The sequence below is a fragment of the Pristis pectinata genome, chromosome 3 (genome assembly GCF_009764475.1).
Source record: "Pristis pectinata isolate sPriPec2 chromosome 3, sPriPec2.1.pri, whole genome shotgun sequence".
In the NCBI taxonomy this organism is placed as follows: domain Eukaryota; kingdom Metazoa; phylum Chordata; class Chondrichthyes; order Rhinopristiformes; family Pristidae; genus Pristis; species Pristis pectinata.
The window spans coordinates 130322259-130806672 of NC_067407.1; the positions used below are offsets into that span (position 1 = coordinate 130322259).

The following is a 484414-nucleotide window of genomic DNA, read 5'->3' on the forward strand; positions in this document are numbered from 1 at the left end:
TTGGAACTGGGTGATGAAGGTACCATTTTAACACACACATCTACCTGACAGTGTGGAAGGTTGCCTGGTAACTACTGTTCACAAACAGCAGGACAAATCCAATCTACTAATTACCACCCAATTAATCTACGTCAAGAGTGCTATCAAGTAATACTAACTCACCAATGCCCAATTTAGACTTCACCAGGACCACTCAGCTCCACATCTCACCAAAGCCTTGGTCCAGGCATGGACTAAAGCACTGAATTCTACAAGTGACAGTGACTGCCCTTGACATCGAGTCAGCAGTTGACGAAATGTGGCCCTGGTAAAACCTGGTCAATGGGCAAAGAGGAAATACTCGCATGTTTAGAACCATACTTTGCATAAAAGAAAATGGTTGTGGATTTAGTTGATCAACCTAGTGTCAGGAAATTACTGTAGGAGCTCCTCATGGCTAGGTCCTATACCCAACCATCTTCAGCTGCTTCATCGATGACCTTTTCTCCATCAAGGTCAGAAGTGGGATGTCACTGATGGTTGCACTATGTTCAATTCCAGTGGCAGATTCTCAGCAATAAAGCAGTTCATGCCTACAGGCAGCAAGATGTAGATAACGTTTAGACATATAAGTGGCAAGTAACATATGCACTACCAAGGTGCTGGGCAATGACCAACAGGAGTCTAACCCACCTACCTTTGACATTTAATGACATTACCATTGCCGAGTTCTCCACTATCAATAATTAGGGGTCATTGTTGATCAGTAATTCAACTGGACCAGTCACATAAAAAGTAGGTTAGAGGCTGAGTACCCTGCAGTGAGTGATTCACCTCCTGACATCCCAAAGCCTTTCCACCACCTACAAGGAACAAGTCAGGGGTGTGATAGAATACCCTTCACTTGCCTGGATTAGGGCAGCACCAACACAACTCTCAAAAAACTTGACACCTTCCAGGACAAATCAACCCACTTGATTTGAACCCCATGAACAACACCAAACATTCATTCCCTCCATCATTTCACACTGGCTGCAATGCACATGATCTACAAAATTCACTGCAGTTGCCTACCCTGGCTATTCTGACAGTTGCTCCCAAGCCTACGATCTCTACCACCAAGCAGGCCAAGGGCAGCAGGTAGACAGGAACACTACCAGCTCCAAACCTCACAGCATCCTGACTTGGAAATATATTGCCTGACCTTCATGGTCACTGGAGCAAAATCCTAGAATTCCTCAAAGCAGCAGGACTGTGGGAGTACCTTCATTAGCTCACCACCACCTTCTCAAGAACAATTAGAGATGTTCAATAAATGTGGCCTTGTCAGTGACACCCAGATCCTGAAAATGAACAAATAAAATATCAAGATTTGCAAACCCCTAGGAATTGGAACAGCAATATCAGTGGGGAGATATTTGACCTCAATGTCTTGAATAATGGGCAGGTGTATGACAGTTTGCTTATAAACAGTGAAGGGTGAGGTGATTCATTTATATAGGAAAAACAAAGAGAGGTGACGTGATCTCAATGGCATAACTCCAAAGTGGTTACAGGAACAGAAAGACCTGAAAGTTTATTTGTACAAACCTTTGAAGGCAGTGGGACAAGTTGAGAAAGCAGTTAGTGCAATATGTGATCCTGGCTGATAGAGGCATGAGCTGAACCAATAAAACACTGGCTCAACCACCACTGGGACTCTGAGCTCTGAGGGCTGAAAGAGTCAAGGAAAAGGTGCTCCAGCAAATACCTGCATGGTTTGATGGGCCAACTATCTCCTCCTGTATTACAATGGTTTCATGATTAAGGAGAAGGAGAAAAGGAGACCACCTGATGCTAGATAATTTGGGTTAATCATCATCTTGAGATTGGAGAGAAGTTACAAATAGGTTACACCTGGTGTTGATTTTGACATCCCTTCTGCTTTTTATATATACCAATCCATTTAGCAAGTTAGCCTTCAGGGATTAATTACACTGAGGTATTGAAATGAAATCATTTCTTTTTTGCTACTCACACTTTGTCCTTAATTTTGCACAATTTAAATAGCTTAAAAGTAAATAGAAAAAGCTGGTGCATCTGCATCACCTTAGTCAGGAGGATGTCATTACAGAATGATTAATTTACGTAGGAATTTAATGAAATACATGCACATTAATACAGTCAATTTTCTGTAGTACTGCATAAATCAACCCAAATGCAGTATGGATAAGGCAGAGTTGGAGAGTGAGGAAATCAGGTCAAACAAAAAAAACTTGCATTCATATATTACATTTCATGACTTGAGCACATGTCATAGTGCTTTATGTGGCATTTTTAGATATTGTTGTTATGAAAGGAGCAGTCTACAAAGCTCCAAATAAAACCTAAGATGGAGTACAAGAGATTCTGTAAAACAATTTTTCAGAAAAACACACACATACACAAACAAAAAAAACTGGAGCTGGAGTGCCATCACTTACAAGTGAATACTGTTACGTGTGCAGTTTCTGTTATTACTATGGCCACAAGATCTGCGTATAAAATATTTAACATGGAGACTAATGACAATTTCAAACAATTCTTCAAATTATACCAGAGGTAGGGCACATAAACAATTAGATTTGAAGAGGGGTGGGGGAGAAATAAGATATCTTTATTAGTCACATGTACATCGAAACCCACAGTGAAATATATCTTTTGCATAGAGTGTTCTGGGGGCAGCCCGCAAGTGTCACCAGTCTTCTGGCACCAACAAAGCATGCCCACAACTTCTTTACCTGTACGTCTTTGGAATGTGGGAGGAAAGTGGAGCACCCGGAGGAAACCCAAACTCCTTACAGACAGTGGCTGGAATTGAACCCGGATCACTGGCACCGTAATAGCGTTACGCTAACCGCTACACTACCTGCTTCCTTATCTGCATTGGGGCTCTGCCTATCATAACTCAACCCTGGGTCACTCTCCCAATGGAATGGTTAACCATGTTTTATCTTCCATTCGTTGGATGCAGGCCAGCATTTATCATGCATCTGCAATTGAACTTGAGAAAGTGGAAACGAGCTGCCTCCTTGAACTGCTCCAGCCCACGTAGCAGTGTAGATAAGGAGTTTGTGGAAATATAAAAAAAAACTCCAGATGCTGGAAATCTAACACAAAAACAGAAAATGCTGAAAATACTAAGCGATTCAGGCCGCATCTGTGGGAAGAGAAACAGAGACAATGTTTCAGATTGGGGACCCTTCGTCAGAACTGAAATGGAGACAAAAGAAGTTTGTAAAGCTGTAGGGTGGGTGGGGAAGGGAGGATGTCTCTGATAGGGTAAAACTAGGATGACCAGGACAAGCTGTAAACAAGGCTATATGGTCAATGAGTGAATGGGAGCAGATAGACAGTGAGAACAAAGATAAAAGAACCTAGATAAGAGAATGTGGGAGTTGCAAAATGCAGAGCAGGAGGACAAGACCAGCAAGCCAAGTTGTGCATGTCCTCCACTCCCAGAGAGAGAGAAAAAAAAGGAAAACAAAAGCCGAGCTGTTATCCAGCACAAGACACACCTTTCCCTCTTCTCCCCTTTCAGCATTCTGCAGGGACCATTCCCTTTCTCAGTCCCTGGTCCACTCTTCCGTTCCCACCAATCACTCTGTCTTCTTACAGCACTTTGCAACCCCAGGCAAAGCAAGACTTGTCCTTTCACCTCTCCCCTTCCCGCCATCCAGGGACCCAAACAGTCTTTCCACGTGAAGCTGTGACTCACTTGCACTTGTTCCAATCTAGAGTACTCAATTTGGTTTTAACAATTGTGGTCTCCTCTACACTGGATTGGGTGACCACTTTACAGAACACCAGTGTTCAGTCTGAAGGGGCAACCCTGAGCTTCCCATCAGCTGCCACTTTAATTCTGCATCCCATTCTGACCTATCCACCTATGGCCTCCTGAGGCCCAACACAAGAACATAGAGTGGTACAGTGCAAGTACAGGCCCTTCAGCCCATCGTGTCTGCACCAACCTTGATGGCAATCTAAACTAATCCCATCTGTTGGCACATGGCCCATATCCCTCTATCCCTTGCCTGTTCATGTGTCTGTCTAAAAGCATCTTAAACATCACTAATGTATCAGCTTCCACCACCTCCCTTGGCAGCACGTTGCAGGCACCTATCACAGTCTGTAAAAACAAACTCGCCTCGCACATCTCCTTTAAACTTGTCCCCTATCACCTAAAAGCTATGCCCTCTCACACTTGACATTTCTGCCCTGGAGAGAAGGTTCTATCTACCTTATCTATGCCACTCATAATTTTATAGACTTCTCACATGTCACCCCTCAGCACCAGTCTTATCCTTAACCATAACTATTTTAAAACTTTCCTAATTATGATCACTGTTCCCAAAATACTCCCCCACTGAAACTTCGATCATCTGGCCAGGCTCATTCCCCAGTACAAGGTCTAGTACGGGCCCTTCTCTGATTGGACAATCAACACAAGGAACCCTGCTGGATACACCTAACAAATTCTACCTCATCTAAGCCGCTACTTCCTCCTCAATGACTTCACCTGCTGACATACTGTTTCAGTTCCCACCCACACCCACCACACTAGTTTAAGCACTCTCAAGTAGCACCAGCAAATGTCCCTGCAAGGTTACTGGTGCCCCTCCAGTTTAGGTGCAACCCATCCTTCTTGTACAGGTGCCACCTGCCCAGTGAGAGATCTCAATGATCTGGTATCTGAAGTCTTTCCTCCTACACCTGCTGTTTAGCAATGTATTCAGCTGTACTACCTTCCCATTTCTGGCCTCACTAGCACATAGCATGGGGAGTAATTCCAAGATTACATTCCAAGATGTCCTGCTTTTTAACTTTCTATCTAACTCCCAAAATTCCCTTGGCAGAACTTTATCTCTCTTCCTGCCTATGTCACTGATACAGATATAGAACCTTGACCTCTGGCTGGTCACACTATCAGGATGTCCTGTGCCTGCTCAGAGACATCCTTGAGCCTGGCAGCAGGAAGGCAACACACCGCCCTTCTTGCTCGTGGTCACAGAAGTGCCTATCTGTGCCCATGACTAACGAGTCTTGTATCACTAGTGCTTGCCTACACTTTGAGCCTCCCTGCTGTACAACAAAGCCAGTTGTGGTGCCACTGTCCCTTTCCCCTGAGAGGCCAAATCCAACAGTATACATCTAGAGGGGGAGGGGGGATAAAACACACCTACAGGGAACTCCTGCACCACTGCTGACTGAACCTTTGGTTTGACCACCTCCCTGAAACTCCCATCTGTTAACACTTTCTGCTTCCTGTATGCTCCTTGGTGAGTCCAACTGCAGTCTGAGAGGAGCTGCAGCTGGACACACTTCCTGCAAACATAGCCATCAGAGACACTTGACTTCTCCCTGATCTCCTGTATCTCACAGGAGGGGTATACCACTCCACTGACTGCCATTTCTACCCCTTAAGTTACTACTGGCTCAAAGAAAAAGGAAAGACCTTATCTTAACTTACAATACCTCATCACTGCTTAACGTCTCCTCGCTGAAGCCTCCCTTGTCAAAGCCTCTGTACTTCATCCTCAAGCACAGTACTTTCACCTCAAAATCAGCCCTTCTCAAAATATCCAATCCGCCGGAGCTTGCCTCCCTTTTATATGCTGGGCCTTACTCACTAGGCCTATCAGGAGCAAAATACTCAGTTCTCATCTGACTCAGCCTTTTCAAATTTCCTTCCCTAACGTGTTTGTTAGGCAGTCTTGAGGAACAGCACCTGATTTTCCATCTGGGCATGTTATATGCCCCTACACCTCCTCCCTCACCACCATTCAGGGCCCTAGACAGTCCTTCCAGGTGAGGCAGCGCTTCACCTTTGAATCCGAGGGTGTCAGTTATTGCATCTGGTCCCAGTGCGGCCTCCTCTACATCGGTGAGACCCGGCATAGATTGGGTGACCGCTTTGTCAAGCACCTTTGTTCTGTCTGCCACAAAAGCAAGGATCTCCCGGTGGCCATCCACTTCAATTCCACATCCCACTCCCACACCAACAGGTCTATCCATGGCCTCCTTTACTTGGTAGTCTCCAACCATACAGCCTTAACATCAATTTCTCTCATTTCCAGTCACCCCTTTTTTCTCTCATTTGTCTTCCCTTATTCCTGTGGCCCCCTTCCCCCTGCCCTCATGACCTGCCCACATGACCTGCCCACCCCTTCCCCCTGCCCTCATAACCTGCCCACCCCTTCCCCCTGCCCTCATGACCTGCCCATCCCTTCCCCCTGCCCTCATGACCTGCCCATCCCTTCCCCCTGCCCTCATGACCCATTTATTCTCCACCTCCTTCCCTTTATTCCATGGTCCACTGCCCTCTCCTACCAGATTCCTTCTTCTTCAGCTCTATCACCTCTCAGCTTCTTTCTTCTCCCCCTCCCTCCTACCTTCCCCTCTCACGTATCACCTGAACTCACCTATCATCTGCCTGAATGTACTCCTCCCCCTCCCCCGATCTTCTTATTTTGGCTTCTGCCCTCTTCCTTTCCAGTCCTGATGAAGGGTCTCAACTTGAAAGGTCGACTGTTTATCTCTCTCCATAGATGCTGCATGACCTGCTGAGTTCCTCCAGCATTTTGCGTGTGTTGTTACATATTCTGGATTTGATATTCAATTCTACAACTTCAGGTAACTTGATTTCTTGGTCTGCATCAGTATTCCATCTGTAATAATAGCTTAGCTTGTTTTTTTTAAGCTTCCTTTATTTCTCTCTCTGGGAGTGGAGGACATGGCCAGTTTGACTTGTCCTCCTGTTCTGCATTTCGCAACTCCTACGTTCTTTTGTCTCTGTTCTCACCGTTTAACTGCTCCTGTTCACTCATTAACCAGATAACCTTATTTATAGCTTATCCCCCATGGTCACCCTGGTTTTATCCTATCAGAGACATTCTCCTTCCTACAGATTTACAAACTTTTGTTTCCTTTTCAATTCTGATGAAGGGTTTCTGACCTGAAACGTTGACTGGTTCTCTTCCCACAGAGGAACGCCTGACCTGTTGAATACTTCCACTTTTCCTGCTTTTGTATTAGTTAAGAAGTTCCATGGACAATGAAAGAATGGAAATATATATCCATATTAAGAGTGTCTGACCAGTGGTGAACTTAGAAGATTGTGGTATCTATTATATTTGTCCCTTGTAGTACATAGGATATGCTTTCAAACATAGTAATGCTATTAAACTTCCGGAAGAAGTGGTTCAACTGCCTTGAAGATTACTGCCTGGGGCCTTGTATAGCTGAACGTTTCTTGCTACTTATTAGTCCAAAGCTGCTTGCGCAGAATGCACAGTTTGCTTCACTACCTGAGGTGTTGTGAATGGACCTGAACACTGTAGTCCTTGTCAGGGAGCTGACAGTATTGTAATTTACTGAAATGCCTCATTAAAGATACCACAGGAGCACAACAGTGTTTTTGGGATTGACAGTTTCTGCTAACAATCAGTACATTAAACTAAGAATTAATATCATGAAGAGTGAATTAAACTGACCACAGAAAGGTATCAGTGACAGTAAAGATTATAGAATTCAGTCTTGTTTTACCAAGTTTGTGTAAGTTACAAAGTTAAAGCAGTACGATAAGATAACATCACAAGGAAGCAAGACCTTTGAACTTTGAAGCTGATGCCATCTTCAACAGTATGACAAGGGGAAATCAATAGGCAAGTTTTGCTAGTCCAGAACAAAGCGTAGCATGCATTGGATTTAATAATAGACTATTATTTACTAAGAACTCAAGGATTTGAAGAAGTGAAAAGCTTTGAAAGATCTTGATACAAACATTAGTAAATTGTATAGACACTAAACCAAGACAGTTGATGTTTTAAGATAAAGAAACAGTGGATTCTATTTTAAACAGCCTGATTTGTATTCAACCAGGAGTTGAGGGTGTGGGAGTGCAAGGGTTTGGGAAAGAGAACATATTGCCAAAGTATCAGAGCAGTGATACTAAGTTCTAATGGAGATCATTTTTCAAGATGATTTCTCTCTTCCCTCTCATTTAGCTGTGATGGAAAAAAATACAAGTTTTAAAGCATATTTCATGCTAGAAGTAACAAATATATGAGGTGTGGCATGAGGGGTTGCTGGGAGAGGAAAACTATACAATTTAGCATAGACCTATTTAGCAAAACATCAAATGTACTGGGAAAGAAATAATAATATTTGGTTTGTACATCTAGCCCTGCATTAAACCATGCAAAACAAAGAACTTAGTATAACTCCTGACTTACTCTGAATTAATTTGCTGTTTTCATCCAGAGGCACTGGGATGGCACAATTTTAGCTAGGGAGGGCAAGAAAAATCCAATACATTTCCATTTCTAATCATAGATTTTAAAAGCCTAGGATGAACCTCAGTGTCCACATCTGAGTTTCCAATGGTCTACCAGCAAGCTGAAGTTCAGTGTCTAAGATCCCATCTGAAGATAGTCCTTTAGGTGAATGATTGTCAACATGTACAGAAGCATATCAGAGTTATAAAAATGCCTTTAGCAAAGGAGCATAGTAAATCATGGTAATAACATTCAGTGAAAATTAAGGTATTGTCAAATAATCTTCCATTAAAAATGAATGAATATTTTGTAAGGTTAATGATCATATTTAAGAAAATCACACTGAACATTCAGATCTTCTCAGTACAGTTTTAAATGTAAGTTCTAAAAATGGGGAAAATTTCAGTCAAACAAGTCCTGCATATTGCAAATTAAAACTTACAGGGTAGCACAACAAGCAAAACTGACGTGTATAATGCCGCTTCTTATGCTATATACAAATGTCAATTCAATCTCACAGCCATTTGCAGATACTGCAGTGTCAACAGTGCACTGAGCAGTATTTTAACTGAAAGTACAACGTATATGTAATTATCTAGTTTAATTCAACTGTATATGAACTATAGCAGTTGAAAGCTCATTTTGTAGCTTTGACTAAAAAACTGATAGCTAAGACGGTGAATTCCATCTGATTTTTAAATCTTGCCAAAATGATAAATCAATGAAAGTAAATCTAATTCACAATATGTAAAATTACTTCAATTTTTTTTTACAGATAAATGTTAAATTTAGAGTCATAAAACCTTTACTTAACTATCTGAAAAACTGCAGCCCCAGAAAGATTTATTTATTTATTTTTAAGCAGTACTTTACAAACAAGGGTTCAATCCAAAACTTTACCCAACTGACTAGAGCAGCATTTCACATCCTGATGCCAAATTGACAGACACAGGCAAACAACCAAAATTAGTAAGTAGTAGGACTACACAACCCAAGACTGGATTGTTGTAGTACTTTATTTAAGCAGTCTGTAAGAAGGAAAATAATGTGCATCCCTATCATATACATTTATGTGTAAAAATACTAAGGATGTAGAGTGTACAAAAACATTTCATTGCAGTTTTTCACATCCTTGTGGGTCATATACTTCAGGAAATAAACAGTTATGTTTTACAGACAGTAATACAGTTCACTAAGGTCCTTAGTCCCTTCTGCTCACAATCCTTAACCGTATGACTAGATCTTTATGGATTTAATGATAGAACTAGCAAGGTCAAGAACTTTCACAAATCCTACACTACACAGAGGCAAAATTAATGACAAGTTTAAGGATTTAAAATAAATACTTTACATTTTTTCATGCTCATCTGTAATACACTAGATAGCAGATACAGGAAGTTCTGTTTTAGACAGTACAAATAGTAGCAGCAAAGTGTGTACATTGAGGTGTAGTATATAGACCCTGCAGTTAGTAGTGGACCCCCCCTTGTCACCTTGCCAATATACTGTATTGGATGGCCTCAACAAGGAGTGGTAAACCTTGTGATGCTGCAAATTAGGTGAATACATATGTTATAGTCATAAAAGCATTTAGATTCAAAATGCCACAGGAATGTGACAGTAAATGGATTAGTGTTAAAGCAAAGCTATGGAATTTTCACAATCAAACAGGAATGGCCTGTTGTCCAAAGATGGCTGCAGTACAAGAGGGCATACTCAGTCTGGAACGGTCATTGCAAACTGAATTCTTGATGATCTAGACTTCGCAAACAACTGAAAACCGGCAAGCTCAGCAAAGTTACACCTTCTAATGGATAGACAGCTTGTAAAACCTAGTACAAAAAAATCCAAAACAGACTAGCACTGTAAAGTTGGTCAAACACCATCATATTTAAACTTCCAGTAATAACTGTTCACTGATGGTGAAGCTTATCTGACACAAACAAACAATTACTACTAAAAATAAATACTACGTGTATATTCAACGTGTATAATTCAAAATTAACACCAGGAAAAAAAATGCTAGTCCACAAGTTTATAAGCAAATATTGCAGTTTGCCAAATGAGGCTGGGTGAAACAAATAATCTATCCACATAAATTTGGTGAAAAGCATAAATCTGAACATTATGCCTATCTACATTCTTCAGCCACCATAAAACATGTACAGGCGGAGGTGCAAAGTATCCATCCATCAAAGTTGTAAAAACAAAATCAGTGATTGCACTTGATAAATCTATAACAAGTCTGCTGGACTGACTAAGTCAAGCTATCAGTTACATGGGTGGGTACAAACATTAACAACATTGACAGGGATTGTGTCCTGGCAACTGTTCACAAATTCCCACTGTTAGCCAGTTATAAATGATACCAACTTGTTTTGTCAGTGATATGTCTAACAAAAACCTTGCATACTTGCCATACATCACAAACAAATGCTTGCTATGAACAGCAGAAATTAATACAACATAAGGTACACAAATAGCATCAAATGCTTGAATTTAATTTTTTCTCATAATTGTGAAATTTTGCCTAATGTCTTCTTCAGCCGCCATTAAAACTCTGTTCCATTTGGAGGCTGAAATGCATAAATGCTGCATCATGTACAATACATCCTATTAGGACTTCATTTGTTTAAAAATACTCTTTGCAGGACAATTATGTCAAAATAGTAGGAGGTAACAGCTTGAATCTTCAGACTGACATTTAGATTCATGCAGAAAACATTCAACTTGAAATGATTCCTGAAGATGCCCTGACTCTGAAATCAAGTATAGCTCAAACTCTTAAATTGTTCAGGAATGATTTCCAGTGATACACCATGACAACAGCTGAGCAGCAGAAAAACAAATATGGTCCTATTCTCTTCCACTGGCAGAATATGAGAACTGGGGGAAATGTGGTCGCCTTTCATTGTCCATGCAGTCCATACCATCCTCATCATCTAGAAACAAATTGAAACAATAAAAGTATTGTCAGGCATTTTACTTTGCTTAAATCACCTCACAAATTTCATATGCTGTAGCCTTTCTTTTTGAAAAAAAACAAACTTTCTTGAAACTGATATATGAAAAAAAATTCTGTTCTCTTTCTAACTGTAAAACCCATAGGGCATAAACATTATTCTAACATGCTTCACCAATTAACCAATACATTTACTAGTTATATTATAACAATTAATACCAATTATGCTGGGTTGAGGATATACTTACTGAATCATAATATCAGAAATACAGAGTATCAGCAAGCTTTCGTGAATGAAAAGTATTCATTATGTTTGCCAATTTACATCCAATTTGCCAATTTACATCCAATTTGCCAAGGCAAAAGATAGCACATCTGTGTGGATTATTACCACTAATAAGAAACCTGGCCCATAACTGCATATACATAGACATTTTATTTTGCTTCTAGTAACTGTAACAAAAATAGAACAGAAGTTGATATATGTAGATTTTTATTTGAGACATTTTAAAACCTCCATTCTTTTTGTAAAATCTGAAATTTAGCATGTTTTACATTCATATTATTTGCAATATACAAATTGTAATTATAAACACACATTAATCGAGGTAGTCTGCATATAGCATAAAAATGCATTAGGAGATTTTGTATAGCAAGTCTTGATAATGCTTCAGAAGAAAACTGAGATAATGGGTGATGATAAAAACTTCCGTTGCAAACACAAGATTATTAATGTATTCAATCTTTGCTTTCAATAGATTGAATGTTATCAGTGAAGTTACTCTTATAACATTATTGTATGAGTTGCATGGTGCTTTTCTGCTCTTTGAAAAGGGAGGGACTACTTGGAAATAAAAACACTGATTGCAATACTTGAAGGTAATCTCTCTCCTTGCAATGACAAATGCACATCAAAAAATTCAGAAAAATGTTTATTTGCTGCAGAAGTTGGACAAATATATTCTTCAACCCTTTTGAAGTCCTTTGGTTTGCTTCAACCTCATGCAAAAGAGATAACGATAAAATGTACAAGAAACAGTATAAAATCAACATATACATCACTTGGTTGTTTGTGCTTCTAATGTTCCAATTCGAGTAATAATGGTTACCTTGTCGTCACTGCAGATGCGTTTTCATTGAACTGTTGCCTGAGGCATAATTTTAGTGCGCTGGGTCAGCAGGAGGTATAGTTTCTTAAGGAGCAGAAATGAGCCATGCAGAAATGAAATTCAGTTTTTGGAGATACCTTTAATCTCCTTTTTCCTGTTTTTTTAAAATTGTTTCATCAGACATTTTTGGGAACTATATAATCAACATTAATACTGCAACAGAATACAATGATAAACTGTACATTGTTTGACCAAGAAGAAAACAGAACCAGGAGATGGATGTACAATGTAGAGTCATTCGCATAAAACAGATTTATCATGCTGAGATAAAAGAGGAAAAAAATTCTACCAGCAGATCAAGCAAAGGACTGGTAATGGTTTAAAATAAAAAATACTGATCTTAATTTTTGACAAATTTGGAAAACACCTGGGTATCCCACAAACTGACCTCTGCTTGTTCTCCATTTCTGAGAAGGCATTAAGCAACATGCAAGTTATTTGTCCCGATGTGTACACAAGGCTTTCTCATTTGCTAACATGATAATGCTCACTTTTGGCTACTCATAATTTTCACTTATGTACAATAAAACATTATTATATAATGAGCTTAGAGGTCCCTCAACTAGCTGTGTGTCTAAGCTGTAGAGATAACTATATTTCAGACACTCAACTCATGACTGTAAGCACAAATATTTAGTGGTATAGTGATGTATTCTCAGGCTGCTTACATTTTAATTCTAGGAAAAGATATGGGATATTGAGCACCTCAAATATGCAATCTAAAAGATTAGTTAGAGTGTAACATGATTTAATTCTTCTTCTTATGCAGTCCCTCTAAACTGAGGAGGATTTACTTCTAATCTTATGGGTTCCAAGATGCAAATGAGGCTAATATGGCATCCACACCACTTTATGCAGATGGGGCAGGTGGTGATTGACTGGGCAGTCACGTGGGTAAGTGGTCCACTCCTTCTGACAGTTCTCTTATGGCTTCTGTATTCTCTTGATATGTGGCCTCAAGATTCTCATTACCATCCAAATACTCCTCCCCCATTTGAGCAGTCGCTAGTCATACAGTTTCAATGGGAACCATCCTCAATGGAGGTGAGTGTCAAACAAGGCTGTATCACTGCCTCAACACTTTTCTCAATCTTTCTTGTCACAATATTGCACCTCACTTCCAACAAACTTCTTGTAGCAGTGGAGCTAAACATCAAATCCAGTGGGAAACTGTTCAAACTATGGCAACTACACTCTAAAACCAAGGTTACCCAAACCCTCGTCAGTCAAGCTACAGTATGCTACAGTATGGTGTGCCCCCTCTAGCAGTTGCTCTGAATCTACCTCTCCCAGATCCTGACTTATACTACCAAACTCCACCTTCCACCAGTTTAGGGTCCTAACTTGAGGACTAACTTAATCATTTTCTGTGACTACCTTTAAGCTTACCAAACTATGGTCACTGTTCCCTCAGTGTTCCTCCACAAACAGTTCAATCACCTGCCTGTCATCATACCCTAAGGTCCAGTACAGCCCCCTCCCCAGTAGGACTCTCTAAATACTACTTCAGAAAACTCTTTTGAATGCATTTTACAAATTCCTCCCCGTGTAAGCCTCCTGCACTGCCGATCCAAGTCAATAATAGGGAAGTTAAAATCCCCTACTACTATAACCCTATTGCTTTTACACCCCTCTGCAATCTGCCCGCATATCTGTTCTTCTAATTCCTGCTGGCTAATGGGGAGGCCTATAGTACAACCCCAAAGTGACCACCCCTTTCTTATTTCCCAAGTTCTGCCCATGTAGCCTTGTTGGCCAATTCCTCCTCTTAAGTACTGCCATAATGCTCTCCCTGATCAGCAGTGCAACATCCCCTCCTCTTTTGCGTCCCACTGTCATGGCTGAATCTTCTAAGCCCGGATCACTGAGCTGCCAATCCTGCCCTTCCCTCAAACATGTTTCCGTGATTGCAACAATATGATAATCCTATGTGCTGATCTATGTTCTCAGCTTATCTGCCTTACCTATGAGGCTCCTTGCATTAAAGTAAATGCAGTTAGCCTACCAGCCCTCTCATGCTTCCCTTCCCGTCTGCTCTTGCCACTGGACTTGACTGTTCTATTTTGTACATACAAGTCAACCTCTCTACCTGCTGCACTGTCATGCTGGGTCCCACCCCTGCTGCCTCACTAGTTTAAACCCTCCCAAGAAGCACCAGCAAACATCCCTGCAAGAATATTGGTCCCCTTCCAGTTCAGGTGCAAACCACCCTTGTACAGGATACCCCTGCCCCAGAAGAGATCCCAATGAAGTACAAACCTGAAGCCCTCCTTCCTGTCCCAGCTCATTAGCCATTCAATCATCCATCTTTTCTTCCGGTTTTAATATTCACTAGCATGTGACACAGGGATTAACCCTTACCTATGTCATTAGGCGGAATATGGACTACGACCTCCAGTTACTAATGGTATCTTTCCAGTATCTTGAGGAGTCTGATGTAGATGGTCCAGGATTTGGATGCATCTATGTATCAGGGATTACTGCCCAAGTAGGTTAAGAATTTTATGCCAGGTCTGAGGTTTTGATCTTCAAATATCCTTTATCCCCAATCTACCAAAGGCTTTTCTGGTGCATTGAAGATGATGGTCAAAGAGTTATACAGCACAGAACCAAGCCCTTTGACCAATCATGTCCATATGGGCTATCAAATACTTTTCTCTACTAATCCCATTCTACAGCACACCTATTCCATGGCATTTCAAGAATTTACCTAATTACTTCTTAATTGTTGCGGGAGTATGTCTCCATTACCCTCTCAAACAATGTAATCTAGATTTCAATGCATGAAAAAAAATTCTCCCTCAAAAGCCCCACTACATTTCCTTCCACTTAACTTGTCCTCTGACTATATATATACCACTGCTAAGGGGAAACATTTCTCACTTTCTACTTCCCCCATAATTTTGTATTCCTCAGTCAGATACCTCCTCAGTCTTCTCTGCTCAAGGAAAGCAAACTCAGTTTATCCAATCTCTCCTCTCAGCTGAAACCCCCTATCCCAATGAATCTCCTCTGCACCCTTTTCAATGGAATCGTATCCTTCTTATCGCGTGACAACCTGAATTGCATAAAGTGCTTCAGCTGTGGTTTGACTAATATTTTATATCATTGTACCATAATCTCAGTCTTATATTCTATTGACAGTTAGTGAAGGCAATTATCCTTAATCACCTTATCTACTTCTCCTGCTATCTTCAGGATCCTTGAATATGTACAACTCTGTTCCTCAGTAATTTCTAAGATCCCATTACTTATTCTAACTCTATTGGCCCTCCCAATTTCACCATCAATGTCTGCCTTTGCTGAATGGTGGTTCCCAAGATGTGGGAAGAGGTTCATGTTTTCAAGGGTCTTGCCATGCACCTTTATCATTGTATGGTAATGTGCTGTAGCAGGGCAGGTCGGTAGGGGACTTTTGTCTTGTGGATGTTAAGTGCAGGGTCCATTCTCTCATATGCTTCAATGAACTAGTAAACAATGATTTCTCAAATCATTGTCCTTGTCACATCTGGAGATCATGGTTAATGCCATGCATTGACACATTTGTGCTTTAGACTCCTCTCTGCAAAAGCACCAACCAACTCTCCCTTGTACTTATTCACTGATATATTTCCAAGTCAGGAAGGTGCCCAACTTGGAAGGTAACCTGCACGTGATGCTGTTCCAATGCACCTCCTGTCCTTGGGTCAGAGAAGTGCTGTACAGCTGTTTAGGTAACCAACCACATTTGGCAATGGTATAGCATGCAGCAAAGGTGTACAGGTGATGGACAAAATGAATAGTTATAGTGATGGATGTACTGCCTGTCAAACGTGCCTCAAGGAAGTGGCATCCATCACTAAGGACCCACACCATCCGGGACATGCCCTCTTCTCGTTACTACCATCGGGGAGGAGGTACAGGAGCCTGAAGACCCACACTCACTGACTTAGGAACAGCTTCTTCCCCTCCACCATCAGATTTCTGAACAGTTCATGAACCTATAAACACCACTTTGTTATTCTTTTTTTTTGCACTATTTATTTATTTTGTAATTTATAGTACTTTGTCATTGCACTGTACTGCTGCCGCAAAACAACACATATCACGACATACAAGTCAGTGATAATAAACCTGATTCTGAATCTGATACTTTGCCCTGGATGACACTGAACTTCTTGAGTGTTGCTGGAGCTGCACTCATCTAAAGAAGTGGAGAGTAATTCATCACACCCCTGATTTGTGCCCTATAGATGGTGGAAAGGCTTGTGGTATCATGAGGTCAGTTGCTCGCAGCAGAATACCTAACCTCTGACCTGCTCTTGTACATACAATATTTATATGACTGATCTAATTGAGCTTCTGATAAGTAGTGACCTCCATCAATGATGGAAGACTCAGCAATAGTAATGCCATCGAATGCTATGGGTTATTAGGTAGATTCTGTCTTGCTGGAGATGGTCACTGCCTGGCAAACGTTGCCTAATCTTATAATACACAGGCACAGATTGCCTCAGTTTCTAAACAAGTTTCAGACATAATTGAACATTGAACAATTATCAGAGAACATTCTCACTGCTGACCCTATGGAAGAATGAAGGTCATAAATGAAACAGCTGAGGATGATTGGGACCAGGACACTACCCTGAGGAACTCTTGCAGCAATATCCTGGTGTAGGTTGACTGACTTCCAACAATCACAAAACTTTCTTTTTCTATGTAGTGTCACAGTTATTTCACCTCCCTCATCAAGAGAGCACTCAGTCTTTATTCTGCATAATTCACTGAGTGATGGGAACAAAGTTCATCTTCATGTTCAAAGCTTAAGCCCTTGGCAATCATAATATACTGCATTACCAAGCCACCCAGCAATTAATCAGATTTGTTTTTAAAAAAGGTTAGTTGCTTTAACATAGGGCATGGCTTTTACAATGCTCTGAATAGGTTATTCTCCTACCTCCATTACTTTAGTATTCCAGTGAGCATCAATGCCTTGGCTATATATGTGTTACAAGAACTGTTCGATGACAAGCTGGTTGTCTTCCATTAGTGATTTTGCTAATGTAGCATATATTTAAAAAGTCTTTATTTTAATTTACTATGCTTCTGATTATGCTTGTGATGAATACCCAAGGGACTGAATTGCCCAATAACCTCAATGATCTTTACGTCATATTAAAGTAGCTCCTGCAGTTCTTCAGGTTTTCAGTCTCGGGTAGCTTGAATTACATGTAAATGTGATGGCTGCAGCTTTCTACACAAGGAGTAAGTTACAGAATTTAGTGAAAAATATTGTATTTTAGCCCCTATCTCATGCAATGTGGGAATCATGGGGGAATTTGTGCAGAATATTCATATTAGCTCCTAATTAAACCACTGAGTAGGACATGTATAATCTTGAGGGTCTATTAATATAGTCTATTTTAGTGGTCATAATAATGATGAAAATACAGTTACATAATTAATTTTCACTACTCACTGTTGTGTTTGTAAGGGGATCCTAATATATACAGTCTACTGGGAGTTCAAATTCACACTTTTCATCAGTTTTTTTGAAATCTACTTGGTTCCAACCCCCTTTCAAGGGAGGAAGCAAGGTTACGTTGGTGTTGAATCAGATCCTAAATGCCAAGCCTGGTGACTAAAGATCTGAACAGGGTTACTGAGGAAAATATGCAATATTTATAAAGACTGGTCCATACAATGGAACTGGATTTCTGGTCCAGGAACTCAGATTCAATAGTTCATCTCCACATGACAGTATATGGCAATGGATTGAAAACATTTCCTTTCAGTTTTAAAAATACCATAGAACTTTACAGTATATCTTATGGCATACAAGTTTTAAGCTGAAAGTTATTAGATCTTTATGTCAATGTAGGAAAATAGAGCAGGAAATCAGAGCAAATGTAATTCCATTGCAAGTTTACTCATTGTTGATATGTAAAAACAATGACCAATCTCCACACAAAGTCCAATATGTGGCAACAAAGTAATAGCCTGATAATTTGAAAGTGGCTTTAGCTCAAGAATGCAATCAACCAGAGGTTTGTGTGCATTTCCAGGAACACAAGCATGCAGTTTATCCAATAGACTATTTAATACCATTAATCCAGAAATACCCAGCCTTGGCAGAGTGATGACAAAACGAATAATTAAACTGAGCTGGATGAAGTGAACTATAACATTATACACTGTACCAGAACACAGTATCTAGAAGTTACAAATAGATGCATCATTTGTAGCATAGAATTGCCTCAAGAACTACTTCATTGTCAGCTACTGCCATATTTCAAAGCATTTATAAAGTTTGAATTCTTTCCTACAATTTTATGATTAATGATATGGTCCACGATGTGCTCTGCTATCTAATTCCATTAGATGACTTTTGCAACTGAGCAGGAAGTTATGAAAATATAGATAAAAGTTAATTGTACCACAGTTTCAGAGAACTCAATCCATGATTTGCCATCACTCTTTAAGGAAATTCTTATAAAGTCAAAGCCACCTGCATTTCATATTAAACACTAACCTTGTGGTAATAAAAAAGTTAAAAAAATTAAAATCTATTTCAATTTATAAACAGTCTTCATAATTCACAAGAAATTGAAACTATTTTTATATATTCAAGAGTTTTCTAAATCTGATGATCTAACTAAAAAGACACTGGCAGGTTCCACAGCTAAATTCATTGAAATGAAACAAGGTTGCTAGATGTTAAATAAACTCCCACATTTCAGCTCCCGTGCGCTGATTAAATAATACACATGACCTGCATATAGTTGCTCTGTTCCTCTCACTACAACAGGAAAGAGGCAACACTGGGAAAGCTAATGCTGTTCAAACCTTATTTCCAGCTCTATTGTACTACATTGGCACGAAGGTTTAAAAGCATTCAACTTAAGATTTAAGGCTAAGACATTCACAAACAATGTTGATTGTGGGAGGGGAGGGTTAGGTAGATAATAGAGCAGGATAAAATGTCGGCACAACATCGTGGGCCGAAGGGCCTGTACTGTGCTGTAATGTTCTATAAAAAGGGAAATATGGGAGCTACTGCCCATTGAAAAGTACTGTTACACAGTTATAGGAACTCAACACTACTTTACTTTGTATTGTTACTTACATTTTTCAGGAGGAGTTATTGTAATAGTCTGAGCAGTGAACTCTTCGTCAAAATATCTTGTATCTGTCTCAGATGAAACCTGAGGCTTGAAAGGAGGTAAAAGCTGCAAAAACAAAAGCAATTAATACTGTATAAAACCAAGAGAATATAAATAGCTAAACTTTGCTACCTGAATGATTGTGCTTACTCAAATTATATATCTCAGGCATTTCAAATATGATTACGAGCATCATCTGAGTGGCTATTGAGCACATGACCTCTGAATGCCAATGCACTCACCAAAGAAAATTTCAAACCCCTGCACAAATGCACATGACTAACCTGATTACTGAGATAAAATTAGAAGAGCTTTGATTTTAAAAAAACTAGATGCAGACTTCTTGAAGCAGGATAATTTGACATAGTTTAAACACAGAATAGTAGGCTTCAGTAACAAGTTCACTGAGGTTCTATCATGTAAATTTCTCCTGGAATACAACCATTAATTGGTAACATTAGAACTTATAGATCTCAGTTCAGCAACTTTCCATTTTTAACTTAAAACTCTTCAATAATCCATTTCAGGTTTGATGACTAGCTGAAAACTTTCAAGTACATTTTTGAAATGATTGCCTTTACGAAACAAAAACAGCCTTCCATCTTGCTCTAAGCAGGTAAAACTGTTCTCATTAGATCATCTTTCTTTCTATTTCAGGAAAAGAATACAAGCATTCTGAAAATGAAATCAGTATTACCAATTAACACAATCAACAGAGATTCAAAAGTGAAAGGCATGCCTCAATTATCAGCATTGCTTCCACACCACGGCCATCATATCTTGACTATTTCCAAACACCTATCAAGTGAAAGCCTATGTTCTGTAAAGATTTTACAATTCAGCAAAAATCATTTCTGCAGTCCAACCTGGAAAAGCAAACTTAACAAGGAACTGAATACAGGATGCCAAATATTTCTGGTGGTCAACAATACCACTCATATTACAACACCAGCAATCACTACACATGGTATTGTTTCATGTAATTTACATAACTAGCAACCCAGAGATAAAGTGTTCAACTATCATGCAACACCAAACTGGCCTAGCAGGCCACTCCATTATACAAACCTGATATTTCCATATATTTTCAGACTTGCCAAGTGCTATATACACGTGTAGAACAATTATAACAAAATCAGGGTTTTCAGATTCAGCTAACTCAATGATGAATCTTAATACACAAAATATCTCACCACATAAAAATACCGAATGCACTAATTACAATCTTCATAAAAAATATTGAAAAGACTATGCTGTTAAATATCAACCTGTTAATTGACTATTGTAAATACCACAACTAAAAGTAGACACATAGAATATTGGGCAAATGGAGGCAGTGGCACAGCTCGTAGAAGTGCTGGGTCAAAGAACCAAGTTCATTCTTCACCTCTGGTACTGTCTGTGTGAAGTTTGCATATTCTCTGAGATTGGATGGGTTTCCTCCAAGTCTCCGGTTCTCTCCCCCCGCCCCCCCCCGCCCCCCCCCCCCCCCCCCCCACCAACTGGCATGCAGGTTGCTAGGATAATTGACCACTGCAAATTATCTTGTAGGCAAGTGCAAAATCTAGGAGTTGATAGGGTTGCGAGGAAAATCAAATGGGATTAGTGTAGGATAGGGTCCTTAGTGATCGGCAAGACTCTTGTGGGCTGAAGGCTCCTTTCCATGCTGTTTGGCTCTATAATTCAAAGAATGATGATGAATGACAACACCACATTCAAGTAGGGAGGTATCGGCATTGGTCCCACCATTTGTATCTAGAACCATCCAATGACAATAATCGCTCCTGAAGAAGCACCGTGTTACTGCTGAAAATTGCCTTATAACATCACAATACACATTGAAATGGCTCAATTTACTGGTTTAGTTCAAGATCCTACCACCAGGGGCCAACAGACAAAACACTTGTACGTGTATGAAGAAGGCCACACAGTGTATACTTAAAAGTTTGCTCTGAAAATCTGTACATACCTCAGCATTTACATGTACACAGCATTAACTTTAACTGTTATCGCTCCACTCTGTACCTGGCATTCATTGGCAGAAGATTACTCAAACTCTTGAGGAAATAAAAGCAAAATTCTCAAGCAAACCAGAGCCATACTGACTAATGCAGGGTAATTTCTTGAGACTGTAGTTTCTCAATTAACCCGAGGACATGCATTTAAGGTGAGAGGGGTAGGTTCAGAAGAGACGCAAAGGGTAAGTTTTTTACCTGATAGGGTGGTGGAGGCAAATTCATTGGGGGCTTTTAAGAGGGGCTTAGATGGGCACATGAATGAGAGGAAAATGGAGGGATATGGGCATTCTGTAGGTAGGAGAGAATAGCTATGTCGGCAGAACATTGTGGGCTGAAGGGCCTGTTATGTGCTGTACTGTTCTATGCTTATTGGGAAGAATAAATGTAGTGCAATTCTCAGGGAAATTGCAGAAATGTGCACAAACCTTAGAGTGCTGATACTACAGACATTTCAACGACACTAATATTCATTAAAGTAATAAAGGACAGAGGAAGGAGGAATTTTTGGAAATTTGTTCAAGAGAACTTCCTGGATCTGTATTTCTTCTGGTCCAATAAGGAGGCAGACATTGAAGAATGAGGTGAACCAAGTATCAGCAGGGGATCGCTGAATCACGTTTTAGATTAATAATGGAGAGGGCTAAGGAGAAATCTAAAGCATAACTTGAGTAGAGGTGTGGTACCATCTAAGGATGGGAACAAATCAGATTAGGATGAAGCAGAATCAAATACTGCTAGTTAATTCTGTAACAAACAACTGTTACTCGATAGAAGGGAAGAGTGTAGAAATAAAATTTAAAATTAATAAAGAGGAGATACAAGACCAAGTGACAGTGATTAAAATAAACTAGTCACTTGGTCTGGGTGGGATGCATCCTTGGTAGCTGTGGGAGGTAGGGGTGGAGGTTGCAGCTGTGCTTGCCATGACCTTTCTGAATGCAGGCAAGGTACCAAAGGACTGGAAAATGGCATATGTAACCCCCCCCCCCCCCCCCTTTACAAAAAGGTGTGGAAAGATGTGCTTGGCAACTACAGGCCAAACACTAACTGCTGTAATGAAGCTTTTAGAAACAATAATGGGGGAAAAAAATAATTCGCACTTGAGAAATTTGATTAGTTAAAGGCATGCAGTGTTTATCTAACCCAATTGAATGTTTTTGATGAGGTAACAATGAATGTTGATGAATAGAGTAGATATTGCTTAAGTGGATTTTAGAGGGCATTTGATAAATTGACAAAAGGCTGGTTAGGAAAATTCAGTACCATGGCATCAAAGAGCCAGTAGCAGCTGGAACAGAAAAATGGCTTTAAAGACAGAAAGCAGAAATTAGCAGTAGATATTTGTTTTGTTTAAACTGGAGCATGATTAAAAAGTGGTGTTTGTCAGTGGTCATAGTGAGGAACACTGATTTTTTTAAAATACATGTTTTGATGATTTAGGCATGGTGTACAGATTAATATGTCCAAATATGCTGTTGATACAAAGCTTGGCATGATAATTCTCAACACTGGTGGCCCACAAGGCTGCGTCCTCAGCCCTCTACTCTAATCCCTATACACTCATGACTGTGTGGCCAGATTCTGCTCTAACTCCATCTACAAGTTTGCAGATGATACCACAGTAGAAGCCATATCTCAAATAACAATGAGTCAGGGTACAGGAAGGAGATAGAGAGCTTAGTGACATGGTGTCATGACAACAACCTTTCCCTCGATGTCAACAAAACAAAAGAGCTGGTCATTGACTTCAGGAAAGGGGGCGGTGTACATGCACCTGTCTACATCAATGGTGCTGAGGTCAAGAGGGTTGACAGCTTCAAGTTCCTGGGAGTGAACATCACTAACAGCCTGTCCTGGTCAAATCACGTAGATGCCATGGCCAAGAAAGCTCACTAGCACCTCTACTTCCCCAGGAGGCTAAAGAAATTTGGTTTGTCCCCTTTGACTCTCACCAACTTTTACCGATGCACCATAGAAAGCATCTTATCTGGACGTATCACAGCTTGGTATGGCAATTGCTCTGCCCAGGACCGCAAGAAGCTGCAGAGAGTTGTGGACACAGCCCAGTGCATCACGGACACCAGCCTCCCCTCCTTGGACTATGTCTTTACCTCTCGTTGTCCTGGTGTAGCAGCCAGCATAATCAAGGACCCCACCCACCCGAGACATTCTCTCTTCTCTCCTCTTCCATCAGGTAGAAGGTACAGGAGCCTGAGGGCACGTACCACTAGACTTAAGGACAGCTTCTACCCCAATGAAATGAACTATGACCTCACGATCTACCTTGTTGTGACCTTGCACCTTATTGCACTGCACTTTCTCTGTAGCTGTGACACTTTACTCTGTACTGTTACTGTTTTTACCTGTACTACATCAATGCACTTTGGACTAACTCAATGTAACCGCACGGTGTAATGAATTGACCTGTACGATCAGTTTGTAAGACAAGTTTTTCACTGTACCTCGGTACAATAATAAACCAATACCAATAAAGCAGTGAGGATACCCAAAGAGTGCAAGTGGACATGGCGAGGCCAGTAAAATGATCGGACAAGTGGCAGAAAGAATAAGGTGCACTATAGTCTAAATGGCACAGATCCAAGGTGTGTGGAGAAACAAAAGGATGTCGAGAGATACATGTTCATAAATCCTTGAAAGTGTCAAAACATCCTGAGAGAATGGTTAGTAAAGACGTGTTATCCTGGGATTCACAATAAAGGCATAGAACACAAAACAAGTTATATTGAATCTTTACAAAACATTTGTTAGGCCACAAATGGAGTACTATGTCCAATTCTGCTCACTTTAAGAATGACAAAGCTCCTACAGATTGTGCATCAAAGATTTATCATACAATGGTTTGAGAGATGAGGGATGTTTGCTTCTAGTGGAGCAAAAGCTGAGAGGAGATCTGACAGAGGTATTGAAAATCAAGATGAGCAGCAGGAAGGTGTTCCCATTAGTAGATGGTTCAAGGAATGGGGCAAAGATGACAATTTTGGGCAAAAGTTAACAGGGAATGCAAGGAAAAGCCTGTTTTCCCAAAAAGAGAATAGGTATGATCCGAAACTCACTGCCTATAGGGGTGGAGGAAACAGAACCAATTGAGGTTTTCCAAAAAGAATTGGATAAGCACAAGAGAAAATAATTTGTAAGGATATGGCAGATAAAAGCAGAATGGAATTGACTGGATTGCCCTACTAAGACCTGGCACAACTTCAATAAGTTAAATGGCCTCTTTCTGCACTGTAACAATTTGATTTTACTAGAATTTGTGATACAAGCTGTGATACGTCCAGATAAGATGCTTTCTATGGTGGGGAAGGAAAATGAAGTATGGGAAAACTCAGATAATCCAGCACACCCAGACTTTAGTGGTGCTGAACTGGCAGATTTTCTGGACGATTGACAGTTATTCTATCAATAGTCTTTTAATTCACTCATTTTTAAAACAAAAAAATTTCACAGTAGTATAATAAATTTCTTGGTTAACCACTTAAGTTTAAAGAGATCATGGGAACCATAGCCCTGGAGAGTTGGACAGAGCGTGGCAAACATTTCTGGACCATCCTTATCCCCTTAAGGATCATCTACAAATTGCATTCATCAAGTCTTTAAAGAAAGTTTATGATACACAATGAAGCAGACCAAGTGGCTGGTGTATTCAAGGACATCTTCAACCTCTCACTTCTGCAATCTGAGGTTCCCACCTGCTTCAAAAGGGCATCTATAGTAGCTGCTCCCAAGAAGAGCACGGTGATCTGCCTCAACGACTACCATTCAGTAGCACTTACATCCACCCCAATGAAGTGCTTAGAGTGGTTGGTTATGAATGCGAATCAACTCCTGCCTCAAAAATGATCTGGATCCACTTCAATTTGCCTACCACCATAACAGGTCAACAGCAGATGCCATTTCACTGATTCTCCACTCTGTTCTGGACCATCTGAATAACTGTAACACACACGTCAGACTGCTCTTTGTTGACTACAGCTTGGCATTCAACAGAATCATCCCTTCCAAACTTATCACCAAGCTCCAAGACTTGGGACTCTGTGCCTCCCTTTGCAACTGGATCCTTGAAGTCCTCATTGACAGACCTCAATCAATATGGATCGGTAACGTCTCCTCTTCACTGACCATCAACACAGGTGTACTTCAAGGCTGTGCTTAGCCCCCTGTTCTACTCTCTTTACACCCACAATGTGTGGCTAAGCACAGCTCCAATACCATCTACAAATTCGCCGACACCACCATTGTTGGCTAAATCACGGGTGGTGATGAGTCAACGTACAGGAGTAATATAGAAAACACGGTTGAGTTGCAATAACAAACTCATGCTCAACGTCAACAAAACCAAGGAACTAATCACTGACTTCAGAAAAGGGAAGTCGGGAGAACATGTGCCAGTTCTCATTGGTGGGTCAGACGTGGAGAGAGTAAACAGCTTCAGATACCTTGGTGTTAACATCTGGGATGACCTATCCTGGGCCCATCATATAGTATCAAAAGCGAAGAAGGTGCGCCAACAGCTGAACTTTCTTAGAAGCTTAAGGAGATTTAGAATATCACCAAATACTTTAACAAACTTGCCGAAAGTATCCTGACTGGTTGCATTGTGGCCTGGTACGGCAATTCCAACACACAGGAACACAAGAGGCTGTCGAGAGTTGTGGATACAGCCTGGTCCATCACAGGGCACAGCCCTCCCCACCCACCACTGAAAGCATCTACATGAGGCACTGCCTCAAGAAGGCAGCATCTATCATCAAAGATCCCCACCATCCAGGTCATTTTAGGCAGGAAGTACAAAAGCCTGATGTCCCACACTACATGGTCCAGGAACAGCTACTTTCTTACAAACATCAGGTTCTTGAAACATCCTGTACAACCCTCATCTTACCTCAGCAACAGAACACCATACCCAATCTCTCGCACTACCATGGGCTTGTCTCTGTATTTTTGTTTTTTTGCAGTCTTTTTTTTCTTCACTATCTTGTATAATTTATGTATAACTTATGTTCTATGTGTTGTTGTCTGAATCTATATGCCTGTGATGCTACTGCAAACAAGTTTTTCATTGTACCTGTAGCTCATTGCACTTGTGTATATGACAATAAATTCAACTTGACTTGAAGCTATTTAGCTCAAAATGTCTGTGCCTCTGAAAGAAAGAAACAGCTACCGTGCTTAATCTCATCTTCCAGCATTTAATCTGTAGTTCTACAGTTTTTTTTAAGAACACACCCAAGCAAATTTTAGTTGCGATGAGGTTTCTGCTTCTACCATCCTTTGCAGTATTCTGGACCCCTAATGCACTCGGGGTGAAAATTTTTTCCATCTCCCAAATGATCTTTTTAACAGTTAATTTAACTCAACATGCTATCATTTCCCATCTCTCTGCTAATGTAAATAGATCCTTCCTACTTTATTTATGTTCCTCACTTCTATACACTTCAAATGGATCTCCCTGGCCTTCTCTGTTCGAAAGTAAACAACCCCAGCCTATCATACATTTTCTAAGCTTTTTTTTTCCCCATTCCTGACAACTTCTCCACTGCAATCACATCTTGCATAGAGATGACTAGAAATACAAGATTACTTAAGCTGTATTCTAACTAGCATTGTCACCCACATGCTCTTTTAACCATCTTATTCACTGGCCTGCTGGCTTTAAGGATCTGTACACAAACACTTTTGACCACTGGATAAAGATTGCACTCTATCAACACCATGTAGTAGCTGTAGTGCAATGACCACCTCATTATCAACCTCACATCAATACTTATATCAACTGCAAACTTCTTTAGAGTGTCTCCTTCACTTAAATCTAATTCATTAATATAAATTACAAAAAGAAAGGGATGAGCACTAAGCCATGTGGAAACCCATAGGTAACAGCCTTCCAGTGGCAAAAGTTACCTTTCATTAATCAATCATTAATTTTTCCTTCTGGATACAGAGTCAAATTGGATCCAATTTACTACTCTCCCTTATATCTCAAAAGTTTTTACATTCTTGACCAGCCTTCTGTTAGAATCTTATCAAACATTTTGTAAAAATGTAAGTGAACTACATCAAATGCACTGCACTCATCAACCTATGCCTCTATATTTCCTTATGACATGGGGTTTATTCTCACTGGAACATAGGAGGCTGAGGGGGTGACCATATAGAGGTTTACAAAATTATGAGATGCATGGATAGGATAGATGATTTTTTTCTTTCTCCCAGGGCAGGGGAACTAGAGGGCACAGGTTTAAGGTGAGAGGGGAGAAATTTAAAGACGATCTGAAGGGTAAGTTTTTCCCCCACACAGAGGGCGGTGAATATCTGGAAGGAGCTGTGAGAGGAGGTGGTGGAAGCAAATAGAATGACAACATTTAAAAGCTTAGACAGATCTTTAGATAGGAAAAGGGTAGTGCAATACAGACCTGATGAGGAGAAATGGCATTAGTATTGATAGGCATCATGGTTGGCATGGATGAGGTGGGCTGAAAGGGCCCATTCCTGTGCTGTACATTTCTATGATTCTATAAGATGGAGGCAACTTCTGCCAGTCAAGTCTATGGTGATTCACACAGCAATCCCATTTCCCCACTAATTTTCCACGTTACATATTCTCCACAACTGGCTAGACCATGTCTAGATTCTACCATTCACCAACACACAAGGGGCAATTTATGCAGTGAGGGAAGCAGAGTACCCAGAGAAAACCCTACCAGTCACTGGGAGAACATGCAAAACTCCAGACAGACAGCTCCTGAGGTTAAGATTGAACCCAGGTCTCTGAAGCTGTGAGGCAGCACTAATTGTGTCACTGTGCCTCTCTCCTTGTTATCTCCTTCCCTGAACACATCCAAGCTGACTGTCACTGATCAATCTGTGCATTTCTAAGTGAATGTTTATACAGTCCCCCAATAATGATTCTAACAGCATCTAAGTTACATTAACTCAGTAGCAGCCTTCCATCCCATAGGAGGATGTGTTCTGCCTTGGCAGTCAACTGCATACTGAACATTATCTGATGTAGCTCAGAGGCCTCACAGTGGCATAGAAGTCTCTTTCTTTCTTTCTCAATCTTTTTATTAGTTTTCAAATTAATACAGATTAATATATAACATCAATGGTCATACACGTAATACAAAGAGATCAGGAGAACAATCATGGCATAGATAATCATAAAGAACAAAATATAAAAAAAAATCTGTAGTTCCCATGATCTCTTAGTAAATGAATATAATATGAAAGGAAAGAAAAAGATTTATTATATATAAAAAAAATTTAAAAATCCCCAAATCAATAAGAAAAATTATAAACAATATATCAAACCAAACTAAACTAAACAGAAAAATTTTTAAAAAAACAAAAAAAAAAGAAAAAGACTGTGGACTGAAATTTCTCAGTAGAAACAGAGCAATATTATGTTGTCAACTCCGTTCCTCTAAATTGGAAAGTTATTGAAAGGGGATCTATATCATATGAAAATATTGAATAAATGGACTCCAAATATCTTCAAATTTAAGCGAAGTATCAACAGTACCACTTCTAATTTTTTTGAAGTTTAAACATGATATAGTTTGAGAGAACCATTGAAAAGTAGTAGGGGGTATTGGATCCTTCCATTTAAGCAAAATGGATCGTTTGGCCATTAATGTAGCAAAAGCAATCATATGGTTAGCGGTAGAAGTCTCTGTTGAATTTGTTGTAGAAGGAGTCAGTCGTGCAGAATTTACTGCCCTGTTTTTTCTGGGCCTGTTACTCTTACTATGAAGTTAAATTAAATAGCCTGTTTATCCATCACTCTCTTTTAAAAACAAGAGTACACTACCAGTATTTCTCCTAGTTTTTGGCTTCAGTCCTATAGCCAGGAAGGATTGAAAAAATCCTCCCTTGCTTCCTTTAACAGATTCAGACATTTTAAACCCCTTAATATTTTCTCTTTAGCTACATTTATCACCCCTCACCCCCACAACAGTTCAAACTCTTTCTTCTCAACTAGAATCTCTGCATCATCTCCCCTCCTTTGGGAAGAAAGTCACAAAATATTAAGCACCTTACCCACATCCTCTGCCTCCTTACGTTGGTTACCTTTTTGGTCCTAAATGGTTTTTACTCACTCTTAGATTTTCTTTGATTTTACTTACCAATATTTTTCACACTTTGCTTTCCTAATTTCTCTTTTAACTTCAGCTTAATACTTTTCTAGGCTGAACTCTTCTAGGCTCTCTGTAGTATTAAACACTGGGTGTCTGGCATAAGTGCCCTTTTCTCCCTCAATTAGAGATCTTGCCAACCGGATACTACAATTGGAAGCCCTGCTCTTTTCCTTTGTGGGAAAATGTTTACTCTGAAACCCTTGAATCTCCTTCTTGAATGCCATTCTGCTACAGAGCTGATTACCTTCGAGTAGCTGCTTCTGGACTATGCTAAATTACGACTCAGTCTAAAAAAACTGGACTTGGTCCAATTTTGAATCTTTATTCCCATTTTTTCTTTGCCTTCTTCCAAAACAATGCTAAAAATAACCATTATGATTATCACCACATTATGCTCTCCCACAGATACTTCCTCCACCTGCCAGCTTCATTCCCTAAAACTGAATCCAGAATTCTATGCACCATGATGGCTACTGCTGGTCCATTCCCCATTCAGTGTGCTGGCTACGTAATGGCTAAAAGTTAGTCTAAATGTAACTTAGGAACTCTGTACCACCTATATGCAGTTAATATTAGTGTAATTAACTCCACATTTTTGTGGCCCCCTAACACCTCTCTACCAACTATTGCTATCCTAGTTTTGTACTTGTCAGTGCCTTATACTTTCTCCTCTATCTCCCTCTGATTATGAGTGTCTGTAGTACCCTATCAAGTGTGAATACCCTTTTACTGTTCTTCATGAAACCTCATTTGATGATCTTCTCACAGCTGTGATTATTTCTTTAAACAAATTGCCACCGCAACTTCATTTATCTCATCTGAAAATACTCTAACTGATATTATGCTGCTGTCTCTGCTGCTCTGCACGTTATGTTTCACCAGTAGCTAAAGATAAACCACTTGTATTTAGGTATATACCTTTTTGCACAGCCAGACTAAGTTTTAATTTATTCTCCAAACTTTCTTTGCTCTCCCTTCCAAGCCCACTAATTTTCTCTCTTCATTTTTAATTCTGTTTATATCCCTCCTAAATCTGTGCATAGCTTCCCATTCCCCTGCCAAGCCAGATGAAATGCTTACCAAATGAACAAAGCAAACCTCAGTAGGTGCAACCTATCTAGCATCTAGAAGATGCACTTCTCCCAGAACCTATCCAATACCAAGATATAAAGCCTTCCCTCCTGCACAGATTCTCACCAAATAATGCTTTCATCGGTATCATCCTCCTTTTTCTGCACTCACATGCATGTGGCGCAGGGAGTAATTTAGATATTACTAATCTTTGAGGTCCTGCTTCTTCATCTCTTTTGTAACTCCTTAAAATCTGCCTGCAGGATCACTACGCTTTTTCTGCTGATGTTGTTAATGTGGATCACACTCTTTGGCTGCCTATCCTTGCTCTCCAGAATGTTCTACAGCTGCTCTGTGACATCCATGATCATAGTACTAAGAAGGCAATATACCATCCTGGACTTACATCTGAAAATGTAGAAATATTTGTTTGTACCCCCCAACTATAGAATTCCCTGCATCTATCACTCTCTTGACCCTTTCTTCCATTCCCTCCCAGGTGATCAAGCCACAATACTGTGGAGACACAAGAGACTGAATAAGCTGGAATCTGAAGCAAAAAACAAACTGCTGGAGGAACTCAGCAGGTCAAGCAGCATCTGTGGAAGGAAACAGAGTCAACATTTTGAGTCGAGACCCTTCATCTGGACAATGCTATGGCTTTGCTCTGTTTTCATTTCCCTGGGGAACCCTCCCCTCTATCAGAGCAGAATATTGGTTAGCGAACAAGATGTTATCACAGGTCTCCTGGACTATCTGCCTGCACCTGACAAATACCCAGCCCTTCTCTGCCTGTACTCTCTTTATCTATGGGGAGATTATCTCTTGCTAACCACAAAACATTCAGATGGACCACAATGCCATCATGTGTTGTTCAAGTCTTGAAACGTGGAGCTCAAAGTCCTCCAAAAGACTGCAGTTTTTGCATCTGTGGTTGACCTGGATGCCAGATGCATCCATGAATTCACACATAGCCCAGGATATGCATCCCATGGATCTGAAGTGTTCTACCTTGCCTCCATTGATTAGTTTAACTTACTTGCACCTACTTGACTTCCTGATGTCATACATTCAACACACAGTATAGGAGGTCAAAGTGGCTCAGTACAACTTCAAGCACAATGCCCATCAGCTTTGTGTCAACTCTCAGCAGAGCAGTTCCATCAGTCCCACTCCTCTTTTTATTTCCCTGCAACCCATTCCTCCTTACATACCCATCAACTTCCCTTTGATACCCTTTTCTTGCCACTTACCCAGACACTAGAGATTTTTTGCAGCTGACAATGCACCTATCAGCTTCTCTTTGGGATGTAAAATTAGGGATGTGCATTCAAATGTTGGCCTTACCAACACACACACACACACACACACACACACACACACCAAGCAAGTTGGAAAACAAGATCTGCTTAGATTTGCTGCCCAGTCTAAGGCTGGCACATTTTTGGTTTATAAAGTTCAGTTTTGTATTTTGTATGCACTAACTGGACCAGTTGTGAACCCTGAGGATTTCAGCAGTACACAGATGCAAAATTTCCACAATCAAAAATCCATGCTAAGTTTGACAAATATTCTTCTCAATACAGAATATCATTAATAATCAAATTCTAATCAAAAATGCCAACAACTAGAATGAACCTGAATAAGAAAAATACCCTACCAAAATGCAAATAATTATTAAATCCCTGGGTGTATAAAATGATTAGAGAAAATATAAATTCACAAATTAGGAAAATTCAGTTTTCTGGTATGCAGCTGAAAGGTTCCAAGATTAAGCAAACATTAACTTAGCCAGAATCAGCAAAGTAATTCACTAAATGCAGAAGAAGGAACATAAATTTGTTGACACCGAAAATTTTATCCCGATAAACAATGTTATTTTAGTTGAAATATAATACATTTTAAAATATTCACAAATATTACAGTTTGAGAATATTGGAACCATTATCTGTTAGATCCTGAAATGCCACAATAAAAACATATTGAATATACCACACAAACCTTTTTGTCATAAACATCTTGCCAGTTGATTCCACTAAAAAAACTATGCTGCATGATGTCCTTTGCATCTTCTGGACCTCCACCAAGCCTGATAGTAAAAAGAAATTTAATTAACAGTACCTATATAGTGCAAAGTCAATTCTTTTTGACTTCTAAGTAGTTCTATTGTAAGATATTAAATACTTGCTGTCACAATACACCTAGAATCTATCGCATATTAATTATTCATAATTACTTGATAAGACTAAAGTTTCAAACTGAACGACAACTGTGTACAAACATCCTTTGTATACTACATTACAGTGCTGCCTCTGAAAGTGAATAATCTTTTGAGTGTTTCCTATTCCCAGCCTCCAGGCACTGCACAATGCTGAAAACAACAAAGGGAAAAAAATCTATTCTCCAATCTTGTTACCAGGGGTCTTGTTATATTCCTAAACTGTCGTCTGGTACAGACCACACCTAACATAGTACAGGCTGGTTATCAATTGGGGCGGATGTGGAAAGGATAACAGTTTTACAGGTATGGTCCAATATTTCCAGGCCAATGCCAAGCAGGGATGCATTCTAATTATAGATTAATTGCCTGACTTAATCAAAACAAAAATATAGCAGGAAATATCATGAATTTAAAGTGGTGGGAAAATCCCCAAAATGTAACAAGAGACACAAACAAGCAGCAATGGACTATTTTGGGATCAAGAGCTACAAGCTAAAAATGGTGCAATTCATTCTTTAGCTTAAAACATAGCATTGTTGTGCATTATGCCAAATGGATCATGTATAAATCATTAAAATACTAAAATACAAGTATGGTTTAATTTGTGCTATACTTAGAGCCACTTTTATGAATATGGATTTCAAAAAATGAAAAATGTTCTTCCACCTTCATGAACATTAAAATAAGGGGTAAGGACAAATGAATAATGATCAAAGTATGGTATACTCCATGTTTATGGATTAAAGGTATTCACTTTAAAATGGCTAGACAGCTGAAGCTGTAGAAGACCAGGCTAAATGTTTCACTTACATTCCTCTATGAACACATAATGAGTAAACATAAGTAGCTACAAGTCTCCACTAATTTGTTCTTGGAGATGGAAACTAATGAGCGACCTTCAAGTAATTTCCTGGTTGGCAAGACTCCATACCAATAATTCATCGTGGAAAATCTATAATATTTCTGCAGAGTTAAAAAGAGTAGCGTTTTGATATTGGGTGAAAAGCACACGCCTTGCAGGATATACATAGAACAGTACGGCACAGGAACAGGCCCATTAGGCCACCACATCTGTACCTACCACAATGCCAATCCAAACGAATTGCATTTGCCTGCATACCTCTATTCCCTGTCTGCTCATGTATCTGTTTGAATGCCTCCTAAAGGTCACTATCATATCTGCTTCCACCACTTCCCCTGACAGTGCACGCCAAGCACCTACCATTCTGTGTAAAAAATAAAACTTGCCTCGTAAATCTCCTTTAAACTTTCCCCCTTGTCACCTTAAACCTTTGGCCTCTAGAATTTGATCTGGAGAGACTGGATAGGCTGGGGCTGCTTTCCCTGGAGCTAGGGCTGACCTTATAAAATCATGAGGGACATAGATAAGATGGATGGTCAGTCTTCCCCACCTCCCCCCCACCCCGAGTCAGGGAATGTAAAACTAGAGGGCATAGGCTTAAGATGAGAAGGGAAAGATTTAAATGGAACCCGAGAGGCCAGTTTTTCCACAGAGGGTGTTGGGTATATGGGATGAGCTGCCAGAGGAAGTGGTAAAGGTGGGTACAGTTACAATATTTAAAAGATAGTTGGACAGGTACGTACAGGCAAATGGTTCAGGAAAATACCTTGGTCAGCAAGAACGAGTTGAGCTGAAGGGCCTGTTATTGTGCTGTATAACTATGAATCAATGATGCAGCATCTGGACTTGTACTTTATGTGCTGCTAATAATATCTTAATATTAATGTGGTGCTTCAAAACAATAGTATTAATAATCAGAATTCATTCAGAATCAGGTTTATTATCACCGACATATGTCGGGAAATTTATTGTTTTGCGGCAGCAGTACAGTGCAAGACATAAAAATTACCATAAGTTACCAAAAATAATTGAAATAGTGCAAAAGAGGAATAAAGAGGTTGTGTTCATGGACTGTTCAGAAATCTGATGGCAGAGGGGAAGAAACTGTTCCTAAAATGTTGAGTTATGGTTGCTTTTCTAATCTAAACTTAAAGCCGCAAACAACCAAGTGCTTTCATTATTGCATTTTCCTTTTGTTTTGTTGATGCAGAAATGAATACAAATAAATCAGTTCAATTATAAAAATGAGAGATAACTACTAAAAATTTTGAGGGCAAATGAAATTCTGAAGCAAGAGCACAGTAAAACACACTTCATACATAGTAAGCAGCATGTATTATCGTGAAAGCACCAGATGACATCCCATTATGTTGGAAAACTGGCATGTAAATAGGTACTCTGATTATTAGTCCATCTCAAGACATGAAACTATTGATATTAAGTTTCCAATTATACTTATGGTGGGGTGAGAACATTAATTGCTATATTAAGATAAACGTAGTGTAGCGGTTAGCGGGACGCTATTACAGCGCCAGCGATCGGGGTTCGATTCCCGTCACTGTCTGTAAGGCGTTTGTACGTTCTCCCGTGTCTGCATGGGTTTCCTCCGGGTGCTCCGGTTTCCTCCCACATTGCAAAGATGTACGGGTACGTTAATTTGGGTTTAAAATGGGCGGCGTGGACTCGTTGGGCCTGAAGGGCCTGTTACCACACTGTAAATAAACAAAAAAAAATTACTTGGTTGGTACATCCAAAAAGATGGATCTTTAAGTTAAATGGAGACTGAATGCTCTCAGCAGATCAAGCTAAACATAGGTCAAAGTAGATTTCTTCATAACTTTTGTTTTTTGCTTTCAACACCAACTTAAATGGGTGGAGCAGTGAATCTCTAAATTTTAGTATATCTACTGACAGATTCCCCTGAAGCTGTGGCTGTATGTGTGATTTTAAGGGGACAGATACCAACCATAGCAATGGAATGGCATTGTGCATTTTATGGAATGATATTCCTACCTTAATAAAATAGAACATCAACTAACTTACCACATGCAAAGCCACATGACATGCAATAATATTAAAACCAGTATGCCTGTTTGCATAGACATCACATTTCACAAGATCACAATGCAAGGGAGCAGAAGCAGGCCATTCGGCCCATCGAGTCTGCTCCAAGGAAAGGGAAAATAGAAATGAGAAATGGGGAATGGGAGAAAAAAAAATGCCAAGATTTCTTAAAATACTGCTCACTTCTCAGCTGTAACTTATAATTAAAAGCCAGTTGTCAGTTTCATGGATTTTTGACCAACTTTAATATTTAACATTTAAGGCTTTAAATGAAAATAATCACTAACAGAATAAGCATGAGCATTAAGGGACATGCCAATAGTTTTTATAAAGCACTTTAGTAGATCATTTTAAAATATATAAATGTGAAGTATTGTCTCTTGCTCATTCCTTTCATATTCAGGTCTGCACACTACAATGTTGATGTAAAATAATGTACATGAACATAGGAACACTACAGCACAGTACAGGCCCTTAGGCCCACAATGCTGTGCCGACATTCTGTCCCGCTCTAAGATCTATTAAAACTTCACTCCCACATAGCCCCTATTTTTCTATCATTCATGTGCCTATCTGAGTCTCTTAAATGTCCCTAATGTATCTGCCCCCACAACCTCTGCCGGCAGTGTGTTCCACGCACCCACCACTCTCTGTGTAAAAAAAACTTACCCCTGACATCCCCCTTATACCTTCCTCCAATCACCTTAAAATTAAGACCCCTCATGTTGGCCATTGTCACCCCAGGAAAAAGTCTGACTGTCCACTCGATCTTTGCCTCTTATCATCTTGTTCACCTCTATCGTCACCTCTCATCCTCCTTCACTCCAAAGAGAAAAGCCCAAGCTCGCTCAACCTACCCTCATAGGACATGCTCTCCAATTCAGGCAACATCCTGGTAAATCTCCTCTGCACCCTCTCAAAAGCTTCCACATCCTTTCTATAATGAGGCCACCAGAACTGAACACAATACTCCAAGTGTGGTCTGACCAGAGTTCTATGGAGCTGCAACATTACCTTGTGGCTCTTGAAGTCAATACCGCGGCTAATGAAGGCCAACACTCCATACGCCTTCTTAACAACCCTATCGACCTGCGTGGCAACCTTGAGGAATCTATGGACATGGACCCCAAGATCCATCTGTTCCTCTACACTGCTAAGAGCCCTGCCATTAACCTTGTACTCTTCCTTAAAATTCGATCTCCTGAAGTGTATCACTTCACACTTATCCGGGTTGAACTCCATCTGCCACTTCTCAGCCCAGCTCTGCATTCTATCAATATCCTGTTGTAATCCACAGCAACCTTTTGCACTATTCACAACACCACCAACCTTTGTATCATCAGCAAACTTACTAACCCACCCTTCCACATCCTCATCCAAGTCATTTATAAAGATCACAAAGAGCAGGGGTCCCACAACAGATCCCTGCGGAACACCACTGGTTACCGACCTCCAGGCAGAATACGCTCCATCTACCACCACCCTCTGTCTTCTATGAGCGAGCCAATTCTGAATCCACATAGCCAAGTTTCCCTGGACCCCATGCCTCCTGACTTTCTGAATAAGCCTTCCATGAGGAACCTTATCAAACACCTTATCAAGATCCATGTACACCACATCCACTGCTCTACCTTCATCGATGTTCTTTGTCACATCCTCAAAGAAGTCAATCAGGCTCGTGAGGCACGACCTGCCCATCACAAAGCCATGCTGACTGTCCCTAATCAGCCCATGCTTCTCCAAATGCCCATAAATCCTGTCTCCAAGAACCTTCTCCAGTAATTTGCCCACCACTGAAGTAAGACTCACTGGTCTGTAGTTCCCAGGGTTATCCCTACTTCCTTTCTTAAACAAAGGAACAACATTTGCCACCCTCCAATCATCCGGCACTACTCCTGTGGCCAGTGAGGATGCAAAGATCGCCGCCAAAGGCGCAGCAATCTCTTCCCCAGCTTCCCGTAATAACCTTGGATATATCCCTTCTGGCCCCGGTGACTTATCTATCCTAATGTTTTTCAATAGTTCCAGCACATCCTCTTTCCTCACATCGACATGCCCTCGCATATCTGTCTGTCATACGCCATCCTACAAATGTCAAGGTCTCTCTCTCTCTGGTGAATACCGAAGCAAAGTATTCATTAAGGACCTCCCCTACCTCTTCCAACTCCAGGCACATGTTTCCTCCTTTATCCCTGATCGGTCCTACCCTCACTCTGGTCATCCTCTTATTCTTCATATATGCGTAGAACGCCTTGGGGTTTTCCTTGATCGTACTCGCCAAGGCCTTCTCGTGCCCCCTTCTAGCTCTCCTGTCCATTCCTAAGCTCCCTCCTGGCTACCTTGTAACTCTCCAGAGCCCTGTCTGATCCATGCTTCCTAAACCTTAGGTAAGCTTCTTTCTTCCTTTTGACAAGATATTCTACATCTCGTGTCAACCATGGTTCCTTCACTCTACCATCCTTACCTTGCCTCAATGGGACAAACCTATCCAGAGCCCCATGCAAGTGTTCCTTAAACAACATCCACATTTCCACTGTGCACTTCCCCAAGAATATCTGTTCCCAATTTATGCTCCCAAGTTCCTACCTAACAACATCATAATTCCCCCCCTCCCAGTTAAATACTTTCCCATATCATCTGCTCCTATCCCTCTCCCAGGCTATGGTAAAGGTCAAGGAGTTATGGTCACTATCACCAAAATGCTCTCCCACCAAGAGATCTGAAACCTGATCAGGCTCATTGCCTAGTACCAGGTCCAGTATGGCCTCTCCTCTCGTCGGCCTGTCCACATACTGTGTCAGGAATCCTTCCTGTACACACCGAACAAATTGCGTCCCATCTATCCCCTTTACACTAAGGAGGTGCCAATCCATCAATATTAGGGAAATGAAAATCAAAGCATATCATGTTTTCAGAGCTTGAATATATTCGTCATGTACTGAGCTCAAAATGACCTCACCAATCACAATTATCAAGACACCCATGAGGAACAATGGCTTCTAAAGAACATGCTGGATTGGCAGACGATCATGCTTAACACCACTTGAGAAACAGTGCAGAGTCTGCTGGATGGTTATTAATTTTAAATTTACAGTGAGAAGTGTAGTTAGACCTTCCAGAGAAATTTATTGAGAACACTTCCATCCCAATTTCAGCTAAATATGCCTAATAAGAACTTTATAGTTTTGGGTCAGCCATTCATTTTACATCTTACCTGATTTTACGCTCAGCAAGGTTAATGGTTTATACAATCTGCTTCTCCTCATTCCCAATTCAGATCTCAGGTTAAAAATCAGAGCACTGATTACATACACTATAAAGAAACTATAGTAAGCAGATTGTTCTATCGTACTTCCCATCTGATTTGATTATATTTTCCATGACTGCCTGCTGGTGAGCACAATGCCGCAAGAAGAAACTTCTTAACCAAATCTGATCAGAGCAAGAGAATGAGTCACACTTCTACCACTAACTTTACAATGTGCATCATGCATGTGGACTTCTTATACTGCAGAATTCTCTTCACAAAAAGCTAAGAATCAAGTATTCCTGTAGCTTTATGTGCGAGGCCACTAAGGTACAAGTCGATAATCCTGATGCAGGGTCTCAACCTGAAATATTGACCCACGTTTTGCCTCCAGGGATGCTGCTTAACCCACTGGGTTCTTCCAGCATTGTTTTTTTTGTTCCACATTCATAGAAGCATAGAAACATAGAAAACCTATAGCACAATACAACAGGCCCTTTGGCCCACAAAGTTGTACTGAACATGTCCCTAACTTAGAAATTACGAGGCTTACCGATAGCCCTCTATTTTTCTAAGCTCCATGTACCTATCCAAAAGTCTCTTAAAAGACCCTATCATATCCACCTCCACCACTGTTGCCGGTGGCCCATTCCACACACTCACTACTCTGAGTAAAAAAACTTACCCCTGACATCTCCTCGGTACCTACTCCCCAGCACCTTAAACCTGTGTCCTCTTGTGGCAACCATTTCAGCCCTGGGAAAAAGCCTCTGGCTATCCACACGATCAATGCCTCTCATCATCTTATACACCTCTATCAGGTCACCTCTCATCCTCCATCACTCCAAGGAGAAAAGGTCAAGTTCACTCAATCTGTTTTCATGAGGCATGCTCCCCAATCCAGGCAACATCCTTGTAAATCTCCCTTTCTATGCCTTCCACATCCTTCCTGTAGTGAGGTGACTAGAACTGAGCACAGTACTCCAAGTGGGGTCTGACCAGGGTCCTATATACAGTAGCTGCAACATTACCTCTCGGCTCCTAAATTCAATTCCACGATTGATGGACAATACACCATATGCCTTCTTCACCACAGAGTCAACCTGTGCAGCTGGTTTGAGCGTCCTATGGACTCAGACCCCAAGATCCCTCTGATCCTCCACACTACCAAGAGTTCTGCTAACATATTTGACCTACCAAAATGAACCAGTTCACACTTATCTGGGTTGAACTCCATCTGCCACTTCTCAGCCCAGTTTTGCATCCAATCTATGTCCCACTGTAACCTCTGACAGCCCTCCACACTGTCCACAACACCTCCAACCTTTGTGTCATCAGCAAACTTACTAACCCATCCCTCCACTTCCTCATCCAAGTCATTTATAAAAATCACAAAGAGTAAGGGTCCCAGAACAGATCCCTGAGGCACATGACTGGTCACCAACCTCCATGCAGAATATGACCCGTCACCAAACACTCTTTGCCTTCTGTGGGCAAGTTCTGGATCCACAAAGCAATGTCCCCTTAGATTCCATGCCTCCTAACTTTCTCAATAAGCCTTGCATGGGGTACCTTATCAAATGCCTTGCTGGAATCCATATACACTACATCTACTAGTCTCCCTTCATCAATGTGTTTAGTCACGTCCTCAAAAAATTCAATCAGGCTTGTAAGGCAGGACCTGCCCTTGACAAAGCCATGCTGAGTATTCCTAATCATATTATACCTCTCCAAATGTTCATAAATCCTGCCTCTCAGGATCTTCTCCATCAACTTACCAACCACTGAAGTAAGACTCACCGGTCTATAATTTCCTGGGCTATCTCTACTCCCTTTCTTGAATAAGGGAACAACATCCGCAAGCCTCCAATCCTCCGGAACCTCTCCTGTCCCCATTGATGATGCAAAGATCATCGCCAGAGGTTCAGCAATCTCTTCTCTCGCCTCCCACGGTAGCCTGAGGTTCATCTCATCCAGTCCCGGCGACTTACCCAACTTGATGTTTTCCAAAAGCTCCAGCACATCCTCTTTCTTAATATCTACATGCTCAAGCTTTTCAGTCTGCTGCAAGTCATCACTACAATCACCAAGATCCTTTTCCACAGTGAATACTGACGTAAAGTATTCATTAAGTACCTCTGCTATTTCCTCTGGATCCATACACACTTTCCCACTGTTACACTTGATAGGTCCTATTCTTTCATGTCTTATCCTCTTGCTCTTCACATACTTGTAGAATGCCTTGGGGTGTTCCTTAATCCTGCCTGCCAAGGCCTTCTCATGTCCCCTTCTGGCTCTCCTAATTTCCTTCTTAAGCTTCCTGTTAGCCTTATAATCTTCCAGATCTCTAACATTACCTAGCTCTCTGAACCTTTTGTAAGCTTTTCTTTTCTTCTTGACTAGATTTATTACTGCCTTTGTACACCACGGTTCCTGTCCCCTATCATAACGACCCTGGCTCATTGGAACATACCTATGCAGAACTCCACACAAATATCCCCTGAACATTTACCACACTTCTTCTGTACTTTTCCCTGGGAACATCTGTTCCCAATTTATTCTTCCAATTTCCTGCCTGAGAGCCTCATAATTCCCCTCACTCCAATTAAACGCTTTTCTATCTTGTCTGTTCCTATCTCTCTCCAATGCTATTGTAAAGGGGATAGAATTATGATCACTATCTCCAAAATGCTCTCCCATTGATATCTGACACCTGACCAGGTTCATTTCCCAATACCAAATCAAGTACAGTCTCCCCTCTTGTAGGCTTATCTACATATTGTGTCAAGAAACTTTCCTGAACACACCTAACAAACTCCACCCCATCTAAATGCCTTGCTCTAGGGAGATGCAATCGATATTTGGAAAACCTTTCCAAGATCTGTTTCCCTATCTGCTCCTCGATATCCCTGTTACTATTGAGTGGCCTATAAAAAACACCCAGTAAAGTTATTGGCCCCTTCCTGTTCCTAACCTCCACCTACAGAGTCTCCGTAGACAGTCCCTCCATGACGTCCACCTTTTCTGCAGCCATGACACTATCTCTGATCAACAGTGCCACTCCCCCACCTCTTTTGCCTCCCTCCCTGTCCTTTCTGAAACATCTAAAACCCAGCACTTGAAGTAACCATTCCTGTCCCTGAGCCATCCAAGTCTCTGTAATGGCCACCACATCATAGCTCCAAGTACTGATCCAGACTCTAAGCTCATCTGCTTTGTTCACAATACTTGTGTTAAAATAGACACATCTCAAACCGTTGGTCTGAGCACGTCCCTTTCTCTACCACCTGCCTATCCTCCCTCTCGCACTGTCTGCAAGCTTTCTCTATTTGAGAGCCAACCACCTCTTCCCAGTCTCTTCAGTTCGGTTCCCACCCCCCAACGATTCCAGTATCATCGGTCTCTTTTGTCTTGTCTCCTGAACTCTTATGTTGTCTATCAATCTGGCAATGATCTTCCAAAGATTATCTAAGCAGCAGCACATCTAACAGTCTGGTAACAAACCACAATATAGAATAAACATAATTCATATGAATGTGCTTTTGAAGTATCATATTTACCTTTTATTTGGATCTTTTATAAGCAAGCCCGACAGCAATGATTTTGCATCAGATGATAGGGTTCTGGGAAATTTAATGTCCTCCATTAGGATCAATTCAAAAAGCTTCTCGTGGTCCTGGTTATAAAAGGGTAGTCGGCCACACATCATTTCATACATAACAACACCCAGACCCCACCAGTCGACAGCACGGCCATAGTCATTGTCTTCTAAAACCTATGCAAAGAAAATAAATAAAGGACATGTTTGCCAAAGAATGCATCTCAGTTAAGCTTAAATTTACTCAAGATATAAACAATTTTTCAGGCAAATTTAAGTTAAAGTGCCAAAACCATAAAATGATGACAGGGACTTTCATTTTCATGATAATGCAAAGTGTTTCATGAGCATATGAAACTTTAGCCCTTATGTTTAAGTTACCTTAGAAAAGTTTAATTATGTCCTGCATATAAACCAGAAAATCTTAATAAAACATTTCCAACAGATCTCACTCTCCTTATTCATGAGCTCAACAAGAGCCTAACAATTTTCTCACCTAGTATTTCTAATTAAAATTTCCTTATACATATCTCTTTGAAAAGTACATTTAAACTGCTATTCTAAGCTGAAACATCCTGCATGTACTCCAACAAAATGAAGGAAGGCTAGACTGCCAAAATATAGACCGATAAAGCAGGATTTTAGAGACAGAGTGAGAGATATCACAGGAACAATGAAAGCTTGCAGAGAACAGAGTTGCCAGTAGTCATTTTGCCAGCAACATGTCTAGACAATTGATGTTGGTTGGCAGAGTCTGGGATTTGATACTTTATTTTAAAATAGAGTCACGTTAATAGTTTTGCCACATTTTTATCACTCTTGCACAAAAATAGCACTTCAAATGATACTCCATTTTCAGGAAACATTTGACATATCCACAATTTAATTTTTATTTGTGTTAAAACTATATACAAGTTGGTGTGAAAAAATTCTGCACCCAAATGTGGCACAAGTATCATCTTTATTTCCTCCTCTGCAACCCTTTTTGTACCATCTTTTAAGTTGGGTAGAAAGTAACTGGCCATGACCCATACTGCATATTTAGAAGTATGAACGAGAATGTATCTATAGTTTTTAAAAAAAATTATTGAACATCATTCAAATTTCAGAACCATTTAAATTACATCTCTAATCTATAACTCGCTAACATATAAAATTTTGCCAGTTATAGTGCATTAGCTAACTGAGTTCATAATACAGAGCAATCCATAAAATCCATCTTGCATCATTAGGGTTTCCCTCCAGCAATGCAAGCAGAAGATAAATCATCATTCTGGGCTATGCTAGGAATGCTCATCAAAAACTGTGGTTTTACCAGTTACTCTACAAATACAATTACATTTATTTTTAATTGCAAATGTCTCCAAAGCATCAGTGAAATAAACATATTATCACTTGAAAACAGCACAGTGGAATCCAAATGAAATATGATACACAAATACGTAGCAAAAGTTCATATCCAAATTACTTTATAAAGGTTAGACTTTCTGTCAGATTTCTTTTTTCTTCACAACTGACAATCTACTGCTTCCACTGAAATATGTATGCAGTATAATACATGTTCGACAGGCCTTCTGTTTGAAATAGCAATCATTCTCAGATACAAGCAAAACAACCCCAGTGTTACTATATATTTCTATAGCTAGCTCTTCTTCGCAATCCAGCTTGCTCCTAGGCAATGATTTATGTTAAGGCGAATTCTACAATACTACATTAAATGGAATGGATATGAATATCCATTTTTTTATTTAATGGAATGAATCTGGAAAATCTTGGAGTTGAAAATTGAGTAAGCCTACTAATGAGGGAGTGATTTAGGAAACTGTATGACGAATATAAAATACTGGCAGTCCAACATACTTCATAATGAAGTGATGAAATCTTTGCTTTTGCCATGACATTTCTTAGAGTGCTTCCAATGTGAAATTCAAAAAACTGCAGACAGTGGAAATCTGAAATAAAAACAGAACATGCTGGAAACATCAGTAGGTTGGACAGCATCTGTGGAAAGAGAAACCTAATGTTTCAGGTCTGGGACCCTTCATCAGAACTGAGAAAGCGAGAAACAAGTTAGTCTAGGTATCTGAGAAATACAAATTGGAAGGCAGTGTTGGAAGATGAATAAGCAAATATACCAGATGCAAGGTGCTCAATGAAGATACAAACTCATGAATTAGGAGCAGGAATATGTTGCTTGACACCTCAAACCTCCTCTTCCATAAACAAGATCATGGTTAATCAGATTATAGTCTCACCTCCACTATCCTGTTGATCCATGACAATTCTTCACCCCATCTCACTGTTTACAGAAGAATCACCTACCACCACCTTAAAAATATTCAAAGACTGATTTCACTGCCCTTATGAAAAGAGTTCCAAAGACTCAAGATGCTCAGAGAGAAACATTTCTACCTCATCTATCTTAAATGGGCTGCCCCCTTTTTTTTAAAGCAGTTAACCACCTAGTTTTTTTAACAGATTATCAGAGTTTTATTGTAAATGCTTTATCATGCATTTTAATGTTTCCAGAGCATGCCCAGTTTAATGGAGAAACCATGATGGTTATCAAAAACTATTAAAAATACTTGGAGTAATCTAGAGTCATAGATAAGATAAAGTCATACAGCACAGCCCACCATGTCCAAACTGAGCATCAATTCCCAACCAGATAAACCTTATTTATCAGCACTTAGTGAATTCAAGTGCTCATCTAGATACTATTTAAGTCTTGTGAGGGTAACCACTTCCACTACTTAGGCAGAGTTCCAAATTCCAACCACATGCTCAGTTAAAACGTTCTTCCTCACAACCTCTCTAAACCTTCCCCCACATCCATCATCTTAGCCCAAATCTATGTCCTCTAGTTTCTTGACACAACTATAATAGGGAAAAGTTTCCGACCATCTACCCTGTCTATGGCCCCTCACATTTTGTATTCCTCAGCCTTCTCCACTTCAAATCTCTGCTCATAATTGAAAAACTCCATCACAGGTTGCATTCTCTCCAGTGCAATCACGTCCTTCCTTTAGTGTGGTGACCAGAACTGCACACAGCACTTCAGCTGTAGCCCAACCAATGGTTTATAAAATTGTATCATAATATATGCCTTGGCTACTGAAGGCTAGTATCTGTATACTTAACAACCTTACCTACTCATGTTGCCATCTTCAGAGAATCTTGGACTTGTATGCCAAGGTCCCCCTAGGGCCATTTACTGTGTATGTCTGACGTTTATCAATGGTCCCAGAGTGTATCAGGATTAAATTCCGTATGCTATTGCTCCGTCCTTTTTACCAATTGACTAATATCACTTTGTGACTATGACAATTCTCCTCACTCTCAAAAACACCACCCATTTCTGTGTCATCTGCAAACTTACTAATCATATCTCCTACATTCATATCCAAATGGTTAATGTATAGGATAATTTGTAATAGTTCCAGCTCTGACCCATGTGGTACACCATGATCACAGGCTTCCAATCACAAAAACAACTCTCCACCATCACCCTCTGCCTCCCATCACCAAGCCAATTTTAGATCCAATTTGCCAACCTGCCTTACATTGCATGGGCTCAAACCTTTTGGACCTGCCCAGTATGTGGGACCTTTGCTCAAGTCCATGTAGACCACATCAACTGCATTGTCCTCATCAACACATTCTGTTAGCTCTTTGAAACATTCAATCAGATTGGTCAGACAGGATCTTCCCTAACAAAGAAATGCTATCTCCTGCCTCTGGAGGTGCAGATTAATGCTGTTCGTCAGCATTTTTGCAAGTAACTTCCCTACCACAGATGTTAGACTCTCAGGTTTGTGTATCCTTGCTGTCCTTCTTTAACAGAGGTACCACATTTGCTGTCCCCAGTTATCTAGCACCTCACCTGTGGTTGGCAAAAATATAAATCTCCCTCCCATAGCATCCTGGGATATATCTCATCAGGTCCTGGAGATTTATCGACTTTTAAGCCCGCTAAGATCCTCATACCACCTCCTTTTTAATGCAAACATGCTCTAGACTTTCACTATTCACCCCCCTGAATTCCTCAGCTACAATGTCCTTCTTGTTAGTGAATACAGATGGGAAGCATTCACTTAAGACCTCACCTATGTCCTCAGCTCCATACACATAGATAGATTGCCACTTAGTCCCTAATGGGCCCTACTCATCCCCTGGTTACCCTCTTGCCCTTAATATATTTATAGGCAACTTTGGGGCTTTCCTTAATTCTGTCCGCCAGTGGTATTTCATGCTCCTCTTTGCCCTCTGGATCCTTTCAAGTACCCTCCTATACTTCCTATATTCCTGAAAGGCCTCCTCTGTTTTCAGCTCTATATCTCTTACATGTTTGCTTTATTCCACCCCCCCCCCCCCCCCCCAACCAGACAGCAACATCCCTTGACATCCAGGTTTAGAACATAGGACATTACATCACAGTACAGGCCCTTCGGCCCACAATGTTGTTCTGAAATTTTATCCTGCTCTAATATCTATCTAACCCTTCCCTCCCACATAGCCACATGAATGATAGAGAAATGGAGGGCTATCTCTCTTAAATCTCCCTAATGTGTCTGCCCCCACAACCTCTGCCGGCACTCTCTGCGTAAAAAACATACCTCTGACATCCCCCTTATACCCTCCTCCAATCACCTTAAGATTATGCCCCCTCGTGTTAGCCATTGTCGACCTGGGAAAAAGTCTCTGACTGTCCACTCGATCCATGTCTCTTATCACCTTGTACACCTCTATCAAGTCACCTCTCATCCTCCTTCTCTCCAAAGAGAAAAGCCCTAGCTCACTCAACCTATCCTCATAAGACATGCTCTCCAATCCAGGCAGCATCCTGGTAAATCTCCTCTGCACACACTCTAACGCTTCTACATCCTTCCTATAATGAGGCCACCAGAAATAAACACAATACTCCAAATGTAGTCTGACCAGAGTTCTACAGAGCTGCAACATTACCTTGCAGCTTTTGAACTCAATACCCCCAACTAATGAAGGCCAACACTTCTTAACAACGCCTTCTTAACAACCCGATCGACCTGTGCAGCAACCTTGAGGAATCTATGGATGTGGACCACAAGATCCCTCTGTTCCTCCACACTGCTAAGAGTCCTGCCATTAACGTTGTATTCTGTCTTCAAATTCGATCTCCTGAAGTGCATCACTTCACACTTTTCCGGGTTGAACTTCATCTGCTACTTCAGCCCAGCTCTGCATTCTACCAATATCCTGTTGTAATCCACAGCAACCTTCCACACTATCCACAGCACCACCAACCTTTGTGTCATCTGCAAAACTTCCTAACCTACCCTTCCGCATCCTCATCAAAGTCATGTATAAAAAAATCACAAAGAGCAGGGGTCCCAGAACAGATCCCTGCAGAACACCACTGATTACCGACCTCCAGGCAGAATACGCTCCATCTACCACCACCCTCTGTCTTCTATGAGCGAGCCAATTCCAAATCCACATAGCCAAGTTTCCCTGGATCCCATGCCCCCTGACTTTCTGAATGAGCCTTCCATTAGGAACCTCATCAGACACCTTACTAAAATCCACGTACACCACATCCACTGCTCGACCTTCATCAATGTGCTTTGTCACATCAAAGAATTCAATCAGGCTCGTGAGGCACGACCTACCCCTCACAAAGCCATGCTGACTGTCCCTAATCAGCCTATGCTTCTCCAAATGCCCATAAATTCAGTCTCTAAGAATCTTCTACAGTAATTTGCCCACCACTGAAGTAAGACTCACTGGTCTATAATTCCCAGGGTTATCCCTACTTCCTTTCTTAAACAAAGGAACAACATTTGCCACCCTCCAATCATCTGGCACTACTCCTGTGGCCAGTGAGGACGCATAGATCATCGCCAAAGGCGCAGCAACCTCTTCCCTCGATTCCCGTAATAACCTTGGATATACCCCTGGTGACTTATCTATCCTAATGTTTTTCAGAAGTTCCAGCACATCCTCTTTCCTCATGTTGACATGCCCTAGCACATCAGCCTGTTGTACACCATCCTCACAATTGTCAAGGTCTCGCTCACCGATGAATATTGAAGCAAAGTATTCATTAAAGACCTCCCCTACCTCTTCCAACTCCAGACATGTTTCCTCTCTTATCCCTGATCGGTCCTACCCTCACTCTAGTCATCCTTCTATTCTTCACATAACGTGTGGAATGCCCTGGGGTTTTCCTTGATCCTACTTGACAAGGTATTCCTATGCCCCCTTTTATCTCTCCTACGTCCATTCTTAAGCTCCCTCCTGGCTACCTTGTAACTCTCCAGAGCCCTCTCTGATCCATGCTTTCTAAACCTCAGGTAGCTTCTTTCTTCCTCTTGACAAAATATTCTACGTCTCTTGTCAACCATGGTTCCTTCACTCTCCCATCCTTACCCTGCCTCAGTGGGACAAACCTATCCAGAAGTCCATGTAAGTGCTCCCTAAACAACCTCCATATTCCCGTTGTGCACTTCCCCAAGAACATCTGTTCCCAATTGACACTCCCAAGTTCCTGCCTGATAGCATCATTTCCCCCTCCCCCAGTTAAATACTTTCTCACATTGTCTGCTCCTATCCCTCTCCAAGGCTATGGTGAAGGTCAAGAAGTTATGGTCACTGTCTCCAAAAAGTTCTCCCACTGAGAGATCTGAAACCTGATCAGGCTCATTGCCTAGTACCAGATCCAGTATGGCCTCTCCTCTAGTTGGCCTGTCCACATACTGTATCAGTCCTTCCTGGACACTCGTAACAAACTCTGCCCCATCTATCCCCTTTACGCTAAGGAGATGCCAATCAATATTGAAATAATCAATAATGAAATCACCCATGACAACAACCCTGTTATTTTTGCACCTCTCCAAAATCTGCCTCCCGATTTGCTCCTCAGTATCTCTGCTGCTACTGGGGGGTCTGTAGAATACTCCCAAATAGAGAGATCCCTCCCTTCCTGTTTCTGACTTCCACCCACACTGACTCAGTGGACGATCCCTCCAGGACATCCTTTCTACAGCTGTGACACTGTCCCTGATCAGCAAAGCCACTCCCCCACCTCTTTTACCTCCATCCCTGTCCCTTTTGAAACATCTAAACCCTGGAATATCCAGCAGCCATTCCTGCCCTTGCAACAGCCAAGTCTCTGTAATAGCTGCCATGTCATAGTTCCACGTACTTACCCATGCTCTAAGTTCATCATCCTTGTTCCTGATACTTCTCGCATTAGACACACTTCAGCCCATCCAACTAACTGCAATTTTGCCCTTTCAAATGCCTGTCCTTCTTCACAGTCTTTCTACACTCTGCATCTACTTGTACACTAAATGCACCAACCTCTGGTTCATTCCCCTGCCAAACTAGTTTAAACCCTCCCCAACAGTTTTAGCAAACCTGCCCGCAAAAATATTGGTCCCCCTCCAGTTCAGGTGTAACTTGTCCCTTTTGTACAGGTTGTACCTTCCCCAGAAGAGATCCCAATGATCAACAAATCTGAAACCCTGCCCCTTGCACTAATACCTTAGCCACACGTTCATCTGCCAAATCATCCTATTCTTACCCTCACTGGCGCGTGGCACAGACAGCAATCCACAGATCACTACCCTTAAGGTCCTGCTTTTCAGTTTCCTACCTAGCTCCCTATATTCCCTCTTCAGGACCTCAGCTCTTTTCCTAGCTATGTCATTGGCACCAATATGTACCACGACCTCTGGCTGTTCACCCTTCCCCTTCAGAATGCTGTGGACGCGATCCGAGACATCCCTGACCCTGGCACCTGGGAGGCAACATACCATTGAGGAGTTTCCTTCACGTCCACAAAATCTCCTGTCTGCCCCCCTTACTATGGAATCTCCAATCACTACCGCCCTCCTCTTCTCCCCCATTCCCTTCTGCACCACACGACCAGGCTCAGTGCCAGAGACCTGGTCAGTGCGGCTTTCCCCTGGTAGGTCGTCCCCCCCAACAGTATCCAAAGCGGTATAGCTGTTATTGAGGGGAATGACCACGGGGGTACTCTGCACTACCTGCCTATTCTCCGTCCTTCTCCTGACATCACCCAGTTACCTGCCTCCTGCAGCTTAGGAGCTACCGTCTCCCTGTAGCTCTTATCTATGAACTCCTTGTTATCCCCTAGAAGCCGAAGGTCACCCAGCTGCAGCTCCCTAACACAGTCCGTAAGGAGCTGCAGCTTGATACACCTCGTGCAGATGTAGTTATCAGGGAGACTGGATGTCTCCCAGAACTCCCACATCTCACAAGCTGAACACACCACTGACCCTGGAGCCATTCCCTAGACTTGCTATCATTTCCTTTCACCCTCATGGGAACACAGTGGCCTTGAACAGCAATTTCACACTTAAATGCTTCCCACTTGTTTGATGTACCTGTACTTATCTACTTGCAAGTAACTGCTCCACTTTTGCCAGGTCATCTTTATAGAGTCACAGAATCACATGGCACAGAAACAGGCCCTTTGGCCTTTCATGTCCATGCCTACCTTTTTGCCACCAATACCAACCCCATTTGCCCACATTAGATCTCATCTTTTCTCTGGAGTGTTGCAGGGTGAGGGAAGATCTAACAGAAGTTTATAAAATTATGAGAGGCAGAGATAGGGTCGTCAGTCAGAATCTTTTTCCCAGGGTAGAAATGTCAAATATTAGACAACATGGATTTAAGGTGAGGGGGGAAATTTACAAGGACATGTGCAGGGCAAGTTTTTATATATATAATATATACAGAGAGTGATAGGTGCCTGGGGTAATGCTGGAAGAAGATACGACAGGGGCATTCAAGAGGCTTTTAAGTGGGCACATGAATATGCGGAGAATAGAGGGATATGGATCACGTGCAAGATTTAGTTTAATTTGGCATCGTTAGGCTCAGACATCATGGGCCAAAGGGCCTGTTCCTGTGCTGTACTGTTCTTCTGTCCATATCCTTCAATACATTGCCTAGTCAAGTGTTTGCTTAAATGCCTCTTAATCACCGTGATGGAATCCAATTCCACTTCCTCCTTTGGCAGCATGTTCCAGATATCAACCACTCTGTGTAAAAAAAAATTTCCCCTCAAATCCTCTTTAAAACTTATTCCCCTCACCTTAAACCTATATTCTTGTTTTTGATACCCCTACCATGGGAAAAAGAATCTGAGAATCAACCCTATCTATGCCTCTTATAATTTTATAAACCTCAATTAGGTTACCCATCAGCCTCCTCTGCTCCACGGAAAACAAACCCAGCTTATCTGATCTCTCCCTATAACTACAGTCCTCCAATCAAGGCAACGTCCTGGTGAATCTTCTCTACAATCTCTGTGCAATCACATCCTTTGTGTGATATGTTGACTAGACTGTGGCCTCTCCAGTGTTTTGTAAAGCTGCAATATAACTTTCCAACTTTTTTTATTCTATGCCCCTATCTCCAAAGCTAAACATACCACATACCATACTTTTTTTGCACTACCTATTTTGTAATTTATAGAAATTTTTATGTCTTGCACTGTACTGCTGCTGCAAAACAATAAATTTCACAACACAAGTCAGTGATAACAACATAGAACACTACAGTACAGGCCCTTCGGCCCACAATATTGTGCCGACATTTTATCCTGCTCTAAGATCTACCTAACCCTTCCCTCCCACGTGGCCCTCCATTTTTCTATCAACCTGATTCTGATTTTAATTCTGATTCTGCCTGCTTCACCACCCTATGTACCTGTACTGCCACTTTCAGGGATCTATGGACTTGAACCCCAAGGTCTGTTTATCAATACCCCTTAGTGTCCTACCATATACTATACATGTTCAACCCCTATGTGACTTTACAAAATGCATCACTTTGCACTTATCAGGATGAAATTCCATCTGCCAATGTGTCATCCAACTTTCCATCTGACCTACATCCTGCTGTAGCCTTGAACAACCTTCCTCACTATCCACAACACCACCAATTTTTGTGTCATCCGTAGACTTATTTATCATACCTCCTACATATCATCCAAGTTGTTAATGTATATTACAAACAACAAAGATCCCAGTACTGATCCATGTAGTAAACAACTGGTCACAGACTTTCAATCAGTAAACATTTTTCTATCACCATCTCTGCCTCCTATCACTAAGTCAACTTTGGATCTAATTAGCTAGCTTGTCTTGGATATCCATATGCCTTGACCTACTGGACCATTCTACCATGCTTTACTAAAGTACATAAAGACAATGTCAGGAATTGGCACGAATATAGAAGAATTGACAGGTATGGATCATGTGCAGGCAAAAGAGATTAGTTTAATTTGGCATCATGCTTGGCAAAGACATTGTGGGCTGAAGGGCCTGTTCCTGTGCTGTACTGTTCTATTATTCTACTGTGCACTTCCCTGCCTTCATAAATTTCCTTTATTACCTCAAAAAAAACTCAATTTATTGAGACAGGATTTCCCCCACACAAAGCCATGCTGAATATCCCTAATCAGTCCCAAGCTTATCCCTGCTGCCCTTCTTAAACAAATGAGCAACACTGACTTCAGGAAAGGGGGCGATGTACATGCACCTGTCTACATCAATGGTGCTGAGGTCGAGAGGGTTGACAGCTTCAAGTTCCTGGGTGTGAACATCACCAACAGCCTGTCCTGGTCAAATCACGTAGATGCCACAGCCAAGAAAGCTCACCAGCGCCTCTACTTCCTCAGGAGGCTAACGAAATTTGGTGTGTCCCCTTTGACTCTCACCAACTTTTACCGATGCACCGTAGAAAGCATTCTATCTGGATGTATCATGGCTTGGTACGGCAACTGCTCTGCCCAAGACTGCAAGAAGCTGCAGAGAGTTGTGGACACCGCCCAGCGCATCACTGACACCAGCCTCCCTTCCTTGGACTCTGGCTTTACCTCTTGTTGCCTTGGTGAAGCAGGCAGCATAATCAAAGACCCCACCCACCCGGAGCATTCTCTCTTCTCTTCCATCGGGTAGAAGATACAGGAGCCTGAGGGCACGTACGACCAGACTTAAGGACAGCTTCTACCCCACTGCGATAAGACTATTGAACGGTTCCCTTATACAATGAGATGGACTATGTCCTCATGATCTACCTTGTTGTGACTTTGCACCTTATTGCACTGCACTTTCTCTGTAGCTGTGACACTTTACTCTGTACTGTTACTGTTTTTATCTGTACTACATCAATGCATTTTGTACTAACTCAATGTAACTGCACTGTGTAATGAATTGACCAGTACAATCGGTTTGTAAGACAAGCTCTTCACTGTACCTCGGTACAAATGACAATAATAAACCAATACCAACATTAGCTATCCTCCAGTCTTCTACCACCTCGCCTATGGCTAATGAAAATGCAAAAATCTGTGTCAGGCCCCCAGCTATCTCCTCCCTTACTTCCAACAGCATCTTGAAGTATATCCCATCCGGATCTCAAGATTTATACATCCTTTCATGTTCCAAGGCATCTAGTATATCCAAGGTGGACATACTAGTTACAACACTAGAGAACTCACTTCCTTGAATATCCATCTCCTTGGTGAATATAGTTGAGTAGTATTCATTGCCCATATCGTTTGGCTCCATGCATCAATTAACCAGTCTCTAAGGGGGCCCACATTTTTCCTGGCTACTCTCATGCTCTTAATATACCTTAATCTTATGGACTGAGGATAATGGCCTTTACCCATGGCTCCTTTCTGCCCTCCTAGTCCTTTCTTTAGTTCTCTGCTACACCCTCTATGTTCCTCAAGCGAATCCCTCCAGTTACCTGTCATACGCTTCTCGTTTTTTCCTGATCACATCTTCAATATCCTTTGTCATCCAAGGCTCGCTAATCTTGCCGTGTTTGCCCTTTACCCTTACTGGAACATGCTCATTCTTACTAACTCTAATTTAAAAGACTCCTAGTCAGATGTTTTACTCACAAGCATCCGCTCCCAATCTACTTTCACCAGGTCCTCTCTTATGCTATCAAAATCCACTTTCCCCCAATCCAGGACCTTAATTTCTGGAACATAACTTTCCATAACTACTTTGAAGCTTAGTGACCTTCATCTCCAAAATGCTCTCCCACTTGTTTACTCCGTTCCCCAACATTAGGTCCAGTACTGCCCTTACTGTGGTCAAACTATCTGTGTTCTGGCTGAGAAAAGCTCTCCTGGGTTTTGTCTTCCTTTCGACCACTTGCCACTGCTAGCTTTTCCTGCCTGCCAACCTCTTTATAAATCAAAAAAAAACTCCTAATGAGTATAGTTATTTCTGCTTACTACATACTAATATTTGTTCAAATAGAACTTAGTCATACCAACCCCAAGCCCCAAGCCCCACTGCTATTTCTATTGAAGTTGCCAGTGTAACCTTTGATGAAAGCAACACATCTTGTGCTTGCTCAAAATTTAACAAAATTTTACACAACATCCAGATTCTGTTTGATCTTTAACAGCTTAAATCTACAAATACTAACTTCAGGCTGCTTACACCGAACCCCACACAGGTCTGTATCCAGAGCTGCAGCTGAGAACATAGATAGAACAAATTATCAAAGTGTTGCTGTCCAAACTAAACCCTGCTCATCTGAAGCAGCAAAATTAAATCCAGGTAACTTTATCCAGAAATTCCTCCATAACTTGCCTTGGTCCCTGTGTCTATGACATTCTTTGGTCTTGTGCTTCATTTTCTCTGCCCATCCCACTCCAATTTGCTTCCTCCATCTCTCCTCTTTCCACTGTCATTAGTACCAATATGGACTACCTTTGGCTGCTCACCCTCCCCTTTCATAATGTGATATACTACCCTATAATGAAGTAGCAATAGAGAGTGCAGAAAATATTCACCAAGACATTGCCTGGAATGAAGGATTGTAGTTATAAGGAGAAATTGGATAGGTGGGGTTTATTCTCACTGGAATGTAGGAGGCTGAGGGGTGACCTAATGGAGATTTATGAAATTATGAGGGGCATAGATAAGAGTCTTTTCTCCCCCCTAAGGGCAGTGTAGTCTATAACTTGAGGCCACAGGTTTAAGGTGAGAGGGGAGAAATGTAAAGATCTGAGGGGTAAGTTTTTCCACACAGAGGGTGGTGAAAATCTGGAATGAGTTGCCAGAGGTGGTACAATGTTGAAAATGCACGTAGACAGATACTTAGATAGGAAAAGTATAGAGGGATATGGGTCTAATGCAGGCAAATGGGATTAACATAGATGGGCATCACAGTTGGCATTGACAAGGTAGGCTGAAAGAGCCTGTTTCTGTGCTGTACGATTCTATGATTCTGTATTTCCATATATCACTGGAACTAAGTATCAAAGGAGTGTGATAGGACAGCCAACATCTTGGTTAGTGCTACTGACCAAAGACAATTTCCCACTTTCTACCACTTAATCTAAAACACTGCATGGCTTAGGTGCTCATTTGATGAAATTGTTAAATATTTTTAAAAAATCAAGTTGGAAAGACCTACCCACACAAGCTTCATTTGCAGGTGAAAACAATAAAAACAAAAAGGTAATTAAAATTGCCCCTCTCCCTACCCTCCCAGAAAAATGTGATTGGCCTTGGTTTTTATTGGATGGAAGAACATAGCATAATAGTAAATATGGCTAAAAAGGAACCTGTTACAATTAAACTCAGAGAAAAATAGATTAAGCAGACAGATATAAACCACTTAAAGACCTAGACTTAGCACTTGAAGCACGTGACTCAAGAGAATCCAACCACATGGCAAAAGTAAGAAAGAAAGAATCAAATTTCTAACAGATAAAAAGAAAATGTTTCTGACCAAGACCAATGATGAGGAATTAGGATAGTCATTAGCATTAGACTTTATTTTTAGTTACATTTATCTGTACCTGACAGAAAAATTAATTTACACTACTCAATATCTGAAAATGATAATTATATCTATAGTGAAATTACAGTAACAATCAATATTGTCACCAAATATTGCATTAAATGCATAAATGTCTTCAATGAAAACACAGAAAAATTTGTGTTACGAACTGGGTTACTATTGGTGAATGTCCCTTTAAGATAGAGCATAGTGGCGTGTGTGTGTTGGCGTGGTTACAACAACAGAAGATGAAGGACGTAATGATGTTTTGGGGGAGGGGGAGGGGGACCAGCCTGCTAGTTTCTCTATCAATGGATGATAAACAGTAACTGTGCCTGTCACTACAATCCACATATGGAGTTTTGGAATAGTCTGGTGGAGTCCACTTTGTCGTTAACCTGTACAGGGAAACAGGTATTTGTGTGGACGGCCACATCTCGGATGCTTTTCGGGGTGGCAGATACTTCGGAACAAAGCAGTGGAGTTCACTTTGTTGTTGACCTGTAGAAGGAAATGGGTATTTGTGTGGACGGCCACGATTCGAGAGCCTTTTGGGGTGAGGCAGATGCAGTGGAGTGGTCACTGCTGAGTAAACACTGAGGTGTCGTTTGGGTTCCAAAGTGGAACATTTGGATTTCGTAATTACTCTCTATTTTCTCTCCACGTTTTGTCTTCAGTCAACGGTGGTTTTGAAGAAGAAGCCTTTGCTCATGTGTCACCTTATGGCTTGCTGAACTGAACTTTGAAAACTATTCCTGGACTTGGAGTTTGGGAATTTGCCACACACACACACTACGAGTTTAGTTTTTGGGGAAAATGTTTAAGATTTAACATTTTTACTTCTAACATTCTAACATTTTTATTTTTATTTTTCTTATTATCATAAGCAGTTATTAATAAAATAGTTTTAACACTGATACATGCCTCAGTGTGTTTCTTTTGTTGCTGGTTCATAACAAAATTGGGGGCTCGTCTGGGATTGTTCCCCAGATTGACGAGTGTCATCCAGGATCGAATCCAAAGATTGACAAGGGTGGTCTGAAATTGACCTCAAGACTGGTACTAGAGGTCTGAGTTTGAACAAATTGGAGAGAGAAAGAGAAGAGATAGAGAGAGAAAGAGAAGAGATAGAGAGAGAAAGAGAAGAGATAGAGAGAGAAAGAGAAGAGATAGAGAGAGAAAGAGAAGAGATAGAGAGAGAAAGAGAAGAGATAGAGAGAGAAAGAGAAGAGATAGAGAGAGAAAGAGAAGAGATAGAGAGAGAAAGAGAAGAGATAGAGAGAGAAAGAGAAGAGATAGAGAGAGAAAGAGAAGAGATAGAGAGAGAAAGAGAAGAGATAGAGAGAGAAAGAGAAGAGATAGAGAGAGAAAGAGAAGAGATAGAGAGAGAAAGAGAAGAGATAGAGAGAGAAAGAGAAGAGATAGAGAGAGAAAGAGAAGAGATAGAGAAAGAGAAGAGATAGAGAAAGAAGAGATAGAGAAAGAGAAGAGATAGAGAGAGAGAAGAGATAGAGAAAGAGAAGAGATAGAGAAAGAGAAGAGATAGAGAAAGAGAAGAGATAGAGAAAGAGAAGAGATAGAGAAAGAGAAGAGATAGAGAAAGAGAAGAGATAGAGAAAGAGAAGAGATAGAGAAAGAGAAGAGATAGAGAAAGAGAAGAGATAGAGAAACTAGCAGGCTGGTCTCTCTCTCTCTCTCTCTCTCTACTCCGACTGACTGCTTCAAAAACGTCATTATGTCCTTTATCTTCTGTTGTCATAACCACGCCCACACACACACACACACCACTATGCTCTATCTTAAAGGGACATTCACCAACAGTAACCCAGTTCGTAACATTAGCTCTAATGAAGTACGGGTTTCAAGTAAACACAACACCTTACATTGGAATATACATAGTCAAGATGACTCAGTACTTCAGAAATAATGATACTTTTTTTATCAGTATAACAACTTGGACAATAGATTGCAAATACATTTATTTTAATGTGTCCCTTTGATCATCACCTTGTTCTATTGTGCTGCACTATAACTTATCAATCAAAGATAAAATGTTTAAATCTTGCCGTTTTGCAAATCAGACTGCCGTCTTGAGTAATCAATTGTTCCACATACATTGCACATTTACATAATAAAGGTCACAGGTTGCACTCTACTTCAGGTTCTGTTGTAGGATAATTAACTAGATAAAGGAAATGTCATTCATTCATCTTGTAGATCATTCATCATTTTGTAACATTATGTGCAGTAAATGCCATACATGCTATGTATATATTGCTGTATGTTATCTTTGGAACTTGCATGGCTCCTTGCATTCCACAATATGTTTTGTTATTGTTACCAATTATTAAACATACAATGACAAAAGGTTTATCAGTCTCATTATTCTCCTATTGCTAATAAGGAACAACATCTAAAAATATTTGCGTAAGAAAAGACTGTGGTGAATGTCACAGTTTGTACTTCTATATCCTTCACTTTAGCTCAGTATCAGAAATTGTTCCGGTAAGCTTCATTGCCTACCACCCAGAGTGTATGTTTTCTCTCAATGTCTAGTAAGATAATAGCATGGCACAAAGAACAGAGAGCCCTTGCTCTGTAAATCAGCCAATGAAACATTCACGTAACATCAGTTCTCCTTCGTAGACAAAATTTGGACTGAAATGACATTTCACCAAAAGGAATGGTTTTGGTTCACATAAAATATGAAAATGATTTTCCAGTTACAGTAAATAAATTTATAATGCTGCTAAATTGCAAAAAAGCTGAAATTAGGTGTTACAGTAGCAGCAACTGAAATTTAATGCAAGGGCATGAAAATACAAAAATTATTATGGTCACCATGATACTATCTAGTTTGAGATTTTTTTTGTGCACAATGGTAGACCAATGTGATCAACGATATTTTTCATAACAGCAGCCAGAAGTGAATCTATTAACAGTAGCCAAGTATAACATGGAATACAAGGAGCCCAGCATGTCAAAATGTAACATTTGGCATTCAGGTAGGAAATGTGGCCTTCACCTAATGTGATAACACGATGAATGTTCTACAAGATGAAGCATTAAGTGGTAACTCTCTCACTATCCCAAACTAGGATGACACTCCAGTAGGGCAGGCACGGTAGTGTAATGGTTAGCATAACGCTATTACAGTGCCAGCAACCCAGGTTCAATTTCCGCTGCTGTCCGTAAGTTTGTATGTTCTCCCCGTGTCTGCATGGGTTTCCTCCAGGTGCTCCGGTTTCCTCCCACATTCCAAAGACATATGGGTTAGGAAGCTGTGGGCATGCTATGTTGGCACCGGAAACATGGCAACACTTGCGGGCTGTCCCCAGAACACTCTATGCAAAAAATGCATTTCACTGTGTTTCGATGTACATGTGACTAATAAAGATATCTTACCTTATACCTTAATACTGAAACACAACACACTACATTGTCAGGAAAATACTTTTTCAAAAGTATTTCATTGACTGTCAAGTTTGCAGGCTATTTAAGAAGTGTATTTAGAGGTCTGTTTTTGTTTCGAGCCTATTAACAAGGCTTCACCTTAATATGTGAAATATATAGTGCACATTGTTTTAAAATACCAGATGAAACAACACAGATCAATGTCTAAGTAAGAAAGATACAGAAACTTTCCAAATCTTTATGAGATGGCTCAGTCTATTGACCTGCTAATCACAGTTATAAGATATCTTTATTAGTCACATGTACATCAAAACACACAGTGAAATGCATCTTTTGTGTAGAGTGTTCTGGGGGCAGACTGCAAGTGTCACCACACTTCTGGCGCCAACATAGCATGCCCACAACTTCCTAACCTGTACATCTTTGGAATGTGGGAGGAAACCCACACAGACACAGGGAAAGATAGTGGCGGGAATTGAACCCGGGTCGCTGGCACTGTAACAGCATTACGCTAACCGCTGCACTACTGTGCCTGCCAAAGTAACATACCTTTTGAGCTACGAGTGGTAATTTACCTATTATCAGACTTGACTAAATATTCATTAATATTGACCATGACATCAAATGTTGTAAAGAACAGTTATTTCAAATATAAAATACTTGAAATTGGACGTAATGAGTGGAACACCACAAAGCCAATTAACATCTCAAACTATCAACGTGACCCTAAATGAATATTTATAATTTTTGTTAAGCAGCAGACTTGGCACTTGATCTGAAAGCTACATTCATTACAAAAATGAAAATTGATAAAACCTGAGAAAATATCATTAATCACAAAGGGTAATATTTATTTTCATTCTCAACTTCATGAAGCATATTCCTACTTTTTTAAAGAAATGTCTTTGTTAAAAAGTTTGCTCAATGATAACAACAGCTGAAAGAACGAAACAGAACTAGTATGTATTTAGAATTTTATTCAAGTGGTTTCCCAGCAACTATCTGCATTAATACACTCTAGATATTAAAAGGCCTTTGAACTCCAAATAATTTTCGTAAATATGTCCACTACGTGCCAATAGTATATTCCTTCACCATGGAACAATCCTGATATCCAACATGTAAAATTGCATATTTTAAGGATTATGGCAGTAAATTAATCAAACATTTAAAAAAATACATACTTTGCCCACGGAATGTGCCCTTTCACACATTCAAACTTTAAAAAAAATGAAAAGGAACAATGATACAAAGTGGACAGCTATAGAAACTGGTACAAAGAGAACACAGTAGCATTGTTAAGAGGCTTCCAAGTCAATTCCGTTGTGACTATCTGCACAAACTAGAATATTATTGAACTGACTCTTCCTTACATGATCAGTTCCAAACAATTTAAGTAAACTGATTCCATAATCTAAAGGCTGTCAGACTAACATCCACATTACTAACATTCATACAATGCAGATGCAAAATAATGACCATCTAACAAGAGTTTAATCAGTCCTGTTGCATGATCTCGACCCAAAACATCAACAATTCTTTTCCTTCCACAGATGCTGCTCAACCCACCGAGTTCCTCTAGCAGTTTGCTTTTTGCTCCAGATTCCAGCATCTTCAGTCTCTTGTGTATCCAAGAGTCCAATCACCTTCCACTGACTTTCAATATCATCACTAACCAGAGATTTAAGTGGCTGTAAAAGTACTGTGGCCACAGAGCAGATCAGAAGCTGGGAATCCTGCAGCAAACAACTCACCTCTGTACTCCCTATACTGGGCAAGATACAAGTATGGGATGGAATGCAAACCTCTCCACTTACCTACCTTAGTGTACCTCAATAGTATTTAAGTTCAACACCACCTCAGACGAAGCACTAAAATGGCATCCAATCCTTGACTCTAAACATCCCTCACCACCAGCACACCATGGTTCTGATGTGTGCCATCTACAAAATACGTTCTGGCAACTTGCTATGGGTTTTTCAACAGCACCTCACAAACCAAGACCTTGACCACCAAGGAGGTCTAGGACTGCAGGTCCACACGCTACAAGTTCCTCTCCAAGTAATACAACAATCTAGCTTGGAAGTACATTGCTGTTCCTTCATTGGCACTATAACTAAATACTTCAATCTCTATACAGCAATAATGTGCGACTCCCATCACATCCTGGATGACAGCAGTTAAAGACCTTACCTGCACTTCCCCAAGGAGAATTAGAGCTTGTCAATAAATAGTGGCTTTGCCAGAACCACTCACATTACATTAATGCTTTATGAACAAAGTTGTTCTTATCTTCACTGCTGGCCCGTGAAAAACACTAAAGGATTGGAATCGTTGTACCATTACTTACATTAACCAAAGGAAGTGTCTAATATTTATAAATTTTCAAACTTATTCCATCTATTTATATTTTAATATCATACAGTGGACATTAAAGGAAATAATGACAGTAGTAGTTAACTGGTTGGCTCATTATCTGAGCATTCTATACAAACAGCCATTGGTAACACTTAAAAATGTCTCAATCAAAAAAGAATATATGCTGGCAACAAGATAATTTTTACTGTTTTACAACAGTTCCACAAAGAATTTTACTGGATTTCACAACTACCTGTATCATCACCTTTACCATCTGTCACCATCTGCCATTATTTAGAATCCATTTTTTTTGCAAGAACACATGATACAAATAGCACCCAGCACTGAAGTTATTTGTTGGCACCACTGAGTGTTAGACTTCTAAAAATTATTTTCACGTGCTAAGTATTTTCTTTTGGAGTGAAGGAAGAAACACAAAATAAATTTTACATTGGATTATCAAACTGCAAGTTTTATTGCATTTAAAGTTATACTGAAAAAAAATGTTTCAAAACCATTCAAGATGTAAATGACATTCTTCATCAGTTACTTGTGAACAAATGACAAGCAACCAATGATATGTCTGCCACATGCCACATTGTGCATTCCTTTACCGCAGAACAATCCTGATATTCTAAAACTGAAAACAGCAGAGGCCCTACAGGAGTATAAAATGTTAAGAGGGGACTGGGAGGTATCTTAATAAAAAAGTAAACAGGAGACTGAAGAGAGGGACATGAAATAGCAGTTGTGGGCAAGATTAAGTAATATTCCAAAACGTTTTATGAGCAAATTAAGGGCAAGAGGATAAACAGGGAAACAGAAGGTCTCATTGGGGACCAGTGAGGCAATTTGTGCTTGGAGCTGGAGGATGTATATGAGGTTTTAAATGAATACTTCTTATATGTATTCAACATTGAGGACATTAGGGATTAGAGATGGGCAATTAAATGCTGGCTCAGCCTGTGAAGCCCACATCTCTTGAATGAATAAAAGAATAAAAACCTGTTGCTTGAGAATTTAAGGAGGAGGATGGTGAAACTTTAACACAAATTACAATGGAAATGGATTAAATGTCCCTGCAGGCTTAAAATGTAGATACATTCTCAAGGCTTGATGAGATTTATCCTAGGATGTTATAGGATGCAAGGGAGGAGATTGCTGGGGCTCTGACAGAAATTTTCAAATCTACTCTAGCCAGAGAAGAGGTGGGAGGTAACTGGAGGTCAGCAAATGTGGTACATTTTTTCATGAAGGGATGCAAGGATAAGCCAGATAATTATGGCCCTGAGAGTCCAACAGCTATGGCAATCCTGTGACCTACTTGATTCAAATTTGAAGTGGTAACCAAGTTGTCGATGAGGGTAGTACAGTTGATAGATTTTTAGCAAGGCCTTCCACAAGGTCCCACATGGGAGACTGGCTAACAAAGTAAGAGTCAATGGAATCCAGGGCCAATCAGTAAATTGGATGTGAAATTGACCATGAAAGGAGGTAGGGTTTGATCGCCAAAGGTTGCTTTTGCAATTTGAAGTATGTGACCAGTGACGTACCACAGGGATCAGTACTAGGACCTTTGTATTCATTATCTTCATTAATGATCTATATGTGAATGCAGTAGGTATGATTAGTAAGCTCTCTGACATCACGAGAATTGGTTGTGTTGTTGAAAGTGAGGAGGATAGTCTTTGGCTGCAGAATGATGTTGATCATTTGGTAAGATGGGTAGAGCAACGGCAGATGGAATTTAATCTCAAAAATATGAGGTGCTGGATTTTCGCAGGACCAATAAGGCTGCTATATACACAATGAATGTTAGGACCGTAGGAAGTACAAAGGAACAGAGACCTAGGTGTACATGTCCAAGGATCCCTGAAGGCAGCAGCACAGGTAGATAAACCGGCTGAGGCAGCATAGAGAATCCTTGCCTTCACTAGCTAGGGAATACAATACAGGAGCAGGGAAGTAATGGTACAACTACATAAAACACTAGTTAGTCCATAGCTGGAGTATTGTGTACAGTTCTGGTCACCAATCTATAGCAAGGAAGCATTGCACTGGACAGATTGTAAAGGAGATTCACCAGGATGTTGCCTAAGATGGATCATTTCAGCTATACGAGACTGGATAGGCTGTGTTTGTTTCTTTGAAGCAGAGAAGGCTGAGTGGGACCTGAATGAGATATACAAAATTATAAGGGCAAAGATAGGGTAGATGATGAGAAAATTTGCCCCTTATCACAGGTATATATAACCAGAGGACATAGTTTTAAGGTAAAAGGCAGGAAATTTAAAAGATCTGAGGAAGAAGTTTTTCCACACGAGGATTATTGAAATTTCAAATGCACTGCCTGAGAGTGTGGTGGGGGCAGGTAATGACATTTAAGAAATTTTTAAACAAGCACCGTAAACAAAGCCGAATGCTGGAAATCTGATTAGTATAGTTAGGTATATGATGACAGACATGAACACAGTGGACTGAGGGCCTGCTTCCATGCTGTTTGACTATAAGTTCATATTTTCCTCATTCTCTCTTGTTTTGAACTTCTGCCACGGACATGCATCATTTACTGACCATCAGAGCATCTTCCGCCAATGTCATTTTCACTATTAATAAATATGGAACAATGGATTTGACTGGTCAACTAAGTAGCCCCTCGATCCCCCTTACCTCTATCATGACTTGGTCTCTGCTTTGTTTGGGGGCATTTAGAACTTGCATCTTATTTCTCTTTAGCAAAAATACAATTACCTTTAACTTGCATCTTTTAATATTTTATTTTTTTCTACTTGTATCCAACATTGTTACCATTTATTAAATCTGAACACAAAAATAGTCTATTGCTAAATCAAAACATGCAATCTCTTTTGGATTTTACAACTTATTGGAAATATAGAGTCAAGCTGATCAAATTCTGCATATGCTAATATGCAAAACATTCAGATGTAATTTTTTTGAAAGCAGATATGGGAGACAGAAAATTGAGACTTATGTTAATGTTAAATGAATGTACAAAAAGTTAAAAATTAATTCAACAATATAATTAGGGCCATTTGAACCCCTTACTCAAGAGTTAAAGCAAACAATATTAAATATTGAACTATTTCGTGTTCCTGAATTTCCTCAGAAATAATTTCAGAATGCATAGCATATCTGACCACAGTTTGAAGAACAAGATGTCAGAAGCAGTTGTAATGATTAATTTAATTTCTAAAGTGTCACTCAGAGTTTCATAAAGAATTTTTTTTCCACTGCCAAGTTCACTCTCCCCACTGCCCTCCTGGCTCCATCTTCCTATTTTATTTGTCTGCTTCCATCTGTCATGTCTCCCAACTCCACTCCTCCCCCTCCCCTACCTGGCTCGATCTGCCCGTCAGTGTTCAACACCCCTCCCCCCACCTCAGTCTACCAGTCACCTCTAGCCTCTGTCTCACCACACCCTTTCCTCTTTATTCTGGTTATTGCTCCTCTCCACGCTCAGTCCTGATGCAGGGTTTTTATCCAAAATGTTGACAATTCCTTTTCTCCTACAGATGCTGGTTCAATCTGCTGAGTTCGTCCAGCATTTTTTTTGTTACAATTTTTCACAATTAATGGAACAATTTGTTTTCAATTGTTCTGCATCCAGCTTAGAGAATTGAAAATTGAATTAACAAAAGCAATTAATTACAAAAATGTTTACAAAACTACGTTTCAAAGGACTTTGTATAATTTTCTTCAAGATAACATATTGTTGTGTTTCATTATATTAACAAGATTTCTCCACGTGTCATATGTTTGGCAAATAAAACATATCAAATTAGCCTCTTTCGTTAAGTTGCTCTACTTTTACAATGTATTATGATGAAACTATAGCAATATTCCTTCAGAATTTTGACATGAAATGTAATGTATAAGTGAATAAATCAGAACAGGAAAATTTGGTCACTTTAATTATAACGAACCTACCTCTGGAGCCAAGTATTCTGGAGTACCACAAAATGTTTTCATGGTAGCAGCATCTGTAATTCCTTCTTTGCAGAGTCCAAAATCTGTGATTTTGATGTGCCCATCCTTGTCTAGCATCAAGTTTTCCAACTACAAAAAAAAATCAATTCATACACTGTTATGCAAAAGTGGCAACTGTTATCAGACCTATTACAATGAATCAAAGAGAAGGTGATCACTGTTGCATTGATTTCATTTAAAATACCCATTCTATTAAACAGAATAACAGATACAGAGAATATTGAGTTATTTTTTTTAAATCACTTTTCTTACTGGGATGAATTAAGAGCTCATGGTTGAGTCTCATTCTCAACATTTCCATTCTGATAAGAGTAGTGAGATTCCATTTGAAAGAGCATGTCATGTGGCTTAAAACCATCCTGAGTTGTAAAATCCAAAAAACAAATACACTAAAGGAAAGAGACACAGCTTATACAAGTTCCAGAGATACGTGATGTAGGGTCTCAACCCGAGATGTCAACTGTTTATTTTGCTCCATAGATGCTGCCTGACCTGCTGAGTTCCTCCAGCATTTTGTGTGTGTTGTGTACACAAGCTCCAGCTTGGCCTCTTGATATTATACAACTCTCGAGCACTTTTGGAAGTTATGCCCCTACACAGGAATGTTCTCTGTCAATTATATCACTGAAGAGGATAACACAGAAGAAGATCATGAGAATTCCTATGCCAGTAGGAAAACAAAAATATTTTCTTTGGGCTATTTTGAATAAATAAAAACTGATGAAAAGCTAATTGTGCCAGTGTCATTGCCTTCCCCTTGCCACAAATAACAGAAACTACAATTTAGCAAACAGAAAAGCACATTTGATCTGATTAATTTTCATCAATGGTCTGCTATAGAGATTATAAGACAGGGCCAAATGGTAGCCTCCTTCAAGTCTATGCCAGCTCACAGTAGGGAAATCCCATCAGTCTACTAAAAAACTATATTATTCGCAGAATGGGCAAGAAGTTTATTTCTGGGCAAAGTGTTTATAGAAAATAAATCATGCATTCAATATACATTTATTTTAGAAAACAAATTATGTAACAAGTTCAGACTAAAGCCATAAAATCATTTTTTTAAGACTCCTACATTTTTCAATACATTTTACAAATTGAAATAATATCATATATAATGAAATAATGTTGGTATGTTTCTCCTGACAACGATTAAAATATATTTAAACTATGCTATTAGAAATTAAATTAGCTAGCACCAAATAGTGTATCTTATAACATGATAAAACAAATAAATACAAGTACTCAATCCTTGCAGCACCGTCTTTTGATTATTTGCAACATTTTATTGCAGACTTGTTAAACCTCCCTTCCCCTTTCTAAATACCAAAATGTTTTCCCAAAATGGCACCACTCCTCTTCCCAAGAAGTTTACATAAATCAGCCATGACATAGCTTCCATTGCAGCCACTGGTGGCAGCACAAGAGCCATAAAAATTTGCAGCAGCCAACTAGCCCTACCAACTTCGCACCTTTGGGCCATGGGGGGAGGCCGGGGCACCCGGGAGAGACCCAGATGGTCACTGGGGGGGCCATGCAGACTCTGCGTGGGCGGCACCAGGGGTCGGGATCGAGATCGAGATCGAGATCGAGCCCGAGGCCGGGTCTCTGGACCTGTGAGGCAGCAGTTCTTCAGCCCAATATATACATCATGTGCTATAATATCTATGTCTGCGTTGGTGAGGCAACACTTGGAGTATTGTGTTCAGTTTTGGTCACCCTTGCTGTAATAAAGATGTCACTGAGCTGGAGGGAGTGCAAAGAAGATTTGTGAGGATGTTGCCAGGACTTGAGGGACTGAGTTATGGAGAGAGGTTGAGCAGGTTGGGACTTTATTCATTGGAGGGTAGGAGAATGAGAGGTGATTTTATATAGGTGTATAAAACCATGAGGGGCAGAGATAGGGTGAATGTGCACAGTCTTTTTCCCAGGGTTGGAGAATCAAGAACTAGAGAGCAGAGGTTTAAGGTGAGAGAGGAGAGATCTAATAGACCATAAGACAAAAGGAGCAGAAGTTGACCATTCGGCCCATCAAGTTTGCTCCGCCAGTCTATCATGAACTGATCCATTCTCCCACTTAGCCCCACTCCCCCACCTTCTCACCATAACCTTTGATGCCCTGGTTACTCAGATACCTATCAATCTCTGCCTTAAATACACACAATGACTTTGCCTCCACAGCCACCCATGGCAGCAAATAGGAGCCTAAGGTGGCAATTTTTTCATCCAGAGGATGGGGTGTATGTGGAAAGAGCTGCCAGAGGAAGTGGTTGAGGCATCTCATTCCATAAGCTGACCACCCTCTGGATGAAAAGGTTGCCCCTTGGGTTCCTATTGACTAACAACATTTAAAAGGTACTTGGACAGGTACATGGATAGGAAAGGTTTAGAGGGATATGGGCCAAATGCGGGCAAATGGGATGAGCTTGGATGGTGCATCTTGGTCAGCATGGACCAGTTGGGCCGAAGGGCCTGTTTCTGTGCTGTATGACTCTGTGTTAATTATAAAGCTTACATAGCTATTTAATCCATTTCTACATCTTAGAACAATCTAAAAACAACCTAAGTGCCCCTTCCTTGCCTGAAGTCCGTCATATTTTTCTGTCTTCATAATTACTTCATTTCCCTTTAAATGTTTCAGTCTTTCTCAATAGTGAAGCATTGTATGCTGTAACAACTCTGTGTTTTGGAATCCTTTTTGTCACTAACAGTTTTATCTTGATGGCCCCAGTTTACTGACTTCCACTGTACCTCTTGCACCCTATATCCTTATGCTAGACTTCCTTCCCCAAGACATTCCACCTCTTCAGTTACTTACTCCTACAGTGACCAACTTAAAATAGTGGTAACTAAATTTTTGACTAATCTTAACACTTTCTATAGCTAGGCAGCCATTTTTATTTCATTCCTTTTCAGTGCTTCTGGGACAAGTTTTCCATACATTACAAAAAATCGCCACATACATTCAAGTTGTTTTAGTTGAACTACATCAGTTACAATATTAAATAATTTATGCAATTGTATGTGAAGAAATGGCTATTCTATGGATTAAAATATAAAGTTATAACACAATCTTAAATGCTTAGTAATAGTGTGTTCAAGTTTGCATTTAAACTTTGTCACATAAAATATCGTCTGCAGAATTAAAGCAATCTCCAAAACTACTTCAGAAGCAGAAAAAGGAGATGAGAGGTAACAATAGCTTTTGATAATCCATGATCAATTGCCGTTATTTATGAAGAAATATTTTTACAATAATGGAACATGGCCACCATCTTCTTTCATAGCTAAAGATGAATTATAGGAAACAAATTAAAATTAGGGGAATTAGATACTAAAATGTGGAAAAAAAGTTTTAAAAGCATTAAGAGATCTAACAATTTCCAAAATAAATCAGTCAAGCCCATTACTATAATCTATGGTGGGAACAGCAGGTTCAGCTGTTGCAAGTAGGTTATGAATAATTTCAAATATACTAGTGTTGAAAAAAAAGAGAAAAAAGAAGAAATTCTGATTACATTGTTACCTTGAGATCTCGGTACACAATCTTCTCGGAATGCAAATAATCTAGAGCCGAGACAATTTCTGCGCCATAGAAGCGTGTGCGGTCCTCTGAGAACACTCTTTCTCTCGACAAATGGAAAAACAGCTGCAAGGTAAACAGCAGGGACAGTATTGTAATAATTACTGATTTAGTGGGGAAAATTAACACAAACATAAAACACCTCTCATCACCATATTGTGATGATAGATAGTGTACCCTTGGTAGATACTGATGGCTCCTAGACAGCAGCTGGCTTATCTTTCAAAGTTTCCAAGGGGAAATGTGAGCTGCTAAATCAGCTTTTTAATCAATATACCAATCTTGTTCTAGACATTCTGTGCACTGCCTATTTAACCTCCTACTTACTCCTGAAAAAAAGTGCAGCAGTGCGATCTAATTATCCTTTTCATATTGTCAGATGTTGAGCTGCATTGTCAAATACCTGTATGTTCACACTGTCATAGGCATTCATACAAATTACCACTGTTACCTTCAAACAGTCCCGTATTAATTGACCTGCCATTAAAATTTGCATAAGAAAGACCTGAATGTGTCAAACAGGGATTAGTCATTTTAAATAATCTACTGCTGTAACTACCAAATTTCATATATTGGAACTAAAGGGTCCACTGAGTCAATCTAATTCTTTCTTGAGATTTATTAACAAGATTTTCTGAACATTTACAAAAGGAAAAATGCCATATTATGCAATTTTCTGAATATTTGAAAGAAATGAATTAAAATTGTATTATATTTTAAATATATTTTAATATTTTATACTGTTTCTAAAAGGAAGAAACTGAAATTATTTTTTAAATTGTGACCACTTTATTTAAGAAAAAGCCAAAGCACACAGGTGATGGTAAATGACTAGTGCTGTTTTGTTGTCGTGAAAAAAACTGAATTATTGCTCTTTGATATGTCAATATTCAAGAATAGCTATATCAAAAGACTATTGGTTTAGGATATTACAATGTACACATTTAAAACTTCCAAATGAATTCAAATATTTATGACATTAAATTTAGAATTTAACCACAAATATTACCTTTAACTTTATTTCTATGGCAATATATGAAAAAAATTACATAATTCTATTCAGGTTACTTCAATATCAATTATAATGTACTTATCAGTTATAATTGACTGCCATACTTATTTGACTCCATATTCTTTGAACATTTTATTAGTATGCAACTCTTTACCAATCTGGCGAATTTGTTTTACTTCATTTAATACTATCAATATTAAATGCAGGAAATCCAGCATCTTTGCTCAATCATCCAAAAAGGTTACAAAAACACCACCTATTCATGTTATACTAATACAAAGTTTTGATTTTTTTCTGCTCTATCCAGTGGTCCGGTTCACATATTTATTACTCTTTACTTAAAGAATGTTTAATATATAATAGGTCTTGTGATTTGTGGCTGACTACTAGTACAGTAATATAAGAATGGACAAAGTTGGTCTATTCAACATTTAAAGAGATCTTCTTAAGGTAGTATAGGGAAGAGATACTTAAATGGCAATGGAAATGAGGGTATTAGTTGTGACTGAGTAATAGTTAATGCCTGCAATATGCAATTTCACCACTTGCAGTGCTGTAATACTCTCCTTAATTATCTCATGCTGCTTCCTGATTGCACTGTCTAAAACTAAGGTAAACAAAGTTATTCCAATATAATTTCAGTCCTATTGTTATGTGGGTTTGCAGTTAAATAGAAGTTCTTTGATTTCTGTACACCTATGCAACATAATGTTTTCTTTGCAAGGGCTCATTTTTTTTTATTCATTCAAGGGATGTGGGCTTCACAGGCTGGGTCAGCATTTAATTGCCTATCCTTAATTGCCCTTGAGAAGGTAATGGTGAGCTGCCTTCTTGAACTGCTGCAGTCCTTGAGGTGTGGGTATACCCACAATACTGTTACGAAGGGAGTTCCAGGATTTTGACCCAGCAATGCTGAAGAAATGGTGATATATTTCCAAGTCACGACAGTGTGTGGTTTGGAGGGCAACATCCAGATGGTGGTGTTCCCATGCTTTTGTTACCCTTGTTCTTCTAGCTGGTAGAGGTTTGGAAGGTGCTGTCTAAGGAGCCATAAGCAATTAATTTTGGGACCAAGGTCAGTTGCAAACATAGGAATATAAGAAATCGCAGGTACAAGCTACTTGGCCTGTGCACCTCTTCTACCACTCATGAGATGATGCTTACCTTTTACCTTTACATAGTTAGTTTCCTGCACTAACCCTATTTCCCTCAATTCCCTTGATATCCAAATAAAAATTATTGATCTGTTGTTACTCACTGACTGACCACACCCCCCCCCCCCCCCCGGGGAGGGGCATCCAAAGATTCATTGTCCTTTGGGTGGAGACATTTCTTCTCAGCTCTGTCCTGAAGGACTAACACCTTATTTTGAAACTGTAAACCCTGGTTCTAGACAACCCAGTGAGGGGAAACATTATCCCTGCATCTACTCTGTGAGAAACCTGCTTCAAAAGGGCATGAATCACACCAGTGCCCAAGAAGAGCAAGGTGAGCTGCCTTGACGACTATCACTCACATCTACTGTGATGAAGTGACTTGAAAGGTTGGTCATAGCCAGAATTAACCCCTGCCTGAGTAAGGACCTGGACCCACTGCAATTTGCCTACTGCCACATCAGGTCTACAGCGGATGCAATCCCACTGGCTCTCTACTCGGCTTTGGAGCAGCCAGACAACAGCAAAACACATGTCAGGCTGCTATTGATCGATTACAGCTCGGCGTTCAACACCATCATCCCCTCAGTACTAATCAATAAGCTTCAAAACCTGGCCCTCTGTACATCCCTCTGCAACTGGATCCTCGACTTTCTTATCAGGAGACCACAGTCAGTGCGGATCAGTAGTAACATCTCCTCCTCGCTGACAATCAACACAGGCACACCTCAAGGATGCATGCTTAGCCCACTGCTCTACTCTCTCTACTCATGACTGTGTGGCTAGGCACAGCTCAAAAGCCATCTATAAATTCGACAAAGACACTACTGTTGTTGGCATAAACTCAGATGGTGATGAGGAGGCATACAGGAGTGAGACAGATCAGCTGGTTGAGTGGTGTCACAACAACCTTGCACTCAATGGTAGCAAGACCAAGGAATTGATTGTGGACTTCAGGAAGGGGAAGTCAGGAGAACACACACCAGTCCTCATTGAGGGGTCAGCAGTGGAAAGGGTGAGGAGCTTTAAGTTCCTGGACATCAACATCTCAGAGGATCTATTTTGGGCCCAACAACTTGATGCAATCATGAAGAAGGCATGCCAGTGACTCTACTTCATTAGGAGTTTGAGGAGGTTTGGTATGTCACCAAAGATTCCTGCAAATTTCTACAGATGTACAGTGGAGAGCATTCTGACTGGTTGCATCACCGCCTGGTATGGAGGCTCCAATGTGCAGGATTGAAAGAGGCTGCAGAGGGTTGGAGACTCAGCCAGCTCCATTATGGGCACAGCCCTCCATGCCATTGAGGACATCTTCAAGAGGCGGTGCCTCAATAAGGTGGCATTCATCATTAAGGACCCTCACCACTCGGGACATGCTCTCTTCACGTTACTGCTATTGGAGAGGACGTACAGGAGCCCGAAGACTCACACTCAATGTTTCAGGAACAGCTTCTTCCCCTCTGCCATCAGATTTCCGAACGGTCCATGAACCCATGAACACTAGCTCGTTATTCTTCTCTTGCACTATTTATTTATTTTTGTAACTTATAGTAATTTTTATGTCTTTATGTCTTGCACTGTACTGCTGCTGCAAAACAACAGATTTCACGACAGATGTCAGTGATAATAAATCTGATTCTGATTGAGGAAGTGCCATGGGCCTCATGAGCACTTGCATAGAAAAGCATTGATTTCTGGACATCTGTGCAACACAAAGAATTTCTGGTTTAACCAAAAGCTCTCATAACTGGAAGACTGAATTTTTTTCTAACATGGAATAATTTACCAGGTTCACCCAAGTTTTAGACAGTTCAAAGTCAGGAAGCTGCATGAGGTGATTCAGGGTAATGCTATAGCTTCAAATTGGTGAAAATGCACATTTTAACCATTACTTGTTATTGACTTAAGACATGTGCCCTTCATTTAGGTATCTCTTCCCTTTACTATCTTAAGAACATCTCTTCCCAAATGCAATCTTTGAGTGATTTTATGGACAACTTTGTAACCTCACAACATTATTAGTTATCTACAAACCATTGAAAACCATTATGTATTAAAGATGTTGAGGTCACTATATTTGATTTCAAAAAAAATTTCAAATTAGGAACAGAGACCTCGGGGTACAAGTACATAGCTCCCTGAAAGTGATGACACAGGTAGACAGGGTGGTGAAGGAGGAGTTTGACGTACTTGCCTTCATCAGTCAGGGGACTGAGTACAAGAGTTCAGACGTCACGTTACAAACGTACAAGAGAATGGTGAGACCACACTTGGAATATTGTGTGCTGTTCTGGTCAGCTAACTATAGGAAGAATGTCATTAAGCAAGAAAGGGTACAGAAAACATTCATAGGGATGTTACTGGAACTGGAGGGTTTGAGTTATAAGTAGAAACTGGATAAGCTGGGGCTCTCCCTGGAGTGAGAGAGGCCAAGGGGTGACCTCATAGAGGCATACAAAATTATGAGGGGAATAGATAAGGTGAATGGTTATTGTCTTTATCCCAGCGTAGGGGCATCTAAATTTAAAGGGCATAGATTTGAGCTGAGAGGGGAAAGATTTAAAGGGGACCTGAGGGACAATTTTTCCACACAGAGGGTGCTGGGTGTGTCGAATTAGATACCAGAGGTATTGGTAGATGCAGGTACAACTACAACATTTAAAAGACATTTGGACGTTCATGCATAGAAAAGGTTTAGAGGGATATACAAACATAGGCAAATGGGACTAGCTCAGGTAAGTAACAGTCTGCATACTTCTATGCTGTATAACTCTATGACTCATGTTAACAATCTCTTTGACATGTTTCCATTAGATTTACATGGACGCAGATTGCTAATGGGCTAAATGGGGAATGGGGAATTAGAAATGGGGAAGGTGCATGCCAGGATACAAAAAAACTTGGCAAAGCACAGTCCTTGTTAAACATGTCCCTTCTCCACTTCTTTTGAGACACAGCATTAATACTGAGACTAAGTTTTCTGCATGTAATTTTAAATATTAGCCACCAGGAGTTGTAAAGCAAGAAATGTCAGCCATATTTTTAAAGAACATACAAGGTAAAGCCATATCTGTAAAGTTAAGGCATGAAGGAAATGATTGTAAATTTAAATGTTTTGAAAAATGCACATACAAATACCTGCCATCTCCCTTTTGGGATGTCACCCTGCAAGCTCCCTTTAAGTTACAGTTATTTATTCTCTCAGGTCTATAACGCAGCTCTAAGCTCCCAGACTAAACAATGTGTTAGTTCTCACACAATGAAGTTCCCTTCAATTCTGCTGTCTGCTCTTCCCAGTCAGGTTTCCTGGCACTTCCCTTCACTAAACATTATAGCAGATCCTAAAGGGCTCTTCTTTGGCATTCGCTCTCTAATCACAAAAATATCAAACACAGTACCATCAAACACTGTCGTTTCCAAACTTACTAATCAGTTCACATATATTTTTGTTAAAATTATTTACGTCTATCAGAGGTCCCAGCACTGATCCTTGCGGAACACCACTGGTCAGATGCCCAGTCAGAATAACACCCCTCCACCATACCCTTCTAGGGAAGTCTACCAATTTTCCATGAACCCTTTATGTTTTCATCTTCTAGATCAGCCTACCATGAGACCTTGTCAAAAACTTTAGTAAAGCCCATATATACAAGGTCTACTGCTCTACCCTCATCGATCATCTTCGTCACCTCCTAGAAAAACTCAATCAAATTTGTAAAACATGATCTCCTGCACACAAAGCCATCTGACTATACCTAATGTCTTTGCTTTTCCAGATGCAAGTTGATCCTATCCCCAAGAATCTTCTCCACTGATGCAAGTCTCACTGGCCTATACTTTCCTGGTTTGACTCTGCTGTCCTTCTTATACAGAGGAACAACACTGGCTATTCTCCAGTCCTTTGGAATGCCGCCTATGGCTAAAGAGAATGCAAAGGTCTCTGTCAAGACCCCAGCACTATCCCCTCTCAATAACCTTGGATAGAACCCATTAGACCTAGGGAGACTTATTCACCTGCATGCTCCTCAAGAGATCCAACACCTCTTCCTACTTGACATCAAAATTCCCTAAAATATCAGCATACCCTTTCCCCAATCTTGCTATCCTCAGTGTCCTTCTCCTTGGTGAATACTGATGCAAAATACTCGTTTAGTATCTGGCCCACTTCCTCTGGCTCCAGGCATAAATTCCCTCCTTTGTCCTAGAGAGTTTCTAATCTGACCCTAGTTAGTCTCTCCCATAATTTGGCAGCAATCAAGTAAAACTAAGTGTTGCCCCACTGCCATACTTAGATGTATTTTAAGGTTGAGATCAGCTAATACCAAAGTGATGCCAAACAGAAGGAATTCAAAGTTAGTCAGATTTGACATTATTTTTCAGTTCTATACATAACTTTATTTTAGAAATCAAGTCAAAACTGAGAGACCTCATAGCAGTTAGTTTACCACATGCAGATTATTGAAGTGTTATAATTGTACATATGTTAGCAAAATTAGATAAAGCATATTATATTACAATAGCAAAGTGGTTAAATTACTGGTTTACGGAGGGCTGGAACTTACCTGCTATGAACTGCTGGGTATCTGCAAAGCACCTTGTTTTACGCATGTGTTGTCAAATTTGGATATCCCACACACACCTCAAGCCCAGCAGCAGAGTAATGATGCCAGGTATACTTTATACCCAGCCCTTTAATTTTATACTAGGGCTGGCTAAACCCATGAAAAAAAATGAGCGGTTTACGTATTTCATCTGAAAAACATTATTTGCTATTTTATGGCTCAAGGCTAGTATTCAGCTATTTCTGGGGAGGTTAGTTCGTCAAATTGAACAGTCAGAGACTTAAAAAAAACTGTTCCAAAGGCTTTTGTTAAAGCTAAGCTGCTAAAGGCTGACAGGGTGCTCAAAGGAGAGGACTTCAGCATGCAATGTATGATGCCTGCTCAGAGTACAGTTCAGGACGACCTGGTCCATAAATTTAAATCTTACTATGATAAGCAGAGAATTTAAGTTCAAGTAAATAAATCCATTATTAAAGAACTTGTATCAGTAATGGTGAATAAAACTAGTTGAATAATGAAAAAGCCACATCATGCCCTTCAGGAAGGGAAATTTGGCATCATTATTTGGTCCATTCAAAATGCAACCCCCGACCTACCAATGCAGTTCATTCTTAATTAGCTCTTAAATGGCCTGGTAAGCCATTAAGATCAGGGGGCAATTAGAATTGGGAAAAACTGCTAGCCTCACATCAAGCTAATAAAAAAATATTTCTTACCAAAGGCAACTAATTATGAAAGAAGGTGAATACAAAGATTTCCATTTGCAATTGATGTGGTTTGTCTTAAATAATTTAGTGCAGAGCTCTCAAACTTTGTTGTTTTGAACTTTGCCCATTTTATTTGTAACCACAACATATCACCAGTTTTTTTTAAAAGATGCTGTACAATATGCAGCATTTCAAGGTAGTTTAAAATCAGAGTCATAGAATCACACAGATACAACACAGAAACAGGCCTTTCTATCCAAGTCCACACTACCAACTACCCATTTACACTAATCTTATAATTATCCCATTTCTAAAAATTCTCCTCACATTCTTATCAATTCCCCCTAGAATGTAACTGAAGTACCTGGAGCAAACCCACAGAATCACAGGTCAACATGCAAAGTCCACACAGACAGCAACCGAAATCATGACTGAACCTGGGTTTCTGATGTTGAAGCAACGAATCTACTAGTTGAGGCAACGGTTCTACTAGCTGCACCACTGTGTTGCATGTACTGCAGCAGATATTGCTCTCTCAACTTACTGCCTGAAATATCTCTCCCTTCAACCTGAAATGTCCTCTCCCAATGTTTTTGCCTGCCATCCTCCTCTGTTGTTACATTTTATGAATGAAAGGAAAAGATTTAGACGGGCAGTATAAAATCCATGCACTGATGTAAACAGTAGTATTAATGTCTAAAGGAATTACTTCAAGCAAAGCTACTCATAATAATTAAGTTGCTCTATTAAAACTCAGACGAAATGTTTGAGGAATACAGGCCAGGACATTTTAGTCTTTGATTTAATAATTTCAAAAGTCAGAATTAATGCAACAACATGAAATCTCCAGCAAATGATGAGAACTTTCCTTTCTCACCATGGTAACGTGAATTTACAGTGAGCAAATGATATTGCCATTTCAATCAATTTTTTTCTACTCTGAAGCTTTGGATTAAGTACAATATCTGATTGACACATTATTTTGTGAAAAGACTTTATTCTGTTTTTTTTGGATACATTTGGCAACTATAACCTGTGATTACCATAGGTTCTTCCACTTACATTCACAGGTTTACCAGAGATTCACAAACACTCATTTCTCTTCAGCTTGTTATAGTTTAGGGTACAGTCCTGTTTTATTTTTAAATTTTAAAAATGTTGGAGATCATTTCCAAGAGACATGAAAGAAGAGAGAGTAGAAAATGGCAATGGCAGGGATGGAGTGGGTACTAGGGAGCAACAATATTTTAAATACAAATGTTAATATAAAAAGAATAATGGAGAACTGCTCAAATCTCCTAAAGTCAAGTGTCAACTTCCTGATATGACATAATAGGTTTTTAGAAACAATTGTTTTAAATCTTTTTCCAAACAAAAATCTCATTTTACTTCTAAATATACCTATTAACAGAGGAGTTTTGGACTTTGGCCTAAGGAATATATACACTCCATTTTTGACCCACCTCGAATTTGTTTTTTTTCCCCCTACTGCAGTAAGAGATTTTGTAAATTCAGAATGATGGGGAGGAAAAAGAACAGGCCAGACTGAAAATAGCAATATCCCTAAAAATGTTCTTAATTGTACATTTGAAGGAAGTTGCAAAAATTTAATTTATGATCACAATGTGCACCCACAGAAGAATCCTTCAGACTGATGTTCCTCCATTCAACATAGTTAGTGTTTTTTTTTAGAAAGTATGCAGATCAGTTTTTCTCACATATATTTGAGTCACTGATGGAAAAGTCAAATACACTGGACTATTTTAAACTAATCCTACAAAGGATTACATATTACTGTGCATCATACCCATTCTCATAAATAATTCTGTGGATTCATTTGGGTAAATAATTCTCACAGAGTCAGAGTCACACACCCTCAGCTGGTGTCCATGCCAGCCATCAAATACTCATCTATACCCATCCCACTTGGACTGTAGCCTTCTATGCCATGGAAACTAACTTGCTTAACTTAATACTTAATTGTTGTGAGAGTACCTGCCTCCATCACATTCTCAGGCAGTGTGTTCAAGATTTTCTAACCATCTTCTTGCTGAGAAGATTCTTCCTCAAATCCCCTCTAAGTTTCCTATGCCTTACCTTAACCCAATGTCCTTTGGTTAAAGACACCTCTGCTATGGGGAAAAGTTTCTCACTATCTACCCTATCTATGTCCCTTCAATTTTGTATACCTCAATCAGGTCAACCCTTTGCCTTCTCCGTTCCACAGAAAATAAACCCAGTCTGTCCTATGTCTTGTCTCATAAATGAAACATTGCATCCCAGACAAGATCCTGGTGAATTGCCTCTGCACCTCCTCCTAAGAAATCACATCCTTCCTATAGAGGGGGATCCAGAACTGCAGAGTACTCCAAGTGTGGCCTAATGTTTTCCACAGTTGGACCATAAACTCTCCACTCTTATTCTGTGCCTCAGCTAATGAAGTAAGTATCTCATAAACATCTTACCTGCTTTGGATATACACCAAGGTCCCTCTGCTTCTCATTACTACAGTTCTTGCCATTTAGTGTGTACATCCTAGCCATAGTAGTCCTTTCAAAATGCATCACCTCATTTTTTCAGGATTAAATTCCAATCGGCCATTACTCTGTCCATCTTACCAATTGATCAATATCATTCTGTAGCTGAACACTTCTTGCTTCAGTATCAATACTCATTTTCCTGTTATCTGCTAAATTAATAATCATACCTCCTACATTCACATCCAAACAAACACCATGGGTTTCAGCACTAATCACTAACGACCGGTTATGGCTTCCAATCTGAAAAACAACCCCTGACCATCACTGTGCATTAATACAGAAAGCCAATTTCAGATTCAATTTGCCAAACTGCTCTGGATCCCATGGACTCTTACTTCTTGGTCTCCCATGTGTTACCTTAAAGGCCTTACAGAAGTCCATGTAGACTACATCAACTGCACTGCCCTCAATAACACATTAGTTATCCCTTTGAAAAATTTAATCGAATTACTCAGAAAGGAATCTCCCGTTAAACCATTCTCACTATCCTTGATTAATCCCTGCCTTTCCAAGTGCCGGTTAATCCTGTCCCTATAACGTTTACCAATAATTTCATGATCACTGATGTTCGACTCAGTGGCCTATAATTACCTGGCTATCCTTCCCTAACAAAAATACCACAAATCACTGTCCTCCAGTCATTTGGCACCTCTTGTGGGAAGGGAAGATTTGATTTTGTCAGAGCCCTAGTAAGCTCCTCCCTTGCCTCCCACAACAGCCTGAGATACATCTCATTAGGCTGTGGAAATGTATCCACTTTTAAGTCTGCTAAGATCTCTAATACCTCCTTCCTCTTCAATGATTTGTTCTAAAATTCCACCGTTCCCTTCTTTGAATTCTCCCACTATAACATCCTTTTCCATGGTGAATATAGATGAGAAGCATTCATTGGGACTTCGCCTATGTCCTCAGACTCCCTGCACAGACCTTGATTTTGGTCCTTAATGGACCCTACTTTTTCTCTGAATATACATTTCTCTGAAATGCTTTTCTTTAGTATTTCCCACTGATGTTATTTTGTGCCCGCTTTACACCTCCTGCTTATTAAAGTCCCCCCACCCACTACATCTTCTATAATCCTGAAGGCCCCTCATGTTTGCAGTTCTCTATACCTGCCATAAACTGCTTTTTTTCTTTATCCAACCCTCGATATTCCAAACAATCTGCTGGAAGAACTCATTGGCCCAGCAGTATCTGTGAGAATAAAGGAATTGTCGATGTTTCAGCTTTTTATATTAAGGTGATCCCTGTTAATTTTAGGGAAACTAGAATCTACCACTATCACCCTACTATTTTTACACTTCTCAGTGATTTGCCTATATATCTACTCCTCTAACTCACTGATTGGAGGCCTGTCTACACATCACATCCTTTTTGACTCTCCTCTAAATGGTCTCATTTGAAGAACCTTCTAACTATATTTCAGCCATATTTCATTTCATCTGTACCTCTTAGAAGGCTAACAATGGAGTGTACATGGACCCCATTTGCATTCAAGAATTTGAACATTATCTCCAATTTTTCCAAAAGTAATAAAACTGCACAGATATTAAGTATATACAGTATCTCATAAACAAATGGTTCTATGTAGATGGTGAATGACTTTCGTTGAGAACAGCAATTACTTCACTCAGGAATGTTAGTGTGCTTGGTATTGGTATAATTTTCCTTACTTTTTGAAAGAAGTTTCATATCTAAGTATGAATGCACTACTGTCATCTCCCAAGAAATGAATCACTTAAAAGGGTGTTTACTGGACCAAACACTTTGTTCTTTTCAGGAAGAAATCAAGAGTGAATATAACATTGGCTTGGAAGGAGTCAATGGCAATTGAGGGTTGTTTTTCCAGATTGGAGGCCTGTGACCAGCAGTGTGCTGCAGGGATCGGTGCTGGCTCCCCTCTTGTTTGTCATATACATTAATGTTTTGGATGAGAATGTAGGTGGCATGATTAGTAAATTCGCAGATGACTCCAAAACTGGTGGTGTATCGTCAGAGTCATAGAGGTATACAGGGTGGAAACAGGCCATGTGGCCCAACTCATCCATTCCGACCAAGTTCCCCATCTGAGCTCATCCCATTTGTCTGCATTTCACCCATATCCCTCTAAACTTTTCCTATCCATGTACCTGTCAAATGTCTTTTAAACATTGTAATTGTACCTACCTCTACCACTTTCTCTGGCAGCTCGCTCCATATACACCCCACCCTCTATGTAGAAAAAGTTGCCCCTCAGGTCCCTTTTAAATCTTTCCCCTCTTACATTAAACATATGCTCCTTTGTCTTGGACTCCCCTACCCTGGGGAAAAGACTGCGAATATTCACCTTATCAATGACCCTCATGATTTTATCAACCTCTATAAAGTCACCCCTTGGCCTCCTACACTCCAGGGAGAAATATCCTAGTTTATCTAGGCTCTCCTTGCAACTCAAACCCTCTAGTCCCAGTAATATCCTTGTAAATCTTTCTCACACCCTTTCCAGTTTGATGACATCCTTCCTATAGCAGGGCAACCTGGACTGTACACAGAATTCCAATTTTGGCCTTACCAGCATCTTGTGCAGCTGTAACATGATATCCCAATTCTTGTACTCAATATCCTGACTGATGAAGGCAAGCATGTCAGATGCCTTCTTCATCACCCTGTTTACCTGTGTCGCCACTTTCAAGGGACTGAAAACCTATAACCATTTACTCTGCAGGTCCTGCTCTGGTTTCTTACCAAACTGCAATACCTCACATTTATGTGTTAAACTTCTTCTGCCATTCCTTGGCTCACTGGCTCAGTTGATCAAGATCCCATTGTAATCTTAGATAACCTTCTTCACTGACCAATTTTAATAAGACTAATTTTAATGTTATCCTCAAAGACCCCACCCAGGTCATTCTCCCTTCTCTCCTCTTCCATCAGGTAGAAGATACAGGAGCCTGAGGGCACATACCACCAGACTTAAGGACAGCTTCTACCCCACTGTGATAAGACTAATGAACGGTTCACTTATGCGATGAGATAGACTCTGACCTCACGATCTACCTTGTTGTGACCTTGCACCTTATTGCACTGCACTTTCTCTGTAGCTGTGACACTTTACTCTGTACTGTTATTGTTTTTACCTGTACTAATCAATGCACTCTGTACTAACTCAATGTAACTGAACTGTGTAATGAATTGATCTGTACAATCAGTATGCAAGACAAGTTTTTCACTGTACCTCGGTACAGTGAATAATAAATCAATACAAATACCACCTTACAAACTCCAAAGTGAACAGGATCTAGATCAACTGGGAAAGTGGGCAAAGGAATGGCAGGAACCTGAGGGGTGTTGTAGAACAAAGAGACCTAGGAGTAAAAGTACATAGTTCCCTGAAAGTGGTGACACATTTAGACAGGGTGTTGGAAGTCAGCAGTTGGAATACTTCCTTTCCTTGGTCAGGGAAATGAGAAGGGTTAGGATGTCATGTTGCAAATGTACAAGATATTGATGATACCATACTATGTGCAGATCTGGTTGCCATACTATAGAAAAAATGTGATTAAGCTAAAGAGGGTGCAGATGAGATTCACAAGGATATTGCTAGGACTGGAGGGCTTGGGTTATAAGGAGAGACTGGACGGGCTAGGACTGTTTTCCCTGGAACTCAGAAGCCTGAGGAGTAATATTATAGAGGCTTATAAAATCATGAGGGGCATAGATAAGGTGGATGGTCAGTTTTTCCCCCAGGGTAGGAGAGTCTATAACTAGAGGGCATCAGTTTAAGGCAATAGTGAAAGATTTAAAGATAGGGACCTGAGGGGCAACTTTCACACAATGAGTGGTGGCAATGTGGAATGAGCGGCCAGAGGAAGTGGTAGAAGCAGGTACAATTACAACATTTAAAAAGATATTTGGATAGGTACATGGATAGGGAAGGTTTGGAGGGAGATGGGCCAAAAGTGGGTGAATGAGACTAGCTCACATAGGCACCTTACTCGGCATGAATGAGATGGGCCAAAGGGCCTGTTTCCGTGCTGCATAACTCTATGACTGCCTCTTATGAAAAAACAAGGCTGCAGCAACATTACAACATTCAGTAATAAAACTTTCAGCACAATACCTACCATGACCAGACTAAGGAAGAGAAGCTGAATCGTATGAGTTTTTTATATATATATATATATATATATATATATATATATATAGACAGAGAGAGAGACCACTGAATAACATCAATTGCTATTCTTCTGTGATCATCCAATCTTTTTCCACTTAGTCTACACCTAAAATGATAAGTTGTTCTCACTGGAGATGTTGATTCACCTGCTAATTGTTTCCAGCAATCCCTGCTTTTTTACTATTAGGGATATATATTTCAGCCAATATATATCTATCTATCTATCTATCTATAGATTCAATGGAATATTGTTCAATTAAAAAAATGCATTTGCAAGTGATAGATTTACTCATGGAGCTCAGAAGTGTTGTATCACACAAAACACCTAAAGTAGAATATCAGTTCAAAAATAGTGCTAAATTATTTAAGACCCCCTTAAAAACATGCACGTGACAGGCAAAGCTCAATGCTTCAATACAGCTTCTGTGTCAGCAAACGGGAGAACTATTTGGGCAAATAAGTTTTGCTCCATGGATGGGGTACTGCAAACTCTGTGTGGATGCAAAATAGTATAGTTTCAATAGGGAATAATTTAAGAAGATTAAAACTGGTGGTATGGAAAGGATTCACACAGCAGAATATGATGTCAGTTGGCAGTATTTGAAAGTAGTTTATGGCAGGAAATGTCATATTAAATAATGAAGATCACTGTCACACTAGTACACAAGCAGGATTGATATTTCTATTAATGTAATGCAATTGGCCATCCCAAAAAGTTAGAGTTGATAGCTGTTTCTCTAACTAGTTTCAAGCATGAACAGTAGTTTGTCTGAATATCTTCAGCAACTTGCCTGAAGATGAATTTATTTCAGAATTAATGAAACTGTCTTGTGGTTACAGACATTGACGGACTGCCATTATGCACAGATATATTTGCTTCTATTCTCTCTACCATTATGAACCAAGTTATCCAAATTTCATTTTGTTACACCTAACACATTCTTTACAAAGATGATACTAGAAATGCGAGTCTCTCTCTCAAGAAAGGATGAATGGATTGGGTCCTTTTTCATGTAAAGCTGAGAGTTGACCCAATGGAAAATCGTCAACTTATGGAAGGTTTGAGTACAGTTCCTCTGTTCTGGTCATATTTCCTCCAACGATAAGACTTTCCAACAGGTGCTCTGATATACTATCCTTCTTCCCGAAACCAGGCTTCCCCACTGCAATATTGCACATTGTTCTCATCTATTTTCCACACCCCTGCTCTCAGCCTCTCTCCTATGAACAGAACAATGATAGAGTTCCCTGGTCCTTGCATCTCCCCACCAGCCACTGTATTCAATGGACCACCATTTGTAATTTGTAATACAATTTGCCTAGATCACACTTCTTTTGATATTTGCAGATCAGAAATTTTTTTAAAAGCTACTATGCCCTCTTTTCCGACACCTTACAAAACTGAAATTACGGACAGTTCTCTTCTTGACTTCATAGTCCACTCTTCCTTCAACACCAGCCAACCCCCCCTTCAATAGCACATTCCCATGCAACACCTGTACTTTCACCTCCTCCCTTCACAATATCCAGGACCCACAGTCTTCCAGGTGAAGCTGCAATTTTCTTGCAGTTTGGCCATTCTCGTAAAATGCATTCGGTGATCACAAGGTCTCCTCTACAATGGAGAAACCAAACACAGATTGGGTGATGATTTGCAGAACACCTGCAGAAGACCCTGAACTTCCTGTTGCCTGCAACTTTACTTCTCCATCCCACTCGGACCTGTCTGTGGTCTCCTGCGCCATTATTACAAGGTCCAATGTAAGCTTGATGAACAGCACATCTTCCATCCCGGCACTTTGCAGACTTCCGGACTCAATATCAAATTCTCCAACTTCTGACGACTCACTTTCTCTGTTGTATATCTAATCTGGATCCTTCTGTTGCAAGTCATGTGTCTGTGATATTGCCTCAATTTTTTTTTGCACTCCCCATCTACAGACCATGACCTGCTGTTGGCAACATCTGACAGTTCTTTGTCACCCTCTAACTGCTAGATTAACAACCCATTCCCACAGCCACCCTGGTCACAACCCATCATTGAGATTCCCTTTGTCCAATCCAGACCACCCTCCCCTCCCCCATCATCTTGGCTGCAACTTAAAAATAACATTTTTTTTTCTCTGATAAAGGGTCTTCAATCTGAAAACTTAATGCTGTTTCTGCTACCTGGCTTGCTCAGCGTTTTGAGCATTTTATTTTTGTTTCAGATTTCCAGCATCTGCAGTTTTTATCTTCATTTACAGGTGGATATAATATTGAATGATGAAACAAGTAATGTAGGAAGCACATTTAAAATAGACAAAGGATATATAATAAACTAACCAAACCTAAAGAAGATGAAATCTCTTGCCTTGATGAATAGGTTCCACTCATTTTAAAAGAAGCTACAGAAGGGATAGCAGAGGCATCACTTCACATATTTAATAATCCATTAGAAACAGGGTGCAGTGCCAGAGGACTGGCAGATAAGTCCGCTAACACCTGTATTCAAGAAGCTGGAAAGAAATGTTTAGGAATTATAGACCAGTTAGCTTAACATCAGGGGTAGGATAAATAATGAAATCCCTTTTAGATGAGAGAATTGGAAAAAAAACACATCTAGAAATGAAAAGTATAATATCGAATAGTCAGTATGGATCTCCAAAGAGAAAATCCTTCATGACCAAGCTTATTGATTTACTTGTACAGACAACAGGAAATAGAGAATAATAATTCAGTATCTGTAATTTATCTAGATTTTTCACGAGGCCTTTGTTAAGGTACCTCATAATAACCAACACTGGAGAACAGGTTGCAGAATGAACTGCTGACTGGCTTCAAGAAAGAAAGCAGAGACTGGGAGTTAAAGATAGCTATAGCCACATTGCAAGGTGGGTACAGTGATATTTCACAAGGATCAGTGCAGGATCACTGCAGTTCACAATTTATATTAACAATTCAGACTCCCAAGTCAAAACCACAATATTTAGATTTGGTAGGTGAGGGAATGGGGAGAAGAGTCAATAGCGAGGATAACTGCAACAAATTATTGGAGGACATTAGTAAACATTCAGAATGGTTAAATAATTCACAAATGAAGTTCAATGCTAGTAAATGCAAAGTAGTACATTTTGCTAGAAGGAAAAGAGTGATCGCTTTTTAATTGGAAGGCACGAGTCTCAGTGGAGTAGAGGAACAAAGGGATCTCAAAACATAAATGCATTAATCAAGCACCATTTCCTTCTCTAGAGGTATAGAATTGAAGTAGGGAAGTTATCTTTAACTTGTGTCAAACCTAGGCTAGAGTACACAAAGTACTACATACAGATCTAGTCACCATATTATGAGGAGGATTTAGCAGTACTTAAAAAGGTGCAGAGAAGATAAACATAAACAACACAAGAAATGTGTTGGCGTACATGTATCAGAAAAGGATACACATACAAGTTTTCTTTTCCCTTAATAAAAGGCTGAAGGTTGACCTAATTGAGATCTTTAAAATTATGCAAGGTTTTGACAGAGTGGATGCAGAGAGAATGTTTCCACTTGGGGGTAAGAGCATAACCAGAGGCCATCAAGTTAAAATCCAGCAGGGAATTCAGAAAAAATTTCTTTACCCAAAGAGCAGTGAGAATGTAATATTTGTTCCCACAGAGAGTAATTAAAACCAACAGCATACACATGTATTTATGGGGAGGCTGGACAAGCACAAGAGAGAAGGGAATAGAGGGTTACACTGACAGATGTAAAAGAGAAAAATGGGCAGAAGCTCCAGGGTAGTATAAATGCCAGCATGGAGTGGTTGGCCTGAATACCCTGCTTCTGTACCATATATGCCAAGTATTATATATTGCAATAGACATAAGCTAAGACAAATACAGAGCTTAAGGCTAGTGCTCTGGAGCATCTGGACAGTAAAGACATCTACATTTGACTATTGTTTATTGACTACAGCTCTGCCTTCAATGCAATAATCCCAAACAAACTTGTCACCAAACTCTGAGACCTAGGACTTAACTCTTAACTGGATTCTTGACTTTCTAACCAACAGACCGCAATCAGTGAGGATATGCAGCAATACCTCCTGCACGATTATTCTCAACACTGGTGCCCCACAAGGCTGCATCCTCAGCCCTCTAATCCCTATACACTCACGACTGTGTGGCCAGATTCTGCTCTAATTCCATCTACAAATTTGCAGATGATACCACCGTTGCAGGCTGTATCTCAAACGGCAATGAGTCGGAGTACAAGAAAGAGGTAGAGAGCTTAGTGGAATGGTGTCATAACAACAACCTTTCCCTCGATGTCAACAAAAGAGCTGGTCATTGACTTCAGGAAAGGGGGCAGTGTAAATGCATCTGCCTACATCAATGGTGCTGAGGTCGAGAGGGTTGACAGCTTCAAGATCCTGGGGGTGATCATCACCAACAGCCTGTCCCGGTCAAATCACATAGATGCCATGGCCAAGAAAGCTCACCAGCTCTACTTCCTCAGGAGGCCAAAAATTCAGTTTGTCCCCTTTGACTCTCACCAATTTTTACCGATGCACCATAGAAAGCATCCTATCTGGATGTATCACGGCTTGGTACAGCAACTGCTCTGCCCAGGACCGCAAGAAACTGCAGAGAATTGTGGACACCGCCCAGCGCATTACAGACACCAGCCTCCCCTCCTTGGACTCTGTCTTTACCTCTTGCTGTCTTGGTGAAGCAGCCAGCATAATCAAAGACCCGACCCACTCAGGTCATTCTCCCTTCTCTCCTCTTCCATTGGGTAGAAGATACAGAAGCCTGAGGGCACATACCATCAGACTTAAGGACAGCTTCTACCCCACTGTGATAAGACTATTGAACAGTTCCCTTATACAATGAGATGGATTATGACCTCACGATTTACCTTGTTGTGACCTTGCACCTTATTGAACTGCACTTTCTTTGTAGCTGTGGCACTTTACTCTGTACTGTTATTGTTTTTACCTGTACTACATCAATGCACTCTGTACTAACCCAATGTAACTGCACTGTGTAATGAATTGATCTGTACAATCAGTATGCAAGACAAGTTTTTCACTGTACCTCGGTACAAGTGACAATAATAAACCAATACCAATAGTGCAATGGTGTAGAAAAGCAATGCTCAACATCTATAGTACACGGTCTCGCAAGGCTAAAGTAATGCTTTATTGTGCCTTTAAAAAGGAACAAAGTGAGCCTAATGGATCAGAGGTAAGCTAGACAGGGGTGGCAGTCTGAGGCCTAGTCATACTGGAAACTACTGCAAGAATGCAAAGTTCTTTGTCCACATTATGTCCCTGTCCTTCCATACCATGCCCCTTCAATTGTTTGTCTAAATGCTTCTTAAATGTAGTGATTGTATCTAATTCCACCACCTCCTCTGGCAGCGAGTCCCTGATATCAACCACTCTGTGTAAAAAAAACTTTCCTCTCAGGTACCCTTTGCAACTCCTTCCTCTCACCTTAAACCTATGCCCTCTTGTTTTTGATACTCCTACCATGGAAAAAAGATCCTGACTATCTACCCTATCTATGCCTCTCATAATTTTATATACCTCTATCGGGTCACCACTCAGCCTCCGTTGCTCCAGGGAAACAAGCCTAAACTATCCAGTCTCTCCCCATAACTAAGGTCCTCCAAACCAGGAAACATCCTGGTGAATCTCCTCTGCACTCTCTCCAGCACAATCACATCCTTCCTATAATGTGGCAACCAGAACTGTACACAATACTCCAAGTGTGGCCCAACCAGTGTTTTGTAAAGTTGCAACATCCCAACTTTTATATTCTACAGTATGTCCTGACCTATGAAGGCCAACATATCATGTGCCTTCTTCACCATCCCATCTGTGTTGCCACTTTCAGGGAACTCTGGAATTGAACTCCAAGTTCATCAACATTCCTTAGTGCCCTATCATTTACTGTATATGTCCTACCTATATTTGACTTCACAACATGCATCTCCTTGCACCTCAGGATTAAATTCCTTCTGTCAGCAATCTGCCCAATTTTCCATCTGATCTACGTCCTACTATTTCAACCTTCCTCATGATCTACAATAGCACTGTTATGGACTCAGTGAAAGTCCCTTTAAGATAGAGAGTGTGTGTGTATGTGTGTGTGGGGCGTGCTTACGTCAATAGAAGATAAAGGACGTAATGACGTTGTTGAAGAAGTCAGAAGAAGAAGAAAGAGAGAGAGAGAAGGGAGAGAGACACCAGCCTGCTTGTTTTTCTCTATCGATGGATGAGAAACAATAACTGTGTTTACCACTGAAATCCATGTATGGAAAAGTTGGAAGTAATCCGGTGGAGTTCACTTTGTTGCTGACCTGTAGAAGGAAACAGGTATTTGTATGTGGACGACCACGGTTCGGATGCTTTTCGGGGTGAGGAAGTCACTACCGAGTAAACACTGGAGTGTCGTTTGGGTTCCATCGTGGAACATTTGGATTTCGTATGTACTCTCTCTATGTTTTTCTACATCTACATCTTATCTTCAGACAACGGTGGTTGTTGAAGAAGCCCTTGCTCATGTTTCACCTTATGGCTTGCGGAACTGAACTTTAAGAACCATTCAGGAACTGGGAGTTTTGGACTTTGTCACACACACACACACGAAGAGTTTAGTTTTGGGGTTAACGTTCGAGGTTTAACATTCTTGAATTCTAACATACTAACATTTTTACTTTTATTTTACGTATTATCATAAGTAGTGATTAATAAAATAGTTTTTAACACTAAATCATGCTCAGTGTGTTTCTTTTGTTGCTGGTTCGTGACAGCACCAATGTTCATATCATCAGCAAGCCTATTATACCTTCTACATTCACATCCAAGTCATTAATATCTATCGCAAACAACAAGGGTCCAAGGATCGATCCCTGTGGTGCACTACTAATCACAAACTTCCAATCAGAGAAGCTTCCTTTCACAATCACCAAGTTTGGATCCAATTAGCTAGCTCAGCTTGGATCCAACATGTTCAGGACCTGGTCAAATCTTTTATTGAAGTCCACATATACAACATCTATCACACTGTCTTCATCAATCTTAATTACCTCCTAAAAAAAATCAAATTAGAGAAACAGGATTTCCCCCCAAACAAAGCCATGCTGACCATCCCTGATCAGTCCACCTATCCAAATGTTCATAACTCCTATCCCTTAGGATTTTCTCCAATAATTTCCCTACCACTGATGCAAAACTCACCGACTTGTACTTACCAGCTGTTCTTAAATGAAGGAACAACATTAACTATCCCCTCATCTTCTGGTAGCTCATCTGTGGCTAACGAAGATGAAAAAGTCTCCATCAGCGCTCCAGTTATCTCCTCCCTTGCTTTCCATAGCATCCTGGATAGATTTCATCTAGCCCCTGGATTAATCCACCCTTACACATTCCAAAATATCTAACACCACCACCCTCTTAATATTGCATGCTCTAGACTATCAACATACCCCTCCCTGAACTCACCACCTTTCACATCCTTCTCCTTGGTGAATACATACGAGTTGTATTCAGTCAGGACCTCATTCACATCCCCAGCTCCACACATAGATTACCCCTTTGGTCCTCAAGGGAACCACTATTTCCATGGCTACCCTCTTGGTACTAATATACTTATATAATGTCTTGGGACTCTCTTTAATCTTATCTGCCAAGGATATTTCATGGCCCCTTTTTGCCCTTCTAATTTCTTTCCTACACTCTCTGCCTTCCTTAAAAGATTCACTTGATTCCAGTTGCCTATACCTGTCCTTTGCTTCCTTTATTTTCCCTGATCAAACATTCAATATCCTTTGTCATCCAAGGCTCAAGTTTCCATCATTTCCTTTCAACCTTATTGGAACATGCCGGCTCTGAACTCTCTCTAATTCTCTTTTAAAGACTACCATTTGTCTGATGTTGTTTTACCTGCAAGCACCTGCTCCCAATCTACTTCTGCCAGGTCCTCTCATGCTATCAAAATCAGCTTTCCCCCAACTTAAGACCTTAATTTGACCTGTTAATCACTGTTCCCAAAGTGTATGCACAATGACATTTCCACTACTGTCCAATTTCATTTCCTAAGAATAGGTCAAGTATAGTCCCATCTCTAATATGACTATTACATATTGTCTCAAAATAAATCTCTTACATGCACTTAACAAATTCTTCCCCATCAAAGCCCCTTGCATTAAGGCAATCCTAGCCACTATTGGGAAAATTAAAATCCCCACTACTATAACCCTATTGTATTTTGCTTACATATCTGTTCCTCTAATTCCTGCTGATTATTAGGTAGTTAGAGTACAATCCTGCTGCAAAGGGATTGCCTCTCTCTTATCCCAAAGTTCTATGCTTAAGGCGTCATTGGATGATGCCTCTAGGACATCATAAGTACTGCTGTGATGTTCTCTCTAAGCAGTAGTGGGACTCTCCCCACCCACCCCTCTCCCCCAGTCCAGATGACTGGAAGACAAGTGTGGATCCCACTTTTCAAGAAGGGCAGCAGTGAAAAATGAATTACTGCAAGCCTAACATCAGTAGTAGGGGAAAAATTCTGAGGGATAGGATATTATATCCTTTGGAAAGGTAGGGACTAATCAGAGCAGATTCCATCTGATGAATCTGATTGAATTTTTTGAAAAGTTTATTGATCAGGGCAGTGCAGTCAATGCAGTTTACATGGACTTCAGTAAGGTCTTTGACTAGGTCCTACAAAGGAAAATGGCCCAAAATGTTAGGATACAGAGCAAGTAGGTAAATTAGATCCAAAATTGGCTTGGTGATGGGAGACAGAGGGTGATGATTCAGAGCTGTTTTTGTGATTGGAGGCCTGTGACTAGTAGTGTTCCACAGGGATTAGTTCTGGGAACTTTGCTGTAAATGATTTGGATGTGGATGTGGGAAGCATGATACAGATGACACGAAGATTGGTGGAGTTGTTGACAGTATGGAGGTTAGTCTTAGCCCATAGGGTAATATTGATGTGTGAGTGAAATGGGCTGAAAAATGGCAGATGAAGTTTAATCCAGATAAATGTGAAGTGAAGCATTTTGGGAGCACTAATGAGACTTGGACATAAATCATGAATGGTGGAGTCCTAGGGAGTAATGACGAACAGGGGAACCTTGGTGTACTAATCCAAGGATCCTTGAAGGTGGCAGCGCAGGTAGGTAATATGGTTAAGGCATCATAAGGGGTAATGGCCTTCAATGGTTGGGGAATTGAATACAAGAGCAGGGAAGTTATGCTTCCACTTTATAAAACATTCGTCAGACCTCAGCTGAAGTACTGTGAGCAGTTCTGGTCATCACACTACAGGAAAGATGTGACAGCACTGGAGAGGATGCAGACGAGATTCATCAGGATGTTGCCTGGAATGGAGCATTTCAGGTCTTTTCTCCCTAGAGCGAAGGGGGCAAAGATGGGACATGATTGAGGTATATAAAATTATGATGGGTATTGAAGGGGTAGACTGCAAGAAACTTTTCTCCATATCAAAGATAAATAAAACAAAAGGACATAGATATGGCGGAAGGGGTAAGAGATTTATCACTCCCTGAAGGGGAACTTTTTCCACAGTGGTGAGTAACTGCAATGGATGGCCAGAGGAAGTGGTGGAGACAGAGTCACTGACAGCATTTAAGAAGGGTGTAGACAAGCATTGCCAGTTCTGCCCTTGCCTTGACTATGCTCCTGTGATTGCAATCATAGCATAATTCCTCATGCTGACTCATGCTCTGAGCTCATCTGACTTTTATTAATCAATTTTTTAAAATAAAGCTTGGAACCATCCTTTAGTTGTCACAATAAACCAGCTATTCCATTGTACAGGAAGACAAAGGGGGAACAGTATATTTTTTGGTAGATAATAAATAGAAATGAATCTAAAGTATAACAAAAGGAATAGAAATGAATAACTGCGACAAATAAATAATGCTTACAAAATAGGAAATGCGCAGATGTTAACCTTTGGCATAGAAAAGCAAGCTCAACATCTGCAGTACAAAATCACAGAGGCAGTGCCCTATTTAAATTATAATATTGTGGAAATTGTGGATCCTACAACATTGAGACTTCCTATGCCCATGTGAATATAAAGCTGTACTTATACGCATAAACATTCACTGCATTGAATTGGGTGTGAACAATGTTAAAAACTTAACAGATGTTAGTCACTCAATGATACCCTTATAATCATATTGACCCCTTGAGATCAAAACTACTTAAAAAGTTTTACCAACAAGTGGATAAGTACGAAGATGATTTTCTCTTTACTCACTTTAATGCTACTCATTAATCAATTTGCTTCATTATAAACTGATTCATGCTTAAATGAGAAAAAAAGATGTTCTAAAAAAAATTTTAATTATTTTTAAATTTAATGACTGCAAAATGAATACAAAATACTGGATTGTTCACCATAGATCTCTCTTCAAAAAAATAAAACTTACCTCTCCACCATTCACATACTCCATGACAAAACATAAACGGTCCTTAGTTTGGAAAGAATACTTCAAAGACTGCAATAAAAAGAATCATAGATGTAGAGAGAACTTTGTATATTATTTAACTTTGATTAAATTTATACAACAATGAGATAACCAATATTTTACTGTTTTTCTCTTGGCATTAATAGTTTTAATAACAAAAGGCTATGTAAGTGTCTTTTCAAAGCAGCTCCAGTAATACTATAAAGCATTAAAGACACCAGGTGTTTTATCAACCAGAAAATAAGAAAACAATTTGATACTTCTTTCTTGGACTAACTTTTATTTACCCTAGTGAGATTTTAATTGTACAGAAGGAAGTACTTCCACTGAGCAGGCATTCTGTCTGGCATTTCATAATGTACAGATTTTCCAAAGAAATGTAAAAATTATTGTAATTCAAGAAAAAGTATTAAAAATATACATCTTTAAAATCAGAAAATGTTTGTGTGTGCATAGCTAAAGTGCTGCTTTTGACAACATCATAACTCATGGTAATTTGGGATATGGTATGTGCTTACAAAGAGCTGTTAATAACATTACATTAAATTTGAACTTTTTCTTTAACTAACCATTTATTTTTAAAAAATGGGTGAAATCTGATCCAATCGAAAGTACAACTACAGCTTTCTTTTATATTAATGTTCTTTCTGCTGTCTACTTACAAACAAAACTAAGTGGCTTAAATGCATAATGCTGCAAGAACTTAAGTATTATTTTATTTTGTCTTCATTATCATTCATTTTATTACATCTTCATTATGAATTACCACTGGTTACATGCACAAATATTGCAGATAGAACACAGAACAGTACAGCACAAGAACAGGCCCTTCAGCCCATAATGTCTGTGCCAAACATGATACCAAATTAAAGTAATCCCATCTATATGATCTCTAATCCTGTTCGTGTGCCTGTCTATATGCCTCTAAAACATTGCTATCATATCTGCTTCCACAACCTCCCCTGGCACGCGTGCCACGCACCCACCACTCTGTGCAAAAAAAAAATGGCCTCACACATTTTCTTTAAACTTTCACCCTCTCATAAGAACATAAGAAATAGGAGCAAGAGTAGGCCATCTGGCCTGTCGAGCCTGCTCCACCATTCAATGAGATCACGGCTGATCTGACCGTGGACTCAGATCCACCGACCTGCCTTTTCCCCATAACCCTTAATTCCCCTACTATGCAAAATCTATCTAACTGTGTCTTACCCATATTTAATGAGGTAGCCTCCACTGCTTCCCTGGGCAGAGAATTCCACAGATTGACTACTCTTTGGGAAGAGCAGTTTCTCCTCATCTCCACCCTAAATCTATTCCCCTGAATCTTAAGGCTATATCCCCTAGTTCTAGTCACACCTACCAGTGGAAACAAACTTCCTGCCTCTATCTTGTCTATCCCTTCATAATTTTATGTTTCTATAAGATCTCTTGTCATTCTTCTGAATTCCAGCGAGTATTGTCTCAGGCGACTCAATCTCTCCTCATAGGCTAACCCCCTCATCTCTGGAATCAACCTGGTGAACCTCCTCTGCATCGCCTCCAAAGCCAGTGTATTTTTCTTCTCAAGTAAGGAGACCAGAACTTCATGCAGTACTCCAGGTGCAGCCTCACCAGTACCCTGTACAGTTGAAGCATAACCTTCCTGATCTTAAATTCAATCCTTCTAGCAATGAAGGCCAGCATTCCATTTGCCTTCTTAATAACCTGTTGCACCTGCAAACCAACCTTTTGCGATTCATTCACAAGCACTCCCAAGTCCCTCTGCACAACAGCATGCTGCAATCTTTCACCATTTAAATAATAATCTGATCTTCTATTTTTCCTTCCAAAGTGGATGATCTCACATTTACCAACATTGTACTTCATCTGCCAGACCCTTGCCCACTCACTTAACCTATCTATATCTTTCTGCAGACTCTCCACATCCTCTGCACAATTTGCTTTTCCACTCAATTTAGTGTCATCAGCAAATTTAGATACGCTACACTCAGTCCCCTCTTCCAAATTGTTAATGTATATCGTGAACAGTTGGGGGCCCAGCACCAACCCCGGCAGCACCCCGCTCACCACTGATTGCCAACCAGAGAAACACACATTTATCCCAACTCTCTGCCTTCTGTTGGTTAACCAATCCTCTATCCATGCTAATACATTATACAACATCCACCTGTTCCCCTCAATCCACTGTGGTCATTATATCCTCAAACAAACCCAGTAAGTTTGTCAAACAGAACCTTCCCTTCCTGAATCCATGCTGCGTCTGCCTGTTGGAACCAATTCTATCCAGGTGTCTTGTTATTTCTTCCTTAATGATAGCTTCAAGTATTTTCCCAACTACAGACATTAAGCTAACTGGCCTATAGTTACCTGCCTTTTGCCTACATCCTTTTTTAAACAGTGGTGTGACATTCGCTGTCTTCCAATCGCCGGGACCTGCCCAGAGTCCAGAGAATTTGGTAAATTATCACACAAATGCATCTACTATAACTTCTGCCATTTCTTTCCATACCCTGGGATGCATCCCACCAGGTGCTAGGGACTTGTCTACCTTTAGGCCCACTAGTTTGCTCATCACTACCTCTTTAGTGACAGCAATTGTATCGAGGTCCTCACCTCCCATCACATCCATAACATCTCTATTTGGCATGTTCGTCATGTCTTCCAATGTGAAGACCAACACAAAATAGTCATTCAAGGCCTTGGCCATTTCCACATTACCCAATATTAATTCCCCCTTCTCATCTTCCAAGGGACCTACATTCACTTCAGTCACCCTTTTCCACTTTATATAATTATAAAAACTTTTACTCTTTGTTTTTATATTTTGTGCCAGTTTACTTTCATAATCTATCTTCCTTTTCCTTATTGCTTGCTTAGTGGTTCTTTGTTGCTTTTTAAAATTTCCCCAATCTTCCAGTTTCCCACTACTCTTGGCGACTTTGTATGCGTGAACTTTTAGCCTGATGCCTTCTTTTATTTCCTTAGTTATCCAAGGCTGGCTCTCCCCATCCTTGCTTTTAACTGGAATATACTTTTGTTGAGCACCATGAAAAATCTCTTCCACTGTTCTACCATATAGCCTCTGTTCCCAGTCTATGCCAGCCAACTCCTCCCTCATCCTGTTGTAGTCTCCCTTGTTTAGGCATAATACACTGGTTTTAGATCCAACCATTGCACCCTCCATTTGTATGAGAAATTCAATCATACTATGGTTACTCTCTCCAAGAGGATCCCTAACTACAAGATTGTTAATTTTACCTGCTTCATTGCACAGGATCAGATCTAAGATAGCATTTTCCCTACGAGGTTCACTAACATGATGTGCAAGGAAGCTAACACAGATGCATTCTATGAAGTCTTCCTCAAGACTGCCTCGACCAACTTGATTTGCTCAATTTATGTGGAAGCTAAAATCCCCCACGACAACTGTTGTTCCATTCTTACATGCATCAGATATTTCTTGGTTTATTGCCTGTACCACTGTATTGTTATTATTCGATGGCCTATAGACAACTCCCACCAGTGATTTTTTTCCCTTTACTTTTCCTAATCTCTACCCAGATGGACTCAACATTCTGCTCCTTGGATCTCATTCTTAATTAAGAGTGCTACCCCACCTCCCTTATCTTCCTGCCTATTCTTCCGTATTACCTGATACCCTTGGATATTTAATTCCCAATCATCTCCACCCTGCGACCACATTTCTGTAATGACCAGTAAATCATACCCGTTTGTACTGATTTGTTCTACAAGTTCACTGACCTGGTTTCAAACACTACAGGTATTCAGATAAAGTGCCCTTAACTCATCGTCCTTTTAGAATCTAACCTTTGTGTCTTTTGCATTTGACTTTTCTGTACTCCACTCTTTTCTAACTTTTGCTCTGGTCTCTGCTTTGCTTCTCTGTCTTTCTGCATGGATTCCCATCTCCCTGCCCAAACCCTCCCCAACAGCACTAGCAAACAATCCCCCTTGGACATTGATCCCAGCCCTGCCTAGGTGTAGACCGTCCAGTTTGTACTGATTCCACCTCCCCCAGAACCAGTTCCAATGCCCCAGGAAACCCTCCCTCCTGCACCACTGCTCAAGTCACATATTCATCCTAACTATGCTGCTATTCCTACTCTGACTAGCACATGGCACAGGTATTAATCCTGAGATTATTACCTTTGAGGTCCTACTTTTTAATCTATCTCCTAGCTCCCTAAATTTGGCTTGTAGGATATCATCCCATTTTTTTCCTATATCATTAGTACCTACATGCACCACGACAACTGGCCGTTCACCCTCCCCTTCCAGAATGCCCTGACCCTTGCACCTGGGAGGCAACACACCAACCGGGAGTTCCATTTGTGGCCAAAGTTGTTCCTGTCTATTCCCCTTACCATGAAATCCCCTACAACTATAGTTCTGCCACTCTTTTTCCTGCCCTCCTGTGCAGCAGAGCCACTCATGGTGTCATAATCCTGGCTAATGCTACCTTCCCCTGATGAGCCATTTCTCCCAATAGTATCCAAAGCGGTATATCTGTTTTGGAGGGAGATGACCACAGGGGACTCCTGCACTACCTTCATACTACTGCTCTGCCTGTTAGTCACCCGTTCCCTATCGTTCCCTCGGCCCTTAAACTGCGGTGTGACCAACTCACTAAACGTGCTATCCACCACATTCTCAGCATCACAGATGCTCCAAAGTGAATCCATACGCAGCTCCAGTGCCGTCATGCGGTCTGTCAGGAGCAGCAGCTGGACACACTTCCTGCACATGTAGTCATCAGAGACACTGGCAGCCTCCAAGTTCCCACATTGTGCAGGAGGAGCATGGCACAGGTCTGAGCTCACGTGCCATAACTAAAAAGCTTTGAGGGAAGTTAAAGAGACAAAAGAAGAATAAGAACCTACCTTCACCTTACCTTAGCTCTGCTCACCCTCCTCACTGAAGCCCAGTATTCATCAAAGCCCACCCTTAGACAACTAACAGCACTTTGACGAGACAGCAGCCCCTCTCAAAATGGCCACTCCTCTTGACCCTAACTTCTTTTTATTAGCAGCTGATAAGTAGCTAATTAGCCAATCACCTATTAACTAACAATTAGTTGACTTACCTCTTAAATTCCTGCAAGTGAAACTCACAGGCAAGCAACCAGATTCATCTCTTTTTCAATTCTCCCACTCTCATTCCAAGTTTTCAATTCTCCTGCTCTCACTTTAAACATATGCCCTCTGGTATTTGACATTTCCAACCTGGTAAAAAGACTATCTAACCTATCTATGCCTCTCATAATTTTCTAACGCTTCTCTCAGGTCACTTCTCAGCCTCCAATACTCCAGAGAAAACAATTCTAGTTTGCCCAACCTCTCCTTATAGCTAATCCTCTCTAATCCAGGCAACTTCTTGGTGAACCTCTTCTGCACCCTCTCCAAAGCCTCCACATCCTTCCTATAATGCTGAGACCAGAACTGCACACAGTGCCCCAAATGCAACTTAACCAAAGTTTTATAAAGCTGCAACATGACTTCCTGACTTTTATTCTCAATGCCCTAAACAATGAAGGCAAACATGACATATGCCTTCTTCACCACTCTATCCACTTGTGTTGTCACTTTCAAAAAGCTGTGGACTTGCACCTCAAGATCCCTCCGTACATCAAAGCTCCTGCCATTTACTGTATACTTTCCACTTTGACCTCGCTAAGTGTAACACCTCACATTTGGCCAGATTAAACTCCATCTGCCATTTCTCTGCCCATACTTCCAACTAATCTATATCCTGTTGTATCCTTTGACAAACTTCCTTACTATCCACAACTCGGCCAATTTTTGTGTCACCTGCAAACTTACTAATCAGCCCACCTACGTTATTGTCGAAAGAATTTATATACTGCATATCACATGCAAGAGTGCAGAACACCCCTGGTCACAGACCTCCAGTCAGAATTATACCCATCCTGCACTACCTTCTGTCTTCAATGGCCAAACCAATTTTGAATCTAATCCACCAAGTCACCATGGATCCCATGTGACTTAATCCTCTGGATCAGCCTACAATGAGGGACCTTGCTAAATGTTTTACTCAAGTCCATGTTGACAACATCCACTGCCCTACCCTCATAAATCATCTTCAACACCTCCTCAAAAACTCAATCAAGTTTGTAAGACATGATCTCTCCCACACTAAGCCAAGTTGACTATCCCTAATAAGTCAATGCTTTACCAAATGTGAGTTGATCCTATCCCTAGGAATGCTCTCCAGTAATTTCTCTACCACTGATGTAAGGCCCATCGACCTATAATTCACTGGATTATCCCTATTGCCTTTCTTAAACAGAGGAACAACACTGACTATTCTCCAGTCCTCTGGGACTTCACTGTGGCTAAAGAGGACACAAAAATCTCTGTCAAGGCCTCTGTATTCTCTCTCTTGCCTCCCTCAATAACCTGGGATAGATCGCATCAGGCCCTGGGGACCTATCCATCTTGATGTTCTTCAAGAAATCCAACATCATCTCCTCCTTGATACCAACATGCCCTAGAATATCCATCCCTGATCTCACTATCCTCCATGTCCTTCTCCTTGGTGCAAAGTACTCCTTTTGTATCTCACTGACTTCCTCTGGTTCCAGGCATAAATTCCCTCCTTTGTCCTTGAGTGGTCTTGCACTTCCCTAACTACCCTCTTGCTTTTAATGTACAAAATGCCTTAAGATTTTCCTTAATCCTAATCACCAAGGACATTCATAGGCCCCTTTTAGCCCCCGATTCTATGTTTAAGTTCTTAGCTGTTTCCTTTATATTCCTCAAGGACCCTGCCCGATTTCAGATAGTTTGAAATGAAAACAGAAATTGACGTAAATACTCAGCAGGTCAGCAGTGACCATGAAGAAAAAAGAGCGAATATTTCAAGACAATGACTTTTCATCAGAATGGACCTATTATGATGAAAACTCATTGACCAGAAATGTTAACTGTGTTTCCAGAGGTGCTGTTTGACTTGATAAGAATATCCAGCACTTTCTGTTCTTATTTCAGATTTCCAACATCTGCACTTTTTTTTCTTTTCGATGTTAAATAATTTCATCATATTATATGCACTTCAGTTCTATATTGCCAATACAGGATTGCTTCGGCAGTTTCTATTTCAATGCTTTAATTTTATTGGCAAACAGATGTTGATATATAAATCGCAGAGCAATAGTACAACAATAACAATCACAATCATTGTATCAATCAATTATGTACATCTGATTGTATTGAAGTTATATTTAGTAGAAGAAAAGTACAAAAATTTAGATCTTACACTCACTGATGCCTGGACAGCAGAAAAATTAGTGGTCTTTAGTACTTACCGTTAAAAATGGATGCCTAGTGTTTTTTAATACTCTGCTTTCTGTAAGGGTGTGCGCCACTTCATCCTAATAAAAGGGAAAACAACTTTTAAGAGCAATTTTGAATAAATGATTAAACTTGAATATAAAGCTTTTTCATATTAGTTTTGTTGTTATAGGGTTAGCCTAGTTAAACCAAATATGTCAACCAAAATTATTGAAGTTATTAGATAGGGTTGTGGTTATGTTTCTTGATTAGTAATCTTATTGCTAATAATTCCTCAAATAATTAGAACATAATCAATTTAAGCAATCTTAATTGTACACTCATGGAATAAGGGAATTGTTTAGGGCAGCATTTATTGCCATCCCTAACTCCCTTTGAATTAAGTGGTTTGGTAAGCCATTTGAGAGCAATTAAGAATCAGCCATATTTCTGAGAGTCCAACTAAGGATAGCAGATTTCTTCCTCAAAGGACATTATGAAACAGATGGAGTGATACCGGCAGATTTATGGATATCATAACTAATAATTTAATAATATGCATTTTATTTCAGAATTAAATTAATTTTAAATTCCCTAGACATGATTGTGGTATTTGATATTGAGAGAACTAGCCGAGGTCTCTGGATTACTTGCCCAGTGGTATAACCACACTGCTGTTGTGCCCATTCTAATGGAACACTAACAGTTACTGAGAGGAAAATATAAAAGAGATGTGCTTAAGATTTTTTTTAGAAAAGTATGCTCAGTCTGGAGTGCTTCATTTCCGTAAACATTAAATAACTGATTCAATTTGAAAACACTTTTCTTAAATACCTACAAGAACAAAACTACTAAACAGGGAACTCCTAGGATTCAAAATGGAAAAAAAATTAGTGGCTCAATAAAAACCATTACTGAACCCCATATTTTGATTATGGTAAATTATAATTGTTGTTCGATATGGGAAACTTTATAAATAGACTGAAGAAATTTTAAAAAGGCAAATATATTTAGAACATAGAACAGTACAGCACGGGACAGGCCATTCATCCCACAATGTTGCGCCGATCTTGATGCAAATTTATATTAAGTGTCCTCTTCCTGTGTATCATCCATATCCCTCCATTCCCTTAATATCTAAAAGCCACCAAGCTGCCTCCTTCCACTACTACCTCTGGTAACCCATTCCAGGCACCGACCACTCTCTGTGTAAAAAAACTTGCCCCTCACGTTGCCTTTAAGCTCCCCCCCCACCACCCAACCTTAAAAGCATGTCCTCTGGTGTTTGATATTTCTACCCTAGGGAACAGATTCTGACTGTCTGTACCATCCATGCCTCTCATAATTTTAAAAAACCTCTATCAGGTCTCCCCTCAGCCTCCAACACTCTAGGGAGAAAAACTCAAGCTTGTCCAACCTTTCCTTATAGCTCATACCCTCTAATCCAGGCAGCATCCTGGCAAACCTCTTTTGCAACCTTTCCACAGTCTCCACATCCTTCTTGTAATGGGGAGATCAGAAATGCACACAATACTCCAAGTGCAGTCTAAAGTTTTATAAAGCTGCAGCACGACTTCCTTACTCTTATACTCAATGCCCCTACCAATGAAGACAAACATGCCATACGCCTTCTGTACCACCTCATCCACTTGCGTAGCCACTTTCAGTGAAGTATGGACTTGGACCCCAAGATCACTTTGTACCTCAATGCTATTAAGGGGCCTACCATTTACTGTATACTTTCTCTTTTCATCTGAACTCCCAAAGTGCAACACCTCACACTTGGCTGGATTAAATTCCATCTGCTGCTTCTCTGCCCATATCTGTAACTGACATATCCCGCTGTATTTTTTGATAGTCCTTTATACTGCACACAACTCTGCCAATCTTGATGTTATCCACAAACTTGCTAGTCTACCCATCTACATTTTCAAAATCACTGATATATATCACAAACAACAGAACCAACAGCACCTATACTTGTGAAACACCACAGGTCACAGACATCTAGCCCTACTCTCTGTCTTCCAAATCCAAACTCGCAATTCACTCTGGATCCCATGCATCTTTATCTTCTGAATCAACCTACCATGAGGGACCTCATCAAATGCCTGATAACATCTGCTGCCTTATCCTCATCAAGCACCTTTGTCACCTCCTCAAAAAACAGAATCAAGTTTGTAAGGCCTGACCTGCCCTGCACAAAGCTATGTTAACTGTCCCTAAGCAGACCATGCCTTTCCAAATGCATACCTTTCCAAAGTTAAAGACCAATAATACAAAAGCAAGATAATGTGGATTTTGGACATCTGCACTGAAAGTAATACCAGAAATAGTCAGCAGGTCAGGCAGAATCTGTGGCAAAAGCATCAGAGAAATGTTTCAAGTCTGTGGCCATTCATTAGAAGAAGTTAGAGAAAAACAGGGTTTAACATCGAGAGAAAGGTTCGGGGGAAGAGGGAACACGAGAGTGGTTTGTGGCAGGAAGAATAAAACCGAATAAATGAGGATGAGATTATAGTACAAACTGAAAGAGGGTCATTAAGGAACAAAAGGTCAATCTGGAGAAAACACAAATTGGGGGAGAAACATGATTATGCAATTATCAGAGCAAAGTACAGCTGATACCAGAAATCCAAAATTTACAACTATGATTACCAATGTTCAGCCCAGAATCTGCAATGAGCCAGTAGTCAAAAGATAAGGCAATTTTTTGCAATTGTATGGCAGGCAGAAGCAAAGAAGTGAGACTGGGAATGTTGTGCAGAGTTCAAGTGATAGACACCAGGCTGGCATTTCCATTATCCTCGCCTTCAACCCTACAAGCCTTCATATTCAATGGATCATCTCATCTCCAATAAATACAACCTCCCCCTCCCCTCCAGGATGCTCTTATTCACCTCCATCACCGCCAACACCTACTTCCCTTCCCACAATATTTTCCAAAATACCAGTTCCCAAAAGAGCAATCCCCCCTCTCCTTACTTCCCTATAGCCTTGCAACTTATACTCTCTCTCTCACATCCCATCAATTCCTCTGATTCTTTTTCTATTTTCCCACACCACCAATTAACGCACCAATAAGTCTTTGAAATTTAGGAGGAACCTACAGCATTGATAAAAAAAACAGTTACAAGGAGAATGGTGCTGTCTGTGTGGAGTTTGCACAGAAGTTGGGATCTAAGTCAGGTCCCCAGAGCTTTGAGTCAGCAGAACCAACTGCTGCACTACCTTGCCAACCTCATATTTGGTCTTCTCTATGTTGCTGAGACTCTTGAGTGACCAAATTGCAGAACATCTTCCTTTGGCCTGCAAATTTCCCTGAGCTTCCAAGCACCTCACTTTAACTCTCCAGCAGACTGTATCTTCTCTGACATCTTTGTCCTTGGCCTTCTACTCAACTAAAGCTTCAGCAGCACTTCACCATCTAATGGGCATAAGGCAGGGTACTGGGATCAACAATAAAACTTTAAAACTTTATTTATACAGCATGGTAACAGGCCCTTCTGGCCCAACGAGTACTGCTTTTTAAGTTTAAAAAATTCAGATGATCATCATTTTGAGTATTTGTTTCAGATTTCCAGCATTCACAGTATTTTCCTCTGAATTTCAGCGAAGTATTCTGTTTCACCCGTTCTACCCAACAACTGATCTTGTTTCCTTACTTGCACCATTACCATCCTCCTTCATCTCAGTTTCATCATGTCCTTTAATCTCTTCCACTTTTCACCCCTTCATAGATCCTTTCTTCTCTCTCCTACTCTTCTCCCTTTTCTCTCCATCTTAAAACCAGAGTATCTCTTCATTTTACCCATTTCTGATGAATGATCTTCACTCCAAAACATTAATTTGGTTTTTCCACAGCTGCTGCCTGACATGCTGAGTAGTTCCAGAGTTTAGTTTTATGCCAAGTGCATCATTAATTATTTTAATAACAAATCAATCAGACCACTACATATTCCGGGCAGCAGTACACAAACACCCAGCTTTTTGTTTGGTTTAAAATTTGGAAAAGACATGAATGGTAATCTTGTTATTTTGACAATTGCTTGATGTGTACTCCTCTGATTGAACATTGGCATTTGGGTGAAACCAGAGCACTGCAGACCAAGGAACAATAGTCAGAAAAGTTAGATATTTAAACCAAATCAATAATCATAATTAATGTTTTGACTGTTCCTCAGCATTCTTTCACATATTCTCTCCCACCCTGACTCAGTAAATCAGTAATCTATAGTGGAATGCAACAAAAAAGGTCTGTGAAATTTTACATACTGCAGTAATAATAAAGCAGTATTTTTAAAAGCTTGCATATTTTAACCCAATGGGTGTGAGTAATTTTCTTTTATTATGGCAACAGGGATGTCACTTTTGCCTTGGTCCCTGGTGGAGGCCCCACATTTAGTTCTGTGCATAGGCCTTGCATATCCATGCATTGATCAACCACTTCCAGCAATGAAAATAAACATATGAAGCTAATGTAAAACAAATATTGACACCTCCCAGAATATATTTAAATCACTAATTGCATGTGTATTGTGCCACTGCATATTTTATCACATTTAAAATAAATTTTATGAATTTAGTAGCTGTCCAAGTGTGGGGAGAAGAAAATAATAGGAAATCAATTTGATCCAAGGTTTTATTTCCTAATTTTATTCCTACATTAAGTGTAGCACAAAGCTTACATTAATATACATTGATACCAATTTAACCCCCATTCATGATCAATTATTTAATGCAGCATACAAGCACCAAAGTGTGATTAGGTGTTCTTGGCTGCCATAATTTTCCATAAAAGAGCAATGAGACTTATGAGCTAATCGTGTAGCAGCAGCAAGGAATACCTATGGAAGACTTTATAGGATTCATAAAAGTGGTTTCTAATTGCATTTATCAACAAGATAACAGAGTGGACATTTCTAGCTAATTAAAAAGGTGTCAGAATTCTACCTCACTCTGCAGAACACTTTTATCAAAACTCTGTTTAATTCTAATGTTCTATAAGAGTTATGGTAAGGCCTGTTAAATGTTACGCACATACTGTATTATACTGTCAACTTCAGTTATAAATCAGATATATTTTTAGCATAGTGCACACTAACGATATGATTAACATTGGCTTTTTTAGAAAGTTGAAGTTTGCATAGGTACTTCTGAATGTGATATAGATTCAAATTGTATAGCATTCTACTGAAAACTACCATTTTTGTTCCACTGCCTTTGGTATAGTGTTTAAGAGCTCAGATAAGTGTTGTAATGTTGTTAGGGATCCTGCACAACTAGTTCAATTGTTTAAAACAGGAATTGGCACCATTTCTTCCCTTTATGTAATACTGTACTTTTACAAAATGAGAATTATGTAACCCTGGCTGTGGAAGTTTTCTGGTTATAGAGTCCTAGAGTAATACAGCATGGACACAGGCCCTTTGGCCCAACGAGTCCATGCCGACCATGGTACCCACCCAGCTCTTCCCAATTTCCTGCATTCGGCCCATATCCCCCTAAGCCCCACCCTACATGTAACTGTCCGAGTGCTTCTTAGATGTTACTATAGTACCTGCCTCAACCACTTCCTCTGGCAGCTCATTCCATATACCCACCACCCTTTATGTGAAAAAGTTGCCCCTCAGGTCCCTTTTAAATATTTCTACTCTCACTCTAAATCTATACCCTCTAGATTTGGACTCCCCTACCCTGGGAATAAGACTGTTACCATCCACCTTATCTATGCCCCTCATAATTTTAAACATTTCTATAAGGTCGCCCCACATTCTTCTATGTTCCAAAGAATAAAGACCCAGGTTTTGGGAGAATCTCAATGATTTGTTGGAAGTAATTTGTTTTGTGATGCTGTGTAAGGGCAAGTACTTGGTTTTCCTCCTGTGTCTTAGAGAGAGACCTTGTAGTTATGTTGCCACCTCGAACACTGCTTCAGTTCTTCTCCATTGCATGACAGTGCAAGACTACCATCACGAGTAGGAAAGAAAGCATCAGTCAGATTTGGATTTAGCAAAAGGTAAAACAGTTTATTTCCCCACATAAGCCACTAGGTATGTCTTTAAAGCTTAAGTTTCAAATTTTGCATTGTCTATTGCTTATAGGGAAGCTGGATGATTAGTTAGGTTTTATCTCAAGTTCTACGACAAAAACTATGATTTATATAATAATCACAGTGCAATTAGAGAGTCACACACACAAAATGCTGGAGGAACTCAGCAGGTCAGGCAGCATCTATGGAGGGAAATGAACAGTCGACGTTTCGGGCCGAGAACCTGCATCAGGACGGGTCTGCCAGTATCTGCAGTCTCTCATGTCTACATTTAGAGAGCTTTCTTGTATTTAAGAACTTAGGAGGGAAAAGTACAAAAACGCTATAAATCAGGACATCCTTGTAACATGAATCAATTTCTGTCAATAAAACATCAGAAACAAAGTAACTCAACGCACTTTCAAGGTATTCATTGTCCATTGTTCTTTTCTTAAAAAGTCACCACTTTACAATTCCAACTACAAGAATATTTTCAATTTTTCAATAAACCATTTGTGCCTACCTTTGCAATAATAATTTCTTTCTTTAGAATCTTCATTGCATAATATTTCCCAGTTGCCTTTTCCTTGACTAAAATCACTTTGCCAAAAGTGCCCTTTCCCAGTAGTTTTAAATAATCAAAGTCATTCATAGTCTGTAAAAAATAAAATAAAGTGGGAAAAAAGTCAACAAAATAGAACTGCACCAGAAAAGGTATTTGGAACTCAATAGATAATATCAGTCGCCACATAGGAAAAGCTTGGCTAAACTGCATTCTAAACAATATGTGAGTAATTAATCTTTATAATGTCAACAAGGGCAGGCAAGTTACTGTTTAGGCTTATCAGTTTTATCCTTAAATGAAGATGCATTAGGAAAATATCCTGTGCTATCAAAATAAATCACCCTTGCTATCAAGTATATTTTCAATATATTAACAAAAATTTGATATTTAAATATGAATACTTTGTTTCCACATACATTATAACAGATTCTCATTCCAAACCCTTCTTTCCATCTCTATTTAATTCATTCCCAACCATTTCACTATCCTCTCTTACCAACTTTCCCATCCAGTGGCCCACTGGAGTTTATACTCCTAACTAATTGCCCATACCAATTTCACCCGCAGGTGTTCCTGTGCAATTTACCTGGGGTTTATTAAAGTGGGAGAAGGGCTTATTTCCCTTCAGAACATTGGTTCACTTGCCTTTGCCATTCACAATATTATTTAGGATATGGATATCTTGACTTTTGCTGAAACTTAGCTTAAAGGTAACATCATCATGCTTTTACTGAAGCTTTCCAAGCTGCAATTACATTTTATTACATATTCTAATCAAACCATGAAGGTGGCAAACTGGTCCTCATCACAGTAAAACAATTCACAGCCTGGGCTCATCTCCCAATTCCCTAAAATATTTCTATATCCATAGGTCACATCTAAAGAACATGATGGAATATCCCCTACTAACCAATGAGTGCAGCTCCAACAACACTTAGAGCACATCAGGGTTTATCATAAAGTGGCCTGCTCCTAATTCTCAAAGTTAAACCTTTAATCCCATCACCATGGGCACACTGTAACTGCTGTATGCACCATCCAAAATATGCAAAACAGACACTTTTTATGGCCTCTTCAACAGAGTCTTTCATGTCCTCAACATCTACCAGCTAGAACGACAAGAGCAGCAGATATATTGGAGCAAGTTCCCCTCCAAGTCACAAGCCATCCTGACTTGGAAATAAATTGTCATTTTTGCACCAAAATGGAGTCAGAACCATGGAGCACCGTACTAACAGCATTATTGGGGGGGGGGGGGGGGGGGGGGGGGGGGAGGTGGCATTGCTAATCAGAGATAGTACCACAGCTGCAGAAAGGGAAGACTTCGTGAAGGGATCATCTACTGAGTCAGCGTGGGTGGAAGTCAGAAACAGGAAGGGAGCGATCACTCTACTGAAAGTATTCTATAAGCTCCCAAATAGCCATTGCGACACTGAGGAGCAGATCAGGAGGCAGATTTGGAAAGGTGCAAAAATAACAGGGTTGTTGTCATGGGTGACTTCAACTTCCCTAATATTGATTGGCACCTCCTTAGTGCAAAAGGTTTAGATGGGTCAGAATTTGTTAGGTGTGTACAGGAAGGATTCCTGACACAGTATGTAGACAGGCCGACTAGAGGAGAGACCATGCTGGATCTGGTATTGGGCAATGAACCTGGTCAGGTGTAAGACCTCTCGGTGGGTGAGCATTTCGGGGATAGTGACCACAACTCCCTGACCTTTAGCATAGTCATGAACAAAGATAGGAGCAGACACTATGGGAAAGTACTCAACTGGGCGAGAGCAAGAACTTGAGAGCATAAATTGGGAACAGACGTTCTCTGGTAAATGCACCACAGAAATGTGGAGGTTGTTTAGGGACAACTTTCATGGGGTTCTCGATAGGTTTGTCCCGCTGGACAAGGAAAGGATGGTAGGGTGAAGGAACCATGGTTAACAAGTGAGGTGGAAGGTTTAGTCAAGAGGAAGGGGACATGAGAAGGCCTTAGCAAGTAGGGTTAAGGAAAACCCTAAGGCATTCTACACATATGTGAGGAACAAGAGGATGACTAGGGGGAGGGTAGGACCACTCAGGGATAAAGGACTTAGACGAACATGAGGTTAGTGTAGAATAGGCAAATCTGTTGGAGCACGTCGAGGTTAAGAAAGAAGCAGTGTTGGAGCTACTAAAAAGCATTAGGATAAGTAAGTCCCTGGGGCTGGACAGGATATACCCCAGGTTACTATGAGGAGTGAGGGAAGAGATTGCTGGAGCGTTTACAATGATCTTTGAGTCCTCCCTGGCCACAGGAGTGGTACCGGAGGATTGGAGGATGGCAAATGTTGTTCCATTGTTCAAGAAAGGTAAAAGGAATAATCCTGGGAATTATAGACCAGTGAGTCTTACATTAGTGGTGAGCAAACTATTTTGGAGAGGATTCTTAGGGACTGGATTTATGAGCATTTGGAGAAGCATAGTCTTATTAGGGATAGTCAACATGGCTTTGTGAAGGACAGGTTGTGCCTCACGAGCTTAATAGAGTTTTTCGAGAAGATGATAAGGAAAGTTGATGAAGGTAGTGCGGTGAATGTGGTACATATGGATTTTAGCAAGGCATTTGACAAGGTTCCCCATGGTAGGCTCATTCAGAAAGTCATGAGTTATGGGATCCATGGTAGAGGGTGGTTGGAGAAGGGGAGTACTCAACCTGGACGTTGGTAACTAGTGGTGTTCAGCAGGGATCTGTTCTGGGATCCCTGCTCTTTGTGATTTTTATAAATGATTTGGATGAGGAAGTGGAAAGATGGGTTGGTAAGTTTGCAGATGACACAAAGGTTGGTGGTGTAGTAGATAGTGAAGAAGGTTGTCGTAGATTGCAACGATATTTAGATAGGATGCAGAGCTGGGCACAGAAGTGGCAGAAGGTGTTCAATCTGGAGAAGTGTGAAGTGATACACTTTGGAAGAACGAACTGGAAGGCAGAGTACATGGTTAATGGCAGGATTCTTAGCAGTGTGGAGGAACAAAGAGATCTTGGGGTCCAAGTACATAGTTCCCTCAAAGTTGCCTCACAAGTGGATGGGGCAGTTAGCTGGGGGATTGAGTTCAAGAGCAGAGAGGTAATGTTGCAGCTCTGTAAGAGTCTGGTTAGACCACACTTGGAATATTGTGTTCAGTTCTGGTCACCACATTATAGGAAGGATGTGGAAGCTTTGGAGATGCTGCAGAGGAGATTAACAAGGATGCTACCTGGGTTGGAGAGCACATCTTATGAGGAGAGGTTGAGCGAGTTAGGGCTTTTCTTCTTGGAGAGACGGGGGGGTGATTCATGAACACCAATCCCACAGTAACAAGTTGTTCAGTTAATAAAACTGGAAATCTCTGGCATAAAAATAACCAAAGTGCCTCCACACACAAAATTAATATTCATCAGGGAAGTGAACTTCCCATCCCAGTCTGTTCAGTTCAACACCTAACACCTGTCCAGCACAATGTGGTTCACTCTTAAGTGGCCTAACAACCACTATTGCAAAGTTTAGTAAAAGGAAAAGTGGGCTGCAATTTCAGTTACTGCCCAAATATATGGCAAGCATAACCGCAAAAAAATCCTACTCAACATCTGGATACTGGACAAATAATCTGGAGAATGCAAAATCAGGTCCAACCGCAGCAATTTCAAATTAGAAATAGAGCTGTTTAAAAATAATGGCTGTTGAATTATTGTTAAAAAATGTAGATTTACTATTACCCAGTTTGGAATCTAGCAGAACACTGAGCTCAAGTCCCTATAACCTAGTTGTACAAGTGAAGGCAAGACCTTGATGCCAAAGGAGATAGAAAGGTGCCTTTGACATGAATGACAGCTTTTCTTTCTGTATCCTTTGGCAACAAGAATATGGTGTACAGGTCAACTGGTATAAAGCTCTAGTTATACTGAATCTAACTGAGATCAAAAGGAAACCCTCACAGTAATAGAGTTGTGCAATGTGTCTCAGCACTGCAGTCACAAGACATTCAAAGAAGCTCCTTAGTGATGTGCTCACAGTTCAACCACCTTTGTCATAAAGTCAGCAACAGGGTTGTTTGGAGAGAATTCCAGTTTTCAATTCCACCCACTGCCATTTTGATAACAAAGCAATTGATGTCACTCTTCAACAGAACAACATCATCCAGAAGGATAGATAAGAGCACACACCAAATATTAACAAAGACAATTATAAAATTCTGCACTATTCACAATTTTGCATTATAAGGTTTCAATTCTGTTTAGATGCCAAAGAGCCAACATTGACCAATTACAGAGAGCTGCATAGCACAAGTAATTAGGAGGATGACCAGTTTGAAGAATTATCAATGGCTGCTGCAAAGATTATCAGACTGCACTTCAAGTGTTCAAGCACTCAATACCATAGTAGCTTATGCTGAAAAACAAACTCCATCAAAACAACTACTTAACTTAATAAATGACTGCCGAACAGCCATCAACGTCACGATCAATGCCTATCACAATTCAGTATCCATGTACAAACATCCATGCCAACACAACGCTCCCTTTCAAACATTGCTCATGAAGATTAAACTAAAGTAATGTGAAACTACATTTCCATATAGAAAATATTTTGATTACTATCATAGCACTCTGAACATGCATCTTGCATCCTAGCTAACCAGAAGTCATTTCCCATTCTTTCATTTTTTGCTGCTTCTCAAGGCTTCTCTCAGATAAGGTGACCAAGAGATGGGTGGATCTCACCTGCTGCACAGAAGGGTCATAGATGGGAGGTGGCTCTCAACTCATTGCTATTGACATTCACACTGAGCTGCTTTGGAAAGCAACCTGCCACCTTCTGTGGACATAGTGCTCCAGTGGAGATTGTCCTGAAAATGATAGAATTAGACTGAGCTGCTGCCATTCTACTGGGTCAAGGGAGAAAAAGTGATGCGAAGGCAAATGTCAGACTTGCACATGCAGCTTAAACATGTTTGATTTTGTTTAGATCCAAAAGATCTTCAGAATCCATTGGCATATTCCTCCTCATCCTCCACAATTAACATATAGCACTATGATTCAAAATTCTATCAGAGAATGAAACCTCTCAAATTTTATGATGCACATTTCCCTAGATAAAATTCCTAAAAGTTTGAAAGAGATGAAACAAATTCCACATGTCAAAACTGGACAAAATTGCAAATGATGTAGATGAGGTGCAATTTTCCTTCTGGTCCTGTACCATGATCCACCGTCTACACTTTCCTCCCTTTTCCTCCTTCACAATCACTGCCAGGTTAGGCTCTGGTTCACCAGTGAATATTCCTGTGATTGTAGATAATGTGAAGGCAAAGATGTGTGATCAGGATAAAAGATAAGGGTTACCAGGATAAAGATATGGGTCTTCACATATTAACTGGGAATCTTTGGGGGGGTATTAGCATCATGTTGTGATCGAAAAATGTGGGTTGTGCAAAACTTTTTGTTCTCACAGCAGAAGAGTTGGGGAGCAGTGGAGGGGTGGTGGTGGAGAGGCAGGAATCTTCAGGCTTTGGTGCCCTTATTGGTGCTGAACTTCTACTGGTATACATTATGCAAGTAATTAAGATGTTTTAGAAGCTTAAAGAGTATAGTGATAATTATAAAAGACAGGGTCAAAGTGGTTTGAACCTTCTATACCTGCTTGCTCAAACTGTTGAATCCCTTCCAGTATAGCTGCAGGGTCCATAGTGCAAGTAACTTGGCATTGGGTGTTAGGTGACCTGACTTGTGCAACAAGCCTGACACTCCTGCATGACTTGTTGCCTGGCCTAATTAGGACTTTGTCCTTGTTTTTCCACAAGTTTTTCACTTTTCAATAGAGCTTACAGATCTTGCTGAAAATGCACAGCCCTTTGATTAACTGTAAGCATTGTTGTCATCACAAAAATTTCAAAAAAGAACCATAATCAGCCACAGCCCAGCTGAGTCTAAGCAACATTCAATATTATGCAACCTCATATCAAGTGAATTTAGATGGGAAACTTAATTAGACAGAGAGATAGAGCACGGAAACAGGACCTTTGGTCCACCAAGTCTGCTCCGACCATCAAGCACCCATCTTTACTCAGGCTAGATCAGCAAATCAAGCTTCTCTTTAGTGACGTGAAGCACAAAATTCTACAGATACACTTGGCTGACTGTAAAATTTTGTATTTGAAGGCTCATCATAATCCAAGGTAATAAGGACAATCACATCAAAATGTACAGCCATATTTTTTATAAATTCATTCAATGGATGTCAGCTTTGCAGGCTGAGCCAGCAGTTAATTGGCCATCCTTAACTTCCCTTGAGAATGTGGTGGTGAACTGCCTTCTTGATGTAATGTAAAAAAAGCAATTTATAAACTCTCAATGGCTATTAGGGAGACCCAGTTGTTGTCAAGTGTAATATCAACCAGATAGGAGCCAAAGACTTTAAAAGTCATTTTTTATGCACTTAATATGCCCAAGCACAGTTGGTAAAGCACTTGTTTGAATCTGAGAGCAAACAGCAGGTGACACTTAAATCAGAAACATACTCAAGTTGGAGGATGTCACACTGAAACCTTAGTATTGAGTATGTGGCCTGCACCAAAACTATGACCAATATTGATCAGCAACAACAAGAGAATCACGTAGACGCCATGGCCAAGAAAGCTCACCAGCGCCTCTACTTCCTCAGGAGGCTTAAGGAATTTGGTTTGTCCCCTTTGACTCTCACCAACTTTTACAGATGCACCATAGAAAGCATCCTACCTGGATATATCACGGCTTGGTACGGCAACTGCTCTGCCCAGGACTGCAAGAAACTGCAGAGAGTTGTGGACACAGCCCAGCGCATTACGGACACCAGCCTCCCCTCCTTGGACTCTGTCTTTACCTCTCGTTGTCTTGGTGAAGCAGCCAGCATAATCAAAGACCCCACCCACCCGGGTCATTCTCTCTTCTCTACTCTTCCATCAGGTAGAAGATACAGGAGCCTGAGGGCACGTAACACCAGACTTAAGGACAGCTTCTAGCCCACTGTGATAAGACTATTGAACAGTTCCCTTATACAATGAGATGGACTATGACCTCACGATCTACCTTGTTGTGACCTCGCACCTTATTGCATTGCACTTTCTCTGTAGCTGTGACACTTTACTCTGTACGGTTATTGTTTTTACCTGTACTACATCAATGCACTCTGTACTGACTCAATGTAACTGCACTGTGTAATGAATTGGCCTGTACGATCGGTTTGTAAGACAAGCTTTTCACTGTACCTCGGTACAAGTGACAATAATAAACCAATACCAATACCAAGGGTCATTTAATCCCTGTTGCAGAGTATGCACACTCTCATTCAAAGGATGGAGTTGTGTTTGGATTAACAGGGTACTACCACTAATTTTTAATGCAATTTTAAAGATAGGTACCTGTTGTGAAGAACTGTAGATTTTAATAAATGGATGAACTAAAATGGCTTTCCTTATGTGTACTTATTTTCTGATCTTGAAATCACTGTACCATCTAATTATTCCATCTAATGCACCCTAAATTCTGAGGCTGATGTTACATTATCTTCTAACATCATCTCAGATGCATCTTCACCGAAGCTTTTTGGCTGGAAAATAAGACAAATGTCTGACTTGCAACAGTGTATTTACTGGGAAAAAAACAGTAAGCATGGAATATTAAAAAAAAATGACCAAGTGAAATAGATTGGAAAATTTACTATTCAATTTATAAACCACAACTTTGTTGATCAATCTGTCATGGCTAAACAAGGTGTAAAACAAGGCCTGTGTTTTGCAATAGCAAATGACGAAACTGTCAATGTTTGGTATCATTATGCTGAAACTAACATCAATTTCCAGAAGCCAATCTCCATGTTAATAGAAACCTTTCTGAAATCACTGAATTGTTGAGAACTTCCACTTTTTAAGAACTATCTTTCCCTAAAATCTTTTAAAAACTATTCTACTTGCACCTTATTCAATAAGTAATCTTTAATAGTGCACCAAGCTATAATTACTTCTGAACACATCTTTGGGTCTGAAAAAGTAAATGTAGCTTTTTGTTTAATCCTGTCAAAATATTTCAAAACTGTGTGATTTTGAATTATTTTCAAAACCAAACTTTTAACATTTAGGAGATTTCAGCTTCCACTCTCGTGTATATCTCAATTTTTATTTGCCTTTCTGCAAAACAGTTAAAAAATTTAGAGTGACAGTAGAGCTTTTTAACATGCTGATTTGCTGTTTGAGAATTCTTCAATGTGACTGGTTGCTCAGCAAGTTTTATGACATCGTTACTTCTCGGTGGCATTGATCACCCACTGCTGCGCCCAACAGCAGTTGAAATCGCGTGGGCAGCTTTCTTCAAGGTCAGTAGTGAGCATTGTCAGTAGCTGTTGACTATAAAATTTTGGCCAAAGTTACACCACCATCAACTCCCCTCACCTACCTCCCCCACCACCCCCCCACCTGTCCCAAATCAATCTCATTTGATTGCTTAAAAGCAGCAGTAGTGAATTAATTGATAAAGGCTATGAGAAACTGTTACTACAAATAAACAATGGAAACTGACTATAAAAAAAACAAGGAATTTGTAAAGGAAGTTTTATGGGATGTCAAGGATGGCAGAATGTATAAATGCAATTTTAAAGATAAGCTACTGGACAATCTGTTGGTGGAAATAGTCAAAATTTTAATAATTAGAATACTTATAATTTAGTTTGCAGCTAGTAAATTTTATAGGCCAAATGGGTTTTTGTCATTCAAATATTTATTTTCTTCTTCAGTAATCAACAGCTTGACACTTCACAAAAAAAAGAGAACCTAACACAATCTGATAGCAAATTAACCAATACTTTGATTGCAACCAACCAATACAAATTATATAAACATACTCAGAAGAGAAATGCGGAGCCAAATAACTTTTTAAAAGAAATATTCAATTTAGCTGATGACAATTTTACTCAATTCTAAATATAACATGGCAATGTAAATTTGGTTAGACTTGACGATTACATTGTCTATCAGTCTAGGAACAATGCTGTCTAACTTTTTAATTCTCAATCACAAATTACATTGTGCCATGTAGAAAATAATAAAAGGTGTATAATTTTAACTAGATAAATTCAAATGGTCATCTTATTTGTAATGACATGCATTTAAAAAAATCAATTCTTTCAACTTTTTTTTAATTAATCATTTAAAATAGCCTCATGTTCAAAATAGTGACTAATTAAGCCATTAACTTCTTTCAGCCTCTGGTCAAGTCACGTGATTTGGGTAAATGTAGCAATAGTGCTAATAGCTATGTCAGGAAAGCTGAATTGTTTGCTTCACTTAGCAGCTGACAGTAGGTCCAAACCAAATCAGTGCCAAAACAATTTGCAGTGGAGACTAGGTACTGGACAATGTTGTGCCAAAGCAATTTACACACTATTTTTTGTCACTTCAGATGTCAAAGCAATGACAAAGCTTCCCCAGATAACACACAAGGTAGCTTAACAGCTGCCTGAAGCTACCTGCAAACCATTTAGAGTAGGCAACTAATTATACCCAACAGATTGCATCATCATTCTTAATCGGAGTTGATCAATAGAATAAAAGAAAAATATGTCACCTGAGAGACAAGCGAGGTGTGCCAACAGAAAAAAAATTCAAGGAAAATTCTTTAGCAACCAAGCTTGCTGTATCTTTATTTTGCATCATTAAAGTACATGACCTGCATGCTGAACTCTAATGATTTTACATTTCCTCAGCTCAGTCATTAAGCTGCTACTCTTCAAATATATCTAACATCCTTCCATGAAGAGATTTTTATTTCTTGAGTGTGACTAAGGAGGCCTTGTAAGAGGTAGTTCAGGTGCAGAATAGACATTCCCAGCAGAGTGGAAAAGGAAGGATATGCAATGCTACAGCTGCATGGATAACTAAAGATAAAACCAATTTAAAGTGAGGCTGAAAGGAAACTCATTTTAAATATTACATTCATAAATCTGTGGCCAACTGAGTTGAAAGTAAAGAAATGTAATATGTGACCAAGCCACAAAAGGAGATATTTGGAAAATGACCAAAATACTGAGTCAGAGAGGTCAGTTTTTAAACTCTGCATACTTGAGAGGTAGAATGGTAGATAAGTTAGAGGTAATTCTTGGACTTTGGAAGATGAATGTACACCATCAATGGAGCATCAATTAAATATGGACAGAAAATGCTGGAAACATTCATCAGATCAGGTAGCATATGTAGAAATAGAAACGGTTAGCTTTTCAGATCAACAAAAGTGGGAACTTCAAGTGGCAGAGAAGAGGAGAGATGGATAGGACAAAGGGAAAATCTATGGTAAGATGATGGCACAGTTGCCAAGGTGATTGTCCATTTGTTGAGAAGTCAGGTTCTTTGATTAATGAGGGTGGTGACAGCAGGAAAACAATGAGGCATGTAGAGCTGTGAAATGCAGGTCACAGCTGTTGCTGCTGAGACCTAAAACCTAAAGGAGAATGCTGGAAATGCCCAGCAAATCAGACAATGCCTCTGGAGAAAGAAATACCTGAAATGTTAACCCAGTTTCTGTCTCCACAAATGCTGCCTAACCTGCTGCTTCCAGCAATTTTCGTTTTTATTTCAGATTTCCAACATTTGCAGTTTTTAAGAATTTCAATTAAATTTGGAAATGCCCAAGAGCTCACAACTTCAAGAGTTCAGAAAAGGTAGGATATCTTGGGGTGGATTAAGTTACAGAGATAGGCAAAGGTACTGAATGCAAGGTTAAAAATGTTTAAATATTGGTATTGCTCTAACGGAAGACAGTGGTGATGAGTAAATAGATGGGACAGTGCAAGCTTAGACAAGGGCAATAGAGTTTTTAATCAAAGATTTTGGACAGCTAAACCAGAAACGCCAGTCAGGAGTACATTGGAATGTCTTGTCTAGACTATTGGTAATTAAGGCATAGATCAGGATTTCAGCAGCAGATGAAATCGAGCAGGGATAGAGTTGGGTGATGTTACAGAGGCAGAAATAGGTACCTTTTTGTAAGAACAAGATAACGAGGCTGGAAAGTCACTTCAGAGTCAAATGACTGAAAATGGTCTGGTTTAGTGTCAAACTGTTGCCAGAGCATGGAGAGGAGTCGGCAAGAAAATTGAGTTTGTGATGAATTGAAGGTGATAGCTTTGGTCTTCTCGATGCCTAGCAAAAAGAGAAATTCTTTTGCCCATCTGGAGTTGGATGTCAGATAAGCAGTCTGACAATTTAGTGTGAGGTGGTGACATTGAGCAAGATGAGCTAGATGATATAAGCAAATATGAAAACTTTCAGATGACAGTGCTGATGGTCAGCATACAGAAGAGAAATTGGTCAAGGATAATCAATGAGTCAAGGATAATCTTGGGATGACAGAGGGTTTGGCATGGAAATGGGAAGAAAAACTATTGTTGGTGGCTCTCTGGCTACTGCTGGATAGATAACAATGGAATCAAATGCAGCTGTATCAAGCTGGACAGCAAAAGGAAATTGATGTGGTCAACCAGGCTGTAGGAAGAATGGGAAGAACAAAGAGGGATGATTATTTTTGTCACAATCACGTAGGATGTCAGATGCTGACAGTTTTGTACAAATAAACAGCATTTGCTTTCTACAGCAAAATTGAAATTAATTTAAGATGTTTTAGTAAAGTAGAACTGGCTAATAATCCAGAAGTAGATGAACACTTCAGTTCTGATACTCACAACAGCTCATATTGAACAATACAATTAAAACTGGGGTCAAATACAAGTAAAAGAGATTAGAAGAGAATAGCCTATGACAAGCTTTGGGCTACTGAGGCCGAACAAGAATGCTCAGCAACTGATGTTCATATACAAAATTGAAGCCTTTGGAATAAAAGGAGCAGTAGCAGCATAGATACAACAATGGCTGATGGACAGAAATTGTGAATGAATATTAGTTGGGATTAAAAGGAAATGCACAGTGGTTCACCTATTTTCACTGCTGTTTTTCATATACAATAAGAACTTGATTTTATTCACAGGGTAAATCAAGAAAATTCAATATGAACTATGTGGTCCAACTTTAAAATTGGTGCAATATCAGAGAAGTAGGGGGCAGTTGCGCAAAAATTTTAAAGGTGGCAAAACAGGTTAACAAAGATGTTCACAAACCATATGCCTTTATGGGCTTTATAAACATAGAAACAAATTTAAAAGCTAGAAAGCTATTTGAAATCTGTATTAAAAAACTGGTTTAACCCCTATCTGGAAAATGTGTTGAATTCTGGATACAACACTTCATAGGAAGGATGTGAACGCTTTTGAGAGGATGAACAGTAGATTTACTAAAATGTTTCTGGGGTGCAAAGTTCCTCTTAGGTGAAAAGAATAGAAAAACTGGGTTTCTAGGAACTGAAAATGCCAAGATCTCCAATAAGTGTGCACTAGTTTAAATGGTAAAAACTTTACTAAAAAAAGCCTATTGAATAAAATTTCAGGTTTTGAACCAAATGTATGCCTGTTTAAATGCACATATGTACATTTTAAATGTTTTGAAGTATCTGATTCTTTCCATACTGATAGGGATCATTTCTGTTAAGAAATGATCAGCACACAATACTCCCCTTTCCATTTGTAATCAATTAGTAATCATTCTTTAATGAGGAATCGTTAATAGGAGTAGCTTATTTGATGTGCAGATTTTTCCCGGTGTTGTTGATGCTATTTAAGTCAAAGTCAAATTTATTGTCATACGCACAAGTGCATGCATGCATAGATGCAATGAAAAACTTACATGCAGCAGCATCACAGGCATGTATAATGAACATTGAAAAGTAAGTCTCTAGGAAAGGAATTGTTTTAGGTTATGTGGTTGCTGCTGAAATATAGTACTTAAAGGGGGAAAATTGATGGGTGACTGAGTTCAGGAAGCAATAGGCCCATTACATGGTGGAGTTACACAGGTATACATTTTGAATGTGCAGGTGGATAAATGCAGGGATTGAGTGAATAAAAAACTGGCAAGGGAATTGAATTCTAATAGAAGTAGGGAATTGGTATAGTAAGGAAAAAAAAATAGCAAGTAGCAAACAAATTACAATATAGACAATAAAAGTAGAGGAAGGAAATCTACTTTTGAAGCATACCACACAAAAGTTATTAGAAGTAGAACTTGAAGATAAAAAAGTCATGCACAGCTTAACAAGTTTTTTGGAAAAATAAAGGGGAAATAAAGCAGTTAACAAGCCATGTAAAAATACCTTTTCAAGCCAAAATAGATAATGGAGAGACAAAAACAAGGAAAATGCAACGCTGGTAAAATGAGAGAACAGCTGCTGGAATTAAGCTGTCTGCAACTGGCTGAGGAAGATCAAAGCTGGAGTTGATCATATTATCTACTCAGCCATTCGTAACAAAATTAATGCTACTAGAGCATTGACTTTTAGATTTGGCTAGTGGAACTAAATTATAGATCAGTACAAATGAAGAGTGACAGAAAAATAACATGACATGATTCTTAAAGAACTAAGTGGAATAGAAATTTTATTATAGATTGAGAACAGTGGTCCAATGTTATATTTGACGATGTCCTGCATTACCCAAGATGTGATGTACAAAAGAGAAATGATTTAAAAAAAAGAACTGGGTACTTAATGGATCACAGCCAACCCTTTTTTTTAATGCCATTTAAAATCCATCTTCTAATTGGATTCTACTGCCAACCTATCAGAGATTATTCCAAAATATATTAATAATATAACAGAAAATTTAACTGATCTAGTGCAACGAGTATTTGGAATTTGGAAGTATGTTACAAAATATTTTCAAACTAAGAGCTCACTTGGATGTTATTTTTCAGTAGCTAGTTACACATCTCAGCATGTGTTCTTTCAATGCCTCTCCATGCTTCTCCCCTTTCTGGAAGGTCACTTTCCTGCCAAGTCCACAGTATCTGTTATCTTTATAGTGTATTGCTTAAGCTTTTCATTCTGCATATGATGAGTGCTATATAAATACAAGTTGGACATAGGATTTTTTTGAAGGAGTTAATTGAGATATATATATCTTATAAGCAGCAGTAATTGTTCTTACCACTCTGCGTTTGGGATGACTGAGAGAAGTGTCCATTTCATCCTCCCCTGTAATATCTAGATTGGGACTGGAGCTACAGTTCATTCGATCTTCCTCTTGCCTTTGAAGTCTGTCTGCTACTGCTTGAATAGCTTCTGTCCATTCTTCCCTGTGTGTATATAAAAAAAATTATTTGGGATTAATGCAAACTCTTTGAAGACGTGTGCTTTCAAGATTTCTGTTGCTTTGGACTTTTTCTGAATAGCAAAAATAATGGGCTAAAGTGGTGTATCAGTTTTCTAAAGTGTAATTGCTACTAAATTCTTTGCAAGATCAGTTTTTCCACAATATTGCATAACTTACCTGACATTCAAGTAGGATTGTTAAAGTAAATTTGACATTCAGAAATTCTACCAATTATTAATAAGGCGATTAAGTAATCATAGAGATACAATTTTGTTCCAACTTAACTCGAATAAAATCCAGAACAAGAATAAATTTTTGATCACCTGCAGTGATACTACAGCTCCCAATCACTAATACTTTATGCCATTAATAAGTCATTTGGCCTTAACAATCAGCCCAGAGTCACCTGCAGCCTTTGGTATAAATTTCAGTGTTACTCTGTGCATTTATGACCATTATGTTCTTTTGAATCTGGCAATTTCAGAGTTGCTGATCAGAGCCCAAGGATACCAATGGGCAGTTCTTCACATTCAACAAGCCCAAGGAGACCTACAGTTTCCATTCATCCTAAATCACTATCGGTGGATACAAGTGTCACCAAATCAAACTTACAATAAGATATTTTCAATCATAAGTTTATTTTTTTTAATGATTCAATATACATTAATCTATGTTTTCTGTGAAGCAGTAAAGCATCATTGAAACAGATATGCAAACACTTATATACTCTTGTGCTAGTATTAATGGTCATGCCAGTCTTTTTCTTTCCCTTATTTTAAATGTGAGAAATGTGAGTTAGTATCTTAGATGTCACAGACCACCTCACAGTCGGAATATCTCAGATCATCACAAACAATGGATTTGGATGGAATTCATAATTTTACTCAACTGTACTAATTGAATGTGAATGATGACATTCGAGTACTACAATTTTCCAGGTGCCTCCATCTCTTAGCCAGCTGAACCACTGGAATATTCTTTTTTGGTTTTGAGCGGATTCTGTTCAACTGCATTTAAAAAATACTTGGAGCAAGATCAAAAGGCAAACTTTAAAAATAATTTATTTAAAAAGTTTGCCTTGTACAAGGGAAGAGAAGAAAGATAAATTAATAGTGTTCATACGTTTCAGAAAACATTAAGAAAACAGAGCATCAACACAAGCGCACCTCAAGGATGCATGCTTAGCCCACTGCTCTACTCTCTCTACACTCATGACTGTGTGGTTAGCACAGCTCAAACACCATCTACAAATTCGCTGATGACACCACTGTTATTGGTAGAATCTCAGATGGCGACAAGGAAATGTACAGGAGTGAGATAAATCAGCTGGTTAAATGGTGTTGCAACAACCCCGCACACATCAGCAAGAGCAAGGAACTGACTGTGGACTTCAGGAAAGCAAAGTTGGGAGAACACGCACCAGTCTTCATTGAGGGGTCAGCAGTGGAAAGGGTGAGCAGCTTCAAGTCCCTGGGCCCACACATTATTGCAATCATGGAGAAGGCACAGCAGCAGCTCTACTTCTTTAGGAGTTTGAGGATATTTGGTATGTCACCAAAGACTCCTACAAATTTCTATAGATGTATGGCAGAGAACATTCAGACTGGTTGTATCACAGCCTGGTATGGAGCCTCTAATGCACAGGATCTCAAGAGGCTGCAGAGGGTTAAAAAGAGTCAGCCAGCTCCATTACAGGAATAACCCTCCCCACGTCAAGAAGTCAGCATCCATCATTAAGGACCCTCACCATATGGGACATACCCTCTTCTCATTACTACCATCGGAGAGGAGGTACAGGAGACTTAAGACCCAAACTCAACAATTCAGGAACAGCTTCTTCCCCTCCGCCATCAGATTTCTGAATATTCCACAAACTCATGAACACTTCATTATTCCTTTTCACTTGAACTAATTATTTTTGTAATTTATAGATTTGTATGTCTTGCACTGTACTGCTGCCACAAAACAAAAAATTTCACATCAAATGTCAGTGATAATAAATCTGATTCTGATTTATCATTCTCATCCTAATTTGAGTTTCATTTTCAGAATACTGTGGAACTTTAACAAAACAGTATTGATATGTATTTGGATGATCTCCACTTTAAAGAAAATAAATGTTTTTATTATAGTTTGAGCAGTGGGAATGGCAGTGAGGACAGTAGTACTGTATGCTCCGCTTGCAGTATGTGGGAAGTCAAGGAGACCTCCAGTGTCCCTGATGACTACACTTGCAAGAAGTGCATCCGGCTGCAGCTCCCTACAGACAGCATTAGGAACTGGAGCTGGAGCTGGATGAACTCTGGATCATTCGGGAAGCCGAGGGGTTGATAGAGAGGACTTACAGGGAGGCAGTCACACCTAGGTTGCAGGACGCAGGTAGCTGGGTGACTGTCAGGAGAGGGCAAGGGAATAGGCAGTCAGTGCAGGGTGCCCCTGTGGCCGTTTCCCTCAATAAGTATACCACTTTGGATACTACTGGGGGGGAATACCAGAGGAAAGCCACAGCAGCCAGGTCTCTGGTACTGAGTCTCACTCTGTGGCTCAGAAGGGAAGGGGAGAAGAGGGGAGGGATAGTGATTGGGGATTCATTGGTTAGGGGAATGGACAGAAGGTTCTGTGGACGAGAACGAGACTCCAGGATGGTATGTTGCCTCCCAGGTGCCAGGGTCAGAGACGTCTCAGATTGAGTCCACAGCATTCTTGAGGGGGAAGGGGAGCAGCCAGGAATCATAGTACACATTGGTACCAACAACATTGATAGGAAAAGGGATGAGGTCCTGAAGAGGGAATATAGAGAGTTAGGAAGGAAGCTAAGAAGCAGGACCTCAAGGGCAGTAATCTCTGGATTGCTGCCTATGCCACGCGCCAGTGGGGGTAAGAATAGGAAGATATGGCAGACAAATGTGTGGCTGAAGAGTTGGTGCAGAGGCCAGTGTTTCAGATTTGTGGATCATTGGGATCCCTTCTGAGGAAGATATGACCTGTACAAAAAGAACGGGTTGCACCTGAACTCGAGAGGAACCAATGTCCTTGCAGGCAGGTTTGCTAGAGCTGTTGGGGAGGGATTAAACTAGGTTGGCAGGGGATGGGAACCAGAGTGTTAATCAGATAATGGAGCAGTTGGTGTGAAGTAGATGCATCGTGCAGAGAGACTGTGAGGAAGGATAGGAAGTGGATACGGCACAAAAGCAGTGAGTTGGATGGGTTAAAATGTGTTTACTTTAATGCAATAAGTATTAAGAATAAGGGTGATGAATTTACAGCATGGATCAGTACATGGAATTACGATGTTGTGGCCATTACAGAGACTTCCCTGTCGCAAGGGCAGGATTGGCTGCTTGATGTTCTGGGGTTTAGGTCTTTCAAAAGATAGGGAGGGAGGTAAAAGGGGGGGAGTGACATTGCTAATCAGGGTTAGCATCACAGCTGCAGAAGGAGAGGACATCGTGGCGGGGTTGTCCACTGAGTCAGTATGGGTGGCAGTCAGAAATAGGAAAGGAGCATTAACTCATTGGGAGTAGTCTATCAGCCCCCCCCCCCAATAGCCACCGGGACACTGAGGAGCAGATAAGTAGACAGATTTTGGAAAGGTGCAAAAAGAGCAGGGTTGTTGTCATGGATGACTTCAACTTCCCTAATAATGACTGACACCTCCTTAGTGCAAAAGGTTTAGATGGCGCAGAATTTGATAGGTGTGTCCAGGAAGGATTCCTGATATAATATGTGGACAGGCCGACTAGAGGAGAGGCCATACTGGACCTGGTACGAGGCAATGAACCTGGTCAGGTGACAGACCTCTCAGTGGGCAAGCATTTCACAGATACTGATCACAACTCCCTGACCTTTAGCATAGCCATGGACAAGGATAGGAGCAGACGATATGGGAAAATTTTAAACTGGGTGGAGTGCTAATTACGATGATATTGGGCGGGAACTTGGGAGCATAAATTGGGAACAGGTGATCTTGGGGAAATGCACAGAAGAAATGTGGAGGTTGATTAGGAACCACTTGCATGGGGTTCTGGATAGGTCTGTCCCACTGAGACAGGGAAAGGATGGGAGATTGAAGGAACCATGATTGAAAGAGAGGTTTTAGGCAAGAGGAAAAAGGAAGCATACATAAGGTTTAGGAAGCAAAACTCAGACAGGGCTCTTGAGAATTATAAGGTAGCAAGGAAGGAGCTTAAGAAGGGACTTAGGAGAGCTAGGAGGAGACATGAGAAGGCCTTGGCGAGTAGGATTTAAGGAAAACCCCAAGGCGTTCTACACGTGTGAAAAACAGGAGGATTACTAGAGTGAGGGTAGGACTGCTCAGGGATAAAGGGGGAGGCCAAAGAGGTAGGGGAGGTCCTCAATGAATACTTTACTTCAGTGTTCACTAGGGAGAGGGACTTAGATGAATGTGAGGTCAGCGTAGAACAGGCTAATGTGCTGGAGCATGTTGAGGTTAAGAAAGAAGTAGTCTTGGAGCTTCTGAAATAGGATTGATAAGTCCCTAGGACCGGATGGGATATATCGCAGATTACTATGGGGAGGGAGGAAAGAGATTGCTGGGGTGTTGACAATGATCTTTGCGTCCTCCCTGGACGCAGGAGTGGTACCAGAGGATTGGACGATGGCAAATGTTGTTCCGTTGTTCAAGGAAGGTAATAGGGATAATCCTGGGAATTATAGACCAGTGAGTCTTATGTCAGTGGTTTGCAAGCTTTTGGAGAGGATTTTTAGGGACAGGATTTATGAGCATTTGCAGAAGCATAGTCTTATTAGGGATAGTCAGCATGGCTTTGTGAAGGGCAGGTCATGCCTCATGAGCCTGAGTTTTTCAAGGAAGTGACAAAACAAACTGATGAAGGTAGAGCGGTGGATGTGGTGTATATGGACTTTAGTAAGGCATTTGACAAGGTTCCCCATGGTAGGCTCATCCAGAAAGTCATGAGGCATGGGATCCATGGAGGCTTGGCTGCGTGGATTCGGAATTGACTTTCCCACAGAATGCAGGGGGTAGTAGTAGAGTATTCTGCCTGGAGGGTCATGATGGGGCACAAGACTTTTGACAGGATGAGTTGGAGACTGCTGGCTTTGAGGTGTTTAACATTGGGCTTTTCCCTGGTCCATAAGACCTAGGAGCAGAATTCCCTCAAGGTTGCTGCATAGGTTGATAGGGTTGTTAAGAAGGTGTATGGTGTAGGGACCGCTCTCTCCGCAACTCCCTAGTTCACTCCTCTCCTCTTCCCCACTCCACCCACCCACCCCCCCATCCCGCTCCCACCCCAGGAACTTCCCACTGCCCCCGACGTAGGTGCAGCAACTGCCCCTACACCACCTCCATCACCTCCATCCAGGGACCCAAACAGTCCTTTCACATGAGACAGAGATTTACCTGCACCTCCCTTAATATCATCTACCGCATTCAGTGCTCCAAGTGTGGCCTCCTCTACATTGGTGAGACCAAACACAGAATAGGTGACCGTTTCGCAGAACACCTGCGCTCTGTCACTTCAACTCCTCCTCCCACACTATCACAGATATGTCAGCCATCAGCCTTCTCCACTGCCAGGAGAATTCCAAGTGCAAACTGGAAGAACAGCACCTCATTTTCCGTCTTGGAATCTTGCAGCCTAATGGCATGAACATTGAATTCTCCCACTTTAAGTAATCTCCACACCCCTCCCCCCACAACAACCCCCTCCAACCATGCCTCTTCTTTTCTTCCCTTTCCTAGCCCCTCTCTCTTTTTTCTACCCCTTTTTTCGCTCCTTACTTTTGACCTACCCCCAGGTGGATCTGCTCTCCCCTCCTCCCACGCACCTGCCTATCACTATCTCTTATCTACATCTACCTATCACCACCTTGTGCTCACCCTCCTCCCCTCTTTTGATAACCTACCACTGCTCTGCTTTTCCCTCCTATATATTGGGCTTTGTAGCGGCCCGTACACATGGCACTCGAACCGCCATCGGCGGCAGTGGGCAGACGCGTGGGAGCACATTGTGAACGAACTGCGGGGCAGGCCTTCCGGCGGGAACCTTACGTCACGTCCCCCCCACATGGGCCCGGAGAGGCTCTTGGGTACTTGGGTGCGTGCGCGCTTTGTCTGTGTGAGTAAAGTGTGTCTTGAATTAAACCTCCTTGTCTCCGAGTTTTTCTTCGGAAATGCGCCACGTCTGACTACAGCTTCCCCTTTTCCTATCTTCAATCCTGAAGAAGGGTGCTGGCCCGAAACATTGACCACCTGCTTTTCTCCATGGATGCTGCCTGACCTGCTGAGTTCCTCCAGCATCATAGTGTTTTTCAAATTTCCACATTGTCGGATAGTTATCAGGGTTGTATATGCACTGATACAGCCTTGCTACAGACACACCCAGTTATGGAATAAAAGTATTGTCACGAACCAGCAACAAAAGAAACACACTGAGCATGATTTAGTGTTAAAAACTATTTTATTAATCACTACTTATGATAATACGTAAAATAAAAGTAAAAATGTTAGTGTGTTAGAATTCAAAAATGTTAAACCTCGAACGTTAACCCCAAAACTAAACTCGTCGTGTGTGTGTGTGACAAAGTCCAAAACTCCCAGTTCCGGAATGGTTCTTAAAGTTCAGTTCCGCAAGCCATAAGGTGAAACATGAGCAAGGGCTTCTTCAACAACCACCGTTGTCTGAAGATAAAATGTAGATGTAGAAAAACATAGAGAGAGTACATACGAAATCCAAATGTTCCACGATGGAACCCAAACGACACTTCAGTGTTTACTCGGTAGTGACTTCCTCACCCCGAAAGCATCCGAACCGTGGTCGTCCACACACAAATACCTGTTTCCCTCTACAGGTCAGCAACAAAGTGAACTCCACCGGATTACTTTCAACTTCCATACATGGATTTCAGTGGCAAACACAGTTATTGTTTCTCATCCATCGATAGAGAAAACAAGCAGGCTGGTGTCTCTCTCCCTTCTCTCTCTCTCTCCTTCTTCTTCTGACTTCTTCAACAACGTCATTACGTCCTTTATCTTCTATTGACGTAAGCACGCCCCACACACACATACACACACACTCTCTATCTTAAAGGGACTTTCACTGAGTCCGTAACAGTATTCTACACTATAATTGGGATGTTGTCTGGTTCCATGGCTCTTAATATCACATGAAGAAACAAACTGGCTGACAACTAGTTCCTGTTATGTTCAGGGACCTCAGAAGGAAGCCAAAATGGATCATCCCATTGGCAAAGATTGCCACAAATACATCAACATAATATTTCTGTATTCGTTACCACTTGACACCAGTAATGATCTGGAGATTACCATCTTTGAGGTCCTGCCTTCTAATCTCTTTATTAACTCTCCAAAGCCTGATTATATGCATCATCCCTCTTTGTACAGACAACACTGGTACAAACATGTACTTTAGCCTGGGATTGTTCTCTTTCTTCCCACAGGCCTCAGTAGGTTTTTCAGCCAGTGACCCTGCTGACCCTTACATCATATTACTATACAATCACATTGGTGGGTGCAGGAAAGTTTTGCTTTCCACTCCCTGCCCACCTTGTTATTTATTGAATACAATTTACATACTTTTGACCTTTTGCCCTCCCAACTCCAAATACACCTCCACCACCTCCCCTCATCCTGATAGCTGCCACCATTTGTGCTGCAAACTTGGCTTTGACTGTATCTGTTTATATGTTGAGGTGTTCTGTAAATTGGTCTCACAGTCGGGAGGTAGGGTCACCAATGTAGTGGAGATCACAAGGGCAGCAACAGTTCATGCGCCAAAGCTCAAGGGACACGGGTTCAATCCTGTCCTCGGGTCTATCTGTGTGGAGTTTGCACATTCACCATATGGTTTCCACCAGGAGCTCCTGCCCTCCCATATCCTGAAGACATGCTAATAGGTAAAGTGATTACTGTAAATTATCCCTTAGCATAGGTAAGTGGCAAAGAAACCAAAGGGGAATTGATGGGCATTTGAGCAGGAATAAGTTGCACGGCTGCAAGAGAAACGGGAAGGAATGTGGAACTGATGGGATTTCTCTGCTGGAAGTTGGCAATGGGCTTACTGGCCTCCTTCTGAGTTGTAATGTTCTTTAATTTAATATATTTATATGTAGTTTCCAGGCTTTTAAGTGTGGAGTAGGAATATCTAATGATTAGGTTTAGAGTCATAGAGTCACTTTGGCCCATCTAGTCCACGCCGCCTGATCTTCTGCCTAGTCCCATCTACCTGCACCCAGACCATATCCCTCCAAACTTCTCTCAAATGTTACAATTGAACCCACATCTAGCACTTTGGCTGGCAGTTCGTTCCACACTCGTATCACCCTCAGATTTCCCTTAAATATTTCACCTTTCACTCTAAACCTATGTCCTCTAGTTCCAGTTTCACCCAACCTGAGGGGGGAAAAAGCCTGCATGCATTCACCTATCTATACCCCTCATAATTTTGTATAAGATTTGCCCTCATTTTCCTGCGCTCCAAGGAATAAAGTCCTAACCTAATCAACATTTCCCTACAACTCAGGTCCTCAAGTCCCAGCAACATCCTTGTAAATTTTCTCTGCACCCTTTCAAGCTTATTGATATCTTTGCTGTAGGTAGGTGACCAGAACTGCACACAATACTCTAAATTCAGCCTCACCAACGTCTTGTACAACTTCAACATAACATCCCAACTCTTATACTCAATGCCCTGATTTATGAAGGCCAAGGTGCCAAAAGCTCTCTTCACGACTATCTGAACATATGGAACATAGAACACTACAGCATAGTACAGGCCCTTCGGCCCACAATTTTGTGCCGACATTTTATCCTGCTCTAAGATCTACCTAACCCTTCCCTCCCACATAGATCCTCATTTCTCTATCATTCATGTGTCTATCTAAGAGTCTCTTAAATGTCCCTAATGTATCTGCCCCCACAACCACTGCAGGCAGTGTGTTCCACGCACCCACCACTCTACATGTAAAAAAACTTACCCCTGACATCCCCCTTATATATTCCTCCAATCACCTTAAAATTATGTCCCCTCGTGTTAGCCATTGTCACCCTGGGAAAAAGTCTCTGACTATCCACTTGATCTATGCCTCTTATCATTTTGTACACCTCTATCAAGTCACCTCTCATCATCCTTCTCTCCAAAGAGAAAAGCCCTAGCTCACTCAACCTATCCTCTTAAGACGTGCTCTCCAATCCAGGCAATGTCTGTGACACCACTTTCAAGGAACTATGGATCTTTGGTTTAAGAGTTTATCAGCTCTTAAACCACATACATAAAGAATATTTCACTGACTGAACAGGAGAACTCTCACCTTGAAAATTCATCACTTCACATATCTGGCAAGTCTAATATACCATCCAGTAGATCATCATTCTCGTTCTGGAACACATCCTCATTTTCTCCTGACTGCCAAAGCAGCAAAGCCATGCACTTGGGCATCACAATGTAGGTTTCAATCATAAGCCTCAGTGATCCTATAATCAAAGAAAGGATAGAAAATATGCCTGGCAGGGGATCTCCCTCCAGGCTACAGCATCATCTTCATTACAGAACTACTTGCACGCTAAACAACAAAACTAATATGTAATCGACAGATCTAAGCAATCTCATATCAATATCTCAGATCAAATCTCTGCAGCACTGCTACATCTAGTCATGAATCGTGGTGGATAATTAAACAGTTAACGGCAGGAGACTGCTTCAAGGACATCCCTATCCTCAATGATGACATGGCCCAGGATGCCAGTCCTCAAGATTGAAGTAATTGCAGCCATCTTCATCCAGAAATGCTGAATGGACAATCCATGTCAGCTTACTCCTGAAATTCCCCATCTTGGGTGGGCAATTCGATCCACTTTTTTTTTATTAAGAAGTTGCTGAGAGCTCTGGGTAAAGAAAAAGATAAAGAAATGGACAATATCTAGTTCTGAAGACCTGCACTCCAGAGGTAGCTGCAGCTCTAGCCCAGCTGTTCCAGTAGTTACAAAACTGGCATCCATCCAACACAAAATTGCCCAGGTACCTCACATTCATAAAAAGCAGGACAAATCCAATCTAGCTAATTACTGCTCAATCAATCTACACTCAATCAACAAAGTGATGGAAATCATTGTTAACAGAGTTATTAAGTGGCCCTTATGTACTAATGCCCAGGTAGGGTTTCACTGGCACCACAACTTCAGATCTCATCAAAAGCGTTGATACAACCAGGGAGCATAGAGCTGAATTTGATAAGTCGAGAGTGACTGCCCTTGATGTCAAGGCAACCTATGACAGATCAAAGCACCCTGGTAAAACTGAAGTCAATGTGCAGCCAGGAGAACACCCTCCAGTTGCTGGAGTCATATCCTGCACAAAGGAAGACTGTTGTGGTTGTCAGTGGTCAACCACCTCAGTACCATCACTGTAGGAACTCCTCAGGACTGTGTCCTAGGCCCAATTACCTTCAGCTGCTTCACCAAAGACCTTCATTCCATCATTGTCAGAAGCGGGGATGCTCACTGACAATTTCATAATATTCAAACCCATTCACAATCTTAGCAAATGAAATAAGGGAGGTGGGGTGGGCAGTTGGGAACAGAGGGGGGACAAGACTCAGTGGGAAGGGTGTGTGGATGATGGCCAGATGGAGTAGGTGAAGGGGGGAAATAAGAAACTAGTGAAAGAGGGCTGGTGTATAGGAGGAACTGGGTAGACCAAGAAGAGAGAGAAAGGGACAGAGAGGAGCAGGTTACCTGAAATTGGAGAATTCAATGTTCATGCTGTCAGGTTGTAGACTACTAGGGTGGAATATGAGGTGCTGTTCCTCTAACTGGCATTTAGCCTCACCATGGCAGTGGAGCAGGCCAAGGACACACAGATCAGTGTGGGAATTAAAATAACTTGCAAACAGGAGCTCCAAATGGCCATGGCGGACAGAGCGCAGGTGCTCGGCATATCAGAACGTGTAAACTCCACACAAACAGCACCAGCGGTCAGGATTGAACTCAGGTTGCTGAAGTCCTGCTCTACAAGTTGCACCAATGTGCCACCTGTGGCCATGTCAAGTCTCTCTTTTTTTTAAAACTACATGTATTCTGGGAGCATATTGAAATCTTCCATGATACTAAAATGCTTGGTCTATTGTCTGCAAGCTTCACATAAAAACTGCCAAAGAACTGCAGACATTATGTGACTATATTTCTCCATTAATCTAGAATGATGATTCGGGACCACATTTTTATGCAGCTTTCACTATTATTTTTAATGCAATTTGTTTCACATTTAAAGTATTCTTAATTGTAGCAAGATAGAATACAATACGACAAAAAAATGTAACATTTTTGTTTGCTTTTCAGGAAATTCAATCATGTCAAGACTTGCTTGATAATTTCCCAATTCCTCTACCCAGTGCTAAAACCTATGTGGGAGCACTTGATTATCAGGACTGAACTGGAAAGTTCAGAACTAGGTTGTCTGGTTTCAGAGGTGATAGTTTAATATTTTCAAGATTTAAATCAAGGCCCTTCTAACCTCCAACTTTTGAAAACTTCAGCTCATTCAAAGCTGCCAGTTTCTCTTCCTCAATAGGCACTGTCTTGTACTTATTCATCCCTGGTGTCAGATTTAAAATTCCCACCTTTGTGTTTATGTTTCATATTGGCCATTCCCTCAAATCTCATTCTTCAGCCCCACAATCACAAGTACACACATGTACTCCTTCAGCTGCCAAAATCTCATTCTTAGTAATTCTCTGCCTAAACCTTTTGGTTTCTCCAAGTCACTCTACTTTTCTTTTAAGATCCTCAAATCGCACTTCTTCGACCATGCTTTTAGTCAACCCTTCTTTGGATCCGCATGTATTTACTTTGAGGATACCTTTGTGAAGTACCAAGGGATGTTTTTCTGCATTAAAAAAAAATGTTATTATTGTTAGCCAGCAAAAATGATCAGTTTTGCAATGTTGAGTGTAAATAAGCTCCTAATTGTAATTGCCTATTTATCGTTAATTAACCAGTCCATTCCTTGCATTACATTGAGATGAAACTTTATACATAAGGGGTGCAATGTGAAACCTCATTGAAAGTGGAACGGTAAACTGGAAGGAGGACACAGATTCTTCAAAGGTTAAGTGAAATGGCAAAAAGGTGGCAGATGGAGCAATATGTGGAGAAATGTGGTGATATCCAGTTTGGCAGGAAGATTGGAAAAGCAGGATATTACTTAACTGGTCTCAGACTATTAAATGTGGTATTCAAAAGAAGTCTGGGTGCCCACGTTAATGAAACTGTGTAAATTAGTATACAGCTACAGGACGTAGCCAGAATAGTGCACAGGGATTTCAGTTCCATACTTATGGAAGGTGAAAATTAGCTTGGAGACTGCATAGCAAAAATTCACTAGATTGATTCCCGGGAATGGGGTTTGTCCTTTGAGAAAAGATCAAGCCGAGATTCTCTGGTGTTCAGAAGAATGAGAGGTGATCTGAATGAGATGCAAAAAGTTGGATCAAGATTGGTAAGGTAAATGCTGTAAGGGGCATTTCCTCTGGCAGGAGGATAGAACTTCAAAGCACAGGAAAAGGGTCAACAACTTAACATCAAAACAAGGTTTGCAAATCTTTGCGCTTTTCTACCTGGGTCACTAAGTTATTTCCAAGGCTCAACTGAATTTTTGGATTAAGGGAATCCAGCAGGAAAGTGAGGTTAAGGTAAAAGATGAGATCAGCCATCATCTTATTGAACGACTAAGTAGGCTCATAAGGTTCTTTGACCTACTCTCGTACCTATTTATATTCATAGTCCTACAGAAAACATTGATGAAGTTAAAAGAAAGAGCAACATTTAAAAATATCCAAGGGTAGAACATTGAGTTCTCAGATTATGCATTAGCTTCACTTAACTTGCTGTTCTGATCTCTTGCATCTGGCCGTATGGGCCATTGGTGCACATGAAACATTCCGCACTTGGTGGACATGTAGGGAAGCAATTTTTTAACTAACAAAACGTTGTTTAAACTTGCCAATGAGCTTTGGCAGGAAAGGATGAAACTAGAAATGAAAGACGAGGATAAATAACAAGGATGATGAGCTTGAAGGTGTCTCAGTGCAAGGGAACTTGTAAATTTACTTGGCTTGTGTGTCAGCTTCTTTAAAAAAAAATCTAAATTTTTTTTTCCAGATCATTATTTGTTAGTTTCAGTTTAAGATTAAAAACCACAATATTTGAAAGGATATTTCCTGCTCAAGTTTATAGCTGTGAAAAATAACAATGTCTTTTTTTGTATGGTGGGCATTTAATGCAAGGTGGGGTGGGTAACAATGAAAACTACAGATCATTTCTGCAAATTGAGATTTAAATCTGTAATTATATGGTTGGCCCAGTCCGAAGAAGAGCAGCCAACACTAACAGGTTGAGCTGACCTCCACAGACGATAAGCACAGAGAAATTATACTGCTAGACTTTTGTCATATTCCCATTTGAATTTTCAGAAACCACTGTTCAATTCAACTAGAGATACAAACAGACTGCAGATGAACCACAGAACTATAGAACACTACAGCATAGAAAACAGGCCATTTGGCCCTTGTAGTCTGTGCCAAAATGGTATTCCGCTAGTCCCATTTACCTGCGCCCAGTCCATAACCCTCCAGACCTCTCCCGTCCATGTATCTATCCAATTTATTCTTAAAACTCAAGAGTGAGCCCGCATTTACTACATCAGATGGCAGTCCATTCCATACTCCCACCACTCTTTGAGTGAAGTTCCCCCTAATGTTCCCCTTAAACTTTTCCCCTTTCACCCTAAAGCAATGTCCTCTTGTACTTACCTCTCCTAATCTAGATGGAAAGAGCCTGCTCGCATTAACTCTGTCTATACCCCTCATAATTTTGTAAACCTCTATCAAATCTCCCCTCATTCTTCTGCACTCCAAGGAGTAGTCCTAACCTGTTCAATCTTTCCCTGTAACTCAACTCCTGAAGATCTAGCAACATTCTAGTAAATCTCCTCTGTACTCTTTCAATCTTACAAATATCCTTCCTATAGTTAGGTGACCAGAACTGCACACAATACTCCAAATTTGGCCTTACCAATGTCTTATACAACCTCACCATAACATCCCAACTCCTATACTCAATACTCTGATTTAAGAATGCCTTGGATGCTGGAGTCAGTAGCAAAAAACAAACTGCTGGAGGAACTCAGCAGGTCAAGCAGCAACTGTGGGGTGGGGGGGAGGGAGGGAAAGAAATTGTTGACATTTCAGGTCAAGACCCTGCATTAGAACCCTAAAGAAAGGTCTTGACCTGAACCATTGACAAGTCCTTTCACACACACATCCCACCCCCCTCCCCCCACCCACCCCCACCCCTCAACCGGCTGAATTCCTCCAGCAGTTTGTTTTTTGTTTAATTCAACTATCTCATTTGGATAATTTGGAAGTGAGAAATACAGTATTTTCCATGAGAGGGGCCCAGAATTTGCATGCAAATTTTACTCAATATGAAAATGCAAAAAAATAAATAGGTCAGGCAATAACTAGGCAAGGAAAAAGAGGCAACTGTTTGTCAGAATTTAGTTTTGATGGAAGGTCACCAAAACATTAACATTATTTTGCTTTTGTATGCAATTATTTTTCTGCATTTTGTTCAGCAAGTTTTTAACCATAGCACAATTTGTTGTGCTCTCTGTACACTTGTAAAAACTGCATTGATATTTAATTCTTTAAATATTGCAATATGCTGTGGAGTGAGGAGAGCAGGTTAAAGACTGATAACCTGAAATGCAAATTATAAACTGAACTAGCTCCCAGCCAATAGGTAAAAGGAGAAGAACTATTGTTTGTTGAAACATTCCAAAGCTTTCTTTTTTCACTTGATTTTGCTGCAATATCTTTGATAAAGGGGCTGATAGAGAGTAGCATGAGCAAAGGAATGGTGCAAAAACAAAATTTCATTGCTGCCATAAACGCTGAAGTACAGTGTGTTTTCTAGTTGGCCATTGCTCATTATTCCAGACTGCACCAATGAAACCATTAAAAGGTACAAAATTTGTAAATTGGTTTATTATCGTCACACATACTGAGATACTGTGAAAAACTTTGTTTTGCCTGCCAGCCATACAGATCATTTCATCACATCAGTGCATTGAGGTAGTACAAGGGAAAACAATAATGGACTGCAGAATAAAGTGTTATGTTACAGAGAAAGTGCAGTGCAGGCAGACAATAAGGTGCAAGGCCATATCGAAATAGATTGTGAGGTCAAGAGTCCAACTTATCATACTAGGGGACTGTTCTTATAACAGCGGGATAGAAGCTGTCCTTGAGGTACTTAAGTCTCAAGTCCTCACTTCCAATGAGGAAGACCAAAGTCAGGCTAACAAGAGGACCAGCTCAGGACCTCAATACATGCTAATAATACTCAATGTTCAGCTAGTTTTGCAATATGTTTGCCTTACAGGAATCTGATGTAATATTTTTCTATTCTCATTTGTAACAGCAGATTTGGATATTACCAGTAATTGACCACACGATTCTCAGAGTCAAATCTGTGGATTAAAACACATTATATAGACTTCAACATAAGAAACCTCAACCAATATTCCAGGTTTCTTTGAAAGAGATGCAAAAGCAAGATCCAGTCTCATCTCTGTACGTGATCACATGGCACTAGTTCAAAGTAGTACAGAGAGATTATGGCATAAATCCTAGCTAATACAGTGTATCCCTGCAGTACGGAGGTGCTGCGTTCCTAGAAAAGCATTCGCTATTGTGATTTTCTGTAATGCAAGCCTATTCTCCCCCGCATTGAATCCCGTGTTACAAGTGGAGATGCATTCCTATGGAAAGTTTTTCTCTCAACAGTAATGCCCCTGTGGGTGCACAGTCTTTTGGCAAGGGAAATCTGATTGTATTGTTGGCAAAAATGTTTTTTTGTTTTAATTAACCAGAAATGGATGTTACATTGTTTGATAAAGTATCATTGTACAAGTATCAATAGAAGACACTGCCTTGTCAGTTTCCCGCTGCCTCGGTAAAGCAGCCAGCATAATCAAAGACTCCACTCACCCTGGACATTCTCTCTTCTTCCCTCTCCCATCCAGCAGAAGATACAAAAGCCTGAAAGCACGTACCACCAGCCTCAAGGACAGCTTCTATCCTGCTGTTATAAGACTTCCCTAGTACAATAAGACGGACTCTTGACCTTGCAATCTACCTTGTTATGACCTTGCACCTTATTGTCTACCTGCACTGCACTTTCTCTATCGCTGTTACATTTTATTCTGCATTGTCATTATCTTACCTTGTACTACTTCAATGAACTGTGTAATGAATTGCTCTGCATGATCAGTATGCAAGACAAGCTTTACACTGTACCTCAGTATATGTGACAATAATAAACCAATTCCAATATCTCTTAAGTGGTCTCCCGCTGTGAACCAGAAGCCTGCGATCATTGTCCTTGGTAAACTAGTTCAGTTCCCAGCATATATTTTGTGTTTATTTTTCCCCACATAAATTCAGTAACAGTAAATTTTCATTCCATATCTCAATTTTTTGGTAGTGATTTATGAATTCCATATGGGCAAATTTCTGTTACCAAAACTGCTGTAACACAGGGGTACATTGTATTTATCCCTCAGTCACCATTACAATAGAAACAAATTATATGGCCATTCTCACACCATTGTCTTTTGGGCTCTGCATTTCTTGCATTACTGTTCTCCAAAAAGCACATAAAATGCCTTGAGACATTATGAGGTTGTGAAAGCTACTTTATAAATGCAAGTCTTCCTTTTTCTTTCAGGCGAATATTAGAAATGGTGATGATACAAGACAGACCTCCAGGCTGATGATGAAAGAGTAGTTCTTTCCAATGCAGAAATTAAGTTAAATAAAGAAAACCTGCAAATGTTGACCAAGGTGCCCATCTCAGCTCGTCCCATTTGCTGGTGTCCCTCTAAACCTTTCCTATCCATAACTTATCCAAATGTCTTTTAATTGTTGTTATTGTACGACTTTCTCTGGCAGCTCATTTCATATACTCACCACTATCTGCATGAAGAGGTTGCCCTTCAAGTCCCTTTCCCCTCTCAGCTTAAACCTCTGCCCTCCAGTTTTTGGTTCTCTGTCCCTGTGAAAAAGACTGTACATTCACCCTATCTATGCCTCTCATGATTGTATACACCTCTATAAGGTCACCTTTCAATCTCCTACACTCCAAGGAATAAAGTCCTAGCCTGCCCAACTTCTCCCTTTAACTCAAGTCCTCAAGTCCTGGCAACATTTGTGTAAATCTTCCTTTTTGCTTTTAGTTAATGGTTTTGTTTTTAATTACAAGTTGATCTTTTTTCTCTCAAATGCTACAATAAAATCTCTGCATTATTCTTCATCACTTCACAAAATTATAGAAAAAACATCAGCTCCTGGAGATTTAGTAAAACAAACAAGGATTCATGGAGAACCACAGAGAAGCTTGAAGGCAGTTAAATCTTCATTAGTTATTTGAGGTTATGCTCTTCTGTACTTCATGACAGTAGATGTGCTGCAATGGCCTCTAAGAGGCAGTGTTGCATATGAGCCCATAGATAGACCAAGAACTTCAAATGTAAATATTACAGTTATAATTTATAAATATTTTCTGTTTTCAAAGTAATTTATTCATTTTTTGAGAATCCTCATAAAAGATGCAAAAGTCATCCTTTAATGCTAGTGGCACATACTCACCCTGGAATAGGTTGAATTCTCATGTTTTCTCTTAAGACTTACAAACCAACTACCAATATGTCTTTCCAGAAGAGCGCATGATACATGACTCACCTTAATCATTGTTTTTCTTAAAATTCTTAAAGTTAAACTAGATTGTAGCCAAATATTTCTGTTACATATTTCTCATTACTTCCTAAGCTGTATATTTCAGTCAACTATGCAGACAATTTAAATGTTTTATGATTGGGAATGCAATCCCTTTTTTCTAAATATACACTGCACTGATGCTTTTTTTAAAAAAAAATCAAGATGCACAACATAATTCTGGTACCCAATTAGACTTAAGTTGTGTTTTTCATCAGAAATAAGAGCACAGTAGTTACTGGACTGGTAATCCTAAGGCTTGGATGAATGAGTTGGCGACATGACACCAAATCCCCCATGACACTTGCATTGTGCAGCATTATCATCAAGCTAAATGAACAGATCCGGCAATTCAAATGGGGCATCAATGAGGGTAATGGGGTCATCCACAGCAGCAATATTGTATATCACCTCTATCTTTAATCTCATAGCCCAACATATCCCCACTCTACCACTGCTACTGAACCAAGGAATCAATCCTGGTTCAATGAAAAGGACATGCCAGGAGCAACACAGAAAACGCTTAAGGAACTCAGCTGGTTAGTCAGCACCTAGAGGGAAATGGACAGTCAACGTTTCGGGTTGAGACCCTTCATCTAGACTGAAAGAAAGAGTGAAACTTTCTTCCTGAAAGTGGCCACGGAGGTTGATAGGATGGTAAAGACGACATATGGCATGCTTTCCTTTATTAGTCAAGGAATTGAGTTCAAGAGTCAGGAAGTTATGTTGCAGCTTTATAAAACTCTAGTTAAGCCACAACTGGAGTATTGCATTTAATTCTGGTCATTCCATTACAGGAAGGCTTTGGAGAGGGTGCAGAAGAGGTTTACCAGGATGCTGCCTGGATTAGAGGGCATGTGCTATAAGGAGAGGTTGGTCGAACTTGGGTTGTTTTCTCTGGAGCAGTGGAGACTGAGGGGAGATCTGATAGAGGTTTATAAGATTATGAGAAGCATAGATAGAGTAGACAACCAGTATCTTTTTCCCAGGGTTGAAATGTTTAATACCAGAGGCCATGCATTTAAGGTGAGAGAGGGGATAAGTTCAGAGGAGATGTGCAGGGCAAGTTTTTTTTAAACACAGAGAGGGTTGGGTGCTTGGAATGCACTGCTAGGGGTAGTGGTGGAGGCAAATACGAGGTGCTCAAGATGCTCTTAGGTAGGCAAATGAATGTGCAGGAAATGGAGGGATATTGAGTAGGCAGAAGGGATTAGTTTAGTTGGGCATTTGATTACTAATTTAATTAGTTTGGCACAACATTGTGGGCTGAAGGGCCTGTTCCTGTGCTGTGCTGTTCTATGTTCTAGAGTGGAGATAGCCAGTACAAAAAGGTGGAGGGAAGGGGTGGAGCAAGAGCTGGCAGGCGATAGGTGGATCCAGGTGAGGGGTGGGGGGGGTAGATCGGAAAGGGGGGGGGGGGTGGGAATAGCGTCAGAAGCTGGGAGGTGATGGGTAGAAGTGACAGAGGGCTAAAGATGATGGAATCTGATAGGAGAGGAAGGTGGAGAATGAAATAAGGAAGGGAGATGGGGAGGGGAACCAATGAGAGGAGTGTGTGGGTGAGGGCAGACAGAGACGGTGGGGGAAGGTTAAGATATATGGTGATGGGGGCCAGGTGGATCAGAAGGAGAGAGAAAAGGGATGGGGAGCCATTACCGAAAATTAGAGTATTCAACGTTCATGCCACCAGGTTGCAGACTACACAGGTGGAATATGAGGTGCTGCTCCTCTACTTTGTGTTCAGCCTCAACTTGGCAGTAGAGGAGGCAGAGGAAAGACGTGTCGGTGGGGGGAATGGGAAGAAGAATTAAAATGACTGGCAACTGGGAGATCCAGGCAGCCATGGTGGACAGAGCGAAGGTGCTAAAGGCAGAGTTGAGCAACTCCAGTTAACATTTTACAACACTGCAGAAGGGATTGATGGTGGGCAATTAAGTCAACAGAAGCAGGGGATAATTTCCATCCTTAACAATTTTGGAACCCAGCACAAGTGCCAAGGCTAAAGTACACGCAACCATTGTCATCCAAATTTATCATGTGGATGACCGACTAATAGTTCTTCCAAAGATCCCAATAACCACAATATCCAGACTTCAGCAATTTGATTCAATCGCATGATATCAAGGAAGGATGTAAGAACTGGATACAGTGAAAGCTATTGAATGAGAGCAGCCCAGCTGTGGTGCTTAAGACCTTTGCTCTACGTGCAGCAGTGCCTTGAGCAACACCATCCCAATACAGCTTTAACATTTGAGATTGTGGAAAAATGCTTAGGTTCTGCCCCCATTAAAAAAGACAAATTCATCATGCACACCATTAGTCTGCTGTCAATATGTGGCAGTGAGAGAGGTAACATGCTCACAGTTATTTTACTCCACCATCAACAGGCCAGATGAAGGCTCTGGATTCTGCAGGACTATGAATGGTGGTGGACAATTAAACAGCTAATTGGAGAAGACTGCTCAGTAAACATTCTCATCCTGAATGATAGCAACATAATAGTGCAAAAAAAATAAGGTTGAAACATTTGGAAAAGAATGAAGGATTCATTGCCTTCCCCTTGTGTCCTTCCCATCATAGAAGATTGCCTTCAACCAGTTCAATTCATTCCATTTCACATAATATTAAAGAAAAGCTGACTGGAATGGATACAACAAAGGTCATCAATCCAGACAATATCCCAATTTTGGTGGCGACAACGAGTTGCAAAACTACCATTCCTTTGGCTCTCCCAATCAACTAGTGCAACAATACTAATTAAGAATGAAGAAAATTGGCCAGGTAGACCCCATCCACAAAAGCAAGACAAATTTGTCTAAATGCCCACCAGTATTATACCTTCAATTATCAGCATAATGACAGAACATGATGTTGATACGTTTATCAACTGACTTTTACTCACCAATAACATGCTCACTGATGTGCAGTTTGAGTTCTACTTGATCAAAGGTTCCACAACCTTTTTAAAATGAAAGCCCCATTTGTTCGCTTGGTAAGAAGTGCATACCCCCCCCCCCCCCCCCAAACTTCCTCCATAAATGCCTGTTATCATGGGTTACTCCTTATAAAATGTTAGGATTGCTCTGGTGATTCTTTACTATATCTACAGAAGCTTAAGCATGCCAATTAGCTTTTCTGCTCAGTAAATTAACTCAATATTAAAGCTCTTGAAATCTTTGGCATATATTAGGGAACAAGCAACCCCTTTTCCAAAAGAAATCACACACCTCAGGTTCATCAGATCATTTGGTTTCAGTTCTCACTGTTCCAATCTTGGAAAAAGGTGCCGAATGCCAAAGCAGAGGTGAGAATGATTGTCTTTTACATCGGAGCATGAACTAACCAAATGGCATTAAAATGCCTTGGTAAAAATGACATCAGGGGAACTAAGGGGCAAAGTCTCCACTGGCCAGAATCATATCAGGAACAAAGAAGATAGTTGTGCTGTTGAAAGTTAATCATCTTAATCCCAAGATGCAAGTGCATAATTCCTCAGTTCTCATTGCAGTCCTAAATGTCTGACTCTTTATTTATGATACTGTGACACCTAGGGGAAAGACCATTCTTGTACCTACTCCATCAAGCCATATGAGAACGTTGTAGGTTTCAATGAGATCATTCTCATTTTTCTAAACTTTAGAGTGCAGAGACCCTTCTGCATAAGCTTTCATCATACAACAAATGTGCCATCCCAGGAATCAATTTAGGAAACCTTTGAAAATATATCCTTCCTTAGTTAGAGATGCTCACTGTACATGTAATATTCCATATATGGTCTCATTAGGAATTTTTATTTTTATATATATATATGTGTGTGTGTGTGTATATATATATATATATATATATTGCAATATGTTCCTGTGGCTACAAGATATATATATATAGTGCAATATGTTCCTGTGGCTACAAGATATATATATATAGTGCAATATGTTCCTGTGGCTACAAGAGGAAATCGGAGGTTGGTATCCTGCAGGGATTAGTTTACCTCTTGGTTTTCTCAAGTCTTTCTGCCATCCACAACACACTAAATAGGAGTGTAATGGAATGCTCTTGTCATCTCAAAGAGTGCAATTCCAAAAACATTCAAGAAATTGAAACCATTCAGGATAAGGCAATCAGGTAAAGAAATTGTAAGGTGCGATTTTCCTATATGTCTCCAGGAAAAGTGATGGTGAAAAAGAAAGAAGCTTTAGTTTGGAAAGTAGACCACAATAGAATGAACAAAGGCAATGTCAATCAAAAGAATGATAAAGGGGTCTTTTTCAGGATGGCCACCAATAACTAGTGGAGTTCCGCAGTGGTCAGTATTGCAACAATTTTCACTTTATATGTTAGTGATCTGGATGAAGGAACTGTGGCCAAATTTGTAGACGATACCAAGATAGATGGAGGAACAAGTAGTGTTGCAGAAGCAGGGAGTCTGCAGAAGGACTTGGACAGGTTAGGATAGTGAGCAAAGAAGTGGCAGATGGAAGTATGGGGTTATGCACTTTGGTAGGAAAAATAAAAGGTGTAGACTACTTTCTACCTGGGGAGAGAATTCAGAAATCAGAGGGGCAAAGGGACTTGGGGAGTCCTAGTTCAGGATTGCCTCAAGGTTAATTTGCAGGTTGAGTTGGTATTAAGGAAGGCAAATGCAAAGTTAGCATTCATTTCAAGCGGACTAGAATATAAAAGCAAGGAGGAAAGGTTCAGTGAGCTAGGGCTTTTCTCTTTGGAGCAATAGCAGGGGGAGGGGTGACGATAGAGGGATATAAGAGGCATAGGGTAGAGTGGACAGCCAGGACCTTTTTCCCAGGGCAGCAATGGCCAATACCAGAGGACATCCGTTTAAGGTGAGTGGAGAAAAGTTTAGGGGAGATGTCAGAGATAGGTTTCTTTTAGTTTTACACAGAGGGTGGTGTGTGCCTGGAATGCACTGCTAGGGGTGGTGGCAGAGGTTGATACAATAGGGACATTTAAGAGACTCTTAGATAGGCACATGATGTAAGAAAAATGGAGGATTATGGGCTGTGTGGGAAGGGTTAGATTGATCGTGGAGTAGGTTTACATAGGTCGGCACAACATCATGGGCCAAAGGCCCCATATTGTGCTGCACTGTTCTATGTACTGCTGAGGCTTTATAAAGCATTGGTCAGATCGCATATGGAATACTGTGAACAATTTTGGGCCCCATATCCAAGAAAAGCTGTGCTGGCCCTGGAGAGGGTCCAGAGGAGGTTCACAAGAATGATCCCAGGATGAGGTAGGGGGGGAGGAGAAATCTCACAGAAACCTACCGAATCCTGAAAGGCCTTGATAGAGTGCACGTGGAGAGGATGTTTCCATTAGTAGGAGAGTCTAGGATCTGAGGGCACAGCCTCAGAATAAAGCGGCATCCTCTGAGCACTGAGTTGAGGAGGAATTCCTTCACCAGAGGCTGGTGAATCTGTGGAATTCGTTGCCACAGAGGACTGTGAAGGCCAAGTCATTTGGTGTATTTAAGGCAGAGATTGATAGGTTCTTGATTAGTAACGTTGTTAAGGGCTATAGGGAGAAGGCAGGAAAATGGGGTTGAAAAAAATTAGCCATGATTGAATGACAGAGTGCACTCAATGGGCCAAATGGCCTAATACTGCTCCTATGTAATATTTTCTGAAATATGAAAACCTATAAATTGAGTACATTTCACAATGAAGCTAAAAATCCCTCAAAAATGTTGTCAATATATTTTCAAACATTTTTAGACATATCCTTGCAGTCATAAGCAAATTAAGGTTTACATTTATTATGTAAATGCTTATTGGAATGCACCAATGTCAGCCTTACTTAAGATATCTTTATTAATCACATGTACATCGAAACACACAGTGAAATACATCTTTTTTATGTCAGACTTGCAACAATTACAAAAGAACTACAGTAGGTTAAATTACCACTCACACCTTTCTTCAGGAGTATCCACATGAAAGGTCCTCTCTATAACAGTGGTCCATTGCAAACATCTGATTATAAATGTGTTTGGCCTTGGTCGTTCTGTTTTCATAAGTTGACATTCTGCAGAAAATAGCAATAAGACTAACAGTTACCTTCAAGTTCAGATCAGTTTATCGGTGTTTATTTTATGACCTGTATCAGAATTATTCCTAAAAGTTTCAAAAGTGATGAGTAATCTGTATACATGTATTACGCATCCAACAAATGGAATACTTAAGATACATAATGTACATGGCATAGTTCCAGATATATCAAATTAACCAAACTTTGAAGTAAAAGAAACATTTGCTTTTTGGGTCTTTTGGGATGCATTAAATTATCTTATGACAATGAGCTACTTTTGAAGTGATGTCACTGTTGTAATGTAGGAAATGTGGATGTCAAATTTGCACAAAGCAAAGTCCCACAAATTGCAATATAATAATGACCACTCTTTTTTTAAATAATGTTGGAGAAAGAAATAACTGACTCTGTCATTACTGCATTTGGAAGTCAGCCTAGATTACTGTGCTCAAGTTTCTGAAGCAGGACTTGAATACCAACCTGATATTGGTATTGGTTTATTATTGTCACTTGTACCGAGGTACAGTGAAAAACTTGTCTTGCATACTGTTCGTACAGGTCAATTCATTACACAGTGCATTGAGATAGTACAGAGTGTATTGAGGCAGTACAGAGTAAAAACAATAACAGAATACAGAGTAAAGTGTCACAGCTACAGGGAAGTGCATTGCAGGTAGACAATTCGGTGCAAGGTCAAACAAGGTAGATTGTGAGGTCAGAGTCCATCTCATCGTATAAGGGAACCATTCAATAGTCTTATCATAATGGGATAGAAGCTGTCCTTAAACCTGGTGGTATGTGCCCTCAGGCTCCTGTATCTTCAACTCGATGGAAGAGGAGAGAAGAGAGAATGACCCAGGTGGGCAGGGTCTTTGATTATGCTGGCTGCTTCACCAAGGCACCAAGAGGTATAGACAGAGTCCATGGAGGGTAGGCTGTTTTCTGTGATACGCTTGGCTGTGTCCACAACTCTCTGCAGTTTCTTGCGGTCCTGGGCCGAGTGTTGCCATACCAAGTTGTGATGCATCCAGATAGGATGCTTTCTATGGTGCATTGATAAAATATGGGGAAAATGCCACTAATAAGATAATAAGAGCCTCGGCATTCACCAATAGCACCAGTGGTTCATTTTGTTTGATATGAAGGCTGCAAAATAATGCTCAATGCCAAAAATAATGATCAAAGTTCTCTTAAAAATTAGCACATACTTTTAATGATAGTAGTGCATTCACATTCTAGAAGAGGCCACGTTCAATATCCTGGAATATTAAATTTACAAGTATCTGTAATTTTGAAGTTATCTTGTCCGCTCTCCCTAGTTTATAAATATCTCCTACAATAATGAAGTCTTATAAAGTTGTATGGGGAGATAAAACCAATATTCAGAATTCTGCCACATATTTCCAGGAAAAAAAGTGTGGAAATGAGGAAAATTGTGAAAGGAAACAAAAATATTATAATCGTTATAGCATTAGCTAAGAAACAAGTTAACTGCCAAGTCTTAATGTACAAATTTGCTGTGTTATCAATAATCTAAGTTGTAGCAACCTAATTCCATTTGATTTTTTAAAGAATTTGTTACACTATGGTGAAGCTCTGAGATAACAACATAACTGAGTATGTGTTTTAAATTATATTTAGATTTCCACTTGTCTCTTCTTTGAACACATTGTACTGCTGAGACAAAAAAAAATTAAGAACACTGGGTTCTTATTTTAAATACGTGGCTTTAACATTTTTTTGAAAGTCTAGAAGAAGCAGATGTTCAAAGTACGTTTGGAATTTGAATTGCAAATATATTAAGAAACACACCTTTAATACTTGTTAAAATTATGAAATGATCATACTTAGTTCAAAAATGGCAGCAAGCCTCAATGTTTTTCTTGTGTAAAATGGGATCTTCTTTCTTAACCACCACACTCACAAAATCTTTTTTTTATATTTCATCTCTGCTCTGTACAGTCTTTCACAATGTTCCTGATGTTTATTGATGCTTAACAAAAAAGGTGAAAGTTTAACTGAATTCTGCAAAGGATATTCTACACAGCAACTTCCTGAACAAAGCCAGGAATAGGGGCTCCCCACCTGAAGAAATATGTTGACAGCCAGATAAGCCACTCCGCCATGTCTACTGGCTGTCAAAGCTCTTAAAATGTTCATCTATGAATGCCTGACACTCAAAACTTGAAAAATTAATCACACTTAAAAAACTAATTAAACTAAAACTGTAAAATAAAAATAAAACACTTACACAATTAAATATATTTCACTTAATTCAATTCAAAAAATGTTGCTGCATACAGCTGGACTTTCTCTTCTCCCCCCCGCCCCCCCCCCATAGCTGCACACTAAAATGGAGTCAGTATGCCCACCAGGTCCAACTTGGGGTAAGTTCTTCAAGATCACTGCTGGTAGTCAACATTCTGACTAGATTTCCATAAGTCATCCATTGTCAGAGGGTAGCTTCAAAATTTCTTGTGAGAATCTGTCAGGAAGTTTGATGCTTCTACATGAGCGCAGAGCTCCCAGTTTCCAAACTGTCAAGGAATGAAATGCTGGCATTTTTCAGGAAAATCTGGTTGGATGAAGGCCAATTATAGACAACATCAACTAGGTATGAATTGTCAAAATTCAGGTAGGTGATTAATAAACAAGCTAACCAAACAGAAGTTCGCAATATAACAAAATACAGCAACATAAAACGTAGTAGAAAAAGTACTGATCCATATTCACCTTAGCAAGATTCATCAGGCCAAATTTTAGTACGAGGATAATAGCACACGCACCAGAAATCTGGAAGTCACCATCCAAATCTGGAAGTTAATTTTCAAAATTCATTTCTCAGGATCTGAGTGTCATGTCACTGGCAGGACCAGCATTTATCATGCATCTTAATTGCCCTAATTATTCTTAACTTTTATTGCAGATGTTTCTCACTTTATTCTTTTCTTCCCACCCCACCCCCACCCCCACCCCCCACTTTCTGTATTCAAGCTGACATGGAATTCACTGTCCTAAGTAATGTTTCCTGGTCCAGACTCTTGAGCAACTTATTATTCTTCAGTCAGATAAGCGGAGTGGCTTATCTGGCTGTCAACATATTTCTTCAGGTGGGAAGCACCTATTCCTGGCTTTGTTCAGGAAGTTGCTGCGTAGAAGATGCTTTGCAGAATTCTTCAGTCAGCTAAGAAGATACACAAGCTGTACAAGATGCCCAGAAGAGCACACTACACTATTTGTGTGTGTAACTGACAGTAACTTCCCATAAAAAATTCTTTAGGCAAGTCTACTGTCCCTTCATAGCTCACAGAAAAACTGGCACAGTAATTTATTCAATAAAACACAAGACATATTTGAAATATAAAGTTCCTCAAATCCCAGTTGAAGGAAAATGGCCAACTTCCTGAAGCATTATCTACCAAATTTCCTGTGGGTTTCAATGACCAATTAAGTTGATAAACAATAACATTTGACATGCCCTTTACATAAACAGCATTTCATCAAGTGTACCATCACAAGGTCCTAGTAAAACTGGGAATCAAGGAGAAGACACTGCAATGACTAGAGATGTAATTCAGACAAACTTGGTTGTGGCTGTTGAAGGCCAATCATTCCAGCCCCAGGACATTACTGCAGCAGTTCTTCAGGACAGTATCCAAAGCCTAACTGTCCTCAGCTGCTTAATCAAAGACCTTCCCTCCATCACAAGGTCAGATGTGCAGATATTCACCAATGGTTGCCAAATGTTCAATCTTATCTGCAACTCCTTAACAAATAAAACATTCCTCTCCTGCATGCAGCAAGGTGTTCAGGTATGGGCTGGTAAGTGGGGGCAAGGCACAAGTCACAAGTCACCTACAGCAAGAGTCTAACCACCTACTCATGATAGTGAATGCATTACTATCATTTAGTCTCTGAATATTAACATCCTGAGTGCATGGTCTAATAACTCCAAATACTCTGCACTTATTCACCCAGATTGCTCCATCAGCACATTCCAAACCTTTATTCCAAGATAAAGGGCAGGAGATGCAACATCACCACCTTCAGGATCTTCTCCAATTTGCTCCCCATCCTGACCTGAAAGTTAATCAACATTCCTTCACGTTCTCCTGGTCTAAAATCCAGGGACTACACCCAATGGAATTGTGGGAATACATTCATCAGAAGCACTGCAGCAAGTTCTCTAAGGTATTAAGAAGTGGACAATAAATGATGGCTTTGCCAGCAGCCCCCACATTCTGGGAAATGAATGTACATGACGAAGAAAATATTTATATTTTTATGGACCATTCTACTTATTAACTAAGACATAATAGACATCATACTTTCAATAGTTTTGTTGAATCAAATTATCAGCTTGCTGATTCAGATAAATCTTTTTGGGAATTCTTGGGAAAGTCAAGGATTTGACAACATTTAAAAAAGATTGCATTTGCATTGTGCCCTTACACATCCTCCAGACATTCTGAAGTGTTTTATAATCAATGGATTACTTTTGAAATGCAGTCAATTTGTACATTGCAAGGTCGGGTCACAAATTGCAAATGAACAAATGGTTACATAATCTATTTATGGTAAACCTGGTTAAGGATGCAGGCTTAAAACTCTTGTTCTTTGTTACATGATGGCACTAGGGTTTTCGTAGAGAAAGTTTTCTTTAACATACCATTTTTGAACAATGCTTTCCTCTTCACTTTTCTGAAGAGGCTATCGGCTTAGATTACATGCCTTGGCCCATAAACCCATAATCTGTTTCATGCAAAGCCAAGATGGCACCAACGTATCTTAAATTAGGTCCCAGGACACACTGACTATCTAGATATCCAGGGGGGTTTAAACATCTTCAGGCACAGGGGCATTTGATAGCAATCTGAAATAAATATATCTAAAATATTAAATAAGACTAAGAAAAAGATCCAGAACAGTCCCACCAAATTGGTCAAACTAAATCAGAATTTTATCCAGGTCTGATAGTAACCAAGTGAAAGACTTGCATTTATAGAGTGCCATTATAGTCCAAAGCATTTTACAGCAGGTACAGTCACTACTGATGTAGGGAACATAATGAAACTTCACACAGCAAGGTCCAACAAATGCATAAGGACCATTTAATTGTTGTTGTAATACTTGTTGATGGATAAATACTGTCCAGAACATTAGGTATAACTCCTCTGCTTTTCACATTAGCACATGACAACAGACAGACATGGACTTGTTTAAATGTCTTTTCTGAAAGATAGTGCAGTATTGAAGGGGCGCTTTGCTAAGAGCCTAGAGGTTCAAGTTACTGAAGTGAATGAGCTCATATCTTCTGACTTGGGGGTAAGAGTACTTCTCACTGAATTATCTCTGATAAGCTAACCCAAAAGCTAACCTTTAGCATCAAGATCGGCACAACATTGTGGGCCAAATGGCTTGTCCAGTGCTGTACTGGGGAGACAATATATTCTTTTGTTCAATAGTAAATGTCATTATTGTAATTGTGTGAATGAATCTGTACAAGCATCAAGCAAAGCCTGCAGACCTTTGCTGTGATGTACAGGACATCCCTGGATACCAAACAGGTTCCGTTTTTACAGACATTAAGTATATAGCATAGGAATAAAAGATGTAATCTGTATGGTTAGAACTAGGAAACAGATGGGTGGGTGTTTTGATTACAATGCAGTACATTTTCCATGGCCATCATTAGAAAGGCTAGTTGGTAGTTTTCCCTTCCGCACCCCCAATTCAAGATTCACAAAATTTAAATTGCACTGCAGCAGCAGTAGCATTTGAACTTGGGTCTCTAGATTGTTTGCCCACATCTCTCAATTACTAGTTTGACTGCTGTACCACCAATCTCATTAACATCATGTTTAGAAAATACATCTATTAGATACCTTGCAAGAGGTCAATGAAGTGGTGGCTTCTGAACTTCATAGCATAACATAGGGAAATCAACTGGATCACTTAATTTGATGGGCTTAATTCAGATCTTCAGAAACACATCAGAGCCAGTAAATTCTCTTCATTCTATTTATGTGAAATACAAACACACTGGTCACCCAGGATTGGAGAATCAAGAACTAGAGAATTCTACAGAATCAAGAACTAGGTTGAGAGGGAAGAGATTTAATAGGAATCTGAGGGACAACTCTTTCACCCAGAGGGTGGTCAGTATATGGAATAAGCTGCCAGAAGAAGTGGTTGAGACAGGTACATTAACAACATTTAAAAGGAACTTGGACAAGTACATGGATAGGAAAGGTTTAGAGGGATATGGGCCAAATGTGGTCAAATGAGACTATCTCGGTCAGCGTGGACCAATGGGCCAAAGGGGCCGTTTCTGTGACCAACTAAATGGTGCTCTATTTCAGTGGAATAAGCAGCAACTTTCAATTCACAAGAGAAATAACACAGATGATTTTGGTTTAAAAGAACTGCCAGTTATGTTCTCAAGACTTTCGAACTGATAATCAAAAGAAAAAGTGAGACCATGACTATCTCTATATGCTGAAATCAAGTATAAGGACAGGAATCTTAAAGCTCAAAAAATTACACGTTCAAACTAGTTTGCACAGCAGGAGATTCATCCCAGTCTTATGTTTCTTATTTCATAGAAAAAGTATGTCCTTAAATTACATACAACTTAATTCAGTATATCATCAATAAAACACCATTAAGAATATTTTCTCATGAAAGAAACATGTTTTTCAATAGGTACCTGTTAAGCCTTCCATCTATATTTAAAAACACATGAGAAGAAATGAATGGGTTAGCAGATAAGAACAATACTTGGTACCCTAAATCTTGATCTCTGTTTGCCCACCTGACAGATTCTAAGAGTGGCTACATGCACTGTAATGATCGAAGTTGAGTAGTCTAAATAAATCAAGTGGAATCTAAATATTCAACTTAGTTTTTTGGTAGACATGATCCTAGCACTAATGAATATACCTTTGTTAATGCTTTGTTGCACTTATATTAAATCCTTGGCTTCACAAAAGTGTTCTGACATTTTACAAAAAAAAAGTTTGAACATTCATCAGAACCATTTGCCAAATAAAGGCTCTTAATCTACATATAATTTTTTTTCAGTTGCAAAGGCAAATTCTAACCAAGATCAAAGAAACAAATTATTGCTTTGTTATAATTTGTTAATTTATTATATATTTGTTATATATTTATGGAACTGACCTTCCATAAATTTCTACTTGTTCAAAACTTCCCCTATCCAATTTGGCATCAAATCTAGTCATCCAATGAATGACAACTTATAATCTTACACAAATCTACATTTCAGATTCAGGCTAGTTTATTGTCATATACACAGGGTGCAATGAAATTCCTTGCCTGAAGAGTAAACAGTGTACATGGTAATAATAAATACAATAGTGACAAATGCAAAACAACAGAATGGCACAAAGACAGTAGTGAAATCTTAGTGCAAAAAGAAATGCCAAAGTAACAATAATGGAATAATGGAGGGAGGCAGAATTAAGAGTTCGAGAATATGGCACCACCACCCAGAAGGGGATGTGAAAGAAGTGATTGGTTCAGAAGTCTGATACAAGCTGTGGGGAAGAAGCTGTTCTTGAGACTGGTTATTCAGGCTTTCAAGCTCCTGTATCTTCTCCCCAAGGGTAGAAGAGAGAAAAGGGAATGGCCAAGTGGCAGGCATTCTTGACACTACTATTAGCCTTACTGAAGCAACACACCGTGAAGATGGACTAGATGGAAGGAAGTGATGAGCCTGTGATGGACTGGGCAGTGTTTACCACTCTTCGGGTTCCATCAGTATGGAGGGACCAAGCAAGGTTGCTGGCCATATGGATGCCTAGGAACTTGAAATTGTCAAACATCTCTACAGTAGCTCCATTGATGAGGACATGATTGTGTTCACCCGCCCCCCCCCCCACACCCCTCCTCCCCGCCCCCACCTCTTCCTTAGGTCTACAACCAGCTCTTTCATCTTGCTGATGTTAAGGACTAGGTTGTTGTTCTGACACCACAACACTAGGTTTGCCATCTCTTTCCTGTACTCCGTCTCATCATTGTTGTTCATCTGGCATATCTTGATAGTTAAATCCTTTGCCTTAACACTCCATTTCTCTCACCTCCTGCAATGGAAGAAGCTATACTTATAAGCATCCCCCACCAATGTCTGAGTTTTTCCTGACTCCAGCCTCCTGGGCATCTACTCTTCTTGTCCTTGTTACTGGTGGCCCTCCCTTCTGTTAACAAGGGGTCACACTCCATAATCACAGTGCTCTTTAAAAGCCACCTTTTTGATTAAACATTTGGTCACATCTCTTAGTATCTCCTGTCCTGGCTCAGTATCTATTTTCTAATACTTCTGAAGAGTCCTGTTACTTTTAATACATCATAAAAGGAGCAAAGTAAATTCAAGATTTTTTTTGCATTAGACTATGAAGAATTCTACCCACTATAGTTAACCAAACACAACAGAATGGGATCGTCCAAACTGCTGAAGTTATCTTGATCTTGACAACTGCTGTTGAGCATAACAGACTCTGTAAATTTACTAGGGCCATGGAGGTTTTTTTTAAAAAAATAAAAGGATTAACCACATATCAAGTAATCTTAATATATTTCCATTTCAGACCACAGCCCAAATAAATGACATATAAATCAGACCTCAGGAATGAACTTGCCTCTATTACCATACTAACGTTTTTGAGCTAAATGGCAGCCAATGTTGAAAAACTTCAACGGTGAAAGTGTACTTAAAATGAAGTACAAACAGACAGACTCTGCACTGGTTCTAATACATGTCACTGAATTATGCAGATCGATTTCCCTTATATTATAGTCATGGGATCAGTCACAAGCACAGAAACAAGCCCTTCGGCCCATCATGTCCATGCTTACCAAGCACCCATTTATATTGATCCCATCTACCAACACTTGGTCTGTAGCCATGGTGATTCTGTAGTCTATGCCTTGGTGTTTCAAGTTCTCATTTAGCTACTTCTTAAATGTTGTGAGAGCACCTGCCTTCACCACCGTCCCAGGTGGTGCATTCTAAATTCCAACCACTCCAAGTGAAAAAAAAATTCCTTATATCTCCTCTATACCTCTCACTCCTTACCTTAAACCTGTGCCCTTAAACCAGAAACCTCTGCTATAGGAACAGACCACTATCTATCATATCTATACCCCTCATAACTTTGCACACCTCTGTCAGGTCCCCCCTCAGCATTCTCCACTCCAAGGAAAACATACCCAGCCTTCAAGTCTCCCCTCATAACTGAAGCAGTCCATCCCAGGCATCAGTCCGGTGAATCTCCTCTGCATCATCTCCAGAGCAACCATGTCCTTTCTGTACTGCAGTAACCAAGACTGCAAACAGTATTCCAGATGTGGCTTCTGCAATATTTTATAAAACTGTACCATAATTTCCCTGCTCTAGTATTCTATGCCCTGACTAATAAAGGCTGGCATCTCATATGCCTTCTTTACCACCCTATCTGTTCTGCCATTTTCAGGAATCTTCAGACTTGTACACCAAGGTTCCCTGGGTCCTCAATACTCCCTAGGACCCTACCATTCCTTTTCCTACCCTTATTTGATCCCCCCCAAAATATATCACTTCACACTTACCAATATTAAATTCCATCTGCCTTCACTCTGTCCAAGTTAACCTTCTTCCTAACTATCCACAACACCACCAATTTTCGTGTCATCTATAAATGTACTGACTATACCTCCAACATCAACATCTAAGTTGTTACTGTATAAAACAAATAGTAAGGGTCACAGAATCAATGTCTGTGTTACACCACTTGTCACAGGCTTCTACTCACAAAAGCAACCCCCCACCATGACCTTCTTCCTCCTAATACCAAGACAATTTTGGATCCAATTTGCCTTGGATCTCATGGATCCTAATCTCTTGGACCAGCCTTCCATGTGGGACCTTTTCAAATGTCTTACTAAAGTCCATGTCGATTACATTAATTGCCCTGCCCTCATCTATATATTTAGCTATATCTTTGAAAAACACAATCAAGTTAGTCAGACAGGATCTCCAACTAGAGCGACTATCCCTTTTCAATCCCTTCATTTCTATGTGTAGTTTGATCCTGTCCCTCAAAATTCTTTCCAAATCATTTACCTACCACTAGACTCACCAGCCTCTAATTACCTGGCTTATCCCTGTTATCCTTCTCAAATAAGGGAACAATGTTTGCTGTCCTGCAGTTTTTTGACACCTCACCAGTGGCCAATGAAGATTTAAAAATCTCTGTCGGGTCCCAGCTATCTCCACCCTTGCCTCCCACAGCAGCCTGGGATGCATCTCTTCAGCCCCTGAGGATTTATCCACCTTTATGTCCATTAGGACATCTAATACTTACACGTTTTCAATGATAATATGCTCTAGAACATTACCATTTTCCTCCCCAAAATCTCCAGCCACAATGTCTTTCTTTCTAGTGACTGTGGAAAAATATTCATTGCGAGCTTGCTCCTTGCGCAGATTGTCCCATTGGTTCCCATTCTTTCCCTGGCTACACTCCTGCTCTTGATATAGTTACAAAATGTCTTGGGCTTTTTCCTTAATCTCATCTGCCAGTGATATTTCATGACCCCCTTTGCCTTCCTAATTTCTTTAAGCACCCCATTACACTCTATACTCCTGGCAAGCCTCCCGTTTTCATTACTCTATACATACTTTACACTTTCTTATTCTTCATAACCATACTTTCGACATCTCTTGACATCCAGGGTTCCTCGGACTTGCCTTTCATTCTTATGGGAGAATGTTGGCCCTGAACTCCCACAATTTCACTTGTCAAGGACTCCCACTTACTGGATGCATGTTTATCCACAAGTAGTTACCCCAAACTATGTGTCAGGTCTGATCTAATGGTGTTAATATCAGCTTTCCCCCAATTCAGAATTTTAATTTCCAGACCATCCTTGTCCTTTATGATAATTACATTGAAACTTTGACTTAAGGTTACCATCTCCCACTGAAACTTTAACTACTTGTTTGGCTTCAATCCCTAGGATTAGGTCTTTCCTGGCTTCATTCCTTGGAATAGGTAGGACTACTAATACTGGCACAAGCTATCCTGAATGCACATCTTATCCTTTCACACCAAAGCAATCTGAGTTAATATTAGACAAGATGAATTCCCCTACTACTATAATTCTATTGCTGAAATAGCTCTTTGTGATTTGCCTCTATCTTTCACTGACTATTTGGAGGCTTGTAGAATAATCCCATCAAAGCTGATGTCCTTTTTTGTAAATCTCAAATCTCTACCCATGAGGCATCTTTTGAAGAATCTTCTTGGATATTCTCCATCACTGACAGTGATGGAGTCTGTAATCACCATGCAATGCCACCTCCTCTTTTATATCTCCACATCCCCCCCACAAACCACCCCCACCCCCCCAACTACCCACCTGAAGGTTCTAAATTCTGGAACACTGAAGTGCCTGTCCCACCCTCCTTCAACCATTTCTCTGCAACAGCTACAACATTGTAATCCTACATGTTAATCAACACTCTCAGTTCATCTGCCTTACCAGTCAAATTCCTTGCATTAAAATAAATGCAATTGAGCTTACTCATTCTCCTATACCTGATCTGCCTTCTGGACTGACCAGTTTTCCTTCCATTTTCGACTACATCCCAGCTGTAAATCTCCTCTGAATCCTACTCCTGTGCCAAATTCATTTCAAGCTTCCTCCACAGAATGAGAGAACCGCCCTGATTTGATATTGGACCCATTCTGGTTCAGATGCAAAATCTGCCCTGCTTATACTGGTCCATCTACCGCAGAAATGGTTCTAATGATCCAAAAATCTGTAGCCCTCCCTCCAATACCATCCTCTTAGCCATGCATTCACCTGACCCATCTTCCTGTTCCTATGCTTAGTGTATGGAACCAGAAGGAATCCAGAGACTACAACCTTATAGGTCCTGCTCTTTGATTTACTACCCAACTCCTTAAGTTCATGCTGCAGGACCTCATCCCTAATTCTACCTCTGTCTTTGGTACATACATGAACCACGTCCACTGGCTGTTCACCCTCCCCCTTCAGAATGTCCATTGGATTGACAGAAATGGTAGCACTTCTGGTAAGATAATATAGAGACCTCCACTAAAATTTGGAAACAAGAATCCAAATCCAACCATGTATTTTATTTAATTAAATAACAAGGAATTAAAAGTTAATCAGTAATGGAAATCATGAATCTAACTGCAGCAAAATAAACCTTATATTCTTTAGGAATCCTGTCATCCTTACTGGTCATCCTCTGGCCTACTGGTGACTCATATCAACAGTGTGCTCAACAACAAAATGGCCTAAGCAAGCCGCACTGTTGCGCTGAATTATTTTGACAAAACAGAAATAATAAAATCAGACAACCTGGCATTAACCTAGTCTCAAGTGTATAAAATTAGAAATCCTAAGAGTCCTCAACATTGACAAATTGCTCCCACGTGATCCCACAACATCAGATCAGACAGAGACAAGGACACCTCCAATTGATTGTGACTTGCTGCTCTCCCTCAGCTAATGAATTAGCATTTTTCTATGACAGCACTTGACATATAGAATATCAAGGACATAAGACAAGTCTGTCCATCACTAAGAGTGGCTCAAAATAGTGCTAATTTCATTCATGACCAGAACCCTCCTGCACCACTATCTATTTAAAGTCATAGTTATTCAATTTGCTTGGACACTGGACCCGAGCAATTCAAAATAATTCTGCCCCATTGGTACTACTCACTCGTTCCCTAGTATTGATACTAGACTCCTATGGATTGAAACATATTTCTCCCATACCAATCTTCAAGTCATGCATTCAACTTTCTAATATTATTTATCCAATGTGAATTTGCACCGGCTCAGATTGCAATCTCGTGATTATCTTTCCAGTTCTGCCTTTTAATTTGGACCACAGCTGCACATATTTCTTCAGCACAACCACCTTCCTAGTACTACCCAGTTCATCAATTCCCACACTGACTGCAACAATTGGATCCATCCCCTCCCATTCCTAGATATTCTCCAGTCCTTAATCCTAACATCAGGACTATCCCCTAACTATACTGTTCCCTATCAGTATTACATTCCTGGAGATCAACATCCAGGAGTCACCATTGATCTAAAACTTAAATATTATTTAACCTTGCTCCTAGCAACTGTTCCCTTCCTCCGAAAGGAAAATAATTTTCTTCTTTTTGTTCTTGAGCCACTGATTTCAGAGGACCAGGGCAGGAGAATTAAAGTTCATGTTCTGTTGCTGGATTTCATGCTAATGTTTAAACAAAGTCAGAAAAACTCAAATGAAGAGCAGCCAGCAAATTCAAAATCTATGTTCAGTCAGGAATACCAAACATAGTATCACTTAAGAGGAATGCTTGCAGTTCATCTTGAAAACAGCCAACAACTTACTGCTAGTTTTGGTTGGAGAGCATTAAGCTACGAATAGATAAAGGCCAGCTAAAAGGATGGGGAAAACTATGACAAAATAAAGTACAATATGAGGACGTGCAAGGTCCACTTTAATACATACACGTACTTGTGCATATGACAATAACCTCAACTTTGACTTTAATGCCAATAAATAAATAATGGAATATTTTCTTAACGTCAATAGACTATGTATGATGAAGCAAAGGGATTTTGGTCTCAATATGTACTAATCACTAACTATAAATCAAAAAGGCTAATGGAATATTCTCCTTATTCCTCAGGGGTTTTGAAATTCATATGTATAGTAGTTGCATCTTTTTCTATGGACTCTTGGTCAGGCTCCATCTGTCTAATGCATTTAATTGTGGGCATCATAAATTGGGACTGATTGCATAAATGATTTGTACTGCAGTTTGATAAGATTGAGTAAGATTACACCTAGCTTTTTTTTAAATGATAAAGAATTCAATTGGATGTATACAGAGAAATGATTTCCTCTGATCAAGAAATTCAGAACAATGGGACAATCTTGAAACTGGATACTGGAAGCCTTTTTTCTTACAAAAAACAGTGGAGTGTAACCAGCATTGATAATGGGCCAATTGGCCTCCTCTGTGCTGTACTTTTCTATGGAACGTCCCTTTCAAGTTAAATTTTCAATTTTGAGAACAATTTATTTTTTAAGGTTGTGATGTAAAAGGTTATGGAAAACAACAACTAAATGACTGCTGACACATTGTTCAACAAGAACTGCTTACACACTTGACATTAAGGAAAATGAGTTAGGTGGTATTGTTGATAAAAGAGAAAATCACTACAATGGGGAGGGAGGGCACTGGCTTGGAAAATCACGGTGCAATCTGTATGGATGGAGCTGAGAAATTGCAGACTGGGTATTGTGCAATGAGAAAGGAATAATTAAGAAATCTTGTTGTGCATAATTACTTAGGTGAGAGTGACCATAACATGATAGAATTATTCATTACAATGGATAATGAACTAGTTGAATAAGAAACTAGGGTCCTGAATCTGAATAAAGGACACCAAGAAAGGATAAGAAATATGAGTTGGCTATGATAGTTTGGAGAACTTTACTAAATAGGTTGATTTTGGATAGGCAATAAATAATATTCAATTAATGTAGACATACATGTCAACAATTATTCATTCCAGTCTGGCACAAAAGTAAAGGAAAGATGACTCAACTATGGTTTATGAAGAAAGAAATAAAGGAGAGTATTAAATCTGACATATAAAATTGCCAGAGAAATAACAGCTGAGGATTTTTGAGCAGTTTAGAATTCAGCAGAAGACATAGAATCGATTAAGGGGGGAAGGTAGACTATGAGCGTAAACTTGCAGGAAACAAAAACTTCCATAAATGAGTGAAGCGAACAAGGTTAGTGAAGAAAAATGTAGGTCTCTTACAATCAGAAAGAGAAAATTAGAATTGGGAACAAAGGAATGGCAGAACAATTAAACACATGATTTGGTCTATTGTCACAAAGGAGTACACAAATAACCACTCGTGTTAGGGACTCAAAGGTCAAGGGAAAGGGAGGAACTGAAGGAAATCAGTACTGGTAAAGACATAGTATTAGGGAAATTAGTGGAGCCTAAGAATGTTAAATCCCATGGGCTTCATAATCTACATCCAAGAGTATATAGGAAATTACCCTGGAAATAGTGGCTGCTTTGGTGCTCAAATTCCAAAACTCTTGAAACTGGAGTAGTTCTTACAGATTGGAGGGTGGCAAATATAAACCAATTTAAAAAGGGAGAGAAAACCAGGGAATTAGACCAGTTAGCCTAACAGCAGTAGTGGGGAAAATGTTAGAATCTTCTGTAATGTGTAATAACAGAACACATGGAAAGCATCAACAGGATTGGACAGATATGGTATGGGATTATGAAAGGAAAATCATGCTTAACCAATCTATGGAAATTTTTGAAGATGCAACAAGTAGAATAGAAAAGGGAGGACTGGTGGATGCAGTGTTTTGCAATGATTTGCTGTTCAACGATTTGGATGAATGATTTGGATCAAGGGTTTGGATGAGGGACCTGAAATGTCACATTTTCAATTTTGCACATGACGCAAAGCTGAGGGGGGGGCGCAAAGAACACATTTAAACAAAATGGGTTAGTGGGCAAATGTATGGCAGAGGTAGTATAACATTGAATAATGTGAAATTATCCACTTTGGTCCTGAAAACAGAAAGACAGATTAGGAAAAGGGAAGGAGCAACAAGACCTTGGTGTTCTAACATGGTGAGGAGACATTGTTCAACCAGGTCACAAGGAGTCTTCCGCTGTTGTGACAATAACTAATATTTGGCTTCTACAGAGGAGATGATGGGAGGAGTGGAAAAAAAAGAATATTCAGTGTTTAGGTGTAGCAAGCAGTTCAGTAATATATTTGCCTTAATTGCAAGGAAGATTTGAGTATTAGAGCAAGGATATCTTGATGGCCAAGGCCTTGATGAAATGCCTTCTGGAGTTCCATGCACAGTTTTGCTCTTATCTGAAGGAGATTGGTCTTTGCATAGAAGTGCAATGAAGGTTTACTAAACTGATTCCTGGGATATTGGTTCTGACGCAAGAGAAGATATCGGGTCAGATAGGTCTATGTTTACTGGAGTAATGGTAGAATAAAAGAGGATCTCAAAAATGTATAAAATGTTTAACAGCACTAGACAAGCTAGATACAGGATATTTCTGATGGCAGAGGAGTCTAGAACTGGGAGTTCACAGCTCAGGATACAGGGCATGCTATTTGGAATGGAAATCATAGAAATTCTTTCACCTAGAGTGTGGTGAATTTATGGAGTTCTTGACTACAGAAGGCAGTGGGGGCCAGGTCATTAAGGATATTCAAAGGGAGAATATAATTCTTAATGTAAAAGGGATCAAGGGATATGGAGAGGAAGTGGGAAGAGGGTACTAAAGGGGATGATCTGACCTGAGGAGGCACATGACCTAGTCCTGCTCTTTTTATGTTTCTAAGACAATTTACAATGTATTCTGTGGTAACAATGGTCAAGGTTTAACAGGAAGCCATAATGGATATCCAAGCATTAGCAATAGTACAATCCCCTCTATTACAAGCTATGTTGAGGTACAGATCAACCATAAATGAACAGAATGACAGAACAGGCTAAAGCAGATGAATGGCCTACATCTGTTGTAATATTTCCTCATGTTCAGTAAGACTCATGCCAAGATTGACTCAATTGAAGTAAACCAAAGTAAAACCATTTAAAATAGCACAGCACATAAACCTCAACAAAAAATAAATTCAACTAAATAAATTTGAAGCAAACTATTTCCTTTCAAATCCAAGGAGCAATCACTTATTCTAGTACAGAATATGTCAAAAAAAAACTGTGCTACTAACAATGGTATGGGAGTGTTGGCGAGGTGGGGGGTGGGGGGCTGTGGTGGAGGAAGAGACAGGAAATCCCACATACAAGCGAAAGACCTGAGCAGAGATTTCCTCAAAATACCTCAAAACAACAATTCTAACAATTTTTGACCATCTTTATCTATTTAGTCACACTAAATACGGGCACACGGGCAGCACAGTAGCATAGCGGTTAGCGTGATGCTATTACAGCGCCAGCGATCGGGGTTTGATTCCCGTCGCTGCCTGTAGGGAGTTTGTACGTTCTCCCATGTCTGCGTGGGTTTCCTCCGGGTGCTCCAGTTTCCTCCCACATTGCAAAGACGTACAGGTAGGTTAATTTGGGTTTAAAATGGGCAGCGTGGACTTGTTGGGCCGGAAGGGCCTGTTACCACGCTGTAAATAAAATTTAAAAAAAATAAAATGTAAAAAAAATTTTTTTTTTAATTTAAAAACTCATCTTGTTTAATCCATTTGCACAGAGCTTTCCCAAGGATGGAATTCCAATAGGTCAGCAATGAATTAGCTTGTCAGCTCTAATCAAGCTGCAAATTTGACTGGTATTAATTCCTTCCTTCGACCGTTGACACACCGTGGCTGTAGAGAGGATCACCAAAAAATGGCACTGCAGATATTTACCAAGAGCACTCCAATAGATCTTTGCAAATGTGTGACCTCTACAATCAGGAAGATTAAGGGTTGCAAGTACACAGGAAGACCAGCCAATTTACTCATCAATCTCACTTAGGAATGCAGCATTATTCCTTCATCGTCACAAGGTCCAATTTTCAAAGTTCCCTATTCCATAGCATTGTGGGAGTATCTTCACCATAATGTCTGAAGTAGTTCAAGATGGCTAACAACCTCAAGGGCAATTAGGGATGGTCAATAAATGGCCACATCAGTGAAGCCTGATTTCTAAAAAGAATAAAAAATGTAGCAATTTATTGTGCATCCATGGTCTGCTTATCTTTGTTTAGGATCCAAGGAGTGATTCCCCATGCAGAGTTCAGCAGCATAGTGATCTAATAGGTTTGGACTTTAGGTTACACGTCTCACACACAGAAGTCTGGGCTTTCAGTCCAAAAGCCAAATGCTGGCATAATCCTGCCCAATGAGATTCAATCAAGATAAATCTCCTGGATTCCACAGAGTATGAAAAGAAATAGGCGAGGAAATTGAAAGTAATGGTATAATGTTCCAAGGTTTTCAAAAGTCAGAATTTGTACCATTGAATGGGAAAAAATGTCAAGTATTAGTTCATTACTTAAAATTGGAAATATAATATCAATTGTAGGAAACTTGATTGAATATATCAACCTAAAAACCTAACAGTACCCATCTGGAAAAAGAAATGGGTCCACTAAACCGATAAAAGGGGAAATAAGAAATATTAAGAAAGCAACTAAAAGAAAATTACATTTGCACAGCACCTGATCACATTCTTCTAAAGGTCAAGTAGCTGACAACACGTTCAAAAGATTTGCAAAGGCTTTTAAAAGTGACCTGATTAGAATATACGCAGCCAGATTAGTTATTTGTGATGGTTAAGAATGGTAGGTCTAGGGACACCTTAAGCAAAATAGATATCATGGAACATTTCTTTCCCTACATATTTTTGTCCTCAATTGCTTATAAAAGAATGGATTCCTTGGTCATTCAAAAGAGAGGTCTAACTCCTCATGGGATGACAGACCCAATTACAATGGATCAAATGCAAGTTAAAAGATTAGAATAACTGATGGGACACCTCATCTTTATTTGTTAGCATTTAGAAACATAACTTACAGGGCCTATCCTCAGGCTTAATGCTCCCAAGTGTAAGTAATTAGAGGCATGTGTAGGTGGATGCCAAGCACTGAATAATAAATTAGTTCTTCCCAGCAGTCTTCATGTATGTTAACACAACAATTACTGTTTCAGAGCAATAACTTTTCAGAAAGGTCATCAACCCAATGGGATAAGAGAATGAAAGAAAGCTCAATCAAAACACTGGTTACACTCTTCAAACAGTATCCAGTGTTAGTAACCACCATTCTTACAACAATGTTGCTAAGCAGGTCCGAACAGTGTTACCTCAGTTTCTAAGTGGTTCACATTATTGAAGAGCATTTTGTGTTAATTACACCCACAATCACTTTGTTAATGTATTGCATTTTTATCCATTCACAAGCATGCCTGCAGTTGACAAGGCCAACATTTATTAACATATCTTACTTGTGCCTTGAATTGAATGGCAGACAGGTCCATTTAAAGCAACCATGTTGGGCTAAATTGAGCTGGCTGTGGCTGGCAGTTCTGAAGAGTCCCAGACTTACTTGGCCCATGGCACAAAACCAAGAGCTGCATGTCAAGTGCCTAAGCATCAGTCACTACTCCATTATTGGAATCCATGTGTGACCACATTGGGATTTAACCAGATTTCATGTTGGACCAAAATTCCCATTCATTTGAATGAGAATTCCTGACCTGGAAATTAGAAAAGGCAACCTTATTTTCTAAATATTAAAAAATGAAATATTTTAAAATCTTGCACTTTAAATGTTTTTTTTCCAAATTTTAAGCAATTTTACTAGATTTTAAATGACCAATGTACTGAAACACTTAAAAATTCTTACAAACTTTCACAAGCATTTACAGTTGTTGAATCTCTAAGCCTGTTCCAAGCTCCCAAGTCAAGACATGCTGACATCAGGGCATCACTGGGATGCAGTTAGTTGATAAGAATTTGTGAATAATAAAAAAAAAGAATGGATTAATGTAAGATTATAATGGATATAGGTGGTTGAATAGGCTGAAGGGCCTGTTTCCATGCTGCATCTCTCTTGGACTCTCTTTATTACTTCTGCAGTACACTGACCAAGGCCTCACCAGGAACTCCAGGATCAGGAGGGCCAAAGAGATTATACCTTTGTATATGAACCAAGCTGGTATATGGGTGGTGACTCATTTTCTACATCTCACACCTCTCGGCAAAGGCACCTAATACATGAAGAAGTGCACCACAATCTTCAGTGTGCCAGCATAGCCTTTGGCCATTGAGAGGAAAAATGTGCATCATGATCAAGACCTCAAACCTAACACTAAGTTCATGGTCTATTGGGCATTAGTGAACAAACTTCAGAGACATGTCAAAAAGCAGAAGCAAAAAGGTAATAATATCTGGATTGCTACCTGAGCCACATGTTAATTGGCACAAGGTCAATAAGACCAGAGAGTGAAATGCGTGGCTCAAAGATTGGTGTGGGAGAAGTGGGTTTGAATTCGTGGGACATTGGCACCAGTATTGGGGAAGGAGGGAGCTGTTCTGATGCGACAGGCTCCACCTGAACGATGCTGGGACAAAGGTCCTGGCGAATCGCATAACTAGGGCTGTAGATAAGGCTTTAAATTAAATAGTAGGAGGGTGGGTTCAACAGACTGGAAAAGTAAGGATAAAGTAAAAGGGAAGGAGGGTGTAGGAGAGGTTACTGAAGTCTCCAGAATAAAGAATAAGGCAGAAAGTTCAGAAAGGGATAAGAACTTAACTTCAGGCAGCATGGAGCCAAATTTGAGAAGAAGGGTGGTGAATACAGGACTGAAAGTGTGATATTTGAATGCATGCAGTATACAAAATAAGAGATGAGCTCATAGCGCAGTTAGAAATTGGCAGGTATGACGGTGTGGGCATCACAGAGTCATGGTTGAAAGAAGATCACAGCTGGGAGCCAAGGATACACATCCTATCAAAAAGACATGCAGGTAGGCCCAGGGGAGTGGGGTGGCTTTATTGGTAAAAAAAAAATGAAATCAAATCCTGAGCAAGAAGTGACATAGAATCAGAAGATGTAGAATCCTTATGGGTAGAGTTTAGAAACTGCAAGGGTAAAAAGACCCTGATGAGAATTACATACAGGCCTCCAAATAGTAGCCAGGATGTAGGGTACAAATTACAACAGGAAATAGAAAAGGCATGTAAAAAGGGCAATGTTATGGTGGTCATGGGGGATTTCAATATGCAGATATATTGGGAAAATCAGGTTGGTACTGGATCTCAAGAGAAGGAATTTGTAGAGTGCCTACAAGATGGCTTTTTAGAGCAGCTTGTGGTTGAGCCCACTAGGGAACGGCAGTTCTGGATTTGGTGCTGTGCAATGAACCAGATTTAATTGGGGAGCTGAAGGTGAAGGAACCCTTAGGAGGCAGTGATAGAATATCATAGAATATGATAGAATTCACCCTGCAGTTTGAGAGGGAGAAGGTAAAATCGGATGTATTAGTGCTACAATTGAGTAAATATAACTACAGAGGCATGAGAGAGGAGCTGGCCAAAGTTCATTGGAAGGGGTCCCTGTCAGGGATGATGGTAGAGCAGCAATGGCAGGAGTTTCTGAGAGTAATTCAGAAGACGCAGGATCAGTTCATCCCAAAGTAGAGGCAGCATTCTAAAAGGAGGATGAGGCAACCGTGGCTGATAAAGGAAGTCAAAAACAGCATAAAACCAAAAGAGAGGGCATACAATATTGCAAAAGTTAGTGGGAAGCTAGAGGATTGGGAAGACAAAAGGCGACTAAAAAAAAGGGGAGAAAAGATTAAATATGAAGGTAAGCGAGCCAATAATATAAAAGAAGATACCAAAAGTTTTTTCAGATATTTAAAGAGTAAAAGAGAGGCAAGAGTGGACATCGGACCACTGGTAAATGATGCTGGAGGTAATAGAGAACAAAGAAATGGCAGACGAACTGAGTAAGTATTTTGCATCAGACTTCACTGTGGAAGACACCAGCAACGTGCCAGAAATTCAAAGGAGTCAGGGGGCAGAAGTGAGTGTAGTCGTTATTACTAAGGAGAAGGTGCTGGGGAAACTGAAAGGTCTAAAAGTAGATAAGTCACCTGGACCAGATGAACTACACCCCTGAGTTCTGAAAGAGATAGCTGAAGAGATTGTGAAAGCATTAGTAGTTATCTTTCAAGAATCACTAGAGTCACGAATGGTTCTGGAGGACTGGGAAATCGCAACTGTCACTCTACTCGTTAAGAAGGGAGGGAGGCAAAAGACAGGAAATTATAGACCAGTTAGCCTGACTTCAGTGGTTGGTAAGATGTTAGAGTCCATTATTAAGGATGAGGTTTTGGGGTACTTGGAAGCACATGATAAAATAGACCAAAGTCAGCATGGTTTCCTTAAGGGGAGATCGTGCCTGACAAATCTGTTGGAATTCTTTGAGGAAATAACAGGCATGATAGACAAAGGAGAGTCAGTGGATGCTGTTTACTTGGATTTTCAGAAGGCCTTTGATAAGGTGCTGCACATGAGGCTGCTAAACAAGATAGGAGCCCATGGTATTAAGGAAAGGTACTAGCATGGATAGAAGATTGACTGACTGGCAGAAGGCAAAAAGTGGGAATAAAGGGGGCCTTTTCTGGTTGGCTGCCGGTGACTAGTGGTGTTCCGCAGGGGTCAGTGTTGGGTCCACTACTTTTCACGTTATACGTTAAGGAATGATCTGGATGACGGAATTGATGGTTTTGTGGCCAAGTTTACAGATGACACAAAGATAGCTGGAGGGGCGGGTAGTGTTGGGAAAGCAGGGTTTCTGCAGAAGGACTTGGACAGGCTGGGAGAATAGGAAAAGAAGTTTCAGATGGAATACAGTGAGGGAAGTGTACGATCATGCACTTTGGTAGAAGGACTAAAGATGTAAACTATTTTCGAAACGGGGAACGAATTCAGAAATCAGAGGTGCAAGGGGACTTGGGAGTCCTAGTGCAGGATTCCCTAAATGTTAACTTACAGGTTGATTCGGTAGTAAGGAAGGCAAATGCAATGTTAGCATTCATTTCAAGAGGACTAGATTATAAAAGCAAGGATGTAATGCTGAGGCTTGATAAGGCACTGGTCAAACCACATTTGGAGTATTACGAGCAGTTTTGGGCACCATGTCTAAGGAAGGACGTGCTGGCATTGGAGAGAGTCCAGAGGAGATTTACAAGAATGGTCCCAGAAATGGAAGGGTTAACGTACGAGGAGTGTTTGATGGCTCTGGGCCTGTACTCACTGGAGTTTAGAAGGGTGAGGGGGGATCTCATTGAAACCTACCAAATATTGAAAGGCCTGGATAGAGTGGACGTGGAGAGGATGTTTCCAGTAGTGGGAGAGTCTAGGACCAGAGGGCACAGCCTCAGAATAGAAGGGTGTCCCATTAGAACAGAGATGAGGAGGAATTTCTTTAGCCAGAGGGTGCTGAATTTGTGGAATTCATTGCCACAGACGGCTGTGGAGGCCAAGTTACTGGGTATATTTAAAGTGGACGTTGATAGGTTCTTGATTAGTAAGGGCATCAAAGGTTACAAGGAGACGGCAGGAGAATGGTGTTGAGAGGAAAAAATAAATCAGCCATGGCAGAGCAGACTCGATGGACCAAATGTCCGAATTCTAGAACATAGAACATTACAGCACAGTACAGGCCCTTTGGCCCACGATGTTGTGCCAACATTTTATCCTGCTCTAACATCTATCTAACCCTTCCCTCCCTCATAGCCCTCCATTTTTCTATCATTCATGTGCTTATCTAAGAGTCTCTTAAATGTCCCTAATGTATCTGCCTCCACCACCTCTGCTGGCAGTGCGTTCCAAGCACCCACCACTCCCTGTGTAAAAAAAAAACTTAACTCTGACATCCCCCCCTATACCTTCCTCCAATCACCTTGAAATTATGTCCCCTCGTTAGCCATTTTCGCCCTGGGAATAAGTCTCTGACTGTCCACTTGATCTATGCCTCTCATTACCTTGTACACCTCTATCAAGTCACCTCTCATCCTCCTTCACTCCAAAGAGAAAAACCTTAGCTCGCTCAAGCTATCCCCATGACATGCTCAGCAATCCAGGCAGCATCCTGGTAAATCTCCTCTGCATCCTCTCTAAAGCTTCCACATTCTTCCTATAATGTGGCGACCAGAAGTGAACACAATACTCCTCAAGTGTTGTCTAACCAGAGTTTTATAGAGCTGCATCATCACCTCGGGGCTCTTGAACTCAATACCCTGACTAATGAAGGCCAACACACCATATGCCTCCTTAACAACCCTATCAACCTGCACGGCAACCTTGAGGGAATTCTGCTCCTAGGTCTTATGGACTAGGGAAAAGCCCAATGTAAACACCTCAAAGCCAGCAGCCCCCAACTCATCCTGTCAAAAGCCTTGTGCCCCATCAAGACCCTCCAACTTCTATTACTCACCCACGCACTGGGGACATGTTAGAGTGACCAACTGACCTACCACATCTTTGAGACGTTATAGAAAACCAGAGCACCCAGATGAAACTCACTTGGTCACAGAGAAAACATGTAAAATCCACAAAGACGTCATTGGAGATAACGATTGAACCTAGATCATTGGAGCTATGAGACAGCAGCTCTGCTAGCTGGGCAACTGTGGCAATTGCAGGAAGGGAGTCATTGGTGAAACATGCAAGGATTGTTAATGCTAGTATACTCCCCTGCAGAATTCTTATCCTGGGGACAAAATGAATGACCAACATCCACATCCATCTTCCTCATGTCAAGAGCCAGAGAAAAATATTGATTCCCATTGACCTTTGTTTTGCCAAACTTCCTTGATGTCACCTGTGTAAAATGGTGTCTTGACATCAATCACCTTCATTCTCACCTCCTCTCTGTAATTCAAGTTTTAACTATGCTTGGATCAAGGCTAAAATAAGGTCTGGTATCAATCAGTCCTGACTTCTGGATTATCAGTTCAATAACTTAACTACTATGCTACCATATACCCCTGCAACTCTGTGGGTACTGAGATGCCTATATAAAAGTTTTCTGCACTAGTTACTCTGCCCTCTAAACTGTTTGTCCCTGATTTGGCTCAGAAAATATAATCACCCTGCATATCTGGCTAAACTTGATATGCTGTGTAATATTCTGAATGCAGGCAGTGTATATCTTTAAAAAATAGTTTACCGAGTTTTATATTTAATTTACTGAAATTTGTGTAGAAGTGACAGTACATTTTTGTCGTAAGCAAATGTGTTGCTTGGTGTTTGAGCCATTTATTTACCACAATGTGTGTGAATGTGTTCAAATTTACACATCCATGATGCCTTGTCATGTGGGATAAACACTCAGACAAGTTTTGGCAGCAGAACATTTGTAATTTGCTCCATATGTTTGCCACAAGATCATTTCAGAACAATAGTTGTTACCTGGTGATCTTGATATTTCACAATAACAAAATGTGCTTTGTATTATATAACAGGTTTAATATATGGTGACTTGCTTTTCTAAAATATTAGCTGAAGAAACAGTAAATCATATCATGGCTCCCTTTAAAAGATGTAAAGTGTGTGGTCCAGAAGAGAACTGATGCCCGTGAGGTACCATCCCAGCTCATCTACATACAGCTATATTCTGATAAAAATTGGTTCAACCAATATAGTTTTAACTCTCTCAGAACTGTCCCAAAATGCACTGAAACCTCTCTAACCCAAAATGTATGTTAATTGGCTGAAACCATATGAATGTAAAGCATTATGCATTTGAAGAATTTCCACATTAAATATAATGCTTAACACATGGCCCCACAACCCAACACAACTGGAAAGACTATTGCTGTTGGATAACAACAGCATTTCTTGAGTTGCCATAGATATAAAAATTCATGACAACAGAGATCTTGAAAACAGGTGTCAGCCAAAGGGACATAATATTCTTCGGAAAGTAGTGGTCCCAGGCCCAATAGCACCAAAAAGATAAATAAAAGAAATTAACATGTGTTTGTCTTTGTTTTTGTATGGGTAGCAAATTCAACTCAATTCAGATCTATTCTGATTTGAAATTTAGACAATGCCAAACCACATCGTTCTTGTCAGATATACTTTAGGACTTGTACCCCTGCATGGATTCTTCATGGGTGTATAGTTTTCAAGGCACAAGAGCAGCAAATGGCTCAAGAAAAACCCTAATAGTGGCAAAACAAACGAAAACTGAATTAAATTTCACTTCAAGTTAATGTTTTAAATGTGCTAAAATAAAGTTCCTCTCACAAGAAGGCAAACCGCTTTAAAACTTTATTACATAAGCCCTCATCATATTTTTTTGAATTTCTATGATTTATACATGTGGAAAATTTTAAAATATTTAATATAAAATCTATTGCTGACTATTATTATGCCAATATATGCAAAAGGCAATAAGATATATAAGTGAACTAGCTTTAAAGATTGAGATTTATCTATTGCGGCTCTAAATGATTTTATTTATTAGTATGTCTCAACAATCAATAAACTCAATGCACTTACTTTATTAGAAAGTTTAAGATGCTTCAGACTAATTCTCTAGCCAAGCAGTTCCTTGAAACAGCATGCTAAGCAGGCAGTTAAGCTTTTTCAAAGAAGATGTAGCCATTTCAATTGATAATGCAACATTGGAAGATGTGAAAAATTCTTGATTAAACCATGTTTGGATATAGTGGTTAAAAATGGAGTGATGATAGGCAGAATCTTTTTTTAGACCAGAACAAAGAAGCAACAATCTTGCCGCAAATCTAATTAGTGCTTTACCAGTCCAGTGCCATGTTTATGGGGAGTGTGAGTGAATGCACATGTGAAAGAGGGAAAAGAGGTGGGGTGGGGGCAGCAGGGAGAGTTAAGTATGCCTGGTATGAAAAACAGATTTACGAGTGAAATATGTACAAAAAAGCATGTAAAATGACTTAATGACCTTCTGGTTGGAAGTGAGAACAAACACGTTCCCAGTGAAAAGTAATCAGAAATGAAGATAATATACTGGGTGACAGGTCAGAGATATTTACTAGTGTAAATTTTGCAGAAGGCTACAATCTGCTCAAATAAATGCAATTAAGTTCAAACAAATCCTTGCAAATAAAAGATAATCACAGACTGAGCTGTCACAAACACCCTAAGATTTTGAGAAAGGATGTGGACCAGATAGATGGGTTGAATCCTCCAAAGAGAAATGCACACTGGCCTTGAATTTCTTCAGAGCAGTGAACCACCAGGCCTCTATCTTGATCTGGTCTACCAATAGCACCTTGGTCCCCAATGTCAGCTCTGATCTGCTTAGCAAAACCCTGTTGATTCCAAATCCCACAGCAACAGGTGGTTAAGCAATGCCTGAGGGTGAAGCAGCTGTCAAACATTCAAATAGGAACAAGATATTAACAACGTCATTAGAAAAATAATTAAAATATTTTGAAAATAAAACAAAAATGCACTAGAAAACAATTACAAAAACAATTAAGCACAATTAAATCAACTTAAATCCAAGAAACATAAACCACCTGAAACTTGCCTCTCTCCCTTGTAGCCATTCCTCTTCATTGTAATGAATGTAATCACTGATTGGCAGACAGATTTCCCTACTTAACCAATGGGACACTACAAGATGTTTATACCCAACAGTGGAGATTGAGTCCAACACTTGAGTGGTGATCAACTGTGAGAAGCAGGATTTTTACATCTGTGTACAACTGTGAGGAAGTCCCAAGCTTTCTCATATTTAGAGAAGGAAATCCTAGCATTTCCATACAAAACTGATAGCCTTTTTGAATGAATTTTGCATCACTGTCCAGCTGTACAGACAGGATAATTAAATGCATATTAACTGGGGTTCCTCTACGTCTACCCTAAGAGAATACAGTCTACTTGGACCAACAAGTCCATTACAGAGACTTGGCTGTCGCAGAGGCAGGATTGGCCGCTTGATGTTCTGGGGTTCAGATGTTTCAAAAGGGATGGAGAGGGAGGTAAAGAAGGTGGGGGAGTGGCATTGCTAATCAGAGAGAGTATCACAGCAGCAGAAAGGGAGGACGTCGAAGAGGGATCATCTACTGAGTCAGTGTCGATGGAAGTCAAAGACAGGAAGGGAGCAATGACTCTATTGGGAGTAGTCTATAAGGCCCCCAGTAGCCACCAGGACACTGAGGAGCAGATCAGGAGGCAGATTTTGGAAAGGTGCAAAAATAACAGAGTTGTTGTCATGGGAGACTTCAACTTCCCTAATATTGATTGGCACCTCCTTAGTACAAAAGGTTTTAGTACAGAATTTGTTAGGTGTGTCCAGGAAGAATTCCTGACACAGTATGTGGATCTAGTACTAGGCAATGAACCTGGTCAGGTGGGCGAGCATTTCAGAGAAAGTGACCCCAACTCCCTTACCTTTAGCATAGGCATGGACAGGGATAGGAGCAGATGATATGGGGAAGTTTTTAATTGGGGGAGGGCTAATCACAACAGTATTAGGCAAGAACTTGGAGCGTGAATTGGGAACGGAAGTTTTCAGGAAAATGCTCAGAAGAAATGTGGAGGCTGTTTAGGGAACACTGCATGGGGTTCTGGGTAGGTTTGTCCCACTGAGACAGGGAATGGATGGTAGGGTAAAGGAACCATGGTTGACAAGAGAAGTGAAACATTTAGTCAATAGGAAGAAGGTTCAGGAAGTAAAAGTCAAGCAGGGCTTTTGAGAATTATAAAGTAGTCAGGAAAGAGCTTAAAAAGGGACTTAGGTGAGCTAGAAGGGAAAACAAGAAGGCCTTGGCGAGTAGAATAAAGAAAAGCTCCAAGACGTTCTACATGTACATAAAGAACAGGAGGATGATTAGAGTGAGGGCAGGACCGCTCAGGGATAAAGCTGGAGGCAGAGGAGGTAAGGGGGTCCTTAATGAATACTTTGCTTCAGTGTTCACTAGCCAGAGGGACTTAAACAAATGTGAGGTCAGCATAGAACAGGCTGATATGCTGGAGCATGTTGAGGTTAAGAAAGAGGTAGTGTTGGAGCTTCTGAAAAACATTAGGATAGTTAAGTCCCCAGGGCCGGGAAGTATATACCCCAGGTTACTACAGGAGGCGAGGAGAGGTTGCTGGGGAATTGACGATGATATTTGTGTCTTCCTTGGCCACAGGAGTGGTACCAGAGGATTGGAGAATGGCAAATGTTGTTTCCTTGTTCAAGAAAGGTAATAGAGATAAGCCTGGGAATTATAGACCAGTGAGTCTTACGTCAGTGGTGGGCAAGCTATTGGAGAGGATTCTTAGGGACAGGATTTAAGAGCATTTGAAGAAGCATAGTCTTATTAGGGATAGTCAGCAGAGCTTTGTGAGGGGCAGGTTGTACCTCACGAGCCTAATTGAGTTTTTCAAGGAAGTGACAAAACAAATTGATGAAGGTAGAGCAGTGGATGTGGTGTATGTGGACTTTAGTAAGGCATTTGACAAGGATCCCCATGGTAGGCTCTTCCAGAAGGTCATGAGGCATGGGATCCATGAAGACTTGGCTTCGTGGATTCGGAATTGCCTTGCCCACAGAAGGCAGAGGGTGGTAGTAGATGGAGAGTATTCTGCCTGGAAGTCCGTGACTAGTGGGGTTCCACAGGGATCTGTTCTGGGACCCCTGCTCTTTGTGATTTTTACAAGTGACTTGGATGAGGAAGTGGAGGGGTGGGTTAGTAAGCTTGCAGATGACACAAAGGCTGGAGGTGTTGTGGATAATGTAGAAGGTTGTCGTAGGTTACAACAGGATACAGACAGGATGCAAAGTTCAGCTGGGAAGTGGCAGATGGAGTTCAACCCGGAAGAGTGTGAAGTGATTCACTTTGGAAGAACAAACTTGAAGACAGAGTACAAGGTTAGTGGCAAGATTCTTAGCAGTGTGGAGGAACAGAGGTATTTTGTGGTCCAGGTCTATAGATCCCTCAAAGTTGCCACGCAAGTTGATAGGCTGGTTAAGAAGACATATGGTTTGCTGGCCTTGATTAGTCAGGGGATTGAGTTCAAGAGCCGGAGGTAATGTTGCAGCTCTATATAACTCTGCTTAGACCACACTTAGAGTATTGTGTTCAGTTCTGGTCACCTCATAATAAGAAGGATGTGGAAGCTTTAGAAAGGGTGCAGAGGAGATTTACCAGGATGCTGCCTGGATTAGAGAACATGAGGAAAGTTGAATGAGCTAGGGCTTTTGTCTTTGGAGCGACGCAGTTTGTTCAGTGTGTACAGGAAGGATTCCTGACACAGTATGTGGACAGGCTGACTAGAGGAGAGGCCATTCTGGACCTGGTACTAGGCAAGGAACCTGATCAGGTTTCAGATCTCTCGGTGGGAGAGCATTTTGGAGACAGTGACCACAACTCCTTGACCTTTACCATAGCCTTGGGAGAAGGATAGGAGCAGACAATATGGGAAAGTATTTAACTGGGGGAGGGGGAATTATGATGCTATTAGGCAGGAACTTGGGAGCGTAAATTGGGAACAGATGTTCTCGGTGAAGTGTACAGCAGAAAAGTGGAGGTTGTTTAAGGAATACTTGCATGGGACTCTGGAGAAGTTTATCCAATTGAGGCAAGGTAAGGATGGTAAAGTGAAGGAACTGTGGTTGACACGAGATGTAGAATATCTTGTCAAGAGGAAGAAAGAAGCTTACCTAAAGTTTAGAAAACATGGATCAGACAGGGCTCTGGAGAGTTACAAGGTAGCCAGGAGGGAGCTTAAGAGTGGACTTAGGAGAGCTAGAAGAGGGCATGAGAAGGCCTTGTCAATTAGGATTAAGAAAAACCCCAAGGCGTTCTATACATATGTAAAGAATAGGATGACGACTAGACTGAGGGTAGGACCGATCAGGGATAAAAGAGGAATCATGCCTGGAGTTGGAAGAGGTAGGGGAGGTCCTTAATGAATGCTTTGGTATTCACTAGAGAGAGACACCTTGACGTTTGTGAGGATGACGTACGACAAACTGACAGGCTAGGGCATGTTGATGTGAGGAAAGAGGATGTGTTGGAACTATTGAAAAACATTAGGATAGATAAGTCACCAGAGCCAGACAGGATATATCCAAGGTTAATACGGGAAGCCAGGGAAGAGATTGCTGCGCCTTTGGCGACAATCTTTGCATCCTCACTGGCCACAGGAGTAGTGCCAGATGATTGGAGGGTGGCAAATGTTGTCCCTTTGTTTAAGAAAGGAAGTAGTGATAACCCTGGGAATTACAGACCAGTGAGTCTTACTTCAGTAGTGGACAAATTACTGGAGAAGATTCTTTGGGACAAGATTTATGGGCATTTGGAGAAGCATGGGCTGATTAGGGACAGTCAGCATGGCTTTGTCTCATCTTTGAAGATGTGACAAAGCACATCGATGAAGGTAGAGCAGTGGATGTGGTGTACATGGATTTTAAAAAGGCATTTTATAAGGTTCCTCATGGAAGGCTTATTCAGAAAGTCAGGAGGCATGAGATCCAGGGAAACTTGGCTGTGTGGATTCAGAATTGGCTCACCCACAGAAGACAGAGGGTGGTGGTAGATGGAGCATATTCTGCCTGGACATCGGTGACCAGTGGTGTTCCGCAGGTATCTGTCCTGGGACCCCTGCTCTTTGTGATTTTTATAAATAACTTGGATGAAGATGTGGAACGGTGGGTTAGAAGTTTGCTGACGATACAAAGGTTGGTGGTGCTGTGGATAGTGTAGAAAGTTGCTACGGATTACAACAGGATATTGATAGAATGCAGAGCTGGGCTGAGAAGTGGCAGATGGAGTTCAACCCAGATAAGTGTGAAGTGATACACTTTGGGAGATCAAATTCGAAGGCAGAATACAAGGTTAATGGTAGGACTCTTAGCAGTGTGGAGGAACAGAAGGATCTTGGGCTCTACGTCCATAGATCCCTCAAGGTTGCCACACAGGTCAATAGGGTTGTTAAGAGGGCGTATGGAGTGTTGGCCTTCATTAGTTGGGGTATTGAGTTCAAGAGCCGTGAGATGATGTTGCAGCTCTATAGAACTCTGGTCAGACCACATTTGGAGTATTGTGTTCAGTTCTGGTCGCTTTATTATAGAAAGGATGTGGAAGCTTTTGAGAGGGTGCGGAGGAGATTTATCAGGATATTGCCTGGATTGGAGAGCATGTCTTATGAGGATAGGTTGAGCAAGCAAGGGCTTTTCTCTTTGGAGAGAAGGAAGATGAAAAGTGACTTGATGGAGGTGTACAAGATGATAAGAGGCATAGATTGAGTGGACAGTCAGAGACTTTTTCCCAGGCCGACAATGGCTATCACGAGGGGACATAATTTTAAGGTGATTGGAGGAAGGTCTAAGGGGGATGTCAGGAGTAAGTTTTTTTTACACAGAGAGTGGTGGGTGTGTGGAACGCACTGCTGGCAGTGGTTGTGGGGGCAGATACATTAGAGACATTTAAGAGAATCTTAGACAGACACATGAATGATAGAAAAACAGTGGGCTATGTGGGAAGGAAGGGTTAGATAGATCTGAGAGCAGGATAAAATGTCGAGACAACATTGTGGGCCAAAGGGTCTGTACTGTGCTGTAATGTTCTATGTTCTAAATATGGGGGAGGATTTTCTAAAACTTCAAGGTAGTACAGACAAGCTGAGTGAGTATGCAAGGTCATCCGCTTTGATGCAAGTAACAGAAAAGCAGAATATTTGTTAAATGGTGAGAGATGAGAAAAGGCTGCTGATCAAAAGGACCCACTTGTATACTAATTAATGCAGGTGCTTCAAGCAATTGAAATGGCATGTTAGCAGTAAGAAAATCTTATTATAATTGCATAGTCTGTTGGGAATCCACACCTGTGGAGTTTTGGTCTCCTTACCTAATGAAGGATGAACCTACCACAGAAGGAATGCAGCAAAGATTTAGTAAACTAGTTCCAGGGATGAAGCCATCTGAGAGATTGAGCAGTCTGGAACTGTATTCTCCAAAGCTTAGAAGAATGAGAGGACAACTCATTGAAACCTTTTTTTAAAATAGGTGATATGCAAAGCTGTTACCCCTGACTAATGCGTCTAGGACCAAGCACACAATTTCAGAATAAGGAGTAGACCATTTAGGACTGAGCTGAGAAGTTGCTCTTTCACCCAGAGTTGCAAACATTTAAAATTCTTTGCCCCGGAAGGTTGTGGAGGTTGAGTTGTTGTGTTCATTCAGGACACAGATTGATAGATTTCTGGATTTTTAAGGTGTGGGGTTGATGCTAGAGGATGATACTGAATTTGACAATCAACCATGATCTTAATGAATGGCAGAGCAGGAAAGCCTATACTTTTGTTCTTATGCTCTTAACCTTTCATTAATTAAATGGTCAATTATTATGATTGTTCCTTATGTTAAAAGAAAGTTGCTCTTCTTTCCATTCACAAGATATTTTGGATATTGGGTCTTTTGACATGACTTATGCAATGTTCTGTTTCACTTTCATTGAATAAGTATTCATCTCAAAAGACAAAATATTCACTCCAGATCAGTGATGGTTTTCAATCATATCTCTGGATGACATTGACGTGAAAGAATTATAGCAAAGCTATAAAGACAATGCATACACATTGCTTAAAAGAACAAGTAAGGCCACTGAACCCAAGAATGTTCGACACCAAAGACACAATTAGTAAAATTTCAGTCAATCTCATATCTGTCAGATACAGACAGAATTCAAAAGATATAGTCAAAAGATCTATCATCACTGAGCCATGTGATTGGAAGTACCTGCTGCTTTGTAGCCCAAATAGGTAGGACAGACAGACCAGAGGTGGTGGGTGGTGGCACAATAATCTACAGGCAGGAACGAGTGGAACTTGGAACCCCTAACATTGACTCCAGACTCCATAATATCTCATAGCACCAAATCAAGCATGACCAAGGATTACCAATGATCATCCTCCTAAGTTAAAGAATCAGTGTTCCACTTTGTTGAACAACACTTGGAAGCATCGCTGAAAGTAGCAAAGCACAGAATGTACTCTGGACGGGGGAACTGCAAATGCTCATCACCAAGAATAGCTTCGTGATACCACTGACTGAGATGACCAATTCCTGAACTCCAGCCTGTGGCAGATGGTGAATGAACTGATGACGGATAAAACTACTTTACCCCATCCTCAGCAATCAACAATGTGGCAGATGCATCTGTTCATGATGACTTTGCTAGAAGTTTCCACTGCAAAATCCTGGAAGCAAAAAAGTCCTGTTTTTATACTGAGGTTACCCTTAATAGTGTTGTGTGGCTCTACGAATATGTTAAATTGGATATTTTCAGAATTAATCTGAGCATCTGCAAGGCACTATAGACTATCGGCAACACCAGATATGTGCACTACCATGTTCTGTAACCCCATGGCTCAATATGTTCATCACTCTGCCATTAATACGATAAGAAGAACTCTTGACCTCACAATCTACATCGTTATGAACTTGCATCTTATTGTCTACCTGTCCTGCACTTTCTCTGTAACTGTAACACTTATTTTGCATTCTGTTATTGTTTTACCTTGTATTACCTCAATGCACTATGTAATGAATTGATTTGTATGAACTATATGCAAGACAAGTTTTTCACTGTACCTCTGTACATGTGACAATAATAAACCAATTTACCAAAATTTACCAATTTATCAAGCAAAGCGATTAAACTTGGTTCAATGAGTGTAGAAGGGCTTCCGGGATCACACCAAGTATACCTAAAAATGTTCAGGTGCTACTCAAGTGAACCTACAATATGGGATTAGTTCAATGCTAACAAAGCAGCTCACAATAAACAGGGTTTAGTATTGGTATTGGTCATAAGTAACAGATTATAGCTCAGCAGCCTTACCACATCACATTGTGAACAGCGGTGAACAATAATAGCTAACAGGAAGAGGAGGCTCCAAGACCATCCCCATCTTCAACAATTTCAATGCCAAACATGTGAATGCTAAAGGCTACTGAATTTACAACCATGTTCAGCAAGAAACACCTGAGAGCACCAGAAACAGCAAAAGGCTATGGGACCAGACAACATTCCAGCTGTTATACTAAAGACCTGTGCTCCAGAACCAGCTGTGCCTCCAGATAAGATGGTTATGAAGGCCTGAAAAAACCCAAGCTGGGCACTGTTGAGCAGGTTATTTATAAGTACCACTTGATAGCTCTGTTGAAGGATTAAGAGTACCTGGACTTGACATCAAGGCAACATCTGACCATGTGTGACAAAGTGCCCTGGTAAAACTGGCATCAATGAGCATCAAAAAGGAATCACTCCAATGGCTGGAGTTATACTTTACACAAAGTTGGTAAAATGGGCAGAAAAATGTCAAATTGAATTTAATCCTGAAAAATACAAGCTGCTATGTATTGGGAGGACTAATAAAGCTAACATATTCAGTGTATGATAGGACCCGAGGAACAAAAGAACCTTGATGTACATGAACAAGGATCCCTGAAGGCAGCAGCATAGGCAGGTGAGATGATTATGGTTGCATACAGGATGCTTGCCTTTATTATCCAGGGCACAGAGTACAAGAGCAGAGTGTTTATGGTACTATATATAAAACATTAGTCATGTCACATGTGGATTACTGAGTGCATTTCTGGTTATCATACTATCGGAAGGATGTGATTTCAGTGGAGAAGGGTGCAGAGGAAATTCACTTTGTTGCTACCCCGGATGGAATGTTTCAGTCGAGAGGAGAGACTGGATAGGCTGGGTTTGTTTTCCTTGGAGCAGCAGCTGAGGGGTGACCTGATAGAGGTATACAAAATTATGAAAGGCATAGATAGGGTAGATAATGTGAAATATTTCCTCTTAGCACAAGTGTCTATGATCAGGAGACATGGGTTTAAAGTAGGAAATTTAGTGGTGATTTGAGGAAGAAATTTTTTCCGCGCAGAGGGTGGTCGAAATCTGCCTGAATGGAAGGTGAAAGCTGGTTGTGATTGTCAGGTCAATCATCCCAGGTGTTAACTCCCAAACTTTTAAGAGGTATGCACCATCCAGGACAAAGCAACCGACTTCATTGGAACTCATAACCAACCTAAACATTATTCTTTCCATGACTGGCATAAAGTGTGTACCATCTGCAAAATGTAATACTGTTACTTATCCAGGCTACTCCAACAGCAACTTCCAAACCTGCCAAATCTGCAGCAAGATGGAAAGGAAAGTAACATGGGAATGTCGTTATCTCCAAGTAACACGCCATATAATTTAGAAATAAATCGCTGGTCCTTCATCATTGCTATATCTAAATCCTGGAAGTCCCTGCTCAACTGCATCATGGGAGTACCCTCATCAGAAGAATTGTACTGGTTCAAGGCAAAAGCTCACCACTAACTTCTCAGTGATGAGCAATAACAGCTGGCCTTGCCAGCAACAGCCACATCACAAAAGTCCTAGAAACTGGATTTACACAAGAGTTGTACACTATATCTCGATGAGGTTTCTAAGTAGTACTCTCTAATTACTGACATAATTACTGTCTGGTCCAATGCACACTGTTGAGTTAAATAGACTGCCTTTCTGCAAGCAGGTGGAAAATTTGGATTTTTTTCCCCACTTGATCTACACAATAAATGGTGGAGCCCTGGGGAGTGGTATAGAACAGTGGGACCTACGGGTGCAGGCACATAGTTCAATACAGGTAGACAGGCTGGCAGAAACATGTTTGACACATTTGTCTTCATTCGTCAGGATGTCATGTTGCAGCTGTACAAGACGTTGGTAAGGCCACATTTAGAACACTGCATCCAGTTCTGGTTGACCTGCTCTAGCAAGGATGTCATTAAAGTGGAAAGGGTGAAGAAAGATACAAAAGCCTGAAAGCAAGTACCACCAGGCTCAATGAAAGCTTCTATCCAGCTGTTATACGACTATTGAGTAGCCCCCTAGTACAATAAGATGGACTCTGTAACTGTAACACTGTATTCTACATTGTTATTGTTTTCCCTTGTACTACCTCAATGCACTGAATGTTGTAATGAAATGATCTGTATGGATGGCAGGCAAAACTAAGTTTTTCCACTATTCCTCAGTAAACGTGACAATAATAAACCAATTTACCAAAAAGATTTAAGAGGATGTTATCGGAACTGGAGGGTTTGAGTTATAAGTATAGACTAAATAAGCTAGTACTTTTGTTTTCCCTGGAGTGTAGGAGGCCGAGGGGTGACCTTGGAGACGTTTATAAGGGGCATAGATAAAGTGAATAGCCAGGATAAGGGAGTCCAAAACTAGAGGACATAAGTTTAAAGTGAGAGGGGAAACATTTAAAAGGGACCAGAGGGGCAATTTCTTTCCCTCACACAGAGGGTGTGTATATGGAACGAGCTGCCAGATAGAGGTGGCTACAATTATGACGTTTCAAGGACATTTGTACAGGTACTTGGATAGGAAAGGTTTAGAGGGATGTGGGCCAAACACAGGCAAATGGGACTGGCTCAGTCAGCCAACTTGGTCGGCAGGGAAGATTTGGGCCAAAGGGCCTGTTTTCTGTGCTGCAAAGTTCCATAACTTGTATCTTAATGGTTGCCTTGATTGGTTGGATAACTGCCCGCTGAATCCCAAATGATGCATTGGGTCGACTCTTGAATGGGATCTGCAAATCACACGATTAATTTCTGTTGCATGCCACGGTGTAGCTGAAATAACAAGGGGCAGATAATGCCATCACTGCTTTTTGTAACTGCCAGTGACACAACAAACACTTATAAAGCACCTTTTGCATCATAAACGTCCAGCAGGTTCATCACAAAATGTTAATACAATTTGACAATGAGGCACAAAGAGAAAAAGCTCAGTCAGAGGTAATTTTTAAGAACTACCCTATTTTAAAAATGCCAATGGAGGGGCTCAGAGAGGGATTTCCAGAGATTAAGACCTTCAAAGTCTTTGTGGAAGAACAAGCAGTCAGAATTAGATAACCGAGGGTCAGAAAGTTGTGAAAATTAGAGAAATGGGGCGGACCGGGGTCATGGAGTTATTTCAAAATGAGGATGCGGATTTTAAAATTAAAACATTACTGGACCAGGATTCAATGTAGGTCAGCAATCAAAGGGGAGGTAGGTGAATGAGAAGATGCACATTCAGGTGGATCTTAGAGATTTTGATGAACTCCAGTTTATGTATGGTAGAAATGCAAGACTGTTTGGAATAACTGTCATTCTGTGTTATCCTTTGTGCTGTGAACTGATGGTTACCTGCACGTCCTCAGCTTTTCCCTTTGGGGAGAGGTCAGATGCATCAAGGTCAGTAGTTCCCTGCAAGGAATGATTAATTAATTAGATGCTTGGCATCTCCTCTTACAGATTTACCATATTGCTAGGTTTAGGCTCGTATTAGACTTGGCAAATTTGTCCAGTGATTTAGAGTCATAGTTATACAGCATGGAAATAGCCCCTTCGGCCCAATTCATCCATGCCGACCGCGGTGCCTTCCTGACACAGCCCCATTTGCCTGCACTTGGCTCATATCTCTCTAAACCTTTCCTGTCCATGAACCTGTCCAAGTGTCTTTTAAGTGTTATAATTGTACCTGCCTCTATCACTTCCTCTGATAGCTCATTCTACGTACCTACTATCCTCTGAAAAACATGCCCATCAGGTCCCCTTTAAGTCCTTCCCCTCACACCTTCAACCTATGCCCTCATGTTTTAGACTCCCCTACCCTGGAAATTGAATAGCTTAAGCAGTGCATGCTACAGGTTACAATTTCGGAAACCATCCAAAAGTTTGGATGGTTTGGAGTCTAAAACCATTGCGCAAGTTGCACAATGTAGTAACAATGTAGTAACAATGCTTTCACGCAGCCATAGATCTGGGATAGTCCTGAACCTTTCCCTCAATGTCAGCAAAACAAAAGATATGGTCATTGACTTCAGGAAGGGGGACAGTGAACATGCTGCTATTTATATCAACGGAGCCGAGGTTGAGGGGGTTGAGAGCTTCAAGTTCCAAGGAGCGAACATCACCAACAGCCTCTCCTGGTCTAACCCCACAGATGCCACAGCCAAGAAAGATATCAAGAGGGAGGATGTGTTGGAGCTGTTAGAAAATATTAGGACAGATAAGTCCTCGGGGCCTGATGGAATATTCCCCAGGCTGCTCTGCGAGGCAAGGGAGGAGATTGCTGAACCGTTCGATAGGATCTTTGAGTCCTTGTTGTCCAAAGGAATGGTACTGGAGGACTGGAGGGTGGCAAACGTTGTCCCCTTATTCAAAAAAGGAAGTAGGGATAGTCCAGGGAATTATAGACCAGTGAGCCTTACGTCCATGGTGGGCAAGCTGTTGGAAAGGATTCTTAGAGATAGGATCTATCGGCGTTTAGAGAATCATGGTCTGATCAGGGACAGCCAGCATGGCTTTGTGAAGGGCAGATCATGTCTCACAAGCCTGATAGGGTTCTTTGAGGAGGTGACCAGGAAGATTGATGAGGGTAGTGCAGTAGATGTGGTCTACATGGATTTTAGTAAGGCGTTTGACAAGGTTCCACATGGTAGGCTTCTTCAGAAGGTCAGGGGGCATGGGATCCAGGGAGGTTTGGCCGTGTGGATTCAGAATTGGCTTGCCTGTAGAAAGCAGAGGGTTGTGGTTGAGGGAGTGCATTTTGATTGGAGGACTGTGACTAGCAGTGTCCCACAAGGGTCAGTTCTGGGACCTCTACTTTTCGTGATTTTTATTAATGACTTGGATGAGGGGGTAGAAGGGTGGATTGGCAAGTTTGCAGACGACACAAAGATTGGTGGTGTTGTGGACAGTGTGGAGGACTGTCGAAGATTGCAGAGGGACATTGATAGGATGCAGAGCTGGGCTGACAAGAGGCAGATGGAGTTCAATCCAGAGAAGTGTGAGGTGGTACACTTTGGAAGGACAAACTCCAAGGCGGAGTACAAGGTTAATGGCAGGATTCTGGGCAGTGTGGAGGAGCAGAGGGATCTGGGGGTTCATATCCACAGATCACTGAAAGTTGCCTCACAGGTGGATAGGGTAGTCAAGAGGGCTTATGGAATGTTAGCATTCATAAGTCGTGGGATTGAGTTTAAGAGCCACGAGGTAATGATGCAGTATTACAAAACTCTGGTTAGACCACACTTAAAGTACTGTGTCCAGTTCTGATCACCTCATTATAGGAAGGATGTGGAAGCATTGGAAAGAGTGCAGAGAAGATTTACCAGGATGCTGCCTGGTTTAGAGAGTATGCATTATGAGGAGAGACTAAGGGAGCTTGGGCTTTACTCTTTGGAGAGGAGGAGGATGAGAGGAGACATGATAGAGGTATACAACATATTAACAATAGATAGACAGCCAGCACTTCTTTCCCAGGGCACCAATGTTCAATACAAGAGGGCATGACTTTAAAGTAATGGGTGGTAAGTTCAAGGGAGATATCACAGGAAGGTTTTTACCCAGAGAGTGGTTGGGGCATGGAATGCGCTGCCTGGGACGGTGGTGGCAGCAGGTACATTGGTCAAATTCAAAAGATTGCTAGATAAGCATATGGAAGAATTTAAAATAGAGGGATATGTGGGAGAAAGGGGTTAGATAGTCTTAGGCAAGGTTTAAAGGTCAGCACAACATCATGGGCCAAAGGGCCTATATTGTGCTGTACTGTTCTATGATTCTAAGAAAGCTCACCAGCGCCTCTACTTCCTCAAGAGGCTAAAGAAATTTGGCATGTCCCCTTTGACCCTCACCAATTTTTATCAATGAACCACAGAAAGCATCCTATCCGGATGCATCACAGCTTGGTATGGCCGCAAGAAACTGCAGAGTTGTGGACACAGCTCAGAACGTCACGAAAACCAGCCTCCCCTCCATGGGATCTGTCTACACTTGTTGCTAACTTGGTAAAGCAGCCAATATAATCAAAGACCCCATCCATCCCAGTCATTCTCTCTTCTCCCCCCTCCCATCAGGCAAAAGATACAAAAGCCTGAAAGCACGTACCACCAGGCTCAAGGACAGTTTCTATCCCGCTGTTATAAGATTATTGAATGATCCGCAAGAATGATGATAGACTCTTGACCTCAATCTACCTCGCCATAGGCCTTGCACCTTATTGTCTGCCTGCACTGCACTTTCTCTGTAACTGTAACACTTTATTCTGCATTCTGTTATTTTACCTTGTACTATGTCAATACACTGTTGTAATGAAATGATCTGTATGGTTGGTATGCAAGACAGGTTTTTCACTGTACCTCAGTACATGTGCCAATAATAAACCAATTCACCAGACTTCCATGAAGTACATCATCTGTGACACCTGTAGTGAGCCTGCTAATATACTGTTCAATGCAATTTAATAACCATCAAAGCAAGACCACAATGAGCTGAAGGAGATCCTGTTTTCCACTCACAGAAAAACAACTTCATTTATTCTAACTGACTAAATAAGTCGATTCTATTTTTCTAGTTAGAACACTTGTGATGTTTCTAGGCTCCAACTATGATTGTGTGTGAAAACAGTTAATTAATGATCTTATTCACTACTGAAGGCTTGTTTATGTGACTCATTTTAAATTACAGATGTTTTAAAGCTCTAAATGCCAAGAAAGTTGGAAAGAATGATGTTTCATGTTAAAGTCTGGTAAAAGGTTAGGTGCAAGTTGCAAGCTGGGAGTTGGAAGGACTGTGTGAATTAATTATGCTCCTGAACCTTGGCTGCAAGAGTCAAGATATGCAAGCATGAAGGGTACAGCAGGAAGGTAATGGCAAGGATGGCAACTAATAAATCTGACCTCTATAATGAGAAACACTGGGAACCAGAAATAAAAGAGAAAGATTTCCCTGAACAGCCTGAAGAAGTCTGCATGGTTTACTACAAATCCTGCTGAGCACTTATTTCAGGACAAGCACTCTGCACTCTAAGAAAATGGAAATTGCAGTCAAATCCAAAACCTGAATGAACAAGGACTTAAGTAAAAGAAGTGTGACGAGTTTAAGCCCAAATTATAATCAGCAGTTAAAAGAGCAAATATAAGGATGTAGAATATAATTCTGCAATGGACAATATGGAAAAATTAATTTCTCAGCATCCTTTTGTACAGATATTTCTTCTATAAAAGGGGAAAGATTGTTCTCTGCTTATATTAAACATTTCAAACAGACCTAGATATGAAACTGTGACTTCAATATTTATATCAAAAACTAGACCTCGATGAATCAGTTTACAGCTAGGTACTGGGTGTCCCAATAATATACAATTTAACTTTCCATCACCACAATCAGGCAGGAAGAAACAGACAGAAGCTTGCTCTAAAATAGTCTGATCATTAATGTGAAGGAACATGATTTGATTCTTTTCCTTAAAGAACACTAAATCAAGCAGGTTTGTTTTCTACTAAGCTGTCAGAAGAAAGAGCGTGAAGGAATCCTGTCTTTTTAAGTGTTCATAAAACATCTAAGGACTTGTTATTTGTTAAATCATGACCCACCCTTCCCTTATCAGCCTAGCTAAAGTCAAAAAATACATTAGTTACAGACATTTAGTGTCTGATGACTGTTTGAAATCTAACTTCATTAAAATTAGCATTAGGAACTATGAAACATTGTGTTCTTATTTAAGAAAGGAGATAACAAATGAAGTACAGTTGCTGAGAGATCAAATCCCCACAGAACATAGAACAGTACAGAAGAAGAACAGACCCTTCAGCCCACAATGTTGTGCTGAACAAATTAACAGACTACAGATGTGTCAAGTATTTCTATCTTAGTTCAACTGGGTAGAATTTTATGCAAATCAGTCAAGATGCAAAGGTCACATGCCTGGCCTAAATCAATAGGAATGCTGCAAGAGTCCGGTCTTTAACTAAACAACGAAACAAAATCAGTCCAATTCCTTTGCTAAAGGACATCAGAACCACAAGTTGCTCAGTTGTAAGATTTTTGTTTTAAAAACTTTCCTTAATGGAGCACAGAATCAAGAATTGCTTCAATCCCACAAACTGAGACTTCACCACCCAGCTTCCACTCCTTTCCCAACACTAAATTGTGATCAAGTGGCCATAAGCCATTTGATAATCTGCTGTCCTAGTATTTTACTGGCAACCACTTGGCAAATCAGCCTAGATCAACTTCACAAACCCAGTTAACTTAAAATGTCATGGCAGCATGCTGCCATACTCTTCGAAAGGGGTTCATATTTCTGTAAAGAGCATGAGATATAGAAACAGGAGGATTCCATTCAGTCCTTCAAGACTTCATCGCCTTTTTCCAGCACTAACTCCACGTCCTTCAGTTCCCTTAATACCTAAAAATCTATTGATCACCATCTTGAATATGCTGAGTAAATGAGCTTTCACAGCCCTCTTCGGAAGAGAATACCCAAAAGTCACTATATTATGTATAAAGAAATTTCTTCTCATCTCTCAGATCTAACAGGTAGAGAGGCTTTGAGGAAGGAGAAGCAGAGTACAGGGTATAAAAGTAGAAAGGTGGATGGGCTAAAGTGCATTTACTTAAATGCAAGTATCAGGAATAAGGGTGATGAACCAAGAGCTTGGATAAGTACATGGGACTATGATATTGTGGCCCTTGCAGAGACTTGGCCGAGACCAGGGCAGCAGTGGATATTGAATATTCCTGGTTTTCAGTGTTTTAAAAGGGATGGGGGGGAAGAAGAGGAGGAGGGGTGGCGATACTGGTCAGGGATACTATTACAGCAGCAGAAAGGGTGGATAACGTAGGAGGATCCTCTCTAGAGTCAGTATGGGTGGAAGTTAGGAAGAAGAAAGGAGCAGTTACTCTACTGGGAGTATTCTATAGGCCCCCCGGTAGCAGCAGGGATACTGAGGAGCAGAATGGGAGGCAGATTTTGGAAAGATGCAAAAATAACAGGGTTGTTATCATGGGGGACTTCAACTTCCCAAATACTGATTGGCACCTGCTTAGTACCAAAGGTTTAGACGGGGCAGAGCTTATTAAGTGTGTCCAGGATGGATTCCTGTCACAATATGTTGACAGGCCGACTAGAGGGAATGCCATATTAGATCTAGCTTTCAGTAATGAACCAGGTCAGGTGACAGATCTATCGGTGGGTGAGCATTTGGGGGACAGCTACCACTGCTCCATAACCGTCAGCATTGTCATGGACAAGGATAGGAGCAAAGAGGACGGGAAGATATTTAATTGGGGAAAGGTGAATTATGAGGCTATAAGGCAAGAACTTGAGAGTGTAAATTGGGATGACATTTTTGAAGGGAAATGTACTATGGAGATGTGGTCGATGTTCAGGGATCTTTTGCAGGATGTTACGGGTACTGTGTTTGTCCCAGTGAGGCAGAGAAAGAATGGCAGGGTGAAGGAACCATGGGTGATGAGAGAGGTGGAACAACTAGTTGGGAAGAAAGGCAGCATACATAAGGGTAAGCAGCAAGGATCAGATAGGGCTCGTGAGGAATATAGGGTAGCAAGGAACTTAAGAAGGGGCTGAGGAAAGCAAGAAGGGGACATGAAAAGGCTTTGGTGAGTAGGGTTAAGGAGAATCCCAAGGCTTCTTTCTCGTATGTGAAGAGCAGAAGGATGGCTGGAGTAAAGGTAGGTCCGATTAAAGACAAAGGTGGGAAGATGTGCCTGGAAGCTGTGGAAGTGGGTGAGGTTCTCAGTGAATACTTCTCTTCAATATTCACCAAGGAGAGGGGTCTAGTTGACGCTGAGGACAGTGTTGGTAAGGGAAATGTTCTAGAGCATGTAGATATCAAGAGAGAGGATGTATTGGAGCTGTTAGAAAATATTAGGACAGATAAGTCCCCGGAGCCTGACAGAATATTCCACAGGCTGCTTCACGAGGCGAGGGAGGAGATTACTGAACCATTGGTTAGGATCCTTGATTCCTTGTCCACGGGAATGGTACCGGAGGATTGGAAGGTAGCAAATGTTGTCCCCTTATTCAAAAAAGATAGTAGGGATAGTCCAGGGAATTACAGACCAGTGAGCCTTACATCTGTGGTGGGTAAACTGTTAGATCCTATCTCTTAGAATCCTTTCTATGAGCAGTTAGAGAATCATGGACTAATTAGGGACAGCCAGCGTGGCTTTGTGAAGGGAAGATCTTGCCTCACAAGCCTGATAGGGTTCTTTGAGGAGGTGACCAGGAAGATTGATGAGGGTAGTGCAGTAGATGTGATATACATGGATTTTAGTAAGGCGTTTGACAAGGTTCCACATGGTAGGCTTCTTCAGAAGGTCAGAGGGCAAGGGATCCAGGGAGGTTTGGCCGTGTGGATTCGGAATTGGCTTGCCTGTAGAAAGCAGAGGGCTGTGGTGGAGGAAGTGCATTCAGATTGGAGGGCTGTGACTAGTGGTGTCCCACAAGGATCGGTTCTGGGACCTCTATTTTTCGTGATATTTATTAATGACTTAGATGAGGGGGTGGAAGGCTGGGTTAGCAAGTTTGCAGACGACACAAAGATTGGTGGTGTTGTGGATAGCGTGGAGGGCTGTCAAAGCTTGCAGAGGGACATTGATAGGATGCAGAGCTGGGCTGACAAGTGGCAGATGGAGTTCAATCCAGAGAAGTGTGAGGTGGTACACTTTGGAAGGACAAACTCCAAGGCGGAGTACAAGGTTAATGGCAGGATACTGGGCAGTGTGGAGGAGCAGAGGGATCTGGGGGTTCATATCCACAGATCACTGAAAGTTGCCTCACATGTGGATAGGGTAGTTAAGAAAGCTTATGGAATGTTAGCATTCATAAGTCGTGGGATCGAGTTTAAGAGCTGCGAAGTGATGATGCAGCTGTACAAAACTCTGGTTAGACCACACTTAGTACTGTGTCCAGTTATGGTCGCCTCATTATAGGAAGGATGTGGAGGCATTGGAAAGGGTGCAGAGGAGATTTACCAGGATGCTGCCTGGATTAGAGAGTATGGATTATGAGGAAAGACTAAAGGAGCTAGGGCTTTACTCATTGGAGAGGAGGAGGATGAGAGGAGACATGATAGAGGTATACAAAATATTAAGAGGAATAGATAGAGTGGACAGCCAGCACCTCTTTCCCAGGGCACCAATGCTCAATACAAGAGGGCATGGCTTTAAGGTAATGGGTGGGAAGTTCAAGGGGGATGTCAGAGGGAGGTTTTTCACCCAGAGAGTGGTTGGTGCATGGAATGCGCTGCCTGGGGTGGTGGTGGAGGCTGATACATTGGTCAAGTTCAAGAGATTGTTAGATAAGCATATGGAGGAATTTAAAATTGAGGGATATGTGGGAGGAAGGGGTTTAGATAGTCTTAGGCGTCGTTGAAGGTTGGCACAACGTGGTGGGCCGAAGGGCCTGTATTGTGCTGTATTGTTTCATGGTTCAACCCTTACTGGCTATTCCCTTATTTTAAGACTGGTTCGAGACATATCAGCTCCACATCTACACTGTCAAGCGCTGTAAGATATGGTACATTTCCAAGATCACTTCTCATTCTTTTAAACTCCAGAATAGAGACCTGTTTGCTTAACTCCCAAAAGGACAAAGCTAATGTCCTAGTAATTAGTCTGATGAACTTCTGCCATAGATCCCTGATCACAAGTAGAAACCAGACCAACATGTAATCTTCCAGATAGAGTCTTACCAGTGCCCTATATAAATGGAGCAAGACACCTCTACTCTTACATCTTACACATTCGTTCTATCTATTAATCAATCCACACCAGCATATAACTAACACTGCACTCTAATTCCACTTGATAAGTGGAGAGCACTTTAAGGTCCTTCTAAAAGTCCAGATACATTATATCAACTGATCTGCCCTTATCATTTCTGCTTGTTACAAATACCCAATACAATTTCCCTCTCAAAAATCTATGTTGGTTCTGCAAAATCCTATTATTGTCAATGCACCCTTTTACTACTTCCTTAATATTAGATTCCAACATTTTCTCTCACCCTGTTTCTTAAAATGTACAGTTAAATTTGCCATTCCCAAGCTATGGGAACAGATGTGAATCTATGGAATTGTGTAAAATGACACCCAGTGAGTGCATCCACTATTTCAACAGCCACTGTTATCAAAACACTAAAATCCACATAATCTGTTCCTGGAGATTTATCAGTTTTTTAGCCTTATTAACTTCTCCAATATTTTTCTTTTGAAAACAAATGCTAATTAAAGTTTCTTCTTTACTATGATGTGCAGTTTTCCACTATTTCAAGGAGGTTTTGTGCATCTTCCTCCAAATATTTTAAATTAATTTCTCTGCCATTTCCCCGATATAACCTTCCTGTTTTAATCTGTAACTTGAACTAATATCTTTCTTTTTATGTATTATATAAGTTCTTACAATTTGTTTTTATGCAACTTGCTAGCTAGTTTTGTATTCTACTTTCCTTTTCCTTATATTCAAACCCTCACACTTCCTGACAACATTATACACCTTTTCCTCTAATCTAGTTTCAGATTCAACTGAATCACTTTCAGTCTTCATATAAAATTCTGCATTATGATCACTCTTGCCTTAACTAACAGATTATCAATTTACTTTTCTCATTACACAGGACTAATCTAAAATAGACCATTCCCTTATTTGGGTCCTCAGTATACTCATCTAGGAAATATTTCTTATGCACTCCATGAATTCACCCTCCCCACTCTGCTCATTTGACTGCCATAGTCTACATATAGATTAAAGTCCCCCATGATTATTTTATTGCCCTTGTAATAGGCATATCTAATGTTTTGACCTACACTATACATTACCATTACACAGACACAAAGCGAGAGCAGGTGCGAGAGATGTAATATGTAAATTAGTGACTGTATAAGCACCCATGAACACAACAGCTGCCCTTGGATGCAAACATTTGCTATATCCAGGCAAATTCCACAGGGGATGGAGCATGGGGGGGGGGGGGGGGGGGGGGGTGGGAGGGGTGGCACAAACCAGCAGAAACTCCAAGTTAAACAGACACAATCAAAAACAGCATAGAAATATTTCAATAGAGATTAAAATTTCTAAACTAAGAGTACAAATAGTTGAGAGTTTTAATTTGAGCGTTAAAGTATACATTCATACTTCAAGTCTACAGAGAATGGATAGTTTTTAAATAATAGAAAACTGATTTCAATAGCAATAGCTAAGGCTGAAACAATTCACAATTCTACACTTATATGCACTTATTAAGGAATTTTTCAAATTTCACTGTGCAATAATCAGGAGTTCAAGATCATAATGCTCTTTTAAGCTTCGATTACAAACCACATCTTCATGAACAAAAATAGTTTAATGGTAGAGCGATACGATTGACATAGCCATTCACAACAATGGGCCTTCACCTCTGAGACTAAGATTTAAATAGTCTGAGTAGGGCTAGACATTTAACTCAACTAAAACATTTAAAATTTTAAATATAAATATCATAAAGTTAAAAGGTTTCTTTGTCAACATGTAAACTACCCAACCAGTCCCTATAAAGAAAAATAAAGCCTAACCAAATACTTTGTGCCCAACTCCAGTTATTCGTTGGCACAATTTTCAAGTAAACTATCAAAGAGAAGGCCACATAACTGACTAAACCTGACACACATCCTGAAGGCTTAAATATTGCTCCTCTTTCTCTCTCCACAGTCAATTTTATGTTCCATGATTTTCCAGAAATTAAGCACAATCTGAAATCAATTTTCAAATTAATTCCTCCATTCTGTCCACCCTTATTTAAAATGGCAAGCATGAAAAGTATGTTTTCTCGATTTAGATAATGTCACATTTCCTCCCCCAAATGAACGTAAGTGAATCGATTCAATAATAAACAGTTTCATAGCTACTTTTCTTAAAAAAAACAATGTAATTCTAATGTTAAAGCGTTTCAAGCTCTCAAACTTCCAAATTGGGATGCAAACATGGTCTTCAGATTTGTCCAGACTTCTGAAATATTTGATCAGTAACAAAATCATAACATATATCAGGAATAAAAGTCTTAAATTATGAAAAAGGCGATTTTCATTGAAATAAATCAGGACCTGGTAAAGGCAGAACAGGGCATCTATTTGCAGGTAAGTCTACATCGATACAAAAGAAATAGCAAGAGATCAAGGCCAACATGTTCCTGTAAGGATGAAAGCCAAACAGCCAGCATAATCAAAGACCCCACCCACCCAGGTCATTCTCTCTTCTCTCCTCTTCCATCAGGTAGAAGATACAGGAGCCTGAGGGCACGTACCACCAGACTCAAGGATAGCTTCTACCCCACTGTGATAAGACTATTGAAAGGTTCCCTTATATGATGAGATGGACTCTGACCTCACAATCTACCTTGTTGTGACCTTGCACCTTATTGCACTGCACTTTCTCTGTAGCTGTGACACTTTACCCTGTACTTTTATTGTTTTTACCTGTACTACATCAATGCACTCTGCACTAACCCAGTGTAACCGCACTGTGTAATGAATTGACCTGTACGATCGGTATGCAAGACAAGTTTTTCACTGTACCTCAGTACAAGTGACAATAATAAACCAATACCAATAGTAACAAGTAAAGGGAACCCTCAATGTTGAGGGTTTGATAAAGAGGGGGGAAAAAAGGAAGTATATGGCAGGTATAGAGAACTAAAGAGAGGCGAGTCTGATCAAGAATAGGGTGATGCATAGATAGGAAATTGGAAAGGCAAAAGTGGGTCACAAAATATCACTGGCAGACAGGATTAATTCCAAAGGCATTTTAAGTATACAAAGACAAAAGAATAACCAGGGAAAGAGTAAGACTGCAGTAGTTCAAGACAGCTCACCATCACTTTACCAACAGCAATTAGGGATTGGCCATTAAATCTGGCTCAGCCTACAAAACCCGCACTCCTCAAATGAATAATAAAAACAAGGGCAATATGTGACTAGAGCCTGAAGGTATAGGTGAGGCTTTCATTGGTATTCACAAAGAAAATAGACTTTGTAATTGGAGAACTCATTGAAGGGGAAGGTGAAATTCCAGTACAAATCTCCATAAATAAGAGGAAGTAACAGGATTAATGTGGATAAATCCCCAAGGCTAGTTGAAATTTATCCCAGGCTACTGGAAGCAAGAGAACAGATTGTTCTAGCTCTAGCTAAGATTCTTAAATCTTCACTGGCCATAAGTGAGGTAACAGATGACTGGAGTACAGCAAATATGGTCCCCCTTTTCAAGTAGTGCAGTAGGGAAAAGCCTGCCATTTACAGACATGAACATAAGCAGTATTCTGAGGAACAGGATTAATGAACAATTGGATAGGCAGGGATTGATCAGATACCAGCATGGCTTTGTCAAGGGCAGAACTTGCCTAACCAACTTGATTGTTTTTTTTAAAGTAACAAAAGTGTATTGATGAGGGCAGTGCAGTAGATGTGTTTGTCATCGATTTCAGAAGGCCTTCGACATGGTCCCACATGGAAGACCAGTCCAAAATGTTAGGGCCCATGGGATCCAAGGCAAATTGGCAAACCGGATCCAAAATTGGCTTTGCAATAGGATACAGATGGGGATGGCTGTTTTTGTAACTGGATGCCTGTGACTACTGGTGTTCCACTGGGATCAGTGCTAGGACCCTTGCTGTTTGCAATATATGTGAATGATTTGGATGTGGATGTAGATATAGGAGGCATGATCAGTAAGTTTGCAGATGATACAAAGATTGGAGTTGTTGATGGTGTGGAGCGTAGTCTTAGGCTACAGGGTGATATCGATGTGTTGGTGAAATATGCCAAGAAATGGCAGATGGAGTTTAATCCTGATAAATGTATACACCATGAATGGTAAAGTCCTAGGGAGTACTGAAGAACAAAGGGACCTTGGTGTGCAAGTCCAAAGATCCTTGAAGATGGCAACGGAAGTAGATAATGTGGTTAAGAAGACATATGGGATACAGGTCCTTATTAGGCAGGGCATCAAATACAAGAGCAGGGAGGTTATGCTCCAATTTTATAAAACATTGGTTAGACTTCACTGGAGTAATGCATAGAGTTCTGGTCACCACACTATTCAAAAGATGTGATAGCACTGGAGAGGGGACAGAGGAAATTCACCAGGTTATTGCCCAAGATTGACCATTTCAGGAGGAACTGGTGAGGCTAGGTCTGTTTTTCCTGGAGCAGAGGAGGTTAAAAAGGGGACGTGACTGAGTGGCATAAAGTTATGAGGGGTATAGGTTGGGTAGACTGCAGGAAATGTTTCCCTTATCAGAGGTGAATAAAACTAGGGCATAGATTTAGAGTAAGTGGCGAGAAATTTAAAGGGGATCTGAGGGGGAACTTTTCCACCCAGTGGCAAGTACCTAGAAAGCACAGCCTGAGAGAGTGGTGGAAGCAGAGCTGCTGAAACATTTATGTGTATAGACCAGCATTTGAATCACCGAGGCATAGAAAGCTATGGGCCAAGCTGAAAGATAGGATGAACACTGGTGGATGCCCACTGGTCGGCATGGACATGGTGTGTTGAATGGCCTGTTTCCATGCTATATGACAATTATTGCTTTACACAATAAGGAATTCAAAACAAGAAATATTTGTATTCAAGCTATTATATTGTTTCCTAAGGATCTTTCCATGACCCACCTTATTTCTCAGTCACACGCTGCACTCTAGTGACTTCATGCAAAAAAAAAAATCAGGTTCCATATGCAAATTAACAATACCATGAGTTATCTTGGCCTCCATCCTTCTCTTGTTTTTGACTTCCTCAATTTTTCATTTTGCTTACCTGGCATCTCACCCAGATGACTTGATATTTTCACTAAGTAAAACACTGTAAAGACTAAAGGCAGTGTCCATCCTTCCATTAACCGTACTTTAATTCCAGTTCTGGAACTTAGCATCTCAGGCCGAATCTGACCACTTATAAGCTTAGCATCCTGTTTGACCCCAATCTGAGCTTTCTATGACTTTTCAGTATGTGACATGTCCTCAGAGTGCCATATGGTTCAGCAGGTAGTGCTGCTGCCTTACAGCTCCAGTGACCAAGTTCAACCTGATGCTATCTGAGATTACTCCAAGGTCCCACAGAAACTCAACAGATCATATAGTCTTGTATGTCGTAAGAAAATACAAGATACAATGTATATGAGATGAGAAACCCATTTTCTCTCATTTGACAGACCACCTACAACCATCTCTGCAATAATTCCCACTTCTAGCACACATCAGGCCATTTTCCGAAGCCCTGTCTCTACTCCCATCAGCCAATTGTCTCAAACCCTCACTTACACTGATGCCATCAGATTCACCTAAATACTTGGTACTGCAGAACCCCACAAAATATCTCTGCAAGCTAAGAAAAGAATCCCAGAACAAGATTGTAAATTACCATACATAAAACTCCATTAACCACTATTCTCAACTATTCTATGCTTTCCAATAAAGGATTCCATTTTCCATCTTAAACTTTGTAACAGCCATATCCTAACTCACATTCAAGTCCAAGTCATCCATCATCTCAGGAGAAGATTGTAACAGCCATATCTCACATTCAAGTCCAAGTCATCCATCACTCAGGAGAAGATGATTCTATTCAAATCCTTCACACTGCCTATCAATTTCACATCTCAAACCTGTTCCATTTATAACTCTCCAAGAACTCAAAATGTGTTGAGGTACTGATAAAGTATTGCAAGTGGCACAAGTTCAAAGAGCAATGGTTGTCTTGGTTTTGTTAATGGAATGGAAGGGACAAAAAAAAGCAAGGGAAGAATGTTCTATCGTTGTGGTCAACTAATCAACAAGATGCCTCAGCAGGAGAAATAATGCTGACCTATCCAAGTATTGAATTAATGATTTGGAAACAATTTCATTTTGTTGAAAAATGCATACCACTTAATTTGCACAATTAAAATCAAGGATCAAAACAAAATTATATTCTCAAGTAGGAGATAGGCCAAAGCATCCCACATTATTAGGACCATACTTCCATTCAGTTAATTTCAGGTTGACATCAACATTACATTTTCTTGAAATTATTATCAAATGGAAATCTAATCAATGACTCCAAGTAACTACCAATTAACAGCTTGCTCAGAGATGTATCAGACATGGCTTAGTTGGTCGTACTTCCATCAGATTCAGAAAGTTGCACGTTCAAGCCTTATGCTTGCAAACACAATGATAACATTTCAATACAGCACGAAGAGGTGCTTTCTCTCAGATGAGACATTAAATAAAGCCATCCGTGCCATCCTCTCAGGTGATCATAAAAGAGCTCATGTTTGTAATTTGAAGAGAATCAGGAGTTATACCTGTGTTCTGTCTGATATTATTCCTTGAACCTACAACTGATCATTGTTATTATTACACTGGTGTCTATGTAAACTTGCCGTGTGCAGATTGTCTTCCAATTTTCTTAATTACCACAATGGCTTTACTTCAAAAAGTAAAGTACTTAATTGACTTTATAATACAGGGATGCTCCAAATTTGTGAAATAAACTATGTAGGTGAAGATCTCTTTTTGAATTCAGGTTCTGCTAGATAAATTAATTCATACAGATGCTATATCAGAATACCAAAGGTTTTATTTGAGGACAGGGGAGAGAAAGGGAAATGATGAGCACGTGGGAGAAACAATGTAATCAAGAGCAACTGCCCTCCACAATCAAGCTAAGATTCAACCAACTATGGCACCATAAGATAGCCACAAACTAACCACGTTATGAATTTGAGGAGTTTTGGGATAAATGGGGGATAAGAATTCGAAACCATTCCACATTAAGTACACGAAACAAGTTAGGCTCATCTAATTCTGTGTGGTCTACACGTAAACATCTCATTTCAGCACTACCCCTTTGATGTCAAATCAACATTATCCCCTAGTCCAGCAACACCTTGATTGAAAAATTCTCATCCTCATTTTAAGATCCCTTCATTGTTTCATATCAGAATTAGATTTATTATCACTGACTTATATGATGTGAAATTTGTTGTTTTGCAGCAGCAGTACAGTGCAAAGACACAAAATTACTATAAATACAAACGAGTTCCGATTTTGAGACTATTCATAACCCGATTTTGTCTGTAACTCAGGGGTGTCCGCGCATGCGCACTTGGCCTAGGGACCGCAGCCGCGCATGCACACGGCCCGGGGATCACAGCCGCGCATGACCCCAGCCGCACATGCGCACTTCGCCCGGGGTTGGGCCAAAGAAGGTGTACCGCCGCCGTGGTAGGATCGGGGGCCAGGCCCGCTTACGAACCAAAGGTAGTTAAAACCACGAAGGTCGGTTCGTAGGTACGGGCGTTCCTAAGTCGGGGACTTCCTGTAAATAAATAGTGCAAAAAAAGAATAATGGGGTAGTGTTCTTCTTTGCAGAACTTTTTCCTGCCCTACAATATTCTAGAGGAGGCATCATAGACCTGATGGGCTAAATGGCTGTACGCCATAAAAATCTGAACGATGATGTTATTCCACTTCTGGTCTGCAATATCTTTGATTTTAATCATTCCATCACTGGCTACCATGATCTGATGTTCTAGAACCTTGCTAAATATCTGTGCCTCTTAACACCACTCTCTTTCCATCAATCCTTAAACTTCTCTTTAAACAAGCTTTTTAATCATCTGCCTTCTTACTTCTTGATACTTGGTGTTAAATTTTGATTAACACTCCTGTGAAGTATCTTCTGACCTTTTAACTCATTCATGGCTCGACATAAACTCAAGCCATTTCTGCTACAAGAGACATCATGTTAATGCAGGGACATCAGCCCCTCCCCTCTCCGCTGAGCTCCCCCCCACCCCGTCCCCATCCTCTCACTTAGAACATAGAACAGTACAGCACAGGAAACAGCCCTTCGGACCCATGATGTCAGTGCTATATACTTTCCTCTTACATTTGACCTCCAAAGCTATCAGAGATGCCAAGAGACAATACCAGTTTAAAATAGAGTCCCAGACCAGCCGTCTGTTGTGGCAGGGCTTACATGCTATGACGGGCTACAAAACTAAGTCGAACAGCACAGTCAACAACAGCGCATCCCTTCCTGATGAGCTTAACGTATTCTATACTATGCATGTTTTGAACAGAAGAGGATTGGCTTTTTACCACCCACCCTGACAGCCTCCAATGCAACTGAACCCATAGTCACCATCGATGACGTAAGATCAGTCTTCCGGAGAGAGAACCTGAGGAAAGCATCTGGCCCGGATGGTGTCCCTGGCTTTGTGTTCAGACCTTGTGCTGATCAGCTGGCGGTGGTAATTGCAGTATTTAACCTCTCCCTGCTTCAATCTCAGGTTCCCACCTGTTTTAAGAAGACCACTATCATCCTGATACATAAGAAAAACAAGGGTAACATGCTTAATGGCCACTGACTGGTGGTTCTGACATCCACCATCATGAAATGCTTCGAGAGGCTGGTTACAGCACGCATTAACTCCAGCCTCCTGGAAAACCTCGACCCACTGCAATTCGGCTACCGCCGAAACAGTTCTACAGCGGAGGCCATCTCCCTGGCCCTACGCTCATCTCTAGAGCATCTGGACAGTAAAGGCACCTACGTTAGACTACTGTTGATTGACTGCAGCTCCACCTTCAATACTATAATTCCAAGCAAACTCATCATCAAACTCCGAGACCTGGAACTCAACACCTCCCTCTGCAACGGATCTTTGACTTTCTGACCAACAGACCGCAATCAGTAAGGATAGGCAGCAACAGCTCCAGCATGATTATTCTCAACACTGGTGCCCCACAAAGCTGCATCCTCAGCCCTCTAGTCTACTCCCTATACACTCATGACTGTGAGATTCTGCTCTAACTCCATCTACAAGTTTTGCAGATGATACAACGTAGTGGGGCTGTATCTCAAATAACAATGAATCAGAGTACAGGAAGGAGATAGGAGCTTAGTGACATGGTGTTACGACAACAATCTTTCCCTCAATGTCAGCAAAACAAAAAAAGTCATTGACTTCAGGAAAGGGGGCAGTGTACATGCACCTGTCTACATCAATGGGTGCTGAGGTCGAGAGGCTTGAGAGCTTCCAGTTCCTAGGAGTGAACATCCACCAATAGCCTGTCCTGGTCCAACCACGTAGATGCCACGGCTAAGAAAGCTTACCACCACCTCTACTTCCTCAGGAGGCTAAGGAAATTTGGCATGACCCCTTGACAATCACCAACTTTAATCAATGCACCATAGAAAGCATTCTACTTAGATGCATTACAGCTTAGTATGGCAACTGCTCTTCCTGGGACCGCAAGAAACTGCAGAGAGTTATGAACACAGCCCAGCACAGCATGGAAACCAGCCTCCCCTCCATGGACTCTCGTCGATACTTCTTGCTGCCTTGGTGAAGCAGCCAACATAATCAAAGACCCCACCCACTTGGGTCATTCTCTCTTCTCCCCTCTCCCATCAGGCAGAAGATACAGGACCCTGAGGGCACATACCACCAGCCTCAAGGACAGGTTCTATCCCACATGATAAGACTATTGAACGGTTCTCTTCTACGATGAGATGCAACTTCCTCTGTAGCTGTGACACTTTACTCTAAATTCTGTTATTGTTTTTACCCTGTACTACCTCAATGCACTGTATAATGAATTGATCTGTACAAACAGTATGCAAGACAAGTTTTTCACTGTACCTCAGCACGTGACAATAATAAACCAATACCAAGACAACATGACACTCTTGTCCAGATTAAACTCCTTCACAACAATAAATATTTTTGACTCTTCACTCATTGGAAAAGTATGAGTAATATTATGCAGTACATAATGTGAATTGGAAAACAACAGCTACTACAGATATTTCAGAAAATAAAGTTATCACAAGCACAATCATTTTACATGTATCTAAACACAACTAATAATCAGTGTCTGCAATACAGCAGCAAATAAAATCTCTTCAGATATCTATCACGAGCAACAATATGAACTTTCAACCTTTTCACGATAATACAGCTCAAACCTTTGGCATCCAAACCAGCCTCCCCTCCATGGTCTCTGCCTATAGTTCTCGCTACCTCAATAAAGCAGCCAGCACAATCAAAGACCCCACCCACACAGGACATTCTCTCTTCTCCCCTCTCGCATCAGGCAGAAGATACAAAAGCCTGAAAGCATGCACCACCCGGCTCAAAAACAGCTTCATCTTGCTGGTATAAGACTATTGAATGGTTCCCTAGTACGATAAGATGGACTCTTGATCTCACAATCTACCTCATTATGACCTTGCCACCTCATTGTCCACCTGCACTGCACTTTCTCTGAAGTTGTGACACTTTACTTGCATTCTGTATTGCTCTACCTCAATGCACTGTGTAATGAATTGATCTGTACAAACAGTACGCAAGACAAGTTTTTCACTATACCTCGGTACAAGTGACAATAATAAACCAATTCAATGAATACGCGTGGAGAGTCAAAAGAGATCAAGTGAGTACAAAGTGAATTTCACATAAATTGAATTTGACAAAGATGGATAAGAACATATGATGCAACAAACAACATTTGGGTTTGGAAATATCAAATTAATATTCAAGTGGTTGCAATTTTTGTTCATATTACTTATGAAAATCATAATCTCTTTTAGAGTTAAAAAACTCAATTCTATTGCTGAATGGTATAACACCCCACATTTTACAAATAGTCTGGCAAACTTAAGTATCTTTCCTCTAGACTTTCCTTCCTATTTTATGCATTTTCTGCAAGAATAGTGAAATGGTCTGTCCAGTAGAAGCATCTTCTGAAACTATGAATTTATAGATTCATTGAGAAATACAGAATAGAAACTGACCCTTTGGCCAAACTCTTACATGCTGATCACACCCTCTAGACTTTCAAATCCATTAAATTAATACAAATTAAGGAATGTTAAAAATAATAGATAAGAGCATTGGAATTGAAAGGAAAATCACATCCTGAGGATTACTGCAAGTATCAGGAAAACTAAAAAAAAATGACTGTTCAAGACTTACTTGCCACTGAGAAATTATTCAAAGGGTATGGTAGAATCTGCATCTTGAGGTTTCTCCTTGTATCCTATGAAGGATCATCAGTCTTCAATAGAAAGTACCTTGGTCTCCAGTTTTTGATATATTCCCCTACCAAAAAAAATAAAAGGATACTTAGCAACTAATCCCTACAAGTAGAGTATGAGCTCCAATTTCCTTTTCCATGAAAAACTATCATCTGAAATAAAAATTTCATTATAGGCTGGATAACCTGAGCCATTCAAAATTCAGCTATATTGTTATACCTGGAATTTAGCACAGGGTTAATCGAAGTAAAAGTAAACTTTTGGAGCTCAAGTTCAGCCTGTTAAAATATTATATCCGAACTCTTAGATAACAAGTAAATAATGCTGTACTGACAAAATTCAATTCTCTTTGTCTACAATTTTTATAATCTCAGCTAGGACAGTCCTTACATTGAGTGTAGATCTGTGGAAACGAATAATAAGCCATTCTAGATCATCCTCAAAGAATCTACTGAAAAACAACAGAATTCAACTTGGCTGTCATTGTGCACCACAATTAAAACTCAGAAAAACTCACACTTAATCAGTAAAAAAAAATCACAGATTGTAAAAAGGGAAAAAAATTACTCAAAGTAACGAAGTCTGGTACTGATTTGTATCAATTTGAATTTACAAGTTAATTAGAAAACAACTTAAAACCTCCAGTTCCTTCATATTTACTGTCAAATAGACAAAGTACTAAAATTAATAGAACATTTGTCACTCAGTATAAATTTTGGACTACTTAAATCAATTTTGCACTACCTTCAGTGCAAAACTGCATAGGCAACATCTTTCAACAGTTTAGAGTGGAATGAATTTATCAGACAGAAGAACAGCTTAATGCAGTTTCTGGGTTTTGTCAGCAAGTTACCAACAAAACTGACTTTTAAAAGGAATTTCTGAGAAAATTGACGCAGAGTGAGCTGTACCAGACCCAGTAAACGTCTCTAGAAAGAATGTAGCTAGATGTTGCTTGTCCTTCATCATGATGCGTCTTGCTGTATTAGTTCCTTACCGGTTAAATTTGCTTTCTCCTGTAGCCCAATTGCAGAAGCCATTGATTAGACTGACCAGTATAACAGCCACCTTCTTTAGACAATATTGGTCACAGTTTCACGGTTTACCACGGATAATGATAACTACTAAATGATACAGCTGACTAGGCACAGCAGTCAAAAAAATCTCAGAAATTCTGCTTTTCATCACTATAAAAATTCATTGGTAAAATATTAATTCACATACAATCAATCCCTTTAAGATGTTTGAAAGTATGATAATCTGAAATACTAAACCATATGTATAAATATAAAATACCTGCTAAGTGGGTAAGTTTCTGAGCAGTACAATTATCAAACGGATGGTAAGCCTGGGATATGCCACTGTCGCATGAACACAATAACAAGGGGAAAATAATATACAAATTTATTTAGATAGAGGACAGTCATGTGTATTCTAATAACCAAAAAAAGGTTCAGATATGATAAAACGTCAACAACTATCCTGCAAAAAAATCAGACTTCCAAAAATATTTGAATGTACCCATGTATTGAGGTAGCATAAATTTCTCATTCTCTTTCATGGGGGAACAAACCAACAGGGTGAACAGAGAGCAAGGACAAGAGTACCAATTTCATTTGAAGGCTACATTTTAACACCATGACAGGCTGCCTGGTATACCATAATGATGAAATAGCAATTATTTTATGTATGGCAATACTGAATGGGACCATTAAAGCACCAACTGCAGGAACTTATACTATAGATATGGATAGAGGTTTCATTGAAAGAGTCAAATTTTACATCCAACAGATAAATTTTGAACAGTCACAACTTTCACATAGATAAGCATCTCTGCGCAAAACTACAACTCTGCTGATGTTTTGATATAATTCAACTACATTCTATTTGCATTTCTTTAAAAGAAAATGCTTCTAAAATTTGAATTCTGATCATTTCAGCCCTCCTATAATAGTTAAAAATTAGGGGTGGAATTTCACAATTCCATAAATAAAGCAAGTTAGCTGTGCAATTTCCCTTGCTCATCTGACCCATTTACTGCCTGCATGCATGTTCAGAAACAGGGTGCTTGGCAATGACATCAGCAGCTAGTTATACTTCAAGAAATTGACAGAATCAATTTACATGAGTGAGCAGTAAAGGCTTTAGCCCTGAATGACTTAAATCACTTCACAGGCAATGAGCTACAATGAACAGTCCAATTCTGCAGGTTCTTTTTAAACAGTCCCTCTGGATCAAGGATGACACATTTCCACTGTAGGCTGTGAGTACAACATAGGAACCAGGGATAAGCAGGCAGCCTGAACTGGATAACCTCGGGAGATTGCAAAAAACACAAAGAGAATTGAGGAACTTTACAACAGGAATAAGAATTTAAAATTTATGTGACACTCTTATCCCAATTTTAAGTTCCCACTCCTGCCTGCTGCAAAATCACACAGTTGCCACGGATTTAATTCTGTAAAAACACGTTTATTAGCAGTATACTGTTACGGACTCAGTGAAAGTCCCTTTAAGATAGAGAGTGTGTGTGTATGTGTGTGTGGGGCGTGCTTACGTAATAGAAGATAAAGGACGTAATGACGTTGTTGAAGAGGTTAGAAGAAGAAGAAGAAGGAGAGAGAGAGAGAAGGGAGAGAGACACAGCCTGCTTGTTTTCTCTATCGATGGATGAGAAACAATAACTGTGTTTGCCACTGAAATCCATGTATGGAAGTTGGAAGTAATCCGGTGGAGTTCACTTTGTTGTTGACCTGTAGAAGGAAACGGGTATTTGTGTGTGGACGACCACGGTTCGGATGCTTGCGGGGTGAGGAAGTCACTACCGAGTAAACACTGAAGTGTCGTTTGGGTTCCATCGTGGAACATTTGGATTTCGTATGTACTCTCTCTATGTTTTTCTACATCTACATCTTATCTCAGACAACGGTGGTTGTTGAAGAAGCCCTTGCTCATGTTTCACCTTATGGCTTGCGGAACTGAACCTTTAAGAACCATTCCGGAACTGGGAGTTTTGGACTTTGTCACACACACACACGACGAGTTTAGTTTTGGGGTTAACGTTCGAGGTTTTAACATTTTTGAATTCTAACATACTAACATTTTTACTTTTATGTTTACGTATTATCATAAGTAGTGATTAATAAAATAGTTTTTAACACTGAATCATGCTCAGTATGTTTCTTTTGTTGCTGGTTCGTGACAAAATTGGGGGGGTCGTCCGGGATAGTTCCCAAGGTTAACGAGATTCGTCCGGGATCCAATCCAAAGATTAACGAGTGTCCGTCTGGGATCGTTCCCCAGATTGACAAGATTTGTTCGGGATTCAATCCAAAGATTTTGAGGGAGGTCTGATAAATTCTTTTTAATTGGCTTGTGTGTGTGGAAACCAGCAGCAATGGATATTAAGGCATTTTTGGAGTCACCAACCCCTACAGGGATTGGAGATGGCGAAAAAGGATGATTTGATAAAGATTGCTACAAAGCTAAACCTTACAGAAGTAAAGCAGTCTATGAGAAAGCATTATTCATAGAATGATAGTTGACTATTATTTGGAGAAGGAGAAACAGAGGCAGCATGAGTTACAAATGAAGCGTAGGATGTCGGAATCTGATTCTGATGATGGTTTTTCAGCCAGCAAGGAGGTTCGATTAGTCCCCTCCTTTTGAAGAAGATCAGGTTGATCAGTATTTCCAACATTTTGAAAAGGTTGCTGAGAGTTCAAACTGGCCAAGGAAAGGATGGGCTCTTATGGTGCAGAGTGTGATTAAAGGTAAAGCTCAAAAAGCTTATTCTGCTTTGTCTGTTGAGGATGCAGCTGATTATACCAAGGTAAACAAGCTATATTGAAGGCCTATGAATTGGTACCTGAAGCTTATAGACAAAAATTTAGAGACTTGAGGAATCTGCAGATCAGACGTATGGAATTTGCCAATGGAAAGAGAATATGTTTTGAACGATGGTACATGGCTAAAAATGTAGATGGGGATTTTGATAAATTGAAAGAATTGATACTGGTGGAGGACTTTAAAAGATGTGTTCCAGCTGAATTAACAACATATTTAAATGAAAAGGCAGTGGAAACTTTACAAGAAACTGCTAGGTTGGCAGATGATTATGCTTTAACCCATAAATCCAAATGGGGACAACCTAAAACCTTTCAAAAGAGTTACAAAGACAATCCAGGTAACCGGAGATTAAATTGGGAGGTAATCAAAAAGGAAGGATGAAAAGAAGCCAGGGCTGGAGAAACCTGTTGAGCATACTTGTTATTACTGTAGGAAACCTAGCCATGTGATATCTAATTGTGCCCTTTTGAAGAAAGGAAGGAAGCTGTGCCCAATGCTTGCTTTCAGGCAATTAACAATCAAAAAGGTTTGGGAGATGCTGTTAAAGATCAGTCCTTGCAGGAGGGAAAAGCGGAAAAGTTGGAGGAGGTGAGAAAGGAATTCCGTTCTTATGTATCAGAGGGTTTTGTTTCACTGAATGATGAGTCACCCCAGGTGCCAGTGAAAATTCTTAAAGATACTGGGGCTAGTCAATCTCTCTTGCTGGACAGTGTTTAAATTTTGGTGAAGAAAGTGACACTGGTGAGGTAACTCTAGTGCGAGGCGTTACAGATGACACCATGTCTGTCCCTCTACACAGGGTGATTTTAAAGTCAAAGTTCGTAGAAGGACCAGTCGAGATAGGGATAAGACCGAGTTTGCCAGTGGAAGGAGTTTCTCTGTTATTGGGAAATTACCTTGCAGATGGAGAAATTGTTCCTGTGGTACGGTTAACAACCAAACCAAGGATTGATGAGTCTGAGAATGATCGAGATGTTTACCCATCATGTGCGGTGACTCGAGCTAGAGCTAGGGAATTAGCCAAGACAGACAGTCCGATGCAGTCTGATGTGGGTCCTTGTGACAGTCCTAAACAGGAAGAAAATTATGATGCCTTATCTGAGACTTTTCTGTCTTCACTGGAGGATCAACATCCTTTTATGGAGCCTGAATTTAAAGATTTTGTCTTTGTCGAGGAAGGATTTTATGGTGGAACAGACAAAGGACCCTGAGTTGACAGAATTGAAAGAAAAAGCTCTCTCATGTGAGGAGATTGAAAAAGTGCCAATTGGATACTATGTCAAAAATGGAGTGTTAATGAGGAAATGGAGACCTCCTCATGTTCCTGTTACTGAGGAATGGGAAGCTATTCATCAGGTTGTTGTTCCAAAAGTTTATAGGAATGAAATTTTAAACCTGGCCCATAGTATGCCTTTGGGTGGTCATTTTGGTGTGAATAAAACTGTAGGGAAGATCTTGAAACAATTCTATTGGCCTGGTTTGAGAAAAGATGTGGTGATGTTTTGTCGAACCTGCCACACATGTCAGATGGTAGGTAAACCAAATCAAAAACTCCCTGTGGCTCCGTTGAAACCAATTCCTGTTTTTGGTGAACCCTTTTCGAAGGTGATTGTGGACTGTGTTGGCCCATTACCAAAGTCTAAGACTGGAAATCAGTATTTGTTAACCATCATGTGTGCCACTTCTAGATTTCCAGAGGCAATACCCCTTAGAAATATTAAGGCCAAGACGGTGTCAAAGGCTCTTTTAAAATTTTTTACCTTGTTTGGTTTGCCAAAGAAATCCAATCTGATCAAGGTAGTAATTTTATGTCAAATTTTTTTCAACAAATAGTCTATGAGCTGGGAGCAAAGCAGATTGTATCATCTGCATATCACCCAGAATCTCAAGGAGCTCTGGAGATATTTCATTCTACTCTCAAAAATATGCTGAAGACTTATTGCTTTGAAAACACAAAGGATTGGGACAAAGGTATTCATTTACTTTTGTTTGCCGTTAGAGAATCAATCCAGGAGTCAATAGGATTTAGTCCGTTTGAGCTTGTATTTGGACATAGGGTGAGAGGACCTTTGGAGTTGTTGAGAGAGCAATGGGTTAATGAGGAAGTTCACTTGAGTCTGTTGGACTATGTCCAAAAATTTAAAACTCGGTTGGAGAGAGTCTGCCAGCTAGCGAGAGAGAATTTGAAAACCAGCCAGATAAAAATGAAGACATATTTTGATACACGTGCTCGGCCTAGGACATTCGCAGTGGGGCAAAAGGTGTTGGTATTTTTCCCTAGCCAAAATAATCCCTTGCAATCTCGTTTTTCTGGACCCTATGTTATTGAATCTCGAGTGACTGATTTAACATATATAATCAAAACACCAGATAGATGCAAGAAAACACAATTCTGCCATGTAAACATGCTAAAACCTTATTATGAGAGGGATTCAGTTGTGGCCTTGGTGGATGATGTAAAGGTTGTTTCTAGAATGCCTGATGTTGATGTTGAGAAGGCCAATTTAGACCAAATATTGTTCCATCGAAACTAAAAAACCAAAATATCCTGGAGAACCTTGAAACGAAGTTGGACCATTTACAAGTTTCACAAAAACAACAGATGAGAGAATTAATTTTAAAATTTAAAAATCTGTTCCAGATGTTCCAAACAGAACATCGATAATTACCCATGATGTTGATGTTGGGGATGCAAAACCAATCAAACAACACCCATATCGAATGAATGTGGAAAAAAGTAAACTTGTTGATCAGGAAATAAAATACATGTTGGAAAATGATATTATTAGACATTCTACTTCAAATTGGAGTTCGCCCTGTGTTATTGTACCTAACCTGATGGAACTGTTAGATTTTGCACAGATTACAGGAAAGTGAATGCTGTAACAAAGTCAGATGCTTACCCTATTCCTAGGGTGGATGATTGCATAGATAGAGTGGGAAAGGCAAAATTTCTTACAAAGATTGACCATTAAAAGGGTACTGGTGTGTTCCATTAACAGATAGAGGAAGGGAAATTTCAGCCTTTGTAACCCCTTCTGGATTGTATGAATACAATGTTTTGCCATTTGGAATGAAAAATGCTCCGGCAACATTTCAAAGAATGATTAATTCAGTGATTCATGGGTTAAAACATACAGATGCCTACATTGACGACTTAGTGACTGGGAATGATACTTGGGAAGATCACATCTCTGCGTTTAGAAAGGTTGTTTGAAAGACTTTCCAAGGCTAACCTTACAGTTAACTTGGCTAAAAGTGAATTTGGCCATGCCACTGTGACGTATCTTGGTTATGTTGTAGGTCAAGGCAAGCAAGCTCCTGTTCAGGCAAAAGTTCAAGCAATATCTGAGTTCCCTATTCCCACAGGTACGAGGACTGTTAGAAGATTTTTTGGGAATGGTTGGATATTATCGAAAATTTTGCTGATATTGCTCTTCCCCTAACTAATCTTCTGAAGAAGGGAGTAAAGTTTGTTTTGGACAGATTCTTGTCAAGAAGCATTTGAGAAGCTGAAAGCCATTTTATGCTACCATCCTGTGTTCAAAACACCTGACTTTGAAAAGCCATTTTCATTAGCAGTAGATGCCAGTGATGAAGCTGCAGGAGCTGTGTTGTTGCAGAAGGGTGACCTTGATGATATTGACCATCCTGTAGCTTACTTTTCAAAGAAATTTAATGAGCATCAAAAGAATTATTCCACCATAGAGAAAGAATTACTGCCGCTTGTTTTAGCCTTGCAACATTTCAGTGTATATGTTTGCACCGCTCAGAAACCATTGACTGTGTATACAGATCATAACCCATTGGTGTTTCTGAGCCGAGTCAAAAACAAGAACAGAAGGCTGTTAAACTGGAGTTTAATTTTGCAAGAGTTTGATCTCATGATAACTCACATTAAAGGCAAAGATAATGTGATTGCTGATTGTCTTTCCCGATGTTAAATGGGAAACATGTATCTGTACTAATCTGATAGTCTGTAGTTGTGTAGCATGATAATTATTAACATTACTAACTGTATGCGCGGTTAAAATTTTCTTGGAAAATTTTTTTTTTTAGGTGGAGGTGTTACGGACTCAGTGAAAGTCCCTTTAAGATAGAGAGTGTGTGTGTATGTGTGTGTGGGGCGTGCTTACGTCAATAGAAGATAAAGGACGTAATGACGTTGTTGAAGAGGTTAGAAGAAGAAGGAGAGGAGAGATGAGAGAAGGGAGAGAGACACCAGCCTGCTTGTTTTCTCTATCGATGGATGAGAAACAATAACTGTGTTTGCCACTGAAATCCATGTATGGAAGTTGGAAGTAATCCGGTGGAGTTCACTTTGTTGCTGACCTGTAGAGGGAAACAGGTATTTGTGTGTGGACGACCACGGTTCGGATGCTTTCGGGGTGAGGAAGTCACTACCGAGTAAACACTGAAGTGTCGTTTGGGTTCCATCGTGGAACATTGGATTTCGTATGTACTCTCTCTCTGTTTTCTACATCTACATCTTATCTTCAGACAACGGTGGTTGTTGAAGAAGCCCTTGCTCATGTTTCACCTTATGGCTTGCAGAACTGAACTTTAAGAACCATTCCGGAACTGGGAGTTTTGGACTTTGTCACACACACCACGACGAGTTTAGTTTTGGGGTTAACGTTCGAGGTTTAACATTTTTGAATTCTAACATACTAACATTTTTACTTTTATTTTACGTATTATCATAAGTAGTGATTAATAAAATAGTTTTTAACACTGAATCATGCTCAGTGTGTTTCTTTTGTTGCTGGTTCGTGACAATACTGCCAGGGAGAATTCTCCTGACTCTCATGTAGAGTCTTTATCAGAGGTTTCCACAATACAGAGGGGCAGATATTAACTTATACAGTCCTTGTCACACACTTAAACAATGTGACTACACCAATTTCAATTAGGGAGCCTAAGATGCAAAGACAACCATCACACTCATTGTTTAGGACAAACCTCACACTCATTGTTTAGGACAAAACCTCACACTTATTGTTTAGTGTAATTGGCTTACAATCAAGTTCCAGACACAGTAATTACCACCTGGTCTTGAGTAAGGGGCTTGCGTGTGTGATATTTTTTCATTAGTTATATGTACGGTCACAATTTCTTAACCCTTTACTTCCTCAATAGCAGATTGGACATCAATGTAGGTCAGCAAATACAATGGTGATGAACAGGACACTGTGCTAGATACCAAAGTTTTGGATGGGTTCAAGTTTATGAAGGATGCGGGGTAAAAAATGTGACAAGGAGAGCACAGGTTTACAGGAGTGCTGGTCTCAATATAATGACTGATCAAAGATTGAAACTGTAGTGATTGAAATTTAAATACACTTCTAACAATCATTCTCCATCCATCTGATAGTTAACCAGATCCAGCTGATTTTAACGGTTTCATTCAAAATATGGCATCTCTGGCAGTAATGCACTAAAGTACTGATTAGACTCGCAAGGGAAAACTGAGGACATAGGCACAAAAGTATGTGACTTCTAGTCAACTCCAAGGCTTACAAGATATAATGCACTGCATTGCCCCCAATTAAGGATAGGAGAGGTAGGGTTAACATTTCCCCCAGTTAGGGTAGAAGGGTAAGGTTATCAATTCCCAGGGTTTCAGGTGAGCAGTTCCCCAGGTTAGGGTTGGGAGAGGTAGGGTTAGCATTTCCCCGAGTAAGGACTGTCCCGCTGCGATACAGAACAGCAGAAACACATGGTTGTCCAAGGCGAGTAGGTTCAAGTATGCTAACACTGAATTTCACATAACTTAAACTTTGGAAAGGTTGCTCTCACAAAAATGTACAGTGATACATAGTTTAAGTAAAAGATTACTGCATGATATACTCCAAATAATAAACAATGCCTTCTTCACCTTGATACTGTAAGCAAGCAGTGCTGCAATTCAAGAAGGTGGCCCACTACCACATTGCACAATTTGAGATGGGCAACTAATATTGGCCTTTTCAGCAATGCTTAGATCTAAAGAAATTAATAAATACAAAGAGCATTGACAAACAAATCTCATCATCTCAACGCATAAATGAATGAAATGCCATCATCCATCCATAGCTCAGAGACACAGACATTCAATCTGGTCCAAGCACAATCAAGTGTTTTTAAACTATAAGGAAGCTGTAACTATCAGGCTGAGCAGCTATAAATAAGCTTTTCTGCTCTCCTAAATTAGTTTGTAGGTAACAACATTTTCTACCTAGTTCAAAAAGCTTCCCTATAAATGTGTGGTCTTTGTTATGATTAGAGTAGCCAAGATCCTGAATAAGATTATGCTTCAGGTGCACTGAAATCCCAACATACTCAAAAAGACACTGCATCCTGGTATAGGTCACCCTCAGGTTACGAACGGCTCACTTATGTACCTCCCATATATAAGAGAGCGTACATAAATTCAAAACTCTGACACGTTCACACATTTGTTCCTGCAAATGGCAGCTTCCTATGTGCACAGGGCGAAATGACTACACTTGATGGGAGGATAACTCAAGTTTCCTGTCATCCCAGTCATTTTGAGATTAGAAAATACAAAATGCTGGAGGAACTCAGCGGGTCAGGTAACATCTATGAAGGCAAAGGGATGCCATCCATATTGAGAGCAGTGTTTGTGATTCTTTTCAAACAAACACCAATGCAAGCATCACCTGCATCAAGCACCAGTGCAGGCACCACACTGCATCAAACGAGTGAAGAATTTGTTGCAAGTAGAGGGTGGTTCAACAGATTTAAATCAAGGGCTGATCTGTGTAACATTAAAGTATAAGGGGAAGCAGCAAGTGCTGACCATGCTGCATAGAATGCATTTCCTGATGCTTTGGCTCAGATAATTAGGGAGGATGTTATTGTGCCAAACAAGTGTTTATCATGGACGAGACTGGATTATATTGGAAACGTATGCATGAACGTACTTGTATTGCAAGGAGGAAAATACCACTCCAGGACATAAAGTAGTCATAAAGAGAAAACTGACCCTATTGTTTGGTGGAAATGCTTTGGGAGATTGCAAACTTAAGCCTTTGCTTATTTATCCATTCAAGAACCCTTTGGTTCTTTAAGGAATTTGGAAGGCATTCTTCCAGTCATCTGGAAGTCCAACAGAATACCTTGGGTGACGACGATGGCCCTTTTTGAAGACTGGTCTATGAACCAATTTGTTCCTGATGTGGAAAGATACTGTGTTTCCAAGATTTTGCTGTTCAAGATTTTATTGGTTCTCGATAATGCCCCCGGGCATCCTGAATTTTAGGACCATTTTCATCCAAATGTCAAGGGTTATGTTCTCGCCACCGAACACAACAGCCATACATCCAGCCAATCGATAAAGGAGTAACTGCAAATTTTAAAGCATATTATCTCCATCAGACATTTTCTCAAGGTATGAAAGTAACCGATGCAGCAGAAAGCAAGAGTTCAAGGAAACTTCCCAAATATAGACTGGAACCTGCTTAGTGCCAAAGGTTTAGATGGGACGGAATTTGTTAAATGTGGCCAGGAGGGATTCCTGACGCAATATGTCAACAGGCCGACTAGAGGGAATGCCATGCTAGATCTAGTTTTAGGAAATGAACCGGGACAGGTGAAGGATCTATTGGTGGGTGAGCATTTGGGGGACAGTGACCATTGCTCCATAACCTTTAAAATTGTCATGGACAGGGACAGGTGCAGAGAGGACAAGAAGATATTTAATTGGGGAAGGGCGAACTATGAGGCTATAAGGAGAGAACTTGGGAGTGTAAAGTGGGATGTCCTTTTGAAGGGAAATGTACCATGGAGATGTGGTCGATGTTCAAGGATCTTATGCAGGATGTTAGGGATAAATATGTCCCGGTGAGGCAGAGAAGGAATGGCAGGGTGAAGGAACCGTAGGTGACGAGAGAGGTTGAACAACTAGTTAGGGAGAAGAAGGTAGCATACATAAGGTATCAGCAGCAAAGTTCAGACAGGGCCCGTGAGAAATATAGAGTAGTGAGGAAGGAACTTAAGAAAGGGCTGAGGAGAGCTAGAAGGGGACATGAAAAGGCATTGGCTAGTAAGGTTAAGGAAAATCCCAAGGCCTTTTTCACCTAAGTGAAGGGTAGGAGGATGGCTAGGGTAAAGGTACGTCCGATTAAAGACAAAGGTGGGAGAATGTGCCTGGAGGTGGCGGAAGTGGGAGAAGTTCTCAATGAATACTTCTCTTCGGTATTCACCAAGGAGAGCGGTCTTGATGACGCAGAAGGGAGTGCTGGTAAGGGTAATGTTCTCGAGGTTGTAGATATCAAGAGAGAGATGTGTTGAAGTTGTTAAATAATATCAAGATGGATAAATCTCTGGGGCCTGACAGGATTTTCCCCAGGCTGCTTCAAGAGGCGAGGGAAGAAATTGCTGACCGCTGGTAAGGATCTTTGAGTCCTCGTTGTCCATGGGGATGGTGCCGGAGGATTGGAGGTGGCGAATGTTGTCCCCTTGTTCAAGAGAGGTAGTAGGGATAGTCCAGGGAATTACAGACCAGTGAGCCTTACGTCTGTGGTGGGTAAGCTGTTGGAAAGGATTCTAAGAGATAGGAATCTATGAACACCTGGAGAATAATGGACTGATTAGGGGACAGCCAGCATGGATTTGTGAAGGGAAGATCTTGCCTCACAAGCCTGATAGAGTTCTTTGAGGAGGTGACGAGGAAGATTGATGAGGGTAGTGGCGGTGGATGTGGTCTATATGGATTTAGTAAGGCGTTTGATAAGGTACCTCATGGTAGGCTTCTTCAGAAGGTCAGAGGGCAAGGGATCCAGGGAAGCTTGGCTGTGTGGATTAGGAATTGGCTTGGCCTGTAGAAATCAGAGGGTTGTGATGGAAGGAGTGCCCTCGGATTGGAGGCAGTGACTAGTGGTGTCCCACAGGGATCGGTTCTGGGACCTCTACTTTTTGTGATATTTATAGATGATTTAGATGAGGGGGTGGAAGGCTGGGTTAGTAAGTTTGCGGACAACACTAAGATCGGCGGTGTTGTGGATAGTGGAGGGCTGTCAGAACTTACAGAGGGATATTGATAGGATGCAGAGCTGGGCTGACAAGTGGCAGATGGAGTTCAATCCAGAGAAGTGTGAGGTGGTACACTTTGGAAGGACAAACTCCAGGGCAGAGTACAGGGTAAATGGCAAGGTACTTGGCAGTGTAGAAGGAGCAGAGGGATCTGGGGGTTCATATTCACAGTTCACTGAAAGTTGCCTCACAGGTGGATAGAGCAGTTAAGGCGGCCTATGGGATGTTAGCTTTCATAAGTCGTGGGATTGAGTTTAAGAGCCGCGAGGTGATGATGCAGCTTTACAAAACTCTAGTTAGACCACACTTAGAGTACTGTGTTCAGTTTTGGTCGCCGCATTATTGGAAGGATGTGGAGGCGTTGGAGAGGGTGCAGAGATTTACCAGGATGCTGCCTGGATTAGAGCGTATGGAATATGAGGAGAGGCTTAAGGTGCTAGGGCTTTATTCACTGGAAGGAGGAGGATGAGAGGAGACATGATAGAGGTATATAAAATATTGAGAGGAATAGATAGAGTAGACAGCCAGCGCCTCCTTCCCAGGGCACCAATGCTCAAGACGAGAGGGCATGGCCTTTAAGGTTATGGGTGGGAGGTTCAGGGGAGATGTCAGGGGGAGGTTTTTCACCCAGAGAGTGGTTGGTGCATGGAATGTATACATTGGACAGGTTCAAGAGTTTGTTGGATAGGCACATGGAGGAATGTGCGTTAGAGGAATATGCGGGAGGAGAGGTTTAGATAGTGTGAGGGTGGTTTGATGGACGGCACAACATGGTGGGCCGAAGGGCCTGTTTTGTGCTGTATGGTTCTATGCTTCTATTTTGGAAGTCATACAACATCTATGATGTGGTGAAGAATATTGCAGATACGTGGGCTGAGGTAAAACAAACAAGCATGAATGGTGTACGGAAGAACAATGCCCTAATTTTATTCATGATTTCCAAGGACTTTACAGATAATGGAAGATTGTGAAGGAGAAAGTGGTGGTCCTTGGTAATCAACTTCAGCTTGATATTAATAATGATCACTGATTTGCTTGAACCTCATGCTGAAGAGCTTAAGCAATGAACACTTTATGGAACTGGAAAGAGATTCACTACAAAAAGTTTGGCAGCAGCTTTGAAGAAATTTGAACGAGGTTTGGCCATGCAAAAAAGAGCAAGAGCCTAACTTAGCAAGATATACAAGGCTTGTAAGGGTACCAATGTGAATATTCAATGCCACAAAGAATTTTTAGAAAGAGAAAAACAGCAGTTCAATCTTCACTTGATATGTATTTTTTTAAGTTTGAAAGGAAATCAGAAACAATTGCCTCCACCTCAGCAGCATCTCTAGAACCAGTTGCATCTACTTTACTGTGGAAACATGGCCATCACACCCAGTGACTTGTGTTCGTATGGACATATTTCTAATTTATGGACACATTTAACTTATGGAAGGAAAGCGGAACCTGTTTGTAACCAGTGGACAACTGTATGTACTGTTATCATCATTATTTTTAATTCTGGATACCAATAGAAAATCATGAAATTGAAGCAGAAACACATCATATTATAAATCTAATAAATTGGCAGTTATTGTGTAATCTGAGCAATATGTAATCGTGGCATAATGTAAAAAAGAAATAGATTTTATGCTCCAGAATATGTTGCCCATTCAAATATGGCTGAATTCTACATGTACAATGCATTACTTGATTCCTTTGTGCCTAATCATTATCATTAATCTTAAATATACTGAAACATTGATCATATACCACCACTCAAGGGAACTCCAAAAGCTAACAGTCTCCTGAATGAAGAAATTCCCCACTCAGTCCTAAAAGACCAATCCTCATCCCAAGAGTGTGCCTTCTAATTCCAGACTCTCCAACCACAGGAAACAGAAACTCAGCATCTGGCCGAAATTTTCTCAGTATCTTCAGAATCAGATTATTATCACTGACTTATGTGATAATACTTGAACCCAGGAAAACAGGGTTCCGAAGAAAGAAATATTTAATACTTCCAGTCTATGGCCTTTCGTCAAAACAGGAAAACAGTAGTAGAATAAATTTTAAGTGAACAAAAAAGTTTTAAGTGAAGCACAGTGAAACAAAAAAGGCTGTCATGTGATAGAGTGAAATGCAGGAGAGATTAAATACCAATAGCATTGATGGAGCAAGCCAAAACAGAATCATAATGCAACAAGGAAAAAAAAAATGGATTCAGGGGTGTAAATAGGAATAGCAGAGTCATTACTTGAATGAGAGTTCAACAATGTTGAGTCTGAAAAATTAACCTGCCCAATCAAAAGACAGGGCAATGCTCCTTAAGATCACATTGAGCTTAGTGGGCAACAGCATAGTATGTTGAGGAGAATGGGATGGGACCTAAAAGTGGCAGATGATAAGCAGTCGAAGCAAAGCTCTGAGAAGTGAATAAAGGTGACCCACATAGCGATCACTCAACCTGCACCAGTCTCCCTTCCCAGTGTGAAGGAACCCAATGAGGAGCAAATCAATGTACTGAATTGAAAGCAGGATCACTATTTTACTTAGAAAAGGTATGGGGGGGGCCCTGATTGCAGGTTTGCAGATGATACCACCGTTGTAGGCCGTATCTCAAACAGCAATGAGTCGGAGTAAAGGAAAGAGATAAAGAGCTAGTGGAATGGAGTCATGAGAACAACCTTTCCCTCAATGTCAACAACACAAAAGAGCTGGTCATTGACTTCAGGAAAGGGGGCAGTGTACATGCACCTGTCTACATCAATGGTGCTGAGGTCAAGAGGGTTGAGAGCTTCAAGTTCCTGGGACTGAACATCACCAACAGCCTGTCCTGGTCAAATCACATAGATGCCATGGCCAAGAAAGCTCACCAGCGCCGCTACTTCCTCAGGAGGCTAAAGAAATTTGGTTTGTCCCCTTGACTCTCACCAACGTTTACAGATGCACCCTAGAAAGCATCCCTATCTGGATGTATCACGGCTTGGTACGGCCACTGCTCTTGCCCAGGACCGCAAGAAAACTGCAGAGAGTTGTGGACACAGCCCAGTGCATTATGGACACCAGCCTCCCCTCCTTGGACTCTGTCTTTACCTCTCGCTGTCTTGGTGAAGCAGCCAGTATAATCAAAGACCCCACCCACCCAGGACGTTCTCTCTCCTCTCCTCTTCCATCGGGTAGAAGATACAGGAGCCTAAGGGCACGTAGCACCAGACTTAAGGACAGCTTTCTACCCCACTGTGATAAGACTATGAACAGTTCCCTTATACAACTGAGATGAACTATGACCTCACGATCTACCTTGTTGTGACCTCACACATTATTGCACTGCACTTTCTCTGTAGCTGTGACACTTTACACTGTACTGTTATTGTTTTTACCTGTACTACATCAATGCACTCTGTACTGACTCAATGTAACTGCACTGTGTAATGAATTGACCTGTACGATCAGCTTGTAAGACAAGCTTTTCACTATGCCTCGGTACAAGTGACAATAATAAACCAATACCAATACCAAATACCAGTCCGTCAGGCAATGGTCAGCACAGGAGAAGGCCCTATGGGAGAAGGACACAGATAAAACAGTAGAGCACCATACGGGCCCTTTGGACAACAACGTTATGCTGAGCTATATAAACATACTCCACATGATGGATCTTGACGGATGGTTTCACAAGCAGACTGTCAAAGACATTTGGCAGAATGCCTCATCATCAGAACTCACAAAACAAGCACCAAGATCACTTGGCTGGCAGCAAGAGGGTCCCTCCCTATTGGATCCTTCCTGCACAGTAGGAGTCTTACACCCCAACACATGCTGCCTGCAAGATGGCTATGTGCAGACAAGATGATTGTCCATCTCCTTCTGGACTATGCATTTGCCAAGGTCTGGAAAAGGATGCAATGGTCCTTGTCTAGATTCATCCCAAGAGGGTGCATAATAGAGAACTCTCCGATCTATAGGCTGTTCCCAGGAACACATTCTGAGAAAACATCAACTAATACTTGAAGATCAACTCAGTTGAAGGCACACTATGGTCTACCCAAAACATATTGGTCTACCAGTGTAACGAGATGTCCATAATTGAATGCCACCAACTACCACATTCCAGGGTGAAGAAGGACATGTTGGACACTGAAGCTCAGTGCAACCACCGTCTAAGGTTGTGCCACCACTGATGTTGATGGTCTGGGTCCTGTGTTACAGCCTCTCTAAACACTTCATGTATATTGCTAAGAGGAAACATGAGTGGCACTGATGCATTATAAATAGAATGTATTGATTTGATGGTACAATTTAAAGACAGACATGTACTGATTGTATTGTACTTCTTGTTTTTTTTTTATATAGAGTATATTTTTGAAATAACAAACATTGGATGCTCCATTAGCTATCAGTTGAAAAAAGTCAGCTACAATTTTGTCTCCAGATTGAACTTCCTTCCTTCTATTCAAATGATACATTAGCAGAACAACTTTAATGCATTTATTTTATGCAACTCAAGCTTTTCTTTGAATTAATGCACCACAAACGTATTTGAATACTAAAGGGAATCAAACTATCACCAACTATCAAAGGGACTATAATACTCTCTTGAAGGCAGGAAGAATGTTATAAGTTGACTGTGAATGTCCCACGCTGATTTGTCTTCCCAAATGCAACACCTCACACATCAGAATTAAATGCCATTTGCCATTCCTCAGCCCACTTACCCAGCTGATCAAGATCCCTCTGTAAATCCTGTTAACCATCTTCACTGTCAACGACACCATCTATTTTAGTGTCATCTGCGAACTTACTAACCATGCCTTGTACATTCTCATCCAAATCATGATATGGATGACAAATAGCAAAGGGCCTAGCATCGACCCCTGGGAAACACCACTAGTCACAGGCCTCCAGTCCGAAAAACAACCTTCCACCATCACCCTCTGCTTCCTACCATCAAGCCAATTCTGTATCCAATTAGTTAGCCCTCCATGGATCCCATGCAATCAAACTTTCTATAGCAACCAAGCATGCAGAACCTTTTCAAAGGCCTTACTAAAGTCCACATAGACTACATCTGCCACCCTGCCCTCATCGACCTTCTTGGTTACTTCTTCAAAAAACTCATTCAAATTCGAGAGACATGATCTCCCACGCACAAAGCCGTGCTGACGATCCCTAATAACCACATCTTTCCAAATGCTTATAATATCTTATCCCTCAGAATCCCCACTAGTAACTTACCTACAACAGATGTTAAGCTTACTGGTCTATAATTCCCAGGTTTTTCTTTACAGCCCTTTTGAAATACAGGCACAACATTAGCCAAGCTCCAGTCTTCCAGCACTTCACCTGTCGCTAACAATGACGCATGCATCTCAGCCAGGGCTCCTGCAATTTCTTCTCTAGCTCCCCTCAGTGTTCTCAGATATACCCAATCAGGCCCTGGAGATTTATCTACCTTCATGTGCTTTAAGACATCCAGTACCTGCTCTGCTGTAATGTGGACTACCCCCAAGACATCCTCATTAACTAATTCAAGTCCGAAATCTTCATGTCCTTCTCCATGGTAAAAACAGAGCAGAAATATTCATTGAGGACCTCACCCATCTCATGCAGCTCTACATAAAGATGCTTACTTTGGTCTTTGAGGGGCCCTATTTTCTCTTCTAGTTACTCTTTTTCCCTTAATTACATCTATAAAATCTCTTTAGATTCTCCTTAATCTTCCCTCCCAAAGCTATATCATGCCCCCTTTCTGCCCTTCTGATTTCCTTCTTGAGTATACTCAAGCATCCCCTATATTCTTCCAGGGATTCATTTGATTCCATATGCCTGTGCCTGACGATATCCCTCGTGATTCAGGGTCCCCTACTCCTGCCAGCCTCACCTTTCACTCTAACAGGGACATGCAGATCTCGATACCTCACTTTTAAAAGCCTCCCACTTTCCAGACATTATTTTTGTCTGCAAACAACCTACTCCAATCAACTTTACCAAGTTCCTAATACCATCAAAATTTGCCTTGCCCCAATTTAGAACCTTAACTTGTGAACCAGATCTGTCCCTTTTCATGACTAATTTAAAACTGATAGAACTATGGTCACTGGTCCCAAAGTGCTCCCCCCACTGACACCTCAGTCATTTGTCCTGCCCAAGAGTGGGTCAAGCTTCGCCCTCACCCAAGTAGGGCCTTCTATATATTGTCTGAGGAAACCTTCCTGAACACACTTAACAAATTCCACCCCATCTAAGCCCTTAGTGCTATGGCCATCCAGTCTATATTAGGAAAATTAAAATCTCCTACTATGACAACCCTATTATTCTTGCAACCTTCTGCAATCCCCCTGCATATTTGTTCCTCCTATAGTACAATCCCAACAAGGTGATCATCCCCTTCCTATTTCTTAACTCCACGCATAAAGCCTCAGTGGACGACCCCTCAGTAATTTCATCTCTGACTACTGACGTGACATCCTCCTTAATCAGAAATAGAACTCCCGCTTCTCCCTTTCCTCCACCTCTTTACCACCTATAGCACTTGTTACATGGAACATTTAGCTACTGTTCTATCCCTCCCTTAACCATGTTTCTGTAATGGCAATAATATCCCAGTTCAATGCAGCTATCCATGCCCCCAGTTCATCTGCCTTATCTGTCAGGCCTCTTGCATTAAATAACTGCAATTTTAATTCAACATCCTTTCCTTGCTCCCTGACATGCTGCTGCCTGTCTTGTCCACTAACCTTAATGGCATTGAATTCTGTCTCAATTTCCAATCTTCCATCTGCCTCACTTCTGACTTGGTTCCCTCCCCCCTGCCAAGCTAGAACATAGAACAGTACAGTGCAGTAGGGGCCCTTCAGCCCACGATGTTGTGCCAACCTATATTAACACCTACTCCACGACCAATCTAACCCTTCTTTCCTACACAGCCCATAACCCTCCATTTTTCTTCCATCCATGTGCCTATCTAAGTCTTTTAAATTTCCCTATTATATCTGCCTCTACCACCACCCCGCCAGTGCATTCCAGGCACCCACCATTCTCAGTGTAAAAAACCTACCTCTGACAGCTCCCATAAACTTTCCTCCACTCACCTTAAACCGATGTCCTCTGGCGTTGGCCATTGCCACCCTGGGGAAAAGGTGCTGCTATACACTCTGTCTATGCCTCTCATAATCTTGTACACCTCCATCAAGTCGCCTCTCATCCTATGTCTCTCCAAAGAGAAAAGCCTAGCTCGCTCAACCTTTCCTCATAAGACATGTTTCCAATCCAGGCAGCATCCTGGTAAATCTCCTCTGCACCCTCTCTAAAGCAGGCAGAGGGGATTAGTTAATTTGACATCATGCTTGGCAGAGACATCGTGGCCAAAGGGCCTGTTCCTGTGATGTGTACTGTTCATTGTTGCATGTAGAACCTTGGCCAGACAATTTGTGTCTCCTTCCTTACAAATGGATGTACTAGCCATACAAAGAGTAAAACAAAGATTCAATAGACCAATTCTGGGGATGGAGGAATTATCATGCAAAGAGATATTGTGTCAACTCAGTTGTATTCACTAGGGTTTGGGAAGATCTCACTGAAACACAAAATTGCAACATTACTTGGTGCTGGGATTAGATTTCTCCCAGGTTGGGGGTGCTGTTAGTAAAGAAATCTAGAACCGGAAGCACAGTCCCAGGATACAGAGTAAGACATTTAAGACTGAGATGAGAAGAAATATCCTCCTTTAGTAGATGATGAACCTGTGGAATTCTCTACAACAGAATAATATGGAAGGCCAAATTGCAATATACAAAGGAAGGAGAACCAGTATAATCCGATAATCCAGCACATTTGGGACTTCGGTGGTGCCAATTTTCTGGGCTTTCACATATCATTTCTATTAATATCCCAACACATTGATTTTTTTTAAGTTACATAGCATTATAATAAATTTGTGTCATCTGGCAAGTTTAAAGGGAGCGCAGGAAACAGGGCTCTGGCAAACGTTACATTTTGCAGAGTCAAAAGTTGGAGTGAGATTTGAAGCGGGAGATTGAAAAGAGGTGAGCCTCTGTGCTAACGAGTTTCACCTTGCAGAGTCGGGATTTGGAGCGGGAGCTTTGAAAAGCAGTGAATCTCTGTGCTAATAAACAGCAGCCAATAAAAAGAAGGTAGGGTCAAGCGGAGCGGCCATTTTGGAGCAGGGGACTGAGGCTTTGGCTCAAGAGCTACTGCGAGAGGAGGTGGAGGCTAAGGTAAGTCTCTGGTAAGTTCCTGTTCTTTCTTTGATTTTTCCTTTAATGCCAGGCTAGAGTAGTTAGAATGGCTCCAGGGCCAGTGGTGTGTTCATCTTGTGAGATGTGGGAGTTCTGGGAAACCTCCAGTCTCCCCGATAGCTACATCTGCACAAGGTGCATCCAGTTGCAGCTCCTTACAGACCGTGTTAGGGAACTGGAGCTGCAGCTGGATGACGAGGAGTACATAGATAAGAGCTGCAGGGAGGCAGTAACTCCTAAGCCGCAGAAGGCAGGTAGCTGGGTGACTGTCTGGAGAAGGACGAAAAATAGGCAGGTAGTGCAGAGTATCCCTGTGGCCATTCCCCTCAATAACAGCTATACCGCTTTGGATACTGTTGGGGGGGGACAACCTACCAGGGGAAAGCCGCACTGACCAGGTCTCTGGCACTGAGCCTGATTGTGTGGCGCAGAAGGGAAGGGGGGAGAAGAGGAGAGCAGTAGTGATAGGGGATTCAATAGCAAGGGGGCAGACAGGAGATTCTGTGGACGTGAAAGAGGCTCCTGGATGGTATGTTGGTTCCTGGGTGCCAGGGTCAGGGACGTCTCGGATCGGGTCCATGGCATTCTGAAAGGGGGGGGGGGGGGGGGGGAGGGGTGAACAGCCATAAGACATGGTACATATTGGTACCAATGACATAGGTAGGAAAAGAGATGAGGTGCTGAAGAGGGAATATAGGGAGCTAGGTAGGAAGCTGAAAAGCAGGACCTTAAGGGTTGTAATCTCCAGATTACTGCCTGTGCCACGTGCCAGTGAGGGTAAGGATCAGTGATTTGGCAGATGAATGCGTGGCTGAGGAGTTGGTGCAGGGGGCAGGGTTTCAGGTTTGTGGGTCATTGGGATCTCTTCTGAGGAAGATACGACCTGTATGAAAGTGACAGGTTACACCTGAACTGGAGAGGGACCGACATTCCTGCAGGCAGCTTTGCTAGAGCTGTTGGGGAGAGTTTAAACTAGTTTGGCAGGGGGATGGGAACCCAAGTGATAGGTGAGAGGTTGGTGCATTTAGTGTACAAGTAGATGCAGAATGTACAAAGACTGTGAGGAGGGATAAGCAGTTGAAAGGGCAAAATGGCAATCAGTTAGATGGGCTGAAGTGTGTCTTCTTTAATGCCAGAAGTATCAGGTACACAAGGGTGAGGAACTTAGAGCGTGGGTAAGTACATGGAACTACGATGTTGTGGCCATTACAAAAACTTGGCTGCCACAAGGACAGGAATGGCTGCTAGATATTCTGGGGTTTAGATGATTCAAAAGGGACAGGGACGGAGGTAAAAGAGTGGCTTTGCTGATCAGGGACAGTGTCACAGCTTTAGAAAGGGAGGATGTCCTGGAGGGATTGTCTACTAAGTTAGTGTGGGTGGAAGTCAGAAACAGGAAGGGAGCAATCGCTCTATTGGGAGTATTCTACAGACACCTCCCCTCCCCCCAATAGCAGCAGAGATACTGAGGAGCAGATCGGCAAGCAGATTCTGGAAAGGTGCAAAAATAACAGGGTTGTCATGATGGGTGATTTCAACTTCCCTAATATTGATTGGCACCTCCTTAGTGTAAAGAGGATAGATGGGGCAGAGTTTGTTAGGTGTGTCCAGGGAGGATTCCTGACACAGCGTATGGATAGGCTGACTAGAGGAGAGGCCATACCGGACCTGGTACTAGGCCATGAGCCTGATCAGGTTTCAGATCTCTCGGTGGGAAAGCATTTTGGAGACAGTGACCAGAACTCCTTGACCTTTACCATAGCCTTGGAGAGGGACAGGAGCAGATGATATGGGAAAATATTTAATTGGGGGAGGGGGAATTATGATGCTATTAGGCAGGAACTTGGGAGCATATATTGGGAACAGATGTTCTTGGGGAAGTGCACAATAGAAATGTGGAGGTCGATTTGGGAGTACTTGCATGGGCTTCTGAATAGGTTTGTCCCACTGAGGTAGGGTAAGGATGGTAGAGTGAAGGAATCATGGTTGACAAGAGACGTAGAATATCTTGTCAAGAGGAAGATAAAAGCTTACCTAAGGTTTAGAAAGCAAGGATCAGACAGGGCCCTGGAAAGTTACAAAGTAGCCAAGAGGGAGCTGAAGAATGGGCTTAAGAGAGCTAGAAGGGGGCATGAGAAGGCCTTGGTGAGTAGGATTAAGGAAAACCCCAAGGCGGTCTACACCTATGTGAAGAATAGGAGGACGACTAGAGTGAGGGTAGGACCGATCAGGGCTAAAAGAGGAAACATGTGCCTGGAGTTGGAAGAGGTAGGGGAGGTACTTAATGAATACTTTGCTTCAGTATTCATCAGTGAGAGAGACCTTGATGTTTGTGAAGATGGCGTAGAGCAGGCTGATATGCTAGAGCATGTCGACGTTAAGAAAGAGAATGTGCTGGAACTTTTGAAAAACATTAGGATAGATAAGTCACTGGGACCTGATGGGATATATCCAAGGTTACTACAGGAAGCATGAGAAGAGATTGCTGCGCCTTTAGCAATGACCTTTGTGTCCTCACTGGCCACAGGAGTAGTGCCAGATGATTGGAGGGTGGCAAATATTGTTCCTTTATACAAGAAAAGGAGTAGGGGTAACCCTGGGAATTACAGACCAGTGAGTCTTACTTCAGTGGTGGGCAAATTACTGGAGAAGATTCTTAGAGACGGAATCTTTTACGGAGCATTTGGAGAAACATAGGCTGATTAGGGACAGTCAGCATGGCTTTGTGAGGGGCAGGTCATGCCTCACGAGCCTGAATGAATTCCTCGAGGATGTGACAAAGCACATTGATGAAGATACAGCAGTGGATGTAGTGTTCATGGATTTTAATAAGGTGTTTGATAAGGTTCCTCATGGAAGTCTCATTCAGAAAGTCAGGAGGCATGGGATCCAGGGAAACTTGGCTGTGTGGATTCAGAATTGGCTTGCCCACGGAAGAAATAGGGTGGTTGTAGATGGAGAGTATTCTGCCTGGAGGTCAGTGACCAGTGGTGTTCTGCAGGGATCTGTTCTGGGACCCCTGTTCTTTGCGATTTTTATAAATGACCTCAGATGAAGATGTGGAAGGGTGGGTTGGTAAGTTTGCAGATGACACGAAGGTTGGTGGTGTTGTGGATAGTGTAGAAGGTTGCTGTAGGTTACAACAGGACATTGATAGGATACAGAGATGGACTGAGAAGTAGCAGATAGAGTTCAACCCCGAAAAGTGTGAAGTGATAATTTTGGACGATCGAAATTTGAAGGCAGGATACAAGGTTAATGGCAGGACTCTTAGTGTGGAGGAACAGAGGGATCTTGAGATCCACATCCATAGATCCCTCAAGGTTGCCATGCAGGTTGATAGGGTTGTTAAGAAGGCATATGGTGTGTAGGCCTTCATTAGTCAGGGTATTGAGTTCAAGAGCTGCAAGGTTACGTTGCAGCTCTATAGAACTATGGTTAGACCACACTTGGAGTATTGTGTTCAGTTCTGGTTTCCTCATTATAGGAAGGATGTGGAAGCTTTAGACAGGGTGCAGAGGAGATTTACCAGGATACTGCTTGGATCGGAGACCATGTCTTACGAGGATAGGTTGAGCAAGCTACAGCTTTTCTCTTTGGAGAGGAGGAGGATGAGAGGTGACTTGATAGAGGTGTACAAGGTGGTAAGAGGCATAGATCGAGTGGACAGTCAGAGACTTTTTCCCAGGGCAAAAATGGCTAACACAAAGGGGCATAATTTTAAGGTGATTGGAGAAAGGAATATGGGAGATGTCAGAGGTAAGTTTTTGTTTTTACACAGAGAGTGGTGGGTGCGTGAAATGCACTGCCGGCAGAGCTGGTGGAGGCAGATACATTAGGGACCTTTAAGAGACTTTAGATAGGCACATGAATGATAGAAAAATGGAGGACTATGTGGGAGGAAATGGTTAGATTGATCTTAGATTAGGTTAAAAGGTCGGCACAATGGCGTGGGCCGAAGGACCTGTACTATGCTGTAATGTTTCTTTACCTGGTGCTCCAGATACTGAACCATCGGGATTTCTAAATCATTAGGTTACAGATCATTGGAGTTTTACTGTAGATTTTTTAGACACGTCAATAAGGAGAATAGGAAATGAACAGGAATATGACACTGAAGTAGAGCATCTGCCATGATCATCTTCAATGGGAGAACAAGGCTGAAGGTTCAAAAGGCCTGCAACTGCTTTTAATTTCCCATATCTCTCTGTCATATTATTCAAAAATCTATCCTGAATTTCTATAATTAGTGCCATACCACTTCTATAATTAGTGGGTCCAGGTGGTTATGATCATTGCAGTGAATCTGCACACAAGAAAAAAGTAGAATTAAAATCAAGTCCTAGTTGAGTCACTTTAGCCTTTGTGGCTGACTTCAAACTATCTGTGTGTCCGGATGGGAGCAAATTGTCCAACAGCTCTCTCTCTTGGCTACTGATGGAATATGCTACATGGCCTGTGAGCTAAAGAGGTGTGTTGCCTTCCAATAATAAACTATGCCAAGCAATGAAAACCAGCCTAACTTGTGTGAAAAATATTTTCCTGAAAGAAAAGCCAATATTTAAAGCAAATTTCCACTAATCATTTGTTATTAAGTACACATGCTGAAAGATCAAGTTGAATATGGGTTATATAAGCTTTACTGATTTTTTTTAGTAACCTGCTTGATGGCACAAGTAAAATAACTGGGATGCATTCAGTGCCCCAAATGGAAGGGACATATGGTACTCAGTGATTCAGTTCCTGAACCCTGTGGTTATTGTTAGTTTGAGCATGACTCTGTGCTAAATGAGACTCTGGGATTCAAACATGGTGTTAAAAAGCCTGCAGCTGGGAGTCTTATAGTTGGTGCAAGTTTCTATCAGACCTCCAAGTTAATCTAACTGAGATAACACAGCTTTTTTTTGCCATCATTAATATTTAAGCAAACAGCCATCAAGCTTGATTCAGTGGAGGAAAAAAAACATTAACACGAATTTTGTTTTTATAACTACTTGGAACAATGACGGAAATAACACACAAACCTCCCACGATGTTGTTAGTACAAATGATTTGACAGAATAGTTAAACATTTCCTCTGTTAAAGGGTTTGGGGGGGATGGTGGGGTGGAGTAGAAAGAATGAGACCAGAAGCAGGAGTAACAAATTTAAAAGATATAGGAGATTCAGCAATGATGTGAAGAAACAGTTCTTAAAGAGTAGTGACCTCACTTCAGTCAGAAAGTTGTTGAGGCTGTCAAAAATTCAGATCTAAAATTCTTAGGTTTCTTTTTGGCGGGGCGGTGGGGGGGGAGGGAGGGGGTGGATGCTGTTAGGGGGACAATGGTACCAAAGATATATTGAACCACAGCAGGTAAACAGAACCAAGTTACACATCAGCCGTGATCAGGTTTGAGAGGGTGACTGGTTTACACCTGCTTCCATGTTCTCATGAAATACGAGTCTCACTCAGTCCTTCTAGAAGTGACTCAGATGAAACTTGGTCAGCGTTTCTTTTAAAATTGTTTGAGTTTGTTTTTATATACATTTTCAAGTTGTTTTAAATAGTCTTTAATTTTCAAAAATACTCCTTTGTGGAAGGCCCTGTACCCATGCACAGGTTCATCACAACTGAGGAAACCAGCTTCTTTCCACAAGTCAAGTAGAGGGGAAAATACCAGGCACATTTATCATAGGTCTGCAGTGAGTACAGGCTGCTTGTTGCTGACTTCTAATTCCAGAACACTGGAATTATCAACTCTACCCAAGGAGAGATTCTACCCCAACACACATGCTTGTAAGAAAATAGGTATACAAATACACTAAACTAAGATAGGTGACCTACTAAATTGTCCCCATATAGCTTTTTTTTATAAACCCGTGGCTTGCGACTCAGGTATTGGATAATATAAAATTAAGTGTGAATAAAAATGTTCTTCCATAGAAAATGATATTTTATTCCATACATCTCTTGTACACATTCTTGAAAAAAATTAAACTCTTGGAATAGTTTGGGGAGGGTGGGATGCTGAATTTAACTCTATGTCAGGGAGATGCTAGAAATAATTAGGTAAATTCTATTGATCAAAATATGCTGCAATATAAACAAAGGTTCAAGAAGAAATCCCAAAACTGTAATATAAACAAATAGCTTACATAAACCTGCTCACCCTTCTCCAAGGAGCATCAGAATATTTTTTTAATCAATCATACCCAAGTCCAGCACAAGTTACATGTACTTGGCTGTTCACCTGTAATCCATTTGAAATTACCTAAGCTTTACTGCACTTTCAATAAGAGAACCATAGATATTCATGGTACACAAGGAGTTCACAGACCAGCACATTCATGCAAACCACGAAAGAGCTAACTGGATTAATCTGCTTTCCAACTCTTTATACTAAACAATTTATGTTTAATATTCCATAATCTAGTACTGGTTACTCATATATTTGGAGAAATATTCTGAAAAATGTAGTGGAGACATGTGACAAAATCTTAGCCTTTTTAATGCAATGTTAAAAAAAATGCAGAGCTTGAGAATGTTATTGATCAATGTGCTTGCATTACACCTTTGTTTATTGCTCACTGATTATCTGTTTAAAGACTACAGATCAGGGGTAAGAGCTTTAACATAAAGAAAAAAAACTGCGTGGAAAGGAAAGCTGGCATTGTTGGTCAGGTTAATAAACATCATCGTTTCCAACAGAAGAGTTGTTCATCTAAACACTTTCTAAATGGGATCAGGTTGTCATTCCATGACCCTTACCAGCTTGGAGTTCTGGACCCTGACCACACTGAATGAAAATAATGGATTTCTTCAACTCTCTAAATTCTACCAATTACTTTAAAATTATGTCCCCTACTTCCCGATTCCACTGCCCAGGTAAACATGTCTTTCCTACTCACCCTACTTAAGCCCCTTACTTTTAGTTGTTTTAAACACCTTGATTAAATTTCTTCAGCCTCTTCAGATCCAAAGAGAAATAACATCACTCAAGGCAATCTCTCCTCAACAATACCAACATTCTCAAACTTCATGTACAATTCTATACAGTATTGTTATATCCTGTGATGTAGTGACCAGAAATGTTCATGAGCTACAGCCCAACTAGTGCTTAATATGCTTCTAGAATTACCCTCTGTGCACTTACATTCTATTGGCTAGTGAAGTATTTCTTGTGCATCTGTAACCATGTTATCTACTTGTCCTACTACCTTTGGGGATCTGTAAATAAGCACTTCTTCCTTAAACTTCAAATTATACCATTGTTTACTGTGTATTCTCTTGATTTCTATGCCCTCCTATCACTTCATATCTCTGACTGAATCCCATTCATTGCTTTTTTGCCAAACAGACCAATCCATTGATAAGGTTCTGGAGTATTTAGCCATCTTTCCTCGCTGTCAACCACACAGTCAATTTTTTATATCATCTTGAATCATAGCTCCTTCATTCAAAAACCACTGATAAAATGCAATGAACCTTCTACTACACAAAACCCAGAGCCATTCAGTGACCGATAAACAAAATAACTTTTACCCACAGCTTCCTGCCAATGAGCAAGTTATGGATCCAGCATCATTTACCACTGGGCCTGCTATCTTTGCCTTTTCCCAATCAGTCTGCCGTGTTAAAATTTATGTAAACCACATCAACTCTCCCTGTTATTTTCTTAAAATAAATTAGTCAGACAGACAGACTTTCCTTATAATCTCTTATGATTATCCTTAATGAATCTGCACTTACCTAAACTAACAATGTATACTGGCCCTCAGAATTTCTTCCAATAATTTTCTTACCAATGTTGGTTGACAGGCCCATAATTACTCAGTCAATCCGCTCCTCGCTTTTTAAACAATAGTATTACTAAGTGTTTACCACTCCAGTCCCTCCTGCAGCACACCTACAACTGGGAAGGATTAGAAAATAGTCAATCAGAAATGGAAAATATGTGCATTTGTCACTTTAAAACTTCAGAAAGGCACACGCCTTGTACTGTAGAGAAAAGCATACATTTTCACAACAGAAATATGGTAAAATCACTTGTTTTCTTTCATCAACTGCACTCCACTGAGCAAATATGAATACAGAGCAGAGCCATGAAATAGTAATTTACAATTTGATTGTCAGGATAAAGGAGGTTGATTTTATTTCGATAAATACAAGAAGCCAGACTTCTGTGCATTTTGTCTATGGGGATTCATATAAAAGCCTATAGAAATCAACCTTCCACTCTGAATGCAAAAGAGGGAAAGTGGTAAGTGATGGTGTTCTCTCGAAATTATATCCATTCATGCACAAGGATAAAAGCACCTTTTACCACATGATGCATTCCAAATTGGCATCAAGCATTTGGTTGGCAACTGTAGCATCTGTCAAACTTCTTTGTGGATGTTTTCTTCTTAAATAAGCTTTCAGGTAATAAATGAAATAGTGAATACAATTAATGGTCTGGCTGTATGGTGTTGTCACTACCAAGCAAAACCAGCACCATTTTTTTAAATTCTAAACTAGACTGGCTTTGATAGAAGATTATTTTAAATTCGACAAGGTTGAGATTATCCTTTATTTTGGCAATTTAAGGTCAATTTTCCAGGATTCCAACATAGACATTCCTGATGTACATGCACATCTGTGCTTAAGTTCAGCTTTCCTTGAAAAACAATAATTCCAGGTAATAATATTACAGCTACTTCTCTGCATTATACTTAAAGTTCACCATATGTAGCCGCAATGCTAGAGAAACAAGTTTTCAGTTTGAAACCAAGTTCACATTTTACAGAAGTTTTTTTTGTAGTTCACTAACATTAGGAACAAAATATGACCAAATCTGTTCAAAAAGCTATTTATGCACAAATTCACAGAACTGCCAATTAGTTTCTTTCCTCATGCACATTCTACAATCTTATTGCTTGTTGTAATATTTTTCTAGGAATCAGAGGTGTCCTTTTAAAAAATGCAAAATTGTTGCCATGCAAATAATTTCTACATTAACTATAAAATTACAATAAGAAAATAAAAAATGATTGAGTAGGGCCACAAATTGGAGAGACTATCATCCTTAAAAGAAACCCAATGCATTCTGAAGTTCTCAAATATATTCAAAATTGCAAATTTAATTTTGGTAATCACACAACACCTTTAAACAATATTTGATATTCAATATAAAACAATTACAACACTGAAATACTGCAAATTTTTTTGGATAAAAGAGATTATATATTGCCAGAAGCTACACCACTATAGAGCATTTTGAACCTTGTCAGTATGTTGTTTGACATCTGCACATGTTTATGCGTCTCTCGAATAAGCTCTTGAACACCCTGCTGGAGCTGTCATTTTTTTTATTCTTCCTATCTGGCAGATGGCAAGTCAACAATCGACATCAACAGCAGCAATGCCTCACCGCAGAATTGCCTGCTCCTTGCGTCACAGACACAATAATAAACTCTTTGTTGTTCGTCCACAATACAGCTGCTTAAACCACTTTGGTATGAAGCCGGTCTGCTGAAAACACAAACTCCCTTCTGTCAGGGGTTTGTTAAAAAAAAACGGCAAAATGTTAAACAACCAAAGCCACAACACAGCTGCAAACAACCAGATACTTCAAAAGCTCCTCCCTAACAAAGACCCCAAAAAGGGGCTTGTCTGTATCTTATGAAGCAATTAAAAAGTATGACAGCCTGTTTTGTACATAGAACAACTGGACAGACGTTAACTGCAAAACAAAACATGCACCAGCCATTTCCAGATTTAACAGTCTCTAAAAAAAAATCCATGTACAATTTCTGTACACTATAGAGAAAATAAAAACAAACACTTCTTTTAAAATATCAAAATTTCATTTTCAAAAATCAAGATTTCAACCACTCATTCTAGTAGTTACTTCTAATTATGATCCCAAGTTTAGTCAATTGGAGAAAATAAATTTAGCTCACTTTTGGTAGCAAGTAGTTTCCACTAATCTTTTACCAAAATTCTAAGTGTTGTATACAAGTTTTAATTGCTGCAATTTATAATCAAACTGGGGAAAATACTATGTATTGATAGCAACTGCCTGACATCCTCAATCTTTCACTGAAAGCTGACCAAGTCTGTGGCCTGTTTATCTAGCTAGAGAATGATTACAAGAAGGTCAACAGCTGTGGAAAGGATGGGAAACATTAGTTAAACATGTTGCAAAAGGCCAATGTGAGGTTTGTCTCAAGCATATTTACACTGAGTTTCTGATTCCATCAAGCTCTCTATAATTCCACTAGGCTAATTAGTATCACGAATTGAAAGTTATGCTCCTTGTTCAAGTGCCAAAAACAAATGATTTAAAAATCAATTGTTAATTGATCTCCTGTTGAGATGCTCCTGGTCAAAAATAAATATGGTACCTTCACACAGGTTTGCTCAGCTGTCTGTAAATAAAGAGCCCACCTGCTCAACTTGGTGACAGCACTTGCATCATCCAACAGTTCAAACCATTGTCCAGGAACAAAGCACTAAAACAGGGTTAACACCTTTGTATAGTACTGAGTTATTCCACGTTATTGGAGGTGTTGTCCTTCAGATGAAATGCTTATCTATGATTCAGAAGGGATTCCATACCATGCACAAAAAAGTGTTGTCAAATAGGTTAAGTGGGATGCAAAATCCAACTTCTTCATTTCTGATTAGTAGGTGAATAATAAATACCTCAGCTGATATAAGTAATACTTATGCACAGAAAAAGCATGGGGAGTTGAACCAGTGTGTGTCAGTCACATGGTAAAATAAGGAGAACAGAAATGTGTTTTAAACTGTTGAATACCTTGCTTCATTGCCATTAACATGATAAAGTGGTTGTTAATAAATAGGCACATGCTACATACAATGCTATGCTAGGTAACTTCCATGAAAATTAATGCATGTGCCACTATACGATCTTCACAATATACCCACTAAAGCGCAGGATAATGCAACATAATGCTAAATGGAATAAATGCAGTTTAAATCTAATTGCTTAAAATCAGGCAACCAAATGATACCGTAGGCCATCAGAAACAATTATATTCCACCACAATCTCTAACCTCATGGGCAAGAAGATAAAGGCAATCCTGATTCAATGATGAGTGCAGATAAGCATGCAAAAACAGCACCACATACTCCTTAACAAAAAAGGAGCCAGTCTAGTGCCAACAATTGCACAGAAAAGATGGCTGTGGTTGTTGAAGGTCTATAATCTCAGCCTCAGGATATTGCTGGAGGAGTGTGTCAGGGTAATATTCTAGGTCCAAGAATCTTCAGTTGTTTCATCTACGATCTTCCTCCAGAAACTGAACTGGACTGATCACATAGATATTGTGGCCGCAAAGTGCAGGTCACAGACTGGGTATCCTGCAGCAAAGGGATTTACCTCCCGACTTCCCAAAGCACTGTGCAAAACAAAAAAGGACATTCCATGCTGGATGACTGTACCTCTAAAAACTCAACAAACTTGATATCATCAGACAGAAAGCAGCCAGTCTGATTTGTTCCTGTCCTCTATCCTAGGTATTAACTCTCTCCACCACTGAGGAACCATGATTGCAGAGTGCATCATATACTTAACACGTTTCAGCAAGTTGCTCAGCCTTCTGCAACAGTAGCTTCCTTCCAAAGGTGCTTGGTAGGGTACACCAAGGTTTTCAAGTTCTCCAAGTTGCATACTATTTTAGCACGTGAGTGCGTGTGAGAGAGAGTGTGTGAGAATTAATGTGCGTCATGGTCTGGACCTCCCTTCCTAATAGCACTGTGGGAGAACTTTCAGCACACATTCTCTAACAGTTCAAGGTCATAGCATAAAATCATACATTCCAAAACATTTAGAAATGGGCAATAAATGTTGGCTTTGACAGTGATACATACAGTGGCATGCAAAAGTTTGGGCACCCCTGGTCAAAATTTCGGTTACTGTGAATAGTTGAGAGTAGAAGATAAACTGATCTCCAAAAGTCATAAAGTTAAAGATGAAACATTCTTCTCAACATTTTAAGCAAGATTAGTGTATTATTTTTGTTTTGTACAATTTTAGAGTGGAAAAAGGAAAGGAGCACCACGCAAAAGTTTGGGCATCCCAAGAGATTTGAGCTCTCAGATAACTTTTACCAAGGTCTCAGACCTTCATTAGCTTGCTAGGGCTATGGCTTGTTCACAGTCATCATTAGGAAAGGCCAGGTGATGCAAATTTCAAAGCTTTATAAATACCCTGACTCCTTAAACCTTGTCCCAACAATCAGCAGCCATGGGCTCATCTAAGCAGCTGCCTAGAACTCTGAAAATTAAAATAAATGATGCCCACAAAGCAGGAGAAGGCTATGAGAAGATAGCAAAGCATTTTCAGGTAGCCGTTTCCTCAGTTCAGAATGTAATTAAGAAATGGCAGTTAACAGGAACGGTGGAGGGCAAGTTGCGGTCTGGAAGACCAAGAAAACTTCCCGAGAGAACTGCTCGTAGGATTGCTAGAAAGGCAAATCAAAACCCCCGTTTAACTGCAAAAGACCTTCAGGAAGATTTAGCAGACTCTGGAGTGGTGGTGCACTGTTCTACTGTGCAGCGACACCTGCACAAATATGACCTTCATGGAAGAGTCATCAGAAGAAAACCTTTCCTGCATCCTCACCGCAGAATTCAGCATCAAAAGTTTGCAAAGGAACATCTAAACAAGCCTGATGCATTTTGGAAACAAGTCCTGTGGACTGATAAAGTTAAAATAGAACTTTTTGGCTGCAATGAGCAATGGTATGTTTGGAGAAAAAAGGGTGCAGAATTTCATGAAAAGAACACCTCTCCAACTGTTAAGCACGGGGCTGGATTGATCATGTTTTGGGCTTGTGTTGTAGCCAGTGGCACGGGGAACATTTCACTGGTAGAGGGAAGAATGAATTCAATTAAATACCAGCAAATTCTGGAAGCAAACATCACACAGTCCGTAAAAAAGCTGAAGATGAAAAGACGATGGCTTCTACAACAGGATAACGATCCTAAACATACCTCAAAATCCACAATGGACTACCTCAAGAGGCACAAGCTGAAGGTTTTGCCATGGCCCTCACAGTCCCCCAACCTAAACATCAATCGAAGATCTGTGGATAGACCTCAAAAGAGCAGTGCGTGCAAGACGGCCCAAGAATCTCCCAGAACGAGAAGCCTTTTGCAAGGAAGAATGGGCGAAAATCCCCCAAACAAGAATTGAAAGATTCTTAGCTGGCTACAGAAAGCGTTTACAAGCTGTGATACTTGCCAAAGGGGGTGTTACTAAGTACTGACCATGCAGGGTGCCCAAACTTTTGCTTCGGGCCCTTTTCCTTTTTTGTTATTTTGAAACTGTAAAAGATGGAAATAAAAAAGTGATCTTGCTGAAAATATTAAAGAAATGCGTCATCTTTAACTCTAAGCCTTTTGGAAATCAGGTCATCTTTTACTCGCTTAGCTATTCACAGTAACAGAAATTTTGACCGGGGTGCCCAAACTTTTGCATGCCACTGTACATCCCACAACAAAAAAAGATACACATTGTGAGTCATTATCTTTGAGGTTACACTGTAGAACAGAATAGGAATTTGCTCTAGCCAACATGTTCTTCTGAGAAACTAAAGGAATAAAGAAAAACAGTTGAAAATGCTCAGGTTAGGCAGCATCTGTGGAGATAGAATCAATTAACATTTGATATTGAGGACTTCTGAGAACTCGGCATATCATGTAGTGAATGTTGTATTTCTCCTCCTAAAATTTTCAAAATGAATAATTGACAAATTAGCCTATTTCTTATTTGTGGGATCCTACTATGAACAATTTTGTCACAATGTTTGCCTAAGGGATTACATTTCAAATGTGTGATTTATATTAAATATAAAAGTAATTCCCAAAAATGTTGCTGTACACCTTGCATTCTCCAGTTGTCAGTTTCCTTGCATCCTTCCTATTGCTCAATGTGTGATATGCAAAAGCTTTGCTTTCAGACTATTCGTCTGCACTGATCTTCATCACTCTCTCTGACTGACTTTTCCCTTCTTTCATTAAGTGTTCTGTCTACATGTCATTGCACTTCAATGCAATTCATTACAAATTACATTCAGACTTCTGAGGCAGACTAATTGCAAGTGTCTGTTTTTATCTTCTACATTACCTATAATATTTACTCAGATCCCTTTAAAAAAAATGCTGTCTTTCCACAAGACATTAAACCTGGATATCTACCCTCTTAAGCTAAAAGGTAAAAGATTCCTCAAAACTGCCTAAACATTTGAGGTGCACAGTACATATCCAACTAAAACCTATCAACTATTATCACTAAATCATTTGATCATTTATTTCATTGCCATTTATGATACCTTGATTAATAGAAACTGGCTTCTATGTCTGCATGAAGTACAACATTAACTAGATCCACTGTAATATCTTATTGGCACACCTTTAGAATCATGTTCTTGTGAAAGGCACCATCGAAATTATTTTCCTTTTATTCCCCTGCTGCATCTGGAATTACGGGCCAGACTAACATTGGTATGCTATGAACCCAACAATATCCTTGTAATGCAGATTAGGGTAACTAGGAAATTAAAGCATAAAAGGCAGGCTGTGAAATAATGTTTGCTCAGAGTGCAGAGCAAAATTGGAGGACCCCCCAGGGGGGAAGGATTGGAGCTGCAAGGCAGCAGATGTAAATGACTGAGTGGCAGTTTTACGCAGGCAAACAAAAATCACTCATAGTCAAATGTAGATTTGCATGTGCTGATTCATATGACTATGACTGACAATACCATTCACAGCCAACTACCTTTTGTCCATTTCCTCACCTGAATGCAAGGTATTTTTCTCCTGCCATGCCCCAACAGGAGGCCTCACTTGCTCCCACTGTAATCTTGTTTCCTTACTTAATGTGATTTATTTAAATTGACGATATTACATCCATCCAAAATTCTTCTCTCTTCAGTTCACTCTTACGCTTACTATTTTTCTTACCAACTTCAATTTGACCTGCCCATTAATTCTCTCAAAATAATCTTTCTCCTACAACCTTATAATTCAAGCAAAACATCTATCTTCATTTTGCCTTAAATAATAGCCTCCTGTCAACAGCATTTCTTCTTTGTTCTCACCATAGCTCATTCATGCTAAAGAAGGTCCTCTCATCGTTCCTCAATAAATCTTCTTTCATTTTCCTTGGTCTTGCAATCTCCTTCCCACCAAATAAGAATTTTGTCCTCCACTTAACATAACCTGCTCTACTTCACCCAAACAGGTTGTTTCTGAATCTCTCTGCTTTCGAAGAAGCCTTTGAGCTGCTGGCAGTGCATCTTGTACAGAGTGCATAATACAGCCATGGCATGGGAGGGGATGCTTAATCAAATGGGTTGCTTTGACCAGGGTGGTGAGGAACTTCATGTACTGCTGGAGTATCCCATCATATACCAGTTGTGTCATAGATATACTGCAGTAGAAAAACTTTGAAAAGTCATTAGATCATACCTATATAAGATACAGGCACAGAATTAGACTATTCAGCCCATCAAGTCTGCTCTGCCATTCAATCATGGCTGATTTTTTCAACCCCAATGTCCTTTCTTCTCCCTGTAACCCTTAACCCATTTACCAGTAGAACCTATCAACCTCTGCCTTAAATACACCCAAATAACTTGGCCTCCACAGCCCTCTGTGGCACCAAATTCCACAGATCCACCACCCTCTGGCTGAAGAAATTCCTCCTCATCTCAGTTTTAAAGGGATGTCCCTTTATTCTGAGGCTGAGACTCTCCTACTAATGTAAACACCCTCTCCACGTCCACTCTATCCAGGTCTTTCAGTGTCTGGTAGGTTTCAATGAGGTCCGCCCTCATCCTTCTAAACTCCAGCGAGTATAAACTCCGAGACATCAAATGCTCTTCATACATCCAAGCTTTTCATTCTTCGGATCATTCTTCTGAACCTCCTCTGGACCTTCTCCAGGACCAGCACGTCCTTCCTCAAATACAGGGCCTAAAATGCTCTCAATATTCCAAATGCGGTCTGACCAATAGCTTATAAAGCCTCAAGAGTACATCCTTGCTTCTATGTTCTAGTTCTCTCAAATGAATGCTAACATTGGATTTGCCTTCTTTACTACCGACTCAACCTCCAAGTCAACCTTAAGGAAATCCTGAACTACGACTTGCAAGTCCTCCAATTTCTGAATTCTCTTCCCATTTAGAAAACAGTCTACAGCCTTATTCTTCCTACTAAAGTGCACTTCCCTATGCTGTCATATGGCAAGTCAGTTGCTGCAGAGCGCCTAACCACTGACCTGCTCATGTACAGTATTTGCATGGCTGGTCCAAAAATGTCTGCAGTCAATGATCCTCACATTACCATACTGAATGTCAAGGAGAGGTGTCAAGACTCTTGTTGGAGATGAAACTTTGGCACTTTGTGGTGAATGTTGCTTCCCACTTACCAGCCCAAGTTAGGGCATTTTCTAGGTCTTGGTGCACACAAGCACAGCCTACTTCATTATGTGAGGAGTTGCAAATGGAATAGAACATTGTGCAATCTTTAGTAAATGACCCTACTTCTAACATTATAGTGATGGAGACATAAACAGAGCAGCATTCTAGTGACAAGATACCTGATCTCCAAACACAAAATTTACAATAGATCAGACAAGCATTTCCCTTTATTCCCATTGACTCAATTTTCCCAAGGCTTGTGATGTCATTCTCTATCAAATACTGCCTTGAAATCGACAGCAGTGACTTCAAGCTCCTCAGCTCTGGAATTTAGCCCTTTGGTCCATCTTTGGACCAAAACTATAACAATAACCAAAGCTGACTCATCCTGGCAAAATCCAAAATTCACTCTTGCCATAAGACTCACTTAATAATGCTTTTAATGACATCATTTTGCTTCTAATCAAGAGTAAGCTAAAGCAGTAATAATGTAGCCAGATTAGATTACTGCTGTTTTTCTTTTGTGGACAGAATACACCAGACCAATTTTCACTTTTGTCAGGCGAATGGATGCCACTGTTGTATGTAGGACAGCCATTTTGCTAGAGACACAGCTAGTTCTGGAGCATATTATCAACTGCTCAGATGCTTTAAGATATCCAGTGTACTTAGCTGTTTTTTGATACAACCTAAAGTGAATCAAGCTAGATAAAGACAGTATCCTGTGATGGTGCAGAACTCAGGCAGAAGCCAAGTTACACTATTTACAAAGCACTTTTGGCAAAGTTTCCACTCGTTGGTTGGGCTCGTCAAGAAACACCTTCACTTATTACTGGTTTAACAGCCCATCAATATTCATGACAGGACATGGCAGAAGTAACAGAGTTTTGATATAATCCATTGGATGCAAGGTCACTTTGTTGTCTCCTACATGCTGCTTCTACTATCTGGCATATTATCCTTAGACTGAACATCCCCAGGTTGGAAAATAACTATTTTTATTTAATTGTCGCTTTGCTTTTGATGGTATACATCAATAACAGTTGGTATGAGAGACAAGGGAGAAGATTGCTCGGGCCCTAATGGACATTTTTGCATCTTCGTTAGCCACGAATTAAGTACTGGATGACTGGAGGATGATCCTTTATTCAAGGACAACAGGGAAAAACTACACATCTACAGGCCAGTGAGGAAGGGAAATAGCAGGAAAAAAAAATTAGGGCACAGGTTTCATCTTCACTTGGAAAGGCAGGGATTGATTAGCGATAGTCAGGATGGTTGTGTTTGTGGGAAACCCTGACTCTCAAATTTGAGAAGAAACGAAGCACATTAATGAGGGGTATGGACTTTAGTAAGGCCTTTGACAAGGTTCCACATGGTAAGCTGATCAAAGAGGTTTGAGCCCATGGGATCCAGAGCAGTCTCACAAATATGATCCTAAAAACTTGGTAATAGGAGGCAGAGGGTGATGGAAGTCTGTGACAATAGTGTACCACAAAGATCCAGGTGTCCAGATCCTTGATAGTTATGAACACATAAGTTTGCAGATGATATGAAATTTGGTGGTGTTGTAGATAGCAAGGAAGGTTGGCTCAAGTTTGGCCATGATATATATCAGCTGGAAAATTAGGTCACACCTGGAGTACAGTTTGCAGTTCTAGTTGCCACATTATAGGATGCAATTACACTGGAGAGAATGCAGAGGAGATTCAGCAGGATACTACCAGGATTGGAGCATATCAGCTTTAAGGATAGTCAGGATTCACTTTCCCTGGAGAGGAGGCACCTGTTAGAGGTATATAAAATTATGAAGGGTATAGATAGGGTAGACATGAAAAATCTTTTTTCCATGGTACAGGTGTCTAAGACAAGAGGCAATAGGTTTAAGGTGAGATACAAGAGGTTTAGAGGGGAGTTAAGAGTCTGGAATGTGCTGCCTGGAAAGGTTGTGCAGATAATCTCCTAGGCAATAAATGCTAGGGATGTATTGCAAGTAAATGGGATTAATATAATAGGTACAATGGGTGGCATAGACATGGTGGGCCAGGGGGCCTGTTTGTGCTGTACAACTGCAAGACTGTGATTTGGACTTAAAATGTGGAATTCATAATTTAAAAGTTTGTAAATTATACAAGGAAGACTGGATTTGTTTTCCTTGGAGCAGAGAAGGCTGAAGAGGTACCTGATTAAGGTATACAAAATTAGGAGGGGCACACACAGGGTAGATGGTAGTCAGCTTTTCACCCATAACAGAGGTATCTATAACCAGAGGGCATCAGTTTAAGGTTAGTAGTAAGAGGTTTAGAGGAGATCAGAGAAAGAATTTTCTCACTTAGGAAGATTGTTGGAATCTGGAACGCACTGGCTGAATGCATGATGGAACCAGGTAGCTTCACAACATTAGAGGAGCACTTAACTTACCAAAGTACAGGAGGTTATGAACCAAGTGCTGTTAAATAGTATTTGTGGGGATGGGTAACCGATGGACAACATGGCCATGGTAGGCTGTAGGCCCTGTTTCTGTGGACCTCAAAGATGTATATTAACCAGGTGAACAAAAGTGTCAAATGTAAGTCAGTCCCATGATACAAGATAATGCACATCAGGAGCACAAACAAAGCAAAGGAATATAATACACCATGAATTGAGTCCTGCTATTTATAAGGGATCTTTAAATGCATGAAACACAGCAAGCTCATTAATTAAACCAACATTCTATACTTTAGCCAATAAAAGCAAAAATATGGAGATAAGACTGAACGCACAAAACATTATTAAGTTAAAGTATTTGTACTGTATAGTCACAATATTACAGGAATAAAAATGGTAACCCCAGAAAGAAGGGCAAGGATGCTATCCAGGGCATGAAGAATTTTAGTCTAGGTGGAGAAACTGAAGGAGGTTTGAGATTGTTAGAACCAAAGGCAGGCAATTTATAGAACCAAGAAAGATCTACAGTTGCACATGAAGGTGTCTGCAGAAACTTTCACCACATTTAAAAGGATATGGATTGTATTTGGTATGCTGTAATCTATAAGGCTACAAATTGAGATGCAGACATGAGCTAAATAGGTACCTAATGCATAGTAAATTATATCCACTGATAAACCAAGGAATACGTCAGGCCATGAGGTTACAGATTACAGTGGAATAAAATTCTACAACTGTTGATAGGAATGTGGGGAGAATAAAGTGTAAATTGCGCTCGATGGTCAGTGCGGGCTTGCTGAGCTGAAGAGCCTGTTTCCATGCTGTATGATGCTACAGTACCTCACTAAGGTGCTGTTTGTTCTAAATCGATCCCAATTAACATGCCAGTTGTGCCACACAACATGGTGGGTGTGACAGGACTTGGGTTTTCCCTCAAATTAATAAGTAACTGCAGCAAGCTCATTCAAAACTTGGCTAGTTCAGTGCTACTGAGCCACTCAATGGTGGATATCAAGGGCCTCAACTAGAGACCATTCTATATCTTGGTATCACCAGTGCTGCGATGGAGAAGTTTTGTTTCAAAGCTTGCCTGTGTATGATATCATGACTTTAGGTTAGTCTAGAATAAGTACTGTAGAACTTTGAATCATGGAATCATTCAGTACAGAAACAGGCCTTTTGCACTGAGTCTGCACTGACCATCAAGCATGCATTTTACACTAGTCCCATTTTATTCTCCCCATCAACTCCCCCCAGATTCTACTACTCACCTGAACATTATTAGCAATACACAGTGGCCCAATTAACCTACCAACCCACACATCTTTGGTATTGTAGGAGGAAACTGGACCACCCAGAGGAAACCCACTTGGTCACAGGGAGACCATGCAAACTTCACAGACAGCACTGGATATCAGAATCAAATCCAGGTTGCTGGAACTGAGGCAGAAAGCTCTACTAGCTATGCCACTATGCTGCTCAAATATCCTGAAAAGGATTTTAAAAGGTGCAATACTTATTTTCTCTGTAAATTCTAAGACAATTCTGGGTTAAGAAAATATAAAACGTGAAGAATTTCCTGCGGCTTCTAAACTGGACCCTATACAAGATAGAAAATAAATTTGAATAGAAGGTATTTTCCTTCCAGCACTAGTCATTACAGAATTTGATAAAGATGCAAAGACAATTTTGAGTATTAAACAGTTCCTTTATGCCACTTTGATAAAAACACTTATTACACTAACAGCTGAATGCATGGTTTGAAATAACTTAAAAAACTAATTTTACACATTTGTATTCAGCTTCCAAATCAGCATTTACACAAGGTATGGTTAGACCTTGAATAAGGTCTGTTTTAAACTGACAGTTGAATAGTAGAATTTCAGGCAACACCTGGGTGGGGGTGAGTTCCTAAAAAATGGTCAGTATCACCAATTTCCATAATGCAAAGCCATGTCATTTGCGAATGTATCAAGAAACTCAAGTTGAATTGGTTTACATGTTTCACGTAAATTCCGAGAGAGCGAATTTTATTCCATACCTCAAATGTTTGGGGAGTGATTTATGAATTCTTTAAGGGCAAATTTCCATCACCTGAATGGCCACAATGCGAGAGTTTGCTGTATACACATTTATTAATAAGCATTACAAAGTAGCTTTCATTTTAGTTCAACTAAATACAAATACAACTATTTACACAGATCAATTTTTTTTGGCTGGTGAACTTAAGTAAAAAATGGCCAGATTGTTGTAAAAACATATCTGCATTTGCTTTACTCATGTTCTTCAGGCAAGGAAATCTGCCATCCATACCTGGTCTGGCCTCTACGCAGCTCCGGATCTGCAGCAATGAGGTTGACTCTTTACTGCCCTCTAAATGGCCTAGCAAAACACTTAGTTGTATCAGAACCACAGTATTAAGGCAGATCCAGACTTACCCAGGGACTGAATGTGTCTTAATCAGGAGAACTGTTCCAGAGACTAATCAAGCCTGAATATAGTCAGATCAGATTTATGCCTTGCACGAACATGTGCCAGACTTCACCACAATCCCTAGGTATGGCCTGGTCAACCAGCAGAACAGACTCACTAGAGGTGGCAGTACAACAATAAACAGACAAGGAGTAGCTCCAGAAGTTTTCAACATTAATTCCAAACTCATGGGCAAAAAAAACCTCCACCAGGTTACTGCCTACCAATAGAGTCATAGAGTAATACAGCACAGAAACTGCCACTTCAGCCCAACTGGTCCATGTCAATCACAGCTAGTCCCAGTTGCCCGCATTTGGCCCATAACTCTCCAGGCCCCCCCCCCCCCCTCCATGTACGTATCCAAATGCCTCTTAAATGTTGCAATTGTACCCACCTCAACCACTTCCTCTGGCAGCTCAGTCCAGGTACTCACTACTGTCTTTGTAAAGAAGTTACCTCTCCGGTCTCTTTTAAATCTCGCCTCTCATATTGTATCTGTACCCTCTAGTTTTGGACTCCCCAACCCTGGGGAAAAGACTATGACCGTCCACCATATCCACACCTCTCATGATTTTATAAACTTCTATGAGGTCACCTCTCATTCTCCTACGCTCCAAGGAATAAAGATCCAGCGTGACCAACTTCTTCCTATAACTCAGGCATTCTAGTCCAGGCAGCATCCTCGTAAATCTCTTCTGCACCCTCTCCAGTTTGACAATGTCTTTCCCAAAAACAGAGTGACCAAAACTGTACACAATACTTCCAAGTGTGGACTCACCAACAACTTGTATAACTGCAACATAATGTCCCTCCTCCTGAACTCAATGCCCTGACTGATGAAGGCCAGCATGCTCAGCACCTTCTTCACCACCCTACTTGTATGGCCACTTTCAGCAAACTGTGCACTTGTACTTCCAGATCCCTCTGTTCCACAACACTCATCAGTGCCCTGCCATTCACGAGATAAGTCCTACCCTGGTTTGAATGTCCAAAATGCAATATCTCACATTTATCTAAGTTGAAAACCATTTGCTATTCCTCAGCCCATCTCCCTAACTGATCAAGATCTCTTTATAATTTATTGTAACCTGCTTCACTATCAATAAGACCCACTAATTTAGTATCATTAGCAAGTTTGCTAATCGTGCCATGTACATTCACATCCAAATCATTTACATACATAATAACAAAAGGTCCCAACACTGACCCCAGGGGCACCCCACTAGTCATAGACCTCCAGTCGGAGAATCGACGTTCAACCATCACCCTCTGCTTCCTATCATGCAGCCAATTCTGAATCCACCTCACTAGCTCTCCCTGAATCCCATGCGACCTAATCTTCCAAATCAGCTTGCAATGTGGGACCTTGTCAAAGGCCTTGCTAAAGTTCATATAGATAACATCCACTACCCTACCTTCATCTATCCCCTTAGTTACCTCTTCAAAAAACTCCAATAGATTCATCAGACATGACCTCCCATGCTAACTATTCCTGATCAGGTCTCTACTATCCAAATGATGGCAGATCTTGTCCCTCAGAATTCCCTCCAATAACTTCCCTACAATTGAAGTCAGGCTCACCAGCCCGCAGTTCCCTGGCCTATCCTTGCTACCCTTCTTGAACAATAGAACATTAGCCACCCTCCAGTCTTCTGGAACTTCACCAGTGGTTAATGACAAAGCAAACATCTCTACAAGGGCCTCTGTGATTTCTTCCCTGGCTTCCCATAAGGTCTGGGGGTGCACTTGGTCAGGCCCTGGGGATTTGCCCACCTTAATGCCCCTCAAGGCTGTAAATATCTCCTTCCTCGAAATATGTATATGATCCAAGACCTCACTACTTATTACCCTCATTTCTTTGGCATCCATAACATTCTACTAAGTAAACACCAAGGAGAAATAGACATTAAAAACCTTGGCCATCTCCTCGGCTCCACACACAGACGGCCCTGATGGTCTTTAACAGGACCTTGTCCCTCCCTACTCACCCTTATTTTACTGTTAATATAACTGAAGAACCTCTTTGGATTATCTTTAACCCTGCCTGCCAAATCCATCTCATACCCTCTTCTTGCCGTCCTGATTTCCCTCTTAAGCCTGGTTTTAAACTTTTTATATCTGTCGAGAGATTCATTCATACCTAGCTACCTAAATGCGATGTATGCTCCCTTCGTTTTCCTGACCAGAGCCTCGATATCTCTTGTCAGCCAGGGCTTCCTGAACTTGGTATGTCTACCCTTCAACCCTAACAGGAACATGCTGCCCCTGGACTCTTGATATGACCCTTTAAAAAGTTTCCCACTTGCCAACTGTTCCTTTGCCTTTAATTAGAGACACCCAGTCGGCCCCGTCTAGATCCTGCCTAATGCCCTCAAAGTTGGCCCTGCTCTAAGTTCAGGACTTTTAACCTGAGAACCTGTTCTATCTTTTTAAATAACTATTTTAAAACTAATAGAATTGTGGTCACTGGACTCCAAGTGCTCCCCTACTGCTACTTCAGTTACTTGACCCGCCTCTTTCCCTAAGGGGAGGTCCAGTATTGCTCCATCCTGAGTAGGTTCCTCTCTATATTGCGTGAGGAAACTGTCTTGGAAGCACCACACAAATCCTGCCCAATCCAGACCCTTTGCACTCTGGGTGGCCCAGTCGATACCAGGAAAATTGAAATCTCCCACTAGCTCTACCCTACTATTCTCACAACTACGTGCAATTTCTCGACACATCTGCTCCTCGTTCCCGCTGACTACTGGGGGGTCTTTATATAGCCCAACCAAGATGACCATCCCCTTCTTATTTCTAAGTTCTACCCAAATGGCCTCGTTAGATGATCCCTCAAGAACATCCTCTCTAAGCACTGCTGTTATGTCCTCCTTTATCAAAAGGGCAACACCTTCTCCACTTTGACCCATTCTTCTGTCATGCCTAAAGCATCAGTATCCTGGAACATTGAGCTGCCAGTCCAGCCCTGCCAATCTAGTTTAGGCCCTCCCCACTGGCAAAAGCAAATTTCCCCGTTCAGATATTGGTCCCCCTCTGGTTCAAGTGCAATCTATCCCTCTTGTACAGGTCACCTCTACTCCAGAAGAGATTCCAATGATCCAAGAACCTAAATCCCTGCCTGCTGCACCAGCTCTTCAACCACGCATTCATCTACCCATCTTTCTATTCCTGGACTCATTAGCACACGATACCAGGAGTACCACGGAGATCACTACCCTCGGGGTCCTGCATTTTAATTTCTTATCTAACTCCCTATACTCATTCTGCAGGACCTCATCCTTTGTTCTACCTATGTCATTTGTACCAACATGTACAATGACCTCTGGCTATTCGCTCTCCCGCTCGAGAATTTTCTGCAGCCACTCAGAGACATCCTTGATCCTGACATCCGGGAGGCAACACACCATCCTGGCATGTCTTCTGCAGCCACAGAGTCTCCTGTCTGTCCCCCTCACTATCAAGTCTGTTATCACTATCGCCTTGGCTGACTGTACCCTTTCCCTCTGAGCCTCAGAGCCAGTCACAGTACCAGAGACCTGACTACTACTGCTAGCCCCTGAAAGAACACCCCCTCAACAGTATCCAAAGAGGTATACCTGTTAGTGAGGGGAATGGCCACAGGGGAACTTGGTACCGACTGCCTACTGCCCTTACTTCTCTTGGTGGTCACCCATCTATCTGAAGCCTGTACCTTGGGTGTGACCACCTCACTAAAACTCTCAACTATGAAGCCCTCAGCTTTTGGATAATCCTGAGTACATCCAAATGCACCTCTAGTTCCTTGATCTGGTCTGTCATGAGCTGCAGCAAGGTGCACTTCCCACAAATGTAGTCATCAGGAAGACCGTGAGGTTCCCTGACTTCCCACATCTTGCAGGAGGAGCATGTCCTAACTACCATCCTGCCTACACTGAATCAAGGATGAAGGATCAACAGCAAAATAAAATCTTACCTGTGCCTTCTCTCTGAAGCCTTTTTAAAGAGATGCTCTCACTCCCAACACCTGGGGCACTTACTCCTACCATTATCACACAGCTGATGAATTAGTGCTCTACCACCTTGAATGACACTTGGAAGCAGAACTGAAAATATCAAGGGCTCAAATTATACTAAACTAGGGAGATTCAACCCCCATTACCAAGAATAGTTTGGCAGCTCCATCACTGACCTATCCAGAGTGCATCTGTGACAGGAAGCAAGCTTTTCCTCATCGATCTGAGTGCTGCAGATGCATTTGTCTACAACGGTATCAATAGGAGTGAACACCACTATGTGTCATCTTTATGGACAACACCCTCCAATATGATATGTGGCACTAAGTGGGATGTACGCAAGAGAACTGGGAGCTCAAAACTTAGCACTTATGCAGCAGCAGAACGCAAGAAAATAAGAGCAGGACTAGGCCAACTGGCCAACTCAAGCCTGCCCCACCATTCAAAATGATCATAGTTGATCTACCCCAGGCCTCAGCTCCACCTCTCTGCCAGATTCTCATTTCTCTCACTACCTAAATCTTAAACCTAAAAAATATCTACCACCAATTTAAATCTCGCCTCCACAATTCTCTGGGGCAGAGAATTTGAGATACGGTATACTCCGGGAGAAGAAATTTCTATGCAGCTTGGTTTTAAATGATCAGCCTCGTATCTCAAAACTATGTCCCCTCATTAGAGACTCACCCACTAGCGAAAACATCTCAACATTCACCCTGTCATGCCTCCTCAGGATCTGGCTTAAATCAGCAGCAAATTTGGCTACAGTACACTCAGCCCCATCAAAGTTATCAAATGAATTATAAATAATTGATGCCCAGCAATGATCCCCGTGGCACCCCACCAGTTACTGACCAACAATCCAAAAATGATTCATTATTCCCAAATTTGTTTTCTACTAGTTAGCACTCCCCCATCCATATTGCGCCCAACCCCTTGCACAGTTATCGTGTGCAATAGCCTTTTATGTGGCACCTTTCTGAAATCCAGATATACCTTTATCCACCTTGTTCATTACAGTCCTGATGCAGGGTTTCAAGATGAAGGTCGATAATTCCTCCCCCCACCCCCTCACAAATGCTGCTCGACGCACTGAGTTCCTCCAGCTTATTGCTTTAGTTCATTAGATCCTAAAAGAATACTAGTAAATTTGTCAAACACTATTTCCCTTTTATACAAGGATGTTGACTCTGTTTAATTGGTTTTTGTTGATTAATTTTCTAAATGTCCTACTAATACTTTCTTAATAATGGATTTCAACATTTTCTCATTGACAGGTGGCCTATAGTTTCAGCTTTTTGTCTCTCTCCTTTTTTGAACAGTTGTATAAACTGCAGCTTTTCTGGGACCTCTCCATGCACAGTGTTTTTTCCAGGGTTGGGAATTGGAATTTATTATTGTCACATGTACCGAGGTACAGTGAAAAACTTATCTTGCATACCACTCATACTGATCAATTTATTACACGCATTGAGGTAGTGCAAGTTAAAACAATAACAGAATGCAGAAGAAAATGTAACAGCTGCAGAGAAAGTGCAATGCAGGCAGACAATAAGGTGCAAGGTAATAACGAGGTATATTGTGAGGTCAAGACTCCATCTTATCATATTGGGGGACCATTCAATAATGTTATAACAGCAGGATAGAAGCTGTCCTTGAGCCTGGTGGTACATACTTTCAGGTTTTTGTATCTTCTGCCCGATGCGAAAGGGGAAAAGAGAAAATGTCCAGAGTGGGTGGAGTCTTTGATTATACTGGCTGCTTTACCAAGGCAGCGAGAGGTATAGACAGAGTCCTTGGAGGAGAAGCTGATTTCTGTAATGTGCTGAGCTGTATCCACAACTCTCTGCAGTTTCTAGCAGTCATGGGCAGAGCAGTTGCCGTACCAAACCATGATGCATCCAGATAGGATGCTTTCCATGGTGCATCGATAAAAATTGGTGAGGGTCGACAGGGACATGCCAAAATACTTTAGCCTCCCGAGGAAGTAGAGGCGCCGGTGAGCCTTCTTGGCTGTGACGTCCACATGGTTAGACCAGGACAGGCTTGGTGATGTTCACTCCTAGAAACTTGAAGCTCTCAATCCTCTCAACCTTAGCACCACTGATGTAGACAGGAGCATGTCCACCATCCACCACCCAACCCCCACCCCCACTTTCTGAAGTCAATGACCAGTGAGACAGAGGTTCACCTGTACCTCCCTTAATATCATCTACTGCATTCAGTGCTCCAAGTGTGGCTTCCTCTACATAGGTGAGACCAAACGCATACTAGGTGACTGTTTCGTAGAACACCTGCGCTCTGTCCGTAACTGTGACCCGCATCTTCCCGTTGCCAGATACTTCAACTCCCCCTCCCATACTATCACTGATATGACAGTCCTCGGCCTCCTCCACTGCCAGGAAAATTCCAAGCGCAAACTGGAGGAACAGCACCTCATTTTCTGTCTTGGAACCTTGCAGTCTAACGGCATGAATATTGAATTCTCCCATTTTAGGTAATCCCCACCCCCCTTCCCCACAATCCCCCACCTCCCCCTCACCATGCTTCTTCTCTTCTTCCCTTTCCTAGCCTCCTTTATCCCCCCCTCTCTCTTCTTCCCTTTTACCCATCCCCCAGTGGATCTAATTTCCCATCCTTCCCCGCACCTGCCTATCACTATCTCTTATCTTCATCTACCTATCACCGCTCTGGGCCCACCCCGCCTCCCCTCCTTTGTCCACCCATCACTGCTCTGCTTATCCCTCCTATATATTGGGCTTCCCCTTTTCCTATCTTCAGTCCTGAAGAAGGGTCCTGACCCAAAACGTTGACCGCCTGCTTTTCTCCACGGATGCTGCCTGGCCTGCTGAGTGCCTCCAGCATCATTGTGTTTTTCACCTAGATTCCAGCACCTACAGTCCTTTATTTCTCTCGAACAGCTCTTCTGTTTTGCTGACATTGAGGGGAAGGTTGTTGTCATGACACAATGTTGCTAAGCTCTAACATGTTACTAATCAAGAACTAGAGGGCATAATTTTGGTAGATTACAATTAATAAATACATTATCACCACTGCAGCTACCTTTGAAACCCTAGGATGAGTCCATCAGGTTCAGAGTTCTTGTCCTCCTTTAGCCCCAATAGCTTACCTAGTGGATTTTTTCCCAGTGACAGAGATTACTTTAAATTCCCCCCTTCCTTTCATGACTTAATCATCAGTTATTGAATCTGTTTAGCATCTTCTACCATACATATCCAATTATTTTGTATCTTTGCCACTTCTCTATTTCACATTCTTAATTATCCAGTCTTCTAAGGGGTTAACATTTACTTTATACAAAAGGAAGAGAGCAGCTATTTCAATCCAGCTTCAGCCAGAAGTATTGAGTGAATGATATGTTTCAGACTCTTCCCAAGGTTCCTTTCTCCACCCCTCTGATCCCCATTTGCCAGGCCAGTCTTCAATCAATTTGATTCACTCTACATGATATCACAAAACAGCTAAGAACATTGAATTCACCAAAGCCCATGGTATCAGACAACATCCTGGCGATGATACCAAAGAACAATGGTACTCCAGAACAAGTCACGTCACTAGCCATGCTGTTCCAGTGCAGTTAAAATACTGGCATCTAACAAATAATATGTCATGGTACACCCTGTTCACAATCCAGCTAATTACTGCTCAATCACCGAAGTGATGGAAGGTGTCCTTGACAGAGCTATCAAGCAGCACGCACTCTCTAACTTGCTCATCAAAGCCCAATTTGTGTTTTGCTAAAACTACTTGGCTTCCAGACCATCAACCTTTTTAAAGCATGGGCCAATGGGCTGAATTCCAGAGGCAAGGTGAGGTTGTCGGGCCTGGACTTCAAGGCCTTTATAAAACTGGTCAATAAGTGCCATGAGGTAAACAATCCAATGGTTGCAGTTATTATCTTGCATAAAGGATCATCCAGGTTGCTGGAGGAAAATAATTCCAGCTGCAGGGAACTCCTCAGGGTAGTGTCTTAGTTCCAACTGTTTCTTCAATGCCCTTCATTCTATCATAAGGTCAGAAGACTGCAGAATGTTCACTTTGACTTGCAACTCTCAGAAAATGAAGCAGTCCATGCAGCAAGACCTGGATAGCACGATGGCTTGGGCTAATAAGCAGTAATATTCATGCCACAGAAGTGTCAAAGGCTGAACCTCCCAACAAGAGAGAGTCAAGTTACCTACCCTTGATATGTAATGGTAAATAACCTCCTGCACACCATAGCTACAGTGTGTGCTATCTATAAAATACATTGCAGAGCCCAAGGCAATTCCAAAAGCATCTCCAAAACATTTTAAAACCACCAAGGCCAAGGGAAACTGGTGAACAGAAACACCACCAGCAGCAGGTATCCCTCCAAGTCATATACCATCCTGAGTATCAATTCTGGAGTTTCCATCAGCAACTGTGGGAGTTTGTTCACCAATACTTTAGCTGTTTAAGAATGCTCACCACCACCTTCACAAGGACAAATGGGAATAGACCTTACCAGCAATGAACTCAAATGCCTTTTATGCACACTTCGATGGGGGGAACTATGACACACCCATACGAGCCCCTACATCTTGTATGATCCTGTAATTTCAGCCTCTGAGGCCGATATCCGAGCATCCTTCAAGAGGGTGAATCCACTAAAGATGGTGACCTGCCTCAAAGACTACCATCCAGCAGCACTTATATCAAGCGTAATGAAGTGCTTTGTGAGGTTGGTTATGGTGCAAATCAACTCCTGCCTCAGAGATGACCTGGATCCACTCCAACTTGCCCACCATCCACAGCAAATATGACTTCTCTGACTCTTCATTCTGCTCTGGACCATCTGGACAACAGGAACTTGTACGTCAGGCTGCTGTTTATCTACTACAGCTCAGCACTCAACACAATCATCCCATCCAAAGACATCATGACCTGGGCCTCTGTACCTCCCTCTGCAACTTGACTTCCTCATCAGCAAACCTCCATCAGTAAGGATTGGTAACAACATCTCCTTCTCACTGATCATCAGCAAAGGTGCATCTCAAGTCTCCGTGCTTAGGCCCCTGCTCTACTCTCTACACACACGACTGTGTGGCTAAGCTTCAAATTCACTGATGACACTACTGTTGTTGGACGAATCACAGGTGGTGATGAGTCAGCTTACCGGAGACAGATAGAACAGCTGGAGTGGTGCTGCAGCAACAACAACCTCTCGCTCAACAAAGCTAAAGAGCTGATTGTTGACTTCAGGAAGGGGAAGGGGAAGGGGAAGGAGGGCGAACATGCGCCAGTCTACATTGGGGGAAATGGAGGTGGAGAGAGTTAGCAGCTTTAAATTCCTGGGCATTAACATATCAAATGACCAGCCTTGGTCCAGCACATAGATGCAACCATAAGGAAAGCACGCCAGCGTCTTTACTTTCTTAGATTTCGGCTTGTCACCGAGCACTCACAAACTTCTGCAGATGTACTGCTGAAAGTATCCTGACTGGTTGCATCATGGTCCGGTATGACAATTCAAATGTGCAGGAACGCAAGAAGCTGCAGAGAGCAGTGGACTCTGCACAATACATCATGGGCACACCCCTCCTCACTACTAGTGCTTCAAGGCAGCAACATCCATCATCAAAGATCCCCACCCTCTGGGCCATGCCATCTTTTCGCAGTTACTATTGGACAGGAGATACAGAAGCCTGAAGTCCCACACCACCAGGTTCAAGAACAGCTACTTCCCTTCAAACCGGCAAAACCCTAATCACTACAGTTTAGCAATACTATTATCACTTTGATCACTTTGCACTAAAATGGACTTTTTTTTTGTTCTAATTGTGTTCTTTCTTGTAAAAATTGTGTATAATTTATGTTTTTCTTGTGAATGCTGCTTATATGATGCTATGTGCCTATGATGCTGCAAGTAAGTTTTTCATTGCACTTGTCCATATGACAATAAATTCAATTGTGACTTTGAAAAATGAATATGCAAAACAATCTCACTACCTTTTCAATGAATTGTCCAAAAATTGCTCAAAGACTAAATACAGATACATTGTTAAGCATACAGGCACCAATAACTGATGTCAGTCAATTTTTAACAATGCATTCAACCAGAAATTAAGCTAAAGGGCACTTACTTAAAAAGAAAATCACCAAGTATGAGCTACTTGGAAAATGGCAAACAATGATGTATATTCAAAAATAAACGTAAGATCATCTTTGTTTTTGACACATTGTACATTCAGGATCAAGATGAAGTAATCATCCAGAATCTTTGAAAATCACTATCCATTTGGACTGCTGAGGCTCAGTCACCAAGTATATTCAAGGCAGAGATTTCAGGATATTCAGAATCAAGAGAGATGATGTCAGTGTAAGAATGTGGCAAAAGATCAGCCATAATCAGATTATATGGAAAAGCAGGGACAACGGCTAAATGGTTTACTCCCTTTTCTATATTCTTAGTACAACCTAACTTTATGGGATCTGGAGATCCAACTTTGTTAGCACAAACAGCAAAATGACCTCAAGGTACTGCAGGTAGGCAATGCTGCCTGTGCCAATTTATAGTCCCTTTTTCCATCACATGGATTTGCATTCTGCCAACGCAGAGATGATTTATCAACATTCTTCCTTTGTGTTGCAGTGTTAACGTATAGGTATAATTCATTTTTTCTCACAAACATACTTAATGAACTTAGCACCGAACAGCACTACCTGAACTATCTGCAAAACTAGAGAATTACCCTACATGGCAGCCTCTATATTATCTTTTCAGGAAAGATGTCTGGGGCTAAATTTTGTAATTGCTTTATTCTATCTTCACAATAGGTTATAGTTCCCTGATCTAACTGGAACGGATAGAAATTTTAGGTAAAATGTGTGAAAGTTTTGAGTGATTTCTTCGAATGCCACGTTGAATACAGCAGATTCACCAAAAAGGTCTGCAACTTATTGATTCCATGCTCAAATACCAGCATCTTTTTGCACACCAGCAACTTAAAAACATATACTTTTTAAAAACAGAATGACAATTGCATTAATTTTCTTCAAATTAAATTAAGGTTTCAGCCTGGAGTGCAACTCCCACTCTTCCCATACAATTGGAACAAAATAGGGCAAAGTTGATCCCCTATAGATTCAATCGAAATGGGTCATGAAAGACTGAAGCAGTCACAAATACAAATAGAACTAGTTAGATAAGAAATAGTTACCCACTGGCTATAAATTTGCACCTCCAAACTGAACTAGAGAAATATTTGCTCCTGTCCTTGTCCAGTAATACTTAAAATAGGCAAAATGCACATCCACAGTAGCTAATCAATGCCAGAGCATGATCTTGATTACTTCCTTCCATTTTCAAATAATCTGCCTCCAACTCCAACCCATACCCCAATTATTTATAGATTCAATTCTTGTGTTACTTTTCTCACAGCCATTTGGTATCATCTCCACATGCAACTAATCAATCAAAATTTAATTATCCACTACCTGCCCCATTTTATAGAAAAGCAAAATACAGAGGGTGCAGGGTATGCCGCCCAACCTGCTGCATTTGTCGAGCATTTTTGGTTCACATCACGTTTCCCAATGAACTGGTTGAAATTCTAAGCTTTAAATCTTATCAATACTTAATGCCACTTTATGATTGCACTCTTAATCAGCATCATGTTCCCACTTCCTACAAGTTTGTAACTTTGGTCTTCGTGCATAGTGTTTGAAGCACCCCATTGATGGCTGCAGATCCTTGCTTCTGGTCTCTGGAGTGCCATCCTCAACTCCTTGCATTTCTCCCAGTCTTCAGAATGCTTCTTTCCAACATTTTCTTGGCATCTCTAACACTCCCAGAATAGTGTTAAATTTTCCATGATTTTCTTTCTACTTTAAATGACCATATAAAATTTGATGCTTTAGTATTCATAACAATCTTTAAAGTTTGTCCCAAAAGACAAAATAATAAGCAATTCAGCAGTGGCAGCTCAGAAAGTTCTTCAGGGTTTCCAAGACTGTATGCAGAGCAACTTCCCAAAACCTCTCCACACTTTCCTCCCTCCTCTTCTCACAAATAGTGTTTTGTTTTAGGTAACTCCCAGGAAATTCCAGTCATTTGTGGGAGAATGGAGTTGCAGGAAGGACAACATTTTCATGAAAAATAGATAAATAGCTAATTCAGATGCATTCCTGTAACACTCTAGATTATGTTGTCACATGGCTAGTCAGAGTCGTGCTGCACAGAAACAGTCCTCTGGTCCATTGAACCCATGGCAACCACCAAGCATCCATTTACAATAATCCTACACTAATCCCAAAAAAAGGTGTATTGACCTTGCTCTTCCTCTAGTTGCTAAAATGTTAGTGTACAAAGCAGTGGTGATCCCAACGCTCCTGTATGCATCAAAAACTTGGACAACATACCGACAACATCTGAAGGCACTTGAAAAGTTCCATCAACGCTGTCTTCGAAATATCTTAAATATCAGCTGGGAAGATAGAAGAACCAACGTTAGCATGCTAAATGAAGCAAAAACAACAAGCATTGAAGCCTACGTTATCAAGAACCAACTAAGATGGAGCGGTCACGTTGTTCAGATGAAAAACGAACGTCTGCCGAAACAAATCTTCTACTCCCAGCTTAAAGTAGGCAAACGTAAAAGAGGCGAACAACAGAAGAGATTCAAAGACGTCTTAAAAGCCAACATGAAGAAATGTAACATCGACATCAACAATTGGGAAACCAATGCGAAGGACAGGAAACTCTGGCAAACCATCATCCAAGAAGGAACAGCAACTTTCGAAGCCAACAGATGTGCAGAATTAGAGGAAAAGAGAAGAAAATGGAAAGAGAGGCAGCAACAACCAAAGCCCGATCTGCCATCTGGAACCACCTGTCATGAATGCAAGAAGAACTTTCTGAGCCAAGACTGGACTCATAAGCCACTTGAGAACCCATAAATAGATCAATGGAACGAAGACCATCATCCTCGACCTCAAGGGATAGCCACGACGACACTAATCCCATTTTATTCTCCCCACATTGCCATCAACTTCCCCCACATTCTAAACACTCACCTACACACCAGGAGCAATTTACAAGTGGCCACTTAACCCACTAATCTCCAAGATACGAGAGGAAACCAAAGCACATGGAGAAAACCTACATGGTCACAGGGCAGACATGAAAACTCCATACAGATATCAGAGGTCAGGATTAAACCTGGGTCACTGGAGCTGTGAGGCAGCAGTTCTACTAGGTGCACTACTGTGCCACCTCAATATTTACAGCAATATCCTTCATACAAAACATGCATGTAGACTACTTACGTTATATGACCTTCGTTGCTGAATCCAAGAAAACATCTAAGCTAACACTCAAACTCATAAAACAACCACTTTACAGATTAATGGAATATGACACACATGGGCAATTACATCTGGGTAAAGATGTCCTGAGTAGTTGATTAAACATTGTCCATATTTACAATTTTTCTTGTTGGAAATTAAAACTAAATTGTAACATCCACAGCAACCCATAAGCAGATGGCAGTGAATGAAAAGGCTTAATGGAAAGTGAATGAATGTGAATGAAAAGTCTTCCAGGAGTCACTATTAAAAGAAGGGTTAAACTGCATGTGGCTGCTACACAACATTTGAAATGTAACTAAAAAAAAACATGTCTCAATGATGTGTTATTGCAAAATTAAACTGCATCCCAACCAGCACAGAATGAGGCTGCCCTGACTGAACACTGCTCTTTTGCTTTTAAGGGCATGCTGCTGGTTCCTTCTCTGGATTCCTATTTAAAATGTACCTGGTTTTGTGGGAAAACAAAAGCAAATTTGAATGGCAGTAACAATCCATCTTCACGAATTAAGACAGTCATTTAGGAGTTTACTGTATGATCAAGAGAGGTTACTTTTTAAAGAAAAGTGGATAAAAAAATGAACTACTTGCTGTAACATTCCTACTATTCATTCAATCATAAACAATTATAAAAAGGTTCAAAACGTTCCGCTATTTTGAAAAGCTATCCCCAGTACAGGAAGTGCCAACAGGAACTTTTTGTTCACCATTATATCATCCCTAAAATGAAACAAACTGGTCAATCCACAGCAGTTCTCACAAACTAAAGTGTTTATAACTGATGCCAGTGGGATCATTCAGTTGAACATAAAGTACCAATGATTGGAAATGGACCATGAATATATTAACACTGAGCAAGTACAACTGTACGTGTGTACAAACGGCACATCTTTTTTATTATTCACGCAACACATACAGCCAATAATACTACAAGGACTTTGAAATGAAGGAACCAAGGACATCATACATCAATATGCTTATCCCAATACAGCAACTAATTCCACTGTTAACCTCATTTAAAACTTAAAGATAGCAAATATAAACACCAATTTAAAATTTCTCATCCCATCTTTCTCTTCAATTCCACTGGCCTTACCTTTTTCTATTCACTGTAACTTTCAACCTTGCAATGACCTCCAACTAGCATTCCTTCCACGCTCCTGTTACATCAAATTTGATATCCTTCCCTTGCTTCTCTCTGGCTCATTATTAACATACTTTTAGTAACCTCATCCCCCACAATTTGGATTTTTTTCTGTAAATGCAATTGGTTCTATATCTCTAATATCAATCCTGATGAGATACGATGTTGTGCTTTGAAAAGAGAGAAAGTGAAGCAGCTAGGATTCTAAATTTGGGTAAGGTGAACTTCTATCTGCTTCATCTATCCCCAGTAAACTGGACAAATCCTCTTATCGGTTAAAAACCATAAAAGAGCAGAGACAGGCGCTCAGTAAGAGAATGCAGTACAAACCAGTTTAGACCTCCACGAGTAACAGCTTAACTTGCCAAATGCAGCCACACCTAACAACAAAGTAAAACTCAAAGCTATAAAAAGGCAAAAACTTGAGAAACTTCTGAAAAAAAATGGTGAAATTCAAGTCACTGGCAAAGAAAATAAAACACACTGCATCCATTTTGCAGCTGTCAAAGAAGCTTGCATGAGGCATCCAAAAAAGAACCATGTTTGTGTTTGGTGAAAAAAAAAGGTGGAGGTCTTGAGCAAATTGGGCCAATTTCTGATGATAATAAATAAAACTAAGGAAATATTAAACATGCTGAATGTTACTTTGCACCAGGGGAAGAGAATGGCACCTTGAAATGCTGAAGAAAACTCATGTTGAATCAGGGTCAGTCAAACACCAAAATTAACAAAATAAAAACTAAGACGACAGAGGTAGTGTCCCATGATAAATCAGCAGATTTCTTTACCCCAAGATTGTAAAGTAGGTGAATACATTACAGATAACCTAATTATAGTTTTCCTATGTTCTCTCAATTTGTGAATTTTTCCTTCAGATAGGCCAATTGGCCCAAGTCTGCTGCACCAACAAGATCACAGCCAATCAGACTGCAACCTCAACTCCATATTCCTCTCAACCCATGTAACCTGTCTACAACTAGGTTAAAAATATTAAAAATTCCATTTTCACTACCCTTTGAAAAGAACTCCAAAGACTCATGACCCTATGAGAAAAAAAGCCTCATCTATCTTAAATGTGCAATGTCTTATATTTCAACAGTGACCCCGAGTTCTATATTCTCCCAGGAAATATCTTCTCCACATCCAGCCCATCAAGAAACCAAAGGTATGCATGTTTCAATCAACTCCCCTCTCACTTCTAAATTCCAGTGGATACAAACCTACCCTGTCCAAACTTAACAGCATTCCAGGTATTCGTTTGGTTAATCTTCTCTGAACTGTCTTCAACTCATTGCAGTTTTCCTCTTTAAGGAATGTTAATATAGACAGATGTGGTCTCACCAATGGCCTACGTGAGTGAAATATAGTACCCCACTTTTGTATTCAATTCACCTTGCAATAAATAATAACATTCCATAAGCTTTCAGTAAGCATTCCATAAGCTTTGCAGTAGCTGTGTACTAGCCTTTTATGTATTTTTATATAAAACAGTGATTAGCAACCTTAGTATTCCTAGTTGATTAAAGAGTCCCTAACAAACTGCTGAACTCTTGAAAAAGACAAAAGCAACCAGTAGATTTCCAGAAAGCACTTGATAAAGTCGCTGTTAATAAAAGAAAATTAGCTAAATAGAAGTTCACAAAACTAAAGGTCAATTAATGGCCAACTAGGAAATCAGCTGAGGAGCCGAAACAGTAGAGGTAATGGGCAAATATATTAATAAGCAAACTGTACTTAGTGGTATCCCACAAGCGTGTGTTGAGGCCACAACTATTTATTAATGACTTAAAGATGATGGGATAGGAATACAGGGCACTAAGTCAGCCATTGTATTATAGTAGGTGGAAATGTAAACAGTTCAAATGACATAAGAGATACTAAATCCACAGAACAGCAAAATGAATTTCAAATCAAATTTCTAAACAATGGGAGCTAAAAGCAGTGGAAGTCCAGAGAGATTTGGTGGTCCATTTACGTAGATCATGAAAATGTCACAGACAGAAACAGAAAGTCAAGAAGTCTAATGGAACTCTGTATATATAGCTTAATTTTGACCCTCAAACTCCAGTCTTATATTTACAGGACTGGAGTGGGAGGGTACAAAGTTAGCTATATATACACAAATCATTGGTTAGACCACATTTGGAGTATTGTGAGGTCTGCACACCACATTTAGGGAGAATGTATTGAATTAGAGAGAGTACAACATAGATTTAGCAGAATGATACCTTGAATCCAAAAGGCTGAAATACAAAGAGATCATAGAATCTCTCAAGTGTATTCTTGATCATAAATGTTAAGGTTATGGGAAAAGTCAGATATGGATCAGCCATTACCTTACTGAAAAACAAAACAGTTTTGAAGGACTAAGTAACATACGCCCATGACCACGCTCCTCTAAGAATCTCACCAAATTTTGATTCCTATCACAGAATCAAAGTTTTCTTTATACCAGTATGAAGGACTTGAGGTTTCTCTCCATTAAAGATGGCTTATAAATGCAAGTTCACTGCAGGTGTTTGTCTTCATATCATCTTCATTTTATCAAGTCAGCTGTATACAGAAATAAACTAGTAAAACATTTAGACCATTAACTTGAGCAATAACATGTGCATGCTACAGTTAAGTAAGTGACTGAATCCCTACAAATGAAGTCCCGCAATTACACTCTTAGAAACCTTTACAAAGTTGAAATCCTAATAAACAGATTTTTTTAAAATTCGAACACATAAAAGATTCAGTCACAATGTCAACATTTAAGGTAAAAGAACAATGCAATTCTAAAACCAACCATAAATATTTTCATGGACAAGTAAAAGAAATCAAGCACAGGGGAGCAGAGTATGCCATTTTACACAGATGACCCAATCATTCCAAAAGCATAAAAAGATTTTAATAAACTTCAGTATGATATCTTCATTTTTTAATTTGATAACACTAACAGACTAATGATATGATATTCATACTCCAAGAAAATAATGGGGCACAGGAAGATATTCTAGTTCTGATGATAGGTTATTGAACTAAAGCATTAATTCTCTCCACAAATTCTACTCGACTTGCTGGCTATTTTAAGCATGCTTTATTTTAGATTTCCACAAGTGTAGTACATTGCCCAAGTTGAATCATATAGTTGTCAAATAAATTATTACTGGCAAAACATGGAAAGTTCAGAATCTAGGTTAAGAAATAGGAGTTATTGAAATCCCCTATAAGCAAGCATTCTCAACATTCAATAATAAATTCACCAGTACTTTTCATATACTAGAATGTCCCAAGATGCCACACATGAATACTATCAAAACACATGATGGTGATACTTAATCAAAGAGGTTAAAAAGTGCCTTGTTATACTACTCCTGAGCTGTGGCTTTGGCAGCTAATGGCAATATGATGAAAAGCAGCAATATTCAAAAAGCTAGAATTGGAACAAGACATCTCCCATAAAGTTTCCTCCTCTGACCTTAAACTTATGTCCTCTGGTATTGGCCATTGCCATCCTGGTGAAAAGGTGCTGGCTGTACACTCTATGTCCCTCATAAACTTATACACCTCTATCAAGTCACCTCTCATCCTGAATCGCTCCAAAGCGAAAAGCCCAAGCTCACTCAACCTTTCCTCACATGTCTCCAATCCAGGCAGCATCCTGGTAAACCCCCTCTGCACCTTCTCTAAAGCTTCCACATCCTTCCTACAATGAGGTGACCAGAACTGAACACAATACTCTTAGTGTGGTCTAACCAGAGTTTCAAAGAGCTGAAATCCCTGAGTGGTCCTACCCTCACTCTAATCATCCTCCTGTTCTTCATGTGTAGAACACCTTGGAGTTTTCCTTAGCCCTACTCGCCAAGGTCTTCTCATGTCCCCTTCTAGCTCTCCTAAGTCCCTAAGCTCCTTCCTGGCTACCTTATAATTCTCAAGAGCCCTGCCTGATTTTTGCTTCCTAAACCTTAAGTATGCTTCCTCTTGACTAGATATTTCATCTCTCTTGTCAACCATGGTTCCTTTACCCTACCATCATTTCCCTGTCTCAGTGGGACAATCCTATCCAGAACCCCATGCAAGTGTTCCCTAAACAGCCTCCACATTTCTGCTGTGCATTTCCCTGAGAGCACCTGTTCCCAATTTACGCTCCCAAGCTCCTATCTAATACCAGCATAATGAGCGCTTCCCAATTAAAAACTTTCCCATATCGTCTGCTCCTGTCCTTATCCATGGCTATGATAAAGGTCATGGAGTTGTGGTCACCGTCTCCGAAATGCTCGCCCACCGAGAGATCTGTCACCTGACAGGTTCATTGCCTAGTACTAATCAGAATCACAATCAGATTTATCATCACTGATAAATGTCACGAAATTTGTTATTTTGTGGCAGCAGTACAGTGCTAGACACAAAGACATAAAAATTGTCACAAGTTACAAAAATAAATAAATAGTGCAAAAGAGGAATAACGAGGTAGTGTTCATGGACTGTTCAGAAATCTGATGGTGGAGGGGAAGAAGCTGTTCCTGAAACATTGAGTGTGGGTCTTCAGGCTCTTGTACCTCCTCGCTGATGGTAGTAACATGAAGAGGGCATGTCCCAGGTGGTGAGGGTCCTTAATGATGGATGCCGCCTTCTCGATGCGCCACCTCTTGAAGATGTCCTCGATGGCAGGGAGGGTTGTTCACGTGATGGAATTGGCTGAGTCTACAACCCTCTGCAGCATCTTTCGATCCTGCACATTGGAGCCTCCATACCAGGCGGTGATGCAACCAGTCAGAATGCTCTCCACCGTACATCTGTAGAAACTTGCAAGAGACATTGGTGATATACCAAATCTCCTCAAACTCCTAATGAAGTTGAGCCGCTGACATGCCCTCTTCATGACTGCATCAATGTGTTGGGTCCAAGATAGGTCCTCTGAGATGTTGACGCCCAGGAAGCTGCTCACCCTTTCACCGCAGACCCCTCAATGAGGACTGGTGTGTGTTCTCCTGACTTCCCATTCCTGAAGTCCATAATCAATTCCTTGGTCTTGCTGATGTTGAGTACGAGGTTGTTGTTGTGACATCACTCAACCAGCCAGTCTATCTCATTCCTATACACCGCCTCGTCATCATCTGAGATTCTGCCAACAACAGTGGTGTTATTGGCGAATTTATAGATGGTGTTTGAGCTGTGCCTAGCCACACAGTCATGAGTGCAGAGAAAGTAGAGCAGTGGGCTAAGCACAGATCCTTGAGGTGCACCTGTGTTGACTGTCAGCGAGGAGGAGATGTTACTACCAATCCACACTGACTGTGGTCTCCCGATAAGGAAGTCGAAGATTCAGTTTCAGAGGGAGGTATAGAGGCCCATTTTGAAGCTTGTTGATTAGTACGGAAGGGATGATGGTGTTGAACTCCAAGCTGTAATCGATAAACAGCAGCCTGACATATGTTTTGCTGTTGACTAGGCGCTCCAAAGCCGAGTGGAGAGCCAGTGAGATTGCTTCAGCTGTAGACCTGTTGTGGCAGTTGGCAAATTCCAGCAGGTCCAGGTCCTTGCTCAGACAGGAGTTAATTCTAGCAATAACTAACCTCTCAAAGCACTTCATCACAGAAGATGTGAGTGCTACTGGGCAAGGGAGATCACCCTGCTCTTCTTGAGCACTGGTATGATTGATGCCCTTTTGAAGCAGGTGGGAACCTCTGACTGCATCACTAAGAGGTGGAAAATGTCCTTGAACACTCCAGCCAGTTGGTCGGCACAGATTTTCAGGACCCTGACAAGTACACCGTCGGGGCCTGATGCCTTAAGAGGGTTCACCCTCTTGAAGGATGTTCTAACGTCGGCCTCCAAGACAGATATCACAGGGTTGCCAGATGCTGTGGGGATTCGCACAGGTATAGTGTTATCCTCCCTTTCAAGGCGTGCATAAAAGATATTGAGCTCATCAGGGAGTGAAGCATCACTGCCATTTATGCTGTTAGGTTTCACCTTTTAGGAAGTAATGGCATGCAAACACTGCCACAGCTGTCGTGCATCCGACTGTTGTCTCTAACTTCACACGGAATTGCCTTTTCATTCTCACATTGGCCTTCCATAGGTCATTGCTGAACTTCTTGTCAGGTTCTGGACTGCCAGTCTTGAGCACCACAGATCTAGCCCTCAGCAGACTGAGGATCTCCTGGTTCACCCAGGGCTTCTGGTTTGGAAAAACTTGACATGTTCTCAATGGCACACACTCATCCACGCAGGTCTTGATGAACTTGCTTATGGCCGTGGAACATTCATTCAGATCCGAAGATGAATCCCTGAATATGGTTCAGTCCACCGATTCAAAGCAGTCCTGTAAACTCTCCTCTGCCTCCCTTGACCATAACTTCACAGTCCTCACCACTGGTGCTGTGGTCTTCAGTCTCTGCCTATATGTCAGGAGTAGAAGTACAGCCAGGTGATCGGACTTGCCAAAGTGCAGGCACAGGATGGCATGGTAAGCGTTCTTAACAGTGGTGTAGCAGTGATTGCATTGGATCATCTGGTTCTGCAGGTGACATGTCGGTGATAGTTTGTCAAGAGACTTCTTCAAGCTGGCCTGGTTGAAGTCCCCCTGATGATCAGGAAGGCATCAGGGTGCACTGTCTAGTGACTGCTGATCATGGTGCTCAGCTCCTCCAGTGCCAGCTTGACATATGCCAGGGGCGAAATGTACACCGCTACCACGATGACAGCTAAGAACTCCATTGCCAGATAAAACGGATGACACTTAACCACCAGATGTTCCAGATCAGGGGAGCAAGACTGTGACAGAACCACCACGTCTGAGCATCACGATGAGTTAATCATGAAGCAAATGCCGCCGCCTCTGCCTTTACCTGATATCACCGTCCGGTCCGTGCGGAGGATGGTGAAGCCCTCAGGCTGCAGTGCTGTGTCTGGAGTGGTGGGGGTGAGCCATGTCTCTGTGAAGCAGAGTACAAAACAGTCCCTGATGTCCCTCTGGTACAGCAGTCTTGCTCTGAGGTCTTCAATTTTATTTTCCAGAGACTGTACATTAGCCAGGAGGGTGGGAGAGTATACTATGGTATTATATACTATATATTATAGTTTTACGGCAGTGCCATAGTAATATGTGCTATAATAATATATAGTATATATTACTATAGTACTGCCATAATTATAGACCTGTCAAAAGTCAGCAATTTCTAGTGGACAACAGAAACAAATAGCTGCCACCTCTCCTGATTTTATGCAAGACACCTGTTTCTTCTATCCTTCTTACCCATGTCTTTAGCAGTTAAACTAAAAATTTTAAAAAGAGCAAAAAAAAAGTGTGCAAGCATGATGCATGATTTATGTGTATTGTTACTTTTCACCTTGCATTCAAAATTTCTTCAGATTCACCCTCGCACAACAGTTTCGGATTAAAATGAGCGATCAATGAGAAGAGTCTATTTTTATAAGATCAGTAAAATTGCAAACCTTCAATTCTCAGCTATTACCAAAGATTCATTAGCCATTCATCCCTCATAAAATACATCTGAGCCAACTTGGAATTTTGGCTGAAATGCCAAGTACTCTTGATGCTCCAGACTTTAGATTTGGCGGGATTAACATAAGCCTCACAGATCTTCTACATTACCTTCAAGAAACAACAACTGTTTGAATTCTCAGATTTTTATTCACCATATACATTTACTTTATTCCAAATGGCCACCTGGATTCATTTTTAACAACAGTAAAATTCTGATTCTTCAGCCCGGATAAGTGTGAAGTGATACACTTCGGGAGATCGAATTCGAAGGCAGAATACAAGGTTAACAGCAGGACTCTTAGCAGTGTGGAGGAACAGAGGGATCTTGGGGTCCACATCCATAGATCCCTCAAGGTTGCCACACAGGTCAATAGGGTTGTTAAGGCGGCGAATGGAGTGTTGGCCTCCATTAGTCAGGGTATTGAGTTCAAGAGCCGCGAGGTAATTTTGCAGCTCTATAGAACTCTGGTCAGACCACACTTGGAGTATTGTGTCCAATTCTGGTTGCCTCATTATAGAAAGGATGTGGAAGCTTTAGAGAGGGTGCAGAGGAGATTTACCAGGATGTTGCCTGGATTGGAGAACATGTCTTACGAGGATAGGTTGAGCGAGCTAGGGCTTTTCTCTTTGGAGAGGAGGAGGATGAGAGGTGACTTGATAGAGGTGTACAAGATGATAAGAGGCACAGATCGAGTGGACAGTCAGAGACATTTTCCCCAGGGCGACAACGGCTAACACGAGGGGACATCATTTTAAGGTGATTGGAGGAAGGTATAAGGGGGATGTCAGGGGTAAGTTTTTTTTTTACACAGAGAGTGGTGGGTGCATGGAACGTACTGTCAGCAGAGGTGTGGGGGCAGATACATTAGGGACATTTAAGAGACTCTTAGATAGACACATGAATGATAGAAAAATAGGGGCTATGTGGGAGGGAAGGGTTAGATAGATCTTAGAGCAGGATAAAATGTCGGCACAACATTGTGGGCCAAAGGGCCTGTACTGTGCTGTGGGTTCTATGTTCTATGATTATCTCCTATTCAACTATTCGGAAATCCCAATGGTTCAACATCTGGCTCATCAGATAACATTTGCTCCCTGTCCTCTCACCCAGGGCCCCAGTTCCCACACTCATTTTCCACTCTGGCTCACTGAAAAATTTATCATAGTGTGTAACACTTGAAACAAAAATGAATTAAAAGTATTGAGGTATTAACAGAAATAACATTCAGTAGTCCAGGAAATCTGCCAGTCTGGCACCAAAGTTCCAAGTATACCAGATTAGAGTTTGCTGTACTAAGTAGTAACTATTCTATGACAAAACTGATGTATTATTTTATACCAATAAAAATCCACATGGTAACATGGTTATCATGCATTTCCAATGGTAATACTACACGACTATGGATTCGTTAGGTACTTTATGAAATCTTCCGAATGCAATGCTATTCAGGCCCAATTATCCATTTGTACAACAGTTTCATAGATTCTCGATTTCCCTCAAGACAACACATTTGAACTGCTCCAGATGAGGTCTCCTTTCCTCAAAATCCCTATTATACAATCTCTTTCCACCTAATCCCTTTATTCAATAGAAGCCTCCCCTCCTTGGACTCTGTCTTTACCTCTCGCTGTCTTGGTGTAGCAGCCAGCATAATCAAAGATCCCACCCACCCGGGACATTCTGTCTTCTCTCCTCTTCCATCGGGTAGAAGATACAGAAGCCTGAGAGCACGTACCACCAGACTTAAGGACAGCTTCTACCCCACTGTGATAAGACTATTGAACAGTTCCCTCATACAATGAGATGGACTATGACCTCACGACCTACCTTGTTGTGACCTCGCACCTTATTGCACTGCACTCTCTCTGTAGCTGTGACACTTTACTCTGTACTGTTATTGCTTTTACATGTACTACATCAATACACTCTGTACTAACTCAATGTAACTGCACTGTGTAATGAATTGACCTGTACGATCAGTTTGTAAGACAAGTTTTTCACTGTACATCGGTACAAGAGACAATAATAAATCAATACCAATACCCTATCAACCAAATCCTTTCCCCCATCTTCATGTTGCTCCAGTCTTAAATAGTTACTACCTCTCCTCAAAATTCCAATCCAAGTATCCAATTTCGCCCACTCACCAACCCCATATCCCAATCCTAATATTCCAAGGTCAGCACTTTCCAAGTCCATCATTCACTCCACTCCATCTTTTGGATATTCTCAAATGCTGGCTCTCCATGCCCACAAAGGTATGTAATCGGTAATCGGTTTATTATTGTCACTTGTACCAAGATACAGTGAAAAGCTTTGTTTGCAATGCCATCTAGACAGATCATTCCATACACAAGTACATCAAGGTAGTACAAAAGGAAAACAATATCAGAATATAACGTTACAGTTACAGAGAAAGTGCACTACAGATAGACGAATAAGGTGCAAGGGCCATAACGAGGTAGACTGCAAGATCAAGAGTTCATCTTTATCGTTCAAGACTCTAACAACAGTAGGATAGAAGCTGTCCTTGAGCCTGGGTGGTATGTGTGCTCAAGCTTTTGTATTTTCTGCCCAGCGGAAGGGAGGAAAGAGAGAATGATCACTGGAGTGGAAGGGGTCTTTGATTACATTGGCTGCTTTCACAAGGCAACAGGTAGTGTAGACAGATTCAGTGGAGGGGATATTCTTTGTTGGCAACATAAAACAGAGAACCAAAGGGGCAGTATTGCTGCTGCGAATTGAAATTTAAGAGACTCCATTCTCCTTGGCTTTGAGAAGCAGTATCTGAGAAATACAGGTCTCACTCTGCATAGCCAAGTAAAGGACACCATAGTCAAAATTAAATTGTGCCTCAGGTGCAACAAATAAAAAAAAAACAGGCTCAATGATATAAGCAAGGTAAGTGAGTGGGCAAAGACATGGCAGGTAGTACACAACGTGGAAAAAAAACACCCACTTTAGTGCTGGATCAAAAATTTTCAACTTTATTTATACAGCACAGTGATAGGCCCTTCTGGCCCAACAAGCCCGTGCCGCCCAATTACACCCATGATAATCTACTAACCCCTACATTTTTGGAATGTGGAAGGAAACTGGAGCACCCAGAGGAAACCCACAAAGTTACAGGGAGAACGTACAAACTCCTTACAGACAGCGGCGGGAACTGAAGCCCGATTGCTGGCGCTGTAATAGTGTTACACTAACCGCAACGTTACCGTGCCGCCCAATTTTTAAATTTGTTGACTCATGTCACTGAAAGCCAATGTGCAGGTGTAGCAAGCAATTAGGAGGGTAAACGGTACCTTGGATTTTTATTGTGAAAGGATTTGAGTACATGAGTAATGAGGTCTCATTGCAATTATACAGAGCCTTGGCAAGACCACACCCAGAGCACTGTGTACAGTTATGATCTCCTAACCTACCTAAAAAAGGATATACTTGCATAGAGGGAGAGTAATGAAGATTCACCAGACTGGTTCCTGAATTGGCAGGTTTGCCACATGAGAAGAGATTGAGTTGACGAGGCCAGTAACCACTAGCGTTTAGACGAATGGGAGACGAACCCAGTGAAACACGCAAAATTCTTACAGGGCTCAACAGGCTGGGAGAGGGCTCTGGCTGAGGGCTCAAAGTCTCAGAGTAAGGTGGTGCTGAAACTTTTGGAAAGCATCAACTTAGAGAAGTTGCCGGGACCGGATAAGATGTACCCCAGGTTGCTGTGGGAGGTGAGGGAGGAGATTGCAGAACCTCTAACGATGATCTTTGTGTCGTCCATGGAGACGCGAGAGGTTGCGGAAGTTCGGAAGGTTGCGGAAGTTGTTCCCTTATTCAAGAAGGGGAGTAGGGATAGCCCAGGAAATTATAGACAGGTGAGTCTTACCTCAGTGGTTGGTAAGCTGATGGAGAAGATCCTGAGAGACAGGATTTATGAACATTTGGAGAGGTATAATATGATTAGGAATAGTCAGCATGGCTTTGTTAAGGGCAGGTCCTGCCTTACAAGCCTGATTGAATTTTTTGAGGACGTGACTAAGCACATCGATGAAGGGAGAGCAGTAGATGTAGTGTATATGGATTTCAGCAAGGTGCTTGATAAGGTACCCCGTGCGAGGCTTATGGAGAAGGTGAGGAGACATGGGATCCAAGGGGACATTTCAGTGTGGATCCAGAACTGGCTGGCCCACAGAAGGCAAAGAGTGGTTGTTGAGGGGTCGTATTCTGAGTGGAGGTCAGTGACCAGTGGTGTACCTCAGGGACCTGTACTGGGACCCTTACTAATTGTGATTTTTATAAATGACCTGGATGAGGAAGTGGAGGGGTGGGTTAGTAAGTTTGTGGATGACATGAAGGTTGGGGGTGTTGTGGATAGTTTGGAGGGCTGTCAGAGGTTACAGGGGGACACAGATAGGATGCAGAGTTGGGCTGAGAAGTGGCAGATGCAGTTCAACCCAGATAAGTGTGAAGTGGTTCATTTTGGTAGGTCAAATATGTTGGCAGAATATAGACTTAATGGTAGGACTCTTGGCAGCGTGGAGGATCAGAGGGATCTTGGGGTCCAAGTCCATAGGATGCTCAAAGTGGCGGCGCAAGTTGACTCTGTGGTTAAGGCAGCTTATGGTGTATTGTCCTTCATCAATCGGGGAATTCAATTTAGGAGCCGGGAGGTATTGTTGCAGCTATATAGGTCCCTGGTCAGACCCCACTTGGACTACTGTGCTCAGTTCCGGTCACCTCACTACAGGAAAGATGTGGAAGCCATAGAGAGGGTGCAGAGCAGATTTACAAGGATGCTGCCTGGGATGCGGAGCATGCCTTATGAAAGCAGGTTGAGGGAACTCGGCCTTTTCTCCTTGGAGAGACAGAGGATGAGGGGGGGACCCGATAGAGGTGTATAAGATCATGAGAGGTATTGATAGGGTAGATAGTCAGAGGCTTTCCCCCAGGGCTGAATTGATGGCCACAAGAGGACATAGGTTTGTGCTGGGGAGTAGATATAGAGGAGATGTCAGTGGTAAGTTTTTTTTTACTCAGAGAGTGGTGTGTGGAATGGGTGCCGGAAATTGTGGTGGAGGCTGATATGTAAGGGTCTTTCAAGAGACTGTTAGATCGGTATAGGGAGCTGAGTAAAATAGAGGGCTATGGGTAAGCCTAGTAATTTCTAGGGTAGGGACATGTTCGGCACAGGTTTGTGGGCCGAAGGGCCTGAATTGTGCTGTAATTGTTCTATGTTCTAAGGGGTAAACCAATTAGGACTGAGACGAAGAGAAATTTCTTCACTCCAAGGGTGGTGAAATTATTGGATGGTTGTGCAGTTAATTGAGAGATTAATAAATTTCTGAAGATCAAGGGAATCCAGCAATATAGGGATAGTGCAAGAAAATGAGGGAGAAAATCAGCCAGAATCTTGATGAATAGTAGAATGGGTGGGCAGCCTACTCCTGTCCTTTATTCTTTCTTTCATGTGCTCTTATCATACAAGGTATCTGTTTAGCAACTTCTGTTTGATGGGTCATCACAAATACAGCACTTTTGACAGAGCAGCATTCCCTCTGCCCTTCAGTGGAGTGCCAACCTCTATTTTGAGTCCTATGCTGTATTTTCTGTTTCTTTTATACGTTGTTGCAAAAGCATATTGTGTTCAAGTTTTTTTTTTCTCCTGCAGATTCTCTAATAATCTGTGCTGAACAGTTAAATGGATTTTAAATATTAATTGATTTTATTTTTAAATAGAAGCTGCTGAATCTAGCAACTTAAATTTACAGTAATTCCATTATATTTGTCCTTAATAAATCCACTATACTTAAGCAATGCAATTATTTTATTTGCATGTCTCTTAATACTATTTTCCTCAATTGACCAATAGCTGCACTGGTGCATTGAAAGCAATGGTAAATGTTATCAATGTCTGTCCTTGTAGAGAGGTTGTGCCCGAGACATGGGAAATGGTCCATGATTCCAGAGTCTCATGTGAGCCTTTATTGTCAGAGGGCTGTGTGGTGCAGCAGGGGTAGGCTGGTAGAGGACCCTGGCCTTGCAGATGTTGAGTTCAAGGCCCATCCTGGCATATTCTTTGGTGAACAAGGCAACCATGTCTTGGAGCTTGGCCTTGTGTGCAAATACACGAGCATCATCTGCATTCTCCAGCTCAACTACTGAAGTTCAGGTGACCTTGATTCTGTAATGTAGTTGAACATAGAACATTACAGCACAGTATAGGCCCTTCGGCCCACAATATTGTGTTAACATTTTATCCTGCTCTTAGATCTATCTAACCCTTCCCTCCCACATAGCCCCCATTTCTCTATCATTCATGTGTCTATCTGACCCCCTAAGGGTCTCTTAAATGTCCCTAATGTATCTGCCCCCACAACCTCTGCTGGCAGTACATTCCATGTACCCACCACTCTCTGTGTAAAAAAACTTACCCCTGACATCCCCCTTATTTCTTCCTCCAATCACCTTAAAATTATGTCCCTTCGTGTTAGCCATAGTCGCCCTGAGAAAAAGTCTCAGACTGTCCACTCAATCTATGCCTCTTATAGATGCCTCTTATAGTTGCTGTAGGTTAAAGCTTTTCCCATTAGTTCTGAAGATTAGCTGCATTCCCACAGAAAGTTTATTGGAGACTAGGTGCAATATTGCACCAAGGAAGATTGAGCAAAGGTGTTGGCACAATGACACAAGTTTCTTTGACTGTGAGAGTCAACTTTCTTTGGCGGTCTTCACTGAGATTGATTCTGCTGTCAGCCTGTTAGTTAATATCATGGTTTGCATGTCATCATGATGATTGAGGTAAAGTGTATTTGAAGATCAGGACCTCAGGAGGGGGCACAACACTCATGGACTACTGGACAGCTTGCGTTACTATATGTTTGAGACCTGGACTATCCACAGCAGGCATCTCAAGGCACTAAAAAAAAGACCATCAACCCTGTCCCCACAAAATCTACAAATTCACTTATAGGATTAGCAACCAATGTCACCATCCTCTTGCAGGTCAATACCTTGTGCATTGAAGCCTTCATTACTCAGTGAGCTACACTGGCCAGGCCATGTCATTTATGTACCTGATACCAGTCCCACTCATCTGAGCTATATTATGGGAGGAAATTACCAGCAGACAAAAAAAAATTCAAGGATGCTCTGAAAACTTGTTTGAAGAAATGTAACATCCCTACTGACTCCTGGGAAACTCTTGCTCATGACTGCTCAAAGTAGAAGGTATTGAGAACCTCAAGACCATGCATCAGGAGCACATGCCCGGCATAAGTGGGAGAAGGAGCGAACCAACTCACAAACTATCCTTCTGTGCCATTAGCCACCTTCTGTGAAAGAGTCTAGAGTTTCCACACTGGCATTATGTCATCTCAGAGTCCACAAAATAACATGGAAACAAGTTATCCTTAATGCTGAGAGACTACATAAGAAGGTACCATAAGATTATAGGAGCATAATCCTCCACCAAGGTCCTCTCGAAATGATTGCTCACGGTGCATATGCCTTCTTCAAATTTGGCCACAATTCCTCAAGTTCTTTCATCCATATCATTGATGTATAAAGTAAAAAATTGCAATCCCAACACTGACTACTGCAGAACTCCACTAGTCACCGGCAGCCACACTGAAAAGGACCCCTTTATCCCTACTCTCTGGCTTCTGCCAGTCAGCCAATCTGCTATCCATGCTAGTAGCTTGCCTCTAACAGCACGGGCTGTTATCTTGTTTAGCTGCATCATGTGCAGCACCTTGTCAAAGGCCCTCTGAAAACTGAAGTAAATAAAATCCACTGACTCTTCGTCTAACTTTGTTACCTCCTCAAAGAATTCTAACAGATTTATCAGGCAAGATCTCCCCTTAACAAAACCATGCTGACTTTGTCCTATTTTATCATATACTTCCAACTACTCCAAAATTTCATCCTTAGTAATGGACTCTAAAATCTTACCATCCACCGAGGTCAGGCTAACTAGCTGGAAATTTCCTGTCTTTTGCCTTCCTCCTTAAACACTTGTTAAATACTTGTTTCTTAAGTACTGTTTAGCTCCTCCACCATTTCCATGTTCCCCATTACTACTTCTCCAGCATCATTTTTAAGTGGTCCAATGTCCACTCTTGTCCCTCTTGCCCTTTATTGAAAAAGACTTTTGGAATCTTCTTTTATTTTATTGGCTAGTTTACCCTCTTATTTCATCTCCTCCTCCCTTATAGCTTTTCAGTTGGTTGTTGTTCCAGATTCCAGTATCTGCAGTCTCTCGTGTCTCATTTGTACTCTGTTGGCTTTTAAAGGTTCAATCCTCTGGCTTCCCACTAATCTTTGCCATTTTGTATGCCTTCTCTTTTGCTTTCATACTGTCCCTGACTTCCCTTGTCAGCCATGGTTACCTCGTACTCCCCTTAGTGTGCTCCTCCTCCTGCAGATGAAATCCTGCTGTCTCCCCCAAATTGCTCCCAGAAACTCCTGCCATTGCTGCTCCACCATGAAATGCTCTCAGGGCTGTTGTACTTGACACAGGTGTGGCCTGTTCCCCGCTCTTCTGCCTTGGCAATCACCCAGGACATCTTCCAGTTTATCTGGGGTCCAAGATGGAGCGAGTCCGATGGGTCACGATGCACGTCCTCAAAGAATGGGGGCAAAAGTGTACCCAACATTGCCCTTATCCTGATGGCCACCTTCACGTGTGGCTGTATCAGGCAGTGTGGACCCAAAGTGCATGGGCACCAAGTATCACTATGTGCTAAGGTTCTACCTGTCCCTGGTGTTATGGAATATAGGCCTGGCTCCATTACAGTGCAACGTCCCAGTCAGCTGGGCGTTTCCATAAAGGACAGGTAATGTGGCAAAGTACTTCCAAGTAAATATCTTTGACCACAAGTCCATAAGGCAGTGGTCAACATGGAACATCCTGCAGGACAGGGACACTATGGATACGGTGGGGTGGTTCCCTGTGCAGACTGTCCAAACCATCTGGCAGAATACCTCATCACCAGATCTCACCAAAAACCACCAAGATCCCACTTGACTGGCGGTGAAAGGGGTCCTCACAGTCAGATCCTACCTGTACAGACGACATATCAATGCACAGTGCCCTCAGGATGGCTGCGGTGGTGAAGAGACGGTCACCCACCTCTGTGCAAACTGTGGAGTTGTAAAGAGAATGTGGAGAAGGATGCAAGGGTCTGTCCCTTGGTTCATCCCCAGCAACTACATAACAGAGAACTCTCTGATCTATGGGCTGTTCTCAGGGACACACACCGAGACAGACATCAAGTGCTGCTGGAAAGTCATCAACTCAGTGATGCCCTTTGGTCTGCCCGAAACTTGTTGATCTTCTAGCACAGCAAGATGTCTGTAAAGGAATGCTACAGACTGGCACAGTCTAGGCTGCAGGAGTACATGCAGAGGAATGCACTGAAACTCAGTGCAGCCAATGGTAAGTCACTGTGAGGAAGGACCACAGTATAGCTACTTCCGCTACCACACGTGGGAGGGGCAGAGATGGGTGGGGAAGCCCCTCGAACAATGAAAATATCACCCCAGGAGGCCACCCGAATGGCATGGTGCTCTGTTTCTTCATTTGTATATATATATTTTTATATAACAAATAAGGTTTATTTTTGGGAAAAAAAATCTTCCCTGCTAGAGTTCCCTTTTGATCAGCTCTGGGCAGCTCCTCCCTCATGCCTCTGTAGTTACCTTTATCAACTGTAATACTGTTACTTCAGATTTCAGCTTCTCTCTCTCAAGCTACAGCATGAATTCTATCATATTATAGTCACTGTTTCCTGAGGGTTCTTTCACCTTGAGCTCTCTAACCAAGTCTGCCTCATTACACAACACCAAATACAGAATTGCCTGTTCCCTAGTGGACTCTTCCACAAGCTGCTCTAAAAAGCCACCTCATAGACTTTCCACAAATTCCTTTTCTTGCGGTCCACGACCAACCTGATTTTCCCAGTCTACTCGCATATTGAAGGCTCCATGAACACTATAACATTGCCTTTCTCACATGCCTTTTATACCTACCGGCGTATTTTGTACCCCACATCTTGACTACTATTTGGAAGCCTATACACAACTCCCATCAGGGTCCTTTTATCTTTGCAGTTCCTCAACTCTAACAACAAAGGTTCTACATCATCTGATATTTCCCTCCTTGCTATTTATTTAATTTCATTTGCCACCAACAGGGATCCCTTCCCCATCTGCCCAACTGCCTGTCTTTTCGATAGGATGTGCATCATTGGATGTTTAGCTCCCAACTCTGACCCTCTTTCAGCCACATCTCCATGATGCCCAAGACATCATACCCACTAATTTCAATCTGCACTGTAAACTCATTTACCTCATTATGTATGCTCCATGCATTTAAATACACCCTCAGTCTTGTTTTTCACTGTCTCCCCTCTCAAAATCGTCTCCTTGTTGCCTGAAGTGAGATTCTAAACTCTGTCCTATTTTTTATTCTGCAGACTTTAATAACCTCTCCTGCATTCTCCTTCCCTTTAACCTTTTCCTCAATTTTCCATGCTGTTGAACCCAACCTCCCACTGTTTAGTTTAAAAGCACTATCTGCAGCCCCAGTTATGCGACTGGTCACAGCATGTTGCAGGTGGAGCTCATCCCATTGGAACAGCTCCCTACTTCCCAGTAATGGTGCCTATGTCCTATGAATTCAAACCCACTTCTCCCATCCCAATCTTTGAGCCATGCGTTTACCTCTATCTTGTTGACTCTGTGCCAATTAGCATGTAGCTCAGGTCCAGAGATTACTACTTTTTTTGGTTCTGCTTTTAATCTAGCTCCTAGCTGCTCATATTCCTTCAGCAGAACCACTTTCCTTGTCTATCTATATCGTTGGTACCCATATGGACCACAACTGGAACTTTCTCCTCCCACTCCAAATTCTTCTGAAGGCCTAATGAGATGTCCTGAACCCAGGCACCAGGCAGGCAACACTGCCGCCAGGATCCAGAGAACAGTGTCTATTTCCCTGACTATACTATCTCCAATTACAACTGCATTTTTCTTCTTCCACCACACGCGCCCCCCCCCCCACCCCATGAATGGCACCCTGAACCACAATGCAATGGTTAAGGTTGCTCACACTTCCTACAGCCCCTGTTTTCATCCACACAGGGAGCTAGAATCTCAAACCTGTTGGACAAGTTCAAGGGCTAAGACTCCCTTAACACTACCTCCTGGATCCCCCTAACAGCCTCACTCATAGTCACACCCTCCTGTCGCTGACCACTAACCGAATTTGATGTAGTTAATCTCAGGGGTGTGACTGCCTCCTGAAACACAGCATCCAGGTATGACTCTTAAAGCACCATTAAATTAACTTCCACTGTAACAGGCTCATAGCTGTACACAATACTTTGGGCACAGTTACACATGGCCCTATGCAACTGCAGCAAGACTTCCTTACTCTTGTTCTTGGATCCTGTCACAAAAGCCAACATGCTATTTGTCCTCCTCACTGCTTACTGCACCTTCATGTTAGCTTGCAGTTCTCTTGGCTGTAGCTGAAAACTGCAGGCTAACATGCAGGTGCAATCCACTGTCCATTTAAATCCACAGATGCTGCCTGACCTGCTGAGTTACTTAAGGAGCTTGTTTTTTTGCCAATTTATGTACACCTTTAAACATTCCAAGGCACTTAATTGCAGTGGTTAACCAAAATTCAAGGCTGAACCTCAAGGATAATACATCCTTGCTCAAATAGGTAGGTAGGCTTTAAGGCATATCTTAGATGTGGCGAGACAGAAGTTTAAGGAGAGAATTCCAGAGCCTTTTGGCAGCTGAAGGCAGGGTTGCCAATGATGAAGTGATCAAAGATGATGATAAGTGGCTAGAACTGGATCGAGGAAGAGGAGATTTTACAGAGAGATGGGAGTGAAACACAAGTGATTTTGAGAGCAAACACAAGAAGCCACTGCAAATCAACAAGTGCAGAGGTGATGGATTAATAAGCTTGATGCTGGTGAGATACAAGCTGTAGAGTTTTGGATGACCACAATTTGTGAAGACTAGAGCAATGGAAGACAACAGCAGACTACTTTGGATAATCCTGTTTTTAGGTCCCCGGTTCCTAGACTCCCCATCCAATCACCAGGTCCCTGGTTCCCACGTTCCATTTAAATGCATGGTTCTATTGACTACATCCCCTTGAATCTTAACTAGATCTGTTTCTCCACACTCCCTTTAAACCTATGAAGGCCCTGTTTCCTGTGCTCTCTTTAAACTTAGCAGGTTCACTGGAAAAATTATTTGACTGTGTAACATTTAACAATAAAGCATGTCAGAGCATTGAAAAAACTTCCAATAGACCAGAAAACAAAAGCACCTCATAACTCCTGCAACTTTATGGTTTACATTTTTTCTTCCATTTTTCCACTTCTCTTACCTCCACTACTAACCCATGAGATGTGCTCAGTTAAAACTACCAAATGAGATTGTCTCAATGAGACTTATCACATAAGTATGCCTGTTACTAATACCTAATACAAGTTTCAACTTATTTTATTTACTATATTATATATGGGTAAAATTTTCAAATTATTTGAGAGAACAATGTCTGGAATGAAAGGGTTGAAACATTTTAATGCAATAAGAATCAAGGGTACGAGAGATGAACCTAGAACATGGATTAATGCATGGAAAAATGATGTGGCCATTACAGAGACTTGGTTGAGAAAGGGATAGGAGTGGCTGCTTAATGTTCCAGGGTTTCGATGTTTAGGAGAGGCGGAGAGGCAAAAGAAGGGGAGAAGTTGCACTACTAATCAGGGACAACATCACAGCTGAACTCAGAGGGAATATAATGGAGGGCTCATCTATTGAGTCTATATCAGAGTTGAGTTTATTGTCATATGCACAAGTGCAATGAAAAACTTACTTGCAGCAGTATCACAGGCACATAGCATCAGATACACAATGTTCACAAGAAAAACAAGTTAAACATAAATTATACATAAGTTTTATAAGGAAGAACACAATTACAAAAAAAAGTCCATTGTAGTGCAAAGTGGTCAAAGCGATAGTAGTGTTGCTATACTGAGGTAGAGATTAGGGTAGTGCAGGCTGGTTCAAGAACCAAATAGTTGAAGTGAAGCAGCTGCTCTTGAACCTGGTGGTGTGGGACTTCAGGTTTCTGCACCCCCTGCCCAATGGTAGCTGTGAGAAGCTAGTGGGGATCTTTGGTATGGAGGGATGTGCCAGTGATGTACTGGGCTTAGTCCACTACTCTCTGCAGCTTCTTATGTTCCTGCGTTCCTGCATTCAAATTGCTGTACCAGACCATGATGCAACCAGTCAGGATACTTTCAACGGTAGGTCTGTAGAAGTTTGATAGAGTGCTCAGTGATATGCCAAACCTCCTTAACTTCCCAAGAAAGTAAAGATGCTGGCACGCCTTCATCATGGTTGCATCTGTGTGCTGGGCCTAGGACAGGTCACCCAACATGTTTTAAAGATAGCTATGAATAAGGATAAGTATGGACATTGCAGGAAAGTACTAATTTGGGAGAGGGCAAATTACAAGAATATTAAGTATGACCTAGAGAAAGTTAATTGGAAACAGCTGCTTTGGGGCAAGTTCACATCCAACACGGGGAGGTTGTTTAAAGACAACATGTGCAGAATACAAGACCAGTATGTTCCAGGAAGGAAAGAAGGACAAGTACAGCAAGGTAAGGGAACTTTGGATAACAAGGGAGGTTGTGAATTTAGTCTAAAAGAAAAAGGAAGCATATGCAAGGTTTAGGAAGCTTAAATCAAACAGGAATACACAGCTAGAGAAGACAGGAGGGGCCATGTAAAATCCTTGACAAGTAGGATTAAAGAGAATCCCAAGGCATTCTATACCTACATCAGAGCAAGAGGATAACTAGGGAGGGGGTAGGACCACTCAAGGATAAAGGGGGGAACACATGCTTGGAGGCAGAGGATGTAGGCAAGTTCCAAAAGGAGTACTTTGCGTTGGTATTCACCAACGAGAAGGACATGGAGGATAGCGAGATCAGTGTGGAGCATGCTAATACACTTGGGTATCTTAAGATAAAAGGAAGGAGGTGATGTTGGGTCTCTTGAAGAATGTTGAACTGAATAAGTCCCCAGGACCCAATGGGATATATCCCAGTTTATGGAGACAGGCAAGAGAGGAGATTGCTGGCGCGTTGACCAAGATCTTTATGTCTTCTCTAGCCACAGGTGAGGTCCCAGAGGACTGGTGACTAGCTAACGTTGTTACTTTGTTCAAGAAGGGAAGTACAGATAATCCTGGAAATTATAGACCAGTGAGGCTCATGTCAGTGGTAGGGAAGCTATTGGAAAGGATTCTTATGGATAGAATTTCTGAGCATTTGGAAAAAAAACAGCCTTATTAGAAAAAACGGTATGACTATACAGGGGTATTGAACTCGACTATGCAGTAGAGAGGACTCATCATTTATAATACAATAAGAAATTGGTGAATCAGACCATTCAGAAGAATTGTTCAGAAAAGGGTTCTCCAAAAGCCTTCTACAATGCCACAGTAAAGGTCAAAGAGTTATGGTCACTGTCTCCAAAATGCTCTCCCACCGAGAGATCTGAAACCTGATCAGACTCATTGCCTAGTACCAGGTCCAGAATGACCTCTCCTCTAGTCAGCCTGTCCACATACTGTGTCAGGAATCCTTCCTGGACACACCTAACAAACTCTGCCCCATCTATCCTCTTTACACTAAGGAGGTGCCAATCAATATTAGGGAAGTTGAAATCACCCATGACAACAACCCTGTTATTTTTGCACCTCTCCAAAATCTGCCTCCCGATCTGCTCCTCAGTGTCTCTGCTGCTATTGGGGGGGTCTGTAGAATACTCCCAATAGAGTGATGACTCCCATGCTGTTTCAGACTTCCACCCACACTGACTCAGTACACAATCCCTCCAGGACATCCCCCCTTTCTACAGCTGTGACACTGTCCCTGATCAGCAAAGCCCCTCCCCCACCTCTTTTACCTCCGTCCCTGTCCCTTTTGAAACATTTAAACCCCAGAATATCCAGCCGCCATTCCTGCCCTTGTGACAGCCAAGTCTCTGTAATGGCCACCACGTCATAGTTCCATGTACTTACCCATGCTCAAAGTTCATCACCCTTGTTCCTGATACTTCTCGCATTAAAGTAGACACACTTCAGCCCATCCAACTGATTGCATTTTGCCCTTTCAAATGCGTCCTTCCTCACAGTCTTTCTACACTCTGCATCTACTTGTACACTAAATGCACCAACCTCTGATCCTTTGGTCATGTTTTACTAACTTGACTGAGTTTTCAGGAGGTAATGAGCAGTGACTGCCCTCTACATGGATTTTAGTGAGGCATTCAACAAGATCCCTCATGGTAAACTCATCCAGAAGATTAAGATACATAGGATCCCCGGTGACTTAGCCACTTGGAGCCAGAATTCCCTTGTGCATAGAAGACAAAGGGTAGTGGTGAATGAGTCTTATTCTGGCTGGAGATCTGTGACTGGTGATGTTCTGCAGGGATCCGTACTGGGACCTCTGCTGTGTGTTATGTATATAAAATGACCTAGACGGAAACGTGGATGGATGGGTAAGACTGCAGATGACACAAAGATTGATGGCATTGTGGATAGCATAGAAGATTGCCAAATAAGACAGTGGGATAAAGATCAGTTGCAGATATGGGTGGAGAAATGGCAGATGGAGTTTAATCTGGACAAGTGCAAGATGTTGTACTTTGGGAGATCAAATATAAGGGGAAAGTACACAGTTAATGGCAGGACCCTTAGAGGTTCCCTGAAAGTGGCTGCACAGGTTGATAGGGTGGTAAAGAAGACGTATGCTTGCCTTTATTAGTCAAGGCACTGAGTTCAAGAGTTGGGAAGTTATAAAACTCCGGTTAAGCTGCATCCTGAATACTGCATTCAATTCTGGTCACCACATTGTAGGAAAGATATGGAGGCCTTGAAAAGGGTGCAGAAGAGGTTTACCAGTATGCTGTCTGGAGTAGAAGACAGGTGCTATAAGGAGAGGTTGGACAAACTAGAGTTGTTTTCTCTGGAGCAACAGAGGCCCAGGGGAGACCTGACAGAAGTTTATGTGATTATGAGACTATAAGATTAGAGTAGACAACCGGTATCTTTTCCCCAGAGTTGAAATATCTGATACTATAGGGCATGTATTTAAGATGGAAGGGGAAAAGTTCAAAAGGAAATATGTGGGGCAAGTATTTTTTAATTTCAGAGTGGTGGAGGCCTGGAATGCACTGCCAGGGGTGGTGGTAGAGGTAGATATGATAGGGGTAGATATGATAGGGACATTTAAGAGGCTCTTAGATGGGCATAGGATTATCCTGAGAATGGGGGGATATGGACCATGAGTAGGCAGAAGGGATTCGTTTAATGAGATGTCATTAACTAAATTAGTTTAGCACAACAGAATGGGCCAAAGAGCCTGTTCCTGTGCTGTACTGTTCTATGGTCTACATTCTATAATAACAGGTTACTTTAGTCCTGATGATGCCTACTGAATACTCGTGTTCACAGAAACTTTCACATAACCCCCAAGTCTTCAAATCAAGTCACTTTAATTCTCCACTCCATTCCCACTCTGACCTGTCTATGCACTGTTACAAGATCCAACATAAGCTTTAGAAACAAAACCTCATCTTCCATCTGGGCACGCTGCAGCCTTCAGAACTTAGTGTCAAGTTTAATAAATTCAGGTAACTTGTTTTCTCTGCTGTATCAGAACTGACCAGTTTGCTATAGGTTATCCATTTGTAATGTTGTCTCAGTTTTCCTCTCTACACTACCACCTTTCACCAGGCATTTCCTAGAGCTCTTTACTTCACCACCTTCACATGTTCTGTTGTGCTCTCTCTCTCACTTTCTCTGCAATTTAAACCAATTCTGGCAAAGGATCTTCAACCTAAAACTAAATTTTTCTTTCTCTGGGTGCCTGACTACCTGTTTCTCCACCACTTTGTTTTTATTACCTGAAAAAGTATATCCACATTGGCAGAAGATGCCTCTGCAAAAAAGTGAAATCTGTAAAACCTTTGGGTGGCAGTGGTGTATACTAGTATTCCATTTAATGTTGTGTTACAGCTAGGTTCCTTTTTATGACAAGAAATGAAGCAAAATTTATGTTGTCCTAATTGCTGCTTGTTCTTTCACTCCAACAAGGGTGAAGAAATTATTTGAAGAACACATACAAGATTGAGAGAGTGCACAAAGAAAGTATGGATTTTGAGGGAGAACAGGAAATAATATGAAAATATCTATTCACATCAAGTTAGTCATGCAGCATTGCTGCCTATTTTGCTAATTGTTGAGATTTCTGTTCAACTAAAAGTGATCCTACTTCACAAGAACTCAAAACATTCAGCACTCCTGTGTACAGATGATACCACCGTAGTAGGCCGTATCTCAAATAACGATGAATTGGGGTACAGGAAGGAGATAGAGAGCTCAGTGGCATGGTGTCATGACAACAACCTTTCCCTCAATGTCAACAAAAGAGCTGGTCATTGACTTCAGGAAAGGGGATGGTGTACGTGCACCTGTCTACATCAATGGTGCTGAGGTTGAGAGGGTTGAGAGCTTCAAGTTCCTAGGAGTGAACATCACCAATAGCCTGTCCTGGTCCAATCACATAGATGCCACTGCCAAGAAAGCTCACCACCGCCTCTACTTCCTCAGGAGACTAAAGAAATTCGATATGTCCCCTTTGACACCCACCAACTTTTATCAATGCACCATATAAAGCATCCTATCTGGATGCATCACAGTATAGCAACTGCTCTGCCCAGGACCGCAAGAAACTGCAGCGAGTTGTGGACACAGCCCAGCGCATCACGAAAACCAGCCTCCCCTCCTTGGACTCTGTCTTTACCTGTCGCTGCCTTGGTGAAGCAGCCAGCATAATCAAAGACCCCACCCACCCGGATCATTCTCTCTTCTCCCCTCTCCCATCAGGCAGAAAATAGAGGAGCCTGAGGGCACATACCACCAGGCTCAAGGACAGCTTCTATTCCATTGTGATAAGACTACTGAACAGTTCCCTTATACGATGAGATGGACTCCGACCTCACAATCTACCTTGTTGTAACCTTGCACCTTATTGTCTACCTGCACTGCACCTCCTCTGTAGCTATGACACTTTACTCTGTACTGTTATTGTTTTTACCTGTACTACCTCAATGTAACTGCACTTTGTAATGAATTGACCTGTACGATCGGTATGCAAAAGTTTTTCACTGTACCTCGGTACAAGTGACAATAATAAACCAATACCAATACACAGGAACATTACACCAAAATGGTGTGTGCAGGGTCGGCATCTCTCTTCCTAAGCCTTACATACACTTCCTTTTCCTTCTTGACTAAATTCACCACCACTCTCGTAATCAAAGGTCCCCTGACCTTGCCACCTTTGTCCTTCCTTCCAACTGGAACATACCTGTCCCGTACACTGTGCAGTTCGTCTTTAAACACTCTCCATGTTAGATGTGGACTTGCCCAAAAACAGCTGTTCCCAATTAACTCTCCCTAGTTCCTAATACTCTCGTAATTTGACCTGCCCCACTTTAATACTCCCAAGATTAATACTTTTCCTTGTTCATAGCTATCTTAAAACTTAGAGCTGTGATCACTGTTTCCCAATTGTTCACCACTGAAAGGTCAATCACCTGGCCAGGCTCATTTCCCAACAGCAGATCCAATATGACCCCTCCTCGAGTTGGCCTATCTACATACTTATTTAAGAAACCCTCCTGGATACACCCAAATTCTGCCCCATCTAAACCTTTTACACTAAGGAGGTCCCAGTCTATCCTGGAGAAGTTGAAGTCACCCACGACAACAACCCTGTTGCTTTTGCTCATTTCCCTAATCTTCCTGCATATCTGTTCCTCGACCGGTGTTAATTGGTGGCTATTGAGGGGGTCAAGTAGAATCCCATCAGAGGGATTGTACCTTTCTTATGAGTTCTACCCATATAGACTCAGTAGACGTGCCCTCCATTATGTCCCCTCTGAGTGCAGCTGCGATATTGTCCATAATTAATAGTGAAACTCACCTTCCTCTTTTACCATCCTCTCAATCTTTCCTAAAACATCGAAACCCTGGAACATTAAGCATCTAGTCCTCTCTCTCTCTCAACCAAGTCTCTGTAATGGCCACAACATCATAGTTCCATGTACTGATCCATGCTCATCACCCTTACCCTTAATACTCGTAGCATTAAAATAAACACACTAGCTCACCAAGGCCCTGTATCCTACTCTCTTTATGCCCACTGGCCCATTTCCTATGCACCCTTTTACACTTATTGGGCTGCTGTTTCCAACACTTTCTTTAAACCTACCACGTTCATTGGAAAATGTATTAAGATATTGCATGGTGCTATAAAAAGTGTGTTGTGGAATAAATAGGAGTAACATCCAACAGTTCAGAAAATCTACCAATCCACCAAAGTCCTAAGTGTGTCAGATTGCTGGAGTTCTACTCTACAAAGTTTACAAGGACAGCATGCCAATTAGTTTTTTTTTAAATCGCATTGTTTAAAAACTAAATAGCATCACAATTGCTTTGTATATTTCATTTTCTGCTCAAGTACGTTTTAACAGCTGATGAACATATTTTGTTCAGAACCAAATCAGCAACAAGGGGCCCACTACAATTATTCATGAGAATAATATCTTCACCAAAATACTTTTAAAGTTAGAGTAGACACTCTCGTAGTTAAGTTGCTGGACATAACCAGAGGTCTGAAATATCGATCAAATGGCATCACAAATCCCGTAACAACAAGTGGGGAAAATTAAATTCAAATAATTAAATAAGACTAGAATTAATGTTAGTCTTAGTGACAATAACCACAATACAATGGATTATTGTTAAAAAAAATCTTATCTAGTTCACCGTCCTTATGCAAGAATGGCTGAAAGTTAATGTGCAGGTATAAGGAGCAATTAGGACAGCAAACAGCATTTGAAAATCAATTTTAAAAACTGCAGATGTTGGAAATCTGAAACAGACAGGAAATGCAGGAAACACCCAGTTCAGTCAGCATGCGTGGAGAAACTTAACCTTTCAGGCTAAAAACTCTTCATCAGGCATCAGGGCAGCAATGGTAGTGTAGCGGTTAGCGTGATGCTATTACAGCACCAGCGATCGGGGTTCAATTTCCATCACTGTCTGTAAGGAGTTTGTATGTTCGCCCTGGATTTGCGTGGGTTTCCTCTGAGTGCTCTGGTTTCCTCCCACATTCCAAAGACGTATGGGTAGGTTAACATGGGTTTAAATGGGTGGTGCAGACTCATTGGGCCAGAAGGGCCTGTTACTGCGCCGTAAATAAAGTTTCTAAAAAGTTTTTTTTAAAAGGAAAATGAAAAAGTTAGTTTTAAGTTGCACACAAGGTGGGGAATGGTAGGCATTGGACAAAGGGAATAACATGGAGATGTGTTGCTACTGGGACATTTAGAGGATGACAAAACAGTGTGGTGTGTGCAAACAGCAGGTCAGAATACACTAATGGGAAGGAAAAAAGATTGACCCAATAACACAGATGGATGACTTAGAGCAGAAATGGCCAGTTCTTATAATAGACAGGGCAAGTAATCATAAGTTGAAGAATTTGATAGCGTCCGGAAGGTTTCAACGTACCCAAACAGAAGACGAGGTGCTGTTCCTCAAGCTTGCATTGGGCCTCATTATATCAGTGCAGGTTAGATCAGATCAGGAGAAGGATGGAGAATTGAAGTGGCAGGCAACAGGAAGCCGAGAACCCCTGCAGACTAAACATAGGTACTCTACAAAGCAATCACCCAATCCATATTTGGTTTCTCAGATATACAAGAAACCACATTGTGAACGTAGCAGCACACTAGACTGGCAGAAGTACAATTTTTCAGACTTCCAGCATATGTAACCTTTTTTTGATTTTCCATGAGTCAGGATACAATATAAAAAGGTATAAAAGGGCACCAAGTTCCTAAACAGCATTGACAGGAACTCTTTTGCTCAGTATGAAGCAAATGCAACAAGAGAGGGAGGTCCTGGATTTTTGGGGAATAAAGCTGGGCAGGTGCAAGCAGCATCAGTGGGACAGTGTTTGCACCAGTTATAATTCAATTAGGTTGTGCACAGTTCTGGAAAATATGGGTGATAAATTATGAGTACAAGTTCTAAATTGAGGAACGACTAATTTTTACTTAATAAAAATTATCTAACAAAAATGGACTGTAAACAGCTACAGCACTGAAGATATTTTTAGATCAATGAGTGGCATTTAAGAAGATTCAAAAGGTTCAGGCTAAAAAAACTTTCAATAATAAAAAGGATGGTCCTACTAAATCAAGGTGCACAGTGGATAACAAAAGGCAAAACGCTTATGAAAGACACGGAGAGGTTACTACAGCAAAAAACAAGAAAACAAAGTGCAGCAATGAGATTAAAAGATAAGTGAGAAAAGAAAAGAAAGGATATGAAAAAATAGTGGCAAGTGAAATATGTTTTGTAGGTACACCAAGGACAAAAAAGGTACAACGATGAAAGGAGAAGGGTTATGAGGGACCGATGTTAACCTGTATATGAAAGCAAATGTGCACAAGGTCCTTAATAAGTGTGTTAGAACAGCCTTCACCAAAGAGAAACAATGTCGATGATGTAGTCAAGACAAACTAATGTGGAACACTGGATGGGGTAAAGACAGGAGGGGGAAAAAGCACATCTCATCAAATGAAAAGGGATAAATCACCAGGTCTGTTTGGAATGTGTCCCAGGCTCTTAAAATACATTTCTGAGGCTCTGATAATAACTTTTAAATCTTCTTTGGTAGTATGGCCTATTTACGTCCCTATTTGTTATCTTATACTCCAAGAGTGAATTTTCAGCTTTCCTGTTGTGTTTCTGAGCAACTCATCGAAGTACCAAAAGAACTACTAAACATCTAGCTTCATGAATCCTGTGCTATTACTCAGGCATTTAAACAAATTTCTGACAAACCCAACAGGCTTGTAGTTTTAGCGTTCACTAAGAAACTACAACCCAAGGTACCAATGATCACAAACACTATTTGTCTGCAAGTAGCTCACAATTTTTAAGTATTGCCAAACCATTTCATGAGAATTCAAATCTTCATTTTAAGAAAAGTTAAGGTTCAGAATCTCAAGATGAAAGAGAAATTCATGTTGATACACAGATTTCATGCTAGTTAATTTTGAACAAAGGAGACATATGGATGAAATATCAGTAACTGTTGAGAGAAAAAAGCCTTCTAAAAAAATACACTTTAGTTAAAACTCCCCTCAGCCTGAAATGGCAAAAGTATTAAAAGACAAGGATAATCACTGAATAAATTTTCATAGATGTTTGTCAAATAAGATTTTTTTTTAAATTCTTGTAGTCCAATAGCAAAATCTTACAGAACTTGGTAGAATTTCTTTAAAAAACGAATTAAAATGAATATTCTTTTGTAAACAAATATGAACTGAAAATATTTATGTGGTTGGTTAACTCCAGAGGTCAATAAAAAGAAATTAACACAGCTGAACCAAACTGTGATTCTCCTGATGTCCAGGATCAATACTGCCAACATCTGTGAAGTTTAACCAGAAAAGATCTCTTCAATTTCATTACATCTATTGCCTTAAGCACAGATGTAGGGGTTGCATTCCATCAAGCAGTTCAATTCAATCATGTGATGGTCGATTAGAACATGAAGAATAAGTAGAAAGAAGCCACTTCGTACCTGCTCCGTTATTCAACAAGATCATGGTTGATCTTTTACCTCAGCATCATTTTCCCCTACTAACACATAGCCTCACTTTCCCTTAAAATCCAAAAATGTAAGGAATACAGTCACTGTCCGAGCCTCCACAGCCTTTCTGGAAGTCCAAAGATTTTCTATGCTCTGGGTGAAGAAATGTCTTATCCCATTTCTGAATGACCAACCCTTATTTTAAAGCTGTGACCGACTCTAAACACTCCAACCAAGGGAAACATTATCTGGCATTTATCCTATCATGCCCCTTAAGAATTCTGAATGCTTTATTGAGTTCAATTCATTCTTCTGAAAACAGACCCAGTCTAGTTAATCTTTCCTCACAGGACGATCAGCCCCTTCCCAGCAATCAATCTGGTGAACCTTTGTTTCACTCCTCCATCATAAGTTGTATCCTTCATTAGGTAGGAAGGCCAGACCTGTACACAGTATTCCAGGTGCAGGACTCGAACTTGAATGCCTTGCTCTAAAATGGAGCTTTAGCAAGACCCTCTGTAAAATTGAAGTATTACTTCCCCTGCCAACCCCCACCCCAACCACCACCTACTTTCCTCCCAATTGTAATTATGTTGGTATCTGTACAAAACTAGTGTACTTCAATATCCAAATCCAATTCTTTCTTGCAGTTCCTGTTCTCTTACTATGAAGGAAAAATTCCAATTTGTTTTTCTAAATTTACTCCCCACAGCAAATTCCTTGTGCCATAACGTTGCCTACTCATTTAGTAACTCAGCGTACCTTTATATCTTTTTGATCCCAAACAAATTACTCTTTTCGTATCAACTGCAAATGCACACACAAGTCCAAGCAACTGGTTCTTTCATCCAAATTCATGGATGGTAGAAGCTGAGGTTCCGGGATGGATCTCCTGGGTTAACACTTTTGATCCTGTGTATATTTTTTTCCTTAGCTCCTCTACAATACTACTTTAAAACTACCAAACCTGGTTTTTGACACACACGCATCCCTCCTATTAAGGAGTGTTCCAGACAATGTTATGAATGCGTACCTGAAAGTTAGATTTCCATCTCTCTACCCCTTATCAGGTATTTTCTTTTTTTTTAATTAGTAGCATACAAGATTACTATAGGCAAGAATTCTTGAAGATTACAAGAAAGACTGATACCTTTAAGTTAATAGAGATACCAAGCAAAACCTGGGAATGTAGAAAACTGTTTAGAATGGGCAATGTTTAAGAAGCATAACTTATGCTGGGAGGAATGGAGAAAATCCAACAGGTTTTGCCTAGAATGCTCCAGTGAGTGACTAATTTAGAAGCACATTGGAAACTGATCAATTTCAAAACTTACTAGGAAATAAAACAACGCATTTGAATCTGAGGAAGCACTAAGGATGGTTCAAAATATTTTACATAAAATATGCAAGTGGCCACAAGGTAAAACAGAGTAATGTAGGCAAACATAATGAATCATACAAATGAAATAGTTGTCAGAAAAAAGTCATGTTTAAACTGAACACATTCTGGTCAGACTGCACATTGAAATATCTTGATATGTAGTCACTAAGATCCAATGTAAACATTTAAGCCAAAGGCAGAGGCAGAGCAGCCGTGCTGTGAAACCTAGCAAAATTATGAAATTATTCAGAAAAATTTCTCCATTCAGCACCAACAAGAAAACAATCGTAGACCCCTCAGATACATAGGTTCACCTATCCTTCATACAAAATCCATGCCACCAAGAACACAGTCTTCCTTTGTACGTGGCATCAGCATCACAACCTTCTCCTGACACCAAAGAACACATCTGTATGCACGCATATACTTCATCACACCCAAGGGTCAGTATGACATATAGCTTCAGTGAACATTCAGTCTTCCTGTGTAATTGACCCAAAACTATGGTACATATCAGATTTCCAGCCTCTGCAGCATTTTGCTTTTGGGGCAGATTGACCATTACCCCAAGATCACTGGCCACCTGTCGGCAGGCCATTCTGTTTCATCTAGCATAGTCCCAAAATGCAATCTCCTGCTGAGAGCCTAGCTCTCAGTACACCAACATGACTGAATGCAGCATTGGGAGGTATCTCAGTGCAAACTGCCAGCTGCTCTCAGAGAAAAGCGCTGAGAGCTGATGAAACTTTATCCTTAAGTTCACTGTCAAGCAAAGCCGTCACTGCGATTGAATCCTTGTGAACACTGTTTCAGAATCATTCAAAAACAGGTGTCAAAAAATCATAATTGAACAAAATTTCTGAAACAAATTAACAATGAACACTCAAATATTTAAACTAAATAATCTGAAAGAAGCTCTTGTTAATTTGCTCCCAACAGCTAGTTTATTGCATTTATTTGAATGGGGCTGTTGTACCTGTGCACCAGCAGACTTCCCAATCTGAGAGAGGGGAAATCTGCAGGGAGTCTGCATTGCTCCACTGGTTTCCATGCAGAATCCACTGGTGCAGTGCACAGACAGCCAATACCTAAGGTGACAAGGCTGAAGATATCACTGCCAATTAAGGCCACACATTGCAGTGCTAGAAAGTAGGAGAAACTGGTTAAGTTCCAGAATTCATTCTGGCATTGGATCATTACATCTGTTTCCATATTTCAGGTGTTACTCTGCTAAACCCAAGCTTTTGGACCCTATGTTTTTTTTAAAAAAGACAAATTAATGTAGTTGGGAAGAACAACCAAGAAACTTCCACCTTCCCACGGGATTGTGACATGATCCATCCTGAATGGCAAATATTTGCTCTGGAAAGCCAGAAAGCAGTTTCCACATGGAACAAATGTATTTGTGAACAAGTCTTCACATGCTTCTGTGAGCAAAAGATTTTAAAACAATAATAACTGAGGAAAATCTAGGTGATACTATTAATCCATCCTTTAGGAAAGTGTAATGTAAACCTATTTAAACCACATTCAGTTTTGTTAAAGATTATCCACGTTCCACATAACTATGCATTACACAACAAACAGGTGTTTGTTTTCACAAGTAGAACAAGCACTGTGCATTCAAGTGTGAGTTAACCATGAATTGTGCCACAGTCTTAATTGGACATTTGTTACAAAATGATTTTCTGTTGTATCAATGTTGTGGCGCAACATTTATAAAAACATCACTAAAACAATCAAGGAAAAAGTTTGGAAATTTAGATTTACTAAAAATCAGAATGTTGTTAATACTGTTTATGCTGTTTAACTGAAAATTTTAAGTAAACCATCTCCTACAAAATTTCCAATTAAGGATCTTGCACCAAAATAATTCTGTGCTAATTGGTCATTGATATATAATTGCCCCTAACTGACATGACTATATGGCACTGAATTACTTTACCTCAAAATAAATCACTAAGTTTACATGCCCACTTTCTCATTTTCTGCTCAGCTCAGTGCAAGTTACTTTTGGAAAACAAAACCTCATAACATTATAGCTTTTAGCCTTTTCTAAAAACAAAGTTTCAGCTTGGCATTTTTACCCAGAGTGATTTGTTAGTTGGAGATTTCACAATTCAAATTTCTATAGAACACCTAATTTTTATTACTGTCGGCTCAAGGGAGAATATTCTTGTTCAAATTCTTGCAGTCTCTGATGAACTGTTTTACAAAACTCCTTAAACCCAAGCATCAAAAATTAAATTTGAAGTTGGCACAAGATATTAACTAATGTATATTTTTTTTAAATCTTGCACCTGCATATAAATTCTCCTGTCACATTTCCTGTGTTACAAATTATCATCATGTTTATGGCATTTTCTCATGTCCAGGTGTCACATTTTACAAAAGCAAGTAACAATTTAAATCCAATTCTCTGATTTTTCCCCCACCTTTTTTATCCATCTTCTGCATAGAAACAGCATGATTTGCCATGCTACGTAAATCTGTCAACCACTTACTGTAAACTCATTATCAAGATGTGAGATGCACTTTATTTCAAGTTCTGGCCTCCATACTACCTAGCTCCTTGAGCTTTAGTTTGCATTATTTTTAACTTCTACCAAGGATCATGCTACCCACATACTTTCACATATGTACCAAGATCTACCAAAAAAAGGATTAGCTAAAACACTAGCCAAAGGAATTCTGCCAACCTCAAAAGGTGAATGAACAATTAATCTAGACGAAGGATCTTCAACCTGAAGTGTTAACTCCTTTCCTCATTCCAGAGGTTGTCTGATCTGCTGAGCATTTTAAACAAATTCAGTTTTTGTTTCAGGACCTGCAGTTTTTCTTTTAATATTTAAATAAGGTGAATGCCAGATGACCAAAAGACAGTAAATGCAGTACCTTTATTCAAAAACAGTCGCAAGGATGAGCCTGTGAGTGTAATGTCAGTGGTAGAGATGTTATATAAGAAAATCCTGAGATATAGGATTAATCCACACTTGGAAAGGCAGGGATCAAAAGAAAGCCAGCCATAATGAAAGCAATGTAGTTGATGTAGTCTACACAGACCTTACCAAAGCCTCATGGGAAACTGATCCAAAAATTTAGAGATCACAGGATCCCAAATTGGCTTGGTTGCAGGAAGCAGTAGGTAATGGTGAAAGATTGTTTTTTGTGCTTGAAAGCCTGTGATCAGTGTACTACAGGGATCAGCACTGGGACTCTTATTGTTTGTCATATACATTAAGTTTGCATATTAATGTAGGAGGTGCAGTGAATATATTTGTAGTTACATGAAAATTTGTGGCGTTGTTATTAATGAGGAGGATATCTTGCCTTACAAGACATTGATCAGTTGGTTAAAATGGTCAAGGTAATGATAGATGCAATTTAATCCTGGTAAGTGCACTTTATGACTAATAAAGGTGGGGCATATACAATGAATGGTGGGGTCCAAGGGAATACTGAGGAATAAAGGGACCTTAGTGTACAAGTCCAAGGATTCCTGGTGGTAAAGGAGGTGTAAAGGATGCTAGCCTTCATTAGCCAAGGCATGTTACTTGCCACTTATCAGCCCATGCCTGATTATTTCCCAGACCTTGCTGCATGCAGACATGGGCTGCTTCATTTGCTGAGATGTTGCAAATGGAATTGGACATTGTGCAATCATCAACGAGCATTCCCACTTCTGAGCATATGATAGATGGAAAGACATTAATGAAGCAGCCAACGATGGTTGGTCAAGGACACTGCCCTGAGAACTCATGCAGTGATGCAGAGGCTGGGAAGATTGACCTCTGACAACAACAACCATGTTCTTTTATGCAAGTTTTGACTTGAACGACTGATATATTTTCCCTTTGACATCCATTGAACCAGAGCACTTTAGTACCATACTTGATCAAATGCTGGTTTGATGTCATTCTCATCTCACATCTGGAATTCTGCTTTTTGCTCCATGTTTGGAGTGAGGCTGCAAGAGGTCAGGTACCAAGTGGTCCTGGCAAAACTCCAACTGACCAGATTTCTGATTTATATCACTGTAGATTTTTGCTGATGATTGCAGGCAAGCTAATTGGGTAACAATTAGCCAGAATGGATTTATTATGCTTTTTGTAAACAAGACTTATCTAGGTGATTTTCCACAGTGTCAGGTGGATGCCAGTCACATGGGGTGAATCAAATTGGCTGTGAAATTTTTGCTGTCATGGCAGAGATCTCAGGAAGGAACTGAGATAGATCATTTATTTGGCATTTTTACCTAAACATGGTTGCAAATGCTTCAGCCTAGTCTTCAGCATTCACACACTGGGCCTGCCATTCTTGAAGCTTCCACTCCCACTAGTTCTTTAATTGTTCACGAGCTGATGTAATAGAACTGAAGAGCCTGTAATTTATTGCTAATAATTATCTGATATTTGTATTAACACATTTGCACAGTTAAGCATTTATAAATAATTTACATTTAAACATAATTAATTTTAGATTTCTATATCTAGAATGCAGCAATTAGCTTATGTGATCATTTTTCTTAGTTGTAATATGTATTGTTTTATAAACCTTAAAATAAATGTATCCCTCAAATCTTGCCAACTCCAGCCAATGAGTGTTTATACAGCAACAGATTATAGGTTAATGTGGATTGATTAGGCAAGGTGTTATGAACTTCCCTTTACTTCCATGTAGGAAAATACTACTGACCTTTGTTTGAAAAGGTGCAAACAATACATGTACCCTTCACCCAATTCAATTTTTTTTGTCTTTAAATACTGAAGTATACACCATTTCTAATAGAGTTATCAGCACAGAAACAGGCCCTTTGGCCTAACCTGTCCATGCCGATCAAGATGCCCCATCCAAGCTACTCCCATTCGCCAGCATTTGGATCATAACCTTCTAGACCTTTTCAATCCAGGTACCTATCCAACTGTCTCTTAAAAGTTATTATACCTACCTCAACCACTTCCTCTGGCAGCTCATTTCACATGCATACCACCTTTTGCATAAAAAAAGTTGTCCCCTCATGTTCCTATTAAATCTTTCCCCCCCCTCACCTTAAACCTATGCCCTCTTGTTCTTGATTCCCCAACCCTGGTAAAAAGACTGCATTCACCCTATCTATGCCCCTCATGATTTTATACACCTCTATAAGTCTGCTATGCTCCAAGGAATAAAGTCCTAGCCAGTCCAACCTCTCCCTATAACTCAGTCCCTCAAGTCCTGGCAAAACTTTTGTAAATTTTTCCACACTCTAATTTAATAACATCTTTCCTCTAGCAAGGCAACCAAAACTGAACACAATATTCCAAGTGCAGCCTCACCATGACCTCCCAACTTTTATACTCAATGCCCTGATTTATGAAGGCCAGTAAGCCAAAAGCCTTCTTCATCACCCTGTCTACCTGCGACAGCACTTTCAATGAACCATGTACTTGTACTCCAAGGTCCCTCTGTTCTACAACACTCACAGTGAATGGCAGGGCCCTGGGGAAAGTCCTACTTGGATCTCACTTACCAAAATGCAACATCTCGCATTTATCCAAATTAAATTCCATTTGCCATTCCTCAGCCCACTTACTCAGCTGATCAAGATCACCCTGTAATTTTTCATGACTTACTTCATTGTTCACTTTACCACCTATTTTAGTGTTAATAAATCCCAAAATATCATAAAGTTAATTGCAGAAGAGTTCTGTAAGTGTGATCCACAAGAACGAAAGCAATTCTACCTGCATATGTCATTTCTATTTGAACTGTCCTTTTACCTAAAAAAAAATCATGGAGGAAATTATTGGCAATCCACTGGAGGAGGTTATTTTCTCAAAGGTAATATTTAAAAAGATATAGTTTATAAAGAAAACACTGTTAGGTTACATCTTCTGTAAGCAAGAGACTATAGAACACATGTTTTTGGTTAAATTCAACTTTTCTCTTGAGATTAATAATGTTTTCAGCTACAGTTTTGCTATTTTTAGTGAAAAGAATCCAGCTTGATGTGCCCGTGACATAATTGCTTTGAAGTTGATGGCTTATTTGCATCTTGAAACTGGAAAACTGGATTTTATAACAATCATGATATACCAGCCTTGTATCACTCTATTGAAGCAGTGAGGCACAATAAACTGCTTTGCATATGTATAGATTACAAACAGAATTCTGAAAGGAGATAATTATCTTTACTACTTCACAAAAATATCTGTAGCAATTCTACTTTATTTTTTCTCATCATGCCTCAAAGTGACAGCTTTAAATTGGTATGATCTCTGCAAGACTAATTAGAAGTCATTTTTCTTCACTGTAATGTTGATTGTTCCAATGTGCCAAAGCAAGCAGATTTTGTCCCTTCATTCTCACCGATTTCACTTATTGGGTATTTTTACAGTGGCAGATTATGGGGTAGTATTGAATGACTTGGTGGGGTATTGTAAATCTTCCCTTATTTTATTGCAGTGAAACACTGCAGCTTCCCCCCCCCCCCCCCACCTCCACCCCCAGAATAATTTATGTGACATTCTCCCACTTTTAAAAGACAATGACTTAGCTCAGTTGTGATCTTCTTTGTAGCCTGGCAATATAAGCAAAATGATTGGAAGGATTGGAGCAAATAATTTACAAAGTCATAACTGGTAAGGGGATTCCTAAGGGTTCTAAGGCAGAGTCATACAGCATGAAAACAGGCCCTATCTGCACAATTCGTAGATGTTGACCAAGGTGCCTCCCCTGAGTTAGTCCCATTTGCCTGAGTTTGGCCCATACTATATGCCTCCAACCCTTTCCTATCCATATACCTGTTGAAGTGCCTTTTAAATGTTGTAATTATGCCCATCTCTGTCACTTCCTCTGTCCACTTGTTCCATATACCCACCACCCTCCGTAGAAAAATTTGCCTCTCAGGTCTCCTTTAAATTTTTCCCCTCTCACCTTAAACCTATGCCCTCTAGTTTTAGATTACCCTACCCTGGGAAAAAGATTGACTCTCCACCTTACCTTCACCCCTGATGATTTTATATACTTCTTTAAGGTCACCCCTCAGCCTACTACACTCCAGGAAAACAGTCCCTACCTATCCAGTCTCTCCTTATAACTCAAGCCACCCAATCCCAGTAATGTCGTTGTGAATCGTTTCTGCACCATTTCCAGCTTAATATCATCCTCCCTACAGCTAGGCAACCAGATCTGCACACAATACTCCAAGTGTGGTCGTCCCAAATCCTATACTCAATGCCCTGACCAATGAAGGCAAGTATGCCAATTGCCTCTTCATTGTCTACCCATGTCACCAATTTCAGGGAATTTACCAGTAAGTTTCTATTCTACAAAACTCCACAGGACCCTGCCATTTACTGTGCAAGTCCTACCCTGGATTTGCTGCCCAAAATGCAACACTTCGCAATTGTCCAAATTATATTCCATTTGCTACTCTTTGGCCCACTTTCCCCAGTTAATATAAATCCTATTGTAATCTTGGATAACTTTCTTTACTGTCCACTAAAACACCAATTTTGGTGTCATTTGCAAACTTACAAACCATGCCACTGACATTCTCATCCAAAGTATTAATATAGATGACAAACAACATGGACACAGCATGGATACGTGCAGCACACCACTGGTCAGAGGCCTTCAATTTGAAAAACAACCCTCCACTCTCGCCCTCCGACTCCTACCACCAAGCTAATTTTGTATCTAATTGGCTAACTCACCCTGGATACCATGTGATCTAACCTCCCGAATCAGACTACCTTGCAAACTTTGTCAAGGGCCCTGCTAAAGTCCATGTAGACAACGTCTACTACCCTCCCCTTGTCAATCCTCTTGGTCACTTCTTCAAAAAAGTCAAATTCGTAAGACATGATTTTCTATGCACAAAGCCATGTTGACTATCCCTGATCAGTCTTTGCCTTTCCAAATGCAGGTACATCCTTTCTTTCACAATCTCCGTCAGTAATTTTCCCACCATTGATGTTAGGCTCATTGGCCTGTAGTGCCCTGGTATGTCCTTACATCCCTTCTTAAATAAAGACAGAAAATTAGCCACCCTCCACTCTTCTGGTATCTCACCTATGGCTAAAAATTATACAAATATCTATGTCAGAGCTCCAGAAATTTCTTCCCTAGCTTCCCACAATGTCCAAAGATAAACCTGGTCAGGCCCTAGGGATTTATCCACCTTTACTTACTTTAAGACTGCCAGCACCTCCTTTTGTAATGCAGATATGTTTCAGGACATCACTATTCTCTTCCCCAAATTCCCCAGCTTCTGTGACCTGGTTGAATACTACCATGTAATTCTTAGCCTGCACACAAATTTATAATACTGATTCTGATTGTGAAGCACATATTACAAGAGAAAAACAGTCATGATGTTTTCTAATCCACAAGAGACAGACATATACATGCAGTGATATAGAATCTTGCGAAGTTGCTATCAAGCCAGAGTCATACAGCACAGAAACAGGCCGTTTGTACCACCCCATCCATGCTGACCATCAAGCACCAATCTACACTAATCTCATTTACAAGATTTGGTTTGTAGCCTTCTATACCATGGCAATTCAACTGCATGTCTACATACTACTTAAATGTTCTGAATCTCTCTGCCTCCACTACTTTGTCAGACAATACATTCCAAACTCCTATCACTCTCCGGGTGAAAAATATTTGTCGTTATATCCTCTCCAAACCTATTACTCCTTACTTTAAACCTATTTTCTCTACTTATAGATACCACTATGGGGAAAAGGCCCTACCTATAGCCCTCAATTTTGCAGACTTCTATCGGCCCACTCACCCTCCCCCAGCCTTCTCTGCTCCAAGGGGAAAAGCCCAGCCTATCCAGTTTCTCTTCATAACCAAGGCACTCCATCCTAGACAACATCCTGGTGAACCTTCTCTGAATCCTCTCCTAAGCAATCATGTCCTTTTTATAATGTGGCAGCCAAAACCACACTCAACAATCTAGATGTAGCCTCCAGTGTTTTATAACACTTTAGTGTTATAAGTGTTTTATAAAGCTGTACCATAACTTCCCTGCTCTTATATTCTATGCCACAGCTAATGAAGGCTAGCATCCATATGCCTTGTTTAGCATCCATATGCCTTATCTACCTATGCTCCCACCTTCAGGGATTTTTGACGTACACCAAGGTCCCTTTATTCCTCAATACTCCCTTGGGCTCTACCATTCATTATGTTCTGTCCTTACTTGACCTCCAAAAAGACATCACTTCGCACTTATCAGGATTAAGTTCCATCTGGCTTTGCTTGGTCATGCCACATAATACAAAACAATGCTGTCATGGTCAGAGGGATCATATTATGCATCATACTAGGTCTACAAAAGTCCACAAGTTAACAGCAATTCCAAGAAATTTGCTGATGCACCCAAAAGTAAAACAATTGTCTCTAAACATACTATCAAAAGACCAACATCCAGTCAATCACCATGGCATTCCTTCCACAAGGTCATTTGATTGATATATAGTGATTATACATGTCAAATTACATTTTTACAATACATGCCATTTCAGAGTTTTTACTTTATATTAGAGATCAACTTATCCATCTTTCCGTTCATGTGACTGGGATATTGTAACAAAATATTAAAATGAAAACAAAACTTAATGTTTCCAGTAGATTGGAGAAATACATTGGAAAGGTATGACAGAAGACAGGTAGTGAATAGCATTTAAAGAAATAATACATGATTTGCAGCAAATATACATTACTTTACAGGCACTAAGATACAACAGGAAAAATGGTCCATCAATGGATCACAGGAGAAATTAAAGACACTATTAAATCTAAGGAAAGCTTAAAATTGCAAGAAAATGTAGGAGACTCAAGGACTGGGAGTGTGCCGGAATTCAACAAAGAATGATCGAAAAATTAATAAGAAAGCAAAAATAAAAAAATAGCAAAGGAAAGACTAGCAAGGGAAAATGCTAGTCGGAGATGGGAGAATTTATAATGGGGAATAAGGAAATGACGGATATTTATGTCAGTCTTCACAGAAAGTGCAAAAAGCCTCCCAGAAACACTAGAGAAACAAGGGTTCAGAGCGAACTTTTGAAATAGGTGGCAACAGTAACAGTGGTTTTTCTGGTTATCATCTTCCAAAATAAAAGTTCCTACAAATGAGACCACACTATTCAGAATTAAAATTAGATTTATTATCACTGACTTAAATGACGTGAAATTTGTTGTTTTACAACAGCAGCACAGTCCAAAGACATAAAATTACTATAAATTGGAAAAAATAGTGCAAGGAGGAATAATGAGGTAGTGCTCATGGACCGTTCAGAATTCTGATAGCGGAGGGGAAGAAGCTGTTTCTGAATCGTTGAGTGTGGATCTTCAGGCTCCTGTACCTCCTCCCCAATGGTAGTAACAAGTAGAGGGCATGATCCGGATGATGAGGATTCTTAGTGACGGATGCTGCCTTCTTGAGGTACCGCCTCTTGAAGATGTTCTCGCTGGTGGAGAGGGTTGTGCCTGTGATGAAGCTGGCTAACTCTACAACCTTCTGCAGCCTCTTGTGACCCTGTGCATTGGAGCCTCCATACCAGGCTGTTAAGCAGCAAGTCATGTTCTCCACCATACATCTATAGAAATCTGCAAGTCTTTGGTGACATACCGAAACTCCTCAAACTAAGTAGAGCCACTGGCATGCCTTCTTCATGATTGCATCAATGTGTTGGGCCCAGGATGGATCCTCTGAGATGTTGACACCCAGGAACGAAGCTGCTCACCCTTTCCACCGCTAACCCCTCAATGAGGTCTCCCGACTGGTGTGTGCTCTCCCGACTTCCCCTTCCTGAAGTCCACAATCAATTCCTTGGTCTTGCTGATGTTACATGCGAGGTTGTTGCGACACCACTCAACTAGCTGATCCATCTCACTCCTGTACACCTCTTCGTCACCATCTGAGATTCTACCAACAACAGCGGTGTCATTGGTGAACTTATGGATACATATTTAGATTTATTCAAGAAGGGAGAGAGAAAATAGGAATTACTGACCTGATAGCCTGACATCTATGGTTGCGAAAATAATGAGCAAAATCAAAATGGATTTATGAAAGGCAAAACATGTTATGAGTTCTTTAAGGATGCATCTAGTAGAGCAGATGAGGATGTGGGGTTACCAATGAATATGGTGTATTTGGATTTTTGGAAAGATTCTGAATAAGGGCTAACATAGAAGGCAGCCAAACAAAGTTAGAGCAAGTAGAATTATGGGTCATAAATTGAGATTTGGTTAATGGATATAAAAATTGGAATAAATGGGCCCTTTTCATTGAAGGGCTGAGACTTGTAGGCACCACAAGGTTCAGTGCTTGCAACCCGACTAGTCATAATCTACATCAACAACAGGGTGGATGGGACCAAATGTATCATTTCTAAGTTTGCTAATGATACAAAACTAAACGGAAATGCAAATAGCAATGAGAATGCTAAGAAATTTCAAGAAGATGTACAAGCTGTCACGGCAGAGCTGAGAGAGGACATACTGGAGGGCTAGACTACCGAGGCAATTTGGGTAGAACTGAGGAATTAAAAAGGATGACCACGTTAATAGGACTATATTATAGACCTCCCAATAGTCAGCAGGATTTAGAGGAGCAAATTTGTAGACAGGTAGCAGATAGTTGTAGGAAATATAAAGCTTGTGATAGTAGATGACTTTTTTTTTAAAAACTTTCCACATATTGACTGGGACTCCCATACTGTAAAAGGACTGGATAGGATAGAGTTTGTCAAATGTGTTCAGGATAATTTCTTTAATCAACATGTAAAGGTCTCAAGCAGAGGAGAGCGATACTGGATCTCCTCTTAGGAAATGAGACAGGGCAGGTGACAGAAGTGAATGTAGGGGAACACTCTGGATCTAGTGATCATAATTCCATTAGTTTCAAGATAATTATGGAAAAGGATAGGACTGGTCCTAGGGTTAAAATTCTAGACTGGAGGAAGGTCAATTTTGATGGCATCAGAAGGGATCTGGCAGGCTTGCATTGGGATTGGTTGTTTCCAGCAAAGAGATGCTTGGTAAATGGGAGGCCTTCAAAAGTGAAATATTGAGAGTACAGAATCTGTATGTTCCTGTTAGAATAAAAGGCAAGGCTAATAGGTTTAGGGAACCTTGATTATTGAGGGATATTGAGGCTCTGGTAAAGAAAATGGAAGCGCATATCAGGTATAGGCAGTTATGATCAAAAGAGGCACTTGAGGAGTATAAGAAATGCAAGAGAACACTTAAGAGAGAAATCAGGAGGGCAAAAAGAGGACATGAGGTTGCTCTGGCAGACAAGGTGAAAGAGAATAACAAGGGTTTCTATAGTTATATTAAGAGCAAAAGGATAGCAGGAGATAAAATTGGTCCTCTTGAAGATCAGCGTGGACATCTATGCATGGAGCCAAAAGAGATGGGGCAGATCTTAAATGAATTTTTGCGTCTGTATTTACTCTAGAGACAGACAAAGAGTCTATATAACTGAGGAAAAAGTAGTGAGGCCATGGACCATATCCAGATTTCCAGATTATGGAAGAGGAGGTACTTGCTGTCTTGAAGTGAATTAGAGATAAATCCCCAGGGCCTGATAAGGAAGACTAGTGCAGAAATTGCAGGGGCCTTGGCAGAGATATTTAGAATGTCCTTTGTCACGGGTGAGGTGCCAGAGGACTGGAGGGTAGCTAAGGTTGTTCCGTTGTTCAAGAAAGGCTCTAAGAATAGGCCGGGAAATTATAGGCTGGTATGTCTGATGTCAGTCATGGGTAAATTATTGGAAGGTATTCTGAGGGACAGGATATATAAGTATTTGGATAGACAGGGTCTGATTAGGGATAGTCAACATGGCTTTGGGCATGGAAGGTCATGTCTAACCAATCTTTTTTCGAGGAGGTTACCAGGAAGGTTGATCAAGGGAAGGCTGTGGACGTTATCTACATGGATTTTAGCAAAGCCTTTGACAAAGTCTCGCTTGGGAGGCTGCCAGAAGGTTAAGTCGTTTGGCATTCAGGATGAAGTAGTCAATTGGATTTAACGTTGGCTTGGCAGGAAAAGCCAGAGAGTGGTACTAGATAGTTGTCTCTCTAATTGGAGGCCTGTGGTTAGCGGTGTGCCGCAGGGATCAGTGCCCGAGGATCAGAAAACAGGGATGTGGTAAACTGGATCAGCAAATTTGCAGATGACACCAAGACCGGAGGCATAGTGGACAGTGAGGAAGGCTATCAAAGCTTGCAAAGTGATCTGGACCAGCTGGGAAAATTGGTTGAAAAATGGCAGATGGAATTTAATGCAGACAAGTGTGAGGTGATGCACTATGGGAGGACAAACCAGGGTAAGACTTACATAGTGAATGGTAGGACACTGAGATGTGCAGTAGAACAAAGGGACCTGGGAATACAGATCCATAATTCCTTGAAACTGGCATCACAGGTCATGAAGAGAACTTTTGGCACACTGGCCTTCATAAATCAGGGCACTGAATACAGGAGTTGGGATGTAATGTTGAAGTTGTAAAAGACGCTGGTGAGGCAAAATTTAGAGTACTGTGTGTATTTCTGGTCACCTACCTACAAGAAAGATATCAATAAGCTTGAGAGAGTGCACAGAAAATTTACACGGATGTTGCCGGGACTTGAGGACTTATAGTGATAGGTTAGGACTTTATTCCCTGGAGCACAGGAGAATGAGGGGAGATCTTACATAGAACATAGAATAGTACAGCACAGAACAGGCCCTTTGGCCCACAATGTTGTGCCGACATAGCTAATCCCTCCTACCTACAGAATGCCCATATCCCTCCATTTTCCTCTCATTCATGTGCCCATCCAAGACCCTCTTAAAAGCCCCCAATGAATTTGCCTCCACCACTCTATCAGGCAACACATTCCAGACATCCACCATTCAGTAAAAAAAAATTCCCTTCACGTCTCTTCTGAACCTACTCCCTCTCACATTAAATGCATACCCTCTGGCATTGGATCGCTCAATAATGGGGGAAAAAATATTGCTTGTTCACCATATCTATGCCCCTCATAATTTTATACACTTCCAACAGATCACCCCTCAGCCTCCAATGCTCCAGAGAAAAGAGCCCAAGTTTGTCCAGCCTCTCCTGATAGCACATGTCCTCTAATCCAGGCAGCATCCTGGTAAACCTCATCTGCACCCTCTCTAAAGCCTCAACATCCTTCCTATAGTGAAGTGATCAGAATTGCACACAATACTCTAAATGCAGCCTAACCAGAGTTCTATGGAGATGCATCATAACTTCTTGACTCCTATACTCAATATCTCGATTAATGAAAGCAAGCATTCCATAAGCCTTCTTAACCACCCTATCTACCTGTGTAGCCACTTCTAATGAGCCGTGAATTTGCACCCCAAGGTCTCTGCTCTTCAACACTGTTAAGGGTCTTGCCCTTAAGGGTGTACTGCCTCTTGACATTCGTCCTACCAAGATGCAACACCTCACATTTATCCACGTTAAACTCCATCTGCCATTTCTCTGCCCACGTCTGCAACTGATCTATATCACGCTGTATCCGTCGCCAGTCTTCTACACTATTCACAACTCCACCAATCTTGGTATCATCTGCTAACTTGCTAACCACCCATCAACATACTCCTCCAGGTCATTTATGTACATCACAAACAGCAGAGGTCCCAGTAAAGATCCCTACTCACAGGCCTCCGGCCCAAATAAGTCCTTTCAACCACCACCCTGTCTTCTACAGGCAAGCCAGTTCTGGATCCGCACAGGCAATTCCCACGCATCCGAACTTTCTTGATTAACCTATTATGTGGGACCTCGTCAAATGCCTTACTGAAGTCCATATAAATGACACCCACAGCTCTGCCTTCATCAATCTCTCTCGTCACCTTGTCAAAAAAACTCAACCAGGTTATAGAAGTATACAAAATTATGAGGGGTATAGATAGGGTGAATGCATGCATGCTTCTTTCCTCCGCAGGTTGGGTGAGACTAGAACTAGAGGTCACAAGTTTAGTGGAAAAGGTGAAATATTTAAGGGGAATCCAAGGGGGAAAACTACTTGACTCAGAGTTATAAGAGTGTGGAATGAGCTGCCAGCAGAAGTGGTGGATGTGGGTTCAATTGCAACATTTAAGAAGTTTGGATAGGTGTATGGATGAGTGAAGTATGGACAGCTGTGGTCCGGATGCAGGTAGATGGGTCTAGGCAGAAGATCAGGTCGGCATAGACTAGATAGGCCATAGTGCTCTATGACTCTGAGCTAAATGAGTAGGCATCATGACAGATGGAGTACAATTAGGAAAAATGTGAGGTTATCCACTTTAGTAGAGAAAAATAAACAAAAAAGGTGTGAGAAATCTGAAGAATTGCTGCTCAAAGGGATCTGGATGTCCTTGTACACAAGTCACAGAAAACTAATGTGTAGCAGGCAGTTAGGAAAGCAAATGCTACATTGATCTTTCTTGCTAGAGGATTTAAGTAAAAGATTCTTACATTAATTATATAGGATGTTCAGAGGCCACTTCTGGAGTACTATATACAATTTGGTCTCCTTACATGAAATAGGAAAAACTTGCCATGGAGAAAATGCAGTGAAAGTGACCAAACTGCTAAATCATACGTGGAGACATAGCATAATCTAGGTCTCTGTTCTCAAGTTTAGAACAATAAGAGGTAACCTCATTGCAACATACAATATTTTGAGAGGGAGGATGTTTCCCTGAATAAGGAGTTTAGAATCAGATGTCAGTCTCAAGAGATAGGACATTTAGGACCCAAATAAAGCAATTTCTTCACCCAAAGGGTGGTGAATATTTGGAATTCCCTATCACAGGTGATTTTGTCACTGATTCTATTCAAAACTGAGACCAATAGACTTTTCGATATTAGAGCTATCAAGGGATAAGGGAATAGGGCAGGAAATTGGTATTGAGCCAATCAACTTGTTAAATAATGACAAGGCCCAAAGGGTAGAATAGCACATCCCTATTTCTTACATTCTTATGTTATTTCCTTCTTTTAAGATTAAGATCTTAAGATATCTTTATTGGTCACATGTACATTGAAACACACAGTGAAATGCATCTTTTCGCATAGAGTGTTCTGGGGGCAGCCCACAAGTGTCACCACACTTCTGGCGCCAACATAGCATGCCCACAACTTCCTAACCCGTAAGTCTTTGGAATGTTGGAGGAAACCAGAGCATCCGGAGGAAACCCACGCAGACATGGGGAGAACATACAAACTCCTTACAGACAGTGGTCGGAATTGAAGCTGGGTCGCTGGCGCTGTAAAGTGTTATGCTAACCGCTACACTACCATGCCTGCATTAACTAGAATCTTCAAAGAAAATCACAGGTAGGCAATAATACAGAACCAAATCAAGCATACAGTTCTACACAATAAAAATGTATCTGAATCAGCACATGGAAAGCTGTAACCCCCAAGACTTTGGACTTGAAGGCTGAGATGTTGGACAAAGTCAAATGGCTCCATTTTTGCCTGGCTTTCTCCAAAGCTACAAATTTCTGATTCTACAGAATACACTCTTCAAGTTCAAAGCACCGAAGGCACGAGTTTCCTCCAGTTTACGTGGTATAAATGAGATTTTAACAAAGAACCTTAAAACATGTCACACTCAGCTGGCTTTCAAAGCTGTATTGAAGGAAAATGTTTTATCCAACCCCTCAAGTTCAGCACATTCCCCAAAATCCATGATACGCACATAATTCATTGAGACTAGATTAGAAACAGAAATAATTTTTTTTTTTTATTTACAGCGTGGTAACAGGCCCTTCCAGCCCAACGAGTCCACGCCGCCCATTTTAAACCCAAAGTAACCTACCCATACGTCTTTATAATGTGGGAGGAAACCAGAGCACCCGGAGGAAACCCACGCAGACACGGGAGAACTTACAGACAGCAACGGGAATCAAACCCCGATCGCTGGCGCTGTAATAGCGTCGCAAAGAACAAATTTTAAATTGACAACAGAAAATGCTGGACATAAACAGAAAATAAGGAAAACATGAAGATCAGCAAATTGATGTTTTACATGCATTCCAAGTTATTGGAACAGCACCTCTCAGCATTGTACAGGATATTTCAAGTCCTTAGTGTACTGACAATATAGCAATAACATAACTATAACCAAAGGTTAAGATCTAAAAAAGAATTCATTTTCTAGAACCTTATCATCTCAATTATTCCAAAGTAATTTATAGATAATAAACCATTGTTAACAGGCAATCAATTCTGCACAGGAGGAGATATTACAAAAGAAAATTGTATTGGCTAATGAACTGACCATAACTCTAAGAGAACTTCTTGTTTATCTTCAATTTTGTCCTATTCCATGTTTTGTATTTATTTGAACAGACATAACCTCAGTTTAACGTCTTATCCCTCAGGCAGTACTAAAAATAGCTCTGGACCAAAGCATTGACTGTCAACCTGAATAATATCTAATATAGGTTAAGCTTAAAACCTCAACTCAAAAACAAAAGGGCCACCATAGCCACAGAAACAGTGAAACTCAAGAAATCAAACAGAGAAATTGAAAAGCTTTCTTTTCCCCAACACGTCATTAAAATGAACAACAGGTAGGTTGTTTAAGAACACACGAAACAGGAGCAAAAGTACGCCTTTGGGGCCTTCGAGCCTTCTCCACCATTCATTAAGACCATGGCTGTTCTACCTCTGAATCATTTTCCAGCACTACCCCCATATCCTTTTATGTCCAAAAACCTATTGATCTCTATTTTGAATGAACACTCTTTAAAAAAGAAATTTAAGCAAATTTAAGGCATTTGAAAAACCTAAGAATTTAAGGACTTAAACATTTATAGATGCAGAAGCTCCAAGATCATTGGAAGATTCATGGAAAGCAACCAGTTCAGATTAAACTCAAATTTGAGGGCAGCAGGGATAAATCAGATAACTACAGGCCTGTGAGTCTAACATCAGTAGTAGGGAAGTTATTGGAGAAAAATTCTGAAGGAGAGATTAATTTACATTTGGAAAGGCAGAGATTAATCAAAAGTCAGCATGATTCTTTTTTAAGGGGGGAAATTCTGTCTCAACAATTTGATTGAATTTTTCAAAGGGGTAAAAAAAATGTATCGATGAGGGCAGTGTAGTTTACACAGACTTTGTCAAAGGTCCAATGGAAAACTGGTCCAAAAGATTACAGCCCACTGGATCCTAAGCAAGTTGGTAAATTAGATCCATAATTGGCTCAAAAATAGGAGACAGGGTGTCGTTTTTGTGATTGCAAACCAGTGTCCAATCGTACACCATTAAATCAGTGTCAGGACCCTTGCTGTTTCTTAGGTACATTAAAGGTTTGGAAATGAATGAGGAAATAGGATTGGTAAGTTTGCAGATGACATGAAAATTGGTGATGTTGTTGATGGTGAGAAGGATAGTCTCAGGCAACAGAATAAAAGTCATTGGTTGGTAAAATAGCTATCGCAATGGCAAATGGAATTTAATACTGTCAAATGTGATGTGATGCCCTTTGGATGGACTAAAAAGGGGTAGAACATATACCATGAATGGTAGGACCTTCTTGAGTATTGTGGAACAGAGGATCCTTGAAGTTGACAGTACAGGTGGAGAAGATGGTAAAGGTAACATATGGGATACTTGCCTTCATCAGGCGGGGCACAGAATACAAGAGCAGGGAGGTTATAGTACAACTTCATAAACAAACATTGGTTTGGCCACAGCTGGTGTAGTATATGCACTTTCAGTCACCACACTTTCAGACAGACATAATTGCACAGGAGAAGATGCAGAAGAGATTCACCAGGACGTTGCCTGGGATGGAGCATTTCAGTTATGAGGAGAGACTGGATTGGCTGAGTTTGTTTTCCTTGGAACAGAGGAGGCTCGGGGAGTGGGGACAGAGGCAAAGGGAACTTGATAAAGATATATATTTTTTAAAAATGGGGAGCATAGATAGGGTAGATTGTAAGAACTCCTTTCTCCATAGCATTGAATCTAAAACTAGAATGCAAAGGTTTAGGGTAGGGGGTAAGAGGTTCGGAGTGAATCCAATGAAGACTTTTTTTCATCTAGAGGATGACTAGCAACTGGAATACACTACCTGAGTGGAGTTAGAGACTTTCACAACATTTTAATAGTATCTGGACAAGTATTTGAATTGCTAATAAATGGAATGAGTACAGATGGGTACTTGATGGTCAGCATGGATATAGTGGGCCACAGGGCATGTTTCTATACTATATGCCAATGCCATGTGAAATTATGGACTTCACTCAGTAACTCAAAGGCATTTAATGTCTTTTCTTGTAACCTCTTCGTCCAAGTAGTTCTGCCTGTTGCCAAACATCCCTTGAGAGACTAAAATAAGAACCAGTGCATCTTGTACAGTGACTGGTTAAGATGATTTCTGAAGAAAGTGCAGCCTAAAGAATAAGTACAACAATAAAAACCATAGGTATGTTGTACAGTCACTGTACAACATTGATTGGCCTTTGCCATTCATCAAATCACCAATTTGATGCAAACTGCATTGTTCAACTGAAGAAATTTCTTTCATGTAATTATCGTTCAAATTTTTCATCATTAGTGGTCAAAGTGCACAAATCAACACTTCAATAAGATCTTCAAAATGAATGTGGGATCCAAAGAGGAGTACACAACATGAACTGGGAAATTCACATGATGGAAAAACTCAGTACACAAAAGCCTAACAAAATGAAACACTGTTCAAGAAAGCCATTGTTTCAACTTCAATTTAGGTGTTTAGAAAAATAGTTGACTTGCGAAGGAAAAGAAAAAAAATCGAGAAAGGACATTATAAATACTATAACTGCCATGTTTTCAAAAAAGCTAAGCTTAGTTATTTCACCCTTGCTAAAGAAGAGATCTATGTTTCACACAGCACCGTATGAACCCAATCACATTAGATATTGAAGCAATGTTTCCTTTCTAATGTATGGAACATGAGAGTAAAAGGGAAAAGAAAACAAAACTAAAGTCTAGAGACTCGTACCATATTGCCTTTCCCATGGCCTAGATTCTTCTAAAAAGGAACAAAGTTCACATACACGTCATTTATCTTGAGTATGGCACTTCCCTAATTTCACTCTATGATTAATTTGGGTTATTCTTTATTCAGCAAATAAATAGGTTAAAGTCTATAAAAGTTTCTGGAAGTTCTAACATGAAAATATTCTTCCCATTTTAGTTCACCTGTTATCAGAAAAGAGGTACATTATTCATGCTAAAATCTTTTAAAAGACAACAAAGCAATCCCTGATAAAGACCTAAACTGCACTTGACTAATGAAAACATGCGAAGAGGTTTCTGGAGCTTTGACAGATTTTTGCATCTTTGTTAGCGACAGGCAAGGTACCAGAACGTAGGAGGAATCATTAGTAAGTTTGTGGACAACATGAAAATTGGTGTGTTGTGGATAGTGAGGAAGGTTGTCCAAGGCTAGTAGCAGGATATGAATCAGTTGGAAAGTTGGGCGGAGAACTGGCAGATGGAACTTAATCCAGGTCAGTGTAAGCATTTTAGTAAGTCAAACAGGAGTAGGACGTACACAGTAAGTGGTAGGGTGCTAAGGAATGTTGATGAACAGAGAGACCTAGAAGTCCAAGTCCATAGCCCCCTGAAAGTGGCACCACAGGTCAATAAGGTGGTGAAGGCAAATGGCATGCTTGTCTTCATAAGTCAGAGTATAGAAATACAAGGAGTTGAGACATTATGTTGCAACTTTACAAAACACTGGTTAGGCCACACTTGGGAGTATTGTGTGCAGTTCTGATCACCACACTATAGGAAGGATGTGATCGTGCTGAACAGAGTGCAGAGATTCACCAAAATGTTGCCTGGACTGAAGGATGCTAGTTATGGGGGTATATTGGATAGGTTGGGATTGTTTTCCCTGGAGTGAAGGAGGCTGAATGGTTACCTGATAGAAAAATTTAAGATCATGAGAGGCATTGATGGGGTAGTCAAAATCTTTTTCCCAGTCGGGGATATCAAAAACAAGAGCACATAGTTTTAAGGTAAGAGGCAAGAGATTTAAAGGGGATCTGAAGGGCAAGTTACACACACACACACACACACACAGGCTAATATCTGGAACGCACTGCTAGACGACATACAATTACTAGGTTCAAGGGACAAGAGATTCTGCAGATGCTGGAATCTGGAGCAACACACACAGAATGCTGTAGGGACTCAGCAGGTCAGACAGCATCTAGGGAGGGAAATAAACAATCAAGGTTTTGGGTTCTGATGAAGGGTCTCCGTAGATGCTGCCTGACCTGCTGAGTTCCTCCAGCATTTTGTGCATGTTACTAGGTTTAAAAGGCAGTCAGACAGGAATAACATAGAAGAATATGGCCCTAATGCAGGCAAATGAGATTAGTTAGCTGACCAAAAAGGTCAGCATGGACACAGTGGGCCAAATGGCCTATTTCCATGCTGTACAAGTCTATGGCTCCTCCTCCAGATTAAGATCCCAGTTGATTGAGAAATATCTTAATTCAGAGGCCAGTGTAATAGCCCAGATCTGTCAAGTATGTAACAAACCATGCATGACATGATGATCAGTTTATACTCAAATGAACAGATGACATGCTCCATTACAGATAAATGATCAATCTACAACATTATCCAGATCTTTCTCTCTCTATAGATGCAGAGTGCTTCCAAATTTTTATTCCATTAACAAATGTATTTTTGATTTGCTGCTGGAGGGAGAAACACTTCATGAAGAAAATCCCACTTGCCTTGTTGAGAACATTTGTGTCATAGTTGCAACAGTTATTACCTTGCCATCCTCGAAGCTATCATAAACTTGTCCCATTTTTCATGGTAAGCTTGAGTTCCTATGCTTCCCAAGGATACATTTTGTCCAATAAATAACCAAGAATCTTATACCACAAGGATTATTATGGAAGACCATAGTTTAACTGACAAACTAAACAATTATGCAGTCAAATTTAGTTTGCAACAAAATATTAATGTTTTATAATACATATCTGACATTGCTGTTGGACATTGACACTAATTATGTATCAAATATAAATATTGATGTACAAAATAGCTGCTAAATTAAAATAAAAATATTTTCAGATCTCCATTCTGTATTGCATGAATACATAGAAACTACTTGTATCCAAATTTGGCTTTGGCATCTGTAGCCGTCCACTAAAACATAAACCAGGACTGAAATACTTGCCAAGGACTGCTCCTTATGCATTGGTGAGTGTCAAAGGGTACATGCCAAATTTCTTTAGCCTCCTGAGGAAGTAGAGGTGCTGATGAGTTTTCTTGGCCATGGCATCTACGTGGTTGGACCAGGACAGACTATTGGTGATGTTCACCCCTAGGAACTCAACCCTTTTGACCTCAGCACCTTTGATGTAGACAGGTGCATGTACACTGCCCCCTTTCATGAAGCCAATGACCAGCCCTCTTGTTTTCCTGACATTGAGGGAAAGGTTGTTGTCATGACACCATGTCGCTAAGCTCTTTATCTCTTTCCAGTACTCCAACTCATTGTTATTTGAGATACAGCCTACTACTGTGGTATCATCTGCAAACTTGTAGATGGAGTTAGAGCAGAATCTGGTCACGCAGTCATGAGTACATAAGGAGTAGAGTAGAGGGCTGAGGACGCAGCCTTGTGGAGCACAAGTGTTGAGAATGATCGTGCTGGAGGTGTTGCTGCCTATCCTCACTGATTGCAGTCTGTTGATCAAAAACATAAGGATCCAGTTGCAGAGGGAGGTTTTGAGTCCCAGGTTTCGGAGTTTGGTGATGAGTTTGCTTGGAATTATAGTATTGAAGGTGGAGTTGTAGTCAATAAACAATAGTCTAACATAGGTGTCTTTACTGTCTAGATGCTCCAGAGATGAGTATAGGGCCAGGGAGATGGCGTCCACTGTAGACCTGTTTTGGTGATAGGCGAATTGCAGTGGGTCAAGGTTGTCTGGGAGGCTGGAGTTAATGCGTGTCATGACCAGCCTCTCGAAGCACTTCATGATGGTGGTTGTCAGAGCTACCGTCAGTAGTCATTAAAGCATGTTACCTTGTTTTTCGTAGGTACTAGGATGATAGTGGTCTTAAACAGGTGGGAACCTCAAATTAAAGCAGAGAGAGGTTAAATATGTCTGCAAATACCCCCGCCAGCTGATCAGCACAATATCCGAGGACACGGCCAGGGACAACATCCGGGCCAGATCCTTTTGTCAGGTTCACTTTCCGGAAGACTGATCTTCTGTCCTCGGTGACCACAGGTTCAGTTGCATTGGAGGCTGTCAGGGTGGGTGGTGACAATCCACTCCCTTTCAGTTCAAATCAGGCATAGAATGCGTTAAGTTCATCAGGAAGGGATGTGCTGTTGTTCACCATGCTGCCCGACTTCGTTTTGTAGCCCGTTGTAGCAAGTAAGCCCTGCACAATTGTCGGCTGGTCTGGAACTCTATTTTGATCCGGTATTGTCTCTTGGCATTCCTGACAGCTTTTTGGATGTCGTATCTCGATTTCTTGTAAAGGTCAGGGTCACCTGATAAGAATGCAACAGTCCTCAACTTCAGTTAGGAGTGGATCTCCCAGTTCATCCATAGTTTCCGGTTTGGGAACACTTTGGTACACGTCCTCTGGTACACAGTCCTCAACGCACTTGCTGATAAAGTCCATGATAGTGGTGACATGCTCATCAAGGCTGGCAGCTGAGTCTTTGAACATGGACTAGTCCACTGACTCAAAGCAGTCACATAAAAGCTCATCTATTTCCTCAAACCAGCACTGCATGACTCTCTGTACTGGATCCTCCCGTTTCAGTTTGTGTTTGTACGCAGGGAGGAGGGACACAGCCTGGTGGTCTGATTTACCAAAGTGAGGGCAAGGGGTGGCTCGGAAGGCAACTTTGATTGTTGTATAGCAATGGTCAAGGGTGCTAGGGCCCATGGTGGGACAGGAGATGTGCTGGTAGTACTTCGGTAACACTCGAGGCTGGCCCGGTTGAAGTCATCTGCAGTAATGAAGAGGGCCTCAGGGTATCCTGTCTCAAGGTTGTTGACCACAGAGCATAGTTCATTGAGTGCAGGCTTCATGTCCACCTGGGGTGGGATGTAGACTGCCATCAGGATAGCTGAAGTGAACTCCCATGGCAGGTAGTATGGTCGACACTTCACTGCTAGATATTCCAGACTGGGTGAGCAGGAGCTCACCAGGACCATCACATTCGAGCCTCTAACTTTGCCCAAGGACGCTGTACAGTGCATTCAGTGGATTTAGAAGCCCCCAGGTTGTATGGCACAGTAAGGTGAAGCAGGCGTAAGCCACGTTTCAGTGAGACATAGCACACAGCAGTCCCTCAGTTCTCTTTGATAGGTCAGTCTTGCCCTTAGTTCATCAACTTTGTTTTCAATGGCCTGGATGTTAGCTAGTAGTATGTTTGGTGGGTGGGGTGGGGGGGGGGGGCGGTGGGTTGGTGGTGGTCTTGTATCCACGCTGTTTCAGCTTGCAGCCCAGCCTGCATCAGGAAGGGATGTGCTGTTGTTGACCATGCTGCCCGACTTCGTTTTGTAGCCCGTTGTAGCACGTAAGCCCTGCCACAATTGTCAGCTGGTCTGGTACTCTATTTTGATCCGACATTGTCTTTTGGTACACGCCCTGCAGCCCAGCCCTCTTACCACACGAGATAAGTGGCTGTGACTCATCAGTCCTAGAATGCAGCCACCACTCGCTACCTGCGATTTGAATGTCAATTAGCTCATTTCTACAGTCACCCCACAATCCTACAAATAAAAGGCCATTTAAGATCAAATAACTGTATGGACCATTTAATAATCAAGAGCAATAAATTGCAGCCAAAATGTATAGAGGAGTCATAAGGAATGAAAGTGATGGTGGATGACTGAGTTGGGGTATGTGAAGGAGCAGGGTATCGAGGGAAAGAAAGAATACAGTTGACATTTTTACACTGATCATATAAACAATTACAAGGCAGGAACAGGATACTTGCAGAAGATGACATTTATTTAGTTGGAGTTAATAAGAGCATAGAAGATGCTGTTACAGTATTAAGTATATGCAATACACCATCAAACATCCAAGAGATAGAACCAAACTTCCAGGCAAATATCAGAGATACCAGAAACATGCAAACAAATAATATGGAAATGAATGTTTTAATTATGCCAATGTAGACCAGGATACAAACAGCATAAAGAACAAGAAAAATTAGAAGTTTCTAGAAATGAGTAAAATTTGATTAGTAGGTTTACAGCCCAAGAAAGGAAACAGAGTTAATTCTTATTTTGGGGATTAAGAATATGACAATGCACGATTGCTCTCCCATTGAAACACGTCAATAAGTTTAGAAATAGCAATGGAAAGACACGTCATAAAGAGTAAAGACATCAAAATGGATGGCAAAAGTTTATACTGCCTCTTGTCACTTGAATAATAATTTTGTCCTGGACTATAGGATAAAAGCTCCTCCACCATCAATTTTAGGCTGAATGATCCAGGAGTTTATCACTTTTTATTTGGAACTGGAGAATAACATTTGCAACCCACTGCACCTCCAGAACTAATTCCAACCGTTAACTCTGGACCTTCAAAGTTCGTAAAATTCCTGGAAACCAGCAGCTTGCGAGTTCTACTTGACTCTGTCGTACTGGATCAGCCTAGACCTGTTGAGACTGTACAGAGCAATGTATCTAGCTAGTGACATGTACAAACAGAATGGGAAAGGGAGGAAATCAGAAATTGGTGACCCGCATCACCATTAAATGTGGATTACAAGATTCTCTCCAAGGATGTCGCCAGTAAAGTCATGGTAGCATAGCAGTTAGCATAACACTATTACAGCACCAGCGACCTGGGTTCAATTCCAGCCGCTGTAAGGAGTTTGTACGTTCTCCCTGTGTCTGCCTGGGTTTCCTCCGGGTGCTCCGGTTTCCTCCCAAATTCCAAAAACGTACGGGTTAGGAAGTTGTGAGCCTGCTATGTTGGCACTAGAAGCGTGGTGACACTTGCGGGCTGCCCCCAGAACACTACGCAAAAGATGCATTTCACTGTGTGTTTCGATGTACATGTGACTAATAAAGATCTCATCTTATCTTAGCTAGTCAAGTCTGGTGATTCAGCCAGCCCAGAACTTCACTGTACTCAGCCGGAAGATCTCAGACAACCTTGGGCTGCTCAGGGATACAATCACCTCCTCATAGACAGTGGGATGAACTCTTGCCTAGTCAGTTAGGACCAAGAGAAGCCTTTGAGAGAATATCACACACGTCCACGATGGGCAGATTTCCCCAAATCCCATTTTGGAGAGTAGTCTAAAATTTATAAGATTGTTCTGAAGTTGCACTTGAAGAGCAGTTCTAATAAAATGGTTGGGACAATCAAGTTGTCCTCTCCTCTGTCTTGACTGTGTATTGCATAGATCCTTTTGCAAATCCATCAGGAAGCATAACAATCCCCAGCAGCAAAGACACTCAGATCAAAGTTCTTTTGTACATGGATGATATCACTGTCTTCTGCTCAGACAGTCAATCAACAGATTAATGAACATCTGCAACCAGTTCAAACTGACCTTAGGGCCAAAGTCAATAGCAGCAAAAGTGAGACCACATTTTTGACAGCTAGAAAAAACAATCCTTTGTTCCCTTCATAGTCAATTCCAGTTATCTGAAAATGCTGGGAATATGGTTCAGAGGAGTCAGAGTATCCACCAAGGACAGACTGGACTGTATAGATAGAATTAAGGGGGGGGGAAAAATAATGGCAAACTGACAACAGTGTTCACTTTCAATTACAGAAAAAAACATGATAATCAAATGCAAGATGCTCTTCGTGTTGCTGCACCTGGCACAGATGTGGCGATATACAACAACTGTACTGTAGCATTCATCCAATATCTCTTCCATTTCATCTGCAGCTCAAAGATGGGCTATTGGGAGGGGGGGGGGGGGGGGAGGAATTATTCAATGAGACCCTCATTCTAATAGCAACTTCTGTAGTATCAAGCTGTACGGTTACCCGAGGTACACAAACACTAAGTGCCATCATGTGCTGAGATTCTCTGTCCTAAGTATTACAGAGCCACGTTGACTCAATGTTACTTTCAGTTGGACCATTCCGTACCACCTGTCCCACATAAAATACTTCATCACCAAGAACACCTATGATCACAAATAAGTTAGTTAGCGGTCTGCACTAGCCGTCATCACGGTCATCACAGCCCCACTGGTGGGGTGGTTCCCCAAGTAGACTGTCAAAGTCCACCATTGAGGACATCTTCAAGAGGCGGTGCGTCAAGAAGGCGGCATCCATCTCTAAGGATCCACACCATCTGGGACATGCCCTCTACTCATTACTACCATTAGGGAGAAGGTACAGGAGCCTGAAGACCTACACTCAACAATTCAGGAACAGCTTCTTCCCCTCCGCCATCAGATTTCTGAATGGTCCATGAACACGACCTCTTTACTCCCTTTATTTGCACTATTTATTTTGCAATTCACACTAATTTTTACATCTTTGTACTGTACTGCTGCCACAAAGCAACACATTTTGCATCATAAAAGTCAATAATAAACCTGATTCTGAAAGTCATTTGGCAGAATGTCTCATAGTCAAAGCTTTCTAGCAAGCACCAAGACCTTGCTTGGTTGCTGGTAAGAAAGGCCCTCATTATTAAATCTTTCATGTATGTTCGGAATATTGGCCACGCTACACACTGCCCTCGTAATGGCAGAAAGATCTGGGAATAGATGCAGAGGTATTTGTCAAGACATGTCCCAAATAGCTGCATAACAAGGACTCTGTGCTGTACAATCTGTTCCCAAAGAAGAACACTGAAACAAACATCAATTGCTGCTGGAAAACCATCAACATTGTGAAAGGAACAATCTGTATGCCCTAAACTCACTGGTACTCCAGAACAAGGTGCTATCCATGACCTGGTGTTGCAAACTAGCATGCTCAAAAGCCCAGGACTGTGTGCTATGGGACACGTTAAAGCTGAGTGCAATGACTGCATGCACTCCACAGAGGAGGGCCAATGTTTGAACCCTCCTGCCACTGCACATAAATTAGTTGGAATCTATGTTAAAATTCCACGAGCTCTTTGGTTTGGGCTGTAATTGAATGATAACCAATGACATGCTAATGTTAAGTAATGAGAATAACATGATGTGTTCTGAAAATGTTGACTTCAATGTTCTGTATTCATAAAAAAGTTCAGAATTATCTTCTAAAATAAAAACTAAAAATTAATCCCACATAAAAGGAGCATGCGATAAAACCGTCCACTATTTCCATCATTACTTCTTTCAACAAGTGGGCATCTCTTACAAAATGGGTGACTCTTATACTTTGGGTGCTATCAAACCTATTTCAGAAGCCCTCTTCATCTGTTTTTTTATCTAACCCAATTTCCCTCTTAGCGTGTTGCTGGTATTATCCCCTTTTGTGGGGATGGATAACATGCCCTCACTTAGCCATGTCATTTAGCTTTGGTCCCCTAATCAATACCATCCTATTTGTCCATCCTTTTAAACATTGATAAACTGCTTTAACATTTACCATGATCTGCTGCTTTTCTTTCATACACTTCACTCTATTTGCCCATTTATTTTCAGTTCTCCTTTGTATTTACTGTATTCTGCTCAATTTTCTATTATATCACCAACATAATAGTTAGAAAATAAAACACTACAGCACAGTACAGGCAGTTTATCCTGCTCTAAGATCTATCTAACCCTTCACTCCCACATCGCCCCCTGTTTTTCTATCATTCATGTGTCTATCTAAGAGTCTCTTAAATGTCCCTAATGTATCTGCCCCTACGACCTCTGCTGGCAGTGCATTCCACACACCCACCACTCTGTGTAAAAAAACTTACCCCTGACATCCCCCTTAAACCTTCCTCCAATCACCTTAAAATTATGTCCCCTCATGTTAGCCATTGTCACCCTGGGAAAAAGTCTCTGAATGTCCACTCGATCTATGCCTCTTATCATCTTGTACACCTCTATCAAGTCACCTCTCATCCTCCTTCTCTCCAAAGAGAAAAGCCCTAGCTCGCTCAACCTATCCTCATGAGACATGTTATCCAATCCAGGCAACATCCTGGTAAACCTCCTCTGCACCCTCTCTAAAGCTTCCACATCCTTTCTATAATGAGGCAACCAGAACTGAACACAATACTCCAAATGTGGTCTGACCAGAGTTCAATAGAGCTGAAACATCACCTCGCAGCTCTTGAACTCAATACCCCGACCAATGAAGGCCAACACTCCATACGCCTTCTTAACAACCCTATCGACCTGCGTGACAACCTTGAGAGTTCTATGGATATGGACCTCAAGATCCCTCTGTTCCTCCACACTGCTAAGAGTCCTGCCATTAACCTTGTATTCTGCCTTCAAATTCAATCTCCCAAAGTTTATCCATAGAACCATAGAACAATACAGCACAATACACGCCCTTCGGCCCACCATGTTGTGCCGACCTACAAACCACTCCTAAAACGGTCTAACCCCTTCCTCCCACATATCCCTCTATCTTAAATTCCTCCATATGCTTATCTAACAATCTCTTGAACTTGTCCAATGTATCAGCCTCCACCACCACCCCAGGCAGCGCATTCCATGCACCAACCACTCTCTCGGTGAAAAACCTCCCTCTGACGTCTCCCTTGAACTTCCCACCCATTACCTCAAAGCCATGCTCTCTTGTATTGAGCATTGGTGCCCTGGGAAAGAGGCGCTGGCTGTCCACTCTACCTATTCCTCTTTACATTTTGTGTACCACTATCATGTCTCCCCTCATCATCCTCCTCTCCAATGAGTAAAGCCCTAGCTCCCTTAGTCTCTCCTCATAATCCATACTCTCTAATCCAGGCAGCATCCTGGTAAATCTTCTCTGCACCCTTTCCAATGCCTCCACATCCTTCCTATAATGAGGCGACCAGAACTGGACACAGTACTCCAAGTGTGGTCTAACCAGAGTTTTGTAAAGCTGCATCATTACCTCGTGGCTCTTAAACTCGATCCCCCGACTTATGAAAGCTAACATCCCATAAGCTTTCTTAACTACCCTATCCACCTGTGTGGCAACCTCCAGTGATCTGTGGATATGAACCACCCCAGATCCCTCTGCTCCTCCACATTGCCCAGAATCCTGCCATTTAACTTGTATTCCGCCTTGGAGTTTGTCCTTCCAAAGTGTATCACCTCACACTTCTCCGGATTGAACTCCATCTGCCACTTGTCAGCCCAGCTCTGCATCCTATCAATAACTCTCTGTAAGCTTCAACAGCCCTCCACGCTATCCACAACACCACCAATCTTTGTGTCATCTGCAAACTTGCTAACCCACCCTTCCACCCCCTCATCTAAGTCATTAATAAATATCACAAAAAGGAGAGGTCCCAGAACTGATCCCTGTGGGACACCACTAGTCACAGCCCTCCAATCCGAATTCACTCCCTCCACCACAATCTTCTGCTTTCTACAGGCAAGCCAATTCTGAATCCACATGGCCAAGCCTCCCCGGATCCCTTGGCCTCTGACCTTCTGAAGAAGCCTACCATGTGGAACCTTGTCAAACATCTTACTAAAATCCATGTAGACTACATCTACTGCACTACCCTCATCAATCTTCCTGGTCACCTCCTCAAAGAACCCTATCAGGCTAGTGAGGCAAGATCTTTCCTTCACAAATCCATGCTAGCTGTCCCTAATCAGTCCATGATTCTCTAAATGATCATAGATCCTATTTCTTAGAATCCTTTCTAGCAGCTTACCCACCACAGACGTAAGGCTCACTGTTCTGTAATTCCCTGGACTATTCCTACTACCTTTTTTGAATAAGGGGACAACATTCACCACCTTCCAATCCTCCAGCACCATCCCCGTTGACAACGAGGACTCAAAGATCCTAGCCAACGGTTCAGCAATCTCCTCCCTCGCCTCACGAAGTAGCCTGGGGAATATTCCGTCAGGCCCCGGGGACTTGTCTGTCCTAATATTTTCCAACAGCTCCAACACATCCTCTCTTTTGATATCTACATACTCTAGAACATTACCCTCACCTACACTGTCCTCAGCATCATCGACCCCTCTCCTTGGTGAATATTGAAGAGAAGTATTCATTAAGAACCTCACCCACTTCCACAGCTTCCAGGCACAGCTTCCCACCTTTGTCTTTAATCGGACTTACCTTTACTCTAGCCATCCTTCTGCTCTTCACGTACAAGTAAAAAGCCTTGGGATTCTCCTTAACCCTACTCGCCAAAGCCTTTTCATGTCCCCTTCTCGCTCTCCTCAGCCCCTTCTTAAGTTCCCTCCTTGCTACTCTATATTCCTCACGAGCCCTGTCTGATCCTTGCTGCTTACCCCTTATGTATGCAGCCTTCTTCTTCCTAACTAGTTATTCCACCTCTCTTGTCACCCATGGTTCCTTCACACTGCCATTCCTTTTCTGCTTCACCGAGACTAATTTATCCCTAACATCCTGCAAGAGATCCCTGAACATCAACCACATCTCCATAGTACATTTCCCTTCAAAAATGTCATCCCAATTTACATTCTCAAGTTCTCGCCTTATAGCCTCATAAATCGCCTTTCCCCAATTAAATATCTTCCTGTCCTCTTTGCTCCTATCCCTGTCCATGACAATTCTAAAGGTTATGGAGCAGTGGTCGCTGTCCCCCAAATGCTCACCCACCGAGGGATCTGTCACCTGACCCAGTTCATTACCTAAAACTAGATCTAATATGGCATCTCCTCTAGTCGGCATGTCAACATACTGTGACAGGAATCCATCCTGGACACACCTAACAAACTCCGCCCCGTCTAAACCTTTGGCACTAAGCAGGTGCCAATCAATATTTGGGAAGTTGAAGTCTCCCACTATAATAACCCTGTTATTTTTGCATCTTTCCAAAATCTGCCTCCCAATCTGCTCTTTAGTACCCCTACTGCTACCGGGGGGCCTATAGAATACTCCCAGTAGAGTAACTGCTCCTTTCTTGTTCCTAACTTCCACCCATATTAATTCTAGAGAGGATCCTTCTACATTATCCACACTTTCTGCAGCTGTAATAGTGCCCCCAACCAGTATCGCCACCCCTCCTCCTCTTCTCCCCCCCCATCCCTTTCAAAACACTGAAAACCAGGAATATTCAATATCCATTCCTGCCCTGATGTCAGCCATGTCTCTGTGATAGCCACAATATCATAGTCCCATGTACTTATCCAAGCTCTCAGTTCATCACCCTTATTCCTGATGCTTCTTGCATTTAAGTAAATGCACTTTAGCCCATCCGCCTTACTACTTTTATAGCCTGTACTCTGCTTTCCTTCCTCAAAGCCTCTCCACCTGTTAGATCTGACTTTTCCCCATCCCTTTCTTCCTCTGACCTACTCCTCCGGTTCCCATCCCCCTCGCAAACTAGTTTAAACCCTCCCGAACCACGCTAGCAAACCTGGCCGCAAGGATATTGGCCCCCCTCAGGTTCGGGTGTAACCCATCCTCTGTACAGGTCTCACCTTCCTCTGAAGAGATCCCAATGATCCAAAAATCTAAAACCTTCCCTCCTGCACCAACTTCTCAGCCACACATTTATTTGCCATCTCCTCCTATTCCTACCTACACTATCGCGTGGCACTGGCAGCAACCCCGAGATTGCTACCCTTGAGGTCCTGTTCTTGAGCCTTCTGCCTAGCTCCCTAAACTCACTTTTCAGGACCTCATCCCTCTTCCTACCTATGTCGTTGGTAACAACATGAACCACGACTTCTGGCTGTTCTCCCTCCCGCTCAAGAATCCTGTGGACCCGATCAGAGACATCCCAGACCCTGGCACCTGGGAGGCAACGTACCATCCGGGGTTCATGCTCACTGCCATAGAACCTCCTATCTGTTTCCCTGACTATCAAGTCCCCTATCACTGCTGCCTTCCTCTTCTCCTCCCTTCCCTTCTGAGCAGCAGGACCAGTCCCAGAAACCTGGCTACTGCTGCTAGGCCCCTGCAGGTCATCCCCCACAACAGCTTCCAAAATGGAAAACCCGTTATTGAGGGGAACAGCCTCCGGGGTCCTCTGCTCTATCTGCCTGTTCGTTTTCTTTTTCCTTTTCTCTCCCCTGACAGTCACCCTTCTATCTACTTCCTGGACTCCAGAAGTACCTGCTCTAAGGGGGGTGACTGTCTCCTTATGTACAGTATCTACAAAACTTTCCCCCTCCCTGATGCTGCGCAGTGTTTGAAGCTGTAACTCCAGCTCATCGATTTTGAGCCGAAGTTCCTCCAGCCTCAAGCACTTACTGCAGATGTGGCCATTGTGGACCGCAGCAAGGTCCACGAGCTCCCACATCAAGCAGCTGCAGCACACCACCATGTCCTCCATCTGAACTAATTCTTTTTTGCACTTCACACTTTTCCGGGTTGAACTCCACCTGCCTCTTCTCAGCCCAGCTCTTCATTCTATCAATATCCTGTTGTAATGTACAGCAACCTTCCACGCTACTTATCACACACTTTTTTCTGGTTCATTTATCCAGGACAAAAATCTGTTGACATGAGAATGAAACAATGTAAACTAAATTGATATAACTGCTTCAAATTTTTAGGTAGTCCCTCAGATGGCTTGTTCTGATCTAGTGCTATGTATTCCAAGGTGGCTCAGACCAATGTGGGATCCCCAGATTCTGCCACAGGTGGGACTTGACGGACCAGGTGGATGGGTATTTTGGGAGATAGAGCATTTCTTCCATCAGTTTCACTGGGCTTCAATATGCTCTCAAAGTTTGTGGTTCTCAGTTTCATCCTAAATACACCTCTCATTTTGAACAGTATGGGCTAAGAATTTCTGAGTTGCTGGAGCTGTTATTTCTTCAAGGAGACTTTGAGAACATTCTTGAATCATCTTCTCTCTACTCTTTTGAGCTCTGGCACAGCAAAGATTACCAGTAGAGCAACAATTTTGAAGGCCCAGAATAAAGCAGATAAATGCAGTGGCCTGCTTATCAGAGCCATGTATATTAAGAGTCTTGATTCTTGGGACATCAGAACTTAGAACAGTACAGCACTGCACAGGAAAAGGCCCTTTGGACCACAATGCCAAATGAATCTAATGCCATCTACCTGCACAGGATCCATATCTCTCCATTCCCTTCATGTTCATGTCTGTCTAAGTGCCTCCTGTATTGTGTCGGCTTCCATCACCACCCCTGGCAGTGCATTCCAGCCACCTACCACTCTCAGTATAAGGAAAAACTTGCCCCACACATTTCCTTTTAACTTTCTCCCTCTCACCTTAAAGCAATGCCTTCCAGTATTTGACATTTGCTACCCTGGGAAAGAGATTGACTATCTACCCTATCTATGCCTCTCATAATTTTATAAAATTCTTTCAGGTCTCCCCTTAGCCTCCAGAAAAAAAAAAGTCTGTCCAACCTCTCTTTAATCGTTAATACAGGCAGCATCCTGGTGAACTTTCTCTGCACCCTCTCTAAAGCCTCCACATCCTTCCTATAATGGGATGACCAGAACTGAACGCAATACTCTAAATGCAGCCTAACCAACGTTTTATACAGGTGCAACATGACTTCCTGACTCTTATACTCAATGGCCCAACCGACGAAGGAAAGCACACCATACACCTTCATTACCACTCAAACTACTTTCAGGGAGCTATGAACTTGGACTCCAAGATCCCTCTGTACATCAGTGCTCTTAAGGGTCCTGCCATTTACAGTGTATATTCCCCTCACATTTGACCTCCCAAAGTGCAATACCTCACACTTGTCTAGATTAAACTCTATTTACCATTTGTCTGCCCGCATCCACAACTGGTCTATATCCTGCTGTATCTTTTGATAACTTTCTTCACTATTCACACCTCCACCAATTTTTGTGTCATCTGCAAACTTACCAATCAACCCAGCTACATTTTCATTCAAGTCATATTATATATATACCCCTCCTCTATCTTCCATGGCTGAGCCAATTTTGAATCCAATCTACCAAGTCACCATGGATCTCATGCATCTTAATCTTCTGGATCAGCCTACCATGAGGGACCTTGTCAAATACCTTACTAAAATCCTTATAGACAACATCCACTGCCCAACCCTCAATCATCTTTGTCACCTCCTCAAATACCCAATCACAGTTGTAAGACATGACCTGCCAAGCTGACTATGCCTAATAAGGTCATGCCTTTCCAAATGCGAGTAAATCCTATCCCTAAGAATCCTCTCCAATAGCTTCCCTACCACTAATGCAGGGCTCACTACGTATAATTTCCTGGATAATTCCATTTGCTATTTTTAAATAAAGGAACAGTGGCTAATCTCCAGTCCTCTAGGATGGCACCTATGGCTAGAGAGGATACAAGGATCTCTGCCAAGGCCCCAGCAATCTCCTCATTTGCCTCTCTCAGTAACCTGGGATAGATCCCATCACGCCCTGGGGACTTATCCACCTTGATGCTCTTCAAAAGACCCAATGTCACCTCCTTCTTTATCTCAACATACCCTAGAATATCAGCATATTCCTCCCTGATCTCACATTCCTCCATGTCCTTCTCCTTGGTGAATACTGATGCAAAGTACTTGTTTAGTACTTAGCCCACATTGTCTGACTCCAGGCATAAATTCGCTCCTGTAGCCTCGAGTGGTCCTACTCTCTCCCAAGCTGGTCTTTAAATTACTCCCACATGACAGATGTGGACTTGCCCAATAATTGTGGCTCCTGCCTAATAATGTTGTCACTTGCCTTCCCCCAACTGAGCACTTTACTCCAAGATCCAGGCTTGTCCTTATTCATAACTATCGTAAAACTTGAGTAATAATCACTGTTCCCTAAGTGCTGTCCCACTGAAACCTCAACCACCTGGCCAGGCTTGTTCCCAATGCAAGGTCTAGTGTGGTCCCTCCTCTGATAGGACTATCTACATATTGTTCCAAGGAAACTTCTTGAATGCACCTAACACATTCTGCTCCATCTAAGCCTCTTGCACAAGGGAAGTCCCAGTCAATATTGGGGAAGTGCGAGTCACCCACTACGACAACCCTTTTGCTCTTACTCTTTCCATAATCTGCTGACATATCAGTTCCTCTATCTCCCACTGGGTATTGGGTGGCCTATAATATAAACCCATCGGAGTGAATGCATCTTTCTTATTTTAGAGCTCTATTAGTGCACTCCTCCATTGGCCTGGAAGAATACACTAACACTTGGAAGACATTGTTGGTGTACTTCTCTAGTCCTTTGTAGGTCCTGTAGGTGACCCATATCTCAGAAGGATAGAGGAGGGTGGAGATCATAGTTGCCCCACATACCATGAGCTCTGTCTTGAGGCTCACACAATTCTGGACATTGTTATCAGGAAAGATGTCAAAGCACTGCAGAGGACAGGGGAGATTTACTAAGTGGTAATAAGATTAGGCAACTTCAATTCTATGGCATGTGCAAAGAAACTTGGATTTTTCTTAGATCAAGAGGAAGGGAAATTTAATCAGAGCTCAAAATTATGAAGTACTTCGAGTCATAGAATACTACAACATGAAAACAGGCCCTTCAACCTAACTCGTCTATGCCGACCATAATGCCCATCTAAACTAGTCCCATATGCCATGTTTGGCCCATATCCCTCCAAACCTTTCCTGTCCATGTACTTGTCCAAGTGTCTTTCAAATGTTGTTAATGTACCTACTTCAGCTCCTCTAGCTACTCATTCTATATACAGACCACCCTCTTGGTGAAATTGCCCTCAGTTTCCTATTAAATCTCTCCCCTCTCACCTTAAACCTTTCCCCTCTAGTTCTCGATTCCACAACCCTGGGAAAAAGACCATGTACATTCAACCCATCTATGCCCCTCATGATTTTGTACACCTCTATAAGATCACCCTCATTCTCCTACACTCCAATGAATAAAGGCCTAGCTTGCTCAACCTCTCTATGACTCAGCTCCTTGTCCTGGCAACATCCTTGAAAATCTTTTCTGCATTCTTTCCAGCTTAATAGCATCTTTCCTTCAGCAGGGCGACCAAAACTGAACATAATACTCCAAATGTGGTTTCACCAACGGCTTGTACAAATGCAACATATCCTCCTAACTTCTGTACTCAGTGCCCTGACTGATGAAAGCCTGCATGCTAAAAGCCTTCTTCACCATGCTTCTACCTGTGATACCACTTTCAGGGAACCATGTACTTGCACTCCTCGGTCCCTCTGTTCCACAGCATTCCCAAGGGCCCTACTGTTCACTATTAAAGTCCTACCCTGACTTGCCTTCCCAAAATGCAACACCTCGCACTTATCGGAATTAGAATAGAGAACAGTACAGCACAGGAATAGGCCCTTCAGCCCACGACGTGCCAAACTAATTAAGCTAATTACGCATAATTAAACTGCATATAGTCCATATCCCTCTGTTCCCCACATATTCATGTGTCTATCTAAGAGCCTCTTAAATGTTTCCATCGCATGTTCCTCCACCACCACCAACCACCCACCCTGCCCCCCAACCCCTGGCAGCACATTCCAGACACCCACCACTCTAAAAAAAATTTGACCCTATGAAAGATACCAACTGTCTACTCTCTCTCTCTCTCTGAATTAAATGAATTAAACTATGAATTTGCCATTCGTCAGCCCACTTACCCAGCTTATCAAGATCCCTCTGTAATTCTTGATAACCATCATCACTGTCTACAACACCTATTTTAGTATCATAGAACCATAGAACAATACAGCACAGAAAACATGCCATTCGACCCTTCTAGTCTGTGCCGAAACGTTATTCCGCTAGTCCCACTTCCCTGCACCCAGTCCATAACCCTCCAGACCTCTCCCGTCCATATATCTATCCAATTTATTCTTAAAGCTTAAGAGTGAGCCCGCATTTACTACATCAGATGGCAGCCCGTTCCACACTCCCAACACTCTCTGAGTGAAGTTGTTCCCTCTAATGTTCCCCCTAAACCTTTCCCCTTTCACCTTAAAGCCATGTCCTCTCGTACTTATCTCTCCTAATCTAGGTGGAAAGAGCTTACTCGCATTAACTGTCTATGCCCCTCATAATTTTGTAAACCTCTATCAAATCTCCCCTCATTCTTCTATGCTCCAAGGAATAAAGTCCTAACCTGTTCAATCTTTCCCTGTAACTCAACTCCTGAAGACCCGGCAACATTCTAGTAACTCTCCTCTGCACTCTTTCAATCTTGCTGATATCCTTCCTATAGTTAGGTGACCAGAACTGCACACAATACTCCAAATTTGGCCTCACCAGTGACTTATACAACCTTACCATAATATCCCAACTCCTATACTCAATACTTTGATTTATGGATGCCAAAAGCCTTCTTTACAACCGTCTACCTGTGACGCCACTTTCAGGGAATTATGTATCTGAACTCCCAGATCCCTTTGTTCCTCTGCACTCCCCGGTGCCCTACCATTTACTGTGTATGTCCTCCCTTGATCTGTCCTTCCAAAATGCAACACCTCACACTTGTCTGCATTAAATTCCATCTGCCATTTTCTGGCCCATTCTTCCAGTTGGTTCAGATCCCTCTGCAAGCTTTGAAATCCTTCCTCGCTGTCCACTACACCTTCAATCTTAGTGTCATCAGCAAACTTGCTGATCCAATTTACCACATTATCATCTAGATCATTGATATAGACAACAAACAACAATGGCCCCAGCACAGATCCCTGAGGCACACCACTAGTCATAGGCCTCCAGTCTGAGAAACAATCATCCACTACCACTCTGTCTTCTCTCACACAGCCAATTTCGAATCCAGTTTACAACCCTTCCATGGATACCTAGTGACTGAACCTTATGAACTAACCTCCCATGTGGGATCTTGTCAAAGGCCTTACTAAAGTCCATGTAGACAACATCCACTGCCTTTCTTTCATCTACTTTCTTGGTAACCTCCTCAAAAAACTCTACAAGATTCATTAAACATGATCTCCCATGCACAAAGCCATGCCGACTATCCTTAATCAGCCCTTGGCTGTCCAAATACTTGTATATCCAATCTCTCAGAACATCTGCAAACTTATTAAGCATGCCAAGCATTCTCATCCAAATCATTGATATAGGTGACAAATAGCAATGGGCCTAGCACTGACCTGAGGATCACCACTAATCACAGGCCTCCAGTCCAACAACCAACCTTCCACCATCACCATCGATGCTTCCTACCATTGAGCCAATCCTGTATCCAATTATCTAGCTCTCCCTGGGATCCCACGCGATCAAACTTTCCATAGCAACCAACCATGCAGAACCTTATCAAAGGCCTTACTTAAGTCCATATTGACTATGTCTACCACCCTGCCCTCATTGACCTTCTTGGCTACTTCTTCAAAAACTCAAATTCGCAAGACATGATCTCCCACACACAAAACCATGCTGACTGTCCCTAATCAACACGTCTTTCCAAGTGCATGTACAGTATATCTTATCCTTTAGAATCCCCTCTAGTGGCTTACTGGTCCACAGTTATCAGGTTTTTTTGTGGCAGCCCTTTTTTTTTTTAAAAAGTAAAAGCAGAACATTAGCCACCCTGTCCTCTGGCATTCACCCGTGGCTAACGATGATGCATATATCTCAACCAGGACTCCCCCAATTTCTTTCCTAGCTTCCCAGTGTCTTGGATGTACCTGATCAGGCCCTAAAGATCTATCTTCATACATTTTAAGACATCCTGTACCTCGTCTGCTATAATGCAGACTATCCCCATTAACCATCTCAAGTTCCAAAGTCTTTCTCCATGGTAAAAACAGAGGAGATATAGTTATTGAGGACCTCGTCCATCTCCTGTGGCTCCACACACACGTCCACTTTGCTCTTTCAGGGGCCCAGTTCTCTCCCTTGTTACTCTTTTTCCATTAATTATAACATCTCTGTGGATTCTCCTTAATCTTCTCTGCCAAAGCTATCTAATGCTCCCTTTTTGCCCTTCTGATTTCCTTCTTAAGTAAACTCCTGCATCCCCTATACACCTCCAGGGATTCACTTGATCCCAGCTGCCTTTACCTGAGCCATGCCTCTTCCCCTTTTCTGACCAGAGCCTCAATATCCCTCATCATCCGGGGTTCCCAGCTCCTGCCAACCTTGTCCTTCACTCTAACAGGAACATGCAAACGTTGGTTAAATAAAAAGACAAGAAAAGGTCTCACTGGCAGGAGAATAGATCATCAGGGAACACAGACTAAAGTAGGAGGCAGAAGAATGAGAGACAAGGAGAAACTATTTAGTGGAGTAAGTTGTTACAAAGTGAATGCTCTTCTTGCAAAAGGTGGTAGAAGCAGTTCCAGTGGGCAAATTTCAAAAGGGAATTGATGGACACTTGATAAAGATTATGGCAAGAATAAAATAAAAGGTGGAAACATTCAGCGGGTCAGGCAGCATCTGTGAGAAGAGAAACAATTAATGTTTCTGTTCCAAGAAACTTCATTAGTGTTTCCAGCATTTTCTATTTTTGCTTCAGGTTTCCATATCTGCACTTTTTTTTTAAATTTTCATAGCAAGAATAGTTAGCCAGTATAAGCAAGATGGAGTGAATGGAGACACAAGAGACTGCAGATGCTGGAATCTGGAGCAAAGAACAAGCTGCTGGAGGAACTCAGGAGGTCAAGCAGCATCTGAGGAAACAGAGGGGTAGTCAATATTTCGATTCAAGTCCTTGCATCAGACGGTAGCTAAAGAGATTGTGGAGGCATTAGTAGTTATCTTTCAAGAATCACTAGATTCAGGAATTGATCCGGAAGACTCGAAAATTGCAAATGTTACTCCACTCATTAAGAGAGGGAGGTAAAATACAGGAAATTATAGTCCAGTTAACCTGGCTTCAATGGTTGGTAAGTCCATTATTAAGGATGGGGTTTTGGGGAACTTGGAAGCCCATGATAAAATAGGCCAAAGTCAGCATGGTTTCCTTAAGGGAAAATCTTGCCTAACAAATCTGTTGGAATTCTTTGAGGAAGTAAAAGGTAAGATAGATAAAGGAGAATCAGTGGATGTTGTTTACTTGGATTTTCAGAAGGCCTTTGATGAGGTGCCGCACATGAGGCTGCTAAACAAGATAGGAGCCCATGGCATTACAGGAAAGGTACTAGCATGGATAGAAGATTGGTTGACTGGCAGAAGACAAAGCGTGGGAACAAAGGGGGCCTTTTCTGGTTGGCTGCTAGTGACTAGTGGTGTTCCGCAGAGATTGGTGTTGGGTCCGCTACTTTTCACATTGTCTCTTAATGAGCTGGATGACAGAATTGATGGCTTTGTGGCCAAGTTTGCAGATTATACAAAGATATGTGGAGGGGCAGGTAGTGTTGAGGAAGCAGGGAGTCTGCAGAAGGACTTGGACAAGTTGGGAGAATGGGCAAAGAAATGGCAGATGGAATACAACGTAGGGAAGTGTATGGTCATGCACTTTGGTAGAAGGAATAAAGGCATAGATTATTTTCGAAATAGGGAGCAAATTTGAAGGTGCAAAGGGACTTTAGAGTCCTAGTGCAGGATTCCCTAAAGATTAACTTGCAGGTTGTATCAGTAGTAAGGAAGGCAAATGCAATGTTGGCATTCATTTCAAGAGGACTAGAAGACATAAGCAAGGGTGTAATGCTGAGTCTTTATATGGTGTTGGTCAGACCTTAAGGTGTGAGCAGTTTTGGGCCCCAAATCTAAGGAAGGATGTGCTGGCATTGAAGAGGGTCCAGAGGAGGTTTATGAGAATGATCCCAGGAATGAGAGAGTTAACACATGAGGAGCATTTGATGGCTTTGGGCCTGTTCTCGCTGGAATTTAGAAGGATTGGGGGGGGGTGGAATCTCATTGAAACCTACCGAATATTAAAAGGCCTGCATAGAGTGGACGTGGAGAGGATGTTTCCAGAAGTGCAAGAGTTTAAGACCAGAGGGCACAGCCTCAGAAGAGAAGAACGTCCCTTTAGAACAGAGATAAGGAGGAATTTCTTTAGCCAGAGGGTGGAGAATCTGTGGAATTTATTGCCACAGACAGCTCTGGAGGCCAAGTCATTGGGTATACTTAAAGCGGAGGTTGATAGGTTCTTAGTAAGGGCATCAAAGGTTACGGGGAGAAGGCAGAAGAATGGTGTTGAGAGGGAAAAATAAATCAGCCATGATTGAATGGCGGAGCAGACTCAATGGACCAAATAGCCTAATTCTGCTCCTATATCATATGGAATGAATGGTGTCTTTTCATGCTACATAATATGATGATTCTAAGGCTGTGATCAGATGAGATGGACGAGTAGTACACAATACAAGAACTAGGCCATGTGTGTTCCCTTGCACCAGTTTCACAATTCAATACAATCATGGCTGACCTTGTACCTCAGCACCATTTTCCTGCACTAACCCTTAACCTTTGATTCCCTTAGTGTCTATGTATAGAAATTGGTATCATCAGTAAACTTCCACAGAAAAACAGACAGATGTAAAAGACTCAAACATATTGGCTCACCTGGAAAAAAAATGGATTCTGCCTACAAGCCATTAAGTATGGAATCAACCAAGGTAAACGGAAAAAAAAAACATATGAAATGGACACAGAATGAGAGGCAGTCAGGAAGATATTGTGGGGAAATCTCATGGGCCTGAAAACTCAAAGGGGATCAAAGGGGGATATTGCATCAAGACAATCATGGAGAAGGCAATTCAGGCTTTGATTTGGCTAATGCAGTTCTGTTACAGGACTCAAGTCCAATTAGAGAGTCAAATGTGAAGCTACAGGGAAAGGTAGGCACAGATTCAAGGACTAAAGAGGCCAGAGGTGAGGTAGCACTATATAAAACTTTGAAAAGGTTACAAACACCATGCAAGTAACGGTGGTCAGATTTCTGGCAATTTGGAAGACAAAGAAAAAACTCATTTCCTTTAATGTTTTCAAATGAAGGTCAAAGCCAATCTCAACTATAAATTTTGGCAGCTTTTCAAAAAGTCTATTTCCTCCATTTGATAGTTCCTAACAATTCTGCATATTAAAAGGTAAATTCTGTTAGATTTTTGCCAGACAGTTTGATAATGTTGCTGTCACAGAATAAAAATACTTTTGAAGAGGCATTTTAATCATTTGTTTGTGTGAAATGAACTGCCTGGAAAACACTAATGATAGGAATACATGCATCATTATTTAGTCTTTTTTAAAAATATCACCAATAATGGAAAAGCTAATGCACTTCTTGTTTCATAACCTAATCAATGTCGAAGAGTTACTTTTCAAACTAAAAATTTTGCAATTCCATAACCTGCAGAACAAAGCTACTTTGAGCACACAAAATAAAACAATTACATGTCAATACATTAATTTTTGACCACTACACTTTCCCACCCACTTTAAAACAATGGACCAATTTTACTATGTTTATCCTTGTATTGTTTTTAATATTAGCAGATTTCCCTTTTTTTTTCTCATGGCAAGTCAGAACACACAATTGCACATGAGTGGAAACACTGGGAAGTGGAAGGCATGGAAAAAAAATAGAAAACACCCCAAAAACTTCCAATAATCAAGCAGTTATTTCCCAGCATCAGTCAAAAAGCATTGCTCCCAATCTTTTTGAGGGACAAGCAGGAAGGATGAAGAGAGAGGCAGAAACAGTCAACAACTGCAGAAAGTGAGAGTCCAACACAACAAAAGGGTTTGAGGTTTGGCAATTTTAAGGTCTGGACCATGTGTTTCTCACCCAACAGCAGTAGTAAACCCAGCAAACACAACAGGGTTGAGAGTTAATAGGGGTGAAGAACAGGGGGTTTGGTGGTGGCAGGGGCACATGCCTGCTCTCCTTGACTCAGTCATCCTGTCAACGGCACTTGTGTCGTGAAGCCACCAGCTTCCTTTAACTGCCAGGTTTCCAAGTTAAAAGTCTCTTCAAAATACATTTGGAGCAATATACATGTTTTTTTGAAAATACCCATCTTAGCTGCCACGTTTAATTCATATCTTGCAACTTTCAAGATTAAAGACTTTGTTCCGCTTTGGCATGTTCCTCACTTGTTCAGGTATGTTTGTTGCTGTTTTGCAAATAGGAAATCTGTGATGAGTAGGTACCATAGTTATAAATGTTTGCTGAGAATCCAAGATACACAGATGTAACTACACACTAGACACAGCATAAAAACAATGCTTAGGACATACCAGTAAATATTGTACTTAATACACAAAAAATGCACTCAAAATTCTAACTGCACTATTTGTTTTTAAATGTGCCAAATTTTCAGGAAAAAAAATTAAGATTCCTGCTCATCAATATCAACTCAAAGTGCACAAATGGTAGGTCATATTGCTACATCTAATTATGGAATCTTAATTTTTTTTCTCTCATAATTTGTTAAAAATGACCATGTCAAGTTTTTCCACAAATGGCGGTGAATAGTTGGAACAAGCTGCCAGAGGGGTCAGTGGAGGCAGATACCATTACAATGTTTAAAAGGCACTTGGGTAGGAAAGGATTAGGTGGATAAGGACCTAACATAGGCAAACAGGATTAGCACAGACAGGCGTCACAGTTGGCATGAACTAAGTGGGCCATAAGGGCCCATTTCTGTGCTGTATGTTTCTATGAATGTGATCACTTTATACAAATCTGGAAGATTGCAGTAGCTTCTTCCCACAATCACCTGGCATGTATGTGAAATGCAACAGACTGGATTTTTTTTATTGAATGGAGTTTAATTAAATGTTTTGTACTTTGAGTTGTTTGTTTCTCGCATCTTAAATTTTATTTGATTTGCAACACACAGAATATTTTTTGTAAGTTTCTGAATGTTAGAAACAAAGTTTTTTTCTGGAAACAAAAACCGGTTGGAAAGTCAGCTGAAATGAAAGCTTGATTTTTGTGGGCAAAGCTTGTTCTGGCACTACCGCCAGTCCTTCTCCTCCTCTCCCACCCACCACAATGACATTTACATGTGCAGGATCCTGTTTGTCATGGAAATTCAGACCAGCCTGGGAGCCAAGTTGAAAGCAGGGGTTTGATAAAGGTGATTTCTCATTTTTTCTTCTGTAGCAACGATGACCACCTCACCAATGGCAAGAAAATCTGGCTCCATGTATTTTTAATGATCTCCTTCCCCAACTCCAAAGTATTCAATTTGATTATCTTCTCAGGTGCAATCTGGGAAATGCGTTATTAAACAAAATTGAAACTTACACAAGTTATAGAAAATAATTTGCCACAATGAACAGGGTTGGATGAGAAAATAATCATGTTTTCAGTCTATATAGATTTTACAAAGCTTTCTATTTAGAAACCACTTCATGGCTTAAGCAAACATTGTGTAGAAAACATGCTCTTCAAGACGGTACCAAATTGGTTGGCATAATAAAAGAATCGAATAAATGAAATTGACAGAAGTTCCTACTTAGCAACAACAATTTCTTGCAATGTGAGGAAGAATAACCCTTCTGTTGGGTTTTATTAGCATTATCAGACTATCAGTTTCTGGTTTACCTGTCTGATTAGGGTTTATGTGCAGAAATCAAAAAAAGTCATACAACTACAAATACCTACTGATAACCAGTACATACTAACAGTATTTTCCAGAGGTCATAATTCATAGATGCAAGAGACAATTTTTCGTGATTGAACATACAAGCCACCTTGAAAAACCAGCAAAAGCTGAACAACTTTTCAATAAATACTGACAAATATTAATAGTGCAAATAGGGTATGCTCATCATAGAAGATGCAGCGTATATTTACCCAATGACCCATTAGTAGCACAGCAGAGAGGTACTAAAGCCTATAAGATTGGGGGAGAAAATATAGTCCAGCTAGCCAGTCCCTACATCTCAAATTTGTTATGAAGAAATAGTAGGTAGGCATTCTTGTCTTCACGTTTTTTTTTAATTATTCCATTAACAGCAGAAGGACAAGTTGGCAGCAGCAATATTTATTGCCTATCCCTAACTGCCAAGAGCAGAGTAGTTTGCTCAGTCACCAGTTAGGATCAACTAGAACATTGCAGGTATGGAGTCACTTATAAGCCCTATCAGGCAAGGATAGCAGACTTTCTTGGAGACACAAAAGCTGCAAATGCTGAAATCTGGAGCAACAATCTGGTGAAGGAACTCAGTGGGTCAAATAGCATGTGAGTTTCAACTCAAAACATCAAAATTCCTATTTAAGGTTGGATATAGTTGCAATGCAGGCAGTTCAGACAAGATTTATTACATCTATTCTTGGATTGAAGGGCTTGACTTGTGAAGAAAGGATGTGCAGGTTGGGTCTACATTCTGTGATAATATTTTGAGCATAATATTATTGAAACCAAGTTGAAGGGGTTTGATAAAGTAGGTGCTGAGCGGGAGTTTCCTCTCATGGGGGGGAATGGGGGGGAGATCTAAAAGAAAATAGTTTAAAAAAGGACTCACCCATTTAAGAGAAAGATGGAAGTTTTCTTTTTTTAAAGAAAAAGTTCTGGAATCTATCCCAGAGGCTCAATTGCTGATCCGTCAAGCAAATGATTATGGAGAATAGGCAGGAAACTGAAGATGTGGCCGAGATCAGACCCTGCCATGATTTTATTGAATGACAGAGCAGCCTTGATGGACAACTTTGTTAAGGTTTGCACATTCAGAGTTTTGAATTCTTAGTTATTTTCTTTGCAGTATAGCTCACTCATTTAGTACCACTTAAATAACCATCAAAGGTGAACCAAAGAGTTGTCATTCAATATTTTGACTCAGCAACATGATCAAATCTCACCATGGAAGCTAAGGAGTTAAACATCAAGTACTTAAATAAATTCAAAATAAAAAACTTGCACCAGTAATGGAATCATAAAGCTTGGGATAAAAACCCATTGGTTCACTCATGATTTCAAATGAAATGTACTATCCTCACTTGGCCTAGATATTATGAAACTTCAGATTCAATATGGTCGATTACTCATTGCCCTGTGAAATGGCCCAACAAATACCAGGCTTGCCAGTAATTCCCACAAATAAAATTAGCAGACTGAAAATTGTTCTCCTTTATCACATTTCTTGGGAACATCCAATGACAGCAAAAATATTAAATGTGATGATTACTTAATAATTAGCTTTCTAAACATCCCAAAATTTTGGTTTGTGTAGAATAAGAAATGTAGGAACTGAAGACTTGAGGCATTTTTACATCAAAGAACAGGCAATTTGAATGCAGTAAACTAATCCTACAGGACACCGTTCATGGATCTAATGAATGCCTTTGGAACTTCCACCGCAAGCTCCTAGATTCACATTGAACTTTTCAACTTTTAGGTGACTTGCTCTTTCTTTCTGTCTATAGCATTATAGGTAATTTCTGCTAGTCATCATTTTGGCTCAGTTTTTCTTTCTTTATTCATATAATCTGGCCTACTGGGTATGTCTCACATCCTCAGAAATTGTATCACGTCTAAATGCCTCCATCAACCTATTTTGCCTCACCCTAACGGAGATATTCCCTTTGTTCTACCCATCCCTCAACCTTCACTGCTACTGAAAACTAACTCATTTTTCCTCTTTCCCAGTTCTGACAAAGGGATTCAAACCCAAATCTCTCTTCACATATATTGCCTGACCTGCAATCCATTTCCAGCAATCTGTTTTTATTTCATATTTCAGTATTTGTAGTCTTGATTTTTATTTACAGAAAATGTAAATATAATAACTTTCTCAAATAACTTAACATTCTAGAGAAAAGATATTACATTAATATGCTCATAGGCTCTGTGAGTTTGGCTAATAAAAAATCCAAATGCATTACTATACCTGGTGCCCTTTACTAAGTTACTCGAAATAAAACTCAGAGGGAAGTTGTGGACAGTTCAGTCAGGTTTATCGAACAAAAGCTAAAAATACAAAACAAGAAAACAAAGGGTTAAATGGAGAGGAATTTAAAGAACTTATTCTATATTGTTTTCTGGACCTTAGAAGTGAAAGATGGATAAAACCAATACCACAAGAAAATAGTGGAATTGAAATTGGAACACTGAAAATACTAAGAAAAAGCAAAGAAAAAATGTCATAACTGTTGATAAACTGAAAATCGATAACAATGATAAAAGTACCCAAGGAGGGACAACTGCTAAAACATAAGGAAAGCGAATGAGAGACTGGCATAGCACCATCCAAGAACATTTCAAAGTAAATAAAGGCTTACTGGGTATGTGGCTTTATAGAATAGCAATGGGACTAGATTGAACATTAAACTTGAAGACACAATGAAATCTAAAGCCATTATGTATTCTATTAAATATAATCAAAGACAAGGACAAAGAATTAAAAAATAATTACAATAAGAATCCAGCGAATGTATAACAAACATTAGACAAAAGGGAAAAATTAAGGAAGCCTCTCAAAATGAGTACAGCACAATTCTTTAAATACAGCAGGAAAGTAAGTTATCTAAGCATTGTACATGAGGAATCGACAGGTAACACTTTATGCATTAACAAGGAATCACTGCTTTTGGGACTAAAGCTACAAAATAACTGACATTTCCCTAACCAGCTTCTATACATACAAATTTGGCAGTCTCGTACCAAAGGAAATTAATTTTTCAAAATACATTGTAGATGGGAGCAGTGTTAAATGACTGGAGGGTGGCAAACATTCCACCTGCTAGTAAAATAAGGACTGTCTCAATTATAGAAAACTTCCACAAACCATATTTAAACATTAATTCAAACAGCAAAGACAGATTTTAAATTTGAGAAGAACAAGTTATATTTGACCAAGTGTCAGAATAGTTTTGGAGGTAGTAAATAATATTGAACTGAGACTCACCAATATGAGCAAACTAAGGAAATCAAGGGGCATGGGTGTTAGTGCAGATTTGCTAGAATGGTGATACTTGGACTCTTATCACAAGAAGAAATGCAGAAACTAGGGTGATATTCCATGGAAATTTGAACCTGAAGAGGTGGGGGGGTGGGCAGGCGTAGAGAAAGAAAAGTTGGGGATGTCACATTAGAAAACTACAATAAAAAGGTATTAAAGGGAATCAAATTTATTAAACTTGCCATCACTTGAACCCTCCCTACTCTCAAATTAGGTTAAATGAGACAGAAGCTGTGACAGGTGCCAGGGTCCAGAGTACTGTTCTGAGCTCACAAGAATGAGGAGTGGGAGGGGAAGGATCCAGTTGTAGTGGTCCATGTAGGTGTCAATGACATATTTGACTATGGAGGTGGTTTTGCTAAGGGATTCTGAGCAGCTTGGGGGAAATTGGCAGAGGGTAAATAAGATTAGAGAAGTATACGTGTGGCTCAAAAATGAGGGAGGGAGAAATAGGTTCCAATTCATGCAGGAGTGGCACCAATACAGAGCAAAAAGAACTGTTCCATCGGGATGAGCTTCATTTGAACAGTGCTGCGACCAGTGTCCTGGCAAATTGCATAACAGGGCTTTAAACTAATGGAGTAGGTAGCTGAAATGAGTAGTTTAATAATTCAAAACAAATGGCACAAGGTAGTGAAGGAGTGAATGAATATCAAAGCAAAGCAAAAATGTGTAGCAGAAATTGAAATCTGAGTGAGTAACAATGTTACAAAGGCAAATGCTTTATCTGAATGCATGCAGTATTTGTAACAGGATAGATGAGTTGACAGCACAAATAGAAATAAACGAGTTTGATTTAATAGCTATTATAGAAACGCAGTTGCAGTGTGACCAGGACAAAGAACTCAATATTCTAGGTTAATTGATGTTGTGAAAGAATAGGCAAAAAAGAGATGGGCTAGCATTAATGATATGGAAAATATCAGTGCTATGCTGAGTACCGATATAGGTGCAGTGGATCTTGATATGCAATCAGTTTTTTTTGGGGGGTGGGCTCCTATAGACCACCACCACCCTTACATTCCATCCCTGCTATTCTTTATTTCCACTTAGCATTGCCTCACAACAGCACAAAGCATAAGTGGAAAAATTATGAAGGTGGGTAAGGAAACTACAATTATCATGGGCAATCTTAATCTTCATATTGATTGTTCTAATCAATACGGCAAGGCTACAATGGAAGGAGAATTTGTGGAGTGCTTCATAAATTGTTTCTTCGATCAGTATGATACCGAACCTACTCAGGAATAGGCTATTTTGGACATTTATAATAAGGTAGGATTACTAAGAGACGTTGTTAATGATTCTCCAAGATGCAGTGATCACAAGACGGCAAAATTATAAATACAACCCGAGGGCAGATAGCCTGGGTCCAAAACCAATGCCCTCGATTTAAATAAGACAAGAAGGAAGAGTTGTTTAGAGTGACTGGGAATATAGGCTAAAGGAAAGGTCAATGAGCAGTGACAGACATTTCAGCATCTATTGCATAAATTTCTGTTAAGTGTTATCTCCATCAGAAAGTGGGAATCAATGAGAAAGATGAACTATCTGTGATTGACAAAGGAGGTGAAAGAAAATATTAAATAAAAAACTAAAGCATACAAAGTGGCAAAAGTTGGTGGTAGACCAGAGGACTGGAAAATTTTTTTCAGGAATCAGCAAAAGAGGATTTAAAAAAAACTAATGAGGGGAAAATTGATTAAAGAGTAAACTGGCAAGTAATATCAAAGCAAGTTGCAAAAGCATCTTTGGGTATATATAAAAAAGGATAGCTAAAGTAAATGTGGAAACCCTGGAGAGTGATTCTGTGGAATTATTCACAGGAAACAAGAAAACTTTGCAATAGTCTTCACAGCACAAGATACAGCAAATATCCCAAAGGTAACAGATGGGCTTGCTTCAAAGAGCTTCTCACAATCCCTATGATGAGGACAAAGTATTGGAAAAACTAGTGCAAGTGAGGGCAGACAAGTGGCCAGAATACAATGGCCAACACCCAGAAGTTTTGAAGAGAGCAGCTGCAAATAGGAGAGCCATCCATAAAATCTTTCAGAACCCACCAAGTTCCAGGAGAGTACTGACTATTGGAAAATGTGACTCCTTTGTTCAAAAAGGGAACACCACACAAAAAAAAGTAGGAAACTACAGCTAGTTTAACAACTGCTGTTGGAATCTATAATTAAGGAAGAAATAGCACTCATTTAGAATATCTTAATGCAATAAACCAAGTCAACATGGTTTCATGAAAGGGAAATCACAATGAAGAATTCTAGCAATTTTGACAAAAGCACAGTTATAGAGTCAGAGTTATAAGTACATAAACAGACCCTTCGGCTCAACTTGTCCATGTCGACCAAGATGTCCATCTGAGCTAGTTTCACTTGCTGGCATTTCACCTGTATCCCTAGAGGCTTTTTCTATCCATGTACCTGCCCAAATGTCTTTTAAACATTGTAATTGTACCCATCTATACAGCTTTCTCTGGCAGATTATTCCATATACCCACCACCCTTTGTGTGAAAAAGTTTCCCCTCAGGTCCCTTTTAAATTTTTCCCCTTTCACCTTAAATCTATGCCCTCTATTTTTCACCACCCCTGCCCTGGGAAAAAGACTGTAACCATCCACCTTATCTACTGAAACGGGAGGATCCGGTACAGAGAGTCGTGCAGTGCTGGTCTGACAAAGCAGATGAGCTCCTACGTGACTGCTTTGAGGACAGTGGAACTGGTCCATGTTCAAAGACTCAGCTGCCAGCCTTGATGAGTATGCCACCACCATCACAGACTTTATAAAGCATCTGGCCCAGATGGGTCCCTGGCCATGTGCTCAGATCTTGTGCTGATCAGCTGGCAGAAGTATTTGTGGACATATTTAACCTCTCCCTGCTTCAATCTCAGGTTCCCACCTGTTTTAAAAAGACCACTGTCATCCCGGTACTGAAGAAAAGCAAGGTACAACAAAACAAAAGAGCTGGTCATTGACTTCAGGAAAGGGGGTGGTGTACATGCACCTGTCTACATCAATGGTGCTGAGGTTGAGAGGGTTGACAGCTTCAAGTTTCTGGGAGTAAACATCACCAACAGCCTGTCCTGGTCAAATCACGTAGATGCCACGGCCAAGAAAGCTCACAAGTGCCTCTACTTCCTTACGAAGCTAATGAAATTTGGTTTATCCCATTGGACTGTCACCAACTTTTATCGATGCACCATAGAAAGCATCCTATCTGGATGCATCACAGCTTGGTACGGCAACTGCTCTGCTCAGGACCGCAAGAAACTGCAGAGAGTTGTGGACACAGCCCAGTGCATCACGGACACCAGCCTCCCCTCCTTGGACTCTTGTCTTTACCTCTCATTGTCTTGGTGAAGCAGCCAGCATAATCAAAGACCCCACCCACCCGGGTCATTCTCTCTTCTCTTCTATCGGGTAGAAGATACAGGAGCCTGAGGGCATGTACCACCAGACTTAAGGACAGCTTCTACCCCACTATAATAAGACTATTGAACAGTTCCCTTAAATGATGAGATGGACTATGACCTCATGATCTACCTTATTGTGACCTTGCACTGCACTCTCTCTGTAGCTGTGACACTTTACTCTACTGTTATTGCTTTTACCAGTTCTACATCAATGCACTCTGTACTAACCCAACATAACTACACTGTGTAATGAATTGACCTGTACGATCGACATGCAAGACAAGTTTTTCACTGTACCTCGGTACAAGTGACAATAATAAACCAATACTAATACACCTGAATAAGGTCACCCTCAACCTCCTACACTCCAGAGAAAGGTCTCAGCCTATGGAGCCTCTCCTAACTCAAGCCCTCCAGTCCCAGTAACATCCTCATGAATCTCTCCTGCACTCGTACCAGCTTAATGGGCGTTCCAGCTTCCGAAAATTGGGCGTAAAGAACTGCACAGAATGAAGTTTAGAAGGGAACTTGTAGATGTAGTATATTTAGATTATTAGAAGGCATTAGATGAAATGACACAAAAGAGGCTAGTGCACAAAATAAGAGTTCACTGTATCAGGTAAACATTTAAAACATAGGCACAAAGAGAGGCCGATAAATATCTGGAATTCTTTACCCAGAGAGTGGGGGAGGAGATGTCACTGGAGGTATTTAATATGGAGATGCATACATTTTTGAAAAATCAGGGAATTGGGGACTATGAGGAAATGACATAGTTGAGGGCTGGGACAGATCCGCCATGATCACGTTGAATGACAATGGCAGGCTTGAGGGACCAGGTAGCCTACTCTTGTTATTTTCTTTTGAGTAAACAAGAAGTTGCTTATTTGTAAACCATGAGTTGATTTCTTACAAGTAATATATCCCCTATTAAGATCACTAAAAACAAGAAAAGTGGCCCAGCTGCAGTTTTCAAGTGAAGATATAAATACAAGGTAAAGGTTTATAACATTGCCAAAAGGAACAGCAAGCTTGAGAAGTGGAAGCATTTCAGAATTTAAAGGAGAACCAAAGCATTAATAAGGGAAAAACAAAACAGACTAGCAAGAAATAGAAAAGCATATTGCAACAGCTTAGTGAATAGGCAAAATACAAAAGGAATAACTCAAGCCAATGCAGGTCCTTTAGTGGCACAGGAGAAATTACTGGAACAGAATGATAGATGCAGCTCTGTCATTTCTGCCCCCTCATGTCATGCTTGTCATGTCATGAGTCTTAGAAGAGTTAAGTGAGATAATTGATGCATTGGTTTTAATTTTCCAAAACTTCTTAGTTTCAGGGAATGTTCTGCTCAATTGGAAACCAGCCAATGTAACTCTTATTCGAAAAGTGAGGGAATCAGGAAGCAGCGAACTACAGGCCAATTAGCTTAACGTAGTGACAGAATTCTTTGAAGTAGTAACTCAGGCTGTGGATAAAGGGGAATCAACGGACGTTCTATACTTAGATTTGCAGAAGACATTTAATAAAGTGTGGCATCAAAGGTTATTATGGAAAATAAAAGCTCATGGGAGGTAACATGTTGGGGTGGATAGAAGATTGGCTGGCTAACAGGAAACAGAGGAGGCATAAGTGGTCATTTCCCTTCTTAGCAAAATGTAGGGATCAGTGCTAGGACTTCACCTTTTTACAATTTATATTAACAATTAGGATGAACATATGGTTTCTAAATTTGCTGATGACACAAAGATCAGTAGGAAAGCAAGGAGGACAGAAGGCCAAAACACTATACAGATACGTGAAATGAGTGGGCAAATGCCTGGCAAAAGGAGCCCAATAAAGGTAAAATGTGAAACTGTCAATTTTAGGAAGAACATTTTATTTAAATTATCTAAATGGTGAGGAACTGCAGATGTATCTGGATTTCATAGTCCATAATTCGCAAAAGGCTAGCATGTATGTACAGCAAGTAGCTAGGTAACAGAATATTGTAGCTTATTGCTGTGGAACTAGAACTCAGAAGTAATACAGTACATTAGTGAGGCCACACGTGGAAGTACCAATGTACAATACTGGTCTCCTGTTAATGTATTGGAAGCAGTACAGGAAAGGTTTACTAGCCAATATCTGGAACAGGTGGGTCCTCGTTGGAAGGTTGTACAGACTAGACTTGTATCTGCAGAAGATTAGTAGGGAGAAGGGATGACTTGATTGAAACAAGATTGAAGATCTGACAGGGTGAAAAGGATGTTTCCACTTAAGGGAGAACTTAGAATGAGGGGGTCACTGTTCAAAAAAAAAATTGCCCATTTAAGATGGATATGAGAAAACCTTTTCAGAACTGCATGTCTTTGAAACCTCTCTTCAAAGAGTGATGGAAACAGAATTTCATTTTTTTAAAGGCAGAGAAAGTGAGATTCTTAATAAGAGAGGGGTTCAAAAGCCAACTGGGATAGGCAGGAATATGGTCAGATTAGCCATGACCTTATCAAATGGTGAAGTAGGCTTGAGAGGCCAACTCTGCTTCTAATTCACACCTTTCAGGACTTTTTCCATCAGTTTATTTTCTATAGTTCAGTTAGAAATCTTCTGAGTCAGAGTCATACGGCACGGAAACAGGCCTGAAGGTACACTGACTTGAGGCCGACCATCAAGCACCCTATTCACATTAAATCCCTTTTTGTTTACTCCCCCAGATTCTACTAGTCACCTACACAGTGGGAGCAACATACAGTGGCCAATTAACCTAGGGAGGAAACCAGAGCACCCAGAGGAAACCCACACAGTACAAACTCCACACAGAATCCGAGGTCAGGACTGACCATGAAGCTGGGAGGTAGTCACTCTATGAGCTTCATGGCAGTGCCATCCTTAGCTGCATCACTGAGCTAATGGGATCTGCTTTTTACGTTTTACTTATTTAGAATCTATATGGGAACAATGAATACCTCATGTTTTAGACTTCAAGATTAAGGGAGCCATTTGGTGAACCTGGTATCAAATAATTATGTCTGAAAATTCAGGCCTTTCAGGAGTGAAATTGCCAAGCAGTTTCAGCCACTCTTCCACTCGCCATAGGTAGCACCGAGTCAATTGTTAATTTTAAACCAGTGTAGGTTTTCCTTGCCTGTGCACTTTGGAAGAATGGTCAAAAGACCTTGAAATAAAATGACTTTCTCCATTTATCTATATTGATATTTAAACATTGTGCAAAAGCAGCAGAATTTTTGGCCAATTGTTGGGATTTGGCACTTAAAATCTCTGCCTGCAATACATTAAGACAAAGGCGAACCTGCAACTATTTTTTATACAATCCCCTTTTGTTTCTTATATTTCAATACATTTGGTTAGAAATCAAGGATTTAAAATTGTAATTAACTCAATATTAACTCCTGGAGTGGAAGAGAGGTCCAAATTTCAAGCTTTTCATAACTTCATTTCTGTGGCCTGAAACTCATTTTTAGATCCATAATGGTCTGGTCCTAGACTCATTAAATGGTGGATATTTTACTCCACCTCCCTGCTGCTCCCACCCCACTCCCAACCTTGCCCCTCCACTACACACGTATAAACTGAGGAATTCCTGCTCCTAAACATGTTCCACCATTTAATAGAACAATGTCTGATCCAATTGCAAGTTTGGCTCAGCTTTTCTGTCTACCTGCAATAACCTTTCAACCCCTTGTTAATCAACCATCCACAATATATCCCACTGCTTTAAAAATATTCAAATGATTATGTTTCCAGCATCTTTGGAAGGAGTTCCAAAAAATCTCAACACTGAGCAAAAAGAATTTAAATGCGTCACCCCTTTATTTTCAAGCAGTGATCCCTGGTTCTAGATTATCCCACAAGAAGAGTAACCCTCCACATCCACTCTGTTTAGATCCTTCAGGATCTTATATTCAATAAAGTCCTCTCTTGCCTTTCTAAACTCCAGTTGATAGAAGCCTAACCCATCCTCCAATGACAATCCACCCATTCCAGGTATTCATCCAGTAAACCTATTCTGAATTAAATAAGGAGACCAATACTGTACACGTTGCAGATGTCATCTTACCCATGCCCTATATAACTGATGCATAACCTCCTTACTTTTGTAGGCTTTTTCCACAAGTCTGCAAGTAGTAGGTTTGTTAAAGAATTAAAAAGCAAAGTTAGAAATGCTGCAGAATGGTGAGAAAATCTTGTTTATGTCATGCAAGACAATGGGCTGCAGGGCAAATTGTTTACAGTGTAAAGGAAAATGCTACTTAAATGAAACCAATACAAGATGTGCTAAATGTTCACATTATTGTAAAATGAGCAGCTTAATGTGCTTTTATCTCAATATACTTCCTTACCCCATTCTAGACAGATGTATATTTGTATTCTTCATATACTTTTACAAATGGATGTCATCATTTTATTCTGCATCCAATATACCTAGTGCAGTATCAATACGTTCCAAAAGAAAAATCCCGACCTATTATACATGTTTTCTGCAAATAATTCCAGATCAGAAGACAAAAGGAGACTGCAGATGCTGGAATCTGGAACTTTAAACAAAATGCAGGAAGAATTTGGTTTTGGTTTTTTATTATTATTGTCACTTGTACCGAGGTACAGTGAAAAACTTGCCTTGCATACCGTTTATGCAGATCAATTAATTAAACAGTGCATTGAAGTAGTACGAGATAAAACAATACAGAATGCAGAGTAAAATGTCACAGCTAGAGGGAAAGTGCAGAGCAGGTAGACAATAAGGTGCAAGGTCATAACGAGGCAGATTGTGAGGTCAAGAGTCCATTTTATCGTACTAGGGAACCATTCTTTAGTCTTATAACATCAGCATAGAAGCTGTCCTTGAGCCTAGTGCTACGTGCTTTCAGGCTTTTGTATTTTCTGCCTGATGGGAGAGGGGAGAAGAGAGAATGTCCTGGATGGGTGGGGTCTTTGATTATGCTGGCTGCTTTACCAAGGCAGCAAGTAATATAGACAAGAGTCCATGGAGGGGAGGCTGGTTTCCGTGATTTGCTGAGCTACGTCCATAACTCTCTGCAGTTTCTTGCAGTCCCAGGCAGAGCAGTTGCCTTGATGTATCCAGATGGGATGCTTTCTATGGAGCATTGATGAAAGTTGGTGAGTGTCAAAGGGAACATGCCAAAATTCAGCAGGTCAAGCAGCACCTGCGGAGGCAAAAGGTGTAAGTCGACATTTTGGGTCATGACCCTGCATCATCAGGACTGAGAGGAAAGAGGAAAGGTTGCCAGTAAACACAGTGCAAATGAGGAGAGGAATGGAATGCAGGCTGATAAATGGAACCAGAGGGGAAGGGGATAATGGGCAAGGTGAACAAAGGGAGAAGAAAATTAGGTAAACAGTTAAGTGTGGAAGCAGAACACAAAAGGTATGGGTTACCCGAAATTCCTTCTCTGTTTATTCACCTTTCCCATCCCTCCCCCCACCTGGTTCCACCTATCACCCACCAGCCTCCATCCCATACTACTATATACTGACAACCTTCCCTCTCAGTCCAGATGTGGGATTTCAACCCGAAACGTCAACTTGCATCTATTGCCTTTATTTCCAGGTCAAGTTTTAAAACACTAAGGTGTACTGTTAAGTTCTCTCTGAACAATTCAGGGCAGCCCACAATAGGGAGTTATTTTAATTTTACACCCAAGCCAGCTTTCTGAACCCAATGTTGGCCCCAGAGTAATAAAGCTGTCATAACTCTACAAGCAGACCAAATTTCAAACCTGCTTTCATAATATTATTTTTCTCAATCTTAATCAAAATATTACCCAGAAAGTAACTCAAATTCTTTGGTGTTAGCTTTGCCATTAAGACTTAACTTCCAAACACATAGATTCAAAATAAGTGATGTATTGGAAAACTTGCTCAATTTTGCAACTAAAAAGGTTTGCAATTTTGCAATCTAAAAACTAGATTGCGAGGGGGAAGGGAACCAGAGGAGTAGGTCAGAGGAAGAAGGGGATGGGGAAAAGTCAGATCTGATAGGTAGAGAGGCTTTGAGGAAGGAGAAGCAGAGTACAGGCTATAAAAGTAGTAAGGTGGATGGGCTAAAGTGCATTTACTTGAATGCAAGAAGCATCAGGAATAAAGGAGATGAACTGAGAGCTTGGATAAGTACATGGGACTATAATATTGTGGCTATTACAGAGACATGGCTGACATCAGGGCAGGAATGGATATTGAATATTCCAGGATTTCAGTGTTTTAAAAGAGATAGGATGGGGGGGGAGAAGAGGAGGAGGGGTGGCGATGATGGTCAGGGACACTGTTACAGCTGCAGAAAGGGTAGATAATGTAGAAGGATCCTCTCTAGAGTCAATATGGGTGGAAGTTAGGAACAAGAAAGGAGCAGTTACCCTCCTGAGAGTATTCTATAGGCCCCCCGGTAGCAGTAGGGATACTGAGGAGCAGGATTGGGAGGCAGTTTTTGGAAAGATGCAAAAATAACAGGGTTATTATAATGGGAGACTTCAACTTTCCAAATATTGATTGTCACCTACTTAGTGCCAAGGGTTTAGATGGGGCGCAGTTTGTTAGGTGTGTCCAGGACGGATTCCTGAAACAGTATGTTGACAGGTCGACTAGAGGGAATGCCATATTAGATGTAGTTTTAGGCAATGAACCGGGACAGGTGGCAGATCTATCAGTGGGTGAGCATTTGGGGGACAGTAACCATTGCTCCATAACCTTTAGAATTGTCATGGACAGGGATAGGAGCAAAGAGGACTGGAAGATATTTAATTGGGGAAAGGCAAATTATGAGGCTATAAAGGTGAGAACTTGGGAGTGTAAATTGGGGTGACATTTTTGAAGGGAAATGTACTATGGAGATGTGGTCGATGTTCAGGGATCTTTTGCAGGATGTTAGGGATAAATTTGTCCCGGTGAGGCAGAGAAGGAATGGTAGGGTGAAGGAACTGTGGGTGACAAGAGAGGTGGAACAACTAGTTAGGAAGAAGAAGGCAGCATACATAAGGTGTAGGCAGCAAGGATCAGACAGGGCTCGTGAGGAATATAGAGTAGCAAGGAAGGGCTGAGGAAAGCGAGAAGGGGACATAAAAAGGCTTTGGCGAGTAGGGTTAAGGAGAATCCCAAGGCTTTTTTCTCGTACGTGAAGAGCAGAAGGATGGCTAGGGTAAAGGTAGGTCCGATTAAAGACAAAGGTGGGAGGATGTGCCTGGAAGCTGTGGAAGTGGGTGAGGTTCTCAATGAATACTTCTCTTCAGTATTCACCAAGGAGAGGGGTCTTGATGATGCTGAGGACCGTGTTGGTGAGGGTGATGTTCGAGAGTATGCAGATATTAAGAAAGAGGATGTGTTGGAGTTGTTAGAAAATATTAGGACAGATAAGTCCCCGGGACCTGACGGAATATTCCCCAGGCTGCTTCGTGAGGCAAGGAAGGAGATTACTGAACCGTTGGTTAGGACCTTTGAGTCCTCGTTGTCCACGGGGATGGTACCGGAGGATTGGAGGGTGGCAAATGTTGTCCCCTTATTCAATAAAAGGTAGTAGGGATAGTCCAGGGAATTACAGAGCAGTGAGCCTTACGTCTGTGGTGGGTAAGCTGCTAGAAAGGATTCTAAGAGATAGGATCTATGAGCATTTAGAGAATCATGGACTGATTAGGGACAGCCAGCATGGCTTCGTGAAGGGAAGATCTTGCCTCATTAGCCTGATAGGGTTCTTTGAGGAGGTGACCAGGAAGATTGATGAGGCTGGTGCAGTGGATGTGGTCTACATGGATTTTAGTAAGATGTTTGACAAGGTTCCACATGGTAGGCTTCTTCAGAATGTCAGAGGTCAAGGGATCCAGGGAGGCTTGGCCATGTGGCTTCAGAATTGGCTTGCCTGTAGAAAGCAGAAGATTGTGGTGGAGGGAGTGCATTCGGATTGGAGGGCTGTGACTAGTGGTGTCCCACAGGGATCAGTTCTGGGACCTCTACTTTTTGTGATATTTATTAACAACTTAGATGGGGGGTGGAAGGCTGGGTTAGCAAGTTTGCAGATGACACAAAAATTGGTGTTGTGGACAGTGTGGAGGGCTGTCGAAGCTTGCAGAGGGATATTGATAGGATGCAGAGCTGGGCTGACAAGTGGCAGATGGAGTTCAATCCAGAGAAGTGTGAGGTGATACACTTTGGAAGGACAAACTCCAAGGCGGAATACAAGGTTAAATGGCAGGATTCTGGACAGTGTGGAGGAGCAGAGGGATCTGGGGGTTCATATCCACAGATCACTGAAAAATCGCCTCACAGGTAGATAGGGTAGTTAAGAAAGTTTATGGGATGTTAGCTTTCATAAGTCGGGGGATCGAGTTTAAGAGCCGAGAAGTAATGATGCAGCTTTACAAAACTCTGGTTAAGCCACACTGTGTCCAGTTCTGGTCACCTCATTATAGGAAGGATGTGGAGGCGTTGGAAAGGGTGCAGAGGAGATTTAACAGGATGCTGCCTGGATTAGAGAATATGGATTATGAGGAGAGACTAAAGGAGCTAGAGCTGTTCTCATTGGAGAGGAGGATGATGATGAGGGGAGACTTGATAGAGGTATATAAGATATTGAGAGGAAGAGAGTGGACAGCCAGCGCCTCTTTCCCAATGCTCAAAACAAGAGGGCATAGCTTTAAGGTAATGGGTGGGAAGTTCAAGGGAGATGTCAGAGGGAGGTTGTTCACCCAGAGAGTGGTTGGTGCATGGAATGCGCTGCCTGGGGTGGTGGTGGGAGGCTGATACATTGGACAATTTCAAGAGATTGTTAGTTAAGCATATGGAGGAATTTAAGATAGAGAGATATGTGGGAGGAAGGGGTTAGATAGTCTTAGGTGTGGTTTGAAGGGCGGCACAACATGGTGGGCCGAAGGGCCTGTATTGTTCTATGGTTCTATATCAGTATTCACAATCTCCACTTCTGGTTTCCAAACAATTAAGTATCTGCATTATATCATGCATTTCATTCAAACTCCAATCTGTTGCAGAAAAATGTGCTATTTCAACTTCAAATTTAGTGCATTATAATAAGATTTTTTATAACCTATAATCATTTAAGATTTTCAGCTTTAACTTAAAATGTTAAAAATAGTTTTAAAAGTGTATGGCAGAAAAAACATGTTAATGGCAATTCTTAAGTCACATTCACCACTCCAGGTCTGCAAAGAAAGAAGATTGAAACCCACTTACTGACAACTTTCAATAATAAATATCCCTTCCAGCCAAAATCAGCAATCAATAAGACCCTGCATAAATTATATTCAAAATATTATAGCAGAGTTGGAATTAATGCATGCAAAATTGTCAAAAAGTAATGTTTACTTTTAGAATTACACCAAAAGTCTCATGCAGGAACAGATAGGTCTGGAATTGTGGCTGAGGGGCAGGCCAGTTGCCCTGGGAGCAGGACTGATGAAGCTCAATCTGCAACATCACAATTTAAGACACAAGCAATAAGTTCAGTATTATATGGATAATTTCTTAATTTCATGCAATGTGCAGTTGCAAACTAAAGCTGCAGGATGGACTGAACAAACTTCAATCCTTTCATACACTGATATCTAATCAAAACCGGCAAACAAAAGATTATTCATTCCACAAATACTAGTTTCTTCAGCAAGATACAAAAGAAAATCTGGGGGTTAAAGAAAGTAGATACATAATTTTAAGAAAACACAATTCTCAAAAAACTGTTAACACGCCATTAAATGTTGAGACCCATTCCTTGTGTTGCAAAAACTCAGATGATACATTATAGATTTACAAACTCAATGTATTTTGCAATTTTATATTTTATACATTTGGGACAGTAATATATATCGTCCCAAATGAAAATGTTAAAATCTTGGGCCAACATGATAAACACAATATGCTCAACGTTATATTTCTAGCACTGCACATCTTGTAAATTTTTTCTCCCAAAAACTAACTTTTCCTTTCCTCTCACCACCCCTTCCAAAAAGTAACAAAGCCAATTCAAAATTGCTTCATTCAAATTATCCAATTTGATTTAGCATACATTCTTACTTTATGCCATAACGTCACAATTGGATTACCAGGGAATTTAAATTCTGAAATGTAATTTTTTTTTAAAAATTAAAAACATCCCCATATTCAAACCCTCAATTTAGTATTATATTTGCATAAATGAATTTCAGATAAACATTACACTTTTTGTAATCACTTATCACTTGAAAACTTCCAGAAATATTCTCCATTTAAATGGCCAAATATCTTATTTTCCAAGTGTTAAAAACGGCCATCAAAATTGATCTAAAATGTACCAGCTGCAAAAGTGAATTCGCATGGTAATATCTCCAAACCACTCACTACTCAAAACACAACTTACTGAACTGGATACAAGTTTGAAACCTTTATATATTATGTGAACATTTGTCCCAAATTAATAGGGTCATTAAAACTTTTCTTCCAGCTAGTTTATATCTGCACATGAATGAATTAATGAAGATACATGTGAGCCAACCCGATTCTGCACAGAAAAATAAAAGATCATTTCTGACATCGAAGCTGCTCACTTAAATTTTAAATGCCAGTCTTTCCCAAAACTTTGATTTGGTTTCCTGCTTTTCATTCAATAACACTCTCTTCTTTTTAAACAGTTACTTTGCTGTCTAGCTCATGCTTTCTAAATCCACTCAGCCACTCGTAAACACAGGTTTCTGCACAGTCACTGTCCTGCTCAAGATTGCCACCTCCATCCTTAGCACAATTATTGGATCTCTGTATCCACAGTCCCTCGCACCAATTACTAAATTACAGATAATTTTCAAATTGCAGCTAGTGGGAAGTTAATTCCTCAAATCCTCCCCTTTCTCTATCTTTATATTCAACTTTTGGTCAAGAGAAGGTAATTACAGCACCAGCGACCCCAAGTTCAATTCCAGCCACTGTAAGGAGTTTGTACGTTCTCCCCGTGTCTGCATGGGTTTCCTCCCACATGCCAAAGACGAACAGGTTAGGAAGCTGTGGGCATGCTGAGGCCAGCAGCGTGGCGACACTTGCGGGCTGCCCCTAGAACACTCTGCGCAAAATGTGTATTTCACTGTGTTTCAATGTACATGTGACTAATAAAGATATCTTATAAATAGATCCATTACACTGATGAATGAGCAATTACTACACTGACAAATAATACACAAAGCAACAGCTATTGCAGCTGCCTCTTTTAAATTAAAATAACTTAACCTTGCCTTTCACAAAGCTCTAATTTAGTTTTCCACTATAACCAACTTGGGAAATAATATACAGCACAGAGATTATTTTATCATTCAATAGATCACAATTCCATTTTCCTATTAGGTTCCCATTACCCTCAATTCCTTTGGTCAAAAAATTTAACTCAGCCTTAAATATACTTACTCAGCATCTCAAAAATTCCACAGATTCAGAATTCGAAGAAGAAATTGCTCCTAGCCTCAGTTTTAAGAATCCCAAGACAAGACCAGAGTTCCAGACTTCCCAAAACAGGGAAACATCCTCACACAATCTACCCTGATATACCTCTTCAGAATGTGTTTTGGCCCACACAAATCAATCTTTCATCTTAAGACAACTCCTTCACCCCAGGAATCAATCTAGTGAAACTACACTGCACAGCCTGCAAGTGCATTCCTCCTTACTATAATGAAATAATTCCTTAAGGAGACCAAAACCAAATACCATTACTCAGGCATCATCGCACCAAATTCCTGTACAGATGCAGCAAAACTTTTTTAATCCCCAGCCCACCAGTAAAAGGCCAATGCTCCATTTTCTTTCCTAAGCACACAATGTGTTCATTCTGCAAGGACATTCAATTTTCTCCAAATGCCAAAATTGAATAGTATCACACAATCCTCCAAAACTGGATAATCTCATTTCTTCCTTCATCATAATTCATCTGATCTCTTTTCACTACCTACTTACTTTCACATCTTTCTACTACCAGCAAATTTGATTACAGTCAGTTTATCCAAGTCATTAACACACAAAGTAAATGGCCAAGGCCCTGTATTAATCTCGAGGTACCACACAGGTTTCTCCAGCTTATACTGAGCCTTGTTATATCAGTGTGGGGGACCACAGCCCATCTAAAACCACAGGAATATAATATCTGTCCTTTCACCTCTTCCCTTCAGACTGTCCAGGAATCCAAACAAACATGAAGCAATTCACTTGCACTTCTAATCTATTGCACTACATTTGATGTGTACAACATGGGCTCCTCTACATTGGAAAAAACAAATATAAATGCAGCATATCTGTGTTCAGTCCTCAGGGGAGGATCAGAACTTCCTGTTGCTTGCTACTTTAATTTGTCACTCCATATTTGAATGATAGGTTTGTCATTGCTACTAGTCTCCAAATGACATGCCTAATTATGTGCCAGAGCCACGGTAGCAGTGGTCTTTGTTACCTAGATGTCGAGGGGCACTGACGACCAAGAATCTGTTGTCCAGTATATTCATCACATAATATTGTTCAATAGAGAAATGACATGAAGTCAGAGTAATGTAGCATGGAAATTGGCCCTTCAACCCAACTCATGCATGGCAACCAAGGTACCCATCTAAGCTAGTCCCATCTGCCTGTGTTTGGCCCATATCCCTCTAAACCTTTCCTATCCATGCACCTGTCCAAGTGTCTTTTAAATGTTGTTAATGTACCCACCTCTACTACTTTCTCTGGCAGCTCCATTTAAACATCATCCTCTGCATGAAGAAATTGTACCTCAAGTCCCTATTGAATCTTCCTCCTCTCACCTTAAACTTATGCCCTTTAATATTTGATTCCCTTTCCCTGGGGAAAAGACTACCCATTCATCAATGCCCCTCATGATTTTATACACCTCCACATGGTCACCCCTCAGTGTCCCATGCTCCGAGGAATAAAGTCCTAGCTTGCTCAACTTCTCCCTCTAACTCAGGCCCTCGAGTCCTTGCAACATTCTCGTAAATCTTCTTTACACTCTCTCCAACTTAATGACATCTTTCCTTTAATAGGGTAACTAAAACTATACATAATACTCCAAAGTAGTAATAATGTAATCTTGAAAGAGAAGGCACTATAATACAGGTTTTTTTTGTGGTAATTGAGAATCCCAACAAACGCCAATGTTTCATTAGTTACAGTTACAACATGCCATTTTATCCCTGTCAAGTCATTATTTCTATATTCAATTTGTTTCTTTTACTTCATATTTTTAAACCAATTAATTAGTAGTCACACTACTTTGCTTTTTTTTAAAAAAAAAAGACAAATTAAAGTGCCCTAGCTTATACAAAGCATTAGACGGTTTTTACATACATCCTGCCTGAAGCTGATACATACAAACATTGGAGATGTGAAGCTACACAGTGGCGCAGTGAGTAGAACGGCTCCATCACAACTCCAATGACTCAGGTTCAATTCTGAACACTGGTGCTGTGTAGTGTTTGCATGTACTCCCTGTTACTGCATGAGATTCCAGCAGGTGGGGCGGGGGTACCAGATTTCTCTTCCCACTGCTTATCATATCTCCTTGCTAGCCAAACGATATCTGCTTCTTTCTGAATATTTTTGCTAATTAAATCTCTTCCCGACAAAATTTCTCACTTTTCTTGCAAAAAAATGAGTCAGGAAATGTTCACCAGGTCCAACAAGCTTGTCCCATGCAAATGATCCAAAATATCATAACTAGATACTTCCCAGCCTCGTAGACACAATGACCTGGGAGAGCCTGTGAAATCCAAGACCAGCAAGAGGAGACAAAAATCATACCTCTAAAATTCCTCTCCATTTTGATTGAAATCATTCCAAATTGCATCAACTACTTATCTAAAAGACCATTTACTTTTCATACAATGCTACCTCGACCCCAGTTAATCAACCTAGAATATTACCTTAACTGCTGCACTGTGAACCTTTCAGATTCCTTTGGTCCACGATTTGTTTTCAACCTCACAAATCCAATTTCCCGTCTGGCCACTACTGGTTTTCCCCTCCTCCCTCCACATATTATAATGCTCTTTCCTAATTTTTTTTAAAAATATTTTTATTATTTTCCTACAAATAGTTAATGAATTGGATTTTTTAAAACCTTTATCCCTTGGAAAAGGTCAGTTAATCTAAATATGTTAAATCTTTCTTCACACAAGTGATACGGGCAAGCAGTTTTCCCATCAGCTTGAAAACAAAATATTGGACATTAGTGGCTATGGATATTTGATGTTTCAAGCAACTCAATTCATTTGAGGCAGGTGTTACAAAATAAGAGTAACAGAGTAAGGCAACAACGCAAACCAGTGTAAAGCTCTGTCAATATGGCACGTTCAGGGTAATGATGCTGCCAAACTGGCATTCTTTCTGGGCCATTGGATTTTATTCCAATTAATATTCCAACACTTTTCATTCACTTTTTTCTAAATGTTACATAATACAGTAGTGTAATAAATTTTCCAGTGAACCGTGCGAGTTTAGAGGGAGCATGGGAACTGGAGTCCCAGTAAGCCAAATACAAAACTCAGGATCTCCATACAATCAGAGAGCAAATTATTGGAGTTTTACTGTACTTTGCAGGAAGGTACACCATGGGGCAATAGGCTTAGATGCAGAGGTTATTCAGTTTTAAATGTGATCTTTCTATGAGTGAGGCACCATATTCTTTATTTTGTTTCTATTATTGTATACTTCCCAGTTTTCCTTCAGATGTATTGAAAATACTGAGCAAAAGTCAGATACCAGGATCAAATCACAAGATAGTTAACAGATCTTTCAACATAAAAATATTCTACAGCTTTTCTGAGGGACAAGGTAAAAAAAAACAAGCCAATGGAGAAGATTTTAAGAGATCAAGCTAGTGGCAAAAGATTTAACTGAACTAGTAATTAAGAAGCCTAGATCAATGATCCAGCTCCACTAGTAGGAGAGAGCTACTAGAAGTGGCAGAGCACTGGTATACAGTAGAGTTGGAATGTTCTGGGAGTCCTCAACATTGACTCCAGAACCCATGAAGTCTCATCATTTCAGGTCATACACAGACATGGAAATATGCTACAAAGATCACCTACCATCATCCCTGAGTCATCCTCGCCCCAGGATATCATGGCTAGAACTCCTAAGGCCAGTGTCCTTCACCCAACCAGCTTCAGTTGTTTCAATTATGATCACAAGGTCAAAAAGCTGATGTGCAATAAAATCAATGTTGAATTCCAACTCAACAATAAAAATGCTGCAACTCATGCCTGCATGCAACATGACCCAAACGTTGTCAGGGAATGTATGGTAAGGCAAATAATATTTATACCAGCCAAGTACCAGGTAATAACCATTTCCAATAGAGAGTCTAAATATTCAATGATATCCATTAACATTGCAGTCTCCAAGTCTGTGAGTATCACCTTGCTAGTGGACACCAGTGAATATCATCCATCTCAAAGCACCATTAGCTTTGCATCCAATCTACTATCTAAGCATTTACTTCCCCCATCTACAAAATGCACTGTAGCAACTTGCCAAGACCACTCAGAAATACTCCAAATCACCACAGAGTCAGAATTAGGTTTATTATGAAAAATACAAATATGAAAAATACAACTCAGCAGGCCAGGCAGCATACGTGGAGAAAAGCAGGCAGTCAATGTTTCGGGTCAGGACCCTTTTTCAGGACTGAAGATAGAAAAAGGGGAAGTCCAATCTATAGGAGGGAATAGCAGAGCCATGATAGGTGGATAAAAGAGGGGAGTCGGGGTGGGCACAGTTGATGATAGGTAGATGCAGGCAAGAGATAGTGATAAGCAGGTGTGGGGGAGGAGGGGAGAGCAGATCCACCAGGGGATGGGTCAAAGGTAAGGAGAGAAAGAAAAAAGGTAGAAAAAGGATAGGAAAGGGAAGAAGAGAAAAGCATGGGGGGGTTACTTAAAGTGGAGAATTCAATACTCATGCCGTTAGGCTGTGAGGTTCCAAGACGAAAAATTCGGTGCAAAGTTTGCGCTTGGAATTCTCCTGGCAGTGGAGGAGGCTGAGGACTGCATATCAGTGATAGTGTGGGAGGGGGAGTTGAAGTGACTGGCAAAAGGGAGATGCAGATCGCGGTTATAGACAGAGCACAGGTGTTCTGCGAAATGGTCACCTATTCTGCATTTGGTCTCACCAATGTAGAGGAGGCCACACTTGGAGCACTGAATGCAGTAGATGATATTAAGGGAGGTGCAGGTGATCTCCGTCTCACCTGAAAGGACTCTTTGGGTCCCTGGATGGAGGTGCAGGTGTTGCACCTATGGCAGGGGCAGTGGAAAGTTCCCGGGGTGGGAGGAGGAGTGAACTAGGGAGTTACAGAGACTGTGGTCCCTGTGAAAGGCAGAAAGGGGTGGGGAGAGGAAGAGGTGCTTGGTAGTGGGATCCTGTTGGAGATGGCAGAAGTGACGGAGAATGATATGTTGGATATGTAGGCTGGTGGGATGAAATGTGAGGACAAGGGGGACCCTATCTCTTTTGGGTCTGGGAGGAGTGGGGGTGAGAGCGGAGGTGTGGGAAATGGCAGAAATATGGGTGCAAGGTCTTTCGACCACAGTTTGGGGGGGGGGGGGGGGGGGGGTAAGTCTAAGTGCAAACCGGAGGAACAGCATCTCATTTTCCATCTAGGAACCTCGTAGCCTAATGAACATTGAATTCTCCACTAAGTAACCCCACAACCCCCACCACCATGCTTCTTCTCTTCTTCCTTTTCCTAGCCTCTTTTTTTGCTACCTTTTTCTCTCCTTACCTTTGACACATCCCCCGATGGATCTGCTCTCCCCTCCTCCCCCCCGCACCTGCCTATCACTATCTCTTACCTGCATCTACCTATCACCACCTTGTGCCCACCCCGCCTCCCCTCTTTTGTCCACCAATCACTGTTCTGCTTTTCCCTCCTATATATTGGGCTTCCCCTTTTCCTATCTTCAGTCCTGAAGAAGGGTCCTGACCCAAAATGGTTACCGCCTGCTTTTCTCCATGGATGCTGCCTGGCCTACTGAGTTCCTCCTGCATCATCGTGCTTTTCATCTAGATACCAGCATCTGCAGCCCTTTGTTTCTCAGTTTATTATCATTGATAAATGATGAGAAAATTGTTGTTTTGCAGCAGCAGTAAAGTGTAAGACATAAAAATTACTACAAGTTACGAAATAAATTGTGCAAAAGAGGTATAACAAGGTCGTGTTCATGGCCATTCAGAAATCTGAGAGCAGAAGGGAAGAAGCTGTTCCTGAAAAGTTGAGTGTGGATCTTCAGGCTCCTGTACCTCCTCCCTGATGATAGTAAAGCAAAGAGGGCATATCACAGATACTGAGGGTCCTTAATGAGGGATGCCACCTTCTTGAGGCACCGCCTCTTGAAGATGTCCTCAAGGGCAGGGAGGGGTGTGCCCATGATGGTGCTGGCTGAATCTACAACCCTCTGCAGCCTCTTAATCCTGTGCATTGGAGCCTCCATACCAGGCGGTGATGCAACCAGTCAGAATGCTCTCCATGTGACATCTGTAGAAATTTGCAAGAGTCTTTGGTGACATACCAAATCTCCTCAAACTCCTAATGAAGTAGAGCATCTGCATGCCTTCTTCATGATTGCATCAATGTGTTGGGCCCAGGATGCATCCTCTGAGAAGTTGACACCCTGGAATTGAAGCTGTTCACCCTTTCCACCAATGACCTCTCAATGAGGACTGGTGTGTGTTCCCCCAACTTCCCCTTCCTGGAGTCCACAATCACTCCTTTGTCTTGCTGACATTGAGTGTGAGGTAGTTGTTGCAACACCACTCAACCAGCCGATCTATCTCACTCCTCATCGTCATCTGAGATTCTGCCAACAATAGTGGTGTCATCAGTGAATTTATAGATGGTGCTTGAGTTGTGCCTAGCCACACAGCCATGAGTGTAGAGAGAGTAGAGCAGTGGGCTAAGCACACATCCTTGAGGTGCGCTTATATTGTTTGTCAGTGAGGAGATGTTATTACCGATCCACACTGACTGTGGTCTCCCAATAAGGAAGTCAGGGATCTAGTTGCAGAGGGAGGTACAGAGGGCCAGGTTTTGAAGTTTCTTGATTAGTACTGAGGGGATGATGGTGTTGAACACCAAGCTGAAATCGATAAACAGCAGCCTGACGTATGTTTTGCTGCTGTCTAGGTGCTCCAAAGCTGAGTGCAAAGCCAGTGAGATTGTGTCCTCTGTAGAACTGTTGTGGCGGTAGGCAAATTGCAGCGGGTCCAGGTCCTTGCTCAGGCAGGAGTTAATTCTAGCCATGACCAACCTCTCAAAGCACTTGATCACAATAGATGTGTGCGCTACTGGGCGATAATCATTGAGGCAACTCACCCTGCTCTTCTTGGGCACCAGTATGATTGATATCCTTTTGAAGCAGAGGAGAACAAAGGCAGCAGATAGATGGGAAAGCTACCACATGTCAGCTCATCTCCAAGAAATATTACTCAGTGCTCCATATTGTACAGAGATTCTTGCATCCGAAAGAAAATATTTTTGTCCCGTATATCAATTTTGCAAGACATGTATTTTCCCATAAATCCCAAGGCTGTGGGATCAGAGCAAGGACAACCACAACTCTTTAAAAAGTGGCCAGCAACATTACACCCAGTTTCCCCTAACATACCTACTCCGCGTGGTTATCAAGAATGTTGTGGATGCCAATGATGGAATCCCTGGTACAAATACAATGTCAGACCCAGGCACTATACTAGGACCAAGGAGGCTTTTTACTGACACCGTGCAATTTCAAAGGTTTATTTTAAGAATTGTTACAGGCACTATGGGCTACAAAGATGTTTTAAAGTACCAATCTGCCCTATGCCTCCCTCCCAGATTTTACTCTTGTTAGATACAGACATGTGTGAACTTGAAATAGTCTAAATATTTTTGATAGTAGATGGGAAAGAAGTGTGCCCAGCCTTCTGACTTGGGGAAGTATTTGCCCTCCAAGCTTAAAGAATAAATAGCCAGATTGTTTTAAAAAAAACAAAAAACATAGCCCTTCTGTACTTTTTCCTGAATGGGCTGTATGTTGCCTTTATTGTTTAATGGACAGAATTCAGAAACTGGTAACTGGCAGATGAATTATATTTTCCTATTTCTCTATTGTATTTAATAATTTCATACAATGTCCATGGTCACAGGAGAAGGTTCAGCTCACTGTACTTACGCTGCTCTGGAATGTTGTGTTGTTGGCCCACCCACAACATCCCTTAATGTTGATATGCAGTGTTGACAACCTTACTTCCAAGTCACAATAGTCTAATTTGGAAATACAAATCTTAGTTACCCCAACAAGGGTCTCAATACTGACCCCCGGTGTGCCACATATTTACATAAATGATTTGGATGCAAATGTACAAGGCTTGATCAGTAAGTGTGCAATGATGTGAAGTTAGGAGGTGTCATTGATAGTGAAGTTATCATAGATTACAGGGGGATCGTGATCAGTTAGGGAAGTGGGCCAAGGAGTGGCAAATGAATTTCAATACAGTTAAGTATGAGGTGATGCATTTTGGAAAGTCAAACCAGTGTAGGACTTATACTATGAATGGTAGGGTACTAAGGGAGTGTAACGGAACAGAGGGACCTAGGAGTACTTGTTTGTTAAAAAGCGGTGTTACATACAGACAGGGTGGTGAAAAAGGTATTTAGCACACTGGCCTTCATCATTCAGGGCATTGAGTATAGGAGTTGGGGCATTATGTTGCAGTTGTACAAGTCATTGGTGAGGCTGCACTTGGAGTACCATGTACAGTTTTGGTCACCTTGTTACAGGAAAGACGTAGTTAAACTGGAAAGAGTGAGAGAAGATTCACAATGATGTTGCCACAACTAGAGGGTCTGAGTTATAGGGAGAGGTTGGCCAGGCTAGGTCCTGGTCATCCTTGTAGAATGAGAGACAACCTTATAGAAATGCTTGAAATTATGAGAAGAAGCATAGATAAGGTGGTTGATAACAGGTCTTTTCTCCAGGGTACGGGAGCCCAAAACTAGGGGGCATACGCTTAGGGTGAGAGGGGTAACATATTCCACACAGAGGGTGGAGAGTATATGGAATGAGCTGTCAGAGGAAGTGGTTAAGGCAGGTACAATAGCATCATTGAAGAAGCACTTGGATAGGTACATGGAGGGGCAGGGCTCAGAGGGATACAGGCTGAACGCAGGAAATTGGGGCCAGCTGGTGGGCAACATGGTCAGCATGGACTGGTTGGGCCAAAGGGCCTGTATCCGTGCTGTACTGCTCTATGATGCTATGGACTTTAGCAAGGCTTTTGACAAGGTATCACATGGTAAGTTGGTCAGGAAGGTTAGATCACATGGGATCCGGGACAAGCTGATTTATTTTCAGGTTAGATACAAAATTTTCTTGACAGGAGAGAGAGGATGGTAGTAGAGGGTTCTTCTTTAGTCTGGAAGCCTGAGACCAGTGGTGTGCCACAGGGATCATTGCCGAGTCCACAGTTGTTCATAATTTATATGAAATTATGTGGATGTGAATGTAGGTGGCATAGTTAGTAAGTTTGCAGATTACACTAAAATTGGTGGTATAGTGGACAGTGAAGGCAACTATCTAAGATTACAACAGGATTTTCAGCAGCTGTGTCAGTGGGCCAAGTAGCAGAGTTTAATGCAGATAAATGTGAGGTGTTGCATTTTGGTAAGACAAATCAGGCAGGACTTGCACAGTAAACAGGTAGGTGAAGAACGCATTCGGCATGCTTGCCTTCATCATTCCAGATTCCGAGCAGAGCAGTTAGGCACGTCATGTTACAGCTGTTCAAGACATTGGTAAGGCCACATTTGGAGCATCTGGTCATCCTGCTATACAAAGGATGCCATTAAACTGGAAAGATTGCAGAAAAGATTTATTGTAGCGACTCATCATCCGAGCAAGCGAACCGGCTCAGCGGTCGGGTCACTTGTCGTCAGAGCGGCGAGGCCCAAGATGGCGCTAGGCCTTCGTCTTCCCCGAGCGACGAGGAGAACCCGCACATGGGAAAAGTTTGATGATGTACCGCATACATCATTCCGTTTTCGGTGGGCGGGAACCATTCCTCTTAAAAGGCCCGTGCAAGGCGGGAAAATAAATCAGTTTTTGTTCTGCAGCTCATTGACTAGTGTCTTACTTTCGCATCGCGGTAGCAGCCGCTACACTGGTGACCCCAACGGTCCAAACGGATTTTGGACCCACACAATGGACGACAACACAGCAGCCAATGCAGTGGCACTCAAGCCGCCCACATTTTGGATGCTTCGGCCCCGCATCTGGTTCGACCAGGCCGAAGCACAATTCCAACTTCGGCAGATCACCTCCGACTCCACAAAGTACTACCACGTGGTCAGCTCTCTGGACCAGGAGACAGCCACCCAGGTTGCAGACTTCATCCAGTCTCCTCCAGAGGAAGGCAAGTACCCGGCTTTCAAAGACCTTCTTATTCGGACCTTCGGCCTCTCCCATCGCGAACGCACTGCTCACCTGCTTCATCTCGACGGCCTGGGGGACAGATCCCCATCGGCCCTGATGAACGAGATGCTGGCCTTGGCGAACGAGATGCTGGCCTTGGCTGAGGGACACAAGCCCTACCTGATGTTCGAACAGGCCTTCCTCGAACAACTACCCGACGACATTCACCTGCTGTTGGCCGACGCCGATTTCAGCAACCCACGTGAGGTAGCCGCCCGGGCAGATGTCCTGTGGAAGGCCAAACACGAGAGCGGGTCGTCCATCGGCCAAATCGCCAGACCGCAGGCCCAACGCCTACCTAAACCAGTCCCAGCAACCGAGCGACCACACCCCAGAAACACAGACGACGACACTGGCGACCAGCTGTGTTTCTACCAGAGGTGGGGTGCGGAGGCCCGTCGATGCCGCCCACCCTGCAAGTTTCAGGGAAATGCCAGGGCCAGCCACCGCTGATGGTTACAGCAGCTGGCTGCCAACACAGCCTCCTATTCGTTTGGGACAAGCAGTCTGGGCGTCGTTTCCTTGTCGATACTGGAGCAGAGGTCAGTATTTTGCCCCCAATCGGCCGTGACACTTGCAGCAGGCAACAGGGTCTCGCACTCAAAGCTGCAAACGGCACAACAATACGGACTTTCAGTACTCATACAGTTTAATTACAATTCGGCAACAGCCATTTTAACTGGAACTTTACCCTTGCCGCCGTCGCCCAGCCACTCCTGGGAGCTGATTTCCTTCGGGCCCACAGCCTGTTAGTCGACCTGCGAGGGAAGCGGCTAGTGCACTCCAGAACTTTCCAAACCTACCCCCGGGAGAAGCCAGCCTACCAGCCCTGCGCCTGGACTCCCGTTTCCCTGTCTGGCAACAAGTTCACCAAGCTCCTAGCCGAGTTCCCATCAGTTTTGGCACCTCAGTTTACAAATTCGATGCCCAAACACAGGGTGAGGCATCACATCATTACCACAGAGCCACCCCTTCATGCCCGAGCACGACAACCACCTCCAGACAAGCTCCACCTGGCAAAGGAAGAGTTCCGCCGCATGGAGGAGCTGGGGATCGTTCGCAGGTCAGACAGCCCCTGGGCCTCCCCCCTGCATATGGTCCCCAAAGCCACTGGCGGGTGGAGGCCCTGCGGCGACTACCGCAGGCTGAATGACGCCACTACCCCAGACCACTACCCCATCCCTCACATCCAGGACTTCGCGGCGAACCTACACAGGGACCACATCTTCTCCAAGGTGGACCTCATCCGGGGATTCCACCAAATCCCGGTCCACCCTGACGACGTCCCCAAAACTGCGCTTATCATTCCATTCGGCCTCTTCGAATTCCTTCAAATGCCATTCGGCCTTAAGAACGCGGCGCAGACTTTCCAGCGGCTGATGGACGCAGTAGGCCGCAACCTGGACATAGTGTTCATTTAATTAGATGATGTATTAATTGCCAGCCGTGACCGCCAAGAACACCTTTCCCACCTCTGCCAACTGTACTCCTGTCTCTGTGATTTCAGCCTCACTATCAACCCGGCCAAGTGCCAATTCGGACTCTACTCTATCGATTTCCTCGGCCACAGAATCACCAGCGAAGGAGCAACACCCCTACCCGCCAAGGTAGACGCTATCCGCCATTTTGCTCATCCCAACACGGTCAAAGGCCTGCAAGAATTCCCGGGGATGGTCAACTTTTCCCATCAGTTCATCCCTGCAGCAGCCCGTATCATGCGCCCTTTGTTCTCGCTGATGTCTGGCAAGGGCAAGGACATCACCTGGAACGAGGCCGCGAAGGCCATTGGCAACCCTTGGCGTTTATCAGCAGGCACCTTGGACCACCTGAACTGAAATACAGCACTTTTGATCGGGAACTTCTAGCGCTGTACGTGGCGGTCCAGCATTTCTGGTACTTTTTAGAAGGCAGGCCTTTCACCGCTTTCACTGACCATAAGCCTTTGTCCTTCGCCTTCTCCAAGGTCTCCGATCCCTGATCAGCTCGTCAGCAGCGACATTTGTCCTACATTTCCGAATTCACAACGGATATCCAACATGTCTCCGGAAAGGACAATGTCATTGCTGACACGCTTTCCAGACCCACCATCCACAACCTGTCCCTGGGTGTAGACTACACGGCCCTGGCTGACACACAGCAAGCCGACAACAAGCTGCCCAGCTACAGAACCACAGTCTCGGGCCTGCAGCTCCAAGATTTCTTAGTCAGTCCAGGTCAGCAGACCCTCCTTTGCGACATAGCAACAGGTCAGCCCCGCCCTATAGTTCCTGCAGCCTGGCGGAAACGCGTTTTCGACTCCGTACACAGGTTGGCGCACCCGTCCATCAGATCAACTGTCCGACTGGTCGCCAGCAAATTTGTCTGGCATGGCCTACACAAACTGGTCAGTAAGTGGGCCAGGACTTGTCTGCACTGCCAGACATCAAAAATCCAATGACACACCAAGGTCCCGCCACAGCAGTTTGAGCCTACCCGTAGAAGGTTCGGCCACATCCACGTCGACCTCATTGGTCCTCTGCCAGTTTCAAAAGGAGCCTGGTACCTCCTTACCATTGTGGACCGGTTCACGAGGTGGCCAGAGGCAACCCCTCTATCCAACATCACGACTGATTCCTGCGTTTTGGTGTTCCAGCCTACACCACTTCAGACAGAGGCACCCAGTTTACCTCCAGCCTCTGGTCTGCATTAGCGAACATGCAAGGGACGTAGCTGCACACCACCATGGCCTACTACCCTCAAACAGGTTGGTGGAACGTTTCCACCGCCATCTGAAATCAGCCCTGATGGCCCGCCTGAAAGGTCCTAACTGGGTCAACGAACTGCCTTGGGTCCTGCTCAGCATACACACTGCCCCCAAGGAAGATCTCCACGCTCTGTCAGCTGAACTCGTGTACGGTGCGCCCCTGGTCATCCCAGGGGATTTCATACCCGCCCTTCGGGGCCAAGAGGAACAACCCACGGCAGTCCTGGAAAGACTGCGCGAGAGGCTCAGCAGCTTGACACCGATTCCCACTTTGCGGCATGGTCAAGCCCCATCCTGTGAGCCCAAGGAACTACGAGACTCTAAGTTCATTTTCATTCACAGGGGCACACCCCGGGCACCGTTGCAACGACCATACGAGGGGCCGTTCCGGGTCATCAGGAATAATGGGTCCATCTTTATTTTGGACATTGGGGTCAAGGAAGAGGTTTTCACGACAGACTGCCTCAAACCGGTCCATTTAGATCTACAACAACCGGTCGAGGTCCCAACACTGCGACGCAGAGGCCGACCTCCTAAGCAACAGCTAGCACAGCCCACGAACCTTGGGGACCATATTGCTGGTTCTGGGGTGGTGGGGGGGCGGGGTTGTGTGGTGACTCACCATCCGAGCAAGCGAACCAGCTCAGCGGTTGGGTCGCACGTCGGAGCAGGGAGGCCCAAGATGGCGCTGGGCCTTCGTCTTCCCCGAGCGATGGGGAGAACCCGCGCGCGGGAAAGTTTGATGACGTAGCACATACATCATTTCTGTTTTCAGTGGGCGGGAACCGTTCCTCTTAAAAGGCCCGCGCAAGGTGGGAAAATAAATCAGTTTTTGTTCTGCAGCTCATCGACTAGTGTCTTCCTTTCGCATCGCGGTAGCAGCTGCTACATTATGAGGATGTACTGGGACTGGAGGGTTTATAAAGAGAGGCTGGATAGTCTTGGGCTTTTTTTCCTTGGGGCTTAGGAGGCTGAAAAATCATGTGGGGCATAAGGTGAATAGTCACAATCTTTTTCCCCAGGATAGGGGAAAGCAGATAATATTATATGGTGGTAGTAAACTCAATCCATGAAAATTAATTTGATAACTTCAGTTTTCCAATTTTTTTTAAAACAGAGAGTAATGATGATTCAAGATCAAGTTTCACTGAAACCAAAGAGATGCAAATAAAATCAAAAATGCTGGAAGTACTGAACAGGTTTAAGAGTGTGTGATGAAACAAACTTAAGTGTTTTAGTTCAATGACCTTTCATCGGAATTGATAAATTCCAAAAGGAGAACCTCAAAATAGAATGCAGGTGTGAAGATATATGATGGTACGAAGAGGGGATGGTAATAGAAGTATAAGAACAAAAAAGGGGCAACAAAAAGTGTGAATGGGGAAGCCGAATCTCTCTGAAATTGCTGAACTCACTAGCAAGTTCAATCGACCAGAATATGCCCATCTTTAGAAGTATTGTTCCTCAAGCTTATGTTGAGCCTCACCGGAACAATGCAGAAGATGAAGTTTACAATGAGAATGAAATGGAGAATTAAACTAATGACTGACTGAAAGATCAAGGTCACTCAAGGATTGAAATGGTTATACAATCTGTACCTGATCTCCCCAATGTAGAAGAGAAAATAATATACGTAGTGAGTTGAAACCAAATTGCTGCTTCACTTGGAAAGTGCATTTTTAGCAACTGAATGATGGGATAAATAGGTAAGAAGGCAGGTTTGTTGTATTGCTTGAATTTGTACAAAAAGGTACCATGAGAAGGAGATGGATGCTAGTGGTGATTAAGGAGTGAATCAGAGGACTACAAAATTAACAGTTCCCTGGAATGCTCAAAGGCAAGGAGAGAAGTGGAACCGAAGAACTGATCCCAATTTTGGGAGGAAGAGGAAGGGATGTGAACATAAGTGCAATTAATGAAATTGACATGCTCAATGGTCCAGTTAACTATGGTGAAAGGGAATCCTTGCTTGGGGAAGAGACACACGTTGGGATGGTGTATGTTTAATTCAACCTGTTAATGACATTCTGCCCCCATGCCAATCCTGTAGCCTTACTTGTAGGTGGAAAGCAGCTGGACCACAGAACTTCAGACTTAAAAAGGAAATAAAACTATGGTGTAAAGACATACCAAAACAAAGAGGGAACCCTTTACCTTTGCTGAGATAAGCTGACTTAAAAGCAGTGCAAGTAAATTTCTAGTAAAGTGCAAAATTCCTGTTGCTTAAAGGAGCAATCAACACCACTCTCAAAAAAAAGCTACAACAGGGTAGATGAATTTAACAACAAAACATTATGCCTACCCACAAGAAACACAAAAGATTCTTATTGTTACTAAAAAAACATAAGTAGGCATAATAACATTTTGCATTGTAATAACTTAATATGACATTCTTGATCTCAGTCATAACAACCAAAATTAAACTTGTTGTCTGTAAGCGTAAGTTTGCACCAACCATCAAGTACCCATTTACTCTAACCCTATTTTTCTCATAGTTAATTCCCCTCAGATTCTATCTCTTCTCTTCACACCAGGAGCAATTCTTTAGTAATCAATTAACATACCAATCCATACATCTTTAAGATACGAGAAGAAACCAAGACGATCGCAAAGAAAATGTGCAAACTCCACAAAGACAGCACCAGAGTTCAGGAGCTTCAACTTTCCAAAAATATTTCCAATACAAACTACAGTGAAATTAAAAGGTGGAATCTTAACCCCCACAAAACCTAGTCTTAACACAAAATGAATAAGCCATATGAAATACTCCACATGGAACTACGATGATTGTCATTTGTTTAAATTGGCAGGCACGGTAGTGCAGCGGTTAGCATAACACTATTACAGCGCCAGCGATCCGGGTTCAATTCCAGCCACTGTCTGTAAGGAGTTCATACGTTCTCCCCGTGACCGCATGAGTTTCCTCCGGGTGCTACAGTTTCCTCCCACATTCCAAAGACGTACGGGTTAGGAAGTTGTGGGCATGTTATGTTGGCGCCAGAAGCATGGCGACACTTGCGGGCTGCCCCCAGAACACTCTACACAAAAGATGCATTTCACTGTGTGTTTCGATGTACATGTGACTAATAAAGATATCTTATCTTAAATGTTTTTTCTTTAAATTATATATATATACATATATATATATAGTTAGTTACAGTATATGTAAGAAAACTGCAGTATTAAAACAATTCTAAAACTTAACATATCACAATTTAAAATGAATAATTTTAACAATGCAATTTTCTCTAGATATTGAAATTTTAAATCAGCTGCTGCACTGAAGAACGAAAAACAATTTCACTAAAAAAAATTCAGACTACTAAAAACCAGCTACAGAACTTTTTATATGTACTAAATTCAAGAATAAAAGACATACCAATGATTCAAAGGGTTAGGTACAAAAACAGATTAAGCAATAAAAGCTTTGAAACAATTTGATTGACTAAAAGCTGATCAGGAGCAAGTTTACCAGTATTAAAGCTTTATTGTTCAAGTAAAAAAAGAGTGAAAGTCAGAAAGTTGTAATTACCATCATATTTGGGCTAATTTGTATTTTGGACATTTGAAAACCCCCAGTAACAATACAAACAATTCACAGATTGCTGGGTTACACTTTGTTTGCACTAAATTACCTTGGGTTATTTTTCCATTAACCTTACAAGACCAAAAAAATATACAAGCACAAGCCTTTGCTCCGTTTTCTTTTAAATGTACAGAAATCAGATTTGCACCAATATTCTAGCTGCAGCCTCATTAGATGTCTGCATACCTAGGCTTCAATAGGTATATCCCTTCATAAATAAACAGCTAACAAAAGTAAAACAGTAATAAATAAAGCATCCAAATATTGGAGACCAGTTTTATTCAATTTATTTTGTATTCTGCAAGCTGATAGTTTATACTTATGATACAGACCAAGCTAAAAAGAAATCAGAATAATGTGACTTGGGTTGGGATGACAATGGGCAGGACTTAACAGTGATGGCACTTGATATTTTTTTACTCATAAAAACAAAATGCTGGAAACACTCAGTAAGTTGGGCAGCACATATGGAGAAATAGACTTAATGCATCACATTTACTGTTCAAGTACTTCCAGCATATTATCTTTTTAGTTTGGAGTTCCTGCATCTTCTAACTATATCACTGCTAGCCTTTCTTGTGGCATAGGTAAGAGCTTGGTGGGTGCAATCAAAGTGAACTTGGTGAATACCAGATGGTGAAACAAGTTAAACCCATGACCTTTCTTTTTTATTATTCAAAATTACAGACCTGCATTCCAGATGAGGTGAAAAGTTTCTTCCTTTGCAACTATAAGATTTCCATAAGAATGTGATTATCAAATTCTTAAAGTCATAGGGTCAGACAGCACAGAAACAGGCCCTTAGGCACAACTCACTAATGCTGACCAAGGTGCCTAGCTGAGCCAGTCCCATTTGCCTGCATTTGGCCCACATCCCTCTAATCCTTTCCTATCCATGTGCCTGTCCAAATGTTTTTTTAACATTGCAATTTTAACCACATCTACCACTACCTCTGGCAGCTCATTCCATATACATACCACCCTGTGTGGAAAAACTTGCCACTCAGGTCCCCTTTAAATTTTCCCCCCTCTCACCTTAAACCTATGCCCTCTAGTTTTAGACTTCCCTGCCCTGGGAAAAAGACTGCGACAATCCATCTCATCAATGCTCTTGAAGATTTTGTAAACCTCTATAAGGTCATCCCTCAGCCTCCATTACTCCAAGGAAAACAGTTCCATCCTATCCAGTCTCTCCTTATAACTCAAGCCCTCTGGTCCAGATGACATCCTTGTGAATCTTTTCTGCACCCTTTCTAGCTTAATCACAGCATTCCTGTAGTATGGTGACCAGAACTGCACACAATATTCCAGGTGCTGTCTCACCAGCATCTTGCATAGTTGTAACATGACATCCCAACTCTTGTACTCAATGCACCGGCCAACAAAGGTAAGCGTGCCATACACCTTCTTCACCACCCTGTCTACCTGGGTCACCACTTTCAGGGAAGTATGTACTTGTACCCCTAGCTCTCTCTTTTCTACAACACTCCCCAGAGCCCTGTCATTCACTGTGCATGCCCTGCCCTGGTTTAACTTCCCAAAACCTATCACTTCATACCTGTCCAAGTTACACTCCATCAGCCATTCCTTTGCCCACTTTCCCAATGACAATTTTCTTCCTGTCCATCACAATTTTAATATCATCTGCAAACTTACTAATCATGTCACCTGTATTCTCATCCAAATCAATATACGACAAATAGTAGACATAGCACAGATCCCTGCAGCACACCACTGATCACAGGCCGGCAAATCTGAAAAGCAACCCTCCACTACATCCTTTCATCAAGGCAATTTTGTATCCAATTGGCTAGCTCACCCCTGACCCCTTGTGATCTCACCTCCCCAACCAGTCTACCATGTGGGACCTTATCAAAAGTCTTGCTAAAGTCCATGTAGATAACATCTACGACACTGCCCTCATCAATCATCTTAATCTCCTCTTCAAAACAAAGCCATGTCAACCATTCCTAATCAGTCCTTGCCTTTCCAAACGCAGACCAATCCAGTCTCTCAGAATTCCCTCCAGTAACTTTCCCATCACTGATGTTAGGCTCATCGGCCTGTAGTTCCATGGCTGGTCCTTGCAGCCCTTCTTAAAGGCCAGGCACGGGAGTGTCGCAGTTAGCATAATGCTACTCCAGCACCAGTGACCCAGGTTCATTCTGGCCACCGTCTGTAAAGAGTGTGTCCCTGTGTCTGCATGGGTTTCCTCCAGGTGCTCCAGATTCCTCCCACATTCCAAAAACACACAGGTTAGGAAGTTGTGGGCATGCTCTGTTGGTACCAGAAGCGTGGTGACACTTGAGGGCTGCCCCCAGAACACTCTACGCAGAAGATGCATTTTACTGTGCGTTTCGATGTAAATGTGACTAACAAAATCTTATCTTAAATAAAGGCAAAAAATTAGCCACACTGCAGTCTTCCAGTCTCCACCATTCCCTTGAAATTGAAAGCAACTTGCTTCCACTCCAGTACATAGGTTCTGAGGTAGCTGAAGATAAGACCGGTGTGGAAATTGCAGATTCTTCCACAGGTGGAGCTGAAGACACCTGACAGGGCTGTCGGTGGATAGTTTGTGAAGTGGTACACTCTTTTCGTCCCTTACGCATGGTTGTGTGCCACGATATTCTCAAACCATTTCAATTGCCCCTTCTCCACTTAGAGATGTCGTGAGCCAAGGATTCCCAGGAATCTGTGGGGATATTTCATTTCTTCAAGGAGGCTTTGAGCACATCCTTGAATCTTTTCCCCTGTCCACTTGGTAATGTCTTCCTGTGACAGAAATCAAAATAAGACCGTCTGTTTTGGGAGTCTGGTGTTGGGAAATGCAAATGAAAAGGCCTATCCAAAACAGCTAGAGTGTAGTCTAGGTTCTCATTGTTGGGGATGTTGGCCTCGGAGAGGATACCAATGTTGATTCATTTATCCTTCCAGCAAATTTGGCAGACTTTGCATCGATCTTAGTGGTACTTTCTTGCACTAATCGTTTATCCCTTGATTCTCAAAATATCCAAAAATTCAAATCTATCTCCATCTTGAACATACCCAACAATTAAGCCTCCAGAGCCCTCCTCAAGAGAGAACTCTAAAAAAAATACACGGAGAAAGATAGGAAGGAATTTCTTCAAAGTGCCAATCCTTTATTTTGATACTGTGATCCTTGGTTATGCACATCTTAACCTGGGACAACAGCATTTCTGCAAGTACTCTATCAAGTCCTATAAAAATTCTGTACGTTTCAATGAGATCAGCTATCAAGGGAATTCTTAATTCTTAAATCAAACCAATCATGTCAAAAAAAAAATCGATCTCCTCAGGTATAGAGAGTGCACGATGTTCCAGATGCAACCTCACCAGGGCCCTATATACTTTCAATAGAACATTTTTACTCAAATTCTATTGCAATAAAGGTGAACAAATGGTTTAACTACTTGCTTGCTGTATCTAATGTTCCTAGTAATTTATCTTAAAACACAAATTCACAAAGATGTTGCAATCACAACCCCTTGTAATAATTTCTTTTCAGTAAATCAGTAATAATTTTCCATTTTTGAAGAATTACAATATAATATATACCCTAACAGTACATGAACTTAGAAACATGGGCAGCACAGTAACACAGCTGGCAGAGCTGCTGCCTCAATTCCAGCAACCCTGGTTCAATCCTGACCTCCAGTACAGTCTGTGTGGAGTTTGCACTTTCTACCTGTGACCATGCGCTCTGGTTTCTTCCCACATCTTAAATACAAGTAGGCTGATAGGTTAATTGGCCACTGTAAATTGTCCTCATGTAAGTGATTGGTAGAATCTAGGAGTTTATGGGAATGTGGAGAGAATAAAATGGGATTGGTGTAAATGGGCACTTTATGGTCAGCTTGGTCTCGTTGAGCTGAAGAGGCCGTTTCCTTGCTGTATCACACTATAACCATCACTAACATATAGTGAGAGTGCATTTCTGTAGAATGCAATCAGAATGTCAAAGCATAAAACCAAAGCAATACTAGCCACTAAGTTTTTGAATGACAGGCCAATATTAACAAAACCCAAATACCACTCAAATCTGAAGTATTAAATGACTTTGGACAATCACATTCTAAAAATCCATTAATGGACCCTGTAGCCAATAACTTCAGAAAGATCATTCATACTGATAATAAACAAATCACATTAGTTTGTTTCTGTTCAACATAAAACATTTGTTAAAATGATGCCAAAAAAAGTAATAAAACTGACTTTAGTACACCAATTCATTTATGGCATTCCTGAAGTACTTTTTCCCCCTTATAAAACACTGTCTTCCAAAGGCTGATTCTGCAATGATGTTATAAAAACAATTCATAGACTGCTTTAAATGTTTTGTAACATTGATAGTGCCTATCAGGAGTTTGATAGAATCCAATTATTTTGTGAGACACCAGAGTGGAACTTCATTATTATGTAAACAGCAGAGAAAACAATTCTGTAACTAAGCATTTTTGACCAAAATTTTGCTATTATGATAGTTCAATTTTCTTTTGAGGTTGCAGGGTGAATCTTCCATTTTATGGCATTTAGCAAAGTGGTAGTACTATGCCTAATAACATTCAGAGAACCAGATTTAGTTGCTGTATCAATGTTACTATTGAATATGCAGTACCTCATCTAATAGATCACCCAACAAGTTACTAATGAATTGATAAATGTTAGCAAACAGAAAGAAACATTCAGTTTTGACTCAAGAAAGCACTGAATCTTAGTCTGGTACAGGAGAAAATGAAATAAATTTGTTAAATCCAGATTTGCATCTCAAATATCTGGTTTTCTCTTCTAAATCCCAGGCCAAAACAACAAGGTAGGTTGGTGCACATGAAGGTTTTACTTCTGACAAAAGAATGTATATGAAGCTAAATCCATTCACACTCCTATATATGTTTTAAATGTACATGTGCACAGGGAATTTACCAGAGTGTGAAAAGGATGTAGAACTTCAGTTATGTGGAGAGACTAGAAGAGCCCAGAACATTCTTCTCAAGTCAGATTTCTGGAGATATTTAATTAAGGTATTCAAAACAATGAGTTGTTTATACAAGGAAAAAAATGTTTCCCAAATAATTGTGGATGCAAAAGAGAGGAGAAGAACATTATTACAAAGGGAAGTAATTACTTGCAATGCATTGCCTGAAAAAAAGTGTTGAAAGTTATTTAATCTACTTTCACAAGGAAATTGGATGCAATTTCAGGATTGTTGAGGGGAGGGCAGTAAACATCATCTACACAGACTTTAGCAAAGCTTTTGACATGTACCACATGGTAAGCTGGTCCAGAAGGTGAGATCACATGGGATCCAGTGAAAGCTAGCCAACTGGATACAAAATTAGCTTGGTTGAAAGAGTCAGAGGGTGGTAGTGGATGGTTGTTTTCCCAGATTGGAAGCCTGTGACCAGCAGTGTGCCACAGGGATCTGGTGCTGGGCCTACTGTCAATTTGGATGAGAATGTAGTTGGCATGGTTAGGTTTGTGGATGACACCAAAATCAGTGGTATGGTGGACAGTAAAGGAGGTTTTGCAAGATTACAACAGGATCAAGATCAACTGGGAAAGTAGGCCAAGGAATGGCAGATGGAATCTAACTCAGACAAGTGCCAGTTAAACTAGGGCAGCACATACACAGTGCATGACGGAGCGTTGCAGAACAGAGATCTAGGAGTACAAGTACATCTTTCCCTGAAAGTGGTGAGACAGGTAGACTGGGTGGTGAAGGGGTTTGCCACACTTGGCTTCATCAGTCCAGGTACTGTGTACAGGAGTTGGGACATCATGTTACAAATGTACAAGACTTTGGTGAGACTAATTTGGAGTATTGTGTGCAGTTCTGGTCACCTGGCTATAAGGAGGAAGTCACCAAGCTGGGAAAGGTGCAGAAAAGATTCACAAGGATGCTGCTGGGACTAGAGTGCTCGAGTTACATAGAGAGACTGAATAGGCTGGGGCTTTTTTCCCCCTGCAGCGAGAGAGGATGAAGGGTGACCTTAGAGGTTTATAAAATCATGAGGGGCATAGACAAAGCAAATGGTCACAGACTTTTCCCCAGGGTAGGGGAGTCTAAAACTAGACGATATGGATTTAAGGTGAAAGGGGAAATACTTAAAGGGGTCCAGAGGGGCAACTTTCCCCACAAAGAGGGTGGTGGGTATGTGGAACAAGCTGCTGGAGGAAGTGATAGAGGTGGGTACAATCACAACATTTAAAAAACATTTGGACAGGTACATGGAGAGGAAAGGTTCAGAGAGATATTGGTCAAACAGAGGCAAATGGGACCAACTCAGTTAGGCAACTTGGTCGGCATGAACAAGTTGGGCAGAGGACCTACTTCCATGCAGTAGAACTCTATGACTCTCAGAGCAGAAACACAAGACAATTTTATAGCTCTTTTAAGGTGCTGGCACAGAAATGATGGGCCAAATGGTCTTCAATGCTGCTAAAGTCAATGTGAACATTAAGGATATTGTGGCACATGTTGAAAGACCAAGAGTTACAATTAAATATAAAATACTTTACGAATAGTTAAAGAAAAGCTAGTTGAGCATTACACTAAAAATGAATTTCTTTTATCATACAGTGTGATTATATATACACACTGCAGATTAACCTTTTTCAAGGTAGTAACCAGGAACTCCAAACTTAAAATGTGATTAAGACAAATGTTTAGACGATTAAAGCACAAATGATAATTGAATTACTGCAATGTTTCAAAGAACTTGTATTAGGATCATGCCTTTAGGTCCTAAATGTAGTCATGCCTCCATCCGATTTCCCTTGCAGACATCTTTTAAAATAGTTACATTTCAGTTTCTACCAGCAATCTGGTGCAACAATGCTTTTCCCCCCAAAAGTGTTCAAGATTTCAATGTTTGAGTGACTCTATAGTTACTATTTATAGATGCATCAACAAGACACGTGATTAATTTCCTGAGACAGTTTGTTTTTGCAATAGGAAATTCTAATTACATATTCCACTAACATTAATTCTGCAACAGCAGTTCATAATTCCATGAATTGCAGAGGTTAAAGCAACACATTCAATGACAGCATTAAGTACAGTACACAGGCAAGGTTGAAATCCAACAGAAAAATGCTGATAATTAAGAGAGGTTATCAAAGTATCTTATGATTGATTTTAATTAAAAAACTAAACTCTTGAACCACAAGGATATCACATTTGTTCTTGCAAAGTTTATGATTTAGTCAAGCCCTATCCTCTTACAACAGACCAGTCAGGTTAAAAACATTAGTGAAAGGATTTCTAAAACAAAGCAAAGGATTTCTAAAACAAAGCAAAGGATTTCTAATCGAGCACATCGTCAACAGAGGATTGTCAAATGAGTTTATCAATGTTTAAGATGAATATCAAATATTGGCACTTATAACATCCATAAAGGATTGTTAGCAAGATTAATAGCAAACCTACATACTATTACCGGGTTAGTGATTTTTTTTTTACCTTTTCTAATCAATGATAGGCCATAATAAACAGGCCTAGAACTATAGCCATTTCATCATACATTCCGATTTTTAAAATGATAACACTAGATATTATATGCCACTTAGGCAAATGCACAACCCGCCACAGGGAGCCTAGTCACTCTGAAATAAACAGGAAATTGTTTTGTTATTTCCAAACTCCCTAATCACTTACTCTATTTTTACGATCACACAAGCGAATAAATATACGCCACTAAGGACCAACTGCTAACATTACCACTAAACCAACTGAACACTAAAGAAACAATGGATCCAAGCCAAAACTAATATGTAAACAGATCTGTTTCCTATTTTGATTATCTTACAAATCCGCAACTACAGTTTACGCGATTCAAAACAAGTTTGAAAAACCCAGTCGAAATCTCAGTTGAAGTAATGGGTCAAAACATTCTTAATCAAAAAATAATTTGACTTGTATTATGCCGGTTACGTCAGCGTCGAAAACACGCCGCCGTAACGTTTGCATACACAAAATTGCACTCAGATACTCATTTTTGCGATCCGCCCTCCATTCATCCATCCTGAAAACCCGTTTCCATTCTTATTCGTGATACCATCCAGTAACTTAGATAATGCCAAGCTTACCTCTTTTTTGCACCCATCCTTCCTTCACAATGGTTATATCGCTCATATCCGCGGTTCCCCCAGAGCCCAGCAAGTCGTCTTCTGGACTGGCTCTGCCTTCCCACCGCTATTTCCTCAAGCCGACTTCCAATCCGATAGCCACTGCTGTCAGGGAAAACAATACCCAAATTTGAACACGAAAAATGACGCACTAAATGATCATATCGCAATTTTAGTCTTGTGATACTTCAATAACATACTTATCCAGAAAAAAAATAAAACTGAAAAAACTACTTTCACAAGTGGGCCTTCAAACAATTTAGGATTGCATAATTACACTTCGTTAAATTTGATTCAATTTGGTCTAATAACGAGAAGTTGCTTTACAAAAAAAAGTGCTTTTGAAGCTATACATTATTTCCGTGCATTATTCGAAATACTCAAATAGTCGAATCGCAATAAAGCATTTCAGCAGAATCCTTCGGTGGCGAAAATCAAATTTTAAAACAAAAGGTTTGACTTTAATGATTAATTTTGATGCCTTTTGCAGACTTAGTCATCAATCCATTAAACTCCAGCCGATATTGTGTCATGACAGGTTCATATAGTATTAAAACATTTTAAAACCTAGCATGTGCTTGTCCTTCATTTGAGCTGCTGGCATTTATTTTTTTAAATTAACATTAGTACGAGACATAACATTCCTACAGCAGACGCTGGGTAGACGTAGTCTGCTACATCCTCCACCCGAGACCATTTATTTTTTTTTGTAAAACAAGAACGTTATTTTTGAGATAATGCAAAATTAAACAAAAACACCGAGACAAAAATACCCATAGCAATCTATAAGTGCGTTTTCTCACCACCACCCCCCGCCCCCCCCCCCAAAACCCAACCTCACTCTCACACAGACACACAAAAAGAGGGATTCGGACAAAATCAATCTGTCGCCGAATTAGACTGGTGTGTTTGAGCATCTCATTAAAAACGATAAATCCTGTTGGATGAAACTGAAGGGAAAGTGCAAAGGGCTGTCTGGCAGATTACAAGCAGTCGTCGCTTTATTTATTTTTCATTGAATTTGCATTTTTTTTATGTTGAATATATTTTTTATATTCAAAAAGGGCTTTTGAACATACCACAGCCTCCTCTCCTTCCCATTCAGATAAACTACATTCGCCTTTTAAAAAAAAGGCAGCCTGCAAGACTGCAACGGAACATCAACAAATTAGAGTTATTGTTGACCCCCACCGGTGCAATGGTGCTCCAAAGTTACTGGGGTTAGTTAGCAGTAGTTATGGTGATGGAGGAGACTGATGCACACTAGGCCACAAACAGAAACCCCTCCTCCACCACCATCCCCACCCCCCCATCCTCCTCCTCCTCTTCGTCCTTCTCCCGAATACAAAGTCTCCCACTTTTCACAGACATCATTAAAAAAAATGCACCCTGCGGAAAAAATTTGGGGGGGGGGGGGAATGAGAAGGGGTGACCGGCCAGGCCACGATGGCCCGCCGGCCGGCTCCATCTCCCATCCCATGCAGACATCTCCATCCTCCTCCACCTACCTTCAGCCTCAGTGCAGCGCCGGCCGGCTCGCCCGCCCACCCACCGACTGCACCGCACGGGAAGCTGTCCTTCGGGGCGGCTCGGCTGGGCTACTTTTCGTGGAGGATGATTATTTTTTTAAAAATGTAATAAAAACAGCTATATAATTATTTATCTATTGCTGATTGTTTCACATTGAAACTCCGGCGGCTCCTGTTCTTGTTGACTTTGAGGGGAAAACTCCTGACGTCACCCACGACGCGTCCCGCGGCCCGGCCGTTACTGGAGAGTTCTTCTCCCCCTCTCGCGCTGCCTCCCCGGGCAGCAATCTCGCGAGATCTTCTCCGCCGTTCCGACCACCACCCCCTCCTCCCCCCTCCTCCCCCCTCCTCCCCCCTCCTCCCCCCTTCCCCCACTCAACAGCAGTTGAACTGGAGCATCAGTGCTTGAGAACCAGACTTGAGAAGAAAATACTGATTATGGCTCTGAGGGAAAATAATCATTGGGATGGGGGAATAAAAAATTGCAACCCTGATCTGACATTATTTTAATATTTATAATGTTATTTGTTATTTAATTCATGCATCAAGGACAAGACCAAGATTTATCACTTACCCCAAATGGCCTTCTCAAACCACTGCTAGCAGTTTGGTAAATTAAGAGATAAGATTTCTTTATTAGTCACAAGTACATCGAAATACACAGTGAATTTGTGTAGAGTGTTCTGGAGGCAGCCCACAAGTGTCGCCGCGCTTCCAGCACCAACACAGCATGCCCACAACTTCCTAACCTGTATATCTTTGAAATGTGGGAGGAAACCGGAGCACCCGGAGGAAACCCATGCAGACACGGGGAGAACGTACAAACTCCTTACAGACAGTGGCCAGAATTGAACCCAGATCGCTGGTGCTGTAAAGCATTACGTTAACCGCTACACTACCGTGCCTGCCCCTTAAAGACGAATGGAGAATGTGGGTGTCGATCCCGCTACCTCTCGCAGGCTAAGCGAGTGCTCTACCATTTGAGCTAATTCCCCAGCACTTTTGCCTACATATATTTGTTCGGTTACTTAGCTTTGACCCAGATTTGATAAAGGAAGGGTAATGCTGTGAGACTTGGGCTAAACTCACAGGCAGTTGTGTCCCCCAGCTCCTGACACTCAAGACTTCCAGGCCAGGGGTGCTCAAACTTCTGACCGTTCTCCGATCAAAAATGTTGCTGGCTGCCAGGCACTGCACAGTGACTTCCCTTGTGTAAAACTCCTCTGCTCATGCACGGCCCAGAGGAACACTGAAGCAAGTCTGAATCAAAGGATTCAGGCACATTTTGCCTTTAAAAAGTTGAGAGTACTTTGATGGGGCTAGGTTGAATTTTTACTGCTTTATGTGGACAGAACATATCTGGGTAATATCGGTGAGTAAATATCAATATTGTAACAGTGGTACAGACTAGCTAGATTAAAGTATACATCTTGGTCTAGAGCACAACATTTTAACATAGTTGCTGCCAAAGCTTTACAGCCTTTTCCATACTTGGTGCACTGGTTCTTGATCTCATGTGAAGCAATTCAAATTGCTGGTAGGGAGAGGGGTGACCATGGGAAAAGATGAATCATCTTCTCATTACTTCTAGTTAGAGATGGTTACAAACAATGAAGTCTTGATTTTTAATCTTAAGTGCTAACCCTGTCATTATTGAGTTTGGAATAGCCATTGATTCTTCCCCTTCTGTTAATTGTTTAATTGTCCACTGAAATTCATGACCAGATTTGGTAATGCAGATCAGATTCATTGGCCATGGAAAACTTTAAAATGCTATTTGCACTGTTTAGAATACAAGTAGTCCTGTGTTATAGCTTCACTAATTTCTCCATTTTTAAGTACACATGTTCTGTCTGCTATTCTGCATGCTTCAATGAACCAGAATATCCCCTGGCTTGATTGTAAAAGTAAGTGAGAAATATCCTGTGCCATTATGAAAGTTTACAATGTTGCTGCTACTAATAATCCACAGTGCCTCATGAATGTCCAATTTGGAGCTGTTACATCTATTATGAATCTATACCATTTAGCATAGTGATAGTACCATAGAACAAGATGAAGAATGTCTTCAGTGTGAAAAGGGTCTTAGTTTCAACAAGGAGCAACAAACAATCAGCTGGAGAACTCAACAGGTCGAGCAACATCTGTGGGGGGAAAGGAATTGTTGACATTTCAGTTCAAAACCCTGCATCAGAACTCCAGCGGATTGTTTGTTGCTACAGATTCCAGCAGTGTCTTGTGCCTTTGTCTTAGTTTCAACAAGGATAGACTGCTGATAATAAAGTAGATTTTTTTTCTTTGTGTTTATTCTTTCACTACATTGCTGGCTTAATATGGCAGGTATGTCCTTTCTGTCAGTAGTGATGCTGCCAAGGCATTCATGGTCATGGAGATTAAAGAATACATTCTTGCTACTCTCAGTGCTTCTTCCAAGAGGTATCTAACATTAAGTATTACTAATTCATCAGCTGAAGGAAAAAGGTAAGTTGCAATCAACAGGAGGCTTCTTTGTCCATGTTACATTTCCTGCCATGATTTTTCATGTCACCTCAAATCAGTGTTGAGGATTTCCAAGGCCATTGTGCTGCCCCTCAGACTGAGCTGTCCTGCAAGGAAAGGTGATGGAGGAGTTTGGGACATTGGCTGATAGATATAAACTGGTGAGTATGACAGTGTCAAGCTGTTGCTTGATTGGCTTTTTGGGACAGGACTTCTATTGTTGGCATATCTCTACATGCCAGAAGAAAGGAATTTATAGGTTTGACTGATTTTTTTTATTTATCACACCCAAATTGGACATTGAGTGACCATTCCAATACTACATTGTAGTTTTTTGGCCTACAAGATGATTTCAGAGGGCATGTGAGTAGCCCACATTACTGTGAGTCAAGGAGTCACATTTAGTCAAGGCAGAGTACAGATTTTGGATCTCCTTCCCAAAAGACCATGAGTGAGCCAGATGCATTTCCAACAACTAAAATAGTAATTTCATGGTCATCATTTGTGATACCAGATTTTTTGTATATTCTAGTTTTATTTAATTAACTGAATTCAAGTTGATTAACTGAAGTTGTGGAACTTGAATTTGTGTGTCTGGATTACTGGTCTACTTACTCAACCAGTATCCTACCACATCCCTTCCTCTGCTGCAGCTGTGCATCAAGTACATGTAAAGACTGGAAGGTCCTGTTCAGAAGGCTGTTATTGACAATAAGTTCAGGGAGTCCAGTCTAAAGAATTAAATCTTGGGAATTAAAGTTCAGCAAAAAAATAGTTTCCCTGTTTTAAAGGGTCTTTATTGTCTTGGAGAAGAGAGTATGCTCCCTACTTGTGATTGCACTAAAAGCTAATGGTATCATGCATTGCTGCACTGCATGCTTTATGCTTGAATGCTGTAAAACAGATTCTTCCATACATTTTTCCCCAGAGAGTTGACTTACTTGTTCATAAATTGTAAGGAAGTATTCACACTATATTGAATATAATGAATCCATAGCAACTGCCAATCTTTATCATGAAATCATTCAATTTTCTTTAGGTTGCTCATTGTTAATCCAAATAACCCATGTCAAAAAAAAATAACCAATCTCGGTCTGGTTTCTATTGCCCACAGGCTATATTGCAGGTAAGGTCAAGTTATAAATGATCACGTTCAGTCATGACTCTAGGAATATAACTAAATTGAGACATTGCACTTTCTACTCTACAATCTAAATTTAGACTTAGCTATGGAATAAAAGCTCTTGCATTTTCCCAATCATAGCTGTAAAGAACATTTCATGTAATTAGTTCAAAGAATTATAACCTAGACCTGTAACATAAATGATATGGCTGTACTTTGGTAATCTCTTTTAAACTATAATCATGCTTTCAGTAAGAAATGGAAATAGTCATGCTGAGAAAATATTAGATATCCACTGAGATTAGGGATAAACCATAGTATTGGGACTGCAGTTTTAATATAATTTGCTTTATTATTTCATTTTTGATTTTTATTTATGTTGAAAAGGTGATCTGTGCACTGTGTTTGAGATATTAGGTTTTGAATATATTGCCCATACTTTCTACTTTCTTGGATAAATCTTTGTGCTTATCTTCGTAAGTATTGTCACTTTGGAGAAAAGGAATCCACTTGTGCTTCTGTAGCAAATGGTAGCACAGTGGTGCTTCTGACTAGTAGGAAGAGTAAAACTTATTTAGCGTAGCGGTTAGCGCAACGCTATTACAGCGCCAGTGATCGGGGTTCGATTCCCGTCGCTGTCTGTAAGGAGTTTGTATGTTCTCCCGTGTCTGCATGGGTTTCCGCCGGGTGCTCTGGTTTCATCCCACATTCTAAAGACGTACGGGTAGGTTAATTTGGGGTTTAAAATGGGTGGCGCGGATTCGTTGGGACAGAAGGGCCTGTTACCACGCTGTAAATAAAATTTACAATTTAAAAATTTAATGAACTATTACTCATTGAAATACCTCCACTTCCAACTCTGAATTTCATACCAATCAATATTACGAATTTCAAACCAATCAATATTATGGCTTTTGATCAAATTATGGACTCAGGAAAATTAGGTCAAGGATCCAGATGAGCCTTGTGTTAATCATTCTATAGGCCTCCTAAAGAAATTACAATTTATGTATTCAATATAAGATAATTTTACACTTTTGAATTTTATATAGTGTCCGTGGCTACTAAGGAGACTCTGGTGAAGCTTTGAATTATTTCCTGTAAGCACCTGGTATTGGAAGACAACAATGAGTAAAAGAGTTTCCCATGCCCAGGAGGAAATGCTTTCAAACAGTTGTACATGGAATTGAAGTTTATCTTTGCAGTCTTCTTCAAATGTTAATGAAAGCATTCAAGGTATAATGTGATAATGTGGTGCTGATATTTTAGAAACTAAGTCAATTTGAACAAGCTTCCTAAAAACTGAAGCTATTTGTAGAATAAACCAATTTACATAAGATTTTACATTCAGAAACTAAATGTTGGCACTTTATTGTTTTACTCCACCACTGTTTTTTCATTGATTTGGCTGCAGAACATTTACCAATAGCAAAAATCAGACACTATTTTAAAGCTATTTTTACTTCTTCTTGGTCTGCCTCTGCTACAGACAAGTGAGGTTAGTACTGGCAAAATTGTTAAAATTAAAAGGTTAGAATTAATTGCTCCTTTCCTTAAAAGTTAAATGCAGTGGAATAGTTTTATATTGCAGCAAAATAGATGCTTGTTCCTGACATCTTATAAACAGACTCTATTTCCAAGACGGCACACAATACAGGCAGTTTTTCAAGTTAATTTCTCTGAAGCCCTTCCAGCAAATGATTGTTGTTGCATTTCATCAAAAAAAGATACAAATGTGCAAGTTTCTTCAGAAAATCTTAGCAAGGAAGATTAACATAATCCAAAGAATGTTGTACCTTAAATGGTTTGCTCAGGACACCTGCCCTGACATTGAATAAATCTTGGAATTGATTCCTCAGTCAATATCCTCTTGGTTCAGTAAAGCAACCTGTGGATGCTAGGTCAATTTAAATTTTCAGGAATAAACTCAATAGATTTTTGTAAGGTAAGACAATCAGAAAATATAAAGAAAAGGCAAGTAAATGGAGTTGAAGTACAGATCAGCTGTGATCTAACTGAATGGAAGAACAGGCTTGAAGTGCTGGATGACTTATTCCTGTTTTTATTGCATTGGGCCCTCCAGTGATCCTTTTCTTCTATGATAACAATCATACTCTCACTCACCAATGTTAAATTTTGACTGAATATGTTCCTGTGAAATGCCTTGGGATGCTTTACTAGTTTACAGTTGCTATATAATCCAAGTTATTGTTAAACTATCAGTGACTTTTCTGACCAGGTCTGTAGCACTGACAGTTCTAGAGTGATTGACCTTTGTGCCATATTGTTCGACACATAGTTGTATATTTCTTCAACAAAATCCCAAAGCAGTAGCACATTAAGCACCAATTCTCACAGTTTAGAAACTAAAGTTGAAATAACATATGTGTGCACAAATATAGCTATCAAATGGGCAACTATAAAATGCCTGTGAGGATGAGTGAATTGAATTGAAAGGCTATTAATCTATTCCAAATACTGTGACTTAAGTAGAAGATTTCAGTTGCTACCAACCCAAACATATCAAGACTTTCCTATACAGTGAAGTACTTTTGCCTTTTCCAGAGATTTGTATATCAGACAATTGTATTCCTTATAATCTAAAGAAATATTGAACAGTAACCAATCTGAACCCTGTGTTTGCAGAACCCAACAAAAATAATCCAATAATAATCCATGGAGACACAAGAGACTGCAGATGCTGGAATCTGGAGCAAAAAAACAAACGGCTGAAGGAATTCTGCAGGTTGAACAGATCTGTGGGAGGATAGAACTGTTGACATTTGGGGTGGAAACCCTGCATCAGAACTGAGGGTGGAGAGGGAAGATAGCCAGCTTGAATAAAGGGGAGAGGGGGGGAGTTGAGCCAGGGGCCAGTAGGTGATAGGTAGATCAAGGAGGGGTGAATGATGATGGGCAGATGGAGCCAGGTGGGGAAGGGGGAGGAGTGGAGTTGGGAGACAGAGGAAGGTAGGTGATAGGTGGAAACAGACAAGGAGAAAGGTGGGGGAGAGAAGAGGGTGAAGGTGGAGACAGCTAGGTGGGTGATAAACAGGAACACAAAGGCTACCAGTGCTGGAATCTGATAAGTAAGGAAGGTGATAATGGGAAGCATTAGGAGAGAGACGAAGGGCAAATTGAACTAGATGGGGCAGGGGACCTGGTGGCTGAAATGTGTGGGCAGTAGGTGAATGGAACCGGGGGGGGGGGGGGGGGGGGGGGGGGAGAAGGAACAAAAATGGAGGGACCAGAGGTGGGTTGGAAGGAGGGAGAGAGAGTAAGCTGAAACTGGAAAATTCAATGTTCATACCATTGGGTTGTAGACTACCCAGGCAGAATATGAAATGTTGTTCTTCTACACAATTGACAAAATGTAATAATAATTAACTGCAAGAAGTCTTCAAATAATGGTGTTTTCCAACAAAACAATTTATACAATATCCTTAACTCCTCAAAGTACTTCCCAGGATAGAGAAGGTGAAGTAGAGATAGAAAGGAAGGGACAGCTTCCAGTGGTGGAGCAATGATAGTCAGGAAGGATTTTGATGTGGAAAATTATTGATGTGGAATTATTGATGTGGAAAAATATACCTCCAATATTTGCTGCAACTCAAATCAAGATTCTGAAATAATCAGAGAGATAAAAACCATACATGGCTACAGTCATATTTGATGCCAAAAAAGGTGGTTCCTGGAATCCAATTATTATAATCCAAGACATTGTTCCAGGAGTTATCTTGGATATAAAATTAACAATTACTTTTCTTCCTTTATAAGATTAGGCATGAGCTGTTACCTGATGACTGCACTGTGTTCATTCTATTCATAACTCCTCTGATAAAACAGCCTATACCAGTGAACACCACTGCCGATGAGTCACAGGTATTATTCATACCACATTAGTGCTAATCTATGACCACATCTCAATGACTTTCAAAAGGCACCACCAAGACTGATTCACCTTCAATTCATCAGCTCCCCTTCCCATTCAGAACAACATCCTGTGTATCGTCATTCATCAGAAACTTCATTAGACCAGCCATTGAAAATGTTTGTGGCAACAACAGCAAGGCAGAAGTTAGGCATTCTGTAATGGCAGCCATCTTCCACTAAGCCCTTTAATATAGAGCTATTCTGGCATCTCAGCAACTCACCTGTGGGACAAGAAAATGCCTCATGATCCACAGGCTAACTCCAACACAGAATCAGCATGCTACGGTCATCACTACATATGCCCAACCCTCAAGCCATGGGTTTGGAGGACTTGGTATTGGTATTGGTTTACTATTGTCACTTGTACCGAGGTACAGTGAAAAACTTGTCTTACAAACCGATCTGACAGGTCAATTCATTACACAGTGCAGTTACATCAAGTTAGTACAGAGTGCATTGATGTAGTACAGGTAAAAAAAACAGTACAGAGTAAAGTGTCACAGCTACAGAGAAAGTGCAGTGCAATAAGGTGCAAGGTCACAACAAGGTAGATCATGAGGTCATGAGGTCATAGGTCATAGTCCATCTCATTGTATAAGGGAACTGTTCAATAGTCTAATCACAGTGGGGTAAAAGCTGTCCTTAAGCCTGGTGGTACGTGCCCTCAGGCACCTGTATAGTCTACCCGATGGAAGAGTAGAGAAGAGAGAATGTCCCAGGTGGGTGGGCTCTTTGATTATGCTGGCTGCTTCAACAAGACAACGAGAGGTAAAGACAGAGTCCAAGGAGGGGAAGCTGGTGTCTGTGATGCGCTGGGCTGTGTCCACAACCCTCTGCAGCTTCTTGCGGTCTTAGGCAGAGCAGTTGCCATATCAAGCCGTGATACATCCTGATAGGATGTTTTCTATGGTGCACCAGTAAAAGTTGGTGAGAGTCAAAGGGGACAAATGAAATTTCTTTAGCCTCCTGAGGAAGTAGAGGCGCTGGTGAGCTCTCTTGGCCATGGCATCCACGTGGTTTGTCCAGGACAGGTTGTTGGTGATGTTCACTCCCAGGAACTTGAAGCTGTCAACCCTCTCGACCTCAGCACCATTGATGTAGACAGGTGTATGTACACTGCCCCCTTTCCTGAAGTCAATGACCAGCTCTTTAGTTTTGTTGACATTGAGGGAAAGGTTGTTGTCATGACACCATTCCACTAAGCTCTCTATCTCCTTCCTGTACTCCGATTCATCACTGTTTGAGATACGGCCTACAACGGTAGTATCATCTGCAAACTTCTAGTCTGACTTTGAAATAAAAAACCTGGCCCATATCCCAAAAGGAGACAAATTGGCCCTCCTGAGCTACTTCAACATCAGGGTCAGAAAAGACACAATCCTCCAGCCAATGTATCACTTGTGAGACAAGCACAAGACCTCATAGCACACCTGCAATCCAGGCATTGGCACCTGTTAAATTACATCATCATCTGAATGAGGGACCAAAAGGCAGGTTGTGTCTGACTGTTGGACTGACCACTGCCTTTTCTGCCCTACTATCTCCATCAGCCTAAGCCCCAAAACAGGAAAGGCAACAGAAGCAATGAAAGAAAATCAATACTGAAGTTTTCAAGGAGCTTATAACAGTAGCTCTTCTCACATAATACCTTACACAAACCCGAGGGGGAAATGCAAAGTGCCACAGTATCTGAACTACTCTGAAGTCTACCATGATTGGCACTTGTGACGAGATTCTTGGTTTCTATACTAGAAAACACCAGGACTGATTTGATGAGAATGTCCAGGATATCCAGAAACCTTTTAACCACAAATACTGGATTAGGACCTCCACCACACCTTAGGGAAAGGAAGCTGTCTTGAGGACACCTGAAGTCTTAAGTCCAATAGAAAATTTATGATCTTTCATACTTATTCCACACCATCAAGGCCATCATGACCCAATAGAGCCAAGATCCCATCCTGCGGACAGCCAAGAATATAAGTGAACTTATTGGGCACAGAGACAAAGTCAGCACCTTCTGAGAGGAGCACTTTGAGAAACCCTTCAACAATGACTCTATCTTTGATGTGAATGTCCTTGATTCTATCCCAGAGCCAAATTTCCATTGCAGTTTTGTCACCACTCCTGCCTGATTAAAAGTTGAAAAGACCATTTGCCAATTTAAAGACAAGAAGGCATTAGGAGCACATGGTATTCCTGGTGGAGAGGAATTTCAGTCACAAATTCACAACTTCATCTCCCATGTCTGGGGAAACTCAGAGGCAATGTAGTCATGACCATCTTCAAGAAAGGTGACCAATCAGGTGGCGTTAACTACAGAATGGTCTCTCTGCTATCTGCCACAGGACGTCATTGGCAGGATCCTTCTCAACCTCCCCTGTGACAGAAGACCTGTTACCCAAATTGGATTCAGTCCATTCAGAGACACCATAGATGATCATCACTGTGCAACAAATCCAAGTGAAATACAGGGAGCAACATCAACTACCATACATAGCCTTTTTAGATCTCACAAAAGTGTTTGACTTGAACAATTGAGAGGCAGTGTAGTGCATCCTTCTCACAAAGACTGCCCACAGAAATTTGTCTCCATCTTACATCTGTTTTATGAGGAGAAGCATGCCATTATCTAAACTAACAATCTCAGTACTAAGCAAGACTGTGTCATCATCCCAACATTTTTCTCAATCTTTCTCCCTGCAATGCTCACCTCCAACAAGATGGTGTGGAGCTAAGCTACAATACAAATCTGTTCAACCTACATCACCTCCACTGCACCTTCTAGAACCAAGCTCACTCCAACTTCATTCATTAGGCTGCAGTATGCAGACAATGCTTGCATATGCACATGTTTGGAGGCTGATAAATAATTTTTTGTCGACTCATTCACTGACAGAATGAGCCTTACGTTTAACATGCACAGAACAAAGTTTCTCGACCAACCTGCCCCTATTGGGTCAGGTCCACAACAAAACCCTGGAAAACGTGGACAACTTTCCACATCCCGGGTGCCACTACTCAGCAATTCACCATCATTCTAGTGCACGAGCACAGCCTTTGGCTATTGAGGAAAAGTGTTTTGCAAGACCAAGATCTCAAACCAGCACAAAGGTCATCGTTTAATGGATAGCAGTGATCACTACCTCCTGCACACTTCTGAGATATAGACTACCTACAGCGGGCATCAACGTTGACCGTACAAAATCTTCCAAAGCAAATGGCAGGATGAGTGAAGCAACATCAATGTTTCGTCAACATCCCCACTTTGAGGTTCTAATTACAGTCAGTTGGCTGTGATTTCCAGGCCACATCCTATCCAGACCTGCCACAAGGCTTCCAAAACACATTTTCTATTTTGAGCTCAGTCATGCCAAGAGATTAGTGTGTAAGCAACTTTTAAGGTTCAATGATAATCTTGAAGTCTCCCTGAAAAGGTGTAATATCCGCACACTAATTCTTGAGAATCCCTGGCCCATGACTATTCAAAATGGAGAAGGAACATTCGGGATTGCATTGAGAATCTTGTTCATCTGTCAAGCGCACACAGAACTCTAACATAAATGGTGTAAGGAGCATCTAAAACTACCCACCTGCCCATCCCATCAATAACCTTCTGGCCCACCTGTGGCACCCACATCTAAACTTCAGCCCACTCTAAACCCACGGGGCCAGAATGAAGCAAATCATTCTGAAGGACTTCCTAAGAATAGGAGTATTCTGAAACATGGTCAGATTCCTAAATGTTCAAATCTACCACGTGCATGGCTCAAAAACCTGGTGGGCTACTCATCCAGTATTAAACGGTTTTGATTTGTTTTATTACTACAATCCCTGCAGAGAATACATTTTTCAGTATTGAATGTTTTTGAACTACAAAACTACTCAAAAGCACATTAGTCATATCCTTGTGATGCCCATGACCCTGTAATCTAGGCCAAGTTTACTGGATATTTCCAATTACTTGTAAAACATCTTCAGCCAAAACAGTTTAGCCTGCCTGACTGGAAAACTACATTTCCAAGAAAAAAATGTTGCCCCTTGTTATAAAATCCAGAAAAATCCTAAAATTGTCCAAAGAATTATTGCCAAAGGGTAGCCAACTGCTAAGTGGCAGATTATCCTCAATCTAGAAAAAAAAAGCAAATGTATTTGAGACAGCATTTATGCTTCTAACTTGGGGAATTCCACAAGATAGAGAAGAAATAAGAGAATAGTAAAAAAAATCTAATTTTATTAATTTTTTGTTTCATTTAGTTCATTTCCTATTTTCCTAATACAGCTAACCACAAAGAAAATAATAGTATAATGGTATCAATCTTAGTGTTATGATACAATCAAAAATTATCCTTTATTTAAGAAGTCCAATCAATATCATTTAGAGGTTTTCAAAATGTTCAGGTGCTTTTAGAGACATAGCAAAATGGTTTAAACAATATATAAAGAAATGACCAAAAAGCAATGGCTGATAAATTGCTCCATGTCAGAAGAAACACATTAAACTTTGTTATTGATTCATTTTTCAGAATCAGGATACCACTAACAAGGGCAGTATTTATTGACCTTCCCTAATTCCTCTTAAGAAGTTGGTGTTGGCCACCTTATTGAACTGCTGTAGTCCTTCTAGTAAAGGTACTTCCAGAATGCTATTGGGAAGAAAGTTCCAGGACTTTGAAGCAATGAAGCAATAGTGATATATTTCCAAATAAGGATGGTGTTGCATTTCATATCTCTCACATTCTTTCATCCAGGAAAAAAAAGGAGTAGAAGAAAGAGAGATTGGCTCGGAAAGAGAAGAAAAGAAGAGGCATGGTGAAGGGGGGGTGGGGTTGTGGGGAAGGGGAGTGGGGATTACTTAAAGTGGGAGAATTCAATGTTCATGTCGTTAGGCTGCAAGGTTCCAAGATGGAAAATGAGGTGCTGTTCCTCCAATTTGAACTTGGAATTCTCCTGGCAGTGGAGGAGGCCAAGGACTGACAATATCTGTGATAGTGTGGGAGGGGGAGTTGAAGTGACTAGCAATGGGGAGATGCAGATCGCTGTTATGGACAGAGCACAGGTATACTGCAAAATGGTCATCTAGTCTGTGTTTGGTCTCACCAATGTAGAGGAGGCCACACTTGGAGCACCAAATGCAGTAGATGATATTAAGGGAGGTGCAGGTGAATCTCTGTCTCAATTGAAAGGACTGTTTGGGTCCCTGGATGGAGGTGATGGAGGTGGTGTAGGGGGCAGGTGTTGCACCTATGACAGGGGCAGTGGAAATTTCCTGGGGTGGTAGCAGGATAGGTGGGGGGGGGGGAGTGGTGCGGAGAATGAGTGAACTAGGGTGTCGCAGAGAGAGTGGTTCCTGCGAAAGGCAGAAAGGGGCGGGGAGGGGAAGATATGCCTGGTGGTGGGGTCCAATTGGAGATGGCAGAAGTGGCGGAGAATGATGTGTTGGGATACGTAGGCTGGTGGGATGAAATGTGGTGACAAGGGGGACCCTATCCCTGTTGGGTCTGGGAGGGGTGGGGGTGAGAGCTGAGGTGCAGGAAATGGCAGAGATATGGGTGTGAGCTCTCTCGACTACAGTCGGGGGGAAGCCCTGTTTAGAAAAGAAGTTGGACATCTCGGATGTCCTGTAGTGGAAAGCCTCATCATTGGAACAGATGTGGCAGATGCAGAAAAATTGAGAAAGAGGGATAGCGTCCTTGCAAGAGACAGGGTGAGAGGAGCTGTAGTCGAGGTAGCTGTGCCACTGATGCCCATAGCTACCTCGATTACAGCTCCTCCCACCCCGTCTCTTGCAAGGATGCGATCCCGTTTTCTCAATTTCTCCGCCTCAGCCGCATCTGCTTATAGAACAACATAAGAATTAGAAGCACGAGGAGTCCTTCTGGCCTTTTGAGAGTGCTTTGTCATTCACCAAGATTGTGCTGGGCATGATGTTTTACACGTTTGTGATGGTTTTACATTGCTGATAGTCCTTGATGCCTCCTGACCTCTCAGTTTTGAACTGCCAGATATAATCTAATTGTACAATGAAGGGTATCCTCATTGTGAAAGCATAACTGCCTCCTCAGGACTCTGTGGTGGCTGCTTCACCACTACTGCCATAGGTAAATTGACAAGGATGAGGCCAGGTAAGTTTATCCCTTGTGTTGGTTTACTCATTACCTGCCGCAGATCCAATCTGGCAGCCATGTCCTTTTGTACTCAGCCAACCTGCTCAGCAGTGGTGCTGGCAAACCAATCCTGAAGATGGACAATGGAGTCCCCTATCTAGAGTACATACAACATAGAGGAGCACTGATTCATTAGATTTGAGAGGACAGTGGCAGTAATCAGGAGGAGATTTCCTTCCCTAATTTCATCTGATGCTCCAAGACTTTGAGAGATCTTGTGTCAATGTTTAGGAACTTAAGGGCTACTTCTCCTCACTTGTACATTATAGAACCATCACCTCTGGTGAGTCTGTCCTGCGGGAAACAGAACTTTCCCAGCCATTGTAATGGAAGAGTCTGGCACACCGTCAGTAACTTGTGATTCTGTGAAAACTACTATGTTGCCTGTTGCTTGACCAGTCCATGGGAGAGTCCTCCCAATTTAGACACTAGTGTCTAGATACTTGTGTGGAGGACTTCACAAGATTAATTTGCCACAACTAAATTCAGTGCCTAGGTTGGTGGCGGGTGGTCTGACAGTTCTATTCTTTCTTTGCAGCACCATCAGCCCACCATGTCCATGCCAACTATCACATACCTACCTAGAGTCATAGAGCACTACAGCACAGAAACAGGCCATTCGGCCCATCCAGTCTATGCTGACCTGATCTTCTGCCTAGTCCCATCTACCTGCACCCGGACCATATCCCTCCAAACCCCTCCCATCCATGTACCTATCCAAACTTCTCTTAAATGTTACAATTGAACCCACATCTACCACTTCCGCTGGCAGCTCGTTCCACACTCGCACCACCCTCTGAGTGAAGATGTTCCCCCTCAGATTCCCCTTATATATTTCACCTTTCACAATAAACCTATGTCCTCTAGTCTCACCAAATCTGAGGGGAAAAAGCCTGCATGCATTCACCCTATCTATACCCTTCATAATTTTGTATACCTCTACAAGATCTCCCCTCATTCTCCTGCACTCCAGCGAATACACTAATCTCATTTCCCAGCACTTGATCTGCAGCCTTCTATGCCTTGGCAATTCATGTGCTTGTCTAGATAGTTAAATGTGAGAATATCTGCCTCCACCGCCCACTCAGCCAGTGCGTTCCAGATTCCAACCACGCGCTGGGTGAAAAAGTTCTAGATCGTTAACTGAATTTAAATTCGACATTTGCCAGCATGGAATTTGAACTTGGGTCTATGGATTGTTCATCCAGGACTGTGGATTACTAGTTTGCTGCATCATCATTGTAAGCATGTGCGCATGCCTCCCTTCCCCACCTGGGATATGGTGGCAGGAGTCCTGAAATGAAATGTAAATACACAACTTAAAGGGGACCTACTTGTAGGTGGTTTCAAGTGCTGGAGTCTATGGTCTTGGATCTGGTCACCCAAGTTCCCTTTAAAGCAGGACTCACATTCTTTGTGAAGGCTTGCACCCACATGAGTGGCCTACACAGTTACAGGTTATACTTGTGCAAATTAATTTTGCAGAATTTTCTATAACATTGAAGGTCAGTGTCGAATTCCAGACAGCTCTCTCCACAAGGGCAGCACATACTGGGGACCTGAAGCCAATTTGGCAACTATTACAAAAGACACAGTAAGTACTCAATGATTCTCAGCAGCCAGTTTGCCAAGAAAATTCTAATGTTCCCCTCACAATAGAAATTCCAGGGTCAATGTTAATTTGGTATTATCATTGGATACCAAATTTTCTAGTCAATCAGCCTCTCAAAGGGGTGTAATGGCATAGTTGTTAAGTTACTGGACTAGCAGCCAGAGTTTTGGATCGTTGATCCAGTGACAAAGGTTTGAATCCCATAGTGGAAGCTGGGAAATTTAAATTCAAGTAATTGGAATTTTGTTTTGAAAAGTCAATCCCAGTAGTGATGACTACAAAACTACTGGATTGTTATAAAAGCCCATCTTGTTCACTTATGTTATTCAAGGAAGGAAATCTGCCATCCTTACCTTTACCCATATGTGATGCCAGACCCACCAATACAGTTGACTTTTAGCTACCACCTTAGTCAACTAGGGATGGACAATAAATGGCAGCACTGCCAGCAACACCCAAACCCCTTTCCTACATTTTTTTTTCCTGTTTTAAATCCTGGGGTTTAAACGATAGAAAGGGATTTCACTGCTCTACAGATAAACATTTCTCAGAATGGAATATTTGATTTCAGAAAATAAAGAGGTACAAGGGATGGACATTTCTTGCAGAACAGGACCAATATTCAACCACACATTGTTAGATATAGAATTATACTGTTAATTAATATTAACTTTGACAGAAGAATGAGCGTTTAGAAATTTTTCATGATGCAATTGAAAAGCTATATTTTCTGTGGTGTAATATAACAGCTCATTTCATGTCACTCCAGAAATTCGACTGGATAATTCCAGGCACAAGTTATCTCTACAGTCCAACACAATTTCCCAATCTAATGCTCCTTTTGGAGCATAATGGGGGGGACAACACCATTATTGGCTACTCCTGAGACAGCTGACCCTTGTCAATGCAATGCCAGATCAGGACCTCTGTCAGGTAAATGCACTCATCCTTAATTTCCTTCAAATTACCATTCAAATTACTTTTCATCCTTCTGCACCCCCTCCTGCAATGCACTGAACTCCCCCCTCCCCACACCCCAACTGTCCCAAGATGTTGTTCCCAATCCACTAATTTCTGGATCTCTGATGCACCCTCTGCCAATTATCTTGTCAACAGACATTTTCACAACCCACCGCACTTGCCTTGACCCAAACTGCTGCACCGAAATTGTATCTCACAACTGGCCAGGGTCTGATTTTCATTCCCGTGGGTACACTAACAAAGTTTACAGTGAGGTGCCCTTGACTGAAACAATCATTGGTACCTTACTGCAACACTCATCCAGCTTATCCACTTGAGAGCACTAGAATTTCTTGGCTACAGTTTGTTCCATTCCCTCTTCTGGTAACATTGCATTTTGCAAGGCCCTCATACAAGCTTCATTTTCTGATCACGAAGTGATTGGTTCTGTGGACATTAAAACCTAAGTTTTCACATTTTAAGGATTCCTCACAGTGCCAGACTTAGCAGATCAACTTTGAGACAATTATGAGTGAATTCTCATTGGAAACATTCAATCTAATCACAGTGGACTCAACTATTTATCGGTTGGCCTCAGTGTTCTAGAAAGACATTTAAATTTACCATTCCTCTCAGAATGCTCTACGAAGGAAAACCAGATAATATGCAAAGTTCTGTATCATCAGTTACAAATACGTTCTTAAGATCAAAATAATCTTTCGTTCCAAAGGCAAGTAATAGTAAATGTAAGAGATTCATTTTGCACTTCCTGACAATTGCTGTACAACCACAAATTAGTTTCAGCAATCCAGTTTTATTTCTAACACTTGTTAAAAAGCCTCAAAACCACATTGCTCAAGAGATTGAATGCAGAATCCTCTTCCCTTGATCCTTTGGAGTTCTGTTTCTCCTACAATTTTCTGGAAACCAAACATTTGCTTTGCTTAAACAATACTTTTTGCATTAACCAATTCATTTCTCAGTACAGGATTTGAAATGGTACAATTTATAGGCCTCAATCTTCGACTAGGTTTAGCGATTTATAAAAAAAGGCATCAGGGTCTATATTGCTCTAAAGAGTTTTTAAATTTCATTTGGCAGGTCATGTAAAATATCACTATCAATTTCACTATATTTCTTATTTAAAATTTTAAATTTTATTTACAGTGTGGTAACAGGCCCTTCCGGCCCAACGAGTCCGCGCCGCCCATTTTAAACCCCCAAATTAACCTACCCATACGTCGTTAGAATGTGGGAGGAAACCGGAGCACCCGGAGGAAACCCAAGCAGACACAGGAGAATGCACAAACTCCTTACAGACAGCGATGGGAATCGAACCCCGATCGCTGGCGCTGTAATAGCGTTGCGCTAACCGCTACACTACCGTGTATATATTTTTGGTGGCTAGTTGGGAATCACTTTTGTTTTAAAAGTCTCTGGATTGCAGGAGGAAGGAAATGAAATGATGGATGTTACATATTTAAGTTATTTTTCGTTTTTTAAGACTGCAGTCATCCACTTGCGAGCACTGGCATTTTCGAACAGTAGAATTTCTTGGCTTCTGATTTCCTTGGCTAAGTTGTAGTTTCCCATATCCCATGAAATACTTCATATGCCTTGGTAGCTTCAGAAGTTTTTTAAAAACTACTTTTATTTATTCTTGGAATGTGGACATTGTCAGAACGTAGGCAATATTTGCATTTGTTGTGCATTCCATTGAGTTGATCTTGAAAAGCTTGCTGGGCTACTTAAGTGGGCAGTTAAAGAGATGGAACAGAAGTTTGAGCAAAGGACATATAATGTGAGGAATTCAGCTTTCTAGCCTTAAAGGGATATTAATGAATCAGTCAGATTTAAGCAATATTTTACTTTAAACTTCCATTGATTCCAATTTTATAATTTAAACAATTAAAATTGGCAAACAGACCGGGCCTCTGGATTACTAGTCCAGTGACATGGCCCCTCTGTCCAATACACAAGGACATAAGATATGGGAGCAAGAGTAGACCATTCAGCCCATCAAGTCTATTCCACCATTCAACAAAATCATGGCTGATCTTCTGCTTCAAAATCCATTTGCTTGCCCTATCCCCAAATCCCTCAATTCCTTCAACATCTGAAAATCTATCAGCCTCTATTTTGATGTCAATAAATGACTGGGCCTCCACAACACTCCAAGGTAGAATGTGTCAAAGATTCACCACAAATGAAGACATTTCTTCTCATCTCAGTACTAAATGGCCTACTCCTTATTTAGAGACTGAGATCCCCAGCTCTAACTTTCTCAACCACGGGAAACACATCTAACCTGTTGAACTCTTTAAGAATTTTATATGTTTAATGAAGTCACCTCTCATTGGTCTAATATCTAGTTTACTCAATCTCTCCTCATAGGACTGACCTGCTACACTCCAGTGAACTGCTGCACTCCCTTAATAGCAAGTATGTCCTTCTTTAGGTGAGGAGAGTAAAACTGTACACAATACTGCAGGCACAGTCCAACGTAGCTGAAGCCACACCCAAAGGAGCTGGAGGAACTCAGCGGGTCAGGCAGCATCTATGGAGGGAAATGGATAGTCGATGTTTCGTTTATAGCAAGACACCTTTCCTCTTGTACACAAATCCTTTTGCAATAAAGGCCAACATATCATTTGCCTTCCTCTTTGCTGCTGTCATTGCCGTCAGTGACTTATTTACAAGACCACCCAGATCTCTTTGTATATCATCATTCCCCAGTCTCTCACCATTTAAAAAAAACTCAACATTTCTGTCTTTCCACTAAATTGGAGATCTTGTACACTTTCATGTGTTCTTCTGTCTGCCATGTTGTTGCTTATTCATTAAACTTGTCCATATCCCCTTAAAGCCTTTTTGCATCTTCATAACTACTCACACTCCCACTTAGTCTCATGTTTATACATACGTTTTTTCAGCCATTGGCTCTATTCTATGCCTACATGGCATCTTCATCTTTGAAAGGTAACAAAATAATACAACAGTAGACCTTCAAGGTTTCAACTCCAAAGCAAATTTATTAAGCTATAATCAGAATAAATAAGAGACAATATACAGTATATTTTCAAAGTGGTTTTTAGCTTAACTTGCTCTTTGTTGTAATAGAAAAATTTACAACATCTACACTATGCTAAGACATAAATCACATTTCTTTCTGGAGGTTGTTTTTATTTTCTTGCTGACTAAAGAAGTTGTCTGACCTCACAAGGTCTCTTCAAAGCTGTCATAGACTCATTGATGTGTAATAGATAAGGTAATAAATTTTCTTAGACTGGGACCAGTCAGAATAAAGTAAGCTACCTTCCAAAAATATCTATCAATCAGAAACATAATTGGAAATAACAATCACACATTATTTTTAATTGAATAAATTAGACTCGCTCTCTCTCTCTCATACCCATTTTCAAACAAGCCAATTAAATACTGCAAGAAATCCATCAGAATTAGTTGAAATATTCTAAAAGTCAAGCAGATTTTCACTCCTGCATCTTGTGACATAATAAATAAATGAATACTATTCATTTTTGGGCAAAAATGCTTAACCATCGCAAGGAGTTCTGCAGGAGTTTTAAAGCGCTGAAAAATGATGAAATAAGTGTTAATAGAGCTCTAGACATATACAGCACAGACAGAGGTCCTTTGGCCCACCATGTCAATGCCAATCATCAAGTACCTATACTAATCCCTTTCACCAGCACTAGGTCTGTAACATTCTATACTTTGGTGATTCAAGAGCTCTTCTAGATACTTGTTAAATGTTGGGAGAGTCTCTGCCTCCACCTCCTGCTTAGGCAGGGAGTTCCAGATTCCTTCTGGTGGAAATGTTCTTCCTCAGGTCCCTTCTAAATCTCTCACCAACCAATGGCCATCAGTTGTCAATACCTCTCCTGATGAGAGAAATTTCCTATTATCTGGCCTAATGTTTGTATTTCAATATAGTCAGAATTCAGGAAAATAGAATCAGCACTTTTTAGCATCTCACTTCTTCACATTGTCAGAAGCATTTAACATTAATAAATTGTTCTTAAGGCATAATTCTCGTTGTGCTGAAGGCAACCAAAGCAAATAAATGACAGGTTAATCTGATTTTGAAGGAGTTGCTTCTGTAACGTTCAAAGCATAGAACTAGATACATTTTGCTCAACAGATATATGTTATGGTTTAAGCTCCATGAAGCTTCCTCCCACCCTATTTTATCTCAGAATAACCTATTTTCCCCCTTGCATAGTTATCTAAATTTCAAGTGTAATTATGCTATTTTAATACATCCAATGGTTGAGTCAGGAAAAATAAATGGTCATATCTTGGACAGATTCAATCAGGGTGATGGTGTGAACACTATCAGTCTCGCAGTGGAATTGATCACCCAAAAATTAGCCCTTATGTCTTAAGGCATGGAACCAAGGATTCCATTAACATTTTTAATAACCTTGTCTATCACTAGTGTAAGATTTACTGATCTGAAAATCAGCATTTTCTCTCTGTTTCTGTACCCGATATAAAAATGTGCAATTACAACATACTTCTTTCCCCATTCTAACATATATTGCCTTACATTTTATCAGCATTGATTTGCTTCTACAATACGTCTGCACCCAAGCACAAGGTTGTTTCAGCAAGGCAGCTTTAGAATTAAGCTCAGTATTTATTTGGCAAAAGAGTTTTAACATCCTATTCAATTTGTTGATTGCTGCATTACAATAACTGGGCATGGTTAGCATTAAGCTTATTATCACTCCTCAATTGCTTTCAACAGCTTACCTTCTCAGTTTGACATTATTCATTGACTAGTTATGTCTTCATTTTTTATTTTCTTCCAACAATGTTATATTTTGCACTTTTCTTGATTCAATTTCATTTGCTATAATTCTCACCACTTAAAAATATTTTATACATCCTCTTTAACTGAGTCATCAGTCTCAAATATTCTCCCAAGTTGAGCATTTGTAAATTTGAGTATGTAGAATTCTATTTAAGAACATTTTTTCTAAATTAGAAACAGCAGTGGTCAGAGGGGCATGTAATACAAATGTTTGGCCAAATATCAATTTGCTAAATGGCATTCATTGAGTTTTATCTGGCATAGCCTCTCCTTGCAGCTTGTACAGCAGCCGTTGCTTTAACTTTATCAATGCTTTTCTAGAGGTCCTAAATAGAACCTGCAAAAAATATTAAGGCTCTGGCCATTCTTCTTATTGGTTATAACTTGCTTCTTTCTAATTGGTTATCTCCTCCTTTCGTTATTTATCAGGGATATTACATAAAAGCCATCTCATCAATACATTTAACATATAATTCTCTGAAATATCATCAGCTTTTCACCTTCTCCAAATAAATACTAAAATAAAATGTTTTTTGTGGCACATAAAAACAGCAGGAAAGTGATGCTGAAATAACAAGTCTACAGAAGGGTGATGCAGGCTCAAGGGGCCAAATGGCCTTTTCCTGCTTCTGTTTCTCATGATCTCAGTTCCTCTTGTCAATATTCTGTATGACCAAGTAGGAAGACATTGTTAACTTGAAGGGAAGAAAACAGAGAGGGAGAAATTGGAAAAATAAACTCAATTTCTACCGCTCTTCAAATGAAAACAAAATTTAATCCTGAGGAATTGCTTGATTTCTTCCTTGCAGTTTCCCCTTCAATGTGCCTCATATCTGTTACAAAAAGTACTTTGCAGCAATCTAAACATTACTTCTTGACATCCTTAGAAGTTCCATTTCTAATCAGTCTGACTTCATCTCATACTGGACTTCTGACTTCACAGCAAGTCTATTTTGGTGCACAGAGTACTCAAGCTCCTATATCCAACTGTTTTTTTATTGACATTAACAATTAATGTATAATTTAAATAGCGTGCAGAATCACTATTTTGGTTTATTCACACCGGTGTTTGCTAAACTGGGAGAAATAAGTTTTTGGTTACTTATATGATATGCATGCAAGGGTATCAGCTATTAGTTATACTCACCTTCACAAATCCAGCTCCGTTGATTTCAATTAACTTCCACTGACTTCACTATGGCAACTATTTGTGCAGCTTCATGTCCCTTGTTCCTGGTGTAGAATCCCCATCCTAACAACATTATCAGAACTAGACTGTCATTTTAAAAATTACTGAAATTTAGCTGTAGCCACACAATGAATTGGGGACAGGAACTCACCAAAATTAATGTAATCAAAATAACAGTAATTAATAAAAATGGCACAGAAGAGTGACAAACCTTCATGACCAAATGGTTTCCATCCCAGGGTTTTAAAGGAAGTAATCAAGAACACTGCAGATGCCCTAATTATAATTTTCTGAAGTTCCCTCTATTCAAAAATCAGGAAATTATAGTTAGCCTAACATCTGTAGTCAGGAAAATTAGTAGAGTCTGTAATTAACGATAGAGTGGCTGAATACCTTGAAAACGTTCAGTTGATCTGAGAAAGGCTGTTTGGATTTTTAAAGAATAAGTCATGCTTACTGAGTTCAATTTGGATTTTTTGAAGAAGTGATGAAAATACTGCAAGGGATCATCTATGGGGGTGTTAATAACATGGACTTCTAAATGGTTTTAAATGTTAAGTTCCTGATAAGAGATCATTGACTAAAGTTGAAACTCATGAAGGCATACTTTTGATCTGGCTAGGAAACCAGATGAGCATCAGGTGACAGAGAGTAGCAATATGAGCAAGTTCTTCAACTGGTGTCCCACAAAGTTCTGTTTTGAGGCTGCAGCTGGTCAGTCTACTTACAAGCAACTTAGCAACAAACAAGATGCTGGAGGAACTCAGCCGGTCAGGCAGCATCTGTGGAGGGAAATGGACAGACAATGCTTTGGGTCCAGACCCTTAACTTAGATGATGGTATGGAAAGCTGCTTAACCACATTTGTCGATGACTCAAAAGATATGTGGCATTGTAAGCACTGTAGATGTAAGCATTATGTTATGAAGAGATATTAGTAGATTGATTGAATGGGGAAAACTATGGCTAACGGAACTCAACATAGCTAGAGATGAAGTCATCCAAGTGGATTATTAATAAATCAAGAATAGGTACAGAAAATAATCAGAAAGACATGTTTTGCTGGCCTAAGTATCTTGACTACAAGGGGATCAAAGTTATGTTATAACTATACAAAGCCCTGGTTATATTATTTTAATATTTCAAGTTAACTAGTTAACATTTCAGGTTGATGACCTTGCATTCATCTGAAACATCAACCCTTTTTCTCTTTCTACCTGACCTGCTAAGTATTTCCAGCATTCGTTATTTTTAATTCATAGTTCCAGTATCTGCTATATTTTGCTTTTGGAATTCTGTAGCCAGTTCTGAACAAACTCCTTCAGATAATATGCTAACCTGGAGGGAGTGCAGCATAGGTCCACAGGAATGATACATGGACTATCTGGCCAAGTTAAAAGGAGAGATTTACAGAAATGAGCTTTATATTCCCTGGGATTTAAAAAGTTAAAGGCTAATTTGATTGAAATTTTCCATATATTAAGGAGACCTGATGGGGTATATTGGGGGAGATATTTCTGGGTTTTTTTGTAACTTTAAGACTAGGGACTATCATCTAAAACTTAGAGCCACGCCTTTCAGAAGTTAAGTTAGGAAATACTTTACAAGCAAAGTGAAATAGAAATTTGGAACCCTCTTGTGGCAATGGATGTTAGTCAATTATTAATGTTAAACCTATGATTGGTAGACTTTTGAGAACCACTGGTATTAAGGGAAACATAAGAACATAGGAAATAGGAGCAAGAGTAGGCCATCTCCACCATTCAATAAGATCATGGCTGACCTGGCTGTGGACTCAGATCCACCTACCTGCCTTTCCCCCATAACCCTTAATTCCTCTACTGTGCAAAAATCTACTTAACTGTGTCTTAAATATATTTAATGAGGTAGCCTCTACTGCTTCCCTGGGCAGAGAATTCCACAGATTCACTGCTCTCTGGGAAAAGCAGTTTCTCCTCATCTCCATCCTAAATCTGTTCCCCCGAATCTTGAGGCTATGTCCCCTAGTTCTAGTCTCACCTACCAGTGGAAACAACGCTCCTGCCTCTATCTTATCTATCCCTTTCATAATTTTATGTTTCTATCAGATCCCCTCTCATTCTTCTGAATTCCAGTGAGTATAGTCCTAGGCAACTCAATCTCTCCTCATAGGCTAACCCCTTCATCTCTGGAATCAACCTGGTGAACCTCCTCTGCACCACCTCCAAAGCCAGTAGATCTTTCATCAAGTAAGGAGACCAGAACTGCACGCAGTACTCTAGGTGCAGCCTCATCAGTACCCTGTACAGTTGGAAAATGGGAAAGAATATAGGGAAAGAATGAGAATATGGAAATGTGTCACATTCGGGTGACCACACATTCCTATTTGGTCAGGAGGTTAACATCCATGAAGATCTAGTCCCATCCTCAGGCCAAGTGATCCTATGACAGCATTTGTCACTGAGCTATTATTGACTCAGGGTCTGTGATTAGTGACAAACTATCTGCACTCACAGCTGACCTTGCACTTGGGGAATTGTCTCCTCTTCACCCTCCCTATGATCTATTGCAATGGATGACATCAACTTCTGGACTTCTGCATTTGATTGCACCCACAGATTTATGTGGAGGTTGATAATGTCTGCTAACACCTGAGTTTTGTTGAGATAACCCTACAAAATGAAGGCCATAGTTAGCATAGTATGGCTTGCACAGAATCCAGCCAGCAGCTGCAACTATTGGGACCTGGCTACTGACAATAAATCCGCAGTGCCAGAAGGGCTTTGTAGCAGGATCGTGTTGGCTTGGTAACACAGGTCAGGGTGGGGCTGGAGGGGAAAGGCATCATGTCCCACTCACACCAATCCACACATAGTGTGCATTGTGAGTACCACTCCCAACCCTATGAGTATTAAACACATTGACAGCAGAGTTTGAGAAAAAAGGCTTTCATTTGCAAAATAATATAATAAATATTACAACTAGAACTTGAAGACATGGGCCAGTTTGATCCTTCACAGAAAATCATCTCCACCAATCCAATAAATACTGTGATGATGAAAGCAAAGCTGGATATTCTGCAGTGTGACTCACTTCCAGACACCCCATTGCCTTTTCACCACCTACAGAGTACAAGTAAGGAGTGTTTGGAATACTTTTCACTCGCCTGGATGAATCCTGATCCAACAACAGTCAAGCAGCTTGACATTATTCAAGTCAAAGCAGGCTGTTTGGCATCCCATTCATCACGTCAAACATTAATTGTTCCCACCACCAAAACACAGCAGCACTAAATGCTTCGCTGTTACTCACCTAGGATATTCCAACAGCACACTGCAAATTGACACTTTACCACCAGAAACAAGGGCAGCAGATGCATAGGAACATCACTACCTGCAGGTTCCCCTCCATGTCACACACCATCCTGTTCTAAAAATCTATTGTCATGCCTTCATCATTGTATGGTCTAAATCCTGGAACTCTCTATCCAACAGTGTCATGGGAACATCTTCATCAGAAGGACTACAGTGGTCAAGAAAGTCACTCACCATCACCTCCAGGGCAATTACGATTTGCAACAGGTATTGGCGTTGCCAATGATACACATAACTCCTTAAATGAATCTTAAAAATGTCATACCTTGTACATTGACAATGCCTCCTGCGTCAGAAGATCAGCATGTGTGTCAGACTAGAACAAACACCATACGTAATAATCTGGAAAAATATTGAGGTTCAATTAGACCATGCTCCATGTATATACTTTTTAAATGAAACATATCTCATCATTTAGAAAAGGTAGTTATCCTAGTCTCAGAATGTGATATCAGGAAACTTAGAAAATATCAATGGGATTACACAAAATCAGCATGGATTAAGGAAAAGTAAATCATGTTTGACAAACTACTGGAGTTTTTGAGCATGTAATTATGAGAACAGTTAAGGAAGAATCAGTGAATATGGTGCAATACACAAAAAATGCTGGAGGAACTCAGCAGGTCAGGCAGCATCCATGGAGGGAAATAAACAGTTGACATTTCGGGCCGAGACCCTTCATTAGGACTGGAAAGGTCCTAATGCAGAGGCCAGCATAAGAAGGTGGGGGGAGGGGGAGGAGCACACGCAGGCAGGGGACAGGTGAGTTCAGGTGATAGGCGAGTCCAGGTGAGAGGGGAAAGGTAGGTGGGTGGGGGAGGGGGAGAAGATGTAAGAAACCGAGAGGTGATAGGTAGAATATGGTGTATTTGGATTTTCATAAGGTTTTGATTAAGTAACACATAAGAGGTTAGTGTGCAAAACTAAGGGATGTGTGATTGAGGATAATATATTGGAATGGATTGAAAATTGATTGACAGACAGGAAGCAGATAATAGGATTAAATTGGTCTTTTTTGGGATGACAAGTGGCAATTAGTAGATTACAATAATGAAAATACAAACAGAAAATGTTGCAACACTCAGCAAGTCAGGCAGCAACCATGGAAAGAGAAGTGGAGTTTCAGGTCAAAGAGCTTTTATCTGAACTGGGGGTAGAGAAAACAAGCAGCAGGGTGGGTGGGGAGGGATAAAAAGACAAAGGCAATGACTCTGATAGAGCAAGGCCAGCGATGAGGTCATCAGGTCGATAGATAAACGGGGGCAGCTGGAGAGTGACGACACAAAGGAATGTAAGGGTTGGGAAATACAGAGCTGTGAGACATTCCCAGCAGGTCAGGCTGTGTTAACGGCAAGGGAAAAACTGAGCCTCTATCACAAATGGATGGTCTGGCCCAAACTGATACAGACAGAGAAAACAAATTACTTGAAGTTGTGGAATTTAATATTCTTTCCAGAAGGATGTAGTATGCCCAGACGGAAGATAAGGTGTTGTTCCTCAAGCATATGTGAAGCTCATTATAACAGTGCATAGAAACCCTGCTCCACAAAGCAGTTAGACTGAATGGCCTACTCCTGTATCTATCTTCCTGATACTATAACAATCAAAACTGGTAAACAATTTAGACAAAGCACACTCTACAATATATATTTATTTGGACCACTGCTTGTTAAAATAATACCTCATCACAAAATTTCCAAACCTGCACGTCCGATGAGAGGAATCTGCAGAGATCAACAAAATCTTTATTTCACCCCTATTCAATATGAGATGAAATATCCATATCATACATTAGCAATAGTACAGGGTTATTATTTTACCTTCCTTTGAAATTCTCTCCCCATTTCTCTGCTCTCACTTTAGCTCTGTACAGTAGATTAAACAAGGGTAATGTTAATATGAATAATTTTCCCTATTACTTCTGTAGGATAGAAACAGATCCAGAATGGAGTCTTAAGAGTTTTTCTGTATGTTACTACTCTTAATATCATTTAAGATGAACACATTTAATTTGCAAATACAATAACAGAAGAACAATATGCAAATTTTAACTCAGCCAGGTTCCTGCACTGGGTGTGATTAAGGAACCTTTGCAGTGAAAATATTTGAGGTCAATGGATCTGGTTGTCCGGTAGCTCAAGCAGATGAGTGCTTTACCAATGTTCCATGTTCTAAGTTCAGGTCACTTGGCTCAACCAGAACTCAGCATACCTGCTTCATGAGTGACATCTTTGCATTGAGGATGAAGTGCCACAGAATTCTACCTCAAGGAGAGATGTAATGAGTTGCATTTGAATGTTCTCCCTGCTGACAGTTGTAGGCTTGCTTTGATGGGAGTCATGAAATGATCCTTGTATCTTGGCTGCAAGAAGTTGCAGTTGAAATGTGTAATGATCCATAAATGGAAAATTATTTTTTAAAATAAAGATTAGTCTCAAGAAGTAGTTCTTGGATCTTTATTACTATTAACTGACATATCATAACCAGTCACTTTCTAAGTTTGCATTACACCTTTCATGAAACAATAAGATATCTTTATTAGTCACGTGTACATCGAAACACACAGTGAAATGCATCTTTTGCGTAGAGTGCTCTGGGGGCAGCCCGCAAGTGTCACCACATTTCCGGCGCCAACATAGCATGCCCGCAGCTTCCTAACCTGTATGTCTTTGGAATGTGGGAGGAAACCAGAGCACCCAGAGGAAACCCACGCAGACACGGGGAGAACGTACAAACTCCTTACAGACAGTGGCCGGAATTGAATCCAGGTCATTGGTGCTGTAATAGTGTAACGCTAACCGCTACACTACCGTGAACATGATCCCCAAAATATATAATAAAATACCCAGATTCTGACTTAGTTGCAACAAACATTAAATAGATTTGTGGGAAAATTATTCGCAAGTCTGATAAATATCGATTTTAGACTTAGTCAACCAGTACCATATATGTAAAGAGTTGACTTTGTAGAAGGAATGTTTGTCATCTGCTCACTTGGACCAGTTAGTAGCACTGTTACTTGAGTTCAAAAGTCAAACCTCACTCCTTGATTTGCGAATTAATCTAATCTGACATTTCAGCCCACGGCTGAGGAAGTGTTGCATTATCATTGTCTCGTAGCAAAGTATATTAAATTGTTCCACTGAGTCAAATACACCTTACTGGCTCTATGGCATTCTTTGAAGCCAGTAAGAAATTTGGTGTTCCAACCAATCTTCCTTCTTCAGTAATACCACCAGATGCAAATCAACTCACTAATTTTTTTTCATTTTGCTGAGTACATCTTATCATATCTCTCATATGACCCAAGGCATTCTTTTCAAGTGACTTACTTTGAAGTGAAGTCATTGTCTCTTGTTGATAAATCAGTCACTCACGCTGTGCAGAGTGAGGATCTAAAAACAGCAATGAAACGAATGACACGTGGAAATGTGATGTTGTTCATAAAACCTAAAAACTTTGCCCTTCTTTGAATGTGGCATTCATGACCATGCAGTATTCTCTCAAAGTACACCATTGCTTACAGAATGGACACATGTTGTCAAAAGAGATATATCTTTGAAATATCCTAAATTTTATCAAAATCATAGATTCTTGGGGGATGAATCATGCTGTAGATAATAAAAAGGCCAGAATATTAACTGGGCATGAGGCCAGGTAACCTTCAAGCCTTGTCCACTATGTCTGACAAGAATTGATAAGCAATTGATGGGCAGAAATGGTGCAGGAAATGGTTATTGAAGACATAAGAGAATGGTCCCTGACACTAAAGTAGCAGGAAACACAAATCAGTTGGCATAATTTAAACACACCTTCATCATCCGATAATAGTAATGCTAGTTGAAACATTGTAAGATATACAAAGAATAATGAAAATCATATTGTATTGAACCCATCCTCACTGGAGTATGCATTCAGTGCCAGCTTCAAAAGGCTGAATGGCCTACAAATTTCCACAAGACCCAAAAACAAGCAGTAACACATTTTGTACCATGGGAACACTAGGTGACGTTTTAAGGACATTTTTTTGGTTTGAGAATTTCATGTGCCCTAATAGTGTTCTTGTGTTTCCAGGGAACCCAAATGACATCAATAACAGTGTCCTTCAGCCTACAAGGTTTCTATACATGTTATGATTATGAAACTCGGGTGATGCAGAACTTTCTTCAAACAAAAATCTGTGGCCAAGAAACTCATCTCTGCTGTGCTATGCTGCCAACAGTAGCTGATTTTTACTTTTAATTAAGTACTCCTTGTCACATCCTGTGGGTTCTTGGTGAGTCATATCATAAGATGACTTTGAAGCATTTACACGTCTGTAATGTGGTTGTCCTCCATTTGATCAGCCCACACTCTGACCTTGGACCTTGAAACACTAGATGCCTAAGTCCTTCCTTTTATAATTGCTTTCGATTGTTCTGATTTCAACATTCAATGCAATGGAGAGTCTATATGCCTCATCTTCCAATAAATGCAAATATATATACTAGTATCGAAGCAATTTAAACTAATTATGAACACAGGTTAAAACAGAAAATGCTGGAAACACTCAGCAGGTCAGGCAGCATCTGTGGAAAGAGAAACAGAGTGAACGTCTTAGGTAAGAAATGCTTTATCAGAACTGATAAAGAGAGAAAATAATTTAGTTTTAAGTTGACGAGAAGGGGGAGAGTGATGGCTAGGACAAAGGGAGGTTATGGTTGCCAAGGGAATAAGTTGCAGGTGAAGTCATCTGGTTGATCAAAATCTAAGTTGAGTTTATTGTGATATGCACATGCACATGTATGCACAGGTGCAATGAAAAACTTACTTTCAGCTGCATCATGGGCACATGGCATCAGATACACAACGTTCACAAGAAAATCGTAAATTAAGCTTAAATGATACATAATTTTTGCAAGAAAGAACACATTCAGAACAAATAAAACAAAGTCCATTGTAGTGCAAAGTGATCAAAGTGGTCATAGTGTAGTGGCTATATTGAGGCAGTGATTAGGGTTGTGCCAGTTGGTTCAAGGAGCAAATGGTTGAAGGGAAGTAGCTTTCCTTGAACCAGGTGGTGTGGGACTTCAGGCTTCTGTACCCCCTGCCCAATGGTAGCTGCGGGAAGATGGCATGGCCTGGATGGTGGGGATCTTTGATGATAGATGTTGCCTTTTTGAGGTAACTCCCCATGCAGATAATACCGATGGTCGGGAGGGATGTGCCCGTGATGTATTGGGCAGAGTCCACTGCTCTCTGCAGCTTCTTACATTCCTGCACATTCAAATTGCCGTACCAGACCATGATGCAACCAGTCAGGATACTTTCAATAGTACATTTGTAGAAGTTTGTGAGCGTGTTTGGTGACAAATCAAACCTCCTTAACCTCCTAAGAAGGTAAAGATGCTGGCACACCGTCCCTGTGATTACATCTACGTGTTGGCTGACTCTCTCTGCTGACTCTCTCTACCATTGATTCCCCAATGTAGACTGGCGCATGTTTGCCCTCCTTTCCCTTCCTGAAGTCAACAATCAGCTCTTCAGGTTTACTGACGTTGAGCAAGAGATTGTTGTTGCAGCACCACTCATCTAGGTGTCCTATCTCACTCCTGCATGCTGACTCATCACCACCGGTAATTCATCCAACAACAGTGATGTCGTTGGCGAATATATTATGATAAATTAGTGAGGGATGTTAGTGAGGCAGTATGCAAATGTAGGAATAAAAAGGCTGGAAAGTGCTGAACCATAGGAAATGCCCAGCAGGTTAGCCTGTACTAGTGGAGAGAGAAAAATGCCCCACATTATAGGTGGATGACCCACAGTGGAACCAATCTGTTCTAATACAAATAGGGAAAGTAAGTTCTACAACTGAAAGTTGTCGAATTGGATATTGCGTCTGGAAGGATGCAATTGAAGTGTTTTTCCTTAAGCTTGTATTAGACTCATTATAACAGTACAGAATGGAAGTGGGATGGAAAATTAAAGTGGCACACAACAGGAAGCTTAGGATCGCCCCTTTGGATTAAACACAAGTGTTCCGAGAAGTATTCCGTAAACCCAATCCATTTTTGGTTCTCCAATGTAGAGGAGACCAAGTCATAAACATTGAAGGCAGTACACTGGATTGGAGGAAATCTAAGTGAATCATTGCTTCACCTGGAGGGACAGCTTGGATCCCTGGATGATGGGAAGGGAAGAGGTAAATGGCAATATTACATCATATTCCCTCTGTCCTAGCCATCTCACCACCACCCTATCTGCAAATTAAAAAGTAACTTGAACCTACCTGCACAAACCTCACCCTACCTCAGCAATGGAACACTATGAACCACCTCTTGCACTGCCATGAACTTGTCTTCAATTGTGTCATTGTTTTTCTTTGCACTAAGGTCTTGCTCTTGCACAGTCTTTCTTTCACTGTATGGTATTATTTTATGTATAATTTATGTACAATTTATATTCTGTTTGTTGTATGTACCTATGTGGCTGCGATGCTGCTGCAAGAGAAATAAAGGACTGCAGATGCTGGAATCTAGAAGAAAAACACGATGTTGCTGGAGGAACTCAGCAGGCCAGGCAGCATCCGTGGAGAAAAGCAGGCGGTCAACATTTCGGGTCAGGACCCTTCTTCAGGACTGAAGATAGGAAAAGGGGGAAGCTCAATATATAGGAGGGAAAAGCAGAGCAGTGATAGGTGGACAAAAGAGGGGAGGTGGGGTGGGCACAGGGTGGTGATAGGTAGATGCGGGTAAGAGATAAGTGATAGGCAGGTGCGGGGGAGGAGGGGAGAGCAGACCCACCGGGGGATGTGTCAAAGGTAAGGAGAGAAAGGAAAAAAGAGGCTGGGAGAGGGAAGAAGAGAAGAAGCGTGGTTGGGGGGGGTGGTTTGTGGGGAAGGGGGGGGATTACCTAAAGTGGGAGAATTCAATATTCATGCTGTTAGGCTGCAAGGTTCCAAGAGAGAAAATGAGGTGCTGTTCCTCCAGTTTGCGCTTGGAATTGTCCTGGCAGTGGAGGAGACCGAGGACTGACATATCAGTGATAGTGTGGGAGGGGGAGTTGGCTAGCAACGAGAAGATGCAGCCTGTGGTTATGGACAGAATGCAGGTGTTCTGCAAAACAGTCACCTAGTCTGTGTTTGATCTCACTTATTTAGAGGAGGCCACACTTGGAGAACCGAATGCAGTAGATGATATTGAGAGAGGTGCAGATGAACCTCTGTCTCACCTGAAAGGACTGTTTGGGTCCCTGGATGGAGGTGATGGAGGTGGTGTAGGGGCAGGTGTTGCACCTATGGCAGGGGTGGGAGCGGGATGGGTGGGGGGGAGGAGTGAACGAGGGAGTCGCGGAGAGAGCGGTCCCTGCGAAAGGCAGAAAGGGGTTGGGAAGGGGAAGATATGCTTGGTAGAGGGGTCCTGTTGTAGATGTTGCTGTAAGCAAGTTTTCTATTGTACTTGTGTCTCACCATACTTGTGCACATGACAATAAAGTCGACTTGAACTTGTTTTCTCCATTTCCCAGTTCTGTTTCTCCTTCTACAGATGCTGCCTGACCTGCTCAAGTGTTTCCAGCATTTTCTTTTTTATTTTAGATTTCCAACATATGCAGGTTTTAAAAAATTTCTTTGCATAAATTGTGCTTTCAGCATAAAATTTCAACTCATTTCCAATCAACAACACATCTTCTCTGGCCTAAAGTCTACATGGTGTTTTACCTGGCAAACTGTCCTCCCAGGTTCTGGTCATCGCTGGTTGCTGTTCATTACAGACTGGTTGAACTGCAAGGTTCTTGTTCTGCTGTAGGGGGCTGTGGAGTATCCTTTGTACGCTCATCATTGGTCTCCTGAACCTGCTACATATTTTCCTTAGATTATGCCTGTTGCTATGATAATAACATCTTTCTTGATCTTCACCTCATGATGACGACTGTCGCTTTCCACCACCTTTGTTGTTGGTGGCATGATCTGGATTAAGGGTGAAATATATTTAGCTATGGTTGTCTATTGCAACATTATTCTGTATGCCTTAGCTGGCAAACTGAGTCTTCAGCCTGTGAATGATGGCTGAAGATGTGACTGAATTCAAGTAGTTTATTTACAGGAAACTGGAACATAATCAATTGTCATCAGGTAATTTTCACCTAAGATTAATCAGGTACATCAGGTTCAGGAATAAATTGCTTCAGCTGCTTTGATTTCCTGGATCTTGAACATATTTTTGAAAGACGTTTTTCACTTTCATCATTCCTAGCCACTACAATGATTCATGAATTCCCTTCAAACAGGGGGTTTGCACTCTAGCATTTCTGACTTATAATTTCACTACCACCATTCTTTCAGTTCCAAAAAGCAATCCCTCAGAAGTTGCAGTCAATAACTCCTTTTCATTTAAGCATGCTGTGCCACAGCATCTATCAAAGGCCTGCTTGCGTAAGCTGTTGGTTGGCCACCTTGCATAATATTTGTTTGGAGATCCATTTCTGAGGCGCCTGGTTGTAATGTCTGTTTTCAAAGTAGCACGTTACTCGCTCAGCTGTGACCATCTCTTTGATTCATCGGGGATGTCCAACCAACAGCATTCAACATCTTTGATAGAACCAGAGCCATACAGCATGGAGACAGGCCTTTCAGCCCAAGTACGATGAAAACAACCCAGTTTTTCAGCACTTGTCCTACAACCTTTATTGCCGTGCCAATTCATGTGCTCATCTGAATATTTCTTAAATGTCTGAGACTACCTGCCTCCACCATCCACTTGGGCCATGTGTTCCAGATTTCTACTGCTCTCTGGGTGAAAAATTCTTCCTCAGCTCTCCTCTAAATCTCCTGCCTGTTACTTAAACCTACTCCCACCGGATATGGGCACCTTTGCTAGGGAGGAAAGTTCCTCCTATCTATGCCCTTCATAATGTTGCATACTTCAATCAGGTCACCTATCAGCCTCCTCCACACCACAAGGAAATCTAACCCAGTCTTTCCCTCATAACCAAAATGCTCCATCCCAGGCAACATCCTGGTGAGTCTCCTCTGCACCTCCTCCAGTGCAGTCACATCCTTCCTACAGTGTGGTGATCAGCACAGCACACAATACTCCAGCTATGGCTTAAGTTATGTTTTATATAGCTGTATCCTAACCTCCTTGGTCTTATATTTTATGCCCTGACTAATGAAACCAAGTATCCCTAATGTCTTCTTAAGTACCTTATCTGCCCGTGCTACCACCTTCAGGGATCCTTGGACAAGTACACCAAGGTTCCACTGTTCCTCAGTACCCCATGAGTCTCCCTCATTCAATGTGTATATACGACCCTTATGAGTCCTCTGAAAGTGCATCACCTCACATTTTTTGGCACTAAATTCCATCTGCCATTGTTCTACCCATCTTCCCACTCATCAATATTGTTCTGTAGTCAAAGACTACCTTCTTCACTATATGAACAACAGCACCAATTTTTGCGTCACCTGCAAAGTTACTGAAAATAGTTTCCACATTTGCATCCAGATTGTTAATGCATGGAACAAACAACAGGACTGATGAAGGGTCTCAACCCGAAACGCCGACTGTTTCTTTCCCTCCATAGTGGTGCCTGACCTGCTGAGTTCCTCCAGCATTTTGTGTGTGTTATTCCTAGCACTTTTCTCTGTGCTACACCAGTGGTTATAGGTATCCAAGCACAAAAGTAAACCTTGACCTTCTATCACCAAGCCAATTTTGGATCCAAGTTGCCCTCATTCTTTAGGACGTCTCCCTTATCGAGGTTAAGGGACGTTTCCCTTATCGACGTCTCCCTTAAGACCATGTAGAGTACGTCAACCTCATTCACAAAGTTAGTTACCTCTTCAAAAAATTCAATCAAGTTGATCAGACAGGATTTCTCCTTAACAAAGCCATGCTGACCATCCCTGATTAATTCAGTCCCTTAGAATATCTTCAATGATTTTCCCACCACCGATATCACACTCACTGGCCTGTAATTGTCTGGCCTATCCCTGCTGCCTGTCTTGAATAAAAGTACGACATTTGCTCCAGTCATCTGTACTCTCTTCTGTGGCCAGAGAAGATTTGAAATTATCTGTCAGAGCCCCAGCAATCTCTTCCCTTGCTTCCCACAGTAGCCTGGGATACATCTCATCAGTCCTTGGGGATTTATCCACTTTTAAATCCACTAAGACATCTAATATCTCCTCCTTTTCAATGGCAATTTGTTCTGGAATTCTACCGCCCCCCTCTCTGAATTCTCCAGCTGAAGTGAACACAGATGAAAAGCATTAATTTAAGATCTCACCTACATAATTCAGCTCTACACACAGATCTCTAATGCTATTTCTTGGTTACCCTTTTGCCTATATTGTACCTATAAATTGTTTTAGAACTTTAAGGAAGTTAACATAGTCTGCCAGTACTATGTTATGTCGCATCTTTTCCTTCATAATTAGTTTTTTAAAATATCCCTCCACACTTGATTTACTCCTGTAAAATTTCTCCTGTCTTTAGTTCTCTATACCTGCCACAAGCCACCTTTTCTTAATTTTACCTAAACCACAACATATCAGAGGGTTGTGGCTCATTGGAGGTATTTAAAGTGGAGGTAAATATATTTATCAAGGAATTGAGGGCTCTGGTGAACTGACACAGAAGAGGAGGCCTGAGCCAGGTGAATTGATGCAGAATAGCAGGGGATGCTTGAGGGACCAGTTGGTTTATTCCTACTTTCTCGTGTTCTCAACTGGTTGGCCTACCTTTCCTCCTTCACTGAAACTCTTCCTTTTCAGATTTTTCTTTGGTAATTCATAAACTTGCTTAAGTGGTTGGCAACTCCTGGGAAATGCTGAATACCAGCAACATCAGGCATTTGCTTTATTCCTTTTAACTCTTCTCAGTACAATTTGACCCCATTCTGTGGTGACCACATGATTCACGAAGGAAACCTCCTTTAGACTGAACGTCACTTTCCAAATGTTGCACTTCAGCTTTCTGCATCAATTCATTGTGGCTCTCATATTGCAGTCATGGTCTATCTCTGCCTCTGCAACAGTCTGCACTTCTCCAAAGATAAGAATATAATCTGCAATGGTCTTACACAAGCAAGTTCTTCCTTGGCCTGATCTAGCCTTCACTCTTCACGTGCAGTATTGATCACAAGAGGCATCCATTAGTTCCCAAAAAGTGCGTTGAAGTCTGTTGTTGTGCTCCTTACACCAAAATCCATTCTTAGCATCCAGCACACTGAAAATTTTTGCTCTGCTCAGATCTGTTAGGTTATCCTTAAACATCTTTATCAAATAATGATTGCTCTTCAGTTTCTTCTTCAGATCATGTAGATCAAAATAGATGCTGTTTGTTTGGCTTATCCACACATCAAGGTTGATACCCCGGGGATAAGAATATCTATCAGCATGATTTCTGCCTTGTTCAGCCTTTCAGGCTCAGCTTTCAGTTGTTCTTTGATAGCTAGTGGAACACATTGTGATGGATGCTTACTTGAGCTCTAGAAGGTATTTTCCCTCTAGCTTTCAGACACAACTGCAGTCAGCTAGCAGCTGTGTTTCATTAAATGTAGTGTGTGTATATGCAGCATCCTCTACCCTCACTAAGTTCTCTGTCCTGTTGTTATTTGTTGAGCTGCACGCCTACCAAGGATTAGCACACATCTGTAAAACAAACTCTGCTTTGTACTTCTTTCCATTCTTTGGATATTTTTATTTTCAGGGTACACTTGCCCTGCAGTGCTACAGTCTTATGGTTATACATTTTCTCTTCAACTTCTTAGGAATAATATTTCATGTCCTTCTACTGTCTACCTGGAACTGTACCTCTCTTCCATTTTCTTCTGTTGCAACAAAGATCTGCGTTGGGTACTTGGCCTCCTCTGCTCTGTTCGTTTCCATCCTACCTGGGTTCAATATCAGTCTGTTTGTGTGAGATTATGAACTGCCCTTGTCTCTCTGCTGCTTGCTACTGACGGTCTTCCCTCTGCATTTGTGACATTCCTTCTCAGAGGCTGGGCATTGTCATTCATGTTACTTACCACAATTCATGCATATTTTACAGTGTTGCTGTACCCTCCCTCTGTTGTGAAATCCTCCTCGTGGAAGTGCTGCCTTCACCCTCATCTCCGCTTTCCCTTTCCTCTTATCCTTCAACTTGTTGTCATTTCCCAGATTCACTTCCAACTGCAACTCACCAATCAAGCTTCCATCCTTGAATGACACTGACTGAAAGAGCCCTCAGCAAAGTTACAATCTACAAGCAACAAGCAATCTGCTGGAGGAACTCAGTGGGTCGAGCAGCATCTGTGGAGAGAAAAGGAATTGTCGACCTTTCGGGTCAAAGTCCTGCATCAGGACTGAGAGTGGAGGGGGGCAATAGCCTTATAAATAGGAGAGGGGGAGTGAGACAGAGGCCAGAGGTGACTGGGGGACTGAAGGGGGAGGGGTGTTGAAAGGTGATGGGCAGATGAAACCAGGTAGGCAATGGGGAGGGGTGAAATTGGGAGACGTGATAGATGGAGGCAGACAAAAAAGGAGGAAGATCGAGCCAGGAGTGGGTAGGGAGGGTGATGGTGGAGACAGCTGCCGGAGGGTGATAAGCAGGAACGCAAGGGCTGCCAGTGCTAGAATCTGATGCAACTTACAACTTTTATATTCAAGAAACCAAAACACAGATTGAGTGACTGCTTTGCAGTGCACTGACATTCAGTCTGCGGGGGCGACCCTGAGCTTCCCGTTGCCTGCCACTTTAGTTTTCCATCACACTCCCACTCGACCTATCTGTCTATGGCCGGCCTCCTGTGTTGTTCAGTGAGGCCCAATGTAAGCCTGTGGAACAGGACTTCACCTTCCATCTGGCCATTTCTGCTGTAGGTCATCCACCCGTAACACTGACTCAGTTTTTTTTCACTAGCATAGCTTCACCTTCTGGACCTTTCCTATCGCCCTGTATTTTATAGCTTTTATATTTCCTTTGCTTGCGTTATTCTCTCCCTCTCTTTCACGTCCCTCATTAACCTATCAACCAGATAGGTTTCTCAGCAGCTCATCACCACAGTAAACTTGACCTTATCCTATCAGGGATAATCCTGTCCCATCCATCCCTCCCCCATCCTCCCTACAACTCAAAACTAACTTGTTTTCTCTCTTTCCCAGTTCTGACGAGGGTCTTCAACCTGAAACATTCTCTGTTCCTCTTTTCACTGATACTGCCTGACCTTACAATAGTTTCCTGAATTTTCTATTTTTGTTACAATTTACTTCCGGTGTATCTGGGACCATTCTTCTTCATTCTTCTTGAACTATCTGCAGCCATTAACAAAGTTGAGGAGGATTTTGTTCCTGTAGCAATGAGAGTGTGTCGAGTAATAGCTGCTCTGTCCATCCCTGCATGGTTACCCTTGGAGTACTTCTTACTTTGGAGAAAACATTCATGTTTTATTGTGCTTTGCTCCCTGCTGTTGCAGGGGCACTACTTTCACACCTTAAATCCTTTTTTTTTAAATCAAACTTAGTTTTGCTTGATGTTTCAAATTTCTGTGCCTCTCAAAAAAAAATGCCTTATGACATTGGCAATAAAATTATATGTGAGGAAAGAAAAAACATTCCCTATTCTTGCATGCATGGATTCTATTAGAAGTATATTTGATGAGGCTTCCCCATGCTGCCTAAAGAATGGGAATGTACTGCTATTGATTTTGCTCATGTCAGAATTTGGGGCTCATGCATTAAATTCCCCTCCCCCATAAGTAATGCTGCCCTGAACCATACCAGCTAATAAGGTCTTAGCCTGGCTAAAAGAGATAATCTAGGATTAAATTGGCATTGGGCTGCCACTTCTGTCTTCTGCCCCTGGATGTAGAGGGAAAAATAATATTCAACAAGGGTTCCCTATTGAATTATCCCTGCCAGGAGCAGCTTCCCACTGGGCTTGTCTGTGGTCAGGCTCCATGATCCAATACCTCAGTGATCGCTGTCCATGCTCCTATGTGAAGAATGGCTATTCTGCGCAAGGCATGAGAATGCTGCTGTGGTTTGGGTATCATACTGTCGCATGATCTGCCACCTTCAGGAGAGAAAGGGTAAAAAAATCTGTTTTTATGTGAGAGGTACAAATACATTGAATGTCAATTGTTTTACTTGTTTCCTCCAATCCTACTTCACAGTCAATAGTGTTTCATGTGCCTTCTGTAGCAGATTTAAGTAGGCTCTTCCTAGCTATCTTTACCATTCAATAAATTTAGTCTATTAAGTGGTGCTCACAATTTCAACCTTTTATTGTACTTGACAAATTTACCCATTTTTAGAGCAGAAATTAAGATCCAAAATTGATTGTGCAGAATCTCAAGGTTGGAAAAGAGTAACTTAAGAAATCATGAATAGGTGGTGCTAATCTTGATTTTAAAAGCCAAAGAAGAAGGTAAAGTTGACTGAAATTACTCGTCAAGATACTAATGTATAAACGCTGGATGATTTCATCTGGAATTCCGCTCAATTATTTTAGTACAATTAAAATAAATAGGAAAATAAATTGTGGTCTAATGTGTTAATGTTTGAATTCTAACATCCAACAATAAATTTCAGAACGTGGTGAGTTGTTCTATCATTTTGAGCTTCTGGGAAACTATGAGTTTAAGTAGATTTAATGTCAGTCGTTCAAATCAGTTAGGATGCAGGACAGGCTGTAGAGAACCGTGTATTTTCATTTTACGAGAAAATGTCCAAGATAGTGGTAATGATTGTGAATTTCTGCTGCACTGAAGGGACCATGTGATCAGAGGAGTGAGCAAAGTCAACTGCTACATTTCTTATATCTTTTGCATGTCTGTAGGAGCCTTTAGCACAGTCTCCAGAAACTTAAGGCAATATTCAACTCTACAAGTCCCACCAAGAATTAAAAGCTGTTGAAAAGAACGCCCAGGAATTGCAATTTTTTTGCACAGAATTTCCATTGCAATCACACAAACTGGATTTCATCCATCCAGGAAGAACACCACCACCCACCCCTATCTACATTATTTTAAGGAATCCTTAATTACTTGCAAATTCGTTAGTGAATGAATAAGAGATCAGAACTCTCCTTAAAGATGTATTGTGCTACATTTATCAAATAATGTAAGAAATCTGAGATCCAAGGATGTCCTTTCTGAGCAAAGGAGTGAGCAGAGTTAGCTGTCACATTCCTTATAACTTCTGAGTGCTTGTAGGAAGTGTTAAAATGGTCCCTAGAAACTTGAGGCAATATTAAACTCCATAAAGCATGAGTCCAATCAAGAAACAGGACCTTCAGCAGGGGAAGGGGAAGTGGGCAGGAAGATGAGGACAACTTACCAGTAGGCTTAAAGTGGAGAGAGGGGAGGTCCCTGGCTATGACTGCCTTTTCACCAAGCTGCAGTCACGTGCAAGGACAAGGTAGAGAGTCAACCTGTTCTCCAAAGAGGTGGTCACTGAGAAATACCATCTGCTGCCTGTGCCATTGAAAGGCATCGTGGCCAAGTCCTTTGCCTCTGGCTCTTTTTATCAAATGTAATTCACAATATGCAGACCGCTGCAACATTTGAGATGCATCGGAGGTTTTCCACTCTGACATAGGAGTTTGGCATTTTCTTAATGCAAAATTCATTCCCTTGTTGGACAGATTGGGCACACAGATTTGCAGTGGGAGCAGGTTTCCTCATGGTTTGGGGATGATAGACCATGTATGTGCTGTTAAGGGTTTCACAAAACAACCTCAGCCTGTTCAAGAATTGCAAACGTTTTCACTTCCCAAACATTCAATTGGTTTGAAACCACTGAAAAAAAATGGTGATGAATGCAATACAACCAGGGAGCTTGCATAGTTCCTTCACTCACAGATAGTTCTGTGCTCCCCACACACCCCCACCACCCACGATCCTTACCACATATCTCGGCAGCATATGTGACCAACTTGTAGCTCATGATGGAGAAAGGCTGCTCTCTGAATGCCTGTCTCCAGACTTGTTAGGCTTCCAGTAACCACAACCAATCATGCTTTCTTGAGAACTTGGAGCCGTCCACAGCATTATGGAGAGAAGCAAAGGTATTAATGTCTGGACTGGTCTGGGGGTTTGCTGCAGTACACTCCAGAGAAGGTCTTTTGCTTCATCCTCAGCTGCAGTGTCCTGCATAATTCTACGAACACACAGACTCACTTGTTGGCACGAAATCATATCATGAAGAGGAGGAGGAGGAAGTGCAGAAGGAAAACCAAGAGAGGACGCGACAATGAGAGGCCTTCCTGGACGTACTTCAAAGACGTGGCAAATCACCCTTTGAGCCAATTCAACATGACGGAATGAGGGAGACCATTCCAGGAGTCAGAATCACCTGGACAACATAACATTTGGAATGATGTGACAAATTACATGTCTATCTCCAGAAAGAAATAATCTAACGACTTGAAAATGATGAAGGGTCTTTGACTTGAGACATTAACTCTGTTTCTCCTCCCACAGATGCAGCCTGACCTGCTGAGCATTTCCAGCATTATCTGTTCTCATCTAACCACTTCCTCTTTACACTAATGGCATTCCCATTGGAAAATCCTCCATCATCAACATTGTGGGGATTGCTATTAACCAGAAATATAACCAGGCCAGATACTTAATAAGTATGGCTGCAACAGCACATTTGAGGCTGAGTACTCTGCAATGAGGAATCAACACCTGACCTTGGAAAGTTTTTCTACTGTTACAGGTGTGTTGGGGTTGCAATAGAACATTCTCCACCAGCCTGGATGAATGCAGCTCTTCCACAGATATTTTCCACTTATCTGAATGAGTGGAGCTAATCACCAAAGAAGATTGATGCTGTCCAGATGGGAGAAGTATACTTGATTGTGATTTCATCAATAGCCTGGACACCACTCTTTCTACCACTGACGTATTGTGGCTGCAGTATGCACCATCTACTCATCAAAGCACAGTGGCAAAGCTGGTAGAGCTATCGCCTCAAAGCTCCAGTGACGCAAGTTCAATCCTGATCTCTGGTGCTACTTGTGTGGAGTTTGCACGTTCTCCCCGTTATCGTGTGGGTTTCCTCTGGGTGCTCCGGTTTTCTTCCACATCCCAAAACGTGCAGGGTGGGAGGTTAATTGGCCGTGGTAAATTGCCCTTAGTGTGTAGGCGATGGTAGAATCTGGGGGGAGTTGACGGGGATGTAGGAGTAGCTTAAAATTGGACGATTGACTGTCAGTGAAGACGTGGTGGGCTGAAGGACCTGTTTCCATGACTTTGACTCTAAGGCTTCTTTAACATTATTTCAAAACCTGATAAACCCTTAATGCCTCAAAGGACAAGACCAGTAATCACTTGGGAACACCACCGCCTATATAGTCACCTCCAATGCATGTACCACCTCAACTACATACTACACTTCTCAACTCCACTGCCACTGGGTCAAAATCCTATAACTTTCTACTTAACAGCACTGACAGTGTAACTTCACCACAGCCACTGCATCGTCACCACCTTCTCATGGACAATTAAAGCTGATACCTATGGTTACTTACAGTTTAGGAAGCATGGATCAGACAGGGCCCTGGAGAGTTACAAGGTAGCCAGGAGGGAGCTTAGGAATGGACTTAGGAGAGCTAGAAGGGGGCATGAGAAGTCCTTGGCGAGTAGGATTAAGGAAAACCCCAGGGCGTTCTACACGTATGTGAAGAATACGAGGATGACTAGAGTGAGGGTAGGACTGATCAGGGATAAAAGAGGAAACGTGCCTGGAGTCGGAAGAGGTAGGGGAGGTCCTTAATGAATACTTTGCTTCAGTATTTACCAGTGAGAGAGACCTTGACGTTTGTGAGGATGAGTACAACAGGCTGATGTGCTAGGGCATGTCGACGTGAGGAAAGAGGATGTGCTGAAACTTTTGAAAAACATTAGGATAGATAAGTCACCGGGGCCATAAGGGATATATCCAAGGTTTTTATGGGAAGCGAGGGAAGAGATTGCTGCACCTTTGGCGATGATCTTTGCATCCTCACTGGCCACTGGAGTAGTGCAGGATGATTGGAGGGTGGCAAATGTTGTTCCTTTGTTCAAGAAAGGGAGTAGGGATAACCCTGGGAATTACAGACCAGTGAGTCTTACTTCAGTGGTGGGCAAATTACTGTAGAAGATTTGTGGAGACAGGATTTATGGGCATTTGGAGAAGCATAGGCTGATTAGGGACAGTCAGCATGGCTTTGTGAGGGGCAGGTCGTGCCTCATGAGCCTGATTGAATTCTTTGAGGATGTGACAAAGCACATTGATGAAGGTTGAGCAGTGGATGTGGTGTACGTGGATTTCAGCAAGGCATTTGATAAGGTTCCTCATGGAAGGCTCGTTTAGAAAGTCAGGAGGCATGGATCCAGGGAAACTTGGCTGTGTGGATTCAGAATTGGCTCGGCCATAGAAGGCAGAGGTTGGTTGTAGATGGAGCGTAATTTTCCTGGAGGTTGGTGACCAGTGGTGTTCTGCAGATGTCTGTTCTGGGACCCCTGTTCTGTGTGATTTTTATAAATGACTTGGATGAGGATGTGGAAGGGTGGGTTAGTAAGTTTGCAGATAACACGAAAGTTGGTGGTGTTGTGAATAGTGTAGAAGGTTGCTGTAGGTTACAACAGGACATTGATAGGGTGCAGAGCTGGGCTGAGAAGTGGCAGATGAAGTTTATCCTGGAAAACTGTGAAGTGCTACACTTTGGAAGATTGAATTTGAAGGCAGAATACAAGGTTCATGGCAGGACGCTTAGCAGTGTGGAGGAACAGAGGGATCTTGGGGTCCACGTCCATCATTCTCTCAAGGCTGCCGTGTAGTTTGATAGGGTTGTTAAGAAGGCGTATGGTGTGTTGGCCTTCATTAGTCGGGGTACTGAGCTCAAGAGCTGCCAGGTAATGTTGCAGCTCTATAGAACACTGGTTAGACCACGCTTGGAGTATTGTGTTCAGTTCTGGTTTCCTCATTATAGGAAGGATGTGGAAGCTTTAGACAGGGTGCAGAGGAGATTTACCAGGATGCTGCCTGGATTGGAGAGCATGTCTCATGAGGATAGGTTGAGTGAGCTAGGGCTTTTCTCTTTGGAGCAAAGGAGGATGAGAGGTGACTTGATAGAGGTGTACAAGATGATAAGAGGCTTAGATAAGTGGACACTCAGAGACTTTTTCCCAAGGTGAAAATGGCTTACACGAGGGGGCATAATTTTAAGGTGATTGGAGGAAGGTATAAGGGGGATGCCAGGGTTAAGTTTTTTTATTATACAGAGCACAGTGGGTGCGTGGAACACACTGCCAGCAGAGGTGGTGGAGGCAGATATATTAGGGACATTTAAAAGACTCTTAGATAGGCACATGAATGATAGAAAAATGGAGGGCTATGTGGGAGGGAAGGGTTAGATAGATCTTAAGAGCAGGATAAGATGTTGGCACAACATCGTGGGCCGAAGGGCCTGTACTGTGCTGTAGTGTTCTATGTACTTAAATACTGACCTGCCGTGCAATGCTCACATCTCATAAGTAAATAGAAACAAAATTCTCATAGGACCATGGCTTCCAATTTACTTTCTTTCTATTCACCGTATTGTAGAAAGTATGTGATTAAAAAGAGTGGGTGCAGAAAAGATTTGCAGAAAAGAATGGAGGAATGGAGGGTTTGAGTTATAAAGAGCGACTGGACAGGCTGGGACTGTCTTCTAGAGGCTGAGGAGGTGACCTTACAGAAGTATGTAAACTCATGGGGGCATAGGTAAGGTGGATGGTCACAGTCCAGGCAAGTCTAAAAGTAGCGGACCTAGGTTTTAGGTGTGAGGGAAATGACTTAAAGGGGACTTAAGGGGCACGTTTTTCACAGAGAGGGTGGTGGATCTATGGAACAGGATGCCAGAGGAAGTGGATAAGCACAGCTCCAATACCATCTATAAGTTTGTTGACGACACCACTGTTGCTGGCCAAATACGGGTGGTGATAAGTCACCGTGCAGGAGTGAGGTAGAACACCTGGTTGACTGGTGCCGCAGTGACAACCTCAAGCTCAATGTCAATGAAACCAAGGAGGGAATCATTGACTTCAGAAAGGGGAAGTCGGGAGTGCCAGTTCTCATTGGTAGGTCAGAGGTGGAGAGTGTAAGCAGCTTCAAATTCATGGGTGTCAACATCTGAGATGACCTGTTGTGGGTCCAGCACATAGATGCAATCACGAGGAAGACACACCAGTGCCTCTACTTTCTTAGAAGCTTAAAGAGATTTGGCATGTCACCCAGATACTCTAACAAACTCCTTTAGATGCATGGCTATAAGTATCATGACTGGTTGCACCACAGCCTGGTATGGCAATTCTAATGAACAGGAAGGCAAGAGGCTGCAGAGAGTAATGGACACAGCCTGGTCCATCACTGGCAAAGCCCTCCCCACCATTTACAGGATGTACAGGAGAGACTGCCTCAAGAAGGCGGCATCCATCATCAAGGATCCCCACCATCCAGGTCATGCTCTCTTCTCACTGCTACCGTCATGCAGTGGGTACAGAAGCCTGAAGTCCCACACCATCAGCTTCAGGAACAGCTACTTTCATACAACATCAGGTTCTTGAACCGACCTGCACAACCCTATTCCTACCTTAGCAAGGGAACACTACGGACCACCTCTTGCACTACCATGCACTCTTCTCTTTCTCTTCACTGTCTTGTATAATTTATGTTTTGTATAATTTAAGTTTTGTGCGTTGCCTGAACCTCTGATGCTGCTACATGCAAGGTTTTCACTGTACCTGTACCTCACCGTACTTGTGCACATGACAATAAACTCAACTTGGTAGAGACAGGTACAGTTGCAATATTTAGAAGACATTTGGACACGTACATGGATAGGAAAGGTTTAGAGGGATATGAGCCAAATGCAGGCAAATGGGACTTGCCCATTCACCTGCAGAAGTGAGTTAGTATAGATGAGCTGGGCCAAAGGGCATGCTCTATGACTTCATTGCTTATCAGAGGAACTCAAAAGAAGTGGTTAGTGAGATAATTGATGCATTGGTTTAATTTTCCAAAATTACCTGGATTGAGGTAAGGTTCTATTTGAATAGAAAATAACAATCATAATTCCTTTATTCAAGAAGGGAGACTGAAAACAGGAAACCATAGGCATTGATGGAGACACAAGAGAGACCGCAGAGGCTAAAATCTGGAGCAACTCACAAAATGCTGGAGGAACGGGTAAGGCAGCGTCTATGGAAGGAAATGGACAGTTGACATTTCGGGTCGAGACCCTTGATCAGGGCTGGAAAGAAAGAGGGGAGATAACCAGTATAAAATGGTGGGGGGAGGGGATGGAGCAAGAGCTGGCAGGTGATAGGTGGATCCCAGGTGAGGGGGTGATAGGCAGGTGAGGGAGGGAGAGTGGGAATGGTGCAAGAAGCTGGAAGTGACAAAGGGTTGAAGAAGATGGAATCTGATAGGACAGTGGACCATGGAATAAAGGGAAGGAGGTGGGGAGGTGAACTGGTGGGAGGAGTGTGTGGGTGATGGGCAGATGGGGAGGGCGGGGGAGGGGAAAGAGAAGGGGTGATGGGGGCCGGTGGGATCAGGAACTTTCTCAAGGCGACTTTAAGAATGGAGAGCATTCCATTTGTGATGAAAGTAGATAGAGCAGCTAATCCATCAATCCATGAACAAGGGCCTGATATATTAAAGCTGAGAAGTAGTAGCATTTTTTGGTGATATCCAGGGTAATGCTGAATGATTCACTGAGTTATACATTTAAAGCTTAACACAGACACCTAAAACAGAAAACATCCTTCTCTGGTGTTACCTTCTTGTCAGTTCAGTTAAAGTGGGAATTGATTTCATCAATTGAAAAGTTTCAAAACTGAAACTGTCACATATTGGGTGAGATCTCTCACTATGGCTACTGTGAAAATTAACAATTTATATGATAGGAACCACCAGGGTAAAAGGTGGTATTTGAAAGAGAGGCACTTTATTCAGTTTAATATTATCGGAGGAGATTTGAACAAGAGAGAATGATTAACTGAGAACAAGAGTGAAATAACTGGTATGACAGGACAGAGTATGATGGGAAGGTTGCCAGAAGGACTACTCCGATGGATTCAGAGAATAGATATGTACGGATAAAACTTCAACATCGGCCTTAATAGTGAAAGACCAAGGAGCAATGTGTGTTTTTAGTCTACATTACCGAGTAAGCATCAATGACTGAAATTATGGTAAGTGAAATTTAACACTGATAATTATAAATTTTTGCACACAGATCAAAAATATGAACAATTAATGTACATTGTTAATTGTTACAAGTTAGAAAAGGGCAGTGAAATATCATGGGATATTATTATACAGAGGGAACCTAATCACAAATGTCTTCCTTTGATATTTTAGTAGAAATAAGTGAAAAACAAATTCAGTGATATGTTTGGAATGCTTTGCCCGGCAGGTAGTAAAGGTGAACTCACCTTGATTGCTTACAGCTGGATGTCATGACAGGCCAGCAGGGGACTGGTGATATGAGCATCAAAGGATTGAATGGCCTTCTCCATACCTGAGTTTTCTTGTTTTGTTTGCTTTGGTTTTGATCTGTTCTTGTTCTGCTGACAGTCTAAAGTGAGGAGTGATAAAAACCCCACTCTCAGTCATTGAAATAGTCAAGAGAGGGTTACGTGGGTGAGGTGAACAGTCTCCATGGCAAAAAAAAGCTTCCAGAGTATTGCTCTCATCTCGTTGATGAAAATGTTGTAAAATTTTATTCACATTTTTTTAATATATTCACTTCTTTGATATTAACTGAACACAGTAGCAATTGGAATGTAGACCTTCAGGGGATGGTCAACCTTCCAACTTTAGTCTCATGTTGAGCTTAAGGCAAATACCTCCAATCTTCTGCACTTTCTAATTCCTTTTAAGTGGAGGGTTGTGAAGATAGCCAGTGTAGTTATTTTTTGTTTCCCTGCTCTTCATTCCAATAGATATATAGACAATATGCCTGCCATCTGTTTCAGCTCTGGGCAGTGATCCATCAAAAAAATCTTTGGAAGAATAAAAGAACAAACATTATAGTTCTGTTTCATACCATGTAGCCACATCAGGGCAACGTTATCAATAACCATCACAAACCAGTTTAGAAACAGGGAGAATTTTTCATCACCCTTTCTTTTTATGTTTCTGAGGGGAATTTGAAGTTTTTTCTGCCCCAATCCTCTTTGAAGTGCATGTATCACGAGAATTTAAAGCTCATTATCTGAGAATGTAGTTCCAGAATCACATAAGAGTACTTTAGAAGAATTATCTGCTCCTACTTCCATACATTTTATATATTGCAACTTATTTATGCTGTTAATTTCTATGATCTGTTTTGCATTCCTCAGCAGCAGAATAATTTTAAATGATCTCAAGCACTCATGACCTCAACCAACAATTGGTCTTTTGAAAATAACTTGCCTCAGTTTTGGTTTACCACATTCTGTGTTTTCTTTCTTCCTTCACCCATCAAGTCGTGTTTCTTCCTCAGCCACAAAAAAGGGGCTGTGTAATCCAGAAAGTTACAGGATAATTTTGGTTGGTCAAGTAAATAGTAAAAATAAAGATGGTTATTTCAAATACTTATATTCAAGCGTCTGGGTGTGGAAAGATGCTTAAACTGTCCTTCATTTGCTGAATTCAATTCAGGTGTATGGAAGGTGAATTCCCTCCCCTCTCTCCGCACCACCACAAACCCAGACACAAAAAAAGGATTTAATGTACTGATGTAAAACATTGACCATCACAACACAAAACTTCTGGAACAAGTTCAATGATATTTCTTCAGTCATAAAACAACAAGAGTAGCAAATGAAAATGGTGGTTGGAAAAATTGTTTTGAGTTTTATAGAAGAAGTGGTTAGTTGTTATTTTTATATTGAAGCTGTTCTCCCTTTTACTTGTCTTCTCCTCGATGTGGTTTTTCTTTTCAATGAGCCAAGCTAGTCATATAAATTCCCCAGTATAGTTATTCTAATCATTTCTGCACACACAAAAGACCGTTGAATTGGTTTAACTGAGGAATAATTCTGTATCTGGAGGGAATTTAATAGCGATCTCTCAATAACTTTAACAATATAGAGAATAAGACCACACACTATTGTCTAAATAATTCTAAACAGGGTATAATGCATAAATTTTTTTTAAATATTCACAATTTAGTTTGGTAACTTAATTGTCAATATAAACCATATTTATCCTCATGTTCATCATTACTTTCACAAGCTAAATATTCATATACTAGATTTGAAAAAATCTTTAAATAATTGTATGCAAGAAGAAAAAAAATCTTCATTGAATTCATTTGTGGACTTTAGAAATTATAAAATTCTAAACACCAGAATCACTTCCAGGTTTTGACCTTTGAACTTCTTAATACACTTGAAACTCTCAATGACACTTACCTTTATTTATCATTTCGTAAATCTCTACTTAGAAGTTAAGGCTTATATCTATGTTAAGGTAGTTTGTTGATTATACTTACTAGACTAGTAACTCAGAAGCTAGCAGACCATATCTTTCCTTTGTAATTTGCAAGACTGAGTTCGATAATACATGTAATATGTGGACTGGTACAGAAAAAAGAATGGGCAGGAAATTGTTCAAAATTCTCACTCATTCCTTATTGCTTCTTAGGGAATGGATCCCTCCATCCTTATCTGGTTTGGGCTACATGACATGGTTAACTCAATGTCACTGAGGCAGTTGAGAAAAGATTGTAAATAGTGTCTGCAAGTTGCCTGAAAACTCTGAAACAATTAATCTTTTAAAATATTGTTGAATGGCCAAAGTTTCTCTTCTGATCATTAACAGTCCTTTAAAGTAAAAAGTCCATACATTTGGCATCTGTTCTACACAACAGCCCATTAAATTGCCTTTGTCAGTTTCCAGTGGTGGGAATCACACTGCTCATTTGCCTTGTAAATCCTTCCCTTGCGAAATAAACCAATGAAATGGTACCAGAAGGTATGGTTATCCTTGACTTAATATCTCTATCTTAATAATACAAAAGCTTTATTAACACTATGGCCAGTTAATTTAGCCCTCATCCTTCTTGCTTTGTACTGTGGATGTTGGGCTGGCTCCATCTTGCAACAGCATTCCCCTGATTTTTCTTGCTGGAAAGTGAAAGGGCACAGTGTTGATTCTTGGCATCGTCAGCTGAGAAATGGCAGCCGGGCAGGTCAGATTTTGGAACAGAAGCACAGAACGTGGCCTGGTATATGCTAAGCAAAATGTGGAGATGGGAGGGGAATGAGATGATAACTTCACTGGGGTTTATGGGCACGACAATGTAATTTGCTCGGTGGAAGAAGGCAGGGCAGAAATTGTGCCTCAAATTCTGACCATCATTCTAGGTATTGATTTTGCCCTGTGACAGTGTTCACATAATATGTATGTTTACAGTCATCACTGCACTTCAGGTATTTAAGTAAAAACAGATTGAAAGTTTAGTCAGTTTAAAAATATTTTCATTTGGGCTGCAGAAATGCTTTAGTAGTAAATAAAGGACAGTTAAAAACATCACAGCACACTTATCCAGAAATATTGATCGCCACATCCCTGAATCTTTTGTTTGTGTTCAGAGGTCCTACTGTATTTTATGTGCCCTTTAACTGACTGAAACTTTCCAACAAAGTCCAGAATGACTAACTCATGAAAATACTGTATATTGCTTTGCAAAACAAACTTGGGCTTATGTAGTATCTATAGACCACAGAAACTAAGCAAATGTTGATCACTAAGACCAGGGATTTTGTGCAGAGATAAGTTTGGCACAAATGGAAAGACAGCACAGTTGGCACAAATGGCACAGCTGGCATCAATGGCACTGATGCACAGCTAGTACCTTTGGCACAATTGACAGTGTCAGTGTAGTTGGCACAGCATGAACAGCTGGCACAGAAGTATTACAGCTGGCAATATTGGCATAGTACATCTTTCTCCCCCCATCAATTCTTATACAACTTTGGTAGGTTTGACTGCATATTGTTAGTATCTTGCATTAAATAAATGTCTATTTAGTTTACCAATTCTAGCCTTTCCAAAAATAAAGAACATTTATCTGGGATTTCAAAAGCAGCTGACAAAAATGCAGTGATAAAAAGTTCCAAATTTCCTACTCCGACAATGTCCTCTAGCTGGAATAGAATATTCAATGTATTAACTATGCATTGAGTGCTGATTCAAAAATCTAGTCATTTTCAAAATGTATGCATATTCAAATAAGCATTAAAGATAAATTGTTAACATGGCCAATCAGTTGTTTCACAAAAATCTCCATTCACTCTTCCACAAAAATAACATTGCATGAAATTTCTGTTAACAGCCTGGACAGTGGAAATGCTCAACTAGTACCATCAAATGGGAACTGAAAGTAAAAAAAAATGCTATATGCTAGGCTTTATATTGCAAAATAAATACCATGGGAATTTTTCATTGCTCTGGAGTTACTCTTCATTATTAAAGCAAACAGCAAGTGCAGGTCCTGAACACAAGCGGTTGGCAATGAAATAATAGGTCACAAGTTGAAAACCAACATCTGCCTGTCGTGCAGACTAAGCTGAGTAAGTTTTGTTAGTTCTCAACTGGACTCATCCAACAGATTACTATTTTGAGAGAGGAACACAAAAGCTGGTCATTAGGCCCTCTCTCTGCTATTGCCTGTCAATCTTGAATGACATTGACAGCGGCTTCGGTGAAATCAGCAGCCAGGAATAACTAGTTATTCCAGTTTAGTTGCCTTAATTTCATGAATTTCGCCATTATATTTCAGCTACTGAAACGATGCACCATACAGAAGATTATTTTTTGTGATTCAGATTGAGGCGACTGGTAGCATCCAGATTCCGCCTTGCCTCCTGCAGACCGCTAACAGTAATATCAGAAGCACATCGGCGGCAGGCACTGACACGTTCCCAGCCTGCAGCTTCAGTCGCTCTGCAGCGCCAGTTGGAGAACACATGCAGGCGATTAACGGGAACAGACCGAAAATGTGGGCAGAATCTTGCCCAAAATCAAACTGCTTTTATTCGCCAGAAGCAACGCGGGTCGCAAGTTTGCGGCAGCGGGATGACCCGCTTACAACATCTGCAAACGTGACTCTGCTTCGTCATGTCCTCCCGTTTCTATAGTGATTTTAATATTCTGCAGCACTCTCAGATTTTCCCCCCTTAAATGTTCAAGGCGGTTTGCACATAATCACACGTAAACTTTCTTTTTAAAATATAAAAGTTTTCACCGTTTTTCTTAAAGTGGGAAGGTAATTTTCGAATTCGGCTTCCGCCTCTGCACATCTCCAGACAACCTGCCTGACGGCATTCGCCACTTCAAAGCTGCCCTGAGCAGAAGGCGGACCGCGGTAGTTCTCCACTGGCGACGGGGCTCCAAACTTAAAGACTGTGCCCGGGTGAGAATGACTACAACTCCCGAGATGCCTCCCGCCCCCGCCGAAGGCACGCAAACCCCCCCCCCCCCTTTTTTTTGCTGGCTCACGGGTTACTCCGAAGCAACCTACCCTTGAAAGCGGAAGCCCCGCCCGCTGCACCAGCCGATTGGCTGGCGGGATCCCGGACTTTCTTTTTCGGAAGGTTGCTGGCCGATTCCCGGCGTCTTTTGTGGTCGGCCAAGACTTCAATGAAGATATGATGTCACTCACACTTCCTCCGTCCAGGTAGGTGGAGAGCGCGGAATAGCAACAGCTCTCTCCAACATCTGGCCGCACTTATCTCCTGTGTGTGTGTGTCTGGCTCTCTCCTGAAGTCCTTAAAGTCATTGGTTGTTTCCTCCTCCCCCACTCCCTCCCACCTACTTGCACTCGCTGTTTTCTCGAGGCAGAAAAGTGTCCCCCCCCCCTCCACCTCCCCTCTCCCCACCTCATTTTTTGCTTCCTGTGAGTATCTCAGAGAATCAAATCCTCATGGATTTCCTCTTCAACTACTCCGGCTACCAAGGGGAGGAGGGCAGGAAAGGGGGAGGGAGAAGCAGTGTTGCCAGGAGCGGCGCGGAGTTACACTGTTTCAAAATGTTACTCTTTCCCCTCTCAGTTGTTGCGACGCGTTGTTGCTGGTAACCGTTCACACGCTGGCGGCGGACCGGGAGCCCGGATCGTTCCCTCGGACCGGCGAGGAGGCGGCGGCTGCAGCCTGTTGTTACTTTTCTCTCTGGGTGTTGTGGTTTGACTGCCGTCACCATGCATTGAGGATCGCTGCTGTTGCCGCTGCAGCACATTTAACAGGTCGCCCTGTAGCGTTTTTTTTCCACAGTGCTCTGCGGCCGCAGTTTATTTGTGTCATTTCAAGTGAAGTGGATATTTTTGGCAACAAAAGAAAATAAAGGGGAAGGAGGGGTGTGAGGGGAAGACATGGTGTTGTACTTTATTTGGTTTTATTTTAGGGGGGGTATTTTTTTTCCCTTTTGTAGCAGATAATGAATTCAAACGTGAGATTGGTGGCAGCAGCAGCAAACACGACACGAGTAACATATGGCATTAAAAAGCAGCACAGCTGGAGGTAGCATTTCCATTTGAAGTGATGTCAGAGCAGCTGACAGTCTGGCATTGCTAGGTTTTTTTGTGTGATCTTGCTCCGTGTGCCGGTATCATTCCTCTTCAGTCTGCTTTTTTAAACTTGACAGACCAGAGTCACAAAGATTTAGCGCACCATTGAAGGTTCTTTTGGGGTCTGATCAAGAGAAGTTGATCTGTTTATATTCCTTTTGCAGGTAGGGGGGGGGGATTTTTTTTCCCGTTTTGCAAATACTGCTAGAGATTTTCTACGATAGTGTTTGTGTTTATTTTATTTTGACTTGACAGATTATTGCTGTTAGTACAATCTATTTTTTCCCCTCAGAGTTTGCGGTAATAGTGACTAATTTGGGATTCGCAGATTGCGACGCGTGGAATTGCCCAGACAGCTGTAATCGCACTCCGTTCTTTAATCTCTTTATCTGGGCAGCAGCTGCCATATGGCCATAGTCATCTGTATCAGATGTTTATAAGCTTCGTTTTCGTCCTGTCTCTGTCCTTTTAGGCATCTAATTTGATCAACAGTACCTTACTGACTATCATGTAATCTTTATTTTTAGCCATTTTAAGGATTAGAGATTCGGACATAGTACAGTTAATGTGATTGAGTTTGAGTCTTGTGGCAGTTTACGTGCTTTCCCCTCTTCTATGCACAGCCAGAGCAGCAACAAAACAGTTTGTTGTGACTGATTTTTATTTTCCTTTTTTTTATTAATCTTTAGCTGCAGATTTCAGGATACTTGGAGGGGGAGGGGTTGCTTTTTGCATTACTTATGCATTTCTTTTAAATGTTAACAAACTTTTTATCTGCTACAGGTTATGAAGACAGTATGGAGTTTCCAGACCACAGCAGACATTTGCTCCAGTGTCTGAGTGAGCAGAGGCACCAAGGTTTTCTTTGTGACTGCACTGTCTTGGTTGGAGATGCCCAGTTTCGAGCCCATCGTGCTGTGCTTGCTTCGTGCAGCATGTACTTCCATCTCTTTTACAAGGACCAGCTGGACAAAAGGGACATTGTTCATCTGAACAGCGACATTGTTACAGCGCCAGCTTTCGCTCTTCTCCTTGAATTCATGTATGAAGGGAAACTCCAGTTCAAAGACTTGCCTATTGAGGACGTACTTGCAGCTGCGAGCTACCTACACATGTATGACATAGTGAAAGTCTGCAAAAAGAAGCTGAAGGAAAAATCGACCACAGAAGCGGACAGCACCAAGAAAGAAGAAGATGCCTCGAGCTGCTCCGATAAAGGGGAAATCTCCTCGGTGAGCAGCGCACATGTCGTGGGGGAACTGGCAAGCGAGGATGAAACTGAGGAGGAGAAACTGAGCGCGGCGGTGTCAAGCAAAAGGGACTTAGTTATTGAATCTGGGAGCATGTGGATGAGATTACCCTCTGACTCAGCAGGCATCACTCAGCCTGGTGTGGAGGTTGAGACACATGCGATAACAGCTGGAAAAACAGTGTCCAGTCCCTGCAGCTCAACAGGGCCTTTGTCCCAGAGGTCTGCCAGCTCCATTAAAGATTCAGCAGATGTTGACTGTGTGCTGGATTTGTCTGTCAAGTCCGGGCTGTCAGCAGGAGAAAACGCGAGCCACCCTTATGTCTCGCCACATGAAGACGGTTCCAGAAATAACCTGATCCAGGTTAAAGTCGAGAAAGAAGTGTTTTCTGACGAGGAAGGCAGCAGCACTAATGACTTTGATATGGATCAAAGTAGCACAGCGAAAGACAGTGCAAGTACAATGAACAGGGTTCATTACGACTCACTCCATGTATCTGCCAGAAGAGAGGCTTCTGTTTCGAGCGAGATGGACCGGGAGGATCGAGCCAGTGACGACGAGATGATGACCGCTGAGAACGATGGAGCCCAGATGGAGGGAAACATGGACAGCAGCTTGCTCCCTTACTGCTCTAATATACTTGGCTCCGCGGGCCAAATCTTCATGTGTCCTCTGTGCAACAAAGTCTTTCCCAGCCCGCACATCCTGCAGATCCACCTGAGCACGCACTTTCGAGAGCAGGACGGCCTCCGTAGCAAGCCCGCCGCCGATGTCAACGTCCCCACCTGCTCGCTGTGTGGGAAGACTTTTTCATGTATGTACACCTTAAAACGGCATGAGCGAACTCATTCAGGGGAAAAGCCATACACCTGCAGTCAGTGTGGGAAGAGCTTCCAGTATTCGCATAATTTGAGCCGGCACGCAGTGGTCCACACCCGGGAAAAGCCACACGCGTGTAAGTGGTGTGAGCGCAGGTTCACGCAGTCGGGTGACCTGTATAGACACATCCGAAAATTTCACTGTGAGCTGATAAACACACTCTCTGTTAAAACAGAGTCTCTTAACTTGCCTGCAATGCGAGACTGGACCATAGAAGACAGCTCGCAAGAACTCTGGAAATAAAACCTAGCTGTGGAGCATTCTAAAAATCAAGTTTCTGGTAATTTCTTCTACAGCTTTTTGGGCACTGAGTTCTCTCCACAAAATAATAACTATAAGTACTTGTTTATCACAACACAGTCTACAAAAATGAGATTCTGTGATTCATAATGCAACATAAGGTAAATAATAATTAACTATTAAACTCGACACTTATTTAATAAATGTTCTTATTTTCTTTTTAAATGCACCCTGCAGTTGTGGAGTGCACTGCAAAGGATGCTGCTGTATAGTTCACGAGGTTTTGTTGTTGAAATTTTAACAATGAACCACTAATTCCTTAAGGTCTTCATTGAAACTTGTTAATATTTTAATGTTGCACAATTTCTGGATATTTAAAACTTTTTTTGTACAATGCTGTAAACAAAATAATTATGAATTTCATTTCCGTATGCCTGGGAAAGTGCATTTGCAAATGAATGGTTCTTGACCCTGTTTATTCTTAACCAGAAACTTGATGTAATTTAGATTCTAAATGTATGGGATTTTCAGGCAAATTAAAATTATGTTTGAAATGTGAATTATATTACTGTACGTCTTACTGCATTGAATGGATTTAACGAACCTGATGGATTGTTTTCATGCTCTTAGTCAGGTATTATGAAAGTAAATATTGAGGCTATAGAAAATGCATGAGTTTTATCGGATGTTTTAGGGTTCTCTTTTCGCAATTCTATGAACTTGGCAAAGTGTGTAACTTAAGTTTTTATTTAATTAGTGAGACATTTTCTTTTCCTGAGATGCATTTTTGCCAAGTGCGGTAGCACCGTGAAAAATGCCACTGGTGTTGCACAGCAATTTTTTTTTAAAGTGCACTGCTATGCAGTTTCAATGTGTGAAACATCTTTCCCAGTCGTCTGTGTTCTCAATATTACAGATAGTGATACAGCACAAATTCCAGTGGAAGTTCCCTGCTTTTATGTGATCAGAATTGGTGGTTAATAGAAATCAATTGATTACATTGGCCATGAAGTTTTGGGGGTGGGTGGGGGTGGGCAAGAAGGATCCATGAACCCAATTTTGAAGAAGGGGGTTCATTATATAATGTGTAACCAAGCAGCTGAAGTGGCTGCTTGGTATGTGTGTGGTTTTAATGAACAACACATATGGCAAGTGTTTTGCACAGTGTTTGTTTTCCTGTCTTGCACTCGCAATAAGGTCTCTGGGAGTAGCACGGAAACGTGGCTGTTTTCCCCCTTTTTTTTCGTGGGTTTTATTATTTTTACTGATTGCCTTAACTACTGTAAACATAGCTTATTTTTGTGCACAAAGGCAATATGATTATTAATGGAAAACTAGATTGTGTATTGCTGGATTTTTTTTAAAGCGGGTCAAATGAGTTTTCTTTTGGCTCTTGACATTGTTTTAAAGCTGTGAAATGGCCTCTAAGATTCTGTAATTATGCTAGTTACTTGAAGAGTTTAAATGTCTGACAAAAGTAAGTTGAACTGTAGATTTTAAAAAAAAATTGTTTAGGTAAGACAATCAGTGTCTTTAAAATGAACAGCTTCCTTGGTTCCCACATTAGTTTTCTTTGTGGTATTTGTGAGTATGACTCTCAGTTACTTCTTCCTTACAGGTGACCCTTTACTAGTTTTATTTCGTTTCCCTCCCTCCTCTTCCCCCACCACCCCCCCCCCCCCCAAAGCCTGTGACATTCTACCTTTTTACCTGGATTTAGACTGACATTAGCCTTGACAATCATAGTCTGTTTTTAATTTTCAGAACAATGGGGGGAGTAAATTATAATGCTGTTTAGTTTTGTACCTTGATGTGCCGTTGGTGGAATTTTTAAATTGTGTGCTAACTGCAATAAATTATGTAAACTGAAAAGGCTGCTTAGTTGTCTTTCTTTCGATTTGAATTTTATTCATTCCCAATGTATGCATAGAGTCGACTCCAGACTTCCGAGCACATGAGATTTTAAACCTCTGATGCACTTGAGACTTCCTTCCCCGTTATTTCTGTCGACATACCTAAACTGAACAATTCTGAGATGCTGAAATGTGCAGTTTGCACAGAGATTTATTTCCTTACCTGCAAAAGGGTTTGTATTTCTTCAGTTACCTTAATTATAACATAAATGGTCCCTTACAAAGTAGCAATAACCTGTTTAAAAATTGCATCCTGTATGAAGATCCTTGTTCATTAGATTGTTTTTATTTTTTTCTTCAATTCAACTAGATGTGAATGCAGCATTTCTGCAAGATACTTTAGTTCATTGAGGCTAAATTAAATTAATTATATTATCTGCTTTTATGGAAAAAAAGTTTCATTGAAAGCTTTAGGAATCCTGCATTACTCTACATGGTTCAAAAAATCTGCAGCAACAACTTGCATTTACGTAGCATCTTTAATAGAGTATTCTGTGGCATGTAAGATTAGCGTTCTCAAAATCCTTTTCTAATTCTTAAAGATTTATGTTATGATGACAGAATTGAAAGCTACAATGGACCAGGAGCGCTAAGAGAAATAATTTGTAGATTACAACAAAAGCTGTTGATTAATAGGTTTCACTTGCTAAAATATTTTGAGGATAAGGTTATCAGGTACACTGGAGAGAAATGGACCACCACCTCTGTTTTGTAATTTTGACAGAATTGCATGCAGGCTTTTGATTGTCCAGTGCCTGGTCATTCCCAGATCAGCAAAAAAAATGTCAGAAGATAAATGAAATAATTTTAAAAGTATCCAGCAACAAGATCGGTAATGATTCCTCCTGCTTAGTGATTTTTCTGGTGGGCAAAAATGATAAGGTTATTATTAAAACATCTCTAACAGTGGACTGTTCAAAAACAATCAAAATAGCTTGATATTTAAAGTAATGCTGTTTAAACATCTGTTCCATTCATGCGTTTTGCCCTGCAACCATGGTGCAGTTTTTTTTTCCCTCCCCTGCAAATTTAGGTCAGTAATTTGTATCTGTCCTTTGTTGGAAAAGGGAAAAAAAACAGGCCAAAAGGGCAGCTGGTTAAACATTTGGCTGTGCCGAAGGGTACTGGGCACAACATGTTCGAGCTCTGCACTTGACCAGTTTGAATTTGTATCTGTAGTTCCAAGACAAACTTTTCCCCCTCCCCTTTTTTTTATGTTTTTCAAAAAAAATGGAAAATAGAGTTCAAATCACATTTTCCACAGGCTTCTCTCAACAGCAAATCTTCCTAACTAAAAGACAAACAACAAAAGGCAAAGCAATCTAGTGAAAAATATCATAAATATTCATTCTCCAAGTAGAATGAAGTTGTAACGTGTAATCCTGTTACACCACAGTATGGGAAAGAAGCAGGTATTTTATAATAAAGCAGTAGGCAATGCCCAGATCCCAAAAATAAACAGGAAAAAAATTCAATTGTTATCATAGAACAAAGCTATATACATTTAGTGCTTCAAGTACCAGAAATTTTAGTTTTTTAAATGATTAAAGTTTTGTTTTTCTATGAATTGCCAGATTTAATTCATTGCACAATTCAGATGCACGGCTGATTTAATGTGGTTGATGAATAGAGTTCAGTTTTAATATGGATGCATTAACATCTGAAGTTTTGAAAGCTGATGAGTTGTATGCAGATGCTAACAGGAATGTTAAATAAATTAATGTTACATTTTATTTTTTTTATTTTCCTCTCAATTTTTCTACTGAGTATTTGCAATTTATAGTAATTAAAACACTAGAACATTATGTAAATACTGAATGTCACTTCTGGATTGCAGCTTGCAACAAAAATGCAAATGGCAGCTCTTAAACATTGTGGGTGGTATATGATTATGCAAAGGCCTTTTGTATTTTCTTAATAAACAAAAAGGGAAAATGAATTGTACACAAAATAATTTGGGAAATGAAAGCAAAAGCATTGAGGTCAGTGCCTCCTTGAGCTGCTGAAAGTGTACTCCAGTGCTGGGCTGCTTCTGCTTTCTGGAAATACAATCATTTTAAAATTGACCTAAAGTAACATTCTTCGGTGGGTCTGACTAAAACTGCAAAAGACTTGTAATGTACTCTAAATGTATGGATATTTTGAAGCTGTATTTATTTGGGTGCATGTGATAGAAGGGAGAAATAAGCCTAGTTCCTATTATCAATTTGAGTGGGTGACATGATTCATTCTCTGCACTGTATGCAGGATTCTGTGCTCCTTGAAAGGTGTATTTATAGGTGACTCCCCATGCAGTAAATGTCAACAGTTTGGTATTTCAGAGAAACCTTAATGGAGGTGCAAAAGTGGAAGGGGAAAAGAGATTTCATAATAGGTAAATATATGAAAGATCAATCCTCTAACTTAAGCATAGAAGGAAGGGATGAATTCAAGGACAAGTCAATATTTATCCTCTGATGTCATGTTGTTCTCTCAATAACTCAGTCAGAAGATTTAGATTTGATTCGGAAGTATTTTTGTATCTAGAAGTTTATTTTCCTGTCCTTGGTAGTTTTTTGGAGGAAAAGTTAACCCATGAGGATAATGTAAAAGCAGCATAAAACTTTCTGTATCACATTATGCAAATAAGGGAACTTAAATTCCATGTTAAAGAAGTTCAGGCATAATGTATTTAGGCTGCCCTTACCAGCACACAGCTACACTACTTTTATTAATCACATTTGTCTGTTGGAAAATTTCATGTGAATTAATTAAAATATACTGTTGCACAAGATTGCTTTCCATTACCCAGCAGTTCCAGTTCAAATGGTCAGCTACTACTAAAAGCCTTAGCATTTTCATCTGTGAAGTGACAACCAATCAAATACACATTTATAGCAGTAAGTATCAATGTAATATTTCTGTGACGGTAGTTTAGTACTACATTTTCATCAGCCAATATTTTCTACATTCTAATGGAGTACTGTGTGAATGTCTTGACAAACATAAATGAAAATATGTGCAGTTGAATGAATTATCCTTGCTCCTTGAATGGTGATGATACGGTGGAACTGCCTTCCAAATGTTTCCCAGTCGTTGCAACTCGCATCTTTTAATCCTTGCTGCAGAAATCCAAGATTTGAGCGCTATGGATGCCCAGTTCTTCAAGGCTGAGATTGAAAGATCTTTGGATGCTGAATCAAGGTTTATGAAAATCGAACGGGTGGAGGATTCAATGTGATGCTATTGAACGGTGGAGCACCATCAAAGGACAGGGACTTCTAATCACCATCTTATTTCCTATTAATCATTTTGAAGATGACACTGATTTGCATTAAAATCAATATTGCACATTTTTAATCACCAAAATTAGGAAGAACAAACACTTCTGCAATTCTACGTTCTTTAAATTTGCATTTCACAAAGTTTAAAAAATAAATGAGGAGAAGCAGTCACAATCAGGAATACTTAAGCTGAGTAAAGGGTTTGAGGTTACTCTGGTCACAATCAGTAGTGCAGCAAAACATTTATGTAGTGCCTTTGGTAACCCCAAACCATCCTTAAGTATATTGCAGCCAATGAAGTCTGGGTGAAGTGTAATTACTACCTCCATGCAGCATGGTCAGGCTAAAAGAGGCAGTTTCTCTGCTGTGGAGTTGGATTTAGTTGAGTTTAAATCCTCCATGGGATTGGAGAACAATTGTCAGATTTAGTCAACTGTAAACTATAAACATTGCAATTAAGCTGCCTGTCATTCAATCTCACTTAGCTCGATTTCGTGAACTATGTTTTATTTTACATTCTCCCAGGCACTCTGCCAGATGGATTGCTGACATCTTTTGGTTTGTTGTGCTTCACTTGCACCTTCTGCTGTCCATTCACAATGTGGCCACTTAGGTGCAAGTCCAAAGCCTAAAGCCCAGACCATCTTGTTTACCCTGCTGGAAGTGGGTGTGTGGGTAACAAAATCTTTCATAAAGGTAGAAACATTAACAAAGTAAAATAATAATCCAAACTGAGTTCCAAAGCTGTAATCATTGGTTACAAATTGTGACTCTTTTGAAATATTTGTTATGATGTGATTATTCACATTGCAGTATTTCCTAAAGGGGATTTTATTACAAATTCACCAACCAGATGTCAACAACAGAAGCTTTTTGAGTTAATACACATTAGAGAAGGGGGTCTTATAATTGACAAGATGCTGAAATGTAAATCTAAAATAGTCAAAATTGGGATTTTAATGCAAGGAAATTGGGTTTATATTGTGCGATACCATCAAAGGAAGTATATGAGGAAATGCTTCTTCAATGTAACCGGCTCAGGCGAGATCCATTTGTCCATTTGAAATGCTGGACTGTGTGGAACCATGCTCCAGTGTGATACAACACTTCCCATAGTAAAAGCAAGCAACAGCCTAAAAAGGCGACTTAGCTGATGCAGCAGTAATGTCAGTGTATAGTTATCTCTAGCCGATTGCACTTACCGGTAATGTGAAAAATTTAACATATTGGACAATATCAATACAGATAAAATTTGCTTTTGAAACATTCTTTGAGGATCATATTTGAGTCTCCCCATTCGGTAAAAACGTTTGGTTGTAATTGGTCCAACTAAATGGCCATAAGTTTGATTCCAGGTACAACAAGCTAGCAGTGTTAATAACAGCAGCGCCAGGTTTCGAAAGGGATTAAAATCAGCTACAATTCAATTCAATGCAATTCCTTCGCAGTTCTCTTTATTGCAGTCCTGGGAGCTTACTGGAAATTTTGTGTGTTAACAATGGCTGAAAGCTTGTCTGTGAAGCTCTCCAGAGGTAAGCAGCGTATTGCACTCACTCTGTGAGCAATGAACATCCATAGAACCAGTCTTTGAGGGGAGGGGTAAGTTTTCAGCAAATTCTTAACACGTATTCAGCGCAATTTTAGAATCAAGATGGGGAAAGGAATGAAAATGGCCAAATCGTAACCTTTACTTTCATCACTGAAACATATGACCTCCACCAATGCTTGTCCCCAGACCCATTCCTGTTATTTGCTGCACTTTAGTTATTGGTCTAGGATAAATGTTGCATCCATTAGATAAACATGGGATTGACTGTATTACACAAAGATTAAAAGGGGAATACCATTTTGCCTTGTTAACAGTAATGAGGGGCGACTTTATAGAAGTGTTTAAAATTATGAGAGGCATAGATAAGGTGGATGGTCACAGTCTTTTCCCCACGGTAGGGGAGTCCAACACTAGGGGGCATAGGTTTAGGGTGAGAGGGGAAAGATTTTAAAGGGGTCTGAGGGGCAACTTTTTCACACAGGGGATGGTCCGTATATGGAACGAGCTGCCAGAGGAAGTGGTTGAGGCAGGTACAATAGTATCATTTAGTTCAATAGTACCTTGGATAGGTACATGGAGGGGCGGGGCTTAGAGGAATATGGGCTGAACACAGGAAATTGGGACTAGCTGGGTGGGCACCGTGGTCGGCATGGACTTGTTGGGCCGAAGGGCCTGTATCCATGCTGTATTGCTCTAGGACTCTAACAGATCAACAATGAGATGCCAGGGTGGGAAATTTGACATTTCTTGATGTCTTATTCAACTGGTGTCAATTGGATGCAGCATAAAACAATTACGTAAATAGGAAGAGAAAATATTTTGCCAAGTATAGCTACAGGCACATGCAGATTTATTTCAAATGGAACATGCAGAAATATTTCATGTGGAAATCTGGAATTCAATTTTTCTTCCCCAAGAAACCCTTCCTAACTGTGTTCCCACGTTAGCTGTACTATTTAGCCAGCTGTGCAGTGTTTGTATTGCCTGCTGCAGCAACTGTGATATTTTGTCATACCCAGATCAACTGCCTCATGAGAAAAATTAGTGCTACTGTTGATCTGTTCTACTGGAATTTCTTGAAGCCAGCACAAACAGCAATTTGTATTTATATAGCACCTTGAGCATAAAACATATCAAGTTGTTTTATACTTAGCTTGACAAGGAGATATTCAAAAGATTACCCAAGATCTTGTTTGGAGAGGTAGGTTTGAAGGGGAGGTGGCAGAGCTGGAGATGTGAGGAGATCCAGGGGAAAAAATTCTGGAAATCAGGACACAGGTAGCTGAAGTGCAGCCATCAATGGAGAGGCCGGAATTGGAGGAGTGAAAAGTTGCAGAGAGTTCAAGGGCTGGATGAGATTATGGAGATGGGAAGTGGTTAGTTCAAAGGAGGGGTTGTTGTTTGCACGGATCTGTAACCGAATACGGGACCTTCTAGTAGGAAACGGCACAATTACACCCTACCTTTTTTAACCAAATGAGGTGACTCAAATGGTCCCCAAAGATTTTTCTTAAAGGCAAATTTTATCTGTATTGATATTGTTGTTGGTTTATTGATTGCAGTATTTTATTTCCCAAAAAAGTGTAAAATTATACTTTTGACTACCTAATGCCTCCATGTTGTCCAGTTACATCTGGACACTTGCGAAGGTCATTGTGGCTTTTCCATGCTTCCTAACAGCTTTCAAAGACAGAACATCACAGAAGTGGAATGATAGATTTGCATAGAACTAGCCAATAGTGTTATTTCCAAATTGATTATTCTCTTTGGTAGAGCTGCTATTTTAATTATAAGTTGATCAATTATCTAGTCACGGAACTAAATTTGTGGGTGAGAAAAACTAACTTTTGGATTATGAATTGCTATCCCTCTGAATTTCCTGGACTCTATGCTATGATGGTCTCATGCCAAATACTTATGCAGAAGGCCATGTAGGAAGAGGCTGGCATCTACTCAGAGAACCGTCAGTTGATTGGATTTTGATAGAACGAGCAAGTTGGGAAAAAAAAACATGGAGGTAGTCCTACTAAGGAAGGATCAATTGTAAAGCAAGGCCTTGAGGTGGCAATCCCTAGATTTCTACGTGAGGGATGTATTAACTGGAATAGGGCTAAAGAGATCAGGGAGAAAGGGTTTAGAAGAACTGTTTGAACCAGTTTCACAACATAAAGGGGCAGGTGAAAAGTTACAGAGGAAACTCCAAACGTCCAATTGGACTATAGATTTTTCCAAAGGGTTCCCCAATGTCCGATCTGGAAGACTATTCCATGTGATGAATATTATTTTACATGAAGAAGAATTTTCTGATATCGTTCCTGAAGTGTCCCATTTGCTTGATTGAATTTAAGTCTCCTTACTCTTTCCCCATAGTTTAACATAAAGCAAGATGCCAGAGTAACTTTATCTCATATCCTTAACAATCTTATTGACCTTTATAAGATCTCTTGGATGTTTCTTTTCTGCAATGAAAAGACCAAATTTTCCATTGTGTTAGTTTGGCTGAAATGGGACCACACTTGTCTCTGAATCACAAAATTGTGCATTCAAGTCCCATTAAGGCAATTAAGGACAGAGGTAAAAATACATAGAATGTAGAACAGCACGGCACATGAATAGGCCCTTCAGTCCACCAAGTCTGCAACAACTGTCAGCACATGGTCCATATCCCTCTATTCCCTGCCTGTCTGTCCAAATGCTTGTTAAACGTTGCTATCATATCTGCTTCCACCACCTCCCCTGGCAGTGTGTACCGGGCCCCTACCACTCTCGGCATAAAAAAACTTGCCTTGAATTTCTTATTTAAACTTTCCCCCTCTCACCTTAAAGCTATGCCCTCTAGCATTTGACATTTCCACCACAGTTACTGGTTAGAAAGTGGATGATGCATTCAGAAGAAAACTGGTTAAATTGGCAATGTTATCAATAGAACCGAAATGGTAAGAAATTTGAATTAATTTCAGTCCAGATAAAGCTGTAATACAACTAAAGTGTAGTAAAGCCATGCAGACTAAATACTAGAGTTCTTGTTGTTTAGACGAGGTGTTAAGCTGATGCTCCAACTGCTCTGAAAATAAAGGACTCCGGGGTAATACTTGAAGAAAAACAGGAGAAATGGCCTGACCAATGTGTGTCACCCAACCTGCAAGACAAGAAGAATTACTTTGGCCTTGGTCTTATTGTTTCCAGATTAGTGAGTCCTAGAATTACCCACCTTGTGTCTGGCTTGAGCTGAATGACAGGCCAGCCCTCTGTCACTTCAGCCTATTACTGGAAACCTGCATAGGGTTAGAATCCCCATTCACTCAAATGGTAATTCCTGACCTAGAGATTCAGAAGAAAATAAATGCTGTTATTTACTTTAACATTTTAATCATGTATTGTTTTAATATATTTTAATTAATGTTATTTAATGTGTCTTAAATGTTTTTGAACATCAAAGATATTTAAAAACAATTAAAAGAGTCTCCCAGCTTTGACAGGAGGCAAATCTCTGTCCCTAACCTTGTCTCCTGTCAGGGTGCTCCGGCAGTTGAGCCTAATGGTCACTGGAGCCTTGCGTTACCTTGCCACTCAACTCCAAGGAGCGGTGAGCCAGTATGGTGCTCCACATCTGATGCAGGTAAAGTGCAGGTGGACAGAGTCTATGGGCAATGGGCTGAATCCAGTTCACTGTATGAACACATTGTTCTTCATGCTGTTCTTGACAGAAGAATATTGGAGTTTGATTATTCCCTCCCTGCGCCTTTTCTTGGTAATGTCGCTCAACACCTCACAAGCTTTACTAATAAATATGTGGGGAGAATAAAGTGGTGTCAGTGTAAGTAGGTGCACAATGATCAACAGGACTCGGTGAGCTGAAGGGCCCTGTTCTGTGCTGCACTATGAGATTCACTGGATATATTTGGTAAGTTTATGAGCTTACGTTTTGCTTCTTTTGATAAGTCCTTTCACGTGATGCTTTACAATTCCTTGGATCGTTAGTATGCATTTATTTTACCTGCTTATTTTTAAAATTTGACATCCTGTCATTTCCAAGTAGCTTCTTTCAATTCAAACCCTACAGTGCAGCACTCCCTCACTACATCATACAATGCCCTCTTCTACTTCAGTGTTGTCAACAGATTTCACCACATTGCACCAATTTTCTAAGAACATGGTATTAATGATAAGCCCTATTCAGTACTTCATCTCGCTACTCTAATATGCAACCTTCAACAAGTACCTGCTGCCTAATCTTTAACCAGCTTCAGTGTTTATCCTGAATCCCTCTTCTTTAATGTCTGTGGATTTTGGGCAACACTAATAACTGTAGAGTCAGCTGCACTTGCAGCCTGACAAATGGGAGGTTTGGCATTTCTTACCAGACAATGAAGGTGTCCCTAAAGAGGTAAGCTGTGGAAAATGTTGCAGTGACTGAATAACAGAATATTATCCTGAGTCAGGGAGGTTAAAATGAATGTACTGACACAGATGATTGGTATTATCCAGTGAATGGCTTGAGGGGTTCTTCCTCAAAATCTTACATTAACGGGAATTAATCCAATCTCTTTAACATTGCTATAAGCTAATATATTTTTAAAACATTTTTATCCTGCTTTCGTGAATCACGTAATGTGGTTACATTGGAAACTTTATTGAATGAAAGTATGACGAATAAGGTTATTATTTGAATGTGAAGGACCAGGTTATTCAGATAATACGTTTTTATGAAGACTTACCTTATTTGGCTCAATGTGGTCCTTCTCAGGTTTCTCCAGAACTATCTCTTGCTGCAACACAGTTCCACAGATGTCAGCATCATTCTGGCCCCTTACCCAAGTGGCTTTTCTTCAAACATAATATCTTGGCAGACTTTTCAACTGTGGGGTAATATTTCAGATCTGAGTGAAAGAAGGAACTCACATTTATAGTGTAGCTTTGACAACCGAGGTGATTTATAACCAATTAATTATCTTGCGTCACCGCAATAGCAATGTAGGAAATGCTGTAACCAATTTCTGCACAGCTAGCTTCCACGTACATCAATGTGATAATGACCAAATCATGGGTTGAAGAGTAAGTATTAGCCAAGACATCTGGGAAATCTTTCTTTGGAAAAACACCATGGAATCTTGAACATAAGGCAGATAGGACCTTGGTTTAACATCTCAGCTGAAAGACAGCACTTTCTTCAGCACAGTACTGATCTGAAATGGGAAACTAAATACATGCTCAAGGGCTTAGAATGGGGCTTGAACCCACAACCATCTGAAGCAAGTGAGCAGTTGAAAAGATTCATCGTTATTAAATAATACTGAGGAATGAGACTCAGACCATTCTCTCTGAAAACTGCAAAGTTCTGGTACCCGTTTTAATGTTCCACTAACCACACAAAGGTTTAGTGACAATGATGAGAAATAAATTTTACACCATGTGTTTCTATAATGCATGCTGTACTGCCACCTAGAGGCAGTAGTTTGAAAATACTTGGCTTCCAATGTGCAAGGTTAATCATGGATTTGGTGTAATGACTTGAGGAGGATAAAACCTGGCATAAACATCAACAGCGGAGCAGTTGAGATTATTATCCCAGACATCCCATCGGCAGGGGGGATTAAGTTGCCAACTCTTTATATACATATGTGCTTATTTATGAAATGAAGATGATTCATTCATGGAATGTAAGTATTCATATTTTCACAGAGACAGGAAAAGTTAAAAACATTATATAATGCTGGCAACAATCAGCTATTAAAATTTATCCCCAAAGCACAGCTATCGACATTGTAAAGCCTGATACCAATCAACCAATGGATGATGAGGCAATCTGAAACAAAAACAAAGTGCTGGAAATACTCAGCAGGTCAGGCCGCTTCTGTGGGCGGGAAACTGAGCTAACGTTTCAGGTCAGAGACCCCTCACCAGATCTGGGAAGGAGATAAAGGAAGCTCGTTCAGCTGTAGGGAGGATGGGGGAGGAGAGATGTTTCTGATTGAGAGATGACCATGGGGATCGGTTGTAAACAAGGTTATCTGGTCAGTGAGTGAATGGGAGCGGTTAGAGGATTAGAACATAGAATAACATAGACAAAAGAGCAGTTGCAAAATGAAGAGCAGGTAGACATGCCTGGCAGGTCAGGTTACGAACGTCCTCTGTTCCCAGAGGCAAAAAGAGGAAAACAGGGGGTAAAAAACCAAACAAGCTGGGCCAAAATCACGGGTGGGCAACTGATACCAACAGTAACTGAAGTTGTAGAACTTAGTATTGTGTCCAGGTTCAAGTTCAAGTTTATTGACACAGCAAACATACACAGGGTATAGGGGCGGCATGGTAGCGTAGCGGTTAGTGCGACGCTATTACAGCGCCAGCGATCGGGGTTCGATTCCCATCGCTGTCTGTAAGGAGTTTGTACGTTCTCCCGTGTCTGCGTGGGTTTCCTCCGGGTGCTCCGGTTTCCTCCCGCATTGCAAAGACGTACGGGTAGGTTAATTTGGGTTTAAAATGGGCGGCGCGGACTCGTTGGGCCGGAAGGGCCTGTTACCACGCTGTAAATAAAATTTAATTTAATTTAATTTAAAAATTTTTAAAAATTGCCTTTTTGCAGCAGCAGCACAGTACATTACAAACACGACCAACATAAGTTAACATCATCTTAAATTAACATAAATTATACATAACTTACACATGTGCAAAAATAAACAAAATAAACATAATGACATCAGTGCAAGTTGAGAGACAGAAAAATAGAAATATCGTCCGAGGTCGTGTTAGGGTTTTCAGGTTGGTTCAAGGACCTGATGGCAGTGGGGAAGAAGCTGTTGTTTAACTCTGAGGTGTGGGTCTTCAGGCTCCTGTACCTCCTGCCTGATGGCAGTAAAGAGAAGAAGGCATGGCCCGGATGGTGGGGGTCCTTAATGATAGAGATCAGAAGGCTGCAATGTGCCCAGAAGGAAGATGAGGTGCTCTTCCTCAAGATACAATGGGCATCATTGTAACGGTGCCGGTGGCCACAGAGAGATAGGTCAGAATGGGAATTGGATGGAGAATTAAAGTGGCAGAAAATGGTAAGTTGAGGGTCGCTCCTGTGGACTGAATGCAAGTGCTCTGCAAAGGAATCACCCAATCTGCATTTGGTTTCTCCAGTGTAGAGGAGACCACATTGTGAACACTGAATGCAGTGCACTAGATTGGAAGAAGTGCAAGTGAATCGCTACTTCACCTTGGAAGACTGTTTGTGTTCCTGGATGGCGGAAAGGGAAGAGTTGAAAGGACAAGTGTTGCATCATCTGTGGTTACAAGGGAGAGTGCTGAAGGAAGAGGGGTGGATGGTGGGAATGAAGGAGTGGACCAGGGAGTCGTGACGGGAACACTGCCTGCAAACTGCGGTGAGGGGAGGAGAGGAGATGACATGTCTGGTGGTGGAATCTGTTTGAAGGTGGCAGGAATTGTGGAGAATCACCTGTTGAATGTGAAGACTGGTGGGGTGAAAGATGAGGACCGGGAGAACTCTATCCTTGTTCTGTCCCAGAGGAGATGGGGTGGGAGCAGAGGTGTGGGAAGCAGGTGAGATGTGGTGAAGGAGTTTCTTTACAAAGGTAGATTGGAAGCTGTGGTTCAAGAAGAAGGAAGACATTTCTGAGGCACCTGTATGGAAAGTCTCACCATCAGACCAAATACAATGGAGTCAGAGGAACTGGGAGAATTGGAAAGAGTCCTTACAGGAGGCAGGGGGGAGGAAGGAACAGTTGAGATAGAGGTGGGCTTGTAATGGATATTCGTAGCTAGCCTATCTCCTGAGATAGAGACAGAGGGATCCCGAAAAGGAAGGGAAGAGTCAAAGACTGACCGCGAGAAGGAGAGGGCAGGGTGGAAATTCGCAGCAGAAGTAATGGAACTGCAGAGTTCAGCATGAGTACAGTCTCTGTCTCCATCTCAGGAGATAGACCAGCTACTCACAGGCTCTCTGACTCCCTCAGCTATCTCAGCTCCTCTTCATCCCACCCTGCCTCCTGTAGGAAGCTGTGGAACTTGCCACCACAGAAAGCTGTAGAGGCCAAGTCACTGAAGGAGGTAAGAAGGAAGTCCATAGATTTTTAGATGCAGTAGGCATCAAGGGGTATAAGGAGAGAGCAGGAACATGGGATTGAGACAGGGGATCAGTCACCATTGTATTGAATGGTGGAGCAGGCCCGGAGCATCAAATGGCCTGCTCCAGCTCCAGCTCCTGTCTCCGATCTTTCTGCGTTTTCCATGCAAGTTTTCCCATGTACCTCACAGCCAGTTGTCAGAATCTGGAACACTCTCCTAGACAAGATGGTCAGGGGTTATTTCACAAGCATTTTTAGAAAGATGTTGGACAGGTATCTGATGTACCAAGAATGAGCTCCAGATGTGAAACAGGAGTGTGGAACCAAACACTTGTTCAAGGACCCAGTTTAAGCATAAGCCAAATGGCCTCTTCTTGTCAGCTTCCTGCGAAATATTTCTCTTTATGTTGGGTCAAATGTAGATGGAGTTTTGTAGCTTTAACACAGGTGCAAATTTGTAGCTAAAATTCGTACTTGATTTCAAATCAGACTGTAACCAGGGCTACTGGTTTGTGTGGAAAGTGTCAACATTCTCCTCTGAGTGTTAGATTAACAATATCTCACTGTGGATACAGTTCCTTGACTGACCTATGTGGTACCTGAACTGATACCAAACAAAGATAAGAATATTCCATTCCCCAACACCAAGACCTTTGAGATTGATTATCAAAACAACACCCATCCAAGACCACGGACGTGAGAAAAGCTTATAATTTCTATTCGCGAGGACCATCGGGGTCCCCGCCTCCCTGAGGTTTCTGTCCAGAGGAGCGGCCCCAGCACTGGAGACAGGGCTAGAAATGCTCAGCTGGCCAATCAGCAACGGGAACACAATGGACTTCTGACCAATCATCTGTAGACACAAAGTGGGAATTAAAGTACCAACTCACCCTTGACAACTTCCAAAGTCGTCTTCGATGTACTGACAAAAACGATTGCTTTGTTTCACGTTTTCCTCTGCATTCTCCCTTTACATTTCTTCTACAACTTTTTGTTCTGAAAATTACTATCATCAGCAGCTGCATCCTTGAAATAAAAGTTTTTCTTTATCTTACTGCAGCACTTTACGTGCCCCCAGCAAGGCCCAGAGAAGTGCCAAAGAAGCTTCTGGAACAGTAGCCTCTTGTTCCACCAAATGGTGAAAATCCACACTTGCCTCTACTGTAGGAGCACAGAGATAAGCGCTGCACAGACAAAGGATGAATAACCTCCTTTTCTTCTGTGAAAGAAAACCAGCCTTTCCAGAAGACCATTTGTATTAAACAGCCTTTGTAATAAATGTTTCTACTACTTAGGGCCAGGATGATTTAACTCAGTATAGAAGGAGGGAATTTCTGCCCATCGTGTCCGTGTCATCCCTCCAATTAGACCCAATCCTCCCCTGCCGCCCTTTCACCACAGTCCTTTAAATTGTTCCCTTTATATAACTGGCTCCTGACTCAAAGTTACCTCTTAATGTGCTTCCACCAACCTCCTCGACAGCATAAATTTCACATCATAACAACTCCCTGCGGATAAAAATAGTCTCTCATCTCCTGTCTGGTTCTTTGGACAATTACCTTAAACTGTATAAAAGCAGAGGATAGATCAGCTTTACATAAATAATGTAGACATAAATTATTAAATTGACTCTGAGTCAGGCAGCATCTTCCTAGGCACAATAATGACAAATCCCTTAAGTGGATGCCAGAATACATTTTACCCACTACACCTCTGCAAATTAGCAATCAACACAATTGTAATTAAAAAAAATCATTCCTCATTATATCTTCAATTTAGAATATTAACATATTAGTTATAATGGAGGCTACTAATTGAATTTTTAAATCTGCAGTTTTAAATTTAATAAACATCTATGGCATTATGTGCTGTCAATTTTAACTTAAGCAGCTTATTAGGCAAATGTTAGAGCTGCATGAATCAAATACACAACAAATCTATTGTCCTGACCAAATGCATTATTACAAAATAGGTAACATGCCACCAATCACTGATGATCACTTATAACTGGGTTTCCAATGGAGTGGTCTTGGCTGACTTACAGCAAGGTGTGAGCAACATGTAAACAAGTGATCTCAAATAGCAGATCATCAAGTGCCAGGCCATCAACAAGTGTCAACCCTTCCACAAGCATTCAATGGCACCATTGATATGTTGTGGGGTGTTAGAAACTGTCAATTGCAATTAGAAAATAAAGTTGGCTCAACACTTTAACGCCATAAACAACTAATAAACCAGAGATTTTGTATTCAGCAGATGTATGAAACTTTGATTAGGCCACATGTGGAGTATTATGTGGAGTTCTGGCTGCTGCGTTATAGGGAGGATGTGGAGATTTTGGAGAGGGTGCAGAGGAGGTTCACCAGGATGTTGCCTGGATATTAGCTATCAGGAGAGGTCGGACAAACTTGGAGCATCAGAAGGTGAGGGGCAACCTGATAGAAGTATATAAAATTATGAGAGGCATAGATAGGGTATATCGTCAGAGTCTGTCTCCCAGGGTGGAATTGTCAAATACTAGAGGGCATCGCTTTAAGGTGAGGGGGGAAAGTTTAAAGGAGATTAACGAGGCAAGTCTTTTGCACAGAGAGTTGTAGGTGCCTGGAACGTGATGCCAGGGGAGGCAGTGGAGACAGATACGATAGCAACATTTAAGAGGCATTTAGACAGACGCATGAACAGGCTGGGAATGGGGGGATATACTGTAAATGACGTGCAGGCAAATAGGATTGATTTAAATTGGTATCATGGTTGGCACAGATATCGATGGGCCGAAGGGCCTGTGCTGTACTGTTCCGTGTCCTATGAATGTCTTCTCTTTCGAAGACTCTCCTTATCTATCATCTCACATCTGGAATGTGATGATGTATTTACCATTTCCAGCTGTAACACTTCACAAGCTCAATGACATATGGATGAGAGCCGTTTACTTGATCGGTGTCTCTGCACTAGATTCAACTTCTAACCTCTGTCACTAGCTCACAGTGGCAACTGTATGTCCTGTGACTAAAATCCACCACTACAACCCGTCAAGCTTATTTCTCCAGAGTCTCATTACCTGCGCTGCCAAGAGGGATGACAGGAGCAAAACCAAGGAAGCACCATTACTTTCAATCCTCTGCCACAGCCGGGCACCAGGCTAATTTAGACAGGGAGACACAGGAGACTGCAGATGCTGGAATCTGGAGCAACAAACAATCTGCTGGAGGAACTCAGCGGGTCGAGCAGCATCTGTGGTGGGAAAGGAATTGGCGATGTTTCGGGTCGAAACCCTGCATCAGGACTTAGACACGTATTGTTCCTCTTAGCTGAGGTCAAAGCCCAGTAACTCACATCATTTTGGCCACATCATTACCCCAAACATTGCAACAGCCCAGGAGGAGAGCCTATGCAATTCCAATGCACTAAGGGATGGACACTACACAAAACCTTGACAAGAACGGTTCTTTAAAAATCCTTCACCAGCAGTGCAAAGTTAGGTGAGAAGAGAAGCTGTGAAGACACAGTAAGACAGCCATAGGATATAGACAGGTTAACTGGTGGACATAATGATGGGAGTATGATGCAGGGGAGAGCAAGGTTATCCACCAGCGGGGAGAATAGAACAGCAGAGTATCGTTTAAGTCGTGTGAGACCCATAGGTGCTCAGGAAGATTTGGAGTCCTCAGGAAACACAATGTTAAGATGCGGGTACAAGTAAGTAGGAAAGTATTTGGAATATAGGCTTTTATTGTAAGGGGAATGGATTACTCTTGAGAGTTTAGAAGAAGGTTTCATCACAGCCTGGTATGGAGGCTCCAATGCATAGGATCGCAAGAGGCCACAGAGGGTTCTAGACTCAACCCTCCTCACCATCGAGGAGATCTTTAAGAGGTGTTGTCTCAAGAAGGCGGCATCCATCATTAAGGACCCTCACCATCCAGGATATGCCCTCTTCTCGTTACTACCAGGAGGTGCAGGAGCCTGAAGACCCACACTCAACGATTCAAAAACAGCTTCTTCCCCTCCTCCATAATATTGATGAACGGTCCATGATCTCATGAACACTACTTCATTATTTCTTTTTTTGCCCTATTTATTTACTTTGTAATTTATAGTAATTTTATGTCTTCGCACAGTACTGCTGCCACAAAACAACAAATTTCATGTCATAAGACGGTAATAATAAATGATTCTGATTCTGATTTCTGATCCTGAATGAAAGGTGACCTGATTGAGACTTTAGATTCTGAGGAAGGTAGCTGCTTTTAGGGATGCCAGGAACTAAAGGAATAAAAGGTGGGTCAAAAGTTGAGGTGGAATTTCTACTCCCAGAAACAGGAACCTATGCAATTTTCTGCCTCAGGGAATTGTAAATGTTGAGTCATTGAGTATATTCCAGGGCTGAGGTGGAGAGACTTTTGGACTAGAGGGGAATCATGGGTAATGGAGAAGATCAGATTATCCATGATATCATAGGGCGAGGCTTGAGGAACTGTATGGTCTACCCCAGTACCGTTTCTAATGCTCTTAAAACAGAGCATTTTCATACACGTATGCACATCCTCCCAGTATTTAAACAATGTTAATACTATTGGTGAGTTTTTAATCTTTCATTAATAGCACATGAATATCACTTGCAAGCCCAGAATTTATCATCCATTCCTAAGTGCTCTTGAACTGAATACCTTGCTGGGAACTTCAGATGGCAAACACCAACTCTGGAAGAAGATAAAGGATCGTGCTCCACCCAGGTCATGCTGTGCTACATATGTGTAAATCTAAGGGCCCAGAAATGGAGTGTAGACAACCCCTCACTGCATCAGATCTCTGGCTTCGGACTCCCACGCTGAGTCTAGTGAATGAGCAGAAGGTCAGATGCGTTGCATCTGATCTCCAACTTGCTTCTGACTTCTGTGCTGCAACACACAGACACAGGGATCAGGAACATGCTGACCCCTAAAGAGGATCCCTTCCAAACAGTTGGCAAAGTATGTTTACACAATGAACAGAAATCTAATGGCTGAATCATTGAAGCAAAGGTTGTAGGCAAAGGAAAGAAATGTTTGCTACACAAACTTAATTACAAATGTCTTAATTATTTTATGTACTGAGTAATACAAATATACTTTTTATATCTTGAATGCAAAAAGTTGGAAATTTGTGGTTAAGTTATCCAGTTTGGGATATACTTTTGCTTTCCGTGCTATATAATCTCATGGGTATTCTCCACTAATGTTTTGCTAACCATAGTTATGTTACATCAGGTGCCAGTCCTACCTTCTACTGAGCACTTGCCTGATATGTATAAGTCACTTTTCTTCAGACCAAAGACACTGTCTTCAGTCCCAACCACAAGTTGTTCTCACATCACCAGTTCTACCCTTCTGTCTGTCTCAGGTTGAAGCAAACTACTCGGTCCTCAGCATCTGTTCAGCTCTGGTCTCAGTGTATTGAAGTCGATCAGAAAGATCATCTGATTCCATCTTCAACTGCAAACCTCCACACTCACCCATGCTAAAGTATCATTTCCAGCCCTGACCTATTTCAGTATTTGATCGATTGCTCTCCCATGTTTTGCCCACCATCAACTTCATTTCATTGAAGGATATTTTGCTTTATCTTATCCCACATTAAACCACCACTGTCTACGTTGGCTACCTGTACAATGCAAAAATCTAACATTTAACGCCAACCCCGTTATTACCTTCCCTGTGACTACACCCACAACATTACAACTTAGAGGTAAGCTTGTTCCCAACTAGGTCGTGGATGACACTGAATGGTTCTCGTGATTCCAACCCTGACCCTACCAGAACCGCCCAAACCCCCAACTGCAAAGTCCTCCCCTCCCCACTAACTTTCCTTCCCAACCACCTTGACCATTGACCTAAAAACTGGGTAGACAACACAGCTGCATGACAAAGAGTAGCCTCAGACTTTCGGTTCAATTAAAATTGAAGGAGGTGCAGAGGAGATGTAAGATGGCACCGGAGCGTGGCGACACGTTGCAAGCTGCTCTCTGCAGATCCACACATTACTTCTATTCTAATCGTTCTACTCTTTTAAATATAGTGATATTGGTGGAAGGAATTGCCCCCACCACCGGATAATGAAGGAAACTGTTTATTTCTGCTTCTTAACCTTTACAGTATGTTCTTCAGATTGATAGATTCCCACACAGTATACTAACCCCTCAGCATCACAGGGATGTGACACCGACCCACTCATTTGAATGGATGGAAAGGGTTAGGTAGGTGATTATTTTTTTCATTATCTCGGGATCTCGGGATTGCTGCCAGTGCCACGCGATAGTGAAGGGAGGAATAGGAGGAGATGGCAGATAAGTACGTGGCTGAGAAGTTGGTGCAGGAGGGAGGGTTTTAGATTTTTAGATCATTGGGATCTCTTCTGGCGAAGGTGGGACCTGTACAGAGGGGATGGGTTACACCCGAACCTGAGGGGGGCCAATATCCTTGCGGCCAGGTTTGCTAGGGTGGTTCAGGAGGGTTTAAACTAGATTGTGAGGGGGATGGGAACCGGAGGAGTAGGTCAGAGGAAGAAGGGGATGGGGAAAAGTCAGATCTGACAGGTAGAGAGGATTTGAGGAAGGAGAAGCAGAGTACAGGCTATAAAAGTAGTAAGGTGGATGGACTAAAGTGCATTTACTTGAATGCGAGAAGCATCAGGAATAAGGGAGATGAACTGAGAGCTTGGATAAGTACATGGGACTATGATATTGTGGCTATTACAGAGACATGGCTGACATCAGGGCAGGAATGGATATTGAATATTCCTGGTTTTCAGTGTTTTAAAAGGGACAGGGAGTGGGGGAGAAGAGGAGGAGGGGTGGCGATACTGGTCCAGGACACAGTTACAGCTGCAGAAAGGGTAGATAATGTAGAAGGATCCTCTCTAGAGTCAATATGGGTGGAAGTTAGGAACAAGAAAGGAGCAGTTACCCTCCTGGGAGTATTCTATAGGCCCCCTGGTAGCAGTAGGGATACTGAGGAGCAGATTGGGAGGCAGTCTTTGGAAAGATGCAAAAATAACAGGGTTATTATAATGGGAGACTTCAACTTTCCAAATATTGATTGGCACCTACTTAGTGCCAAGGGTTTAGACGGGGCGCAGTTTGTTAGGCGTGTCCAGGACGGATTCCTGACACAGTATGTTGACAGGCCGACTAGAAGGAATGCCATATTAGATGTAGTTTTAGGCAATGAACCGGGACAGGTGACAGATCTATCGGTGGGTGAGCATTTGGGGGACAGTGACCATTGCTCCATAACCTTTAGAATTGTCATGGACAGGGATAGGAGCAAAGAGGATGGGAAGATATTTAATTGGGGAAAGGCGAATTATGAGGCTTTAGACGAGAACTTGGAAGTGTAAATTGGGATGACATTTTTGAAGGGAAATGTACTATGGAGATGTGGTCGATGTTCAGGGATCTTTTGCAGGATGTTAGGGATAAATTTGTCCCGGTGAGGCAGAGAAGGAATGGTAGGGTGAAGGAACCGTGGGTGACGAGAGAGGTGCAACAACGAGTTAGGAAGAAGAAGGTAGCATACATAAGGTGTAAGCAGCAAGGCTCGTGACGAATATAGGGTAGCAAGAAAGGAACTTAGGGAAGGGCTGAGGAAAGCAAGAAGGGGACATGAAAAGGCTTTGGTGAGTAGGGTTAAGGAGAATCCCAAGGCTTTTTACTCGTATGTGAAGAGCAGAAGGATGGCTAGGGTAAAGGTAGGTCCGATTAAAGACAAAGGTGGGAGGATGTGCCTGGAGGCTGTGGAAGTGGGTGAGGTTCTCAATGAATACTTCTCTTCAGTATTCACCAAGGAGAGGAGTCTTGATGATGCTGAGGACAGTGTTGGTAAGGTTAATGTTCTGGAGCATGTAGATATTAAGAGAGAGGATGTGTTGGAGTTGTTAGAAAATATTAGGACAGATAAGTCCCCGGGATCTGACGAAATATTCCCCAGACTGCTTCATGAGGCAAGGGAGGAGATTGCTGAACCGTTGGTTAGGATCTTTGAGTCCTTGTTGTCCACGGGGATGGTGCCGGAGGATTGGAGGGTGGCAAATGTTGTCCCCTTATTCAAGAAAGGTAGTAGGGATAGTCAAGGGAATTACAGACTGGTGAGCCTTACGTATGTGGTGGGTAAGCTGTTAGAAAGGATTCTAAGAGATAGGATCTATGAGCATTTGGAGAATCATGGACTGATTAGGGACAGCCAGCATGGCTTTGTGAAGGGAAGATCTTGCCTCACAAGCCTGATAGGGTTCTTTGAGGAGGTGACCAGGAAGATTGATGACGGCAGTGCAGTGGATGTGGTCTACATGGAATTTAGTAAGGCGTTTGACAAGGTTCCACATGGTAGGCTTCTTCAGAAGGTCAGAGGCCAAGGGATCCAGGGAAGCTTGGCTGTGTGGATTCAGAATTGGCTTGCCTGTAGAAAGCAGAGGGTTGTGGTGGAGGGAGTGCATTCAGATTGGAGGGCTGTGACTAGTGGTGTCCCACAGGGATCTGTTCTCGGACCTCTACTTTTTGTGATATTTATTAATGACAGATGAGGGGGTGGAAGGGTGGGTTAGCAAGTTTGCAGATGACACAAAGATTGGTGGTGTTGTGGATAGTGTGGAGGGCTGTTGAAGCTTACAGAGGGATATTGATAGGATACAGAGCTGGGCTGACAAGTGGCAGATGGAGTTCAATCCAGAGAAGTGTGAGGTGGTACACTTTGGAAGGACAAACTCCAAGGCGGAGTACAAGGTTAATGGCAGGATACTGGGTAGTGTGGAGGAGCAGAGGGATCTGGGGGTTCATATCCACAGATCACTGAAAGTTGCCTCGCAGGTGGATAGGGTAGTTAAGAAAGCTTATGTGATGTTAGCTTTCATAAGTCGGGGGATGGAGTTTAAGAGCCAAGAAGTGATGATGCAGCTTTACAAAACGCTGGTTAGACTACACTTAGAGTACTGTGTCCAGTTCTGGTCGCCTCATTATAGGAAGGATGTGGAGGCGTTGGAAAGGGTGCAGAGGAGATTTACCAGGATGCTGCCTGGATTAGAGAGTATGGATTATGAGGAGAGACTAAAGGAGCTAGAGCTGTTCTCATTGGAGAGGAGGAGGATGAGGGGAGACATGATAGAGGTATACAAGATATTGAGAGGAATAGATAGAGTGAACAGCCAGCGCCTCTTTCCCAGGGCACCAATGCTCAAAACAAGAGGACATGGCTTTAAGGTAATGGGTGGGAAGTTCAAGGGAGACGTCAGAGGGAGGTTTTTCACCGAGAGAGTGGTTGGTGCATGGAATGCGCTGCCTGGGGTGGTGGTGGAGGCTGATACATTGGACAAGTTCAGTAAGTTCCTTACTGTCTGTAAGGAGTTTGTACGGTCTCCCGTGTCTGCATGGGTTTCCTCCAGGTGCTCCGGTTTCCTCCCACATTCTAAAGACATATGGGTAGGTTAATTTGGGGGTTTAAAATGGGCGGCGTGGACTCGTTGGGCCAGATGGGCCTGTTACCACGCTGTAAATAAAATTAAAAAAAAATAAGATTGTTAGTTAAGCATATGGAGGAACTTAAGATGGAGGGATATGTGGGAGGAAGGGGTTAGATAGTCTTAGGTGTGGTTTGAAGGGTGGCACAACATGGTGGGCCGAAGGGCCTGTATTGTGCTGTATTGTTCTATGGTTCTAAAACATTAATATCAATTTATATTAGCTCAATGAGTTTTTAAATAAGTGTATTTTTTTATCTCCTATTTTACAGACTGACAAAAGACTTTAACTTTCTCCAAGACCCCTCACTTAATGCAGTATACAATATTTATCTTAAATGGGAGAGATTTTCTACAATGCAGACCCCAGACCTGCTGAGTTCCTCCAGCATTTCGCGTGTGTTTCTACAATGTAGGCTGTCCACCAGTAGAGGGTGCTAACAGGGCATTAGACAAAATGCTGGCGAGTGGTTTTCCGGATGGTGGATTCAACAGCTCCAGCAGTGACAACCCCAACGCACCTGCAGTTCCCCTCAATGTACTACGTTTAAATCCAATGTGGTGCCACCATTTGTCATACAACATTCATCATAGTTGCAGGGAAGGTCGATTATATCCTGCAAGAGGCGATTATATCCTGCAAGGTTATAATTGTGAGGTGAGAAAGCTTGCGGAACGATAAGAATTTAACAAATTATGAACGGTGAAATTAACATCACCCATTACCCAACACCTCTACTTAACGGACAGGAGGGGTGAAACAATGTGTAACATTGTGAGTTCCTCTTGCAGACTGAATGTTGACAGTTATCACTGCAGGTAAAGAAAAGGATTAAAAAGGCAAATTCCAAAATCTATACAAAAAGTAACATTTTATTTTGCTTCCTGCAAACACTGGCTGTAATTTGAAACAAAAGTAGGCTGTGTTTGACATTTGATTTCCAACTTGAACAGCAGGAGGTCAGATTCCAAGATTATTCTAACCGTGCAGGGAAACAGCCTGTAAAAACTTTGCCTTGGTTATTTGACCTCTCAGTGGTTTTCCATAGATGAGCAAAGCTGATCGCTCCAGGGTCGTGTTGAATTATAGTGTCAAGTTAATCTAACCGCAGAAACAGAAGGACACAGAGCAGTACAACACTGGAACAGGCCCTTCAGCCCAGCATGTGTGTACTGACCATGATGCCATTTTAACCAATCCCATCTGCCTGCACATAGTCCGTGTTCCCTGTCTGTTCATGTCTTCATCTAAATGCCTCTTAAACATTACTTCTACCATCTTCCCTCACACTGCTGTATTCCAGGCAACTACCTGTAAAAAACTTGCCTTGTACATCTCCTTTAAACTTTCCTCCTCTCATCTTAAACCAATACCCTCTAGTATTTGACACTTCTACCCTATTTATGCCTCTCTACGGGTTGCAGAGAAAACAATCCAAGTTTGTCAATCCTCTCCTTACAACTAACATACTCCGATCCAGGCAATATCCTGGTGAACCTCTTCTGCACCCTCCCCAAAGCCTCCACATCCTTTTTACAGCGTGGCGGCCAGACACAGAAGTGGAAATGGATTGTGTGTGACCAAAGAAACAGTGGATTGGTGTTACGTATGAATTGAGCATCATTTTAATATACAGTCAGGAGCAAAGCATTGCTGGCATAACAGAAGTAAAAACGGAAAGTGCAGGAAATACTCAGCAGGTCAGGCAGCTTTTGTGGAGAGAGGAAGAAATGGGGTTGAGAGGGAAAAATATATCAGCCATGATCAAATGGCGGAGCAGACTTGATGGGCCGAATGGCCTAATTCTGCTCTTATGTCTTATGTCTCATGTAAATTCAAAGTATCAGACTGTTCATCACCTGAAACACTGAAACTGCTTCTCTCCCCCCAGATGCTGCTTGACCTGCTGAGAATTTCCAGCATCTTGTGTTTTTATTTTGGGTTCCCATCATCTGCAGTATTTTGCTTCAGCCTGCCAAATGAAAGTCAGGATACTCATTTTGATAAGTGCTGGTTCCTATGAGTCCTAATTTGGAGTCTAGAATTTCAGGAGTGCTGTGGATTCAAACCTAGCTTTCCCCAAGGGTAAGAGGACTTATTAAAAAATGTTGGTTTGGGCAAATTGTTAATTCATAGTGGCTGCTTTGAACCATTTTTACAGATACTAGAGAGTAGTTGAACAGTATTGGAATACACGGGATGATCAGAAAAAGCAAAGCAACTTCCAGTGGAAAACACTGGAGTCATCAACTGGGATCATGAGCTCATTTCCTAGCCACACCTGATATTTCACTTATTGACGAAGTTACGATACTCAAAGTGCCAAAGGGTCAATTGGGATGGTATTGAGAACATCGGCAGAAGGAGAGGTTGACCGCACAAACCATCCGCTCACCTACCCATGAGACACCACCTGCCCCATCTGTGAAAGAGTCCGTGGTTCCCATTTTGTCCTCATTATCCACCTCACAGCCTACAAAATTGAAAAAGAAACAAGTATTCCTCGACCTCAAGGGACTGCCTAAGGAGGAGGAGAAGCTATGATGATCCTTAACTAAGTTCCTGTTTGGAATGTCATGAAGCAGCCACGTGCATCTTGACTGAGGGAGCGAAACACAGATGGCAACTGATCTTGGGTAAATGTGGTGAAGTCTGCCTTCCATACTGTTCAACTACTCAGAACCAGAACCAGAATCCGGTTTATTATCACTGACGTACAGGATGTTGTGAAATTTGTTGTTTTGCAGCAGCAGTACAGTGCAAGTCATAAAGACGGCATGGTAGCATAGTGGTTAGCACAATGCTTTACAGCGCCAGTGACCCAGATTCAAACCCAGCCACTGTCTGTAAGGAGTTTGTACGTTCTCCCTGTATCTGTGTGGGTTTCCTCCGGGTGCTCCGGTTTCCTCCCACATTCCAAAGACATACGGGTTAGGAAGTTGTGGGCATGCTATGTTGGCGCTGGAAGCGTGGCGACACTTGCGGGCTGCCCCCCAAAATCACTACGCAAAAGGTGTATTTCACTGTGTGTTTCGATGTACACGTGACCAATAAAGATCTTATCTTACATAAAAATTACTGTAAGTTACAAAAATAAATAAATAGTGCAAGAGAGGAATAACAAGGTAATGTTCATGGGTTCATGGACCATTCAGAAATCTGATGGCGGAGAAGAAGCTCTTCCTGAAATGTTGAGTGTGGGTCTTCAGGTTTCTGTACCTCCTTCCGATGGTAGTAACGTGAAGAGGGCATGTCCTGAGTGGTGAGGGTCCTTAATGATGGATGCCGCCTTCTTGAGGCACCACCTCTTGAAGATGTCCTCAATGGTGGGGAGGGTTGTGCCTGTGATGGAGCTGGCTGAGTCTACAACCCTCTGCAGCCTCTTTCGATCCTGCACATTGGAGCCTCCATACCAGGCAGTGATGCAACCAGTCAGAATGCCCTCCTCTGTAAGAGTCTTTTATGACATGCGAAATCTCCTCAAACTCCTAATGAAGTAGAGCCTCTGCGTGCCTTCTTCGTGATTGCGTCAATGTGTTGGGCCCAGGACAGATCTTCTGAGATGTCAATGCCCAGGAACTTGAAGCTGCTCACCCTTTCCTCCGCAGACCCCTCAATGAGGACTGGTGTGCGTTCTCTTGACTTCCCCTTCCTGAAATCTACGATTTCTTGGTCTTGCTGACATTGAGTGTGAGGTTGTTGTTGTGACACCACTCAACCAGCCGATCTATCTCACTCCTGTACGCCTCCTCGTCATCATCACTATCAGATTCTGCCAACAGTGGTGTCATCGGCGAATTTATGGATGGTGTTTGAGCTGTGCCTAGCCACACAGTCATGAGTGTAGAGAGAGTAGAGCAATGGGCTAAGCACACATCCTTGAGGTGCGTCTGTGTTGATTGTCAGTGTGGAGGAGATGTTACTACCGAACCGGATTGACTACTGCAGTAAGAAGGGTGAAACAATGGGATAAACAAAGGCAAAAAGCTCAACGTATGGAAAAATGTAATTAAGGAATATAATTTGTATAAAGACACTAACAATGTCCGTATCCTAGATAAAGGAACTGTTGAATTTTAATCCATGATTAGTAAGCAATGTCATGTTGGGCTGCATTGATTTGTTAGAAAATGGCACAGCAGAGATCTGCTTGAACCAAAAACAATTACTCAGGCAAAATGCATCAACAGTCTGGCTCAATTAGCTTGGTTTGCAGTATGCTCATTAAAGATCCCAGTGAAAGTTATGGATTCCTTCTTATCTATTAAGGGAGGTGAGTAAAACAGACACTATTCAGTGGATGGACAGTATTGACACCATTAGTGATCATAATACATGATGGACTGTGTAGCTTTTAACAAAGCTTTTTTTTACTGGGATGAAATTAAAAGGTTAATTCTACATCAAGTGCCAAAGGACAGAACCAATAGGGAAGAGGATTAAAAAATATTTCCAATGTTATTTTTACAGTTGGTCACAAAATACATTTTGTGAAAATGTATTTACCTAAAAGAATCATTAATTCAGATGTTTCTGTCAGCTGACATATTGAAGCAATAATTGCAGTTAGAGTGTTTAATTCCATTGTGGAATCCTTGATCAATGAAGAAGACGAGTCTGCAGTAATTGGGATGTGAGTGTGTCTGTATTCCCAGGCTACAATCTTTTTCAACAGAAATATGAAACAGACTGAGCAGGAGTTGCCCAGTGTTCCAAATATAGGTTGCCAACCTTCTGCCCAGCAACATTTGGCATCAAGTGCCTTTGAAGTCCTTTGGAATGTGCCTCAAGGAAAGAGAAGCCCTCTTGGGTACAGCTTATCCTCCATCTGTTGCTAAGTCCATTCGTATCTCTTACACACCATCAGTGGAGATCAGGCATCAATGTTGATCTGTACATCCCTTCCTCTCTCATCAGAAACACATCTGTCATCCTGAGGTCTGCTTGTTCAACAACGCAAGGATCTGCTTCCTATAACTTCCTTTCCATTGCCAAACGATTGATTGTAGATGGAGATAATACCTACCGTTATCAGGCAATGGCCGGCTCCTGCATTCAGTTGAAAACAAAGCACCAGACCCAATCCCATAAGCAGTTGGTTGAGTGAAATAGTATTATACAAAACTGACAAACATTTAGTAGGTGTGGATGATCATGATTTTGTAATGAAATAAAAGGATATAAGGTAAGAAAAGGTACTGTCTGATCTCTCCATTGTACAATTTATGATTCTCAGATAATCTTTGAATAGTAGAAATTGGATTGAACTCCATAATCATTCTTTCTTTGGGATGAAATCCCTTCTAGTCCTCTGTCTAATCATTGAAGCAACTGCAAACCATCAGTTTCTCCCAAGGTCAGTAACAGTAACTAAATTCAATGAATTAAAAGTGAGCATAAAGGAGTGAACAAAGTGAGTAAAGGAATTTCACCTTGCAGAGTTGGGATTTGAAGCCAGATTTGGAGCGAGAGCTTTGAAAAGGGGTGAGTCTCTGTGCATGTATTTGTGAGTTTCACCTTGCGGGAGTCTAAAAGAGGCACATTTGCAAATTATTAATAGTTGATTGGCTACTTCACAGCAGCAAATGAATGGAAGGTGGTGATACGCTGAGCGGCCATTGTGGGAGTGGACCAGAGTTAGTGTGGAGCACCTGAGGCTTTGGCGAGAGGTGGAGGTGGAGGAGGAGGTGGGTGAGGAGGAGGAAAGTGTCTTTCTTACTTTCCTTCTTCAATGTGTACTTTAGTGCCAGGCTGGAGTAGTTAGAATGGCTCCAGGGCCAGTGGTGTGTTCATCTTGTGAGATGTGGGAGTTCTGGGAAACCTCCAGTCTCCCTGATAGCTACATCTGCACAAGGTGCATCCAGCTGCGGCTCCTTACAGACCGTGTTAGGGGACTGGAGCTGCAGCTGGATGACCTTCTGCTCCCATGAGAGAACGAGGAGTTCATAGATGAGAGCTACAGGGAGGCAGTCCTCTGAAGCTGCAGGAGGCAGGTAACTGGGTGATGTCAGGAGAAGGACGGAGAATAGGCAGGTAGTGCAGAGTACCCCCGTGGTCATTCCCCTCAATAACAGCTATACCGATTTGAATACTGTTGGGGGGGACGACCTACCAGAGGAAAGCCGCACTGACCAGGTTTCTGGCACTGAGCCTGGTCGTGTGGCGCAGAAGGGAAGGGGGGGAGAAGAGGAGAGCGGTAGTGATAGGGGAAGTGTGAAGTGATACACTTTGGAAGATCGAATTTGAAGGCAGAATACAAGGTTAATGGAAAGACTCTTAGCGGTGTGAAGGAACAGACGGTTCTTGGGGTCCACGTCCATAGATCCCTCAAGGTTGCCGCGTAGTTTGATAGGGTTGTTAAGAAGGCGTATGGTGTGTTGCCCTTCATTAGTTGGGGTATTGAGCTCAAGAGCCACAAGGTGATGTTGCAGATCTATAGAACTCTGGTCAGACCACACTTGGAGTATTGTTTTCAGTTCTGGTTGCCTCATTATAGAAAGGATGTGGAAGCGTTAGAGAGGGTGCAGAGGAGATTTACCAGGATGCTGCCTGGATTGGAGAGCATGTCTTATGAGGATAGGTTGAGTGAGCTGGGGCTTTTCTCTTTGGAGAGAAGGAGGATGAGAAGTGACTTGATAGAGGTGTACAAGATGATGAGAGGCATAGATCAAGTGGACAGTCAGAGACTTTTCCGAGGGTGAAATTCCCACGAGGGGGCATAATTTTAAGGTGATTGGAGGAAGGTATAGGGGGAATATCAGAGGTAAATATTTTACACAGAGAATGGTGGGTGCATGGAACGCACTGCTGGCAGAGGTTGTGGGGCAGATACATTAGGGACATTGAAGAGACTCTTAGATAGACACATGAATGACAGAAAAATGGAGAGCTATGTGGGAGGGAAGGGTTAGATAGATCTTAGAGCAAGATAAAATGTCAGTAAAACATCATGGGCCGAAGGGCCTGTACTGTGCTGTAATGTTCTATGTTCTATAATGAAGTCAAACTTTCATGAAAGCATAATGCTTTCAACAAATGTGCTCCCACTGGCGTAGCTAAACTAGGGTTTATAAGCTGGAATGGTCCCCATTAGCCAATGTAGTTGTTGTTCCTACAGAAATCAGCAACTATAGAACAGCACTCTAACAGCTGATGATGGTAAAACTCACTAAAACCACCTTAAATGAGAAACTAATTGCATATGTCAATGACAAGGTGATGGGTTGTCACTTATTGGCCTCAATGCAAGCAGGTATACGTACCTGGTGATCAGGCTTGTTCAAGACCAGCAACAAAGTCATATCAAAAGTCAAGCTAATTCCATGTTTGTGCAGGAGATGCTCCAGTTACTCCCCCAATCTTCTGCACTTCTTAAAAACGGTCTGTACCAAATACCTTTGCTGAAACTTTGCACATTCCTCAGAAACACAAGATTTCAGAGCACTGGAAGAGATCTTAGAGTCATAGACATAGAGTTGTACAGCACAGAAACAGGCCCTTCGGCCCACCACGTCGATGCCGACCATCATGCCTATCTATACTAATCTCACTTGCCTGCATTAATTCCCTATCGCTCTGCACCCTGCTCATTCAAGCACCTGTCAAGATGCCTCTTAAATATTACTGTTCCTGCCCCCATTTGAAGAAAGACCTTTTGTTTTAGTTTTATTCCTCTGAGCTTTCCCCATATGTTGATCAAAATTTCCTCCCGAGAATGTTTATCCACTTGCCTTTTAAAACTCTTCTAGATTCTACTTTCTCCACAGTTTCTAGTTTACAGATCCCAACTACCGTCTGCTTAGTATACAACGTTCCATTTACATGCTCCTTCAAAACAACAAAGAAATGTCTCACCTTCGCAGCTTTATTACAAAACAGAATCACATGGGGGAGTATTAGGATAGAAAAATTTGGGTAAAGAGATTGAGAATTTTAAAGTCAAGGAACTGCTTAACCAGCAGTCAGTGTACGTCAGTAACTTTAGAGAGGACACCTGAACAGTACATTTTGCCTATTTGAACAAGATCTATAGAAGTTTGGAGGACTTCAAATTTACAGAAGTAGAACAAGGTTGAGTAGTTAGGAGTACTTCAGAATGGTTCATAAACATGAGAAAAAAAATCTCTTTTGCCAATGTCATCAATTGTCATCTCTATAATTACAGACCCATTGGCTGTTGAAATTGTTCTTCCCAACTTATTTCAACAAAATACCCTGATAATCTTGAATACCTCTATCTTATCTTCTAGGTTATAGGTTTAGAGAGCCCTAATTTTCCTTTGGAATGATCAGCAGTTATCTTAATGAATCTCATCTGTATTCCTCTCTGTTATCTCATGTCCTTCCTAAAATAGGCCATTAACCTCCAACTAACCAGTGGTTTGTATGTGCTTAGCATTGCCTATTTGTTCTTTTTTCATGCTGCCAATATTTATACAACCTCAGACCTGGACAGTTGTGCCAAATTTTCTTTCTGTTTTCAAAAATTGGCTTGTTTTCAGTACCTCGTGTACACTTCCTTCCCAAACACACACATTTCCTCATCATTCTCTGAACTAAAGTTCATCTGATAAAGAATATCAGATGGTAGAATCCCTGGTATTCTAGCCAAAAGTACAGTTTACATGTCTTGATCACTTAATTTTAGGGTATTGGGTCAAATCCTTTACAAGGTATTACATAGTAAAATGAATTAATTATATGTAGGTTTTAAAAAAGGCTGCATGGAAAGTCAAAACATTTCTTGTATTTGAGGTTGGCCAATGATGTCAGCATTCATTGAATACCTTGAATAGGTGGTGGTGAGTCCCTTTTTGAACTTGTGCAGCACATGTGGCAAGGGTTCCAACGCTGCTCCTGAGGAGTGAGCTCCAGGATATTGACCAAGTGAAGGAGAAGGAATGGTGAAACATTTCCAAGTCAGGTGCTCCAGTACCTGCCCCCTTGTTCCTCCAGCCGATGAGGTCAACTTCGAGACTTGTGGTCAAAGATACCTTGGCAGGAACTGTGCATAAGATTAAGAACTACTGTTGGTGATATTAGCTGACTTGTCATACTTCCTTAGTACTGGTCCAATTCATTCCAAATAAGCAGACTAACTCCTGTGTTAAAATAGCTAACAACAAAAATAGGGTCAACATTTTAACCATCAAGAGTAATTTTGATCCTTTAATTCTTTTATCATTCAAGCCAGATGTTGCCAGTTGTGAAACCACAGATCAGATAACCACAGTGGAGCTTCAGCATCAAAGGTCACTACCACTGTGACAATAGAAACTACAACTGTTCAAGAACCAAACGTCAATGGAGACTGTCAAGTGTCCCCCTCAACGTCCAATATTTTCCACACATGAGTCAGTTAAGTTCCTAGTGTGAGGCTGGGCAGACAAGTTCACAACAGCTGAAGAGGCTGGGGGGTCACAGCACTCATTTTACATTCTGTAGTTAGTTGTCCCTCTGGCTTCTAAATGCGACAAATACCTGTCATTCAATAAGACTATGCTATAAATAATATGTAACATACAAGCAGGTGACAAGCTCCATGGGATAAGGTTTTGAAAATATTATTAATTTACGCCCTTCTATAATGTTTGGAGGAGTAAGTTTAGTTCTTTCATTAAGCACGTGTCGCTTTTAAACATGTCATGTCTTTCTCCTGATGCCTGCAAGCCATACGCTGCATTCTGCAACTTCAAAGGCATCAAGGTCAGTAAACCTTGCAAAATCCTCCATATAATGCCGTGGTCTTGTGCTTGATTTGAGAGCTGTCCCATAGGTGTGTGGGGGGACAGCTTGATGTACTCGTATCTTTCACTCTGTATCCCAGACACTTTCACCATGGTCTCTAGGGATTGTCTGTCCACTGACAGGTCAGACCCAACAGAAGTGGGAGCACTGTGGTGTTTTACAGTGACCCTGGAAGTCCAAGTTTCATTCGGTCTCATGGTATCAGCTCAAACATGAGCAAGAATTCCTGTGTGTTACCACCGATTGTCTCTCAGCACTGCTACACACTGAGCAGCACTGGCATGAAGCTCTGAGGGCAGGAGGGGAATGGAGTCTGGGTGGGGTATTCCAACATCCGATACCGAGAGTGGCTGCTTCCTATTCCCACGGACTGAAATGGTCAATTCCTGGAGGACATAAGCGCAATGCAGAGGCTGAATGGCAGATTGAGTGAGAGCCTAATCAATGGATAAGTGTCCTTGGACACCTCTTAGAAAGAACCTGGGCTCCCAGGAAGAACTTTTTCACTCAGTGAATCTGGAACATTCTGCCTGAGTGGGTGGCGGAGGCAGAGCCTCTCACCTGTAAGGATCTAGATGAGCACTTGAATCACCAAGACATAGAGGGCTATGGACCAAGTGTTGGTAAATGGGATTAGTGCAGATGGATTCTTGATGGTCGGCATGGACGTGGTGGGCTGAACAAGTCTATGACCTCCTCAACAATCTAACCATTACAAGTGCAAGTTTCCTTTACAGGAGTGACCACCTTACAATCTCTAAAACACCAGGTTGTGTTGTGTGGTTCAACTATCATGTTAAATGAATTAGAGTCAAAATGGAACAAACAGCTCAGATTTCCCACCCATGATGTGCTGAAGGTGATCAGCAACTTTCCATTGCTTCTTGCAGGCTATAAGGCTCCAGTTGTTATTGGTATTGGTTTATTATTGTCACTTGTCTTGCACATACAGATCAATTCATTACACAGTGCATTGAGGTAGTACAGGGTGAAAGCAATAACAGAATACAGAGTAAAGTGTCGCAGCTACAGGGAAGTGCATTTGCAGGTAGACAATAAGGTGCAAGATAATAACAAGATAGATTGTGAGGTCAAGAGTCCATCTCATCGTATAAGGGAACCGTTCAATAGTCTTATCACAGTGGGGTAGAGGCTGTCCTTGAGCCTGGTGGTATGTGCCCTCAGGCTCCTGTATCTTCTGCCAGAGGGGAGAAGAGAGAATGACCCAGGTGGGTGGGGTCTTTGATTATTCTGGCTGCTTCACCAAAATAGCGAGAGATATAGACAAAGTCCATGGAGGGGAGGCTGGTTTCTGTGATATGCTGGGCTGTGTCCACAACTCTTTGCAGTTACTTGTGGTCCCGGGCAGAGCAGTTGCCATACCAAGCCATGATGCATCCAGATAGGATGCTTTCTATGTTGCATTGGTAAAAGTTGGTGAGTGTCAAAGGGGACATGCCAAATTTCTTTAGCCTCCTGAGGAAGTAGAGGTGCTGGTGAGCTTTCTTGGCTGTGGCGTCTACGTGGTTGGACCAGGACAGGCTATTGGTGATGTTCACTCCTAGCAAGGAAGCTCCCAACCCTCTCGACCTCAGCACCATTGATGTAGACAGGTGCATGTACACCACCTCCTTTCCTGAAGTCAAATTCTAAATCCTGATGGCCTAGCAAATCTCTCACATCCATTACCATCAAGCCAGTGAACTAACTAATTCATCACAGAGTGTTGAATGCCAGGAGCAGCACCATGCGTATCTAAAATATCCAGTCAGTTTACAAGACTGGTCTTAACCTGCATCTTAAATAGAGGAAGGAGCAAAATATATACAGAGCAAGCCAATTACACACACAATGGAACAATCAAACCTCTATTGTCCTGCCATATTCAGTCATGAATCAGACTAGCAGTAGAAAGCAGTGTCATGTACAGTCCCTTTACAATGAAGAAGAAGCCCAGGACCAGTGCACATATTGGAGCTGAAGTATTTGCAACCATCTTCAATGGCAAGTGAGGATTAGACATCATAAGGACCCTGGACCCTGACAACACCCCTGCTAAAATGCTGATGTCTTGGGCTCTGGAACTAGTTGTGCCTCTAACCAAACTTTTCAGTACAGTTGTAGCCCCATATCCCCTACCAGCAAAAATCTAATCAAACTAATTATCACCCTCTTTCAGTTCGCTCTCAGTCAGAGATGGGTTATCAAGCAGTGCTTACTCGCCAATAGCCTGTTCACTGATTCTCAGTTCATGTTTCACCAACTCCAGACCTCACTTTAGCCTTAGTCCAAACATGAATAGAAGGGATGAATTCCAGACCTGATATGACATTTAAGGCAGAAACAAAAATAAACAGGAAACACAATATTTACTGGAAGCACATCCAACACAAAGTATATTTGTAGGTCAATCATCATAACCCAGAACATTGCAACAGGAGTTCCTCAAGCAGTGTCCTAGGTCTGACCATTTTCACATCTTTCATCAATGACTTCGTCTCCATCCTGAGGCTGGAAGAAGACCATTTGCTGAAGATTTCAATTCCATTTGCAACTTCTCAGAAAACGAAAGAGTCCATGCCCACGTATATCATGGGCTGAACAACATTCAGGTATAGCCAGATAAGTGTCAAAAGCCAGACAATGTGACAAGTGGCAAGTGTAACATCTCACAAGGACCAGGCAAGAACAATTCCAAGAGTAAGTCTATCCACCTCCCCTTGAGATTCAACAGCATTCCCATTGTCCAGAAATTCTGCCATGAATGACATCGAGGGCATCGATCATTGACCAGAAATCTAACTGGGACAGAGACTTAGTTTTCTGCAGTTCCCCCCTGAACTCTTTGCATCATCTACAAGGCATAAGTCAAAATGTAACTGAAAACTCGCCACTTGCCTGACTGAGAAGTGCCCACCGCACACAGTTCAGGACAAAGCAGCCCCATCCACTATTTAAATATAGAGTCTCTCCACGACTGACAGACTGTGACTGTGGTGCCCACCATATATAAGGGCTACAGAGGTTTAGGAACACCACCTGTCCAACTCCCATGTCATTTCGACTCAAAATCCTGGAGGAGAACCTTCACCTACAGTTCAAAGTGGCAGCTCATCATTGCCTTAAGGGCAAAAAATGATGGACAATAAATGCTGACTTCATCAAATCCTGTAACTGGATGCAAAAAACTCACAGCAAGAACTTAATAGAAGAAAAAATATGTTAAACCAAGAAACTTAGGCCGTACTTGAATACAGTGAAAAGTTCTGGTATAGTTTTTATTAAAAGTATAGAGGCAATGGAGAAGGTGCAGTAAGGTTTATTAAAATGTTATCAGAAATGAAAGATTGTACCCATTGGCTCAAGATTTCTTTAGAAAAAAGGCTGAGGATTAACTGCTCGAGGTCTTTAAGATTACAAGAGCATTTAACAGGCAGTCAGAGAGCCGGGCAGCAATAGGGATTATAAGTAAATGGCATTTGCCAATAAAACCAATAAAGAACTCACAATTTTACTGAGCTGATTTTTTTCACATTTTTCATCATTCAAAGTACATTGTCCTTGAAGATACTGGTGCTCAAAGAGCTTTACCCAGTCATTGTGAAAGCACCAATCCTCATTTGCAACCATGGGTACCAGAGTTCAGCAAGTCTGCAGTGAATTTTCCAATCTGTATCTATACTGGAAATCACTGAAGGCTCAACAAGCTGGAGAAAAGCATGGCAAGGGAAATGTCTGCAGACCTGGACAAAAGCTGACTGCCTTGAGGAAATGGAAGACAGGCAACCAATGAGGGAGTGAGACAGGATTTGGGTAGAGAATCTTTTGTGTGTGCTGTTTACGTAACATAAAAGATAGACAGTGATTGAGGAGCGTTTGGAAGAAATCAAGCATGGAACTGGTAAATCTTCCTGAAACAACTCAGGGAGCTGCGAATATAATTGTCTCCACAAGGAAGCAGCAGGGAATGCAGAGTCCTGGCAGTTGTGGAAAACTACTAGTGAGATCAGTGCAACAAAGGTCTGTTTGTGATAAGCACTCATCACTTCTTGTGGCTAGTTTTGTTCGAAAGCACTATTGAAGATGCACCTCAAGTATAATGCCCCATAATGGCCCCCTACCCTGTAGTTACTTCTTTGTTTAATTTTTTTAATTTCAATTTGTTTTATTTCTAATCATCTGCTGTTTTTAAACTAATTAAAAGCAACTTAAAGTATGTTTTATGGAGCAACAAACAATGTGCTGGAAGAACTCAGTGGGTCAAGCAGCATCTGTGGGAGGAAAGGAACTGTCAATGTTTCAGGTCAAAACACTGCATCAGGACCCACCAAGTTCCTCTAGCTCCAGATTCCAGCATCTGCAGTCTTTTGTGTCTCTAAAGTATGTTTTACCTTGATGGATTAGTTTGCACCCTATTGCAGATATTCCCTTTGTTCTCTCTACAACTTATCACATGCTTGTTTCCTTGCTTTTCTGTTTCCGATGAAGGGTCTCAAATCTGAAATGTTCACTCTGTTTATCTCCCCACAGATGCTGCCTAACCTGCTGAGTGCTTCCAGCATTCTGTTCGTATTTTAGATTTCCAGCACAAGCATTTTTTGCTCCAACGATTTGTTGCCTTGTGTACTTCAACAGTAGAAACGAATGGACTGACAACTCAATCCACAGATCATTTAGTGATATATATGCAATGTAATTAATTGTCCAGCAGCTTTATTCATAAAGCATTTGTCAAGCTATTACAAGGTATATTTTGGAGAGCAGAACTGCTCTTATGAAAAGTCATTGATCTGAAACATTATCTCTGTTTCCCTCTCCACAGATGCTGCCTGACCTGCTGTGTATTTCTAGGATGTAGTTTTTATTTCAGATATCAAGCATCTGCATTTTTTCTTCAACAAGGTATATTGTATTAAGCACCCTGCACAAACATTTCATACATTTTTTAAGTTCAGAAGGTCTTTACTGTTTATAACATTAAATACGTTTTAGACTTGGGGTGGAAGCTGCTGTGGTTGGATGCTTCTTATTCTCAACACTGCAAAGCAGGTCCTGTACATGTTATATTTGCACAGGGCAATGAGGAAGGTATCCAAGGGCTCCTTGCATTGTCTCATCCTTGGGACAGAGTGTCAGAGTTAATGTTTCAGATCAATTGTCCATTCGGCCCCTCAATTCTGTTCGGCTCTCAGAGCAATCCCATCGGTCACATTCCCCCACTGATTTGCCTGTAATCTATCCACTATTTCATCAACTCCTGTCACCCAGCTACACCAGGGGGAAGTTACAGTGGCCAGTTAACCTACCAACTAGCACATCATTGGGATGTGGGAGGAAACTGGAGCACTGGGGAAAAGCCCATACTATTGCAGGGAGACCATGCAAACTTCACACAGACAGCAGCCGAGGTCAGGATTGAACTTGGATTGCTGAAGCTGTGTGGCATCAGCACTAACTGCTACGCCACTATGCAGCCCAGGCAAAAGAAAATGTAGTTATCCAATCATTTCTAATAATGCCGCAAGAAAACTGTGGGTTTTTTTTTGCAAAGATACATTATTTAAACTTTGTGACTGAATTAAGAATAGGTTGTTACAGCTGAAGAAGGGACCACATCGTTAGAATATTGCTCCCCTTCTGGGATCTGAGTTTGAATTTGCTACAGTCGGAAGAAATGAACATTTTCCATCTCCAATGACAATTAACAGCGACTAAAATAAGCATGAACAAGACCCACAGCACAAACTATCTATAATTTGCTACTAATGGGATAATTTCCTCAGTGAAACAATTATAAATCCTGTGGAAACCAGAATTCAAGCCAATCTATTAAGTAATGCTACATTTCATTGCCAAGAAAATTCTTGACTGCAGTTGATACATTAGGCTTCATTGTAAACTATTGCTGGAAGAAGTTCCCCAACATAGAACCTCAAGTAGTTCAAGTAGATCTTAGTGGTAAATATCATTACTACTCCCAAATCAGGAGCCCACATTTGACCTGCCTCTAATCTAACTCGATTAAGATTTCAGAATTAAAGTGCTTAGTTATTATGGCTAATTTTTGAGTTACTTCTAAATGGTTAGAATTTTTTTACATTAGATTTCCTACTTTGTCACAAAGGAAAAATGCAGCAGATGACGGAAATCTAAAAACAGATAAAGCTGGAAGTACAAAGGTGAGGCAGCATCTGTGATAGGGAAATAGTTAACACTCTAATGATCCTTCATTTGAAGTTGACTGAGATCATCCCATGAAAACCCGACATGTGTCACTATCCTCCAGAGCCCCAAAAGGTACTGCCTGAGACTAAAACGTGAAAAGGTTTCCACATCCTGAAGGCTGTTTTCCATTTTTTTTTACATATTATTTATAATATACAGAACCGTGGTGTAAGAAATTTCCCTAGTCAACCAGAGACACAAGAGACTGCAGACGCTGGGATCTGGATCAAAATACAAGCTGCTGCAGGAATTCAGGTCAGGCAGCATCTGTGGAGGTAAAGAGATGGTCGACATTTCAGGTTGAAACTCTGCTTCAGGATTGAGCAAGTAACACTGTCGGCATGGATGAGTTGGGCTGAAGGGCCTGTTTCCATGCTGTATGGCTCTATTACTCTAATGAAATGTCATGACTATCCCTTTGCCTCCTCAGATGCTTCCTGATTTGTCGAGTTCCTCCAGCAGTTTGTTTTTTTTTGCTCCCTTGTCAACTGGTAGGGCCACCTCTATCCTTCAGCAGACTAGTTGACCCGATCTGATTAAGCATGAGCTAGGGAAGTGGTAACTCCTAACATGGAGAGCATTAGCACAAACACCATCTCCACAGATATCACAAAGAAGGCACGCCAGAGGCTCTACTTCATTAGGAGTTAGAGGAGATTTGGTATGTCACCAAAGACTCTTGCAAATTTCTGTAGACGTACAGTGGAGAGCATTCTGACTGGTTGCATCACTGCCTGGTATGGAGGCTCCAATGTGCAGGATCATAAGACGTTGCAGAGGATTGTAGACACAGCCAGCTCCATCACGGGCACAACCCTCCCCACCATCAAGGACATCTTTAAGAGGGAGTGCCTCACAGTGGCATCCATCATTAAGGACTCTCACCACCCGGGACAGGCCCCCTTCTTGTTACTACCCTCGGGGAGGTGGTACAGGAGCCTGAAGACCCACACTCAACGATTCAGAAACAGCTTCTTCCCCTCTGCCATCAGATTTCTGAATAGTCCATGAACACTACCTCATTATTCTTTTCTTTTGTGCTATTTATTTATTTTGTAATTTATAGTAATTTTATGTCTTTGCACTGTATGGCTGCCGCAAAACAACAAATTTGACATCATAAGATAGTCATAATAAATCTGATTCTGAAGATTAGCATTGGAAGATCTATGCAGATACTCTGCAACTTGCAATACAATAACTAAGACCTGCCTGGACACAATATATCCAGTCTGTTCTCCAGTTTTTTCCCCTTGGCTTTCTTGTGGAAGGAAGCAGAATTTTAATTTTTACCATTGACCATTGAAGAATAGAAGAACAATCCAATGACTTAAAGTAACTTAAATTGTAGCTAAGTGTGGTGTGATGGTGAATTGCACTTAAATTTGAATTAACATCAGAGAACATTCACTATGTACCAGCTCATGTGAGATATAGGAGCAGTAGACCAAATAGCACTTCATGTCTCCTCTGCTGTTCATCAAGATTATGACCCATCCTCTATCTCATCACAATTTGCCTATACTATCCCCTTAATGTCCAGAAATCTATTGATCTCTGTTTTGAATAAACACTATTCAGCTTCCACAGCCCTCCAGAGTAGAGAATGCCAAAGGTTCACCACTCTCCAAATGAAGAAATTTCTCATTTCAGGTGTACACAGCCCCTCCTTTCTCAAGCTGCATCCCCTGCTCCTCAGTACGGGGAGACGTTCTCTTTGCACCTAGCCTGTCGAGCCCTTTTAGATTCTTCAAGGAAGTTGTCTCATTCTTCTAAATTCTAGAGAACATTGTCCCAGTATTCAGTCCCTGCTCCAGTGGAAAACCAGCCATCTCCGGAACCAGCTGAGTCAATCTTTGCTGCACTCCCGATGTGGCAAGTACACCCTTGCTTAAGAGTTGAATAGGAATTTTGCCATAATTGAATCTGTATGGACAAAGATGAAGTCACAGAACCTTGATTTTCTGTTGTGAGATACAATTTTTAACCTGTGAGTGGAACCCCAAAAAACAGGAAAATGTGGGATTTGAGGCTCATGATGCCAAATCTGTAATGTGAGGAGTGGGTGCAGTGAGATTATCTAAATACCACTTTAAAATAACCAAAATGCAATGGATTGTAGTACTTGTCCACTTATTTCTTACTTACTGCCATTTATCAAATCACACAAGTGCGACAGAAATTAAATTTGCTTCAACTCAAATTTCTTTAGTTTAAATTGTATTTAATCTTTAAACTATGCCTTTACTATGCAGGGATTGAAGCAGCCTCCAATAAAACACACTGATCCTCTCTAATGTTCTTAAAAATCTCTGCTGTCTATTGTGTATTCATGAAGCAAAAAACCTTGTATTGGCTCCAAGAACTCGATTATCAAATCTTGAAAACTTAATTAAATAACTATGTTGAAGGAAATTCTTAATTGCCAAATCAATTGGGTTTATTTTTTCAATTAAGAACAATTTCTGTCATATCCCAGTTTCAATAAATAGCTTTATTGCCTTGTTAACCTATTTATTAAACACCAGTTTTGAAGGGATTCAAACAAAGTGTCATTTCCAGGTAATTCTATGCATTTTCCAATGTTAGGTAATTGGTACAAACTTCAGTATTGAAGGTAGAATATCACCCATTTTTCTGCAGATTTTTTTTTAATGACCAATGAGACTGAGTGTTGGTTGTAATGACTGTAGAATTATAATTCCAGATACACTGGAAATCTTGATTCTACAAGTGGAGGTTCCAGTTGATAATTCTCTCCTGTATGAGCAATACAAAGAGTTTCATAGATGTTTCCTTTAGAACATAAGAAATAGGAGCAGGAGGAGGCCATCTGGCTCATCGAGCCTCCTCCACCATTCAAATAAAATCATGGCTGATCTGGCCGTGGACTCAAGATCCACGGCCAGATCACCTGCCTTTTCCCCATAACCCTTAATTCCCCTACTATACAAAAACCTCACCATACTTTCCTGGCTACTGTTCCCATTTACTGCAGATAGCATCTAACATAATGGATCATTGGTCAAGTACAGAAGTATATTTTAATTACATTCACACTCCAATAGCCAGGAACATATAAACTATGTTAATAGAGTCACAGAGTTGTACAACACAGAAATGTACCCTTCAGCTCATCACATCCATTCTGACCTTTTTGAGCATCTACACTAATCCCATTCCCTGCCTTGCCTATTTAAGTCCCCATCTCAATGTTTCTTAAACATCGTAATTTATCTGACTCCACCACCTCCTCTGGCAGAGAGTTCCAGATATCAACCACTGTGTTAAAAAGCTTTCCCCTCAAATCCCCTATAAAACTTCCTCCTCTCATCTTAAACCCACGCCCTTTTGTTTTTAATACCTGTGCCATGGGAAAATGATGCTGACCACTTACCTTATCTATGCCTTTTATAATTTTACATCTCCATCAGGTCAGCACTCAGCCTACTTCACTACAGGGAAAACAAACCCAGCCTATCAAATCTCTCCCCATAACTAAAGTCTCCAATCCCAGACTCATCTAGTTCTTGGATGAGTGATACCAACAATGAATGTAATATTTTCAAGACTTTAAGTTCTTTCTAATACCTTTCTACAATTAAAGAACAGATATGTCTCTCGAGGTAGAAGGTGCAGGAAGACTGCCAGAGCAAATTGCACTGTGTAGCTCAGTGTGTGATGGTTTCCAGACTGCACACTGCACTGAAATGAGCTTGAAACTCCAGGAGAAAACAAATCCCATAACTAACTTGCCCCATAACATTTCTGACTGCGGCTTCAAAGAACCCACACCATGAGGCTGCTGCCCACAGAAGCACTAAACCAGCAGTTGTTCAGGGGTGAGCAGACACAGAAGCAATTGATGGACAGGCTGTTGCCGTGGGAACTCACACGGGCCCGAACTATCCCTCTTTGTTGTTGCATACCTGGAACAGTCTCTGTTTCAGTCGTACTTGGGCCCCCTCCCTCAACACTTTTTCCAATATATTGATGACTACATTGGAGCTGGTTCCTATACACAAACAGAACTTGAAAATTTCACATTTAATACCAATTTCTACTGTGCTCTCACCTTCACATGCTGCAGCTGACTCTTCCCTTCCTGGACCTCTCTCTCAGGGGATAGACCAGTGACAAGCCGAGAGACTCCCACAGTGCAGCACTATCTTGCCTCCTGTACAGACTCCATTCCATTCTCCCAGTTCCTGTCTCTGTTGTATTTGCTTTGATGAGACATTCCTCACAGAGAGCTCAAAAGATGTTTATTTTTTCTTCCTGAACCAAAGTCTCTCCCCCCTCCCCCCACCACCATAGTTAATTGAGCCCTTGACAGCATCCCATCTATTTCCCTCAGCTCTGCTCCCACCCCCCTCTCCCTGGTCTGTTCTTTTGCCTCCACCAACCTATCACACATCTTCCCATGCAACAACAGGAGATGCCACATCTGTTCTTTGGACCTCTTCCCTTCCCACCATTCAGGGACAAACCACCCCTCAAAGGGAAACAGAATTCACTCGCACTTTTTAACCAAGCACCCGTGTTGAGTCTGCAAGCATGACTCCAAGCTCGCAAGCTTGAGGAACAGTACCGTAACAATATCTAAGATATAACAATATCTTAACAGTATCTATAAAGGGAAATTGCAGCCTTCTGGAATGAAATATCAAACTCTACAATTTCAAGAAAGCAGGGTACAGAGTTCACGGATTCTCATCAAAATGAACTAATGAGAGCAGGGGGAGAAGGAAGAATTTTACTCTGGGGGCTGTTAACAAACCTGAAACTAAACCACCAGTACTGTACAGCTTATTTCCATGGTCAGATATACACATCAGTAAAGTAATAGTACACTGGTTAGATTGTTCTCCTGAGCCTTACAGTTAAAGTACTGGTGCTGTCTGACAGCGTGACTAGATGCAGGTTGGACTTGTAGTGTAGTTGGGGAAGATTTTACAAAGGCAGAAGGTAAACAGCAGGACCAAGACCACTACTTCCAACACTTGTGAATCTGATGTGTTTGGAATGCAGAATAAAAATATTTATTTTGTGCCAA

General features: G+C 41.1%; 2 protein-coding genes across 16 annotated transcripts; one reads left to right on the forward strand and one right to left on the reverse strand.

Moving 5' to 3' along the window:
- Window positions 1–9153: 9153 nt before the first annotated feature.
- On the reverse strand, window positions 9154–435835 carry akt3a (v-akt murine thymoma viral oncogene homolog 3a). 12 transcript variants are annotated; one of them, XM_052012966.1, is made up of 15 exons: window positions 435699–435821; window positions 430621–431190; window positions 408449–408525; window positions 380944–381084; window positions 146498–146609; window positions 122571–122718; window positions 108463–108594; window positions 101944–102009; window positions 94557–94625; window positions 69926–70048; window positions 66340–66468; window positions 42749–42963; window positions 32796–32883; window positions 19510–19612; window positions 9154–11215 (listed from the first exon to the last, which is right to left on the reverse strand). In XM_052012966.1, exons 4-15 carry the CDS (start codon window positions 380987–380989, stop codon window positions 11130–11132), a joined length of 1317 nt encoding a protein of 438 aa, XP_051868926.1. In that variant the 5' UTR covers window positions 380990–381084; window positions 408449–408525; window positions 430621–431190; window positions 435699–435821; the 3' UTR covers window positions 9154–11129. The 12 variants fall into 12 exon arrangements, with proteins under 12 accessions (XP_051868926.1, XP_051868924.1, XP_051868935.1 ...); XM_052012964.1 differs by lacking the exon at window positions 435699–435821 and adding an exon at window positions 435423–435635; XM_052012975.1 differs by lacking the exons at window positions 108463–108594; window positions 435699–435821 and adding an exon at window positions 435423–435636.
- On the forward strand, window positions 435723–440627 carry zbtb18 (zinc finger and BTB domain containing 18). 4 transcript variants are annotated; one of them, XM_052012959.1, is made up of 2 exons: window positions 435723–435854; window positions 437523–440627. In XM_052012959.1, the coding sequence occupies exon 2, from the start codon at window positions 437537–437539 to the stop codon at window positions 439109–439111; it is 1575 nt and encodes a 524-aa protein (XP_051868919.1). In that variant the 5' UTR covers window positions 435723–435854; window positions 437523–437536; the 3' UTR covers window positions 439112–440627. The 4 variants fall into 4 exon arrangements, with proteins under 4 accessions (XP_051868919.1, XP_051868921.1, XP_051868918.1 ...); XM_052012961.1 differs by lacking the exon at window positions 435723–435854 and adding an exon at window positions 436074–436418; XM_052012958.1 differs by lacking the exon at window positions 435723–435854 and adding an exon at window positions 436721–436903.
- Window positions 440628–484414: the final 43787 nt, after the last annotated feature.

Bases quoted from the DNA above. Each gene is read 5' to 3' on its own strand.
- akt3a (XM_052012968.1), bottom strand. From the start codon at position 380,989: ATGAGCGATATAACCATTGTGAAGGAAGGATGGGTGCAAAAAAGAG. The intron at 70,049-94,556 runs GTAAGTTTTATT...TTTACCTTGCAG, and splicing joins AGTATGTGAATGGTGGAGAG to CTGTTTTTCCATTTGTCGAG. The intron at 66,469-69,925 runs GTAACAATGTAA...TTTTTTTTGTAG, and splicing joins TTGTGTACCGAGATCTCAAG to TTGGAAAACTTGATGCTAGA.
- zbtb18 (XM_052012959.1), top strand. From the start codon at position 437,537: ATGGAGTTTCCAGACCACAGCAGACATTTGCTCCAGTGTCTGAGTGAG.